The sequence below is a fragment of the Saimiri boliviensis genome, chromosome 6 (genome assembly GCF_048565385.1).
Source record: "Saimiri boliviensis isolate mSaiBol1 chromosome 6, mSaiBol1.pri, whole genome shotgun sequence".
Classification (NCBI taxonomy): Eukaryota; Metazoa; Chordata; class Mammalia; order Primates; family Cebidae; genus Saimiri; species Saimiri boliviensis.
In genome coordinates this window covers 56,100,836-56,603,381 of record NC_133454.1, presented here as the reverse complement: position 1 = coordinate 56,603,381, position 502,546 = coordinate 56,100,836, and the positions used below count along the sequence as shown (strand labels likewise).

The window sequence follows — 502,546 nt, the reverse complement described above, 5'->3', positions numbered from 1 at the left end:
CACTCTGGAAATTAGGTTCTCCCCTTTCCCTAGAATTTGCTGCTTTTTTGTTTTGTTTTGTTTTGTTCAATTTTTGAAGGCTGTAATATTCTGCTTTGGAACTTTTCTAGACTATTTTTGGAAAGACTATTTCTTGTCATATGTATTCATTTAAGTCTCTGTTCTTTTAACTCACATTCAGCTAATGTTTTGATTGAGATTTTCTCGAATGCTAGGAGCAAACAGACAGCACACACACACACACACACACACACACACACACACACACACACATAGAGACCTTTTCCAGTCTTTACAGACTGACTCTGTGCTTTGGCAGTCTTTCAGAGATTAGCCGGTTTTGCTCTGAGCATAGAGATAAGCCCCAGGTGGAAGGTTAAGGTCTTCCCAAGCCTCTTCTGGATGCATCTTGTCTGGCCACGTGTGTGAAATTTTCCCATACAGGCAGTTGTTTTTTGAATGTTCTGATTTTTCAGCCTTGTCTCTGCCTTTCTTTTGGGGCTTAGATGTCTATTACGTATCTCCACCCAGAATCTCTTTCCTCAGGCATCTGTTAGTTTGTAGTCTCTGTATAGCCTTTTCTAGTAATGGCCACCAATTTTTCCATCTGTGTTCCATTTTGTGCAAGACAGAGATAAGTGAATCAATCCTTCAGGTATTCCCAGCTATTTTAGAAGAGTATACAATCATTTTCAAGGAAAGTCTGTTCTCCTCCCTCAGGTTCAAGGAGGTCATCCGGTAACTGATTTGCCACTGCTCAAAACCAAGATGTTGCCACTATACCAGAGAGGGGACTGAGAAAGGATGTGTGAAAATGCCACAAAACTTTTCTACTGTTTTGAAGAAATTTTTTCTTGATTGGGTGTTGCTTGGTCACATTAAATCTTTGACTGTTCATAGAAGTTCTACAGAGTTTGGTCAGAGAGCTTCTATTTTGTTTTTGTTTTTGTTTTGTTTTTTATGTTTATATGGGGAAATAAGACCTTAGAGCTTCCTGGTCTACCATTTTCCTGACATTATTCTAATGTTATTGCTTTTTAATATATTCTTTCATCTCCAACCTTCTTGCCAGAATCATTTTCCTTCCGTGTGACAAACATCCTCTAATATTTTTTGTAGCGATGAACAAGCAGTGATGAATTCTTTCACTTTCATTTGCCTTGAATAAAACGTTTAATCTCTGTATTCCAAAAAGATATTTTTATTAGTATAGAATTATAAGTTGGTAGGTGTATTTTTATCAGTACTTTGAAAATATCATTCTATTATTACTTAGTTTCCATTGTTTCTTTTGAAAGGTCATCAGTTTTGAAAAATTCTTATCAACAGTTTTTTCAGATATTCTCTAACTCACTTGTTCTTTCCTTCTGAGACTCTATTTATATGTATATGAGACTTTCTCTATATGTCTCTTATGTCTTTTATGCTCACTTAGGGATTTTCCCATTTATTTGTGTCTCTATCATCTTGTATGGATATTTTCTTCTAACCTACCTTCTGGTTTATTAATTCTCTCTTCAGCTGTCTATCATTTGTTATATAGCCTATCCATTCAGTTCTTAATGTTTGAATTTTACAGTTTATATATGGTTCTCTGCCAAAATTCTTAATCAGTTATGTTTTTTGAATATTTTAATCATAGTTATTTTAAAGGTTTATGTCTCATATATTATTATTTAGAATACTTGTAGGTCTGATTCAATTACACATTGCTTCTCTTGGTTTTCTTTCAAGTTTTCTTGTCTCTTCAGGTTAATTTTGATTATAGGAAAGATATTGCAAGTTAAGATTGTTACAATAATTTGAAGCCCAAAAGGATTTATATTTGCTTTGGGAAGGCAAATCATCTCTAAACGTCTTAGTCCAACTGATTTCAGATTATTTCAAATTGGGCTTCAAAATATTTGTGAGCTGAGTTCCTTCTAGTCCATTCTTCCTCCAAAGAAATAGACCTTCAGAGACCTAACCAAAATATGGAGAAGGCCTTCCTTTTTAGGCTTTAGACAAATTTTTGTCTCTATTTTGTTTTCCCAGTCCCATGAGGCTGCCAAACGATCTGCTCAGCTTTTAAGTGTCTCAATTATCTCTTCCTGAATCAGCAGACACTATCAGAGGTAACCAGAACCAGTGCCTCTCTGGGTTTCTCTCTTCCCTTGGATCTTGGCCCTTTTCATTGCCTTATTAGTTATCTGATGCCTACAGTCAGATTTTAGAGTATTTGTACAGTTTTTTTGTTGTCTTCAAAAGGATGCTTACTTGATACTATCTAGTTGTCCATGCTAGGAATAGAGGTTGTCAATTCATGTACACTTCTCCTTTTCTTTTTTTCCTTTTTGGTATTTTTACTAATCTCTGACCCTGCTTAAGAAATATAGTCAGAATGGATATAGTAACTTGAGAATTTTAGTAAGCATTTTGGGCTTAATAATGAAACAAATATTATTCTGAGCTTTTCATGTACTTACTTCATTTATAAAGATACATTTTATGTCAACTCAGGTAATTTTCTTTAGAAAGTAATTAATAATTTAAAATAGGAATGTTTCTATATTATTATATATGTCTAGATCTATAGTTTACTAATAACATTTGGAAACTAGCTCAAGACTTTAACATGGTCATTGGTATATATATATATATATATATATATATATATATACACACATACACACACACACGCGCACACACACACACACACACACACACACACACACATATATATATATATATATATATATATATATATATATATATGAAATAAATGAATGAGTGAAATCCCAGCACTTTGGGAGGCCAAGATGGACAGATCACTTGAGGTTAGGAGTTCAAGACCAGCTTCTACTAAAAATACAAAAATTAGTAGTGGTGGTTGCCTGTAATCCCAGCTACTCAGGAGGCTGAGGCAGGAGAATTACTTGAACCTGGGAGGCAGAGGTTGTAGTGAGATGAGATTGTACCACTGCACTCCAGCCTGGGCAGCAGAGGGAGACTCTGTCTCAAAAAATAAATAAATAAGAATGTATGCTATTGAAACTACCAAAAGAGAAAAGGAGATGAGAAAAAGAAAGGGTCTGGAGGGACTTCGGGAAAGCAGGTAGTACTCTTCCATACATTTCACATGGAGAAGCTGTAAAGTTAACGTCACTTCAGTGCTGGACCAGCTCTCCATTACATTAAATTAATTACATTAATTAAACTAGTAATTGTATTATTAATTTGTATTTTAAAGAACTATTTTTAGGCCCAGTTGAAGAGGCATGGAAGCATCTAATCAAGTGTTCATAAGAGCGCTTTAAATGATCGCTCACAATAGTGTAGTTGCTTGAACATCCAGTTGTTCCCTACTGTCTGTAAACATTTAGCTCACAAAGTTGTGTCACAGTGGGCATTGCTTCCAAGCCAGGAATTTGTCAGAGGTAAGCCTGGATTGCCATTAAGGTTAAATATTGCTCACACGTATCCATCTGTCTTGGAAGGTGTAGCTGTTCAGCTACCTCAGGTGGTGTCATTGAGCTCTGTGAATATGCCATTTTAAGTAATTGTACCAATTTTGAAATAACACTAAGTGTAATTAAAAATATTATAGATAAATTTAGTGCAAAGAATTCAGCCACCTACTGAGGCACTAGGAAGGTAACTTTCTCCAGTGTAAAATTCTCCTATTGTATTTTATTTTATTTCACTACTTGCTTGTTAGAATTTTATAGCTATTTTTCTCTTAAAATTTTCTAGGTACTTCCATATGACTCCTTTAAGCTTGACTCTTTTCACACAACATTATAAACAACGAAAGTAAGGTAGACTACCAAAGAGAAAGGGAAATGAGGAAAAGAAAGGGTCTGGAGAAGCTGTATAATAGACATCGCTTCAGTGCTGGAAGATCTTTACATTAAACATCTTCCCCTTTTAATGACCTTATTCTTTGATTCTCTGGGAGTTTTAGAATATATCCACAAATTCTTTGACACAGTTTCCATTGAGTGGTGGGGTATATATCTTCTCTTGAACTTGGATGGGCCTCTGTGACTGAATTAATCAGTGGAGTAAAATGCCAGGTACTACTGCCTTATTCTTTTGGGGGCATTTGTGATTAGAACTCAACCACCGTGCTGTGAGGAAGCCCATGTAGTCACATGGAGAGATCATGTAAAGGTGTTCCAACAACACTGGCTAACAACCCTGGCTAAGGTCTGAGCTAACAGCTAACATCAACAAACAGACATTTGAGGAAGTTAGGCTTCACATGTTTCCAGCCCTCAGCATTGCATCACCCCCAGCCTTTGAGTATTTCCTGCTGAGGCTCCAGACATTACAGAGTAGAGATGCGCCATCCCCTGTTTCCTCTCTGAATTCCTGACCCACCACATTCATGAGCATTCTAAGAGTTGTTTTATACAAACTAAGTTCGGGGTAGTTTGGGTACTGTAATAGATAACTGGACCCACTTATAGTTGAAGACAGGAATCTGGGCACAACTGGCTTTCCTGGCTCAACTTCCATTGCTTCTTCTACCCCCACCCCTGCCATGCTCCTCTATTCTTTGACTTCCTATTGCTATTTCCCACCCCCCTAGGTTCTCCCTTACATGGACATCTCATGCATTTTTACATTCCTTGGACCTTTGCTGGTGCTGTTTCCTCTTCCAGGCTTTCAACATCAGTGAGACCTGGGTTTGAATTCCACATGGGGCACTTTAGAGAAGAATAATCCACATCTCTTATCCTTGCCGGAAAAATAGGGACAAAAATAGAACTCATTCATAAATTAAATGGCTGAAGTATGTGAAGTTCTTAATGCTTGACACATAGTAAACATTAAATAAATGTTATCTATTAAATTATTTCTATCTTCATAAGTTAGTTTCTACTGAACATCAAGACCTAAATGAAAATGTTTAAGTCTGAGGAAGCATGATATATCCATTTATCTGTGGAGACAGCTCCATCTTCCAGATAAAATGGAATTGCTCCTTCCATTATGCTCCCAAATACTTTATTCATTCTTCGATTATAACTTTTATAAGTAACTTATTTTATATGTGACCCCATTAGACCCAGAATTCTTCAAAGAAAAGGTTGAAGGCAAAGACCTCACAAAAATAGAGAATGTCCCTGTCTCTTATATGTGTGTATATATGTAGGTGTATGTGGATGTATTTGATATACATGTACAGCAAATATTATAGTGGTGAAAGGGAAGTGAGGAATTGGTTATACGACTCTGGCAGGAGAAGACTCAAGAATTTACCGAACCTGAGGCCCTGTCCAAACATTTCCTTGCAAATATCCCCAATTCTAGTGCCTTCTTGTTGTCCTCTGTCCATCTTGCATGGCAAGCAACCAGGTAAACCTAACTGTGCCTGTACCAGAGGAGCTGAACACTGCCAGGAAGAACCACACACCTGAGCTGACTGGCTGTTCTTTAACCTCATCTCCAACTGTAAACAGGTGCTTGGTACTGCTAACTCATGACTGATTTTCTTCACTCCTTAAGATGAATTCCTGTCTCACTTTCCTTTATCCCTCATCTTCCTGCCAAGCTCACTTCACAGCACATTAGGAAAAATGAATGCCGTCAGCATGAATGTATTTATCTTCTTCCTCCTTCCCTAAAGCTCACCTGCACTCAGGCCCTTTCCCCTTGTGTCTGTCCCTTCACCTGTCAAAGGCCAATTCCACCATTTGTGTTCTGGAGTTTTTCTTTCCGCCCTTTGATTTCCCCCTACTTTTCATGCATCACCATCTCTTCCTCCCTAGTAGATCATTCCCATCGCAGCGTCGGCATGCTCTGGTATTTCCCTTCTTGACTTCACAGGCTGCACCCTCTTCCCTACTGTTCTATTTTTATGCTCCCCTCTCAGCAAAATTGCTTTAAAATAGTCAGTGCACATGTTAACTCTGTTTCCTACCTCACCATTCACTGTTCAGTTTACTCCAATCTGGATTCTCTCTCTGCCACTCCCCACTGAAACCATGCTTGTGAGGCTTGCCAATGGACAGTTACCTGCATTCATTTTAAATTCACAGTAGTATTTGATTCACTTAACCACTCCCTTCTTTTTGGCTTTTAGACATCATTTGCTTCTGACTTTCCTCTTTCACACTGACTTCTCCTCTTTAATTTGCCCCCTGTGTCCTACTTCCAAATGTTAGAGTTGCTTAGGGTTCAGTTCTAATGCTTTTTTCTCTCCTTTCTCTCTCAAGTTTCTCCTCAGGTCATGTCATCTATTACCCTCAATTTAAATAACATCTTCATGTTGATCAATTTTAAATAACGAGCCCGGACATCTCTGGCCACCAGACTTGCATATCCAACTGCCTATTAAATACTTCCACTTAGATAGCCCATAGGTGTCTCAAATTTAGCATGCCACAGAGAGAAATCTCAGTCCCCTCCTTTCCTCCCCTCCCAATCTAATCTTCCCTATTTTAGTAAACAGTATCACTTTCCACACCAATTACTAAAGAAGCCAGTAAAATGGAATCATTTTTGACTCTACCAAATGCTTTCTACCTCTAAACTATACTTATCTTTATCTCTACAGATACCTAGCTCAGATAGGAAAAAGGTTAATATGTTTGTCCACTTGAGAAACTCTGGAACAGGTTGCTGGGAGCCTTATTATATGAGAACTTGGCATTCTTGCTGCCAGTAAGGTAAGAAGATACTGAAATGAAAGCACACTAAAAATAAGTGGGAAAAGATTTTCTCAGCTTCCGGAATAAGTAGAGAACTTACCTGGGAGGAGATAAGCGTCAAGGTGCTCAGATCCTTTTGAGTCATTATATTGTGGTGTGCAGGGAGGAATGCTTATACTGGTGTATTAGTCTATTCTCATGCTGCTAATATAAACATAACCAAGACTGGGTAATTTATAAAGGAAAGACGTTTAATTGACTCACAGTTCAGCATGGCTGGGGAGGCCTCAGGAAACTTACAAACATGGCAGAAGGGGAAGGAAACACATCCTTCTTCACATGGCAGCACCAAGGAGAAATGCCAAACAAAAGGGGGAAAGTCCTGTATAAAACCATCAGATCTTGTGAGCACTCACTCACTATCATGAGAACAGCAGCATGGGGATAACCATCCGCATGACTCAATTAGCTCCCAACAAGTCCCTCTCATGACACATGGGGATTATGGGAACTACAACTCAAGATGAGATTTGGGAGGGGACACAGCCAACTCATATCAACAAGTTAGGAATCAAACCCCTCTAGGCCACACTTTGGGAATTTTCTACAACTTTCTACACAGGAGAGTTTGTAATCTCAGAGAGTAAAGCAATACTTTGTGGAGCTCATTCAAAGGACCATAGCATCCTAAAAAGAGGGGCAGCTATGTAATACCTGGAATGGGTAGCATGGAAGCCATCAGCAGTGCTGGCAAACAGTAGTACTAAAGCAGTAGAGAAGCTTTACAAGCTACTGACATGTAGGAAAAGGAGGTCCAAGAAAGGTATGTTTTCAAGCCTTCTTGTTCCCAAGTTGCTACAGGTGCTTTACACACACACACACACACACACACACACACACACACACACAAACACAGGCATTCATGCATACACAACACAGCTCTTGTCAAAAATGTCTGTGAAAAGCCATCCTATATCACCCTCTTGGAGAGTCACTGTACAATTTGCATTATAAATGCTCCACGGCCAGGCGCGGTGGCTCACACCTGTAATCCCAGCACTTTGGGAAGCTGAGGTGGGTGGATCACGAGGTCAGGAGTTCAAGACCATCCTGACCAACATGGTGAAACTCGTCTCTACTAAAAATACAAAAATTAGCTGGGCGCGGTGGTACACGCCTGTAATCCCAGCTACTCAGGAGGCTGAGGCAGGAGAATTTCCTGAACCTGGCAGGCGGAGGTTGCAGTGAGCCAAGATCATGCCACTGCACTCCAGCCTGGGTGACAGAGTGAGACTGTCTCAAAATAAATAAAATAAAATAAAATAAAATAAATGCTCCACAAAGTTCTGCAAAACGAAATAATGGCTTAAGTATATTTTGTGCAGCATGTTTGGCCTTAGAACCCTTTGTCGTGGATACCTTTTACCATGTCACTGACCACTGCTCCACCAGACACCGGAAATTGCAGGGAAGCAAGGTTTCTCTAGATGTGGACTCAGACTCAGAGGGTCCTGGAGAGTTCTTCACAAGGGATCTGCAAATCCCCTTCTGCACCAAACCCTGAATAAACATCAGTTCTCAAACATATAGGTGCTACTTTGAAAAAGATGTATCAGTACCTATAATTTAAAAATTAATAATTTTTAATTACTTTATACTAAAGGTTTATGGGGCCCTATTGTGTGGGAGCATGAAGAATATTTTTTTTTATTAAAAGGGTTTTTTAAAAATAAAAATGAAAAGTTTGTGGATCAACCAGACTTAAAGTGATTTTGTCCCTGTAAATAATGACGGCTGACATCTTTTGGTGCTTAATTTGCCTGGGTACTGTCCTAAATGGGTTATAGAGATTATGTTAATAATCCTTATAACCCCTGGGTGCAATGGCTTACGTCATTTTGGGAGACCAAGGTGGAAGGATCTCTTGAAGCCAAGAGTGCAAGACCAGCCTGGGCCACATAGCAAGACCCCATCTTTACAAAAATAAAAAGAATTAGCAAGGCATGGTGGTGCATACCTGTAATTCCAGCTACTTGGGAGAGAGGCTGAGGTGGGAAGATCCCTTGAGTCCAGGAATTCAAAGGTGCAGTGAGCTTTGAATCATATTGTGCCACTGCCTCCAGCCTAGGAGATGGAGTAGGACCCTAGCTCTAAAAAAAAAATTCTTATAACCACCCTATGAAATAAGTACTCATATTATCATTCCCATTTTATAGTTGAAAAAATTAGGCTTAGTGAAGTTAAAGTGCTGCAATTTGTTGAAAGCATATGACATAAAGTGGTAGAGTTGGGATTTGAATCCAGGAGCCTGAGTCCAGAGGCATTGTGTTCACCACTAGGCTATAGCTGGCTCTTATTGGAATGATACGTCCTGAAGGGAACACTACTTGGAAAGTTGGGCAGAATTGCCTGAACCCAGTGTGTGGAGGCTTCAGTGGGCCAAGATTGCACCATTGCACTCTGGCCTGGGCAACAAGAGCAAAACTTTGTCTGGCCCTCATTGGAATGATGTGTCCAAAGGGAATAAGGCACAAGCCATGTACTCTGTCCTTTTCAGGAAAGAATGGGGACTTCTGTGTCCTGTTTGTGACAGGTAATCTTATTCCTATAAGCTTCTGAGAAATGTCTCTATAGACTCCTTCACAAGACTATGTTCTCCCCTTTTCTTCATTAATGATGCAAAAAAATCGTCAATTCAGCATTCAGAGGAAAATGAAGGCATGAAAGAAAGGACCTCACCTCATCGTTCTTTTAGGCTAAAAATTCACATTCTTTCCTCATGAAGTCACATCCATCTTCGTAGCACCTCACCGGAATTTGGCCCAAAAAGAATTGCAAAAAGTAAATGGACAGAATTACCAAGAGTTATGAAGCGAAACAGTCCCTGGGGCAGGGAGTGTCAATGTGCCTTTTCTAAGAGAGGAAAACGTACATGGTTCAGAGCCAAGGCCCCCTCACCTCACTCGGTGTTATGATGCTGAATTCTGCGCGCTCCTCTTAGTCAGGGACGGGCAGCATAATTTGAGTGAGTTAAGTTGTGCCCTTGAACCCATGGCGAGACTTAATATCTGTAATTTTAAAAATAAAAGCAGACACACCAGAGAGCTAAAGAAAGGCAAAAAGTGTTATGGTGGGTCCTTCATGCATAAAGATGATGACGACTGAAAAAGAGCAAGGCCTTGACTCTCAGCCCCATAAATTATCTCCTGAGTGCTCCTGCTTAGTGTCTCACACTGGAGTTGCTTCTGTCTTTCTTTCGGCATACAGAGTAGATTTTTGCTTACACATAAGCAGTGTAGCCCCATCCCAGAGAGTATCCCACCAGGAAAATGGAAGGTAAAATTGCTTTCTTGAACTGTTTTTATTTTGCAAGTTATTTTCCAGAGTTTTCCCAGCATGTCTCAAGCAGCACTTTAATACCTCAATTCCTGAGGTGCAACAGTATATTATAAATGATGTACTGGGAAAAACACTTATTTAGGATCTAGATGAGAGCTAACAACTTAACTGCCTTTTTAAAAGCTGCATTTAAACATGCGTATATGAAGGTTTTATGGAAGAAACAAAACTTTTGACTAGTCTGCACAGCACTAAGCTATTCTCAGATCATCCAGAGTGACAATACTTTGCATAAGTTCTTTTACAGGTTAGTATGGAGCACTATGTTGTAGTGTAGGTATATGTATCTATGTATCTATATATTTGTGTGTGTTTTAGCTAAAAGCAGGGTGAAAGGAGAAGAAAAACAAGGATAGGAACACAGAGAACTTCAGAGCAGGGTTAAAAATGCACACAGTGATGACATAATGCATTCGACCAATAGATCTCAAATTTAGCTCCCCAGATACTGATTCAAAAAAGGAAAAGAAGCTTGTCAGTTCTTAGTATCTATAGGATACAAATAATTACTTGATATTTTTAGCTATTTTGGGCTCTAAGATCAGATAGGCATTTTCCCCAGAGACCCGGGAATGGACAGTGTAAGATGCAATGCACTGAACCTCATTGTCAAAAACTGTCTTTACAATAGAGCTAGTGAGTTTCACTGGGCTCCATCTCAGCTAATAACATCTTACCAAAGGGTAATTCCCTAAAAATAATTCTTCAGGGGTTCAATATAATGTAGTCCATATAGTCAGCTCTCTGCTGATCAATAATGTGCAAACAATAAAGTAAATCAAAATCAGAAAAAAAATTATGGTGATAAAATAGAGTGGCTAATTGTCATCTAAGTGCAAGAAACTACACTTTGCTACTAAGTGCTTTATAGACTTTTGATCCATTTGCATAGTTTTTGTGTTCCTTTCCCATCAGCACCATAAATATTTTAAGGAGGATGTAGCTGATAGCAGCCTAAAAAAGGACTCTTCTGGCCAGGCACCATGGCTCACTCCTGTAATCCCAACCCTTTGGGATACTGACGTGTGCGGATTACTTGAGGTCAGGAGTTCAAGACCAGCCTGACCAACCTAGTGAAACCCCGTCTCTACTAAAAATACAAAAAAAATTAGCCAGATGTGGGAGCAGGTGCCTGTAATCCCAGCTAATTGAGAGGCTGAGCAGAAGAATTGCCTGAATCCAGGATGGGGAGGCTTCAGTGAGCCAAGATTGCACCATTGCACTCCAGCCTGGGCAATAAGAGCAAAACTTTGTCTCAAAAAAAAAAAAAAGAGAGAGAAAAAGAAAAGTCTCCTTCCTCCTCCTCCTCCTCTTCTTCTTTCTCTTCTTCCTCTTCTTCTTCCTCCCTTCATCTTCATCATCATCATAATCTCGAGCACTTCTTGGACCCTTCTTATTTACCAAGCCCTGTACGTATGTACTTCACGTGTTAACTCTGTAATCTTCCCAGCAACACTGTAAAAGGTTCTAGTTTACTTTTTTTAAAGCTGAGGATGAGAACCATTAAATGAATTGTCCAAAGCACCACTAGCTCATATGTGGTAGAAACAGAATTGACTCAGTTCTGACTTTCCATTGTGCCATGCCACCTGTATACTTCTACACTTTAATTATGAAGGTTTTCTACCTGATTTCTGGTAAGCACTTTAAATTTTAGATGACTTCCTTCCAAATGCCACATAGGACTAAAAATCATTTGGGTAAAAAATCAGATTGTTGATCTTTTGAATAGATTTAATACTCTAGTAAAGAAAAACACAAGCACTTCTCAATCCTTTTACTGTGTTGGTAGCAACAGTGAAATCTGAGTTCTTGAAGAGTCTCTTCCAGATTTCTTTTGACTAACACATACTCATTAAAAACTGCTTATCTGCATTCCTTTAACTGGGTTACTGCTCCTTTTATACACTTGTGACAGGCAAATACTTTTTGGGTTGTTTTCCTGCTCGTATCTGCTGTAGTCCATCACTGACAGTACAAGTGAGTCCCTCCACATATTACAGGTGCACTTAAATCATTAGACCCTTAAGGAAAAGCTGCTTTGCTGGCATGAAATCAATAGTTCAGCCTCCTAAAATGCCTAAGGAAGGCTATGCCCATATGATTAAAAACGTTGCTTTGAAAGGATGGTTGAACAAGTATTCTTCCTGGTCAGTGACTGTGAGCAACAGCTTAGTTCACCTGAGCTACAGGAGTTTTCACTCAATCTTATATTGTAAAGAATTATCCATATGGAAATATGTAGAGCTGGTCCCTTCACTTTTATTATTGTGAATTGCTGCATTGCATTGATTAAATACTAGTTTTAAAAATCCATCTTTTTGTGGGTATGCTTTTTAAATTATTTCCAGGTGTTTTGGTTCTGTCTGTTTTGCTGTTACCAACTATTGCAATGAATATTTTTTGTCAATGTCTACTTGTGAATATTTTCGAGAATTTTTCTAGAGTGTATTCTAAGATATGGAATTGATGATTCATAGAATGTTCCTGACTTTGCCTTTACTAGATATTACCAAATTGTTCTCCAGTTTGCCACCTACCAGAAGTACATACATGAAAGTTTCCTATATCCCACCTCCTTACCAGCTTTGATACTCAGAGTTTTGTTTGTTTATTTTGCCTACCTGATGGATGCCACATATTATTTTATTGTTATTTTGAAGGTCTTCAAGTCCTGGACAAAAGCTGACTTGGTAGCTTTGTGAGAACATAGCCTTGTTCTAAAGGAAGTGGATAGTTCATGAGAAAAATGTATTCAATTAGGTCCCAATGACTATGACAAAAGAAATAAATGACTGCTAGGGCTTTGAGCACTTTTTTTTGTTTGCTTTTTTGAAACAGGGCCTCACTCTGTCACTCCAGCTAGAGTGCAGTGGTGCAGTTATGGCTCAGTGTAGCCTCAAACTCTTGGGCTTAAGCAATCCTCCTGCCTCGGCCTCCCAAGTAGCTGGTACTACAGGGTCATACCACCACACCCAGCTAATGAGTACTTATATTTAAAATAAAAATGAGGCCAGGCCTGATAGCTCATGCCTGTAATCCTAACTCTTTAAGAGACTGAGGTGGAAGGATGGCTTGAGCCCAGGAAATCGAGGCTGCAATGAGCTGTGATGGCACCACTACACTCCAGCTGGGGTGACAGAGAGAGATACTTTCTCTAAAATGAATTTTTAAAATAAAATAAAAATGAGTTACTGGTATTCATATTTTGACAAGTCATAAAAAGTTCTTCCTCTTTTCCTATGCTACATATGTTTTCTCATTCAGATTTAGTTATTAATTTGGCGCTACTCCAAAATAAATAATTCCAAGTTGGTGCTTGTTTGTATGGGGAGAGCATTTGCTTAGAAATTTGAAGGCTGGCTTTAGACAATGGCCTGAAGTTGCAGGAACATAAACATGCTTTAAGATGTTCCGAGTTGCTTGAGGTAGGATGGGATGGGGATTTTGGCCTCTGCCACAGAAGCAGGTAGAAGCTAGGCAGGAAGGAGCCTGCGCAGGGACCCTCTGAGGATGGACCATACTCTGAAGAGCAGCCACAACTCTTGAGCCCAATTAATTAGCTACGTTTTAATCTGTGTTCATTTTCCTTTGTTATCCCTTGGCCTTGTTGTTTAGCCTTACTTTACCATTTCCATCTTATTGCAGCTGTGCTATAGGGAATTAAGGAAAATTTCTAGGTCAACTTGAGTATCGTTTGTGCAAGAGCAAAAGCAGCCCCAAAACAAAGATGGCAACAGTGATCTGTGACAAGACTCCAAGGGGAAGATGAGTCTTGAGGGGATAGAAATCTGGTTACCATATCCAGCTTCCCATTCTCATGTAGAGATTCCACCTACATTGAAATCTTGGAAGATTTTATTATGGGAAACTGTGGGGGTTCTTAAAATTTCCCACAGAGGCCCCTGTGGCAAGGTGAATCTTGGCTGACTCAGCTGTGAAATGAGCTTCTTATTCTTTTATCTCCAGGGAGTTGGCATGTTGTCCCAGAGAGACCAGAATCTTTGAAGCCTGGCAAGCTTGAGCTCAGATCCATGCTGGGACAAGTTTGTGAGCTTGGACAGAGTACTTTGACTCCCTGAGCCTCCAACTCTTCAGCTCCAAAATGAGGGTAACAGGACTACCTTAAAGAGTTAATCTTGATTAAATATAACTTATACAAAAGTGCCTAGTTTATGCCTGGAACAGAATAGACATGAAAGAAACATTCGTTTGCTTCTCCACCTCCCTACCTCACCCCTGTGTCTTGGGACCAGGTTTCCCCAGTCGTTGGTACCTCCACACCACCAGACCCCAGGATCATTGGTGTGGGTCTCCTGGCACCAGGTCTTGTGTGATCCTCCGTAAGAGCTGACCTCTTCCTTGTTGTATTCTTGACCTTGTCTCTGCTCTTGGGTAACAAATGACTGATAATGATTAACTCAGTATTAACAAAAAGAAATCACTCTATTGATATGGCCATTTGAAGTACCACAGTAGATGCATGGGAGAATTGTATATTTGAGGACAGCAGAATCTTGCAGCAACTAAAACTGACTTCCAGTGCATACCTTTACATCCACCTTCAGGGCAAGCCATGGTATTCAATTCGAAGTGAATGAATTTTTCACTGAGACTCCCCAGGGATCATTGATGTCCTCACTTGCAATAAGGCAACTGCCTCTCTTCACTACTGAAAGAGATTAGGACCTATAGATGGGATTATGGATCTCCTTGACATTCTTTGGTCTTAAACTAAAATGCCTCCAAAGGCTGCTGGCTTGGGTGGCTGACTATGGAAACTTTCCTCTCTCAGTTACCATTTCAGATTTGCCCCTGCAACAGTGTTCTGCTCCTGGAAGAAGGCAGCCTCTGATAATGACTTCGAATGGGGCCTCAGCCACATCCCTTACCCATGGACACTCCAACTAACTGGAAACATCATCCTTCCTTCTGGCATGATAGTCGCAGTGGAGGAACTGAAGATCAAACAAGTTTAATCTCTGACCTGCACACCGGCCACCTAGCAGGGTTCTGTCTTTAGGGTAAAAGGGATCTGAAATAATTCATGCTGCTCTCAGCACAGTGTTCTTTCTCCACGGGAGGCCGTTGCCTGCTGAGGGCTATCAATCTGACATACTTCTCTAGTTCTACACAGAGACTAAAATACCATTTAAGTCTTATTCCAACATTTCTCAAATCATGTGGGTATTACCAAGCATAAAATCATCATCTAAAACTCAATTTTAAGGAGCTGGTTCTTTGGGGAAGATAAGAAAGAACATTTCTTCCTGTTTACTCTGAGATGTGCTCTTTTTTTTTTTTTTTTTTTCCAATGAGGTGGTTATTGTGCCTTTCTTAATCTTTAGCGATTAGGCTTGAATTTTCACCTAGCGTCCAATTTGCTCATAAATCTCCTCATTTTGCTTAATTTAAATGTTTTGGCCAACTTCATAGTTTAATAATGAGAAATAAAATTGGAGCCCTAATGATGATTAAGAAAGGAATTTTCATTTCATTTGGAATTAAAAGAGCTGTTAAAAGCACGGACATCCTGTCAGACAGGCTGCCACTACCTTAGTTGGAGCGTGCCAAGTGCAGCTTGATACTACACATTTCTTCATGCTCAGGGTAATTCTCCAATAGGATTACTTGAAAAATCCTTCCACTCCAGCCCTGCTTACATCCACCCAATTGCTGTGCCCCTATTGATTAGCCGTGAACTGTTAATTGAATGCAGGCCATGTGAGAAGCCCCCAGGTCCCCAGTGTGTTGTTCTCTTGCTGCCCAGCAGAGCCAAGGCAAGTTACCCAGCTCCAATACGCTTCAACACAAGTTGTATAATGGGGACCCTGAGACCACAATTATCAGATAACTAGGCAGTAGAGAGTACTGTTTCAGCACTTCCACCTGAGCAGACTTAAGCTTAAAAGAGAGCGAGAACTATAAAAAGTTTTAAAACCCTTTTCTAGTAAGTTTACCCACTGGAGAAAGATATCCGCAGCATGGCTGTGTAGCCTAGAATTCCCTCCGTGTCCCAGAGCTGGGAGGAAACCCTAGCTGGGTAATTCCCCTTGTGAAGAGAGAGGCGCTCTGGTTTCTTTTGCTTGTGTAGAATACAGTGGGTCCTCTGAGACAGTCAATGGGGAGACCGCTTGGCACCGGGTAGAAGAATGGGAACTGGCTTGAGATCGACAAACCCATTTCTGTTGGGGGCTTATTGGACACTTAAAAAAATAATAATATCAGATACTTCAGGCATGTCCCAGGCCATCTTTCCTCACCACATACCACTTCTTTCTAAAGAGCATCTCACAACTACTATTTAGCATTTAGTCATACATTGCCTTGGGTTAGAAGGCTTTGCACAAATAGGCTTGACTTTCAAAGCAGATTGTTAATGCCTCAAAGGCAAGAAATTTGTTTTTATGTATTTTGTGTGTCCTCATTTATTAATGATAAATGAGTGAGTGATCAATCCATTCATTATTACAGCACCTTCTGTACTGAGAGCATTGTGCGAGTTTTGTGTCTCTGTGCTCCAGGGGCTCCAGGGAAGTCTGCTCCCTAATCTCCACCTTCCAGTAGCTCACAATCTTGTTGGATAAGCTTGATGTTCATGGAAAGATAATAATGCAGTAGCCTACAGTAAGAACACAATGACTCAAAAACACATAAAAATGAATAGAAGAAAAAATGTTAATAGGGTTTTTAGGTACTGCGTTTGGGGTGTTTTGTTTCTTTCTTCTACTTTTTGGATTTTCTAAATTTTCTATCATGTATGAGTATTACTTTATTTAGTGGAAAAAATGAAACTCAAAGTATAAATTGAGTATCAATATGATACATAACAAAAATGTTTAAAAAGCAAATTAAGATTCAGGACCAAATGAGTCATCCACAAAGTGACTTCCTTCCATTGGGCCTTGTTTTCTGTATCTTTCAGTGCCTAGGACAGAAATGTGTACATAGTAGGTGTTGAAGGAACATTTTTTGGACTAAATAATAAATACTTGTTGAATATCAAGTTTGTTAGTTGATTAATTTGCTGTTATGCCTCTTGTAGTCATATCTTTCATTATTAAAGAAATCTCCTCTATTATTTTATAATTGTGTTCCAGTCTCTTCAATGAGATAATGTTTTTGTTTTACATATTATTTCCCCCTTGCACTATAGTCTGTCTCCTCTCTTACATGGTGCATATTGGTATTTTTGTCTCCTCTTCTGAATGGTAGTCTGAAGGCAGGCCCCATGGCCTTATAATCATAAGACCTCCAGGGTGGCTGGAAAAGGACTTTTACTAAAAAAGAGACTTTTAAGCCAGGCGGCTGTGTTCAAACCCCAATTCCACCACTGACTTCTACATTGATGCTGACCAAGTGACATCGTTTTCTCTTCTGTAGCATAAGGGAAATGATAACCTACCCACTATGGATATTAAAATAACATATATAAAACAGAGCACTTTATCTGGCAATTAACTCACATAGTTACAGTGATAAGGAGCTCATTGCTTTGTTTAGAGTCTTTCTTTTATTGACCTTTATTCCATATCTCAGCAATATGCACCATTAGTTCTAGGGGCTACAGAGAAGAAAAAGTCTACTGCCTTTTCCATATGACTTCATCCATCTTCATACCTCTCAGCCATACCCACAAAGCTCCCTCCCTCCCCACCAATTCAAACATAGCATTTAATAGAGGCTTATGGATTTCAATGGATAGATTACCTTTGTAGACTCAATGGCTGGGGTATGGTCCTAACAGTAGGGGAATAAACTGAAATGGTGCACCCGACTGTGGGAGGGTCCTTCTGGTTTACCAATCTAGGTGGCAAACTTCTAGATCTCTAAGGGCCTATGCACAGTTTTCCTCAGTTAGATTGTTATCTCTGCTCGCTGAACATTGCTTTCTTTCTCCGGAAGAAAAATCAGAGCAGCTGGTAGTTCATGTCAACTAAATGTCCTGGCTAGTTGATGTGTGCTATACTAAAACCATAAACCCTCATTGCTATTAATAATAAGAAATATTGTCAGAGAACCTAATAAAAAACTTCTTCTGGTAAAATTCCATCATTTTTATTTGTTTTTTTGGAGATGAGGTCTTACTCTATCACCCAGGCTGAAGGGCAGTGACATGATCTCGGCTCACTGCAACCTCTGCCTCCTGGGTTCAAGCAATCCTCCCACCACAGCCCCCTCAGGTAGCTGGGACTACAGGGGCACAGGACCAGGACTGGATAATTTTTGTATTTTTTGTAGAAACAGGGTTTCACCATGTTATCCAGGATGGTCTTGACTTCCTAGACTCAAGCAGTCTGCCCGCCTTGGCCTCCCAAAGTGCTGGGATTACAGGCATGGGCCACCGTGACCAGCCGAATGCCATCTCTTAAGTTGTACGTTTACCATCACTGATAATTTCTGAGCATATATGGAAGCAGGTTGTTTGCAAAACTAATGTTAAATATTAGGGATGAACAAGGTTATAGAATCAAAGTGATTTGTCTGCTTCAACAACAAAAAGCAAGAGTCCTAGCTCTTAAAAATCAAGCATATGTGGAACTTTTCCTGGGTTTTATCCTCTCTGGGATCAGGTGATATGATGCAATAAAAGATATCCTGGAAATGGAAACGGAGAGAACTGGGCTCTAATCTTTGCCCTTCATCTTGAAGCTTTTTCACTAACGGTGGCACTTTGGGTATGTAATTTCACTTCCAGAAATCTTCATTTTCTCTCCTGAAAGTAACATTTAATTGATGGGGCTATCACAAGGATTAAATAAACAAATGTTTTGGCAGGCAGTAAAGCCTGGAGAAATGCTGCTGTTCCTTCCCTCAGTGTCTCTCTTTATTTTTTTGATCCAAACACTAACACTTAGAAAAATTGCAGCATTTTTCTAAACTCGTCGAAACTGGCCAGACTTCCCAATATGGTAATCACTCTAAATGCTAGAGCTATAATTTGTTGCCCTTCAAACCATGATGATGTTTCACATTTTAAAAGCAAACTACCGAGGAGAAATGTGTCTGTTTTCCTGGCAACTAAGGAGGAAACATAGATTGATTTTGATTATTTTGGTAAAGAAGACTGCATCTGTTCTGAGCAAGCACCACCTCGCTGGACTTACATGAAAATGGATGACCCAGTAACCAAGTTTTGGTAATTCTATTTTGGAGCACATATCACTTTTTGAGGATGCTGAAGAGAAAAGGGAGAAGGCTAACTGATTTTTTTTTCCAAAGCTGGCTTGGGAGTCGGGAGGCTGAATTCTCCTGACCTGTATAGAAGGTATGCAGGCGGTGGGAAGAAAACATGCCCTCATACCTACCGATTGGATCAACTCTGAACCAGTCTACATATACTATCAACTCTCTCCCCACTAGGTTCATGCCCAGTAAAGTAAATGAAGTCGTATTTTTGTCTGGTATAAATTATTAAGCAGTGCTTTGCATGGTTGCTTTAAATCAAGGGTGTATTAGCATATCCCTGCCACTCAGTTTCACACCTGCTGCATTTTTATGTGCATTTGCTCTCAGTTGAATTTGCCTCATTCGTTCATGCATTCATTCATGGGAACCAAATATGTGCCCAGGAATACTACACACTGTGAAACATAAAAGATGAAAAAAACGATTTTCTCTATAAAGACCTTACTCTGGTAGGTGGGAGTAAGGGGGCCAGCATATGTGTCACATATAATTTAATGTAGTAGGTGATAAGGGTTATATATATATATATATATATATATATATATATATATATATATGGTTGAGAATGCTCAGGAGAGGGAGAAGTTATTGCTTATTCCCTTAGTAAATGGGGATCATTGAAGACTTCATAAGAGAGGTGGTATTTAAGCTGGATCTGAAATATGGGTAGGCTTTGGCAGTAGAGAATGAATGGGAAGGGCATTCCAGGAGGTGGGAACTGCCAGAGCAAACACCCAGAACGTGGGATGCAGAGGATCAATATCTAGGAGTGAGGGGTACAGTTTGACAGCTGTGTGGGGTGGAAAGGAGGTGAAAAGTGTCAGGAGAGGGTTGAAAGATCAGCAGGGGCCTGATCAGGGAGACCTTTGAATCCTCTGAAAATAATGGCAGCTTTAGCAAATTTACCGTTTTATTTGAAACAAGAGATAGGCTACCTAAGTGAGAATGTTTCTGAATTCTGTACTCCATTGGCCAATCCAACCTCTCAAATGTTAACAATTTCATTATCTGAACTTTTTGAAAATATTTTCTGCCTAAAATGGATGAGGTTATTGATAAGAATGGAGCGTAAGTGAAAGCCGGCCTGCACGGCTCTGATTCTCTCTGGCTGTGTTCAGTCACACTATCGGCACAGCATTTTTTTTCTAGTCATTTACTAATGCTAGAGGAACTTTGTTTTGCAAATGATGTAGGTAGAGCAGGAATAAGTTTTAAGAAGTCAGCTCAGGCATCTTATCACTCACCTGGGAATGGGAAAAAACGCCTTTTACCTCATGCATCTACATATGCGTTCAGCTTAGAAATAAATTACATCAAAGACCATTCAGTGAGAACTAAGCCTCCAAAAGCCAGAAGATTAAAGCCAGCAGTGTTACCTAGGAGCACGGAGAAGGCTGAAGCGATAATGGGAAGAGTCTTCTTTTGAAAGGGACATTAGGATCATGGACAGGAACCTGCTACACACACACACACATACACACACACACACACACACACACACACACACTACACATACCACACTCACACACACTCATTCACCACACCTCACTCACGTCACACACACACTGACAGGAGCCAGAAAGTCTGTGCTAAACTGCTACACACACACCCCACACACTCTTTCACACACACACACTACACACTTACACACATAGACGCACCCACTTGGTGCACACACACTATATCCACACTGACAGGAACGTGTTGGTCTCTGCTAAGCTGCCACACACATACCTAACACACACCCCATACACACCCCAAACACACACTGAGAGGAAGATGTAGGTATGTGCTAAACTGCTACACATACACACCACACCACATTCACACACATATACATACCCACACACCACACAAATACATCCACACATGCTTCACACCCTTGACCCCACAAGCACACATACAATGACAGGAACCTGTAAGTCTGATCTAAACTGTTACACAAATACACATCCCACACTCTTACACATGACACACTCACACACATATATACACCCACATACCACACACACCACACACTCTGACACTCATACATACACTCACACACCGCACATTCACACACCGCACACACATATACACACCCACACCCCCCACACACACACTCATATACCTGTCACACACATACAGTGGCAGGAACCTGCAGGTCTATGCTAAATGGCTACATAGTCTCACACATACACCACACACTCACATACCATATACACACCAATACACCATATACACACACCCCACACACTGGCAGGAACCTGTAGGTCTGTGCTAAACGACTACACATACACACCACTTTGGTTTATATAAGAAGGGAAAAATTAGCAAAGAAAAGTAACTTTAAGTATCTCTATACTGAATTATTTCTGATCGGATCCTCTGTAAGCGGGTTTTAAAGTCCTGTGGCTGCTTGAGCTTGAGGGCACACAGTCTCTTGGTAGAGCCAGCCTATGCTGGCCATGTGCTTGTGTCTTCTCTCCTTTGACCTTCACATTTGACCAATCTGAGTGATTTAAAATGCTTTTGTAACCCACTTGGCGCTACAGGGTTATGGATGACAGAAACGAAAGTCAAATTTTATCATTTTTAATGGAAAAGCTACTAAGAACTAATCAGAACAATCCAAGTAGAATACCTTTCCAGGTAGACTTCTTGTGCTATGAATAACGGGACAGTTAAATGGACTGAAAAGGAAGGCAGTTCTAAATGTTCCCGTACATCAGAAATTTGGACATTTGGTTCTGTATTAATTTTTACACTGGCTCCACACCTTCCATCTTGTATTCTTACTCCTTCCCCTCAATTTTAAAACTCTTTGATCTTTTTTTCTAAAAACAACTCCAAATCCACTTAGACAGTATCATTGCTTGTTCAGTTAGCCTTTCTGTATTCTGTAGGTCTAGGCTGTTTGCATCTGCAGCTAATTCCACTAATACAACTTAAAAGAAGCCAAGGGATGAGACAGCGGTGAGAATCTCCAGTGTTGGCAGCAAACAGGAAAAAGCATCGTTTGAGAGCCAGAATTCCTCAAAAAAGGATGCTATGGGTGAAGAGAAAACAACAGCTATAACAAATGATCTTTTATCAGAGGGGTGCTGAAATCACCGACATAAATTAACCATATTTCACTCCGAGGGCAATGAGCAAGATCTTGTTTCCCAGACATCAAAAAATTAATTAATTAACAACCCAAACACACAAACAGTCCTGCTTCCTCCACTTAGCCTTCCTTGGCTCTCTTAACTACTTAGAATTTTGAGTGCTTCTGAATTTCTATGTGGTTAATATTCAAAACTACACACTCTAAGTACTTTTATTGTTATATTTTGTGTGATTTTTTTTCAGTTTCTTATAAGTTAAAGTTAGTTTGGTCCTTCAAGCAGAGTACAGATCACTGCTTCTATGTCTTATTTCCAGCAAAATCTAATGTGGTGTTGGGTGCTAGGCAAATACCCTCTCCAGGTTACTCAGCAATCTATGGAAAAGTCCCAGTGGAAAAACTGCCAGTGTTCCCTGACAGCCAAGAAACAACATTCAATTGGGCACAAGGAATACTGAAGAGTGGGCAGGATCTTCAGCTAGTTTTCTACAGGAGGAACTTTGGCCCTAGATATAGATGATGGAGGGATGTGTAATCCATCATCTGTATCTAGTCTAACTTGCAAATAGGATAAAGTTCTCAGCTGCTATACCCATCAGTCACAATGTGCTGACATGCTTCAGTAAATCCTTGCAAGTGAAATATTTATATGCATATGCTTCGTTCACCTATGGCTATAGTATATGCTCAATTTTTTTATGACCCTTCTTGGGACCTCAACTTTTCTGCCACTTCTGGTTAGAGAGCTTATTTTTTACTTCATTGCTTTCGTAGACTTCTTTCCTGATCTTGGCATTAGTTCTGCTGTTTGTTGAATGGTAACATACGTCTTTGTTTCATTCATTCTCCAGAAATTAGTATGAAATTCATAAAACTTGAATGATAATGTTCTAACAGTAGTGGCAGAATTTCTCTTGCTTGGTTGCCCTCAAATTACAACAAGCTGTTGACCACTTTGGCTCTAAAATGTGGAGATCCCACACACCCCCCAACCCCGCCCACCGACGCCTTTGAAAGCCACACCCAGTAATAACTTTTTCCCTATGGGAAAAGTCTCAGGAGAGCATGCCATTCCCAGCCTTTGAGGCAGACCTTAGGATGGGCAGGTTGTCAGTTCCTGAGGGCACTCTCTGTCTGGCCACTGTGGGGAGAAAGTCACCATTCACCTAAAGGCAAAGGAATTACTCATGGCGCAAGGCAACTCAAGGTTTAATTTCTCCTTGAGAAAGCCCCATAGGAAGCATTAGCTTTAAGCAAAATATTTATGAAAGGATTCCTTCTCTGGATTTTCCAAATAGGCCTCTTTGTTATTACCCCAAGAAAACTGACTAGTCAGGCACTCAAATCTCCCTTATCATGTCCAGATTGTTCTACCTTTCTGTGAACACTCCATTGGGTGGGAGGGCCACAAATGGGTCTCTCAAGCCTCCCTCAAACCACCAATCTGATGTTTCTGAAGTGCCCCAGCCCTTTTCTGGCCTCATGTATTTGACTCTTACACCACAGGGAAGTTCCCCCTTGGATTCCAAAAGAAAATTAAACTCCTTGGAATCCAAAACTAAGAAACTTTCACAGAGTGGCCCCAGGTGGATTGGTTATCATGATATTTCAGTCTCACCTAACCAATAAGAGAGCGGGCTGGCATGGTCCCAGGAGGAATATTCTCATATGAGCAGTGGATTAGGGGTAGCCAAAAGATTTTCGGCCATTTGCATGCTCGGCTTACACCCTACCTGGGTTCTGAGGTACAGATCTTGTGACAGTTGGGGCCCTGCAAAGCAATTAAAAGAAATAAAGCAAAGTATTATATTTTAATTGATGTAATCTTCAAGCTCCCAGTGGAATCTGGGGTGATATCTGACTAGAGTTACCCTAGGTATCAATAGATGACTATTCTCTGAAAGTGCATTTAGGAAGACAAAACCCTAGGAATCCTGAACTTCATTAACATATGTATCCGTTTTGCGGGGTGGGGGCGGATTGGCTCAGGCTCCTAGGACTAAAAATTGAAAGAAGCCACCTAGACTTTTCTGAGATCTGAACAAAGAGCTGAAGCAGGGGGGAGTGTGGGGGTGTTGCTGAGTAGACAGGGAGGTGGAGAGAGGGGGAGAGAGGGCCGGTGGAGGGGAAGACACAAAGTGGGTTTATGTTTTTATTTGCTTTTCAAGTCTGGTACCTGGATATTAGACACACTGAACCATACTTTCTAAACCCAAATAGCTTTCATCCATCACTAACATTTCAGGGTTTGTTTCTGTTTTATTGTAAATATTCCAGTTGAAGAAAGATAAACAGACAAGAAAAAACTGCTTTATACAGTATACAGAGTCAGATAGAAAATACAGAATGGAAAAGAAAGCCAACAACCAACAGATAAAAAGTGGAGACAAACCAAGGAAGAGTTCTAGCTGGTTGCAAATTCGCCCACCATCTTGAGCGAGGTGCAGCTCTGCTCTCAGCAGCTAACAGAAACCATCCAGTGCTGTTAATCTTATCTTTATTCCACACAGAGAAACAGACTATAAAGGATGCATGAGGACATTTATTTCACTAATCCATTAAAAAAAGTTTGCTATTGATCAAGATAGCCTGCTCATAAAAACGAGTTTTTTTTTTTTTTTTTTAAAAAACCACCCTTCCCACCCCAAATGGGATCTGACAGTAGGAACCAGGTTGTCAGAGGCATGGGATGAATCTGCAGGTTGGAGCAGAGTGGCACCAATGGGGTCTGTTGTCAGCCAGCCTTTGGGTGCCCTTCCCACCAAATCCACGTTTCTCCACGAGGCTCAAGGCAAGGTTTAAAAGAAGACACAAGTGTCTTGCACAGCTTGTTGTCATTTGATGGTTAAAGAGAAAAAGGAAAAAGGAGTCAAATTCATGGGTGAGGTCAGGTGAGGACAGAATGGGTATCCCTCATAGGAATAGTCAGGGTACCATTTGGCCCCAGGACGGCAGCCCTAACTAACTGTCCTGGCATAAAGAGGATGCTGACCAACCCAAATGGCAAAAACGTGAATTAAGCTCATTATCTTCCAAAGATGTCTTTATTTTAGTACATTTGCAACAGCGACAAAAGTGAGGACAATTCCATTCAAGGTGGTGGCAGCGGTGGTGGAGGTGGAGGTGGCGGTAGTGGCTGTTTATTTCTCTCTCTCTGAATTTTCTAAGTTTACAATCAGAAATTGCATAGAATTTGTTTTCCATCAGCAAATGAGAACTCTCTGAATGAAACTCCCGAATAGTGAAGCAAAGCAAAGGTCAAGCAGCTGCAGAAAGACTCACCCCTCCCATCAGATGTGTGCTCTGGACCCTGCAAACTTCTCACTCACATGGAGAGCAGTCACTAGCAGTCACCTGATAACCTGGCCAGCATCAGTTAACTCCTATTTGGTGGATGGAAGAGAAGTTAAATGCCTTACCTAAAGTCATACAAGGTGGGGGCTACTGCCCTAAGCTGAGGTTATGACTCAAGAGTTCCTAGTTCCCAGGCCTGTGTATTGACTAGGAGACTCTCCCTCTCTCCCAGGAACCTAGCAAATTCTTGATTACTTAAGGTCTTTCTATTTAATAAATACACACACACACACGCACACACACACACACACACACTTGCACCCAGGTCTCACATCTAAGTAGCAAGAAACCACTCAATCCATGGTAGTCTTGTGGGTCTGGCTTCATAGGCAGCCACTGAGTTTGGTTGAAAAGAGATGCAATTGACAAAGTATGCACCATACCAACGGGGTGACCCAGTTCTTCCTCCTTTATGAATGGCGCGTTCCAACCGAAGCCAAGGCCATGGTATGGGAAAATTCTATCTACTTCCGCTCCTTAAACGAAGTCCCAGGATACTTTGTGCATTCTATTCTCCTCCCCTGTCTGTCTTCAGAAATTACATTCACAAAAGATCAAATCAAACCCAATAATAGTGAAAGTCAGAAAGAAAAGGAAAGAAAAGACAGATTAATCCTTGACGTCCTAGGCGTTTCAAGGTCTCTCTGAGTATACGATGAGTTAACTGCTTTTTGGCATCTAAAAATTTACTTAAATGGACTTTTATTTGAGGCTCTCCATCTGATTCTCCCCAAGACCCCTTCTCCTGTGCCCCCCCAATCACCACACAGAAAGAAGAGTTAAGCACCTGAAATCGGATGCACTAGTGACTCAACATCCCAAAAGTCAGGAAAAAGAAGAAATAGGGATTATTTAGACTTCCATTCCCTAACCCAGCCTCCCCCTCCAAAAACCACAAAACAAATGAACAGAACTGAGAAGATGACAAAGAAGAAAAGGAGAGGAAAGAAAAGAGAAAAGAAGAAAAACATTAACAAAAATATACAAATCCAGAAAGGAAAAACTTCCCTGTTAAGTTTAATTTTCTTTTTTTTTTTTTCTGTAAGAACTAGACGGAGGGTACATTGGCCCCTTCCTAGGGGGAAATTCAACTGATGATTCCACCAATTCATTGGACTGGTCTAGCCAGGGACCTCCCCCGACCCTATATTCCGTGATTTTGGCGAGAGGGGAAGGCCCGCCGGGAGAAGATGGGTCCTTGTGCCCACGAGGGAGAGCCGTCCTGTGCCACTTGGGTGCAACGTCTCCGGGTGGACCCCGCTCCCTGATCGGACGCGGTCTCTGGCTGGGGCGTCAGGCGCTTTGATCTTTTTGAAATGTGACTGGATCCGAAATCCGGAGAGGTGTCTACGCTGTGCAAGTCCGAGCTGGCGGCGGACAGCGGCGCCCGCCCCGCCCCGCCCGCCTCCGCGCGTCCTGTGGCCGTCGGGGTTACTCGGGCTCGCTGCTGTTGGTGGTCTTCTCCCACTCCAGGCTCTCCTCGCTGCGGGCGGGCGACGGCCGCGCCCGCAGGCCCTGGAAGCGGCGGCACTCGGGGCACACGCGGATGTGCGTGCAGCCGCGGGCCACCAGGGCGGCCTCCTGCGCCAGTCTCTGCGCGAGCTGGTCGGGCTCCCCCGCCCCGCACAGCTTCCCGTTGCTGAGAGTCGCGGTGCCCCGGGGCCGGCGCTCCTCGGGGATGGGGGGCCGGGGCGGCGGGACTCCGGCGCGCCTCCGGCGGGGGTGGATACTGTCCTGACACAGGATGATGCTGCGCAGCTCGGTCACCATCTCCTGGCAGACAGACACCTGGAGGAGACAGCGAGGTCACGGCCCAGCCTCTCAACCAGCCCCCGCGGGCCCCCGCGAGTCAGCTGGGATGGGGGATGAGGGGGGCAGCGGTCACAGAATCGTGTCATCTTAGGATAAAGGCCTTTCAGTCCATCTCCTCACTCCACTCCCATTCAATGTTCAAACGCCCTCCATGCCATAATATTCAAGAGCCCCACTAACTGATCTCCAAACTTCGTTTGAACACCTACAAAGACAATAATCTCACTTTTTTTTTTTTTTTGCACATTTCCATTAAATGCTGCTTCCTTTTACCCAGCTAACAATTTCTATCCCTGAAATTTTCATTCATTAATCCTAGCTAAATTTGGACCTTAAAGCCTACTAAATAAAAAATTTCTCCACTACATGTCAGTCTCTCAAGTATCTGAAAAGGCTACCATGCCTCTGTGAACATTATGTTCCTTAGGCTATTCTCGTTTCATTTAGCCAACCAGTTACAGCTGGAGATGGATGTATCCTCATAACTAAAACAAGAGCAACGACTACTACAGGTGTACCATCTCCTAATATGAAATGCTTGGCTCCAGCGGAGTTTCAAAATTCAAAATACTTTGGATCCTTTAGGAGGCTAATACAATGCACAAACAGTATAGTATGTATCACACCCAGTGTGTCTGGGGCAGACTTGAATTCAAACCCACTAATATTTCTGTAGCAACATGTACGTACACTCACACCGGGTGAGACAATGACCACAAACATCAGTCAAGCAAAGTCATCAATGAGTGTGTTTACATCAAACTAACAAGGAATTTGGAACTTTCGAGGTTTTTTTAGGCTTCAGAATTGTGGATGAGGAATATAGGATGGGGGCTGGGTGCAGTGGGTCACACCTGTAATCCCAGCACTTTGAGAGGCCTAGGTAAGTGGATCACTTGGGGTCAGGAGTTCAAGACCAGCCTGACCAACATGGTGAAGCCCTGTCTCTACTAAAAACACAAAAATTAGCTGGGTGTGGTGGTGCATGCCTGTAATCCCAAATACTTGGGAGGCTGAGTGGGGAGAATCACCTAAACTTGGGAGGCAGAGGTTGCAGTGAGCCAAGATTGTGCCACTGCATTCCAGCCTGGGCAACAGAGTGAGACCCCATCTCAAAAAAAAAAAAAAAAAAAAGAGGGAGAGAGAGAAAAGAAAAAGAATACAGGATGGGCTTGCTTTTTTTTTTTTTTTTTTTTTTTTTTTAAGTTTTGCTCTGTTGCCCAGGCTGGAGTGTAGTGGCACAATCTTGGCTCACTGCAACCTCTGCCTCCCAGGTTTAGGTGATTCTCCCCACTCAGCCTCCCGAGTACCTGGGATTACAGGCACGCACCACAATGTCCAGCTAATTTTTGTGTTTTTAGTAGAGACAGGGTTTCACCGTGTTGGCCAGGGTGGTCTTGAACTCCTGACCTCATGATTTACCTGCCTTGGCCTCCCAAAGTGCTAGGATTACAGGTATGAGCCACTGTGCCTGGCCAATGGGCCTGTATTATTACTACTATTACTATTATTATATCCATTTCACAAATGGAAACGGAGGCCCAGAGAAGTTATGTATCTTGCCAAATATTGACTAGTACCTGACCCTGAATTTGGGACCTCAACCTATTAACTCAAAGCCCACACATGCTCTATTGAGTTCTCCACTCTGAGTTGAAAGTACACTTTCCTAGACCATATGGGAGCAGAAGTCTTCAGTTCTTTTATGTTCTTTCATCCAATTCTATCAATGGGAAGGTTGTTCTACCGTAAAAGAGCCAAATGGCTAACATAGCATTAACTCTTCATTTTAGCTATTGGGAGTGCTTTAACTCCTCGCTGAATTTTTCAATGTACTTCCAAACCATGGAAGAGCTTTGGGGAGAATAATGAAATGTGAAGCAGTTACAGAAAGGTGATGTCTCCCATTTGGATTATAGGCCCCCATCACATCCCCAATTGTTAACTAAGTAGCAGAGACAAGTCACTTAATCTCTCTGTGCTTCTAGTAATAACTACAACAATAAAAACAGTATCACCTGCCTAATCTGTTACATGTGACAACAATTAACAACATAGATTTATTGACTGTCTCCTGTGTGTATACTCTTTTCTCTACAGTGTGTCAAGCCAAGGGATAAAAGACAGTCTTTACTTCAGGCAGCTCAACCTCTAGTAGGGGGCTGATACCATAATAATTGCAATGTGTTGTGTAAGTACTCTGTGCATATGTTACAGTGGTGTCAGGAAGGAGGAGGACTACCAATTGCTGGTTCAGGGGAGATAGCAGGAGGAATAGGGAAGGCTTCACAAGGAAGGGGACACTTGATTTAAGTCTTAGGGAATAAGTAAGGACCATCACCTTTTAAGGGGTGGGCAAAAGGAGAAACCCAGTAAAGCTGGAGACAGCAATACAAGGGGAACCAAGTGAGCTGGGTGCCATGCAAGGCAAGGGAGGAGAGATTCTGAAAGAAAGCATCCCCATCATCAAGGGACACAATGACGTCCAGTAAGGCCCAATAGATTCTTTTTGGTTTGGTCCATTGGGAGGGTTAAGACCTTTAAGCCATGGCCTTTCAGTGAATGGGTGGGGAGAAGCCAGGCTACCCTGGGTTTAGGACCGTATCGGGGGTAAGGAGATAGAGACTGAGATTCTTTTAGCTGGATCCCCTTGGTTTGGAAGAGGAGAGGGATAGAGCAAGAGCAATAGTAATCTTCCTATTATATTAAAATATGGCAGACACATGCATGATCGTGGATTATAGAAAGAACAGGCAGAAAAAGTACAGGGAGAAAGAGGATAATCCTGGAGTAGCTGAGGAAAGACAGGATCAAGGAAGAGACAGAAGGAGGACTGGGGTATCTGCTGCAGCTGCAGGGTGGCTGAGCTGTGGGGAGATGTTTAGTGGGGATTTTAACATAGGGCTGGCCACTCCTGATTTCTTGGGAGATGGGAAGTAAAATGAACTTCTATGCATGCAGAAGCAGAGGGACTTGAGGAATGGAGAACATCATGGAAGTCCTACAAGGAGACAGGAAAGAGGCTGAACACAGAGGAGGACCAGGACTGGCAGGCAGTGTTGTGGTGAGGTCCCATGTGAGGCCAAAGTCCATAGACGTCTAGGGACACTGTCCTGCTGTGAGGTGTTTCCCCAGTGCCAATTAGGGAAGAAGGTTTTAGGAAGATTCAGAGTTGAGAGACTGGGACAGCTAATGTAATTTTTTAAAAATCTAATCATGCAATTAACATGTGAGGAGTTATGTATCTTCCCCAGAATGGGTTGGAAGAAGAGTGGGATAAAGTCTTCTTCCTTCTTCTCGAACTGCTCAGTCTGGGTAAAGTATTTATATTAACCTGTCTCTAAGCCACAGTAGGGGAATTGAACTTATTCAAAATCCCCGAGAAGGAAGATAAAATTCTTGTGTTCACATGAGTCAGTATATCTCTAAGGATCTTTCCCTGCAAGGCAAAAACATATTCAAAATGAAAGGACTGAGGTCATCTTTTTCACAGTAACCTGGTACTCCCACCTATTTTTCTCTACTACATCTTAAATGATAGTTCTAGAAGGCTTTGTTGTTCATAAAAGCTTTTTCACATGTTTATTTGCTTGGCTGTTTCAAAGAAAATTCTGAAGGCTGGAGAGGTTAAGTGCCCCTTCTGTGGCTGCATAATTACTAAGTAACGAAGCACTGATCCAAATCCCCTCTGCTGAGAACAGGGATTCTCATTTTGCTGTACTTCCTGTGGGAAGCATCTGAAATGACTTGATATGCGTAGGAGCCTGTGAACTTCACCCCATCTGCCAACACTATGGATCATACCCCTTTGCAAGTTTACCTCAGTTGCTTCTGAGTGTCTCAGAGTCCATAAAAACTCCAACATAGCCATAAAAATGGCCACGATTAAGCCACAAATAAGAACCACAAAGATTCCACCAATATTCTCCATTCCCAGGCCTGTAAGAAAGTGATAGCAAATGAACAATATTGTAAAAGATCAGGAACACATAATCATTATATCAAAAACGCTAAAATCATTTAAACAAGAACTTGAGTGCTATAGATACTCAAGTAGACACCCATGTGTCTACCTGACATGTAGACACCCAGTCCTTGAAGAGATTTAATTATTCGTCTGGAAAAAAATGCAACATAGTTGAAATACAATGGAAGAGAGAGATCTTGCAACCGATCAAGGAACCTGTCAAGAAGGCTACCAAAGGGTGTCTGGGGCTGGGAGGTGAGGACCATTTAAGAAGAGGGCTCAGGCAAACTGATAGCTTATAGAGAGAGACATGACACCAAAATACCTGTACGTTCTAACAGTTGCATAAAAGTTTTTCTCAATCTTCCTAATATTATATTTATGTGACAGAAAAGCAACTGTTTTGATCAAACCATGAATGGAAAAAAATATTTACCTATCTTTGTCAACATGTGACTAAAATATTTATTTGGAAAGTAAAACTTTTTATCCCACCAAACGAGTGGTTCCCAAACCAGCTGCCATCAGAACCGTCTAGAAAGCTTGCTGAAAATATTGATTCCCAGTCCTTACCACAGACCCACCCGAATCAGTATCTCTACTAGACATGGGGCCCAGGAATCCGTATTTTTACAGAAGTTTCCCAGGTGATTCTTTTCTAGCCATTCATAAAATTAGTTTACAAATTGGTAATGTTCGAAGCATTGTGCAAGTTTGCATGTTCCATGGGAATCTGACATCATTTCTGGTCATGTCCTCACTGCATAGCATGATACCTGGCATATAGTATATAGTCAGTAAATACTTATAGGACATGGCTGTTTCATTCCCACCTTGTCAAACATTGAGTTCAGCTATGTAATCAAATGCTTCTTTTTGGCATTAGAGAAACCCAAACTTTCGGGGGTGCATCATAAATGCATAACACCCTGATTCAACTGAGGCCACAATCAGCAATCAAAAGACATCTTTCATCAAGGAGAGTCTCTTGTGTCCAGTGTTCTTCAGGAAAGCTTGCATATTCGAATGTCTAGTCAGTAGTGTCCTCACAAAACATGGAGCCTCGCCAGTGTCAGGGGCAGTCAGCTTCACACGGCAGTATAAACGAGTCACAGGGCCGGAGCAGACATCGATGCTACCTTTTGCACCTTGGAAAACTGGAAAAATAGCCCTATCTTGCCGTTTCAGGATGCCCAGGGTCTCCTTTCACAAAGCCCCAAGTAGATGTCTGATTTTTGTTTTTAAAATAACCCAGGGCAGTAGCAGTCCCTGCCTACAACTGAAAATCTGCTTAGAATGACTCTGAGGACTCCCATGATGGACACACCAAATGGACTACGCACTCTGATCTGCAGGTCCACAGTCAACTCCTGGGCACTTGCGTGAATGCCGGAATCCTCTATTTTGAATAATCAAAAATAGGGGATCATTTAAAAACTCAATTCTACCTTCCAGGAGGAAGGTGCTTAAATGAGCGAAAAGTCCTTAAAGCACCGGTATTTGGAAGCCCCATCTCACATAAAAGTAAGTAGAAGAATGTCTGATGTAGGTGAGGCGGGGAGGGAAACAGCAAACCACCATGGCATGTGTGTACCTATGCAACAACCCTGAAGGATGTGTTCATGTACCCCAGAGCTTAAAGTACAACTTAAAAAAAAAAAGTAAGTAGAAGAAAATGCACTCCCATCTTATGTTAACACCTGCCCCTTGAACCTGGGCCATTTGAGTGGAAGGTTTTCATTCTGGGAGCATTAAGAGCCACAAGAAGGAGGGGATGAAAGAGTGACACTTAAGAGGAATGTACCAGGGAGCTGGCTGCGGTTTGTAGACAGACACCTCATCCCACAGATTTAGGGGTGGTGAGAACTGGAGTGTTAGCATGTGTATCTGTGCGACATGGACGAATTACCTTTGCGGGCCAGCAGCCCCTGTGAAGGGTGGCCAGGTGAACATCCCCGGTGAATGGGGAAATGACGGTGGTGATATGAAGAATGGCTACCTGCTCAGGTAACTGGAGTCCTCAAGTGACTGCTGAGATTTTACAGAATTCCCCCATCACTTTGCAATAGTTGTGCTTGAGATAGAAAACAGGAAAGGGGCCAGGCACAGTGGCTCACACCTGTAATCCCAGCACTTTGGGAGGTCAAGGCAGGAGGATCACTTGAGGTCAGGAGTTTGAGACCAGCCTGGCCAACATAGTAAAACTCTGTCTCCACTAAAAATACAAAAATTAGCCAGGTATGGTGGCTCACACCTGTAATCCCAGCTACTTAGAAGGCTGAGATAGGAGAATCGCTTGAACCCAGGAGGCAGAGGCTGCCATTTGAACAGAGATCATGCCACTGGTAACAGCCTGGGTAACAAAGCGAGACTCCATCTCAAAAAAAAAAAAAAAAACCAAAAAACAAAAAAACAAAAAAGAAAACAGGACAAGAGCCTCCTTGCAGAGAGTCTCACATTCCTCTTGTTTCTGGAGAGGGGGTTTTCTTTTTCCTTTAGGTCTTCTTCTGCTACCTGTGTTCCAGCTGTGACCCCTGCCTCCCTATCAGTCACCTCCCTGGTCCTCCTCCAATCTCTCCACTGGCTCATGTTTCTCTTTCCTTAAAAACAAAGAAATCCTCCTTACTCTCTCCAATTCTGTCTAATCAACACTTCTCTCTCCTTCCATGGCCAAGCTTTTTGAGAGTTGTCTACATCAGAACTATTTTAAGACCTAAAAGCCCTTAAAAATACTTACATTTGGAGGACCTATTTCACATAAAAGCAAGTGGAACAAAATGTACCCACATCTTATGTTAAATGCATTTAAAAATTTTTGCTTCTGATATTACTGAGTGGCAAGAAACAGTTAACTTACAATTGGCTGTGACTTCTCAGCAATCATTGCACATACATACAAAAGAATGTTGCAAAATTAAAAATCTAACCAAAAAATCATTTCTACATGTAATGAAGTTTTTATGAATATTAAATTTAAAGATTAATGAAGTTGAAACAATGTTACGTTTTGGAGATATTTAATTAAACATGTCTTAATTTAATTTTGCAGTTTCCTTTTTGCATTCTGAAGCCAGTACTTTTTTTTCCAGATCTCAGACATAATTTGGACACTCAGAAAGCTTTTAAGCTCCAAGTAACTCTGTCTATGGGATCTAAAGGAAAAAATAATTCTGTTTTGAATACACTTTTGTTCTTGCTATTCAATCTTCATCTCATGCAATTTTGTCCTGCACCGCTAAGACCACCCTTGCCATGGTCACCAATGAACCTTTTGTTTCTAACCTAATGGAAATTTTCAGGTCCTGGTCTTGCATGACCTTTCTTAGCACTTGACATTGTCAGTCACATCCCCATCTTGGCTTTTTATAAAGCCACTGCTCACTGCTCTCTTCCGATCTCCTCAATCTCCTTTGATTGGCCCGGGGCACATTTTCTTTTCATCTTCCTGCCTTTGGTCTCCTGCCTCCATGTCTTGGCTATTACCAAGTCCTGCTGATTTTGCCTCCTAAATATTTTTCAATTTCTTATCCTTCTCTCTATTCCTCCTGCCACTTCCCTAGTTCAGGCACCCACCATCTCTTGTTTAGACTATTGCAGTGGCCTTTAGAACTATTTCCCTGCCTGTGGCTGTTTCCTCCTCAACTCTGCACTCTATGTCATTGCCTCAGTGATGTTTCTGAAAGGCAAAATCTGTGACACATCCTTATGTAAGAGAATTGCTGATAGTTCCCAGTACACACCATTGTTGCTCTTACCATCCATACCTTTGTTCCTGCTAAGTCCTGCCTGGGACCTGCCCCTACTCCCCAGACACCTACCTGGCTAACCTCAACCTTCCCTTCAAGACTTAACTCGGAGGTCACTTCCTCCAGGTTGCCTTCTCCACTCTTAGCTGACTTTTAGTTATAATACTTCTGTGTTTTACTAATACCTTGTTTATCACTCTAAGAGTGCATTAAATAATACACTAATTTATGTATCCAGATTTCCCACTAGACTGTGAATTTCTTGAGGGGAAGAACCTATAACCTCGTAATCGTAGTACCTGGCCCATTATAGGAGCTCAGTAAATGTCTGTGGAAAGAATGAGCAGAAAGAAAGAGGATAAGGACATCCCAGATGTAGAGGGCGGCATTACCAAAAGCTCTAGAACCATATGTATTCCTTTCTAATTAAATTTTATTTGACATAGTGGTAAAACTTGACAGCCCTGGTTGAGTGCTCCAGCCTGGTCACAGAGGAAGATGGCCCCGATTGTACTGAGTGGTGGCTGAAGGGGACTGTACTGACATGGGCAATTCACAACATGGACCACCTGTGTTGGGTGGGAGTGTTGGGAGAGTTATCAACAGGCATGTGGTCTGCACTGGGATAATTTTGATTATATCAGGGAAAGCTTTGGGGGAGCTGAGGTTTAACAGGAGGCTGGTAGAAACCATGAGTCACTGAAACACCCCATAGTCTTCCTTTCCCAGCTTCTCGCATTTCAGGGCCAGCATGTTAATCATGGGTGTTAGCTCCAGCCTCCTGATTCCTGCCTGAGTGGCCTCCTCCTCATAGAAGCGAGGCTTGTATACCATTCGTGCCTTGAGGAAGTTATTGGAAACAGGAAGCAAGAATAGACTTCTGGCAGAGTCAGAGTTGAAAAACAGATGGAGCGGGGAGTGGGAAGGGAGAGTTCGGAGAGCGCAGCAGTTCCATTTAACACTGTCATCAGTCACTCTCCTAGAAGTCAAATGCTTTCCACAGCACATCGACATTCATCAGAAGGGATCCTTGATATGAACTCCCTCCAGCCTACAAGGTCCACGTGGCAATCACAGACGCCTCAGCACCGACCAGAGGGACTGGGAAGACATCTAGTCATCTCTTTCCTTCCCTTCTTCAGATGGGACCACATGTAAGCTGTGCAGGCAGATGGCTTTACAAACTGGGACTTTCTCCTGACACTTGAGTCTCTGAGCCTCAGCTATGCCCCAGCAATCAGTTGCATTAACTGAAATAGAGTCACGCTCTCCCCACAAACTCCTGGTTGGCCAAATACTAACCTTGGTGTCACACGCAGATTGCCCACAAATACTTTGCCCACAAAATGATAGTTCACAAATGCAAATGAATAATGTTCTTTGACTCAAGAACTACAAAGGGGAATGGCACCCTGGAAGAGAACACCTGTTTAGAGACGTGGATCTCCACCCACCAACTTACTCTTCCTTTGGTTCCATCTGGCTAATAGCCACTTCTTGGATTCAGGTACACTTGTGTCTTAACCATTAAAACCCTCACAAATCTCCATGAAGCACTGTGGAAATCTGCAACTAAAATTGCAGAGGGGAAGCTCCTTTTGAACAAAAAGCGAGGTAAGGCTGGGAAACAAAAAGGCAGAGGCCGCGAAAGCCATGGAAGCAGGTGCACAGAATCCACTTATACAGAGAGAGGACTGACGAGTGTCACGAGATCCCAGCAAGAGACAATGTATCTGCTCTTTGACATTGATCAACAGATCTGGACTGAGGAGCTTCCATGAGCTGGGCACTATGCTAAGTGTTGAAGCTCTGTGCCACGTTGGCTCATCAAGAGCCTTGGACGAGAACATGGATTCCTGGACCAATATGGCTTTCAAGCACTTTCTCTTTCAGAACTATATTCACCTACAGCCATGCAAATACATCAAATAGTCTGAGCTCCAGGGGCTTATTATTATAAATAGCAACTTCATGTGCCCAGATATAAACTGACCTACAAGACCTTCTCAGAATATGCAAAGTGATTCATCATGTTCAACTGCTGAGGACTGTGAAATGGTAAGCATGCCATTTCTTCTTGCATTTACCAAGGCGTCAGGTGACTAGACCTAGCAGATTCTAGAGAGAATAATGGGAGAAAAGTAGGCAAAAGGGACTCAGACTAGAAGAGGGATGAGAGAGGTATTTGATAAATTTCGCAATTTATCAAAACACGAGCTATGGGAGGGTGCTCATAATCCATCAAAATATGAGTTCAAGTGCCTCATATTTCATTTGCTATCTCATTCAATTATCACTAAAAACACCATAGAGAAGGCCCATTGTCCTCACTTCACAGTTAAAGAAGCAGAAATTCAGAGAACTTAAGTTGTCCATGTTTTCATAACCGATGTGAATTCTATATCGATCTGATTCCAAAGCTAATGCTCTGTATAAATATAAAGCTGACCTTTATGAGTGTTTACCATGAGCAAGGTTAGCATGCTCAATGCTTTAACTCAATCCTTACAGTTACCCTGTGAAATAGGCACTACTCTAACCTCCATTTTCCTGACACGGAAACCAAGGTGCAGAGGGGTCAGGTTACTTGCCCAAGGTTCCACAGCTGACAAGTGGAAGTGCCCGGATCTAAACTGAAGCCAGGGCCCCTCCCGCCTACTCCACACCACCTCTCTCGGTCACTTGGCATCCACTCATGCTGCAGGTGGGTGATTACAGAACTCTACCTGACACCCTAATGACTGAATGCAAATGCATTCCTGGGAACCTCTAGAGGGACAGACGGCAGGGGTGAGGGGATCTATGTATGAGCTATGCTCAGCTTATAAAATCCCCTTCTGTCCTTCAAAACATGACATCACATGTTTGAATCGATGATTTGTTGACTTAATCTTGGCCCGGTTTCCAGAAAACAGTGAGCTGAAGTCTTAACAATTCTGACCTGCTTTGTTGCAGACTCGTGGGACCACCATTTGCCTCTGTTCTGATAGTGGTTTCTGGAAACCCCTCCAGAGTTTCCCTCTTTCAGCAATAGATCTAATATGATTAGAGAGAGGCTTCCCCCCCAGCATCTCTCTGAAACACTATCTAAACTCCCACATTCAGGTTTCAGCCTCGGCTCTCTCCAGAGAAACCAGAGAACCAGGATAATGAGGCTGGACCCCATGAGAAGAAAGAGAGAGGAAAATGTCCCTGGGGCCCCTTCCACCCCCATCACTCACCCCCACTCTTGCTAAGATGTCTCACACTTCCATTCCCACCGTGCCAGACAGCAAACTTCCTGTTTTCCAAGGATTCTGTGAGTCAATGCCACTGGCCTCTTTTCCATTCTTGAAAGGGAACCCTGATTTTCACAGCCTGGTGGTGTATTTATGTTCCTTTGAAGCCCGATTGTGAGCTCCTGTTTTTCAAGATAAAGGTATTTAATTTCCTTGGAGTTCACCGACCACCTTTTTGTCTAGCAATTGTTCTGCAAAGACTTCAGTAATCCAATCTCCTTGAATTGGGATGCCGGCATCTGTGAGTGGCTAGCAATATTTCTTTTTATAGCAGCTAAGTGAGAAAATAAATAAATAAGTGTTTTTGAAAAGAAAGGCAAAAGAAAAGGAAACAGCTTGGAATGGAGCCTGTTCCTTTTTGTAATCTCCGGTTTTCCACAGGATCTGCAGTTTCATTTTTTTACTGCGGGGAGGTGGACGGTCACACAGCTGCAGGCAGGGAGAGTCAGAGGCGGAGGGGCAGTGGAGGGATAGTGTGGCTCTTACCAGAGGCAAGCGAGACCTGGCAAAAAGACTCGGGATTGGTGGCCTCATCCCAATGTTAGGATTCTTCCCTGGAATTTGGCAGTAATGTTTGAGCTGTAATATTGGATTAGAAGTGGGGTAAGCACCAGTTCCTTTTCTTTGAAATTTCTCGCATTTTAATAGGATAACAAAGTAGAAACAGATTATGTTAGGCGCTGCGCGTCATCTGGTACATTCTAATTACAAGTACAGCCGCTCTCAGTTTCAGAGGTCTCTGAAAACCAGACCCGCCCATAGTTCCTTTCACCTCCATCATTCGCCGTCCCGTTCCATATTTCTCTCCTTCCTTTAGGCACATGTGAAAGCCAACTGATTCAAATTCTAAAAAAGAAAGATCACCCAGGAGCTGCGTGGGAAAGCAGGTGAAAACTACTGCCCTCTGTTCAGCCTGAGACACAGGAAAAACAAATTCCTGAGTCTCAATTCTTGGTGGCCACGTAAAGACTTGAAGGCCAGGCGTGGTGGCTCAAGCCTGTAATCCCAGCCCTTTGGGAGGATCAGGGGGTGTGGATCACTTGAGGTCAGGAGTTCGAGACTAGCCAGGCCAACATGGTGATATCCCGTCTCTACTAAAAGTACAAAAATTAGCTGAGTGTCGTGGCAGTTGCCTGTAATCCCAACTACTCAGAAGGCTGAGGCAGGAGGATTGCTTGAACCTGGGAGGTGGAGGTTGCTCCAGCCTGGGCAACAGAGCAAGACTCCATCTCAAAAAAAAAAAAAAAAAAAAAAAGACTTAAAGGAAGAGATCTTTTAGGTCATGTTGGTCCTGTTTTTCCAAATCCCTGAACAATGGGTTATATACCATAGTAAGTTTGATGGCTAATTTACCAGAGAGATCAAGCAATGGCACCTCGCATTTTGGGCGAGGGCTTCTTACTTGGCTTGGAAGAGGTCAAGTGCAGTTTCGCTGGGCCAAGAAGCCTCTTAGCCTCTCTGAGTAATGTTTGCTTGGGCTCCAGCCATGGCAGAAATAGGGCCACCACATTAAACTGGCACTAGCAGCTATGGCTGTGACAGTAGCTGAAGTCCTTATTTTCAGAGTGATTTGCATAACATCTCCCAGAGAGCCCCACTCTGAAACATAGCCTGTCATTAATACAGCTCACCCTCTTGTTCCAAAGGATGACAGCAGAGAGACAAGTTAACACTGGCTGGCTGATAGCACTCAGAAATCTTTGAATGCATTTGGGACCTGGGCAGGATGACTTCCACTATTTATTTTCCCTTTTGTATTTTCAGTTCTCTTCTTCATGCCAGGGAACATTTGGTCCCAATGTGCAGTGGAGACAGGCCTCCTGTTCACTTCTTTCCATCTTTCCTAGAAGCCTGGTCTCCCCCGTGCCTCCCTTCTCCCTCCATCCTGAACTCTAGCAAAAGGGCAATCTTCCTAAAACTGTGGAACCATCTAAACCGTTGTGGATGCAGAACCGTTTCCAAGGCCAACAACTGCAAGATTATGACTTTATATTTCTATCCCACCTCCAACTTCCATTTCCACTGAATGCCCAAAAACATAGAGACTTTTCAGTCATTTCATGTTTAAATTCAGCGAAATCCAGTGTCTCCTCCATTCCCTCTTCCTCCGGGGATGCATTTCGGGTTTGAGTTGTGTCCTAGTATCGGGGTGGGGATAGGTGTCTGATCTTATGTTGCAGTCCACTTAGATTTCCAATATTTTTGTTTGGAGCCAAGGAAAACTCAGGCCTTTCACTGGGCCCTCTCTGCTTTGGGTCCCCATGTGCCGCCTCTTATGTCCCCCACTTCACTGAGTCATGGCACATATTTCTGGGCTTGGTCAAACTCCAGAAATATGCGTCATGCCACAGTCCAAACCCATTACACAGCCAAACCCCTCAGATGTGAATTCTCTGCTCCACATGTACCACCCACAGCCTCTGCACAAGTAAAAATCTCTTTAGAGCTCTTGGAATTCCCAGGTAATTCTAAGAGTGATAACTGCCAGTCTCTGGCTCCCAGGAGACCAGGGACCACCATGTTTTAACATGTCTTTTTCTGCTCAGAAGCTCCTGTTCTGGCCATGACATCCTTTTATCTGTTTTGCAGACTCGGTGGTCTGCATCTTCTATTTCATATTTTTTTTTCCACACTCTAACTGCTAACATCAACTTTTTGCCCAGTTCCGGTTAGGAATTAACCTTCTGTATTCCAAAACACTTCTCCAGCAAGTCAAAACTCTTGCCTTCCAAGAACATTATCTCTGCTATAAGCTTTATGAACTTATTTTAGAACTTAAAGCCAATAATTTGCCTTGGTTTCTCCCGAGGCAGTAACAAGAGCTCAGAATCATCCCACCACACCTGCTTTCCTTGTGCAATATCTCGCCCTAGAACCTTTGATGGTTATGCCAACTCTCCCAAACCCAGTCCAGGGCACTGGTGCTGTGCCAAGGAGTCTGGCAAAGCTATGGCATGATGATGGGGCATCTTCCTGGGACACTGATTTTACTTAGAGCTTGGGTGGCAAAAACCATTCTTACATTAAATAAATATGCCTATATTACGGAGTAAGATGCAAAATTCACATGTATTTTTAGGACAGAACAGAAGACTTTCAGGAAATTCCAAGCAAGTAGGCTGCTTTAGACAATGTCCTAGATCCCCAACAGCTCCCATGTGGTCTCCTCTGCTTTCGGTTCTTCCTGTGAAAAAGCGTGAGACAGATTGGTTGCAGTCCAAATACCTCTACCCGGTTTTCAACACCCTGTTAAGTCCAACCTCATCCTACTTGTTCACACCGAGTTCTCAGCGTAACACTCTGCCACACAACAGTCCTAAAGCAGTGACGCCTACGGGATGCTTCCAGGTCTAGGCCATGTGCCCTTAAAGCCTTCCCTGACCACTCCACAGAATTCATCACTCCCTCGTCTGGGCTTCCAGACATTCTCTTTATACCACTCTTGAAACTCTCCCAGTCCCGGCATGTGCCTGTAGTCGCAGCTACTTGGGAGGTTGAGGCAGGAGAATCACTTGAACCCGGGAGGCAGAAGTTGCAGTGAGCCGAGATAGTGCCACTGGACTCCAGCCTGGTGACACAGCGAGAGACTCTGTCAAAAAAAAAAAAAAAAAAAAAAAAAAAGACCTCTCCTGCACTGCAATCATTATAGCAACTATTTGTGCCTCTTTCTAGCTTCTAAGCCTCTTAAGGGCAAGGCCGGGTCATTTTCCTTTTGCTAATTTCAGAGTCTCGCACAGTAGTTTACAATGCTGTTTGTTGTCAGCAATGAGAGCTACATGTATACTTTCCATGCCAGCACTTCGGGTGCTGGGGCTCCCGTTTGAGAGGAAACAATCATAAGATGAGGCTTTCCAGACTTGTCTTCCTCCAAAGCGAGGAGGCCTTTGAGATGCTTGCTCATTCACTTATTAAGTTACCTATTCATTTGTTGTTCATTCTTTCATTAAATACTGATGGCAGGTGATGTTCTGGGCATCGGGATGCAAAAATGAATAAGACACAGTCTCTGTCCTTGTCCCTTATCTATAGGGGGAAAATGTCAACAGACAGAAAATAAATGTCTTAAGTGTTGATTTTTGATGAACCCTTCAGCCTTAGGGAGAATGGATGGATGGGCACAGTTGCAGCTTGGCGATACTATTCAAACTTCTCATTGTGCCTTAATTGCTCATTCAGTTCTAGATTTTGGAACAGAATTAGTTTCCATAAACTTTGTGCCAGGCACTTTCTTGGTGTTTAACATGATTTATCTCATTCAGCCTTCACAACAGCCCTGGGAGGTGGCCATGCTATTATTCCCTCTATTTTCCAAAGAAACTGAGGCTCAAAGATGTTTCAGAGTGTCTACTATCACAAAGACATCTATGGAATGAAGTCCATTTGATCCAATGTCCATTCGCACCCTATCAAAGCTGCCTCTGCAAAGAGAATCAACCTAGTGGCTGTCAGTAGAACAAATACGTATGCAAAAGGGTAAACGTTTAATGAGCTCCATGCTTAAGAGGTAGGTGGGGAGGGATGAACAAGAGAAAGGGTCCCTGGACTTTGGGCGAGATCTGGAATGGGAGATAGGGTCGAACTTGAGGTCTGTGCATGGAGACTGCAAGGCACTGAGATCCTGGGTTCCCTTCCCACAGCTTGCCAGTGGGGCTCCCCTCTGCTCCTCCACAAGAATGAGCAGGAGATGCAAATCAACACACACAACTAAGTACACAAAGTAGGAGGTCCTGGGGCTGGATTTAGGGTTCAGGGAGGAACTGGGAAAGAGGAACTGGAAATACACGATCAACTCAGTAGCGAGTCTAAAGGGGAAACAAATCTCAAGAGACCAAATGGAATCAGGTTTAAAAATGAAAGGAAAGCAAGAAATCCTGGACTAGTAAGGAGAAGGAGAGAAGAGAGACTTGGAGCTGACCAGAGCTTGCAGCCTGGACCTGATGGGTCAACGACAGAAGCCTCTGGGGGTCCCTGTACTGCCCTTGGCCACTCCTGTGTGGCTCCAGCCTCCCTTTCTCCCGCACCTCTGCACCACCGCAGGCCTTCGGTCAGCTGTTCAGAGGCAGGAGCAACTGACTGTGAGTGGACTGCTCCCGGTGCCAGGGCTATTTGGGAAAGTAACTCCCAGCATAGTTTCATGAGTCACGTTAGCATGACCCAGGAGAACACAACGATTGGTAGCTTCTGACAGCTAGCAGTGATTTTCATCACACATCCCACAAACACTGAGTAACTACTACGTGCCTGGCTCTGTTGGGGAGGCTAGGACCATAGAAGCAAATGAGACTGGGTCTGGGTCTAACATGCCAGCAACTGAGCAGAGGAGACCAAGATTGCAACAAAGTGTGCTGAATGCACTGTTCAAAGTCACAGAAGGCCCCCCAACCCACTGTGGTGAGGGGCGAGGGAGATCAAGCGTTTCTAGAAGACAGATACCTGGGCATTTCTTCTTTTTCACTTATAAGTCGGAGGAAGGATCGAAAAGCAGAAGGTCCTTCTGCTCTGGGCCCCAGGTTCATCTCTCCATTTCCACTTTAGAAAGCTCCAGAACACAGCCGGACGCTGTGGCTCACGCCTGTAATCCCAGTACTTTGGAAGGCCGAGGCAGGCAGATCACGAGGTCAGGAGATTGAGACCATCCTGGCTAACACCGTGAAACCCAGTCTCTACTAAAAATACAAAACATTAGCTGGGCGTGGTGGCGGGTGCCTGTATTCCCAGCTACTCGGGAGGCTGAGGCAAGAGAATCACTTGAACTCGGTAGGCAGAGGTTGCAGTGAGCTGAGATTGTGCCACTGCACTCCAGCCTGAGCAACAGAGCAAGACTTGGTCTCAAAAGAAAAAAAGAAAAAGCTCCAGAGCACAGTAACACTACTGTTTCCCTGCAGATTGAGGTGAGATGGCACTCTTTCCCACCATCCTTTAGTTCATTGTTATTACAGGGTAACATAACATACACTGATGATAATCCAGTTTTCTTTTAGCTATTCCAGGTCCAACCACATGCTTCCAATCCATCTGTCTTTCTAGTGGGGAGAGAGTGGTGTAGCCACATTTTGCTACCCACACCTTCCCTAGTACAAACCCATTACACAACCCAACTCCCCAAATGCGAATTCTTCCCTGTTCCGCATGGACCACCCACAGTCCCTGCACACAGTCCTGCCCACTGTGCTGACTTCTGCCGCACATCCATCTTCAAGGTGCCTCTCTGCCTGCAATGCCCTCTTCCTATGGTGTCAACCTATTTGGGTCCTGGGAATCTTCAAAATCTAGTTCACTCTATCCAGTCCACAAAAGTGCCTTGACACTTTTCTCTGCATCTCCCCCATTTTCTTCTTCTCTGAACAAGCAGAAGTAATCTCCGCACTTCACCCCCCAGTATTTAACTGTAATTTGGCAAGTGTCAAGAATTGTTTGCTAACCACTTTCAGTAAGTTAATTTTGCTTCCAGAAATCACTTTAAGATGCTTGCTGGGGCTGGGAGTGGTAGGAGGCCAAGGTGGGCGAATCAAGTGAGGTCAGGAGTTCAAGACCAGCCTGGCCAACATGGTGAAACCCCATCTGTACGAAAAATACAAAAATTAGCCAGGCTTGGTGGCATGCACCTGTAGTCCCAGATACTTGGGAGGCTGAGACAGGAGAATCACTTGAATCTGGGCAGTGGAGGTTTCAGTGAGCCGAGATCACACTACTGCACTCCAGCCTGGGTACAGGCTGGATACAGAGTTAAGACTCTGTATCCAAAAGAAAAAAAAAAATGCTTGCTGGTAAGCCTGTAGTGTTGTAGTGCTTTCTTATTCCCATGTATGAAGTGATGTGCTGGGCCACCTCACTGTCACTCAACGTTATCCCTGTTGATGGAATGGCTGGCTCACCCTTGAAAATAACTGATGGAATCAGACTTCCCTGAAGTTGTGGGAGCAGCACAGCACGTCTTAGGGTACAGGTCAGTAACAGCTACAGTGCGCTGGACCCGGGGATGAGCCAAGCTCTGCACTTTCTCAGTCTCCCTTCCCAGAAGCCCTACAGTGTGCTGCTTACTGAACTCATTAAACAGAGAAAGGAATGAGGGCTCAGCTCTATTAACTGATGTGTTGAAACTCACAGACTCACAGTTGGTAAAGATGGCACTGAAATGAGGTCTGCCCATGCCCTGTGTCCACTCATGTCCAGTGCCTTCCCCATGGTCAGCTCTGGCCTTTGGGGAGTGAAGAGCCAAGAAGTAAGTGTGTGGCCTTACTCAGTTCCCCTGAGGGCAGCATTTCCTTTAAATTATAAAAAATACTTGCTCCACGTGTCCATATTCCTGAGACCTCTCCTTGCAAGATAGAGATCCACGTATAGACAATCACATAGTTAGTCATTTACTGCCTCTTCAGGGACAATCATTCATGCTGAGCAGAAAAGACAAGCGCATGAGATCCTTCATTCTATTTCTCAGCTGTCTTCCCCAGGCAGAGCGTGTACAGGTAAATCTGTTGCATATTTTAACAAGGCTGCAGTAGATGGAGTAGCAGATATGGTATGTAACCAGGTGATTTATTGTCTCAACCAGGGCACTCTGAGAATGAAAGCTATCTAGAAATAATTAATAGGTATTAACTGATCTACCACAGACGGAGACAACACTATACGATCCTGGGTAAACTAGGGTAAGCGTTCCCCTACAGAAAATCCTGGGCTCTCAGGGACCCTCGACACCCCTTAGCCATACTTCTCAGTCAGTGACTGCTTTCTATTCAGCCCAATGTAACATTCACTCATTCATTTGATAACAACAGGCCGGGCATGGTGGCTCACACCTGTAATCCCAGCACTTTGGGAGGCCGAGGAGGGCGGATCACGCAGTCAAGAGATCGAGACCATCCTAGCCAACATGGTGAAAACCCGTCTCTACTAAAAATACAAAAATTAGCTGTGCGTGATTGCGTGTGCCTGTAGTCCCAGCTACTTGGGAGGCTGAGGTAGGAGAATTGCTTGAACCCAGGAAGCGGAGGTTGCAGTGAGCCGAGATCAGACCACAGCACTGCAGCCTGGGCAACAGAGTGAGACTCTGTCTCAAATATATACATATCTCCACATGTCCAGCCCTGTGAGCAGCCCTGTGATGACCAACCCTGCCCTCATGAAACTTACATTCTTGTAGAAGAAGTGGAAAGTAAACAAATAAATACTTAAGAAATATAATATCAGGTAGTGATAAGGTCCGAGAAGGGAAGTAAGGTGGGGTGGGTTAAGGTGATAGAGACAAATGTGTAGGGTGGAAGTGAAGACCTCTTTGAGGCTAGGCCAAAAGGAGGGAACAGGTGCACAGGCCCTGGGGTGGAAGAGCCATATGGGAGGCTTGGGGACCAGAGAGAAGACAGCAAGGCTGGGCGGGAACAGATGACATAGGGCCCTGAATTTAATTCCCAGTAAAATCGGAAACCATTGGAAGGTCTGTGCAGCGGAACGCTGCTATCAAATTTGCAGTTTTAAAAAGGATCACTCCAGCTAGTAGCGGAGAATACATTGTAGAGACACAAGAATGGGAAACTGAAACCAGGCACTTGTGATTGCACAGGTGTGAGATGATAGGGCATGGGCCAGGGCAGACACCATGGTGCTAGGGGTCAGAGGCAGCTGGGTTCAAGAATCATCATGGAGGCAGAGCCTCTAGGATTTGTGAGCCGGGTAGACACTAGATGCCTGCGATACGCAAGACCCTGGGACAGTCCTGATCCCCGACCAGCCCAGCTTATACCTGGGTTCCTTCCAAGGCTGTTCTCGATGGGTGCTAGAAGTCATTATGTGTAACCGGAATTTTAACACGAGAAACAAGCGACTTTGGTCCTCCAGGGCAGAAAGAGGATGGCACTGAACGTCCTTACCTTTAGCTCTGTGATCTTCCTCCTTGGGGCACTTCCCTCCTTCCCACCATTTGCGCTTTAGGATCTCCAGGCGGTTGTTCTCCTGCAGCTGGAGAATGGCCAGATCAAACTCGTCCCGGAAAACCGAGCCTGCAGGGGTCACAGGAGAGCCCAGGACACAGGTTGTGAATGCCCTGTTAGGTGTCTCTCTGCTCCCCTTCCCGGCACACATCCTGGCCACCCTGCCTGCTTTAACTTTGAGAGGGGACAGACAGATGCAGCGGGGGGTGGGGGGGGCAAGTCCATGGGGCCACTGCGCTCTCCTCTATTAGGGATCCCCCAGGAGAGCAGGACATTCTGGCTTCACACAGGGCTCTCAGCCTTTTTACTTCCCTTCTCTCCACGCTGATTGGCACGTCCGGCCCATGGTCAAAGATCCCAGGATGGGTCAAGGAAAGACTTTCCAGGCAGTTGTCCCATTCACCTCCCCAGCCAGGCACCACTCCTTGCTAACCTAAAAAGATGCTCTATCCAGGTTAAATGACCTGCCCACCGACACACAGGACCATGGCTGCAAAGCTTCCCATCCACCTCCAGGAGGCCAGAGTTTGTGTTTCTGTGACAAACCTCTCAGGTGTGTCCAATTTCTACTAATACGGCCAGGTGCTGCGACTCACACCTGTAATCCCAGCACTTTGGGAGGCCAAGATGGGCAAGTCACTTGAGGCCAGGAGTTCAAGACCAGCCTGGCCAATATGGTGAAACCCCATCTCTACTAAAAATACAAAAATTAGCTAAGTATGATGGTGGGCACTTGTAGTCCCAGTTACTCAGGAGGCTGAGACAGAAGAATCGTTCGAACCTGGGACATGGAGGTGCAGTGAGCCGAGATCACACTACTGCACTCCAGCCTGGGCAACATAGTGAGTGAGACTCCATTTCAAAAATAAATAAATGAGCAAATTTCTTAGGCACTTTTAACTCTCACTACATTACACCTGACAACTGTTTATCCAGAGAAGCCACCAATCAGCAAGAGAAGAGCAGCCACCCCAGAGTGTGAGAATCAGGTCACCGGGTGTCCTTCACCCTCAGCATTGCCTGCTGAGCTCACCAGAACCCACTCGCCTGTCCATCACCCTGTTTCTCCCACTCCGCCTTCTCTCCTCAAACGGAAGGCTTTTTTCTGTTCAGTACCATTCTTTTTAAATTTTTCCAATGCAATTTTGTCAAGGAGCTTTGGTTTTAGAATTTATGTTTAATCACAAAAACAGACTTAAATGAAACCATGGAAAGCTCAATGTCCTAGCACAGGCTGAGGCCTGAGATTATTAAGAAAAAGCTGCCAAGAGGCTGGAAAGCAAAGCTGCCCGGTTTCCTTGCCCAAACTCTATGAAGGCCGGATGTGCACAGATGCCCCAGAGGAGAAAGGCTACCGTGAAGGATCAGGCAGAAGCTTGCTACAAACGGATGAGTGCTTTTCAAATTCTAACGTGTATTGTAATCACCTGGGGAATTTCGTTGAACTGCAGAATCCGATTCAGTAGGCCTGGGGTGGGGCCTGAGAGTCTGCATTTCCAACAAGCCACGAGGTGATGTCCATGCTGCTGGGCCATGGACCACACTTTAAGAGGCAAGGAACCAGAACATCTCCCAGATCTCCTCCAACTGTGACAGCCCACAGCTCCACAATGGAACCTTCTCTACATAGTTGTGTCTGTAGACACCTGAACCACACCCGAACTTGGACACCCAAACCGCAAGCCTACAGCACTGAATGTGTGCAAGTGATCTGGGCAAACACTGTCAGAGCTTCAAGTACAGTAAGTACTTATTAACACATCCGCAGCAAATGGACACAGGAATGAACTGCCCAACAGATGCCGTTAGGTGGTGAGACTAACGATCATTCTGGGTTTAGAGACAACTGTCTAGCCCAGCAAGGCATTTCAAGCAATTTCAAGGCCAACCTTATAACACACTAGGGACCCCATGAAAGGCCTATTCTGCTTACTCCTTGGCTGCCTACTTAGCTCCTAAACCACCTGATGAAGTTTCCATCTGGTTCCTTGTTCTGTTTCTCTTAATTTTGGGGCGTCCAATCACATTGCTTATTCCACAGTTAGGCTCTTACCTTTCACTTAAGAATGATATACATGCTCGTGTCTCCTGGGCATACCCCCAGCTGGACCTAAATCCTGGCTCAGCACTGAACTGCGTAACGTTCTTTCCAACCTCATGTGTTCTTTCCCATATGTGGGAAGCTGGGCCAGCTCAGAGTAGACCTTCCCACCTATCCTGTCCTTTCTAGCTGATGGGACCCATTGGCAACACGGTCTGGTAAGTGAATTACTGGATTGGAGACAAGTGTCCTAGGCTCAAATCCAGCCTCCCCACCTATTCTGTGACCTTGGATAAGTAACCCATCTGCCCTGAATCTGAGTTCTGTCCTCTATAGGATGGGAATAACCACATCTATATTTCAGGGGAACTATTAAGTGAGATGTGAAAATAGTGTCATGTCAGAAATAGAGCAAACACATTTCCCTCCATTTTCCTTGCTTATTAATGAAAATTTCTAGAGTTATGGTCTGTCTTACCTCAGCTCTCCATAGTTTTGTTCCGTGAAAACTTTGGAAGCATTTGAAATTGAGGCTAAATTTGTTGAATTGCTAGAATATTATCAAGGTGTGCCTCAAGTTCATTTTGCGGTTCGTGCTACCATCTTGAAACAAAGTATCAGTGAATAAATCTCTCAAAGGGGTCCATAATCTGTATTGCTAGTGGACACCAATGAAATATAATAGCATATAGAGGGTGTGCAGAGTTATAAGTACCTGGAGTGAGGCCACCAGTTCACAGAACTCCTAGTGCCATAATTTACAGAGTTCAGGGATGAACCATTATTACTTATATTCATTTTCTTGGTTTCTGATCAGAATTTAAGTCATGAGCTTTTGTCAAATAGCTGTGATTAATGCCTGTAAGCCCAGCACTTTGAGGGGCCGAGGTGGGTGGATTACTTGAGGTCAGAAGTTCAAGACCATCCTGGCCAACATGGTAAAACCCCATCTCTACTAAAAATACAAAAATTAGCTGGGTGTGGTGGCACATGCCTGTGATCCCAGCTACTTGGGAGGCTGAGATACAAGAATTGCTTGAACCGGGAGTCAGCGGTTGCAGTGAGTCTAGATAGTGCCACTGCACTCCATCCTGGGCAACAGAGTAAGACTCCATCTCAAAAAAAAAAAGTATATATAATATAAAATAACACAGGAAACCATGGGAGAGATGAGAAGGGCACTAATATCCCCTAAGGCAGGCTCAGTGTGAGACACTAAGGTAACGCACCTAACTAGATTATCAGGTTTAATCCTCACAACCCCATAAATTGGTATTAGAAACCTGATTTTATTAATTAGATAACTGAGGCTGAGAAAGGCTGCAGAATGCATGCAAGGTACCACAGCCAGTAACTAGAACACATCCCCGGGTCTGCCTGACTCCAAGCCCATGCTCTTCACACTCCATAGGTGTGAGTGAATCCTGCAATTTATAGAATTTTGAGTTAAGGTAAGGATCAACAGCAGGGATGTGTACTATAACTACAAAGATGAGCATACCATATACCAGTTTTCTCCCATAGCCTGATGGCCTCCATTCCTGCTTCTTCCCCTGTTGCCTTGTATAAGAACACCCTCATACATGCACAACCCTCTACAGCAGGGGCTGTCTATGGTGTGTGCGTGGAGGGGGAAGGGTGCATGTCAGAATCGGCTGGGGGAACATTCAGATCTCCTTCATAATCACCACAGCAGCTAAACATGTAATCTCCTCATCTTCTGGAGGAGGTTATATCAGCAGGGGAAGGCCCAAAGTCCAAAGTGTGAATGTCCTTTTAAAAAGCACAGCTAGGGCCGGGCGTGGTGGCTCATGCCTGTAATCCCAGCACTTTCGAAGGCCAGGGTGGGTGGATCACCCGAGGTCAGGAGTTCGAGACCAGCCTGATCAACATGGAGAAATTCTGTCTCTACTAAAAATACAAAAAATTAACGGGGTGTAGTGGTGCATGCCTGTAATTCCAGCTACTCGGGAGGCTGAGGCAGGAGAATCGCTTGAACCCCGGAGGCAGAGGTTACGGTGAGCCAAGATCGTGCCACTGCACTCCAACCTGGGCAACAAGAGCAAAACTCCGTCTCCAAAAAAAAAAAAAAAAAAAAAAAAAAAAAAAGCACAGCTAAGATACCTCTCTGGAAGCCAAACATCAAACATCTCTACCCTCCTATTAATAGAACAAGACTGGATGACAGCCATTCAGCAGGCCCAACACCAGAGTGTTACTGCCCCTTCTCAGTGACCCACACCGACCTGCTGTAGATGGATCAGTGAAATCCACAAATGATTTCAAAGTCATTTCATCTACTCATGGCCATCCCCTTTGGAAGTAAACTTTTCACTGGAGACACTAACAAACAGCAAAATTAACTGACTTGAATTTTACCGTATCATTCTTCTTCCTCACTGCTAGTAGAGACAGCAGTCGACAGAGAAATGGCCAAAGGGTGGGAAGCAAGCAGGAAGAGAAACAAAAGGCCTAAAGTGTACACGAAAGGCATCAACATACCCTTTATGAATTAGTATTACTCCTTTACATTAATCAGTTAATCAATCGGTAACTATCAATGAGCTCTTTGATAATCAAGGATTGAGCACTGGTCATTGATTAAAGGAAATATGTGGGCATTCTAAAATGCCCACCTACAGTCACTGTTAAACTGGTTCTAGCAACAGGGGTTACTGGATTCAATGCTGCCTTCAGTGGTTTCAGCCACCCTGCCTGTGTCTGGAAAAAGCTACCCAAAGAGGCCGTTCCTCTCCCGCATACCGACTGGCATGCCAATCCCATAGCCCTTGGTGTCCAGCAGGCCCCCAATCTGAGTGAGGTTGCAGTTGCGCTGCCGATAGTACTCGTTCATGGTGGACTCCAGGAGGAACGCGTAGTTAGAATTCAACACCCTGGCGATTCCCTCCTCTGTGCTCTTCACAAACACACTGGGCTGTTTGGAATACATGTAATTCCACATGCGTTGGTAGGTCTGGTAGCGGGAATTCTGGGGAAAGAACCAAAGCAAGCAGGATTGGGAAAAGAGGAAGGAAACGTTGGATTAAAAAGGGAGGGAATCAACGTGCACCTAAGATCCTGGCCCTTCTGCTACTCCACCTGCGATCACAGTCAAGAACCTTTTCCCCTTCTGTCTCTCAACACAAGATGTTCACTGTCAGTGTGTAATGGCAGAGGAGGGAGTTGTGCTGTTGATATCTTTTACAGAAAGATGAGGAAGCAACAGGGCACTGAGGCCCTACTTTGGTAATTGGGTTTGCCTCGTCTACCCTCAAGAGCTCTTCCATTGCCAACCTCCATTTTCCAGTAGAGCTGAAATTCTGGTTGGGTACCTTCATTGTCCCTCAATTTGGAGCAGTGAACTTAGGTTCATCTAGGACTATACAGAGATGCCCTCTGAAAAAGCAGTGCCACTATTTTCTATCCACTCTAAACCAATTGATCAATCATATATCCAGTGCTGCCTGCTGTTCTACAAATAATAACAAGTCAGAGAACTCTGGAGGGTCTATCCAAACCCTGTGTTTGCATGATGACTTCACTGTCCTCTGTGCCAGTAGGCACTGAGACTTGCCTGGAAAACAGAAAGCTGAAGGCATTGGACTTGTTTCATGTGAAAATGTACTTCTTGGATATTAGGTTGGTTAGACACCTTTTAGCCCCAGGGGAAGCCTGCTTTCCAAGAGAGCTTGAGGCATATGAAAACCACTAGTCCATCTGGTGTGGCTGTCAGTCTTGGTGATCGATCAGTTCGCCTGACAGCGAACACATCACTGTGGCAGGGCTTTTTCCTGAGCCTTGCAAGGGAAACTCAAAGAAGCCAACAGGGTCCCTATCGGATGCCCATCAAGTCTGGAATCAATGAAGTCAGTTCGTCTAAAGCTGGTGTTCCTCAAACTTTAGTCATTCGTGTATTAATCGTGTTCTGTCTAAATATTACCTACACAATTTAAATCACTTTTAAAATGTATACGTTAACCTCATCCTATGCAGCAATACAAATAAAACTATGGGTTTGATTCACTGAATATATATACTTTTCTAATGCCCATTATCATAACCATGAAACTATGGCAACTAAAAAATAGTTGCACCACATTAGACCTAAAATCATCTCAAGTACCGCCACTCTGGGACAGGCTGATATTAATGCAAAGTTCTTTTGGGACTTCATTCCAGGTGTATTTTGTGGAGCAGCAGATAAATGAGCCCCATGTGGACCTCCGCACTATATGTTCAAAAGAGATAATGAGATGATGAGAGATGTTTTTATCTCCAGCAGACAAACATCTCAACTTTATTCTGCCCAATTCCCGATGTTGATGAGCAACCAAATGGGGTTTACTTGGAAGAAGGTCATGCTGGAGCCTCCGTGAATTGTGCCATACTCAATGGCGGTCTGGTCAGCCAGGTCATCCACTGACTCAATGGGCACATCCATGCGCTGCACGGTCAGGAAGGCTGCCAGGTTGGCCGTGTAGGATGAGATGATGATCAGCGTGAATGCCCACCTATGTAGGAAAAGACCAGGAAGTCATCATTGCCCGGGCACTCCCTGGAGTCTTGGCCCCCAACCCTAATCCTGCAGTGACATGGGAGAGACCAGGCATCTTTCTTCTGAAAGTGTTTTCAGCTTTGTGGGGGAAGAGAAAGGAGGCAGGGCATATGATGTCAACAGAAATGAATCGAGTTTGTGAGCACTGCCTGGAAGAAGACAGTTGATTTGTTTTTCTTATTTCCTAAAGGAGATGATTATTGGGTTATTATTCAAAAGAGGTGTAGTCCATGCACATAAGACAGTTTTGGAAACTGTGAGAAATGAGCTAGTGAATGAGCTGCGGGTGCCAGCTTCTAGGGCTCTGTTCAGAGCTAGAGCAGGAGGGTTTCCTCCCTCCTCATGCTGAAGCCAAACTTAAAATGCACATTGCCAGGCACTGAGCATCTACCATGAGCTACATTCACTATCTCACTTAATCCCTACAGCTGAGGGAGGCAAAATTCTTATCCCAATTTTACAGGTGAGGAAATCGAGGCTCAGAGAAGTGAAGCAACCTGCCAAGTATCACATTGATACATATTTTTTTGAGACGTAGTATTGCTCTGTCACCAGGCTGGAGTGCAATGGCATGATCTCGGCTCACTGCAACCTCCGCCTCCCAGGCTCAAGTGATTCTCCTGCCTCAGCCTCCCTCGTAGCTGAGACTACAGGCACATGCCACCACACCCAGCTAATTTTTGTGTTTTTAGTAGAGACAGGGTTTCACCCTGTTGGCCAGGATGGTCTCAATCTCTTGACCTCGTGATCTGCCCTCCTTGGCCTCCCAAAGTGTTGGGATTCCAGGCGTGAGCCACTGCACCTGGCCAATAAACTCTTTTTTTCTTTTCTTTTCTTTTTTTTTTTTTGAGACAGGATCTTGCTGTATCACCCAGGCTGGAGTGCAGTGGCTTAATCAGAGCTCATTGCACCTAGAACTCCCAGGCTCAAGTGGTCTTCCTGCCTCAGCCTCCCAAAGTACTGGGATTACTGGCATGAGTCCCTGTGCCGGCCGATGAATTTGTATTTTAAAACGGGTTCTGTAAACTGTAATAACAGAAAATCCTTAATGAAGACTACCTGGTGAAAATCTGAAAGGCTGGAATTAGAAAATACTCTTACAATGGTCATGCTATTTCAAACTAGAAGATTGCTTTATTGAGAAGACAGAACTCTTTTAAAATTAGAATAATTTTGCAGCTCAGGCAGCATATATGCTAAATCCATTAAAAACTGTGTGTGCACTTGAGTAGGTTAAACAAGGCTTCTCCCATCTGGTCAACAGTATGGATTTACAACCCAATCCCAAGGGGCTCAACGACAGATCTAAGCACAGTTTGGATTGGAGAATCACAACTTCTGAATCAGTGGAGCCTGAATTCATGAAGCTTTATCCATTATAAAGACACTAACGATGAATGCGTAGTGATTATCACAGGACTCGGCAACCTGCCGCTGCCGGGCAGATTTTCAAGAGCAGCAGGTCCCACTGCCCCTTTTGCCATTGTGATGGAGAACTCTTGCTGGCTGCCTCCCCCAGAGTGAAGCAACAGGGGCATCCTATCTACATGGCAGACCCCCGGCAAGGGAACTGGGTTTTGGTTCTGGCTGTGTTCCACTGTGAGACCGTGGGGAAAGCCACTCGCCTTCTCTGAGCTCATTTACTTGTCTAATAAATATATGGGGATAATAATGCCTGCTCTGCCTATCGCTGGAGAGTTGTGAGATAAAATGAGGTAATATGTCATGAGTGATCAGCAATCTATAAAGGACTAGAGGGATGTGAGATATAGAGAAATGTATAGAGAGACTGTCAGGCTGAATATGGGATGAAAATCACCTGGCCGCCTCCTTCCTGCCTTCCCTATCTGTGACCTGTGAGTACCAGGTGTCCCTCCATGCCCAAGGTCTGCTTTCCCTGCTTCTGCCTCAGCTCTTCCGCCCTATTGGAAGGTGCTTCTCATGACCATCCCTAAGAAGAGGCCTGGGGCGAGCGATCCCTAGGAGGAAGGCAGTGCTCTGCAGCTGCTTAGCTGTGGTGGTGTGTGCCGGGGGTTAATAAGCCCTAGGTGTGGACATGATGTCAGAGTTGGCTACACTCTGGCTACAACCCAGGTGGCTACTTAGGGTACTGGTCACAAGGAAATGAGTCAGAGGGCACAGGTGGCTCAGTGCAAACACATCGGCTCTGCTGAAAAAGGGATTGATGCCCATGGAACCTTGCTCCTGTGTCAAAGGGCATTTTCAGCTGCATAGCTGGCATTCTCTCCAGTGACACAGTGTTTTCTGTCACAAGCTCTGGGTGAGGAGGCCAAGGCAGACCTCTCACCTGTCTTCTGACCTCCCACTCCTCCATGGAAAGGAGCAAACTGAGGCCCTGATTTAAGAACTAGGAACTGTTAGAGTGCTGGGAGAGAAGCGCACTGACCACCTGGCATCAGAACTGGCACAGGCCAGTCACGGCAGCTTCATATTCACCCTGAGTCCCTCCCCACATACAGTCTAGAACTGAGTGACCAAGCCACTTGTGGCCAGCTATTTAAAGCCACGCTGAGTGCCCCCCTCAGGGCAGGGTAGCCTGCAGGACGGCTAGGTCCTGGAGGAGGAGTTTCCTGGGGTAAGGGTAGAGCTGACAAGTGGCTGAAGTGGGCGATGGGGCCCCAGCTGCATCCGTGGGAGCAGTCACTCTCTGGAAGGAAAAGGCCCAGGGAGAAAGAGATCCACATCCCTAGACGCTCCTCTCCCAGGGCTTCTGCCCACATTCCCGGATTTTGTATGACTTCCGTAACTCTCCTTGCTGAGACCATCCATCCCTCTTCCTGGGGACCTGAGCTCCCTTCTCCATGGTGATCTACTCAGTGACGTCTCTGAACTATCCGGTAACAGGCGAGCATCTCGCCCAAGTGGTTTAAATCCTGGTATATTTATTGTTTATCAGGGAAAATGGAAACACCAGACAGGAAGGCGTGGCTGTCTCAGCTGCCTTTTCACCTTCCAGCAGCCCAGCGGCTCCTCCAGTAATCCTGTCCAGACCACCCGGTCTAGGCACCGGTACCCAGGGGCGGAAACATCACCTTTCCTTTTCCTTTGGCTACACACGCTGAGAAGGAAGGGAGAGAACTAAGATGGGAAGTCCTATATGCTATGGCAGTCAAACCCACAGCAGATTTTAAGAGAGGATCAAAAAGTTGTGTTCTACAAACTCGCCTCTCTAGGTCATATACATATATCTGTTTTGATTTTCATTTGCCCCCAGAATGGTCTACTAACTATGATCAGTCCATACATTTATGTAGAACTTTCAAGTTTTCAAAGAGCTTTCCCACATATTGAATCATTTGCTCAACTCTGAAAGGCAAGAGTTTGCATTTTCCTACACCTGTTGAGGTGAACAGGCCAGCAAGTCCCCAGAGCCAGGGGCAAAGACACAATGCCTCAGAAGGCTGGCAGAGGGGGTGTGATGTGGCAGCCAGTCTGGCTTCTTCCTGCAGGGACTCCCTGCCAGCAGGCCCATATTTGCATACATCTGCATATGCCTTCTCTAACCTCAGGTCATTTTCAGGTCAGGAAGTTACCATTGCTTTGCTGAAGGTCATAGGCGATGGTGAGGAAGGCAGCAAACCACACCGCCACGTGTGTACCTATGCAACAATCTTGCATGTTCTTCACATGTACCCCAAAACCTAAAATGCAATTTTAAAAAAAAAGACTGCTTTCTCAACTCCTCTCCCTTCCTGCCTTGGCTCCCCTCTGCACCCAGACTTCAGAGGCTGAATAAGGGGCAGGAGAGCAGATGGTACAGAGCAGGCCCCATCCATTGCCCCAGCTTCTGAGCTGGCAGAAAGCACTCAGCTCCCCGCTTGGGTCTGCTGTAAGAGGCAGAGGCTCTGGGGCTCTCCCACAGGGCTGCTACCAGCAGCTACAGCCGGCTTCTCAGAGGATCCCTTTTGTGTCCCTGCCCCACTTGGCCTGGTTCACCTCTGCTGGGGCCTTACCAGACACCACTGACACAGCGGGTAGACAAGGCGCGAGGGGCGATGGTGGAGCCTTGCTGCATGAAGCCCCCAACTGGAAACCAGAGGCTGTTGCCCAGGGAGTACTGGTTCACCAGGAGGTTGCACCGGCCCTGGGCACATGGGTGTGGGCTGTACCACTCGTAGGGCGTCAACCTGTGAGAGAAAAGGAACGTATACTAGTGTCACAGAGGAGGGGTGTGAAGGGCCAGGGGCAGGCTCTCCAGGCTGCTCTCACCTCTGAGGCCAGCCTGTGGTCTTGGGCAAGGCACCTCCCTTTGCTGGACTTGGAGTTTCACAACCAAAAAAATGAAGGAGGTTGGACTGGGCTGATGGTTCTCAAACTTTTTTTAAATCAAAGAGACTTTTCCCCCAATAAATTCTGATGTGGAACTCCAAAATACAAAAGAAAGGATGGCGGGCATGGTGGCTCACGCCTGTAATCCCAGCACTTTGGGATGCTGAGGTGGGTGGATTGCTTGAGTTCAGGGGTTCAAGACGAGCCTGGGCACCAGAGCAAAACCCATTCCTACAGAAAAAAATTAGCCAGGTGTGGTGGTGCATGCCTGTAACCCCAGCTACTCAAGAGGCTGAGGTGGGAGAATCGAGCCCGGGAGGTAGATGCTGCAGTGAGCCAAGATTGTATCACTGTACTCCAGTCTAGACAGACACAGTGAGACCTGTCTCAAAGAAAAAAAAAAAAAAGAAGAAAAGAAAAGATGAAAGTGGAGCCCTTGAGGCTAGGAGTGTCAAGTGGTGGACAGCGTGGGAAGCTGCTTGTTCTGTCACTACCAGTGACAGGGTGATGACAGAGATACTAGCATCCCTTAGAACCACGGTTTGAAGACCCTCAGCCTAGAGCAGAGGCCCTCCAGCGTCAGTCTACCCCAGACTACCAGGCCAGTGTGCTGACACAGATGGCTGGGCTCCAGCCCCAAAGCTTCTGCATCTGTAAGTCTGGGGTGAGACCTAAGAATTCCCAAGTTCCCAGATGATGCTGACGCCACTGGCCCAGTGTCCACACTGAGAGCCACTGGCCTGGATGATGTCTAAGGCCAGGCTCTCCCCCATCTGTGTTCAGACCTCCCCAGAAGCTTTAGAAAAAATGCTGCTGCTTGAATTCCACTCCCAAAGATTCTGGTTTCATTGGCTCAGGTGGGGCCTGGGCATCAGTATTTGTTTCAAGCTTCCCAATGAGTGTGAGGGGCACATGGAGCTGAGAAGGGCTGCTCTAAGCTCTGTGCCTTGGGGGTGAGGCCGGGACACTCCCCTGCTGTCCCTCAAGCCTCACCACTGGCATCTCTGAGCGGCCCCTTTAATGCCTAGAATGCCCTCTCTTCCCCTGCCTGCCAGGCAGACACTTGCAACCCCAGCCCATTTCCCACGAAAAGCCTGCCAGCTCTGATAAGAGAAACTGCATGCACAGGTGTGCAGCCCCCAGGAGGGTGGGGCGCAGTGTTGCCGGGTGTTATCATCACACGGCTTTCCCGTCCTGCTCTTGGCCTGATGTGCACTTAGTGTTCCTACTCTTGCTGCTTCCTGTTTCCGTCCACGCCTCCCTTTCCTGAGGATAACATGAACATGCCAGCGTTGGCCCTGTGTGCTGTGAGATGTGCACCGTCCCTCTGTGCAGATCCCAAGGAGCTGGCTGGCACTCGTGCTGCCCCACCTTGGTGGCTCCCAAGCCTACGGACCATGGGTAGGATCTGCGGAACTTCAAAGAATCAGACTCTCAGGCTCTTCCCCTAGAGTGTCTGAGAATTCAAATGTCTGAAAGCTCCTACAGGGCTGTGAAGATCAGCTCACTTGGGAATGGCTACCCAAGAGCTGTTGTTTTCAGACTTTTTTTTCCCCTGTAAAATCTTACCCAGAAGTACAATATATAAAAGTACAGCTGGTCTGGATGAGGAGGTGTTGGGGACCCAGGGTTCTGGCTGCCCGTCCTCTTGTCATTCTACCCTCAGAGGCTCTGTTAGCTCCGAGGAGCCTTTGCAGTCCATAGGACCATGTTTGAAAGTCACTACCTTAAGGCAGAATACCCTAGACTCCAGTCTCCAGTATTGTCTGTCTTTCTTTCTTTCTCTCTCTCTCTCTCTCTCTCTCTCTCTCTCTCTCTCTCTCTCTGTGTGTGTGTGTGTGTGTGTGTGTGTGTGTGTGTGTAGTGAGAGAGAGAAGATAAAAAGAGGCCGTATGGTTAGCCCTTTAGCACATTTTCTGTTAACCTTTCTGTGATGCTAGATGCTGAAGATGGTGTGTTTGGATGTGGAGGGGAGGGGAGAGGGGCAGCATCACACCCCAGGGCTGGATGAAAGCTCCAGGCTGCTGTGGGTGTGCTGAAACAGGCTTGTGTGTATCTGCTCACCAAGCCCCAAGACTCTTTCCAAGGCCATTGAGGTGACCTGAGTGCTGTGGCATGTCATACCCAAAGGCTCACATCCAAGGAGCAGGTGTGAATTACAGAGCAGTGGCATCAGGGCTCACATAGACAGCCTCCTAACATGGCAGCGGTGTGGCAAAGTAGAGAGGGAAGGTGTCAGACAGCACGCTAGCTCCCCGTCTCACCGGCCGTCACTGACAGCAGATACTCGACAGTGGCCATGCCTACAGGCCTGAGGGGGTTGGTGGTGCCCAACCAGCAAACTCTGCCACTTCTGAAGATGACCAGATTGTCATCAGGACCGTCTTATTTGGGCTGTATCTTGTGGGCCCCAGAGACCTTCCTGATCTTGGGGATCTTGGTCTCCACTGGAAGAGGTGTGTGCAGACAGGTTGATACAACCCTTCTTGGACAGGCTGGGGTTAGGTAGCCCGTGGTTCCCTAGGGCTCATGTGCAGCAGCTCCGTCCCTGAGTGCCCCCCTCAATCCACTGAATGAATGCCTAGGAGAAGACCCCATACACCCCACAGAGGTGTGATGTGCACTCTGAAACTGTCTGCCTGCCACCGTGGCAAAGGTAACAAACTGAGGAGACACCTGCAAACAGAGCCACGGACAGACTTCCAGACACTCCTCCTGAGTAGTTCTCTGCTCCCACATAAGAGCCGCTTGTGAGCCTCCACCGCAGGAAGTGGAGGGCTAGCAGCAGCAGGGACCTGAGTGAGCTGCTGGGAGCCACCAGGGCTCATCCCACTTCTGGGGGATTAAGCTGGCTCCCCTGCAGCCCAGGCTAGTCCAATAGCCTGTGGCCTCGAGCAAAACCTCCTTTTCTGAGCACGTGCTTGGCAGGCCACAGCCTCAGGCTGCTCCTCCGGTTTTTCCATAGAGCCAGGGCAGCTCCTGGTTTCCTGGGGATAGAAAAGGACTTCCCCCCATTCCCTGGTCTGGCCCACGTGTCTCAACTCAGCACTTCTTGAAACTGCCTCTCCCCATTCCACCTCCTTGCCGCCCGCCACCAGCCTCATGGTTCCCATTCGACAAGCTGCTGTGTTTTCAGAGGCAGACTCAGACTGTATGCAGAGGAGGCCTTCTCCCTGGCCTGTGCCACTGCAGCCCCCAGTGCCCCAGCCCAGATTCGCAGGCTCTGTTTCTTGTCATCCAGCAGTTTGTGGCAGATCCTTTGTGGCAACGGCTGATGCCAGGGCAGCCAAACGCACAGTGCTTAATCAGAGTCATCTTCCTGCCACCCTACCCCTCCTCTCTTAAGCTCCTACATAAGCAGGGGGCATGGGTGAGGGTCTTGGGGGGAAGAGGGATGGAACAGGAGGCAGAGGTACAGAAGCCAAGCCACCTGTGTTGTGCACAGTGGGGAATGTTTGGATGGGCAGCGTGAGGTCGACAGCTGGGCAGACAGCATTTCCTGTCCCTCTAGTTTGGCACCAAGATCTTCCCAACCCACCCGTCTCCTCCTCCCCACACCCTCCCCATGCAGTTCCCAGAGGTGGACACGAGGTGGCGGTGTGAGGACGGGGAAGGGAAGAGCGTACCGAGCCACCAGGAAGAGGACACAGCTGACAGCCAGATAGGCTAGAAGCATGAAGAGCCAGACGCCTGGAGAAAACGGGTCCAGGAAGGAGAAATAGCCAGGTTTGCGTCCCTGGAAATGGAGAAAAAAAAAAAAAACCAAGATTCACTGCACACATTCCGTCAAAACGACCTTGGGCTAGGCAGCGCAGAGGAGGTAGTGAGTGTGGGTCTGGCCCCCGTTTCCATTTCTCTGGGTTCTGGGTGATTGGTTCAAATGACACCGGGAATGAGGGTGTAGCCAGGCTGCTCCAAACAACACTATCCAGCCCTGACCCAGCAGGCGACACAACAGCAGCAGGGGCCGTGCCACTTCGTGAGGTGAGGCAGGCTTCGTGCTGGCAAAGAGCAACAACCCTCAGTGCCTCCATGTACCACCCTGTGTCCTCCATAGGGGGTCGAGGATGGGCTTGGGGAACACCTTTGAGCTCCTGCTGTCTGCATGGCTGGATGTGACCATGGCACCCCTCTTAAACACTCACATCTTTTTCACAAGGATGCTAATACAACTGGAATCTCTGGGTTCTGTTTGCAGGGTGATCTCACAAAGTGAGCCCTTCCCATGTCAAAACAGTCCTGGGAGGCACAAATTATTACTCTTATTTTACGAGTGAAGAAGCCATAGTTGAGGGCAGCCAGAGATGTGCCCAAGCTTCCACAGCTCGTAAGTGGAAGAGCCGGGACTCAAACAAGCCCATGTCTTCTGAGTCAAAGCCCAGGGCTCATACCACTGTGCCATGGGAAAACATGGTTTGTTGCAAGCCCAGGGATGAGTTTGGCCAGAGTCCTGTGAGCCAGACGATGGAGCCAGGAATGGAATCCTGGACGCCAAGTTCCCCGCCACTTTTCACAGGAAAACAAACTGGAATGAGAAAGTTGGAGTTAAGTCATCGGCTCCAAGTCTTGAGCCATGTGGTTTCAGACAAGTCCCCACCCTTCTCTGGCCTCAGTTGAAGTGAGCTAGATGTGAGGTGACACGCTGGGGGCCTATGGACACATACGGCCCACAGACTCGCACTGTTTACCCTGCAGTCTTTACCTATTTGTATTAGTTGCCAGCATTAAATAATTAGGTAACTTCACATACAAATCTAGATTTCTGGCTTTTTGAAAAATGGAGTGATCTGGCAACACGAGTCCAGGTTCCCAATTGGCTGAAGCTGAGTGTGGGCTGCCCACTGCAGACAGGGCATGTTCTCTGCAGCTCTGTGCTGCTACCCTGTCTGGTGCCAGGCTGGTTTCTTTCATCTACTGTAAAACCACTGGACTAGATGCTCCCTAAGGACTATTGTAAATGGGAAATGCTATGATTTTATGATCCCAGAAATCTAGGAAGTCCATGGATAAGACTGAAAATCAGTACTAAGCTCAGGGTTCTGTGAACAGGTGAGCATTTAAGCTCAAGATCATATCAGTCATGATGCAACCTACTGTCACTATCAAGGTCTGTCAGTTTTATACAGGGGTTCCCAGAAACACAAAAGGGAACTCTCTTTGCCAATACCGAGCCAAACTTAACCAGCCTTCTGAGCTTTCATTATCCAGAGGAAGCGAGAAGCAGCTGAGAAACCCCAAGTAACAAGAGCTGTCTCCACGGCTGCATCTGAGGCAGGTGGGAGGAGACAGTTCAGCACACTCCTGTTTTATCTGCATAGCCCCCATCATGGGTGATTTTCAGCTCCTCTTCTGGATGCTTTTCCCTTCCTTCTCAGGGTGCCAGTGGGCACACTGCGTTTCCTTCCACCTGTGCTGCAGTTTTACTTTCCTCTTTGGGACAAGAGCCGGAGGGTGCATGGAGAGGACGTCAGTACTCATCCTCTGCCAAAAAGGGCAGCTGTTCTTGGGCACTGTGGCCTTTCGGCAGTGTGACAGTGACCACTCACATGGCCTATCTGAAACTGTTTTTCTTTCATAGTATGGACTCAGACCACAGAACTGCCCTTTGATGCCATCTGCAAGTTCTCTGACCCCTTCGGCATCCTTGCTCAGTCTGCATACAACACTCAGGTATTACTGGAAAAATGAAAAATCTGCGGGACAAACCCAGTAACTGAAGGGAAGGGAACAGGACAAGAATGAGGCGATCATTTGAGCTTGTCTCATCCCATCATTACATAAATCCTCTAAGAGGAAGAAAAGGACTTCAGAGCAGGAGAATCCAAGTCCCCAGTTAATCATTCCGGTGTCCATCATGGCTTGACTGTGTTTCCTTCATCATCCTAAGAGCTAGAGGAAGACACAGGAAGACAGAGAGGATAGAACCCATATACAGAGTCCGTAAGCACAAAAGGAACCGATCATGCCTACACCTACTGCAACAGAAATCATAAGTGTGGTCAACTCCTGGAGTCTTTTTTGACCCCCGAGTTTCTCTGAGCAAATGTGCATGAATTCCATGTGCCCTGTCACTTATGACTGTTTCACTCTGTCTCTCAACTGAAAAATCTATTACTGTTGCTTTCCGAATCTGAACCCCATTAGATGCTCAGTGTCAGAAATCTATACCTGATTATATCACAACAAGTGAAATTGAGGAAAATGACAGCACTATTTAAAGCTGCCATATTTGGTTATGAGTGATAAGGAATGATGCACAGCTGTGGGAAAATTCCTAGAGACTGAAGTTATAAAACACAGAAAATCACACAAACAAAAACCAAGACATAAACACAGCTCCCCCAGAATCCTATCAGTCACGCTGGCAAGGCAACATTGGATTCCACTTGTGATTGACTGATGCCAGCCGGAAGAGCTAAGAATGGGCAGTGATTTGAGATTTGAGGCCAGGCTTATACAGCCTTGGCTTAGGCTAACTCCATGCTGTTTTCATGATGCCAAAGAGAAGTATGTTTTCTGCAAGATTCTGAGTGCCTACCATTTTTTTTCTATGCAGATGCTTTAGATCACTTTCTTCCCAAAAACATGTGAGTTACTGGTGCTTGGGGCAAATCGGGTGTCATATGCTATAGGCATTTCTTCCAAATAATTGATTTTCCTTACCCCAAAGGAGGCATGATGGTAATGCCTTTCTTCTGAAGAACTCAAAGTGCTTCACTATGTTCTCTTGATTTCAATACCCAGTTTTCCATACTGATAGATGGAAGAACTGAGACCCAGGGAGGTTAAGTGCCTCGCTCAAATCATTGGTGATGGCTTCAATTTTTCTGGTGCTCAGTCATTGAGCTGTGCCATAGGCATGCCACACTCTCCTTCATTGAAATGGCAGCGGTACTGCATCTTCCTCTCCTTCTCATCTTTGCATTTTTATTTACTCCCTAATTAATCCCATGCCTTCTCCCCAATGCCAGTAAACTCTCAACCTACACACCCTCTTAGAGTACTCTTAAACATTATTTATTTAAACCCATCACCATTTATTGTGACTCTGTTGTATTTATAGGCATTTGTATTGATTTATACACATCTCTGTTGACTGTGAGTTGGGCCAGTTCCTGCTGGTAAATACAACCACTTTGGAAGCAGATAGGTGGTTATATATAGTCTATGCTCCAGATGTCGAAGATAGGTCAAGCTGTGCTGATGAAATTGAAAATTAGACAGCAGCAAAATTAGAACGAGCTCCCTTGATGTTTAGACTGTGCTTCAGACTGACTGTCAATCAGCATCCTTGACGCGCTTTGACGGAGGGAGAGATGCGAAGGGCTGGTCATCAACTGGCCACAATCCTGGTGTGTGTAGGTCCTTTGCATGAGAATAGTGGGGCCGTCCATGGAGCTATGAAGTGGCATGAACCCTGCCTCTTGCATGCCTAAAGTTCCTCTTGTCCTCAAAAATAATCTGTTGATTCACTGACACGTCACTCTAAGTGTACCAGATGAAATCACATTCTAGAAAGAATGCAATGCTTTTCCAGAGTCTGGAGCCAAATGCATGGGCAAACCAAAGCCAGGCAGTCAGGGACAGGTCGTGAATAAAATCCAGACTCTGGAGCCAGACTGCCCAAGATTGAATTCTGGCTCTACATTTACGAGACACACAATCCTGGTTAAGTTGGGTCACCTCTAGGTCTCTGTTTCTTCCTGTGTAACATGGAGGTAATAATAAAAACTACCTCATGGGGTTGTTTTGAGGACCCAGTGAGTTAACACACAGAGCTGTATGTGTGTTTGCTCCCCTTCTGTCCAATGGTAGCTGTGAGTGAAGAGGTCTCTAGTGGGGGAGATGGTGTGTTACAAAGAAGGGAACTTTCTTTTATACTGATGCCTTCTGCAATGGAAAAAAATACTAAACTTTCTGTCTTATACTGACACATGTTAAAGATGCTTTGGGAAGGATGCTATCTGGCTACAGCCACTTTTCAGAGCTCCTGGAGTTTCTATAACTGTACTACATGCATCATGAGAGTTCCTCCAGGGCTCTCCAGAGAAGCACTTAGGGCAATACCAGGCTTTCTTCTGGAAGGATGACTCTTAAAAGCCAGTGATTGCAACCTTTAGAACTCGATCCTGCCTCGACCTTCCCAAAGAAGTCACTGACAGAGAGGACCAGACACGTGACAGGTTCTCTTGGATCTGTGTTAGGGCTCTGTAGCCTAGTTACCATTTCCCTACACAAATGCGTGATATCAGCTCTCTTCCTTCCCCAAACTCCATCTCCTCACAGCATAGCCAAGGACAAAGTGTCCTTCATGTGCTTTTTTACAGTCCTTAGAACTAAATGGCAATTTATAGGAAGGTTGCTTGTGATATAGTCAACTCCCAGCAGTGCTCAATGGTCAATTAAACACTGTCCAGGGCTGAAGAGGTAAGAGAACGCAGTCTCTCCAAGACTCCTTCTGGGAGAGGCAGGTGGAGGTGATTTCTTCCTATCCCTCAGCAGGATCCCATGGATGGCTTCCCCCAGTGTGTCTGCAATGGATTGCCCTCCTGATATTTTGGTTTAGCGTGCACTCTCCACCTCTGACTCCAAGAAGAAAAAAAGGAAGCAAGTAATTAATTCCTATCCACATAAATAGACCAGATGGGTCTGTTGCCCATAGAACTCATATCTAGTGTATCCATTTTCAATTCCTGGCTGAAAATCTGGTGTGAGGAGACCTGCATTCTAATCCTGGCACTGACCTTGATGTGCTGAGTGGCGCTGCTAGGTAAGCCATTCAACTTCCTGTGTGCCACTGTTTTCTCCCATAGAAAGGAGCGTCATGAACACAGCACCTTAATCCACATGAAGAGGGGTCGTAAGAATTACCAAAATAATATCGATAACACACCTTGAGCTTCTTGAGAGAGAGCCACTCAACAAATAACCAATATTAACATGATTATACATTCAGGGATCTGTATTTCCATTATATGGGCTATCATGTTACTTAGCTTTAAGGAACAGAACTCTATTCATTTTCCATTTTCTTATAACAGAGTATTAAACAGTATTAGAAATGATTCACTGGTTTACTTAGCATTGTTCTCCGTTTTCCTAGCTAGTCTTTCTGAAATGAAACAGACCTTTTTGAAAAGCGGGTAATACATCCAGCAGTGTCATGGATTAATTTAATGTCAGCATTTATTTCTCCTCACTTTTTTTTTTTTTTACCACTGCCTGCTTTTTCTTTTTTCTTTTTCTTGAGAAAGAAGACTGTAGCTGAGAGTTAAGAAGAGAAAGACAACAGAGTATAAAACTTTCCCATTTGTTAACCAAAGGTGGAACAGGTTGGTAGCAGGGAAAGTGGTTAAGTTCACATTTTCCAGGGAGTCTCAGATGTTCTAGCTGGCTTGAGACCCTCTGTGGGATCAGAAATAGTATCCTCAAATAGTAAAGGATCTTGAAAGAGTGATCATCGAAAGCATGGTGTCAACACTGAAGAAGTACACCTATAATACCATGAAGACAGATAGTTGGACGTGTGTGGAACTTGGAGACCAAAAACCTGGTTTCACTGCCCCCAAGTAAAAAAACCTGCTGGACTTTCCTCTTTCCTGCGCACTAACTGGGCTCACAGAGTTTCAGAATTTTGTCCTGTAAAATGAGAATCATACAACTGGCTTCAGGGCATCATTGCATTGAGCCAGAGACTGCACATGGAAGTGCTTTATAAATTAGGAGATGTGAGTCAACATACAACAATCTTAGACATATGCCCATTCTCCTCGAAGAGGTCAGTACTGAGTTTTTATTTTAACTTATTTAATTTTTTAAGAGATGGGGTGTTGCTCTGCTGCTCAGGCTGGAGTGCAGTCATAGTTCACTGCAGCCTCAAATCCTGGTGATACTCCTGCCTCAGCCTCCGAAGTGGCTGAGATGACAGGTGTGCGTCACTGCACCCAGCAACAATGAACTGCTCAGATGAGATTTATTCATATGGGGGTTCTATGGGCCAAACACTGAATCCCAGGTTGGCTTCTGGCACACTCTGATGATGCCTTGCTCTAACAGTCGGGGTGTGCTTGAGGAATACAAATTCACTTTAATATTAATCCGAGCAAAACATCATTAGGTAAATTGCTGCTGCAGAAAAAAAAAAGAGACAGAAAACTACATGATATACTCTAACATCAAATACAAATGGTTTTGATTTTTCATGTTCTTTCCCCCTCCATTCATACAGATATTTGAGAGCTCAAAGTATGCATCAATACCATAAAACCCTTGACTGCAAAATGTCCTTGGAATTATACTGCCATACCAAATACTGAACTTTATCAATATGAAGAGATGAGCTGATGTGCCAGGGAAATCACGAGTCTTGAACTTCAGATGTCCTGCCACTTGGCTCCCATCCTTGAAGTACCAGGACAACAAAGGCTAATGGCTGGACCGTTTACATATAGCCTAGAAGCCCATCTGGCCCCAGCCAAGGATTCTGATACCTTCCTAGGTGGATGCTCTGAGACAGCAGTGAGTTCAGGCAGCAACTACAGCCAGACCTAAGCAGAAGCTGCATCTAGGCTGCCTGAAACATCTGCCTCCCACCTCTTTTTGTTCTTAAGACCTGCTGGGGTAAAGGCCAGAAGGTTAAAAAAAAAAAAAATTCTATTTGGGTCACTTGTCCTGCTGCCTGGAATACTGGCCCTGTAAGCTTCCCTAATAGAATCCCAGGTTCCTGGGGCTCGGTGCTGCCTAATCAGGAGCCACAAAGGAAGGCATAGCACTCACTGCCCACAGGATCACTGAATTTATGGCCTGCCCTCCTTCCTTTCCCTCCTTCCTATCAAGTAACTACTGCAGGTTTAGGATGATCACATTTTCTACACCTAAAATCATATAAAAATCTGTGGTCTGACAAGAGGGTAATTTTCCCTTAATGTACCTCCCACTAGGGGCTACAAAGGGAGAGACAGATAAACAAAGAATAATATTATGCAACCTAAAAGTATTGTAATAGAAGTACAGGCTCCTCCATCTAGGGGAGCCGCATGGAAGAGCAAGTGCCATTTGAGCTGGGTATTGAAAGCCAGGGAAGAGTTTGTTAGCTGGTTGAGAGGCAAGTAGATGAGCATAAACCTAGATGAGGAAGGATGCAGGAAGGGGCTGACCTGACAAAAGATCAGTGAGCAGCAAGGGGCGAAGTTGCCTACAGGCAAATACCTGGATGTAGGAAAGCTGAACTTTTTCTTGTGAGTGATGGGCAGCTGGTGAATGATTTCAAGCAGGAAGTTGATATGATTACGTTTTTTTTAAAAAACAACAACAACACCCAGGCTGCAGTATGCACAATAGATTATAAAGGAATAATTAATATACATTTATTGAGTATAATAGCTAACACTTTATTGTGCATATGTCAGGCACTGCTGTGAGTGCATTACATATGTATTCTCATTAATTTGCATGACAATCCATTTTTACAAATGAATAAGCTGAGATGTATGTGGCATGCATCTAATAACTGTAAAAGCTGGGAATAAACCCAGACAGTCTGGGTCCAGACTCCATGGTTCTCACTCTGCTGTTTCTTGGTGAATGCTTATAAGGACTGTGGCCTTTTGATGGGGATCCTGTAATGGACAAGAAATGCCTTGCCCTAAAGGAGGATACAGGCTGCAGGAATGGCAGCAGAGATTGGGAAAGCCTGAACCAAGGCACAAACGGGGATACACAGTATATTGGAAAACTCTTCGGGAGATGAGATGACCAATGGAATGTGTAAGGTAAGAAAAGTTAAAGATGGCTCAGGTTACTGGATGGAGAGTCCATTATCTGATATGGGGCACAGGGAAGGAGGGTAAGTGTGAGTCAGAAACACATGGAATGCAGTTTGTGACACAGTTTTTGGGGTGTCTGTGAGACATCCAGGTGGAGATGTGAAGAAATGTGTCAGAAATACATTACTGGAGCTCGGGGGAGAGGCCAAGGTTAGATTTACAGATTTGGGAGGGAGTGAGATTGTCCAGGGAGAGTAGGTAGAATGAGAAGACAAAAGGATATTGGACATTTAAGGTGGGTGAGAAAGAAAGAAAGAGAGAAAGAGAGAGAGAGGAGGGAGGGATGGGAGAGAGAAAGAGAGAGACAGAGAGAGCGAGAGAGACTTTTAAAAAGCAGGATGGAAAAACAGTAACAAATGCCAAAGCCAGAATCCTCAGCCAGCTTGTGAGTAACAGGGAGTAGGTGGTAAAAAAAGAGCAAAACATTCTTATTTTGGTCCCAAGAATGCCTGAACAGAAACAGAGATTATACTCAGTGTTAGGAAGAAGGTAAATATCCCACAGTCAACTGTTGATTATCTGTGTTCATGAAAATGCCTAGATAATCTTAGATCGCTGGAAAGTCACAAATTATTTATTTGGACTTCAGAGACATACTTGTTACTACTTATTATGTTGGAGGCTTTAACAATAATTCTTAACTAGGCACTTTAAGTTAATTATTTTTACATTTGCACACAGGTTTGATTGCCACCAGATGCTCTGTTTATGGTAACAATAACTCATCAGTAACTCATCAATAACTCATCAGGTGACCTGATAAACACAGAACTAACATAGACATTCTAGATCCTTATAAATCATAAATGTGATTAAATTACCCATATTTTTGTTCACAGATAACTAACAATTAGAGAAAAATTGCAAAACAATGAATACCCAGTATTTAATTTCATTACCTTTACACTATGATATTAGAGATAGCATCTCTACGTAATTTTAGATTTAGGCTCTTAGAGGGGACTCTGCCAGTTCATCCTTTAACCAGAGCACATCTGGCTAAGGCCCCCTTTGTTTCAGACACAGCAACGTTCATCTCTGACTTATTCTAACCAGGTCTCCCCTGGGTTAGTCAATTTGGGATTGTTCTCTCCTCAGCTGACTTTTTGGTACTTTCTAAGCATGGTGTCTCACACACAGAATGCACTCGATGAATATTTGTTGAATAAACGTAAAAACTGTCAGTTCTGCTTAGCGTAAGCTGTTCATCCCAGCCCTCATTTCGTACTCAGCCTGGCCCCCTGTTATCAATCAGGTCTAGGCAGCCACATGGCGTGTGGGTGCTTCAGTGTGGAGGCCGGAGGAGGAGAGGAATCCTCACCTAACAGTCAGGGGTGAGTGAGTGTGTGTGTGTGTGTGTGTGTGTGTGTGTGTGTGTGTGTGTGTGTATAGAGATAAAGAGAGATTGGGAGAGACAGGGAGATTTATTGTAAGAAATTGGCTTACATGATTGTGGGGGCTAATAAGTCCAAAAGGCAGGCAGGCTAGAAACGCAGGCAGGATTTCTACGTGATAGACTTAAGGCAGAATTCCTTCTTCAGGAAACCTCAGGTTTTGCTCTTGTATCCTTTAGCTCATTGGATGAGGTCCACCCACTTTATCAAGAGTATTCTCCTTTATGAAGTCAATTCATTGTAGACGTTAGTCCTATCTATGAATACCTTCACAGCAGATCCGACTAGTGGTTGACCAAGCATCTAAGCCAGGCGTCCCCAAACTTTTTACACAGGGGGCCAGTTCACTGTCCCTCAGACCGTTGGAGGGCCGCCACATACTGTGCTCCTCTCACTGACCACCAATGAAGGAGGTGCCCCTTCCTGAAGTGCCGCGGGGGGCCGGATAAATGGCCTCAGGGGGCCACATGAGGCCCGCGGGCCGTAGTCTGGGGACGCCTGATCTAAGCAACATAACACGGCCAAGTTGGCACAGAAAAGTTGCCATCCCAGAAATGAATGCAGGGGAGCTCAAACAGGTTTTCAGGTGGTAGGAAATATTTAGTCAACAATCCAATTTGGAACGTCCAGAGGGTTGGCAAATTGCAGTTTCTTTCTGGCCAGAGTTGCTATTCAGGACAGTAGTACCCTAGGTGCGGAGGGCAGCCTAGCAGCAGGTGTTTCCTGGTGGCAAAAGCACCTGGGGTCAGGTGCCTTCCACCAGCTGGTTCCTGACGGGCCACTGAGTGACCAGCAGGGCTTTAATGCCCTCCAGAAATCTAGACATCAAGGCCAGAGCCTAGCTGCATGGCTGCCGCAGGTCACAGCTGGTTAGTTAGGACAAAAGCTGTGTGTGTCCATTTCTTTTGGATGTCCCTCGACTCCAGCGGTCAGTGTAGGGAAGGGGAGCTCCAGAAACGGTGCTGGCTGGAAGACTGCCTAGTGAGTGCCCACAGATGTAACGACGGCAAGACACTGCCCTGGAGTTCAGAGGCCTGAGTTCCAGGCTCAGCCCTGGACTAGCTCCAAGCATGACTTCCGTTTCCTTATCTGTAAATTGGAAATTATCACACCTGCCCTCTTTCCCCAAAGAACCATCTTGAGGACCAAATGACAAAAAGGGTGCACAAAAGTGCCCTGTGCAAGTAATTCAAAGATCACACACAGGAGGGTGGCAGGCTGCTGTCCTGGAGAAAGCACAGACTTCAAACACGTCATTCCTGGGTTTGAACCCTGTTTTACTTACTAACATGTGGCCTTGCCCATGTTTTTAAGCTGATTGCAACTCAGTTTCTTCCTTTCTAAAATAAGAACGGCACAACTATATTCATCTCCCGGGACTGCCATAAAAATTACAACTGGTGGCTTAAAACAACAGAAATGTATCATGTCATAGTTCTGGAGGCTGGAAGGCCACATTGAGGTGTTGGTGGGGCCAGGCTCTCTGCAGGCTCTACGAAAGAATCCTTCCTTGTCTCCTCCAGCTTTCGGTGATTGCCAGCAATACCTGGTACTCCTTGGCTTGTAAATGTGTCACTCCAATCTCTGCCTTCCAATTCCCATGGCATTCTCCTCTCTGTGTCTGTGTTCAAATTTCCCTCTTTCTATAAGGACAGCAGGCATTGGATCAGGGTCCAGCCTAATCTAGTATGACCTCATCTTCACGTGAGTACATCTGCAAAGACCCTGCTTCCAAACGAGAGCACATCCACAGGTCCTAGATGTTAGAACTTCAGTGTGTATTTTGGTGGGGCGTACACAAGTCAACCCCTCACAACAATCCCCATCACAGGGTTGGGAGAATAGGCTGGAGCTGCAAAGGTGGACAATCCCCCTTTCTCTGGAGCTGGGATATGGGACCTGGCAAGGGGTCAATTCTTCAGCAGGCATGTGGGGTGACCTCTTGTTCCCTCCCCTGTTGGGCAGCCTCAAGGTATGGGCTCTGTTCTGGAGCATACCATGGCAGCTGAATCATGGGCACTGAAAGTGACTAGCATATTGGGCAAATCTGTACAACACTCTGCACTTAGAGCCAGTTCGGCTGACAAGACGAAAGGAAGGCTCTTCTGTCCAGTAAGGTAAACTAGCAAAGTCAGCTGTTTGCTGGCACTGTAATGGTTATCCATTGACGGATGGGACCCAGCCAGGCTGACTCTTCCTCTGCTCTTCCCACCAGCCAGTATACTTGAAGGTCATGTCCATACTCAGCTGCCTATTGGTGTGTTCTCACAAACTCACTGTGCCACTCACCCTGGCCTACCCAGACAGAGGAGTCTTTTTTATAGGGGGTGGGAATGCAGAAAAGGGCAGGCAGGGTACAAATGACATTAAATGATCTACCCTTTATTCTGCAGGACAGATCATAAAGAGAGAAAGAATCTACATTCCCTCACCAGATGCAACACTAGAAGTGAACACAGGTGGACTTGGAAGTAACTAGAGTGACTTATCTGGGTTGCAGGCCCTGCCTCCAGAAGGGGGCAAAGTGACCCACGGGGCCAGTCACCAACACAGGATACACCAAGTATTGGATGATCATTCTTGGTCATTGCTATTCAGGGAGGCAGGAGCAATTTTTACTGGAAAGTCCACAAGCATGACTTCTCCATCCCTCTAGTTTGCAAGTTCGTGCAGCTGATAGGAGAAAAAATAGCCCAACGCATTTGCATTTAAGTCTTGAAATCTAAATATTTCCGTGAGTCATTCATTATTCCCATATAACTCAGTGTTTGCATGCAAATAACTTTAATGACATAAATGCTTATAAAATAAGTCTCTTACCATATGAACACGGTAAAGAATGCTAATTCCCAGAGTCATGAATGGCTTAGAGAAATCAATCACCTTCTCCCGTTCAGCTGTAATGGTGAGGCCTGCCACAGCCAGATCTGCTTTCTGAAAGGAACAGAAACAGCCTGTCAGTGGGATGGCCATAGGAGACGAGGCACGGAGACTTGCGACCGGCAACCATCACTGCTATTGGAGATGTGATGCTGGTCTGACTTCTTGCTTGAGGAGCAACTCTAAGTCAACATAGCATAGCCCAGATCTGAATGATCACTCATAAACGTACATGGATATTGAAGCTATAACTCATACTCACTTACCGTTAGATCCCTTTAAATACATAAATAATTTTGAAAACAGGGGTATCACTACCAGACTGTTCAGAGATGGTCTCTAAGTGTCCTAGGGTAGGGATCTTGGGAGAGGGACACTGGAAGATTGGGCTCCTGCATTTTTAATACGTTTCTTTTTTCTTTTTTTGAGAGAGGGTCTGGCTCTATCACCCAGGCTGGAGTGCAGTGGCACTATCTCCTCTCACTGCAACCTCTGCCTCCTGGGTTTAAGCAATTCTCCTGCCTCAGCTTCCTCAGTAGCTGGGACTACAGGTGCGTGCCACCATGCCTGGCTAATTTTTATTTTTTTTTAGTAGAGACAGGGTTTCAACATGCTGACCAGGATGGTCTCAAACTCCTGACCCTGTGATCCACCTGCATTGGCCTCCCAAAGTATTGGGATTACAGGCATGAGCCACCACACCTGGCCCATTCTCGATATTGAATAGTGTTTGTTTTGTTCAGAGGACAAAACTCCACTGAGTGCCTATGGTGCATAAGAAACTTTGCTGAAGGCAGTTACAATGAAAAGTAAAAATGCTGGAACCACAGAAATCAGAAAAATTTTAATGGAATCCCATTCATCCCACAGTGAGGAAGCCGAGACCAGGAAACAGAGCAAGCAGCCCAGTGTCATCAAGCTCATCCCGGCCAGGGGTAGGATTCAGGCCTCCCGGATCAATGGCCACTTATGTCGCTGTCCATGTTAAACTTCAGGCATCATTAGCAGACCCATAAGAGTCGTCTCTGGTCCCTTTAATGCAAAACAACCAGCATTTGTTGAAGAGAGGCTCCTTCCTTTCCCCTTGCCTCCAAATTGTACCTCAAGGGCCCACATCTGATGAGAGTCAGCCCTGAATTAAAGCCTTCTGGGAAAGATGCTTTAGACTTCCTCAATACTCTTCTATGTCAGGAAGTTCTTCCTTGTATCTAATTTAAATCCACCCTGTTGAAAGCAAGTCTGTTTCCTATTAGTCTACTCTCCTGCAGCTGGGGAAGTGGGAAAAGCCCAGAACTGGTGCTCAGTTCTAATCCATGCTCTGCTTTAACTAACAACTAACTAACCAACCTGGACTAGTCATTTCACTTCCCTAGGCTTCCTTAACCTCATCCATAAATCAAGGATGTAGAGTTGAGAGTGCCAGAGTCCTTCCTAGCAATCCTCTGTGGTGGTTCTCAACCACCTACCTCAGAATCGCCTGCTAGATCAATTAAAATGTGAATTCCTGTCTTGTCCCATACCTCCTGGATCAGACTTTCTGGTGGTAGGACCCAGGAATCTGCATTTATAAAAAGCTGCCCTGATGATTGTTACTTATACTGTACTAAGTGTTAAGAGCCATGTTTTTATGACCTGGGTGCTGTACCTCAGAGTAGCCTACAACGATTTACATTTTCTAATGCTGGTAGATCAGCTGATGCAAAAGATGAAATAAGAAAAGTTAAGTGTGGTCCAACAATCTACAAACAGGTGAATCAGCTCTGAATGACTGTACATACAAAGACTGCTAAGACAGTAGGGAGACAGTTGTACTGGCCCTTATTTTACACACAAGGGAATTATGATTTGTGTACAGGAAGGATAAGTTGATTGGCAAAGGTCAGTTTTTTCTCTACCTCAACCCCAATCCTCCATCACCAATTCAGGTTCCACCCCATAAAGCAGTCACATGATCCAGCACAGCTGAGCAGACTCGGAGCATTACACAGTGAGATCATCCTTAAAAGCAACTAAGTGAGGGTGAAAGAGATTTTTAATACAAAATAGAAAATGTGAATGACTCATTCTGTATTTCTCCAAGACAGTGCTGATGACTGCTATCAAGTGAATCAACCCTTGGGTTCAAAGTGAGGTTTGATTAGAAGATTGTTAGTGCCTTCACTTGGGGAACTCTTTAGAGGGTTGCTTGGGCCTCTCGGAGCCTCAGCCACTCCACAACAGTAGCACTGATTTGAATTCAGCTTTTGAGCATTGGTGTCAGGCAACAGAAATGAACCAAATTGGTAGCCAAGCATTACCTGAAACTTGACAGGGGAAAACAAGAGTTAAATGGGCTGGAATGAAGAAACTGAAGAAGAGATGGCAAGATTAGAAAAATTAAGTGATGAAATGGGAAAGAGGTAAACGTGGCATCCAGTCCTTTCTCTTGTTATTTAAAAAGCATCCAGCCAGGCGCGGTGTGGCTCACGCCTGTAATCCCAGCACTTTGGGAGGCCAAGGCGGGCAGATCACCTGAGGTCGGGAGTTCAAGGCCAGCCTGACCAACATGGAGAAACCCCATCTCTACTAAAAATACAAAATTAGCTGGCTGTGGTGGCACATGCTTGTAATCCCAGCTATTCGGGAGGCTGAGTCCGGGGAATTGTTTGAACCAGGGAGGCAGAGGTTGAGGTGAGCCAAGTTCGTGCCGTTGCACTCCAGCCTGGGCAACAAGAATGAAACTTCATCTCAAAAAAAAAAAAAAAAATCAATTAACCAAAGTCAACAACTCTATCCTCAAGTTTATTTTTCTCACACCCCACTTTCCTTCAAAACAGGCAAACTTTGGATCAAAATTTGGAAATCATTTCACAAGTCAATAAAAGTTGGCCAACAGTGACATTATGCCAGAACAATTCCGCAAGTCCCTATAGAGACACATCTGGAAACGAACAGCAGCTCACTGCCAGGTTCTTCCCTGGGCACACGGAGAATGACCACATGCCCAGGGAGGGGTTTTGCCCCATGTTTGGAGAGGGCATTTATATCTACTCATTCACTGACACTTCCCTACAAACAGGGAAACTGCTTCATGTGCACACTGTCCTGTCGGCACATTTCCACCAGCCCCAGTTTTTCTTTCCCTTATCTCCGGTCAAGAGGACACTGGGGATGAGGGAAGCAGGGAAGGAGAAAGCAAAGGGCAGTGACAAGCTGAAAGAAGCCATGGAGGTTTTCTGGAGGTTGCTTTTTGCATTTAATATTATATTCTCAGTAAAGAGGCGTAATTACCTGCTTTGTCTTGAATGCCCTGGGATATCAGCAACAATCACATAGGATCAGAGTATTCCAAAATGTGTGTGTTCGTTATTTCACCTTAGTTAGAAAGACATGGCTGGGAGTGGTGGCTCACGCCTGTAATCGCAGCACTTTGGCAGGCCAAGCTGGGCAAATCACCTGAGATCAGAAGTACAAGACCAGCCTGGGCAGCATGGTAAAACTCTGTCTCGACTAAAAGTACAAAAATTAGCCGGGCATGGTGGTGTGCATCTGTAGTCCCAGCTACACTTGGGAGGCCGAGACAGGAGAATCTCTTGAACCCAGGAGATAGAGGCTGCAGTGAGCTCAGATCATGCCACTGCACTCAACCTAGGCAACAGAGCAAGACTCAGACTCAAAAAAAAAAAAAAAAGACATGATGCTGTAAAGCAGCCTTCGGATAAAGAGATTATGTGCCATGAAACCCAACTAATAAGATAGGGCGCTGGGACTGCGATTCCATCCAGGAATCTCCGGTGTGGGAGGCTGAAGGGCATGTAGAATGCTAAGGGGTATGGTACAGTGAGAACCCATCAAGCCTTTCTGCTCCTCTGCCCCCTGGGGGATGTGCAGGGGCCAGGCTGGGAGGGGTGGGCATGCTCTCCAGAGGAAAGAGCAGGGAACAGGACATCAGAAGACCTGGCTTTTGGTGTCTGGCTCCTGCTTTCACGGCCACTGAAGTACACTGAGCTCCATCGAGACAGCACCAGGGCAAGTGAGAACCAGATGGGCAATGGGCAGCTCCGTGCCTTGCTGAGGAAAAATAGCTAAACACAGGCAAAGAAGACCCTAGGAATCCAAGAGGCAAAATCTCATCAGCGGCACAGTCTGTGCAAACTTGCTGGGAGGAGCAGAAGCAGCAGCACCCAGCTGTCTCTGTCAGCTTCACAGAGTTTTCTCAGAAGTACTCAGTGCTGGAAGGCCACGTCTGCTAAAGAGAAGGGAAAATCTGCAGACAAAGTTGGAAAAGGCCCGTTATGAAAGAGAAATGAAACCTGTATCTCTCCTAACAGGGAGACAGAAAAAACGTTAAAGGATCCCAATGCACTTAAGAGGCCTCCTTTGGCCTTTTTCTTGTTCTGTCCTGAGTATCATCCCCAAACCAAAGGAGAACATCCTGGCCTATCCACTGGTGATGTTGCAGAGGAACCGGAGATGCGGACTGACACCACTGCAGGTGACCAACAGCCACAGGAAAAGAGGGCTGCGAAGCTGGAGGAGAAATCCAGAAAGGATATTGCTGCAAACTGAGCTAAAGGAAAGCCTGATGCGGCAGAAAAGAGAGCTGTCAAGGCTGAAGAAAGCAAGGGAAAAAAGGAAGAGGTGGAAGACAAGGAAGATGAAGAGGAGGAGAAGGAGGAAGATGAAGATGAAGACTGAGATGATGATGAAGAAGTTGGTTCTAGAGTATTTTTTTCTTGTATATAAAGCACTTAACACCCCCCACCAGCCACCGAACACAACTCATTCGTTTTAAAGAAAATAAGCGAAATGTAAGGCGATGTAGAATTTGCTTTTTAATTGTAGTGTCTTTTTGTATGGTTGACACCCTACTGAATGCGTCTTCAGATAACCCTGTCTTGGTGGTATTTTTAATAGTCACTAACCTTGCCTGGCATAGTATGAGGTTCACTAACCTTGCCTGGCATAGTATGAGGTTGTAAGTTGGCACAAAAATTTAAAAAGCAGGTTCTTGTTGGTGCACAGCACAAATTAGTTATGTATGGGGTGGTGGTTTATTCATTTTTAGTTGACTCTGATGAAGCTTACACACAACAACTGTTGTTCTGTTAACTGAGTACCACTCTGTAACTGCAAAAACAAAAAGTTGCAGCTGGCCGGGCGCAGTGGCTCACACCTGTAATCCCAGCACTTTGGGAGACCGAGGTGGGTGCATTGCGAGGTCAAGAGATCAAGACCATCCTGGCCAACATGGTGAAACCCTGTATCTACAAAAAATACAAAAATTAGCTAGGCATGGTGGTGCATGCCTGTAATCCCAGCTACTCAGAAGTTGAGGTAGGAGAATCACTTGAACCCAGGAGGCGGAGGTTGCAGTGAACTAAGATCGTACCACTGCACTCCAGTCTGGGCGGGATAGAGCGAGACTCTGTCTCAAAAACAACAGCAGCAACAACAACAACAAAAACCCTAAAAGTTGCAGCTGTTTGGTTGACATTCTGAATGCTTCAAAGTAAATACAATTTTTATTTTATTTTTTATTTTTATTTTTTTGAGACAGAGTCTCACTCTATCTTGCCCAGGTTGCAGTGCAGTGGCATGATCTTGGCTCACTGCAACCTCCAGCTCTCGGGTTCAAGTGATTCTCCTGTCTCAGCCTCCCAAGCACCTGCGACTACAGGTGTAGGCCACCAAACCTGGTTAATTTGGTATTTTTAGTAGAGATGGGGTTTTATCATGTTGGCCAGGCTAGTCTTGAACTCCTGACCTCAGGTGATCCACCCGCCTTGGCCTCTCAAATTTTTAAAATTTAAAACCAGTAAGAAGCCCTGGCTGTTGTCACTGGAGAGCTACAACCTCATTTCGACCTTAGGCAAATTATTCCACCGTCTGAAATAGTGTCCTCAACTGTAAAATGAGAGGGTTCAAGTGGAGGCTGTCTAAGCCACTTTCCAGTTGCAAAATGCCCTTCTTTAATGTACCTGGCTAGAAGAGGCAGAGCTTACACGAACGGCCCCCACTTTGCTTAAATGGGTGACGGTGGTCAGCACTACTGAATACTTTGAGGAGGAAACTAATGACCAGCCTAGTCAGCGAAGAGCAGCAGCTAGCAGGGACATTTTATTTTAGGGAAAGAAATCCAGAAAGGTCAGAAAGGTACAATACCATCTGGGGAAGGCAGGTCTAAAATCATAACCCGGGGGGATGGGAAACCAGAAAAGGTTGAGACCATTAGAGCCAGAGGGTGGGTCTGCGGGAGGAAGAAAAGGACTGGTGAAGGAAAGCAGAGACTGCTCCAGGCATCCCAGGTTCCTGGCTGTGGCGTGGGGCGGATGTGCGCCCGCACAGGGGTATATAAATACATTCCCTCCGAGAGAAAGGCCTCTCTCCTCTCCCTATTTTTGACTGAAAGTGTTCTTTGAAGAGCTTTGTGTTCTGCCTCTAAGAGATCCCCTCTTTTATCTCCTGGATGTTTGTAGAGTTTACAAGGGGAGGGCAGGCAGGAGCCAGTCTGGAGGTGACTTCCAAAACACACTCTCTTTGGCTTCCTGGAGATTAATAGGGGCCATGCAGCCGCTACCATTCTTATCACAGCCTGAATGCTTGGTGTGGCCACTGCTCTTCTCCTGGGACGTGAGCCTGACTGGGAGGAAGATGAGCTTTCACAACAAGGCTGCGGTCTGCATCCGCCTGGGCCCGCTGCTCCCACTCTGGGCTTCCTGAGAAGGGCATGTGAGTGGTCTAATGGCAGCGCCAGATCCGGGACCATTGGAAGCCAGCAAAGCCTTCCCATCTCCCTCCCCTTCTTTTTCCAAGACAGCTGCTGCCCTCTTTCGGGGAAAATTCCCTCCCTCCCGCTCAGCAGTGCCCTAGCACCATGGCACTGACCTCTTGCAGCCTCAGGCCTGCCTCCGCCACCTGGCCTGGCTGCCCCCTCTTACACACAGTCATGCCAATGGGGGGATGGGATGAGTCAGGAGACCTGCCAATGCCTCTGCTCCTTGCCATCCAAATGTCCATGTGCGACTCACTTCCCTTCTCTGGGACTCATTTTTCTCCACTGTGAAATGGGGCAATACCAGATGACGGCTGTGGAAGAGCTTTATAAATCATACAAACTGTAGAGTGCTGCCATATTAGTAAGTGCTGCACTATTAAGGCAGTAGAGGGGGCAGCGGAACTTAGCTTTCAGTATGGGCTACACCTACCTGGACCCGCACTCACTTACTTCGTGTATGACCTTGGGCAAGTCATTTATTCAGCTTTTTCTAAGCCTCAGTTTGCTTATCTATAACCCAGGGATAATAACAGTACCTAGCTCCTAGAACTGTTGAGAAGACAAATGAGACCATGTCTGTAAGTGCTGGGGCCTGGCTCGACGTAAGCTGCCGGTGTTTGCAGTTGGGATGTCAATGCTTTTGCTGCTGCTGAGCTTGGCAATGAGGCTTATCTTAGCAAGGGCTTAGAAACAGGTCTTGACCCATGATGAGTTGTAGGCGTGTTTGGAGGCAGGCAGGCCTGTTCTGTGTACGTGGAGCCCTCACTGCTCACCATGGTCCCCAAACACTCAGCCCTCTGCGGCCTTTCCTGGGTGACCTGGATAACATGCATATCTGTGCCGACATAATGTGCTTCTCTGGTGTGACTGTCTGTCTCTGTGGAACCATGTGGGGTCCAGGCCTCCCAGACCTCATGCTGTCCCATCCTTTGGAAAACTCTGGGAAAAATCCAGTTCCTAGCTTGGAAAGCCAGTCATTCTCCCCAGCCCCTTCCTTGATAGATGATTCTCCTTTGGGGAGAATGAATTAAATGGCCTCTCTGGCTCCCTCTGAATTCTCTTTCAGATCCTCTCTGTTATCTCTGATCAGCTTCCAGATCTTTCTTCTCTGACCTTTTTATACTGCACCCTCTCCCCTCAGCTTTCTGCCCCAGGGGAGGCCAGCTGCCCCTGCCCCCTCTCTATACCAGCAGCTTTCTACAACTTTACAAGTCAGGCCTCCATGCCTCCTGTTTCACCTTCTGCTCGGGCTGCAGAGTCCTCCCATTCTTTGATGTCATTTAACTCTGTAACTGTGTTACTTAACTCTGGAAAGCTTCGGGAAGCTACAGTTGGGATGAGAAAACGCTACCCTGAAGAAGGTTGTACTGAGCATTCCTGGAAACCTTCATTCCAAGGTAATTGTCTCTGGAGAGCCCCTATATATTGAAAAGGTTTATGGAATTCCAAGCAAGGCCAGGCCTGGGGCTGTGAAAATGAGGCTGGCGTTATCTGTAAATAACCCAGATAGGAAACAGCTCTGCACCCAGCAAGCCTGGCTTTCCTGGGAGGGATAATGCACATTTGACTCTGGATGAGGATCTGGGTTGAAGGTAACATGGGGCGCAGAGCTCCCTGGGGGATTTCTGGGTGGGTGGGAGCTGTCTGCAGAGCGCAATGCCCCTCCCTGCCTATTTCCTCCTCTCTCATGCTCAGTGTACCCTCACGACTCTTCACTGACCCTCTGCCCTGCACCAGGCAGCGTGCAAGGTGCTGGGACACTATGGTGAACAAATACAGGCATGGTCTCTGACAGCAAAAAACTTACAGGCCAATGGAGGAGGTGAACAGGTATCAAGATTGTAAAAAAAAAAAAAATTGCAAAATTGCACATGTGCGTTGTTTATAGAGGTGTTATACATGGCACCACGCGAAGGTGAAACGGGGCTCGGGCAGAGCCTGGGAGATCCACAGGGGCTTTCTGCAGATGAGACTCAGCTGCCTGAACAAGAATGACCAGTGACGAGGCCTGGGCGAGCATTCCCACAGAAGGCAGAGCAAGGGTCAAGGCCCTGATGCAGGAGGGAGCTTGATGCTTTCAGGGCTTATAGGAAGGCCAGAGTGGCTAGAACACATGGCCAGGAGCATGCTGTCAGATGAGGCGGGAGAGGCAGGTGGGGAGCAGAGGATGCAATGCCCCAGAGGGCAATCAGAAGGCCCTGAAGTATTCTGTACAGTGAATGTCCTACTTGTAATATCAGTACAGCGACACCCATATCCTTTCCTGTGTGTCAGGCACTGAACTAAGCCCTTTACATGTTACCTCACTCAGTACCCACAAAACCTCTGTGAGACAGGTTGCCATTATTATCCCTATTTAACAGATGAGAAAACTGAGCCACAGAGAGGTCAAGTAACTTGCCCCAGGTTGCACAGCAAGTAAGTGGCAGAGCCAGGATTCAAACCCAGGTAATTTGGCTTCAGAGTCTGCATGCTGAATCTGCCACACATTCAATCCACTCTAAGGGAGGCAAGAAAGAGCCCTCTGCACTTTCCTCCTCACGCCCTTGCTGAGTATATCACCACACTCCGGGCAATCTGGTCTCCACCCCACCACTCCACCAACGTCACTCTAGCCAGGTCAGCATGACCTCCATGGCACAATGACCAAGGGGTGCTTGAGTCCTTGTCTTGCCAAGCTTCCTAGCCTGCCCTTCTCTCCAGTCCCTGCAGGGGCCCTCCTAATAAGGCCAAAGTCAAGGACACAGCTCTCCTTCCCTCCACCTGCTCCGTCTTGTGACTACATTGCCTGGGTCACTGGCACCAAGCCAAACTGGGTTCAAGTCCTAGCCCTGCCAGTTACTATGTGACCTTAGATAGGTATGATACCCTCTTCTAGCTCACTTTTCTTATCTGTAAAATGGGGATCATAATTGCCAATTCAGATGTGTTATGAGGACAAAGGAAATCATACATATAATGCACAAAACACATTACCTGGAATGTAGCAGGTGCTCCATATTTCTAGCAAAACTCACTTATGCACGACCACAACTATACCTGTCTTACCTCTTTAAGAAATTATTCAAGACTCCTACTCCTCTGCAGTCCGGCGTGGGAGTCTGGCCCTCGTGGTCTGCCTACTGCTACAAGTTCAGCCCCACCTCCATCACTCCTCTCCCAGACACTGCCCCTCCCCTGCAGCCAGGCCAGCTCAGCTGGCTCTCAACACACCTTGTGCTTTTCTGCACTTATATTTACCCCGCATCAAAAGTCCAACCATCAACTCCACCTACTCTTCAAGATCTACTCAAAGTTTACCATCCTCATAAAACCTTCTCTGATCATCTTCCCAGGCAGAAGCCCTCCCTCCTCTGTCACCAGAGAGAGAAGGCAATGCTCACGCCACCCGCCGTGGCACATACTATAAATTTCCTTGTATTAGAACAGGAGGCCTGGGTTCCCACGCCAACTCTGCCACCTATGAGCTGTGTAACCTTAACTTCTCTGTGCCTCAGTGTTTTCATTGATGAAGTAGGGATAATGATAGTTCCCACCTCCATGGAGCTTCTATGGGAGTTAAGTGAGCAACCCGCACAAAGCTTAGGCCTGACACAGATAACTCACAATAAACGTTAGCTCTTACTATTACTGCTGTTGACACTTGTCTGCATATCTTATCTCCACATTAGATAAGTTTCTTGAAGCAGGGATCAAGTCTTTTAAAAACTTAACATAAACACCATTTCAAAGCTGCCATGAGCCCTGTTTTGGAGACCGAGAAGCTGAGACCCAGAGAGGTTCATAATTTGCTCAAATACATACAGCTAAGAAAAGAAGAAAGCTAGCTTCAGACCCCCAGTGAGCTTGGACCTATTATTTCTGCACTGTTCATAGTGACCTTCCCCAAGTGGGCACGCAGTAAGTCCCTAGTGAAGAGCCACTGCTGCCAACAGCATGGCTAAGGAGGGGACCCCCTCTAAATGTAGCCGGCCCTCAAGCCCCTTCTTGCTGGCAGCTGAAGCGGGCTGATTTCTGACAGATGCCTGTAAGCAGGAGAGATTTTTGTCAGAAGGCTGGAACATTACAACCCCTAGATTCAGGTCAGACAAAAGCCCTCATCCTCCACCTAAGGAAGACTTGAAGCCCTGGGTTTCCCAGTAAAGGGCGCCCTTCTGCCTTTGCCCCGCTCCCCAGACCTTGTTCCCTCTAACACCTAGGACATCGTCATATACCAGACGCCCAACCAGAAGAGGAAGGGCCCCCTGCTCCATTCCAGCTTAGAGTGGCTGTCAGCGGACTGGTGTTAATTACAGCCCGGGAAGGAATGGAGATGACAGGCCCAGGCTGAGCCAGAGGCCAGAAGACTGGTTCCACGGAGCTGCTTCCAAATCCTCCACAGGCCCTCGTCTTTTGTGCTGTGCAGTTGAGCAGAATAACATCTGCATCTCAGCCCATTTCAAGTGAGATTATCTACTGACTTCCTGTCTTTTGATCAATTTACCTGCGGGCGACTGTCTCCCTCTCACCCTCACCAACTGAGATGCCCAGGGAACTTGCCAGGACTCACTGGGGTCACCGAGCTGCAGGGCAATGAGATCAGGAACCCGGGAGGCTCACTCCCACTCCTGGCCCACGCAAGCATCCGCAAGGCTCATCCCTTAGACTTCAGCATCACATGCCTGGGAATGCGTACATCTGCTCTCCTGCCACATGAGTCAGGCTGTCTGCCCACACCACCCTTCGCAGGCTGGAGACAAGGAGAAGCTCTTAGGGGTCACATGGCACCTGCAAAATATTTGGCGTCCTTGCCCACTGGGGAGACTGGACACCAACCTCACCGTTTCTCCCTTCTTTCAGAACCAGGGTATGAAAACAAAGATCAGGGAATAAGGGAACAGTAAACAGCACTGAATTGCTCACCTGTGCCAACACACACACACACGTCTTTGCTAACCAATGTGAGCCCATGTTTGTAGAAACCATCCCTGCTCGCTGGGCCGAGCCCATCCACAGCAATGCTTGAAGAGGCAGAGACCGAGAGGACTATTAGCATTCCCAGGGAAGTGGCAATGTCACCCGCAGGTCTAAGTGCTCCCTGGCGCTATTTCTCAAGGTTGCAGCTCACTCTGGGGGCTGGATGAATTTCTTTAGAGTTAAATTAAAGTTCCCATGAAATATTTAGTTGGCCCGGCACAAGGCTGTGTTATTGGCCTGCGGAGGGCAGATTTTAGGAAAGAAACCATGCTAAGGTAAGAAGGGGCTGGCAGGTCATTTGCAGGTGAAATCATGTGGCACAGAGGTCCAGGCTGGCTCATGAGGCCAAGCAGTTACTATTCACCCTTGACCCTCTCGTAACAGGCTCCCATTCACTGGCCCACAAATCCTCTTGCGTTTTGGGGTCAGGCAGATGCATGTTTGAATCCCAGCTCTGCCATTCACCAGCTGAGCAATTACCAGAAATCTGAGCTTCAGTTTCCTCATCTCTAAAATAGGCAAGATACTGTCTACTTCTTCTCAAAATTTGATGAGTGTTAAATCTAAGAACCTGTGTAAACAGAGCTCATGTGCAGTATGGCTTCTTACAATCCCCTTTCCCACTGCAGCCAGAAAGATCTTTGGGAAAGCTAAAGCAGATGATGCCATTCTTGTCCATATTGCCTTTTTACGCTTTGTGTGTGTGTGTGTGTGTGTGTTTGTGTGTGACAAAGTCTTACTCTGTCACCCAGCCTGGAGTGCAGTGGTGCAGTCTCGGCTTACTGCAGCCTCCACCTCCTGAGTTTCAGCAACTTCTCCTGCCTCAGCCTCCAGGATAGCTAGGATTACAGGCATATGTCACCACACTCATTTAATTTTTGTATTTTTGGTAGAGATGGGTTTTCACCGTGTTGGCCAAGCTGGTCTTACCCTCCTGATCTCAGGTGATCCGCCTGCCTCAGCCTCCCAAAGTGCTGGGATTACAGGCATGAGCCACTGAGCCCAGACCGCCTTCTTAATCTTTTTTATGCCATGGATCTCTTTAACAGTCTGCAGGTACCTATTAACCTCTTATTTTAAAATGTTTTAAAATGACTACATAGCAATACAGTTATCAAAATATGTGTACAGTTTCTCTGGTATGGTGGCATCTCTTTACATAGCAAGAGCTGGAAATGGGTCTCATAGCAACACTAAGTTAACACCATCAGTGACAAAGTCACAGGCATGGTTAATAACACGAATCTTTGTTGTCCACATTCATAATTGAAAGAAATACCACATTTCTGTTTGAACTTAGAAAATATATAAAGATGTTAATTTTTCTTTTCTTTTTTTGAGATGGAGTCTCCCTCTGTCACTCAGGCTGGAGGGCAGTGGTATGATGTGGGCTCACTGCAACCTCCACCTCAGGTTAAGCGATTCTCCTGCCTCAGCCTCCCAAGTAGCTGGGACTACAGGCATGTGCCCCTACACCCAGATAATTTCTGTATTTTGAGTAGATATGGAGTTTTGCCATGTTGGCCAGGCTGGTCTCGAACTCCTGACCTCAAGTGGTTTGCCCACTTCGGCCTCCCAAAGTGCTGGGATTACAGGTGTGAGCCACTACGCCCGGCCAATTTTTTCTTTCTAGTTTTGTGGACTCTCAATGCTATTCTCAAACCATGGGTGTACGTGGACCCCAGGAAAAGAACCCAGAGACTTCCAAGTTCATAGACAATAAAGTCCCAACTCCTTACCGGGGCCCACCAGGCATTGGTGATACGGCAGCCTGCTCACCACACTCCACCTAGTTATGCTAACCCCCATCCTGATTTCTGAATGTGACAAGTTCACTTTCCACCTTGGGATCTTGGAGTTTACTCTTTCACCTCCACATATGCAATGCCCAGGCCATGGCCCACTGGCTTCTCACCATTCTGACCTCAGCTCAAGCACCATGCCATCAGTGCGGCCTTCCCTGCGTGCCCACCTAACGGGCCCCTCTCCCCATGACACTGGCTCATTATCCTGCTTTATTTTCTTCACAGCAGAAAGCATCACCTGAAACTGTCTTATTTACCAGTTTACCTGATGACTGTCTAGAGTGCCATCTTCAGGAGGGAGTGACCTTCGACTGCCTTAGTCACCATCTATCTCCAGTGTCAAGAACCTGCCATGTGCCAGAAACGACATAAACATTTGTTGAATGAAGTCATGATCAAATGAATAAATAAACAAATCCAAGAAAGAGGAGCTCAATTAACATTATTCTCTTTCCTTGGCTCTCAACTGGGGGAACAATTTTATAGTAGAATGTTTTGACTAAGGGCACACCCTCTAGGGCCAGCTCAGCCACTTGCTAACTGCATAATCTTAGGCCAGTTACTTAGCCTCTGTACCTCAGTCTCCTCATCTGGAAAATGATGTTAGTAATATGACATACTTCATAAGTATGTTGGAAAGATTAAATTAATGAATGTATAAAAAGCACTTAGAACAATGCCTGAAACATAAGGAATGTTCCAGAAGTGTCCACTTTTATTATTTTGTCACAACTTAAAGGATTCACTTCAATTTTATTTATTTTTTAAACTATTATTTCAAAAAATTCAATGTAGGTATTGAAGAGAGTACAAAGAAATCCCATGACTAAAAAAACCAATATGCATTATAGATGTCAGTGTTTTATAGCTGAGTTGTGAAAGAGAAAGAGAACTGAGAGCTTAGGTCCAGGCAGGTTATGGTACGCGGCAAAGTCCAGAGAGGCCTGAGCTTCGCTGCCTCACATCACTACTGCCATCGCCGTCACACCTGACTTTCCGAAGACTGACCAACAATTTATACGTCGAATCAAGAAAATAAATGGAATCATATCTAAGTTTTCAGGAAGATATTCTCATTTCTAACCCAAAATGCACCCTTTATTGTTAAAACCTCCGGCCCACAATGCAGTCACCAAAAGGCCATGGGAGAAGGGGCTCTGAATTTCTGGCAGTAATTCACCCTCTTCTGCCAGTCTCCCAGCCCTGCCGACTGCCAAAAAAAGCTGGTGAAGCTCTGGCTCTCGGGCAACGGGCAAGGCTCACTGGCCCACGTGGGGATCCAACTTGCAGACCTGAACTAACGAGCAAGGGCTTGTGCTGGCCTAGCCAGCCCTACACCTATTTCGAGGCTGTGGGTTCCAGGCCTGTTTGGGGGCCTGTGTAAAGCCGGCCTGGGCAAGCTCGGGCAAGAGATTTCTGCTGTTGTAGGAGCCTGACGGTGCCACCAGCTCAAGGCGCTGTCTTCCTTTCATCTTCCCTCCCACTTGTCAGCCCTGTAATTAGGAACGGTGAGATTCACAGGCCTGTTATTAGGACTGTTTTCACTGGGTGAAATAAAGTACCACCAACTGCTGGGAGCATTGCCCACAGCCATGGAGAACTTCCAGAAGCCTCCCCTGTGCTCTTTCTCTTTTCCTACTTCTTCCCCCATCCCCTACAGCTCCTGCTGGACAGAGGGGAGACCATGCTGTGCCTCAGAGACCAGCCGTGACCTGCCCCACCGCCCCGGGGAGTGAGCAGTGATGTGACCGATCAGATCCGCAGAGCAGACAGCATCTGGCCTCTTCTCGTTTCCAATCAGTATGTGCACACGTTGAAACCACTGCAAAGGGCAGCAGGGCATTTTCTCAGGAATTCCTGCCATCTTTTGAGGAAGAAAGCTGGAGACATTGTGAACCTCTGACCACTCTTCCTGGGTGATAAAGTGTAGTTGGTCTTTTTCAGAGCGGTATCCCACTATTGACATGGCTCATATGCCCATCAATAATCATACTCCGAAAGTTATTTTCCACAAATCGTACTCGAGACCCACAGCAATGTCTACGGTTGGCAGTAAACTATTTAGAGGTGAGGACAATGAGACTCCATAAGTTATGTGGTGTTACATTGGAATGATGGTTACCTTTGGGCGGACAGAAGGTGTAGAGAGTGAAACAGCAAAGGGGTGAGTGGGGACAAGGGGGGACTCAGGATGCTGCCAAGAGTATATTTCTTGATCTGGACAGTGAGTGACCACACAGGGATGTCCTCTTTTTGATCATTCATTAAGCTGATGCAATTTGCACACTTTTCTATACGTCTATTTCAATATAATTTTCTTTGAAGTTCAGTGATTTGCCCAAGTAGAAGAGATAATGGCCACTGTCGAGCCTGCCGCTAAATGCTCTGCTGACTCTGAGGTGAGAAGCCTGGAAGGGAAGCCAGGGCCGCTGCCCCTGTGCCCATTGCTGTGAGGTCAATAGTGACCTCATACGTGTGAGGGAGCCAGGCTCAGGCCTGGCCAACCTCCGTGCACCTCTCTTTACACATCTGGGTGGCTTCTAACTCAAGAAGGGATAAAATGCACATCTGGATGTTCTCATGGATTTTCATTTTCATTTGGATGGAGAAGAGTCCAGATCCCTCATCTGGCACAAACAGCTGAACAGATTGTGAAATTCCCAGAGGAGCCAATTCTGCCTGCTTCGAACACCAGGCAAAGCCCAGGGGGAAGACATGCGTCCCTGCTGGGAGCTGTAATCACCCTCCAGGACTTGCCAGCCGTCACCCTAGAGAGGTCCTAAAGCCCAGAGGAGAGGGACCAGTCTGTCTCAGATTCAACAGTGATACCTGACAGTGTGCTGGGTGAACGAATTACCTACCAGAATCTGACGCTAGGCCAGAGAGCCATCAGAGGGTCCTGGGCTTATGTCTGCCTCTGGCTAGCTGTGTGACCCTGGGCAAGTTACTTAGCCTCTCTGAACTTGCTTTCTCAGGATTAAAGCATGGATGGTACCAGTTTCTGCTTCATAGGTTTGTCCTGAGAATTAAATGAGCGACTGTACCAGGCCTCGCACAGGGCAAGTGAGCAATAAGTGTTGGTTGCTGTTCTTTTAATCATGCTGTTCCCGATTCTGGCATCCTGTCTCCACCCTTTGTGCATGAGCCCCAGAGATCCAGCCCTGCTTTGCACAGCATCATCCTGCCTGGTAAGTTTTTCTAAGCCGAGCCCTCCTCCCTGATTTGCTTCTAACTCCCCTTCCCTGTCGGCCAGACTGACGCCAGCTTGCACGCTTGCTGGACTTACTAGCCACACCTGGCATCTGTTTTGACCTCCCACCTGTCTGCCACCCTCTGACAGCCAGCCAGGCCTCCGTCCCACCGTTCTCCCACCACCCAGGACACGGCAGGTCCGCGCAGGGTGTCTCTTGGATCTGGCTACGGATCTGTCTGCCGAGAGTCAGCAGTGCCTTTCAGACCAGTCCAACTGCATCGACCTTACTACACACCGCCATTTCTAAGGATCTGTGCCTTCCTTTTGTTGCCTAACTCTGACACAGCTAGGGCCGGAGCTTGCCATCAAGCAAGGCAGCCCATCTGAAGGCTGCATAAGATAAGGATTAATTCCATAGGTTCTGGAAAGGGGTAGAATACAACAGGGCTCTCAGACGGCTGCCTCCGGAGCTGCCAGCACCCCCACTGGCACGACTGAGCCAGGTCTCGATCTCAAGCTGACAAATGGGAGGATGTCAGTTGCTTCTGACAAGCAATAGGATGGCAAGAAAAAATCGTCTGTAAATAAGCCTCCCAGGGCGTATCATGACTCTCGCCAGGAACTATGAATTGGCGAGGCCAAGCCAGGCAGTACGCATGTTGAACACACCACAAGACCTTCTGGTGAGGGATGGCCGGACGATGGAGGGGAGACAGCGGGAGGTGCTGCATTTGGAATTCTTTGAAGCAGGACTGTCCATTCACAGGAAGGCAAGAGATGAGCAGGGCCTGACCTGGGGTGGGACAGGGAGCAAAAGAAGCAGGACGGGGTGACTGGGACACCACCCGGTAAACGAAAGTGACACGTGCTGGGGGCAGCTCCACACAGCAGTCAGGAGAACACACTGGGGACCCATCTGGGCTTGAATCCTAATTCTACCACTTCCCAGCCACGTGACCTTGAACGAGTTAGTTAACCTCAGAGCCTCAGTTTTCTGATCCATAAAATAAGGGCAATATGCTTTTGGCCTTGTAAGGTTGTCTACAGGTTAAATGGGAGAATATTTGTAAAGCAAGTATTGGCACTGTACCTGGCACACAGTCATGAGGCCAGTACTACCTGTGTGGCAGGGACAGGCAAAGGTGACAGAGGGAGCCATGGGGGTTGAGCACAGTGCATGGGAGTCTGGGTGAGTTAAGTCCAGATGGGTGGGGCGGGCACTTGCTCTGTGACGTCTAGCCTGCTGCTGCCACGCCTCGCCAACACACATACTTAAGGAAAGAAAGCCCGCAAGTGTGACAGAGCAGATTTATCCTAAAGGCAGATGGACCACAGATGCATGTGTGGTAGGGGCTGTGCCGATACCCAGTTAAGCTTAAAGCTTAAAGGGCGAAGCAAGGAGTCGCTGTGACTTGGAGAACAAAATTGGAGACTGGAGGGGTTAATCTTAGAGTCAGACAACTCACCATGGACCTCCCCACCCCATGGAGAGAGGAGGGAGGGCAAGAGATGCTTACGTTCTTTCTCAAGATGATACTGCCGTGGGAAGTGAGGTGGAGCTGAGCATGCAGTGGGGTAAGCTGGAGGTTCAGCTGTTGGAGCCAGGAGGGTGGAGGCAGGAACGGGAGGCAGGGATCACAAGAAGTGCACACAGGTAGGAGGGCAGCCACCTCCAGCAGCCCCAACCTCCTACCAGCACATCTAGACTGCTGTTGTGCTTTCCCTGTTAGCAAAAAGACATTCCGAAAACCTACAGCTGGTGCCCAGCATTGGGCTGTTTGATCCAGGTTCCAAATGCTTCGGTGTCAATGCTGTGATGGTTAATTCTCTTCCATGTGTCTTTACAGCATCCATCCACCCACCCATCCCCTGGTGGCTGAATTCTGAATGCTACCGCTAGAGGGATGAAGAAGACAGCTGTAGTTCCTGACCTCAGAAAACTTACATTCTAGTGAGTGCAAACAGTCAATATAACAAACAGCCCCATAACAAGCAAGGTGAGTTTAGACAGTAATAATTTATTTGAAGATCATAAAACAGGGTAATGTGGTGGAAGGTAACTAAATGAGAGGATGTGGGGGCCCTTCAAGGGAGGCAGAGATAGAATGCTTCTCAGAGGAGGGCATGCCAGGTTTAGACAGAGGTAATGAAACGGAAACAGTAGACTGGAGATTTGGGAAACAGGTTTTTGAAAGAAGAAAGTACAGACGTGAAGGCCACCTGCTGGAATTGACCATGCTATGTCCAAGGAACCAAGAGGAGGCCAGTGAGTGCGAGGCACGTGGCGGGAGATGCAGAGATGTAGACTCTTGATTAGTTCTTCCAGATGGAAGGGATACTGGTGAGATTGTGGCTGGTGCCAGGCAGGGCATAGGTGAAACAGTTATGTCCACTGAAGATGTAAGCAAATGTTAGCCCAGGACGATTCAGATACTAATTTAAGGATCTGGGACAGACCCTGGCTTCCAACTCAAGATAATTTTTCTCCAAGCCCAGGAGGTCTAGTGGATGCTCCACCACTGCCATTGCCTTGATACCCAATAAGAGGGGGCCCAGCCAGTCCCACCACCTAGAGAGAATATCTGCTCCTTTTGTCCCTTTTAACTGCAGAGGGCAAGAAGAGAGGGGGTTGGAATAGCGCATATAACTTTGAAGGCTGCTGGGCCTCTCCCCGGTAGTCTAGACTGGACACATGTGCATTCTGTGTTGACGAATTACGCTGCTGTGGTCTGTATGGCAAGAGGAATGAACCCAGGACGGCCTGGGAGAGGGAGGACTGGGGCCTGGATGAGCATGTCCCAAAGGAGCAGGCACACACGCATGCAGATGAGCATGTGTTTGGGACCGAGGCTGGGAGCCTGAGGACCTGAGCTCCAGGCCAGAAGAGGAGGTGAAAACAGAGCCCTACATGGGGAGGGAAGGAGAGGAGAGAGTGAACACTCACAGAGAGTCTATAAAGTGCACGCATGGTAAAGGGATTATATTTCATTTATTCCTCATAGTAATCCAGGGGTGGGTACTATTATTTCCGTTTTGATGAAGACACCAGTTTCAGAAACACTGGGTGACTTGTCCGAGGGCACACGGTTCATATGTGCCAGAAGACTGATTTGTCCCCAGGTGACCAGTTGGAAGGAAGGCAGTGTGAGGACAAGGGTGGACACGTTCCTCCCATTTTACTACCACCTGTACACTGACAACTTCCAAACGGGGCTCAGGCCCAGCTCTGCCCTCTCGCTGGCCTTCCTCACTCCCCTTACCTACCAACTTCCTATACCCATGCCTAATTCCTTATCTCTGCCATCTAGAGCTGCTCTTTTCCTGTGTGCCATTAATGATTTCCCCATCCATCTGTCAACCCAAACAGAAACCAAGAGTCAGCCTGGAGCCTTCCCTCTCCCTCCCTTCCCTGTTGTCTCCCCATCCAGTAACCAGGCCCCATCCCTTCTACCTCTGAAATGCCTGTTGAATCCCTCACCGCCACTTGACTCTTACTGCCACTACCATCATGCAAGCCTTCCTTTGAATTATTCAGTAGCTTCTGTACTGGTCTCTTTACTTCCACTTCTTTCCCACACCATCCGTCCATTCAGCTGCATTGGGCACCAGGGTCTCTCGAACTCAAGCAGCGATGGGAATCAGTGGTTCTCAAACCTGAGCACAAATCGGCACCACCTGGAGGGCCTGTTGAGTTGCAAATTGCTGGGCCCCATGCCAGAGTTTCAGATTCAGCAGGTCTAGATGGGGCCCTAGAATGGCGATTTCTGACAAGTCCAGGTGCTGCTGATGCTGCTGGTTCAAGGACAATACTTTGAGAACCACAGCTCTAAAGTTTACACCAAAGATCTAATATTATTCTCTTCTTTAAAAACTCCAGTGACTCTCCACTCTCTTTAACATGGAGTCCCAGCTCCTTCCCATGGTCTAAATGATGGTCACCACCCAGCCGAGGCTAGCCTCTTCAGCACCACCTCAAGCTGCTGACCTCTCTTCCTCCTGTGATGTGGACACAACACACTGTTCACGTTCCTTAAACACGGCATACATTTCAGACCCCACACCATTCCCTCTGCCTGCAACTCTCTCCTCCTTGTCGCTCTTCAGATTCCTACTTGTCTATCAAGGTCCAACTTGACTGTGCTTCCCTGAGAGGCACTGCAGTGTGTTAGAATGACCATGGGCTTTGACGTTGGGCGGGTTTGGCTTTGAATTCCAGATCAATCACTTGTTAGCCATGTGACTCTGAGTTGGCCTTCTCTGTTAAGCCAAAGTCAACCTAGGCATCTTGGTTATAAAATGTGAATAATAATATTTCTCACATAAGATTGTTACGTGGAGAGGAAATGATGCATGGTAAATGCCTGGCAGTAGTAGGTATTCAGTAAACACTGGCGGCAATTCTCGTGAGCCCTGCTCTGAAGCTTTGCCTGGCTTCCTCCTTCTCTGTGGTCCCATAACATTTTGCACAGAATTCCCTTCTGTATATATCACATGCTAAAGTCTCACACTAACTTATACACTGGGTCTCATTCCAGTACATTTAGGGCCATTGTATGAATTATAAAGATTGGTCCTCTGAGCAGACTTAGCTGGCCCATGGCTTGGCAAGCTAAAGGCATTGTTGTAAGAAAGAAAATAGACAAGTGGATACCACCCCATCCCCGCGCACATGCTTAGTGAGCAGAGTGAGGGGTGGGTTTCAGACCCATTCCTCCCTTCTCAATGTCTTAACCTGCACAAACCGTACTGGGAGGTTCTGTGCATATAGGATGTGAGCTCTATGAAAGTGAAAACTGTGTCTTGTTCAAGCTGAAGGCACAACCAATATGGAATCGATGCATCTAGGGGCAGGCGCTATTGGTTGAGGACAGTGAGTACATCAGAATGGGTCAATAGGGTTGTCACCTAGGTTCAGGAATAGGATTCTTACAGCTGAGGAGACGGGGAGTGAGAGAACCAGAGATGGCGCACTCAGAGACTCAGGCTTGGAGAATAATCAGAAGCTGAATTTCTCAGTCTGGGTGGGAAGAACAAAGAAGAGGAGGCTTGGTCCCTGCATGCTGAACTGGAGCTCCTGAAAGCATCCCTGGCCTCAGACCAGAGTCCGGTGCCTGGCCAAGCCTGCAGGTAACATCCTAGAGAATTCTTAGAAGACATTAAGATCACACTGTCCGCAGCTTCCTTTCCTGCCTCTGACCCAAAGCAGTTCCCTACCGCCTGTCTCTTCTGTTTAACAGCAAGCCAATCTCTTAGAAGGCTTTCAGATGCCTTAATTAATACATTTTCATTTCCTCTGCAGACCCTTCACTCCCCTTAACAGCTGGTGCTCAGTGGGGAAGGATGAAATAATTCCCAAGAAGTGAACCTTCTGACAAGTTTCCCAGGCTGCTTTGAGATGCCCTTTGGGGTTTGGAGGAGTTCCCAATGGGAAGCTGCTGAGGAGCACTGAACCTAACTGAACTCCCAGATCCCCCAGAGCAACTCCTTCCATGGAAAATAACCAGCGCGGGGATCTGAGGATGGGCAGGGAGCATTCTGAAGTCTGTTCCAATTCTGTGGCTGGCTCTCTCTAGGCCCAGAGACTGCTCTCCTGGAAATGGTGATTTAAGCAGTGCATCTTCACGGGTGCTGCTCCGATGCCATCCCTTAGTCCTAGCCTGCTTGGAGCTCCCAGCCATGTACTCACACCTACACTTAATTATCTTACATGTCTGTGCCCCCCTTGTCTTTTACTGCCTTGTCTGTAAGCTTGTCTGTAACAGAGACAGAACCAAACCTGATCTGTTCCTTTACCCCACACCCTAGCACGGTGACCAACACGTAGGAGGTGTTAAATCACTGTCTGCTGATGGATTCATAAATGGAAAGCCTGGCTTTCTAAGCCTTGGGTTGATGCGAACCTGCTGAAGGAAGCACTGCCTAGGTGAATGCAGCGCACCTTATCTGAAATGTTTGAGATCAGAAGTGCTTCGGATTTCCCACTTTTTCAGATTTTGGAATATTTTCATAAACATAATGAGGTATCTTGGGAATGAGACTCAAGTCTAAACACCAAGTTCATTTCTGTTTCATATACACCTCAGACACATAGCCTGAAGGTAATTTTATACAAATATTTTAAATAATTTTGTTCATGAAACAAACTTTGTTTTTGACCACAGCCCTTCATGAAGATAGGTGTGGAATTTTCTACCTGCAATATCAAGTCAAAGCTCAAAAAGTTTCAGACATTGGAGCATTCAGATTTTGGATTTTCAGACGAGGGATGCTCAACCTGTATTACTACTTCGCCATGTTTCAGGCTCTGTGTTAGGTGCATAAAGATGTCAAGATACACAAGACATTGTGCTTTCCTTCAGGGAGTTGCCAGTCTTACTTCCACTAGGAAGCCATCCAGTTGTCCCGATTCAGAAGTCATTTCTGCCCCATGCTTTCCCAGTTGTGTATGATGCACTTTGCTATGTCTAATACAGCACTTATCTTGTATGCCCTCGTTAAAGTAATTTCTGCTTGCATCCGTCTGCCTTTTTAGCTGAAAAGCTCCTAGAAGAAAAGGACCTGACTTCAACTTCTAGCACCCCTGGGTGTTAGCTTCTTGGGACTCTGTTTCTTTAGTCTGAAAAAGGAGGTGGTCATAACAAACCCAGTTTCCAGATAAGGGGGTTGAGGACACAAGTGTCATTCAAATTTCCCTGTTAAACTGACCACTCAAAGCCACCTCCTTGGTTACCATTCTCTTGGACCAGCTTAATCTTTCCTCCCTATTCTTCTAGGAGGCAGATGCAGAGAACAAGAAGATGCCACCCAAATCATCCTCTGTTCTATATACCAGTTCTCACATGCCTCTTTAGTGCAGTGAGAAGAGCCCAAGATTGAGGTCTGGATAGGGTCTGAGTCTGGGCTCTGGCCACTTGCTGTGTGCCTGAGCTTGAGTTAATTATGAAACTCTCTGAGCCTCTGTGTTAAACAGATGAGGATCTGTGTAATAATCCCTGTCTCACTGGCAATGTGAGGATCGAATGAACTCACGAGTGTAGAGCTCCTACACAGTGTCTGGCCTTGTCGGGAGCTATAGCGCCCTTGCTTCTACTCCCTTCCCTCCTGGTGGCTCAGCTTTGAACTAGAAAGACATGTGAGTGAGTGTCTGGAGCAGACGAGATCCCCATTCGGATCCCCTACAGAGCCAAGGGAAGCCAGAGAAAGGAGGGAATCGGAAAGCCACGGCACAGCCCTGCACCATGTGCAGGTGCAGCATTGGCTGGGCTCACACTGATGGCAGCTGCTGCTCCGGGGGCCTGGGCAATTTTCTGGGGTGTGTGCACTTCACTCCCCAATGGAGGAGAGGGAGGCAATCAGAGGGAGAGAGGGAGAACCCAGCCGCAGCCTGGCAGCCAATATAGTTATCTCAGAAGAAAAGGAGAGTGGCTGCAGTCACAAAACTGCCATTATTGCCCTTTTCTCAGGTGAGTGAAAGGACTCCTAGCGACAGAAAAGAACCTTTAGGGAACTCAAAATGAAGCAGAGTGTTGTCGAGAGATCACGCGAACACGGTTTTGGCGAAGGCGCAGTCCAGAGCGCTGGCCCTTTTATTCTCAAGTACACCTGTCTGTGAATAATGAGCCGGAGAAGATGGATTTCCTCCCTTCCCAGGTCTCAGTGGGTTGTATGCAGGGATCGCTACGTGGCATGCATCTCTCAAGGAGCCATTCTAGAAAGGACCTTCCCAGGGTCAAACAGCCTGTCCCTTCTCCCGCGAGATGCAGGATGACCTTAACCCACGCTTAAAGGTCTACAGGAAAGGGAAGCTCCCTGCATTCGACGGGTCCCAGACTCAAATGCTGAAGTCCCCAAACAGCCACCGTCCTCTCCTGGGCATCCTTACCATCACTGCTTAATCGAGACCCCATTCCATCCTCCTGATCACTGCACAGCTGTCTAATGAATCGACTTGTATCTGGTCTTCCCACCTCCAATCCATCCTCCTCTCTTCTGCTAGAGTAACCTTCTGGAACCAAAGGCAATTATGCCACTCCCCTCTTTGAATAAAACAAACAAACCACCTGCTCTTGGACAGCTCCCACTAGCCCTGTGGACATAGTTTATAAAGATCCAAACACATAAATCCTAACGCGACTGGGCCCTGCCTGCAGCCCCGTTCTCCTCCACCCGCTCTCATGCCTGGCTCCAGTTGTCCAGAACCATCGGCACTGCAGTGTAGATATCTCGGCATCCACCGCGCCTAGACTATAATATCCTTTTCTGCCAAGGCGATCCTTCTTGATCCTCAGTGCTCTGCTCACTGGTCGTTTCCTTGGTGAGCTCTTCCCTGCTCCTGTACCACACCTCGCTCAACGTCTATCAAAGCCATCCCTGCCACTCACTACTCATGGGACTTTGAGCAGGTTCCTTACCTGTTCTGTGACCTGATCTGCCACATTTGTTTATTGTGAGGCTTGAGTTAATACAGGCAAGTGCTCAGCACAGGGCCTGGCGCATAGGAAGCACTTCATACACGTCAGCTGCTGCCATTACCATCATTATAACTGTTATTAATAGAGCATGTGTCACACTTCTTGGTTTACCTGTCCGTCTCTTTGAGTAGATCCTGAACTCCTCACAGGCAATTTCTCATATCCAAGCGGTACTTGTCAGAAAGCAGGCACTTTGATGAATGAATGAATGGTTGAATTATAACTGAAACTCATCTCTTCCAGATTCAGATAAATGCAGAAACTAAGCCTTAATGGCGAAGTTAAAGTAAAGCTCTTGCTGAGCTCGGCTGTCACGTGGGGAAGGAGTGAAACACTCCACTTTGGCCCCTGGATCAGTACCTTCATTTTAAAGAATGCTGAGTAGAATTCTGTGACCTATTTGCAGTTAAAATAGTCTCTGGCTTCAAGGTAAAGGGTGATCCCAGGGGATCAGCTGTATTTTTTTTTTTTTTTTTTTTTAGTTCAGCAAAACGTCTCTGGACAATGTTCCCGGTGGATTGAGGCCATGAACAGCCCAACCCACCAGGCCTTTGGCAAGCTGCCTCCACAATCCTTTCTCCCGGGCACCCAGGAAAAGAAACAGAATGAGGCGTTTCAGCTTCATTTACACTTAATTCGTCAAAATGTCACTGGTAAGAGCTATTTGATGTCCAAGGCTTATGAGCCCTGAATCTAAGCCTTCCAAAGCCCCTTTCTCTTTTATCTTAAATGTGCCATTCTGCCAACGTGGAGTTGAATGCCAACGGGTTACTTTGTTCTGAACTGTGAACCTAGAGGGGGACTCTATCTTTTCCTAAATGTGCTTTACTCTCTCCTAAGCAGGGCCCTGAGGATGGAAAATGCAGCTGTAGGTACTACAGGTCAGCGCTTGACCAAGAATGCCTCCTCACCAAGCGGAAGGGGCCTTGGAAGTCATCTGTCGGGCTCTCTCACTTTACAGATGGAGTGCAATCTCTTTTAGGCCAGAGTTAAACTTGGGTATTAAGTTCTGGGCACTCTCCACATCCTCGGTCTAGAAGGACACCTCAGAAATGAATGCCAATTGTGGCTGCCGGGAGATGAGGCTGTCATTCCAGCAAGGAAAGGTCGTGTGCTGTCATGGGCTTGGTCTCAGGTGCCTAAGTTTCACCAGACCTCTGCCACCAACTGGCAGTGGGACACTGGGTGGATCATTTTGCCCTTTGAAACCTCAGCTTACTCAGCTATAAAATGGGGGTAATAATCCCTACTTTACAGTGCTGCTGTAAAGGATGAAAGAGCTAATGCTTGTGAAAGCCTTTTGTAGACATTCAATCACTGCCCAAATGTCAAGGGTTTAAGACAATGCCCAGACAGGGATTTGTCTGACTGTACTGGTTCCCAGGTTCCAGCTGTGGGAAGAAGTACTAGCATCTCGACAACAACTCCAACACCCTTTTCCAAATGCCCCATCACCTCCACCCTCCGCCCGCCTACCTTTTATGGACACTCCCAACTCCATTGTTGCTCCAGCCACATGAATGTCCCTGCATTTCCCCAATCCATCAAAGAAGCGTTCTCAATTCTGAGCAGCTGCTTACATAAGCAATTTCCTCTTGACTTACAGCCCATCTGTCAGCTCCACAGCTCCCTCTAGCTACAACCCTTTATCTTGCTTTCCCTTAGAAGCCACACGTCTTTAGTGAGTATTTCCCAGGCGGCTGTCTCCACTTCCTCTGCTCACTCTTCTTGTTCTCAATTCACTGCCATTGGACCTCAATCCAGCCACCCCCTGAAACTGCATTTTCCAGTAACCCCCGTGTTGCTCAGCCTGGGAGATACTCTTCTGTACTTCCTTTCAAGAGGCAGAAAACTTCTTTACCGATTCTCTTTCAGCATCCTTCACAGGCTCCTGTCTTCCTCCCTCTTGAACATGTGCTCTTTTCCCTGAAAGATTCCTTCCTTATTCATATCTTCATCTGCACCCACCCATCCGCCCTTCACCCTAGAGTCTATGCCTTCAGCCTACTGAAGGCCACATTAGCCAACGCTCTGCTGAACATCTCTGAGTAGATGTCCAAAAGGCACCTCAAACTTACCATTTCCAAAGCCAAATGCATCCTCTCTCTCCTCCCAGACCTGCTTTTCCACCTCAGTGCTGGGCACCATCCTTATGTCCAAGTCAGAAACCAGGGAGTCACCCTACATTCTCCCTCCCTCCCACATTCCACATCCACTGGATCCCCTAGTCCTGATGATTTCTCTATTAAATAGTTTTTAATGGGTTACACAATACTGCATATAGTATGATCCGATTTTTACAAAAAGAAGTTGTGTAAAACACATACTCATTTAAAAACTGGAAGGTATGATATAGAAATGTTAGTCATAGGTATTACTGGGTGGTGGAATTACAAATAATTTTTAGTTTTTTTCATACTTTATCTGTTTTTCAAAAAGCATGCATACCTCCGTATAAGAGAAAAACTATGATGATGATGATGATGATGATGATAATTTCTGAGACAGTCTCACTCTGTCACCCAGACTGGAGTGCAATGGTGCAATCTCGGCTCACTGTAACCTCCACCTCCCAGGTTCAAGAGATTCTCCTGCCTCAGTCTCCCGAGTAGCTGGGATTACAAGTGTGCACCATCATGCCTGACTAATTTTTGTATTTTTAGTAGAGACGGGATTTCACTATGTAGGCCAGGCTGTTCTCAAACTCCTGACCTCACGTGATCCACTCACCTCGGCCTCCTGAAGTGCTGGGATTATAGGCATGAGCCACTGTGGGCCCAGCCTATTATCTTTAAAGAGAGTTTTGGAATCTGTACCTTCCTCTAACTCCCAAGCTACTTTTGGTTCTCTTGCAACAGTGAAAGCCTTCTTCCCAGCTCCCCTGCCTCTCTAGTCTTGCCCTCCTGCCTACTTGCTTCATGCTGCAGCTCAAACAGGCCCTTCACCAATGACCTCTGCCCATGGGCCACACTCCCTTACTGCCATGCTCTGTTCCAGGGAGACCCACCTATGTGTGGTTCCTGGAATGGAAACTACCCCTGCACCTTCAAGTCTCCACAGCTTGGCTCTTGTGCTCTCTCCTCACATGCTCTTCTCGCTCTGTGTCTCTTCTTTGATGGTCAACATCTCTTCATCCTTAAAGATTCAGCCTAGCATCACCTCCCACAGGGGCCTTCCCCACATATCACAGGCAGAGTTCAGAGCCCTCTTCCAGTCTTCTGTCTGCACCCTGCACTTCCCCATCACAGTCCTTCTCACCCTGCTCTTAAATGAATGGAGCCCCCATCAAAGTGTGGTCTTCTCGAGGCTAGAGACTATTGATTCATCTTTGTACCTCAATGGCTTGAAGAGTTTCACCAAAACTGTTTATACATTGATATAAAGCTACCGGCATGATACAGAGGGCCCCTGGGATTAGTCCTGGGGCATTTGCTTCAAGTTACTCCAGTCTTTCTCTTCTCTGGGAAGCACACCTCCACTGAGACACATCATCACTGCCCCTTAGTCCTGCTGTGGGCTCAGCTGCAAAGGAGCTGACCAGGCAAAACAGATTCAAAGCTGAGAGCCTCCCCAAACAACCATTTTTTTTTTCATTTCTACTGCCCAGACACAGCCCCAGGGTGAGAGGCCACCAAACTGGCACAGTTTGTGTGAATCCACTTGCTTTCACTCCAACCATACTTCCCCTTTTAATGGGATTACACCAAAAGTCATGCTCTGATGATTTTCATGCATATGCAGAAAGCGTGCTTGAATTCTCCTCCACAATACATGGCCATGCATCTAAGCTCATGGTCTCTGTATGCTTTCCACTGTTATAACAGGATACCACAAACTAGACAATTTATAAACAATACAAGTTTATTTGGTTCACAGCTCTGGAGGCTGGGAAGTTCAAGAGTATGGCACTAGCACCTGGTAGGGGTCAGTCATGGCAGAAGTGAGCGCACAAGACAGAGAGAGGCACCAGAGTCCTCACTCACTTTATTACAACCTGCTCTTGCAGTAACTAACCTTATTCCTCAATGATGACATGAATCCATTCCTAAGGGCAGAGTGCTCATGACCCCATCATGGGTTGCACTGGGGATTAAGCTTCCAACACATGAACTTTAGAGGGACACATTCAAACCACAGCATCCACTATCTTGGGTAAGCAGGTGATAACAAATGTGAAAAGATTGAGGCTCTACAACTTCCGCTGGAGATAACCCCGGGCCTCTACACTTTAATTCATGTCACTCAGACATACAGGCAGCCACTATATTCCTCAAACTCTCCAAAGAAAGAGATTCCAGCTGCCGGCCAGGCTGCGGGCAATGAGAGGGGCACAGCTTTCACCTACTTTCTACATCAGCCCATGGGTTATGCTTTGCACTCCAAGTGCTGTCACCAGTGTCTTGGGAGATAACTTCTTTGAAGGTGGCCAAAGGGTCTGGTTGCACAACCTAGGAGTGTTGGGGAGGTGACTTCCTGTGGTGTGAACTTCAGTCAGTGAGACGTGGGACTCAGATGCAAGTTTCCTCCTCATTGCGGGGGACTGTTTAGTGAGGCAATAGTTTCATGGGGCCTCTGCAGGCTGAACAGGCAGCTGGGCTCAATAAAAAGCTACAACCAGCAACTAGCACATCCCTTCTGTATACTCTCCCCACTTACCTGCCATCTTCTCCTTTCCCTCGCCTCTGCATCTGTGGACTTGCACCCCCTGATTCAGCATGCAAGCTTTGACCTTGGGCTCTGTTTTTAGGGAGATTGGCCTAAGACAGCTCTCATACTTCCTGTATGCCAAATACTCTGTGTGTGTCTGGGTGGGTGTGTGTCTGTGTGTGTGTATGGGTACGTGTCTGGGTGTGTGTGTGTGTTATTTAAGTCTTCACACACACACAAAAAACAAACCTTTGCAGATAAACAGTAGAGCTGTGGAGGAAGGGGCGGAAGGATAAAATAGTGCGCCTAAGTAAACACAGCTAGTAAATGGATGAAGTGATATTTTAGCTTAGGTCTGTCTAACATCAAGATTTGTGTTCTCTCAGATCACGGGTACTGAGATCAGACAGACCAGGGCTTAAATGCTGGCTCTGAACTTATTAGCTCTGTGACCTTTATCAGGTTACCTAACCTCCCTGAGCTGCCATTTCCTCATCTGTATAAGGGACAGATTTAAATGCAATGACTTCTAAGGCCTCTCTCAGCCAGGACATTCAATAGCCCCAAGAGCCTCATGGGGGACTCTGCTTGCTGTTATAGCCTTAGTATTTTCCTGTACAGCTTGGGAAAGGGGTTACAAAGTGCCCCAAGCATGAGGGCTACCACACTCCTAAGGAAACATCCCAGCAGACATCTGAAACCTTCAAATCTGGGGATGATGGAGTCCCAGTGTCATCAACTCCCACTCAGGACCAGCCCCAGTGGCACACAAACAGCCTTCAGCCTTCTACCTTTTCCTCACCAGGGAAATTCCCACCCATCCTTCAGAAGCCAGTACACACATTCTCCCCAAGGGATGCCTTCCCCCTGCAGACCCCTTGCGTGCCCACAGTGCACCCTGCTCTCCTCTAGATGCTCTCTTATAGCTCCTTGCACTCTGCCTCCATTGCACTTAATCACAGTTTGAAATTACACAGGAATGTGATCATTCATTGATCTCCACCTCGCTCACTGTCCAGAAGATCCGTGAGGGTGTGTCCATGTTTATTTTGTCCCCCATTGTATCTCCAGTGTCCACAACAGTGGAAGATGTTCAATAAATATTTATTGAATTAATGGGTTAATTCATTAGTTCATGTCAACTAGCCGAGTCTCGATGAGACCAAAGCAGCAGTATTTTTGCTTGAAAGACGATCTGGGGTGAATTCTAAGATCCCCTTCTGATTGTCCAGATCACTCAGTGTGTGGCCACAGGTCTATCAGTCCCAGACTCCTCTCCCTGTCCTCCCTGTCTCAGCTCATTAGGGGGCTAACATAGAGATGGCTGTGCACTGACACTGTCATCCCTGAAGTCACTCAACCAGTCATCGGGCAGCCCAAGGGGATTGAAGAAACGAGCTCAAGGTAATTGAGGACATCAGCAAGAAGGTACAGAAAAGGCCTGACATTTCAGGTTTCTATGGTCTAACTACTGAGCTGCACCTTCACAGTGGAAACCAAGTAAGAAGAATGTTTCAGGAGTGAGTCTGAAAGATTAAGTAGAGAAAGCCGCGAATCCTCTTCCACTTAAGCACATGCATCATCAGGCTTGAATCTCAAAAAGTGAGGCTCAAGAACTGCAGAGGGCTTTCTGACGAAGCCTTCACCCTGCCAGCCCCACCTCCACGGCTGTCCTCCAGGGCTCTCTAGGCCTTTTGCAGCTATTTGTTGACTTGTCAACCCTCTGTTTGCAAGCCCCTCTCTGCGAGCAGGGCTTCACTTCTGCACCAGCCCTCTCTGGCCTGCAGCTGCCCTGGGTCGTTCAGAATTCACAGAACAAGGCTTGCCATTTTACCCCGCCGGGTCATTGCAGATGCCGTGGATACTCTGCCAGGGAAACTCTTCAGTATCTTCCCTCCTCAGTTCTTAAACACCTTTTCCATAGCTCTCATCTACATAGAACTTTTCCTGATGCCTTGTCAAGGACTGCTTATTTAATACCTCAACTAATTATTTTTATCATTGAAGAGGAGTATTTTGAAAATTTATCTTATCTTCCAAGTTTGTTTGATATAAAGGGTTAAAATCATATTAATTCAACAACAACAACAACAACAACAACAACAAAAGATCTTGGTTCCAATCTGGGCTTTGTCTCATGCTAACGGTATAGCTCCCGACAAGTCTTTCAAGCTTTCTGGGCTCGACTGCTCATTTGTAAAGTGGGGCTAACAGCTAGCTAAAAGGTGTGTTTAAAGAGGATTATAGATAATGCCTGTAAAACACCTTGCACATCAGTACAGGCCGGGAGGCTGCAGGATCAAGGTCACACCAAGAACCCAGGTCTGTGCTCTCTGCACTGTGCCCTCATCACCTAGCCTGACCATCAAAACTCAGTTATAGAAATACAGACAGCGAATTAGCAACGATTTAATTAATTTTTACCATTGTTAATAGTGTGTACAAAGAAAATAAGAGATTTCCCCCTGGAAGAACTTTCTATACCCTTGCTCTAACCTAACACATGACTGACATTCTACAATGCTCACCTGCATGATAATCACGTCTCCACATTCACCCTGAATACCTACGGCAGGTCCAAGCACACCTTGGCCCTCAGTCCGTAAAGGGACATTAATGTTCACCAAAGATAATACAAGACATAAGAAAACATCTGTGACCAATTCCTCTGCCAGTCAATCCTCTTGCCCTGTTACTTAGCCACGTCCCCTTTGGCAGTCTCTCAAGGATCCAACCCAGCTGAAGTGGGTGTATTCTCTTCTCCCAGGGCCTCTTCAAGCTCTGCTAGGGAGTGCTACTGAGCCACAAAATAATCAGAACAATCAGAAAGCACCAAACATGGAACCCAAACTCCCTAATCTGTGTTCATCAGTCAAAGCCTCCATGACGTGTCAGGGGCTCGGGACTGGGGAAAGCCATGGGGTAGGTAGGGCTTGTTGCAGGCTTATCCACCAATGCACATCTGTGCCAGCCCGGGCAAGCTTTATGGAATGAATGGAAAAGTAAGCGACAAATGCATGAACGATTGACTGAGCAAAGGGAGGGTTCATGAGCGTGCAGCACACCCTTATGCCCTTCCAACCCCTCCCAGCCCACCCTCAGGCCCAGATCACTCGTCCTCTCCTTACCCTAGCGATCAGCTCCCCGACCATTCCCGTCCAGGTGCCATTGGCCTCAGGAACGCCATACACGCCATCCCCAACCAGGCGGATCTTGTAGTTGAATCGGAGGATCTCTGCCAGCTCCTTGAGCATGTCCACACAGAAGCCCTCGTAGCGGTCATTGCCTTCCATCTCCTGGTGGTTCCCCTTCAGCATTAAATACGGGTTTTCCTGCAGCAAAACTGGGCAGCTGTCATTCTCATCTTAGCCCTGGTGTCTCAGCCACATGTGATGGGGAGGCCCAGGGGCACAGAGGGTCAGGGAGGAGATGGGGCAGAAGGAGGAAAGTGGCATGGGTAACGGGCTACTTTGGGGTGATGATTAGCTCCTCTCCTGATATGCTCCTTGAAGTTGTTCTTCAAGGTGCTCCTATTGTCAGGAACACACAGCGGTCCCCACTGCACAGAGGGTCAGGCTCAAGCTGCTCCACCTTGTTTAAGGTCATCATCTGACCCCACCCTCTGCATCTTTCTTTTTTATCCTGCCTCTGCTTTATTCCAGGCAGACCTCTGGCAGAGCATTATCAGAGATACATGGATGTCTTCAATACAGCAGCTAGGTAAGAATAGGGACATGAGCAACTGCAGTCCAAGGAGGGCACTGGGAAGAGGGCAGGTCTCTCTAGTGAGATGTCCAGAGAAGGTTCCAAGCTGAAAGTGGGATCCAAGCTGGGCCCAGGAGGAGGCAGAACACTGAGAGACGGAAGCGCTAGGAATGAAAGGCATGGGCTGGGGGGAGGCACAATCAATCTATCCTGAGTGGCTGCTCAGTGGACAATGGACCTTCCAGGGTAGCCAGAGCACAGGTTGTGAGCAGGGGAGAGGCAGGAGGAGAAACGGAGATGAATGGGCTAGGGTCAGGGTGGTCCTCAGACACCAGGATGTGGTGGCTGCACATTACACAAGATACAGTGGGGAAGCATCAAGCGTTTTAAAGATGCAAGGCTGTAAGCAAGGAATATTAAGTAGTAGGAGAGGAAGCATCCAGGGGTGGGGACAGACCGACAGACCCTCTCCTGAGATGAGACCCTGAATCCTGTGCTGCAGGTTGAATTGCAGAAAGCCAGAAGGATGTAAGAGACACAGAAAGGAGCAGGCCTGATGACTGGCTGGGTGTGGGTCCTCAGAGCCTTGGAGCCCGGTGGGTGGACTGACAGAGGGTGGTCTCATGACTGGCTCCAATGCCTGGAGGGGAGGAGGATTTGGAATAGGTTCAGACTGAGGTGCTGGCAGGCTATGAGGGAGGAAATGATCAACTGGCTGTTTAAAATGTGGAGTGAGGGTAAGACAGGGGCCAGAGATTGGCGATGTGGTACAGAGATAAAGGCTGGAGCTGTGGAATATGTCAGACGGTGAGGGGAAGAGTTGAGAAAGGGCAGAAGAGGAAGAAGAGGCCCTCAGGAGAACCTGGTCTTAGAGTGGGGAAATGAAGGACATCCACAGGAGACAACAGAGAAGCAGCCAGGAAGGCTGAAAATCAGAGAAGCATGGTCTTAGTGTCAAGGAGGAGAGAATCTGAAGACAGAGGATGTAGCCATTCCCACCATTCCTACAGACTGAGCAGGGCTGGGAACCAGCGTGTGGATCATGTGTCACTGCCGACCTTGCAAAGGTAGGCACAGTAGGGGCAGCAGGACTCTGTAAGGATGAGGAGTGAGTGAGTGCCGCAGGGGTGAGGGCACTGCAACATTTTGAGAGGTTAGGAGCGAAGGGAGGCAAAGCGGCAAGCACAGCAGAGGGCAGATCGCCTCTCCTCCATGCTCGTTCCCCACTGCAAACAGCAGGGTTGGAGGGTTCTGGGGAGCAGGGGGGGGCACCCCACCCTGTGATTTGGGGACTCCCTATGTTGGAGGGCAGCCTGAAGAGCAGCAGGAAGGGTGTAGGAAGGGTGAAGGCGATGGTGTTTTAGGACAGTCCAGGGCGTATTTGTAGGCAGGAAGGGAAAAATCCCTGGAAAAGGAGAGAAAAGAGGAGGAAAGAGCCACGCTAGCTGGTGGAGAAAGGGTCCAGGAAGTGCAGGGTGGAGACAGGTGGGGGCAGGGGTGAGGCTGAGGCCTAAGCCTGGAGTGAGGTGGAGGGTATGGGTGGGGACGCAGAGAGGAGGGAGCTCGTGCTGTCCCCAGAGCCATGCTGAAAGTGGGGCAGATAGGCTTGGAGGCTTGGTGTGGGGGAAAGATTTTCAGCAGAACTGCTCAGGGGATGTACAGCGAGTGAGGAGAGCTGGGCTCGGGGATTTCCAGGGCCCAGCTGCAGAGGGGAGGCTGGGTGCAGACAGGCAGCTGGGGGTAGGGGTGGCAGGACAGTCAGGCTTGGGGACAGACAGGTATGCATTGAGCAGCCTGTACATTACGATTCTAGGAGCTGGGAGAGGGAAGCGTTGAAATGCTGATGGCTCAGCTCACTCTGGAAGGGCCAGACAGACCCAAGGTCACGGAGGGACCCTGCAGGGGAGCAGGCTGTGGGTGTGATGCAGTGGGACATGGGAAGGCAAAGGTCGTATGTCAAGGAGCAGGAAGCTCTGAGTGGAAGGTGACTCGATTCTGATTCAGGATGAGTCCACTGTCACATCAATGAGATAGGGCCAGTGGGCCTGCCTTCCACACATGCTGTCCTCAGCACAAGAGCTTCTCCCTGCACAGACTGTCCACAGACTCCCCCATCTTCCGCCTCACTTAGCTCATCTTTGACCATAGAGTCACATTGCCTCCTCCTGTGCCAACCCACCCAACTCCCCTGCTCTCATGCCAGGGCCCACACAGTTGCCCTTCAATGTATTCTGATTCGCACTTGCTCCAGGTGGAATGAGAGTGGGGCCTGGGACTGACTTGTCACCTGCGTGGTACCCCTACCTGGCTCAGCACTAAGCATGTGCCCATTATGTGAGTAAGAAGCAAACAAATGGCTTCACAAACAGGGCATGGCTGGGGGTTTCCATCTCAGGACTGGCAACGTCCCAGTGTATCTTTAATCGTCCCAAGGGGCTGTCACAAACTCTCCTCCCCAAACACTCACTACTCTCAAGTTAATTAAAAACTCACTGACATATTCCAAGTAAACAGACACAAGGCCGGCCTTGGAGAGGCATTGGAAAGCCCAAGGGTGGGGACGCTTAGGACTCACCGGCACTCTGGCGAATGTGGGGCGCTGAGTGCTGGCCTGGAGCAGGTGTGCTGAGAACGTGGCAACGTGCTGAACACAGGGTCTCATACAGAAAAGGTGTTCAGGGAATGGGAGCGGCAGCCAATTCTGTGTGTTTGCTGGTGTTAATCAGTAAATCATCCACGTGCCCAAGTGTGCCCTGACCAGAGCGGGAGACAGCGTGGATATGTGCTGAGTTTTAAGGGATAAGTCATTCGGGATTATCATTTGCCAGGGAAAACCCACAAATGGTCACCCAGGGACTGAATTAAGATCATTATTCCTGGAAAGAGCTATCAACTCGGATCAGCCACTGTAGGCACACACGCACAAGAAAAGAACCAAGGCTAATAGTGGTTTGAGTTGTACTTACCCTGTTGTTAAATGTCACCTCACACCCCAGTGTCCTGGCTGTACCCAACCCCTCATGAGCATGTGCACGTACGTGAACAAGCACATGTGCACACATGCACAAATCAGGGTCACTTTCCCAGACTAGCAACAGGACCTGTGGACTCGGTGTAGCTGTGGATCTGTACCAGAGCTCCAAGCATAGTATAATACCAGGCTCGGAGAGGCAGGAGGTACAGCTGCTTCCCCATCTCCCTCCTAAAGTCTTGTTGGCCTTTAAGTGACACGCCTGCCCTGGAGGAAGGAATTCCTTCGCTCAGATTCTAATTATCAAGCTCCTACTTTGTGTCAGCCCTCTACCTTTGAGTAGCTCTCATCCTAGAAGGGAGGTAGAGCTTTAAACAACCTCTAATAAGAGAAATGGGAGGGGGCAGGGCAAAATGCTGGAGGCAGGGAGAAGATAGGAGTTAGAGCAGGGAGGGCTTCGTGGAAGATGGGATGTCTCAAGCAGAGCATTGAAGGATACATGGGCAACTCCAGCTGGAAACAGAAATGACAGGGAAGGGTAACCCAGGCGTAAGGAATAGCATGTGCCAAGGCAGGGAGGGGCAGGATGCAGGGAGCAGGTGTTGAGCCATCCAGCGGCACTAGACCCCACGCTCCATGGGGAGGAGAAGGTGAGGCAGCCTGGGTTTGATTACAAAGGGTTATATCCCAAGCTAAGGGGCAGCAGGGCCTGGGTAGTGGCTGAAGGATTGTAAGGAAGGAAACTCCAGGTCAATTCTCATTTTTAAATGGCCACACAGACAGGAGGGTCAGGGAACAGGCAGAGTGAGTAAGAAGGGAGCCTGCCAGCAGGCCATGGAGTGGCTCCAGGGAAGGAGGCAGAGGGGCCCCGATCCTGGATTAGGGCAAGGGCTTTGAGGATGGATAGGACAGATCCAGGAGATTTTTTAGAGACTAAGGAGACAGTGGGAAGGAGGCCCCGGCAATCACACTGGGTGCTGCACCCTCTCCCCCAAAGTGGACTCAGCCAGGCTGTTCCCAGCTCTTTGCTGGACAGTGACACAGAAACTGCCTCATCTTTCTGGCATTTTCACATTGGTTTGGATAAGCTAAGGCTGAGATGGGAGCGGGTGAAACCCTGGGTACTGGAACTGCTCTCTCAGTCCTTGCTCGGAAAACTCCTTCTGTCAACAATACCCCTCCCCAGGCAACCACTTGGCTGTGTTCTCACCGCCACCAGGTCTCCGCTCAACGCTCCCCTTCTCGGAGAGGACGCCCTGACCACTGGGTATCAACGCCACTGGCCCTCTCAGCATCTCAGGCCCTTCCCATCTCTAAGCTCTTTTTCCTCAGCCTCGCCACCTTCTAATTCATTGTTTGATTACATTGCTTCTTACTGTCTATCACACATTCCTTGCTGGAATGTAAGCTCCTTACAGGCAGGGTTTCTTGTCTTTTTGGTTCACGGATACACCCTGAGCACTTACAACTGTGCCCAGTATATAGCAGCACCCAATAAACAGTCGTTGCATGAACGAATGAGTGAATGAATGAATGAATCCATGAATGAAAATGTTCAGTGACCCCATCTCCTAACAATGAAGGGAAACTTGGTATCCTGGCATTCAAGTTCCTAAGCACTATGGACCCAATCCACTTTTCTGGCTTATGCCTCTTCCCTTTCTTACCAGTGCCTATTTCTCAGGAAAACCTGTACCTTTCAGCTTTTCCTGAACACCTGACAGTGCCCTCCTTCATTCACCTCCTCCTCCCCACTCACTCCCTATCTTTCAGAACCCATCATCAATTTCCCTTCCTCCCTGAAGGCTTTGCTGACCTCCCCACGGGAGGGGACCTCTCTCTCCTTCCAACCCCACAGCTCTACATGTGTGCCTCTTTGCTGGCTTTTATCTCCCTGTTTACAGTAGATCAGTCATTTCAGCCCAGGGTGCCTGTGCTCCAGGAGTTCATAAAGGTAGTGATGGAGGTCCCTGAACTCTTTTTATTATCTCCAAAAGCCTAAAAGAAATGGACACATTTGCAGACCTTGCACAGTTAGCAATGATAAGCCTGAGGAGGCTAACTCAGGCATCACCTCTTTGCTTTGGGCTGCAATGATATCAGTGTGGCACTATTGGCCATCTCCTGCTGATAAGATGCTGGGCCAGGCAGGGAAAAATGCTTTAGATTAGTTAAAAGTGGGAGGGGGAAGAACAAACTAACTACTGCTTAATACATGCAGTTGGTTTAATTGACAAATCTTTTAAGCGTGAGATCTTCAGAGGGGAAGACAAATAATACCTTGGCCATGTATGCCCTTGACTTATCCCATCTACCAACTTACAACCTCAGGACAGAGGCTAGAACTGAGTCCTACTCATCTTTGGTCTCCAGGACTGCGAACAGAACCTGGCATGTGGCAGGGGGGCAGGGAAGAGAGGGTGAACATGGTAATTACTAAACAGAACAGAATCAAATAAAAGGGCAGATGGTCTCTTGCTCTATAGATTTTTTTTTTTTTCCAGACAGAATCTCACTGTCAACCAGGCTGAAGTACAGTGGCACGATCTCGGCTCACTGCAACCTCCACCTCCTGGGTTCAAGTGATTCTTGTGCCTCGGCTTCCCGAGTAGCTGGGATTTCAGGTGTGTGCCACTCTGCCTGACTAGTTTTGCTCTTTTTTTTTTTTTTTTAGTAGAGACAGGGTTTTGCCATGTTGGCCAGCTTGGTCTCAAACTCCTGGCCTGAAGTGATCCTCCCACCTTGGCCTCACAAAATGCTGGCACTACAGGTGTGAGCCAGTGCACCTGGCCTCTTGCCCCACAGATTGATGACTCTCTTTTTACCACCTGGAAATGAAGAAACAGGCCATGTAAACCCACAGACATTCCCATGTCCACTTAAGGATGTGGTGGGGGAAGGCCCTGTTTTGTACACAGCAAGCACCCAGCAAGGTGGGGTTCTGGAAAGAGGTGGGGGTCTCGAGGGTCTGGATCTAGCTCCCCGCTCTGCGTCACAGGTGCCCTTTACATGGGTCCCCTGCCCTTGGCCCCAAACAGCTGCCCCAGCTGTCAGGGTGCCCCAAAGGGGCATCCACAAACTATGGTTTCTTTCCTCCCCGACCCTCCCCCCGGCTGCTCTGGAACTCATCAAATATCATTTCCATATGAAACAGCAACTTGAGTGTAATTACACTGTCATAAATTGGGCTCAGTGCTGTGATTAGAGCTCCCACCTTCTGTTCAAGGGGCAGCCTTGTGAGCGCTCAGAACTGGGGAGGCACCCCAGGTAGCTGCAGCTGGGATCCTGGGAAAGCCCACTTACCAGGATGGTGGTGACGACCAGGGTGGTGTTGAAGAGCGTGTCCGAGATGTTGGAGGCGTAGAGGCGGCTGTCCATGCTGAGGCCCTCCGCCACGTGCCACTGGCCGATCTGAGGAGACCAATGGAGAGGACTGGGAAGAAATGGAGGTCCTGTGGCCTCCAGGCCTGGAAGGAGCCAAGAGGCTGGCCCCCGCCTCCAGCTGGGCTGCATGTGAGCAGGGAGGGCTGTGGAGTATGGAGCAGGGGCTAGACTGCAGCAGGGGGACTGTTACCCAGGGCTCGGGGGCTGAGGGAAGCGGGGCTGTGAGAGTCAAAGAAGAAAGGAATAAAGACCCCGGGGAGAGGTGGGTGAGGAAAATGGAAAAATAAATCAGGAATGAATGCAGTTTGGTGAAGCTCTCTCACATAGAAAGAAAAAGAACGTATGGAGTCATATGATTTTGAGGCAGGGATGGGCTGCAGAGCTCTTTTGATCTGGCCTGCCTTCAATCATTCTGACTATCAAAATAAGAATCAGAAGCCTATACTAGAGAGAACTATGCCCTTTGATAAATGCTTGCTGGATGGTTAAATGAATGAACGAATGAACCTAAACAGGGAAGGTCCAGGTTCTAGTCCAGATTGACTCATTTGCCAGCTGTGAGAACGTCGGCAAGTTATTCACATCTTTCAGAATCTCAGTTTCTCCATCTATAAATGGGGATGATAATGTTTGTCCTGCCTTCTCGGAGCTTCTCATGACCTCAGGGATCATGTGTGAGCCAGTGGGCGTTACATTATTTACCCAGACCCAGAAGCACATGTCTCAACAGTGAAACCCTAGGAAAGTTACCGAACCTCTCTGAGCACGCTTCCTCATCTACAAAATGGGGATAATAATAGACACTTGATTGGGTCGTTGTAAGAATGTATTTAACCTGGCATTCAATAAGTGCTGCTTTCCTTCCATGTTGTCTTTTTCTCTCTGTTGCGTTTTGTTTCCTTTCTTTTATTTTTATTTTATTGTGATAAGAACGCTTAATATGAGATATACTCTTTCACCAAGTTTGTAAATGTAAAATACATTACTGTTCACTGTCCCATTGTCTCAAAGACCTCCGGGGGAAAAAATCCACAAAGTACTCAGTTCTTCATTCTAGGAAGTTACCTAAACCTAGACTCAACAGTGATGGGTTTTTAGATTGCTTGTTTTTCCCAATGGATATTTCTTTTAAAAAAAAAATTTTTTTTTAAATAAAAGATGGGGTCTTATCATGTTGCCCAGGCTTGTCTTGACCTCCTGGCCCCAAGAAATTCTCCTACCTTGACCTCCCAAAGTGCTGGAATTACAGGCACGAGCCACTGCACCTGGCCAGTACTCTTTTTATACATATAAAAATACACACACACATATCTATATACATAAAATCCCAATATATCTCTACTAGCTAGAGCCACTGGCAAATCATGGCTGTGACTGTTTTTAGGTACGCAGCCAGGAGAGACAGCTGGCTAAAAACCCAATGAAATGCACACACCCTTCTCTGTCAGGCTTCGGCAGACATCAGCAGCAGTTTCCCTGGAAGACGCACACAAGTTCCACAGATGCCATGCGGTTCTGTTCCCCAGAGCTGGGCTCCCCGTTCTCTTACGGAATTTCCAGGGGCAATAAAGACATGTCACACCCTTTCCCACCGCCCTCACCCTATGGGCCCAGAGGACTGAGAGTTAGAGGGAGTGGCTCCCTGCCTTCAGTCTGGAGAAGGTGAAGCCAGGCCTCCCCTGGACCGTCAGCTGGGTGCTCTCATGGGCCTCTAGTTCCAGGCAGGAGCCTTATGGTCTCCACAGTTGGGCCTTTCATGTGGAAAAGGGGAGATCCACGTCCTGCAAGAATGCCACCTGGAAAAGGGTGGGCAGCTTCCCCCATCTCTGCAAGGGAAGCATGGTTCTGTGCGTGTTCCCGGTCCTTTTCAGTTTACAAGCAAGGTCTCCTGCATATCCATTCAACAAACCCCATTATACAGAAAAAGAAACCAAGGCCAAAATCAAAGAGACCACCCAACTTGCCTGAGGTCAGAGAGCTTGTCAGCTGAGAGGCCTGAGCTTTACGTCCTGCACACTTAAGCCCAGATGAATCTTCCCGAGGAAGCCTGCCAGGTCATCCTGTGATTCCTCGACCATTCAACTGCACATGCATGTTTACCTGTGTGTCTTCCCCATGAGCAGCCTGTGTGGCTCAGGATATCAGGTGCTGGCCTTACCTATGCTTGTACCCTTAGTCTGGGACACCTTGGAAGTGGGGGAAAACCATCATCTATCAGCAAATTGCTGTTGATGGTGAAGCATGGGCAGAAGGCACGTTCTCTTTCTCTGAGCCCTCCTCTGGCCTTGGGAGTGCCTTTCGTCTCTCAAATGGACCAGCCAGGCCGTGATAGCCCGAGTTGCCCTTTCCTCCTCCTCTCTGCAGGGATGAAGGATGAGAGCTGCTAGGTTTCCAAATGAATGGGGAAGAGGTAATAGTTACTGGACACCTGATGTGTTAGACGTCAAGCCTATCATCTCTGAGTCCTCCCATCACCCCTTTCAAGTAGTTACACGTGTTTCTGTTTTAGTTCTGAAGAAACTGAAGCTCAGAGAGGTTTAATGGCTTGCCTAATGTCCCCTGGATGGCAGGTATAGCATGGGCTTGAACCTAGATTTGTCTGACTCTTAATTCTGTAATATTTCCTGTTTCTGCTGCTGTCTCTTCGAGTGGGGATACAAATGTGCCTTTCATTTAAGCAGGCCAGGCCAACCAGGGAATGGCTTCAAGGGCCTCCACCATCCACTAGGAAGTCCAGATACATAGCTTTCTTCTCTTTGATCTTGACACTCCACAAAGACAGGTGAAATTATTGTCCTTGAAGCGGCTCAGTTTCCCCGTTTGAAAAATGGATAGAATTGGTCCCCAGTGGTCTCCTAGGCTGAGAAAGGCTATATTTTAGGCAGAAAGAACATAAAGCACAATTGGGCTAGATGTCAGCCCTGGAATGTCTGGAACAGGACTGAACTCCTTAGAGTCTTTTCTGTCACACTAAACCTCAAACCAACAGAGCCAGTGAGACCTTGGCTCCCTGCTACCCACTGTCCCACCGCCCCTGTTCTGGAGGGATCTAATCCTCACCAACCACTTGCTCAAAGAAGCCCTATCCCCAGACTCCTTGGTCTTACCCAAGCCACAAGATAGGCAAAAGCCAGGGGTAGAAACGATTTACCCAGAGCCAGATCCAACAGCCTGAGTGATGCGCCCTCCCGCTTCCCTCCTTTGGGTACATGGCAAAGAGACTAATTAGCCCCCAAGCTTCATCAGGAAATGAATCCCCCACCTGCCCTACCATTACCCCCCAAGAAATTAATAAACTCATCAGATCCAACAAAGCAGCTTGGCAGCTATTACCTAGTGCAATCTAATTGCAGAAAGGCAGTGGGAGGGAAAGGGAGATTCAGAGCCAGGCGCCCTGGGATACAGGCTAATTGCCCCACCCACTGGGCACCCTCAAAGCCATACACGTGCCAGGAGTGGGCAGGAGCTATAGCTCTGTCATCACTGACAATCTGTGGCTCTGCCTCCAGCCAAATCCCTTTGCTCCACCCTGTGACACCTGCCCCCCCAAATCTCCTGTAGGAACAGCTGTTTTGTAAGCTGCTTCCACATGCCCACATGGGCAGGCTTGATTTTGCTTCAAACAACGTCTCTCCTTGGCTCCCTCTGTACTGTGTCTCTTGCACTGGCTCTGCCTTTCCACTGTTTAGAGGCCCCGGAGCTTGCAGTGAAGGAGGAGAAGGTATGGATTTGGACAGGGCCACTGCTAGCCTACATACAGCAACTTAATGCAGGGAAGAAAAAAGCACCCCTCTGGGCTGATGTGGCCCTGCCAGTGCACCCTGGGAATGCAGAGTTTGAGCTGGACTTCATCCTTGGGCAGTGCACAACCAGAGACACTAATGCAAAGTTAAACAGGAGTCCAACGTGGCTTCTTTCCTGATGAGCTGTGTGACCCTGGGGAAGTTACTGAATCCTTTGAGCCTCAGTTTCCCCATCTATAAAATGGGAATTAAAATAGTAATTATTACATCATAGGGTTCTTAAGATTAAGTGAGATGGTGTATGCACAAAGTACTGTGTCAACACCTAAGTTTTTAATACCATTGCCCAAGACAGAAGGTGGGATCTCCTGTGTGCTCTATGAAAAGCTTCACACTGTGGGTTTTAGTTGATTAGGCAGATTAGGCCAGTGTCTCAAATTTATAGTTCCCAGACCAACAGTACCAGCATTAGAAATGCAAATCCTCTTCTTCTCTGAGACAGACATTTAAAAAACAAAATTAAAAATGAAAAGAAATGTAAATTATTGGGCCCCACCGCAGGCTGACTAAATCAGAAGTTCTAGGAGTCGGGCAGGCTGAGTCAGACCAGAGCAGAAAGACCAGCTCAGAGGACAAGCAGGATGAAAGAGAAAGGCTAGGGTGCAGGATTCACAGTGCTTCAACGCCTACCAGTGGTCAGTAAGGAAATGTTTACAAACTAGCTCTCCCAGGGGAAAAAAAAAAAAGGCAAAAAGGCCCTGATGTGTAGCATTTGCCAATTTCTGTGGTGTAAACACTCCCGCTATGGCTGATTTCAAGCTATCAACATACTGTCACCAAGCACAGAGCTGGGAATGGTTGTGTACGATGGATTCTTGCAGGCTGGGGCAAGCCAGCTCCAGCACCTGACTGGTGTCCACCATACTCACACGGGCTCTGTGCTGGGCACTAGATGGTCATGCATACTAATCCCATTGCCACCCCACTGTATTCATAAGGAAAGCAGGGTCCAGATAAGTTAATAGTTTGCCTAAGTTGTAGAGCCGGTGAGTAGAAAAACTAGTATTCAAAACAAGGCCAATGGCTGCTTAATTGGTTCCACAATATTTAAAACAAATGTGTAGTCCTTCTATCTACAGATTCTTAATGCCATTACAAGAAACACTTTATGATAGGAGTGCTTAGTCAAATATTAAAATTTAGGTAAATATAACCGATATGGCATGTGTTTGCACGTACACAGAATGTATCATTTACCTAACATCCCCAAGGGACACAGATGGATATAAATTAATAATGATCTTGCTCCTTAAGCATTAACATTCTTCAGGAGAGTTTAATTATTTATTCAAAACCATTGTTTCCAAAATCCCTTTCTAAAGGAATTATTATGTTCCTCTGTCCTCTTGAATAGGGAGCCTGTCTACCTTAATATGCAGTGTTATCATTCTGAAGCCAGTTATTACACTGTGCTGTGATACAGTGCTGCTCTTGGGGGTGACTGAAATGCAGAGGGCCACTCTCAGCAGCTCTGTGCTTTTATAAGTTAGTTTGTCTGCTTCTCATAGTGTCTGTTTCTTTTCTCATTGTGAGCCACCACTTCTTGCTCCTATTCGGACAGCTGTCTCTGAACCTCCGTCTTTCCAGGACCCCTGGGTAGAGCAGCCAGGGACCAAGCTTGAAAGAATTGAAGGAGAGCATAGACAAGAAGGCTGATGGGGCCACAGGGTTGTAGTGAACGAGTTCCATGCCATCAACAGGGGCTACCCATAGTCCTTTGGGAAGCTGATGACTACACAACTAAATGAGTGTCATGGATTTGGTCTGCCACGTGACCCCAATCAGTATAAGCAAGCTGGTCACTTCTGCAGCAATGCACTGCAGAAAGTCCTGCATCCAGAGGCCAGGACCACAGGGCTCCTCTGCTGCTTCCCGACACAGGCTGCAGTGTGTCATCTGCCATCAGGAGACCCACATTAGAAGCTGGCACTCTGGCCATAGGTGAGTGACCCCGAGCAAGTCAGCCTCACCCCTCCACAGCTTCCACCCTAATCCAAACCCCAAAGACCTTGCCTGGGACTAGAATCCACTCTGGGCCTCCCTGTCTGTTCTTCACACAGCAGCAGCCAGTCGTCACTACCAAATCTCACATACACTCCAGTCCCTGCTTAAAACCCTTCAATTCTTTCCCATTTTGGCTTAAGGATAGAGACCAAAACCCTTACCATGGCCTGCAAAGCCCCCAGACGTCTGTCCTCTGCCCACTCTCCATCCTCTTCTCAGGCTCTTTTGTCCAGCTTTACCTGTGCTGCAGCCAGGTAAAGCCTCACCCGCCTTCTTCACACGTTCAAGTGCAACAGGTTCCTTCCCGCCATGGCCTTTGCACATACCATTCCCTGTCTGGAACTCTCCTTGCTGCATAAACCCCTGCTCCCCAGCCCCTTTTCACCTAGTTTAGGAGTTGGCAAACCCAGGACTACAGGTGGAATCCAGCCCACTCCCTATTTCTGGAAATAAAGTTTTACTGGAACATAACCCTCTCCCCATTCATTTGTGCATTGTGACTGCTTTCATCTACAGCAGCAGATTTGCTCAGAGCCATGTGACCTGCAAAGTCTAAATATTTATCATCTGGACCTTCGTAGAAAAAAAGCTTGCCAAATCTTGATCTACTTTACATCTGTTAATCCCTTCTCAGGCTTCAGCTCAAAGATCCCTTCCTCTAGGAAGCCTTTCCTTGCTGATCCCTGAGTCGGACTCCTCTAGAATCAGTTTATTTTCCTTCCAAACATGCATCGATGTGACTATTGCTTACAGCCTGTCTTTCTTACTAGATAATAAGCTTCATGAGAGTAGGGATCATGGCCGGCTCTGCCTGCCCTTTTATCCCTAGAGCTTGGCGCAGTGCCTAGCTTATCACAGATGTTCAATAAAATCGAGTTAAGTGAATGCACCAGGAACATTGCATATAGTATCTCACTTAACTCTCAGCCTACCTTTAAGAGGGAGTTATTTTTATACTCATTTTATAGATTTTAAAATCCTGAATCTTAGCAAGGTTATATAATTAATGCTCCCAAAGTCACACGCTGCTAAGTACCAAGATGGGGATGTAAACCTATGCTTTCTCCATCCCCAAAGCATATGCTCCTAAACACTGTGCTATTTTGTTTCAGAGTCAAGACAGCAATGCGAACAGGCATAGCACAGTGCCTGGCACATGAGCAGGGACAACATGAACTTTGCCTTCTCTGTGGCTCAGATTCCAGGCTGCAGTCAATGAGCCCTCAGGCCCTTTCCTGTAGACCAGTCCTGGAGGCCCACAGGCTCACCTGGATGTCACCCCTGGGACTTGCATGCCCTGCCGCTGACGGGGAGCCCTGGCAATCCTGCCTGCTCACAGCTCTCACTCCTGCCTAGAATCTCACAGGGTTGTCATTTTGCCACTTTGTTCCCTCCCAAGTAGGTAAAAAGAGATTCATTTTTAAAGCCCCGAGGGATTTCCTCACATCTTTGCCTGCATCCGTGGGTGTGCACGTGGCGCTATAACATTTAATATTTTATGTACATTTAGACGACTGTTCTTTGCACTCAGCACTGCCAGGATCCAGCTTCTAGGGAGGCCACCGTAACCCCAAGGCCAGGTAAGTCCTTCGGCTTCAGACTCAGATTTTGCAAACACTTATTGATCACCTTTGCATTCTGGGCACTCAGCCATGTGCTCTGCTTACATAAATTTCCTTGATTCTGCACAACAACCTTGTTATTATTCCCACCTGAGAAATGTAGGCCTAATGGCGGTACTTCAGACAATAATAATGTTTAATGTCGGCACTTTCACACAAGTTTCTGTTGAATGAATGAATGAATGAATGAATGAGGTGAGACTCAGAGATGTCAAGCAACGTGCTGATGGTCACACAGTTAACAGAGGATTAAACTGAGATTGAAACTTAGGTTCTGTTTATTACTATACCACCTGGTTGAGTCAGGACAGGTGTGTGCTATCTTGATCTTAAGACCCGGGCCTTCCCACATTCCTCTCTAATCCTCATGAACTTGGTTATTGAATACAGTCCTGAAGGGAGTCACTTCCAAGAGTCCACGTAAGTGTCTCTGGCCAGGGCCTGGACTGGATGCTTAGGAGCTTGCACAAGGGGATTCAGGAGGTACAAGAGGACCCACAATTTTTTCCTCCTCTGCCATGTATAAGCTGTATGAGCTAGGGTAAGGTATTTAACCTCTCTGAACCTTCTCCATCTGGAAATAAATGAACCTGCCTACCCACAGTACAGCATTGTTGTTAAGCAACTGAGATAAGGCACACGATGGCCCTTGATGAGCCATAGTAAGCCATGGGAACAGAGGATAACGGTACCATTTAACAGTACCATTGTGTACGTGGTGGGAATGCAGTTGGCCAGAAGTCAGGAGATTTGGGTTCAAGTTCCACCTTGTAACTTACCACATAGTCTTGGGGAGTTGATTTTTCTACCATAGTAGCTTCCCTTCCCTTCTCCCCTTGTTAGGATGATCTGAGGCAATTACAGATGTGACAAAAGTTTCAAGGCCTATCCAAATGCAAGCTCTGACTGGGCACAGTGGCTCACACCTGTAATGCCAGCACTTTGGGAGGCTGACGTGGGCAGATCACCTGAGGTCAGGAGTTCAAGACCAACCTGAACAACATGGTGAAACCCCATTTTCTACTAAAAACACAAAATTAACCTGGTGTGATGGTGCATGCCTAATAGTCTCAGCTACTGCAGAGGCTGAAGAAGGAGAATCACTTGAACCCAGGAGGCAGAGGTTGCAGTGAGCTGAGATCACATCACAGCACTCCAGCCTGGGCAACAAGAAAAAAAAAAAAAAAAAAAAAAAAAAAAAGAAAGAAAGAAAAGAAAAAAGAAAGAAAGAAAGAAAGAAAGCTCTTTCTATTTCAGATCCTTGTTCTCCAGGGACATCCAAAGTCAGATGAACCATAACCAATAACTCCTTTTTTAAACTCACAGGTTCAGGGTACTAAGTTGAAGTTCTCACTAGGAATGATGCATATTAATAATGTATTTGTGGCTTCTTGAGTACACCGAAGTGATTTTGACACATGGGCAGGAAAAGTGACATTTGGGTGAAAACACTAAGGCCAAGGATCCCAAGAATAAACTGAGACTGTTAAAGTGTCAAAGTCTCTTATATCATATAGAGCTATACTTTGAAACAAAACCAACTAAAAAGATTTGCAGTATTAGCCTCCATGGTGAACACCTTGGCATGAGGGAGTAAAGGCTTACTGCATCTAAATCTAGTACCCTGTATCTCCAATCATAAAAGTTTCATGCACAGAGGAGACTGAGTCATGAGGAAGCAAGAGCTCAACTGAGTACTGGACTGGGTGATCTGGGGAACAAAGGGAGTTGCTGAAGTTGGCCAAAGGCTGCATTCTAGTAGCAGAGGGAACCATCGAATACGAGGCTTGTGCAGAATGCTGCTGGATAAAAAAAAAAAAAAAAAAAAAAAAGGTAAATGCCAAAGGCAAGAGATCAAAAACAAGTCCCGGGAAGGCTGGGAAGACTCCATATCAAGTGAACTCTAATTGGGCTTTATTAAGCCTGCAACTCAGTTGGTCCAAGGCAGTATTTTGTTAAACTGTGAGTTGCAACCCATTAGTGGGTTATGAAATCAATTCAGTGGGTCAAGACATGCATTTTAAAAAGCAAAACTATCCCTAGAATAGACCAGAGTGCAAAGCACATAGCAGGAGTAACTTGTTTCACAAGCTTTAGTTTCAGTTACATATAGATGGATTTTTATGTTTGTCCTGAATGGAAACCCAAATGTAAGTCACGCTCAAGAAATGGGCAAGTGCCTGGCATAAGAGATTTGGAGGCTCTATCAGTTCACTACTCTATCATCAGCCCTTATGTACCAGAGTACCTGGAACATAACTGGTGCTCAATGAATGAATTTTTTTGGCATCAGTGAACTCCTAGTCCTGGTCACTTGTTATAACTGAAGGACTAACTACAGTATAAGAAAATCATACAAGCTAAGACTTTTGAACACTTACCATATGCCAAATACTGGACTAAAACCTTTATATTTGTCATCTCATTTAATCTTCCCAACCACATTACAAGGGAAATACTGCCATCACCCCTGTTTTATAGATAAGAAAACTGAGGCTCTGAGAGGTTGGGTTTCTTGCCCAAAGCTCCATAGTTAATGCAGATTCAAACCCAGGCAGGTCTGCTGTGCTACACTTCTCCAATATATTAATTCTATTGGGTTGGGAATACATGGTTAAACACTTAGTAAACATTCGAATCCTTATTCTTTATCCATTGGCATTTGCCATAAGCGTTCCTGCCTGAGACCCCACATCCCTGAAGGTGGCCTTTGCTATCTCTTGTCCTTGATTCTGAGTTACATATTTAGAAGAGGATATGTAAACAAAGCTTGAGGAAGAGGGTAGTGGTGGGGGGCAGTGAAACAAGCAAAGTGGGAGTTCTGGCTTCCCAACCAGCTCTGCCATCCAGCATAACCTCCTCTGGGTGGCCCCTGCTCCGGCTCCTCGTAATCCCCTTCCCCTGAGTTTTCTCAGTTATCCACCAAGCTTCAGCCTGAATGTCACCCATCAGGGAGGCCCCTCCCAGTCCTTTGTCTCGGTCAAGACTCCCATCACAGACTCATGCATAGTGCCCTGAACCCTCTGTAGCACTCATCACATTTGTAATCAGATAGTTATTTAGGTAATTATTTGTTTCATGTCCATGTCCCGTACTAGACAACCCATCCCATGAGTGAAAAGACTCCGTCTTGTTCACTATCATATGTCCAATAACTAGCATGGAATTGGCACTTACTACATATTGGCTGGATGCATGAATAAATTCCCTTTTGTGGCTCCAGCTTCCCAGGCAGTGCCTGGCCTATAACAAGTGCTCAATAAATATCTGTTGAATTGAATTACGAAGTTCCTTTGGGCAAGTCATTTCTTTTTACCTTTAGTTATCTTACCTATAAAAGACGGATATAGGCTTACTGCTTGCAGCTCAAACAGGATTCCTGAAAATGCTGAGTATATTTATACAATGATGTAAATTTGCAAAGCGGCTTGGGGTAGAGCCTAAGAGAGATGAGCTTATTCTTATTTACTTTTGGGGGTGTCAGCAGCTCTTGTCTAAGCAGTTGCCTGAGCAGGCAACCCCAAAAGGTCTCAGACAGGTGACAGCAGGAGGCCACTGGCAGCACTGATTGCCTGGCATGAAGGTGAAGCAGGTGGCCACCTATGTGAGGGATACAAGGAAGGCTCCTCTCCAATCTGCCACAAAACAGCCCTCTCTGAGCTCCATGAAATGAAGATAGTAACAGGAAAGGTGAAATAGATGTTTGGACCCAAGAAATACAACTAAGGACAAAGGGAAGAGGCTTTAGGAAGACATATTTCTGCCCAGTAGATAAAAGAACTTTCTAGGAATGAGCGCTTTCCAAGATGGAATATACTGTTCCTGTAGGTGATGAGTTCTCCGACACTGGAGGCATTCAAACAGACTCTATGAAAATACATCTGCAAGAATCCAAGAAGCCAATTAGAGTGCTGGTCTGGAGGATCTTTATTATTCCTTTTGACCCCAGGAATGTAAGATCTGGATTCTACTTTTGCATCAGAGGAACCAGGAGAAAGGCAGGACATCAAGGGGAGATAAAGTCCTTGCACATTGTGAGAAAACAGGAGAGTGGGAGTATGGGGCAGTGAATGCCGAGAAAAGGCCACTGTAGGAAAACTTCAGCTACTCATAAGTTTGCTCATTCCTGGTTTTCTCTCCTGGCTAAAACTCATTACGGTTGATTTTCATTATTATCCATGGTAGTTCTGTCCTATAAAGTTGCCACAAACACTAAATTAGGGAATATTGAACATTTTTTGTTCCTGTGGGAAATACAGAGCTAGGTTCCTGTGAGCCTCTGATCACATCACTTTCATCAATCAATCAATAACTTTGCTTTATTTGTGTTGCTATTTGCAGACATCTCTCTTAATATATATTGTTGATGCGTTAACGTTAAACAACAGCATTCTCACTGACGCCTGAATGCAGCTTACCTAACATATGTGCTTTCTCTGGAAGGGGCATCAGTGTTCTTGCAGGTAGGGAACAACAGAGAGCACTTCAGCACTATGCTTGGGGGTCATTTTAAACAGAAAAATTGCCGAGAAAGAGTGCAGAAATAGACAAGATGTGGCATGAAGTAGACTGTGAGAAGGACACGTGTTTACAGGGTGAGAGCTGAGACAAGAAACAGCACGGCCTTGTTTGGCCTCAGCTTGGAGCGTGCACATCGGTGATTCCAATTTTTTGCTGCTCTGTGCATGTCTGCAAAAGCACTGTATTGATTTAGGGGTTACAAATCGATTTTAGCAAGTAGTCGAATTTGCAAACATGGAATCCACAAATAATGAGGATCAACTGTACTTGTCTGAGCTCAAATGTGTGGCTTGTGCCAAGCCGTGCCCAGACTTCCATCTCTAATCTCCAACTTCTGGCATAGGAAGCAGAATTGGGTCTAGCCCTCACCGCTCCTCCTGCCAAGGAGAATAAAACCACATTGGCTCTTCTCAGAGACTCCAATGACAGCGAAAGTAATAGGGCAGGAGTGGAGCTCAGTCCACCCCAGTTGGCTCTGACTGAAAATGCCACCCCCACATGATGCTTGTATGAACTTAATAGACTTCCCACCTAGCTCAGGGTTTCTGAAGTTACATTTCCCAGAGTGGGCTGTGAGGATGCTCGGATCTCCTTTCTTTTTGGACAGAAGCTTCTGAGCCTAGCTGGCAACAGAAATTCTTAAGAATTCTTAAGAATTCTTAAGAATTTCTGTTGCCGGACGGGCTCAGTGGCTCATGCCTGTAATCCCGGCACTTTGGGAGGCCGAGGCAGGCGGATCACCTGAGGTCAGGAGTTCCAGAACAGCCTGACCAACATGGTAAAACCCTGTCTCTACTAAAATACAAAAATTGCCAGGTGTGGTGGCAGGCGCCTGTAATCTCAGCTACTCAGGAGCCTAAGGCAGGAGAATCGCTTGAACCCAGGAGGCGAGGTTGCAGTAAGCTGAGATTGCACCACTGCACTCCAGCCTGGGCAACAAGAATGAAATTCCATCTCAAAAAAAAAAAAAAAAAAAAAGAATTTCTGTTGCCTACACCCCAACTCCCTCTTCTTTTCTTGCATAGTCAAAAATCTCAGACTCCCTTCTAAACATGTTGGATGATCAAACGGCCTGCCTCAAATTGCCATGTGTGGAGTGCATAGCAGGGTCCATCAACACGAGGACTCATCTGCACACCCTGCTCTCTCACCTCCAGGAAGCTAGAAGGTATTTCGAATTAGCTTCTGAGGAGAGAATTTATCAGAGAGCTCAGGCATGCTGGAGATTTTTCATCTTACAAGAAAATTACTGCCAAAGAACATGACACAGGCAGGCCATGCCTGGCTTCATTTGTTAAACGCACCAGGTGCAGAAGTATCTTGGGAAAGCTGGTTGTATTAATAACACAACTTTGCGCTCTGAGTGGCAGATGCCAATTGAACTCATGGTTTTAATGAAGCGCCTGGGTGGAAGGAAGCCGGTTACTCGCTGTCCTTCAGGAACTCAGGACATTGAAGTCAGTAGAATGCTGGAGGGCAGGGGAGGGCGCAACTTCTGCGCTTTCTGCAATGGCCTGAGCATGGTGCGGCTCTGCCACTAGCTGGAAGCTGACTCGCAGCAGGCAGCTAGCATGTGCCCAGGCCTTGCTGTGCTTTGGCTAGATGGGGAATTTTTAGTTTTGGGGGTGTCAGCAGCTCTTGTCTGAGCAGTGCTCTGTCAGGCGGGCCTTTAAGGTGCTGGGACTCTCCCTGGATTCTTCCCTAGGCTTCCACACCTAACCAGAGCCACTGCCAAATGAAACCAGTGAGGCTGCCACATTAGAGAGTGGAAAAAGGAGGGGTCAGGGATGAAGGAAAGAGAGAGGCAGGGGAGGGAGAGGCTGTGCGGAGGCTGTCCTGAAGCCCTGAGTGGCCAGCCTGGCAGAGCTGATGTGTGCACGGCCTGGCTGGCAAGGGCCAGTCTTTGCGTGGTTACAGCAGGAGTGACCTGGCCCTGGGCGTCTCGCTCGCCCACAGTTTGTACTCTCTGCCCTGTGCCAGCCTAGAAGCGAGATTCCAGGAACACTGCACACAAAGATAGACAGATACATAGATAGTCATCTCCATGTGAGATGACAGAGCTAAAATTTGCAAATATAGTAGAATCCTCAAAGTACAGCTATAAACAATGTTTCATTTTGCTCTCACAATAATTTTATGATGCACATAAAGCAGATATGATGATGATCACCATCCCTGCTTGACTGAGGAGGAAATTGAGAAACAGAATGCTAGAATAGAAACTGGGAGAGCTGGGTCTCTGCCCTGCGCCTTTGACCATGAAGCCTTACGCTCTTTGCATTGCCCCACACTGCCTGCTTCTGCATGCAGCTCCCTCGCCTCCTGGAATCCACCTTCGTTCCTTCCCCAGGCCTGCCTGCCTGCAAACCCCACACCTCTGGCCGGTGGCCTGGCCCACCTCCTATCAGAGCTGACTGACGCAGGCTGCTTCCTGAGACTGAATTAGCAGGTCCGCCTCTTCCAGCTCTTCCAGGCATGAGCTGGCTGAAGAGACACGGAAAAGAGTCACTGGGAACTGGCAAACTTCCCCAGGCTGATCTCAGGCAGAAGCGTGATCGGGCACATTATAAGAAATATATTTAAAATGCATCACTTTAAAACCCTGCTCTTCTGCCCAAAAGCAGCCCCCAGCTCGAAAATTTAAGCAGCTCTAATTTGTTTGCCGGCTGATGTGTGAATAAGCTTCTGCAGTCAGTGAATTTTCCATCAAAGCTGATAAGCAGGAAGTCCCTGTGCTTTGGGAGAAAGAACCAGACTTCTGTGTGCCAGGGAGGCAGGAGAGAAAATGCCCTTCAGGTTACACCCTGCCAACGCCAGCTCATCTGCCCCTTGACTGTTGTCCCTGGGGTGGACGGGAGAGCCTGGATTGCTCACAGGAGAAAAAGTATTTCAGAGCCTTTTAGTGAACGAGGGGTGCACTGTTTCTGGACAATGGAAAGAAATGGAAAGAAGGAAAGGTATCAGTGACTGGAGGGGACTTTCGCTTCAGTTTTAAAATTCCAGCTGTCAGCGGGGTGGTCATATGAAATCTTTCTTGAACAACTTGGCGAACAGAAGCTTTAGAGAACTCTCGCCACAAAATCCTCAGGTCCCCAGGGCTCTAGTATCCCTGTTGGCTATGAGCGCCTTAGGGCCTGGAGAGCACAGCTGTGTACCCACTGTATGCCTCCCCAGGGCCCAGGGAGGGGGCTGTGCACACACCAGTCCCTAGTTCACTCCTGTAGTCGCTCTCTAGGACTGCACTGAGCACCACCCTCAGCTGGCTCAGGGCACTCCCAGAACTGAATAATAGTGTGAAAAGGCTACAGTACAGGGAGCACAGAAACGGAGCACTGGACCGGTGCTTGCAGGAGCTGGGGGTTAGGGAAGCCTCCCTGAGCTGAGTTTTGGAGATGTGAGTAGGAGTAGCTGGGCGAGAAATGGGAGTGGGTACAGGTGCACCGGCATGGGCATGCGAGAGAGCCTGGCGTGCCTGACTGTCACATCACCTGGTATTGCCAGTGCAGAAGAGGAGACTCACAGGTAAGCAGCACCCAGCACCTGCTACCCTGAAAGCAAATGGGGGCACCGAGCGGTTTTAAGACCAGGAATCATGCTCTTACAGACGTGTTTTCTGGTAGGAAAGCTGAACTCACTGTCCTCCAACTCTAAGAATTTTTTACTTTCTATGAGATGTTGTCAACTATTTTAAACCTCAATCCAATTCCCCTTCTCCTGGCTCCTTAATTAAAAAGAAGAAATAAGTGACTTCTCAGTAACCTTCAAAGCAGCCCCCAAGTCACCCATCTTTTTTTCTGCTCTCTCCACCCGGATCTGGCCTTGAAGTTTCCTCATCAAAGGTAAAGTCGCTCCCACTGGCTCCGGGGGAATCACCCGCCAAGCAGCCTCCCCAGCTGGCCACGGAGGTCTGTTCCCCAGCCTGAGAGCTGGCACTCAAGGCTGCTGATTCCCAGCAACCAAACCCTGCTCCAGCACTCTGAGCCAGGTCCCGACAGAAGCAGCTTCAAAGGATCTGCATATTTATGGTAAACTCCTTCCGCAAATTGAAAATGTATTAGACAGTAGCAATCAGCACTCTAAGAGCTGCCTCCCCACTCCCACCCCGCAACCTGTCTGAGCCTTAATGGTCCTTTTCCTTAGCACAAAAGGGCTGGAGCTATGATGGGGGCAACTCATAATACGAGGGGCTGAGGTCAAGGGCACAGATGCCGGGGGTACCTCTCCATGGACAGGATGAAGTGCTGCTCACTATTCTTCCACGCCACGCGAAGGCAATGTCAGAGCAGAATCTCATCTGACAGGCAGGGCGCTTTTATGGTTTTCTGCTGTTCTAGGTTTGTTTGCTTTTGAAATGGAGAAAGGGGCCCAGATGTGGAGATAGGAGTGGCTCTCAACAGAGAAGCAAGTCTGCTAAAATTCCCACCAGAGCAACAGAAGCTGTTTTCCGGAGTTCTCGGCTGCACAGGGCCACAATAAGAAATGTGGCTGCCTTGACGTGACTCAGGGGTGCTGCAAAGCAAGTTCCACCGCTGCCAATGCAGTAGGATCCTGACTCCCCCAGAAAGGGGGCAGAGCTGTTTCTGCGTGGGCTTCTGCCAGGCAAGATGGCAGGAGAGGAGATTAAAGACAGGCAGCCTGACCTCCTAGCAACGGGTGGGACCTGCAGGGATTTCCAGGAATTGGGTTGAATTCTCTGAGCCTTCTGAAGACTACACTGGATCCGAGTTCCTGGTTTGCAAGGGTGACTCAGGAAAGCCATCTCATTCATCCTCCTCCTCGGCTTAGAACTCTGATCATTCCAGAGAGCCAGCCTCTTGAAAGCTGAGTTGATATAAGCTTTGGAAAACAAAAGTCTGGCGGTCAGCTCACAAGGCTTATTACTGGTCCTCTCCTTCACTGCCTTGCCTGTTTCTCCAGCTCTGTAGGAACAGATTGAAATAAAAACATGGTCTAAGGCCGGGCGTGGTGGCTCAAGCCTGTAATCCCAGCACTTTGGGAGGCCGAGGCAGGTGGATCATGAGGTCAAGAGATCGAGACCGTCCTGGCCAACATGGTGAAACCCCGTCTCTACTAAAAATACAAAAAATTAGCTGGGCGTGGTGGCTCGTGCCTGTAATCCCAGCTACTCAGGAGACTGAGGCAGGAGAATTGCCTGAACCCAGGAGGCGGAGGTTGCGGTGAGCCGAGATCGCGCCATTGCACTCCAGCCTGGGTAGCAAGAGCGACACTCCGTCTCAAAAAAAAAAAAAAAAAAAAACCCAAAAAAAAAAACAGTCTAAGGAAAGTGTGGCTCAGGTCTAATTTCTATGAAAAGTTCATCTGAAAAGAACCCTATGTATCTGGTGGGGAGAAAGGCAAGTGGAATAATTAACTGATCCCAAGGCCCAGAGTTCAGAATGAATACAAATTTGGAAAACAAATTCAAGTAAGCAAGCTAATGCGGCAAATAGAAATTTAGCGTTCAGTTTGAGGAAACTCATAATCCTCAAGTGCTCTCAGCTCTATGTTGTTCAGCCCCATGTGGAGCATGGTGTTCGATTTGGGCCTTGTGTTTTAGTAGACAATCTGAAAAGCACTAGTGGTGAGAGACGTGGAAGTCATGTCATGTTGGGTATAGCTGCTTGAGAAAGGAAAAAATGGAAAAGCATGAAAACATCAGCCCTGTAGAGAAAGACCTGGCTGCAATTTTGCCTTCCCCAAAAGATTATGAGCTGTCAAGGGAACTATGACTCATGAATATTGCATTCCCAGCCCTTGACACAGGGAAGGTGCTCAAAAATTCTATGCTAAATTCAGGCATGAAAGAATAAATGAATAAAGGAAAATCAAACTTTTAAAAAATATTTGAAGAGCTGGTAAGAAAGAGGAAGCAGACTATTCCTATTATGGCAGAATTAGAAGATGGACATTGACCCAGTGTCCGGAAGAATTTGGAATGTGTCCCTTGAGAGGCAATGAATTCCTCAGCCCAGAACATGCTCAAGGAGAGGCTGGGTGGTTATCTATTTCAGGGAAACAATGGGTTGGAGGAATCCACGAAAGGCCTGAAGGTCCCCTCCAACATGGTCTGAGGCAATTCTGCCTAGTGGAAAGACCTTGGACTTTGAAGGCAGCTGTACTCAGACCCAGTTCTTAATTAAATCTGGCACTTACTGGCTGTATGAATGTGGATATGTGGATACATCACTTCTTCTCTCTCTGTCTCAATTCTGTCACCTACAAGCTGAGAGAATAGCTCTCCTGCAGGGTTGATAAAATGATGAGAAATTTTAAATACATACATATACCACTCAGCATAGCACATCATGTAGGTGACAATAAATGTTCGCTATTATGTCCGCAGAGCCGGCTTTCTCTGTAAGGACAGGCAAGCACAAGACTGTGCCATGCGATGTTAGTTTGGATATGTCTTGGGTTCACCTAGTTCAAACGTTGAGCGGTTACAACCTTCATTGCTCAGAGAAATGAAACTGAGGTATCCACATAGTGATATACAGTGAGCCAATGGAAAAAGTTTAGATCTGCATCTTTAACTACGAATAGCAAACCTCAAAGGCTTAATTAGAGCCTGTTAAGCCATTTCCGATCCTCAGATGAAAGGTGCACTCATCTTATTACAGCACTAACAAAGTCACTTGGGGGCTGCTCAGAATCTCTGATCTTTAGACCAAGTTAAATGAAGGAAATTAAGAGCCATCTAATGCTGTACTTCCTTCTTTCCTAGCCTCTTGCAAAGAAGATTCTCCCAAATCAGGAGACTATACTTTCCTAACACTGTTCTGGCCATCTTCCATGGCACGAAAAGGGAGGATACAAGACGGACGATGGAGATCTGGCATGCTCAAAAACCGGAGGGTGGGCCGGGCGCGGTGGCTCAAGCCTGTAATCTCAGCACTTTGGGAGGCCGAGGCGGGTGGATCATGAGGTCAAGAGATCGAGACCATCCCAGTCAACATGGTGAAACCCCGTCTCTACTAAAAATACAAAAAATTAGCTGGGCATGGTGGCACATGCCTGTAATCCCAGCTACTCAGGAGGCTGAGGCAGGAGAATTGCCTGAACCCAGGAGGCGGAGGTTGCGGTGAGCCGAGATCGCGCCATTGCACTCCAGCCTGGGTAACAAGAGCGAAACTCCGTCTCAAAAAAAAAAAAAAAAAAAACAAAAAACCGGAGGGTGGAGCTGAAACAATACTGCCAACTTCCATGCCCATAAACCAGTAACTGGGAGGTGGTCCTGGTTCGGAAACGTCACTGACAGGGCACAACAGTCTCCAGTAGAAGCTCCATAGAGTCAGTCCCAAGATGGAAACCCTCTCTCCAAACAGAATCAAAATACTAATTTTTAAAATAGTAAAAAACAGCCCCGAGTTCTGAAAGACTATTTTAAAAATGGCAATAATCCTTTAATCAGCCACCGGCAGAGGATGTGGTATTTGGTTCAGACGTTTTACCAATTACGACCCACTGGGTCCCTGCGTGGGGCTTTCTAAATAATCAAAACCAGCTCTTAATAGTCACTCACCCAGACAGGAAGAGAGAATAAAACCAAGCCCCGGTGAGAAGACGCCATTCCTAAGGAACGCCCAGCCCAGCCGGTCATCAGGACCCTGGCGCTATCCTGGTTTGCAGCAGGTGGCAGCAAAGCAACAGACCTGGCTGAAGGGTTTTGATTTGGGGTTTTAGGGATTCCAGGAAAGTGAGGAACAGCCAGGAGTGGGAGATCCAGGAACATGGGCTTTGTCGTTGGACAAGCCTGAGCATAAATTCCAGCTTGGCCCAAAGTCCTTGCTAATAGCAGGACCAAGTTCCTTCCACTCCCTGAGCTCCCATCTTCTTATTGGTAAAATGGGAATTGATCTACCTGGAAGGGTTGTCCTCGAGATGGGAAGCGATTTGTGCCAAGTGCCCATGTGGTAGCTGGTATGCAGAAGGTACTCAAAAGATGTTGTTTTCCCTGCTCCTTGTCACTTTCTCCTCCCCTGCCCAGCATCACCTTGAATGGAATTGGGAGAATATTCACTCAGAGAAACTGACATTCCTCCCACCCTAGAAGAGAGACCCAATTAATTATCACTCCCTAAACCATTCCTTCATCCTGTAATAAGCAGGGGAAGGACACCTGTCAAGAGGCAAAGATTGGGCAGTGATTGGGATGGGACCTGGGGACCAAAGCTGCGAAGCTACATGTGTGTCCATGATACATCACGCACAGTGTCCACTCGGTACTATGGCACCTAAACCAGACAGGGAAGCAGCAGGATACTTACTAGATTTGTTGAAAAAAAAAAGGGGGAGGGGGCATAAAGAGAATAATCACCATCCACTTTACAAGTCCAGTCAAGAGTATGTGTCCCTTAGAGTAGCTGAAGGTCAAAAAGACATCCTCTTTAGCAGTCATTTCTGCAGCAGATTCCATCCAACACTGGCTCAAACAGATGGGGGGGGGAAGATGTGGAGAGGTCAAGAAAAAAATTCTCTGTGTAGAGGCTGCAGTTCATGAACACTCTTCTACTAGGGCAGTATTTATCAAAGGGTAGTCTGTGGGCCACCTGCACTGTAATCATCTACCTCGCTGCTGGTTAAAAATATGAAGATTCCTGGAATACATCCAGTTTTACTAAACCAGAATTTATAGCTGTGAGGCCTGGGAATGTCTGATTGCTGTGAAGTACTCGTGGTCATCCTGGTGCATGTCTACATTTGAGAAGCCCGCCCTGCACGGCTCACGTGTGCTGCTGCTGAAGAAACTGCAGCCACTAAGGAGGATGCCTCAATGCACAATCCCTTGCTGGCCTGGGCTGGGGGCTGAAGGACGAGTCCTGGTGGCCGATGATGTTGTTTCTTTATGACTCAGGCAGCTTTTTGGCCTTGTAGCTAGCACAAGCCAGCCTGAGCGGCCGTTGCTGGAGAAGCAGAATGAAGGTGAAGAGGTACTTGGAGCCTAATCAGCTGTCCTTCAAGTGGAGAGTGGGATCAGGGCTACCAGCCAGCTATGCCACTGCAGGTGTCTCTTGATGGAGGGGTGCTGGAAGTGGACTTTTTCCCAGGAGCACTCACAAGGCAGGACTGAGGTCCCAGGGGAGAGTTTCAAAGCCTGGGATCGGGTTTTCCATGGAGTGAGCAACCTGTTCTGACTGTTCCTCCATCGTTACCATCTCCACCCGCTTCTCCTTGCCCCATTTTCTTTTTCTTCTTACCACTCCTGACACTATGTCACATACATATTTGTTTGCCAACTGTCTGTCCCCTACTAGAATACAGGCTCCACAAAAGCAACCACTTTCTCCATCTTAAAAAACCTATACCTAGAAGAGAGACTGGCACATAAAAGGCACTCAACAAAGATTTCTTGAAAGAATGAATGAATATTCTTTACATCCCCCAAGCACATTGGGGCTCAGAGAAAAGTCTGCCTGACAATTTCCCCATAGGCTGGCAGCTTCACTTGTTCAGGGAATTAGGAGCCCGAGGGCACGATCTGAGTGTAATAACCCAAATTTGCACTTACGGTTTTCTATGTCAGGCTGCCTGGCTAGATTGTGAGCACTCTCTCCATGTAGGGTCTGAATCTCCATGTAGGGTTTTTCAGCTTCGTTTCCCCCAGGCCCAGCATGGTACCTGATACGTAGTGCATGCTCAATATATTACTTGTTAGATGAATAAAATGGCCATTCTATGAAACGCCATCCCTGTAGTTTCTGGCTGCCTACGTAACCCTGCTCTGATTTGAGAAATTATGCAAAATGGTAGCTCTTTTTGCTTATAGGTAATACAGCTCTGGTCGAGATGGGAGGTGCTGCTGAGAGTCAGCAGCAGGACTCTGGGTTCCACTCTGTCTGCTACTCTTTCGTTTCACTGCATCATCTTCCAAGAAGGGTGACCTGGCCTCGGAGCCCAGCATAATTACGATCTCCTAGAAAGAATTCCACTGGGCCTTTAAGAAAGGCTGATCAGAACCCTCAGATGCAGGGACAGGGGAGCAGGAGGCAGACGTGAAGGGGCCTCCACAGGGGTAGGGCTTCATCAGAATCACCTTGGGGGCTTGACGACAGCATCAGCTCCTGGGGCCTATGATAAGCCTATTATAGGCCTATCATATTCTTGTGAGATAGAGTTTAAAAATCTGTGTATTTAATGATTTTCCAAGGTGATTCTGATGCATAATTTGTTGTAATGGTTAAGAACTTTAGAGGCTAGGAGGCTGAGGCAGGAGAATCGCCTGAACCCAGGAGGCGGAGGTTGCGGTGAGCCGAGATCGCGCCGTTGCACTCCAGCCTGGGTAACAAGAGCGAAACTCCGTCTCAAAAAAAAAAAAAAAAAAAAAAAAATTTAGAGGCAGATCTATTTGGGTCCAAAACCAGCTCTGTCATTACTGTTTGTTCAAGGACAAGTCAGTCAGTCTTCCTGAGCCTCCGTTTCTTCAACTATAAAATTGGGACTAGTAAAAAGTATCTATTTTGTAAGGTTAAAAGAGAAAATCTATATAACACACTTAACATGCTATAAGGCCCATGGTAAGAGCTTAATAAATGGAGGCTGCCATGATGATGTCGATCGCAGTGGTAGTGATGATGATGTTGACAGTGGTGACGATCATGACAATGGTGCTGGTGGTGGTGGTGGTGATGGTGGTGGTGATGACAATGGTGGTGGTGAGTGGTGGTGGTCATGATGACGGTGGTGGGAGTGGTGGTGGTGGTGGTGGTAGAGGTGATAGTGGTAGTGGTGTGATGGTGGTGGTGTGATGACGGTGATGGTTGTGGTGGTAGAGGTGATAGTGATAGCAGTGTGATGGTGGTGGTGCAATGATGATGGTGAGGGTTGTGGTGGTAGTGGTAATAGTGGTAGTGGTGTGATGGTGGCGTGATGATGGTGGTGGTGGTGATGGTGGCATTGATGGTGGTAGTGGTGATGGCAATGGTGGTGGTAATGATGATGATGCTGGTGGTGGTGGTCATGACAGTGATGATGGTGACGGTGGTGGTGATAATGCTAGTGTTAGTGGTAATGATGACGACAGTGATGGTGGTGGTATGATGGTGATGGTGGTAGTGGTGATGGTGGTGGCGGTGATGACAATGGTGATGGAATGATGATGCTGCTGATGGTGGTGATGACGACAGTGATGGTGATGATGCTGGTGGTGGTGATGACGGTGGTGGTGGTGATGATGGTGGTGGTGGTGATGGCAGTGGTGGTGGTGATAATGATGGTGGTGGTGGTGATGATGACAGTGGTGGTGGTGATAATGATGGTGGTGGTGAGGATGTTGACAGTGATGGTGGTGGTGATACTGCTGGTGGCAGTGATGGTGGTGGTGATGGTGGTTGTGGTGATGATGATGGTGGTGGTGATGGTGATGATCATGACAGTGATGGTGGTGGTGATGATGGTGGCGGTGATGGTGGTGGTGGCTATGGTGATGATGATGGTGGTGGTGGTGGTGATGATCATGACAGTGATGGTGGGGGTGATGGTGATGGTGATGGTGGTGGTGGTGGTGATGATAATGACAGTGATGGTGGTGATGACAGTGGTGGTGGTGATGATGATGGTGATGGTGGTGGTGATGGTGATGGTGATGGTGATGATGGTGATGGTGGTGGTGGTGATGATAATGACAGTGATGGTGGTGGTGATGATGATGATGATGATTCTTCATAATCTCCTGGAAAAGGTGATTTGCAACCCTTCAGATGGGTGTGCCCTTGTTCAGCCATTCTGCCAGGAAGCTCTTCAATGTGCCTGCTTCTTGCTGTGCCTGGCTTCCTATTTACCAGCCTTTTCTAAAGCTGCAGAAGGGTTAGCCAAATAATAAGGAGTTGATTATTAGGGTGATGGCGAGGGTGGGAGACCTTCAACAGATACTTTGAGAGTCAGAGCCCTGTTTCCTCTGATGGAAGAGGATCTCAGAAAAGTGGATTAAGAGTAATGGCAGAGAATGAGCAAAGGAGTGGGGAACTGAAAGGCACTATGAAGGACAGCCATCCTTGCAATGACGCAGCAGGCAGGGAGCGGCCAGGAGAGGAGCCATGTCATTGGCATGGGGGTGAGAGCTGTGGGTTGGTCAGAGAAGAGCAGACAGGAGCGACTCAGCCATGCACTTCAGCACTGAAGGGCTTCCTTGGCCTACATGGGATACAGTGTCTGCCTTGCCAGCAGGCTCCCTGGAGTCTAACACGGGCTCCAGGATTAGAGTCAGACTCAGGGACTAAAATCCTCTCTGGAAATTCCTCCCGCACATGATACCCCTTTGCCTCCCCTCTCACTCCAGTTCCCTCCCTCTTGGTATTTTGCTGGGGGTGCAGTCCCTCGGCCACAATGGCTGATCTGGTGGCAGGAATGGGGTGGCTGGTGCAGGCCAGGAGCCTCGTCCAGGATCCAGCCTGCTGCTCTTGGGGATAACTGGGACCAGGAGGCCATCCCAAACACCAAGGCATTGAAGAAATGGGCTGGGGTCAGAGAAAGGAACAGAGAGGAGGGACCTGCCATTACCACAGCATGGCTATGCTTACCTGCCGAAAACCATTCCTCGTGAACTGTAAGATTTTCAAGGCATAGTTGGACCTCTGGCCTTTGCTGTTGAATTCAATGTGGCCGGTAAGACCTTCCAATTCTACCTGTCCAAGAGAGAGTGAGTTACAGCACCAAACAGGACCCATGTTATACTTGGCCCCAACAAGATCTCTACACAGGGGTTATTTAAGGATGCCCAGAAGAGGGAATGCAGTTAAGATCTTTCTCCTGCCCATCCACAGCCAAGGCATCTTGAGATGATAAATGTGGTGTCTGCAGGGACAATTCAGACTTGGGTTGGCCTGGAGTAGGAGAAGAATGCTCTCCCAATCACCCCATATCAACTGCACAAAACAACCCAGTCACGGTGCTAACTTGAGCTTGGATTCCCCTCAGCCCCTCCTCCAGGTCCTTGGCTGTCCACAGCATTCATCCTCCCTGGGCAGGTGCTCACCCACCGCCAGGCCCACAGGAAGTCAGGATGACTCTCCACCTAACTCTAAATGCAAAGTCCAAGACCCTGTGCTGCAGCAGGCTTCTCTGACAGGAGATGTCTTCTGTGTGGGGTAGAGATCCACATTCATCCACCAGAGGAGGTACGGCTGGGGAGGACAACAATGGGAAACCCAGCCATGCCAGAAGTCTTGAGCCTGCAACTCCCAGAGGGATGCCAGCCTCCAGCAGCACTGCCCTTTCCCAGCTACATGAAGCTTTGCTGAGAACACCGCTGAACAGAGAGGCCAGGTACTAAGTCTGGAATTCAGGGGCCCATTAATAGTGGAAGGCTCGAGGGCTGTTGCCTTCTGAACAAACTTCTGTGGATTGTCAGTGGTTATTGGGGTTTGGAGAAGAAATGTGGCTCATGATCCATTCAACTGGGGTCACCAGAGATCCCTGATTTATCTGGGGCTATAATACAGGTACATTTCGGAGAAGCCTGGGTTAAGGCGCTCTTGGACCTTGAACCATGTGTCCCACCCTACTAGCCTGGGCATAGCCCTGCAGGGCTTCCGCTCCTCACCATGCGCAGGTAGTTCATGAGGCTGGTGCCGTGCTGCCAGATCTGGGCCGAGCCGCAGGACAGGGGCTTCACACCGATCTCCTGGCTCCGGTTCAGTTCCTGTACCGCAGTCACCACAGCATAGACCGCATCAAACAGCAGGGCCGAGGAGAGCTGGGAGAGGCCCGGGAGCAGGAGGACAGAGAGAGTGACGGGTGGAGAAGAAAGGGAGGGGAGGGAGAAAATAAGAGGGATAGAGAAAGAAGAAAGAAAGCAAAAGAAAGGGAAATCAGGGTGCATCTTCATTGCCCTTGGCCCACATCCTGTCTCTGGGCCAGCTCTACTTCATCTAACAGCCAAGTGCTCACCCAAGGCACACAATGATGCCAAAGGCTGCTCCAGGACTGAAGCCTCCAGCTAGCCTGTTGGACCCCGAATGACTTCAAATGCATCCTTTTTCTCTGCTCCAGGGAAACAAGCTGTGGCTCCCAGGAATCCTCAAGAGGGCAGGGCTGCTTATCTCAAGAAAACAAGATAAAGGAACCTGGCCACTGCGCCATATCTGCCTGTTCTTTAAGGCTCAGTTGAAGGTTACTTCCTCCTACAAGACCCGCACAATATTGCTTCTTCCTAAATGTTCCTAATATTAGTCCACTTTGTACTGTTCAACATGATGAGTAGGTATGAAGCACATGGTAAGTTCAAAGGCCAAAGATGAGTAAGAGCCTACACCTGTGATTACAGCCGGACGGGGAGGGGAGGTACGAAGAGACAGGGCACAAATGAGGAGAGATGAGACTGAGTGAGCCACACCCACAAAGGTCTTGGCGGGGGCAGGTTCCAAAGAGGGAAACGAAACGTCTGGTTGGGCAACCAAGAAAGTCTGTCGTGGAGGATGCTGCCCTGGAACTAAGCACTGAAGCATGGGGAGTCGCTGGGAAGAGGGAAAGGCATTCCAGAGCACGGAACTGCAGGAACAAAGACTAGGAGGTGGAGAGTTTGAGCACTTCTGGGGTGGGGAGGGGGCAGGGACCAGAGGAAGTAGTTTATCAGACACATGGCAGGAGTCATGGCGTGCAGGGCCTGAAAGTCAGGGAAGGGGTCGGCACAGTTGTGTGTTCACGCTTTCACCTTCCCTATTAAACTGCAAGCTTAAACAGGACCTTAATCTCTATATTCTGCACAGCATCTGTCATGGGGCTTGTCATGTGGCTGACCCCCAAGACAGTTGCTTGACTTGAATTAACTTCTGGCTGAAATCTGCCCACTACCCAATGAGTGGATACAATGTTCGCAGCCTGTGGGGAGGGGAGAGCTGGATATCTTAGTGGAGGTGGTAGGAGTGGAAAGACAGAAGCTGCCTGACCTTGAGGAACGTGCAATCTAAAGAGGAGATAATACCACACACTGTTAATGTACGCGTGGTCCCTGGCAAAACAAACAAACAAACAAACAAACAAACAAACAAATCTACTAAGTGCAATTGACTATACACTCAATACTGTGCCAGGCCCCTGAGTGTGGCCAGGAAGGCAGGTGGAAGCCTCCTGGGAGGAGTGGTGTTATGGGGCTAGAAGTCCACACACAGTCTCATTACAAGGCAAGTTCCTTCACTGAAACAACATTCCACAACTGGCAACTCAACATTGCCCCTTACAAGCCTCCTCTTTCAACTGAAAGCACCCTTGTGAGGGTCCCATGTGAGACCCTTGTGAGGGCACCGTTCCATGTGACCAACATCTTACAGCCCGCCTCCTTCCTAGCCAGCCCTGGGACACTGGCCCCTCCGAGATTGGAGGGAGGGATGCTGTCTTGGGTTTTTTCAAGCTCTCCAGGCAGAGCGTCAGCAGTGCAAGACGGTGAGGTGCTGAGGAAAGAACTTGCAAGTGCGAACACCAAACCTAGAGTCCAGATCCCAGCCCCTCACTATGTACTAAGTGACCTCAGGCATGTGCAATCTCTCCAGGTGAGCAACAATTCCTGCATGTGTAAAAGAGAAGCAACAGTCCCTGCCTCACAAGCCTGTAAAAGTGCTCTGCAAACTGCCAGTGTCAGAAGACAGCGTTCCTGAGGGCAGGGGCTATGGCCCCCAGGTCCAGACAGATATTAGCAGGTGCTCAGGAAGCAGGTGTTGGCTGAACTAAGTCAGGCTCCAGGGAGTGGTAAGGACAGGGGACTACAGGCAGGGTGGATGGCCTTACTACCTACCCAGTTTTGCTACATGTTGGGCCAGGAGGCCTAGGAGGAGAACTGGGTGACCAGGCTCTGGATAATCTCTTTAAAAGACAATTACAGAGCAAAGCAGTCAACAGAGTTTCTCTGCTCCAGCCCAAGTTCACCTGCATCACAAAACTACCTGACTGACTGGTGTATGCTTTCTTCCTCCCTCGCCCTCTCTCCCTCCCTCTCTTGCTGCTTCTTCCCCTCCTTGCCTTGCTTCTTTTCCTTCTTCCCAGTTTTATTCAGCCACTACCATCTGGCAGGAACCACAGACCTCAACACCGTCTCACTCTCCACAGAGACACTGGATCAGGCCACTGAGTCCCCTTGGTCTCCGTTGAGTCTCCTGCCTCCCTTGCTCCAACTCCCCTCCCGTCTGTCCCTTGGTCCCGGAGCCACCTGGAACCCAAAGAATAAGCAACAAAGGGCACCCCATTCCCACCATGGGGAACAGCGGATGCCTCTGCAGTGCTGCTGAGCCAGGATGAGCCGGCCTGAACCCCTCCATCCATCATCTTCCACTCTCTCTTCCTGCCCTTCCCCTTTGCCCTCAGCTCCTTCTTCATTTGATGTGCCCTGCATGGCAGCGAATGCTCTTTTGCAAGCCTACAACTGTCCTTGTTCTTCCATGTTACTTGCTTTCCCCTCAGCACATGTGGCTCTTTTATTAATGGGCCTCTCACATTTGCTTGCCAAAAGGACATATGGACTCTACCCCAAACTAATGCTGCAGACTCTCCCTTTCCAGCTCAGACAAATTGAGGGAAACTTGGCTGTCCCTACTGAAACTGGCTTCTAGATCCTTCTGTTTGGCTATTTAAATGACACTATAAACGAATTTCTGTCTCACCTTCTCCCTTGCCTCCCAGTTAATCTCGCCATTCTCAAATTCCCAAAATTGTAGAGTATTTGAGCTGGAAGAAATTCTAGAAAACAATTTGTCTGGCTGGGCGTGGTGGCTCATGCTTATAATCTCAACACTTTGGGAAGCCAAGATGGGTGGATCACTTTGAGGTCAGGAGTTCAAGACCACCCTGGCCAACATGGTGAAACTCCGTCTCTCCTATAAATACAAAAATCAGATGGCTGTGGTTGCACGCGCCTGTAATCCCAGCTACTCCAGAGGCTGAGGCAGGAGAATCGCTTGAACCTAAGAGGCGGTGGCTGCAATGAGCCAAGACTGTACCACTGCACTGCAGCCTGGGCAACAGAGTGAGACTCTTGTCTCAAAAAAAAAAAAAAAAAGAAAGAAAGAAAGAAAAAAGAAAATAAAAGAAAGAACTCGTCGGATTGTCTTCTTTTACCAACCAAGAAACTGAGGCTCAAGCAGTGCTTCTCCTCCCCAAGGTCACAAAGCAAGGCCTGGAGGCCTGGCACCCCTTTGTCCAGACTGGCTTCCTCCCCTCTCCGCACCGCCTTCCACCTCCCTCCACTCGAGAAGCCTGCATTGTTGTTGCTCTGTCATCTGTACTCTTATGCCTCATCTCCCAGGACAACTTGTGGCAATCTTTTTCACTGTCACCTTCTCGGCAGCGGATAGGAGTATGAGACTCTGGGGCCAGGGTGGGGACAGGAAGGGGTGGCAGGTATGCTTCTCTAATGCCCTGGGTTGGGGCCATTACCCAGTTTGCCTTCTGGCCTGATTGGTTGTTTATCCTCACATTAGCCCCTTGGTTAAGAGCCGTTAGCCATTGGCTGCCTACCTAGCATCCATTCTTTCCTTCTTCCTCGCATTTTATTTAGGCATCCTTCCCTGTCCCAAGCTGCGAGTTTCAGAGGAGGCTGACCCAGCTCCAGGTCCCAGGGAAGCCTGGGTGGTCCAAGAATTACTCCACCCTCCATGGCAGTATGTGATTCAGGACTGCATGAGACCCATCGAAACAATGAGCCATGAACTGAGGTCTGGAATGAGGAGTTTGCTTCTCAGGAAAGTTTCCAGTCTCCTAAGAGGACACTCCTCCTCTCTCCTCTGGATATGTCTGTCTCTGGTTGGGATACCTGGGTTGCTGCAGCCAGCCCAGCTCCAGCCTGAGCATGAAGCTGGTACCAAGTGGGGACACAGCAGAGATGGAAAGATCTGGTCTCCAACCTCATCACTCTGGAATCTTTATAAGCCATGCAATAACACATTTCTGTTTTTGAAGAAAATGTGACATTTTAATACAGGGTTTCTGTTGCTGAGTGTAGTCTGGTATCAAGGCCCTGGGGATCCCTTTCTTCTCAGGGGCATTGTTGCACCAGGCCCCAGAGTCTAGAAGCCCCTTCTTCCTCCGGTGAGGCTATGTGCTGGTCCCCAAGAGACCCTCATCATGGCAGACTTGCAGAGGAAGCACCACGCTGTTTCTCACGTCCTCCTACCAAGCCCCCAGCTTGTTCCTGCCACGTGGTTGCCACTATTCCCAGTCCGTCTGGGATGCAGTTTTCTTGGCTGATGCTCTCTTATTAGCACATAATGTGGATGCCGAGAGATCCATGTGTGTCTGTTTGCAAGGTTTCTTTGTGTCTTTAACTCCAGGGCCTTCAAGATTCTTCAAGTGCTTCTAGTACGAATGCCAGCTAGGGACACTGGGTGCGGATGGTGGGTGGAAGGAAAATCCTTAAGGTTCTGGTTTCCTCTCCACCTGCGTGTGGTCTTCAGAGGGGCGACACCAGTGATGTGTCCCCCACAGGCTCTGGGCTTCACGGTTCCTCTCTGTGGTTCAGCCTGGGCTGGTGAGAGCTGACCCCTCCTAAGCCCCAAATGTCTTCTCCCCAGGTTCAGTCTCCTCAGGTTCCTCCACCCATCACCAGGGCGCTCTCTCCTGCAGGCTCCTGGCAATCTGCCCAGGCCTCTCACCTGGATCCTTCAAACTGCTCTGAGAATTCGTCTCCCAACCCTCATGCCTTCAGCTATCTCTTTGCAGTTACCAATCTCCTGCCCTCACCCAATTTCTCCTCTGATGGTGAGTGAGTCTGTCCTCTCTCTACCTCATCAATTTTTCCATCTTGTTTCAGATCTCCATTCTGAAGCATCTTTCTCGCTCTCCTAATTGCTTTCTCCCTCTGCTATTACTTACTCATTTAGCTCTGGAGAGCATTTGGGGTTACAGTCAGGAAGAAGCAGTTTCTGTTACAAAAGCTCTCCATCCATGTCTCCACTTCCGGCACCCCCAATTTCCATCCCTTCTCTGCACTGCCGTTCGTTTTCCTTTTCCTCTCTCTTTCTGTGGCCTCCGCTCCCCATCTGTGTGCACGCATCTCTCGGTTTTGTCTCTGCTTCTCCTGTCCCTGTCTTTTCTAAATATTAAATCCCTCAAATGGCTCAATCCTCATTTAAAAGCTTCTCCTCATTCTTGGCACCAAAACGTTGCTTGGCAATGAACCCTCGATTCTCTTGTTTTTATATTTTCATTTGGTTCTTCATTGTTATTTTCTTTTGAGCTGTTTGCAAATTGTTTAGGGGAATGCAAGACTCTGTATAAATTAAGATGAATCAATTCTGACTCACGGAGCTGTGGCTGAGTTCCTTCCCCCTCCCCTGACATGAAAATAAGGATATCTCCTAAATACATACCTGTAACTCTCATCTCTCTCCAAGCCCCAGATGATGGGATTCCCAGGATCCTCCCGGATACCCATTTGTCTCTGAACTTCTGTAGCTTAAACTCTACCCCCTAAAATAATACCAGGACAGGAACCATTAAAATCTCATGGAATAGTTCTTACAATCTGGATTTTATTCAATGAAATAAACACTTAATTACAAACATCTGCTTTAGCCTAAATTCTAATTACTTAATCTAGCCATCTGTAATTTTAATGCTTTTCCAGGATTTTTGTTCTTTGTGGCGTGATTAATGGGAACGGCACGTGAAGCTAGCGGGTGTGTGTGTGTCTCCATTTGTGACACCCCTTCTTCTGCTTGCATTGTCTCAGGCAGAAGCACATTTGCAGCTCACCATCAGCCACCTGGCAGGTATGGCCTGAGCGTGTGGATTGAGCTTGCTTTCCTGGTTACCTCTCAGTTCAGCCGCCCCTCTCTCAGTGCCCTTAGAGCGGAGCTCCCTCTCCAGAAAGCTCCACCTAGAATGCCAAAGGCCTGACCCTGAAGATGAGGAAGACAGGGAGACTCTTACCCATGTCAGGAGAAAAAGGCAAAGGAGAGAAGAAACTGCCAAGAGTGAAGAAAGAGTGGGGAACATCCTGTGGAGAGAGGGAAACAGAAAGGGGGGTCTAGGGAGAAGAGGGAGAGGAAGAGAACATCCCCACTAGGGCTGGAGCGGTGGCCGTTGTAGAACGCTCGATGGTGGGGACAGAACCAGGCTGTTTTCCTGAAACTGACTCCCTCTCGCCTTCCAGCTCCCCAGAACATGAAAAAGCTGGGCTGTTTGTGCTGTGAATTTCTCAGCCCCCAAAGAGACAGGAAGAGGCACTGCTTTTCTTTCCTTTTCTTTTTTTTCACCACCATTGTTTCTTTATTTTCTTTTCTGAAAAAGCACAGTCTCTATTAATGGAAACCTAGCCTTGCTACTATTCCCAAGCTAAGAATAGTCTTGTTGCTATTATCTCATAGCAAGCGTACAGTAAATGTTTTCTTTTCTTCTTTTTACATTTTACTTTAGGTTCTGGGGTACATGTGCAGGTCGTGCAGGGTTGTTGCATAGGCCCATACATAACCAGGTGGTTTCCTTCCTCTATTCCTCCTTTGACTATATCTGGTGTTTCTCTCCATTTTATTCCTCCCCACCCTCCACTGTCCCTCCCCTAGCCTCCCCCCAACTGCCCCCAGTGTGTGATGCTCCGCTCCCTGAGTACACGTGTTCTCATTATTCAACACCCACCTATGAGTGAGAACATGCGGTGTTTGGTTTTCTCTTCTTGTGTCAGTTTGTTGAGAATGATGGTTTCCAGATTCATCTAAGTCCCTGCAAAGGACATGAACTCATCATTTTTTTTTGGCTGCATAGTATTCTATGGTGTATATGTGCCACATTTTCTTTGTTCCACGTATGAGTGAGAACATGTGGTGTTTGGTTTTCTCTTCTTGTGTCAGTTTGTTGAGAATGATGGTTTCCAGATTCATCCAAGTCCCTGCAAAGGACATGAACTCATCATTTTTTTTGTTTTGGCTGCATAGTATTCCATGGTGTATATGTGCCAAATTTTCTTTGTCCAGTCTATCATTGATGGGCATTTGGGTTGGTTCCAGGTCTTTGCTATTGTACACAGGGCTGCAGTGAACATACACATGCATGTACCTTTATAATAGAATGATTTACAGTTCTTTGGGTATATACCCACTCATAGGATTGCTGGGTCAAATGGAATTTCTGTTTCTAGATCCTTGAGAAATCGCCACACTGTCTTCCACAATGGCTGAACTAATTTACACTCCCACCAACAGTGTAAAAGAGTTCCTATCTCTCCACTGCCTCTCCAGCATCTGTTGTCTCCAGATTTTTTTAATGGTCGCCATTTTAACTGGTGTGAGATGGTATCTCAATGTGGTTTTGATTTGCATTTCTCTAATGAGCAGTGATGATGAGTATTTTTTCATATGTTTGTTTGCCTCATATATGTCCTCTTTTGAAAAGTGTCTGTTCATATCCTTTGCCCATTTTTGAATGGGGCTGTTTGTTTTTTTCTTGTATATCTGTTTTAGTTCTTTGTAGATTCTGGGTATTAGCCCTTTGTTAGATGGGTGGACTGCAAAAATTTTTTTCCCATTCTGTTGTTTGCCGTTTCACTCTAATGATGGTTTCTGTTGCTGTGCAGAAACTCTGAATTTTAATTAGATCCCATTTGTCTATTTTGGCTTTTGTTGCCATAGCTTTTGGTGTTTTAGTCATGAAGTCTTTGCCTATGCCTATGTCCTGGATGGTTTTGCCTAGATTTTCTTCTAGTGTTTTTACGGTGTTAGGTTTTATGTTTAAATCTTTAATCCATCTGGAGTTAATTTTAGTGTAAGGTGACAGGTATGGGTCCAGTTTCTGCTTTCTGCACACTGCTAGCCAGTTTTCCCAACACCATTTATTAAACATAGAGTCCTTTACTCATTGCTTGTTTTTGTCAGGTTTGTCAAAGATCAGATGGTTGTAGATGTGTGGTGTTGCTTCTGAGGCCTCTGTTCTGTTCTATTGGTCTATGTCTCTGTTTTGGTACCAGTACCATGCTGTTTTGATTACTGTAGACTTGTAGTATAGTTTGAAGTCTGGCAGTGTGATGCCTCTGACTGTGTTCTTTTTGCTTAGAATTGTCTTGGCTATGTGGTCTCTCTTATAATTCCATATGAAGTTAAGTAGTTTCTTCCAGTTCTGTGAAGAAGGTCATTGGTAGCTTGATGGGGACAGCATTGAATCTACAAATTACTTTGGGCAGTATGGCCATTTTCATGATATTTAGTCTTCCTAACCATGAGCATGGAATGTTTTTCCATCTGTTTGTGTCTTCTCTTATTTCCTTGAGCAGTGGTTTGTAGTTCTCCTTGAAGAGGTCCTTTACATCCTTTGTGAGTTGTATTTCTAAGTATTTTATTCTCTTTGTAGCAATTGTGAATGGGCGTACGCTCTTGACTTGGCTCTCTGTTTGTCTGTTATTGGTATATAAGAATGTTTGTGATTTCTGCACATTGATTTTGTATCCTGAGACTTTGTCGAAGTTGCTTTTCAGTTTGAGAAGATTTTGGGCTGAGATGATGGGGTCGTCTAAATACACAATCATGTTGTCTGCAAATAGACAGTTTGACTTCCTCCTTTCCTAACTGAATACCTTTATTTCTTTTTCTTGCCTGATTGCTCTGGCTAGAACTTCCAATACTGTATTGAATAGGAGTGGTGAGAGGGCATCCTTGTCTAGTGCCTGATTTCAAAGGGAATTCTTCCAGCTTTTGCCCATTCAGTATAATATTGGCTGTGGGTTGGTCACAAACAGCTTTTATTATTTCATGATATGTTCTGTTGATACCTAGTTTATTGAGAGTTTTAACATAAAGGGCTGCTGAATTTTGTCGAAGGCCTTCTCTGCATCTTGAAATAATCATTTGTTTTTTGTCTTTGGTTCTGTTTATGTGATGGATTCCATTTATGAACTTGTATATGTTAAACCAGCCTTGCATCCCTGGGATGAAGCCTACTTCTTCATGATGAATAAGCTTTTTGATGTGCTGTTGCATTCGGTTTGCCAGTATTTTATTAAAGATTTTTGTGTCAATGCTCATCATGGATATTGGCCTGAAGTTTTCTTTTTTAGTTGAGTTTCTGCCTGGTTTTGGTATCTGGATGATGTTGGTCTCATAAAGTGAGTTAGGGAGGATTCCTTCTTTTTGTATTGTGAGAACTTTACAAAGATATTACTCAAGAAGAACAACACCAAGGCACATAATCGTCAGATTCACCAGGGTTGAAATGAAGGAAAAAATGCTAAGGGCAGCCAGAGAGAAAGGTCAAGTCAACCACAGAGGGAAATCGGTTAGACTCACAGCAGATCTCTTGGCAGAAACCCTACAAGCCAGAAGAGAGTGGGGGCCAATATTCAACATCCTTAAAGAAAAGATTTTCAACCCAGAATCTCATATCCAGCCTAACTAAGCTTCATAAGTGAAGGAGAAATAAAATCCTTTGCAGACAAGCAATTGCTAAGAGATTTTGTCACCACCAAACCTGCCCTGCAAGAACTCCTGAAACACTCAGCATAGAAAGGAACAAGTACCAGCCACTGCAAAAGCACACTGAATGGCAAAGACCAAAAATGCAATGAAGAAAATGAGTCAGCTAACAGGCAAGAAAACCAGCCAGTAACAAAATGGCAGGATGAAATTCATACATAACAATATTAACATTGAATGTAAACGGCCTAAACACCCCAATCAAAAGACACAGACGGGCAAACTGGATAAAATGTCAAGACCCATTAGTGTGCTGTATGCAGGAAACCCACCTCACATACAAAGACACACATAGACTCAAAATAAAGGGATGGAAGAAGATTTACCAGGCAAATGGAGAACAAAAAAAAAAGCAAGGGTTACAATCCTAGTCTCCGATAAAATGGACTTCAAACCAACAAAGATCAAAAGAGACAAAGAAGGACACTATATAATGGTAAAAGGATCAATCCAACAAGAAGAGCTAATGATCCTAAATATATACACACCCAATACAGGAGCACCCAGATACATAAAGCAAGTTCTTAACAACCTACAAAGAGACTTAGACTCCCACACAATAATAGTGGGAGACTTCAACACTCCACTGTTAATATCAGAGTGACGAGACAGAAAATTAACAAGGACTTGAATGCCAAGCTGGACCAAGTGGATCTAATAGCCACTGCTTTTCAAAAGGTGGTTGCTAAAGTGGGAAGCCTTGAGGGAGGTGTGTTGCTATTGTCACTGCCATGAGCTTCCTTTCCATGCACTGAGGTGAAAGTGTCTGGAACACCTTCCCTTCCCTCTCAGAGGCCACAGAGACAGTGGCTGGAAGGTTCTCTGGCACTGAGAGACAGATGAAGGTTCTACTCCAGGTTACCTTAGGGTGTTGACTTGGGGGAACCTTGATGTGCCATCTGGCATGTCCATGCCTCAGTTTCCCCACTTGTCCAAAAGGACTACAAGACCAATCTTAACTGTTACTAGGATGCCCTGAGGAGGAAAATAGGAGAAGGCGAGATGATTTCATGGGAAGGGCTGCAGGAGTCTTCAGCTCCATGCTGAGGTGAAACTGGGCGGGGTGAGCATCCTGCTCTACTTTGCAAGAACACTTGTTCATTTTATTGGCAAGAAGACCAAAGGGGCTTGGCTGAGAGAAAGCTGACTGAAGTCAATGCAGAATCTGTGACAAGCACAAGGACCAGCTCTAGGCCTGAAACTCACATGGATTCTCCTCGCACGGTTCCCAGAGGCAGCCTTGAGCTGGTGCAGCTCAGCCCATCTTGACTCTTGTTTTCCGCCAGTAGCACTGAGAGACCCTTAGAGAATGCCCCCACTCACTGAACAGCCCCCAGGCATTCTTGGGGAGCATAAGATGCTGAGGCTTTGGGAGGTCTGACATTGGACTGGGAAGGAGACAAACAAGGTCAGGGTTTCTATATTATAAACTGCCTTGGGCAGCATCCCTGTGACAGGACACCCTCTCCAGTCCACTGAGAGAGTCAGCACAGCACCCCTGCTCCACCTGGATGCCGTGGACTCTGCCTGGTGTTTTGAACACAGAAAATGAGCAGTGAGGGCTGGGTGCTGTGGCTCATGCCTGTTATGCCAGCACTTTGGGAGACCAAGGTGGGTGGATCACGAGGTCAGGAGTTTGAGACCAGCCTGGCCAAGATGGTGAAACCCCAGCTCTACTAAAAATACAAAAATTAGCTGGGCGCGGTGACAGATGCCTATAGTCCCAGCTATTCAGGAGGCTGAGGCAGGAGAATTGTTTGAACCCTGGAGGCGGAGGTTGCAGTGAGCTGAAACTGTGCCACTGCACTCTAGCCTAGGATACTGAGCAAGACTTCATCTCAAAAAAAAAAAAAAAAAAAAAAAGCAAGCAGTGAGTTATTAGCTTCCCTCTCTTCAGGCAAACTTCCCCTAACCTCTTCAGACTGAAATCAGGGACTTCCCTCCACTTCCATGAGAGTAACATACGCTAGGAGTCACCTTCCCAGAGGTGGAGGTGAACCCTGCTCCTGCATGGCGCACCAGAGGACAATGACTTTGATCTTCACTGTGTGACTACATGATGGGGCCAGTTCTTCATCCCACTCTGCCATGGTTTGTTTGGTCCCACCAAGTCTCATGTTGAAGTGACCCTGGTGGGTTGGATAAAGGGGGTGGATGCCTCACAAATGGCTTTGTGCCATTCTTGCAGGAGTGAGCGAATTTTCACTCCAGTTCCCATAAGAACTGGCTGTTGAAAAGAGCCTGGTACCTCCTCCCCTAGCTCTTTTGCTTTCTCTCTTGCCATGTGAGCTGCATATACCCCTCCCCTTGCCTTCCACCAAGAATGGAAGCTTCCTGAGGCCCTTACCAGAAGCAGATACTGGCACCACAATTCTTGTACAGACTGCAAAGCCAGAAGACCAAATAAACTTATTTTCTTCACAAATCACCCAGCCTCGGGTGTTCCTTGACAGCAATACAAATGGACTAAGACACACACTGTATTCAGGTATTAAGACGTTTTACCATGTGAACTTTGCATTTTTTTTTTCCTCTAAAAGGGTAGAGTACATTTCCTCACTCCCTAACATTGAGTTTGTGTGTGTGTGACTTTCTTTGGCCAAGAAAATGAGGGTGTGCCTTTCTGCGAGTCCAGGACTAAGAGGTCTTTGTGATTCCACTTGCTTTGCTACCTTTCTGCCATCACCATGAGAATATGCCATGCTGGCCTGCTGGTCCAGGGGAAGAGCAAGAGGTACTGGCCCCAGGTAGGCCTAGTCTGGATTAGCCAACCCATGCATGCTGAGAGATCTCAGCCGGAGCAGCAGAGCTGCCCATCTGAGTCTCAGACTCAGTTAGATGAGCTGCTCCCTAGCTGATCCACAAATGCATGAGCTATATAAATGTGTACTGTATGCATATTTATTGTGTATCATGAGATTTAGGAGTTGGCTGTTACACAGTATTTACATAGCAAAAGCTACCTGATATATTTAATAATGTCTATTTCAGCATTTGGCATCTATAGGTTGTCATATGAAATGACTTGCTGAATAATTGTGAATTGAAGATAAGATCAGATCCTATTTTATCTTCACAATAATGCTCTAAGATGGTCAGGAATAATTCATCTAAAATTATGGAAAAAGAATCTGAGGCCCATAGGGGTTACGTCACTGCCTAAGATCACACAGTGAGAAAATGTCAAGGCCAGTATTTGACTCCAGGCTCTGTGCCTCCAAGGCCGGTGGTCTTTTCAGCCTGTCTGACCATGACAGCACTGACCCACGGTTCTGTGAAAGGCGCTCTGGCCTTTGTGCTGGATCCTTACAAAGAAGCCCACTAGGAATCAAACGACTCTGTCTGCTCGTGGCCAATGTGAGCATCAATTCAAAGGCCAAAACCCTTAGAGAGAATGAGGAAATAGAGCCTGGGACCATTTACTTCCCTAGGCCAGGTGCCAAGTGTGGTGAGGTTTGGGTTGAAGGGAAGAAGTAGATTTTTTTTTTCATTTCTTAATATTGTGTTGTAATACTTTCAAGTTTGTCAGTGCCTGTTAAAAGACTGGAATTAGAACTGTAAGAACAGTGGACTCAGTTGGGAGAACAGAGCTTGCATTGTTGCTGGGGTTTGAGTGATTCCTGCACATGACATTGTGCTTTGAGAAGTCCCTCTCTGTCCCTTAAGCCATTTAACAGAGATGACCCCTTCCTTCAGCTGCCCTCCTTGATCTTTCCCATGGGTTTTTGCCTCTTTTAGGTCTAAAATAGATTGTTGGGATGGGTTTCATAAACCTTCATGAAACTCTGTTTCACAAACCCATTCTCCTGTTCCACTCCCTGGATCAAACCTTCCTGAGTTTTGCATGAGCTCTGACCTCCTTAGCTACCCTCTTCCTTCCTAAGATGTCTACGAGGTAAAGGCACAGAGTTTTGTGAAAGGTCATTAAATCCACATCCTGGATTCTGCAGCCCCCCTCCAAGGTCACCATGTTGGCCGAGCATTAATTAGATGCCAAGCGTGTGGATGCCTAGACATGCCCTTGCTTCCAGGCATGTCTTATCAAAGACAGGCATCGCTCCTATTTTTAAAACTCACCAGAGAATTTCCCATTCCAGGAGTACCCAATTTCATCGCCATCTCCTAGGCCTAATTTATTATTATTTTTTTTGAGACAGAGTTTCGCTCTTGTTACCCAGGCTGGAGTGCAATGGCGCAATCTCGGCTCACCGCAACCTCTGCCTCCTGGGTTCAGATAGGTCTAATTTTAATCTACTTCTTTCTATCTCTAAGTCATCATTCAGCCTGACTCACTCACTCACTCATTCAACAAATACCTAGTAAGTACAGTCGTGTGTTACTTAACAACGGGGATGCATTATGAGAAAGGCATCATTAGGTGATTTCTTCATTGTACAGCCATCATAGAGTGTACTTACACAAACCTAGATACTATAGCCTACTACACTTCCAGGCTATATGGTATGGTCTAGTGCTCCTAGGCTACACACCTGTACAAATGTGACTGTACTGAATAATGTAGGCAACTGTAACACCATGGTAGGTATTTGCATATTGAAACACATGCAAACATAGAAAAGGGACAAGAAAAATGTATTATTATCTGTGGGACCACCATCGTACATGTTGGCCATTGTGATCAAAATGTCACTGTGCATACATCACTGTACTTCCATCTAGCCAGGCTCAATTACAGTGAAGTGTGGCAAGGATGTGACCATCCTACAGAGATGCAAAGTGGCACAGAGGTTAAAAGTATAAACTGTAAAGCTGTACGGCCTGGGTTCCAATACTGGTCCTCTGCTCACTGGCTGTGTGACCCTGGGCTATCTGCCTAACCTTTCTGGGTTTCGGTTTTATCATCTGTAAAATGGAGATACTGATAGTAGCTGCCTCAGGAAGTTGTGGTGATCATCACAAGGGCTGCCTCATGTGGCTTTTAAAATAAAATAATGTGTACAATGGGGCTAGGACAGGGCATTAAAAGCCACACAATTGGCCAGGCATGGTGGCTCATGCCTATAATTCCAGCACTTTGGGAGGCTGGGGTGGGCGGATCACAAGGTCAGAAGTTTGAGAATAGCCTGGCTACTATGGTCATACCCTGTCTCTACTAAAATACAAAAATTAGTGAGGCATGGTAGCAGGCGCCTGTAATCCCAACTACTCAGAAGGCTAAGGCAGGAGAATCACTTGAACCCGGGCAGTGAGGTTGCAGTGAGCAGAGATCGCACCACTGTACTCCTGCCTCAAAACACACACACACACACACACACACACACACACACACACACGCACACACACACATTCCTAATGTACACAAGCAGATATTCTTGGCCTGTCCCCACGGAGAAGAACATCCAACTCAGTGGAGAACGGCCATAGAAAAGTTTGTGTCCATCACACGTGCAGGAGTGGCCAGAACTGCAGAGAGGAAGCACAGGTACTGGGTAGAAAGGATGAGCTCTGACTCAGGAAGTGGCCAGGGGGTGGACAGAGCACAAGACCGGGAGCCAGGAGTCCCAGGGTCTAGTTCCACTCTGCAGCAGCCTTGACGTTTGCCCTTAAACAAGACCCCCACATCCCCACTCCACATCCCATTTCAGCCTGGGCTTCAGTTTCCTCATCTGAAAAACGAGGTGGTAGATCAGCTTAAAGGCGCTTCCAAACGATTCTTGGATCCTAACCCCAGGCAGCTTTCAGCAATGGTAGCACCGAGATTCAGGCCACTGGAGGGCTGCAGACATCACTAAGTGACAGCCCAGTGCCTCCACACAGCCCCCTCCCTGCTGTCTACAGCTCACTGCTCCCCAAACCTCATCCCTACAACTGCGCCCAGCATCTCTCTACCTCCCTTTCTGAGCTGGGACTGGAGCAGGAAACGGCTGGACTCTAGGAGGGTGTGTTGCCCAGGGGTTGGCCCACAAAGGGGCAAAGTGCAGAAGCCAAAGAGGACCAGGAGGAGCTCTGGCGGGTACTTACCGCAGGCCCAGTGAAGGGCACATGGTCACAGTTCTCTTGCCAGGACTGGTTGAGGCTCTGGGCAAACTCTTGGAAGAAAGCATGGGATTGGTTGAAAATGGAAAATCCCAGGATGTTGACACGATCATCCACAAGGCTGTCCATTCTCTGGAGTGAGAACTCCTGGAAAGACCCAGCATCAGAAATAGAGAACATAGTTAGGAAGGGGTGAAGTGAAGGATGGACTTTGGTAGAGCACATCCGGGTACCTCATTCTAGTCCAGTGAACACCAGACACTCGCTTGGGACCTACGGGTCCAGAGATAACAAGAGCAGTTTTCCTGGGAGTTAACAAGTGTCATGGTCGAGGATGGAGGAGAAAAAATTAGCAGAATGATTGCTAAACAAGGTATATACAAGATGCTCTAGCTGGAGAGAGAAAGAAAAAAAACCCATGTGCCTACTGGAGGCAGCACTAGGCACATGGGTTTTTTGCCACAGGAAGTGGGATGCTTGAGCTGAGTCTTGAAGGATATATGGGCATTTTCTGGGTGGAGAATTGTGAGTGGTCAAAGGCTATTCCAGCCAGAAATCCCCATGTATACAAGGGCCCAGAGTTGAGAAAGTGCATGGCCCTTTCAGTGAACTGACCATGGGGTTCTTATACTTTGATGAAGACATCTCTTCTTAAAGTATGATTCTACTGTCAGCATCATCCAGGATCCTTTTTAAAAAATGATGAGGCCGAGCATGGTGGCTCATACCTCTAATCCCAGCAGTTTGGGAGGTCAAGGCAGGTGAATCACTTGAGGTCAGGAGTTCAAGACCAGCCTGACCAACATGGTGAAACCCCATCTCTACTGAAAAACAAAATTAGCTAAACGTGGTGCACATGCCTGTAATCCCAGCTACTCAGGACTCTGAGGCAGGAGAATCGCTTGAACCCAGGAGGCAGAGGTTGCAGTGAGCCAAGATCACGCCATTGCACTCCAGCCTGGGCAAGAAGAGTGAAACAGTGTCTCAAAAAAAAAAAAAAAAAAGATTCCTGAACCCCACCTAACACTACCTGAATCCAAGCTTGCATTTCCAGCAGGACCCCAAGTCTTATACACTTGAAGTATGGGTTAGCACACAGGATACAAGGAGGCCTGGGGGAGGGATGATGAGAAATGAAGCTGCAACAGTCAGCAGAGGCCAGACCCTAAGGGCCAGGATGCCAGGCTCAGGAACATGCCGTTTGTCTTCTGCATGATGAGACCCAAGGGAACCGTCGGCGGAGGAATGCCAACACCAAGCTTGCTTTCCAAGAACCTCAGTCTGAAGGTTTGCAGGTAGGGTGGTGCCTTCATTTGCCACTAAGTTTTTCATTCACTTAATAAACATTTCAGCGTTTGTCACGTGCCAGTCATGGTTCTATGCATGGGGGATGGATGAGAGAGACACACAGCCTAGCTGCTCTCAGGGAGATTGCAGTTAGTGGAAGAGACAGAGAGTAAAGAAACAAATTTATCATCATTTCGTATAGCTATGGAGGTGGGAGTGGGGGTGAGGGGCTGCTGCTTTAGATGAGGCTGTCAGGGAAACCCCATCTAAGGCAGTGACATTTAGAAGCATAAAGGAGTTCTCCCAGCAACCCATGGTCCTCATCCAATCACCTGGGTGGGGCCAAGCGTTAGTTAGCTTGCAGGTGTGAGCGCCACAGAGGCCGGTTAGTGTTATAGCGAGGGGCAGTGTCCTCTCTGAGTGCAGTGCTCTGGCCCCCAAGGTCTCCCTGGGCCCCGTACATCGAATCCAGTCAAGAAAGTGTAGATTATTCAGCTCGCTGATCCCCACTCTCAGAAAGATGCCTTCAAATATGTCAGGCCACCTTTTCACAACAAAGTCACATTCATCATATGGTCATTCCAAGTGCCTCACACACAGCTCCACACCCTGGGGGGTACACAGGACTTTCACACCTCAGGACTAGCCTGTCAGCCACTCAGCCTGACATGACAGATGGCAAGTGCCTTGGGCTCTCCTTCTGGCCAGGCAGAAAGACTGCTTTCCTCCGGGCAGCCTTCTCTTCTGAAGACTTAGCTGCTGTAGGCCCCTGATGCCACCCTCGTATCCTTGCCACATAGTTTCAGATACTGCCAAGGCCTCAAGCTGCAGGCCTGAGCTCACCTGCCCACAGGCTGGCTTCATTAGCTTTTGCGTGCAAATTGGAGGTACCAAGCTTCCTCTGAAGCCACCAATACCTGACAGACTAGATTTGGATAAAGATTAAGTGTATTTTGGATCCGTCACATTCCTATTGGGGGAACAAGGATAGGCCAGGGAATGGATTGATTCCTACGCCGATATTATCTTCTATCTAAGAGGGCAGCTGCCCATGTGCTGTGGGCTATCGGTAGGCATGAGGGGGCAGATGGCTAATGAGAAGAAGATGCATTTGGCAAGAGTGCATTCACTGGGGCAGAGCCAGACTGTTGTGGGCAAACCAAGGGGCCTGGCTGGGCATGGTTGGCAGGGGCTGAAAAATGTCGTCTTTTCCTTGGCTTCCTTAACAATGTGGGCAGACACATCAGCCGAACTCCGCCCTCTCCCCATACGCATAACCTGATGGATGGAGGTTCATTTTAAGGAAGCCCCGAGGCCCTGGATGTCCACAGATTCACAGTGGCAGCTGGGGTGATACAGTGGCTTCAGGCTTTGGTATTTCAGGTTCCTTACCATACTAGCTGTGTGACTAAGCAAGGTCTATAACCTTCTGGGCTTCAGATCCCCATTTTTTAAAAAGAAACAATACTAGCAACCCTATAGGTTATTTCAAACCGGTTTCCGTTGCCCACCCATCTCGAGCCTACCTAAGAATGCACATCTGGCTCACTTAGGTTCCCATTGTGCCTCCCCAACCTCACCCCAGCCACACTGCCTGGCTGGCTGTAACCTTCATACAAAAGGGGCTGGGAGCAGTCCCTTGGGTGGAACAGATTCTCATGGGATCGTCTTCTTAGAAATGTGCCAGGAGGGGATATCCTGAGGGTAGCTGTTCCCAACAGGAGTCCACTCACATTATCCCAAACCAGGGAACCAGAGTGAAAACAGAGCAAATGGGACCTGGTAAAGCCACGTGGTGGGGCAGAGACCAGGATCAGGTCTTCCGCTACTCCAAGTGTGTGATGGCCCCCATGTTGCATTCTTTGTTCACACACACGGCCTCTCTCTCCAGAGGGCTGGAGATGCATGCAAAGCTTAGCATCATATTTGGCAAATATGACAGTTACCGAAAGACCACCATGAAATCTGGGGCCACTTCTGGCCCTCTGCTTCTTCAGTACCACTTGTCTTGGAAACGTATAAGTTAGAAAGGTATTCCCTTCGAATGTTCTAGGTGGAGTAAGAATGAATGAGTTAATACAGACACTCAGTGACAGTCTACCTAGAAGTCAGCCACTCTGTCTTCCTGCCTTTTTATTCCTACCTTCTTATCCCTCAATTATATGCAACTTTCAAAGGTCCCTTAAGATAAAAAGATTCCAGAAGCTTCCTTGATAATTCATTCTATTTATAATGACTCATGGGATAGCCTGTGGAAGGACAAGAAAGGGGGAGGGGGCACATTCTTTCACTGCAATTTCCCACAACACTCTAAGGTTCTAGTATCTAAGAATCCTTACCGTTAGAAAATTCTTCTTTTTATCTAAACTTAGACTTTCCTGCTGCTGTTAAAGACTACTGTCTAAAAGAATACGGGAAATAGCTGACCACCGCCAGTTTACAAACAATGATGATCTTCTGTGCCAGTATTTCTGTGTATTCCTCAGGGTATTAGGTTTCCAGGCGCCATTAACAGAAATTTCATCAAGACAAGGTTCCATGCTCAAATAAGGCTGGAAAACAATGCATATTATATCTGCCTTTTCAAGACTCATAATGCCCACTAGCATATTAAAGGCTGAAAGAAGTCCGGCAGCAAAGCAGCTGGTTTTTTTTTTTAACCCTGAACTTCCCAAACACACTAACCATGGAACAAACCAAGACCATGGGGTTTTTTTTTTTTTTTTTTTGTCCTTCAAAATTCGTGAGTGACTGGCAGTAGCATGCTGCAGAACGCAATTTGGGAAATGCTACCCTAAATCTATTCAGAGAAACACTTATAAATCCAAAGTCAAGTGGTGGAGACATTTTGCGGAGAGAGGTATTTCATAAAACTAACACACTTCAGGCCGGGCGCTGTGGCTCATGCCTGTAATCCCAGCATTTAGGGAGGTCGAGGTGGGCGGATGACGAGATCAGGAGTTCGAGACCAGCCTGTCCAATATGATGAAACTCTGTCTCTACTAAAAATAAAAAAATTAGCCAGGCATAGTGGCGGGTGCCTGTAGTCCCAGCTACTTGGGAGGCTGAGGCAGAAGAATCACTTGAACCGGGAGGCAGAGGTTGCAGTGAACTGAGATCATGCCACTGCACTCCAGCCTGGGCAACAGAACAAGTCTCTGTCTCAAAAAACAAAACAAAACAAAAAAAAAAACTAACACATTTCAGAAATGGAAGAGATTAAAGTTTACCCAGTTTCCACCACTTGCCCATCTCGAGCCCACCTAAGAATGCACATCTGGCTCACTTAGGTTCCCATTGTGCCGCCCCAACCCCACCCCAGCCACACTGCCTGGCTGGCTGTAACCTTCATACAATGACAGAAGGGGCTGGGAGCAGTCCCTCGGGTGGAACAGGTTCTCATGGGAACCTTGATCGTCTTCTTAGAAATGTGCCAGGAGGGGATATCCTGAGGGCCCCTGTTCCCAACAGGAGTCCACTCCCATTGTCCCAAACCAGGGAACCAGGGTGAAGGACTGAGCATTGGGACCTGGTAAAGCCATGTGGTGGGGCAGAGACCAGGACCAGGTCTTCCACTACTCCAAGTGTATGTGGCTTTGTGATGGCCCCAAGTTGCATTCTTTGTTCTTACACATGGCCTCTCTCTCCAGGGGGCTGTGTGCTTCCAGACAGCAAAGATATGTCTGCCTCATTTTTGACCTCCACACTGCATCTAGAGAGTGCCTGATACGTAGCTCCTGCTGTTTGGCCAATGCTGTTTTGAGAACAATTGACTGAAGCCATCTTAATGCCTTGGGGTCTCACTGTGGCCAACTAACACCAAGCACACCCTGTCACAGTTCCAGAAGGTGTAAGAACATGAGTAGACACTGTGCTAACTGCTGACTGTCCTCGGCGATTCCACTATTGTATTTAAAAGAAAAAATCCTGACAGTTTGGTTTCTTATCACTGGGCTTTCACATGAAAAAACATTTTAAAAAGTGTGTGCATGTGTGTGTTGCATCACTGCATACATGTGTGCAAGTCTTTGTGTATACAGTGGCATGTAAGGGTCCAAATAGCAATAGTTGAAGGTCAGGTCAGAGCCACAGGTGGATGGATCCAGGGGGATGTCGCCGTGGGATGAAGGAATGCCTCATGGATAATGGCTTGAGAGGTAGGTGGAAGGGCGCTCCTCTCTGCAGCAGAAGCGCCACATCCAATGTCCTGGAAGCCTCATGGCTCTATAGCCTGTTCATCACCTGAGCCAGGAAGCAAGGGCAGGCTCTGAGTGGGGACTGAGCTGGGGATGGGCCCAGACAGGTGGAGGTACTAGAGCTCAGGTAGTTTTGTCAGAGGGAGAGAGGAAAGAGGGTCTGGGAAACTGTGAGATTACCATGGCTGTGAGGGACCAACTATGCCTTATACCACACAGGGTCTGATGCCAAGGAACGCACAGCTTTGGCGTCTAGTATATGGGAACATCGAGGGATAAGGGAAAGGCTGGGCAGGCCTTGTGGGCAGCTTCTGCAAGGGAGGTCTGGTGGAAGCAGTGCCCTGGGGACATGTTCAGCCGGCTAAGCAGCCAAGTCCCATCACTGGGGCCGGATTTAGTCAACCCTGGAGACAGGATGAGGTTAGTCAACTAAAGCTAAAAGCACAGTAACTTTTAATGACTCAGATTAAGTTTCTGTGTTTGACTTTAAGTAGAAAAGCAAGAGACCAAAGCACAGGCCCAGATGGTGTCCTTAAATCAAGTTCAGCTCCTAACCCAGGCCAAGTGGGTAAGTAGAGGAAATGGCATTCCACGACCAACAGCCCCTTCTTCTTTGCCTTCCAAACCAGTAAGTGCATTACCAGTCTCCCAGGCACCCAAGCTAGAAACTTCAGAGACAGCCTCAACTCCCTTATTCTTTAACTCCACACCCAGTCAACTGCCAATTCTGTCAAATCTATCTCTTAAATGTCTCTTGAAGCTGCTCCTTCCTTTCCAACCGCACCAGGTTAGGCCCTCATCATTTCACCTCTGCAATAGCTGCTACTTAATGGAGATCATGCCTCTGATCTTGGGACACCTAGCCACTATACTGTTCAACTCCCAGGTGCCACTTATACTGATGGCCATGTGAATGGTGTCCCCTGGCATTGTGCCATGCGGCAATCTCATCAGGAAACAGTGGCATGTATTAGAAAGAGCACAGGTTTTGAAATAAGACAGGCTTGGGTTTGAACCCTCATTTGGCCACATACTGGCTGGCTGATTTCAGGAGGGTCTCCGAACTTTCTGAGTGTTCACCTGTAAAGTGTGAGTAGAAGCATCTACCTTGCATGGGAAATACATGAGGAGTGCCTGGCACACAGGCGCTCACGGCCTATGAGTCCTCTTCTGTCCTAGAGCAATCCATTCTCTGTGCCGCAGTCAGTCACCAAAGAGGGTGTGCTGCCCCATTCTCCTCCCTTTTCCTTGTCCCCCTGAACTGCTGGGCCCCGACAAAAGGAAAGATCTGGCCTGGAGGCTTCTCCTTCCTCTTTCTTTCCTCCTTGATTGGCAAGAGGTGATTCTTAGCTACTTGTCAAATGGGGAAAGTTTTGCTAAATAAGTCACCATAGGCCAGGTGCGGTGGCTCATGCCTGTAATCCCAGCACTTTGGAAGGCCAAGGCGGGTGGATTACCTGTGGTCAGGAGTGGGAGACCAGCCTGGCCAATACGGTGAAACTTCATCCCTACTAAAAACACAAAAATTAGCCGGGTGGGGTGGCATCTGTAGTCCCAGCTACTCAGGAGTCTGAGGCGGGAGAATTGATTGAACTCCAGAGGCGGAGGTTGCTGTGAGCCAAGAGGGGGTGCTGTCCTCCAGCCTGGGCAACAGAGCAAGACTCTGTCTTGGGGCAGGGTTGGTGGGGAGTCTGCCAGGCATGGTGGCTCATGCCTGTCATCTCAGCACTTTGGGAAGCTGAAGCGGGCAGATCACCTGAGGTCAGGAGTTCGAGACCAGCCTGACCGACATGGAGAAACCCCAACTCTACTAAAAAATACAAAATTAGCTGGGCGTGGTGGCACATGCCTGTAATCCCAGCTATTCGAGAGGCTGAGGCAGGAGAATTGCTAGAACCTAAGAGGCAGAGGTTGGGGTGAGCCAAGATTGCGCCATTGCACTCCAGCCCAGGCAACAAAAGTGAAACTCAGTCTCAAAAAAAAAAAAAAAAAAAAAAAGTCACCATAAGATGCTAATTGCTTGGTGTGGCTATTTGTGTTGAGACAGAAGGCTTAGGGTGAAGTTCCAGATCTTCCAAACATGAATAATCACAACAAAGCAATAATTCTAATAATAACTACTACAATTTACTGACCACAAACTGTGTGCCAGGCAGGACTAAGCATTTCACTGAGAACATGGGAGAGCCGAGGTTTGCCTCATATCACATCTGTTCAGCATGGAGAACCCAGAAAAGGAATCATAGCAAATACCAGGGTGCAGCAGGTGGGAAGGAATTCGAAGTCAATGCAGTATAACTGCAGGCTTCTGTGTGTGGCTAAGATGGCTCAGAGAAACAGGAAGTTGAACGCAGCTTGGTGAACCTGGCCAACTTTTGCAGAGAGCTGTTCAGTGGCCTCAGCCACCCCTAGTAAACTCTCTCTATGGTCATCATTATTTGAGCCCTAAATGCTTCCCCACTGGCCTGTGAACTCCTGGAAGGTAGAATGGATTGTCTCACTCACTGCTGTGTTGCTGACACCTAGAAAAATCAGTGAAACCAAAAACTGCCTTTTGGGCTTAATTAAATGGTTAGGAGAATAACTGTGCTGGAGAGAGTGGGTATGGGTTTGGAGTCACAACATTTTAAATCACACACTGTCTGTGGGTATTTTGACCTAGATTTTCCTCTCTGAAATCCCACATTTCAAAAACCAATCTTTTTATTTAAAAAAATCTTTCAAAAACTTTCAATTTCTTTATTTTTATCCTTTTTAATCAGACAAGTTTCTTCATTTTAAAATGGGGGAAATAAGACTTCACCATGCCATGTGAGACTCAAGACATAATATACAGGTGTGCTCTGTGCAGACTGGAAGTATGATACAGACTCCTTGAGTTATTAGTATTATCAGAAGTAATAATAGAATAGCTCAAGGAATGTGTGTTTCATGCACTTTCAGGGATCATTAGCAGGTAGTGAAGAAGGCAGCGTGGGGAGGCCTTCGTGAAGCCCACAAGATCACGCCACAGAGGTGGCTTTCTCCGGCATCTGCATAAGGCTCTCAGCCCCAGGTACCCCAAGAACCTAACAGCTCCCTTCCTGCCAGCACCACAGGTAACCTACAAAAGGTATCACCCCAGCACCCCTATGACCTCTGAAATCTCTCCAAATGTTAACATCTGGACCCATTTGGATTGTAACTGTCCCTGTTTGCAGCCTCTTCACTCCAGAACTGGCTATGCTTCTTAACAGTGGTGTTTAAAATCCTTAACCCCTGTCAGAGTGGGGTTTCCAACAGTCCCTCATTTCTTGCCTGCTTTCACCCAAGCCTCAGCCTTTGATCCTCTCTGCTCCACGCTCAGTCCTGGACCCTAACTGCCTGGGAGAGGAGGCTGACAGCCTCATGTCACCCACATCAAAGTGATTTATGAAATATTAATTTATTACTGAGTATAACGACATCAACTGCTTCCACGGCTATGGCAGAACAAAGCTTACAGGGCACTTTCATGCACTACTTTTGGGTCACCTGTTACTGGAAGTGGACAGAGCAGGTTTTATTCATTTGCCCATGTGGTAGAAGAAGAAACTGAGGTGCCCAGGAGTTAAATGTCTTGCCTCTAAGACAGACATGGAATTAAGATCCAGGTCCTTGGCAAACAAGACCAGTGATTATCCTATTCTCCCTACTGTGTGCTCAGCACTGGGCTTGGCCACTAGGAGGTGGTGTTGATGCATACCCCATCACTGAGATTGTTAATGATTGACAGCTCCAAATGTTCTCACCCCAGGAGTCCTGAGAACACCAAACGATTCTAATTTCTCAAAATATTATTATGAAGCTAAAAAGGAAGAAGATATCCTTAAGACTATATCATTCTTTAACTTGAACTCCATATCTTTCCACTGGGATCTGCTTCCCTCCCTTGGTTCCCTGTTTGTGAATGTCACATGATTCACCTGTCATTCAAGCTAGAATTTAGAATGCATCCTCCACTTCTTCCATTGTCTCACTGTCCTCATGTCGTTTATTCATTCACGTCAGCAGGCATGCACTCATTTATTGTCATTTGAGAACATTTTAATTCCCTCACATCTCTTGAATCTGATCCCTGCCCTCCACCCCATCATCTCTACCTCAAGTCAGATCCTTACAAGCTTGATCCTAGACTATGGACTCACCGGTTTCTCTTCCTTTAGTCTTGCATTCCTCCTAGTTCCTTCTCCATGGTATTGCTGGAGGGATCTTTCTAAACTCCAAATTTGATCATGAACCTCCTCCTTGCTGACTACTCTTTTACTGCATACAGAACAAAAACCCCTTGGCTAGACACACAAGTCTTTTCATGCTATGATTCCTGTCTACCTTTTCCTCAGTGTCCACCTTGACCTCCTCCATCACCCAAGCCTGTCAGAAATAGCCACTCAATCATCCCCCACCGCCCACCTCATCTACATACCTGTCATTACTTGGAGCTTTTTACCATGAGCTTGTTCAAAGCTACCTCTTCAAGGACTAGATGCCATTTGAAATCAATGCATTTACGACACTTACATTATCAGTGTTCACTCTGGTGCACCCTATATAGAAAGATGTCAAGGCTGTTGACTGAAAACATTTAGGAAGATAGCACTTTTCAGGCTGTCCCTCATCTCACCCCTCTGGGAGCCTGGTCCTCTCACCTGCCCAAGGCTCTTCATCATAGCTAGATCCATTCACTGCTCCTTGGGATATATTGCATTGCAGAAGCCAGGCCCCAGACCCTTGTCTCAGAAGTCTCCTTAGCCTTTTTGCAGGAAAACCCTGGAGCCACCAGAAGCCCAGAGTCTCCTGGGCACCCTTACATCCTCTCCTTCCGTCCTGAGCCCATTTAACTGTGGTACCTGTCAGTCTATTTATCTGCATCAAAGCCTGTGCTCTCTGTGTAGGATGGGAGATTGCTTTTGTGTAATAGGTCTTTGAAGACAGTGGCAGCTGGGAGGCTAATTCATACCTGTCAATGAATTCTATTTAATAGGAGATTTGGTTCTAAATCTCCCAGCTTTGGATTCTTCTCTCTGCACGTTTTCTATTCCTTTACCCCCATAACCTGGACGTGCAGATCCCTTCCTCCCAGGAACTCTTGTCCTTTCTCTGCTTTTCTTTTCTAATGTGAGTCCACAAACAGGACTTCAAATGTAGACCATATTTCATCCTGTTCAATGCGCTATCCCCTTCACCATATCCCACACTTGTGCTTAGCAAGTGCCCAATACACATCCATTAAATGAATTCATGTTCATCTACAAACACTCATCAGGGTAGAACTACCTTTACAAAGACTTCAGTCATATGCGTCCAGGAAGAAGAAGGCAGAGGCCAGGTGGAAAGCCCTCTTACCCCCTCAGCAGCAGCTGGCTCTGTCTTCATTTTTTATTCACAAGACTGTTCTGGGTCTCTGGGTGCTAAATAAGTAGTTATTAACTGTGTGGTTGACTGTGTAGCTGAAACTTCAGTAGGTCAAAATGACATGAGAACTGGTGGAAACCTCGGGCTCTCTCCTTAGGCTACAGAGAGCTACTGCTTTTTTTCAGGCTTGCTTCCTTCTTCACGCACTGATCACGATTCGCAGATCAGGCCTCCTGTCTATACATTAATTGCTAAATCTCTCCTTTCCCAGGTCCCAACACATTAGCCTCAGGCATGTAGCGATCTCAGGCACTCCCAGCCCCACCCTCTCACCAGGGGTACAAGGAGTTGTTTAGGAAGATGAGTGATGCTTTCGATCAGTATCAATCAGTGGCCTCTGCCTCCTTACTAATTATGAGCTCCATATTGGCAGCAGGATCAAATAATGGGCTCTCTACAAGGGCTGGGCGTCTTGCTGACTCTGCTGTGCTCTAGAGGCCACCAGGCTCTCAGATACGCTCCCACAGTGGGCGGGGGGTGGGGTGGGGTGGGGGTGGGGCGGAAATATGCATAACAGATTTTCGGCTTTTGGACACTTTTTAGATCTTAAGTAGTCTCACTCATTCCTTCATTCATTCAACAATGTTCTCCTTGAGAACATACATTGTGTTTGGCACTAGACATAGAATGATAAGCGTACCCCATGCCTGTCCTCAAGATGCTTAAACTTAGTAGCAGGTGGAGGGCAAGTCCTGAAGAGTGGTTAAGCACACAGTGCTGCAAGTATACAGTGGTCTTTTCTACCACAATTGCTGTTGATATTCCTGAGCTGAGAGCTGACTGCAAGCTGAGACCTGAAAGCTGAGGAGGAGCCAGGCAAATAAAGAGGTGGAAAGAGGAGTTTCACAAACAGAGAAACCACAGCACGTGCAGAGCCCCAGAAGAGCGTGAGCTTATGACAGATTCAGGGACCTGCAAGTCATTCAGCATTACTGGGGTGTGCAGTGGGTGACAGGGAATGGGAGGTCATGTAAGTTATGTTAAGGAGTTCAGACTTTATCCCGAGGGTAACGGGGAGCCAGACACTGAAGGGTTTTAAGCAAAAGAGCAATAATCAGGAATGGTTTTAAGACTATCTTAACTCTCGGCCAAGATAAAACTCCAGCTTTGGAATTCACAGGAGAGGCATCTGTCACGCGAGCTATGGCTGGAGGCTTCAGTGGGATGGGCAGGTGTCAGGCTTGCTACTGGGCTGTGAATGTGAGGGAAGCCCCAGATGGTGATTCCCCGAGCTGTTGATGCCTTTGATACAGAGTGAAGCCTGATGCTGAGGACGGAAAAGCTGGATTGATTAATAATAACAGCAATTGCTACTCCTAATGGTGCTTGTAATACAATAGCACTTATAATGTAATAATAATAATAATAATAATAATAATAATGTGATTTGCCATAATGCCTTTTATTCTTAGTCTCCCTCTGCTTTCCAAACATTCATTAAATCTCAAATGCTCTTCTCAGCAGGGGCCAAATTCCTCAGAGCCACCAGCCTCCCTGCTAGCCACAGCAGTTTCAGGAGGCCTCGGTTTCTCTCTTTGCCTTGGCCATCGGTTTTCCCTCAGGGGCTAGTTTACAAGCCATCATCAGGAGGCAAGGAATGGGCCCTGCCCTAAGCTCTACCTTGCTCCATTAGAGAGAACATAGGGTTTATCATCTGCATGATCAAGGGATGTACGGAGTTCCAGCCCAAAGGGTCTCCAGCATTCTCCTCCTGGTGCCCTGGCCAGATCTCTCTTTGTGTACCCTTCCATCAGATGGCAGAGGAGAAAGGAAAAGAAATAAACTCATTTACACATTGGCATGTGTGGTAGGCAGGATTCTAAGATGACCCCCAAGAAACACACATCCCAGACACACACAGACACACACACACACAGACACACACACACACACACACACACACACACACACACACACTCCCCAGGACTGTGACTATGATGAATTATACCTCTGCAATTAGGTTACACTGTATGATGCAGTTGGCTTCAAAGAAGGAGATTATCCAGATAAGCTTGACCTGAGAATCCTTTAAAAGCAGAGTTTTCACTGGTTGTTTGCATAAGAGGAAGCCAAGGAGATACGAAAGGAGAGAGGGGCTGGAATAGAGGGAGGTCCCCTGTTGATGAGTTGGAGCAGTCATGGGGTAAGGACCCAAGAATGGTCTCTTGAGGCTAGGCTGTCCCTAGCCAAGAGCCAGCAAGAAAACAGCTTCTGCCAACCACAGGAATGAGCTTGGAGGGGGACCCTGTGCTCCAGATGAAAACACAGTCAGTGACACCTAGATTTCAGCCTGAGGAGAGAGCCAGTAACGCCGTGCTGGACTTCAGACCTATAGGGCTTTGCACTAATAAAATGGTGCTGTTTTAAGGTGCTAATATTGTGGCAATTTGTTACACAATCGAAAACCATCACAGCACAGAAAAGCCAAAAAGATCAATTTGGCAAGGACAAGATGTGGGCTGGTAGGTAAAAAGCAGATTCTCACATCTGCCACCTAACAGGTAAAGACCCTTGAATGTCTCTGAGCCTCACTTTCGCACTTGGTAGAAGTGGAATGGCCACCTTGCGATGTTATTTTGAGGGTTAAGGATCTTGAGTCGAAGGTGCTGGGCATGGCGTCTGGCACATTGCTGGTACTCAAGCTTTGGGAAATGGGTAACTTTTTTATTATTAGACTCTCTTGATTGTGGATAATTGGAAATTGCTGGATCAGTAGACAGAAGGAAGGCCGGGGCATCTCTCATTAAATTAACGAGACTTCTGAATCTTTAACAACTTTGTGACAGTGGTCAAGGCAGTTTCCTCTTCTCCCAAAGCTCTATTAGATAATAGGCCTGGACAGTCAGAGGAGGCATTTCCATTATGTGTCCAGAGATATTGAACCACAGTAGTCCCCAGGGTCTTGTTCTTATTTCAGTTGGATGTATTTTATATGCACAGTCTGATGCACCCTGTCACCAACACACACGGGCACAGAAATGTGTGTGCGTGTGTTGGGGACAGATACAAGCAATGCGTTTGAATTTTTATTAAATGGATGCTACACAGATATCTCAAACTCAGCTCTGGGAGCCCCGTGGGACTTATCTTCCCTGTCATGCTATTTGTCAAACATCAGCAAAGGGGTTGTCTGATAATTGGGTCCTCTGATGCAAAGCAGAGTTTCCTCACCTCCACCAGGGTCTCAACACCCCCTGTCGAATGCCTCTTCAGTTTCTATTGATTTCCTGGCAATACCCATTCTGTTCTCATACCCCCGTCCCCCTTGGTTAGGAATTGAGGGTAGCTGGAAACTCCTGCCTCACCTTGGATAACCAGATCTCACTGACATGCCCACATGCTGGCTCCTCCTCCCCTACCCAAGCTCTGGGTGGGATAAAGACCTAATTGGTTCATTTTCACTTTTAGTGATCCTGCATCCCCAGAGTACAATGCTCGGCTCTTCTTCCAAGATAACTGAAAATAATGCCTCGTTTCCTCCCCCACCCCACCGCTGTATATACTGATTCATCAGTCCCAATTGAGACCAACTCTTGCTGTGGGTGGAGAGCAGATGAAGGGACCCAAATAGAATAGCTTAAATATTAAGGTACTCTTAGGGAAGGTTCCCAGGCAGCTTGGGGTGATTCTTCTGGTCAACTTGCCAAGAGAAGGGTCCCATCTCTGATACCTTTCTTCCTCTTCTCCTAGCGCAATAGGACTGGGTGAACAGCCACGTACCTGCCAACCAAGTAAGGCAGTGGCTTGATTCAAATGCCCCCTGAACCAGAGCCTGTGCCCGGTACTGTTAACATAAGGAGAGGGAAAGTCAGAAGTACTGAGGAAAGAGTGGCCACCTATAAATGCTCGCATGGAGAAAGGTGGACAGAGCATGAGAGGCGAGCTCTGCCTACCTGGGGTCACCTGGAGCTCGGGATGCAGTCTGTCTACGGTACACGGCATCTTAGAGTTGGTCTGTACCTGTGCCTACTACGTTCCCTGCCCCCTCAAGGGCTGCCTGGCCATCCTCCCTGCCGCATTCCTCCTCCAGGAGGGAGTTTCTCCTGCCTTGGATCTCAGGGTGAGAAGGCTTCCAGGGTCAGGAATACGGACATACGGACACACTCTAGTGTTGGCAGAATAAAGTTCACTTTTCAGATGCTTCTTAGTAGCTGGCACTGAGTGTGAACCAAGGCTATTCCACTTCAGGACTGGCCTAATCTCCCTGTTCCTGCCCTAGGGCAGCTCTGCTTTCTATTCTCTTTTTAAGCCAGTAGGGCCCATTCCATGGAAAAGGGACTCTTGTTGACAGCTACCCAAGTGGTAATCCCTCGGTCTGGGCTTTTATGATATTTAGCCTGGGGCAGGCATTTGTGATAAACTACCATGAAGCTGAAGGTGCTGACTCAGGTCCACTTGGGACTCATACCTTTCCTCCTCCCCTGCCTTATATAGGCTAGGAAGTTGGCTGTTCATGTGGAGTAATATGAAGGCTCTGAAAGGTTCTCCCCACACCCAAAATACTCTTCTTACAAGCTCCACAATTTCTCATGCGATCTGCTTCCTTGGTTAAGGCCTTAGTTAAAAAGCAAATGTTGTCTGGGATGCATGAACCATTAACTGTGTGCATCCCCCTCTTAGAATATCCTTCTCTACCTGGCTAGCTCCCACTGATTCTCTAAGGCCCTTCGGATGTGGCCTGCTCCAGGAAGCATTTAATGAACCTGACAGGCTAGCCTGGAGGCCCTCCTTTGACGGCCCCATAATACCCTGTCCATATCTTCATCACTTTATTGAACTACATTGATTTGTGATAATCTGCTTGGGTTCTTCTGCCCCTCTAGTCTGACCTCCTGGAAGATCAGAATTTTATTTTTCACTGTATCCCCAACACATAGCACAGTAAGTGCTCAGTTAATGCTGATCTAGGGAATGTGTGGACTGTGTGAGTGAGGAGACCACCTCTCTCTACTCCTGATTCACTGTGAGAGCCTTGCCAAGTCACTTTCCCTCTTCAGTTCTGTTTGCTCAACTGTGAAAGGATGAGATTTAGTTAGATGCTCTCAACAATCCAAAAGAATTGAATGCTGTCATGGGCATTAGCACCTTGGCACAGACTGGATTTTCAGACTGCCCTGTCATCCGTCCAGGCTCGACGAAGCAGATGAGAACACAGGACAGGTACTTCTGAGTAAAGGGGTGTTGAGAGATCGAAACAGCTCACAAGACAGGGGTGCTCTCCTACTCTGGGGGATCTGGACAACTGAGAGCACTGCAGGGAGGAGCCAGCCAGATAAGGACACCGGAGAACATGGAAGAGGAGGGTCACCAACTTCATTTGGAAAACAGGCTGGCCAGGAAAATTCATCTGGTTGTTCATTATATATTCAGCCAATCCATAAACTCAACAGAATGAAAGGTTTTTGGAGACCTTCTAGCTTGTCTCCAGAGAAGAAAGGGCTTGTCCTAGATCACATAGGCAGTGAAACAGCTAAGATAAAACCCTGGGCCTAATGATGCCAATTCCAGTGCTGAAAAGTCCGGCAACTGTGCATAGCAGCAGGGCATCATCTCACCTGAGACTTCCTTGGCTGGCTCTGGCTCCGCCTCTCTCTGTCATACCCTCCTGCTCCAGACACAAAAAGGACCATAACTTACCACTGCCTATGTGTCACTCTCTTCCCATTGCCATCTCTAACCCATCCTTCAGTAAGGGAAGCCATATCTGTTAACCCTCCTCCCAGCTCCCGAAGAAGAACTAGACGCTCCCTCCTCTGAGCTGCCACACCTCACATTAATAGACGCAGACCTCTTCAATTCACATCCACATCCTCCTAGTCCTTGTATCTCCCACCACACAGCAGGCACTTAATTGATGTTTGCTGAATAAATGTAGTTGATGGTACCATTTTCCATAGGTAAATTGCTTAATCATAGCTGGCTAATCATTTTCTAATCCTATAACTTGGGCCAAGGAACTTTAAGCTGTCAGCCACAAATGCAAAAAATAAATCTTCAGTCAATGCCTCCTGAATCCCCTTCTGATTCTCTGTTGTTTCTCCTTCTAAATACACCCCCATCTTCCAACAACCGTGTGCAGAGAACAGGTACAGGAGGGTCAGCAGCTTTGGAAAGCACGGTTTTGGATCAATAGCATCTCTGCAAGAAACTGCTATGCCCATGTATGCCCAGGAGACATCTGTCACTGCCAAACCTGCCACCTCTCAGGGTTTGCATTTGGTGGGGTGGTACCTTGGCAGCTCAGACTGACACATGAAGAGCTTTCACTCATTACGCTTTTTCTAGCTGCGCTAAACACATATTTATTCACCAAAGTATACTATATTATGCAGAGTGGCTCTCCTAAAAGGCTCAATAAAGCTGAAATATGTGGATACTCTTAGTAATTTTACAATAAACCACACTTTGGAATCAATTGCACTGGCACTAGGAAGTTGTCTGGCTGATGGATTGTAACTTCTGGCTGTGTGTGTGTATGTGTGTGTGTGTGTGTGTGTAGAAGTGTGCACAGTGATGTGTGTGTGTATGTTCATGTGTGCCTGTTGTATTTTCCATGGACTGAAAGATATGGAAAAGGCTCAAGCATCCTGGGAACTATAGTTCCAACTAGGTGAGAGAGCAATTGAAATGTTTCTGAGAACGGCTGTAGAGTTTTGGAAAGCTAGAAGTGGTAAATCAGGAAACTGAGGTCTAAGGATGGAAATACTCAACAGGGAAGTAAGAAAAAGAGGGAAGGGAAATAATATTTACTAACAACCCTCAGGATTAGAAACTTCCCATGGTCTTCACAAAATGGTGTTATGAGCATTATTACCACCATTTTACAAACGGGGAAACGGACAAACCAATGGGTTAAGTAACTTGCTGCATGCACATCTTATGTATGGCAGGGTCCAGATAGGAAGGAACTCAAGTTCTCTCTGATCTGAGGCCCTGGCAGCTTCCATTAAAACACGTATCTATCCTCAGTGTCAAGACAGTGATCAGGCTCACCCAACCTCATGTGCCAAGCCACTGGGACAGAGGACAGGACTAGATAACTTCATAAAGGAGAGGTTTGTTTTAAAGACCCTTGGGTTCTGGCTCCATGAGTCAGCTGCCAGGTATTGGCTTGAAGACTCCCATGTGGAGGCTGACCAGGGCATGGTGTGGTCAGTGAAGGAAACAGTCCCAGGTGATAGAGAGGCCACTCAGCACAGTCAGCCTGACTGTCCTGGCGCTATTCTGCCCTTCCTTGCCTCAGTGATGATTCTTGGTGCCAACCTTGGGCCTCAGGTTCTGACATTACTCTCACTCAGCAGAACCGCTGAAGTTATGTCTCTGGATTCTGAACTAAACTACCCTGCATGGTCCTGCACAACCTTAACTTCAAATCTGTCCGGCTCAGAATGGGAGGAAGGGCATTCCAGATGGAGTAGTTGCTATGGAGGCTACACGAGTACCGGGGGGTCCTGAGGAATAGGGAACGGGGCCCAGCTCTCCCCGGCTGAAATGCACCTACGTTCCTTTGTGCCTGGTGCTTAATTGGGATGAACTGAATTCCTGTGGGATTCAAGATGAGTTATCTCGTGTGGCCAGCCCTTCTACCCCAAGAACTCCAGATGTTATGGAATGCTCTATTCGGTCATGCAGTATTTACTGGGTGCCTACTATGTAGGAGGCCACTGGAGCTACAGTGATCAACAAGATTGATTTAATCTTGCTTTTATGAAGTTCAAAGTATGGTCGAGAGGTTAGTGTAGAAAAAGATATTCCCACTTGAGATGAATGCTACAAAAACCAGAACACAGGGTGCTCGGAGAGTGTGTGTCAGCAGATTCAACCTTGTGGGGTGTCAGGGGAGACTTCCTCGGAGAAGTGACATTTAAGTAAGACCTGAAAGATGAGTAGGATCAGCTCACCAAAGCAAGGAGTGAAAGAGTAGGGCTGTGTGCATTCTCACTTCCTCCTGGAATCAATTATTTTTCCCTCTCTGTCTGCCCTGGGTCCCCTTTCTGTAATAATTTTAGCAATTTCAATTGCTTATGGCTAATCTCTCTGATAAACCTTTGGAAAAATAAACATAGGCTCATGTCTGCTGACAATAAAGTGAACCCAAGGGAGGAAAATTGGCTACATATATCCATTCTGCCCAAACAAGATAGAGACTGGGGCATGGAAGGGTTATTTCTGCAGGGCTCACTGTAGTTTGGGAATTTGAGGAGCGGTCTGGTGAACAGAAACCGCTTCGATGAATCACACGAACTCCCCAACCTGATGGGACATTCTCTCCTCTCTCCGGGGAACATTCCCAACTCCAGGGCTTTGTGAACTGAAATGCCTCCAAGCACATATAGGATGAAACAGATCCAAAGCTGAAAAGGCCCTTAGAGATCACCTAATACAACCTCACAATCTTTCAGATAAAAGCCTGAAGCCCAGCAAGGTAAAGTGGCTCACCCAGATACAGGCAGTCTAGAGGTGAAGAGCTGACTGTCTGGGTTTGGGATCTGGCTTGATGACCTCGAGCAAGGTACCAAGGCTTTTTAAGTCTCAAGCAAGCCTCAACTTGCTCATCTCTAAAATAGGGACAAAACTGTGCCTCCTGCTGGAGTTGCTGTGAGGTTTAAATGGGAAAATAACTGTGAAGCACTTAGTAACACTTACTCACAGAGAGTATTCCATAAATATCAACTATTGATATTGCCATGCACCCAGCTAGTTAGTATCAGGACTGGAACTTGAAGCCATCGCTGCTTCAATGCTACTCCAGGGCACTGCCGTCTATAATAATGAAGCCTCCTCCTTCCCCCTGCCTTCTAACACAGCATACCCAGCTCTCATCACCTTTTCTCTAGATTCCCCAAAAGAAAAACTCCGGGTGCTCACTGCCTCCATTGACACCCCACAAATGGCAGCCTTCCCTCAAGCACAGTGGTGGCACCAAGAGCAGGGAGCTCTGGCCCTGCCTGGGACGTGGCAATGGATTGGTGGCAATGGCATCCAGCTAGTCACACCACCTGCAATGCCGTAGCAGCCCAGTGGTCAGCAGACTGCACAGCCTCCTGCTTCCAGTGCCCAATGATTTCCCACCCTTCATTGGCAGTCCCTGACTTTTGACCCTTACCCTTAAATCTCAACACTTCTCTCTGCCAAGACGGCAACTCCTGCCTTTGGCACAGGGCCCACCAATGCTCTCAATAGATTAGGATGATTTTATCTTTTCTATTATGCAGTGACTACATATCTCTCTGGGTTCATTAGTAGCTGGATAGTCCCGCCAGATTTATTAGCTCAAATTGAGCTTCCTCCTTCACCTCTTCTCTGATGGCATCAGCCACCCCTGCTGTCTCAATAGTAGACTGGTTGTCCAAAGGCCCTTAATTCTTTATGTCTCTTATCCAAACTTCCATCAATCTTGCACAACAAAGGTTTTCCCCAACCAAACACAGAGGCCAACTGGAAGACAGAGACTTCCTTGCAGAGTAAAGGGTGGAAAAAGCACAGTGCATCTATAACTGCCCTAGGCATGCCCTCCTCGGATAACGGAACACTGGGAGCTGACATCCTTATAACTAAGTGCTAATCTCCATTTTTAGAATCAGTTATCCTCTAAACAGACAAGCCAGGGCTTGGGATGTTCACTGGTTTTCTAGCATACATGAAATAGATGTGTGATGATTGATAATGTAATAATATGGCAGACGTTGCTTTGCAATCATTAACCCATTTCCTCTTCTTTGGGCACACGACTAGACTACCTTTCCCAGCTTCCCTTACAAGTAAGTGTGGCCATGTGGTGAATTCCAGCCAATGGAATTGTGAGCTGAAATCATATGTGTCACTTCCAAGCCTGATCCATAAACCTTCTCATGTATGATCTTCCATGCTCTTTTCCTAACACTGGTCTCTAAGAGGACGCATTCATAAACTAGAAGAAGACTGGGCCCTTGAATTACCTTATGGAAGGCTACTCACTGACCAGAAACACCCTCTTGGAACTTTAATTGAGTAAGAAATTTACTTCCATTGTGTGAAGTTATGAGATTTGGGGGTTTATCTGTTACAGCAGCTAGCATTACATACCAGGTACAGTGTTATCAGCAGCTAATTTTTAAATCTTACCAAGATTTTTAAAAGATGGATATTATTATTCATCACATTTTATGTATGAGGACAGAGAAGCCTCAAGGGCCCCAGGGCCACACAGCTCATAAGCTCCTGAACCAGGTATTTTCACCACTTCTGACTGATCGTAAGGACTTTATACATCAGCTACTTTCTTTCATTATAAAGCTTCTTAATCACCAAGACTCTCAACTTCAGTCAAGTGGTCTTGCTTCTTCCAATTTGTACACTTCAAATAGAAATAAAAAACACATCTGACTACTTCACACCCATCAGGATGGCTATTATTTTTAAAAATGAAAAATAACAAGCATTGTCAAGGTTGCAAAGAAACTGAGACCTTTGTACATTGCTGACAGGAACGAAAAATGGTGCGGTCATTCTGGAAAACGTTTGGTGGTTTCTCAATAAATAAACTAATAATTACTACGTGACTCAGTAATTCCACTCTTAGGCATATACACAAAAGGACTGAAAGCAGGGACTTGAATAGATATTTGCACACCCATGCTCATGCCAGCATTATTCACGATAGCCAAAAGGTGTAGGCAACCCAAGGGTCCATCGATGAATGAATGGATACAAAAATGTGGTGTGTGTATGTCTACATACACATGATATACTATTTGGCCTTAAGAAGGCAGGCAATTTTGGTGTATGAGTGAACCTTAAAGACATAAGTCCAAGTAAACAAAGCCAAGCACAAAAGGACAAACATTATATGATCCCACTTACATAAAATACCTAGAGTAGTTATATCTGTATGGAGAGAAATCAAAATGGTGGCTGCCAGGGGCTGGGAGGATAAAGGAATGGGCAGTTTGTGTTTAAAGGGTACACAAACTGAGCCAGAGTTTCATTTTGAAAAGACGAAAAACGGTCTGGAGGTGGATAGTATTGATGGTTGCACAAATGTATGAAAGTACGTAATGCCACTGAAAAGTGCACTTAAATATAGTTACAGTGGCAAATGTTATGTCATACATATTTTACCACAATAATAGAAAGCTCAAAAAAAAAAAAAAAAAGAAATGCAGGCCAGGAGTGGTGGCTCACGCCTGTAATCCCAGCACTTTGGGAGATCTAGGTGGGTAGATCACCTGAGGTCTGGAGTTCGAGACCAGCCTGATCAACATGGTGAAACCCTGTCTTCACTAAAAAAAAAAAAAAAAAAAAAAGCTGGATGTAGTGGCATATACCCATAATCATAGCTACTCAGGAGGCTGAGGCAGGGGAATTGCTTGAATCTGGGAGGTAGAGGTTGCAGTGAGCCAAGATTGCGCCATTGCACCTCAGCCTGGGCAGGAAGAGTGACACTCTGTCTCAAAAAGAAAAGCAATTTCTGACACGTGCTACAACACAAATGAACCTAGAAAACATGCTAAGTGAAATAAACTAGACAGAAAAAGATAAATATTGTATAATTCCACTTCTATGAGACACCTAGCTAGAATAGGCAAATTCTTAGAGACGAAAATAACATAGAGGTTACCAGAGGCCATGGGGAGGGGGAATGGGGACCTATGGCTTAATGGGTACAGAATTTCTGATTGCCTTGATGAAGTTTTAGAAATATATAGTGGTGATGGTTGTACAACACTGTGAATATAATTAATGCCGCTAAACTGCAAACAAAGGCAGGCAGGCAGATTGCTTTCTGGATGAGGGCAGGAACTAGTTCTCTGTGTGGGCACGCTCCTGTATCTTTTGTGACTTTGTGCAGTAATTTTGTTTCTCTTGATTTGTTCCTTAATTAGTCCACTTCACTTTGGCCTGGGCTCCTGACCCTTGCCTCAGTCTACCTGCCAGGACTTCCTTCCTCATAGTTGCTCTCCGTGTGCCTGACCTCTGGCCAAGTGCTATCAATTTACGTGTCGAGTTTGCATGATTTGGACCTCATAAGCTGACCCTCGGCCCCAGGGCTCCCACCTTGACCAGGTGTCATTAGCGTCTATTGATCAGAGATTTGCTCTGCTGGGCATGATTCCTGACCCACTAAAACCAGAAGCAGGGGCAAGAAGCTGTTTCACTGATCAAGTTTCTAACATCAGTGCCAAATACTCAGATTTCATTTTGAAATAGATAATATAAATAAAAGGCCAGGATATCAGCTCACTGTTTCCTAGGACTTCACCTCCATACTTCCTGTCACTGACTTACTCCTCTGTTCTGGAGAGGGGCTGTCTGCTGCTCTCTCTCCTCTTGCAGAAGTGTCTCTCTCATTGTCTGACACCACACTGTCACCCTGCCACTGAGCCCAGCTTCCCATGCACCAGAGATCTAGCCCTTCCCTGGACTTGCCCAGCTTCTTCCAGCTCTGCCTGTGATCACTGTGTGACCCCCTAGCAGCCTCCACTCTCTCTGGCTTAGTTCCTCTTATTGCATCAGTCACCTCTGTCACCCAATGCTCAAGGTTGGAACACTCACTCTTCCTGCTAGCCAGACCCTGACAGAGAGAGAAAAACTGTTTCTATAGAGTCAAATGAATTGATGGTTTAGAAGTTCAATTCGTGATGGGTGATTTTGTCCCAATTCTTATTATGGGTAATCAACTGATAGAATCCACAGCAGTCAACCTAATTCATTTATTACAGATGCCCTAAATCAATCACTTTTCTTTATGCCTGGACAAGAGTGAGGTACGGGCATTTGATCAATTACTCAGTAATTACTGACACAAATAAACCCTACAATGGTTGGTTCAGTCACACACAATAACTGTACTACCTAGTCCTATTTATCCTCTGGAAATAAATAAATGGCATTTTAGGAGTCACTTTCACAAGCCATTCATGGCTGGGCAGCAAAATAAGCATCCTCTATTCCCTTTAGCCCATGAGCGGCATCAGCGGGACCTCTTAAAATAATACCTTCCCCTAAATATACTATTAGTGTCCACTTACAGAAGAGGTTCCTGGGGCTCAAAGAGGTTAAGAACCTGCACAGGATTGCACAACCAGTAGCTAATCAAACTAAACTTTTGAGTCCTAAGTACCTACTGCCAGGGTCCATGGCTTCCCCATTTACCATGCTCGTTCTCTAAAAGCCAATCTGAGAACCTACTCCATCACTGTGGCAGAATTCAGAGTGATGAGACATGGTGGAGATCCCCAAGGAATTCAAAGAAAGAAGAAATAAGAGTTAAAACCCAGTTGGCATCTATATTGGGGAGAAGAAACTGGAGAATTCAGAAGACAACTCATGACCCTCTGGATGAAGCCCCTCCCTCTATAGCCCAAAACACCAACTGGGCCAGGCCTGGTGGCTCACACCTGTAATCCCAGCACTTTTGGAGGCCAAGGCGGGAGGATCACCTGAGGTCTGGAGTTTGAGACTCTCCTGGCCAATATGATGAAACCCTGTATCTACTAAAAATACAAAAATTAGCAAGGCATGGTGGCACGTGCCTGTAATCCCAGCAACTCGGGAGGCTGAGGCTGGAGAATGGCTTGAACCCAGGAGGCAGAGGTTGCAGTGAGTCAAGATCGCGCCCTGCACTTCAGCCTGGGTGACACAGAGAGATTTTGTCTTAAAAAAATAAAATCAAACAAAAAACAAAATCACCAACTGTAACTGGGAAGAAAGGGTGGTCCCAAAAACAGTTTCTTTACTCCTGTTAGAGGTCTGTCCCTTTTAGAAGGCCAATGCACTCATGAGAAGCTTCTAGAATATTCTCTCTCTGGTGGATTTTTGCAACGGCTCTGCTTCCGTTTTTGTGACTATAATTAAGCCAGCTTCATTCATATAGTTACTTTCATCATGATTTTCCCTTGCAAACTTACAAACTGTTAATTCCAGGAGTCCCGTTAATTCCCAAAGCTCATCTCATCCATGCCCACCCAAAAGGGAGAAAAGCTCTTAGGAAACTGAAAGCATCATGGAGCTATATATTTTTTAAAATACAATGCCTTAAAAACGTATAGTACTTTACTATTTGCAATAAATGTTTACTTACAGAATCCCAGTTAATCCTCATAATCTTATAAGGTTTTATATTCCCATTTTTAAAATGAGAAAACTGTGGTTCAGAGAGTCACTGTGACTCAACCGAAGCCTCACAGTGAGCGTTTAAGGCAGTCAGGACTTGACTCCAGGCCTCCTGACCTCATAGGCCAGTGCTTCTTCCACTAGAAAATATCATCACCATCATTCTTACGGTTTCTATGAATGGGAAATACTGGTGCACTGTGGAGGATGCTGTCTTAAAAACCTTGAAGCAAAGCAACTCCACCTTATTCTGGTTACTATCCTGCGAACTCATCTTCCAAATGAGTGGCTTCCTTCTATCTGCTAACTCACCCCAGCGACAGCTCACTGCTCAGCTCCTACCTCCTCTGCTGATGTTGCCAGTCTAACTTAGGGAGCCCCTCTGGCAGGCTGGCACAGTGCAGGCAGCCCCTGGCCTGCCTTTTCCCTCTCCTTCCTCTATTTCCCAGGCTCCCAAAATGGAACACAACGGTACTTTAATCTCTCTTTCCTCCTCTGCCAACTTGCCCAGGCTCCCCCAGATGCCTCCTTACTTTAAGCAAATGCTTTCCTTTGCTCTGGGAATAGTCTAATCCTTTTCTCCCTTTTTACATATTAATGCTCTAATTTATAGCAGCAGTGTTAGGTAGGAAAAAAAAGAAACAAAGAAGTTCATCTGTTTTATGTTTTGAGGGGCATGAGGGGGGTTTCTGGGGTGCTGGTAATGCTCTATTTCTGGAGCTGTGTGCCGCTTACACAGGTGTGCTTACTTGGAGAAAGTTTTCTTAAAGCTGTGTGCATATAATATGTGTGGGTTTCATCTACATGCACTCGAGACTTCAATGAAGAAGCCCAAAACGGAGCAGGTATTTTGACGGAGGTGGTGAACAAGGCATTTCTACTCAAGTCCAAGCAAAGGCTGAATGACTTTCTGGCAAGCCTCTTGTGGGAGTCCCTATACCAGAAGAAAGGTCACACTGAATTCCTCCAAGGTCTGTTTCAACTCAGAACAAAGGCCTGTCGGGTGCTATGGGGTGAACAATCCCACAGCAGCCCCTGGAAAGGACCATTCATAGACACTGACGTACTCCTAATAGAGGTCTGTCCCTTTCAGAAAGGCAACACACTCATGAGAAGCTTCTAGAATATTCTCTCACTGGTGGATTTTTGCAATGGCTATTTCTGTTTTCTTACTACTTAACCAGCATCACTCGTATAGTTACTTTTCATCATGATTTTCCCTTGCAAACTTACAAACTGTTAATTCTGTTTGAGTCCTGTTAGTTTCCAAAGTTCATCTCATCCATGCCCACTGGAAAAGAACAAGGATCTCAGAGTCCACACCTGTCTCTCTGGGCTGTCATCTCCTAAACCTCACAGGACATTTTAGGACCCCTGATCCCTAAGTCCACATAGAGACTGGACTGCAGGCCAGCAACTGGACCACCAATGAGGCTCGTCCATCACGTTACAGCCCAGAATTCGCTTTATACAGTGAGTGGCATTTGAATGGAGGCATTAGATTCCCCAAATCTTCATTATCCTGTAGCTCAGAATTGTTGGGATGAGAATTTCCAGGATGCCCTGTGTCTCTGGTTAGCTTCTGTTCCTCCGCTTCTGTCTCCCATACTCCTCATCTCCTGTACTTCATCCCTCCTAATCCACCAATCCTGACCCCTGACAACACTCTCTTCCAAGGAGGTGAGCTATGAGAGTATCTTACCAGATTAGTGAAGATGTATGTGTAATAGGCTGACACCATCCCAAGTTCGGCTGCCTGCAAGGCGAAGAGAAGGAGATTAGAGAAGAAAACAACCGCTCCCTTGAAGCAAATGAGCAGTAGGTGTTCCAAGTGCCTGCCATTTGTCTGGCCCACTGCCCCTTGGCACCAGGCAGAACAGAACATCTTGATTGGTTCTTATGTTGCCCTTGATCTTGGAGGACAGAGCACAGAAACTCTGGTCTCAACAGCAGGGTCTCTCCACCTCCACCTGTCCCCCTACCCTTTATGGTGGCATGCGTAGTAGCCGCTGTTCTTACACACAACATACTCTCATGATTATAGCCAGATATTACTGGAACCAAAATGACTTTTAGGGAAATGAAGCATATAATAAGACAGACTACAATAATGATCTCCACAGCTATTAACAATAACAATGGCTAACACTCACCCACCGTTTAGTATGTGCCTGACACTCCCAAGCATTCTACCTGGGATAACTCTGTGAGGTTGGCACTATTATTCCTCCCCAACCCCCTTTTACAGCTGAAGAAACTGACACAACAAAAGGCTAAGTGACTTGTACAAGATCACATGTCTCATTAACGGAAAAAATAAAAGAAAATCCAGGCAGCCTAACTTCACGGCTTTTATCCAAACTATACTCCCGCTTCAGTACTGGGAAATTGATGGAACCACAAACACAACTCTCTTCAGGGCCCTAGTACAGATAAGAGAGTCCACAGGTTGTAGTAATGCAAATTAACTCCACTCCATCAGAGTGCAGGGGAGACTCATAAGGGTGTTGTTCTTGAATCTGTAGTAACGTAGGAAACAAGTGACTCATTTGCAAACTTGGGTCCCTTATTCCTCGTGAGGAGTCAGTTGCCTGTGACATGCCTCTTCCTTGATCACAGCTCACCAGTGTGGCATCATTCCACAGTTGAGAATTGCTACATCAGAAGAGTCTCCCTTTTGTCTGATCTTCCTACCCATCATAAATACCCCTAGCCAACCTTCCTTGTCAGTGTGCCCGGCTTTGAGTGTGACAGGTGCTATAGAAACTGACAGGTAGATCAGGTAAATAACGAGTCCCACTCTCTCCAGGGCCCTCATCCCTCCTGACAGTTGGTTAGATTTTCATAATGTATCCTGCAGCCCTGGGGCACTGGGAGACCATTTTTGTCAGGACTATTGGGGCGGATGGAGTAGAAATCAGACCAAGGATGATTACATTTTTCCTCTCACATAGTGTTTAACTCCCAAAGAACTCAAATTATTTTGTGGGCATTCTTTTTTTCTTTCTTTGAGTCAGAGTCTCACTCTGTCACCCAGGCTGGAATGCAGTGGCGTGATCTTGGCTCACTGCGACCTCCACCTCCTGGGTTAAAGCGATTCTCCTGCCTCAGGCTCCCAGTAGCTAAAATTACAGGTGCTCGCCACGACGCCTGGCTAATTTTTGTTTTTTTAGTAGAGAAGGAGTTTTGCCACATTGGCCAGGCTCATCTTGAACTTCTGACCTCAGGTGATCTACCCGCCTTGGCCTCCAAAAGTGCTGGGATTACAGGCTTGAGCCACTGTGCCTGGCCATTTTATAGAAACCCTCACAGGTTCCCTGAGGAACAGGCTGGGGGAAATTCTATCACAGTTGTTCTAATGGGAAGCTCAAGGGCAAAGGCTCGGTGATGGGGGCAGGAGTCTCAGGGCACAATGGAGCTTAAGGCCTCTTTGGTGAGCTTCCTTCTTCCTTCAGGCCAAGCTCTATTTCCTCCTCCACTTTTGAGAGGATGATGTGGCAAGATGACCACCTCCATCCTACACCCCACTACACACACACACTCATACTGTCCAAGTAAGAGTGCTGCTGCGTCTCACCCCTGCCAAGATGGATGCGACCCGCTGAGCGAGCTCACTGCTTACAGTGACAGGCTGGGGGCAGAGGGCCCAGGATGGGGCACAGTTGGGGGTTAAAATCCATTTTGTGAAATCTGCTGTCCTAGAGATAACACACAACAGATCCTTGGTTTTTAAGGCCTGATTTCTGGGTAAACACGGAGTTCGTTACTGGAACAGCCACTCAATAAAGTCAAGGATTACCCTGCAAATACTCCTGAAATCATGAGATGGCAGAGTGCTGCCAGGCTCCAGGAGCTGGGCTCCCACGTGCACACTGAGTCTCCCAGAGGCTCGGTGTGCTCTCTGCTCACTCTGCTTCCCATCCTTACTGAGGCCCTGCAAGGCCCTGTTGCACCCTCCTGGAGGGAGAAGTATGGAGCCCGAGGGAAGCATGTGCTCTCCCGAAGCCTTGTTGCCCATTGATCAGTTTGGCTCCAAGGTCACAGGAGTTGGGGCTAACAGGTGGGCTCAGGAAGGACAGCCCTGGGGTGTCAAGCAGAATCATTTGCTAATAACTACAGACAGAGCTTCCTTCAAAAGCACAGCCACAAAACAAAAACCCCCAAAGCGCTTTTAATTAACATCCCCAGCATTGGCAAGGGTGCCATAAGACACCTATGCACTGCTGGCGAAAGTGTAAACTGTTACAGCGTTTCTAAAACGCAATCTGGCAAATCATATCAGAATCCTTAAAAGCATGCATACCTTTAACTCAGTCATTCCACTCCTAGAAATTTATGCTGGGGAAATATTCATGAATACGCATAAAGATTTATGTACAAAGATGTGCATCTGAGCATTATTTATTGTAGCAAAAGATCTGAAACAACCTATATCTCTAACAATAAAGTGATGGTTAAATAAATTATGGGACATCTGTATAATAGGAAATGATGCAGCCATTAAAATATTTGTAGAAAAATGTTTAATGACATGGCGAAAATGCATGGCATAGAATTAAGTGGGGAGAAAAGCGCTTACATCAAAGTTTCTGCAGTATGACAATAATTTGGGGGGGGGCGGAAAATGTGTCTGTAACGCAGAAAAAATAGACATCGAAATTTAACAGTGCTTAAATAGCTGTGGGTAATAGGACTGGGAATAATTTTTAGTTTTTTCTACCACTTTCTTTTCTATATATCCCAAAAGTTCAACAATGAACTAGTAATACCGTTAGTATAAAAATAATAAGAATAACTCAACATCGTATGCTGGGAGGCACGGAGGGTGAGAGGCCGGCGGACAGAGGCTTCTACCTAGGGCTGTTCAGGCAGCCTCCAGCCACCGCCGGGGGGACCTGTGTATTCTGATCTACCCTCCTCATGGGTGTTGGAGGGACTTCTATCTACTAAGCTGAAGCTCTCACTCCCTGTTCCCAATCTTCCCTGAGGAGGATCCCTCTCCTCCCCTGAAACTTAAGAGGAGCTTTTCCACCCTTAATGACTTCATTGATCATAGCTCCAGGCATAAGAGAAGAGAGAGAAAAAGGAAGAAAGGAGAAAAAATGCTGTGTTTCAGTGTGTGTGTGTGTGTGTGTGTGTGTGTGAGAGAGAGAGAGAGAGAGAGAGAGAGAGAGAGAAAGGGAGAGAGAAAAAAAGAGAGAATGTGAGTTGGGTATATGCACACAGACAGACATGGCTTTGGAGCTCTGGAAGATTACTATAGCAACAGGCTGAAGGGACAGCCCTCAGTACTGAGAGAACTCATTCAAATCTCTTATTAACTCTGAGACAAAAACGAGCTGAGGAGGGGCGACTGGGAGGGACAGAGGGAAGGAGACAATCACCTGAGTGTCTTCAGGCTCCTCACAGCTTGGCAGAGGTTAATGAGGAGCCTCACTCCCCCAGTGGAAGATGGCAGGTTGTGTTTAAATGTGCAATTAAAATGGCATTAGAAGAGGCCAGTGAGCCTGGAGAGGTCAGGGGGAGCCACCAAGGAGCCTGGAAGTGGGTCCCGTTCTCTCCGAGGTTCATGCCCGGCCCAGCCACTAGCCCAGGAACTGGCATCAGGTGACTCTGATGCTGCCCAGCTATTTTCAGCTGTTTGTCCTGTGTGGGGCCCCCAGGCTCCTGACTTCTCTCTCTCTTGGACCAGCCTCGCTCAGAGTCCTGGTTTGCTTCCTGTGTGCATGTTCTGATTCAGGGGCTGGCATTGACCCTCCGACTCCAGGAGCATAGGAGATACTACCTGATTTGCAGGTAAGAGAGGGCTGTGCAGGCTTGGCCCTGCTCCCCCCAGGGCTGGGCCTTGGATGTATCTGCTCATCTTCCAGGGTCTCAGTTTCTTCATCTCTGGGGGAAGACGTTCTACCTACCTCACGTCATTGCTGAGAGCTCTACCCTGGGAGAGAGACTACACAGAAGCGCTATGTAAACTGTTGTGCACCGTGTCAGGATTAAACACAGAGGTGGCATTCAGCAGTACACACTGGTGTGATGGTCCTATTGTCAAACTATGGAAACCTTTCTATACCATTTGGCAAACAGCCTCTACTCAAGCCCCTTGGGCGCCCCGCCCTAGCCCCTCCTAGAAACCTGCAGGCCTCTCCACAGAACCCTTACCAGGGTCTAGGTTTGGCAGCGTCGAGGTGTCTCCGTGCCTACTGCTCTGCTGCCCGAGTGCTGAAAACGACATCACCCTCACCCTGCTTTCTTCTTTTGGTTTGAGGGAACCACCCATTAAAACAGGAGCACAGAGAGAGGTTTGTCAGGGTTCAGGTCCAGCCCAGGGCTCCATCAGCCTCAGCTCAGGAGGACCCTCAAGGCAAGGAGGGAGGAGGGTGGGAGCTCAGCAGGGGAGGGGAGAGAGGGAGGCTCCCACCTTCAGGAGGATGGTGTGGGACATGGAGGCGTTGGCATGGATGATGATGGTGGCGGTCTTGTCGTCCCGGATCTCCTTGAGGAGGGGGGTGGGGTCCCGGGTGTCATCCAGCATGCGGACGGAGAGCGTGTCCTTGGAGATGAGGAATTGCCGGAGCAGCTTCTCTAGATTTAAAAGGCCTGGAGGGGAGAGAGGATGAAGCCCCTGAGGGTCCACAGAGCTGCCTTAAGAAATGCCTGGGCAGAAACAGGAAGGCAAGGAGATGTGGGCTGGAAGTGGGATGGAGGGTCTTGCCCCATTGCCAGCATTAAGGAGCCAGATCATAACCTGAGCAGGTCTCTCAGCCTCTGTGGGCTTCAATGATCCCATCTAAAATAAAAGAACATTGCTGAGCCCGTCACCTCCCCTGACTCCTTCAAGAACCTTCTTTTAAGGTAAAGATGGAAGCTCCCTTGGGTGGAATAAGAGAATTCCTTTTCCTCCCCACCACCCTCAAAAGCCAGACATCATGCACCGAGACCAAGACCTGAGTTCAGAGACCACCAGGCCTGAATCTGCTTCCCCAATTCAAGGACCTCTCCATGTGGCCAGTTGTCTTGGCCTCAGTTTCCTCATCTGAGAAGTCAGAATTACCATGGCAGCCAGCACGCAGGTCCAAGGCAAGAATTAAAGGAGGCCACATGTGAGGGGCTCAGGCCCAAGCCTCCGACACGAAAAACCCTCATCAGTGTTACACTGGGCTCTGCGAGAGCCTTTGTTTTCATTTTGGAGGTAGAGAAGCAATTCCCTCAAGATCCCAAGGCCCAGAAAACAGATCTAGCAAAACACTTTGAACTCCTCAGAGCCTCGTGGCTGCATTAAGACAAAGTATTACCATGATCATAAGAGAACAGGCTTTGAACTGTGCTCCAGCACGCAAGAATCTGGGCCCAAAACAAAACAGAAAAAAGGGACTGGGCACTAAGGACTCCCCCTGCTCTCCTTCACTTCCTCCTCTTCCGCCCACCAGCTATTTGAGGCCTAGGGCCCTGGTGGGAGGAGGGGTTCCAGAATGACGTCACTCAGACAAACAAGAGGGTCTTAATTCTGCCTTGTCTTTGGAAAGGCATGCCAGCCAAGAGACAGTATGTGTGTATGGGGAAGGGGCGGGAAATGTGTCGGGTGGAGGTGATGTGGGGGTGCAGGAGGCAGAGTGTGGTCTCAATTCCTAAGGAAAGAGACATCGCGTAGGCGTTTGCTCCCAAAAGCAATGACAAGGGCAGCATTTATCAAATGCTTATTGTGCCCCAGTTAATGTGCTAAACATTTTACATGGCTTATCTCATGTAAGTCCTCACAACAATCCCATAAAGCATTATAATCCCCAGCACAGAGGAGAATCGAAGGGAGAACGAACAACTGGCCTCACACACTGGGATGGCGAGAGAAAGGTTGGCTTTCGTTTTTTGGGGCGAGGGTGGGGACAGCATCTCACTCTGTCACCCAGGCTAGAGTGCAGTGGCACGATTGCAGCTCACTGCAACCTCCGCCTCCCAGGTTCAGGCGATTCTCCTGCCTCAGCCTCCTGAGTAGCTGGGATTATAGGGGCATGCCGCCATGCCCGGCTAAACTTTTTTATTTTTAGTAGAGATGGGGTTTCACCATGTTGGTCAGGCCGGTCTTGAACTTCTGACCTCATGATCTGCCGGCCTTGGCCTCCCTAAGTGCTGGAATTGCAGGCATGAACCACCGTGCCCGGCCCAGGGTTGGCTTTCTAGCCAGTCCAAGGACCCATGCTGCTGGTTTCTGTACTGGCTGATGGGATGGATATTCATCTCGGGGATGGCTTGACTACAACCCCAGAAGACGCTTTCCTGCATAGGTTACTCACTGCCCAGGCCAAAAGGAGGAAGAGCATCTCATCCACCTCCTTGCGTTGCAGAAGGGTGACATGACTTGCTCAGCACACAGAGACACAGCTGGGACCAGAATTCTGATCTCCATTTTCTGAATTCCATCCAACCCTCTGCCCATGAGCCCGGGCTGCCTCTGAGGACAAACTCAGCTGGAGGCAGCCGGCACAGTGCCAGGGAAGGCCCAGAGACACGCGTCTCAGGACTTAGGGGAGGAAAGCTGGTGATGGGTGTGTGTCTGTGCTTTTTTTTAACAGAATGGAGAGGGTAGTGGAGGCCTGGCCTGGTAGAGACAGGAGCTCTGGGAAGGTGCTGCCAACCCCTGTCTTCCTGTCACCTGTTCTGAGAAGGCTTTCCAGGGAGCTGGAGGCTGTGGCAGGCCAGGGAGAAGCCCTGGGAAGACCTGTTATTTATAAAGAGGCTTCAGAAACAACCCAGCTGTGCAAACCACAACCCTGGCCTTTCCTCTCTGTCCTGACAGGGTCTCGGTTGAGACTTGTAAAGACCCACTGCCACCGCCATCTGTACCCCTCCCAGCCCCTCACCACCAGCCCCCACAAGAGCAGCACTGAAGTGCCGGGTTACTCTCTGCTGATCCTGATCCCGAAGCTCTGGATTCAAGCTCGGGGTCAGCCCTCCTTGGCTATGTGACCTTGAGAAGTCATCTAACCTCTTCAAGGATCCATTCTTTATCTGTAGAATGGGCAAAGGACGATGAGAACTTAATGTGATCACATGGGAAAGCCCGTCAGGAAGTGGAACGCACTGTTTCGTTATCACTCCTGAACTTACTCATCCCTAGAAGTGCTCCAAGGGCAGGCATGGTGAGGCAGATGAAGAGTCAGGGAAGAACACCTCTGTTCAACCAGCACTCCCTGGCACGTCCTGAGTGCCAGGCACTGTGCAGACAGGACACCAGGCAGAGAAGATGGGTCACATACAGTCCCTGCCTCTAGGAGCAGAGGATCCCAGCACTCGCACCTAAGTTGATGATGAAGTTCAAATCACATCCCGTTTTGTTCGGCAGCCTGAATTTAATCTTTTTTTTTTTTTTAAGAGGGCAGCCTCATTTGGTCCCACATGTAAAATGGAGAGTATTTACCGCCTCTTCCTCAGAGGTGATGTGAAAAGCTAACTGCTACCTAGACAAGGGTCTGGGTGCCTGATCCAAAAGACACTCTAACAAGGAGGTGGAGGGAGGCCACGGAGCTGGGGCACCTGCAGTCTCAGCTGTCTCCTGAGCAGGCTGTGGGTGAGGGCGCCCCACAGCTTGGAGGGGTGAACGGGGGGGCGGAGGTGGCAGAGGTAAACTCCCTGGGTCCTAGAATGGTGCATGGAGAATCTTTGGAGCCTGGCTGGGAAAGAGCCCAAATCCCGTGGGATTTTTCAGACAGGCAATGAAATTCAGTGGGACGAGACAGGGCAGGCTGGGGTATGACAGTAGGATTATGCATAGCGTGTGAGGCCTGGCAAAAGCCGCCGGGGATGCTTTATTCTTTTACAAATGGCAGGTGCACACAGCTCCCAGGGAAAGAGAGCCCCCCAGATGTCAGATAAACTGGGGATCTGTTCCAATCAATTCCCAGCCTGCTACCCCTTGGAGAATTCTGCTGTCCTTTAAACAAAGAGCAGCATCATTCTCCATACAACATGCTCTGTGTGCTGAGACGCAGGGCAGGGACGGGGAGGGGAGGAGGCGGCAAGTCCTCTGGGAAGTCCACGTCCCACTCAGAACTGCCTGTCAGTCAGTTGCTCCATTTCCCAACCTGGCACAGAACAAAGAGTCCAATGTGGGGACATGAGTGCCAACCCCACCACTGCCAGGCAGCTTACTGTGGCAATGGCCCCACCCCTCTGTGCCTCAGTTTCCTTTTCTGTGGAATTAGGGGAATTACAGGGTCATTAAGAGGATGGCAGGTACAAGGGGTTTAACAAATCTTGTTTCCCACTCACCCCCAACTGCCCTTCACCCGGTCTTCTCCCTGAAACCTTCTCTCCATTCTCCAGCCTCCACTCCCTTCTCACTTCTCCCACCTCTTACAGGATTATCCAACCTACCAAATATAGCCTTGTTTTTTGTTTTGTTTTGTTTTGTTTGTTGTTGTTGTTGTTTTTTGTCTTTGTTTTTGTTTGAGACAGAATCTTGCTCTGTCGCCAGGCTGGAATGGAGTACAGTGGCATGATCTGGGCTCACTGCAATCTCCACTTCCAGGGTTCGAGCGATTCCCCTGCGTCAGCCTCCTGAGTAGTTGGGACTACAGGTGCGCACCATCACGTCCAGCTAAGTTTTTGTATTTTAGTAGAGATGGGATTTCACCATGTTGGCCAGGACGGTCTCGATCTCCTGACCTTGTGGTCCACCTGCCTTGGCCTCCCAAAGTGCTGGAATTACAGGTGTGAGCCACCGCACCTGGCCGATAGCCTTGGTTTTAAACCATAGAACATATTTGAGAGCACATATATGTGCATGTATGTATATATATATATGTGTGTGTGTACGTGTATATATTTACAATACAGTAAATGCATCAATGATTTCAGTGTTAGGTAAGGAGCCCACTTCAGGCTTCCCTGAGCGTCCACAGTGCAGGCAGGGTATATGGTGCTTGCTGGACTGCAGTGACATAGAGACTGTGGGGAAAGAAAGTAAGTGCATCCTAACAGGTCAGGGGAGCAGCAGTGCCAGGCGGGAACTGTCACCATCTCACATGAGGAGCAGTGCCTGACTTGAGTGCCTGGCCGGAGGGAGAATGGGAAGGGCTGTGATGAGGCAGGCTAGCTCTTGGCAGACTCAAGGACTAAACCCGGGAGTAATGAGGAAATGGAAGTCATAGGGAGACAGACTCCAGCTCAACATCAGGAAGAACCCTTCCTTTATGATGCTGTGGGCTGCCCATGAGGTAGTGAGTTCCCCATCACTGGAGGTAGTCAAGGAAAGACTGAAGCCCCTCGTGAGGATCATAGTGGAGAGAATTAAACCAGCGGATGAAAAGTAGAACAAGAAAAACACTGACGTCTTTCCAGCCCAGAGATCTACTAATTTTATGAATCAGAAGAGGATACTTCTTAATTCTCGGCAGTGGGAGAAATTTACATTAGGAAAAGTATAGTTTAGTTACATTGAGAGAATATTAAGAGTTTTCAGGGCAGTTTGGCATTTTCCAATCGTCATTCTCCTCACCCTTATCTATTTAATGGAACTAAGGGATTCACCAAAGGCAGCTGCCATCATAGGGGTTAAAAGCTGCTCTCTTCCCCACACCCCATCCGCTTCCACCCCCACCCTCCTCTCCTTCGGGACCCATGGCCCAGCAGCAAGCCTGCCTGCCTGCCAAGTCTAAGGCTGAGAAGGGCCTAAGGAACCTATTAGCCTTGCTCAGGATGCAGCGGGACGGATCGATGAGCGACTCGGCGGGCAGGCTGTTCTGGGAGGAAGGAGGGAGGCTGGCTGCTGGAAGTAGAACGCAGGGGCCAAAAGGGGTGGGAGGAGGATGTCGAGGCAGGGAAAGCCACAGCCAGGGGTGGACACCTCTGCAGGACAAGGACACCGTGATCTAAGTGATGGGTCTGCAGGGAAAACAGAGGACCCCTGTTATCAAAAAATACTACAAAAATAAACACCTCTTTCAACCAGCTTCCTGCCCTCTCTACTGGCTGGAGTAGTTCCTTGGTCCTGGACCAGCACTTTTCAACCTTGTGGGAAGTAGCTCATGTAATACTGACTTCAGCAGACTGTGGTGAGGATTTAATGAGATAGCATGAATTCAATACGGCACATAGTGTCCTAACCCTAAACCTTGCCCTTCCCCTTGCCAGGTGCCCACGCCTCAGGATGTGTGGCAGTCGGACCTCTTCCACAGAGCAAACCCTAACTGGAGGGACAAGATGAGGGTCCAAGGTGTCCCCATGTGGGGAAAGGGCACAGAACAAGTTCAAGTTCTGGATCGATGTCTTTTATCTGCATCCAAGCTTGGCTCCAGGAACAGGCAGGGAAGGGGACTAGCGGGGCCAGAGGAGGAACCAGCTGAGGCTTCGTGCTCACAGGCAGCCCGCAGGTGGCCGTGCTTGGTCACTGAGGCTGTCTCTTCTAAAATGGCAAGAATGGGTGTGGGAAGACCCCAACCTCTGTGTTCCCATCAGTCTCCTGATTTTAGGATGTGTGTCCAGCTTGGGCCTCAGCTACTGGGGCCAGGCAGGCATCCCTGCTCTGAGAATAAGCTTCACTGTTTCCTAAACTCCTGCACATACACAGTTGATTTAATCCTCATGACTGCCCTGGGAGGTGGGTGTTATTATCCCTGAGTAAAGATATAATTGGTGTAGTGGGAGAGAACCAGTGACCGAGATCATAGGGTCACAGGTCCTGGGACCGGCCAGGATCCAAACCCAGCTTATCTGATTCCACATTCTGGTTCTGATAGATGGGATGGTCTCAGTCCTCCTGTACTATAGGAAAGATGGTCCCTCACCTCTCTCTCTTCTTTAGGAAAGCCGGGAGAGAAGATAGCAAGAATCATGTGACCTTGAAAACAGAGTTAATCTCTCTTTTCTTCTGCATATAATGAGAATGTTAATAAAGCCCATCTTACATGGTTATCATGAGCTATACGGTTTAAATAAGAGAATCTAAAATTTAAATGAGATAATATAAAACCCTTAGCATGGTTTTGGGCACGTAGTAAGTGCTCTGTAATGGGAGGACTACGACCTTCCTGGTATCAGCACAGAGCTGCATGGTCAATTTTGTATCATCATGAGCAAAAGACCTCCCACAGGGAGGTCGGGAAAGGCCCACTACTGTCTTGGTTACCTTTCCGGGGCCTTGGGTATCACTGCCTCCTCCCCATCCTCCACCCCCACTGCCACAACCAGAGTTCCAGGATAAAATAACAGTAATTAAATGTGGTATTGTGTTCTGGGCCCAGTTACTTTCCCATCCAATTACCCCAACAGACACTATTATTGCACTGTTACACAGGAGGAAATTAAGGCCCAGAGAGGCAGATTGACCTGCTCCATGTCACACAGCTCCCAAGCGGTGGAGCAGCTTGGCTGACTCCAGCATCCTGCGGTTCTCTTTGGCAGCACATCCTCCCCAAGAGCAGGGACTGCCTTGAGATCCAAGTCGGCTCCTCTTCAGCAGCCTGGGCCACGTTTGGTGAACACAGGGCTGGTAGGAGGACAGAGCTGGACCTCGGCTGACCCTTGCTCCTGGGTCTGGCCTCGCCTCATTTGAAAGAGATCAGAGGAAGGAAGGAAAGGAAAACTCATGTGTGTCGAGCATTTCCATAGTTTGGACTCTGTGTTATTCACTCTCCAGCTCTCATCCTATATAATCCCCTCAGCCATCCTGGGAGGGAGATTTCACTACTGCCATTTTACAGATGAGACAACAGAGGTAGAGGGTAAAGTCACTTTCCCAGCATCTCACAGGTAGCAAATAAGTAGCAGATGTGGGGACACAGGTCATGTAACCACAAAAAGGACATTAAAATATTCAGAAAGAGGTTGGGTGCGGTGGCTCACACCTGTAATCCCAGCATTCTGGGAGGCCAAGGTGGGCAGATCATCTGAGGTCAGGAGTTCAAGACCAGCCTGGCCAATCTGGTGAAACCTATCTCTACAAAAAAATACAAAAATTAGCTGGGCGTGGCGGTTCATGCCTATAATCACAGCTACTCGGGAGTATGAGGCAGCAGAATCACCTGGACCAGAGAGCTATAGGTTCTGTTGAGCTGAGATTGAGCCACCCTGGCTGACAGAAAAAAAAGGTCTCAAAAATAAAAAAATTTAAAAAAAGAAGAAAAAAATAAAATGATTTGAGCCACGTCAGAAGATAGCAGGGAAATACACACTGTATTATACCTGTGGCTCTGGGGCCAGCCTGAGGTCAACAGGCAGCTCTGCGGCAGAGCTGGGTGATCTGACCAACAGGCCCTGGGCACCCACAGTGGGGAGCCCCGACTCTCCTTGAAAGCCCTCCAGTAGCCAACTCCTCAGGCTCTGTGGGCTATGACCAGGAGAGCCACACCTGGGCTGCTCACCACCTTTCCTCCCCCAGCCTCATCAGAAGTAGGCACTTGCAAATGTTCTGACTTTTTTTCCCATTACAGAAAAATAATGTAATGTACAATGTCTCTCTACTTGGTCCAAAACTTGCTTATTAAAAACCTACTTTTGGGAACCAGGAGAATAAGTGGCATGATTCTCCATGGAATTATCTCCACTATGCTTAATTTTGATGGCTGGAAAATAGAATTAGATTCTGCTCCTAATTCTACTCACAGCATCTCTCGGCCCTGCATTAATAAGGAAGCTGGAAAAGTGTTTCCTTCAGAGCTCTGAGCTGCATTTCCCATCAGTCCCTCATTTTCTCATCCCTTGATTAGATTTTAAATCCTCTTTGCCCTTGAACTTCTGCTCTGCTCCACCTTCCTTCCTCTGGTCCCAGAGGGTGGGGACCGGAGTCCCTCGGCAGCCTCTGTGGGTGAGTTCCAGCAGATTTGTGTTGTGTACCTGCCAAGTCCCCTGGGCTGTGGGCCGGCTCCTGCTGCACCTGGACAGGTACATCTGCTCCAGGCCTTGTCTGAGCTTAGCTGTCCTGCACCCGTGCTCGAGGGAACAAGGGCCCATGTTGTTCAGACAGATCTCTGCCCTTCACTGGACACCGCACCTGCCAGGCAGAGCCCACCCTCGAACCACTGCTCTGGGGCTGTTTGTGCAGAGCATGAGGGTGGAAGGGGGTCATGGAAAGGAAAGCGCCAGCTTGAGGATCAGAGGACTAAGATAAAGCCTTAGCTTCACCATGTACCAGCTGTGCGACCCGGTGTCCCTTAATACCTCCAAGACTGTTTTCTCAGCTCTGGAATGACTGGGGAGGAGGGAGGTAAAATGGAGAAACGTTAAGTGAAAGTGCTTTGCCATCTGCACGGAACCATCTGAATGTCAAGGAATGTCATAATTATAATGGGAAGAGCCCTGGGCTGAGAGGCAACAGTATTAGCATAGTGCTTGGTGTGTAGTAGATGCTTAGCAAACATCTGAGCAACCTGTTTCCCAGAGCCCGGAAAGAGCTGAAGCAGAGGAAACAAGTCTCAGCCTAAAAGCAAGAGAGGTTGCGACTGGACACAAAAATAACTTCGTATCAGGTTGCTGAGACATTGTAGCCAGCACTGAGGAAGACAGCGGGACAATCTTTGCCTGGAGACATTTGTGGGTGCCCTCTGTCTCTTAACAGCCCGGCTGTGTACACGGGGTATACCAATTCAGTCCTGCCAAAATGGGCTTGTGGCCGTCAGTTCTAGGAGAGAATCACTGAGCCTGTTACACCATTTAATGGTCCAAGGGCACCACAGGAGGAGAACCGCCTACTGGAATGCAGCGCTTCCCACTGTGCTTGAAGTAGGAACATCCTTCAGGCTGTAAGATCAGCATCCTTTTTCAGCTCATGGTCAAATGTATTTGAAAGAAAATGAAGCAAATATCTGTTTTGGCCACAGGACATCTGAGCGTGCCCCTGCTAATGTGTATCATCAATTTCCTCCACTAGGAGGAAATAGAATGAAGGGCTATCCAAATATTGTTATTATTATTATTATTATTTTTTGGCCATAAAACTCTTGGCCCACTAAACACTTATCATCAAAGCAGAGCTGTCATGTAGAACTTTCTGCAATGATGGGATGTTCTACACTTGCGCTGTCCCACACAGCGGTCACCAGCCACGTGGCTACTGACCACTTAACATGTAACAAGACAGAGAGAGGAACTGGATTTCTAATTTTATTTAACTTTAATGAATTCATATGTACACTTCAATAACCATACGCGGCTTGCGGCTACTGCATGGGTCAACATGGATCCAGAGGAAACGCATTTGATAAATACAGGTGTAATGGCAATGGTGCGCTGGATTGTGATCCAGAGAATCTGGATTCAAATCCAAGCTCTACCACCTACTAACAATGAGATTGTAGCCAAACCAAGCTACCTTCTGGGCCTCCTTTTCCTCTTCTAGAGCTGAGGGGGTTAGAATCTATGTTCACTGAGCTCTTGCCAAGCCCCCTTCATGGAAGCCCACTGGAGAACTCCAGTGTACCTCAATTCTCTAGGAGTCCAGATTCATCATTTCACCGCCTCTTTTTTTTTTTTTTTTTTTTTTTTTTGAAACAGGGTTACACTCCTGCTTCCAAGGCTGGAGTGCAATGGCATGATCTCAACTCACTGCAACCTCAGCCTCCAGGGTTCAGTGATTCTCGTGTCTCAGCCTCCCGAGTAGCTGCGATTACAGGTGCACACCACCACGCCTGGCTAATTTTTGTATTTTTAGTAGAGACGGGGTTTCACTATGTTGGCCAGACTGGTCTCAAACTCCTGACGTCAAGTGATCCACCCACCTTGGCCTCACAAAGTGTTGGGATTACAGGCGTGAGCCACTACACCCATTTTACTGTCTGACCATAGACCCTGCTTAGTTTTCCATCTATTCTGCTTCATCTTTGAGAACAGAGACTGCATGTTGCTCTTTTATGTCTTACATAGAGTGGAAGGGTGCCCAGCAGCCAGGAGATGCTCAAAGACGCCTGTTGACTGCCTGAGTGATGGACTGGATTGCTCTAGAACGCACCCAACTTACTGGTGCCACTCAGGGCTTGCCTGTTGAACAAGGCTTGGGTTCAACTTTCTATCTCCACACAAGAGGGTCCCCAGCTCCTTGAGTCTAATTTCAGTTCCCAACTCCTTTGCCTTTTTCATGGATCTAAAACCAGTCGTTCCACAAGGGCACACCCATGATGAGAAATGCCTCTCCTCAGAAGACACTCCTCAAAGACAGACCTTCGAGGGCTCTCAGATGATGCAGGACCCAGTCTGTGTTCTTCACCTGTTATAAGGATCTCTGCTCCCTTCCCCAGCCTTCCTTTCCATCTTTCTCCAGCATGGACTCTAGGCTCCAACCAACTCCCTCTAGGCACAGCATCAGGATCCCTGCTTCCCTCTCTTGCTCCTCATCTGGCATGACCTATCTCTTTTCCCTCCTTTTCTAAATCTTTTATCTTTTGAGAGCCAGGTGAAGCCCTGCCCACATCCCAAAGCCTTTCTAGCACCCTATACTCAGGGACCTTCTCCTTCATGACTGGCCACATTGCACATTTGACACTTAGCACAAACCACTCTGGGCCTTCTCAGATCAGTGGCCGGGGCTCTATTTTCTCTGCATCCACTGCAGGGCTCTGGAAAGAGCTTTCCACTTGAAGTGAGAAGACCTGTATTTGAGTCTGGGCCCTAATGCTTAAGTTGTGTGGCCTTGGGCAAGTCATTTTGGCTCCCAGAGTCTCAACTTTATCAACTTTGAAATGGGGAAATCCAATACCTCCAAACCCAATGCGTGGTCACGGCAGATTTGGAACTCAGTTCCTTGATTTCTCGAGTAGCACAGAGTACATATTCAATAAATCTGTACTGGATAAATGAATCCGTCTACATGCCAGGCACAAAGGTCTGGGAAAGTAGGTAGTTCTGACTCTCAACAGAGAGGTGGCTTCTGTACCTGGAGACTGCAGAGATTCCAGGATGCAGGAAAGACTTGAGAAGGCACAGTAGTTCAGAGAAGCCACAGAAAGAAGCCCTAATAAAGATGGAATCGCTTTGCAGTGCAACCCACAAAGACCCGCAGGGTAAGCCCTGGACAGGTGAGCTGCACAGGGCACAGGTGCCTGGGACTCAGGCACTGGGCTCCAGCAGTAGCCAGTGGCCAGCACCTGTTTGACCACGTGTGGGTGCACAGCTGCTGCCGGGAGCACACAGATGCACAGATTTGCTGGAAGGGGCTGGCTTAAGTTAACTAAATCTCATAAACACTAAATTTATGTCACAAATTGTCTAAGAGTCATAGAAAATGCATTTCCAAAACTGCATTTGCTAAAAAATGCTTTATCAGGAATTGACCTTGGACCTTGTTCCATCAGTAAGACCTGCTCTCCGGGGGAAGAACGTCTCCCACCCATCAAGTAAAAATGCATCCCATTTCATCTGTTCCCTCTCTCTTTTTGTATCTCCTTAACAATGAAGCTGAGAACGTGGGAATTGAGTTTACAGATGCAAAAAGGCTTGGCGGTTGGCCAGTCTCCTTGTCACCTAGTTCCCCTCTGTTCCACTCATGCCCAGGGAGTCCTGGCAGAGTACTCCTGGATGGACTCCCTCCTCATCTCTCTCTCTCCTTCTCTCTCTCACTATTTTTCTCTGTCTCTTTCACACACACACACACACACACACACACACACACACACACGGATACATGGGCATGGGAATGCTCAAACCCGCTGGTTATCTGAAGGAAGTCTCCCCTTTCTGGAGGGCACAGGGAATCGGGGCGAAATCAACAAGACCAGACTGGGGTGGAGCCAGCCGGGGGGAACTTACATTCTGCTTTGGCACAGATGAGGCAGGCGGTGGTGCAGTTGAAGAAGTTCAGGATCCCAGCTACAGCCACGCTGATGTCGGTGTTGCTGGGGTGGAGGTTCAGGGTTGTGAATCTCTGGAACTGGAACTTGACAAACTCCTCTGGGGCCACTTTGAAGTGAGGGACCTGGCAAGAGGAGCAGAAATGGACAGCAGGGAGGATCCAGGTGGGTGAAAAAGAAAGAGGGATGAGTGAGCTGAGGCTGCAGAGGGTGGGTTCTTTTATGTAACACCTTCACCAGACACCAACGGGAGAAGGAGCTCCCAGGCCACCCACTCCATGGGAGGAAGACGAGAGATGACATCCCTGACGACGCTTCGAAGAAGCCCCAGGACAGATACCATTTGTCCAGAGACCTGGATGAATGCACTGTGGGTCTGCAAGCTGGGGTGTGTGGCCCTGAGAAGGCAAAAGAATCAATCTTTATTCTCAGAGGAACTGCCTGAAGCTGGGCAGAGAGACAGTTGGCTCTTAAAAGCATAACCCTTAGAATATTTTATTTCTAGTTAATACATCAGAGCAGAGATGGCAGAAAGAAAAATCGCTACTCTGGAACTAAGAGAAGAGTCCCTTCAGCCCAGCCCAACCAACAGCCCAGCTCCCAACAAACTTCAGTAGGGGATGCCCAGGGAGAGGAAGTGGGCGGGGATGGGCTCCTGCACAGACATGCACTCAGAGGAAGGAAGCCCTGCAGGCTGAGAAATCACCTAGAGAACCTCCGAACACAGCCAAGTAAATAAATACCTGCCTTGGCTTCATTAGGACAGTGTCAGCTTCCCTCTACATCTATTACTGACATTTGCAGGAGCCCCTGCCCTGCCTTCTGCCTCTCTTCTCCCAGGAAAAGATCTTAAGAGGCTGTGATGGCTGCTTTATTGGCGGCTTAGGCTATTAGGTAGGTAATAGGAAAGTTAAAACGTAATAATCTGCTATCCACCTTGATTTTATTCTGCCACCCTCACCCCTGGTGCCCAGAGCTGAGAGAGCTGGAGCTGAGTATCAATTTGTACAGTTGTTAAGGCAAATATGATCGACAGTGGACAGCAGGAAGAACTTCCTGGGGGTGAATGGATCGGCTTCCAGAACGGATTATTCAGAAATGATGGACGTTTTCTCTGCCTGCCCTGGCCCAGAATGTATCCTGCCAGGAGTCTGGGAAGATGTTGGGATGGTCTCTGTAGGATTCTCCTACTTTATCTTTTACATTTCTGGGAGAAGTCAGCTAGAGACCAGAGCTCCTCTGAGACTGAGGTGGAAGGAGGATAGAGATTTAGCAGAAAACTAGGGAGAAAATTTCTGAATTCGGCTAGGATTAGCTTTGAACCGTAGGGAGAGGGCAACCAGTATTTTCCAGCAGAAACTGAAAAATGCAGAATGGGGAAGGGCCTGGTGAGTTATGAAAGGCAATTCTAAAGAGTGAAATTGATCTGTGTCATAAGGGATCTTTCTTCCTGCTTGTATTTTGAATCCCATCCACTCTGTCTAAAGTGAATACAAACATGCCTTGAAAGGAAAAGGTCACAAAGGGGCAAGATAGAGGGAAGGCCAGACAGGGGCAGGGTAGCCTGGCTGGCTGGTTTGAATATTAGAGCACCTTTGACCAAGGTCATCCCTGTGTAACCCTCTAACCTACCAGATTCCATTAGCAACTAGCCCAATAGAGCACAACCCATTAGCACTGCCTAGTGCTGTGGAGCCCTTGGTGATACCATGAATCCACAGATCTTAGAGATGAATGGGGACTCAGGAAGATGATGAACAAATGGGTTTTGGAGTCTACAGACTTGGGTTTGCATCGAGGTTCTGCTGTGTGATTTTCAGGCAAACCACTTCACTTGTCTAAACATCATTAAAATGGTGATAACCACAGGTGCATCTTAGAGCTTTGTGAGGCTAAAATGAGAAGCTGTGTGTAGAGTATATAATAGCTCAGTACCTAACATATAATAAGCGCTTGGGCAATGCTCTTTCTCCTTCCCTTCTCCTTCCTCCACAAATCCAGGACTCCCACAAAGCTCTTGGAGTTGTGTGTGCAGCAGGTGAGGGCTGAGGAAGGGGAGCTGATGGGGAGCCTCCAGCGTCGTCTCCTTGAAGCCCGCTGGGCTCTGCTGGGTCCAGGCAGGGATGGCCCAGCCCAGTCCTGGTCCTGTGGTTCCCTCTCTAGGACAAAGATAGGTCTATACTCAATATACAATTGCAGATGTATCCCAGGAAGCCATCACGGAGGTGTGTGGGGGACAAGAAGAGGTGAGCAGAATGGATAGGGGAGCAGCGAGGCAGAAGGCAGCAAGCCACGAGGGCTGCAGAGATGTCAGCAGCATTTAAAGGAATGGATTCCTGGGTGAGAACTCCATTGCTTTTCCCTGGAGCTGGGGAGAATCAGCGAAAGTCAGTTCAGCCTCATAAAACATTAAAATAAATGCATAATCTGAGCAGAGAGGAAAGGTTGCTCTAGAAGGAACATAACCAGACAAAGGCAGGTAAGCGTCTGGTCACTCCCAGGGCAGTGTAGTCTGGCTGGCTGGTCTGGCACAGGGGCGGAGGAGTTGGCTGCAGATCAGGGACTTGGCCTCTGGCCTGGAATGCCAGACAGGGTTAAGGGATATGTTGGCCGAGATGAAATAGCCCCTGAACCCAAGAGGGGGCCATGCTGGAGTGGGGATTAGGGGAGGGCTGTGATGCAAAGACAGTGTGACGGAGGAGGAGGGAGAGAGGAGGAAAGAAAAAGAGGAAGCAGAAGAGACAAGATGGGGAGCTGAAGTCTTGGCAGCCCCACTTGGTGAAGATCAGAGCCACTGCTAGAATAATGACCTGCCATAGATTTGAGCTGTTTCTCAGAGCGCGGCAAGAAAGATGTAAATTACACATGAGGTCTAACTTCCTGGGCCAAGGCCTGGGAGAGGCTGGGAGGGACCTAGCAGGACAGAGCTCCTTTGTGGCCTGGGCTGGCCTCAGAGTTGTCTTTGAGGATATGTGAGGGGGAAGAGGATGGGGACTTGTCAGCCCCATATAAGAAGGCTCAGGGGCACAGTCTACAGAGAGAGGCCCAGCCACTGGAGGAGCAGGACCAGCGCAGCCAAGACTAGGATTGCGGCACTTAAATGTGCACACGATTCTGAGAGTGGGCTCATAAAATCCGGAAATAAATATTCTGCCCAAAGCCTCAGGGACTCACTGAGCCATGGATCATAAGAGATAGCAGTAGCATCAGAAGGCCTGTCCGCCGTTCCTACCCTGGCAGGGGCGGCTCACTGAGGAGACATCCAGTCCCTTCTGCAGCAAGTGTCCCTCCTATTTCTTAGAACTGGGTCCTCCTGAGACTAGAGCTTCTGGAAGCCTGAACCTCCAGGCCTCTAGGGCAGAGGCGAGACTGAGCCTTCCTTCCATGCCTCTCACCCCACCCCCACCCAGCTCCTGACCTCATGCCTGACCACCAAGCTCCATCTGCCCTCTAAGGACCTGGCAGGAAGGCCCTTGGGACAGACAGGGGCTAAGGGATCACTTTCTCACTGTCTCCCGAGGATATATCTGGCAGGGAAGGATTGATAGATCCAGGAAGGACCAGGAAAGATGCCAGCAGGAGACAGAATCTCTGAATTTCTGAGCCTGTCTTCTCTGGGGAAAAAGGAAGGGGAGAGTTTTCAAATTAGGGAGGGGGGCAGTCACTCTGAAACTCGTCCCCTACCACGTTTTTCTCTCATGGAAACAGAACTAGAGAAAATTGACTCAACATTTTGAAACTGGAGAGCCTGCAGTTCACGTCGCATCTGAGGAACAACGTGCTGCTTGAAGAAGCAAACGCTGGAATTGGTGAATGAGGAAGAAAGCAAGATAACATCTCTTTTCTAGAGAACTTACATGACAGAGGCTTTCACACTTCATTTCAGCAATAAAATGTAGCAATGCCTTCCCCCAAAGACATTCTTCCCCAAAATCCCGATATGTAAACAGATAACCACGGAGCTGCTCACGTGGACACTAGTGTGGACGCTCAGACTTCTGCCGCTTGGCCTGCCATGCCCACTACCCTCTCCAGGCTCTCCCTCTACCCACTGCCACCAAGAGGCCGCTGGGGGCACCACCATGGGACCCTAAGACGGGGAGGAGCTCCGCTTCAAATTCCTGCTGTCAAACACCTCCTCCGAGACGCCTCCATCCAAACATACCAGAACGAGGAAGCCCCCTGCTTCTGTATTTGTATTTATGTTGTTGTTATTAATGACTCCAACCCGGCCTTGACAGGCTTTTCCAGCCTTTAAGAATCACCAGTATCTCTGGACCCTGGGCATAGGCTCCAGCGCACAGATATTCCCCCTGCCCCACCTCACACTCACCTCCTTCTCTCCACAGATGTTGCTGATGATGGAGCTGGAGGCTGGGCTGGACGATGGCCCGAGGACAGCGACCACCCCCTTGGGGAGGATCTGACACACTGCAGCCGGCGGCAGGGACAGGGAAAGAAGCAAGGCACTCATCAGGTCGAGCTGGGGCCACGGCCCAGTCCTCTCCTTGTCACCCGCTGTCCCTCACCTCCTGCCCTCCCCAGGCCGCTGCTCCAACCCTTCCAAACCCAGAGTCTCTCCTTCTCCCCTGGACGACTGGGCTCCAGGACAGTTTTATTGGAGTTTATGGGCGGCATTAAATGAGGAAATGACCCAGGTTATGACAACATACGGCCACAGCCAACTGGGTGTATAAATTGTCCGGACTGTCACTGAAGGACATTGGCTAATGGAGCAAACCTGCAGATTCGGTCCCGTGGCCTGGCCTGGCCTGGGGCGGGGTAGGGGGAGCCCCAGCACAGCTGCTGTATTAGTCCCCCCAAATATAAAGAGAGAGGAGGAAGGCAGGCAGGTGGAGGGAGGAAAGAGGGCAACGATGACACAGACAGGAAGACAGCAGGTGTAGCTAAAGTCAAAGGCAGCGGGGGAAGAGAGGAGGAAAGAAAACAGGAGGCAGGGAGAGAGAGCGAGAGGCAGAAAGGAGTCTCATCTGGCAGCAGCCCCGCCATTCACTTCACCCCAAAGCCTGGCATGCTCTCTCCCCAAGGCAGGGCAGGCCCCGTCCTGACTGACCAGCATGCTTGGGATCTGGCCTTCCCTCCTGGACTCTGAACATTTGCTCGCCTGTCCGGGATCAGCTCCAACACTGCCTTCTCCTTAGTTAGACCTTCCTGGGTTTATTTATTTATGTATTTATTTCCTGAGATGGAGTCTTGCTCTGCTGCCCAGGCTGGAGTGCAGTGGTGCAATCTCAGCTCACTACAATCCCGTCTTTTGGATTCCGGTGATTCTCCTGCCTCGGCCACTCGAGTAACTGGGATCACAGGCACCTGCCACCATGCCCGGCTAATTTTTGTATTTTTAGTAGCAATGAGGTTTCACCATATTGGCTGGGCTGACCTCAAGTGATCTGCCTTGCCTTGGCCTCCCAAAGTGCTAGGATTACAGGTGTGAGCCACCAGGCCCAGCCAGGGCTCCTTCAGATGGAATTAACCCTGCCTTGTGTTCCAAAGGCTTGGATTCATGCCTCTAGTCTAAGACACTGTGTTTATTTCCGTTTTCTGTTGAGAACTCTCCTCTCACTAGATTTGAAACCTCTTAAAGATAGGAAGTGAGCAACATTTATCTTCCAATCCCCACTTTTCATCTCCTCGGTGGCCGGCACAATGTCTTCTAGATGGTAGGAGCCCACTTCAGATTTGTTGAGTGAATGTGTGAAGGAATGGGACATGTAATCAGAAGAGGGGAAGAGAATCTAAGATTTTAACATGTTAGAGACTGAGAAAGGAAGGACGGGAGGAAGAGGAAAACACAGGGAGAGAGGACAGGAGAGAATTCTCAGTGCACACACTGTGGTTTCAGAGCCGAGGAGCCAGCCCTTGGAAAATGCAATCGAGGTTCCCCACTGCATCCTTGTCTGCAAAACGCAAGGCTGAACTCCATACATATTTTCCTCCGACTTGTATTAGGAGTCAGACAGAGCAATTTCCCAGAGGTAGGAACTGAGGTTAAGGGACGAGTACAAGACTTCTGGTTGAGCCAGCTGCAAAGCCACTCCTGCCACGTGGATGCTCCTTCTCCTGGGTTAGAATCCAACACAGCCAGGTGATCTCCTGAACAGGGCACAGGCAGCAAGGCAGAAGACCAGGGTTCAAATCCCAGCACTGCAGTTTACCATATGAACTATAGATCTCAGAGTCTTCTCTTAGCCTCTGGCTTGGGCAGGCATCCCACGACATCCCAAATCACAGCTGGCTGAGATGCTGCAGGTAAAGGGCACCTGAGGAGGACCCATCAGTAGTAAGTCTGGCACAAGTAGGGATGATCAGGTTTTATCTCTGAAGAGCCTCTTCAAAGTCCAAGCTATTTCCATGTGAGTTATCTCATGTGACCTCAGCCACCTTAACTCTTACAGCCTGCTAGGTGTTTCAAGTTCATCATCCCATCAGACCCCTACGAATGCCCCAGAGGAGTGGGGTTTGATCTCCTGAGTTTACTGGTAAGGACACAGCACCCTAGAGATGTGAAGTGCCTCTGTTCTGGTCACACACCTAATCAAGGCCAGAGCTGACATTTGGATTCAAGCCTTCCGACCCGCGTCCAGGGTTCATGCTCCTCTGTTATAGTCACTTATTTTGTCTGCACTGCGCCCTGCACCAGCCACTCCTACACCCAGCTCTTCTCAGCCCCTTACAGCGGAGGTTCCTCCGGGCCACCTCATCTACTGAATCCACCTTATCCAAGGTCACCGTGACCTGTTATCCCTTCTCATCCCGTTCTCTCTTGGCAGCACTTGTTCTGATTGCATTGTTCTTTAGAATGTCCTAACACCGTCCAACTCGGATTCTCCTCCAGTTCTCTGGTCAGTCTTTCTCTCATTGCTGACTCCTCTTCCTTCTCCCACCCACTAAATTCAGGCTTTACCCATGATTCATTCTTCCTGGGCCATTTTACCATTGCCTACGGCCTCCACCCTTGTCTCTACCCAGGTGACCCTGCACTCTCACCTGTGTTCTGGGTTACAAAGTCAAGTTCAGCCACCTCCTGGATCACGCCCTCTGTTGTCTGGCACTCAGCCCTGTAAGAGCTTGGAGTCTGATGCACGGCTGTCTGGGTTTGAGTCTCCATCACTTACTAGCTGTGAGACCTTGAGCAAATTACCAAACCTCTGGGCCTGTTTTCTCATCTATGAGACACTAACAGCACCTCTCTCATAAGGCTGCTGTGAGAATTAAAGTGAATTAATACCTAACACTTAGAATGGTACCTGATGTGCCACACGACCCTTTTCTTATCATCCCCACCATATCAGATTTGTCATATATTTTTCACAATCTGATTGGATCTTCATACTCCTATGAAGAAAATTCATTGTTATCTCCACTTAACAGCTGGGGAAACTGAGGCCTAGAAAGTTTAAGTAACTTGTTCAAGATCACAGGTAATAAAAGGTCAGAGTGGGCTTGAACATGGAGATCCACCTGGCACCAAAGCCAGTGAACTTACTCACTCTACTTTACTCCTCTTAGTTCGTCCAGCTCAAAGCCACGGTCATCGTTGCCTCTTTCTTGCCCTTCCCTCACTAAAGTTGTTCGCTTGCTTTACCAGCCAGAGGCCAGATTCCGACCACCTGACCTGCTCAGGCCCTGCCAGTCCTTCCTTCCTACGTCCACTGCCACGATTCCAGGTCAACCCCACTTTATGACCTGCCCTCCTAAGGCATCTCTCTGTCTCCAAGATTCGTCATTTCCAATCTGTTCTTTAAATGGTGGGGCGAATTATAGTCCTAAAACATAGATCAGAGTGCTCCTCCAAGGCAGGGAACCTGTCATATTTACGTCTGTGTCCTCCATACTTAGGCCTGATTCAGAGTTACGTGCCCTATAAACAGTCGCTGTACCACACTGAAGCCCAATCAACACCTTCCACGGGAAATTGGAAATAAACTAAATGTATAATCATAAGGGAATGGCTATATAAAATGTAGGTTGGATGCCCAAAAGGAATATTATTTAGGCATTTAAAATACTTATGAACGGTTTATAATAGTATTAAAAATATTTATGTAATAATATTAAAAGACGGAAGCAGAATATAAAATTATATGTATATCTATATGAAGGCTACAACTAAGCAAATACAGAGAACAGTCATACATTGAGGAATGATTATGAGGTGATGTTATTAAAGACAACATTTACTGAGTGTTAATTATGGCCCATTCGAAGCACTCTTATGGGAACTGACTTATTTAATTCCCAAAAACAACTTGATGAAATAGGTACTATTACTGTCATTCTCATTTTACAGATACAAAAACAAGATAGAAAAATTGAAGAGCAGAGTCAAGATTCAACAGCTCCATCCATTACCCCAGGGACCAGCCCCTTAACCACTGTACCACACAGCCGTCCCCAGCAAATGGCAATTAACTGGGTTGTTTGTAGATTGCCTTGGCCATTGGAAAACTGAGTTATTTTCTTCTCTTTTTTCATTTCACTACTTTCTATAATGAGCATGTATTCCTTTTTATAACATATTATCAAAAATACAGTGCTATCATAAAAGCATTCTTCTGATGAGCAGGTACAATTCAAGTGACTCTGGTCTCCTTAAGGTCCTATCTTTGCAGCCCCTTCTCCCACTGTGCCATCCCCCGCTGCATGCCAGTTCACCTAGAACATACTCTGTACATATTTTCCTGCCTGATCCTGTTCTCAAATGATGATCTCTAGACCAGGGGTTCTTAACCTGTAGCCTGGGTCTGTGGGTAGAAGTCAGGGGTTTGTGAACACTTGTGGGGGGAATTACATCATTCTTTTCTCTAACCCCTAAGTGAAATGCAGCTTTTCCTTACATTTTGAATATAGGCAATAAAAATAGCACCTGTGACGGTTTCCCACAGAAATCACCACGTTTTCACGTCACACTACAGTGCTAAGGATATCTTGAAATACCAGCTATATTCATTATGACTTCACAATTATGGTAGCAGTTAGACTCGATGCAGGGCTTGGCTATCTAATACATTGATGAAGAAGCACGTATATTAGTATATCACTATTAAAATATAACTTCATTTCCATATAACTGGTTTCCATGGTCATCCTATCCATTTTATTGGATTTTTTAAAATTTTCTACGCTTTATTAATAAATATGTTTTTATTCATTTAAAAACATTTTTTTTCTGAGAAGGATTCATTTAGCATCTCTAGACTACCAGCGTCTAGGACTTCTCTTGCCCTTCTGCCTAGCAAACTCCTACTCATACTTCGGCACCCAGCTCAGATCTTGCTCCTGGGCCAGAAAGCATCTCTCCCTCCCAATAATCACAGCACGCTGTGGCCCTGAGGCAGCTGCCTTTAAGAGACAGCGCAGCAACCTTACTCTCTGAATTCCTGGCCAGCTTCTGTCCCAACAGAGGAAAGTTTCTCCTGAAAATAAATTCCTATGGAAGGCCACAATTCCTTATTCCCAATTCCAAAGTCCAAAAGGCACTGAAACTTGATGTTTTTCACCAGACTCATTTGTTGGCAAAATCTGATCTCAACAGAGAGATGTGAAGCTATTTACAAGTGTGTGAGTATTTGAATATAAGCATGCATTTGTTTGAGTATGGGATTACTGGAGATTCAACTTCATCCATGGTACATGCACCACACAACCCTTTTTTTTATTTTTATTTTTTTGAGACAGTGTCTCACTTTGTCATCCAGGCTGGAGTACTATGGTGCAATCATAGCTCACTGCAGTCTTGAACCCCTGGGCTCAAGGAATCCTCTTGCTGCAGCTTCCCAAGTAGCTGGGACTACAGGTGCATGCTACCATGCCTGGCTAATTTTTTTATGTTTTGTAGAGATGGGGTCCCACTACATTGCCCAGGCTCGTCTTGAACTCCTGACCTCAAGCAATCCTCCCACTTCAGCCTCCCAAAGTGATGGGATTTACAGGCATGAGCCACCACACCCGGCCTCTCAACCTTCCCAATATCTCAATCTGCATTCTACACACATCAGTCCTCAAGGGTTTATGGGCCTGTGCCTGCCATTCTGAGCTTCTCACACATGTGTGTCAATGTGTCCATCTTCTTCCCCGGATCATAAACACCTTGAGGGCAGGGGTCATGTCTATTCAGCCACGGCAAAAAGAAATTGCTCAACAGATGTTTGCTCAACTGAAATGAAATGATCCCAAATGAGTCCAGTGGAAGTGAATTATGGTCTTACCAGTGGCCACAGCCTGGGCATCTGGGAATTGATCTTTCGCTCCCTATGAAGGGTTCCCTGCTCAGTAGAAATGAAAATCGTTTATAAAGGACCTCAGCTCTGGAACCGCTGCACCCTGATTCTGTAGGCCCTGGCTGTCTGAGCAGTTTGCAGGAGGTTCAGGAAGGGAGGGAGATGTGCTCTACCTCTGCCTCCCAGGCAGCAGGGAAGAGAAGGCACCAAAGATGTGAGTGACATCACCACGGAAACTAAGTTCCCAGCCAGCAGAGTCGGAAGGCTCAGCTGCCAGAATAAAAGGCCACAAGGCGGTGTGGAAGCCCCATGAAGGGACTTCTTCCTCTCAAAATGCCAGCACTGGCATGGATTGGCGTCCCCTTAGAAGCCCAGGCTGGATGGGGTGGTGAGGTGAGGGGCATCGTGGAACTCATTCCTTTCTGTGTCTTCACAGGGGCCCTCCTCCAGACAGAGCGCAGTTCAGGGAGGGGAGGCTGTGGCTGTGTCGTAGATCGTCCAGAGGGGCGAATGGTAGGTGCCACTGACTGCAGCTCCCTCCAGGGAAGGAGTAGCTTCCTGGATGGACCCAGGAGGCGGGGTCCTCCTGCCTGACAGTGAGGAGCTGCTCAGTGCTCTCTGGGCCCATGTGGTAAACAACCCTGGCACCACAGGGCTCACAGAGATACAGGCTGGGGAGGGCTGGGAGAATGCAGAGTCCTTCCATGGAAGCACTTCCCAATGCTGCAGCCTCAGAGGAGCAGAGGGTATGGTCTCCCTCTGGGCCTGTTTATACTGCACAGAGCACCTGTGAAGCCCTGGCCAACTCAGGGCAAGGTGAACAATTGCCTCAATCACTTCCAAAGAACCATCTTGTGCCAAAGCTGTTGGGAATGCAACCCATTCTGAACTCTCTGGGAGGGGACAGTGGACTAAATGGATTGGCCTTGCTGGCCCTTGAGCCAAGGAAGAAAGCGTGCGATGGTGGAAGTGCCACACCCCATGATGGGGGCCCCTAGTGTCCAAGAACGCAGTACTGCCACCGCCTCCCCTCACCAACAGCGTGCCATGCACAGCCCTCACCAAGTCCTAAGCCACCATGCAAGCAGCAATACCATTTACTGGGGCTTTCCAAGTGCCAGGCACACACACCACCTGAATCCCTACGACAACCCTGAGAGGGAGGAGTCACCATACTAATGCAGCTACTACTACGTAACATTTACTGAGAGAACACACTATGCCAGGCACTGCCCTAAGTCTTATAAGCACCATCTCATTTAATCTTCACAACAACCTCATAAAGTAAGAACTCTTCTTATTTTACAGAGGAGGACTGTCAGGCATAGGAGATAATCCCAGGGTGCTGGTAAAGCAGGATTAGAATCCTGGTGCATCCAACTCCAGAAGTTGCTCTATACTGAAGCCAGGCTCTCTCCTTTGTCCCCAGGTATACTCTCTGTTTTAGGCATGTCATCTGTCACTTCATCCCAAGGTATCTCATTTTTTTCCTGCCTTAAGCGTTTGTTCATACTATTATGCTATCTACCTAGATGCCTTCTTCCCTCTCTTCATCAATCAACATTCCAAGGTCCGGCCGGAGACCTCACCTGACCCCATAGCCTGCTCCACCTACCTCCTAGCTCTGACCTCCTGCTCCCCTGTCTGAGCCACTCATGGGCACATTCTCTGGAGAGCCACAAAAAGACAAGTGTCGTTTTGCAGATATGTCCATCTGAACTTCTTCCTGGAGAAGACCTTGAGCCTCAGTTTCCCCGTGTGTAAAATGAAGGGGTGAGACCAGATGATTTCTAAGCACAGCAACTCAATGCGTGACTGAGCCCATATCATGCCTCTGTGGTGGGCAGCTCGAAGAAGGGGACGAAGGCATGTTTGCGGAATGACTCATCACTATTTGTATGACTTTCTCTTCTGGCTTCTTGCTTTTTCTTCCTTACTCTGACTTCAGTTGATTCTGTTGAACTGAAGGAGAGGGTGTTAGCCCTCACATCTTAGAGGCAGCTCTGAATCACCAGAGGTCACGCCCGTGGAGCCTGCGAGAAGCTCGGAATCCTGTGCAGGAGGTGCAGCCATGCGGAGCTGGAACGCTATGCACCATGCCCTCTCCGGGAACTGGAGCCACGGGAGGCTGGATAACCAGAGCGCCTCCAGTTTCAAGGGGAAACAGTGTGGACAGCTGATAGCACGCTTGGCCTCACAGAGACAAACTGAGGTACAGGTGAGAGGTTGACAGGGAAGCCCCTACTTCTGGTTCTGCAGTAAATTAAACGTCAAACTGGCTCCGGCAGCAGCAGGGATGGTGCCTCAGGGTGTTTGAACAGTAAAGGGTGGCGCTTAGTTAAGTTCTAATACATTAGCCGCAGGAGACACGCTGATCTATAGAAACAGAGGAGGGTGACACTCGTGGGAGCTCCGTGCAGAAGAAAGGCTGAGGGTCAGATAAGACACGGAAGAGAAAGGAGGAAGGGCCAGGTGGGACGGGAGCTGACCTAACAGGTCTTGTCCATCCCTGTTGCTTTAGATCTGGGGGTGTGTAGAAGGAGTTGGAAAGTGAAACAACATCAAGAGCCTGGGGCGATAATGGTGAAAGGGCAGAGGTGGGGGATGTCAGAGGCAGGCTAGAGAAAGCTTTACAAGTGATCCTCACTTTAAATAAACCCATTATATGAAAATCCGTCTAACTGAACCCAAGAAACAGGGGGTGATTTTCTCCTCATATCTTTCCAGTTTCCAGGCTGGCTATTAATTAATGCCCCATGTGACTCTTTTCATCTCAGAGCCCCGCTTTCAACCATCAGACGAGGGCGCTGACCTCTGGATTCCAGCGTCGTTAGCTTCTTTACACTTCATAATCTTTGATTCTTGAAATAACCATTGCTTCCCTCAACCGATTCTCCCACCCTGAATAGGATTCATTAAGTGTGATGTGGACGGAGCTTTCTGAAATCCCCGTTACTCAAAGCAAGGCACAACTGCGCCCTGCTGGAATGCCACAGCCCCAAATTCAATCAGAGCCTTTGCTCTCCACAATCAAAGACATCATCACTAGGGTCTCCTTCATCCCCGAAAGCAGATGCCCTGGCCACAGGGTGACAGGTGTAGGGTTGGGGCAGTTGTCCAGAGCCCCAGAGCTACTCGAATTCTTTTTAAATTAATGATGTGAATTAGCCCTGGGCCACTAGCCCAGGGCAAAGCACGGCCTTTGGCATTGGGCAGCAGCTGGCCTGAGGTGGCTCACCGCAACTTTCAAAGGCTCAGAGCTATCAGATGCATCAAGCTCAGAAAACTGGAAAGAGAAGGGGACTATCCAATTACGATGAATGCTGACATTAGGCAGGCCACCCGAGAACAGCCCTGCAGACAGTGCTGCCACATAAGTAGGGCTGAACTTTGACACAGAAGAGAGAGGGGGAGGCTGGTAATAAGTTGGGAGGAAGCCTGTTCAAATGTGGGGTGAGAGAATAAAGCCAGCAACAAAAGCCGAGGCTGCCACTTCCTGAAGGCCTGTGTGCGCATGGTGCCAAGCATTTCACCTACCCTGTCACAGGGAGTGTTCCTGGTGACCCCATGAGGCCATATTACCATCGCTCCCACTTTATGAACAGGGAAAGACAGAGGCACAAAATGGTTAAACAGCCTGTCCCTGTCACACAGCTAATAAACGGTAGACCCAGGATTTAACAGTAGACGCTGGTCAATCTGGTTCTAAAACCCATGCTCTGAATGTTTATAGCACATAGCCTCTCAAAAGTAGGGATCATGGAGCTGCAGGCCCTCCTCCACCCAGAGATCCTGTCTCCCTCCTCCCTTCCTTCCCCAAATGCAGTCCCTGCCCCACCCTGCAATAGCCAACAGGTGGTGGGTGCTTAAGCCACAACCTATCTACCCCCTTACTTTGGGAGGGAAAGAATTGGGCTAGAACCTTTCAATGAACCGTACTTGGGTAGTGTTTAAAACCCACGGTGGAGGAGCACTCTGGCTGCAGTTGAAAAGCCTTTGGAGTGGGAAGACCCAGAAGTCCCCTTTCCTAACAAATGTTAATCGTGCCTCAAACACACTGAGATGTAAAAACTGAACTGAGGGCCTCTTGCTAAGAAAATACCTGATGCCTAAAAGAAGCCCATTAAAAAGATGCCCAGGCCGGGTGCAGTGGCTCACGCCTGTAATCCCAGCACTTTGGGAGGCTGAGGAGGGTAGATCATGAGGTCAAGAAATCGAGACCATCCTGGCCAACTTGGTGAAACCCCATCTCGATTAAAAATACAAAAATTAGCTGAGCGTGGTGGCTGGTGCCTGTAATACCAGCTCCTCAGGAGGCTGAGGCAGGAGAATCCCTTGAATCCTGGAGGCAGAGGTGGAAGCGAGCCAAGATCGCACCACTGCACTCCAGCCTGGCGACAAAGTGAGACTCCATCTCAAAAATAAACAAACAAACAAAAGATGCCCAAAGTTCTCTAACATGGAATAAAGATATCAGTTTCCTTTATTCCCCTGATTCATCTGGTTCAGTATTTTAGATGTATTGACTTTACTAAGGCAGGCTGCATGGGTCACTGGAAGAGGAAATTTACATCTGCTCATGATCCACGATGGGCAAATCTCAGCTCTCTCAGTTCTGCCAGAGAAGTCCTGAAGAACTGAAGAAGAGAGGGGCTGGCTCTTCAAAGTATGGACTACTGAACTATTTAGAAATCTGGACCTTTGTCTGAGACCTGAGCCCCTGGACAAAGAAACACTGTTGACTGGACTATGCGGTTCACAAGGAGTTGTTGCTGGCATTTCTGATTTCATTTGCAAGATCCTGGGAAATCCAAATCTTTCTTCCATTACACAGAAATTAACATCTATGACAACTACAATTGCAGTGTTTTACAGGCATACGTAGTAGGTCACTCAAGTCACACATATGGAGCCCCTACTATGTGCTGGGTGCTGCTTTTAATTCTCACCTAAGAGTTAAGTGTTATCACCTCCACTTTAGAAAAGAAACTGAGGCTCAAAGCCACTGAATCATTTGCCAGACCACAGAGCTAGTCAATGGCTGAGCTGGTCCTGGAGCCCGCATGCCCAGCGCACAGTCCACGACACCTCCCTGTAGTCCTCCGGCGTGTTGTTCATATTGCCTTGACAACTTTACAAGACTAGGTCCATGTTAGTAGGTTGGTGGCTTGTGGCTAAGCTGGAAATGGAACAGCTCCAGTTCAGAGGGCAGGAGAAAAGGCCCTCAAATCAGAGATAATAGCATCTGTTCCCTAAGACTTTGAAGAGTCCCCATGTCCTCCCTTTCTAACCCATTTCAACCTTTGACCACACTCAGTGACAAAAATAAGTAGACAAAACAAAAGAACAACTTGCCCCGGTACATCTGGTCTTCCATCTGAGGATCCAGCAAAGCTCCAGCCTGGGGTGTTAGGGTTAAGAAAATAAATATATCCACACAGGCCCATCCAACATGTATGACAACTTATCTGTTCCCCGTTGAATCCTCATGGCCTAGAATAAAATATAATAGGCACTCACTAAATACTTATTGACTGAATGAATAAATGAGCAACTATTTTGGCCCTTCTTCCTCCATGCCTTCTTCTGGAGGAATCTGTGCCTATAGATCCCGTTGATCTCAATGGCCCTGTTCTATACAGTGTGGCCCTCCCTCAGTCATAGGACCAGGAGGGACCAGGAATAGATACGCTCTCCAAGAGCAGTAATTAGGCAGCTTGGCCAACACCTGCAACTTTTGATCCTAGCCACACTGCAAGCGGAGCTGGTCCAGTCAGAGGCAGACGCTGGGGATGCAGACTGAGAAGCACTGGGGGAAGCTGCCACTGATGTGCACCCTAAAGAGTGACTGGAAGCCACCTGAGGGTAGGAGCACATGTATCTTGTTTCCTGCTTTGTTTCCAATGCCTGATATCCTGAATCATGCTTGAGATAGAGTCAATGCTCAATAAAAGTCTCTGAATGAATAAACAGAGAGTCAGTCAGGTCAGGGTAGTTATTATGGACGAGGACATGATGAATAAACCAGGGAACCCAAACTAGAGAGAGGGAAGAGCCCAGATCCAACACCACAGGAGCATGAAGGAAGCTGTGAGAGGGAGAAAGGCTGGCGAGTCTCCAGAGCCACTGCCTGCATCGCGTCTTACCTTTTCTGGATCTCACAACACCCCACGTGTTATGCTTGGGCCCGTGTGGATGTATTTATTTTCTTAACCCTAACACCCCAGGCTGGAGCTTTGCTGGATCCTCAGATAGAAGACCAGATGTACCGGGGCAAGTTGTTCTTTTGTTTTGTTTACTTATTTTTGTCACTGAGTGTGGTCAAAGGTTGAAATGGGTTAGAAAGGGAGGACATGGGGACTCTTCAAAGTCTTAGGGAACAGATGCTATTATCTCTGATTTGAGGGCCTTTTCTCCTGCCCTCTGAACTGGAGCTGTTCCATTTCCAGCTTAGCCACAAGCCACCAACCTAGTAACTTGGGCCTAGTCTTGTAAAGTTGTCAAGGCGATATGAACAACACGCCGGAGGACTGCAGGGAGGTGTCGTGGACTGTGCGCTGGGCATGCGGGCTCCAGGACCAGCTCAGCCATTGACTAGCTCTGTGGTCTGGCAAATGATTCAGTGGCTTTGAGCCTCAGTTTCTTTTCTAAAGTGGAGGTGATAACACTTAACTCTTAGGTGAGAATTAAAAGCAGCACCCAACACATAGTAGGGGCTCCATATGTGTGACTTGAGTGACCTACTACGTATGCCTGTAAAGCACTGCAATTCACAGATTTTCCTATATTTAAAATAATTTAAATTTCACAATAGGCTGGGTGTGGTGGCTCACACCTGTAATCCCAGCACTTGGGGATGCTGAAGTGGGTGGATCACTTGGGGTCAAGACCAATCTGGCCAACGTGGAGAAACCTCGTCTCTACTAAAAATACAAAAATCATTCGGGTGTGGTGGTGTGCCCCTGTAGTTCCAGATACTGGGGAGGCTGAGGCACGAGAATCACTTCAATGCAGGAGGCAGAGGTTGCAATGAGCTGAGATCCTGCCACTGCACTCCAGCCTGGGCAACAGAGAGAGACTCTGTTTAAAAAATAACAATAATTATAACCTCACAACAACCTTCAAGGTTTGCAAAATAGAACCTAATATTCCTATTTTAAAGATGCGGAAGCTGAGGTTTGGCTAGGATAAGTGACTTATCTGAGATTACCCAGAGAGTGAGTGGTCAAATTCCATCCCAGGTCCCAGTTTCTCCCACAGCACTGCCCTTAGCAGCACAAGGAAGCAAGGCAAGCAGTCAGATGTGTAATGGCTAAGAAACCCTGGAGCTGGCTACCTCTCTTGTCACACACACGATTTCATTCAGGGATTTGTGGACAAAATGTCCAGAAGATGAATGAATCAATATATGAAGCAATGAATGAGTGGGTGAATGAATAAATGGGTATCCTGTCTTCATTCTACTCCACATGTGATTCGCAACAAAACCTAGGAATCACATCCAGGCTGAGAGCCCCACAGGACCTCCTGGTTCAAGTTTCTCTCCTTTCCCTGGAAATATCAATATCAGATATCTCAGAGGCCTGGTGATTGATGGGTGCAGCTCACACCACCGCTCATCCATCCCCTGCCAGCAAGGGAAGAGGCAGCCCTGCCCAGTCTACGTACTGGTTTCTGCAGTCTCGTACTCGCTGTCTCTGAGAAGCTCAAAGATGTCCACTTCGACCTTGGCCTTGCCCAGCCTCTCAGGAGCGCGGTTGATGCGGTTCTTGGCCAGGGTGATGGAGAGCCGCTCCCCTCTGCTGCACTCCATGGGGTCGTCCAAGATAGCAGCTGTGGGCAGGCAACCACATGGAGACAATTGGTACTCCACCGCTACTATTACCCTCCTCCTTCTCCAGCCTCCCCCTGCTGCCACCTTCCTCTTCCAGGCAGCTCCCCAAGACCCTCTCCATCCTGCCACGCTCAGAACTGTCCCCCAGAGCAAGTCCTCTCCAAGCTTTAGGGTCTCGGTTTACAGCCAGGTGTAGCAGTGAATTCTAACGTGGATGCACACCTCAGGAACCCTGTAATACCAGGGCAGGCCGCTAGGGGTCCTGTCTGCACGAGGCCCCAGATCCAGGCATCCTGATACTTAGATACCTACCTGTCCCCAGGCACACAGGCAGGCAGGCACTGCACAAAGTTAGGCAGGTTGTGGCAATCCTTTGAAATGGCATTCTGGGCATATGAGGAACTCTCCCTGAGGTGTTAGAGGGTTAAAGGATGCCAGGTCTATGAGGGAGGGCTGTGGTCTCAAAGAGTAGCTGCCACACACTGCTGAATGCGGCTCCCCAGGCTCTGACGCTGATAGGCCATGTCACCAAAGTGAGCTACTTAGTTTCTCTGAACCTCTTTTCCTCACCGAACATTAGAAATGGTAGCTCACATTTTCCCTGTCCAGTCTATCATCGATGGGCATTTGGGTTGGTTCCAGGTCTTTGCTATTGTGAACAGTGCTGCAATGAACATTCATGTGCATGTGTCCTTATAGTAGAATGATTTATAATCCTTTGGATATATACCCAGTAATGGGATTGCTGGGTCAAATGGGATTTCTATTTTTAGGTCATTGAGGAATCGCCACACTGTCTTCCACAGTGGTTGAATTAATTTACATTCCCACCAACATCATAAAAGTGTTCCTATTTCTCCACATCCTCTCCAGCATCTGTTGTCTCCAGATTTTTTAATGATCGCCATTCTAACTGGTGTGAGATGGTATCTCAATGTGGTTTTGATTTGCATTTCTCTAATGACCAGTGATGATGAGCATTTTTTCATATGTTTGTTGGCCTCCTGTACGTCTTCTTTTGTAAAGTGTCTGTTCATATCCTTCGCCCACTTTTGAATGGGCTTGTTTGTTTCTCATAGGCGTGTGTTGAACAATGAAAACACATGGACACAGGGAGGGGAGCACTACACACTGGGTTCCATTGGGGGGAAATGGGGGAGGGACAGGGGGGTGGGGAGGTGGGAAGAGATAGCATGGGGAGAAATGACAGATACAGGTGAGGGGAAGGAAGGCAGCAAACCACACTGCCATGTATGTACCTATGCAACAATCTTGCATGTTCTTCACATGTACCCCAAAACCTAAAATGCAATAGAAAAAAAAAAAAGAAATGGTAGCTCACAGGGTTGGTGTGAGGATTCGGTAAGATAATGTATGGAAGTGGCACAGCACACAGACTTAATCAGTGTGACTTATTCAGTGTGGATGACTGCAGTGGTGTAATACCAACAGTTGCCCAACTTCTGGGAGCAGTGTTAAGGATAAGTGTTATGGTATCACAGACAGCTGGCTTCCAATCCCGGCTCCAGCCCTCCCTAGCTCTGGAACCTCAGTTGCCTCAAGTATAAGGAAGTAGAGAGAGCCTTGGGCTACTGTGAAGATTACAGGATATGGTGTGGGTTCAACACAGTATCTTGCACACAGTAAGCACTCAATATATCTAGCTAAAGAGCTTCTTAGTTCTCTTGATGGAGATGTTACAAAAATGAAAAACTTGTCCACACAAAAACTGTACACAAAAATACATAGCAGCATTATTCATAATTGCCAAAAAGAAACACAAATATCCATCAATTGATGGATAAATAGAATGTGGTTTAGCCATACAATGAAATATTATTCAACCATAAAAAATAAAAGGTACTGATACACACTACAATATGAAAAACATTATGCTAAGTGTGGCTGGACACAGTGGCTTATGTCTGCAATCCCAGCACTTTGGAAGGGTGAGGCAGGCTGATGGCTTGAGGTCAGTTCAAAACCAGCCTGGCCAATGTGGTGAAACCATGTCTCTACTAAAAATACAAAAATTAGCCAAGTATGGTGGCATGGCGCCTATAATCCCATCTACTCGGGAGGCTGAAGTATGAGAATCACTTGAACCCAGGAAGCAGAGGTTGCAGTGAGTTGACACAGCATCACTGCCCTCCAGCGTGGGTGACAGAGCAAGACTCCATCTCAAAAAAACAAAGAAACAAACGAACCATTATGCTAAGTTTAAAAAGCTATACATACACACAAAACACATATTGAAGAGTTCTATGCATATGAAATGTCCAGAAGAGCTGAATCCACAGAGGCAGAAAGACTTGTGGTTGCCTGGGGTTAGAGGAAATGGGGAGTGTCCACTAACACACGTGGTGTTCTTTTTGGAGGTGATGAAATGTTTCTAAAATTGTGATAATGGTTGCACTGTTCTGTGAATATATGAAAAGCCACTGAATTATACACTTTAAGTGAATTATGTGGTATTCAAGTTATATCTCAATAAAGCCATTATATTAATAGAAATAAAAGAAATGTCAACCTTATCTTTCAGAGCTTGAGAACCCAGAAAAGCTGCACAGGGAATCAAGCTGCATGAATTTCCTGACACATGGCCCTTGAATGTCTGCACAGAGACTCAGGTTCTATGGTGTGTTTTCTGGGGGTTGCTCCATACTCACTGTAATCCATCCCACAAAAAATCAGGACACAGAATATTGCAAAGCGTTTCTTCCTTGATTTGTGAATTTATTTACATGCATCACTTCATTGAATAACAGAAGTTAAATGTCATTTACTCAGTGTGACTGTCTTGGTTTCTCAGTAACCCTCTCATTCTGGTCTTGCTTCCCTGAGGTGGGGGTGTGGGGGTGATTTAAGTGTTCCCAGGCTCTTCAGTCACATGTATGGTGCTCTGACCACTTCTACAGGTGGCTGATCACCCCAGGTGTGCTCGGACTTTGCTAGCTGATTCCCAGAAGCCAACAAGCTTGCCCCTGGACCTCTGACAACTCACCCAGGTAATTTCCCCTCCTTCCTTCTCCCTGTCCTTCCTACACCCCAGTGAGATGGTTTTTAGACTGTGGAGGCAGCTGTCCTTCCCTTTGGGCCAAATGAGCTCACTGTTACCAACGTTTCTATCTACAACCTACTATTTAACAATCACTTGTAATAAGATAAATAAAGTAGTAAAATAATCTCTCAGAAAACGTGTGCGCCCCCTGTGGGTCTGGAATTCGGAATGTTTTGATGTAGTTGTTCATGTTTCAGCACCATGCTGGGCCTGGCTCTGGCTCATCAGTGGACAAAGACCGCAATTACACCTGCAGCACAGGAGGCAGCACACACCAGAGGGTCTGCCCTGGAGCCTAGCAGTGCCATCTACTCCCATCTTGTTTTGGCAAAGTCAGCATTCAAGAGTGTGCTATAGACTTCAGCGGGTCCCCCCAAATTCATATATTGAAGCCCCCACCCCAATGCAACTGCCTTTAAAAATAGGGTCTTTAGCCATCTTGGCCAACATGGTGAAACCCTGTCTCTACTAAAAATACAAAAAAATTAGCTGGGCATGGTGGTGCGTGCCTGTAGTCCCAGCTACTTGGGAGGCTGAGGCAGGAGAACTGCTTGAACCCAGGAGGTGGAGGTTGCAGTGAGCCGAGGTCACGCCACTGCACTCTAGCCTGGCACCTGGTGACAGAGTGAGACTCTGTCTCAAAAAAAAAAAAAAAAAAGAGTCTTTAGGACATAACTCAGGTTAAATAAGGTCATTAGGATGGGACCATGATCTGATAGGATCAGTGTCCTTATAAGAAGCGATACTGGTGACTCACACCTGTAATCCCAGAACTTTGGAAGGCCGAGGCAGGTGGATCACTTGATGTCAAGAGTTCAGAACCAGCCTAGCCGATATGGTGAAACCCTGTCTCTACTAAAGATACAAAAACATTACCCAGGCATGGTGTGTGCCTGTAATCCCAGCTACTAGGGAGGCTGAGGCACGAGAACCATGTGACCCAGGAGGTGGAGGTTGCAGTGAGCCAGCAGGATCATGCCACCTCACCCCAGCCTGGGCGACAGAATCAAACTCTATCTCAAAAAAAAAAAAAAAAAAAAAACAGCTGAGCACGGTGGCTCACATCTATAATCTCAGCACTTTGGGAGTCCAAGGCGGGCAGATCACCTGAAGTCAGGAGTTCAAGACCAGCCTGGCTAACATGGTGAAACCCACCTCTACTAAAAATACAAAAATTAGCCAGGCGTGGTGGTGGGTGCCTGTAATACCAACTATTCAGGAGACTGAGGCAGAAGAATCACTTGAACCCAGGAGGCAGAAGTTGCGGTGAGCCGAGATGGCATCATTGCACTCCAGCCTGGGCAACAACAGAGCGAGACCCCATCGCCAAAAAAAGAAAAGAGAGAGGCACCAGAGCTCACTCTCTTTTTCTCTCTACCACGTGAGGACCAAACAAGAAGATGGCTGTCTGCAAATCAGGGAGATGGTCCTCACCAGGAACCAACTGCCTGACACCATGATCTTGAACTTCCAGTCTCCAGAACACTGAGAAACATTTCTGCCATTTAAGCCACTCAGTCTGTGGTATTTTGCTACGGCGGCCTGGACACCAGTCTGCCATGTAACACCATACAGTCAGCTCACAGAGCATCACTGCACACACCTTGAGACAGAGGGATAACGAGCAAGTGGGAAATAGAGAACGTGGGAATCTTATATTAATGGGAGCATCACCCCATTCCTCTTTCCCTGCCCACAGAATCTAATGCAGAATTCTATGCTCAAAGTTATCAGGCTTGTCATCGCCAACTCACTAACATCTGAAATCCCATCCTCTCTACCTCCCAACCCCTGCGCCATTCAGGGACCACTTTTCATTAGGTTTTCAACAGTGATTCATGTCTGGCTGGAAACAGCCTCAACCAGTGGTTGGCTGGCGTGAAACATATGAGGATCAGAATAATTAGGATGACAACAGGTAGCTGCACTTTAGAGCTGTGGACATCAATGACAAGGTGAAGGCTCAGGCTCTCTTGAGACACCAGAGAAGCACGTCCTCAACAGGCAGTTACCAAACAGCACGCTTCTTCAGTAGTCCCAGGAGGGAGGACCAGATGGATGAAGGAGAGCAGCTTGCTCAAGACTTAATGTGCAGCGAATGCTCACGGCTTGCGCTGCGTCCCCCAGGCCTGGCTGCCTGGCTGCCTGGCTGGGCTAGGACGCTGAGGCCCAGCTGCTGCCGAACGAGGAACAATATGATCCAGCACATCCTCCAGTCCCGGGGACTGCGCCGCAGAGAAGCCCTGAGCCACAGTGAGGATGGGAGGTCTGAGGCTACAGCAGGGGCAACTGAGATGGGGAGAAGCATTCAGAGACCCCGGGCTTCCCCCTCTTTCCATCCATGGGGCCTCAGTGCACAACTTCCAACCCAGCTGGACTCAGGATGCCTCCAGCAAGCCCAGGAAGCCGGGATCCCTTGCACTGCCGCTGAGCCTTTCTCCCCATGAGCCCCAAGCACTTCACCCTCTGCCCAGTCCTGAGCTCTAAGGCTCATGTCAAGGAAAGGGGAGCCCCTTGACTGTGACCTTCTCACCGCCCCCCCCAAACTCCTCTCCATGTTCTCATCCCATGCTTGTGTCAACGCTGAAGGGGACTCCTCCACCTGCAGCTCCTTCCAGCTCACCCCTCATCAGTGTGGCCATGGCGACCCGGAGTGGGAAATAGCCAGTGACCTGCTCAAGGTCCTCAGGACATCCCCACTCTCTGAAGAGCTGTCCCAGTTGAGTCTTTTCAGATGTGCTGAAAACTCATGAAGCACAGCCTTTTGGGACTTAAGGTCAACCCACAAGCAGGGAAAAGGTGTATGTCCCAGCTGAGTCTCTGGCACGGCTGAGGCCCCTTTCTGTCCTGTCTGGTTTCCACACATCTCTGAAGTCACAGCAGCCCCTCCACCCCCACAAGGTGACAAAGCCTCCATGCAGAGGCCTGGACTGGCTCATTAACCCTCCTCCATGTCTCTGCCATTGCTGTCCCTATCCCTTGTTCCCCCTTTCCCCACCAGGGCTCTTCTCTCCCTCAGACACCTCTTTCAGGAAGCCCTCCCTGACCCCCTAGCCATAGTGCGCTATTTCTCCTCAGATTTTCTGAGAAACTTCCACCACTCCGACAGGCTGTTCCTTGCACACTGCCTTGGAGGAGTCTTTATCCTTCTCTCTGTACCTGTGAGTTCCCTCAACTGCATGTATGACCCACCCTCCATACCTGTGGGTTCTGCATCTGCAAATTCAAACAACCATGGATTGAAACTATTCAGGAAAATAAACAATTAAAAATAACAATACAATAATAAAAATGACACCAATAAAAATAATAGTATGGCAACTACTTGCATAGCATTGATACTCTATTAGGTATTAGAAGTAACCTAGAGATTACTTAAAGTATATGGAAGGACATGCATAAGTTATATGCAAATACTACACATTTCACACAAGAGACTCTAGTGTCTCTGATTCTGGTATCTGAGGGAGGTCCTGGAGCCAGTCCCCAGTGGATACCAAGAGACGGCTGTACTTAAAAAGCCCAGAGTAATCCCTCTTTCCTTTGAGTCTTCTCTAACTCCCCATCCCAAATTAATTTCCCCTTCCTTTGAACTCCCACGGAAATTCCTCTGCACCCTTCATTAGACATAAGCCACTTGTGAGTTTTTCATTATGCTGATTTGTCTATCTTTTCAGCTCCTTGAGGGTGAGGACCACACCTGATTCATCTCCCTAGCCACACGATTCTGGACACAGAGCAGGCCCTTAATGCATGGTTATTGAGAGAATGAATGAATAATTCAAGGCCACTTGTCTTTTCATCCCCTGCAGCCAGTAGTAGACGTGGTGCCTGGCGATGCTGCAGTCAGCATTAGGCGATGTGTGGACAGACAGCAGCCCTCATGCCCAGGGGTCCACAGGGTGGACAACCCGCCAGGGACTTCCAGGGTCCCCCGGGGCTGGCTGCGCTCCTCCTGTTCTGTGGGTAAACTGGACTGGGGCTGGCCCTCCTGCCACAAATTCTCAATGGCCCAGAAGTGACCCCTCAGGTTGGAAAAGCAGCCTCCTTAATCCCTCGGTTCTTCCAGAGCCTTGCTGCTGATGATTTCCACGCACTAAGGTAACTCTTACCCTTTTAAGGAGTGAAATAAAGAGGTTTTACTGGAGAGTCTTTATAGACAGTATCTATAACACTGCCTGTGGCCGTTTGGCTCAGCCAGATACAGCCCTGTGTTAACAAGAAAAAGTGATGGTTTGCACTTTGGGGAGCGCGTTAGCTCTGCTCCCAGCTGACCCCGGCTGCTTGCTCTCTCTCGGAGGCCCAGCCACAGCCCATCCCCATCACTCATGTGGCACCTCCGTGGCACAGAGGTGTCCCGTTCTTCAGCCCCTTGTTCTTGGTCATCCCTCTTGCTGGAGGAAATCACACCACCGTGCAGGCTGCTCTCGCCACCAACTCACACCTTCGTCCCCACCTGGGGTACCAGGCTGGGCCGCTACCAGCCTCGGAGCTTGCTCAGCCAGCTCCTCCCACACCACAGACCCTTCGCAATGGCTGGAGCTGCCATTGACTGGTACACCACAGACTGGAAGGCTTAAGCCACAGAAATTCCTTTTCTCACAATTCCAGAGCATGGAAGTCCAAGATCAAGGTGTGGGCAGGACTGGCTTCCTCCAAGGCCTCCCTCCTTGGTGTGTGGATGGCGCCTTCTCCCCACGCCTGCAAGTGGTCTTTCTTCCCTATGCCTGCCTGTGTGCTGAGCTCCTCTTCACGTAAGAACAGAAGTCAGACTGGATCAGGGCCGAACTTCACAACCGCACTTTAACTTTCTCACCTCAACACCAAACACAGTCACATTCTGATGTCTTAGGGGTTACGGCTTCAATATAGAAATTGTAGAGAGGAGACGGTGTAGCCCCTAACACTGCCTTCACCTCTAATCATCACCCCATTCACAGCCCGAACACCACCCTTCACCTATAACCATCACCCGGCTCCCAGCACTAACACCACCCCTCACCTCTAACCATCACCCAGCTGCCAGCACTAACACCGCCCTTCACCTCCAACCATCGCCCGGCTCACAGCACTAACACCGCCCTTCCCTTCCAATCATCGCCTGGCTCCCAGCCCCTAACACCGCCCTTCACCTCTAATCATCACCCACCTCCCAGCACTAACACCGCCCCTCACCTCTAATCACTTCCCCTCCAATCATCGCCTGGCTCCCAGCACTAACACAACCCCTCACCTCTAACCACCACTCGGTTTCCAGCACTAATACAACCCCTCACCTCTAACCATCACCCAGCTTCCAGCCCTAACACCACCCCTTACCTCTAACCATTTACCTGGATGCAGACCCTAACAACACCCTTCACCTCCAACCATCACCCAACTCCCAGCCCCTAACACCACCCTTCAACTGCAATCATCGACTGCCTCTCAGCACTAATACTGCCCTTCACCTCTAACCATTGCCCTGCTCCCAGGCCTCAACTCTGCTCTTCACCTCTAACCATTGCCCTGTCTCAGTCCCTAACACTGCCCTTCACCTCTAACCATCACTCTGTCTCAGTCCCTAACACCGCTCTTCACCTCTAACCAACAGCACCCTTTACCTGTAACCATCAACCGGCCCTCAGCCCCTAACACTGCCCTTCACCTCTAACCATCACCCTGCTCTCAGCCCCTAACACTGCCCTTCACCTCTAACCATCAACCCGCTCTCTGCCCCTAACACTGCCCTTCACCTCTAACCATCACCCTGCTCTCAGCCCCTAACACTGCCCTTCACCTCCAACCATCGCCCTGCTCTCAGCCCCTGGCTCTCAGCTCACACACTGGTTAAACCGAGGCCACTCTCAGTGAGCTGCCTTGACTTTGTGCCCCACACCTTCCCAACAAACGAGGACTCAAGAACCCCTACAGCCTGCCTTCCTCTTCCCTGGGACTCTGCCTCACCAGGATTCCTTCTTCTTTGGCCCCTTCCCAAGGTCCACTGGTTCCCTTGTGCAAACAGTCAAGGCCTGCGCCTCCTATGCAGACCCGCCCCTAAGCAGCTGTGGCTTCTGGCTCCCCCTTCTCTGTTCACTTTCAATGCAAGCCAGGCTTCTCAAATGATTCCTCAACATTTGCTGACTTCACCCCACGCCATGTTTTCCTTGACCCACTGCACTCTACTTTCTGTCCCCACCACCCCATCCAAACTGCACCTGCCAAGTCAACATCAACACTCATTTTTACAAAACTGGTGAACTTTTGATTCCTTGTCTAATTATATCACTAGCTGGCATTACCATTTACAACCTGCCAGGTGCTGTCCTAACAGTGTCATATACATTATCTCATTTAATCAACCTCTTTGGATTCCATACTCTCCTAGGGTTCTCCTCCCACTGCTCTAACCATTCCCTCCAGGTACGTTCTTCTGCCTCCTGTTTAAACGACAGTGCACCCAATGTCTTTGCAGAGAACTCTTGTCGTCCTCCCAGGAGATACCTGATTGATCTCTTCCACAGCCGCCCCCATGGGTATGCTTTACTTATATCCAACAGCCTCATGACACCTCCTTGAACATGTCTGAAGAACATCTCAAACTTTTGAAGACCCAAAGTAAGCCCACCTCTTCCCTCCTACATTCTTCCTGTTATATTCCTAAGTTTAGTTAATAGCAGTACCAGCTACCCAGGCATCATGCCCTCATCCAGTTCCTCACCTCCCTAAAACCAGTCTCCAATTGCTTCTGGTTGTACTTCCTCAAAGTTTCTCAAACTAGTCCTCCTCTTTCCAGTCTTAACACCACCGCCCTATTTCAGTCCTTTCATCTCAGTGACTTGACTGCAGCCTCTTAACTCTTATCTAGTTTTCCTGCTTCAGTCTGGCACAACCTCCACCTAGTGCTCCTCAACCACTCCCCCTCAAAGCTGCCAAAGTGTGCACTTTGAAGTGTAAAGCCCTGCTTTAAAAGCTTCCATCCTCAAAATAAATGGAATTCCTCGGCATAGCACACAAGATCTGACTCGACTCTCTGTCAAACCTTATGTTGTGCTTCCCTGTTCATCCCCTTCTACTTTCTAGAACAGTGAACTACTCTTAAACACGCACCCCTTAAACACGCACACATGCACGTGTGCGCATACACACACACACACACACACACACACACACACCACAGTGCTGCTGCATGCCTGCACACCTTTGCTCACTCTCCTCCTACTGCACTCTCATCTTTCCTAGCTGACTGTCTCGGCTCAGACATCCCCTCCTTCAGAAAGCCCTCCCTGAACACAGAGGTTGAGCAAGTGCACGACAACGTGTTTTCAAAGAAACCCATGCCTCCTACAATGTACACCCATCATTGATCTGGTCTTCAACTTTTGGGGTTTCATTCTTCCTATTCCCAATGCCTTGACTTCACCTGACAACAGGAGAACTTTATAAATGTTTGAGCCAAACTTGGCTTGGCTTCTGAGGGCTTCTATGCCAACTTCTATTCCTGACGTCAGAATTACCACTTCGACCTGAGCATTTGTGGAAAACTGATTTTAACAAAGGTACAGAGGAGAAAAAAAGTCTTTTCACAAATTGTGCTGGAACACTTGGACATCCGTATATTAAAGAAAAAAGAAATCCCAATCCTTACTCATGCCATATGCAAAAATTAACCAAAAAATGGACCATAGACATAAATGTAGAACCTAAAACTATAAAACTACTAGAAGAAAATCTTTGTGACCTTGAGTTAGGCAAAGATTTCTTAGATACCACACCAAAAGCACAAGCCATAAAATTAAAAAAACTGGTAAAGTGGACATCATCCACTTTAGATTTAGAGCAAAATTTAGAATATATGCTCTTCAAAAGATCAGAGTGAAAAACAAGCCAAAGGTGAGAAGAAAATAATATATGCAAAGCACATGCCAGATAAAGGACTTGTATCCAGAATACATAAAGAACTTTCAAAACTCAGTACGTAACAAAAAAACAAACAATCTCATTTTTTAAATGGGCAAAAGATTTGAATAGACACTTCACCAAAGTTGTATAGGTGGCAAGCAACCATATCAAAATACGTCCAACATTATTAGTCACTGGGGAAATGCAAATTAAAACTATAGATATATTACTAGAAATCTATTAGAATGGCTCAAATTTAAAAGCTTGACCAAACCGACTGCTGACATGGATATGGAAGAACCAGAACTCTCAAACACCCCAAGCTCTTCCCTTGCTCCCCTTCTTCTTGTATGTAATCCTAGTTGTAAGTGTCCCCAATTTTGCACCCTGGATTTAGTCCACAGGCCACTCTTCATTGTGTACTTTCTCCCTTAAGAAACTTACTAATTTCCAACTATCAGCCCTATGCAGATAACTCCAAAACCCCTATCTCCACTCCCAATTTCTCATCTACACATCAGACTCCTTTTTCTGGCTACTAATAAGAGATGTCCAAATTATGTGTCCCAAATGTAACCCATTATCTTTTTATAGAGTTGGGGGCTGTTTCTGGCTTCCCAGTTCCACTTCATAGCACCAGTTGGCTGCATGCAAATCCCTGGCAGAGCTGCCTTGCACTCTTCCTGTCCCCACAGCCTCTCCATCTGCTCACCCACTAAAGACTGACGAGGGATCTGCCTCCCACCCACTGCCCCTCTTCCGTTCCCACTGCCGCCACTCCTTGCTTCATTTTGCAATACGTCTACCCTATCTCCTGCCTCCAGTCTCTCTTGCACCAACCTAGCTACTCTCCACTGCAGATGCACCTGCCTGGCCCTCATGCCCTCCGAGTCTGGCCCCAACGTGCCTTTGCAGACTCACCTTCTACTGAATTCTATGACAACTTAGCTACATCTAGATCGTCCTTGCCGAACAATGAATATAGTGTGTTACTTTGGCCTGTTTTTTTGTCCAAGTAGTCTCTTCCTGGAAAGTTCTCAGCTTTAAAACCCATGTCCAAATTCTACCTAATAACCCTCATTCTCATACCCCATTCCCATGGTGCCCAGGCTAAGCACTGAGCTGCTCCAGCCCACACTTTCACCCTCCTCCAATCCTCCGCAGCACATATTGTGTGTATCATTCATTTGGTACCTAATCTTGTGCTTTCTAATTGATGTGGGTAATGCAGTCACTCATTTAGTCATTCATTTCCTTATTATTTCATCAAATACCTATTAAAGACCTATCTTAAGCAAGGCATTATGTATGCAGAGAACGGTAAGATGTGTTTCTGCTTTCAAAGTGATCAGAGGAGGACACGGTCATATAGGCAAATAGCCACAACCCGATACAGTAAGTGGTATGACAAAATCCTGCCGTGCTCCCACCACGAACCAGGTGTTCATGTGCTGTCAAATCACAGGTGACTAAGATGGGGTCATTGGTTCTGGAAGGCATCCTGCGGCCAGAGGACAGAGCCAGACTGAACTGTACAATGAAATAGTTCCATAGAGGGAATCGCAAAATTCTAAGGAATTACAGACAAAGGGAAAGCAAACTCCAGGTGGTGGGGCAAGTTTTAGGGAAGGCCTCATGCATTTATCTAATGCACATGTGTCAAGTGACTACGACCTGCCAGGTTCTACACAAGAGTCAGTCTTGAAGGAGGGAAGTGAGTTTCCCAGGGAAGCAAGGAAGCAAAGTGTGTTCCAGTGTGTGAAGGCCCCAAAGGCATGAGGAAGCCCTGGGTGACTGGCCCTGTGGGTGGGAGGGGCCTGAGCACCCAGCAGGGGAGGCAGATGGGAGGACAAGAGGCGGGGCATAAAGAATCTGTGTGTCTCACAGGGGAACTGGGATGGTGCCCTGATGGTCCTAAAGGTACCGAGGGACAACAGGAGGGCTTCTGATAGGTAATGACATCATAGGGTGATCACTCTCATGGATACACTGGAGTGAGAACAGAAATACAAGCTGGGAAGATCAGCTTGAGAGTTATTCTAATAGTCTAGGAAAGAGAAATGAGACAGGTATTGAGGAGCAGGAAAAGAGGATCAAAGAGAAGCAGCAGATTCTAGTGAGATAAATCCAGTAGCGTCAAAATCAATGGGGTTGCGGGGAGGTAAGAGGGCTCTTGGCTTCACTGACAATTTGGACGGTAATATCAATGACCAGGATAAAGAATTCAGGGGGAAAGAGAGGAAGACTGTTCTCTTTTGTTTTTGGAGAAGGGTAAAGATGATGATTTTGGTGTAGTATTCATTCAGTTTGTCGTGCACTGTTAGAAACAGAAAAAGTTACTGGTCTGGCTCTCCAGATAATGATCCAGGCTCGAGACACAGAGACCTGGGAGTCCCCAGGCTCAGGGTGATAATGACAACTTAGGTCTGGCGTAAGGAGGTAAGTAACAGGAGAGGAAGAAGAACCAGGCTAAAACCCTGGGGACTCAATATTTGGGAGATTGTAGGGAAAGAGACTGAGAAGCAGTGGTTAGTCCAGAGGATCTAAGGAGAACAGCAGTGAGATGAAACAAGGACTGAGCATTCTCCACAAGGCTGGACAACTAGGAGGTCACTGTGGACTTTAGCAGGAGCCCTTCCACAGGAGAGGTCAGGCAGCATGTAGATGGTAGCAGGTGGAGAAGCAGCTGAGAAGTGAATGGAGAGAGCCAAGCAGCCAGTCCAGGAAGTGAGGGGGCGTAATTAGGACAATCTGTGGGGGAAAGCACACCCTCCAAGGAAGGGTGTTTAAATTAAGATGAGAAGGGCTCAGAAGAGGAGCCAGTGGGACAGGAAAGAGAAGTCAGAAGAAAGGTGCACTTTCTGAAACAAGCCCTGCAAAAAGGCAGATGGAGGGAAGCTGGAGCACAGGTGCAGCCTCATCTGTGGTGAGAGAAGGGGGAGCTTCCCCTCCACGGGTGCCTTCTCCTTTTGTTCCTTTTAGTCATACGATACCCTATATCTGAAACAGACGCATGACCGCCCAGCTCTGACCACACTGACCAGCCTCCCTGAGCTCAGGAGTCCATGGCTAAACCTGAACTAGTAAATGGAAGTAAAGTGACTGGAACATCCAGGTTATCTCCTTGCCCTGCGTGTTCCTGGCCTTTTTTGCTGGCTGATAATGACAATAAGAACATATATAGACCACATCCTGCTAACAGCAATGCTGCCTGCCACCCTCTATCCTTGGACCACTAATATTTACCTCCAGGTTTATGTGTGAGAGAAAAACACTGTGATCTTGGAGCTACTGCATTTTCAGGTCCCTCTGTTATTGTGGCTCAGCCTATATTCCCACTCAGAGCTGCGCCATAGAAATATAATGCAAGGCACAGATGTCATTTTAAATTTTCCAGCAGCCACATTTAAAAACATCAAAAGAGGCCGGGTGTGGTGGTTCATGCCTGTAATTCCAGCACTTTGGGAGGCTGAGGCAGGCGGATCACGTGAGGCCGGGAGTTCAAAACCAGCCTGGCCAACATGATAAAACCCCGTCTCCACTAAAAATACAAAAATCAGCAGGGTGTGGTAGAGCAAGCCTGTAACCACAGCTACTTGGGAACCTGAGGCAGGAGAATCACTTGAACCCAGGAGGTGGAGGTTGCAGTGAGCCGAGATCACACCATTGGTGAAATTACAGAATTAATTTTAATATTTTTCTTAACCAAATTTCACAAACACTATGTTTTGTTTCTGTTTTTGTTTTTGTGAGACAGGGTCTCACTCTGCTGCCCAGGCTGGAGTGCAGTGGTGTGATCTCAGTTCACTGCAGCCTTGGCCTCCCAGGCTCAAGCAAACCTCCTGTCTCAGCCCTGAGTGGCTGGGACCACATGTGAACACCATCACACCTGGCTAATTTTTGTATTTTTTTTTTAAATAAAAAGTGTCCTACTATGTTGCCCAGGTTTGTTTTGAACTCCTGGCCTCAAGCAATCCTCCCGCCTCGGCTCCCAAAGTTCTGGGATGACAGGCGTGAGCCACTACACCAAGCCAAATACTATAATTTTAACATCTAGTCAATATAAAAATCACTGATGCATTTTGTCTTCTTGTTTTCATACCAGAACTTCAAAATCCAGCGTGCATTTCATATTTAGAGCACACCTCCATCTAGATAAGTCAGGTTCCAGGGGCTCAATACTAATGGCTACGGCACTAGGTAGTGTAGGTCTAACCGAAGCTGACAGATACAGCTGTAAATACATATTTGCTGTGGGTGGGGGATGTTGAGAGAGGCTGAACTGGATGGCTTCTATTTTCTCTGAAAAGAGGAAAGGTCTCATGTTTATCTTCCACTAGCAAGACTGACAAAGATAGGGAAGGTGGCTGCAGGGGAGGGCTTGGAATAGCTGCTCTGATACATAAATGCATTTCTGTTTGGACCCAGTTGAAATGAAGAGATGTTGGTGTGTTTCTGAGAGCAGCCTCAGGGCACAGGCAGAAGCAAGGCAGGCCGATGTCACAACTAAGAGTAGGAGGTGATCAGGTGGGTGGGCAGGACTGGGGACTAATGAGTGAAGGTGCTATCGGGACCTGGCATGGGTGATGAGCTGGGCGTTTTCCACTGGACAGGAAAGGGGGTCACACCCAGAAAAAGCTGTCCAGCGGGTTAGCCCCAGCAGAAAGGAAAGGCTGCAAATGTGTGGACTATGTGGATACGTGATACGCAAAAGAGAGGGAGCAGGGGAATGCAATGGTGAGACTGGGTAAGATGCTGTTTCCAGACAGTGGGATTTGGACATGTGCGGTTTGAGAAGCAGAGGATCAAGGGCTGCCATGACTTGGAGTGCAGCTGTGATGGTGGTGTGGAGTGGGAGAGAACGCCACTAGAAGGGAGGCAGCCGAGGATCCCCAAGACAATGGCACTAGCAGGATGGCCCCACGGGCACCGTGAATGATGGGCCAGAGCAAGACAGTGGTGAGAGAAAGGCTGGAGCCTTACATGAGAATGGTACGCACAAAGCCAGGGAGGTTGTGGACCAGGCAAGATTGGGGGACATGTTTGAAGGTTGCACTGGGGAGCGAGGGAAATGCAGCTGCCACTCTTGAGTAAGCAGTTGCTCTGGAGGCGGGTTGGAAGGACGTACTCTGACAGGGCAAGTGAAGTGTGAGGGGCTTGGCCTCCCCGCTGAGTGGGGGCTCTGTGTGTGCCGAAAGGGCCTAGAGGGCAGGTGAGCTGGAGATGTGTGCAGAGCGGCCGGAAGGATGCCAGTGGAGGTGTGTGCAGAACCAAGCTGCCCAGGCACTGCAGAGAAGACTTTCCCTGTGCCACGGGACTGCTGCCTAAACGGGGAACGCCCCAAGTACAGGAGCCAAGTCTCCTCTTTTTTTTTTTTTGAGATGGAGTTTCATTCTTGTTGCCCAGGCTGGAATGCAATGGCGAGATCTTGGCTCACTGCAACCTCTGCCTTCAGGGTTCAAATGATGCTCTTGCCTCAGCCTCCCGAGTAGCTAGGATTACAGGCATGTACCACCATACCCAGCTAATTTTGTATTTTTAGTAGACACAGGGTTTCTCCATGTTGATCAGGCTAGTCTCAAACTCCCGACCTCAGGTGATCAGCCTGCCTCGGCCTCCCAAAGTGCTGGGACTACAGGCGTGAGCCACCACACCCTGCCAGAATCTCCTCTTATCCCGTATTCCCCATGTGACTCAGCACAGAGCCAGGCAAATGTCAGGCAGGTTAAACACTTGACCTTGATATGAGCTAACTGCTGGACTTTCACAAGGTTCACCTTTTGGTCTATCCCTTCATCTTTCACACTCCCACAATTAGCTAAAGAACATGACCCCTGGAACAAAATGTATGAATAAAGTCCCTGGCATTACCAGCAATTATATCTGCATTTAGTGCCCTATATATATGGCCACTTTGTAAGGTCTCTGGATACCTGATTGATATTCCCAGTAGCCTCCTTAAATAGTTCCTTGCTCTCTGTGGACCGGCTCACCTCCCTATAGGTTTTCTGGTAGGAAGATGGTCCCCGTGTGTTCTCTTTTGAAAGCAGTCATGGGGAGCCCTCAGCTACATCTGGGAAAGCTCCACTGGCCAGCTCTGGCCAGCCCAGATGCACAACTGTGGTGGTTCGGTGCCCGGGACATCCAGTCTCACGGCTCAATGCACATACAGCCAAGCTGGAGGAACACAGGGCTGGAGTTGCCCATTTGTCTTGTCTAATGGCTGCCAGTGACAGCCTTCTGGACGACTTATGGGACAGAGCAGGAATGAAGGCAGAAGGACAGGAGTGATGGAGGCTGCCGGGAGCCTTAATGGGTCCAGTACAGACAAAGGTGCCAGGCAAGGTCTGCCTGTTAACTCCAGGGGAGACTGAGCCCAGATCAGCTTCATTGTCTGGGATAATTCAATTTGACTTGCATTTATTGAGCGCTGACCTTATGCCAGGCACAAGTTGGGTAGATGCAGTTGAGAACACAAGACATGAAGACACGAGGCAGTTCTGGTCCCTGCTATCAAAGACTCGTGGATGAACTGGGGAGATGGTGGTGGGGGTGGGGAGGGAAGGTGGAGATCACAAGCTAGTTGCCTGGCAGACTCTGAAACTAGAGCTGGAAGGTGCCATCTCAAGAGTCCACTCACCCATAGGCCATTATTACTCTATGCTGTCTTCTGACTCACCTGTCAATCTCCATCATGTTATATCACCATTATATATCATGTCACCTCCCTGATTCTAGACAGGGAGACCCTAAGCCGTAGCACCACTGAGGGTCTTATCTCTACGTTTTAGCCAAAGCTGTGAATAAATGACTGTCACGCCCACAAGAGTCTACAACACAGCACCCTACAGCCTCCGATCAGAACTGGCAAGTACCAAGGGAGCGAGAGGTTTGACCACCCCAGGGAAAAGTGCAAGCAGGAGAAAATGACAGATTAGAATGGCTTTGAGCTCTTTGCAAGAATATGGGTAGAAAAATCTGGAAGGACATTATTTTGATTGCTTCCACCTTGGGGTTATCTGTCTCTTTTCTCAGGAGATCAAAACACAAGTAATGGATCTTTTTATTCACTGTCATCATCCCCTAGGAAAGGAGCCAGAACAGGGCAGGGAGTATTTATCCAGGAGGACATGGGGCTTAAAGTCCAAGCTAGGGCCCCACACTGGGGCAAGAGCAGAATATTCCTGTGATCATTCTTTCAAATAATATTCAATAATCTCTCATCATTTGTCTCTTGACCTTTTCCTAAGGTGAAAGGGAAGAGATATATATTAACATCAGGTCACTGTTCCATGCGCTGGGGAAATAGGGTAAGTCCTGGTGGAAGCCACATCTAGGATGTAGGTGTGGACCCTGTCTTTCTCCCCGTCCCCTCAGCCTCCCTGAGGCTGGGACCTCCCTGACACACTGCCTCCTTAGTCATCTGCAGAAGTCTCAAACATACTTTAAAGCACTTTGCAAAACAAACACCACTCAGGTCTCTGTCTTCCCTCAAAAATCCATATTATGCATTGTATTTTTTATGAACACTAACCCGCCTGTTTCCTTGAAACTAACCTGCCTTGGTCTTCTTTTCTGGGTAAATTCACACTGTCTGGATGAATTTCCTCCAGAGCTGTTGTCTGAAAGAGATGCTTAGTTGGCTATTGTCAGAATATTCAAAATGCATAGAGGGACGAGGGGAAAGAAATATCACTCACCGCAGGGGATAAAAAGCAGCCCCATTCCGACGCCATATGCCATGGAAGGAAAGAGACAGTAAATTTCATTTAGTAGAGCCCACACAATTACCCACTCTAAAAATTAAGGACCGAGACCATAAACCTACTAAACTTCAAATCTTCATAATGGACTGTTAAATGAGAGACAAAGCGGGAGGGAGCAGAGGGAGAAAGGAAGAAGAGGAAAAAGACAAGAAGGAAGGAAATGAGGAAGGCGAGAAAGAAAGAGAGAGGAAGGCAGGAGAGAAGAGGAGGAAGGGAAGAAAAGGGGAGAACAGAAATACACGATTAGCAAGACGGAGCAGGAGGCAGCACCAAGCAGAAAACAGAAACACGGAAATGGAGCTGGACGCCTGCACATTCTCAGAGGAACTCCCATTCTTAGGGTCTTTCCATTCTGTTGCCAGAGAGATTTAAAGTCACAACCACAGGCACAGAGAGGGACACGATCGTATTCTGCCGACTTAGAAATATTCAGCACTACTGGCTGGGTAATTCTTTGTGGTGGGGGCTGCTCTGTACATCGTAGGGAGTTTACCAGCACTGCTAGGGCCATGGTTTGAATGTGTCTCTTTTCACATTTCAGGCATCACCAATGTGATGGTATTAAGCAGTGGGGATTTTAACAGGTGGTTAGGCCATGAGGGCTCCTGCCTCATGAGTGGGATTAAGGCCCTTATAAAAGAGGCTTCATGCACTCTTCAGAAGGCAGAAACTTGCCCTCCTGCCTTGTGAGGACACAGTAGATGCCAGTAGCATCCTCCCCAGTTGTGACAACTAAAAATGCCTCCAGATACTGCCAAATGTCCACCACGGGAGGGGGAAGGGGAGAAATTGCCCCAACTTACAACCGCTGGTGTGGACCCTTTCCATATCACAACTCAACTCTTGGGGCCCCCACTTTCCCTCATGTCAGAGCCCTCCTGCTCCAGCACCCACACCCCACAGTCACGGGAGGAAACCCTGCAGAAGGCCCCTTTGTCTCTGAAGAAGGCACCCCTTGATGGGGCTGCTTCACTATTCAGAACCACTTCAGAGCATCCCAGGGTCCACTGAAGAAAAAAGTCTGCCTGCCTACCAGGAGCTGGGCTTGGTTCCATGCATTGGAAATAGACTGGTGGACGGGACAGAGACCCAGGCTTGAGGACATTATGCTCTAGCTGGGCAGGCAGACAGGACACATGTAAAGAAATAGATGCAGGATAATTTCAGGTAGCAAAAAAGTGCTACAAAGAGACAGAAAATAAGGAAGCATGAGAGAATGATGGGGTGTGGTGCAGGGAGCAGGGACACACAGGTTGTCACGTCACCTCAAGGGCCATGGTGAGAGTCTGAGTCTTATTCCAGGTGTGATGAACAGTCACTGGAGGGTTCTAAACTTAGCCCAAAGTCCCTAACCTGATTCTAGGTTTCCACAGACCGCCCCCCCTCACCCCCAGCTTCATCTGCTTGTATCCCTCTGCACCAACTTGAGCACTCATCAGAGTCACCTAGAGGGCTTGTGAAGACACAGACGGGGTAGGGCATGGTGGCTTATGCCTGCAATCCTGGCACTTTGGGAGGCCAAGGTGGAGGATTGCTTGAGCTCCAGAGTTCGAGAACAGCATGGGCAACATAGTGAGACCCCTGTCTCTGCAGAAAATACAAAATTTAGCTGGGTGTATCAGCACAAGCCTGTGGTCCCAGCAACTCAGGAGGCTGAGGCGGGAGGATGCCTTGAGCCCAGGAAGTTGAGGCTACAGTGAGCCAAGGTTGTACCACTGCACTCCAGCCTGGGTGAGAGGGTGAAACTTTCTCTCTAAAAAATAAAAAAAAAGAAACAAAAAAACTTTTTAAAAACCCCACAGATTGCCAGATCACATGCCCACAGTTTTTGTTTCAGTCCCCCAATATAATTAAATCAATAAATCATTACTTGTGTAAATGACTAATATTGTGTCTTCTTCTCACCTCACACAAATTATAACTACTACTAAAAAACAAACACAAAAACTGAAAGCCAAGAAACAGAAACAGACGAAAGAAAGAAGAGAAGAAAGGGAAAAAAGGAAGAAAGGAAGAAAGAATGGAAGAAAGAAAAGAGAGGGAGGAAGGGAGGGAGGGAAGGAGGGAAGGAAATAAGGAAATAAGAAGTGTTGGTGAAAGAAGTGGAGAAATTGGAAATCTTGTGCTTTGCTGGTGGGAATGTAAAATGGTACAGCCACCATAAAAACAGATATTCAAAAAATTAGAATTACCATATGATTCAGCAATACCGCTTGTGGGTATATATCCAAAAGATACCCACTTTCTTCTTCCACCATGCCCCCAGCCAGGGTACTTGCCCCATAAAGGGGATAGCATCCTGAAATGCCCTTCCCTCTGAAGGGACCTACCCACCAGCTGTCCTTCCCCCAGCTGCTGACCAGCTCACTCTGCTTGGCTTCGCAGGGTAGGGAGAGACATGACCTGGTGGCTTCTCCCTTCACCCTCCTTTACCCTGGTTCATGCAGGCCTGGGTACTGCCTTGTCCAAGAATGGCTGGTCTCCCCATACCCCGTCCTTCTGCCACAGGGCTCACACCTCCACGGGACTTCTCAGGGGACAGGAAATCATGCCCAGTCAATCACATCTTTCTCACAGTCCTGCCCCTCACTCATGAGGGAATGAACCCATAGCTGAGGTTCTGGTGCACCTGTCCCACTAATGGGCACTCACCTCCCCAGCCAACAGGAGAGCAGTCAAGGTGTTCTCAGAGCAGGTGGCTGAATAGCAAGGGGCCTGAGATGTGCAGCCCGCCACAAGTCTGAGAAGTTCTGCACCCTGTGGACTCAAAAAGGCACCTCATGCCAGTTCTGAGTCAGTTCTTTCTCCCACCTCACCTCCATATTGTCTGGTACTTCAGAGCTGCCTGAGCCAAACAAAGGCATCCATCGGCTGCCCTATTCTAAGAACGCAGGAAGGGCTGAGGCCCCATTGATTTGAAGCAAGGGCTCATCGACCTCTGTGTAATGAACTTGGCTGCTAATGTGACTCCAGCTCCTGATTCTCCATCAGGATCTGTCATTTGGTGGCCTTCGTTTCTCAGCATCCAGAACTGGTTAATCTACCAAATGTTAGTCCACTCCACGAATCTGATGGCGATGAGGTCTGCTTTTGCTTTATTTATCCTTAGAGCTGGCAGACTCAAAGGGTAATTTAGTGTTTGAAAAGGCTGATTTTAAAACTTCATGTCAGGTGATGCATTGCCAAATGCAGCCTAATAAGCACATCATTAAATACAGACTAAAGTCTTTATTTAAATTTATTTTCATCTCACCCTGTCTATAAGGCATAAGGATGTAAATGGAACGAGTCTTTAATCCACAAAATAAATTTATCTGCTCTCGTGTTTCTCCCCCCAGTCAGCGTCCTGGTGCCTCTGGAAGTTTGCAGTGGTCCTGGTCCTGTCACTCAAAGACGCTTTTCAACTCCTGCACATCAAAAGCACATTCCTCACTCATCAGGCCTCTACCATGCTAAGCAGTGGGGATACGAAACTGACATAAAATTGATATAATTGATGTATTCATGGTCCCTGCCTTCGAGGAACTTACAGACTTGTGTGGAAACAAAAGCAAATAATTATAACATGATAGGCACTGAATGATGTTCCCAGATACCCTCCCAGTTCAGTGCCTCACTTACTACTGGTCTCCAGTCCTTATCACCTGAGCAGCAAGGCCTTCCCTGAGTACAGGATAGGAAACAGCACCCCCACCTCATCCTTAACCTGCTCTACTTTATTTCAAACTTTTTTTTTTTTTTGAGACAGAGTTTGGCTCTGTTGCCCAGGCTGAAGTGCAGTGGTGTGATCTTGGCATACTGCAACCTCAACCTCCCAGGTTCAAGCAATCCTCTTGTCTCAGCCTCCTGAGTAGCTGGGATTACAGATGTGTGCCACCACACCCAGGTAATTTTTGTATTTTTAGTAGAGATGGGGTTTCGCCATGTTGGCCAGGCTGGTCTCAAACTTCTGACTTCAAGTGATCGACCCAGCCTGCTTCAGCCTCCCAAAGTGCTGGGATTCCAGGCATGAGCCACCATGCCCAGCCTTATTTTGTCCTTTTGGCTGTAGTACATATCAATACCCAACACATTTCACATTTCCTGGCTTCTTTGTCTGTCAGCCCCCACTACAGCAGGTACAGGAATTGTGTCTGCTTTGTCTACTGCTGTGCCCCCAGCCCCAGCCCTGTTCTGGCACACAGTGGGCATTCACTCAATACTTCCCAAGTGAGACATGGATGGGGGCTGGAGCAGAGGTACAAAGTGACTATGGGGCACTGGGAGAGCCCCCATCCTTCCGGGAAGTTGACCGGCAAGGTTTCCCAAACGAGGAGATGGGTAAACCAAGTTGTAGGATAGAAATCTACTGGCTGGAAAAGGGAAACTGCAGGTCCATGGCCACAGAGAAATGACACCAAACTGTTTGTGTACCTGGGATTGGGGGTGACTAGAGAAAGGAGTAGAAAATGTGTTAGAGGTATTGGGGGGCCACAAGCCATTGAAAGGGACCTGGACTTTATCTCAAAGGGACTGCTGAAGAAACCTGCATCGGTGTTTTTAGACTGGGAGGGAAGACCGGCGGGTGACGTTTCTAGTTCCCTACATGACAAGCAGCACAGGTTCCTGCCAGGCGTTTGTCATAGCCAGCCCGCAGGGATGCCTGATGACCTCTGCCTCCTGAGGTTCACACCCCTCTTGTAAGCTCCCTGCATATGGATGAGGGTTGATCTGCCCAACAGCACATGGCAGAAGTCATGGGATGCTGCTTCTGAGACTGCCACTTCCATGCTTGGGGCCTTTTCTCTCTCTCTTGCCTCTTGCTCCGGGGACAGCCAGCTGCCCTGCTGTGAAGAGGCCTATGGAGAGATCCACACGGCCAGGTGCGAAAGCCTCCAGCCAACAGGCACCAAGAGACTGAGAGGCCTGATGACAGCACCTTGAGTGAGCTTGGGAGTGGACTTTGCAGCCCCAGTCGAGCCTTGGGACAGCTGCAGCCTTAGCCCACAGCATCAGAGTAACCCTGAGCCAGAAACACCCACTAAGCAACTCCCACATTCCTGACCCTCAGAAACTGTGTGCCACAACAAATGGTTCTTGTTTTAAGCTGCTAAGTCTTGGGATAACTTGTTACAAAACAATACATTGTTCTGACAGCCTAATGCCTCTCCAAGAGCATCCAATGATCTCCTGCCTTCAGGACAAAGACTGCAGTAGACATGGAGGTTGTCCCTTTTACAAAGGTTACTAATCAGAGATTCCCGATGCGGTCCCACAAAAAAGATGAGGAATTCCAGCTCCTTCTCTCCAACACCCATTAGGTGGAAAGAATCCCTGGAACTCAGCTTCCCTCTGAGTGAGGGCAGACACAGCCCTTCCTCTAGCTCCTGGGGCTGGCAGCTCTCCCCACCTGGCACTCCGGCCCACGAGGTCCCAGAGGTGCGGTAGAGATGTGAGCACGCCGTCAGTTTTACTGCCTCCCTTCACTTAATTCATGAGCTAATCAGAGGACATCGCAGCCGCGTCTGCACAACAATAACAGAGAGCAGATGTTTCTGGGCAGGTTTATCTCCTGTTGGCACAACACTGGGAGGCTGACCTTTCTCTGCCATGTTTATTAAGTGTTATTAATACTTTTAAGAAGGTTGTAGGTGCCCAGGTCCTTAGTCAAACTGAGAGATGCCTTTTCAGGGAAGGCTTCCCAATCAGCACTGCAGGATGCAGCCTGCCAGAGGAGGCTCTAGGAGCAACCAGGTGGCAAAAGAGCACTCAGCCTGATCCCAGTGGTAATAATAAAAGTATCTCGCAAATACCCCAAGAGGTAGCACCGTGTTCTAAGGAAGCCATGAGCTTGGCTCTCACAAATTCCAATTTCAGCTAGACCACTTAGTTTTTGTCCTTAGGCAACTTATTTGATTGGTCTGAATCAAGAGTTCTCATCAGGATTGTCCGATTGTCATCAGGTTGAAATAAGAAACAGCAAAGAAAGTGCTGACCACAGGCTCGGAATATGGCAGGTATTAGTCAAGGTCTTCCTGTTAGGATCATGTGTAAAAGTCTCATCCCTGTCCCATCCTAGTAAGTACACTGTAAATTCTCTTTTTCTTTGTTCCATGCATGTAGTAAGCATTTCCAAATAGAACCTGTCATTATGGTCATGTTTTATACTTTCCAAAACACTTCCAATATTCATGAACATGTTAAATCCTAAGATACCCTTGTAAGGTCTGAGAGGCAGGAACTCCGCACAAGTCACGTCAGTGATAAAGGGAAGAGTCGGGACAAGAACCCAGGCTGCCTGATTGCCTGTTCTCTTGCAGCCCAACCCAACTGTGTCTCCCAGGTCCTTCCTCCTCCTCCCTCTCATCAGACATTTCACCACTTAAGGGGGCCCTCTGGTATGGCTTGTGTACTGTTTCATATGAATGAGTCCAGATTCTTCAACTGAGGGCAGGCTCTTGACAGCCAGAGCTCTGGGCTTGCCAGTAGACCAGAGGCAGAAGAAATACAGAGGCCCATGGTGTTTTTCAGGACAGTGGACAAGAAGGAGCCATGTTACAAGGCCTTCCTTAAATACCAACTCACGTAAGTTACAAGTGCTGAGAAGATAAACTGACCCCTGGGATGCCAAGGGCAGAGGAGGGGAAGGAAAGGAAGGATTGCTGGGTGCCCTCATGTACCTGACACCACACAGACACCTATCTGTACCGAGCCTCTTCTTTATCTCGTCTCCTGCCCTGTGGCAGAGTGTCACTTGTGCCACTTCAGTAGTCCCTTGGCTGTCATTAGGTTTTTATTTGTTCATGCATGTATTCACATACTCCTCCACCCTCAGCTGGGCCCCTATATGGTCCAGCAGCCTTGTCCACGGACTTAACCATTACCAGCTCAGAGTCCCCACTCCCCTCGGCCTCCCAGCCACCCTGATATCCTTCTCCTTCACAGATTACACCGCCTCCCCATTAACAGAGAGAATGCGGACTGTCAGGTTCCACACTGTGATGGTTCATTTTGTGTGTGTGTGTGTGTGTGTGTGTGTGTGTGTGTATTATATTATATTATATTATATTATATGCATATATATATATATAATGTGTGTGTATCTATATGTCTATATCTATATACACATACATATATCTATCACCTGGGTTAGGCTACAGTGCCTGGATGTTTGGTCAAGTACCAGTCTATATGAAGATATTTTTTATATGATTAACATTTAAATCAGTAGACTTTGAGTGAAGCAGATGGCTCTCCATAATGTGAGTGGGCCTCATCCAATCAGTTGAAGGCCTTAAGAAAAGGACTGAGGTCCCTGAAAAAAAAGGAATTCTGTCTCCAGACTTCTGCCTTTGGACCTGAGCTGCAACCTCCTTGGGTCTCCAGCCTGCTGGCCTGCCCTGCAGATTGAACTTGCCAGTCTCCATAACCATGTGAGCCAATTCCTTAAAATCAGTCAACCTCAAACTACATGCACACACACACAAATGCACAGACACACATACACACACACACACACACACACACACACACACACAAACACACACACACTTGGTTCTGTTTCTCTAAAGAACCCTAATACACAGCCCTATAACCCTAAAGCCTAAAGCCACCCCCCTGGCAATCCTTTTGGCAAACTCCTACCAGTTCTTCAGTCTCTGCTCAAACATGACCAGGGGAGGCCTTCTCTGGCTCCTCCAGGCAAAGCCCGTTCTCCCAGACTCAGCATCCTTCCAGCGTGAAAATGACTAGATGGTGCTGTGATCGGCTCTGTCTGGTGATTCCATTAGCTATGCCTTCTCAGGGTCTAATCCTGATGTTTGTTGCTTCTGCTGACTCTCATTTGGAGGGGTTGCTTTCCTCTTTGTTGTTGTTGTAATTTGGGATTACAACTGAATCATCAGTGGGGCTTTTTCTGTGGGAATCCTTTGTGGCCAGGGTAGACTGTTCACTCGCAAGTTTTGTTTTGCTTCTGTCAGAAACTTCAGGAGCATTACCAGCCTGTGACTACTTTCTATACAAATGTTTTAACTTGGTAATTATCAGACCAGCGGAGAGTATAGGTTTAAATTTCAAATGCTTTGAGAGTAGCCCATGGTTATAAAGTCTCAGGGGACTATTTTTACTAACTCAGAGCCCAGGTTATCCCCTCTACCTATAAGTGGGCTGGGTTTTTGTTTGTTTGTTTGTTTTTAAGATGGAGTCTCACTCCTTTGCCCAGGATGGAGTACAGTGATGTGATCTCAGCTCACTGCAACCTCTGCTTCCCAGGTTCAAGCGATTTTCCTGCCTCAGCCTTCCCAAATAGCTGTAACTACAGGCGCATACCACCATGACAGGCTAATTTTTTGTACTTTTAATAGATACAGGGTTTCACTGTGTTAGCCAGGATGGTCTCAATCTCCTGACCTCGTGATCTGCCCACCTTGGCCTATCAAAGTGCTGGGATTCCAGGCATGAGCCACTGCACCTGGCCTGAGTGGGCTGTTCTATAGCCCTCATTTCACCGAGGGCATGACCTTGAAGGCACTGCCTCTATGTGGGGTTTTCAATTCTAACTCTCACCTAACACAGTTCCAAGGTCTTGCCTCCTATCTCTTCTTGGGCAATAAAGTCCAAATCCCTTAAATTTCCTCAGGAGCAACTCCCCCACTTCTCCACTCCAGGCTGCCACCGCATCCATTCACACGCTTACCACTTTGGCTTTCAGCTTTCTCTCTGTGTTTGGTCCCTGGCGGTTTTCCTGTCACTCCTTCTTGCTCAACTAGCATCTCAAAAAGGTTTGTTATTACATTTATCCAGCATTTCCTGTATTTTATGGAAGAAGAGTTTTCATATTATCTAGTCAACCATACTGTCAGAAATAGAAATCTGCTGTATTTTAATTATTTGTCTGCATATCTGTCTACTCCCGCTGGGCTAGACAAGCTTCTTGAGACAAAACATTCAACGGGTACAAGGGTGGGCTTCAGACCACAGGCTGACTGGAGCAGAGAGACACATCTCTCTGAACCTTCTTAGCCATGTGGCCTTGTGCAGGTTACCTAATCCCTATGTCTTAGTTTGATCATCAAAAACAAGTGAGAATGTCAACATCTACTGTTATGATGATTAAATAAAACAAGCAAAAATTTTCAAACAGAAACAGGCACATGATCAATCCTCAATACATACTGCTATTATTGTTGAAATAGTACTCGGTCTCTAGAAGCTCAGCAAATATGCACTGAATTTATTATTGTCAACTTTATATCCCCATAGCCAAGCATAGTAATGTTGGCCCATCACAGCATTCAATAAATATTTAATGAGGTAATGTGACTAGATGACTGGATGAGTGAATGTATGCATCAGCACTTAGACCCACTTTCCTTCTGTCCCAGGAAAGAGGTAGCCCTCACCTGTGTAAGGCCGGTCCTTCCAGCAACATGCTATATCCCATTCCTTCCCACCTCTCCCCATGCCCTCCCTCCCAAAACTCCAGCCTCCCTTCTCTCCTTCTCCTCAGAATATAAAATGTTCTCATTTCTCCCATGTAACACGCATGCACACGCGTGCACACACACACACACACACACAAACACACGCCCCTCCTATCCTCACCTACTAGCCAAGTTCAAGCTTGTAGACCATCTTCTTTTTTGACCTCTTTAGCCTGAGCTGAAGGCACTTTCCCACAAGCCACTGTTTCCTGCCCTAATTTCTATCCTGGCCCTTAATCACTACAGGATAACAGAGCATGAGGAATATACAGTAGTTCTCCTTTTGATATCCCCAGTACTTACTACAGAGCCTAGCACGCAGTAGGTACTCGACAAATCTAATTAATGAATGAATACAAGCTAGTGATACAACAATATGCATTTATTATCACCATCCCTAGGAGCTCAAAAAAAAAAAAAATCTTGAATAGTTCCCTGGAATCATCTAGGTGAATTAGTTGCTTGTTAAAGTTCCAAGATAGGCTTATATTCATGGCTGCCCTGACAAGCAGGCCCAGAGAGAGGTGAGGCTGGCCACGGGCTGGGGAGGAGAAAGCACGATTCAGTGAAAAGGCCATATGCTTTGACATAGCCAACTCTCTGTCCCAGCAACGCTAGCTATAGTACAACTCTGGGAGAGCCAGTCTCTCTGAGCCTCTGTTTCTTTACCTATAAGATGGGTATAATGATGATAGCACTATTGCAGCCTTACCCTCTCCCAGGATGGTATGAGAAACAATGCACATATGAACTCATTGAACCATGAAGCCCAAACATGAGTCAGTGTAGCTGTGGTTCTGCCCTCCTCCCTTCCCAGCTCCAGATCAATCCCACCACATGTTTACTGTGGCCTGATACTCTTTGCATGTGCCAGCTTATTCAGGATGCTCTAATAAAATATCTTGGACTAGGCACCTTTTAAATTACAGAAATTTGTTTCTCACAGTTTTGGAGGCTGGGAAGTATAAGATCAAGGTGCCAGCAGATTTGGCATCTGGTGGGGGCCTGCTTTCTGCTTTATAGATGGTGCCTTCTTGCTGTTCCTCACATAGTAGAAGAGGCAAGGGAGCTGTATGGGCCTCTTCATGAGCATACTGATCTCACCCATGAGAGCTCTGCCCTCATGACCTAATCACCTCCCAAAGGCCCCACCTCCTAATACTATCAGATTGGTGATTAGGTTTCAACATATTAATTTTGCAGGGACACAGACATTCAGATCCCAGCCCCCAAAAAGTTCATGTCCTCCTCAAATACAAAATATATTCATTCCATTCCAACACCCCAAAAAGTCTTAACTCATTCTGGCATCAATTTAAACATCTAAGTCCAAAGTCTTATCTAAATATCATCTAAATCAGATATGGGTGAAATTCAAAGGTACAATTCATACTGAGGTAAATTGCCCTCCAGCTGTAAGTCTTTGAAAACAAGCATGCGATATGCTTTCAAAATGCATTGTTGGGGAAGGCATAAGATAGGCATTGCCATTTAAAATGGAAAAATAGCAAAGAAGAAAGGGGTAATAGATCCCAAGCCAGTCTGAAACCTTGAGGCTCAAAAACAATTGTGATGACTTTAATGTATGTGTCCCTCTAAAAACTCCTATGTTAAAACCTAATCACGAAGGTGATGGGATGTGTTAGGTCATGAGTGCTCCAGTCCTGTGAATGGGATGAGTGCCCTTATTAAAAAGGCTCCGACGAGCTGCCTTTTCTTTCCCTTCCTTCCCTTTCACTCTTCTGACATGTGAGGACACAGTATTTGTCCCTTCTGTCTTTTCTGCCGTATGAGGATGGGATGCCATGAGAAAATGTCTTGCATGAAGCAGGCCTTCACTAGACATCTAATGTACAGGCTCTGTGATCTTGGGCTTCCCAGCTTCTGGAACTCTGAGAAATATAATACATTTCTATTCTTTAGATGTTACCCATTCTAAGGTTTTGTTGTTGTTGTTGTTGTTATTGTTGTTGTTGTTGTTGTTGTTTACAGCAGCAGGAATGAACTAAGACAATAATCTTCTGACCCAAGGCTCTGGCCTCTAGACCTGTTAGGGCAGAGTTCCTGCCTTCTAGACACACTGGCGCAGAGGCTGAGCCCCCAAGGCTCTGGGTGGTCCTGCCCCAAAGGCTTTGAGCAGTCATTTTGGCTTTTTTGGGTACAACCCATGCTATAGCCCTCAGAGGTGAAAGTCCGATGCTTGAAGCTCCTCTGGACTAGAATCACATGCCAGTTCCCCTGGTCTGGGATCATGAGGGTAGTTCTGCCTCCATGGTTCTACTGGGCAATTGCCCAAGTGGGGGCTCTCCATGGTGGTCTTACTCCTGCAGCAATTTTCTGCCTGAACTCTATGGATCTTCAGAGCATCCTTTGAAATCTAGGTGAAGGCAGCTATGCCCCCACATACTGGCACCTACTGGAGCCACACCTGGGGCAGCTGCACGGATGGAGATAAGCTCTGATGATCTCTGAAAAGTCTTAGGGTCATTCTTCCATTGCCTTGTATAATAGGTCCTAGATTCCATTGAGATGTGCTTACCAAAGAGTCGCCTGGTTTCACCCTTAGGGTTCTCTCTCAACACACTTTCTCATTCTTTACAATACAGATAGACCGGGGATTTTCTAAATATTGAAATTCTCCTTTCCCTTTGATTGTAAGTTCTGTCTTGATCCATTTCTTTCCTCTTGAATATTACTATAGGCACTCAGAAGCCAACTTATATTTCAACACTGCTTAGAAATTTCCTCAGTCAAATATCCAGTTTCATCGCTCACAAATTAGACCTTCCACATTAGAACGTTAGAACACAAACACAATTTGGCCACGTTCTTTGCCATTTCATAAAAAGGATGCCCTGTCCTCCACTCCTCCATTGTCCAGTAACATATTCCTCATTTCTGTGTGAAACTTCGTTGGGATGGCCTCTTCTACCAACATTCAGTTCATGACCGCTTAGCTAATCTCTACAAAGACTGAAGCTTTCTCTATGGTTCTCCTCTTCAGAGCCCTCATCAGGATCACACTTAACAGTCTGTTCTTGGCAATGTAAGCTGTTTCTATTATGCACCTCAAAACTCTTCCAGCCTCTACCCATTACCCAGTTCCAAGCTGACTCCACATTTTAGGTACTTGTTACAGCAGCACCCTGACTTCTTGGTACCAACTTTCTGTCATAGTTCATTTATGGTATTTTGCTGTAACAAAATACTATAAACCAGGCGACTTATAAACAACAGAAATTGATTTCTCACAGTTGTGGAGTGCTGGCAGATTCACTGTTTAGTGACGGCCTGCTTTCTGGTTCATAGATAGCACCCCCAGCTGCATCATCACATGGTAGAAAGAGCAAGGCAGTTCTCTGGGACCTCTTTTATAGACACTAATCCCACCAGAAGGTCTCTGCCCTCAAGACCTAATCAATGTCCCAAAGTCTTCACTTCCTAATACTAACACATTAGAGATTAAGTTTCAATACATGAATTTGAGGCGAGGGGGACACAAACATTGAGACTATAGCGTGTCCCCAGAGACAAAGTCTCTCACTGCATAAAATACAGAATTAGGCATAAAATACTTAAAGGCATACAAAACATGACAATAAATAAATGAAACTCATCTAAAAGAAAGTATACCCTGTCAGCCAGCCTCTGGGACTGGCCAGTGGCAGATCTTTGTTTATAAAGGATGGATCAAGGTCAGAGAAGAGACGGGGCCTGATACAGTGATGGGACTGAGAAACAGTTTGCACTAAAAGAGGTAACGTGTTTTCAGAAAGGATGACTGGAGCCAGAAGCTGAACTTTGGGTGACTTCCCAGTTTTCTGAGGGTTGGTCCTCATTAACTTTCACCGTGTGGCATAAACAGATGCTGGGAGTCGAGGTCATTTTATCATGCCACCGTCACCCAGGCAGCTCTGTGTTGCAGGATTTGGGAAGATTTGTGTGTGTTTATTTTGTACGCCACGCCTTGACTATAAAGGAGGATCATTCAATTCCTTTGCTTCCCTATTGCACCCATGGGGGCTGCAAACCTAGTGAGTGTTTCAATGACTACTTACTGACTAACTGACTAATTGGAGGTAGAACTACCTCTGGGTCTAGTAGCAAAAGAGCAGGAAGACCCTGCTAAAATATATGGGTTTGGGTGTTACCTGGAAGTGAGAGGAGTATTTCTCAGCCCATTGCCATTATTTTGAAGAATTAATTATATATTGGCTAAGCTGGGAGGGAGTCACGGCAGTTCCCAGGTAGAAAGAAGAGACGTGTTGCCCAGAAACTGTTGATACAGGCTTTGTCCACCATGCAGCATCCCACAGATGTCATAAGCCTCACTGTCCACAGTCCAGCTACACTACACTTCCTGTGGACCCTCAAAAACACCAAGCTGTCAGTGGGGCATACTGAAGTTGACTCCCTATCCATTCCATGTCTCCTTCATTATACAATAGCAACATAATTTAGGGACTGAAACCCTGCTCCAGGAATGAGTTCTTATTAGTGTAAGTCAGGGGTCAGCAAACTATAATCTGTGGGCTAAATCTAGCCTCCCAACTGTTTTTTGTTTGTGTGTGTGTGTGGTCTGCAAGTTAAGAATTGTCTTTATATTATTAATGTTTTCGGAAAAAGCCAAAAGAACAACATTTCATGACACACGTCAATTATATAAAATTAAAATATTAATATTTGTAAATAAAGTTTTATTGGAATACAGTCATGTTCACTCATGTGTTGTCTATAGCTGCTTTTGTGCTACAATGGCAAAGTTTAAAAGTTGTAATGGTCTCCGAAGCAAAAAGGGTCACAGAGACTATTATGAATAATTTGAACAATTATATGTCAACAAGTTGAATAACCTAGAGGAAATGAAAAAATTCCTAGAAAAATACAACCTACAAAGATTGAATCAGGAAGAAATAGAAAGCTTGAACAGACCAATTGCAAATAAAGAAACAGAAACTGAAGTAATTAAAAACCTCTCAATAAAGAAAGCCCATGACCAGATGGCTTCACAGCTGAATTCTACCAAACATTCAAGGAAGAATTACTACCAGTGCTTCTTAAACTCTTCCAAAAAATAGAGCAAGAGGAAATACTTCCAAATACATTTTATAAGACCATCCCTTTGGTACCTAAGCCAGATAAAGACACTGAAAGAAAAGAAAACTACCGGCCAATATTTCTAATTAACATTGATGTAAAAATCCTCAACAAAATATTATCAAACTGAATTTAACAACTCAACCATCAGATTATACATCATGACCAAGTTGGATTTATGCCTGGCATGCAAGGCTGGTTTAACACATGCAAATCAATCAGCATGACACATCACATTAATAGAAGGAAATATAAAAGTCACATAATCGTATAAAAGCCACACAGTCGTCTCGATTGGTGCAGAAAAACATTTGACAAAGTTCACCATCCCTTATTGATAAAAACTCTCAACAGTTTAGGTATAGAAGGAAAATTCCTCAACATAATAAAGTCCTTTTATGAAAAACCCATAGCTAACCTCATAATCAATGAAGAACAACTGAAAGCTTTTCTACTAAGATCTGGTTGAAAGCAGAAATGCCCATGCAACTTCAATACAGTATGAAAAGTACTAGTACTAGCCAGAGAAATCAGATAAAAAAAAAAAAAAAAAAAAAAAAAAAAAAAAAAAACGAAAGAAAGAAAGAAAGGCATCGAAATTCAAATGATCTCTATTTACAGATGACATGATCCTATATGTAGAAAACCCCAAAGATTTAACCCACCAAAAAAACTTGTTAGAATAAACGAATTCAGTAAAGTTGCACAATGCAAAATAAACAAAAATTAGCAGTATTCCTATATACAAATAATTACTTAGCTAAAAAAGAAATCAAGAAAATGATCCCATAAAAATAATAGTATCAAAAAAACAAAATATCGAGGAATTAGTGTACACCAAAAGCTATAAAATGTTGATGCGCAAAAGTGAAGAAGATACACAAATAAATGGAAAAATATTCCATGTTAATGAACGGGAATAATTAATGTTGTTAAAATGCCCATACTATCCCAAGCAATATATAGATTTAATACAGCCCTTATTAAAATTCTAATGACATACTTCACAGAAATAGAAAACCTAAAATTTCCATGAGACCACAGAAAAATACCTGAATATCCAAAGTAGTACTGAGAAAGAAAAAGAAAGTTGGAGTATCACACTTCCTGATTTAAGATTATATTACAAAGTTGTAGTAATCAAAACAGTATGTACTGGCTAAAAACAGAAACACAGACCAATGGAACCAGAATAGAGATCCCAGAAATAAATCGAAACATAATTTTTGACAAGGGCACCGAGAGGACACAATGGGGAAATAATAAGTCTCTTTAATAAATGGTGCTGAAAACCTGGATTTCCGCATGCAAAAGAATAAAACTGGACCCTCATCTTACACCATACACAAAAATAAACTCAAAATGGATGAAAGACATACGTGTAAGACCTGGAGCCATAAAACTCTTGGAAAAGAACACGAAGGAAAAGCTCCTTGACATTGGCCTCGGCAATGATTTTTATTTGGATAGCACACCAAAAGCTCAGGTTACAAAAGCAAATATAAATAAATGGAACTACATAAACTACAAAGCTTCTTCACAGCAAAAGAAACAATCAACAACATGAAAAGGCAGCTTATGGACCGGGAAAAAAATATGTGCAAACCACATATCTGATAAGAAGTTGACATCAAAATTTATTTTTAAAACTCTTACAAATTAATAGAAGAAAAACAAATAACCCAATTTAAAAATGGGCAAAGGACCAAACAGATATTTCTCCCAAGAATACATACAAATGGCAAACAGATACATGAAAACGTGCTCAACATCACTTATTTTCAGGGAAATACAAATTAAAACCATTATATCACTTCGCAACTGTAAAAATGACTATTATCAAATAGACAAAAGATAGCAAGTATTGGCAAGGGTGTGGAGGAGACCTCTAGTGCACTGTTGGTGGGAATGTGAATTCGTAACAGCCCTTATGAAAAATGGTATGGAGGTCCACCAAGAAATATAAAACAGAACTAATCCCTTCTCTGGGTATATACTCAAAGAAAATGAAATCCTCACCTTATAAAAATATTTCAACTCCCATGTTCATTGTACTACTAACCACAATAGCCAAGATATGGGAAAAAATTAAGTATCCATTGGCAGACAAATGGATAAAGAAAACATGATATATGGATTCCCCAGCAAGATGGCCAAACAGGAACAGCTCTGGTCTGGAGCTCCCAGTGAGACCAATGGAGAAGGCAGGTGATTTTTACATTTCCAGCTTAGGTACCCAGTTCATCTCACTGGAACTAAGGAAGCTATGAACCTTGATAAAGGTTAAATGAATTGCTAACTGGAATAACCAGTTTAGAGAAGAATATAAATGATCTGATGGAGCTGAAAAACACAGCCCAAGAACTTCGTGAATCATACACAAGTATCAATAGCTGAATCAATCAAGTGGAAGAAAGTATATCAGAAATTGAAGATCAAATTAATGAAATAAAGCGTGAAGACAAGATTAGAGAAAAAAGAATGAAAGAGAATGAACAAAGCCTCCAAGAAATATGGGACTATGTGAAAAGACCAAAGCTACGTTTGATTGGTGTACCTGAAAGGGACGGGGAGAATGGAACCAAGTTGGAAAATACTCTACAGGATATTATCCAGGAGAACTTACCCAACCCAGCAAGACAGGCCGACATTCAAATTCAGGAATACAGATAACACCACAAAGATACTCCTTAAGAATAGCAACCCCAAGACACATAATCCTCAGATTCACTAAGGTCAAAATACAGGAAAAAGTGTTAAGGGAAGCCAGAGAGAAAGGTCAGGTTACCCACAAAGGGAAGTCCATCAAACTAATAGCAGATCTCTCTGCAGAAACCCTACAAGCCAGAAGAGAGTAGGGGCCAATATTCAACGTTCCTAAAAAAAAGAATTTTCAACCCAGAATTTCATATCCAGCCAAACTAAGCTTCAGACGTGAAGGAGAAATAGAATCCTTTACAGACAAGCAAATGTTGAGAGATTTCCTCACCATCAAGCCTTCCCTATAAGAGCTCCTGAAGGAAGCACTCAATATGGAAAGTAAAAACCGGTACCAGCCACTGCAAAAATAAACCAAAATGTAAAGACCATTAATACTATGAAGAAACTGCATCAATAAATGGACAAAATAACCAGCTAGCTTCATAATGACAGGATCAAATTCATACATAACAATATTAGCCTTAAATGTAAACAGGCTAAATGCCCCAAATAAAAGACACAGACCGGCAAATTGGATAAAGAGTCAAAACCCATTGGTGTGCTATATTCAGAAGGTGCATCTCACGTGCAAAGACACACATAGGCTCAAAATAAATGGATGGAGAAAGAGTTACCAAGCAAATGGAAAGCAAAAAAAAGTAGGGGTTGCATTCTTAGTCTCTGATAAAACAGGCTTTAAACCAATAAAGATCAAAAAAGACAAAGAAGGGCATTACATAATGGTACAGGGATCAACGCAACAAGAAGAGCTAACTATCCTAAATATATATGCACCCAATACAGGAGCACCTAGAGTCATAAAGCAAGTTCTTAAAGACCTGCAAAGAGACTCAGACTCCCACATAATAATATTGGGAAACTTAAACAATCCACTGTCAATATTAGACAGATCAAAGAGACAGAAAATTAACAAGGATATTCAGGACTTGAATTCAGCTCTGGACCAAGCGGACCTAATGGACATCTACAGAACTCTCCATCCCAAATCAAAAGAATATACATTCTTCTCAGCACCACATCATGCTTATTCTAAAATTGACCACATAATTGGAAGTAAAACATTCCTCAGCAAATGCAAAAGAATGGAAATCATAATAAGCAGTCTCTCAGACCACAGTGCCATCAAATTAGAACTCAGGATTAGGAAAGTCACTCAAAAATGCACATGGAAACCAAACAACCTGCTCCCGAATGACTACTGGCTAACCACACTAGTAAAGAGGAAAAGAGAACAGAATCAAATAGACACAATAAAAAATGATAAAGGGAAGATCACAACTGATCCCACAGAAATACAAACTACCATCAGAGAATACTATAAACACCTCTACACAAATAAACTAAAAAATTGAGAAAAAATGGATAAATTCCTGGACACATAGACCTTCCCAAAAGAAGTCAAATCGTTGAATAGACCAATAACAAGTTCTGAAATAGAGGCAGTAATTAATAGCCTACCAACCAAAAAAGCCCAGAGCCAGATGGATTCACAGCCAAATTCTATTGGAGGTACAAAGAGGAGCTGGTACCATTCCTTCTGAAACTATTCCAAACAACAGAAAAAGAGGGACTCCTCTCTAACTCATTTTATGAGGCCAGCATCATCCTGATACCAAAACCTGGCAGAGACACAACAAAAAACGAAAATTTCAGGCCAATATCTCTAATGAACATTGGTGTGAAAATCCTCGATATAATACTGGCAAATTGAATCCAGCAGTACATCAAAAAGCTTATCTACCACGATCAGGTCGGCTTCATCCCTGGGTGCAAGGCTGGTTCAACACATGCAAATCAATAAGTGTAATCCATCACATAAACAAAACCAATGACAAACCATATGATTATCTCAATAGATGCAGAAAAGTCTTTCGATAAAATTCAACACCACTTCATGCTAAAATCTCTCAATAAACTAGGTATTGATGGAATGTTTCTCAAAATAATAAGAGCTATTTATGACAAACCCACAGCCAATATCATACTGAATAGGCAAAAGCTGGAAGCATTTCCTTTGAAAACTGGCATAAGACAAAGATGTCCTCTCTCACCACTTCTATTCAGTATAGTATTGGAAATTCCTTAAGCTGAGAAGCTACTTCAGCAAAGTCTCAGGATACAAAATCAATGTGAAAAAAAATCACAAGCATTCCTATACACCAATAGTAGACAAACAGAGAGCCAAGTTGTGAGCTAACTCACATTCACAATTGCTACAAAGAGAATAAAATACCTAGGAATACACCTTACAAGGGATGTGAAGGACCTCTTCAAGAATTACAAGCCACTGCTCAAGAAAGTAAGACAGGACACAAGCAAATGGAGTAACATTCCATGCTCATGGATAGGAAGAATCAATGTTGTGAAAATGGCCATACTATCAAAGTAATTTATGGATTCAATGCTATTCCCATCAAGCTACCACTGACTTTCTTCACAGAAATAGAAAAAAACTACTTTAAGTTTCATATGGAACCAAAAAAGAGCCCATATAGCAAAGACAATTCTAAGCAAAAAGAACAAAGCTGGAAGCATCATGCTGCCTGACTTCAAACTATACTACAAGGCTATAGTAACCTAAACAGCATGATACTGATATCAAAACAGATACACATACCAATGGAACAGAATGGAGGCCTCAGAAAGAATGCCACACATCTACAAACATCTGGTCTTTGACAAACCTCACAAAAATAAGCAAGGGGAAAGGATTCCCAATTTAATAAATGGCGTTAGGAAAAGTGGCTAGCCATATGCAGAAAACTGAAACTGGACCCCTTCCTTACAACTTATAAAAAAATTAACTCAAGATGGATTAAAGATTTAAATGTAAGACCTAAAACCATAAAAACCCTAGAAGGAAACCTAGGCAGTATGATTCAGACATAAGCATAGGCAAACACTTAATGACTAAAACACTGAAGGCAATTGCAACAAAAGCCAAAATTGACAAATGGGATCTAATTAAACTAAAGACCTTCTGCACAACAGAGGAAACTATCACCAGAGTGAACAGGCAACCGACAGAATGGGAGAAAATGCTTGCAATCTATCCATCTGACAAATGGCTAATATCCAGAATCTACAAGGAACTTAAACGTTTACCAGAAAAAAAAAAAAAAAACAACATCAAAACATGGGCAAAGGATACGAACAGACACTTTTCAAAAGAAGACATTTGTGCAGCCAACAAACAAATAAAAAAAAAAAGTTCATCATCACTGGTCATTAGAGAAATGTACATCAAAACCACAATGAGATACCATCTCATGCCAGTTAGAATGATGATCATTAAAAGTCAGGAAATGACAGCTGCTGGAGAGGATGTGGAGAAATACAAATGCTTTTACACTGTTGGAGGGAGTGTAAGTTAGTTCAATCATTGCAGAAGACAGTGTGGTGATTCCTCAAGGATGTAGAGCTAGAAATACCATTTGAGCTAGCAATCCCATTACTGGGTATATACCCAAAGGATTATCAATCATTCTACTATAAAGACACCTGCACATGTATGTTTACTGCAGCACTATTCACAATAGCAAAGACTTGAAACCAACCCAAATGCCCATCAATGATAGACTGGATTTAAAAAAATGTGGCACATGTGCACCATGCAGCCATAAAAAAGAATGAGTTCATGTCCTTTGCAGGGACATGAATGAAGCTGGAAACCATAATTCTCAGCAAACTGACACAAGAACAGAAAACCAAACACCGCATGTTCTTACTCATAAGTGTGAGTTGAACCATGAGAACATATGAGCACAGGGAGGGGAACATCACACACAGGCCTGTCAGGGGCTGCGGGGCAAAGGGAGGGATAGCATTAGGAGAAATATCTAATGTAGATGACGGATTGATGAGCACACCAAACAACGATGGCACATGTATACCTGTGTAACAAACCTGCACATTCTGCACATGTATCCCAGAACTTCAAGTATAATAAATGGAAAAGAAAATATGATATATTGCTGTTTGTTACAACATGAACAGACCCAGAGGACATTATACTAAGTGAATAAACTAGACAGAGGATAAATATTGCATTATCTCACTTAGATGTAGAATGTTTTTATAAAGAAGAACTCAAATACATAGAGGATGAAACAGTGGTTCACAAGTGGGGATAAGGGGGAGAAGAAATAGGGAGACATAAGTCTAAAAATACAAAATAGCAGATACATAGGATGAACAAGTTTAGAGATGTAATGTACAATGTGAGGACAAAAATCTACTTATTTAACAAAAATTTCTAATATGAAGTGTATTATATTAATGATTTTTGTTAAATAGGTATATATAAAGTGTGTTATATTAGAGATTTTTCTTAAATACGTAGATTTTAGCTGTTCTTGTCATTAAAAAGTACGTGAGATAATAGACATGTTAATCTGCTTCACTATAGCAACCATCTTACCAACTAAATGTATCCCCTAACATCATGTTGTAAGCCTCAAATATATACAATAAAAAATTATTTTAAAAAAAGATTCTGGAAGAAAAAACAAGTCATAATAGAGACCATATGGCTCACAAAGCCTAAAATATTTACTATCTGGCCCTTCATGGAGAAACTCTGCCAATCTCTGGTCTAAGTCAATCACAGTAATCCCAATTCCCTTACCAGTGTTTTGTTTTGTTTTGCTTTGCTTTGCTTTTGAGAACCCAGACTAAGTCAGTCAGAGCCAGGCATTCCCCCATGATGATAATCAGTTTAGGGTGATTAAATGATCCAAACGGGCCCCACTACTTGAGGGAAGAGACTTTGGTTCTTATACTCATGCTAAACTTGGGGGAAAAAAATGCTACTGATAGCCCACCGTACAAGGGGAAGGCAATCTTGAGACTGAGAGAAAGCTGAGGCTGTGGACAGGGAAGTAAAGAGACTGGAAAGCCTGAATCCCTGCTGCTGTCCCTGAGCCACCAGGACAAACAATGCTGATAGCCTGCCCAGCCCGTGCCTGCCTCTAGACTTCCTACTGTGGAAGCCAATTCATTTTCTTGGCATTGTGGCTACTTTCGGTTTAGTTTTCTGTGACTTGCAACCAAAAGCTTTTCTCTGACCTTGACCATTTGCACATAGTGTTCCCTCTGCCCAGAAAGCTCTCCACTTCCCAGCCCTTGCCTGGCTACTCATCTATCAAGCTTAAAAATAAATAGCAATGTCACAGGAAGGCCATCTCGTGGCCTCCTAGACAAGGTAATATCCCTGTACTATACACAATTCCTGTCCACAGTACCCTGGACTCTCTCTTTTGTAACACACATCACTTATGTATTATTGTGTTTATCCCTGCCTTCCCGGCTAGTCTTGGATAGAAGCCAAGGCCATGCTGGTCTTGGTCTTTACTCTATCCCCAGTGCCTAGCACCGTGCCTGACTAAACTGCACAAGGAGCAGCATTTCCTAGACTCTGTTAGATGGAATACCAGTGTCCCATGAGAAGCTGGTATATAAGACACCAAGACATTCCCATTTATTGATGCCTACTATAAACCAATTAATAGCTGGTGATTATTTTTAGCTGCCCTCTCCCTTTTTCTTCTGTAATGTTTCACTCCAGTGTCTGTATAGACTATATATTATTAACAGATGGTCACTCTGTTATTAAGTTCCAGGTCTAATATCTTTTTTTTTTTGAAATGGAGTCTCACTCTGTTGGCTAGACTGGAGTGCAATTGCACAGTCTTGGCTCACTGCAACCTCTGCCTTCTGAGTTCAAATGATTCTTCTGCCTCAATCTACCAAGTAGCTGGGATTATAGGCATGCGCCACCACACCTGGCTAATTTTTATATTTTCAGTAGAGAGGGGGCTTCACCATGTTGGTCAGGCTGGTCTTGATCTCCTGACCTCTTGATCCGCCCCCTTCCACTTTCCAAAGTGCTGGGATTACAGACATGAGCTACCATGACCAGCCATTCCAGGTCTAATATCTAAATAATTTCAGGAATCATTTAGATGATTCTAAGCAGTGGCCTTTACTACAGGATTTCTCAGAGACACTGTTAACAGTGCTGACCCTGCAATGGTGCCATGGGAGGTGGGCAATGCTGGAGCCCTGGTGAGCCTCTAAGAGGTGAATATATGCAGCATTTCTCAAACTTATTTGATGATGGCACACTTTTCTCTAAACCAGGTAGCATCTTACAAGACTCTAGAGCTGGGAAAAAAAGTTTATGAAACGTACTGGCTCAGGGCCTTTGGGAAAAGACAAATGCAGAGGCAGAGGATGAAGAGGCCCTCTGATGTACCCAGTAGAAAGCAAGTGATTTGAGAATGACTCCAGAATCACAGATGTCAGGCACAGGGACCCCGCCCACAAGTCCTCAGATGAGCACCATGAGGCAGAGTCAAAGAGAGGGATGTAGGGTCTTGCAACCACTGTTTTATTGCACTGAATCGTGTGCCACCTTGCTCCCAGAGGGGTGTGAGTGGCATGGACTGTGCTGCACTGAGCCTTAAGGAATGCCTAGGAAGATGGATCAAGAGGGTTCACCTGGGGGCAAAGTTATCCCCACTTGGCAGCTCAGCCTAATGCCTACTCCTGGGCGAGGAGCTAAAACTAATCGAAAAAGCTTTGATACCAGTCTCCACATTGTCAGTCCCATGAACTGTAAATAATTTGCAGTCTCTCATTGAGGCAGAACCAAGGAGAGCTCCAGTGGAGAAGCCGAAGCTTCAGGTTCCCTTCATGTTTTCCAACACATCCCGCGCAGGGTGGGAACGGAGTGATCCTGCCCTCCAAAGTTCAGAGGGAAGGAATCCCATGGAATCCCCCACTGCAAACTCTCCTCCACAGACAACTGAGACTTAGTAACAGCCCCTGATCACTGAGAGAGAACTGGTGGCTCCATGCCCAAGACAGAAAACCAGTACTTCTAGAGCCCCAACCCAATTTTGAAATAAAAAAGGTAAAATATAGGGGGCTCAGGTTTCACTGCCTTCTGCCAGACCCTAGGACCTTTTCCTTTCACAGCTGTGGAGGTGGGCAGATTCTCAAGAAAGAGATGTTAACAGCTACTGAGCCATCCCTGTCATCCTTAGTATTTTCCATAACCTAAGTCTTTTTGCCTCCCAGCCCTGCTGTGAGACAGGTAGTACCATCTTCCACATTTCACAGATAAGGCACCTGTGGCTCAGACATTAGAGGACTTGCCCAAAGACATAGCCAGAGAGGGAGAGCTGGAGTTGGGCTAAAAGCCCATGCTACTCCCATTGGCCACACCACCTTCTGGAAGCCTGAAGGTAGGTATCGTGGCCCAGTAGACACAACCTCGATTATGCTGCCCAGTGGCCCTCAACATTTTTTCTCTCCCCAGAGGCTGCCTTCAGAGAGTCCAGCAGTACCTCTGTGGGGCTGGTGGCTCCTAGTGGCCAAGCGTGTGCCTCCAAGGCCTCTCAGGCCACCTCTGGGAATCTCTTACCCTGTTCAGTGAGGAGCCAGCTCCACCCATGCTGCTGCTGTGTCACTGAGAAAAGACATTCACGGGCCAACAAGTTGATGAGCATACACTCAGTTCACTCAAGGGTGAAATCCTGCACCTCCTTCGAGAGCAGAAAATCAGCTCCGCTGACCTGCGTTCTCCAGGCAGGAGGCAAGCTGAGCAGGGGCTGGCTGGGCTGGTTGCAGGTGCACAGCACAGTGGGAGGCAGTTGAAAGGGAGATGAGTTATCTAGGCTGCATAAAGCCTGCAGAGAAGCTGCCAGGGACAGCCCCACCTGTGTTCCAGCCTCAGGGCCTGGATGCTCCCCCATGCTTACTTCCTGCCTCTTAAATAATAAAAACATCCAGGAGTCTCAGAGTCAGGATCTGAGCTTCATGTCCTCTGCAGATCAATGGAAAATCCACAGGATGAGACTATTGGGGTCCATTTGCACAAGAGAAAAAAGGCAGCGATGGTAAACTTGGTTTAAGAAGTATGAAGAGTTGGCAGGAAGAGAAATAATTTGGAGTCCAGTATGGCTCACTGACCTCAGCCCTTTGAGTCAAATTCTAGAGAGCATGCAATAAAGAACAACCAAAGGCCAGAAGCGGTTGCTCACACCTGTAATCCCGGCACTTTGGGAGGCCGAGATGGTTGGATCATGAAGTCAGGAGTTCAAGACCAATCTGGCCAACATAGTGAAACTCTATCACTACTAAAAATACAAAAAATTAGCCAGGTGCTAATTTTTTGCATATTTAGACTGCATTCTAGCCTGGGCAAATAAAGCAATACCCCCATTCTCTCTCCCTCTTCCTCTTTCTCTTCTTTATTCTTTTTCTTATTATTCTTTTTTCTTTCTCTAAAAAAAAAATGTTCTGGCACATGGAAAGACAGAAAGACTAATGAAAATATTAGAAAGTCCAGAAAGAGATAAAACTATTATAAAATATTAAATCAGTGGCATAAAACTATTATAAAAATATTAAATCAGTGGTATAAAAAGTGAAACATTTATAAATTCAATGATCAAAAATAGAAAATAAAAAGTAACATGAATTTAAGATAGTGATGTAATCAAGAACCAAGAAATTTCTTTTTTATTATTATACTTTAAGTTCTGGGGTGCATGTACACAACGTGCAGGTTTGTCACATACATGGTTTTATAAAAAAAAAAAAATAGCCAGGTGTGGTGGTGGGTGCCTGTAATCCCAGCTACTCTGGAGGCTGAGGCAGGAGAATTGCATGAACCCAGGAAGCGGAGGTTGCAGTGAGCTGAGATCACGCCATGCACTCCAGCCCAGGCGACAGTACAAGACAGTCAAAAAATAAAATGAACAACCAAAAATAAGAGAGGAGTTTCCTTTAGGACACTAGGGATATAAGGCAGCCCAGTTTCCTTCCCTGTAGCACAGGGCACTGAGGAATATCTTACCCCCATCAGGACACCACAGAGGCCTTAAGGGTCAATAATTAGAGATGGTTGTGGAGCCCCTGGGATCCACAGAAGGTCAAGAGTGGGCTAGGACATGGGGTCCTTGCAGTCTTGTTGGAGGGTGGGGAGCATAGTATACAGAGTTGGCACACATGTCTGAAAAATGAAAATATACCTTTGGGCTATTATTCCTAAGGGAGGTGCAGCCTAGAGAAACCCATGTGGTAACAGCAATGCCACACATTGGTTTAGGGTGGTGCAGGTGACCAAGGGCTTAACCATCCTGGGGCAGGTAGCATCAGTCCCACCTGATGAGGGACACCAAGCTTACACTGCTGGGATCCAGTCAGGTCTGGAGTCCAACACGGAACAGAGTCCCATGATGCTGGAGGGAACACCTCTGTCTTAATCCTAATCTCAACAATTAGTAATTGTCACTGTGGGCTAGTCACTTAACCTCCCTACCTTACAGTTTCCTCATCTGTAAGCGGTGATGATAACAGCTTACCTACCAGGCTATCATGATGTGATCAAAGGTCCTAGGTACTTCCGGGAGCAGCGGAAGGCAGCCACCCCAACTCTCCCTGGAGGGTAGGAGGGCAAGGCCAATCACATTGTCTGTTAGCATGGAAATAAAAGCCATAAGAGGCTTGAGGGACCTTTACAAGCAGGCTATTTTCCTAAATAGTTTTCACTGTTGATTTGCTTAGTTAGTTCTTTTTATTAGTTATTATTATTATCTTTGTTTCTGTTTTTGTTTTTGACACAAGTTCTTGCCTCTGTCACCCAGGCTGGAGTGCAGTGGTGTGATAAATGCAGCCTTGGCCTCCCAGCCTCAAGTGATCCTCCCACCTCAGCCTCCCAATTAGCTGAGACCACAGGCATGTGCCACCATGCCTGGCTTTTTTTTTTTTTTTTTTTTTTTTTTTTGGTAGAGATGAGAACTCATTGTGTTGCCCAGGCTCATCCTGAAATCCTGGGCTCTAGTGATCTTCCCTCTTTGGCCTCCAAAGTGCTGGGATTACAGATGTAAGTCACCAAGAAAACCCTTTTTAAACAGTTAGCTCTTCCTTCCCCAGGGCTCCCTGAGCACCTGGCTCTGCCATTGGCTCTCAGGCCCTTGGCTGCCATGCTGTGATTGTGTTCTCCTCGCACAGAGTGTGGCAGTAAAGGCAGGACTCTGCTCTCTTCACCTCTCTACCCCCAGGGCCTGGCACAGTCTTTGACTATAGACAGTCTCAATAACTGTTGAAAGAATAAACTTTGAACCTCTGCCCTGACCCATTCCAAATTACCAGAGTCCAAATTAATGGGGTTTCATTGTAATGAACACTGACACCTTTTGCAGTTTGGATTTGGATTCAGATGTCTTCCTTCAAAGAACACTGTGAAGAAAGTAAAAAGACAGTCTCCCAACAAGAGAAAATATTTGCAAATCATAAAATGATAAGGGACTACATCTAGAATATAGAAAAAACTCTTACAACTTAATAAAAAGACAAATAAATAACCCAATTAAAGGGGGCAAAAGATCTGAACACATAGATCGCCAAAGATGATATACAAATGCCGTAAGCACATGAAAATATGCTCAACATCATTAGACTTAGGGAAATACAAATCAAAACCACATGAGACAGGATGCTGAGAAATTAGAAGCCTCATACATGGCCGGTGGGAATGTGAAACAGGGCAGCCACTTTGGAAAGCAGTCTGGAGTTCCCCAAGGATAAAATAAAGATTTACTATATGATTAGCAATTCTACTCTTAGGTAAATATCCAAGAGAATTGAAAACATGTGTCCACCTAAAAACATATACATGATTGTTCACAGCAACATCATTCACAATAGATGAAAATTGGAAAAAACCCAAATATCTAAGAACTGATTAACAAATAAAATGTGTTAGAGCCACACAACAGAGTATTATTCAGCCATGAAAAGAAATGCAGTACTGACACATACCACATCACGGATGAGCCTTGAACACATGATGCCATGTGAAACACGCCAGATACAAAAAGCCACACAGTATCTGATTCCATTTGTATGAAATGTCCAAAACCAGCAAATCTACAGACACAGAAGTACATGAGTGGGTGGCAGGGGGTGGGAGAAATGGGGACATTGAGACATGACAGCTTAGGGGATGAGGTTTCTTCTTGGGGTGCTTAAAAAGGTGGAAAAGTGATTGTGATAGAGCTTGCCTAACGGTTATTAAAATATGTTAAAAACCATTACACTGTGCACTTCAAATGAGTGTATCGTATGTTATGTAAATTCATCCCAGCACAGCTGTTTAAAAAACAAAAAAGAGAAACAGATTCTGATGTCTTCATTATTCTCAAGCCTCTAATTCTGAAAGACAAGGGCCGGCATCATCTCTTACCTGTTGTGTCCCACACAGCACCTAAGATAGGGCTGAATGTAGAGTAACTACTCAAATGTTTGTAGAATTGAAAATGACAACCATTTTGCCAAAAAAAGGAAATAGGATGTGTACCCGCTCGTTCAAATTCCACACCATCAAGGAAATAACAGTCTCCTCAAATCTATATGGGACTTGTTGGGATAGGCATGATCCCAATTTTACAGAAGAGGAAACTGAAAGCCACTTAAATTGCTTGTCTGAGGTCACACAGCTAGTGAGTGACAAAGGCAGAATTAGGTTCTAGTCTCTCCTGACCTGTTTGATTTTCCCATCCTAACTCACTTTGTCTTCCCCTAGCCACCCCATGTGCGTGCGCACAGATGCACGGACACACACACACACACACACACACACACACACACTGCTGTTGTCTGATTGCTCAGCTGCTGGCCCAGGCTTTGGCCTCTGCCTCTGCACTCAGCCTTAAGCCAGAGGCCCCTCAGGCCCTGCACCAAATTTCTCGGATTTCCCTGCATTTCTATTCTCCTCCGGAGAAAGTTGGGCAAAACTCTAGAACAAACTCTCATTTTCTCCAAAGCACCCATCAGTGCTCAGCCACTCTCCTGTAAAAAACATGATGAGATGGGCAGTGACACCTCATTCAGGAGTCCCCCCCTACCCAGCTGAGTACGATGTTCCCTCAGGACCACTTCCCTGAAGGCCACAAGGGATGGGGCGTGATTGGCCTAGGAGGAATCACCTCCAGACCATCTTCCAGCCTAGGTCCACACCTGTGCTCTCCTGCCTCCGACCCTTGCTTGGAGGGGGTATCCACTGACTTCACTGTGGAGGTGGGTAAACAGGCTTAGAAGCCCACTGTGGGTCACTAATTACTGCCATGCTTTATACATCGGCTGTGCAAACAGTGACAACAGGTGGCCCTGGAGCAGAGCAAAAGAGGAGCAAGGCCAGTGTAGACAGCTCTGGGCTGGGGGCAGGAGACTGGGTCCCCACCCTGACCCCTCTAAAAAGCTATGTGCTCCCTCCTCCCTGAGAGCTGCAGGGAGGGTAGAAGGTAAAATCAACTAATGAAAATGGGAAAACTTTAAAAGAAATGAAAAACCTTAAACTAGATGATGTTTAAGGGTCATCAGGTCAACACTGTTAAACTCTCTTTTAATATGAGAAGACCAGCTGGGCTCAGGGTAGGGGTGGATCTCCCCATTTCCCACCCAAGCTGGGGTCACGTTGGCTTTTGCAACAGCTCTTAGATGGGGGGCTGCCCACCTTGGCAGGCTGTGTGACTCTGTGTGGCCCCGCTGGACAATCAGTGTCAGATCATCGGAGGAGCTCTGCTGAGTTGGCTCCCCTAGCAAGCTTATACCCTCTGCTCCCGACCAGTTGCCTCAAAACTTTGCCAGTAGAGTTGTGGCTTCATTTGCAGGGATCTCTTCCTAAAAACAGCAGTCTCTTGAGATCAAAGAACTAGATTTTAAATCAGGTCTCCTGCTCCCTGGCTGAGTGAACCTGGGCAGGCCCCGGTTGCCCTGAGCATCTGTTCCTCACTGGTCACAGGAAGTTGGTCATCTCTTCTTCACAGGTTGTGGGAGGATGCACAAGACCCTTCGCAGGTTGAAGGAGGATGTTGGCTAGGACTTAGTGGGGTGCACAGCTGCCCTGTCACACAGCACCTTATTATTAATATCTCCTCCAGCTCACACCTCGGAAGAGAGTCCTCAGAGGGTGTCTCCCCACCCCCAGTCCCATGCTGGTGTTGCAATTCCTGGGCTCCCCTGCTGACCTACCACAGTAATCTTGGCAAGGAGACCCAGGAACCTTCACTGGGAGAAGCTTCCCAGGATCATCCTCCCACTCAGCACTGAGGGCTGCTGCTCAGGGGAGCACAGGAGCCAGTCCAGAAGCTCAGCAGGGCTGGGGAGGGAGGAGCAGGCCCTTCACGGAAGATGCTGCTGACGTCAAGTCAGTGCAGAAGGTCTAGAGAAACCTGCAGCATCGTTTCCTGGTGGGAACACGGGACTGCTTTTATTGCATCCAGGTGGCTGTCCGATTGTGTGTCTGACTTGTCTGCTTCCTCCAGAACCTGGGCCCAGAAACCTCCCCTTCCCCCAAACCTACCAAGAGCCTGGCAGGGAGGGGCTCCTGGGGATTCTTCAGAGAACCCAACAAAGCAATCACTTCCCTCTCAGAGCACAGGCTTATGGGAGTCTGCTTGGCAGCCTTATCGGCCATTTATTTTATTTATTTTATTTCATAAAGCTACTGATAGGACTTCCTATGCAAATGACTCCCAGATGAGATGCAAATTGGGATTTGGAGCCAAGAACTGCTAAGGCTTCTTTTTTTTTTTTCTTTTTCTTTTCTTTTTAAATTGGAATGGCACTGTAGCACCTCCTGCCCCCATCCTCTGCCCTCTCCCCGGCAGCTTCCTTGCCATGTGCTTCCCGCTGGCAAGGCTCTGCCTGCCCCTGCCAGGCACGGGTTCTGAGATGGCCATGGAGAGCTTGTTAATTGTGCTTAAAGTAGGGGGTCTGGGTAGTGGGCAAGCTGGCGGGCTGTGCCAAAGTGAAGAGAACCACTTCCTCTCTACTGTGGTTCTCACACTGGAGTCTCCCCACCTTGTGTCCTCTGTACACAGGTCAAATTAGATGCAGATGTGCAGACAGGAACCTTTCCCAGTTAACTTTCATGTTGCAGACGACTTTACTGCACATCTGTTCCTTAAGAGCCTAGAAATGTGGGTTCAAATCCTGACACAACCACCAACCCACCATGTGATCTGAATTTAATCTCTCTGAGTTTCCACTTCCTCATCTGTGATGCAGGTAACAATGCCGACTTTCTGATTTGGTGAAGATTCCATGGAAGCATCTATCCAAAGTACTCAGTACAGTGTCCGTTATAGAACAGCTCATCAATAGGTTATTAATACATTAGTTAAATGGAACACGAAGTACCTCAGTTTGGAGAGCCCGTATTCTAGATGAGGGTGTAATAGGATGATAGAAATAGAGGTTTCCAGGCTGGGCATGGAGACTCATGCCTGTAATCCCAGCACTTTGGGAGGCCAAGGTGGGCAGATCACTTGATGTCAGGAGTTTGAAACCAGCCTGGCCAATATGGCAAAACCCTGTCTCTACTAAAAATAAAAAATTTTAAAAAAAAATTAACCAATCATGGTGGCATATGCCTGTAATCCCACCTACTCAGGAAGCTAAGGCAGGAGAATCACTTGAACCCGAGAGGCAGAGGCTGCAGTGACCTGAGATCCCACCACTGCACTTCAGCCTGGACCACAGAGAGAGACTTCATATCAAAAAAAAAAAAAAAAGAGGTTTCTAATTTGAAGATCCCTTTTTATAACCAAATTGCCAAGACATAGTCTGCTGAGTCGGCTCCCCTAGCAAGTTTACACCCTCTGCTCCGGACCAGTTGCCTGGACATAGTCTTGGCAATTTGTCTTTTTTTTTTTTTTTTTTTTTTCAATTCAGTGAATGTGTTTTAATGACTGCTGTGCATGAACCAGATGAGAAACACTTGGTGCTCCAGGAGCTTACCACCCCTTCTTAAAGGGTTGCCACTGCCAGCCTGGGATTCACGAGCCACGGGTCCTGTCTCAACTCTGCCACAAAGTAGCCTGCAAACTCCAGCAAGGCACTTTCCTTCTCTACCTCAGTTTCTTCGCCTGTAAAATGAGGAGGCTAAACCAGGCCCTCTGAGGCTCCTTCCAGTGCTAAAATTGTGGAGTTTTCTACCCAAGGCTGCTGGCCTGCCTGATCTCCTCACACAGCTAACAAAGCACATTCACAAATGGCTCTTGCATACACAGAAAACAACCCTAAACTCAGGACCCACTGCCAGATTGATTTCTCTTTCTAACCTGTCAGCAAAACATTAATAGCATAAAAGTAAACTTTAAAATGATTCCGAAACTTTCCCCTGTGCCGAGCCCATCACCCTTCTGTGGAGTCCCACCAAGGCTGAAATGCTGAAGGCTGTGTTGTGGGGCCCCTTCTCTGCCACCGGCCCTAGTGAGGGCTCCCTACTGCAAAGCAGTGCGGCTGTTACCATCTTCCTGCTGTCTGTCCCCTCCAAGGCTGTGCTCATTGTGCTTGGCTACACCCTCAGTTTTCAGCCGGACGAACCCAGGCCTTCTGGTATGATTCATTCTGGGGAGTTCCTCTGCTCTGTCTTACACCCTCTCTTCCTACCTGGAAATCTCTACGGATTGCTCTGAGCCCAGCAGTCAAATGGTTTCCACAAAAGTGGGTGGCACAAGGACAGAGGGACAGAAGTAGGACCGTTTGCTTCCCTGTAGCTCCTCGACACCGTATGTGAGCAAATAGAGACTCTCAGGCCCTGTTGACAACCGCCTCCCTCGACATCTGCCCATGGTACCTTAGCCACAGAAGAGAGGAGGGGGCTTCCTTCTGACCCGGCGCCACAGCTACCAGTGGCCGGAGGTCATCTACTCTGGAGTCCTGCAGTGATTTGTGTCTTTCCCAATCAGATCAGCAGAAGACTGTAAGGATGTCCGAAGTGGGGTGGGGTAGGGGGAATATTGGTAGAACTCCTCTGGAGCAAAAATTATAATAAAAGAGTACCAAGCAGGGATCCAACTCTGCCTACAAAATCCCAAGCCCACCAGAGTGTTCTCATTCCTGCTTAAATATACCCACCTTGGGCAATTTCTAATCCTCACAGATCAGCAGAAGGAGGAGGAGATAGTAGCTTAAATAACTTAAAAACGGCCACAAAGCCTGGATCAAAAAGTTAGTGGGTTCCCATTTCTAATTCATTTGACTTGGCTCTGTGGCTACAGCATCAACATTTTTGAGAAAGACAAGGAGGCCTTAGAAAAGCTACGCAGGAATGACAGGCAGATTTCCCTAGCAGTCTTGGGCAGGTGGAAGGCAGCAGCTTGCCCAGCCTCTCCTTCGACTCCCAAAGGGCCCTGGACAATTCACTGTCCAGTGGTTTCAATAGAAACCTTATCTCTTTCATGTAAAGAGCTAATGGTGACCAGGGAGGGCTTTATCGAGAGATTGAGTGTTGAGTGCTAACGCGAATGGTCACTAGGTGTGAGGTGTAGGGGGAGGCCACTTGCCATCGGTGGGAAAAGCCAGTTGCAAATTCCAGAGCCAGTGAAACACAAGCACGTTTCATTCCTTCCTTCCTCTCTCTCTTCTACAGCTATTCATTACTCTCCTGTGTGCCAGGCACTTCCTAGACTTGGAGACACAGCCATGAGGTCACCAGTACACGGGGAGAAGTGGAAACTGTGGGTCTGGTAGCAGAGGCACCACCCCGACCCGCCCGCTACACAGCAGCATCCTTCTCTCACCTCCCCGCAGACATGGGGCCTGTGTATATCGACGAGAAGTTTCAAGGTGATAAATAAAAGTGAGGAGAAAATGAGGTGCAAGAAGAAGACAGAATCAATTATTCCAAGCAAATTAAAAGTGCTCGGCGGGGGGTGGAAGGAGATGGGAGGAGGAAGGAGGAGTCTGGGAAGGTTTCCAATGGACACAACAGCCAAGTGCTAGAGGAGGAGGGAGACCGGGAGAGAGGAGGGATTGACCTGTCAGGCCAGCTTCCCACGGACCACCTCGGGAGACAAACACCAACTTCCCAGCCAAGGTCTTAGTGGTGAACAGAGAGGCTGAAGGCTGCGCCTCAGAGCAGAATCACAGTCCCCAATGGTGCTTCTTAGAGAGGATATTGAATTAGCTACATTAATCCACAGAGGCGCCTGGCAGTGATAAGCATAATTAAACCACTTAGTTGCTGGATCATGGGCTTGGGTTACAAACAGTCAAGTTTACTCATCACGGCCCTCACCCTAAATCTTGTTTGAAAAGCACACTGGAGAGGGTGAGGCTTGAAAACTGGTGTGTGTGGTTGCGTATGTTTGCGTGTGTGCATAGCTATGCACACACTGCAAGATTTTGTGCCAGGCCCTGAGCCCACTTCTAGACACCTTGATAAAATTCTGATTAAATTATTTGACAATCATGTTCACAATATTAACCACAATACCAAAAATATTAACAGTACTACGGAGCTGTGATCAAAATAAATCACTAAGCAAATATACCACAAATGGGAACAGTGCTTAGAACCGGGAACTCTGGCAGCCTCCTCTCCCTCCTTCACCTCGTACTATTCTGAAGACCTCTAAAGCAATTTCTAAAGTCCTAGCTATCTAAGTTTTCCAACAGCCTCAAACCACCTTAACACTCCTGACTTTACATCTAGGGTAATCCGTTTATGGGGTTTTGGACTTTTTCCATCACTTCCTGGCTTCCTTCCAGACATTTTCCACCGCTAACATCGACTTGGTTTGTCACACACCCTGGGAGGGGAGCAAGTCAAGACAGGCTGGGGACGCATAGGTCTGCCTCAGAACTGATGGAATCAGCTTCCAACTAATGTGAACTAAAGACCAGAGGATTAATAGCATGTGCTGAGGAAGAGCCTTCTGTTCACCCACTAATTGTTTGTTTATTCAACTGATGATTATACTATACTCATTAGAGGTTGTTAGAAGATCAAGGCAGTAGGTCTGCTGATACCGAGAAAGGCTCGAGTTTGTGGACCCGAATTGCTTGTTACAGTCTGGCAAGAGCATACAGCTGTTACTCCAGGGATGCCATACCTCAGAGCTACCAATTATTGACTGCTTACTAAAAAAAAAAAAAGAAGAAGAAGAAGAAAAGCCAGGGATTTCATTTAATTCTTACAGTAAGCAAGCCCATCATCCCTGGCTCAGAAAGGGAGGCGGTTTCCACAATATCACACAGCCTACCAGTGGTGGAGCCAGGATTCCAGTTTCATAGTCTTAACCATTTTGCTGAGTTATTCCCATCCTCCAACCTTTGCTTCCATAGGTAGTGCCTGCATTCATTCAGGAACTGTCTGTGTTTGAAATCCTACTGAGTGATGTGCTAAGAGAAGGTGGGAAACCTGAGCTCTGCCTCTTGTCTGAGGAAACTGTCATTCCTGATGATGACAGAGAGACCTTGCCATCCAATGCTTGCAGATCATGAATATTTCTTGATTTCTCTGGGATGGATTGTGGCTGACTAGAAATGGATCCTTCATTCCCGGTTTCAGGAGACCAGAAGCTCCTCCCCGCCTGCTACCTAGAACAGTTCCTCTGCTCCTAAAGCATTTCTTATGTCACCACTTCATTGACCCTGGGGTCTGAGGGCACAGAGCCCTCCCCTCCTGGCTAGGAGACAGAAAAGGGGGCTGGAGGAAGGAGGAGTTTGCTCTTCTCATCTTGCTCTCATAACCTATCCACCTGTTCCACCTACTACCTACACACTTACCTGTCCCACATTCTATCTAAAAAATCAGCAGAGCTGCTGATGGCTACAGGGCTGAGCTTCTTACACAGTCGTGCCTCCCTTGAGTTTTCAGAAAGGGAAGCTCCAGCTTAAAGAGGTTGTTTAACTTTCTCAAGGTCAAAGAACCAAGAGGAAACAAACACATCCCTGTCCTTTAGGTCTCAGGGCTCTTGACCACTGTGGTGGAGTGGGGAGGAAAAGAAAGGAACACTTTGGTCAGTTTTAAATCAACCTCAAATGCATGATTAATAAAGACACTGACATTTAAGAAACACTTTATTCTTTACAAAGAAATATTGCAAGAGCTATCACATTTACTTTTTACAATGACTCTGAAGTATTTTTGAAGTATTTGTGATGGTCCCATTTCACCCAGGAAGAGGTTAAAAAAAAAATCCCCAAGTCCCAAGCTCATTAAGAGCTGGAATCACAATGCTGGGTTGGACAGCAAGCCCCAGGTGCCACATGCATCGTCAGTGCTCTGTGGTAGCTGCTATTATCACTAGCTGGGGTTGCAAAGGGGCTGATCACTACCCTCCTGAATACCTCTCAAGTCACACCACTCTTATCATCAGTTGTTCTACAGTCCAAAACAAGCTCTAACTCTTTCTCAAATCTTCATCCTGGTCCCTAAATAAGCAAAATCGCCAATTCCCAAAAGATCTTTCAGAGTTTTGCCAAGTAGTGCAACATAATGAGAATCCATTTGATCTAGAGGACAAACATTGTTGAATCTCATTTTTCAAGGTCAACCATACTCAACTGATTCTATTTTAAAATGTACATACCCTTTCACCCACATCTTTCACTTCCAGGAATTACTCTCCAGAAATCCTCCTGCAAATGCACAAAGACCCAGGCACAGGGATGGAAACAATCCATATGTCCATCTAAGGGTGAAAAGTTAGTTCAATGACAATATAGAGGACAAGGTATTAGTGGACAAGCACACAGTTTTTGAAAAAAAGTAGATGGATGTACACGAACTGATATGGAAAGCCGTTCACGGTACAGTGAAATGGGCTCATTGCAATACAGTATGTACAGAATGTTGCCCATTTTTTGGAGAGAAAAAAAGTCTAGATTTAGTGTGACTAGAAAAAAAGCCAGAGCAATGTTCACCCATGCTTCTTAACTTGGCAGGCAGGAGAGAGGCAGAATCACGGGATCCAGGAGCAAGCGTTCTAGCAGATGCCCAGTGGGCTCTGGCCGGAGTCACCTCCTCTGTCTCCACTGTTTCCCCTCCAGCTGTGACCAGGATGAAAACGGAAGGCCTCGCCCCAGCTGTCATATTTGGACATCAGCAAGGATGAGCCGGGAAGGTCATTCCCATTTACGTCCCTACTCAATTCCCCTTGGCCATCAAGTCCCATCGCATTCGGAACAAAATCAAATCATAAAAACGAAACACAAATTTATTTACCACCGTGGTAGAATTGGGCCATTTTTTTCTATCAATTTCCAAGCCCAGAAATTGCCTTTTAAATGGATAATGATGATTCTGAGGATCCAGTTATTACCTTGAAACCTCACATTTTGATATATTCGATGCTGTTCTCTTATATAAATAACAGTTATTACTGCAAAGCGATTTTTTTTTCCCTGCACTTCCAAAGTGTTCCTGCAGGAGATGGCAAGAAAATGGATTCCATTAATATTCTACTTAGAACTGTTGCTTTTTCCAGCAGTAACTTCCACATAAATCTCCTCATGAGTCTTTTTATACAAATGCCACCCCTTCTTCCCTGCACTGCCCCACACTTCCTACCCTACCCGTGTCTCCTCCTGCTTCCTCTTTACTTCTCTTCCAGGAAAGGGAACACTCCATTCTCTGGCTGCCCAGTCAGTTGCTGGGACACCGTGGCTGCCCCCTTTGCCCAGAGCCTGGCATAGGGTGAGTGGCAGTCGACGTTACTCCTGTTGTCCTTCTTGTACGTATGCAGCCAGAGAACAAGCCCTTCAGTTCTTTCTTCCTGCACGTTCAGTACTAATTAAAACCTCAAAGTAAAACGTATGAACAACAACACAAAATGCTAACTGATTGAAAAGGGCCAGGGTCAGTGGAGTTGTGGGTCTTGCTGTGTCCAGCGTCCAGGCCTACAGGGAAAAAGGAAGCCTGAACCCCACACCGTTTCCAGACATTCCCAAGTCCCAGCAGCTGTTGGTGGTGGAGTCTGATGGAGCGGAGCTTCAACAGACACCCAACAGCCTCATTAACGTTCCTGCCAGCCCCATTCCCCCTGGACAGCTTACAGGTTATTATTAGGAAGCCTCTCTAAAAGACTCTATCACTGCAAAGTGCTTCACTCTCACTTCACGAGAGAGACCGGGGTGCCGGGAGAATTGCACAGGACTCAGCTCCATCTCTGTCTCTAGGATCTTTTGGCTGTGCACCTTAGAGGACTGATTCTGTCACTGTGCCTTTAGCACAGCCCTCTGGCTTCCCTCTGCATGACCCCCACGCCGGCCTCACTGTGCTACTCATTACAATGAAGATCAAGGTTCACATATTAAAGCCTTTCCACCCACAGTAAATAGTATTCTCTTTACCAGCAGCTTTAAAGATACTCAAGGCAGATACTATTGCTCCCATTTTATAAATAAGACAATTGAGACCCAACAACGTTAGCTGACTCGTTGAAGGTAACAAAGCAAGTTGGTCAACAAAATTTTCCAAAAAACATCTGTGTGGAACTTTGTGCCAAATCCTTCAACACATCATCTTTACAGCAATTCCCCAGGTAGTAACGAAGCGAGCTGGGATTTGAACCCAGGTCTTCTTTGTGGCTAATTCCAAGATTCTATTATACCAAAACTTTTATTTTAGGTTTGAGGTGCACATGAAGGTTCGTTACATAGATAAACTCATATAACAGGGGTGTGTTATACAGATTACTTCATCGCCCAGGTATTAAGCCCAGTACCCTATAGTTAACTTTTCTGCTCCTCTCCCTCCTCCCACCCTCCACCCTCAAGTAGACCCCTGTCTCTGTTGTTCCCTTCTTCGTGTTCATAAGTTCTCATTATTTAGCTCTCCCTTATAAGCGAGAACATGCAGTATTTGGTTTCCTGTTCCTGGATTTATTTGCTAAGTATAATTGCTCCATCCATGTTCCTGCAAAAGACACGCTCTCATTTTTTTTTTTTTTTCCTGAGATGGAGCCTTGCTCTGTCACCCAGGCTGGAGTGCAGTGGCGCCATCTCTGCTCACTGCAACCTCTGCCTCCTGGGTTCAAGCAATTCTCCTCTCTCAGCCTTCCGAGTAGCTGGGATTACAGGCACCCGCCACCATACCCGGCTAATTTTTGTATTTTTGGTAGAGACAGGGTTTCACCATGTTGGCCAGGCTGGTCTCGAACTGTTGACCTCATGATCCACCTGCCTCACCTACCAAAGTGCTGGGATTACAGGTGTAAGCCACCACACCCAGCTGATCACATTCTTTTTATGGCTGCATAGTACTCCATGATGTATATGGACCACATTTTCTTTATCTATTCTGTCACCGATGGGCATTTAGGTTGATTCCATGTCTTTGCTATTGTAAATAATGCTGCAGTGAACATTCACGTGCATGTGTCTTTATGGTAGAATGATTTCTACTCCTCTGAGTATACACCCAGTAATGGGATTTGCTGGGTAAAATGGTAGTTCTGCTTTTAGCTCTTTGAGGAAATACCATACTGCTTTCCACAATGGTTGAACGAATTTACATTCCCACTAACAGTGTATAAGTGTTCCCTTTTCTCTGTAACCTCAACAGCATCTGTTATTTTTTTAGTTTTCAGTAATAGTCATTTTGACACATACGAAATGGTATCTCATGGTTTTGATTTGTATTTCTCTAAGGATCACTGATACTAAGCTTTTTTTTCATATGCTTTTTGGCTGCATCTATGTCTTCTTTTGAAAAGTGTCTTTCATGTCCTTTGCCCACTTAAAACAAAACAAAACAAAACAAAACAAAAAACAGAGTTTTGCTCTGTTGCCCAGACTGGAATGCAGTGGCACAATATCGGCTCACTGCAACCTCCACCTCCCAGGCTCAAGCGATTCTCATGCCTTAGCCTCCCAAGTGACTGGGGCTACAGACACATACCACTATGCCCGGCTAACTTCTGTATTTTTAATAGAGATGGGTTTCATCATGTTGGCCAGGCTGGTCTTGAACTCCTGGCCTCAGGCGATCCACCAGCCTCAGACTCTCAAAGTGCTACGATTACAGGCGTGAGCCAGCGTGCCTTGACTATGGGGTTGTTTTTCTCTTGTAAATTTGACCAAACCTTTCCTTAATTGTTGAGATGAGAGCCCAGTCTCCAGATTCCCAGATCATGTTTGTTCCTCTGTGTCCCCATGGTAGTTTACACATACCTCTATTGCTGCAGCTACCCTACAGCCATTGCATATTCACAGATCTATGGCTCCCATTAGCCAGAGAATTATCCCAGGGCAGGGGCTGCATTTTACCCCACAGGAGCCCACTGGGCTTTGCTGGTTAGAATGAATGAATGAATGAATGAATGAATGAATAAATAAATAAATAAATAAATAAATAAATAAAAGGGTAATGACAATTGGTTGATGTGAGTGTGTCTGTGCTTGCCTGTGTATGTATGCGTGCGTGTACACTGATATCCATGAAAACAAAAGGTACTTTATATTTAACCTGTAAAGTTAAGGTCCCCTGTGGGGCACTCACATGAACAGAAGGCCACCTGAGGAGGGAAATCTACACGTTTGTTGTTTTTGCAGACGGGCAGTGTTGCACAATGGTTAAGAGCACACTGCCTGTTCTGCCACCTCTCCGCTGTGAAAACTGAGGCCAGTTTCTTAACTTCTTCTGTGTATCTCCAATTCCTCAATTGTAAAGTGGAGGATACTGTGAGTGGTAAATGAGTTAATGCATGCAGGTGCTCAGAAAGGCACCTGGCACCTCATAAATGCTCAGTGCTAGCAATTACACAAGGGAGACAGCACAGCAGTGGGGTTCTGGAGCAGGTGCCAGAAACCTGCCCCCCTCCACACAATCCACAGCTCTACTGAGGCCCCTCCTCCCTTGGGTCCCTGGTCCGGCTGGAAGACCCCAGAAATATGAGGTAGGGTTGGACACTCAATGCAGTCTCAGCCCTTGCATTCAAATAAAACCAAAGAAACATGACTCGTCTCTATGGTAAGGTGAGAATGACCTAGGAGAGGGCCTACCATTTGAGATGAATTTACAGTGAGATGTAAAGCATTATGCAGAGACATGGCCAAGAGAAGGGTGGGAGAGGCCACCGCACTTTGCAGATACACTAACCGAGGCATTCATGGGAGGAGGATTGACTGATGAGCAAAAGAGGCAAAGGGACAATGCTCCCATTCCTCACTAGTCACTCAGCTCCATGGGAGCACAGACACTGGAGTCATCTCCTCTGGACCAACCTAGGGAGGCCAGGATCCCAGGCAGATGCCAGAGATAGTTCCTCCCACGTTACCAGGCAATGCTGGATCACTTCCTGGCAGTCCACCTCCCCTCTGCCAGCTGGGGCCCTATATGGGTAGCGTGCATGAAGGGGCATGATGCTGAGAGTCCCAGCTGGGACAGGGCCACGGGGCAGCTCTGGGTAATGTGGGGTCAGGAGGTTCCCGTGGGGATGCCTCAGTCCCTATCCTTTCTCTAGCTGAAGGCTGTGCCACTCATGTGAGGGTGAGGGAAGGAGGGGCTGGGAGCCACTGCCACTGTGAGAGGTTGGCTGTGATTGTCTAGCTTCCATCGGTTTTCACATCAACAGCAGGTGCATGGCCAGCATATGACTTTCCCAGCAGCCTAACTACAACCCCACGCTATGCCCAGGTATAACAGTTGTCGATTGTAGAGTACAGCCAGGCTTAGGCATTTTACTAAAATTACTGAAGTGGTGAGTAGGCTCAGAAGGGGAGGAGAGACAATCCACACCTTCATGATGCCAAACATCTGCTTGAATCTGCAAAAGTTCAGCCAATTGTCCATGTAGTCCGCATCCCAAGCTGTTTCAGGTAATGCAAACCAGCCATCTGTGTTTCCCAAACACAGGCTTTGGCCACCAGATGGGCTGCCCTGGTGGATGAGGTTGGGGCATGTGAGGTCAGCTGGCTGGAGCACAGTCCTAGGGCAAGGGTAATGGGTTTAGTCTGTGTGTGATCTTGTTAGCGTGACTCTGTTTGGAGCCACAAAAGTCACCTCTAGTTTAGGCCGGCTCTCTGGATATTAGGCAGATGGGTGATTGTACCAGATTAGCGTAAATTCATCACAAATGCTAGAAACTGCATATGCATACTGACGCAGAGCACTGTCACCTGAGGACAGAAAGGCCGAGACACCCCTAGATCTTGGGTGTCTCCCAAGTGCCCCTATATTACAATGCAGAATTTTGCTCCAATAGGTATACATTGAAATAAGAGATGTTTACACATGTTGTCTCGGAGAAACACAGAATGAAAGAGAAACTTCTAGAAGCAATAGAAAAGGATTCCTTCCCTGTGGGCCTCAGTTTTCTTAACTAGAAAATCATCTCTGGGGTCCCTGCACCTCTAACCTCACTGGGCAGTGAGCAGTCGTGATGTACAGACTCTCACCTGCAGGGAAGCTCGGGTCCATGAAGTGGGGCCTGGAAGAGGCCCAGGCTCAGACCTGTGGGAGCACCTTTTGAGTTCCTGACACAGAGGCCAAGAAAGCAGGCAGAGCCCATGGGCAACTCAAGGTGGGTAGATCAGCTAAGACTGGCCCCACCTGTGTGATAAGCACTGCTCTAAGCCTTTTAAGCATAGGAATCCATTTCTGATAGTAGTTTGACAAGTAGGCACTATTATTATTTCCATACAGATGAGGAAAATCAAGCCTGGCTGGTGGTCACCATGCCATCCTGACAGAATGCTTCTGCCCATGGGGAGGGCAGGTGGCTACAGGAGAGGGGATCGAGCCTTGGAAACTCCACTAAGAAAGGAGAACACTAGGCTGGTGTGGATCAAGGACTATAAATGCTCTGTTTTCATTGCCAGGCTGCTTTGAAGAGGGTATCCAGCCTTGCTGTGAAATTTCTCCGCTTTGACTTTTTGGTTCTGATACTGGAATGAACAAAAAGCTACTCTGCTCCTCTCTGCCGACAAGCCAGAGTACGCTCCCCACCGGCTGTGTCTCCACCAGCCCTGGCCTGCCTCATCTTCAGGTGCCAGCCCCTCCTCCCCCATCTCACCAGGATGGGAAATGGCTGTGACTGAGCTTCAGAGGGAGGGCACCAACAAGACACAGGGAGATACATTCTCTCGACTTTGCCAAGGCAGGTGGTGATGGGGATCAGAAATCCCAGCTGACGGCTTTGATCTGCTTGGCATCCCGTCTCAGCAGTTGGCTGCTCTTGCCCGCAAGCGTGGTGCATCCCACCCTTCAGGTCCTGCTTTCCCTGCATGTAGAACAGCAGCTGGTTGCTGCCTGCCCTGCTGCAGGTCTGTCTTCAGCAGCCTGCATTGGGCAGAGCAACGCGTGAGACAGGGTGCGTGGGAGGTGGGGGTGAAGGGTGATGGACTTCAGCAGAACAGACCATATAGCTCATCTTCCAAGCAGAGTGCCCTTCCGTCCACTGGGGCTGAGTCTGACTTGCATTGTGCCTGACACTAAGACAGTCAAGGGCTTTCCTGACCCATCGCTTGCCCTCTCTTTTACATCACTCAAGGTCCCCTTGAAACCATGCCTTTATCTTACTTCCCATTCTCGCCTGAACCCACTCTACTGGGCTTCTGTTGCCACCACTCTGAGACGGTGCTTACGGAAGTCACCAATAACTTGCATTGCACCAAAGCCCATGGGTAATCTATGCTCACTCTAGTCTCCCAGCAGCATTGAGCAGTTAAAGCATTTACTCCATCTTGAAATACTTTCTTCTCTAAGCTTCCCTGGTACCTCATTCATCTGTTCCTTTATAGCTATTGCTTTGTTTTCCGGCCTCAATGGCAGCTCCCTCTCAATATCGTCTTCTTACCAGACGTTCAAACCTTGGAGTGCCCCCAAGGCTCAGTCCTGGGCTGCCTGCCCTATCTATCCTCTCTACCAAATGAAGTTATCCATTCCCAAAGGCTTTAAATCCCACTTATATTTCCATGACTTTTTTTGTTTGTTTTTTTACCTGTTTATTGTAAAACAAAACACAGATACAGAAAACCACACACGCAAAATAAATGGTTTAGTGAATCATTATAAGGTGAACACCTCATAATAACTACACAGGTTAAGATATGAAACTTTGCCAACCACCCAAAAAGCGCCTCCCTGTCCTTATCCCAACTGCAGCCTCTACCTCCTCCCCAAAAGTAACAACTTCCCTGACTTTTAGAGTAATCACTTCCTTGTGTGTGTGTGTGTGTTTTTTTTTTCTCTTAAGATTTATCACCCAAGTGTATTCCTAGACACTAGTCTTGCCTAGTTTTTGAAACATTATGTCTTCTGGCTCTCTTTTAATTTACGGATTCCTCCTTCATCTCTTTTCTTTCCTTACAATTTATTCATTCATTTGCCCGATGGAATTTCCCCCAGTCTGGAGTCTGTTGCCTGCATACTTGTATGCAGTTCAACACGGTGAACTGTCTCTGTATTCCTGAACTTGACAGCTGGATTCTGAGGCTTGATCAGGCTCAAGTTCAATTCTTTTGGCCAAAGCTATGCACTTCAGTAGGAACACATAATGCCTGCTTTTTGCTGTTTTTTTAGTATTAGCAGTTATTGGTGCTCAATGTCTAATGTCTAGACTCTGGATCCATAAATCATTTGGATTTCATTTATCAGCTAGAATAATTTTATACAGAGATGCTGCCCCTCATCTATTATTTGGTTATTCAAATAATATATTCAAATAGTAGTGACAAGAAAAGTGCTTATTTCCTTGTATTTACTCAGTTTTCAAGGTAAAGTGGTTCCTTGTCATCCTCAGAAGATAATAAATTAGATAATTTTTTAAATGTCATTATGAACTCATGAATATAGATATACTAAACCATGTCTAAACATGGTTTCCAATCCATTGCAATGACTATCCTTATTAAAGCTCAAGTTGTCCGTCATCTTTGGCTAGGGGGAATCTCCTTAAATTGGCTTCTAAGTCCTTTTTTCATGACCTGTTTCAGGCTTATCTTGCACATCTTCTGCCCAGACCTAGGATCAGCCATTTCTCCAAGATGCCCTGCCTTCTTCTTTCAATGGGAAATGGTATATCACAATCACATCTGGGCATAAGAGGCTCATTGTATTTCTTGGTCATATTTTCTAGGCCTTTTTCAGTGAACAGAGGTGGGCAGAATGGGGAGAGAGTGAGAGAGTATGTGTGTATATGTGTGTGTGTCTGTGTGTCTCTGTGTGTGTGTGTAGATAGATAGATAATTAAAAATTAAAATTCAAGTTCAGATCTACAGCCTTACCTCTTCTATACAATTACGTATTTACATTCTTTTGAACTGAGAATTCTGGTACTCAAGAACACAGAAATAATAGAATTAGAATGATCCAAATTATTCTAATTATTCATTTGCTTTGTCCTACATTATACATACAACAGCCTCAGAATTACAATAACAATACCACTACTAGTAAATGATGATTACTAAAACAGTGTAAAATATCTTAGGCAAGTCCTGATGCTGTGCTGGGCTTACAGCCAATGGACTGGAGCAGTGCATGACCTAGGTAGATGTCAGTCAAAGCTTCCACCACCTCCCCCAACCCCACTTAGCACAGCTGGCAGCAACAAACGTGACTTCTTCCTCTGCTCGAGGAGAGAAGAGAGAAGAGTAAAGACAACTTTGTCTTGCATCTTAGACACCAGCTCAGCCACAGTAGGATAGGACTCCAGGCAGAGTCATGAGGCTCCCATTCCCAGGGGCCTTATGATATCCTGGTTCCCAGATACTACTAGACATACCCTGGCCCAGAAGGAAACCTGCTACCTTGTCCTTGCAGGATTCATCACCTGCTGACTAAAGAGCCCTTAGGCCCTGAATAACCAACAGTGATACTCAGGGAATACACACCATGGGCCTTGGGTGAGACTCTCAGATGTGCTACCTTCAGTTACTAGCTCGGCCACAGGAGGGGTAGAGCACCATGCAGGCTCTTGGGGTCCCTGAGTCCAGGCCCAGGCTCTTGGACAGAATTTCTGGACCGGCCCTGAGCCATAAGGGAGTCTATTGCTCTGATTGAGTCCCAGGCCTGGCAGCATTCACCACAAGCTGATTGAAATGTCTTTGGGCCTTAAGGGCACATTGGCAGTGGCATGGCAGAACTCCCCATGGGCCAGTGGTGGTAGAGGCACAAGGAAAGACCCCTCTGTCTGTGGAAAGGAGAAGAAAGAGTGTGAAGGACTTGTCTCATGGTTTGAATGCCAGCTTAACCACAGAAGAATAGAACACCAGGTAGATTTCTATGTTTTTTTTTTTACTCCAATCTCTGACTCCCAGACAGCATCTACGGACCCACTTTGGGCCTGGGGGAACTTGTCACCTTGAAAGGAAGGATGCAAACCTAGCTGGCTTTTCTACCTGCTGATTGTAGAGCCCCAGGGCCTTGATCAAACATAGGTGGTAGCCAGGTACGGGATGCAGTGGGCCTTGGGTGAGACCCAGTGCTGTGTTGGCTTCAGGTATGAGCCAGGGCCATTTGAGTGCTTACATCATCCCACCCCCAGTTACATGTGGCTAAGCACAGAGAGGAAGATGCCATTTGTTTGACAGAAACTAAGGGAAGAGAACAAGAATATCTACCTAGTCATCCAGAGAATTCTTCTGGATCTTATCCAAGACCACTGAGGTGGTAACTGTGGGTCTACAAGAACCACAGCATTATTAGGCTTGGGGCCCAAGTCCATTTGAATACCTGGAAAGTCTTCCCAAGAAGAATAGCACTGTGAAGACTTCAATAAAGACCTAACTCCTCAATGACCAACACTAACAAACATCTACAAGGATCAATACCAGCCAGGAAAACACAACCTCACCAAAGGAACTAAATAAGGCACCAGGGACCAATCCTGGAAAAATACAGATAGGTGACTTTTCAAAAAGACAATTGAAAATAGCTGTGTTGAGGAAACTAAGAAATTCAAGATAATACAGAAAAGGATTTCAGAATTCTATCAGATAAATTTAACAAAAGGACTGAAATAATTAAAAAGAATCAAGCAGGAATTATACAGTTGAAAAATGCAATTGAAAAATGCAATTGATACACTGAGGAATGCATCAGAGTCTCTTAATAGCAGAACTGATCAAGCGGAAGAAGGAATCAGTGAGCTTGAAGATAGGCTACTTAAAAATACAAGGCAGAAGAGACAAAAGAATGAAACACGCCTGCAGGATCTAGTAACTGGTCTCAAAGGGGTAAACCTAAGAGTTACTAGCCTTAAAGATGAGGTGGAGGAATAGACAAGGTAGAAAGTTTATTCAAAGGGATACTATCGGAGAACTTCCCAAACCTACAGAAAGATATCAATATCCAAGTACAAGAAGGTTATAGAATACAAAGCAAATTTAACTGGAAGAAGACTACCTTAAGACATTTAATAATCAAATTCCCAAAAGTCAGAAACAAAGGATCCTAAAAGCAGCAAGAGAACAGAAACAAATAACATACAATTGAGCTCCAATATATTTGGCAGCAGACTTTTCAGTGGAAACCTTATGGGTTAGGGGAGAGTGGCATGACATATTTAAAGTACTGAAGGAAAAAAACTTTTACTTTAGAATAATATGTCCAGTAAAAATATCCTTCAAGCATAAAGGGGAAATAAAGACTTTCCCAGACAAACAAAAGCTTAGCGATTTCATCAACAGCAGACCTGTCCTACAAAAAATGCTAAGGAGAATTCTTCAATCTGAAAGAAAAGAATGTTAACGAGCAATAAGAAATCATCTGAAGGTGCAAAACTCACTGGCAATAGCAAGCACACAGAAAATCACAGAATATTATAACCCTGAAATTGTGGGATGTAAACTACTCTTAAGTAGAAAGGCTAAACAATGAACCAATAAAAAATAGTAACTACAACTTTTAAGACATAGTACAATATGACATAAAGAGAAACAAAAAAATTAAAAGCAGGGAGACAAAGTTAAAGCGTAGAGTTTTTATTAGTTTTCTTCTTGCTTGTTAATGCATTCACTGTTATTACCAATTTAAAATAATGAGTTATGAAGGAGTATTTGCAAGCCTCATGATAACCCCAAATTAAAAAAAAAAAAATACAACAGGTACACAAAAAGTAAAAACCAAAAAATTTAATCATACCACCAGAAAAATATACCTTCACAAAAAGGAAGACAGGAATGAAGGAAAGATAGAAGAGATCACAAAACAACCAGAAAAAAATAACAAGATAGCAGGAGTAAGTCCTTCCTTATCAAAAATAACACTGAATACAAATGGACTAAATTATCCAATAAAAAGACACACAGTGCTTGAATGCACACACACACACACACACACACACACACACACACACACGAGCACATAGTCTGTTGCCTACAAGAAACACATTTCTCCTATAAAGATACACATAGACTGGTATTTCATGTCAATGGAAACCAAAAAAGAGCAGGAGTAACTATACATATATTAGATAAAATAAATCTCAAGACAAAATCAGTAAGAAGAAACAACATAGAATGTCATTATATAATGATAAAGAGATCAATACAAGAGGATATGACAACTGTAAATATATATGCACCAACACTTGAGCACCCAGCTCTATAAAGCAAATATTATTAGAGCTAAAGAGAGAGATAGACTCCAATATAATAATAGCGGGAGACTTCAACACCCCACTTTCAGCATTGGACAGATCTTCCAAACAGAAAATCAACAAAGAAACACTGGACTTAATACACACTGTAGAATAAATAGACCTAATAGATATTAACAGAACATTTCATCCAATGGCTGCAGAATACACATTCGTTTTCTCAGTACGTGGATCATTCTCAAGGACAGATCACATGTTAGGTCACAAAACAAACCTTAAAACATTCAATGAAATTGAAATAACATCAAACATCTTCTCTGACCACAATAACATCAAACTAGAAATCAGTAACAAGAGGAATTTGGGGAACTACATAAACACATAGAAAATAAACAATATGCTCCTGGAACACGATGACTTTACTGCTGAATTCCACCAAACATTTAAAGAAGAACTAATACTAATTCTTCTCAAACTATTCCAAAAACCAGGAGGAGGGAATACTTCCAAACTAATTCTAAGACTTAACCAATTATTTAACTTAACAAATTAATTTAACCAAAAGGTGAAAGACCTCTACAATGAAAACTAAAAAAAATTGATGAAATAAATTAAAGAGAACACCAAAAAATGGAATGATATGTCATGTTCATGGATTGGAAGAATCAATCATTTTAAATTCCATACTATCCACAGCAATCTACATATTCAATGCAATCTCTATGAAAATATCAATTACATTCTTCACAGAAATAGAAAAAATATCCTAAAATTTATATGGAACCACAAAAGACCCAGAACAGCCAAAGTTATCCTTAGCAAAAAGAACAAACTGGAGGAATCATGTTCAAATTTTACTACAGAGCTATAGTAACCCAGAAGGCATCGTACTGGCATAAAAGCAGATACATAAATGGCCAGGCACAGTGGCCCACGCCTGTAATCCGAGCACTTTGGGATGCTGAGATGGGTGGATCATGAGGTCAGGAGATCTAGAGGATCCTGGCCAAAATGGTGAAACCCAGTCTTTACTAAAATATAAAAAAATTGGCCAGGCATGGTGGTACGTGACTGGTCCCAGCTGCATGGGAGGCTGAGGCAGGGGAATCACTTGAGCCCAGGAGGCAGAGGTTGCAGTGAGGCAAGATGGTGCCACTGCACTCTAGTCTGGTATTAGGGCAAGACTCCATCTCAAAAAACAACAACAACAAAACAGATATATAGATCAATGAAACAGAATAGACAACCCAGACACAAATCCATACATCTAAAGTGAACTCTTTATTTTTCTTTCTTTGAGACAGGGTCTCACTTTGTCACCCAGGCTGGAGTGCAGTGGTGCAATTGCACCTCACTGTAACCTCTGCCTCCTGGGCTCAAGTGATCCTCCCATCCCAGCCTCCTGATTTGGGACTACAGGTGCATATCAACACACCTGGCTAATTTTTTTATAATATTTCGTGGAGGCAGGGTTTTGCCATATTGCCCAGACTGGTATTGAACTCCTGAGCTCAAGTGATCCACCTGCCTCAGCCTCCCAAAGTGCCAGTGTTACAGGCATGAGCCACTGTGCTCCACCTAGTGAACTCATTTTCAACAAAGGTGCCAAGAATGTACACTGGGGAAAAGACAGTCTCTTCAATAAATGTTGCTGCAAAAACTAGATATCCATATACAAAAGAATAAAACTAGACCCCAATCTCTCATCATATATAAAAATCCAATTAAAATGGATTAAAGACTGGCCGGGCGCGGTGGCTCAAGCTTGTAGTCCCAGCACTTTGGGAGGCCGAGTTGGGTGGATCACGAGGTCGAGAGATCGAGACCATCCTGGTCAACATGGTGAAACCCCGTCTCTACTAAAAATACAAAAAATTAGCTGGGCATGGTGGCACGTGCCTGTAATCCCAGCTACTCAGGAGGCTGAGGCAGGAGAATTGCCTGATCCCAGGAGGCGGAGGTTGTGGTGAGCCAAGATCGCGCCATCGCACTCCAGCCTGGGTAACAAGAGTGAAACTCCGTCTCAAAAAAAAAAAAAAAAATGGATTAAAGACTTATAGCTAAGACCTCAAACTATGAAACTCCTACAAGAAAACATTAGATAAACTCTCCAGGACATTGGTCTGGGGAAAGATTTCTTGAGTAATACCCCACAGGCACAGGCGAACACAGCAAAAATGGACCAATAAGAATCCCATCAAATTAAAAAGCTTCTGCACAGCAAAGTGAAGAGACAACCCACAGAATGAAAGAAAATATTTGCAAACTACTCATATGACAAGAGATTAATTAGCAAAATATATAAGGAGCTCAAACAACTCTATACAAAAATGTCTAATGACTCAATTGAAAAATGGGCAAAAGATCTGAATAGACATTTCTCAAAAGAAGATGTACAAATGGCAAACAGGCACATGAAAAGGTGCTAAACATCATTAATCATCAGAGAAATGAAAATCAGAACTACAGTGAGATATTATCTCACCCCAGTTGAAATGATTTTTATCCAAAAGTCAGGCAATTACAAATGCTGGCAAAGAATGCAGAGAAAAGTGAACCCTCATACACTGCTGGTGGGAATATGCATTAGTATAACCACTAAAGAGAACAGTTTGGAAGTTCCTCAAAAACTAAAAATAGAGTTACCATACAGTCCAGGAATCCACTGCTAGGTATGTACTCAAAAGAAAGGAATTCCTTGTGTAAAAGAGATACTTGCACTTCCATGTTTATTGCAACACTATTCACAATAGCTAGGATTTGGAAGCAACTTAAGTGTCCATCAACAGATGAATGGATAAAGAAAATGTGGTACGTATACACAATGCAGTACTATTCAGTCCTAAAAAATCAGATAATATTATTTGCAACAAAATACATGGAACTGGAGACCATTATGTTAAGTGTAATAAACCAGACACAGAAAGACAAAGTTTGCATGTTCTCACTTATTTGTGGGATCTAAAAATCAAAACAATTGAACTCACGGAGAAAGAGAGTAGGAGAATGGTAACCAGAGACTGGTAAGGGTAGTGGGAAAGTGGGGAGAAAGTGGGGACACTTAATTGGTATAATAAAATAGCTAAAAAATGAATAAGACCCTGTTTGCTAGCACAACAGGGTGACTACAGTCAATAATAATTTAATTGTACATTTAAAAATAACTGAAAGAGTTTAATTGGATCATTTGTAGCATAAAGGATAAAAGCTTGAGTGGATGGATACCCCACTTACTATGATGTAATCATTATACATTTCATGCCTCTATCAAAGTATCTCATGTACCCCATAAATATATATATACTACTATGTACCCACAAAAATTAGTAATTTGTAAAGACATTTTTTAAAGTTTAACTTTTGCATATACCATCTCTAATCTCCCCATTTTCAATACTGTATCTATATTGTCAGATCATAGTATATTCCTATTAACTCTCACTTAATATTGTTTAATGCTCACCAGTGGTTTATGTCAATGTCTCTCTGGTTATTTGGTTGTCTGAAATTCATTCTTTAGCAGATTCCTGAAGGAGGAATCTTGGGAACAATATTCTCTGAGTTCTTACATGTTATGTTAATATAACTGTATTCTTCACACTTGAAGGTTGATTTTACTGAATATAAAATCTTTGGCTCACGTTCACATTTTCTTTTTTGAATATCTTTAATATGTTTTTTTTTTTTTTTTTTTTTTTTTTTTGAGACGGAGTTTCGCTCTTGTTGCCCAGGCTGGAGTGCAATGGCACATTCTCGGCTCACCACAACCTCCACATCCTGCGTTCAAGCAATTCTCCTGTCTCAGCCTCCCAAGTAGCTGGGATTACAGGCATGTGCCACCACGTCCGGCTAAAGAATATCTTTAATATGTTATTCCATTTTCTTCTGTCATAACATATGATTGCAGGAAAGTCAGATGACAATATCATTTTCTTTCTCCTATATGTCACTTACTCTTTTAGCTTAGATGCCTAAAGTATTTTTTTTTTCTTTTTCTTTAAAACCCAGTTATGTTACTAAAATGTGTCTTGGTTCTTCTGAGTTAATATTTCTCATGTGCATGATATGCAAGTTTAAATGTATATATTTTTAATTTCATGAGGATTTTTGATTTATAATTTTTAGGATTTGTTACTTTGGTTTTTGCTTCACAGGGATGCCTATTGTTCACTTATTAGATCTTCTTTGCCTAGCTTCAATATTTTTCATTTTTCTCTCAAACTATATTTATCACCTTCTTAATTTCTTTTTGATTCTAAAATTTTCCTTCCTTTGTGTCTTTTGTTTCTCATAAGCATTATTTATAGTGTTTATTTGTTCTTGTGTTCCTTGCAATTTTATTTTCATTTATAAAATAATGTTTTTTCCTTCTATTTCTAATTCTTTCTTGAATTTGCATCCCATTTCTAAGTTTTTCTACTTCCAATTTATGCCTTTCATGTCTTTTATCATTTTAAATGCATTTGAGCTCATCATGAAATAGTGTACTACAGGTTTTAATTTTTTCTGCTTTTCTGAGCATGAGTTTCTGCTGTGCTTTCATCCTCAGCAGGGATGGTACTCACCTCATTCTCTCTTTCTTACAGTAACTTTTATTAAAGTTGGATCTAATAATTTCATTTCTGTTTAGAATAAGTTTTCCTGATCCCTTAGAACGAGGCTTCTTTCCCATACCCTTTCTAATTTCACAGAGCTCCCATTTCTATTGTTTCATGTAGTGTTTAAAACATTTCTGATGGCTTGCTTTCTGTGATTTCCTGGTTCTGTTCCCCTCTCCATCTGGACTTACTCTTTCTTTAGTCTTTATTATCCTGACCCTGTTCAATTTTTATTCCACTCCCAGTGGTTTCTCTTCAGTAGGGACTCTGGAAGGAAGCCCTGACAGGTCAGTTTTAAGAGTATGCAGGAACGAGGCTGCTCTTGCCCCTCTGTTCCCTCTGGTGGGGTTGTTGCACACACATATTACTGAAGCAGGCCGAACCCCTCCCAAATTCAGCTCCTATCCTCAAACTGGCCCATCACATTTTCCGGTGAAAATCTGTTGCTATTTTGTCATTCTCCTGTTCTCATCTGTCTTTCCCTTGCTTCTTTCTGCTTTTCATTTTTGGACACAAATAACAGACAAGTCTTCTATTTGTTAATGGTTTCTCCCCACCCTATTGTATTTGGAAGTTCATGGAAATACTCTCTTATCTAGTTTTCTTATAAATGTTGCCTACGGATTTTGGTTTTATTAATTATTTTGTTGTTTCTTCTGCTTTAAGTGGAGATATGGGAAGATCCATAAACCACGCTGCCACCACTGCCACTACGTTACCAAAGGCTCTCCTGTGGACGACTTTCAAATGTTTATCTCCAGCCTGCATCTCTCAACTTCTATGCCCAACTATTAGTTGACATGATTTATGTCTAATAGATGTCTCAAACTTAACTTAGCCAAAAGAAGCCAATTTTCCCCCAAAATATGCCATCTATTAGTTTTTCCCATCTCAGTAAGTGGCACTACCTCCTTCCCAATGGCTCAGGCCAAAAACTTAGTAGTCAGTCTCTTCTCCCCACATTCCAAAATTAATCACGTCCATAGGCCCTGGCCATTCCGTCTCCAACACACATCTCTAATTCAATTGCTTTTTACCATCACCACTGCTTTTACCCTGGCCTAGGCCTCCACCATCTCTCTTCTGGACTTCTGCACAAGCTTCCTGACTGGTCTCTCTGCCTCTACCCTCCCTGCAGGGCCACCACAGTGGTTTCTCTAAAGCATAACTCAGATAAATCATCTCCGTGTTGAACAGATCCCAAGGGCTTTCTACTGCAAACAGTAACGTTCCAACACTCAACTATGGCTTATAAGACTCTACATAATTTGGACTGTGCTGTCCTCTCTGACTCCCTCCACTTTCCCTATAATCTCTATGTTACTAACATCTGGTCTTCTTTTTGTTCCCACAGCATGATCAAATACTTCCCATATAAGTGCATGTGTCCTTGCAGTTCCCTGTGGTTGGAATGTCTTTCTGCTAGGTAACACTGCCACTTTCTCACCATGAGGTGTGACTCAGAGAAGCTTTCCAATTAGAAATTGGTCCTTCTGGTCCTAAAGCTTGCAACTTAATTTGTTTTATCTGAGTTCCTTCCTCAAGAAAGGACCCCCAGGGCTCTCAAAAACAGGAATCAAAGAAGTGAAACTCACCAGCTCACCATATCCAGGCAGTGAAATGCCAGACCCCTCATTCCTCATGACGGCTTCCTTGTCTCTCCCTGGTTCCTGTTTTCTTACACATGTTACATTTCTTCCCTGCATTATAGTCAGTCAGGGAGATGGCTTTGAGACTGATCTCCCATCTCCGTGGCTGCAGTACCTGATTAATGCCTTCTTCCTTGGCAATAGTGGACAGCTAAGCCACTGGCTTTCTGTGCAGTGAGCAACAGGACCAAAACTGAGGCCCCGGTGTTTCAGTAACAGAATTAAGCCCTGTGCCATGGCAAGCTCTGAACATGAATATTTTCCTAAAATTGCCAGCCACCAACTTCAACCTTTCACTCAGGACATGAGCCCTGTCTACGCTGCTGGATACAGAGACCAGTTAACTCTTGTAAAGAGCAATGGTTATCAACTCTTGTTCAAATCAAAATTCCCTTTCTACAACAGATATTTTACAAGGCCCCTTTTCCTTCCTGAAATGAAATTGATTTGTAACTGCATACCGAATTGTTTTCAAAGATCCACATAACCACTAACTATAATATAAAGAAAAATAAAAAGAAAATTTGCAATGAAATAGTATTTTATTATGCAAACAGTTGAGCAGGACTAAACTAGAAGACATAATGAAAGTCAGATGTTTGTACCTTATATAGAATCACTATGAACACGACAACCACAAATTCAGACTGACACAGGAGTATTGTGTTGGCAATACAAATACCACAAGCCAAGTTGGCAAGAGTGACAAGGGTGATGTGATTTTCCAAAATGGTGCACAATTTTGGTAAAATTCAGAACAAAACGAAGTATAGTCTTGTCAGTTTACTTAGCAGCTATATTAACAGAAAATTCAATGTAAAGTACAATCCTAAAGACACCAAGAGAAGTGAGTTAAAACATGTAAAACATGCCTTAGACATAGTGTCCAATAAGTGTTACCTATGATGATTCCCTTAACTACTGGTATTAATCGTGTCTTTCATTTTCTGTATTCTGATGCTTCAACATCTTGGGGCCTTGCTGACCTGGGAGAGACTGCCCCTCCCAGAGTTAGCCACTTCCTAGAGATAAGAACACAACGGTTGGTTTGCTTTCCTGAAAACAAACCAACCAATCCAGAGCCCATACTCCAACCATTTCCTTTATGGGGTTTCCCACTCTGGACCACCAACCACCTGCCCTAATCACCCCCGGGCCAGATACCACACAACTAGGAGAGTGCCTGTGCCCCAGAGCTGCTGGAATTACTCAAACTGGCCCATCCTAAATCTGCTTGCCCAGCCTCACCTGCTCCTTCCCACAGGAACCACAGCAAAGGTTCTTGCTTGCTCCTGACTGATCCTGGGACCTCCCATGTAGCCCCCAGGGGCGTGACATGCTTCCTCCTCTTGGGAATTGCGAGGACCAAACTGTCTCTTCAATGGCAATTGTCTCCTGATCTGCTGGCCTTACTGTACCTCAAATTTGTTATTAATGCACAATACTTTAAAACACTGCCTTTGTCATGGTTCTAATTCTCCTGAAACTGCACTCTCAGAGGTCATCAATCACGTCCCCTTGCCAACCAGATGCCTCATCCACGTCTATTCCCCCTATGTCTAAGGACTTGATTTTGTTGACCAGCTCACAGCTTAGGGGTCACCTGTTCAAAAAAGTCTTCTTGAATCACTCCCTGCAGTGCCCCACCAGGGCCCCCCAACATGCTCCCACGGCTGTTGTAATTGTCCATTTTTCTGTCTATGAACCCTTCATTAGACAGTTACCTCCAGAAAAGCATGTCTTTCCCTCCAGGGTGTAGCACACTGCCTGGTACTGCTCAGTTACTCTTTCATCACTGAATACGTGATGAAAAAATGAATGAATGAATGCGTGAATGAACAAAATCATCCAGTTTTTAGAACCTAGAGTCATCTTTAACCTCTTGTCTCTCTCCCTTTTCCCTCCCACTCTCACCCTCCATTCCTTTATCCTTTCCATCACACGTTGAGACAGAGGAATGACCTCTCAATTCATTAAAAAAATTCCAGTATCTTCCCCCCAATCCATATTGCACCCTTAACTTCTTAAAATATAGCTAAATTCTTCAATCTACCTCCCTCTCTACCCCTTCCTAACCCCTACCCTCATAGAATAAATATCAAGTCGCAATTGCTTATCCGGGTGCCAGCACCTTCTTCCCCTCCCCAGTTTCCCTGATCTCTTCTCCAACTACCCATAGCTATGCACCAGGAGCTCTCAACTGAAAGCTTAGTTCCTTCTCAGTCCTGAGCTAATCTTGACCAAAGCAGGACACATCAAAACCCTCAGTTCTCACCTCCCACGTCGTCCAGGCCTGACATCTGGAGGCCCAGGTAGCATCCCAAATAGATCTTTATCCCCACCCCAAAGGTGCTGGACCGCAGAGGAATGAGCCGTGAGAGCTGGAATGCAATGGGAAAATCTATATTACTTTGCTCACAGCCAAACACACATCAAAGGATGTCTGGAGAAAACAGTCTACAATAAACCAGAGTCAAACACAAAATGCAGTGCTGATCGATTTCATGACCAATCCCGCCTCAGCAGACCTTAACGTGCCATGACTGTGACCAGCAGAAGTAGTTCTAGTGGTCATGCCGATTGAGCCCTCTGTTCAAAATCTCACACTCTCCCCTCCTTTCTACCACCTCCCCCTACAACACACACAACGTGCTCCACATTCTAGGTATAAGGCAGGGCAGTGCTCCCCAATTCCAGGTGTAGTTTGCTTTAAGTTAAAGTTATTTCCTGAAACAGCCTGAATTTTTACAAATGAAATCTGCTTCCCCAAATCTTTTTTTTAATATATATATCTACCTATCTCTTTCTTGAATTGATCTTTAGGAAACAAAGGTTCCTAACATTTAAGCCGTTAGCTTTCAGCCTCTTTCTTCAGCTTCTCTGTCAAATGGATAACAGGAGCAGCTAATGCAGAGAGAAAAATGTTCTGCGGTGGAAGTGCCCTAGCAAATACTTTTACATAAAAAGACGGATCCTTCTGGAATAAGGCTAGTTATTGTCCCTTAACTTGCTATTTTATAAATTCTGGTTTTGAATATTGGGCAGGAGAGAAGCTTATGTAACTATTTCATTTCAGATTAAATACCTCTTTATAGTGGGAGGAGGAGTGTGTACAAAGGACCCTGAACTCCCGAGGCCTGAAGGAAAGGGGGAAGAGGAAGAGGAAGGGAGTGATGGTCTGTGGGAGCAGCTCGCCAGGCCTCTAGCAGACTGCCTCACAGACTACCTCAGATCATCTTCAAAACAACTAGAAAGTCGGTATCATCAACAGTCTGACTTTACCAGAAGAGGAGCATTCAGGATCTGAGGGAAGGTAGCTGGCCCAAGGTCACACAGGCAGAGTGTCAGAGCTGATTTGAATCTAGATCTGTCTCACTCTAAAACCTTCATCTTCTACCAGGTTGTCTCTGGAAGGAAGCCCCTGGTTAACCCCTCACATACACAGCCTTCAGTTTTCTGCCTCTACCTCGACCAGATTATAGGAAATGTCATTTTATGTGTGACTGTAGAAGTTGCTATAGCCTATTATTTTTAAAAAACCTATTTTTTAATTAAGGACTCACCCAAGCATGCATAAAATGCTATGATGGTGTCTCTGCAGAAGAATGTGAGATCTCTGATCTGTTAGATTTCTTTAAAATCTTGTTTATTTAAAATTCAAAATATTCATTATACACTTAAAAAAAACTCAATTATGCAACTTACCAAAATAAAGAGTAAATGTGTATCTAAAAAAATAACCGTGAAACCTGTTGTTTTACTTCTTTAAGCCTTATTCTATACCTTATTCTAGAAAGGCTTGGGGAGGGCCACCTTCTTTCTTAGCAAACCATTCCTAGGGTTAACAACTCTTGTTCTTAAAAACAGGGCTTAGCCAGTCCCAAAACCATTCTGACTGTAGTCAGCAAAGGACTGAACGGGCGAGTATGAAGGGAATGGGTTAGGGACCCAAGCAGCCCTGAGGTATGGACCCAGGCTAAGTCACGGCAGGACTAAGGTTGGTACTGGCAGGTCCTGGGCTGGGAACAGGCAACAGTGGCCAGGCTGGCCCTCCCAGGCAGCAGACCCACAGCCCTCGACATCCACCTGCCCACCTAAGGTGACCTGGATATGAAAGTGCCTTGCTCAGCTTCAGACAATGCTCAATACATGTTGGACTCTCCCTCCTTCCTTCCATCTCGGGGACAGGATTGGTCCCATGCTGGGGCAAGGCTGTACTTGCAGCTGGAGGTTAAGTGTCCCTGGCTTGGAACACTAGAGAGGAGAGTGGCAAGGATCCACATTATTATCCAGCGCCACCAAGCTCTTGTCTAACCCAGCCTAATCCACTTGCGGCTGCCTAAGCCTCTCTCCTCTTACTCTGTCCTCAGGGAAAATGGAAACTGGCAAGTATCCTCTCCTAAATATGGATGCCTCTGTGACTCAAAGACGCTGGTCACGTCACTCTTCAGTCTACCGGGAGTTGGAGCTTTTTCTGGTGTTTCTGGAATGCCTGGGTAAAGACAGGGAGAGGAAGAAGTGGCTGGGAGGTCCCTGATGGACTTACAGATTTGAGGGGACAGATTAGGAACTCCAGGGGCAGTCCCAGGACTGCAGTCTTGTGTCCCCAGGGTTGAGTGCTGCCTTTGCTCTTGGTGAGGGGAGGGAGGAAGGAAGATGCTAGAATAGAGGGAAGATGGTAGGAAGGAGAAGTCAGCCTTCTCAGCACCCAAAGCAGCAAGCAAATGACAATCCTTTCCTGGAATCAGGTGTTGTGTCTAGACAGACACTTAAGGGGGAAAGCATGGCACTAACTTAATTCTTTTCGAAATCTTTTCAAGCCCTCTTGCCACAGACAGCCGCCTCAGTTTACAGAGGTGGGCAGGGAAGTGCAGACTGGCGATTTCCTACCCCTGCCTTGCTGGGAGGTCTCCCCAACCCCCAGCTGCGCAGCCTCCAGGAGGCCTGAGCCAGTGAGCCTCAGCTCCAGGGTGAGCACGATCCCGCCCACAAAGCCCAGAGCGGGAGCGCCCCGGGCTGGGCTTCCCTGATCAGAATCACACACCCCCAGCGGGCTTTCTCCACCCAGGGGCTCTCTTTGATCATCCCATGTAGCTGCCTCCCCTCATCTTGGTGAGGCAGGAAGCAGGATTCTTATTTCCCTTCTTATAAGTAAGGAAGTGAGGACCACAGAGGTCAGCTGATACAGCTCACATCACAAATCAAGTTCTGGAGCCCCTCGCCACTTTTTTTTTTTTTACTTTCAGAGCTCAGATTTCCTGGCCCTGCACTCTCTTTCTAGGCAGGCTGGAACACGTGTGTTGGCAGGTGGCAAAGGAGAGAGTGGGCCCATCTTTCCCCACTCTCTAAGCACTGCCAGATCCTGGGCACACTCACACACCTGTGGGAAGGTTCAGGGGACAGGAGAAGCAGGGAAGAAGCCCCAGGGGGGCAGCGACATCTCACCCCGTGACAGTGTAAACATTGTCAAAGGGTGCCCCACAGTAGCTGCCCTTCTGGAAGCCTGCTCCTGCAGCGTTGCCCACCACCCAGGTGTGTGCAGTTGCTTCCTCTGTCCCAGCCCTCAGCTACCTTGCAACAGCCTAGCCAGGTGACCCCAGCCTGAGGCTCACACTAAGCTGACCAAAGGCAACCAGCTTCATGATGCGCCCAGGGCATCTGGCCTCCATTTACGGGCATTCCATCGGCAGGAAAATCTCCGGGCTGGACCTCAAACTGCCCGTCAGAGCGACGAGCAGCCACAGCCTCGGCATCCTTTCCCCTCTTGGGTATGAAGACATCCCCACAGCAAATATTTAGAGGATTCGGATCCTAATCCCTGAGCATGCCCTCTCTAACCCTCAGAGCTAAATTGTCAGTCCAGGGCTGTGCAAATACATTTTATTACCAGGGCCCTGAGCTGATAAATGAAGTTCAGGGACAGTCGTGCTGCTGAACCACCTTCCCCTGTGGATCCGCCCTCAGCACTCTGATGAGCAGAGTGGTGACAGCTGGAGAAGGCTTTCTCTCCTGGAAACTTCAGGGAGAGAATTCCTTCTTCTCCACTGCTGGAAGGACTCCCATGCAGAGTGAATATCAGGTCAAAGGTGCTAGGGGCCTGGGCCGCCTCCTCATCTATTTACACTCAGTTTCTGCTTCCCCAGCCAGGCTCCCAACACTTAGAAGGCAGGGACTGCATCTTAGTTATCTTCGTACCTCTTGGACCGCACCTCTGAGCCTGCACATAGCAGTCACTCAATTCACATAGAGTATGGCCAGACGTGGTGGTTTACACCTCTAATCTCAGCACTTTGTGAGGCCAACATGGGGGGATTACTTGAGGTCAGGAGTTCGAGACCAGCCTGGCTAACATGGTGAAACCCCATCTCTACTAAAAATACAAAAATTAGCCTGGCGTGGTGGCAGGTGCCTATAAACCCAGCTATTAGGGAGGCTAAAGCAGGAGGTGAAAGTTGCAGTGAGCTGAGATCGGGCCACTGCACTCCAGCCTGGGCAACAGAGTGAGACTCCATCTCAAAAACCAAAAAAGAAAAGGAAAAAAAAAAAAAGGTCATGTTAGGTAGTGAATGGGCATTATAACTTTCCAGGTTTGGACTTCTGCAAATCAGGCTCTGGTTCCTTCTCAGCTCTGATAGGGTCACTCCCCGTCCAGAAGCCTCAGCCAGCTCACCGCTGCCTACAGAACAGTGGAGGCTCCATACCCTCCCTGCGTTTAGGAGTACTGACGTCAGGCTCCAGCCTGCCTGTTGGCCACCTTCCCCCGCTGCCCATAGGCCCAGTTCCCGTACTACACCCAAGCCCATTCTCTGCTCAATATGGGCCTTTGCTCGGGTGACTTCTCCCACCTGGAGTCTACTGTGCTTTCCACCAAAAAGGGGCTCAGGAAGAGTATGTTTAATTCATTTGAATTAAATTAAGGCTGGAACCCAGAGGAGGCTGCGTCCTATTTTCTGCTTCAGTCTCCCCCAGCTCTATCACAAAAGTGGAAACATCTGCCCCCCAGTCCAGCGGCCCCACAAAAGGGAGATGGTGGGGTGCCCACGGGCCCTGGTGAGACATTAAGCTGCAAAGGCGAGACGTTTTCTTCCCAGAGGTTTGGGGCCACAGGCATTTGAGAATCCCCAAGCCTTTTGCAAATGTCGTTCTCCATACCTGACCAGGAAGGCGTTGGTGGAGAAAATGAATGTCTAGAAAAGGAAACGTGGAGGGGAAACAGGGGAGAGAGGGAGCGTTAAAATCAGACAAACGGGAAAGAAAAAGAAAGGAGCATGGAGGGGCGCGGGACACACTGCAGGCCGGTGGGGGTGGGGGGGTCCTTCATCTTCGTTCACAGATCAGCCTCTAGGGGGGCTCATGAGCTTCCAATTCCTTTTGTTTTGTTTTGCCTTGTTTTGTTTTTGTTTTTATGAGACACGACCCACCGCTTTCCGACAACGGATGCTCAAACAGGTCTGTGTTTCCGAAAGGACTTCCTTTTCCTGAAGTATCTGCAGGGTCGACTTCCTTCCCTGCCCTCATAGGTTGGTGCTCCTCAGGGCTGTGTCCCAGGCCCCCGTCTCCCTTCCTTGATCACACATATCCTTGGCTTCAGTGACTGCTCCATAGATAAGCTGAATCCCAGCACCTGGCCCAGGACCAGCATGAGTGGCCCAGTGCCAGCAGAGATACAGCGAATTCCGATTTCCAGCCTATACCACTCTTCTGAGCTCCAGGCCCACGCACAAAGGTAGTTACCTATAGGCTGGACAGCTCCACTGCAAGGCCCAGAGGCACTTCAGAATCAGCAGGACCCACACCAAACACCTGCTTCCTACCATGCATTCTCCAATCTGCAGCTAAAGGATTCTCTCCAAAACAGAAATCTGATCATGTCCCTCCTTGCCTGTAACTCTCTAGTAACTTTCCCTTACACCCTCCTTAACAAGACTCCTAAGGCCCTTTATGATCTGACCACTTCCTACCTCTCTAGGTTCATCTCTTCCCACCTCCCATTATCCCTCCATTTCAAAAAGAATCATGTTCTCTCTTGAGCCGGGCTTTGAACAAAAACACTGCTCCATGGCCCCTTCGTCTAGGGTAATAGCTACCTTTTATTTAAACTTCAGATCTCAGTTTGAGTCATGATTTCCTCTAGGAAGCCTTCCTTAACTCCCAGACCAGGTCACAGGCCCTTGCTATGTGATCCTGTAGTACTTCATAAGTTCCCCTATTAGGACAAATTTGATACTTTTCAGAAAGTGCTTAGCCCTCTGTGTCCTCTCCCTAACCTCCACGAGATTTACGTTCCAAGAAGCCAGGAACCACTTCTCTCTGTGTGCCATTAGAATCATAGCACATGGCTCAGAGCCTGGCACACAGTAGGTGTTCAATAAATAGCTGCTGAAAGAAAAAATAAATAGCATGAATGGATAAAGAAAGAGAAGGCAGGAAGGAAAAGGTTAGTCCTTTCCTTCTAAAGGCTCCTCCTGTTTACTCTGGGTTACAGCAGACACGTTCTAGCACTTTCCCTTCTCCTCAACACCCCAGAGCGGTGGATTGTGAGTCACAATGAGCCTCCAGACCGGGTGAATTTCTGACATGATTAAAGTCACTGCTATTGAAAGGCCGGGAGAGCTTATCATGTACTTTTGCATCCGCGTGGTATCTTGCACACAGCAAGTCCTCAGTCACAACAACAGCAACTATGGATAGCACCTTTAGACTTTAGTTTACAATGGGCTGTCATATACATTATCTCTGAAATAATGATGGAAGAGGATGAGTGATGAGCAGAGACGCAATCCTGTGAATAATGCTGGAGGAGCAGGTGCTCTGTGGTAGGAAGATCAGAGCACAAGACCTGATTCCAGGCCCAATTCTAGCCCCAATTCTATTTGTGACTCTCAATGGGACTTTGAATCAGCAGCGAATCCACTCTCAACTCAATTTCGCCTTCTGTAAAATGGAGAATTGAGCCTTCCTTTCCCTATCTTCCAAAGCTGCTGTGCAGAGATAAGGCTAGCAAAGCAGTCACCTAAGTGAACGGAACTATGAATATTCATGTTGTACATCTCTTAGGGCAACCTTAGCAACTGCGACTCAGCAAGTCACTTGTAGCCACCTCTTCGCCTCACCGACTTTCCCAGTTCCAGTCCCACTTGTCTTTCCTCCTCCCTTAAAAATCCTCTGTAGCCAGAGAAGATAAAAGAGACACTGCTACATCTATTACCTCCTACAAGCTACGGTCATAAATCCCGTTGCAATTAAACCTCGCCTGGTAAAGAGCTCTAAGCACAAAACATACTGGTGCTTTCTGCATTTGCCAATTACAACATGACAATGACTGACGAGCCCAGTGTCAGTGATGCAAGGAGCCCCCCACTCTGTCTTCCTCCTGCTCTCTTAACGGAGTTTACCTGCCTGGGTTGGTGGGGGCTCTTCAGGTGCCAGGAATGACAACCCACAGAGCATGCTGATAAAATCGGCCGAGGGCACAAAACTGGGAGGGGGTGTGCTTAGCATGTCAGGTGACAGAATCCAAACAACTGATGAACAGCAGAATGGAATACTGAGAGAAGCCAATCCAACGAATCTTGGATAGAGAATGTTAAGTCTTACATTTGGATTCAAGAAATGTAGCAGACCTATAAACAGAGGGACACTTGACCTGGACAAGTTTATTAAAAGCGGAAGACATGAGCTTTGTTTGTTCATTTGTTTTTAGAACCACACGCTTGACATGAGCCAGCCGTGACAAACTGCTGCTTATAAAAAAGTGCAACCTTCGGCTGTGTGAATAACAGCAGGGTGTCTCAGACAAAGCGGGGGACGGCCTCTCACATCCCTGCTCCAGCCAGGCTCACGTGGGGAACTGTGACCAGTTATTGTCATTCCTTTCAACGGGACGATGACAGACTGGGAAAAGAAGGGGCACGCATAAAAATCAAATCACATAAGAAGGGACTGAGGGGGCAGGAAATGTTCCTTCTGAGGCAGAGAAGATCAGAAGTAATGCGGTCGCTGACTTCAAGGGCCATCGTGAAGAATCCAGAGTCTACCTTCTCTAGGCCCAGGAGGGCCAACTAGGACCAGCAGAAGGGAGTGATAAGGTTCAGATTTGGACTCAACAGCAGGAAAAACTGACAACCAGGCTGCTGCTTCAAGGCAGTGAGCTCCCTGTCCCTGGGAGGATTTAAGCAGAAGATGACTTTTTTTTAAGAGACAGGGTCTTACTATGTTGGCCAGGCTGCTCTCGAACTCCTGGGCTCAAGTGATCCTCCAACGTTGGCCTCCCAAAGTGCAGGGATTCCAGACATGTGCCACTGAGCCTGGCCAGAGGATAAATTGAGAAGAAAAGCACAGAAGGGCGGGTGGCCTCTGTGGACACTGCCTCTGGAAGGTAAGAAATGACTGAGTTCGGAGGAGTCTTCCTAATGGAACTGAAAGTGGTTACAGACTGCCTTGGCTAAGGGCCTTCCTAGGCCAGCAGGCCTGGTTTCTTTTCCTCTCTTAAATCCCACCTGTCTGGTCTCATTTTCTGTCACGTTTTCCCCTCTCTTCCCAACCCTCACCCTAGCACACTGCATGGCTGGACATCAGGACCTGGCTTCTGCATCACCTCTGAGAAGCCTTCTACTGTCCCCAAGAGTGGCAGGCTGTGTGTTCCTGCACCCCAGGTTCCCTTAGCACCCCGTATGTGTGCCAATGGAGTATTTGCCCAACTTTACAGCCACTATTTATTGATGTGCCAATTTAACTTCCCTGCTGGATGTAAGCTGGGTGAAGCAGAGCCCTTGTGTGCTTTGCGCATTATTGCATCCAGAGCACCTCACACAGTGCATGGCACAGTGAAGGCATAAAATAGCCATTTCCTGAGTGCATGGATATATGAATGAATTGGATTCCTAATGAAGCTACTCAGACCATGGAATAGGTAGGATTCAGTTGCTAGGACTTCCAAGCTTCTCATCCTGTACAGAACCCACCTCCTATCTCCTCTGGGCTCTATGTCAGCTTTAAAGCCTTTCTATCCTGGCCTCGGAGCACTGTGGAGAAAGTTCCAGCCGTCTCCAGCCTGGAACAGAAGGACTTTTTGCAGGTTCAGGGTACACTAGCTTCCCTCTTTTTATTGGATCATCCTGCAATGGACATTTTGGGAAGTTCTTTTCTGGAAAACATTAAGGATCAATCTGTTTGGTATAGTTTTGCCAGGTGGTTACAGATTCAAAAGAGATTGGTTAGGATCTTGAAGGCCTCTTTCTGCCTTGAGAATCTCTACTCTTAGATCTGAAAGAGCCCGTCCCCCTGAACTTGAGCTATCCTGAGAGATATCCCTTGAAAAGAAGCATGACCCATTCCAGGGTGTGACTTAGCAGTGATCCTCAGGCCAGAGGAATGGGTCCCGCCAGGATGAACTTGCTTCCGGCTGCACATCTTACACTGTGGAGGAGGCAGGAGATGGGCACCAGGAGGTCTCTGACTTGGGGCAGCAGATAAAGTGAGGAACATCTTGTCCCACCTTGGTGAGCCCACTGAGAAAGCTAAGACCCAAGGTTTAATGCCTTTGTTCTGCTCTTGAAATGCTCATTCTACTCTCAACCACTGGTTGCCCTTAAAATGAACATTTATAACTTGCTTTCATGTACCCTCTGCCTCTACTGCTGCCATTAATATCTGACATCTCTCGAGGAAGGCATGCTTCCCTGACATAACAAACTCTGGTGCAGGATTCGTCAGAGAGACTGACTTGGGGCTCACTGCCTCCTGCAGCTCAGCACGGCCCACCCTGAGACGGAATGGGAGAGCAGGGCCCTGCAGTTGCCCATGCCCCCTCCTCATCTCGCAGGGGCAAGTGAGGCGTGGCTGGGCTGCCTGTGGTTCTGCACTGCCTTCCGGGAATGACAGTCTTGGAATCAGCTGAAGACTCCCAGTTAATTTACCCAGTTCCTTACTTTCTGGGCCTCTGGCAAAGAGGCCTCTAGGCATACAAACAGATTTTAAAATAATACAAATCATTAACATTTAAAATGGTGATGCAGCAACAGCTTCTTCTGCTTTCCTGAGGTAGCAAAGCAGCTCGGAGAGGAGCAGAGCAATGTGCAAGGCTACGGGTCAAGCCCCAGACCTTCTGGGCACAGAGTCTGGAGGAGGTCTGCTTTCTTCCCTGGAGAAAAGGATCGCCTTTGACCCCTGCACAGAAAAGCAGCGGCCCGCGTTCCAATCTGTGAAGAAAGACTCTCTATTGTGAGTCACGTGCCCAGAAGAAAGGGCCCACACCACAGCGGCCTCACACAGCTGGAATGGGGAGCCATTTGCCCACAGAGCAGGCCAGATTCAGAACCTGTATGAGCTCGGTGACTGAGGGGCCAGAGTGAGCCAGTGCAGTCAATCAGAAGAGCCGCCGCTGGGGTCCGCCAGGAGTCCCCAGCTGCATCTTGACTTCTGCCATGCTTGAGCCATGTGGTCTCAGCTAGACATCCTAACCTCCTGGTGACTCGGCTCGGTTCAAGTCAGCTTTCTCATCTGGCAAATAATAGAATTATTCTATTTTAGAACTGGAAGAGGTCCCAAAAAATATCCAGATCAATCTCCTCACTGTACAGATAACATCTGTCCTACCTATTTCTCCCAGTTACTAGAAGGATTAACTGGAATACAGGAAACCTTCTGTATTTGTGGATCCAGGATTTAAGATCTGATGTGGGGTCCGATGTTTCATTATTTTTTTTCACTTGTCTCGCACTGACTACTGCTCAGCTGGGACCTACAAGCAACTCTGAAACCAAGGTGCAGCATTCTGATTATGAATCACGATGCTTTGTATGTGTGTGGCTGCTTCTCCGTTTCCAGAGCACCCTCGCCTGCATTAGCTGTTTAATCCTCATGATGTAGACAGTGACGTATTAATGTGGCAGGAGGAAAAATGCAGACAGAACGGTGCACTCTGAGTCTCACAGGTGGCCGAGAGCATCCCAGCCATTTTATTCCTTGTCCAGGACTCAGTCTTCTACACTACTCTGATTTTTTAGTTCAGAAAAACTGGGACTCTCTTTGGTATAATCAGAAAACCTAAAAGAGCCTCAAAAAGGAAGTGGCTCTGGCAAGGGGGTGAACAGCTGTCCAAAGCATCCTGTGTACGCAACAAACACTTCTAGAATTGTCTATTTGCAGGGATAGTCAGAGGTGTCATGTAAAAGTAAACCATGGTTATTATTAAAATCCCACATTGCAAAACCAGATGGCATCAGTTCCCCAGTACGCCTATCAAACCGACCTTTTATTTTCTATGAACTAGTCAGCATTTGCAGAGAATCCTTCAGGAAGTAACTCCAAAACTCCAGTAGAAGGTAAGGAGAAGGGTTGGGGAACTCAATGCCTATTTTCAGGTGACAGAACTTAGTCCAGGGATTTCTGGAGAAAGTCATCCCCTCCCTGGCAGGTACTACATCTTATTTATCCTCCTGTCTCCAGCATCTAACACAACACACACATCTGGAACCAGCAGCACAGAGTAGGTGCTCAACAGAGGTGACTGGAACTGCCATGAGATTGGGGACAGAAACTAGATCTAGAAGGAGCCTTCCAGATAGAGGTAGGGACAAGAAGTGGGTCTTAAACTTTAAAATTCCCATGATTCACTGGGTTGCTCGATTCAGACATTCAAGATTTAGTAGGTCTGAAGTCTTCCTTCTTAATAGGGTCTCCAGGTAAGATTCTAAATAGGCGAGCCTTGGCTTTCCCTTTGAAAAATATGCCTGGAAAGGACTCTGGACTCCCCAGCTGGCAGCTTCCCCTGAGGGCTATTTACACATTTCACATCCACATGGTTTGTCCTCAAGCTCTTGAGTTTTATAAATATCTCCACGCCAGACCAGGTAAAGGTTACTGCCCTGCCTTTGCTTATGCTCTGGGCCATCAGAAAGCAGCCGGCCGGCTTGCTGGAGTCCTGCAAGCCCTAGCAGTGTGGGAGCGGGTAAGAGGTGGGATATGGAAGAGAATTTTCTCCGTACAGCAGTCCTGGCCTCCCAGCAGCAGGGCCCTATGCAAAGCAAAGACATCAGCTGGTGAAGTCTGCGAACAGGATGTCAGGAAGACAGCAGGTCTCAGGAACTGCGTTCTGGCCCAGCCTGACTGAGGGTAATTAACCTTTACGGGGGCAGCTTCATTTCTGGAACCATCAGCTGCCTCTGTCCTCTGGAGCCTGTTCACGCTCCTTCAGAGAGCACCAATCTGGGGGCATCTCCCTGGCTGTGGCTCTGTTCCAAGCCCCAGAGATTCAAAAGGAAAAAAACCCACACGGCCAGCATGCCAGCTGCCAGGGCTAGCACCTCCAAGATCCACGCTCAGCCCCATCTCTGCCTGGTTGTTAAGTAGGAGGATATTTCAGGTCTCTCTCTGATGAGGATTATTCATTAGGGACCTCTGTGGAGCTGAGCTAGAGGTGGGAGGGAATGTGTTTTTCTCACAAAGGGTCTCTCACAGACATCAAGGAAGCAGATCAAAAGCTTTGCTCCCAACACTTTGGGAGGCCAAGGTGGGCGGATCACTTGACGTCAGGAGTTCGAGACCAGCTTGGCCAACATGATGAGACTCCGTCTCTACTAAAAATACAAAAAATTAGCCAGACATGGTGGCAGGCACCTGTAATCCTGCCTCCTCTGGAAGCTGAGGTGGTAGAATTGCTTGAACCCGGGAGGCGGAGGTTGCAGGGAGCCGAGATTGCACCACTGCACTCCAGCCTAAGCGACAGAGTAAGATGCCACCTCACCAAAGAAGAAAAAAAAGCTTTGCTTCCCCACCACCACACACAGAGTAGAAACAAATCAGGCACTACAGTTAGGCTCTTTCCGTGTGCCCATGGCAAGATTCACTTCCTCAGCATCTTGCCTTTGTACCCACTGCCATTTTACAAGTGTCTTAGGGTTCTAAGTATGTGGTAATGTCAAACTATTGCCATTCTTTCTCTATGGCTCATATGGAGATGGTATTATATTTTCCTAAAATGACCACCCATGTATTATTCTTATGATGTGTCTTTGCCATTCCTCCCATTAAAAGGTGGTATCTATGGTCCCACCTCTTCAACCTAGCTGAGCTTGTGACTATGGTGCAACTGATGCTATATGACTTCTGCTAGGTCAGTCATAAAAGGCAAAAGAGTCTGCATTGTTCTTGTGGATTGCTCAGTCTTAGAACTGAGCCACCATGTTGTGAGGAAGCTCAAGTAGCCTGCAGAGGGCCCCACATGCAGCAGTCCATGTGGAGAGGAACAAAGACCCCTGACCCTCAGTTCTGATAGCACCTCCAGCCTGTAGCCAGCAACAACTTGCCAGCCATGTAACTGTGCCATCTTGAGTCCTTTAGCTCCCTGTCCAGCTGCCCATTCAGCTGATGCTACATGAAGCAGAGATTAGCCTTTTGAACCTTTTCTACTGAGTCTTGCCCAAAGTAAAGATTTGTAAGCTAAATGATTGTTGCTGTGTTAAATTATATTTTCAGATGATTTGTTATAGAGTAATAGACAACTGGAAACAGTTTGGTTAGGCCCTGGAAGTCCAGCCTCTTAATTACTCCCTTTACCCTTGCCAGTCATCAAATGAGGGCTTTCTGGTTACAGAGCCACATAGATTTATAGATCCATGTGTAGAGAGACAAGTGTGCAGGATCTGCTAGGGGACAGAGTTCAGAATTCATTTCACCCACACTGGCAGGTACTTCCTCAGACCTTCCCCTTGATGGTTCATCATTAGCAGACTGTCTGTGCCTGGCAGGTTGGCATCCACAAGAGTGGATCCTTCTGGAACCATCAGCTGCCTCTGTCCAGTGAAGTGATGCACTGATACATCAATGGCTCCAGCTCCCAGAGTGTGCAGTTTGACTCACGTGCTTAGCCTCCCTTCCATGGCTCCCCAGGGTTCTTGTCTTATTACTTTCTCCATCTCCTTGCCTCCAGGCCTCTGTAAATGGCCATCACACTGCCATATCCTCCTAATCAGCCCTGTCCTAGCAGCTTATCCAAGCCTGGTGGTTCAATGTTGATGAAGACAAAAAGGTTCTGCGTGGTTGTCCCAGGAGCTCTGAGGTGCTACAGGATCTTTCCCCAAGACAGAGAGGATCTGTAGTTATTCATTCCTTTCATGGTGCCTGACATGGTGTCAGGTCACAGCACAATGGTGTCACTGTCAGCACTGGTCCATTCATATGGTGACCATAATATGGTGGCTTATAGAAGACATGGCCACCAAGTAGTGTGCATCTGCAGACAAGGGACTTGAAATTAGGAAGCCTGCTGGGCTAGCAGCCACAGAGGGGGTGAGAACCAGTTGGCATCCCCAGTCACAGCTTTGTTTTGGTTATATGTTCCCTTCTCGCAACCTCACGTATTGCTTTGACACCACATGGAGCAGACTACCTACATGTCTTAGGAAATAAAGATCCCTGTAGGTCAAACGTTTTCTAGGCCAGAAATCAACCCAGTCCTTTAAGGGGTCCCCTGTGCTCCTAAAATGTCAGAGCACACCACCCACCAACAGCCCCTCGCCTGGTAGTCCAGCCATCCATCCCATTCTCCACATGAGTTACCCCTGCGCTCCATGCAAGGACTGCAGGCCTGTGGTGGGGAGAGACATAGGGCAGACACATGCTTCCCCATGCCACACCCACACGTGCACACTCACACTCACAGAGCCCAGGGATGACAACATAGTCAGGATGGAAGAGGTGGGGACACAGCACTGGGGCTGGATCAGCTAGGAGTCCAGAAGAAACCGGGTCTAAACATAGACAAGACAAGAAATCTGTTCTACATAGGGCAGCTGGAAGGGTGGACTTGGTGATAAAAATGTGTTAGAAAGAATTACAGGCAGAGATCAGGATCAGCCCTAGAACCCACAGCCCCTTCCTAGGAGAGGCATGGACTTCAGGACAGACCATCAAACTCCTGCAAACAGGCAGGGAGAAGTTGCTGTGTCTCTCCTGAGCTGCTCCCAAATGGACTTGATCATGGTGGCTGTCCAGAGTATATAGAACTCTAGAAAGATCAAGAGCAGGCCAGATTCTGGAAAGCAGTCCTCTAGTGTTTAGGGTGATATGCCGGAGTGGGATGTCCCAGAGGCCTCACAAGAGCTAAAGGAGAATGTCAGACAGGAGCCTGAGACGCCGGGGCCTCCAGAAAATCCCCGAGAATCCATAAAACACTACTAGAGCTAATAAACAAATTCACATTGATCTTGTACCCCTTTTTTTGCACAAGATCAATGTGCAAAAATCTGTTGAGTTTCTAGATATCAGCAATCAACAATCTGAAAAAGAAATTAAGAAACATTTCCATTTATAATAGTGTCAAAAATAACAAAATACTTAGGAATAAATTAAGGAGGTAAAAGAATTGTACACTAAGAACTATAAAATATTGCTATAAGAAGTTAAAGAAGACTCAGTTAAATGAAAAGGTACTTCACATTCATGGATTAGAAAACTTAATATTGTCATGATGGCAATACTCCCCAAAGCAATCTATAGATTCCATGCAAATCTTTATCAAAATTCCAATGGCTTTTTTATAGAAATGGAAAAGCTAGGCCTGACTCAGTGACTCATGCCTTTAATCCCAGCACTTTGGCAGGCTGAGGTGGGCGGATCACCTGAGGTCAGGAATTCGAGAACAGCCTGACCAACAGGGAGAAACTGATTCTCTACTAAAAATACAAAAATTAGCTGGGCATGGTGGCAGGCACCTGTAATCCCAGCTACTCGGGAGGCTAAGGCAGAAGAATCAATTGAACCCAGGAGGTGGAGGTTGCAGTCAGCTGAGATCATACCATTGCACTCCAGCCTGGGTGACAAGAGTGAAACTCCATCAAAAGAAAGAAAAGAAAAAGAGAGAAAAACTGATCCCCAACTCATATACAATTGCTAGGGACTCTGTGAACAGCCAAAATATCATCAAAAAAGACAAACAAAGTTGGAGGATTCACAGTACCTGATTTCAAAACTAACTACAAAACTACCGTAATCAAAACAGTGTGTTATTGGCATAGGATAGTCATATAGTCAATGGAATTGAATTGAGAGTCCAGAAAAAAACCCAAACATCTATGGGCAATTAATCCTTTGACAAGAGTGCCAAGACTATTCACTTAGAGTGGGGGTAATTGGGCTCCTAAGGTCTATGCTACCCCTCCCTGCTGGGTAATGGAGTCACACAAGCCCAAAGAGAGTCAGAGGCTGGAGAGTGCAAAGAGGATGGGGTGGGGTTCCAGGTCAGGGAAGCTGCAGGAACTGGGCTGCAAGCTGGCACAGGAAGCTGCAGAGGGGATGGGGCGCCAGGCCGCGATGGCGTGATGGAGGCAAAATCGCTTTCAAAGGTGAAGGACAGAATAAAGGTGAGGCATAAGGGTATTGTGAACATTACTAAGAGATGAGAGTGGGAGGGGGAAAGTTTGCCCTGTGTAAAGAACTTTAGGATACTGCATCTCATTAACGCCTCTCATCCACCCAAGGGGCAGCCATAGTTCTGTGCAAGTTACAGATGAGGAGCCCAAGGCTCAGAGAGGCTAACTCACCTGTTCAAGGTCACACAGTCAGCAGTGGCTGAAGACAAACCCAAACTTCTCTAACTGCAAAGCCACTGATTAGTCCTTAAGAGAGACCCTGTGGAGCTTTCTGGAAACTCAGGGGACATTTCATCCTGTTTTGTCTAGTAATGGCCAAGGATTTATACATTGAAATTAATTTTATTGTTATTTTATCTTTATTCATCCTTTATATTAAATTTAGGACCTTATATATTTTTACAATCGTGTGTAGAAAGATTATACTCTCTCTAGGTTTCATCTTGAGAGAGTAAAGTAGGCTTTTTAAAATACTTGTTGTCAAATGAACAGGGTTGAATGGAGAAATGCCACTCCACACAAAGCCGGAGGGACACCTCTTGACACACTGCCCACCTGCTTCGATGTCACCTTAGCTCTGGCCAAACTACCCCACCCCACCCCACCCCTAGGGCCACGGGAAGGCAGAGATGGTAGCCTGGAGCAGGAGGAGGTAAGAAGTGGTGCATCAGCGGATGTGAGAAGGTGGCAGGGCAGGTACAGAGCTGACACCCTCCATCGAGGCCACTCTGGCTTCCCTTCACTACTGCCAGCCTTTCCTGGAAAGCCACGCCTTTACAGCCCCAGCTGTCCACACTGCCCCCATATAAATCACGCCCTGGGAGTATGCAGAGGCCAACACACCCGGATCATGCCTTCATAAAAGCCACCAGAGCTCTGCAGCTCATTGCTAGCCCATTTGGAGCCTCTGAAGCTACTTTTCCTGTGGTCATCCACTGTGCTAAAGGAACACAAATTCTTTTTTTTTTTTTTTTGAGTGACACTCACTCTGTGCCCCTGGCTGGAGTGCAGTGGTGTGATCTCTGCTGACTGCAACCTCCACCTTATGGGCTCAAGCAATTCTCCTGTCTCAGTCTCCGGAGTAACTGAGATTACAGGCGCTCGCCACTATACCTGGCTAATTTTTGTATTTTGGTAGAGATGGGGTTTCACTATGTTGGCCAGGCTGATCTTGAACTCCTGATATCAGGTGATCCACCCTCTTTGGCCTCCCAAAGTACCAGGATTACAGGCATGAGCCACCACATCCAGCCACACAAACTCTTACAGGTCAGACTTAGTGAACCTGCTTCCAACACAGGGGGCATTCGGGATTGGGGTTAGCTGATGCTGAGGACTGTCTGCCACTGCTCCCCTGAATCAGCACAGCCAACCAAAGGCTCTCTCACGGTCCCTTCTTCAAGAACACAACCCGCTGCTTAACTCATGTTGAACCACAAGGCAGGGCAGAGCAGCCTGGGGTCGGGCTGGACTGATACAGTCGGGAAAGCAGAGGAAACAAGCTGGGAAGTAAAGGGAACAAAGGATGAGCTGAGGAGGCAGAGGCAGATCCACTGATAAAAGGAAACTTCCAGACGTCACGGGGCATAGCAGCAAGGACACTGGAGAAGGGGCTGGCCGCCAGGGCTCGAGACATGGGGCTGCCCCACAATAGTCATATCTCTGCCCACATCACAGTTTCTCTTCTGGAACGTGAAGGAACCCAGAACACTGGGCTCTGACAGCCTGTGAGTTAGGAAGTTGGTTGGCAAGGAGGGTGCAAAGAGCAGAGCCCTGGCCCTCTAGTGGGCACTCCGTGGGCAATGGTACCGTGTTGAGGGAGTCACCCTCAGCTCCCGCCTCTCCCTCCTGTACACCCCTGCTGCCGCTGCCTTGGCCAGACTCTCATCCTCTCTCACCCGGCCTGTGGCACCAGCCTCCTCCAGGTCCCCCTTTCCCAACCCCAAGCCCATTCTGGCTGCCTCTATTCTCTTCCAAAGGGAAATATAAGGAAGCCACCACCCCTGATGAACTCAGGGCTCCGAGCCTCCTTCCCCAACCCCACCAGCTCTCTCACCTTGGACCTCACCAAATTTGAGCTTCACAGCCTCCCCCACCACATGTCCTCCCCTGACGCCTCTAACTAGAACCATTTCCTCAAAACGCAGCTCATATTTCACCTCCCCTAGGAAGCTCTTCCTGAAAGTCTGAGACTCTTTTCAGGTCTGATGCTCTGGACTCTGAGCTGGGATGGGCCCTGCCCCACCCAATCCACCAAACAGGACTCTGTGGATAAGGTAAGGTCTGCTGTACAGGACACATCTCTTTCCTGTTTGCCATTGGGACAGACACCCTTTGGCACGTATGTGCTCACAGGCAACCCTGCAGATTCTTCCTCTCGCTCTGCACTCCCAGGGTTAATTAGCCTGCAGCATCCACAGGGCTGCCCTCTCCTTTAATAGTCCATTAGAGATTGTTAGTTCTATTGTCATTTATAGGACAAGTGACAGAGGCACTCCCAGGGCCCCTGCCCCATCTTGCAGAGGCAGGCAGCCCAGATCCCTCTACTAGAGATGGGGACCTGATCCTGGAAGGAGGGTCCTCTTAGGAAAAGAAGGTGTCCAGTCCCCTCAGTGTTGGCATGTGAGAGCCTGGGCCCTGCTCCTACTGGGCCATGGAGCAGGCCTCTGTGTGATGGGTGCGAGGTCCCCCAGGCCCACTCTGCTCTTGTCATTTCAAATGCTCCTTCCAGCGGCTGCACTCAGTTGGGTTGTTGGCTGCACTCAGTTCTCTGCATGGCGGCTCCATCTGCCAACATGCCAGGTCTCTGCAGGGCCAATCAATATCCAGCCAGGCTGCCCTGCTAACGACACTGCATCTCACCTTGGTCACAGGGGTGTCGGCCTGCTCCTGCTGCAGATCGAAACAGGACCTCAGTCTCGCTAACAAGGCAAAGATAGCCGTGGCCAGCCCTGTCTCCCACCCGTGGCAGCCATCCAGGCCTGGGAGGCAGTGGGTAAGCCAGACCCCGCAGGCTGACCTCTCTTCCTCTTCTGCATAAATGAAAGTTCTGACAAGCGTGGCCTCAAGTGTCCATGGTGCTGAAATGCTGACATCTCGATACGGGCAAAGAAACCTTTCTGGCGCTCCTCTCTGGAAACAGTTTGTCTTTCTCACCGGGGCCTGTGTGCAATGTATGTCTTCAAAGCAATCCCTTGGCGAGCCATAGAAGGCCCTTCTCGGTAGGACACAGAAGCCAGCTGGGCCAGAGAGAGGGCTAGGGCCTGGGTGGGAGAGCCGCCTGATGCCAGGATGGTCTGGAAGACGGCTTGGGCTCCATGGGCAGCTAAAGGCCCTCAGCCTACTCACAGCCCTGTTGGGGTGGCACTACAGCTGGCAAACTCACAGCAAGAAACAGCCCAACTTGTGAGAATGAATATCCCCCATGCTCCTGGGTCCTGAGGCTCCCAACTGCAAGAGGAGGGGCGGGCTGGGGGCATCTCTGGCTCCCCCTCTTTGAGAGTGTGAATTTTAAGTAGCATAGGACTTTCAAAGGTGGGAGAGAAGGCAGCAGGACTGGCTGAGGCTGAAGCTCGGGATTCTTTTTTAATACCTTCCTAAATGCTCTGAAGGGGACAAGGAAATAATCAGGTTCCGGTGATGAAGCCGAGAATGATAATCTAGGAGGAACTGGAGCTGCGGGAGCCAATGGGAAGCGTTATGTGCTGCGGGGTTTTATGACCTGTGCTGCTTGTCTATCTTCCTCTTTTTATAAAGGGAAGCAAATTAAAGGGCTTAGATATTAATCAGGCCACTGAAAGGCAAAAATGAACTTGGGAACTTGCAGGTCGAGCGGGCTCCAGGCAGCCTTCTTCTCCCAGGCCCCCTGGAGCTCTGCTGCACCCCAGGAAACCTAGGGCTCAGTGTTCACCTCCTGCACCCCAGATGGAGGCTTGGTAAACCAGGCTCCTAGAAGCCAGGCACCAGCTGGTAGGGACCTCAGGAAGCCTGTACATTTCTGGTTTCCAAACTATGCCTCTCAGTGGCCGCAGTGAAATGTTGAGAGGTTGAGGTGGGGGCCGGGTGGGGAAACAGAGCTCAACCTCCAGTCTCTTAATGTTCTCCTCCTGGAGCAGCTCACTTTTTGCTGTTGAGATTCTGTGTGTGATTTTATTTGAACAAAAGATTCAATCACTAAAAAATAAGTTTGGAGACCACTGGTCCGTTCTGACCATCTCATTCTACAGATGAGGGCCTCCAAGGCTGAGAGGGGGAAGAGCCTGTCTTAGGCTGCAGGATATGAATCTAAGACTCAGACCAAGGTGCCCTGACATTTAATCCAGGATTCTTTTCCCTACTGCACTCTTCCCCGAATAATTTTATCTGTTCTGGTGCTTTCTGTCGCTGACAATGCCAAAGTGATTCCTCTGGCCCAGACCCCTCCCTCATGCTTCAGGCCCATGCATCCAGATGTCTATAGACATCTCGCCCAGATGCTGTGGGTATTTACCCCAGCTCACCATCTGCCCCCTGCTGAATGTCTCCCTCAGTTGGTGGCCCACCTAGTCACCCAAGGCAGCTCCTGAATTTCTACAGGAGGGAGTGAAAGGCAGTCAGGTTGACAGGAACGGTACTGATGCCCTTGTCTCAGAGCTGCATCTACACAGCAAACAGACCGCTCTCCTCTGCTTCTGTGCTTAACTGGGGGGCTGAAGATGCCAGCAGAAGCCCCTCCCAACTCAGCCACTACAGCCCTCCAAGGCAGAAAATGGGAGTTACCCATGCCTCCTCCTTCATGCTCACACCACATCCAATCCACGGCCAAATCCTGATAAACTGGCTTCCAAAAGGACTTTCTACTTCATCTTCCTTTCTCTACAAGAGATGTCCAGGCCTCCTGACCTCTTCTATGTCACTTTTGGAGGGCAGAGGCTGTCTTTCTTATCTACCTTTGTATACCCAGGACTCTCCCAGTGCCTGACATACTAGATAAAGAAATATTTATTGAAAGGACAAACTAATAGACAGCTGGATAGATGGACAGACTATTCTAACAGTCTCTGAACTCATTTCTCTTTAAAGCTGTATCCTCCATCTTACTGCTGGGCTGATGGATCTAAAATGTAAATTGCCAGCCTGGTGCACTGGCTCACGCCTGTAATCCCAACACTTTGGGAGGCTGAGCCAGGTGGATCACTTGAGATCAGGAGTTCCAGCCTGGCCAGCATGGAGAAACCCCATCTCTACTAAAAATACAAAAATTAGCCAGACGTGGTGGCATACAACTGTAATCCCAGCTACTCAGGAGGCTGAGGCAGGAGAATCACTTGAACCCAGAAGGCAGAGGTTGTAGTGAGCCGAGATTGCACCATTGTGGTCTGGACAACAGAGACTCTGTCTCAAAATAAATAAATCAATAAATAAATAAATAAATAAATAAATAAATAAAATTTAAATTGTCAAGACAGCCTCTTTACTTAAGCCCACTCTTTAAGAGTTGCCTGGACCGGGCATGGTGGCTCACACCTGTAATCCCAGCACTTTGGGAGGCCAAGGTGGGTAGATCACCTGAGGTCCAGAGTTCAAGACCAGCCTGGCCAACATGGTGAAACCCCATCTCTACTAAAAATACAAAATTAGCTGGGCATGGTGGCAGGTGCCTGTAGTCCCAGCTACTCAAGAGGCTGAGGCCGGAGAATCGCTTAAACCCGGGAGGCAGAGGTTGCAATGAGCCGAGATCACACCACTGCCCTCTGGCCTGGGTGACAGAGCAAGACTAAGTCTCAAAAAACAGAAGAGTTGCCTGTTTCTCCAAAACAAAGCTCAAGCTTCCTCCTACGGCCCACAGGGTCTCCGTGGTAGGGTTTGGGCTCCTCTCCAGTCTTGTCTCCCTGACTCTGTCTATCCTCCTTATAACTGCCTCTGAAGCATCCTTCCCCTTCATGAGGCCAACTTTAACTCAGCTCCAGGTATGTGCCCCTCAAAAACCACTCCTGCCTCCACCGCTGCTGTCTCAGGCTGTTTGGTGCCTTGCCCCTGGGCTCCACAGTGCGAATCTCCATCCCCGCCGTGGCCCCAAGAATTGTCAAGATCTGTTTATGCGCCATCTCCCTCAATAGCCTGTTTACATCTTGAACATAAGCTCCATGTCTCACTCATCTCTGTATCCCCAGCACTCAGCACAAAGACAATGGTTTAGGTTTTAAACAAGTTAACTGTGCCTTGGAAGGGCTCATTCTCAGAAGCAGAGACTTAGAAATCTTCCCAGGGCTGAGTGTGCCCTGGAGGGTGGAGCCAGCTTCCCTTGGGCCTGTCCCAGGTCATCACAGGCTCTGGTCACCTCCCCAGACATAGATGCCTTCCTGCCCACAAGCAAGTGGCAAGGAAGACAGCTGTCATGCCAGGTACCACTGACACTTGGCCACTCCGCCTTGTGGGGCCCAGAGGCCATTATATCCTCTCCTGGCTGGCTGGGCACAAGAAGAGATGGAAGGGACATTACCCATCGAGGGGCTATGTTCAGTCCAATCCAACCACATGCACATCACAGGAGGGTACCGCTCACCAGAGACCTAATCAGGAGCAGCAAAGGATTTTGGCAGCATCCACCAGTGAAGAAAACTCCCAAACGCTAAACTGGAGAATGCTCTCCATCCAGCTTGGGAGCAGGGAACAGTACAGCAGTTCCCAAATACGCCCCTTAAGGCCACTGGCTGGGGATCGGCGAGAACATGAGCACCACTGCATACAAGGCAGGAAATAAGCTAAGTTAGGATAAAGGGAGAGGCATTCGGAACAAATTAAGTGAGTTTTAAAATTTTAGGCCATGCCAGAAGAAAGCCACCGGTCTCCAGAACCTGAGTTCAACAGGGATGAGGGGAGCGTCCCCTCACCTAAATGCTGCTGTTACACTGCTCCCATTGCAAACCCCTCTCTCCTACTGTCTTTAAAGGAGGCTGCACAGAGTGGAAAAAATACTTTTGGGAGTCATCTCACAGCCTGTGTCCAAATCCTAAATGTATCATTTATTAGCTAAATGCTCTTGAGAAAGTTATTTAACAATGCTGAACCTCAGTTTCCCTAACTGCAAAGACGGGGCAATAATATACATCTCACATGATTCTGTGAGAGTTCCCTGAAATCATACATGGATGTGTCTTGCACAATGCTGGTCACATCGCAGGGGCTTGGTGTCTGTTGGTTCCCTCCTCCTTCTATGCTGAATCTTCCCAACCTTAACTTCTGAGCTCTCAGTGTCTCCCAAGCCTCCATCTCAGGCCTGAGGACTGGGCCACAGTGAGAATAAGACCATTCTAAGAGAAAGTGAAGTTTAGGGTGGGTGAATTGGAAAGAGCAGACACCAAGATAAAATGAGAAACACAGAAGAGCGTCATCAGAGAGAAGGCAGCCAACACTCCCCAGAACAGGGGTGCCTGACTGCCCCCCTATTCAACCCATTCTTGAAACACATTCTGAAGTTTTGGCTTTCTTGTTCTAAAAAGAAGCCAAGGAGTGAGACCGAATGCAAAGAAAGGCAATAAAAATGATTAAAGGAATTAGAAGGCTTGACCTATAAAGGGAGGTTAAATGAACATAATATGTGGAACCCAGAGAGCCAGGGCCTACAAGGACATGATAACTTGCCATAAATATGCGAGACAGAGCCACATAAAAGAAGGGCAAGAATTATTTCAGGCAGCTTGGGACACCATTAAAAGAAGAAATGGCCTGAAACTAAAATAAGAGAAAGTTAAATCTGGGCCTTGGGAACATTGGCTGGTGGGGAGGGTAAGGAACAAGATACCTGGCTGTTGGTGCAAAGTCATCAGAAAGCAAAGCCACAGGTCCCAGGGCTGCTGTCCCCATTTGGGAGAAATGGCCCCTATGGGACCCATCTTGGTCGCTCAGGTGGTGTTTTCATTCTGCAGGTTCAACTACTGTTTCCCGGCTACCAGTTCATGACAGGCAGGGCCCCGGCTCCAACTGCCTGGCTGCCCATGCTCGACTTCCCTCTTAAAAAGAGTTGGACGCAGCCAGTTATTGCTGCAGTGGATGGGCTCAGCTGGTGAGACCGTGAAACCAGCAGGTCAAGGTCACAGGTTCCAGCCCCATGTGTGCTTTGCCAAGGTTTGCAGAGACAGAATGTGGCTGGACAAGTAAAAAGCTATCACCACTGGTGCAGATGTGCCTAGAAGCACAAGCCCACACAAAGGATCATTCTCAAACATCAGGCTGCAGAGCATTCTATGTGAACATTACCCATAAACATCTTACCACACTCTCCAGAGTGAGCATTTTTTATCCCGCACTTCAACACTAAAGCCACTCACGCACCAGGAGGATAGGGCAGTTGTGCTTCGGCATTAAGGGTCTGGAGTGAAGAGCGGGGCAGGTAAAATCTAACTCTGAGCATTTTCCTAACCTGTTTGCACAGATCTCCTACCCAACCATAAATCACTTTTACAATCCTTCTCAAACCTCACATAAAATTTATGTTGCTTTTTGCCTGAAATTGACTTAAAAAAAAAAAAACTTTAATTACAATAAGAGACACCTGAAGCAAAACACGTGGAAAGCCCATTCAATACTCATTTACTCATTCAATCAATAAATATTTATCGAGCACTGGGAATGCACAGGGCACCAAAGGAGCTGTGATGGAGGCTGCGGAGATGAAAGGGTGTTCTACTGCTTTCGAGGAGTTTGCCCTGGTAGGGGCATGGGAGTAACTACCAACAGACAGAGACACAAGTCACTATGAGATGGGCAAAGTGTGATTTATTTCAACAGAGGAGGAAATGATCAGGTAACTCAGGAGAGAAATGATTCATTTGGACTGGGAGGATCAGGGAAGTTTCCAGAAAGGAGGTGATATGTGATCTGGGCCTGAGGTAAAGGGTAGACTTTTCATCAGGTGAATGGCAGGAAAGGACGGGACCAAGAAAGCGCTGGCTGTCTACAGGAATACTGAGTGTCAGGTAAACTACAGAGCAGGGGTGCAGAGTAGGGTTGGGAGTAACTAGAGGAAGATGATGAAGGAAAGGAGGGTGGGTATGGCTGGATCGTGGAAGGGCTACTGCACACTGAGGAGTTGGTATTTCATAAATCAGAGGAACCCTCAGAAATTCCTGGGCTTTCAACAATGGTCAGGTCTGTATTTTAGGAAGAAAAGCATGGGTTCGACATTTAGAACAGGGGAAGTGAGGGATGGGAGGCAGGTAGGAGGCTCTTGCCAGGCAAGAGGTTATGCAGGCCTGACCAGGGTAAGGGCAGAGGCAATGGAAACTTCCAGTTTCCACAGAATTATGTGCACGTTATCTCAGTATTGTAGCAGCACCATTCCTCAACCTGTTCCTCCTGCCTGGAAGGCCCTCCGCTCATCCATGTGGCTCACCCAAGCCCTGTCTCAGCTTGGTGTTCCCAATACAGCAGGGACCTTCCATCCTAGCACCTAAGACTGCTGGTATTGATCATCTGGTTGTCAGCCTCTACCATCAGACTGTGAAGTCCCGAAGAGTAAGACTTTGATCCTTACCTCTGTTTTCCCAAGACCTTGTGCAGAAAGATTTCTGTGATGGAAAGGAATATCCATACAATGCTCTCTCCGCATACAACCTCTCTTTCTTTCATACCATATCCATAAGCGCACTCCATTCTGGGATACATAGGGGCTAGTCCTGTGTTCAGTCTCTTTCTTACATCTCACATCCTCTCTGAGCCCCATCACTCTATTTCCAAATGTAAGGCATCCTTGACTAGCCTCTCTCAACCCCATTAAAACATGATTAATTATTTTCAGCTCTCATGCAGGACTCCATATTGGGTTATCTGGGCTGAAACACAATCTGTTTGCTGATATCAAAATGCTGCTGCTTACCCATGGGATTAACACTCTGACAAAATCATTAGAAACCTGATGGAGTATCAAGGCCTCCTGGGCTTGCTGAACACTCATTCCTCATCCCAAAGAATGCCTTCTTCCTGGGCCTGCAGTTACACTCCCATCCATTTCCCTGCCTTCTTCATGGTTGGGCAGCCTGGACACTCCATGGTGGGGCAGCCTGGACACTCCAGGAAATGCCTTGAACAGGGTTTGCTTCTAGTTGGCTGGGACAACTACCAAGACCAGCTAAGAACTGCTCTTGTAATCCTGTGGCTTTTATGTGTTAATAATAAGTATCTGACTTCCCCTTCCAGGTAGGGTGGAAGAGGATACAGTTACAGAGAGGGGACAGTCTGAAGAGGTGAGCTGATATTCTGTAATCACTCCAAACCTGGAGGGATAAGTCATTTCTAGGCCCAGGAGGAGAGGCTGAGAACCCAGGGTTTGCAGGAAGCAAAGACTTCTGCTGGGGGACAAAGAAGACAGCAGAGCTTCTGGCAGTCTTAGGACTAGAGAGAGAAAATTAAGGACTTGAGCGTACTCAAATACAGAGTCCCAATGTTCTCCTTAAGTCATTTACAGAATTCTGAAGCTGAATGGAGGATAAGACCAAAAAACCTAAGCCAAAAGCCTCTATAAGGCAGAGAGTGTTTTCTGGCCATTCTGAGGCAGTGAAGAGCAAGACCAGAATTCAGGACCTGCTGGGGAGGGGACCCAGTAGACACAGCAGGCTCTCAACTAATGCTGTCTCTCCTCTGGGAAAGGAGTGAGCCCGAGGTAAACTAAATCTGACCAAAACACAACCCAGCAGGAACTCAGTTCAGGCTTTAATTGGATTAAGATAATTGGTTTTACTCTGCCTAGCAATGAGTAAAACAAAACCTCTCTTGAGGAAGACCACAGCATGTACAGCCTATACAATGTTGAGCATTCAATAAAAAAGTTAAGAAGCAGATCCAGCTACAGGATTGTACGACCAAAATCCAAGAGGGAAAACACAACAACAGACAATAGAAACAGATCCACAGGTGATCTAGACAGCCAATTAACAGAAAGCAAATTTAAATGTTATAAATGTATTCCAAAAAATGGAAAGAAAATATACAAAATAGATAAAAAAAAAAAAGAATCTCACCAGAAATTGAAAACAATAAAAATTAACACTTGGAAATTCTACAAGTGAATAAGAAACATCTTAAAGAGCTGGAGGTTCATTAAAGCAGTATGGTAAAGTGGAAAAAGCACTAGAACCCAAGAGTGAAAAGACTAAGGCATGGTCCCTGACTCTGCCTATCTCCAGCTAAGAGAGCTTGGGGAAGCTGCTTCATTCCTGAGCCTCGGTCTCCATATCTGTCAAATGGGATGATGTGATCTACCCTATTTACATAAGCATCAAGCAGACAAAATGAAATAACAGGTGTAGGAACTCTTTATAAATTACTAATCATACAAATGTAAGGTATCATTATTATAATAGTCTAGCATGAATTCAAAACAGTGCTTCTGCTCCATTACCAGAACAATGTTATGTCAATGTCAGGTGATGAGTGTGCCCTTGACTAACTGTTACAAAGGATTTTAACCAGAGAAAGCTAAGACAGGAATAATAGCACAACAGCCAACTCACTGTTACTTATGTTGCAGTTAATGATGCACATTGTGAATTATCCCTGGACAACTGAAAACCCTAATCCAGCTTTTCCCGCTCCTCTGCCTGGGCTTGGATCAGCACCTTCGGTCTCCCAGATAGTGTATGCTCATGGAATGCAAGCTCATATTAATGTGTGTGGACAAAACATAATCAGCAAGGTAAATATGAAGCAGAAATACCAAAATGCTTGCCAAAGCCAAAGGCAATAACATTGAGGCGGCCTGTTACTTGGATTCTCCACATCACTGCTCCCCTCTTTTTAGCATATTTAACGGAGAGTAATGTGCAAGCCTTCACATACAGACGGCAGGACTTGTGAGCATCCCTGATACGGTACACAGGTGCTGTGTGAGGCCCCTTGGGGATTAAAACAATTTTAAGGCCATGAGCCTGGCCCACACACAACTTTTTAGTTTTTAGGAGAGACACTGTATGTTTCTGTAACTATAATACAAGGTAGAAAGTGATTTAGGTGTCATAAGAGGCACAGTTAAAGAAGCACAGGTATTTGTGGGAAAGCTGATTTGGAATTGTGTTGATAATAGACTTCATGGCGGCAGCAGCAACAGAGTTTGGCCTTGAAAGACAGACAAATGAATATTCTAAGCAGAGGGCAGGGTATGAGCAAAGTCACACTTTGAAGATGTAGGATAGGTACAAAGAATTGGGTTCAGATTGATGGACATAACATGCTTTTTTTTTTTTAAATAAACTAACCTTTATTATGTGCTTATTATGTGCCATGTAGTTTACATACATTATCCCACTTGGTGTCCAAAATAATCCCTTGAAGCCGACATAATTAATCCCACTTTAAAGGCAAACTGAGACTCAAAAGTAAGTTAATTTACCCAACATCCCTCAGCTGAAAAGTGGAGGGTGGGATTCAAATCCAGGTGGGCTTGGCTCTAAAGTTCATATTCTTGCTGTCTCCGTGGGTAGCATTACTGATCTACAGCCTGAGTAGATCAACACACATTGACTTCTGTGCACAGCTGGAGTTGGAGAGAGGAAGGGCTGCAGATGATTTGGAAGTTGTTTACTTCCATGGAAGGGACAAGATAGTTCAGAAAGGGTGAGGGAAGCACCAAGGGCTTAGGAAGAAGAATCATCAGCCAAAGAGACAAGAAAGGAGTTGTTAGCATTAAGAGAAGGACTGAGGAAGACGACCATAGCCTAACAGAAACCAAGATCAAGAGAGAGCTTCAAAAAGAAGGAGGTGGTCAGAACTGCAACTGCTGCAAAAGTGAAGGGGGATGAGGAGGAAGACCAAGAAAATGAAGTTTGGTTGGTGGTCTTTCAAAAAATGAGTTCAACAGAGAGAAGAATGCCTAGGTCCAGGTGTGTGCACAGTGAGAAAGGTGGCCTGCCCAGGGACATGGGGCACAGCAACAGAACAGCCTAAAGCAGAGCTTTGAAAACTTGTCTGATGGCAGGCATTATCTGGGGGTACTTATGAAAAATATTAACTTCCAAGTCCCATCCTAGTCCCACCAATCAGAATCTCTGGCAGGTGGCGGGGAGGGTGCGGGGGAACCTGGGAAGTTATCCCAGAAGAGGCCTGCCTGACAAGGGTTAGACCCATGTTTCTCAAACTTTAATGAACGTGAGAATCACGTGGAATTTGCTGAAAAGGCAGACACTGATTTAGTAGGTCTGGGATAGGACTGGAGATTTTGGATTACACACTCTCCTAGGGGATGTCAATGCTGCTGTTCTGAGGGCCATATTTTTAATTTGTCCTCCAGAGAGGTAGGTGTCAACACCTGGTTCTTCTTGGCACCTTTCCTTTCCAATACCTGACGACTAAGCTCCAAGCTCCTTTCCACACTCACCGACAGATGGCAGCAGATCTAAATGTCATCTTCCGCAAAGTACTGACTCAGAGGTTCCCTTCCATTCTCTCTGACCTCCTTCACACCTTAAAAAGCACATTTATTCACTCCTCTAAGACAAATCACCATGTCAGGTGAGCACAGAAAAGCTTTCCTTGACTACTTCGGTACAGAAAGGGTGAATTCTCGTGCATCTAGGCTCTTTATCATATATTTAGAGTCCGCATCATTCATTGGACACTTATGTTTTGCCTTGCTAAAGTAACTAAATGGTCTTGCACTGTCATTCAATTTTTCACGTCTGTTGGTATTGTCTCCATAAACTCTTAGAGGTCAAGGATCAAATAATGTCCATTTTCTTCTTAAGTTTGACTTATGGTGGCTTGGTCATACTACGAATGAGTGAATGGATCAACTGACCAACAATTAAATCAAATTCATATTCCATTTGTTTCGCTTTGATTTCTTTTCTTTCTTTTTATTTTTTAGAGACTGGATCTTGCTCTGTCACCCAGATGGGAGTCCAGTGGTGAGATCTCAGCTCACTGTAGCCTCAACCTCCTGGGCTCAAGCGATCCTCTTGCTTCAGCCTCCCAAGTAGTTGGAACTACAAGCATGCACCACTATGCACAACTGACTTTATATTTTGTAGAGCCAGGGTTTCCCTATGTTGCCCAGGCTGGTCTCGAACTCCTGGCCTCAAGCAATGCTCCCAGCTCAGTCTCCCAAAGTGTTGGATTACAGGTGTGAGCCACACACCCAGCCTCACTTTGCTTTCCTCCCAGAAAAACAAAAAAAGGGTTGCCAGAAAGTATTAATGGTCTGAAAAAGTTCTGTACTTATTTGCAAGTCTGTGTTCAAGTTTTATTCCTTCAGAATCTTCCAACACATTGCTAGGGATAACTTTTCCTAGCCTGGCAAATGGGTACTCCAGAGCTTATGTTGACTTTATCTAAAAACCTGCTGGTCTCTCAAGACCCTTCTTTATTTTTCTGTGGCTAGCCTCACCATTGACCAATATGCCCCTGAGACACAAAATTCACAGCTTTTCACTCTTTACTGCCGGTTAAAATCTTTTGGCTGGTTAAGTCTGGTCTATACTTTAGTCCTGAAGTTTATTATGCGTTCACTAGACTATGTCTATTTTGCACTCTTTCTTTTTTTGAGCAAACATTTAGGTTGCTCAGTCCTGGGCTCTCCGTGCCACTTTCCACACGTTCTCTCCCTAGGACACAGCCTGGTCTCATGGCTCTGAATACCACTTACGCACCAATAATTCTCCATTTATGTCACCATCTGGGACCTCTTCTAATATCTTATGTTCATTTGACTCCCTGGTTTCTCTACTTGGCTGTTTTACAATCATTTCTCATTTAACATTTGCCCCATGGAATTCTTGATCTCCCCACTCCTACCCTAAGGTTTCTCTTTCCTTCTTCCCCTTCTGAATAAATGAACTTTGGCTACCTACTTGGTCATTCTTGAGCTTTCCTCCACCATTCACATCCAGCTTACTACCAAGACCAGTCAATTCAACCTCAAAAAGATCTGTTTACTTCTCACCATCTCCACTGTTACCCTGCATGCCAACATCAACTCTGGCCTGGATTATTAAATAGTGCCGAAAGCTATTTTTTTAGCTTTACACTCATGCATCTATTTGTTCACGCAATAATTTATGGAGTGTCTACTCTGTGTTAGTTAACGCTCTTTAACCAGTGCAGCAAGTCCAGTAAAGACTTATGAGTACGGCTGCTACAATGAAGATATCTCTGAGGCACGATGACACACAAGGAGGGTATAAGCAACGAGAGAGGGGAGGCTGTGTCAGGGAGCACATCACGGAGAACACACTTAACCTGGGTTTTAGAGAATGAGTAAGCATTCACCAGGAAGACACTTGGAACAAAAGCCTTCTGAGTGTGGTGACAGATGTGGGAAAGAGTGGCATGCTCAGGGATCCTCAAGCAGAGAAAAGTTCAGAAGGTCCATGGAGAGGTGCTTGGTGAGGTAGGGAGGGGCTTGGACCCTATCCTATCGGCCATGCGGGCATGGGGAAGGGTTTAAGCAGGGAAGAGGCCACTTATCTATCCACCCCACCACTTTCCGTGTATAAGATGGAAACTGTGTCAGGCACTGGGAATACGGTTCAGAGAAGGTTTATCTGCAGAAACGGCATTTTACCTGAGGGGTAAATAGGAGTTGGCCAGATGAAGGGGAAAAAGATGGGGGCAAACAGTGGTCTAGACAGAGACAAGAGCATGGGTACAGCAGCCCTAAATCAGGAAGGCTCTTGGTGCACTCAAGAAACTGACACTAGGCAGTGTGGGCAGAACTTTGGGAGAGAAAGAAAAAGCGTCAAGAGTTGCAAATAGAGGGGGTCAAGGCCAGATCATGCTATAAGCCAAATAGGCAAGTGTGTCTGCTCTTCAAAGAACTCTCCCGGGGACCCAGACCCACTCCCTGCTCAAGCGAAGCTTCGCTGGGCCTCTGGCTGCCACCATCTTGCCTTCCGCCAGCAGAGGGAAGCCCTCCCGCCACCCCTCTGCCTGCCCATTGGCCGCCAAGGTGACACCACCAAATGCATTTCTTCCCAGCCTGTGTTCTGAGAGACACCAGGATTTGCATTTCAATTTGACTTCTTTCCGATGATTCCAGCCAAAGCTTGGAAATCACTGCCCCTGTCACTGCCTCACTAGCTCAGTTTTTCTTCTTTCCTCCCTCCACCTCCGGGGAGGACTGTTTTTTCCTTGACATCTCGCTCTTCGATGCTGAGAAAAGTCATCCTTAACAGCAGTTTTACTGCCCGGTGATATTAACACAATGAAGGAAATCATTGCTAATTTTTATGAATTAGCTCATCATCTGCAACTGATTAACAGCTGCTGGAAGAGCAGGCATCATGCTTCCCCTCTGAGAGCCTTTACCCCGAGCACTTCTGAGCTGGCCCTGCCCCTGCTGTCAAGGGCTACCCTCGACTATAGACAGCGCCTCCTCTCCAACAGGGCTCTGTCCATCTCTGCCCCCTCCAGCCCAATTCTGCCCCTTCCTGCCTGTTCTCAGCCTGGGGGACTCGGTGGTTGTTGGGCCGCCTGTGACGGGGATGATTTAGGTTAGCTGGAAACTATATTAAAATCCAATCTAAGTGGGCTGCTGCTGCTCTCTGTTCTCATTACGCTCCCTCTCCAAAATCAGGCCTTGGCCTCTGTGCCTCACTGCATCTACAAAAGTGAGCTAACAGACAGCCAGCAGCTGACTGGCACTTAACCAGGGGATAATCTAGACCAGGATGGAGAGTTAAATACTTAGTGGGGCAAAAGGAAGAGAGGGAGGGAAAGCAGCGGAGGAGGACAGGAGAGAGGCTGAAAGCGCAGCACCTGTTGCAGCCTCCGGAGAGACGAACCACACAGGAACTCGGAATCTCAGGCTGGGCAGGACCTCAGAGGCCACAGCAGGAGGAAACGGAGGCTTGGAGAGCTGACGTGAGCCCTGCAAATTCCACAGTCTGACAGCCCAGGACTCGCTCTCCTCCTGTGCTTCCCTCCTGTACTCTGAGCTTTCCTGGTCACCGATCCTCCCTGGCTTGTTCCCCCAGTACTTTCTCCTCTTCCTTCCTGGATCCCTTTCTCTTTGATGATCCTGTCTTGGAGTCTCCTGACATCTGGCTAAAGCCCAGGCAGCCACTGGCTGTGTCTGAAGGGAAGGGCACCAAGGACTGAGGTACAAAGGTGAAAAGGCCCCCGAGGCCAGCCCGACCTGTTCGTGGGGTGGGCTTCCTCGGGTGGAGTCAGGCATCAGGGCCTGGCAGTGCGGGGGTCCCCTGTGACGTGGGGCCAAGCACATGCAGTCCTTTTTCTAAAGGTCGGTGGCTGCCTGCAGTATATCTTGCTGTAAGTGAAAAGGCCAGAGACTCAGCGTCGGTGTTACAGGGAGGAGAGGGTTCCTAGAGCCCCTGAAACCCTCCTTTGGTACTGGCCACGGTCTCTTTCTCCTCTCTTCCAGACTCAAAGACAAACAGCTAGTTACCAGCTTCCTTTGCCTCCACCCAGCACGTTCCAGGCGCTTTGCTGTCCTACTTCAGGTTGTATAACTTAGCTCATTTAGTCCCTGTTTCCTGTCCTGATGTCCCCATTTTCAAAGCTAGTGAGTATGTCGCCCCAATTGAAACAAACACCTTTCCCACAGCAGCCCAGGATAAGAATGAGTCATTCCTACATTCACTTGACCAATGTTTATTGAACACCTACTATGAGCAAGGCAAGAGGGAGTCAGAGGTAATGAGACAGTCTTTGCCTTAGAGACTTACGCTGAAACTCATGTCACTATGCCCTGTGGGTGAAGCTGAGGTGCAGTCACCTATGTGGTGGCACTGGAGCCCCAAAGAAGAGATTCACTCTGAGAGGAGACAGAAAGGACCATGAGGCCGGGCGCAGTGGCTCACACCTGTAATCCCAGCAGTTTGGGAGGCTACAGAGGGTGGATCACCTGAGGTCAGGAGCTCGAGACCAGCCTGGCCAACATGGCGAAACCCTGTCTCTACTAAAAGAATACGAAAATTAGCCGGGCATGCTGGAACACAGCTGTAGTTCCAGGTATTTGGGAGGCTGAGGCAGGAAAATCGCTTGAACCCAGGAGGCGGAGATTGCAGTGAGCCAAGATCATGCCACTGCACTCCAGCCTGAGTGACAGAGTAAGACTCCATTCCCAGAAGAAAAAAAAAAAAAGAAAGGTCCATCAGAGAAGGGCCCTCAGAGCCGGAGGTCACATACAAGCAAGGCCTTGAATAGTGAATAAAATTCTGCCGGGCAGGCAAGGTGAGAAGAAGAGTTTTTCAGGCAGCGGAGGCAGCAAAGGCCCCGCGATGTGAGAGTCAAGGATGTTTTAGACTCCAGTGTCTGCAGTACAGAATGCATGGGCGTTGAGTGTTTATGGTAGGGACAGGGATGGGGAGTGATGTTGAAAGACGAAGCCGCCTGGATCATCTGCAGCCTGCCTGCGAAGCCTTCCCATGCCCTGAAAAGGAGTTTGAGCTCTCTCCTGCAAAGACAGAACTGAGAAAGAGTGAGGATGGGAGGCATGAGAGAGCCCAGGTGTTAGCACGTCTGAGGTGGGCAGGGGAGGTTCAGTTAGACAAGTCCTCCCTGCCAGGAGGGTCCTTGCTCTTTTCATGTGTCTGGAGGGTGGAGACACTACAGGTTCTCATCTTGGTGCCTCCGGCCCTGGCACTGCCCAGCCTCTCCCTGACCATCACAACTCTAGGCAGACACCCTGCCTGCCACGCAATTCAGGCTTAGACAGGGAGGCCCCATTGCATGCCCTGTCCCACCCTGAGGGGCCTGCTCCAAGCTTATATTAGATGGCTCTGCATGGGCCATGCTCCAGGGACCACTGGCAGCTCATTCTGAGTAGGCTGCAAAGCACTGGGGAAAAGAACATAGAAGCCAAGAGCTCCATTCTCCATCCTCCTTCCAGGGCTCCAGGAGCACTAGGTTTTCCATTCTTTCCTTGGGCTATTCACTTAAAAAGTTCACCTTAACCAAAAGAGGAGAAGGGCGCTGGCTTTGATGGAGGACAGGGCAGTATAATGGACATGTGGTCTCTCCAGAGGCACACAAGGCTCGGATTTGAACGTCAGCTAAGTTACAAATTTCTCTGAGCCTCTGGTTTTTCACCTATGAAATGGAAGTGATGGCAGGTTTAATAATTTTGAACGGCATTTAGCATAGTGTCTGGCACATAATAAATACTGAATAAATGTTGCTACTCTTTATCTCTTTATTATTATAAATAATAATATTTATTAATAATATTAATATTAATAATTATATTAATAATAATATTGTTAATATTACTATTAATAAATATTAATATTAATATTACCCCTACTCCCTCTATTTTAAGGATTGGCTCTTTAGAAAATAATAACAACCTGGGCCGGGTACGGTGGTTCATGCCTGTAATCCCAGCACTTTTGAGAGGCCGAGATGGACAGATCATGAGGTAAGGAGTTCAAGACTAGCCTGGCCAACGTGGTGAAACCCCATCTCTACTAAAAATACAAAAAATTAGCCGAGTGTGGTGGCATACACCTGTAATCCCAGCTATTCAGGAGGCCGGGGCAGGAGGATCGCTTGAACCAGGGAGGCAGAGTTTGCAGTAAGCTGTGATCACACCACTGCATTCCAGCCTGGGAGACAGAGCAAGACTCCATCTCTCTGCGGGGGGGAACCCTTCTAGTGGAGCCCCTGGCCTGGCCTATAGGACCACGAGTCAAACCACTTCTCTCTTCAGGCCCCTTCCCTTGGTGCTTTCCTAAAACAGAAGCACCCGGTGCATTTAGCTAGCTGAATAAATAGCAATAATAATATATGTTCAGCCGTTAGCCACATAAGTAATCAAAGATCACTGCCATATGATTTCTGGTTAAACGTCATTTGGAATCTAATAAATAAGCGACTATAAATAAAGCCAGCCTGCAGACTTGGCCCCTCTCAGCACCACAGGCTCTGTTCTCAATTTTAACCTAGAGGTGCCTTTAGCACTACTCCTGTGGTTCCATTTTAAGTTAATTTCTCTCTCTCAAGTGTCTGCAAAGATAACCAGCAGAAGTGGGGACAAGAAGGGGGACGATGTGTGGGGTCTGCCCCAAAGAAACTGAGGTTGTCCCATGGGTCTTGGGCAGACCTCAGTCACACCTACCTTCTCTTGTACCTCCAGAGCCACAAGGCACTGGTCAGAGGCCTCAGGGTCTCTGCAGAGGGGAGCACAGCAGTGGGGAGCCTAGTGTAATAGACAGAGCACGGGGTTGGCGCCAGGGGAGTCTGGCTCAAATCCAGCATCTTCCATGTTCTGCATGGGTGACCTTGGTCATTCACACCTCAGTTTCCATACCCAAATAGCAGACATTATCAAACCTACCTCGAGAGGCTGTTATAGTAAAAATTAATTCATATAACTTGTAGAAGTGATGGGTACAGTAGGTGCTCAATAAACATGAATGTCATCCCCTCTCCTATGACGTACAACCCCTTAAAGGGATGGTCCACTGCCCTCTCATTCTCAATGTGCTCTAGGCGGCAACAAAATAGATATCTAGCAGGGAAAAGAAAGCACAAAACGGCAATGTCCCCACAGTCCCTGGACCACCACAGTCACCACTGCCTAACTCCAGACCTGATGTCCCAGCACTTAATATTTCCTTATTTCATATTGTCCTCTAGTTCCTTCATGTCTGAGAGTCTGGCTTTTTCACATTTAGAACATGTACCAACAAAGTATCCTATTTCTTTGTATTTTCCATAGAGCTGAGCCCTAAACAGGGCATCGTCAGTATTAAGTAAATACCAGGGACAGAGGAAAAGGCAGGACCAGCTTCAGACCCTAGGTGTTCTCATTCTTCACACACAGCGGTACTCTCCTACATCACATTGCTTCTTAAAGCACACATAGATCTGTGCCCTTCTGGGAGGATGGCAGGCAGAATAAGAGAGAGTCTGCTGGGACTGTGGTGGGATGTTATTTTCTCTAGGTCCCATGGCAGGAAATAAACACATCATTCTGAGCAGAGCCCAGCGGAGCCCATGTGACGCAGCCTCAGATCACATTCAGCTCACAGGCTACTCCTTTAGTGCCCTGACATGTTAGGAGTGGCGAGACTACTAAATCAATGTGATAAAATACTTCCTGTTACACGGCCCCTTCCTAGCTGTCTCGTCCCTGGTGGCATAATCTCAGTTGCAGTAATAGAAGAGCCAGCGTGTCCAGTTCCCTCTGTCCATTGAAAAAAAGGCATCAGCTTCGATGCTCTGGGCTGCCTGGTTCTTGTGCAAAATGGTTGATGGTAACAGGAGTAGGGTAACTTGGGCCAAGGATCGAGGTAGAGACAGTTTCCAAGTGTGAAGTACCTGCATGTGGAACTGCTCATGAGAAGGCTTTCCGGAGGCTTAGCCTCCCGCCTGAGAAGAACAGTTGTTGTAGGAGGAATAGCGGCCCTCACAGATGCCCACATCAGGAAACCCAGTCCCTGCAAATGCATTATCTTTCACAGTGCTATGGTTTGGACATGGTTTGTTTGTTCCCATCAAACTCATATTGAAATTTTATCCCTGGTGTGGCAGTGCTGGGAGGTGAGGGCTGGCAGGAGGTGTTTGGGTTGTGGGGGTGGATCCCTCATGAATGGCTTGGTGCTGTTCGGTAGTGAGTGAGTTCTTGCTCTCAAGCAATGGGATTATTTATTGCAGGAATGGATTTGTTCCCAAGAGAGTGGGTTGTTAAAAAGCCAAGACACCAGCCAGGCATGGTGGCTCATGTCTGTAATCCCAGCATTTTGGAAGGCCAAGACGGGCAGATCACCTGAGGTCAGGTGTTCAAGATGAGGCCAGCATGGTGAAACCCCGTCTCTACTAAAAATACAAAAATTAGCCAGGCGTGGTGGCATGTGCCTGTAATCCCAGCTACTCAGGAGGCTGAGGCAGGAGAATCACTTGAATCTGGGAGGCGGAGGTTGCAGTGAGCCAAGATCAAGTCACTGCACTCCAGCCTGGGCAACAAGAGCAAGACTTCATCTCCAAAAAAAAAAAAAAGAAAGAAAGAAAGAAAGAAAGAAAGAAAGCCAAGACACCCCTCAGGATTTTCCCTTTTTGCACAAAACCACTTCCCCTTTTGATCTTCTCTGCCATGTTGTGATGCTGTAGGAAAGCTCTCACCAGAAGCCAGGGCCATGCCCTGGAGTTTCCCAGCCTGAAGAACTATGACCTAATAAACCTCTTTTCTTTATAAATTACCCAGCCTTGGGTGCTCCTTATAGCGACACAAAACGGACTAAGACATATGGCAAAAGGGACTTTGCAAAATAAGTAAGGTTACAGATCTTCAGGCAGGGAGATGATGCTGGATTATCCTGGGAGATTTCATCAAATTCCCTGAGTCCTTAAGATTGGAGAACCTTTCCCAGCTGAGCTCAGTGAGCTGTGAGGTAAGAATGACTCAACCCACCATTGCTGGCCTTGAAAATGGTGGAAGAGGAAAATGGAGCCAGGGGATGCAGCAGCCTTGAGAAGCTGGGAATGGCTCTCAGCTGACAGCCAGCAAGAAAACGGGGACCCTGATTCTTTAACCACAAGGAAATGAATTCTGTCAACAACCCAAATGAGCAGGTTCTCTCCTGGAGCCTCAAGGTAGGAATGCAACCCCACTAAAAGCTTTAGCTCAGTTAAGACTTCTGACCTACAGGCTATAAGATCATAATTTTGTCTTATTTAAGCCACTAAGTTTGTGAAAATTTGTCATGGCAGCAATGGAAAACTACAGTGATAATAATTATGGTAGTACTATTGATAGTAACTATTATTTATGGACTTCCTACTGTCAGGCACTGTCCTAGCTATTTTTCATACATTAGCTCATGTAAACCTCAATAATCCTATAAGGTGAGTATTATTGTCCACATTTCATAGTAAGAAACAGAGACCAAATAATTTGCCCAAGATCACATGCTGAAATTACAAATCAATTGCAGGTTTGTACATGAATAAAGCCCATACCTGCTTACTACCCTATGATGCCATCCAGTTGCTTGCCACAATCATTGAGCAAATTACTATTTTTTTAAGAAACAAAAAAATAGAAACTAACTAATATTTATTATATGCCACATACTGTGCATGCTACTTCACCTATATCCTCTCAATTAATGCAACAATTAAGGATAAGCTCTGTTATCTCCAGTTCAAAGATGGAAAATTGAGTGTGAGAATGGAATGAGTAATTTGCCTATAGGCACTTGGCTACTAAGTGGGATTCAGGCACACATATTTTAGATCCAAAGCCAGACATATCCCATGATGCCTGGGCTATGAAGACTTGAACACAAACTCCAGACCCAGAAGGGAGCCCCCACCCAGGCTGCAACTATAAGCAAACTGCAGCAACTCTCCCAGAGAATGCAGCCCTGCCTCCCCTCCCAGGGGCCATCATGCTCTCTGGGAGATCATTCCTATAGCAGGAAGATCATTCCCATGAAGAGGAGGTTGGTTAAATAAAGGTAAAGCACCAAAGGGGGCCATCCACAGATGATTTCACTTATGTACATCCAATTTCATCTCCACCAGCTCCTTACTTCCATTTAGCAAATGTAATTCCTTTGGTGCTTTAGGTTTTTCAAATTGACTCTACAGGGGAAGCTGACATTCAACCATCATTTCCAGATTCAGGCCCTTTTAATTTCAGAAACTCCAGCAACACCAGGAGATGCAAGGAAAATTCCTTACCTGTGGCCTTTGGAAAGTTCTCCCTCTTCTCCAGGCTGCAAGCCTGAGATTTCTGGGTGGCAGGCCAGAAGTCTGGAGTCACCCATTGCAATCCTACTCACGCTTGGAGTTGGTGACTCCCTGGAGCAGCTCCATGACAGAGATTCCTGCTGGGGCCCCCAAGGCGATATGTTTCCCTTTTCTGTCATCACTGGGAAAATCCCTGTTCTTTCATCTGTGAGCTGAAAGCTCAAAGTCTCATGTTGTTAGATCCCTGACTCTCGGGGAAATTTACAAGTGTTCCCAGAGAAGTGGCATTCCCTCCCCAATCTGTGTCACTCCGTGCTTGAAAGACCATGTCCTAGAACGGATGGGAACAGCACAGCTTGGAGGAAGCCAAGGAGGCGATTTCACTTAGGGAAGCTCCCAGCACCTGGCCCCTCAATGCAGTTATCTTTAGACACTGGGGCAACCTGCTGCAGGGTTTTCAAAGAGCAGCCTCGGCTCTGGGTATTGACAGCAAAGCCCAATCTATGAAGAGCAAGGGCTGGTGGCGGGGTGCATTTTACAGGCATGTGTTAATATCTAGATTGGCTCTCTTTAACCAGAAGACTGACCAGGCAGGGCTGGGGCTGAGTGGAAATGGGTTCAACAAGGGGCTCTGAACCTAGAGGCCAGATCCCCACCAGGCTGGAGCAGGTATCTCTGATGGATGAAAAGCCGGTGAAAAGAGTGCCTGCCCCTGATTTGGGGGATCATATCCTGACTAGGATGGAGAAAAAAAGAAAACTCATTTGGAGGAGAAGGACCAGGTTGATGAATTGGATCCAAACCATGAGATGGAAGGAAGCATCAAAGGCACGAATGGTACATCTCTGGAAGAAAGAAGAGTCTAGGCATCATAAAATGAAGTGTTGTGGGTCTCAGAGGGGCCATCACAGAAAAGAGCACCAGGCCTATTCTGTATGGCCCCAAGGGGCAGGCAGAGCTAGAACAGTAGGTACAGAGAGATAGAGTCAGGCTCAATAGAAAGAAAAACCGACGGTCAGAATAATTCAAATGAGGAATGAACCATTTGAGGTCCCAGCCATAATGTAGATTTTGTGAATCTAAGGAAAAGCAAACAGCCAGAACTGGTCAAGGCTCCTCCAGTTTCCTGCAACTACCAACAATGACAGCTTCAGGAAAGAGCTGGAGGTCAGGAGCAATCCCAGCTGAGATGCTAGGTCCAGGTTCAGGTCTCCAAGCTCCTGCAAGACGGAGACAAGAAAGGTCTGACCATAGTCCCAGAGGAGCCTGGGCACAGTTAGAGCACCAAAGTGAAGTTTCAGACCTGATGAGAAGACTTAGGCACTGCAGGGGAAACACAAGCGATGGTGAACTATACGCCAAGAGCCTGAGGGACAATGGAAGACCAACTCAGGTTGATGCTGAGTCATTAAACTGATGGCTTGGGCTTCCTCTGAACAGGAAAAAGGTCTGCCTCAGGGCCTGGGGTTTGGCTGCAGGGATCAGAGAATATGGGGACAGGGAGCCAGGAGTGTCACTGCACTGTCCTCGGCAAGGAGCACTTGTTAAGGTGCTCCTTGTTAAGCACTTGTTAAGCACTGTCCTCTGTCCATGAGACCGCCAATCTCTGCCTTTCAAAAGCTTCAACTTTAAAGCTCCCTTGGGACCTCCCTTGGGTCTGCATCATTCATTCATTCAGTAGATATTTAGTGGGCACCTACCATATGCCAAGCACTCAGTCTTAAGTGCTGGGGATACAGCAGAGAACAAAACAAAGGGTTTTTCCCCCAAGGGAAGATTCAGACAATAAACAATAGGACCCATATGTCAGATGATGATGAATGTTATAGAAAAATAAAACAGAGAAGGACAGAAAGTGTCAAGGGCAGGGGAGGGGCTAGAGGCCGGTCCCACAACCAGTATCATACCCAATGGGCAAAAGCTAGAAGCATTCCCTTTGAAAACTGGCACAAGAAAGACAATGATGCCGTCCCTCACCACTACTATTCAACATAGTATTAGAAGTTCTGGCCAGGGCAATCAGGTAAGAGAAAGAAATAAAGCGTATTCAAATAGAAAGAGGAAGTCAAACTGTCTCTGTTTGCAGATGACATGATTGTATATTTAGAAAACCCCATTGTCTCACCCCAAAAACTCCTTAAGCTGATAAGCAACTTCAGCAAAGTCTCAGGATAAAAAAAAATCAGTGTGCAAAAATCACAAGCATTCCTATACACCAATAACAGACAAACAGAGAACCAAATCATGAGTAAACGTGCATTCACAATTGCTACAAAGAGAGCAAAGTACTTACGAATACAACTTACAAGGAGGTGAAGGACCTTCAAGAAGAACTACAAACAACTGCTCAAGGAAATATGAGAGGACACAAATAAATGGAAAAACATTCCATGCTTATAAGAATCAATATCATGGAAATGGCCATACTGTCCAAAGTAATTTACAGGTTCAGTGCTATTCCCATCAAGCTACCATTGACTTTCTTCACAGAATTAGAAAAGAAAAACTACTTTAAATTTCATATGGAACCAAAAGAGAGCCTGTATAGCCAAGACAATCCTAAGCAAAAAGAACAAAGCTGGAGGCATCACACTACCTGACTTCAAACTATACTACAAGGCTACAGTAACCAAACAGCACGGTACTGGTACCAAAACAGATATATAGACCAATGGAACAGAAGAGAAGCCTCAGAAATAATGCCACACATCTACAACCATCTGATCTTAAACAAACATGGCAAAAACAAGCAATGGGGAAAGGATTCCCTAGTTAATAAACAGTGTTGAGAAAACTGGCTAGCCATATGCAGAAAACGGAAACTGGACCCCTTCTTTACACCTTATACAAAAATTAACTCAAGATGGATTAAAGATTTAAATGTAAGACCTAAAACTGTAAAAACCCTAGAAGCCTAGGCAATACCATTCAGACATAGGCACAGGGAAAGACTTCATGACTAAAACACTGAAGGCAATTGCAACAAAAGCCAAAATTGACAAGTGGGATCTAATTAAATTAAAGAGCTTCTGCACAGCAGAAGAAACTATCATCAGAGTCAACAGGCAACCTACAGAATGGGAGGAAATGCTTGCAATATATCCATCTGACAAAGGGCTAATATCCAGAATCTATAAGGAACTTAAACAAATTTACATGAAAAAAACATCAAAAAGTGGGCAAAGGATATGAACAGACACTTTTCAAAAGAAGACATTTATGCGGCCAACAAACATGAAAAAAAAAAGTTCATCATCACTGGTCATTATAGAAATGCACATCAAAACCACAATGAGATACCATTTCATGCCATTTAGAATGGCATTAAAAGTCAGGAAATGACAGATGCTGGAAAGGATGTGGAGAAATAGGAACGCTTTTACACTGTTGGTGAGAGTGTAAATTAGTTCAACCATTGTAGAAGACAGTGTGGCAATTCCTCAAGGATCTAGAGCTAGAAATACCATTTGACCAGCAATCCCCTAAGTATATACCCAAAGGATTATAAATCATTCTGCTATAAAGACACATGCACATGTATGTTTACTACAGCACTATTCACAATAGCAAAGACTTGGAGCCAACTCAAATGCCCATCAGTGATAGATCTGATGAAAAAAATGTGGTGCATGTGCACCATGGAATACTATGCAGCCATGAAAAAGAATGAGTCCATGTCCTTTGCAGGGACATGGATGAAGCTGGAAACCATCATTCCCAGAAAACTAACAAAGGAACAGAAAACCAAACACCACATGTTCTCACTCATAAGTGGGAGTTGAACAATGAAAACATATGGGCACAGGGAGGGGAATATCACACACTGGGGCCTGTCGAAAGCTGGGGAACAAAGGGAGGGATAGAGTTAGGAGAAATATCTAATGTAGATGACAAGTTGATGGTGCAACAAACCACCATAGCACATGTATACCTGTGTAACAAACCTGCACATTCTGCACATGCATCCCAGAACTTAAAGTATAATTTTAAAAAAAGAAGAATGAATAGAAAAGAAAGGAGAAAAGGACAGAAAGTGTCAGGGGCAAAGGAAGGGCTAAAGGATGGTCAGGGCATGACCTGCATGGCATGAGAGAGTGAGCCATGCAGATATCCAAGTGAGGTGTGTTCCAGGCAGACAGCACAGCAGGTGCAAGGGATCCTGGGGTAGGAGCACACTTGGTGCATTTGAGGAAAAGCAAAGACAGCAGTGGTGCTGGGGCTGGGGCATGAGTGAGAGGCAGGGTGGTAGGAAATGACAATAAAATTCACAGAATAAAGGGCAGTTCATGGATGGCCCAGTGGGCCACTGTGAGGACTCCCACCTTTTATTCTGACATGGGAAGTCAGCAGAGGACTGGAGCAGAGGACAGACACAATCCAACTTACATCTTAAAAGAGTCATTTTTGCTGCCAATTTGAGAACAAAAAGTGAGAGGGCAAGAAAGAGGCAGGAAACTAACAGGAAAGGTTTGCAGTAATCCAGGGTGAAATATTACTTGCTTGGAAAAGGGAAGCACCTGCTGAGGTGGTGAGAAGCAGTTGGGTTGTACTGGATGTACCTGGAAGGCAGAGCCAACAGGACTGCTGATAGAGAGGGTGTGGGTATCAGAGAAAGGTGAGATCAGGGATGACTCCAAGGTTTGGAGCCTATGTCTACGTAAATAGAATGGCAGAATGGCATTACCATTTATGAAATGGGAGGAAGACGCAGGAGAAGCAGGCATGGAGGGGAAAATCAAGAACTCAATTGTGGACATGCCAAATTCGGGTTTCTGTTAGACATCCCAGTGGGGATGAGTCCGGAGTTTTGGAGAAGAGTCAGAGCTGGGGATGAGATGAGAGAGTCATAAGCATACAGATACATTTGAAGCCCTAAGACTGTGTGAGATCACCACAGGAGTGGGCATACACAGAGAAGAGGTTTCAGGACTGGGCCCTGAGGCACATCCTTCTTTAGAGATTAAGAGATGAGGAGCAACAGGCAAAGGAGACTGAGGAGGAATGGCCAGAAGCAGGGCAAGAACGAGACGCGATGTGGTCTAGAAGCTAAGTGAAAAAGTGTTTCAAGGCAGAGGGAGGAGAAGACTATGTCAAATGCCGCTATTAAGTCCAGTAAGTTGGTGCCTGGGGACTGATCACTGGATTTAGCAATCTGGGCAACAACGCTCAGGGCTGAGGGTTCGGTTGGAGAGGGTCTTACTGATAGGGAAAGAGAAAAGAGGAAATGGAGACTGTTTGAATAGGAGATTCTTTTGTACAGCTTTGCTGTAAAAGGAAAAAGAAAAATAGGGAGCCCATTAAATAGGGAGCCCAGCAGCCAAAGAAGGTTTTTAAGAAGGGGGAATCATTCACCTCCATTAGTCAATACCTGGGACAACTGCCCCTGTGTGAAGGGCCCACCACGCTAAGAGGGTGGGAAAGACAGAGCTCCCCTCCTCAGGATGCTCTTAGCCTCCCAGGGTAGATGGAATTCACACAAGTTTTCAAAAAATGCCTGTACAGAAACAGGGGTCAGGGGGTAAGTGCCCTGAAAGAGTGCAACCCACACATGAGTGTGTGAACACACACAAACCCATATTTTGGAAGGAAAAGTTCCTTAGACATGGTGGGGATTCTCTTTTCCTAGAACAAGGTGAGTTTAAAGCAGGATTTTAAAAAAGGGAAGACAAGATTTGGTGGAGGAATGGGGAAGAGTGATCCAGGCAGGCAAAGACTAGAGATGGAGACAGGCTGGCCCAGTAGTACTATCATCAATCACAGATGTCACTTACAGAGCACTTAACTGTATGCCTGACACCATCTTAAGTGCTTCTATGAAGGAACTTACTGAATTCTCATAAAAGCATAAAACAGGGACTACTATTAGCCCATGTTATAGATGAAGAAATGGAGGCACTGGGAAATTTTGTTCTTCCCCAAGATCATACAGCTAGTAAAGGATGGAGCTCAGATTCATATCCGGGCAGCACAGTTCCAGAACCCACACTCCTAGTGTTGATAAGCATGCTATGCTAGAGCCTCCCGAGAGCCAACTCCAGTGTTCCCCACAACACATCTGACTCCATTCTTCAATCATATGAAAAGCCACTGAAGGAACCTGGGTAAGTCCAGTGGAAGAAACCGAGAGGTGAGTGAGACATGGGGGACCCTCTTGTGGACTACCCCAGATGACCAGTCAATCCCACTGAGGCTGATTCCCCACCCAAAACATAGGGAGTGATGGGAGTGTAAAGGGCTGGGGCTGATGGCTGCCCTGGGGTAGTGGTAAGCCTCTTTCTTTTCATTCCTTTTTTTTCTTCTTCTTCTCTTTCTTTCTTTCATCTGCCTACCTATCTCTCTCTCTCCCTCTGTCTGCCTACCTCTTTCTTTCTCTATCTATCTGCCTACCTCTCTACCTACCTCTCTATCTACCTACCTATCTGTCTGTCTATCTGTCTATCTACCTACCTACAGATCTATCTATCTATCTATCTATCTATCTATCTATCTATCTATCTATCTATGAGACAGGGTCTCACTCTGTCACCCAGGATGGAGGGCAGTGGTGCTACTATACCTCACTGCAGCCTCAAACATCTGGACTCAAGTGATCCTTCCATCTCAGCCTCCCAAGTAACTGGGACTACAGACATGATGAACCTTTCTTCTAAAGAGGCCATACTCATAACAGATAGAAAGAGTCTTAATTCAGAGACCCCTAGTCAGGGTTGGGTATTAAACTGAGTCACAGTGCCTCCTGAATCCAGCACAGTGGCACTGTCTACCTGGCCAGAGAACTGTGTTTGCCAATGCGTGCACATCTGAGCCTGACTGGTCAGTGTCCTCTCCACACCACTCCTCATCAGTGTGGGCTTACTGGGTCTCGCTGGCTGGGCCCACACGAGCGGCCCAGGCACCATATCTCAGCTCAATGGGAGGAAACACACACCAATGGGACATGGAGGGACTGCCGGGTAGCCTGACAGCTGTCTGCAGCACCCTGCTGCCCACGCTTTCCCCCTAGCCGAGCACCAGCCCCCGTAAAGCCGATAGGGAACGTGTGCCTGTTTATCCAGACTAATGAGAGCTAAGTGTGACCACTGTCTTGCCTGCTGACGAGCCGCGAGGCTGTGAGTGGGATGTGCTGGCTCCGGCGATGCACACGCACGCGTCCCACCCACACAGGCACTCAGCTGAGGTCTAGCAGCAGCTTCCACATTGCCTGTGCTTCTCCAGCTCGGCCATCAGTGGCCACAGGGAGGAAGGAGGCACCTGGACAGCCCAGGTCTACATCAACAGAACAGAAGAATTAGCAGGGCTCTTATGTCCTACCTGGCTTATCCAAGGGATTGGAGCCAAATGGGGTCATGGCTTAAATTAGGCAGATGGTTGCCTCAATTCTAAGCTCTTGTTAATGGCTATTAATGTGGACACAACAATAGTGAAATGCCTCCCTATGAGATGATGAGAAGAGACCAAAGGTGAAAAGACTGTATCACCAAATCCCAGACCGGAGGGAGTCTTAGAGGTAACAAATCCAATACCACATTTGATGCTGATATCCTGTCCAACCTATCTGTGACCGTCTCCAGGTATGGGGAACTTGGTATCCAAAAAAGCCCATTCCATCTGCCTAGAAAAGACTTTTTTACTTGAAATCAAAACCTCTATCCATAATTTCTACTCCAACACCCGCCCCCCCACCAAAATACAGCTTGCTAGTGACTCACTCCACATCCCAAGATTTTTCTGTAAATGACTTCACAGAGCTGGAGACAGGTTTTTGAAATTCTGATGAAATATCACCATCACTCTTTCAATAGATGTTCGTCCCATTGAATCCAATAATGCCAGTCAGGTCCACTAGCCACGTGCTCGATCCAACCGAATAGATACCATCAGGCTGTAATATTTGTTGAGAGCCTGGAGATACTCAGGCAATTCTAGCACAAATGAATATAGGCAGCCACATACCAAAATGATATGGAAATCAGCTGTTATCTAAGACTTCAAATATGAAACAACAGCTCCATCCCTTCATGCCTGACACTTCTGCCTTTGGGATCCTTTCCAGTGATCAATCACAATATGCTTAAGAAAACAAAATAATAGGGGCCAGGCACGGTAGCTCACACCTGTAATTCCAGCACTTTGGGAGGCCAAGGCGGGTAGATCATGAGGTCAAGAGATCAAGGACCATCCTGGCCAACATGGTGAAACCCTGTCTCTACTGAAAATACAAAAATTAGCTGGATGTGTTGGCACATGCCTGTGGTCCCAGCTACTCGGGAGGCTGAGGCAGGAGAATCGCTTGAACCTAGGAGGCAGAGGTTGCAGTGAGCCAAGATCACACCACTGCACTCCAGACTGGCGACAGAGTGAGACTCCATCTCAATAAATAAATAAATAAACAAAACTTATGAATGCTTGCTGCCATTACCTAAGCGCTTTTTCTCTTTAGCTCAGCCTGGTTTTGTGAGGAGCCAGGCATCAGCACACTGGCTCCTGGTGGCATTCAGATCTCACTTGTCAAGAACACACTGCCAGCAGGCTATTCAGGACCCGGCCTTGCCAACACTGTCCTCAGATGCTTCTCAGTCCACCCTCTTTGATGTGACCACTCTTCCTCTTCCCTGACCACTCACCTCTGCAAGCTTGGGCAAGTCACAAACCTGGGAGCCTTAGGCGCCTCTCCACAAGATGTGCTCACGTCAACCTGCCTCGCAGAGCACTGGGGAAATGGAATTAATGTGTGTAAGAACACGTTCTACACTACAAACCATGGCACAGATGTCATCCAGGCAGTTGGGAGTCAGGAGTCCTGGCGCTGCCCAAAGGGTATTCACCAATTCATTTCACCTTTTGGGAGCCCAGGATTTCTTATCTGTAAAATGGAGTATCTAGGCCTAATTCATCTCTAACTTCTCAGCAGAAGAGACTATGGATGAAGTCACAGTGCACGACGGGTTCTGGAAAGGGTGAAGGAGAGAATACACATCCCCAAAGCATCCTGTGTGGTGCTCCTGAAGACCAAGGGAAGATGGATGGCACAATAGCATACCGGCCTGGATCTCTCTCTCCCTACAGCCACACCTCCCTCAGCCACCCCAAAATGTGTTGGTGGCAGGGGAGGACCAAGGAGGAGAGGAGAGATGTCCTTACATAAGCACAAGTCTGTGCAGACACACACGTGGACATTTTTTTTTCTTTTGGTAAAATATTTACTCTTCTAATTATATATTTAATGGGCTGACAATAACATTGGTTGGCATTTTTAAACCTTGACCAAACCTGGGAAAAGAAACGTTTGCAAACTGATGGGTCAGCTCTAAATTCAAAACTTGCCACAGGTAATTCATTTAGCAAACATTTACTAAGCCCACTACTGTGGGCCAGGCACTGTGCTAGACTCTGGGAATACAGACATGAATAAGGAAGACACAGCCTCCCTAAGATGGTCACCAGGGGAGAGATTTGTGTCCTAGAAATCCTTCTATATTCCCCCTCTAGGTGACAAATGAAGGAGAAAGTCATCAATTTCTATTTGTCACTAATGTGAAAGACCAATTGATTGTCTATATGGGTGACTCAATTTGGAAACGAGATGAAAAGTTGCATGCTGATCAAAATTTAATGTGCTACCATTATCAGAGGAGCCCACTACTCAAAAGAAAAATTATATATCCATGGTGAATCCGCTACAAGGCAAAGAATTCAGCTGGTATATTTGAATCTCGGTGGATCAGATATATTTAATACACAGCATAACAGGATAAGAAACTGGTGTTTTTTATTCTTTCCCCTTGTCTCCCCCAATTCTCCTATTATCTTTATCTTTATAATATTTCAGTGTTCCATGCTGAACATTTTCTGTACAGGATTGGAGTTCATTGCGGGGAAACCAACTAAGTAAAAAATAACTGTTGTAAAGTGCCTGGGGGGTCCTCGTAAGACAGAGGGTCAAATAAATCCAGGCTCTTGCTGCTTTACCACACAAGGAAACCTTCAACAAGAGAGATTCAATTGCTACAATAACCTGCTGGTGTGTCTAGTACACCCACGCTGAGCAGAACTTCCCCTACCACCTGGACTGAGGCTCTGAAATCCCTATGCCTCAGTTTCCTCATCTCTCATTTAGACTTTGTGCCCTTTAGAAATGTTTTGGAGGTAATAAAAAAAAAATCTCCAAAAAAGAACAAGAAACTATATTAGCAATGATGATTCTTTGCCATCTTTCAATTCCTTTACAAGGAGAACACAATATATTTAATCTGATGGCCATGATAATGGAATATCCCAAATGTTTCCAGGGCATCATTAGCTCCAGGAGAGCAGGAAGAGACAGCTTTGGAGACAGACATGTTCAAATTTCAGTAGCTGTGTGACCTTAGATGTGTTATTTAAACTCTCTGAGCCTCCATTTCTTCATCTGTAACAGGGCATTGCTCATTCCAATGAGACTAACTGAGATATCGGAAATCCCTAGCCCAGTACCAGGCAGAGTGGGAGTTATTATCTTGATTATTACTGTGTAGCACTGCAACCTCAGTGTTTGGCACGCAGCATTCAATCAGTATTTGTTGAGTGAATTAATGAATGAATAATTGTATCATTCTGTTTATTACTACTGTCAAAATTTTCAGTAGAACCCAACCAGGACCTTTAGCCCGTTCCTATTCTCTTTTAAGTAAGACAGATAGATGAACATTTTCTCCTTTTCCTCTCTCTCCTTTCTCTTCTGCTTGCTCCAATAAGTTTACCTCTTTATGCAATAGGTAAGACAGTGCCATTTAAAATGATGATACCAAACATGTTATTGGAAAACCCAGTCTTGCAAGGGCCGTGGAGTCACCTATTCATCACATTCATTGAGCTGGAGCCATACACTTGCATGCATCATGTGTTGGGCCCCTTTGTCAGGGGGTCACTCTCCCCTGGAGTTCAGAGTCTAGTGGGGAAATGCCATAATCATTAGAATATAACACGGTAAATGCTGGAACAGATGTTTTGTGCTGGGGGAATGGGGGGATGGTAGGAAAAAGATGAATTCTCCCTCTTATGAACAGGATAGTATCAGGAAAGGGCTTTGCAGAGGAAGAGCCATTTAAACTGATAATGATGGAGGAGAAAGATGAAGGAAAAGAAGAGGAGGAGGAGGAGTTGGATTTGTTTTCCAGGTCGAGAAGATGGAATGGGAGGAACAGCACTACAGGCAGAGCAAGGGAATGGGTAAAGCCAGGAGCAAATCTTCCTAGTACATTTGGCTCACAGGGAGTGGCTCAGTGTAGCTAAAACAGAGCTGAGGAGGGAGTAACAAGAGGTAGGCTTGGAGCCTAGTGTTCATTCAGTTAACAAATACTTAATACATACCCAAGCTGTTAGGAGCAAGGGCAACACATTTGCTAATGTCTGAAATGTTTTCTGAACAGGATTGGAGAAAACTGTAAGAAAACATAACCTTCTTGGCCAGGCGCGGTGGCTCAAGCCTGTAATCCCAGCACGTTGGGAGGCCGAGGCGGGTGGATCACGAGATCGAGAGATCGAGACCATCCTGGTCAACATGGTGAAACCCCGTCTCTACTAAAAATACAAAAAATTAGCTGGGCATGGTGGCGTGTGCCTGTAATCCCAGCTACTCAGGAGGCTGAGGCAGGAGAATTGCCTGAACCCAGGAGGCGGAGGTTGAGGTGAGCCAAGATCGCGCCATTGCACTCCAGCCTGGGTAACAAGAGTGAAACTCCGTCTCAAAAAAAAAAAAGAAAAGAAAAGAAAGAAAACATAACCTTCTCATACTGTTGAAGGTGATTCTGCCTCCCAGTAGCTAAGGGAGCCTATGGGTACACAGAGAAGAGAGCACTGGAAGAGGAGTCAAGGATACCAGCACCAGTGCCAGCTGCCACCAATCAGACCCCTACTTGCCAGGTGACCTTGGCCAAACCACTGCCCAATGCGGCCCCATTTCCTCATTTGCAAGATGACCAGGTTAGATAATGAATCCTATAGTCCCTTCTGGATCTAAGAATGATGATGAGCTCTGGTCTCTTTAAGTAATGGTGGGAGAAGGAGGTGCAGAGATGGGGTGGGGTCTTCTCAGGGCATTTATTAACTTATAGCTCCACAGTCATCACTCAGAGAACCCAGAGGGACAGAAGCAAAATCAAAAAACATTTTCAGGAGATAGATGACGGAAGGGGTTGACATATGTGTGAGAGTTTGGGGAATTTATGCAGCCAGCCTCACAGCCATAAATAAAATCCCTTTCTTTTACCCAAAACCTCATTCGAGGGGTAAACACCAAACACTGTAATAGACAATTTGGCTGTGTCTCCTGCCCTGTGCCTCACTTGAATGAAAAACAGCCGTCACAAGGCAGGGTAATGGGTTCGGCTGCGTCTGTCCAAACATGCATATTGTCACCAGCAGACAAGTGGGGCTGAGGATGGAGCACACAGGCAATATATCTCTGAGATCCCTGGTCTCTTCAGGCAGCACCATTCTGAGAGCCACCCATTCTAAGGCTGGGGTTGGGGAAAACCCAAAGAAAACCCAACTGCAAGAAAAAGTGGCCCCCGAAATGGTGAGAGGAGCAGCAGCCCTTTCCCTTCCCTTCCCATAAGCCTCTCAAGGACCTCAGAGACCTCAGCACGGTTAACGCCAGCCAGCTCGTCTGCGTGCAAGGCCGCCTGCTGCTCAGCACAGCTACTTGTGTTTTCTTGACCCACTTCTCTTCCTCTCCCTGCCCAACTCCACACACCCTCTGGAGTCCATGTAATTAGCACCTTTCCGTCCATAAGGACTGGGAGACTTTTAAAAAGCTCCTGGCACCCAGGCTAACCAAGGAGACAGGAAGAATGGGTCCTGGCACTGTTTAGGTTATTCTTTTCTTCTCTTTCTGTTGGCTTAACTCTGCTTCCTGGCCTCTGCAGGAGATTAGGTCTAGTTTGACCTTGCCAGCCAGCAGGGCTCCTGGCTGGAAAGTCGCTGGAAGTAGCCTAACATGAACCAAAACTGAGGGCCAGCAGTCTTGACGGAACTGGACAAGCATTGTTCAGAGTGTGGGTTTGGGAGCATGAGGGGTTCCTTCGAAGCCCTCTGCTGTGGCAGCCAAGAAAGGGATCTGTCAGCTCGGCTTTCTGCTTCCCTCCCAAAGCACAGTGTTGAGAGAGGCGAGGCCATGAGGTGCTGCCGATTCTGGCTCAATCCCTTTCCGTTTCCCATTAGTGATGAATGGAAATTGATGGGTTGCCACTTTATTCACTCATTTAGAGGGGGAGAAAACCTCGCAGCAAATGCTGAGTAACTGTAGGCATCTTATAAATTAAACATCTTAAGGATACAAACCGTTTTGCATTGCTGCTAAGCAGAATTAAATTAGGTAAGGAAGTTTCTGTAAAAATGGACGGAGAAGAGGGAGTGAAAATTTTGTTTTTTTATCTCTTTTTTTTCTTTAAGCATGCAGAGCAGTGCATCGAGGGCAGGGTGACGGGGAGAACTGAGTCACCTGTCCACGTTGCTGATTCCCATCAGCTCCTCTGCATTTGCATGAAAAACTGTGACCGCAAGGTAAAACAGAGCAGCTCACACAGCTCACACACCTGCAGGCTGGGCATCCAGCCTGTGACACGTAGCCTAGCCTAGTCTCGGCGGCTCGCCCACCTCTGCCCACACCATGGCTCCTGACCACCACCAGTGCACCGACCTGAATGCGACCAGAAGAGTTTGGGCGCTTTAAGTCAAATCCCAGAGATTCATCATCATGCCATCTTTGCCCTAAGTCAGCCTCTAACCCTTTCAGGCTCAGGTTTAAGATCCAGATTCCTGCCTTTGCTCCCACCCCCAACCTACCCCCAGTGTGGGAAGAGGGGCCCCATGTGGTTATCCGTCGGGGTAACCTGCTTGGTATTTGGTCCCTCTAGGGCTTTCACTTAACTCTACCCCTGCTGTTGGATGGGTGGTCTTGTAACCAACAACCTACCTGTCCAAGTTTGTCACTGCTATGTGCCACCCACCTGTCCACACTAACCCCCATCCTCCATATACACACAGACACCCCTGATCCCTGACACCCCACATCTGTCCTGACTCCATAGGTTCTCTGTTGCTGGGCTATCGGATGACCACACTGTGCCTGCTGGACTGAACTGTGTCCTTGTCCCTGTGGCTGGCTGTGTCCCCAGAATCTAGGATCTGGAGTGCCTCAATCTGCAAGTGACAAGCCTTGCTCAGTCCTGGCAGGGAGAAGGCACCTGACTTCCCAGGCCCACCCCTCCAGGGAAGGGGTGCTGAGGGCTTAGGTGAAAGCCCACCTGCCCACATCTAGAATGGGCATCCCACAGTAACAAGGCAAGGGAGAGACTCACATGACCCTGCCCTATCTCTCAGAGCCAGGCCACGGCAAGCAGACCCAATGTCAAGGGCGCTTCCAAGCAGCCAGGCCACCCCAGCAGATTCCTGGCTTCTTCCAAGTTGTAGACACAGCATGCTCTCCAGGCAGCTTTCTTGGACTGATCACTAGAAAGAAGGGGCCTCTTCTCCTATCTCCAGCCTTAGATTTGGAATCCCCACAGCCATCCTCACTCTCCTTCCCCGGCAGCTGCCTCTTAACCAGCTAGGATGAACCTACATTGACTGCACCAGGGAGTTATCAGCATTTTTATTCTAGTGGTTGGGAAGCTCGGCAGGTTGACCAGATTGGAGTGGTCACCTGTCAGCTGCCTCCACCACCACCACCACCTGCGTCTCCACCCCAGCCACACTCGAGGAGGGCACAGCACACAGGCTGGGCGGCTTCCCCAGGGCATATGCAGCACTCTCATGTCCCCTGTGGACACCTGGGATAGTGGGTGGGAGCAATGCCCCGAGCCGGGCCACACTTACCGATCCTCAGGGAGTGCGGGCTGCAGGTGACCATCACGAGCCAAGCAGGAAGCAGCACCAAAGGCGCCGAGACGCGGGGCATCTTCTATGAATCCTCATGGAGCCCCCTGCTGGCCTGGGCATGACATAACTCTGCGAGAGAGGGGGTGGGGGGCACGTGAGTCCCAGGCTCCAGATAGGCAGCTGCCCCACCATCCCAATGACCCCCAGCTACCAGGAAAAGTCATGGAGCCAGAGATCTAACTTCAGCTCTGTGATCAACATGGGGCAGGTTGCTGTGACTGGCTGGATGATTCATGGTGCCTCATTAATAATGAAGACCTCTTCTGCTCTCAGCTAAGCACAGTGGCTCACGCCTCTAATCCCAGCACTTTGAGAGGCTGAGGCAGGTGGATTACGTGAGGCCAGGAGTTCGAAACCAGCCTGGCCAACATGGCAGAACCCCGTCTCTACTAAAAATACAAAAATTAGATGGGCGTGGTGGTGGGCACTTGTAACCCAAGCTACTCCGGAGACTTATCCACAGGAGGCAGAGGTTGCAGTGAGACAGGGACACACCATTCACCATTGCACTCCAGCCTGGCTGAGAGAGAGAGCCTTTGTGTCCAAAAAAAAAAGAAAAAAACCTCATCTGCTCTTAAGGAACTGGAGCCGTGGATGAGTAGAAGAGGAAGGGATGGGAGGGATGGGAGGTTACTCTACTGCCCCAAACATAGGACAAGCACTGCACACTGGGGAGAGGTGCGAGAGAGCACTGGGTTCAAGGCCAGCTCCTCCACTTGTCAGTTGTGTGGCCTTCATGAGGGCCCCTCTGTGTCTCAGTTCAGTGTCCTCACATGTAAAAGTGATGTAGTAAAAGTAATGTAACAACCCCTCCTGGTGGAGCTGAACTAAAGAAGAATCAAGGTAACATTGGAGAAGCCACCATGCTCTGGCCTAAATGAGGCACTATGAAAACATCAGGTCCTCCTGGCCCATATAGGAGAGGGCTGTTCCCAGCAGATATGGAGGGAAGACACACACCTCCCAGATCATCAGCTGCTTTCCACATCTGCTCTGCTGCCACTGAAAACTAGCCCCAGTCCCATCCTCTACCAATCCCTCTCCTCCTTCCTGAGGTGGACGGGCCTCTGATGTCAAATCCAGAAACTTGCAGGGGCTGCCTCTCCCTAGGGCAGCATGAGACCCAGAGTCTACTGATGGCCAGCTATGCTGGCTTCTTTGGGGTGAGGGTGGGGCTGATGAGCACCTGGATATGCTAATTCCAGGTGCCCTTGGTTAAGAGAGTAGTATCAAAATGTTTCCTCCTCCCTCCCCTAGACAGACAATCGAATGGAAACTGGACAAAAGACTCGAACAGACACCTTACTAAAGAAGATATCCGAATGGCTTATAAACATTTGAAAAGGTGCTCAGCCTCATTAAGCATCAGGAAAATGAAATTTTTAAACCACAATAATATAACCACTTTATACCCACCAGAATTAAAAGAAAAAAAAAAGACAACATCAAGTGTTAGCAAGGACGTGGTAAAACTGAAACTCTTATCCAGTGTTAGTAGGAGTATAAACTAAAATAAGTACTTTGGAAAACTGATCTACTAGAGCTTTACATCAAGCCGAAAGGCATGTATATGATCACCAAAGACATGCACTAGAATGTCCATAGCAGCACGCTAGTAGTTTCCAGTTCCCCAAACTGGAAACTACCCAAATGTCCAGCAGCACTATGGAGAAATATATTATATATGCACACAGTGAAATGTTACACAGAAATGAAAATGAATAATCAGCAACTACATGCAACAGAATGGATGAATCTCATAAACATAAGATTTAGCAAAAAAAGACTGGTACAAAAGATTACATATTCTATAGACAGAATAATTCTGTCTATATCAAGTGAAAAAACAGACCGAACCACTCTGTGCTGTTGAAGTCCAGTTTCATGGTTAGGGTCGCAACTCGCAGGTGACATGAGGGGACTCTGCTGGTGCTGGTGATGTTCTGTGGTTTTCACGCTGAGTGTGGGTTGCAAAGGTGTGTTCACTTCATGAAAGGTCTCTGAGCTGTAAACTTATGTGTGTGCATTTTTCCTTATGTGTGTTATGACTCAAAAAAAAAATTTGTTCAGAGACAGCCCACCTCCCCCAACACACTCAATGTTTCAGCCATACTCAGAGCCTTGTCACTTCCTGTGCACAGGGCATCCCTTCTGCCCAAAGGACACTCCTCTGCTCGCCCCTGGCCAGAATGGGGCCTCTCTCTGTGAGCTATCAGCAGCCTGGCATGGCTCTGAGAACAGCACTTTTCCCTCTATTGCTGTTGCCTTTATGCATCTATGCCGGGGATAAGTGTGCGCTCCTTAAGGGCAAGGACTGTGTCCAGGTTCCTGTTGCATCCCCAGAGTCTATTTCTAAATAATAGGCGCATAGCACATATTTGTTCAATGAATGGAAGGCCTCAAGCAATCGCCTGCTAGAGGAAGACAGAGGAAGATCAAGAGTAAAAGATAGGGGTAAAGACAACTCCGCTGTTGGCAAACCGGCCCAGAATCTTTGTTCTTTAATCAGGGGTGGTGGTGCAGGGATAGATGAAAGCAAACAGTCTCAGGAGAAGCTAAACATTCTTACTCATTATGGATAAAGTCAAGTATTCACTTATTTTCTGTCTCCCCACTAGAATTTAAGCTCAATCGAGGTGGGGCAAGGACAGGAATCTTGTTTGGATGTATCCCCAGGGCTTAGAACAGTGCCCGGCATATTATACAGCCTTAATAAATATTTGTTGAGTGGATAAATGAATGAACTGTCAAAGAGAAAAAAACTGTGATAATCTGGTTAGGCTATATAAAAGTACTACTAAATACAATCACCTATCTTAAATGCCTTCCATTTATGCCTGATCGGCATGCTGCACCATAATTATTATGCAGACTGCTAAATAGGTGTCAGATTAGCCTGTGTGAATTTTATTTGATGACAGAACTACCCTCAGTTCGTGCAGGCCTGAGGAACTGAGTGTAGCTGTTCATGGCCCCAAAGACTGGTGAATCCCAGAGACAACATTTAAGCATGATGGTGGCTCAGGTCCTGGGCTGTTCTTGGGCCTCAGCTCTGTGACCCTGGCACAGGGATGAGAAATAATTTCCTCGTAAACCTTACAAAAATGAAAAGAGCCACCATGCTGCATATCTGCAAGGCTCAGTGGCTTGTAAAATTCTTTGCACAGTCTTTATCATAGTTAATCCACAGAACAAGCTCCATTACATATGAGGAAGCTGTGCCCAAGAAAAGATACGTGCCTAGCTGATGGTCACACAACTGTCTGGAGGCACAGGCAAGGCTAGCCAGGTCTCTCACTCTACCAGCTTTTCTCTCTGAACTGCTACAGAGCAGAAAGATGAAGCTTTTCAATTCTTCATCAAAAAACACAAGACATTTGAGATCTTATTTTAAGCTTAGTGTTCAGATAAGTCTAGTCTTCGGACCTGACAGTGCGTCCCTCATTAACTGAAAATATTTTAATAATTAAGGGGCAAAAAAAGAAACTGTCGTGGAGTTAGAGCACCAAGATGTTCTTTCCATGACTGTTACCCTCCATGGGGGGTTTCTCCCCTGCCCATGGTATAGTCTCCTCCACCTGCGTGCTGTGGCACCAACATCAACAGTTCAATTCCTGAACACTTATGACTGCACACCTGCCTCATGACACCTCCTCCTGAGCATCCCACAGCACATCACAAACACCACGTCCTAAAGAGAAGGCGTCGTCTCCACCACACCTGCCACCTGCTCCTCCTTCTACTTCTTCTTAGTAGGTGGCACCACAATCCACCAGTTGCCCAAGCCAGAAGCCTGAGAGTTACCCTAGATTTCTCTGTCCCCACACCCCCACATTTAATAAGCCCCCAGATCCTGACAGCTCCGCCTCCTAAAACCACATCTTTCTCTCCATCACTACCGGCTGTCCAAGTACAGACATTTTCAGCAACAACCTGGATTTCTGCAATAGCATGGTCACTGGGCCCCCATCCTCTGGTCTTTCTCTCTCCACTTGGTTCTCCTTATCGCTGCCAGGGACTTCTTACCGAAATACAAACTTGATAATGACACACTCCTGCACTAAAGTCTTGGGGAGCTCTCCACCGCACAGATCAAGGGCAATTCCCTCACTCTAATAGATAAACCCTCTTATGATCTGGCCCTGCTCACCTGTCTCTATCCTGTACCCTATGGCATCTGATGCCCCGGCAGAGCTGAAGCCCCACTCCCCTGCAAAAGCTGTGTACTTTCACTGCGCCCTCCGCCCCCCGCAGGAGCTTCTGCTTGGAATGCAGTCCCATCCCCTGATGGCCTGCAGGCTGTTTTCCAGGTTCAGCTCATTGCCTCCCCTCAAGGCTTCTGTGATCCCTTCCCCATCTGCTGCTACCAAACCCTGAACATGCCTCACTGGGACGCACATCCTGCTTATGACAATGCTGTCTGGACAGCACCAAGCACCTGGCACCCTATCTGGCACATAGTAGGTGCTCCACTAATATTGGCTGAATGAATAAATGAACAGATGGTATTGGAAATAAATTCCCAGTTTGGTGTATATATTTTGTATACTCTCTGTAGTTAAAACAAACAACCTAAGCAGACAGAATGCCGCAGATGCAGGCAAAGGGGAATCACAATCATTTGAGAAGGAGAGGGAAGCAAATGTGTACTGTCCTCTGATTCTGTGCCTGGGGCTTGAGCTGGCTGCCACAGGTAAGAACACAGGGTTGAGTCCTACACTTCCATGTACTAGCTACACACCTTGGGCAAGTTAGCTAACATCTCTCAATCCTGACTTCTTCATTTGTAATATGGGAGTGATAATAGTTCCCTCATGGAATTGCTATGAGGATTGCATGATAAGATGCTGTGCACTGCTGCTAAGAGTAAGCACTCAATAGTAAATGCTGGCCAGGTGCAGTGGCTCACGTCTGTAATCACAACATTTTGAGAGGCCAAGGAGAGCAGATCACATGAGGTCAGGAGTTTGAGGCCAGCCTGGCCAACACGGTGAAACCTCATCTCTGCTAAAAATATTAAAATTAGCCGGGCATGGTGGTGCACACCTGTAATCCCAGCTACGCAGGAGGCTAAGACAGGAGAATTGCTTGAACCAGGGAGGCTGAGGTTGCAGTGAGCCGATATTGTGCCACGGCACTCCAGCCTAGGTGGCAGAACGAGACTCTGTCTCAATAATAATAATAATAATAATAATAATAATAATAATAAATACTAACTTTTCTTGACCAGGTACTCACCCCATAAGATGGTGTCGCATCTCTGACAAATGAGGAAGCTGAGGCTCAGAAAGGCTCAGTAGCTTATCTGAGCCCATGCAACTAAGATAGCAGTGCTGGGTTCAAATCAAAATATGTGTCTAATCATATGCGATCCAAATCCCAGGCCCCTGCTCTGACTAGCATTGAATTCAGTAGTGTTGGCAGAATTTAGGTTGAAAGCAGGTATGTCAGTACAGGTTCCAATCGCGCAGGGTCTCTGACAGTCCCCACCTAGACAAAGCTGGACCTCAGTCCCATATTTTAGGTACTCTGGAAGACAGAGAGCTCAGAAACAGAAATTTCCCATCTATTTGAGAATCCTGCTGTCGACACCCAACAGGAGCCTTGTCGATCCTGAGTACAGAGGGAAGACCCAGACTGGATGGAAGCCAGGCTTCATCTGGCTCTGGGTCTTATGATGGATGCTCTTGAGCAGCTGCCCCCCTCAGAGCCTGCCTCTTCCTCCACGAGTAACATGGGAATGGCAGTGCCTACCTCCGGGGTGATGAGCGCCAGGAGAGCAGGGAGCAATTCGGGCTTTTCCACCTGTGTCCTCAGTGCCTAGCACAGGCCGGCACATAGTAGGCACTCAGAAAGTATCTGTTGGAATAATAAAAGAATCCAATCAGAGAATATATGTGGAAACACTCTGTCAGCTGCAAATTGTTTACATGTGAGTGGTATTTGGCGTCACTAAAGATGAGGAATTTACAATCTAGGTGCAATTTCTCTACCCACACAGGCTCTCCTCCTTTGATCCTTCAGCCTTCGCTGTCTGCAGCTCCTGGGGCACCATTTAATCACACGCTGTCCCCCAAGGGCCTCAAAGACACACTGTGAGTATCGCACTCAGAGCTGAGACTCTCAAGTTCTCACCTCTGCTTAACCATTTACCTGCCCAGGATGTGTCCTTACCTTAACACCAAAATTCAGGTGTCTCCACTTCTCCCAGAAGGGGAAACTCTTTCCACATTTTTACAATTGCAACACCAGATCCACTTCCCCAAAGTAGAAGATCCTCTAACAACTCTCTCAATGGAAAGAGACTAGACCCTTAGTTCCATGCTTATATTTTGAATACAAGCCCCATGAAGGCAGGGGCTTTAACACACTTACCCACCTTCAGCACCTTGGACAGTGCCTGGCAGGCATGACTGGATGAATGGCTATTTCGATTTACACTTTTTTAAGGAGGGGAACATCTCTTTGGGGCATGTATCACCTGCCACGCCTGCTATTATGTCTATACTGAGTAGAAGTTTAATAAATGTTTGTTGATTCATGAGCGGCAGCCAGATCATAAGCACAGACAGGCACTGCCTGCAGACAGCTCATGGTATTCTGGCTGTGCACACGCTGTCTGGACTCCATCGGCTTGGCTGTGCTAAATAGCCTCTCCTCTCCTGACTTGTCAGCAGTCCCTCCACTGGTCTCTCTCATCCTCACAGGGCTACTACATCATTAATTGTGATTTTTCAAGGTGGGTCAGAGAGGAGGTTGACAGCCACCAGTTGGTGTGGGGTGGCAGGGAGGGTAGAGGGAATCAGAGGGGCAGCCAGATTAATGACAGGTTTTCTCCTGCTGTGGGCAACATGATTTTGATTACTCTTCCTGATGCTCCAGGCTCCTCAAAAAAATAAATGTGAGCGTCTCTGTTGTCCTGACTCCCCACTGGATGGGAGAAACTCCAAGCAGCAGCCAGCAGCCTGGATGGAGTGTGCAGGGGTAGGGGGTGGCCAAGACAGAGGAGGGAGACTGCTCCAGCCTCTGTGGCTTCCTTGAGGGAGGAGAGTCAACCCTTGTGGCCTAATGCAGTTGGGCAGCACTTTGTAAGTATCCTGTCTCCCTGACAACAAGCAGGGAGATGCCAGGATGCAAGACTGTCCCAGGAATCAGGAACCAGGATGTTCACTAGCCCTGGGAGTCAACTCTCACTACAGTTTCTCATTCTGTAAAATGAGGGAATTAGACTAGATGATCTCTAAGGTTCTGAGCAGCTCTGGATTTCTGCAGTTGTAAGAACTGAACTCAACGATAATATAATCTTTACTGAATATTTACTATATGCAAAGTACTATTTCAGACTCATTTGCTCCTCGGGAGAACTCTGCAAAACAGATGCTGTCATCCTAACTGCCATCCTCCCCACATGCAGACCTGGAACTCAAAGGTGGAGAGGTCATGCCACCTGCCAAGGTCACTCAGCTGCAAAATGGAGGAACTGGGCGTTGGCTCCAGAAACTAGTTCTAACCCATCACTCACTACACCCACCTTCTCTGCGTGTCCCTGAACCTAGCATGCAGTTGGCACTTGAGGAAATGCTGGAATATTATTATGATGATCATAATGGTGTTGGAGAACAATCAAGTTAAATGCGAGCAGATCACCTGCACATCTTGCTGAATAAAGGGGCTGTAAACGGAAGAATGCATCTGGGAGTGCCCTTTGGCAGAAAGACCAGCCCAGCTGTCCTCAGCCTTTAGGAATTCCCATGAGAAGATGCTCCCAGGAGTCTGTGGTGAGTTAGGACACAGCAGGTTAGACAGGGGTAATGGGCATTCACGCTGGGAGCTGGACCTGGTCTGACTCACTTAGATAAACTGAAGGGCTGTGGCGGCACTGACCACCCAGCCCAGGTCCAACTTGAGGGGAGAACACGCCGTAAGCATTACAACTGCAGGTGCCTGGTAGCAACTAGGCCAAAGGACTAGGGACAGCCATGCCAAATGCTCAGACACTAAGGAACAAGAGGAATGACAAGTCTTGTTTCTTCTCTACATTTCACAGATTTCAGACCAAAGCCCCTAATGCAACTCTAAACAACGGCCCCTCCCTAGAGACCTGATAAGACACCCCTGGCTGCCAATTCCAGTTCTCACTGTGTGTCCTTGAGCTGGCTGCTTAACCTCTGAGGACTTCATTTCCACAACTGTAAAACTGCAGACAATGGCTCCCTGGAAAGGTTGCTTCAAGAGACCTGAGGTATAATGTAGTCAGTAAACCGGAACTGCCTTGCTTTCATATCTCCACCCGCATCAGTGCTTCCTTCCAGCCCTTGTACAGAGACACACTGACGCCATCCTCATCTCTCCCCAGTGAGACGGCCTCCCATGCCTGCTGGCTGGTATTAATCCATAGGCCTCTCACCTGCAAAGTGCAGGTCCAGATCAATCCCTGAAACTTCCCCTGAAGAAGTCAGTCCTTCTGGCAAAGGAGAAAAATCAGTGGATTGGAAGTAAAGAGCTGTGTGACCTTGGGCCCATAACTTCACCTCTTGGGGCTTCCATTTCCTCTGCTGTAAGGTGGGAAATGATGTGCACCATCTCCCTTGCAGGGTTGCTAATAGGATCCAAGGAGATCATGGATGCAGACTTACTTTGCAGATGAGTAACATGCTTTTTTGGAGGCCAAAGGAGCTATGGTGTTTCCATATACAAGACAGGTCAAAGCACATACACACACTTAATGCTACTATAAATTTATACTTCATTCAGCGAATACTACTGCGTGGCAGGTAATTTTCCAGGCCCTGGGATACATACAGTGTCTGCCATCATAGAGCTTACAGTCTGGGACATTAGGAGACATTGTAATCAGATATTCAAGTATCTGAGTATCTTGATGCCATAATTACAGACTGTGAAGGAAATGAACAGGATGGTCCAGGGTGCGGCAGGGAGGGAAGACTTCTCTGAGGATGAAATGTTTGACTTGAGTTAGCCAGGTCCTGGGAGGGAGGATGCAGAGAAGTAGGGAGGAAACCAGGATGGAGAAAACAATACGTGAGGAGAGCGGAGGCCTAGGATGGGACATGGCACAATGAGCTTCAGAAATCGCAGGGAGTCTACCAAACCCGAAAAGCTAGAGCTCCTTTTCTGCATATCTGCTGTGTTGATTTCCAAGCTCCCTCATTAGATGTGGCATCTGTAAAGACAAAAGCCTGTCCCTTCTCCTTCTGTACCCCTCAGTCCAGGATAAGACTCTGCATTGAGGGCCCGTTTTCTCCATGAACCTTGCACTGGACTCAGCATCCTTCACAGAAAAGGCAAGGAGCCAGCAGCTCCCAACTCCTGTACACTGAAAGGGAGGTGGGCAGAGGGGAGGGGAAGAAGAGCTCATTGCCAGCCATGGGAGTTGGAAGATGAGGCCCACAGAGTTGGATGGGAAGGGCAGGACTGGCTCTAAATGGTGAAAAATGTCCCTGGCATTTATCTGAGGCCACCAGGCTAGGCCCTGGGGGACATGAGCTCCTGGCAGAGACCATGTGCTGGAGTGTGCCATCTGCAGCACACTTAGAGAAGAGAGACCTTGCAGAAGGGGTACCCACAGAGGAATCAAGTGAGCAGGAGAGACCAGCTTGGGGAGAACAGCGTTTAAGGACAGCATGTTAATCACCTCCAGATAAATATAACCCTCTCTCCTCTGCTAGGCACCTCTTGGTGTTTGGGAGATGAGCAGTCCTGCAGATGATTGTCTGTGCATTGGAGTGAGGGTGTGTGTGTTGCAACCTTCCCTCAGGAGGACTGAAAAGAGCTGGGCTTCTCAGCCTGGAGAGGAGGGCAGGATGGGTGGCAGCTGTGCAAGGAGCCATGCAGGCAGAATGCTACCATCTGAAGGCAGCGAGGGCTATGCTAGACTCCCAGGTGATGGTACTCAGGTCAAAGCCAGAGGAAAGCACTGGAACTGCTGTTCATGACCAAGAGGAAGTCCTGAGGCTGAGCTGCTGGGCACAGACACAGAGTTCCTGTCCCTTGGCCTGGCTCCACCATGCCCAAGTGGAAACCCCACTATGTCTGTCCTGTCTGTGGCCACTTGGGTGCACATCAGCACTTTTTGTTGTCTTATCCACCATTTTCAGAAAGTGGGCCCTATCTTTTTTTTTTTTTTTTTCAGTCTTAGCCAGTGCAGGTGAGAAAGCAGCTATCCCTGGACCTGTGCATTTCTTGGAGAAACCCAGAACCAGTGCACTTCAACCCTCCCAGTGGTAGGGGGCAGAGGGCAGCAGAGCTAGACAGGTCCCCAGCAATATGAGCGGTGTCCTGCTGAAAGTTCAGAGAGAGAGACCTATTCTACTAGAGTCAGCTGAGCTCAGAACAGTCTCTTGGAATTGCCTAAGGGCACATGCAGGGCCCATGCCACCCCTCTCCTTCCATCAGCCCAGTTAGCACTGACTACCATCTGCTCAGGGCAAGGCCTGGCACCAGGCTCCCTCAGGGGCTGAAGGAGGAGAAACTGGAAGTGGCTGGCTGCCCCTAGAGAGGGGATAACAGGACTATAGCCAGGGTAGAAGAGAGACTTGCTTCTCATTCTCAAGCGTTCTCTATTTGCGTTTTTTAACGAGAGGTTAGACTGGGCTGTTTTTGTTTGTTTGTTTGTTTGTTTTGTTTTGTTTTGTTTTGTTTTTCACCTAAAAAGTCTAGTTAATAATTAAAAACACAATAAAGAATCCTGACCCTCTCAATACCTAGCTCCAAGACCTGGGCCTGTTCCTTAAACCCCCTGAGCCTTGATCCCCTCCTCTGCAGAGAGAGGCTAATACACCTATGCCCAGCTCAGTAAATGGTGGTCCTGCCTAGGTTTCTGGTGGCCTCTCTGGAACATTCCTCCCCAGCCTATGCTCTGGATGCCCAGAAAGAAGCTGAAACTCAGAGCTGATCCTGGGAGTTCACCCCAAGACCTGCACTCCTCCAACTAGGATCACCCCTCCACAACTAGTGTTCACCTGAGTCTACCTGCAGCCACAATTCTCACCTCGAAGACTCCTGGCTCTGGCTCATGGCTGGATCGCAGCCCCTCCCTTGGGGAAGGATAGACTCTGGGGAACCACTACATTCAGTCTCTTAAGGGGTCAGCTGTGCAGAGGGCACCTCATCCAGAGGTTGCCCTGGGCTTTTGCATTTGACACAGGCCACAGAAGAAAGCCTGTCAAGGACCCATTACCTTCCTTCTGCCAGTGGCCTGCAAATGTCACAGAAACCACAGGCAAAGCCAGGCAAGTCTCTGGCCCCTGGGTTAGAAGACCGGAGGCTGAAGGCTCAGTCCCCTCCCTTCTAGAGTCACAGGGCAGCCTTGAGGAAATCCTCAACCTTCCTAGCTAAGCAAGTGGGTCATCCTTGCCCTCAACAAGAATGGGGCCTTGGTGAGGTTGACACACACCCAAGAACTCAGCTCCAGCGGCCAGAAGGGGGAGAAAGGCTGTGGGTGCTGTACCTCCTCCAACAAGGGGCTGCCACATGGGCAGATCTTACAGCTCTACGGCACTGTGCCAGCATACCCATGTGCTGGGGGCCTACTCAACTTCATGCTGGGCACTGGCGGCCACTGGGACCCTCCAATACGGTGCCTTCCCTCAAGAAGCTCCCTGGAGAAGTATGGTGTCCATGTGTGAACAGTAAAACAACCTGCAGGAACTCAAGATGCCTGGCTGGCCACAGCAAAGCCACTTTCACAAGTCAGGGCGGCCTCTGTCAAAATATGAGGAGCGGCAGTGGAAGGTAGGCAGAAAGGTATCCCTGGATCCCTGTAGTTGCAGCAAGAATCTTGGAAGATGTGGGCCATATGCTGAGCCCAGAGGCATGTGCTGGGTGGGGAGAGACCTTCCAGGTAAGTGCTGGGGAAAGCAAGGGCTGTCCAAAGCATGGCTAAGAAACCAAATCTGGCAGGAGTGCATTGTGTCTGAGGGGCCCAGAGATGGGTAAGGATTGCAATCAGATTCCGGAAGACCTCAAATGCCATGGTTAAGGAGTTTGGACTTTATCCTCTAAGCAACAAATAGCCATTAAAAGTTTTGGCCAGGCGCAGTGGCTTACGCCTATATTCCCAGCACTTTGGGAGGCCATGGCAGACAGATCACCTGAGGTCATGAGTTCAATACCAGACTGGTCAACATGGTGAAACCCTGTCTCTACTGAAAATACAAAAAAAAATTGTCCAGGCATGGTGGCATGCACCTGTGGTCCCAGCTACTTGGGAGGCTGAGGCAGGAGAATTGCTTGAACCCGGGAAGCAGAGGTTACAGTGAGTAGAGATCACGTCATTGCACTCCAGCCTGGGCAACAAGCGTAAAACTCCATCTCAAAAAAAAAAAAAAAAAGTTTCCGGACAAGGGAGGTCCAAGACCAGAGCTGTGCTCTCAAAAAATCCGTGGGACCAAGGGGTGCCGACAGCCTGGAGAAGTTAATGGACACCTGGCAACATATGGGGGGAGTATGAATGTGGGGAACATCGATCCTGAAGGGAACTGGGCTGATTCCACTGGAACATCAGAGCACAGATATTTTCCCACAAACTGGAAAAGAAATTTTCCAAGCAGCTGCACGTTGGGTAGGAGCGTATCGTGGTTCTCCAAGGGAAGCAGATCCCTGGTAGGTCTGGAGCCAGCCTCCATAGGATATGGGACATCAGACACACTACCGAGTCTGAATCCAGCCCATCCCAAAATGTTAGGCTCTCATGGGAGTGACTTTGTAGTAAAGGGTCTGGCCTTGGAGTCAGAAGGCCTGTGTTCAAACCCTGCCGTCCTATTTGTTCTCTGAGTAACAGTGGTCAGATCCTTGAATCTCTCTGTGCCTGTTTCCCATAAAATAGGAGACATACTACTGCCCTGCCTATTTCACGGGCTGTTCAACGATCAGAGGATGTTACATGTGAAAAACGGTTTGATAACATGCAGTGAGAATTAAGGAAGTTTTTTCCTAAATCAGACTCCTGTGGTTGGTTAGTTCCTAGCATTCCTCTTCCAACATGCCACAAATTCACCCCCGTCTTGTGTTCTAGAATATGTCTGACTCCCTGTCTCTCAGATTTATTGAACAGATGAATGACTTATCTTTGTTTTCTTCAAAACACTTAGGACAATGTTTTCCACCTCGTTGGAGCTCAGTAACTGTATGACTGATTAATTAATAAAAGTGAACCTGTAGAGGATGTTTTAATTCTACTCATCTTCCTGCTACTCAGTGTCTCATCTTAATATCAATGCTAGCAACAAAATAATTAGGATAGCAAGTTGGAGATGTCCTCCCACTCCCTCCATTCACAAAACTCCCAGAGAGAGGCAGTGCAAGCTAGTGGTTATCAGCACAAGCTCTGCATTTGTTTTAAACAGAGACTGGGTGCTGCTACCTACCAGTCACATGACTTGGGGCAAGTGATTAACTTCTCAAAATCTCAGTCTCCCCATTGATGAAATGAAGAAAATGCTAGATATTCCCAAGTTTGCTGTCAAAGATTAGCTGCGATCTTAGCCGTATGCCTGCAAATAGCAAGTCCTCAGTGCTTGACAGCTGTTATTGTGATTATTGCTATTATTGTCCAAAGCCAAATCATCATGATTTGGGGAGATTGGTATTTGGGTACAGGTTTTCCATTAGTGTGGATGATTGTGAGTGCTCTGTGACAGCCAATGGAATAAGTCTCTCAAATGCCTTAATCTAGAAAATCAGTTGGACCCCAAAGCCGACAACATCCCTGCTACGGAATGGCATCTGGGGCTGGGGACACTGAGTGGATCAGTCGCCCTTTTGGTGCTAACCCAGCCTTAATGGTGCAACTGAATTACAAACAAGGCCCCCCTGCTGTGCTCAGCAGCAAAACCCGGCAGGAGGGTAATTGCCCAGAACTTGAGCGCAGGGGGACACAGCAGGCATGGAACACATTAAGCACAGACAAGAGCAACTTCCCAATGCTTTCATTTTCCAGTCAACCCGAGGAGAAGCCAGCAGGCAAGGGATCGTGAAGACCGTTGCCAGATAGGGAACTCTCAGGAACTGCAGAAGAAAGGCGCTTCCAGACCACAGCCGGCTGCCCAGCCCAGCCCAGCCCCTCCACAGACCTGAGAACAAGGGGAGATGACCTACGCCAATCATGCACAGGGACACTGGTGTTCACTGTGTCAGCATGGATGCCAAGGACGTCTGGAATCAAAGTCTCATCCGGGTGGTTCACACCATAGAAAGGCAGCCTCCTTGACATTAAGCCCTCGACATGAGTGGTCAGGAGCAGATGACGGGCTCACCAAGGCCAGTGGAGGCAGTGGTGGCATGGAGGCCACCCCTTTGTTCATTCATTTGTTCATCTACATACTCAATATGCATTCCACATGCCATTGCATGTGAAAGGAAAACTAGTATGACAGAGACATTCTTTCCAGGGGCTCACTGTTAGGGGAGACAGGCACAGACATCAGTCACCCAGCACAGGCTGGGAACCACGATCACACAGTCAAGGAACAAGGCCCAGGCTGAGAGCTCTCAGCACTGCCAGGGCACGGTCAGAGAGGGCTTTGCAGAGAAACAGATCCTCACACTGGTGTCGAAGAACAGACACACATACATACACACACCATACATACACATGCACATACACACTGCATACCATATATGCATATACATATCACACATCCACACAGATATACACATATAAAAGGCATACCATACATACTTATGTACATACACATGTACATCACTGATACACGTACATATACATAGATACATACACACATGCATCCTCAGGTTTTAAGCACCTAAGAAGGAAGCATAAGGCTGAAAGCTCTCATATCTCCACCAAGCTCTTAACGTGCTCTAAGATCAAAATGAAAAGGACAAATTCAAGTACAGGGCAGAAAACAATCCTTGTCTTTGATCGTCCTCACTGTCTTACTGCAGGCAAGGAAGGGCATCCTTCTCCCCTTCCACTGGAAGGTTCACTGATGACCTGAGCAGTGACTTCACAGCCTTGGACTTTCCTCCTGGCCTGGCTACAAGAACAGCCTTCTTCCTCCTCCTGAGACATCAGGCTGTGGAAAAGGGCAGCGATATTCCAGGCAGCAGCTAGAGCAACTGGCATAGGTATTCCTTCTGGAAGGCTGGGTTCCAGTCCCAGCTCCCTCACTTACTAACTGTGACCAAGACATTAACCTGAGCCTCAGCTGCCTTGCCTGTAAAACAGGAATAATAATAGTACCTACCTCATGGGGCTATTTGCAGTTTCAAATGAGAAATGCATGCAAAGTACTTAATACAGTGGCTGGCACATAGTTAAGTTCTCAATAAATATAATTCGCAATGGTACCACATTCCCACTGCCTGAAAGCAAACAGCTCTGCTGATTCTGATCCACACATTTAATCTAGCAAAGAGCATTTTTCTCACTGTTCTTTCATTCATTCAACAAGGATTTACTGAGCACTTAATGTGTGCGAGGCATAAGATCTTGTAAAAAAAAATACAGTATCGTTGCCCTTGAAGCATTTATGAAATTAAAAAAAAAAAAAAACGACACTGTCCTACAGAACTGGACACACACACACACACACACACACACACACACACACACAGTCCCTCTCCCCTGGAAACTTGTCATCTATATATAAAGTACTAGCATCTGCATTGTTAGACTTCATAATTATTAAAGCCTAAGCAGTAGGCAGTTCAGGGACTATTATGCTCTATTTTCTAGGAGAGGAAACTAAGGCTCAAAGAAAATAAATTCCTTGTCCAAAGACCAGGGTAAAGGATCCACTGGAACCAATGTTATTGGGCACCCCGGCTGCACACCATGCATTAAGTTAGCTGCTTCCACACGGTCACTTCATCAAATCCCACAACAACCCTATAAGGCACAGGTCAAAGCCCTCCTTCAAAGATGAAGAGCCGAAAACTCAGAGAGGTTAAGTAATTTGCCAAGGATCACAAAGCTAATGAGCGATGAGCCAGGTTGCAGTCATTGTCAGACTCAGTCCTGCCAGCTCCTCCCACAGGCCCAGACTAGATTTAATAAGTGGCACTGTTCAGACAAGTCGCAGGCCATTCAGCTGCAGGTCCAGCAGGCCGTATGCTACCCTCCAGTATCGGTGGTGGGCTACTCTGCTCCAGGCATTGTGCTCTGACAGATACCCTGATGTACAGACTCCACAGGCAACTCTGGGTCCCATGGTGTCTCAGGTACGGCCTGCATGTTCTCACCTTGGGGCCTGTGCTCGAGCTCTGCCCTGGACCTAGAACACCTTCCTCCAAAGAGCTGACACACTCCCTCACCCTCTTCCAGGCCTTGACTCAAATCTCTAACCCTCAGGGGGCTTTCATCCTCCCTTCCCTGTTTCATTTTTTCTTTTTTCCATAGCACTTATCCCCTTGCAGCCTTTTTTTTTTTTTTTTTTTTTTTTGAGATGGAGTCTGGCACTGTCACCCAGACTGGAGTGCAATGGTGCGATCTCGGCTTACTGCAACCTCCGCCTCCTGGGTTCAAGTAATTCTCCTGCCTCAGCCTCCCAAGAACTGGGATTACAGGCATGCACCACCACACCCAGCTAATTTTTTGCATTTTTAGTAGAAATGTGGTTTCACCGTGTTAGCCAGACTGGTCTCAAACTCCTAACCTCATGATTCACCCGCCTCAGCCTCCCAAAGTGCTGGGATTACAGGTGTGAGCCACCATGCCCGGCCCCCTTTTAGTTTATTATGTAATTTACTTATTATATTTCTTATTTATATGAGTTTCCCCTCTGTACTCTTGCTAATGAGTTGTGAGCTCCTGAAGAGCAGGGATCGTGTTTGCTTTGTTCTTTACGGGTCCCAAACACCTAGAACAATGCCTGCCATATACAGCAGGTGCTCAGTAAATGTGCTGAACGAATATGGGAAACATTTGAGCCATAATGGTGTTAAGGTTAAACACTCTCAGTGCAGGCGGAGGCTGGGTATATTCCGGGAGGGGGCCATGGGTGCTAGGCATCTCCTGTTTCTACTGGGGCAAGTGCAGCCTCAGGAGCACATTGATTTAATGCCTCCCTATTGATTATTATAATAATTCAGAGGCAGAGCCAGCATGAGAAGCTTCCTATTTGCAGTGTTCTGACAGCAAACAAGATGAGGCGAGGAGGACAACAGAGAATTTCAAGGAGTTCTCATCCTGGATGCAAGGAGAACCCAAGGCCACTGCTGGCCACGGCGGAGCCCCGCGGGAGGCAGGATGCCAGGCTCTGCTTCCCAGCCCATCCTGAAGGGACAGGAGCACCACGGAGTGGGAGAAAGTGGGGCCTCACAGCTTGGAAGGTCAAGAGAGATGAGAATAGTGAAGCTTTGGTTCCAGGACCTCAGAACTGGAAGGGAGCTTGGGGATCACCTAGCATAGATTCCTTACTTCACAGATTTAAAGAAAAAAAAGGCCCAGAGAGAGAAAATGACTTAAACAAGGTGTTTGTCCCAGAATAGGTTCTAATATCCCCGTCTCCCGCCTGCTCCGTCAATGTCCTTTTCGTGATAGTACTGGCTCAGTGGCCCGTTTCGTTTTGTTTTTTTTTTCCCTTATAGATGGAGGTCTCACTCCATCTTGCCCAGGCTGGAGGGCAGTGGCATGATCACAGCTCACTGCAGCCTTGACCTCCTGGGCTCAGGCCATCCTCCCATCTTGGCTTCCTGAGTAGCTAGGACCACACACACACCACCACCATACCTGGCTAATAACATTTTTAAAAACTACTTTCTATAACTCAGCACAGTACTCTGTACTGGGGACATAGCTGTGTGCAAGACAATGTGTGTTGGGAAAAACACACAGGTAAGCCATCAAGTCCCAATACAAAGTGGATGGTGTGATCACAGAGGATGTATTTCCTGGTTGCCATGGGAACGCTGGGACAGAGCACCTAAGCCAGGTTTGGAAAGCGGGGGTGGTCAGAGAAGACTCCTCAGAAGAAAGAACACTTGAGACCCAAACACTGTTGGAATCAGCCAAAGTGTCAGAAATGTTCAAACCAGAGCAACTCCATCTTGAATAGCAGCTGGGTAAAATGAGGCTGAGACCTACAGGGCTGCATTCCCAGGAGGTTAGGCAGTCTAAGTGACAGGATGAGATAGGAGGTCAGCACAAGACACAGGTCACAAAGACCTTGCTGACAAAACAGGATGCAATAAATAGGCTGGTCAAAACCCACCCGAACCAAGATGGCAACAAAAGTGACCTCTGGTCACTGCTCATTATGCACCTATTATAATGCATTAGCATATTAAAAGATACTCCCATCAGCACTATAACAGTTTACAAATGCCCTGGCAACATCAGGAAGTTACCCTATATGGTCTAAAAAGAGAAGGAACCCTCAGTTCTGGGAACTGCCCGCCTCTTTCCCAGAAAACTCATGAGTAACTCACCCCTTGCTTAACATAATCAAGAAACAACTATAAATATACTCAGCCGTGTGGGCTGCTCTGCCTATAGAGTAGCCATTCTTTATTTCTTTACGGTTTTCTTAACCTTTAGAGTCAATTTACCGTATAGAATTCATTTCGGTTTTATATTTTCAGTTAACTTTTGAACTGAGATTATAATATTATAACACAAAAATTTTTTTATTAATTCAGAACTTTTTAACATACCAAATTGTAACACATAGATTCAAATTTCAGATGTATAGGAAACAGTCTTCAAATGCAATACAGACATTTCTTAAAATTGCCATATCATTCACATGTGATATTTGCAACTCTGAGCTGTTTCACATAGAACAGTTCTCCTGCAGCTATGGCAAAATTGATATGCCATGAACTTCAAAGCCTCTAGAGTCAAGCCAAGGACTCCAAGTTGCACCATCTTTAAAAAGGTTTGGCACTTCTGGGCCAGGCGCGGTGGCTCACTCCTGTAACCCAGGACTTTGGGAGGCCGAGGTGGGTGGATCGCCTGAGGTCAGGAGATCGAGACCAGTCTGGCTAACATGGTGAAACCCCATCTCTACTGAAAATACAAAAAAATTAGCTGGGCGTGGTGGCATGTACCTGTAATCCCAGCTACTCGAGAGGCTGAGGCAGGGAAACTGCTTGAACCAAGGAGATGGAGGTTACAGTGAGCCGAGATCGTGCCACTGCACTCCAGCCTGGGTGACAGAGCCAGACTCCATCTCAAAAAAAAAAGGTTTGGCATTTCTGGATCACAACAATGCACAACATGTAAAGAAGGTATGGAACAGTTCCCCCTCCTTGTTATGGTTTGAAAAAAAAAAGTTACACGGTAGCTTGGAATTGTGCATAAAATCCCATATTATACGTCAGAAAAGTCCAAGGGCAATTTGATGACGATGGATTGAGGTCCTATATTTTTTTAAATTAATAGAACCCATGAAATTAAAATGGGCATTAATCAAATCAAAAAGTATTAAGCATCTACTGGTTTAAGAGGTTTAAATTTATTAGAGATTCACGATCAATTTATTTCCACCTCAAAATGAAGGTGCAAAAACCAGCTATTAAGTACATTCCAAACTTCTCCTCTGAAGCACAGATAGAATTTTCTGTCCTTTGGCACCAAAGTGAAGTCACATTTCCCCTTGGGAGACAGAGATTCCACACCTGAACGTAGAGTAAGTTAGAAAAAAAAAATGACCCTTGTTATTACTATTGTGATTCTGAGATCTAGGATCACTAATATCCTAGGAGTAAACAAAGCAAATTCCTGGCAACAACTGTTAACTCCTTTACTTTCTTAATAAACTTGCCTTCATGCTACTCTATGGACTAACCCCAAATTCTTTCTTGCATGAGGTCCAAGAACCCTCTCTTGCAACAAAAGGGAAACAGAGGGATGGGAGGAGGATGAGACCATATCTGGAGGGGAGAGGAGACAGGGATCATTCCTGATCCAAAGGCAGAGAGGGATGCTGCCCTGGGGGAATAGGATCCAGGCCACAGATGGCACCACAGCAGCCATGCTAGGCAGTCTGGATTGTGTTCTAGGGCTACCACAGAGCCAATGAGAGTTTTAAGTAAAGGGCGACATAATCAGAATTTCTTATGGAAAGATCGCTCTGACTGCAATTTGAAAAGAGTTTTAGAGGGGTTAAGTCTGGAGTCTGGGACATCCATTGGGTGGGCACTGAAGAGATCCTGGAGAGAGATAAGGGTGACATGAGGAAGGTAGAAGTGGTGGAGGAAGAGACATTGGCATATGTCAGCTTTTTAGGAGGTAGAATTGACAGGACCTGGGGATCAGATGTGGGTGGTGAAGAAATGAAAAGCAAGGATGCCTCCCAGGCCTCCAGACTAAGCACCTGCCTGGAGGGTGGAGCCACTTACTGAGACAGAGACAACAAGAGGAGAGACTGGGGGCAGGGAACGACCTCCCCAGGAGATCAGAGGAAGGAAAAGGTAGGAGGAAGGGGACGGTGAGCCCAAAATGCCACGAGCACCTGTTCTGTGTGTGTAGCGGGATGAAGAGCACAAGACCAGAGCGCAGGGAGAATCCAGGTTCTAGGATGAACTCCAAGTCCACCTTTCCACCTCTGTCCATGGTGCCCCTGATGCAGCTGAACCTTAGGGCAAGCATGTGCTTCATTGGCTTTGACCACTGGCCAGACACCACTGACCCCTGCTTTTCTTTTTTTTTTTTTTTTTTTTGAGATGGAGTTTCACTCTTGTTGCCCAGACTGGAGTGCAATGGCATGATCTCGGCTCAATGCAATGTCTGCCTCCCGGGTTCAAGTGACTGTCCTGCCTCAGTCTCCCAAGTCGCTGGGATTACAGGTGCCCACCAGCACACTCAGCTAATTTTTTGTATTTTTAGTAGAGATGAGATTTCACCATGTTGGCCAGGCTGGTCTTGAATTCCTGACCTCAAGTGATCCACCTGCCTCAGCCTCCCAAAGTGCTGGGATTACAGGTGTGAGCCACCATGCCAGGCTTAACCCATGCTTTTGTAAGGTCAAGGGCTACCTTGGATAGAAATGATATTAAGCCACAGAAAAAAAGAGTTCTAATCCCTGAAAAAGGCAGGCCCTTGCTCATCGTGCCACTTTAGCAGCTATCATTGAGAAGTAGCAGAGCATGAGGATAAAGAAAATGGCCACTGAGGACAAATTCCAGCTCCACCACTAGCTATATGATCCCATGCAGGTTACCTCTCTGTGCCTGGTTTCCTGAATTTGGAAAATAGGAACACTAATTCGTATCTCCAAAGAGGTAGTAGCTCTACCTCTTTGTAGAGTTTTAAGTGAGTCAGTATTTGTCAAAGAACTTAAAAGAGTGTCTAGCACATAGTAAATGCTATATAATTGTTAAATTAATAATAAAATATGGCCAGTCTTGGTGGTTCACGCCTGTAATCCTAGCACTTTGGGAGGCCAAGGTGGGTGGGTCGCCTGAGGTCAGGAGTCTGAAACCAGCCTGGTCAACATGGTGAAACTCCGTCTCTACTAAAAATATAAAAATCAGCTGGGTCTGGTGGCAGGGGACTGTAATACCAGCTACTCGGGAGGCTGAGACAAGAGAATCACTTGCACCTGGGAAGTGGAGGTGGTAGTGAGCCAAGATCACACTCCAGCCTGGAAGACAGAGTGAGACTCCCTCTTAATAATAATAATAATAATAGACCAGGTACAGTGGCTTACACCTGTAATCTCAACACTTTGGGAGGATGAGGTGGGTGGATCCACGAGGTCAGGAGTTCAAGACCAGCCTAGCCAAGATGGTGAAACCTCATCTCTACTAAAAATACAAAAATTAGCTGGGCATGGTGGCATACACCTGTAATCCCAGCTACTCAGAAAGCTGAGGCAAAGAACTGCTTGAACCCAGAAGGTGGAGGTTGCAGTAAGCCAAGATCGCACTACTGCACTGCAGCCTGGGCGACAGAGTGAGACTCCATTTCAAATAATAATAATAATAATAATACACATATGCATAAGCTGGGGGTTCAGATGCCATCACACTAGGAACAAGATAACTCTGGGTGGGAGAGGTATGGTTCTGTAGACAAAGGGGCCAGGAGAAAGAAGGGGCGTTCTGCAGTGTGAACTTTAAGCACTCTGGCACACCCTGCTAGGAAAAAAAAAACTGGGCAGAGGCACCAGCTTCATCTTCAGATCACTGCAAAAAATAATTATCCTGGGTATAAATCTTCTCTAAGAAGTAATGTTTACTTTGGAAACACAGCAACTGCACCCCAAATGGCTCAATGTTTGTGGAATCTGAGCAGCCCCCACTTTACTAGGGGAGGCCGTCTTGCTTTATGCATCCAGGCGCTCTCTAAGGCACTGAAATTTACAGCGTATTTGTTATGCGGCTCAGCAAAAGGTGTATGAATAAAGAATAACCTGTTCAATCAGCATTGCTCAGCCAGAGAAGCTGGAAAACCACTCACTCTGCCTGCGAAAGGGATTTGTCAAGTGCCAGACTAAAAAAAAAAAAAACAAGCGTGTCCCACCAGGGCACCCTGACATTGGATTTGGACAGGCTCATGTTCCTGCTTCCTTTGTGTCACTTGCTGGTGAAAACAATACCACTCCAACATGAGGACGGACACCTGCTTCCCTTGAGAACACCGGCTCCCTGCCTGTCTGACTTCCTTCCCGCCCCCCACCTGGCTTCTGGAAAAAAGAAGAAAAAGATGTGTTCATGGTTCTCTCTCTCTCTCTCTCTCTCTCTCTCCTCCTTCTCTTCTCTTTCTTCCTGCATCTTCTCTTCTATTCTTCATGACTTTTCCTTCCTGCTGGCCACCAAATGCCTACATATGGGGAGGCCCATGGCATCGGGGTCCTCCGAGACCTGAAGCAGACAGAAGTTGGTTTTGCAGCAGCTTGTCTCTGGGGGGCACTGTGGGAAACTCCCAGACACCTCTGACCATGGCCATGGCCTCCAACCCATTCTCAGGGACATCAGGACCCAGGTGGAGCCCAGAGCCCAGAGAGTAGCACTCCTTCTAGGGAAGAATCCATATTGATCCCCAAGGCTCCCAACACAGCCTCCCCACACTGCTTTTCTTAGATTATCAAGAGGAGCCCTGAGCAAAATTATGACATGAGATTTGTTCATTTGTTCACTCATCTAACGCTTTTGAGCATCTACCACTGCCAGACATTCACCTAGGAACTGAAAATGTCACTGTTCACCATTCCTGGATTACGACAGAGTGCCATGGGGTGCAAAGGAGGGGCACCCACGCCCCCCTGGAGCAGGGGTCAGAAGACGGTTCCCAGGAGAACATCACGTAACCCGAGACTTAAAAGAAGAAGAAAGATATGGCCAAGAATATTTAAAACATCATTATTCATGAGAGTCAAAAGCTAGACACCCAAATGTCCACCAACATAGAATAAACGGTAGTATATTCACACAATGGAACACTACACAGCAATGAAAATGAACACACTGTAACAACACGGGTGAATCTTGCCAACAGAAACGTCGAACAAAGGAAATCCAGACACAAAGGGTATACATATTGAAGCCATGCTCACAATTTGAAAAAAAGGCAAAATGTACCAGGGAAAGTCAGGATAGTGGATGCCTTGGGGGGTCACAGTGGCTGGCTGGGGGTCTGAAAAGAGCAACAAGGAACTGTTTCACAACCCAGGTGCTGGCTATAAGGGTGTGTTCCCTTCCTAAACATTCAAAGCCATACACTTACGATTTGTGAATTTTTGGTATGTTTGATATAATTTTATGAAAATGTTTACTAAAATAATTTTCAAGACAAATGAGATAAGCAGGCAACCACAGGGCATGCTTATCCTGGGCGCCCTCGGCTCACTCCTTTGCTATCTCTACTGAATCAGCTGGTGACCTCATGCCCTTTCCAAACACTCATCACAACCCCCTTACTCTGCAGGCAACGGGAAAGCATCCGATTAATTAATTTGTACTAAATTGTCCATGACTGAGAGTGGTTCGACAGTATTACCCCTCCCTGGGGGACTTCTTTTTTAATAAAGCAGAATTGCTTTAACTCAAAATAGCAACTATCACCAGGCATCCGGAGCAGAAGCAAGGAAGCTCCTGCTCCTTGGTGGGGTGGGGTGGGGCCGGGGGCACTCTCCAACACCCCTCAGCTCACTGCATGTCAGGAAGGCCCTGGCATGCAGGAATCAGGGTGCAGTTCAAGGCTTGCCAGGGAATTTGCAACTTTCAGAACAAACGGGACTCTGACCTACACCTCACAAATTGCATGGCTGATTCAGCGCATCTTGGGCGGTTGCAGGTGTTTCCAACAATTATTCAAACATCACTCTCCTTCTGAGTGGGGAAGGGGTTGGGGTGGGATGTGCTTGGTTCCTAACCTGAGATGATCTCTGAGAAGAGTTCATGGCAGGCAGAGAAGGAACCCGACCCCTTGCAGGGACCATAACATGACGCTTCAGCTGGGAATCCTGGGCCACACTCAGCTGCCCTCCTATCTCTTCTGCCTTGAAAAGGGAAAGAGGGCAAGAAACAAGCCCCGTGGCTGCTCAAGGTCCTCTGGCCTCCCTGATCACCTTCTCCCAGGCTTTTCTCCCCGGCAGCCAAGGCAAAGCTCAACTGAAGTGCAGGGAGGATATTCACATCTTGCTTTCTCTGCAGACGATGGATGCTCAGTCTGACCACCTGCTCAAGCAGGCAGGCAGGTCACATGCTTGGCGACTCTGTGAGCTGGGCAGGGAGATTGGCAGAGAGGAGGGAGAGAAGCCCTGGCAAGGGGAATCGCCCCTTCCTGCCCAGGAGGGTCTCTGGAGAGCTCCCGCAAGGAACCTCCCACTGTCTCTGGACTCTTCTCTGTCTCTTTTCAGTTCCCAAATCTGCTGTCTCCAAACCACTGGGGTTTCCAGACAAAGCAACAGGTCTCCTGTCTGACAGACTAAACTCTCAGTGGGTCCCTAGAGGAACAGAGTCTCTCTGAAGAGTCTCTGGGGTAGGCAGGCAGGCAGGCTGGCAGGCTGGCAGAATCTTTGGTGTCTGGAAGGGCTCTTTCCAGAAAGGGCACGGCAAGGCCCTGGCAGAAGCTTCAGAATCCTTGGGGGAGGAGGGGACTCTGTGTTATAAGTGGAGGCCTTTCAACCTAGGAAGTGGCACCGCAGGATGATGGCGGGGTGGTGTGGGGGAAGCTTTGGAATGGGGAAAGCTGGGTTTGAATGCCAGCTCCACCTCCTGTTTGCTGCAGAACTTCAGGCATAGCCCTGGCACTGAGTAGGGTCTCAGTACACGTTAGTTGTCATGTTCAACAACTAACACTCTAACGACGCTAGAGTGACAGAAAGAGTGTGTCGGGAAACACAGGGCACCAGAGGCTCCCTCTTGCCATTTATTCGGCGGCTTACAACTTGTCAGGCAGGACGCCAAGCACTTTACATATATTATTGTGCTTAATCTGCACACACACTAGAAGGCAGGTCTAAAGAGCGCCATTTTAGAGATGAGGTTCAGAAAGGTGCAGCCGCTGCTCTAACATTACACAGCTCATAAATGGAAACACCAGGATTTGAACCTATGTTTGGCCACCTCCAAGTTCTGTCCTGCTAACCACTATGCTCTCTCTCCCCAAGAGCCCTTCTCCCGCCCCCGAGCTCACAGATCTTCAGTCTGCATCAGCTCAGAGGTTTGCCATCGTCTTTCACACATCCCACTGTGAGATAGTGCTGCAAGCAGAGCCCTTATCTCAAAAAATCTCCATGCCCAGCCAGGCTTCCTTTCTGCCTATGCTTGGATCTCCCCAGCAAACCCCACAGGAGCAGCAGGGAGATGGAGAAACTTGCCCTTCCCCTCCTAGCCGCTCCCTGCTCAGGGGCTTCCTAATGCTAACACAGGCCATCCCCTTTCATCTGAGGGGATCTGCCACTTTCATTTCCCTCTTTACTTAAAAAAGCCAACTCAGTACACTTTTGATGCTTCAAATTTATCTTTATTAACAAACAATAAAAGTTAAAAGCTTCTCCGGTCCCTAATTGAACACCAGCTTCAGACAGAGAGCAACATCTAAGTCAAAGCCTTTCAAAAGCAGGTATGTGCGATCACACACACATGCTCACATGCACAGAACAAGGCCTGGGCAGTGATTACGAGAGGCCAGTGTCTGCAGGGAGTCCTCTCTATCCCAGGAAACGGCTCTCTCCACTCCCTCATCGAGAAGGCCTGGAAGTCCTATGAGGCCTGGCCCTGTACTCACTGTGTCTCTGATTTACAGGGCTCTGAAAGCCTGACATGGCTATTTAAGTGCTTTAAATATGGCCATAATGATAATTACCTTGCTGATGGCACTTCATCTTAAACGAAGCTCCAGGCCAAGAAGACTCTGAACTCACTGTCGCTGAACATATAATGTTCTTGGCTGACTACTCTTCTGCATGGCACTGGTGGCGCTGTGGGCAGCTGCCACCCAAGGCAAAGGGCACTGAACTTAGGGTCAGATGACCAAGGTGCTGTCATCTGTTCATGTGCCTTCTAAGTTTCCTCACCTGTTAAATGAGGGTGATGATATAACCAGCCTGCCTCACAGCTCATTTGTAAGGGCCAAAGGAAACGATCTGTGAACTGCAAGGTGGGTTAAGACATGAGCTAGTAACAAGGTCATAGCATCAATACCCCCAGGCTGCTGTTCCCGTGCAGCAGATAAGCATATTCCAGTCTCCCCAGCGGTGGAGAAAGGTGTCCCCGCTGAGCACACAGAGGCCTGCAAGGAGTTGCAGGATATCTCAGAATCAGGAACCCTCAGTTCGGGAGGTGTCCTTCCGCTCATCCCCAGGACATGCTGGGTGGTGTGAGCTGAGTGCTATTCCTGGAAGAGCAAAGTTTTGAGCAAGATAAACAGAGCAGCAAGAGCAGGAAGAAGGTGGCTGGGACCCACAGGGACAAGTGCTGGACTTCGATTTCTCACACCTGGAACTAACCTGGAAACGAGAAGTAAGTGAAGCCCTTGGAGGGTGAGCATGGAACTCTAAGCAGCTCCAGAGTTCTAAGAGGGCACGGTCCAGCCTGACAACACAGGACAAGAAGAGAAAAGAGAGGAGGAGAAGGGGACATGGTGCACAGAAGCAGAACCCCACCCTGAGCTGCGATCTTTACTCATTATCTCAATTCAGCCTTATAAATCTGAGGAGGGTGTCGTCGTTGGAGGTGGCTTATTAAACCACAGAAATTCATTTCTCACAGTTCTGAAGGCTGGAGGTCCAAGATTAAGGTGAGACATGGTCAGGTTCTGGTGAAGCCTCTCTTTCAGGTTGCAGGTGGTCAGCTTGTTGTATCTTCACATGGTAGAAAGAGAGAGCAAGCTCTCTGGGGTCTCTTATATAAGGGCACACATCCCATTCATGAGGCCTCCACATCTATGACCTCCCAAAGGCTCACCTCCTAATACCATCACACTGGGGGCTAGGATTCAACACATGAATTCCAGAGGGACACAAACATTCCGCCCATGGCAGTGGGTATTGCCATTCATTTCCAGATGAGGAAGCTTGGAGGGGTAGGGAGCTTGCCCCTGACCACTGCACAACAGTGTATGATCATGCAGGACTTCAAACCTGTGACCACCTGACTCCATGTTGGTGTTCTCATCCCCACCCCAACCAAGCTCCAAGGCTGGGGGTCTGCAGGGCAAATGAAACCCAGTGCCTCCTGTAAGCCCAGCAGTGTCCTAGGAGCTCGGAGGTAAACAGCAATATGAGACAAGACCTTTGTCCTCAAAGCATTTTCAGCTTAATTGAAGAGACAAGCTCAATACTCATGAGCCAATCATAACAATCAGCCCTGGACCAAGCACAGTGGCTCACGCCTGTAATCCCAGCACTTTGGGAGGCCAAGGTGGGTGGATCACCTGACGGTGGGAGTTCAAGACCAGCCTGACAGACTTGGAGAAACCCCATCTCTCCTAAAAATACAGAATTAGCCAGGTGTTGGGGCACATGCCTGTAGTCCCAGTTACTCAGGAGGCTGAGGCAAAAGAATTGCTTGAACCTGGGAGTTGGAACCAAGATCTCGCCATTGCACTCCAGCCTGGGCAACAAGAGTGAAACTCCACCTCAAAAAAAAAAAAAAATCAGCCCTAAATTATGAGAAAATTAGGAGTTCAAGGAAAGAATCATCTCTAAAATCCTTTCATGAAATCAGCTGGGAAGATTCTCCCGACCTCATTGTGCCCGAAGGCCTCTGTCCCCTCTCACTGCTATCTGATGAGATATTTGTGCTGTCTAGTGTCCTGGGGGCAAGGCAGAGTACGGGGTGGCAGCTGCTGAGTTTACCAGGCTTGTCACTCTCTCCTTGGACCCTAAGAGACTCCCGTCGACTCGGAGGTCTGGCCCTGGGTGACACATCCACGTACGCTGGGCATCAATTCTTGAGTAGCATCACATCCTGGCTACTCAAAGTGTGGCCCATGGACAACAGCATCCATATCCCCAGGGAGCTCACGAGAAATGCAGAAACTCAGGCCCCACCCCAGACCCTAGAGTCAGCATCTGCCTTCTGACATGAGCCTCAAGTAATAGAAGCTTGAGAAGCACTCAGGAATACCCAGTGTGCCGCAGAGGCAACGCTGTCAGGTCTAGAAGGGATGATGAAATGACCACAGTGATAATTACCATGAAAGCAAAACACAGCAGACCCATACCGAGTGCTGTCTAGGAGCTGGACACTGTGCTGAGGGCTACGTGTGCACCTCTGTTCATTCTCACAATGTCCCCGAGAGGCGGGCACTGTGATTACTCCCTTTCTCATATGAGAGAACTGAGACTGAGACATACGACCCAGCTTGTAAATAAGAGATGGAACCAGACCCAGGACCACCAGCGCTCTGCATTCCACATACATTCTTTTCTGCTCGGCTGGAGTGAGTGCTTCCCCAAAAACCCAGAGATTTCCCAGGTGCACTTTCTCATTTTATAGAAGAAAAAAGCAGGTCCCTCAAGAGAGGGGCCTTGCCCAAGGACTCTAGAACCCAGGCGGGACCTAGAATCCCAGTTAGCGAACTTTCCAACGTATCACGCTGTCCGACATCAGCATCCAATGGTGTCCAACAAAAGGGACAAAAAAGGGAGACTTTCGAAGTAGGCTAAGCTAATTTTAAACCATTTGCTCATTTGTGCTCAAAACAATATGGATGTATGGACTGTCACAGAAGCTCTCTCCCAAGAGAGTTCCCCCTTACCTGGCTCCTGAGACGGGGGTCCAGCCACCCAGAGCTCAGCCCAACGCCCTTCGAAGAGGAGGCAGGCGTCTGCTTTTCTTCGCATTTCACTTTTTCCTGGCAGAGCAGGAAAGGCTGGAGATGGCTGCTGCTAAGAACCATCAGCAGAAGTGTTGACAGGGCAGAGCCTGGGCTGCCTCCTCTTCCCAGTGGGCTGCCAGGAGCACGTGCAACCCAAAGAGATTCCTATTCACTGCTCCTCTTCAAGCACGTTTCTAGCTGCTTTCAGAAACACACCACAAAGTAGTCAGGCAGTCTTGTCTGAGTTAAATAGCAGGTCACGGGAGGCCTGGTTTGCCTACTTCCAACGGGCTTATCTCTGGCACTGGGCCATGGGGCCTTCTGCTTGCCCCAGAGGCTGACAGGTAAGAGGCTGACAGGTAAGAGGGGGCTCAAGGCCCACGCACAGGACAAGGTAGAGGACGACTCTGTAGCCTGCAGCCAGGCTGGGCTGGGCAGGAAGAGAGGAAACCCTCCCAGCCACTTCACTTGCAGGAGCTCAGAAGAGCTCCTAGACCCTGGCTAGAAGGGACACCTGCTGCCTGGTGCCCACAGTACCCCTTTCTCCCACACACACAAATGCCACGTGCCTTTTATCTTGGTGCTGGGTACCCTGCACCAAAGCTTTGCCAGCCCAACTGCCAGTGTAATGAAACTGAATTAGCACTAGGACAGCTGGGACAGGCCCAATTAGCACAGAGGCCCCTGCCCTGGTGCAGACAAAATGTCAGGTTCCCGAGGGGGTGGGCAGATGCCTCTGAGGGCATCACATCCCCCTCTTCTAGCAAAAGGCCAGCTCCCCAGCCGCCCAGCATGGGGAGCTGCTGGAAGGAAAAGGTGGCTGGAGCTGTCAATACAAACAGCAGCAGGCCTGGCAGGGAAAGTTTTTGCCTTGGAGGACAATCAGGACAATCGGAAAAGAGCAGGAGGGATGCTGGGTTTAATTCACACCCTCTTGAGAAGCTCTGGCTTCCTCTGCTTGGGGACCACGGATTAGCCAGAAGCCTGAGCACAGGGCCAGGTGCACCTGTGGCCCAGAGGAGAGTTTCAGGTGCCTTCTCATCACAGCAGGGTCAAGGCAGGGAGGGCAGGAGGACAGGGCAGCAGCAACTGGAAGGCAGAAGTCGAGCAGTCGCACCAGCCGTGGCAGGAATGACAGTAGCTGATGTGTTCTGAATGTGTGTGTACTCGGAACAACCTTGGCCCTAGGTAGTTCACATTTTATTTCATTTAATCCTCAAACAACCCTAGGAGATGGAGACGACTATTGTCCTCATTTTTCTAGTGAAGAAACTGAAAGAAGGCAAATTGTCAAGGCTGCATGGATATTTCATGGTATAGACAGGATTCAAACTCCCATCATCGGCCACTGCCCTATGCCAGTTTTGTTCTCAATTATGCTTCCCTTCACCTTCCCCACCTCTCCAACTTCTTCCCATCCTCTGGGCCCAGCTCTGGGCCACCTCCTCTACAATGCCCTCCGTGGCTGCACCAGGCTTCCCAAAGCTCACCCGGGTCTGAATGGCTCCACCCCTCCGTCAGCGGCCGCACGCCTCCTGCTGCGGCCTTGTTCGGAGGTTATTTCATCTAGCTGACTAGACTGTGAGTTCCTAGGAGGGCAGCAGATGTGTCCTGCGCTCTGAGTGTCCTAGCACAGCATAAGGTGAGTACTGCTTGCTTAATAAATATTTAAGAAAGGAAGGAAGGGAGGGAAGGGAAGAAGGATGGATCTTTCCCTGAAACCCTCTTTACTTCACATTTATTTTTCATGGTATAAGAAAAAACAGAGAACTGAGGAAGAATTTTCTTGCCCTTGCTGGAGAAGTCCCTCCGCCCACAGCTGAAACCATGGCCAAGACCTCTGGACTCACCTGGGTCCCAAGAAATTGCCTTCCTCAGGCCCCTAGAAACTGATGTCCCTTCTCTTCCTCCACCCATCAGTGAAACAGGCCAGGACCCCAGGGAGGCACTGCTAACCCTTGTGTCATCAGGACCACCAACCTTTCCATGGCCCTCCTGAGGGTCCTCAGGAGCACAGCTCCTGGCTTCAGGGAATCTACAATCTCCAAGGTGTGCTTTTACCCAGAGGGGTGCTTGGTGGTCAGGGAGGCCCAGGGAACACAAATAAGCATGTCAACAGTCACATCCCCTTGTTTCAGCCAAGGGAAAGGTCAGCTAAGTGGCAGGGGTGACTGGGGACTCCTGGGGCCATGGCTAAAGATGTACTTCTGGGACAAAATCCATGATTCCACCAAGCATGGGAAAAAACAGCACTCCAATCTGTGGCCTGGGCCAGAGATGTCAGATGAAGGGCCAGGTGATGGGGACAGAATGCACTCAGCCTCCTCCACCTCACAGCTCACCGAGCCTCAGAGTTTCTCACCACGTTTGAGCCATCTGGATAACAGCCCTCCTGGGAACGCGCCCTTTGCCACCAGCGGAGCATTAGCACCCGGCACAGGCTGCCTCCTCTCCGCCGAGGCTGACGCTGATACAGCCCCTTGTGCCTTTCGAAGGGCTTCATATACACTGTCTCTCACCATCTTCACAGTGAGCATTCTCAGGCCCATTTGACAGACAAGGAGACTGAGGCTCAGGGGAATTAGGAGCACATCAAATGGCTGGCAGCACCCTGACATGAGTTAAGTTCACTCTGCAGTTTGTCTTGACCTTTATTCCTCAGGAACTATGTTTTGACTTGAAGAATTACTTTATGCTGGAAAAGGGGAGTGTGCAGCCAGATGGCCGCTCTTAGAGGCCCCTCTCTGCTTGTCTGGCTCAGGCACTCCAGACAAGACAAAGCCAGGCCCTTGTCCAGAGGTCCAGAAGGGCTGCACCAGGGGCCCCAAACCACAAGTCCATCCTGCCCTTAGGCCTTTTAGGGAGGGGGCAGCAGCCGTACTGACAGTTTCACCCCAGCAGGGCCTGCCTCCTGGGCCCCAGGAAACCACTGTCTTCAGGAGCTGCCAGGCTTACTCCACCTCCCAACCTGGTGTGCTCTGAAAGGCACAAGGCTGAGCAGGGAAGGGGAGGGAAAGGAAACACTGGAACTGGAAGGAACCGGTACAACCCCACCTGCCGCACGCCGAGAGACACAGAGACTCCGGGGAGGGGCAGTGCCCACATTCATAGGGCCAGTGCAAGGCAGGGCTGGTTTCCACCAGAACCCAGGTTTCCACTCCTAGCCTGGTGCTCTCCTCACACCACACTATGTGGCTTCTCCTTCGGGGAAGATCAGGAACGTGCAGGATCCCTTCTAAAAATGTAAGTAAGTGCTGAGATTTATAATTTCTTGTGAATGAAGGAAGATCTGGATTAACTTGGGATCCATAATGTTTCTCATCAGCCAATATTAATGAAATTCCTACTCTGTGCTGAGCCCTGGGGACCCAACGGTAGATAAAGTGCGCTGGTGACACAACATAGAAGGACACTGAGCTGTGCAACCCCAGACACACAGCCCGAGGCCCTCAAGACCAGATCAGCACAAATGGGGCCAGACCTGCCTGTCACCTGGCCTCTACCCAGGGCCTTGGGCAGTGGAGGAGCCCCCTGGGCCTCTGTGGTGTCGGCTGGCACGTAAGGAACGGTGTGCTGACCATCGGGGCTTGCCACCACTAGAGCTGGCTTCCTGTCAATCACATCAAGCCATGTTTCTTCAGGGCAGATCATAAGGCAAACGCTTTCATCTGTTTGCCCTACAAGGCTCTGACTATGGGAGTCTGCCATCCTCCTGATGAGCCCTGATCAAGGGAGAAGGGGCTGGAAGTCCAGCAAGAGAGTTTTCCAGACACTGTGTGTCCAGAGTGATGAGTGCACAGCAGCTGTGGAGTCCTTGAGATTGGATCCAAACAGGGTGTTCAGGCAGAGGGACAGTGGGAATGAGCCCTGGGGTGCCTAGGAGCCTACTGTTCCCTGGGGAAAGCCCGGATCAAGGTGAGCTGGAGACTTGAGTGCACCCCGGAAGCAATGTCAGTGTGGCAGGGGACCAGAGGTAAGCTCAAAAGATCCCAGGTCCTAGAACCACCCTGTGCTGCTTTGAGACAACACAATCTCTTGAAGAGCTCACATCCCCACTCACATAAGACATGCCATTCTCTCGTCTAAGAGGAGGGGAGCTCATCAATTTCCTTCCAATAAAGTGTGCCAAGCCAGTTGAAGCAGGTAAAATGGTTCCAAGTTCTTCCTGAGGTCGAATCTAAACCCATTTTCCCTTTCCCAGCCTTCATTCCATTCCCTTGGGGGCAGAGACTTGGGTCATCTGTCACCAGCACATAGGAAAAGGGCAGGGCATTGAAGCCCCCTTCCCTGGGCTGCTGGCAGCTCTCTAGACTAATAGCAGCTCTAAGGACTCGAAGAGATACATGTACATAATATTTTCATGTGACTCCCCAAATCAATTAATTCTTTTTTAAAGCATCTTTTGTTGCAGGGGGAACACTTAGAATCTGAAATAACTAAAGTCTTCCATCAAATTATCCTGGAGATCTCTTTCCAAGAAAAGCCCTTAATTTCATCCTCCTTGATGTAATCCTACCCCAGCAGATGAAGTTTATATCTTTTATTTTTTTTATAAAAGATAAAAGTTTTTTTTTTGAGACGGAGTTTCGCTCTCGTTACCCAGGCTGGAGTGCAATGGCGCGATCTCGGCTCACCGAAACCTCCGCCTCCTGGGTTCAGGCAATTCTCCTGCCTCAACCTCCTGAGTAGCTGGGATTACAGGCACGAGCCACGATGCCCAGCTGCTTTTTTGTATTTTTAGTAGAGACAGGGTTTCACCATGTTGACCAAGATGGTCTCGATCTCTTGACCTCGTGATCCACCCGTCTCGGCCTCCCAAAGTGCTGGGATTACAGGTGTGAGCCACCGCGCCCGGCCAAAAGTTTATTTTTTATATAAAAGTTTATCTTCTCTATTTCTTCAACTATTGTGTCTACTTCTGATTAGAAGTAGAATCCGAATAGAAGAGGGACTGGGAAGCCTGGGGGGCGGGCAGGGTGGGACATCACTGACTCACACCTCACCACACCCCATCTGCCTCTGTCTCTACCCCCAACCAGTCCTTCCTCTAACACATCACTTCCACCTGGAAGTTCTGATTCACCCAGCAGCCGCCCACCCTCCTGCCAAACACACGGAGTTTCCACCACACCCTGGCACTCTGTTTGGAGCCAGGAGTAAGAAGGGAAGAGCACATAAGCCAGCTCTGACATCTGCCCACCGAAACCCAGACCAAAATGCCTCCTCCACTGGAAAGATGAGCTATGCCCGCTGAAAGGAGAGACAGAAAGATGCAGAGAAAGAGCCACAAAAGCACTGACTGATCAGCATCTCAGATGTGAGAAGAGGCAACAACACTTGGAATCCCTAAACTAAAACAGAGCTCAGAAGGGCCAGCAAGTAAGTGACCAACTGCTACGTCACATCATGGCCCAACTCTCTCCACCTCCCCAGGCTCTGCTCTCCCTGCTTTCTGTTCCTTCTCTCTGTGTCTGCTCTCTGGACAGGTGCACATTTGCCATTCCCTCCCTACTGCCTTTGCTCTGACCTCCCTATTTTCCTCCTTTCCTCCTTTCCTGACACCTTTGACCGACCACCATATGAAACCTAAGTCTGTGTTTTTTGAGATGGGGTCTCGCTCTGTCACCCTAGCTGGAGTGCAGTGGCATGATCTCAGGTCACTGCAACCGCTACTTCCTGGTTCAAGCAATTCTCCTGACACCCTCCAGAGTAGTTGGGACTACAGGTGCCTGCCATCATGCTCGGCTAATTTTTGTACTTTTAGTAGGAACAGGGTTTTGCCATGTTGGCCAGGCTGGTCTCAAACTCCTGGCCTAAAGTTATCCACCCACCTTGGCCTCCCAAAGTGCTCGGATTGCAGGTGTGAGCCACTTCACCTTAAGTCTCATTTTCACATGTTTATTTAAAATGAGATCTTGTGATTGCTAGTCTGTAATTTTCATACCAGGTGCACTTCATCTTCTCTAGGTCTCTCTTAAATCTTTGCCCCACCCCCTACCCACCCCCAAGATAACCAGATACATGAAGGTGTCTTTATTTGTGTCTAGCTTTCTATGCTTTCTTTCCTGGAGCAGTAGGCAAGGAGAGAAGGTGGAGGGCAGGTGAGGCGGGAGCTGTTTCAAGCTCTGGAAGGAAGAAATGGGGCCCTACGCTAATGGGGAATGAGGAAGGACAAGATCGAGAGCAATTCCCAGGTTGCCCCAGAGAATGCCCACACTCCGCAGCAGGGTATGAGATGCAGTGTCTGTCCTGTAGTCATGTCCTGCAGAGGACTTCACCCAGCTCCCTTTCTTCCCGTGGGGCCAGCTGACTCCAGCCAGGGTGCTAGGAGAACAAGGGGTGGCCAGCAAGGAGGGGCAAGCAGGACAGCCCTCCAGGAGCACCTGCGGCACTCAGAGTACAGAGTGGCTACAGGACAAGGTGGAGGCCAACGGGGACGGGATGGCCACCAAAGACAAACTCAGCTACAGCCTAGCTTGGGGCCGGGACCTCTACATCTGCTTAGAGGGAGTGACCGCCAATGGAGGCCCTAACACTACCCAGATGTTTCTGCCCCAGGGGACCCCATGGGGAAGGTCCAGAAAGGCCTGGACAGTCGCTCTTGGGCTCTCCATTGGGGTGGCCCCTGCAAACCCCAAGGGGCCCTCAAGAGCCCTTGGTGAGAGGTTGAAGCAGTCTGATGAGATGTTTGGATTTCAGCCTAATTATTGCTGTAACAATTTAATCACTTAAAAACACTATCTTGTGTTGCTCTAATGAAGAGAGAGGCTCTTCTCCATACTGTTTGTGCCATCTGTGAGCAATTTTCACATTAGCCTCTTAGAATGGCAAAATGAAGGCCAGGCAGTGATGGAGAGGGACAGGGTGGAAAGGGAAGGAGGAAGGGGGAGAGGGAAGAGGAGGAGGAAGGGAGAGGGGCCCAGAAGAGATGCAAGGTGCCAGGGAGGGCAGCAGGGGCTCTGAGGGTCTCTAAATGGGGTGCAGGCCCTCTGTGTGCAGACCCCATGCTGCAGCCATGGAAGAGCCGGTGGCTGAAGATTTGGCCCTTGTATTTGAGGGTGCCTCGCTTTCTAATGGGAAGGAAATTCCTAAATTTGTGATCAAAGTAGAGAAGGGCAAAATAGCCCAGGACAGTGATTTTCAAACTGCAGGTGACAATCCATAAGTAGGTCCATAAAATCAATTCAGTAGATTGTAATCAGTGTTTTTCTTTAATGAAATAGAAGAGAATGGAAAATAACAAATGTCAGTTCCTACTGAAAGAAATCGGGGTGACTTGGAGGAATTCCAGGTTGGGAGTAAGGAGTACACAAGCCTGTGACATCTTGTGTCAGAGAGCATGGGCTTGTTCACAGACCAATGGGGTCATGCCTAAAGACTACAGGGGGCCGGGCGCAGCAGCTCACACCTGTCATCCCAGCACTTTGGGAGGCCAAGGCGGAAGGATCACTTGAGTCCAGGAGGTCAAGACCAGCCTGGCCAACATAACAAGAGTCCATACTCTACAAAAAATAAAAAATTAGCTGGGCGTGGTGGTGCATGTCTGTATCCCCAGCTACTTGGAGACTGAGTAGGGAGGATCACCTAAGCCCAGGAGGATAAGGTGCAGTGAGCCATGATCACACCACCACACTCCAGCCTGGGCAACAGAGCAAGACCCAGTCTGAAAAACAAAATAAAATTATAAGAGTACAGGGGTGGCTGGGCACGGTGGCTCACGCCTGTAATCCCAGCACTTTGGGAAGCCAAGGCAGGTGTATCACAAGGTCAAGAGATCGAGACCATCCAGGCCAACATAGTGAAACCCCGTCTCTACTAAAAAATACAAAAAATTAGCCGGGCATGGTGGTGCACACCTGTAGTTCCAGCTACTCAGAAGGCTGAGGCAGGAGAATTGCTTGAACCCAGGAGGCGGAGGTTGCAGTGGGCCAAAATCGTGCCACTGCATGCCAGCTTGGCACCTGGTAACAGAGTGAGACTCTCTCTCTCTCTCTCTCTCTCTCTCTCTCTCTCTCTCTATATATATATATATATATATATATATATATATATAAAGAGTACAGGGGGGGCTGGCTTCAAGGACAATTTGAGGTGCAAAAAGAATAGTTAGGAGAATTGACTGAAATACACCGAATCTGTAAAAATTCACAAGTCCGTAACTGTAGTGGGTCAAAAGGCAGCCCCCATGACCTAACTCCTAGAACCTGTGGATGCTACCTTGCATGGCAAAGGAAGTGATTAAGCCAAGGGATCTAGAGAGGAGGAGCACACTGGTTATCATGGGACCCTAAGTGCACCACATGTTATCCTTAGGACAGACAGACAGAGAAGAGAAGGTGCAGCATGACCACAGAGGCAGACACTGCAGCAAGGACCAGCCAAAGCCACCAGTTGCTGGGAGAGGCACAGAACCCATTCTCCCTGGAGCCCCTGGAGGGAGCACAGCCCCGCTGACAATTTGATTTCGGACCTCTGGCCTCCAGAATTGTGAAAGAATAAATATCTGCTATTTTAAGCCACCCGATTGCTGGTCATTTGTTACTGTAGCCGCAGGAAACTAATACAATAATGATACTCACAAAACAGAAAGCCAAGAGCAAGGAAAACGAGAACTACCAGGACATGCAGGACAGAGCATTTCCATTTGATATGCATATATCTGTGGACAATCTGGGTTTGGCTTGGAAGAGTATGTCTTGCTGTAAGTCTTGCTCAAAAAAATGAGAAAGTCTGCCAGGTGATTAAAGGAATGGCTTTGAAGTCAAACTACCCAGACAAGTGTCTCACTTCTGCCCCCTAAAGGCAGTGGGACCTGAGGCGAGTCACTTACCCTCTCTAGGCCTCTTGTCTTTGAAAAATGGGGTTAGTAATGGTACCTAATCCATGAGGTTGTTGAGAAGATTAAATGGACCACATCCCAGTGCTGGTGGTGGCCACACATTTGTCACAGTTAAAAACAGTAGTAAGGACAGGTACGGTGCCTCACACCTGTAATCCCAGCACTTAGGGAGGCTGCCAAGATGGGTGGATCACCTGAGGTCAGGAGTTCAAGATCAGCCTGGCCAACATGGCAAAACCCCATCTCTACTAAAAACACAAAAATTAACCTGATGTGGTGGCATGGGTCTGTACTCTCAGCTACTCAGGAGGCCAAGGCAGGAGAATGGCTTGAACCTGGGAGGTGGAGGTTGCAGTGAGCTGAGATCGCACCACTGCACTCCAGCCTGGGGGAAATAAAATTTGAAATAATAATAATAATAAAAGACATACATTAAGACAAGCACAAACTATACCCCATACCCATGTTCCTTATTACAAAGGCCCCTTGTCCTGCCACTGCAGCTGAGAAGTCTCTAGGAATGGCAGCATGTCGGAACTGAATAAAGTCATGCAATCAGGTGCCTTCACTTTAGAGAGGAAGAGAATAAAGCCCAAAGAACAATAACTGGCAAGTTTATATAATTAGCACATGCCCGAGAGAAGACTAGACTCCATCTTGGAACTCCCAGTCTAAGGCAAAGGCACACTAACCCAACTCCCATAGCCTTTCATCTGCCCCCAAGGATACCAGGACCACCACTTCTTCTGGGTCCTGATGGCCCAGACCCTCCCTCGCCCCCACTGCCTGGGCTCTGGAGAAGTCTTCTTTGTGTCCACCTCACAGAAAATCCTTTAGCTGCAATGCCCATTGATGATCTGGGAGGGGGTTTCTGTTACAGTGAGTTTCCTTGCACTAAACAAGCTTACACTATCCTGTTATTATCTGTTCAAATAATTCAGGTATTTCTCCCTGACAGCTCCAAGCGCCTGCTTCCCTGATCCTCTCTAGCAGGGGGGCTTACAGGCCTCCAAACACTCAGCTGACTAGAGAAAATGGACTGTGTGAAAGGCTTAACTAAGGAGATGGTTGTCAAGATCGTCTACCAACCCTGCAGACTCACCGTGCCCACCCCAAGCGGCCTTCCTGACCTCACCCAAGATTCGGCACGATCGTGTTCCTTTCTTACTTCACAGGGGCTTTGAGCTTGGGGTTTGCAACAAGCTGTGACCAGGGTACATGAGTCCTTGTTCTCAGCACTGAGCCACTCATCCCTGAAGATCAAATAATGGCTGAGGATATAGGTTTTGAAGTCAGGCTAATTTGGGGTTAGAATTAGGGCGTTTCTACTTCGTTGCTGCATGAAAGTGGGCAAGTGACGTAACTGCTCTCCGAGCCTTATGAGTAAGAGGCGGGTAATGATATCTGCTTGACTGGATGGTTATAAGGATTGAATGAGATCATATTGCAAAGGGCTGAGTACAATGCCCGGCACATCATGCATGCCCAGTAAATAGTGGCTGGTAGTCATTGAGGAAATAATAGCGGTATTAAGTACTAGTAATAATACTACAATACCTGACACATGATTGGAGCTAACTATCAATAAATATTTATTTTAAAAATTAAACCAGAACTTTTCCACAAGGCTATAAACCTCTACATTAAAAGCTCTCCAAGGCCAGGTGTAATCACAGCTCATGCCTGTAATAGCAGCACTTTGGGAGGCCAAGGCAGGAGGATCCCTTGAGCCCAGGAGGTAGAGACCAGTCTGGACAACACAGGGAGACCCCATCTGTTTTAGTCTGTTCTTGTATTGCTATAAAGAAATACCTGAGGACAGGGAGGCAGCTGAGGGTGGGGGAGTGGCCCTGGAACAGGGCTGTAGCAGTACATAGGGACTGGGCTACAGTGGTGGAGGGGCAATACATGGGTACTGGGCTGTGGTGGCTCAAGACAAGGGAGTCTTGAGCTGGAGGAGAAACAGAACTCAGAGAAACGACTAAAGTTCCCAGGGAAGCAAAGCAGAATTTCATAAGAACAAAATGGATGGCAAAGAGAAAACCGTGGTGGCTGTGAAGGCCCTGATGCCATGTATATCAAATTGATATCATCTGATGGACATTAATTTACTGTAAAAAGAGAATATGCATTAACATCAGGTATAATAAAGCCATGTGGAGTGGCCCAGGCCAATTTTTCTGAGAATGAAACCAATGGGTCAGTTTGAGAGAGGGACCTTAACATGGGCTGTCAAAAGTATGCATGTATTTTATACACAAGTTTCGCTACACTAACACCTCCAAGATTCCCAGACTCCCAACTGCACCTGAAATTGCACTAGAACTGCTGGTGACTGCAAACTTCCTAGATTGTCTGATAAAATAAATTATAATACACTGTTAACTCTTTTCAGTATTTAAAAAAAAAAAAAACAAAACCTGAGACTGGGTAATTTATGATGAAAAGAGATTTAATTAGCTCACAGTTCTGCAGGCTGTACAGGAAGCACAGCAGCTGCTGCTTCTGAGGAGGCCTCAGGAGACTTACAATCATGGCCAAAGGCAAAGGAGCAGCAAGCACTTCACATGGCCGGAGCAGGAGGAAGAGTTGGGGAGGTGCCACACACTTTTAAACAACCAGATCTCATGAGAACTCACTATCACAAGAACAGCACCAAGAGGGAAATCTGCCTCCACGATCCAATCACCTCCCACCAGGTCCCCCCTCCAACACTGGGTATTACAATTCCACATGGGATGTGGGTGGACACATAGCTTCAAACCATATCATTTCACCCCCGGTCCCTCTCAAATCTCAGGTCCTTCTCACATTGGAAAATGCAATCATGCCTTCCCAGCAGTCCCCCAAAGTCTTAACTCATTCCAGCATTAACTCAAAAGTCCAAAATCCAAAGTCTCATTCAAGACAAGGGAAGTCCCTCCTGCCTATGAGCCTGTAAAATGAAAAATAAGTTATTTCCAAGATGCAATGGGGTATCAGCATTAAGTAAAAACTCCCATTCCAAAAGGGAGAAATAAGCCAAAAGAAAGGGGTTATAGGCCCCATGCAGGTACAAAACGCAGCAGGGCAGTCATTAAATATTAAATCTCCAAAATAATCTTTGACTTCATTTCTCACATCTGGGGAATACTAGTGCAAGGGTTGGGCTTGTAAGGCCTTAAGCAGCTCTGCCCCTGTGGCTCTGCTGGGTTCAGCCCCCACAGTGGATTTCAAGGGCTAGCATTGAGTGCCTGCAGCTTTTCCAGGCATGAGGTACAAGATACTGGTGTATCTACCATTCTGGGGTCTGGAGGATGGTGACCCTCTTCTCACAGCTTCACTAGGTAGTGCCCCAGTAGGGACCCTGTGTAGGGGCTCCAACCTCACACTTCCCCTTCACACTGCCCTACTAGAGGTTCTCTATGAGGGCTCCACCCCTGCAGCAAGCTTCTCCCTGGACAAATAGGCTTTTCCATACATCCTCCAAAATCCAGGCACAAGCTCCCAAACCTCAACTCTTGTACTCTGTGCACCCGCCAGCTTAACACCATGTGGAAGCCACCAAGGCTTATGGCTTGTACCCTCTGAAATTGTGGCCCAAGCTATACCTGGGCCCCTTTGAGCCTCCACTGGAGCTGGAATGTGGGCTGTGTGGAACAGTGCCCTGATGCTGTGCAAAGCAGCAGGGCTCCAGGCCTGGTCCATGACACCATTATGTCCTCCTAGCCTCTGGGCCTATGATTCAGGGAGGAGCTGACACAAAGGTCTCCGAAATGCCTCAAGGACTTTTCCCCACTGTTTTGGCTATTAGCACTTGGCCCTTTCTTACTTAAGCCAATTTCTGCAGCCTGTTTTAATTCCTCCCCTAAAAATGGGCTTTTCTTTTATACCACATGGCCAGGCTGCAAACTTTCCAAACTTCCATGCTCTGCTTCTCTTTTAAATGTAAGTTCCAGCTTTAAGTCATTTCTTTACCCATACATATGAGCATAGGCATTAGAAGAAGTCAGGCAACATCTTAAATGCTTTGCTGCTTAGAAATTTCTTCCATCAGATACCGTAAATAATCACTCTCACGATCAAAAGTTCTACAGATCCATACAGCAGGGACACAAGGCAGCCAGGCTCATTGCTAAGACATAGTAAAAGTAACCTTTACTCCAGTTCCCAGTAAGTTTTTCCTCTCCATCTGACACATCCTCAGCCTGGCTATTTGTATTCGTATCATCAGCAGCATTTGGGTCACATCCATTCAAAAAGTCTCTAGGAAATTCCAAATTTTCCCTCATTGTCCTGCCTTCTTCTGAGCCCTCCATACTTTTCCAACCTCTGCCTATTACCCAGTTCCAAAGTTGCTTCCACATTTTCAGGCATCTTTCTAGGAACACCCCACTCCTGACACCAATTTTTGGTATTAGTCCATTCTCACATTGCTATAAAGAAATACCTGAGAATGGGTAATTTATGATGAAGAGATGTAATTGGCTCACAGTTCTGCAGGCTATACAGGAAGCACAGCAGCATCTGTTTCTGGGGAAGCCTCAGAAAACTTACAGGCATGGCCAAAGGCCAAGGAAGAGCAAGCATTTCACATGGCCAGAGCAGGAGGAAGAGTGAGAAAGTGCCACACACTTATAAATGACCACATCGCATGAGAACTCATTCACTATCATGAGAACAGCACCAAGAGGGAAATCCACCTCCACAATCCAATCACCTCCAACCAGGCACCACTGATGCAAATGATACCACTGTCACTACAAAAAATTTCAAAATTAGCCAGGTGTGGTGGCAGATGTCTGTGATCTTAGCTCCTCAGAAGGCTGAGATGGGAGGATCACTTGGGCCTGGGAGGTAGAGGCTGCAGTGAGCTGAGATTGTCCCATTGTACTCATAAGCCTGGGTGACAGAGTTAGACCCTCATTATTCCTCTTAGTCAGTTATTCATCCAACCATTATTTATTAAGCACCTACCAAATGCTGGGTACCTAAGCTAGGTACTAAGAATACAATGGACAGCTAAGCAGACATAGCCCTGCTTTCATAGACTGATTGGGGTTCTTACCTTAAACTTTTGTGAGACAAAAGACCATTTTGAGACTCTGGTTGAAGATTTTATGTTCTTGCCCAGGGAAACACACATCACTACATACATGTAACACTTTGCTAACATTCACAGGACTCAGAGAAAGTTCCCCAGGAGAACCCCCGCCCTAAGTGAACTTTTTGCTCCAGTCACACCTGTCCACTGCCATCTTAGAACCCTCTTTGACCATTCTAGCAGAGGCTAGAGGGGACTTTAAGAAATCCCAAAGCAAAAGCCCAATAAAAACTGCTTGATGCAGCATTCCTATACACCAGTAATAGACTTCAAGAGAGCCAAATCAAGAACGAACTGCCATTCACAGTTGCTACAAAGAGAATAAAGTACCTAGGAATACAACTAACAAGGAAAGTAAAGGACCTCTTCAAGGAGAACTATAAGCCATTGCTCAACGAAATAAGAGAGGATACAAACAGATGGAGAAACATTCCAGGTTCATGGTTAGGAAGAATCAACATCATGAAAATGGCCATACTGCCCAAAGTAATTTACAGATTCAACGCTATTCCCATCAAGCTACCAATGACCTTCTTCACAGAACTGGAAAAAAAACACCTTAAACTTCATATGGAACCAAAAGAGAGCCCGCATAGCCAAGTCAATTCTAAGCAATAAGAACAAAGCAGGAGGCATCACACTACCGGACTTCAAACTATACTACAAGGCTACAGTAATCAAAACAGCATGGTACTGGTACCAAAACAGAGATATAGACCAATGGAACAGAACAGAGGTCTCAGAGGAAATACAACATACCCACAACCATCTGATCTTCGACAAACCTGACAAAAACAAGCAATGGGGAAAGGACTCCCTGTTTAATAAATGGTGTTGGGAAAACTGGCTAGCCATGTGCAGAAAGCAGAAACAGGACCCCTTCCTGACACCTTACACCAAAATTAACTCCAGATGGATTAAAGACTTAAACATCAGACCTAATACCATAAAAACCTTAGAAGAAAATCTAGGCAAAACCATTCAGGACATAGGTGTAGGCAAGGACTTCATGACCAAAACGCCAAAAGCAATGGCAACAAAATCCGAAATAGACAAATGGGACCTAATCAAACTCCACAGCTTCTGCACGGCAAAAGAAACAGTCAGTAGAGTGAATCGGCAACCAACAGAATGGGAAAAAATTTTTGCAGCCTACCCATCTGACAAGGGGCTGATATCCAGAATTTACAAAGAACTAAAGCAGATCTACAAGGAAAAAACACACAAGCCTATTCAAAAATGGGCAAAGGATATGAACAGATACTTTACAAAAGAAGACATACAGGAGGCCAACAAACATATGAAAAAATGCTCATCATCACTGGTCATCAGAGAAATGCAAATCAAAACCACATTGAGATACCATCTCACACCAATTAGAATGGCGATCATTAAAAAATCGGGAAACAACAGATGCTGGAGAGGATGTGGAGGAATAGGAACACTTTTACACTGTTGGTGGGAATGTAAATTAATTCAACCATTGTGGAAGACAGTGTGGCGATTCCTCAAGGACCTAAAAATAGAAATCCCATTTGACCCAGCAATCCCATTACTGGGTATATATCCAAAGGATTATAAATCATTCTACTACAAGGACACGTGCACACGAATGTTCATTGCAGCACTGTTTACAATAGCAAAGACCTGGAACCAACCCAAATGCCCAACGATGATAGACTGGATAGGGAAAATGTGGTACATATACACCATGGAATATTACGCAGCCATCAAAAACGATGAGTTCACGTCCTTTGTAGGGACATGGATGAACCTGGAAACCATCATTCTCAGCAAACTGACACAAGAGCAGAAAATCAAACACCGTATATTCTCGCTCATAGGTGGGTGTTGAACAATGAGAACACATGGACACAGGGAGGGGAGCACTACACACTGGGGTCCGTTGGGGGGAAATGGGGGAGGGGCGGGGGGGTGGGGAGGTGGGAAGAGATAGCATGGGGAGAAATGACAGATACAGGTGAGGGGACGGAAGGCAGCAAACCACACTGCCAAGTGTGTACCTATGCAACAATCTTGCATGTTCATCACATGTACCCCAAAACCTAAAATGCAATAAAAAAGAAAGAAAAAAAAAACTGCTTGATACACAGGGGTACTGGAATCACTTGCACAGGTAATTGCAGTGTATTATAAAGTTGTTTGGTGCCAGGAAAGCTCACTGGTTCATGGCCTCAGACAAAAGGGGTATCTCATAAAATCTGAGTAGCCCACTCCCACATCTGAGGTGTGCTGCCTCAAGACTCTTGACATGGTTTCATATGCCAGTCTTTGGTTTTCCAAAACCTTTGGAGGAGTCTGGTGCCTTGTGCATACCCATCTTCAATCCCTCTGCTGTCCCCTCAACATTCTGCCTCCCTTCTTGGCCAGCATGGCCAAACCACTTTGGCCATGAGACACTGTAGGGCCAACTTCCTATTTCATCCATCCTGGCTGAATAGCTTAGGGTCAAATCTTACAGACCAAAGTATCCAGATTCCATCTGAAGATAATGGCTCCTCGAGGAACATGTCTGTCATGGACAATTTGAAAGAGTAATCCAATAGGCTCTTCCTCAGGACCCTCTTATGAAAGTTCCATTCTCCACTGCTGCCTTTATGACTGAGCTCCAGCTAAAGTGCACCTGGGGATCTCTTACTAAAGGGATTACTGACCCACAAGCTGAGAAGTCACAATCCATCATAGCCTGGCCCATTCCACAGGCCCCTCTTCTCCTGAGACTCCATGGCTCAAATATGGCTGAGTCTACAGCCTTCTTCCCCATCCCCACCATGCACCAATCCCCAAGTTCTTCCCTCTGCACACCCCCCACCACCCTATCACCACAAAGAGGTAAGGGCAGGGATTTTCTGAAGCACCTAGGACTGGCAGAATCCTGATCTAACACGATGGATCCTGGGTGCTTGATCTGTCAGCCAGCACATAGCTGAGTCCCAGAAGAGACAAGCCCCTGAAACCAGCTGGTAACCCTCTGTAACCCAATTCCTGCTTCTCCCCAACTCCTGGGATTTCAGGCCCAGAAAGGATACTAGATCCCATGACTTATCAGATGAGGATACTAGGCCCAGAGAGAAGTAAGTACGAGGATATACATACAATGAGTGAGACTTAAATCAAGATCTCCTGGCTCCTACTCCAGAGCTCTTCAGTCGTCAGATTAAAATGAAAACCGAGCACCCAGTTAAAGAAGACACTGGGGATCCTCTGCCCACAAGCTGCAATCAGAAAGCCTGACGGCAAAATCATGTAACAGGCCCTAGGGGCAGGAAGAGTGCCAGCTAGGCCCCATAGGTAAAAATGCATTACTAAGAGATCTCTAGGGGCTCCCTGGGACAAAAAGAGTAACAAGCCAGAGCTGGCATGGCTGGGCTTCCTGGAATAGAGAAGAGGCCAGAGCCCAGGCAGCTGCCAGGCCCTGCCAGGCAGAGACAAATACATCAAAGGGCAAGGGGCTACGACACTCTTCAGAGTCCAACTTAGAGTCAGCTTCCATCCATCAAGACCCAAACACCCTTCAATCCGTAGTCTTGGGGCATAATTAACGGACTTTTCATTGGACTGAACCTTATTTTTGGTGTCTACACACAGGAGGCCCACAGAAGTAGCCCGCCCAACCTGCTCAATGCTTTGTGAAGGGCCATTTGGCAGAACCAAGCTCTCGGATCATGAGCGCAGCCAGGAAAGATGGTATGGTACCGGGTGAAGCTGCGTCAACTCACTTAGCCACTCTCTGCCTCAAATGGAAAATAAGAATAGCGACACCTACTTCATGAGATATCAAAAGGACCAAGATGAGATACGCAGAGAAAGCACTTAGCACGGTCCCTGACGCAAAGGAAGCCCATGATGAATGCATATTTGCTTATGGTTTTAATAAATCAGATTACCTCCAAGGTCTTCAATAAATAAATATTGCAAAAATGCTCCTAGAACCTAGAGGGTAGCTGGCATGTACATGTGAGTAGGGTTATGGCCACCGGAGCTGCCTTCGCTGCAGTGGCCAAGCCTGGGTCTGGGATGCAGTAGTTCAGATTGGCCAGGAGCAGCCGTGGGGCCGTGTTCACTTCTCTCACACTTGCCGATCTGGGGGCTTTACTGATGCAGGCACCTCTGGCTCACCCAAGAACTTTTGGGTCTCTGGGGCTCATGCAGCCCATGTACATGGGACAGGCCCTTAGTGCTAGACCCTAGCTAGTAGCCATGAGGACACCCTGCCCTCAGGAGGCTCTATACTCTCCCACTGTGCCCCAGTGGGGTTGGGCCCCAGGTGGCCACAGTTTGATGATCTGCTTTCCCTTCCCTGTCTCACTTCTCCACTCTTCTATCAGGCAAGTAAGTGGACTCTTTTAAACAACATAACCCCCTCTCTAAGTGGCTCCCAGGAACACCAACCACATAACCATTTGCACTTACTTCTGTCTTCACTTGTGGTCTGCTTCTGGGGGAGCCAAGCCACATGGCAGGTAGGCCAGTCACTGCACTGAGGGCCTGTCCCCATCACAGCCCGCAGGGAAGGCTCACAGAAGGAAGTGGGAGAGGATGCAGGCAGAGCTTAGATATGCAGAGGGGAGGAAACAGAGGGGAGGGTGACCACTTGATAACTTAAAGTTAAGTCCAAACTCCTGGGAGAAAATAGATTGTCCATTGCTGAGTCAAAACAGAACAGCGTATATTTGAGCCCACAGATTCCGCATCTCAAGGCTATAATGAGGCTGGCAACTTTGCCAGGATCATGGGACAATTGTAACCGCCTCAGCATCCTGAGACAGTGAGCAGGGCAGCATGCAGAAAGCTCACCCGCACCTGACACTGGGCTCTCAAATCCTTCCCTTCCCACAGAGCTCAGAAGTTCCCTGCCCCAGGACCTGGAGCCACCTTCCAACGAAGAATAGAATCAGCATTTCTGGGATGGAAAAACACAGAGGGCATCTCCTCCCAGCACCATCTGAGGCACGAATTCCTGCACATCATGTCTGCAGCACCTTTTAAGGGAGCATGAACAATGTGTGCAGTGCACACACGCAAACACGCGCATGCTCCGTGTGCTGTCCTGCATTCCTGGCCAATCCCCCCAGTGCTATTTGCCTTGTACAATACATTGACACATCACCCCCACACAGATTAAGGGGATTAGCTCTTATCAAGAGCTTTGTATCTCCAAAGCTCTTACCAACATCAGCTAATTAAGCAGACAGTCCCCCTTCCCTTGGCTGAACAGTATAGAAAGCACAGGACAAGAACTGACAAGACCTGAGTGCTGATCCCACTGTGGGGTCATGTCTTCTTGTACAAGGCACAGAGAAGCAGGAAGCAGTTATGATACCCCACACAAGAGAAGAAGAAACAAAGTGTAGCAACTTATCCAAGGCCAATCAGCTAAGAAGCAGCTGGGCGGCCAGGCGCAGTGGCTCACACCTGTAATCCCAGCATTTTAGGAAGCCAAGGTGGGTGGATCACCTGAGGTTGGGAGTTTGAGACCAGCCTGAGCAACATGGAGAAACCCCATCTCTACTAAAAATGCAAAATTGGCCAGGCATGGTGGCACATGCCTGTAGTCCCAGCTACTCAGGAGGCTGAGGCAGGAGAATCACTTGAACCTGGGAGGTAGAGGTGGGGTTGAGCCAAGATCATGCCATTGCACTCCAGGTGGGCAACAGGAGTGAGATTCTGCCTCAAAAAAAGAAAGAAAAAAAAAGAAGAAGCTGGGCTCAGCTGTGAACTTTGGTCTCTCCAACTCCAGAACCCGAGCTCTCTGAGTCACAACTACATACAAATATTAGTGATCTTCTTCATTCTCACCAGCCAAGACCCCAGTGGCAGAGACCAGCCCTCCAGCCTCAAATGGCTCTTTCTCCCAGCATCCCCACCACTCACGCACAGAGCCCTATTGAATACGAGGGTCATTGGTTAGAAATGCTTCTTCTCTCAAACACACTCAGGTTTGTACCACGTGCCCATGACCCTGCTCCCCTACTCACCTCACTTCTCTTTGTCCCTGTGTTCCTGACCCCCCTCAGGACTCTACACATGGTGGAAGCTCAGAGCTCTGGTGTGGCCTCAGCCTGACCCACCCAGAGTGAGTAGGGAGACCTCTCCTATCGCAGACAAAGCCCCAAAGCCAGTTCCTATCCACCACAAAGTAGCCCGATAATGAGGGCTGCACTGACAACTTCTACTGTCAAGTCTAATAATTCCCTTTAACTGAGATCTTTTGCCTTCATTGAAGTCATCAGTGCCTGTCAGGAAATGATCAGAAAACCCATTAGGATTCCAACCTGTCATGTGGAATCCCACATGCTATACGTTTCATCATAGGAACTCAGGCTTAGTCAATTCCTTCAAATGTTGGCACCGCTTAACTAAGCTAATAAGATTTTTTTTTTGCTTCAAAAGTCCTAATAGGATAGAAAATTTAAGGAAATCAATCAGTAATTAATTACCATTAAACGTTTTCTGCCCAGTACTATGAGGATACAGACGTACTCAGTAAAATCCTTGCTCTCATGAAATGTAGAATGGATAATGAGAAAAACTAACATGACAGCGAGATAACAGCTGAACAGGCCCTTACACTACAAGTATAGTTAGAAACCTATCACTCATTCATTCAACAAAGTGCTATTTAAACTCTACCAATGGTAAAGTCTACTGTAGATGGATGCACGGCACCACGGTGGTTCATGGTAGGGCAAGTTGTCCAACAGGAATAGATACGAGGTGTATCGCAAAGGAAATACGTAAGTAAGTGATTACAGGACAAAGTAAAGTATGACGAGCACGTTAGAAGAATGAATTAAGTATTACAGGAGCAGTACAGAAAAGATGGAATTACTAGGGAAGGCTTTGTGGAAGCAGCAGGACTCGAGCTACAATCGGCCCTGCAAGGAGGTAAGGTGGGTTACCGCCTCTCCGTCACTAGAAGGGGGGTGCCCTCAACCCAAAAGCAAAGCACTGCCTGCACTGCACAGAAGAACTCAGGATTCAACTTGGGAAGTGAGAAGCTGGCAGCTTCACACCCACTGGCTTCATTCCAGGTGGGGCTTACCGGGCCTGGAGTTAGAGCACTTATCCGTCCAATGAACATTCAGGAACACTGATGCTGAGGAGGCGGGGAGGGGGCACAGTCTCCACTCTCACTGAGCTTATAGTCAGATGCGGGAGAAGGACAAGCAAACTCCACCGACAAAAGATAGATGAAGGCTTATACCACACACAGGAGGGTGCTGAATCGAGACCGGGGTAGTGGGCAGTGAGGGAGATTACGCACAGAGGAAGAATGACTAAGATGAATCTTGAAGAACAGATAAGAGCTGGGTGTGCAGGCTGTGGCCATGAAAGCAAAGAATGATGATAACAGTAACAATTATGACACACCACTATCACCACTTTTTTTTTTTTTTTTTTTTGAGATGGAGTCTCTTTGCTCTGTAGCCCAGGCTGGAGGGCAGCGGCATGATCTCGGCTCACTGTAATCTCTGCCTCACTGGTTCCGGTTCAAGCAATTCTCCTACCTCAGCCTCCCAAGTAGCTGGGATTACAGGCACGAGCCACCATGCCCAGCTAATTTTTGTATTTTTTAGTAGAGATGGGGTTTCACCATGTTGGCCAGTCTGGTCTTGAACTCCTGACTTCATGATCCGTCCTCCTCGGCCTCCCAAAGTGCTGGGATTGCAGGCGTGAGCCACCACACCCAGCCCACTATCACCATTTCTTGAGCACCCTCCTTGTCTTTTGCTAGAAACTGTACTTAGTTTTTCACGCACGAAGACACGCACACGTTAATGCTAATCATTTTCGAGTGCAAGTGATGAATTAAATTACAATTTAATTGTAAGTGATCCTTACAATTATACTACATGTTAACTATTATTGTTCCTGTTTGACAAATGGTGATACTAAGAACCAGAGACATGAAAGCACTTTCTCACAGCCGTACAGCCAGTCATCAGCAGAGCTAGGATTCCAATCTCCCCACATCCTACCCGCTAGTCCACACTTCGGAGCTGTTGGGTGGAGTTTCTGCGTGGCCTCCTGGACAAATAGGCCAAGGGAGTCATCGAGGGGCCACAGTCCTCAGGTCTCTGCACCCCCACCTAGAATCCCAGGGGTTCAACGAAAGAGAGCTGACCCTCTCGTGGCTCTGCCTCAAGCTGTCAGTCCGAATCAAAGTCTTGTCCTGCTCACTGGGCCTTGGTTTCCTGTTGAAAATGACAGGACGTAGGCTGGATGTTCTTTCAAGCCCCTTCCTGCACTGACATTCTGCGACTCTGGTTCTCATGGAAAAGGCCTAACTGAGCACCCATATGGAACCTGGTCCGAGAGTTTTCAATCAACAGGCTTTGCCTACACCCGGGCTTGTGACTCGCTAGGCGTAACCTGTAGCAAGGGTTCCCTTGCTGGGGAGGGGGACGTCTCGGAGGCAGAATGGGCAAGTTCCTGAAGCTCAAGACACTGCAGGTCCTTCCTATTTCCTGTGCCCTTCCTTCACCTCTCCTATCCCGTCGTTCCTTTGAAAACTTAAGAGTGAGCTCGGCAGACCACGAAGAACATGCCTCACCGTCGTCTGGGCATGCTACTCCTGAACGAGACAGCGTCCCCTACCATGTCATCCCTCACAGACTCCAAGCCCCCCAGCCCACTGTGCTCTCCACCCTCCACTCCGGCTGCCTGGGCCAGCCCCTAGACAGGTGACACAGCTCATCGCCAAAACCAGAGAGCCAGACACCGTCCCTGCACCCACTCCCTCCCCACCACACACAGCCATGCCACGTGTTCCGAGACTTAGGGGGCTGGCATCCAGGAGCACTGCACACAAGAATAAACAGTGTCATCTCTGAGTGTATATTTTGTCTTCATTATGCCACTGTGAAGGTGTTAATATACAACTTACAACATATTAATCACCCCTCTAACTTCCAAATGCTAAATGCATCATTAACATTCATGTTTTCTTCAATTACTCGGCTGTTCTAGGGGAAGGGTGCAAATCAGCTCCTCACTGAATCCCTCTCCTGTGGAAGGCTCACGGGTCATAACAGGCAGCCCTGGCCTCCACCTGTACTGTGGAGATGGGAGACTCCTGCTCCGAGCATTGCCATAAAAGTTCAAGTGAGACCAAGCAGAGAGAGGGAGGAGGAGGCAGGTGGGAGGGAAGGAGGGAAGCACACAGGGAGGGAGCACATGCACATCAAAGGCTCACAGAGGCCAATCAGTCTAAGCCCTGCATTTCATGAACGAGAGGACTGGGGCTCGGACAGGGGAAGTGACGAGCCCAAGATCACACAGCAGGTTAGTGGAGAGAGCGGAGGAAAGGAAGGACAGGAAAACCAACTGTAGGAGAGGAGAGAAAAAAGCAGTAGAAGGAGAAGGGGGCAGAAGGCAGGTGTATTAAGATGTGCAGGCCAGGTGTGGTGACTCACGTCTGTAATCCCAGCACTTTGCGGGGCCAAGGAGGGAGGATCACCTGAGGTCAGGAGTTTGAGACCAGCCTGGCCAACAGGGAGAAACCCCATCTCTATGAAAAACACAAAAATCAGCTGGGCGTGGTGGCGCATGCCTGTAGTCCCAGCTACTTGCCAGGCTGAGGCAGGAGAATGGCTGGAACCAGGGAGGTGGGGGTTGCAGTGAGCTGAGACTGTGCCACTGCACGCCAGCCTGGGCAACGCAAAACTCTGTCTTAAAAAATAAATAAGTGAATAAAAATAAACGTTTGTGCAAAGAGAGTGGGAAGACAAAGCTAAGCGTGAAAAACAAAGGTAGGGAAAGCTACCTTTGGAAAAGGGGAAAGGGGGATAAAACCTTAAGGAGTCGGGAGCAGCAGCAAGAGACCATGGTCCCAGCTACTCGGGAGGCGGAGGCAGGAAAACCACAGGAGCTCAGGAGTTTGAGGCCACCCTGGGCAGCAAAGCAAGACAGCAAAAACAAACAGCTCTTTAAAAAAATATCTGAAACAGATACAAGCCCAGAACCGTCTTTGACTTCACCCCAACTGCCTGCACCCAGATTCCAGGGGTGGGAGGGCCTGGGGGAAGGACAGTAAACTCTGAGAGGGACCAAACGGGCCAACTGAAGGAGGAGGGGAGGCGCCGGGAGCACGCAGGGCTGGGCCTCCACCCCAGGCTTCTGAGATTGAGCCAGACTAAATATGACATGCAATTAAAATGTCATTACCCCACAATTGTGCGATCCAAACTTCACTTGGAATTTGTTACAGGCGCTGGTGGCTACAAAATCAATCTGCTATTGTATTTCAGCAAATCAGATTCAACACTCTCCCTGCCAGTGGGTTGCAGACTAGCTCTGAATGGAAGAGGAAAGAAGAAAAGGCTCCTGCTGGCGGGTCACTTGTTTGTCCACAGGCCGCCAGCCAGCCAGGCCTATCCACCTTGAGGTGGAAGCATCCAAGGTCAGGACACACAGGCGCTTCCAGAAAGGTGGGGCTGGTGGCTTGTGGCTCAGGTGGGCAGAGAAGCAGGGCAGGAGGTAGCAGGGTCAGTTTCTGGGGCACCTCCTGGGCCCTGCAGAGACACAGGCCCTGACAGTTGTTTGCACTGTAGTTAAAAATCCACATGGTTTATCACAACCTACGCAGTGCTTTGAAAGGCATCATTCCTACAAGTCTCACAACTTAGGAGGTAGATCACTGCTTCCTCCACAATGAGGAAAAAGCCCTAGAGGGGTGAGGATCACAAGGTCACCTCTCAGTATGAACAGGGGCAGAGACTGTGTTACTGAAGACAGCATTTAGCCCTGAACACACACACACACACACACACACACACACACACACACACACACACACACAGTGTGGCCAGTGGGGCTGGCCCCCGAGAGCCTTTGTAAATGTGTCCCCTTAGCCTAGCGATTTTGAACCCTAAAGTTTTCCTTGCAACCCTCCTCCCAGCCTTCTCCTTTCCTTCCTGTATTTTTTGTAGCGACGATGGGGTCTCACTACATTGCCCAAGCTGATCTCAAACTCCTGGGCTCAAGCAAGCCTCCCACATTTTCTAAGCCCACTGCTGCACCTCCAGCTGGCTGGAAGCCTGCAGCAGCCTCGTTGCTGGCCTCCTGACCTCAGCCTCGCCTATCTCTGACCTTGCACACCTTTTCCAGAATAATCTAAAATGCCACTTTTACCTTGACACTTCCTTGCTCAAAAACTTTATACAGCTGCCTGTCTGGATTCTGCTTCTACCACTCGACTGAAAACATTCCCTGCAAAAGCCCCATGACCTCCTCACTGCCCAACGAACGCTTTCCTGCCCTCACCTGATTCAACCCCTCTCAGTAGCAACTGTCTTTCTAACCTCTTCCTTCCGGTAACCACTCCCTGGAATCCGAAGTCTCACCTGCTCTGTTTTTCCCTCCACTCTCTCCGGTTGTTCCCCAGTTGACTTGCCAGGCTTTCTTCCCCAGCTTGTTCCATAAATTCCTTGTTTCCCAGCTCTTTCCTCTCTCATCTGCTCTCTGCTCTTCTTAAGTGACTATAAGTGACATAATCTGGGCCCGTGGCTTTGGCTGCATCTCTACCCAAATCTGTGTCTCACGCCCACACCCCTCTCCTGGATTCCACACCCAACAATCAGCTTCCTGCTGGTGCTTCCATGTGGCCGGCTTACAGGCACCCCAAACTCAACCTGGCAAAGCTGAATTAGTCATCCCCTTTCTGCCCCCAAATGGCCACTCCCCCAAATTCTTCCTAACTGAACAGCATCTCCACCCAACCTGTGAACCTGGGAAGCAGCCTCAACTCCTCCCTCCCATCTACCAGGCAAATACCCATAGGATCCTGCCCCAGCCTCTTCCCTGAGCTGCAAGTCCCTGGGCTCTCTGCATAAAGGCCGCCTCCTGGCCTCCTGCAGACCAATGTGCTGTGGTGCTAAATGCAGGCGCAACCCTCAGCCAATGCAATGGGAACTGGATGATGAGTATCCCCGCCTCCTGCTCTGTTAGGGAACACCTTGCTTCCCAGGCTCCAAGAGATCCCGAGGGGCCTGAGCCCAAGCGTCCACAGCAGCAGCCTGCTCATTAGGCACTGTGCGTCTGCCCGTTCCCCTCTCTGCCTCACTACGCCATGGCTGATTCCTGTGATCACCCCTCAACCATACCCCTTCAAACACAAGTCCTTTTCTCAGGGTGTACTTTTGGGGATTCCCAGCCTAAGGATCTGCCAATACTGAACCAGTCACCACCATGCAGTCTGCTTCCTGAATGTCTCCTGAAGCCTGTCCTCCTCCTCCTCCTCCTCCTCCTCCTCATTCCTTACCTGGACCACTGAGCCAGCCTCCCAACTGCCCTCCCTGCCTCTGGTCTTGCTCTGCTCCAAACCATCCTCTCATCTCACACCGAATCGTGGCATTCCCTCACCATTTCCCAGAGACCACCCAAATTCCTTCACTTTTGTGGCTTTTAAGCCCTCTGTGACCTGCCCTTACCTCCTGGCCACCCTTAACTCCTACCAGGCCTCTCCAGAGCCCTCCGGCCACAGCCATACAGAATAGCACCTGGCCCCAAAACACTCAGTTCCCACCCACCCCTGCCGCCCCCCTACCCATACCGCTGCTCCAGCAACATGCCCTGATTGGAACGTCCTTGTCCTCCTCAGCCGTCTGCAAACTCATTCTTAACTGACGCCTGAGCTCAAGGGCTGTTCCTTCTCGAAGGTCTTTCCACGGCCCCATCACCCCCAGTTGCCTCCATGGGAGAAGTGCGTGCCCTCCTCTCCATGTTCACAGCTCCTAAGAGCACACTTCTCCCACCACACCTGCGGCCACACACACAACAGCTTTCCATCTTAAAATCCCCAGGGCCTACCTCAGTACCTGACACTTAGTAGGTGCTCATTAAACCTCAGCTGCCAGTGCGAGAGGGTGAATGGACGGAATGAGTGCATTCACAGGCCTGTGACAGGACAGTTTCTTCCCTCCAGCTCTACCTCTGGCTTGGCCACTGTCTGATGCAGGATCTGGAGAGGTCTGGCAGAGACCCTGTCCTTCCTTCTGCAAATGTTTACAGTGCTATGTAAATAACTCTCCCTGGGGATGATATATGTGGCCATTCTGCCTTGGGCCTGCCATGCTCCATGCCAACTGAGCCGTCAGGGTGGCTGCTCAAGTGTGACGCCAAGGAGCGTGGGTCTGCAGAGGAGGGGCATGGGAAGGGGATATAATAAAACACTGCAAGAGGACAAATCTGGGCCCCACGCCATGAAAAATGTGAATCTGTCCTTGACTTCAGTGGCAAATGAGGCATGAAAACATATCAAAATGCAATATTCAATAAATGGATGTATTTAATATTTTATGAGACTGGAAATCGGTTGCTAAAAGTTTGAATGATAAATCATACACCAAGCAGATGAACTTTTTGAAGTGTCTGCACCTGATGGGTGTCATTTCTCAGGAGGGGAGAAGGGAGGAAAGAGAAAAAGAGGGCAAGAACCAGGGGCCTATTAGAAAAGGCACAGAGATCCCAGGTACACCCTCTCCCCAGCCACCACCTGTGCGGTCTTTCCCTGCTGCCCACCAGCCTTGTTCATCTGGCACACCTGGAGAACTTTTGCCATCTTCCAAAAACCCTGTAACTTCCTTTGGAATTCCATCTAAGCAACTTCCCTGACACATGCCCCCCTCTCACCCAGGTTCACAGCAAGCTTGTGCCACCTCTCCATGCTTTATTGCACAGCATGGCTGAAGGGCAGGGTTTTTGTCTTTGATGTGTTTTTTTGTTGTTGTTGTTTGAGACGGAGTTTCGCTCTTGTTGTCCAGGTTGGAGTGCAATGGCGTGATCTCTGCTCACCGCAACCTCCGCCTCCTGGGTTCAAGCGATTCTTCTGCCTCAGCCTCCAGAGTAGCTGGGATTACAGGCATGTACCACCATGCCCAGCTAATTTCTATATTATTAGTAGAGATGGGGTTTTTCCATGTTGGCCAGGCTGATCTCGAACTCTTGACCTCAGGTGATCTGCCCATCTCGGCCTCCCAAAGTGCTGGGATTCCAGGCATGAGCCACCTCGCCCAGCCAGGCAGAAGGTTTGACACATCTACCTCCCCACCATGCTATAGGCTCTCCAAGGATGAAGACTAGGCCTCCCTCACTTCAGTATCCTTCAGTGCCTGGAACATCCCTGACGCAAGGAAGAACCACAATCTACATAGAATTTGGACTAAAAGAGGAAGCTCTTGCAGCAAAAGCCATGGACAACAGACAGCTGCGGAGGACACACGGCCACCCGGACGCTATGCTAGGAACTTGCTGATGGCTGTCACATTGCTTCTTTATAACATCTTCGCAAAGACCCCATGCCGTAAGTAGGCTTTGTCTTATTTAACTGATGAGGAAAATGAGGCTCAGAGAGATTCTATCGCCGGTGCCTAATTCTATTCCGTACACTCGGAGAGAGCAGGAGACCGGCCCACCTACTGCTGTAAGGCCAGAGCAGTGTGGAGTCTTCGGACACTTTATTGCATGAGTGATGTTGGTGTCTAGCCTCCCTCAAATACTCGTTTCGATATTTAACAGCCGTCACTGACAAGTAACATGTTCATCTTTCCCAGGAGTCCCTAACTTGGCCAGTCATCAGTATCACTTGGAAAGTTTTTTAAAATTCAGACTTGGCTGTGCTGTGTGCAGTGGCTCACGTCTGAAATCTCAGCACTTTGGGAGGCCAAGGCAGGAGGTCACTTGAGCCCAGGAGTTCAAGACCAGTCTGGACAACATTAAAAATTAGGCAGGTGTGATGGTGCACACCTGTGGTCCTGGCTACTTGGGAGGCTGAGACAGGAGAATTCCTTGAGCCCAAAAGGTCGAGGCTGCAGTGAGCCATGATTATGCCACTGCACTCTGGCCTGGGCAACATAGTGAGACCCTGTCTCACTGTATGTATGTATATATATATATATATATATATATATATATATATATATATATGTGTGTGTGTGTGTGTGTGTGTGTGTGTGTGTGTGTGTGTGTATCAGACTTTCAAGCCACACTTCTGGCCATTCCAATTAAGTCTGGGCCAAAGTCTGGCCATACATATTGGTTTTTTTATTATAGCTCTCAGGATGATTCTGGTAGCGAGGCACATTTGGGAGCCACGGATGCAGCCCTGTAAACCTATCTGGATCTGGATTCTGTTTTCTCCAGCTCTGGCTTAGGGCTAATAGGGGCCAGCTGGCCTCCTCCTGGGACAGGGCTTTTGCTGCTTCTCGCCACTCCCACATTCTCTTTTCTCATGAAACCCTCCCCTCTCCGTACTTGTCCTCAGGTCACAGTTTCCACTACCGGGCGATGACTGTGACCCCCTCCTACCTTACTTTAACCTCCCAGATCTGGGCACAAGCCCAGTGAGGACTTCCTGCCTGCCAGCCCATCTGGAAAGCTACCTTGGTAGCACAGTCCGTTTTGCCCAAACAGTGCTTTCCCGTTCCTGACCAAGGTGAGTGTTACCTTTATTTAGTTCATGCCTTCCTGAGATAGGAAAAGCAATGACATGTCCAGGGTACCACCTGCTAAGCCAGGGCTCCCCACACTTCGGCACCACTGGCATCTGGGGCCAGATCATTCTTTTGTTGGGTGGGGCGCTGCCCTGTGCACTGTGGGATGTTAGCAGCTTCTCCCACCTCCACCCACCAGGTGCCAGTAGCACCCCCTCTACTGTGGCAACAAAAATGTCCTCAGATATTGTCAAACCTTCCCCCCAACTGAAAACGAATTAGCTAAGCCATCAAGAGGTACGATGTTTGAAAGCAAAGGACTTGTCTTTGAACCCAAGCCCTGGCCCCGATGCCTGGCATGTGTTTCTTTATCTTCAAGACGGGGTCAGGGACATCTTCCATGGCAGGCTTCTTGTGAGGCATAAATGAGATGGAATTAAATAAAGCAATGTGAATGACCACACCTCGAACAAACTGGAGAGATTTTTTTCAAAGGAGGGCTGAAAGACACAGCTACAAGCAGTAGTGTGCGGGTAAACTGGCTCTCAAAAAATAAACCACAAACCGAAGAAATAAAAAGCCCTGATTTGTAGTGTTTGCTGACTTCCATGGTGTGAATACACCCAAGACGGCCAATTTCAAGCTGCCAACCTGATGTCACTGAATGCAGAATCAGGGAGAGATGTGCAGAATCACATTCTCGAGCCGACCAGGCCATAAAGTAAGTGTGGTCAGCAGGTGTGTGGCAGCAGGGAGAGGTGGGGCTGTGGCCCAGGAGAAAATAGCTGCCCTACCTACAGGCATTCAAAGTCATAGCCAAGCCAAATCAAATAGCAGCATGTCTGCACATGGCCTGTCTGCCAGTGGGACTCAGTCTACCCATTTGTGACCTCAGCTCTGGAGATTCCTTGTCAGATCATCCCTCTGCCACCTACCTCCTTCTCTCCTGTCTTCAGGCCTCTATCATCGGAGCTAGCACTGAACCCAGTGGACATACTTTTCATATTAATAGGACACTGGCCGGGTGTGGTGGCTCACGCCTGTAATCCTAACACTCTGGGAGGCTGAGACAGGAAGATTGTTTGAGGCTAGGAGTTTGAGACCAGCCTAGGCAACATAGTGAGACCTCATCTCTACAAAACATAAAAAAATTAGCCAGGCCTGGTAGTGTATGCCTGTAGTCTCAGCTACTCGGGAGGCTGAGATGGGAGGATCACCTGAGTCCAGGAGTCCAAGGCTTCAGTGAGTTACGAGTATACTGTTGCACTCTAGTCTGGATGACAGAGCAAGACTCTATTCCAAATAAATAATAATAAGGTACTAATGAAAATGCAGGCAGAAAAGTAATGCAAGGCAGTAATCGTACCCAGATAGGCCTTCAATTCTGACTACGGCCTTCGGGTTCAGCCGGTTCTGTGTTCAGAGCCTTGTCTGTCAACACTGGAACATGCTCTTTTACTTCTCTGAGCCTTGGTTTACTCATCTGCAAAATGGGCTCTCAATGCCAGTCCAAAAGGGTTGAAATGACGCGGGCCTGAGGGAATGTCTAGAAGCTGCCACGTGGGTCCTCTGAGGCTACCCACCCATTCCCAGAGAGGGGCTGGCACTTCCTGAACAGGCCCCTGGGGAGCCAGCGGGAGGGTAATCAATTCCTACAGGGCTCTATTTATCCACTAAATGGAGATTGGCCCCAGGAGCAAAAACTATCAGTTGAGAACAGTAAAAGATGTTTTCAACCTTCTTATCATCTCAGAGAAACTAGGAGGGGGGCCTCCCCAGCTTGTCAAAGCCAACAAAGAAGGAAGAAGGGGCGATCCCCGATCCGCAGAGCTGGCCCCGAGGAACTCTAGCAAAATCAAAGAGAGAGGATCAATGGACCAGAAGGTGAGGGTTCCATTTCAATCCTCCAGACTTGCAAGAATCGGGGACACTCCAAGCCTAGGGCTCCCCATATAAAAAGTAGCCCCTTAGCCCGCTGCATCAGAAAAAAAAAAATAAGAAGCTTACCCGGTTTCTGTATCCTTCATGCTGCTCTCCTCCTCTCATTAAGGCTAGGGCAGGAACATACACTTCTGTTCCCATTCAGCTCTGAGTCAGTTTCACCCTAAACTCGGTGGCTTAGTATTTTCTACTTCCCCACACGTTGAGCCTGCTTATTCCTTATTTATTTTGCTCATCTCAGCCCCTTTACTTCTGGGAGTGATTCCAACTTAAAAAAAAAAAAAAACCTAGTCAATTAAGAAAGAAGCTGCCTGCAAATCGCCAGCAAATGAGAAAAAGCCTCCCCTCCTCACTCTTCCCCCTGCACCTTAAACAGAGGGATATGATCTTTAAACAAAAAGCCACTAATGTGCTGTGTGACTTGAATCAAGTCACTTGCCCTATGTAGGCCTTCCTGGATAAGGTTCTTCTTTCTGCTTTTGTTTCTGGTTTTGTTTGAGATGGAGTCTCACTCTGTTGCCTAGGCTGGAGTGCAGTGGCACAATCTCGGCTCACTGCAACCTCCACCTCCCGGGTTCTAGTGATTCTCCTGCCTCAGCCTCCTCAGTAGCTGGGATTATAGGCACCCGCCACCATGCCTGGCTAATTTTTGTATTTTTAGTAGAGATGGGGTTTCCCCATGTTGACCAGGACAGTCTTAAACTCCTGACCTCCAGTGATCTACCTGCCTTGGCCTCCCAAAGTGCTGAGATTACAGGCATGAGCCATCACATTCAGCCCCTGGGCAAAGTTCTTGTCCAAAATGAGCCCCTGGACTAGTTCTCATGAGTTGTGTTTGTTTGTTTGTGACAAGTTCTCACTCTGTTATCAGGCTGGAGTGCAGTGGTACGATCCAGTTCACTACAGATTCAATCTCCCCAGGCTCAAGTGATCCTCCCACTCAGCCTCCCAAATAGCTGGGACTACAGGCGTGTGCCACCACCTGTTATAACTGAGAGAGTTAGACGGAAAGGGCCACACCCTGAGTTCGAATCACGAGTCCTTTATTGCTGGCAACCGAGAGTCAGCTCATGTTCAAAATCTCTCAGTCCCAAGGAAGGGGCTTGATTTCCCTTTATACCTTGATTTAGGTCGGGGAGGGGGAGCCTAGCTGAAATGGAATTTTACGGAAGCAGAATAGGCGGGTTAGGGGAGGAGGCTGGTAACTAGGAGGCAGGAGGCTTCTAAGATTGTTGACTAAGCAGGGTATATGCGAGCGGTTTCCATGATTGCTAGTTACCAAAGGGGCATTTGGTACTTGCCATATAATTAATCCAGGAGAGTTCACAATAGCAATGGGGCTTGTCAAGCAGGATATTTTACAAAGGTTATACGTTTCTATGGTTCTAAGTACAACATGACCCAGCACTGTATGATCCAGGTATGCACTCAAGGGAGAAATGGCAGGAAGGGTGAGGCAGAGGTTAAGATGGAGTCTGTCTCGCTTTCAGCAAGATGGAGTCTGTTAGGCTAACGCAGGGTAGGTTAGCACACACACCTGGCTACTTCTCATATTTTTTTTTATAGGTGTGGGATCTCACTACATTGCCCAGGCTGGTCTCAAATTCCTGGCCTCAAGCAATTTGCCCACCTCAACCTCCCAAAGTGCTGAGATTATAAGCATGAGCCACCGTGCCCAGCCTTGCATGAGTTCTTAATCTTTTTGAAGGTCAATGACCTCTTTGAAAATCAGAACAAAGCTATAGATTTGCCCCTTCCAATTTCACTTTGCATACGTATTCAAAATGCTGCCTGTAATGCCAGAGGCTCCCAGAACCCCTGAAGATCTTGGTGGGGAGAGGGCCCAGGCCCCTGCCTCTGCACTCCTGAATGGGGATCTCCTCCAGGCCTGACTGTGGGAGGAAAACAAAGACCAGCATCCTTCTTCAGTCCTCTGTTCAAGGAGCAGAGGGCTTTGCTGGGAGGCCAGGAAAGTAGGAACCCCTATTTCCCAGAGTTAGCCTGAGGCACGGCTTCTGGAAGGCTGCCATTCAGGCAACCAATGCTGATTTGACATTTGTTTAATTTGCAGGAAAACTCTACTTTTCTTTTTTTTAGGACAGAGGGGGAAAAACTCTCATAAAACTTCTTAGTCTCTGGCTCTAATGGGACCCATAAAGGCTGACAGTGTACCAGGAATCAGCCACGCTGAAAAGTCAGAAGCCTGAGGGGGTGAGGTACCCTCCCACTGTGCCAGAAGCAGCTTTAAGAGTCTCAGTTTTAGGTCAGGTGTGGTGGCTCATGCCTGTAATCCCAGCACTCTGGGAGGACGAGGAGGATGAATGAGCTGAGGTTAGGAGTTTGAGACTGGCCTTACCAACATGGTGAAACCTCATCTCTACTAAAAATGCAAAATAAGCTACAGATTTGGGAGGCTGAGGCAGGAGAATCACTTGAACCCGGGAAGCAGAGGTTGTGGTGAGCTGAGATCGTACCTTTGCACTCCAGCCTGGGCAACAAGAGCAAAACACCATCTCAAAAAAAAAAAAAAAAAAGTCTCATTTTCCTGCAGGCCTTGGGGGTCCCCATTGAAGATCTCACCTTCCTCTTTCCCCATACACACACCTGAATCAAGGCTGCCAGCACTACCCTCCCTGGAACCTTCCACCCAAGGGCTTCGGCCACCTGCAGAGTAAGTGAATAGCAAGGTCATTTCTAGAACTTCTCTCATGTGCCAGGCCCCATGCTAGGTGCTCAGGCCAACATGAGAAAAGAGTCAAACCTAAAACCATCCTCTAATGCTTAAACATACTCTGGCTGCAAGAGGCACCAAAAGCCTTTCTTTCACCTTTACGTCACAGGCCCTGGGGCAGGGGTTCCCTTGAGGGGTGTCTGACTTGTTCCTGGGTGATTAACCAGAGAAGGCTGAGCTGGGGAACGAGGCCCAAGGTGTTTGTAGCTCCTACTGCCTTTTCTCTCCCTGTTGAAAGAAGAGTTTCAGGGCAACCTGGAACTGAGGCCCACACCCCGGGAATACCAAAAGCTATCAGCCTTGAAACTGGTTTTTTCACAAACCTCTAATCAAAGCACCTTCTGCACTGAAAACAGTGCACTATGTCCCTGGAAGCACAAGAGGGAGGCTAGGAGGCCGAGAACACAGAAGCTGAGATGGAGCTGGCAAGACATCTAGAGACTCCATCACTGACTCATTCTTCTGAACCTCTCGTTCCTTCAAAGGGCCTAAAACTCTCTGGTTTCCATGTCCCAGATCAGGGGAAACTCTGTTAAGTCCAGGTGGAGAAGCCAGGGCATGCTGTGAGCCCGAGAAGAGGGCAGGCATGGGGTACCAATGTCCCTTCGTCCATCCCTGAAACCTCAAGCCCAGAACAGGGACCTTCCCTACCACCAACTCCAAACGTGCACTCCCAGCTCATCTGCAGCAGCTGGTCAGGGGAAATATCAATAATGATCATAAAAGGTAATGACTGGTTGTGAGAGCAAGGATCAATTTAAAAGGGAAGTTATGTTTTCACATTCTATGTTTTAAAAAAAAAAAAAAAAAAAAAAAAAACAACACAGGCACCAAACAAACAAAATGAGGCCTCTATCTGGCACAGTCTCGTGACATCCTGTCCAGATGTGAAAGATCAGTAAGCTCCCTCTCCACGCTCTTAGTTTACAGGACCAAGAGCTGTGACGTGGCCTTTGAAGAGTGGGTGTTACCCTTTGCAGTAGCTGCAGAATGACCACAAAGCCTTCCCCATTCCTGTAAGCACACCTCTTGAAATGGGGCTTCCTGGCCTCTCCCACCAAGAGAAGGAGTCCATTATCCGTCCCTTGAGTCTGGGCTTCGACATGTGATTTTCTTTGGCCAACTGGACATTAACAGATGTGAAATAACAGAGAATGTAAATATACTTGTGCATCAGGCTTCCCTATTCTGCAAGATAGACAGGGTCCAAGCCAGCTAAGTTATTTTCAAAGAGGAAGAATGGATGTCTACATCCACATGGACATGGAGAATGTGTGGGGAAGAGGCCAGGCCTGGGCAAGCGAGCCTCTTGGAAGACAAGAGGCCATATGGTCCTTGCCACAGCGGATACTGAGTGAGGCCATCCCAGTTCCTGCAGCCCCAGACAACCTGGCCAAGACCAAAGGAGCCATCTTGCCAAGCACAGAGCCATGAACAACAATAAAGTTCATTGTCTTGAGCCACTAAGTTTTGGGGAGATTCGTCATATGGCAGAACTTAACCACTATACTCTGCCATTCTCTGTCAAGGAAAAGAACTGCTTGGCTCCTCAGGGGTGGACAGTTTCCACCACGCAGGCCAGGAAGTGTCCCCGGGGCCAGTGGAGAAAGACCATGAACTCTGCACTAGAGGCTGAATTCAAACCACCGTTCTGCTACCTGCTAGCCATGTGACCTTGGGTAAGGTACTAACTCTGCGAGCCTCCTCTTCTTCATCTGTACAATGGGCACAGCAAGCTGTTTCATAACATTGCTGTGAGAAGGAAATGAGAGAACGGATGGAAAAACTCCTGACACACAGTAAGGGCTCAATAAATGCTTGTGTCTCCTTTTTAGCTTGTGTCTCCTTTTTAATCAGCCAGATTCGATGAGCAAGGCATCTTCCACCTTGATTCCAGAAGAGTGGAAGGAACACAAAGGGCCCAGACCAGCTCCAAATGCCAGGCCAAGGAGAGAAGGAGGGGAAGTCGGTCGCTAAAACAGCCGCTTGGCTCTGTCGCTGAGGCACTTAGTTTTTAATCTCTCTGAGGAAAGAGACGTTTCATCTAACATTCACCGCATCAGCAACTCTGTAAGTAAAATGCAGAAAACACGACGTCTTTATTCATTCCATCAAGCGGTAATTAGGGCTCGGAACAGGAGTCTTCATCGGCAGGCACTCCCGCTCATAAAAGCCAAGCAGGTTTCTAATTGGGCTGGAGAACAACTTTGGGGCCATCTCACAGAGGCCACTAAAGAGGGCCTCATCCACAGTCACAATTTCCCTTTCCCTTTCACACCCTTAGAGGAAAATGCAAATGCTGCACAGTATTAGGAAATCAGACAAAGCGGGGGCTGCACGGAACAGGCAGTGCGCACGGCTCACCACCTCAGGACCCCCACGGATCCCTGAATGCAAACACGCTGGCGAGGTGCACGGCTGAGGCAGCCAAGTAAGACTGAGAGGCAATTTGCTTTCTGTTCTTTAAAAAGAAGCAGCTAGAGAAATTGCCTTTACGTGACACTGAGACCCTGCTGCCTGCCACAGGGCTCAGCTGAGGGCACCCAGGGGGCACAGGGCTCGGTCAGAGAGCAGGGCAGGTCTTCACCTGTTGGAGAGTCAGCCAAGGAGGGAGAGGAAGAAGAGGATACTAGCAAGTGGCCAGCTCCCACCACGTGCAGCCCCAAGAAAGATACTTTGCATACATGATCTCACTGAATCCTCCCCAGAACCCTTTGCGGGAAACATCATCACCGCGTCACAGCAGAAAGGGACTTGACCCTGTCAGCCAGCAGGTAAGGAGCAGAACTAGATTGGAACCCAGGCAGAGAGGGAGCAACCCTGCAAGGTGAGTGGAGCTGCTTCTGGTATCCAGGGACCGAAGATCAAAGCTACCTGGGGCTGCCCTGGCATGAGGCTGTCATGCTGGCAGCTCTGGGAGCAGCCGTTGACTAGGCCAGGGGTCCTGAGGCCCCCAGTGCTTACATAGACAGAAGCCCCAAGTGAGGGGAGAACTGGAGGGAACACAAGTCTAGGCTGGGCACGGTGGCACACGCCTGTGATCCCAACACTCTGGGAGGCTGAGGTGGGCAAATCATTTGAGGTCAGGAGTTTGAGACCAGCCTGGTCAACATGGCAAAACCCCATCTCCTACTGAAAATACAAAAATTAGCTAAGCATGGTGGTGCATGCCTGTAATCCTAGCTATTCGGGAGGCTGAGACAGGAGAATCACTTGAACCTGGGAGGTGGAGGTTGCAGTGAGCCAAGATGGTGCCACTGCACTTCAGCCTGGGTGATGGAATGCGACTCCATCTCAAAAAAAATTCTTTTTTTTTTTTTGACGCCCCTTCTCAGACTCTCTGCCCTCATTTTCCCTACACGTACTCTCCCTTACTTCCCCAGTGTGGCCTCTTCTACATATACTTTATAGAGAGACACAGACTTACACAGACTTACACATAGACTTCAACATAGACACGTAGACACGAAGGCAGAGTCACATGCACATAGACACAGACATCCATCCTTCCCCTTTAGAAACAATTTTGCCGGCTTGCACCCCACTCTGTCCTTCTCCGACCTCTCTCTGAAGCGTTCCCTAACACCCCATCTTCTACTTCCCCAGCAGATTTCATTGTTCCTTCATCGGTGTTCCCATCGCCTCTTTTCCCACGCTCATCACATCGCATTTTATTTACTGGCTAATAGACCTGTCTCCCTTTCTAGAGGGTAAGAATGGAGACAATTTCTTTTTCATCTTTATATCCTCAACACTTAACACAATGTTTGACACACAGTGGATATTCAAAAATGTTAACCAAAAGAATCAATTCAACAAAAACTTTGTGAGCACCTACTACAGGCTGTGTGTTAGGGATATGGTGATTTTTAAAAAGCCATCCCGGCTGGGCATGGTGGCTCATGCCTGTGATCCCAGCACTTTGGGGAGGCCAAGGCGGGCAGATCACTGAGGTCAGGAGTTCGAGACCAGCCTGGCCAAAATGATGAAACCCCGTCTCTACTAAAAATACAAAAAGTAGTCAACTGCAGTGCCACACACCTGTAATCTCAGATACTCAGGAGGCTGAAGCACAAGAATCACTTCAACCCAGGAGGCAGAAGTTGAAGTGAGATGAGACTGTGCCACTGCACTCCAGCCTGGGTGACAGAGCAAGACTCCATCTTGAAAGATAAAAATAATAAATAAAAAAGCCACTCCTTCGAGGAGCCCGGACTCTGCAGGAATCAGGCGATCAGGGACCTGCAGACTGGGAGGTGCTGTGCCTGCTGAGAGCAGTGTCCCAAGGGCACAGGGTCAGTGGGAGGCACCCTGCCTGCAAGAGCAGGGCCCCGAGGGCACATGGTCAACAGAGGGATGCTTCCAGGAAGAAGTGGCAGCTCAGCCAAGACCGATGAAAGAGTGGGAGGTTTCCGGGTGAAGAAGGAGAGCTGTTCCAGCAGACTGAGACGCACATGCAAAGACCCAGAGGTGACAGAGACTAAAGAACATTCTAGAAACCACCATTCAGCATGGCTAAAGAAGAAAGTGTGAGAGGTCATCAAGCAGCAGGGATAAGGTCAGGAAGATGCGCACACTCCTCCATTTACGCCATCAGTCAGCAAACAGGTGGTGAGCACCTTCCCTCTGCCATGCACCTTGTAAGGTGAGCAAGATACATACAGTCTCTGTCTTTATGGAACTTACAGTCTAGGGGAAAGAAAAAAAGTATGCCGAAAAAATAATTTCAAAACGTGGCAGGGGCTATGGATGAAACTAACAAGAAGCAGACATAAAGAAAATAATAGGGCAGAGAAACCTTTAAGTGAAAATAACCTGCGACTTAAAGGATGTATGAAAAGCAGGACGAAGAGTGCTCCAGACAGAGGCAGCAGCAGATGCACACCTCCCGAGGCAGGAGAGGGTGCGGCACAACCACAGGCTGCAAGGCCAGGGAGGGTGGAACACAGCGAGTGTGAGGAGGGGGAGCGGTTAGGATGTTCTCAGCCACACGCAACAGACTGCCTTCCTAAACGTGGCTGGAACTGCAAAGGCATTCATCACCCCTTTGAAGAGAAGGTTGGCAACTCTATGGTTAATCCTGAAACTCAACCGTGGCTTTAGAGACCCGCTCCTTCCATCTGCCTTCCTCACTACGTGGACAGTGTCTTCCTCACTGGGAGTGCCTCCTCACCCTCCAGCATCCCTAAAACGGGAAGGACGCATGCCGGCATCTCCTCTTCTTGAGTCACTCTCTTATCAGGGCAGCCCATCTTTCCCACAGCCACCAGCAGACATTCTCTTCAGTCCCACCCCTTATCCCAATCAGTGGCAATGGAGCCATGGTATGACCATGATTGGTTTGGATTAACCGTGGCCCACCTGCAGTGAATCAAAGGAAAGCACACCTTCCCTGAAAACATCACCACCTCTTTCATGGAAAAAAAAAATCCTCTATCTCTTCTGCTAACATGGGAGACGGGGAGAAAAGAGCTGTTAGGAGGCAGCTGATCAAGGTAAGTGTGCAAGAGGAGGCTGGATAATTCAGCAGGCCAGATCATAACTTATACGGCATGATGAGGACCTTATAAGGCATGTCAAGGAGTTTGGATTTTATTTACTATTTATTTATTTAGACAAGCTTGTGCTCTGTTGCCCAGGCTGAAGTACAACGGCGTAAACACATCTCACTGCAACCCCAACCTCCCAGGCTCAGGCGATCCTCCCACCTCAACCTCCTCAGTAGCTGGAACAACAGGTGTATGCCACCATGCCTGGAAAATTTTTCTATATATATATATATATATATATATATATATACATATATATATGAGACAGAGTTTTGCTCTTGTTGGCCAGGCTGGAGTGTAATGACACAATCTTGGCTCACCACAACCTCCACCTCCCAGGCTCAAACGATTCTCCTACCTCAGTCTCCTGAATAGCTGGGATTACAGGTGCGCACCAACATGCCCAGCTAATTTTTTGTATTTTTAGTAGAGACAGCGTTTTACCATGTTGGCCAGGATGGTCTCGATCTCCTGATCCACCGCCTCGGCCTCCCAAAGAACTGGGATTACAGGTCTGAGCCACCGCTCCCAGCCCTGCATATATACACTTTTTTTTTTAAGAGATGGGGTCTCACCATGTTGCCTGGGTTGGTCTTGAACTCCTGGGTTCAAGCAATCCGCCTGCCTTGGCCTTCTACTAGGATTACAGGCATGAGCCATTGCGCTCAGCAAGATTTTATTCTAAGGGTAATGAATAGCCACTTAAAGGTTTTAAGCAGAGGAAACCACAAAACAATTTAAATGATATATGTGAAATGCATAGTTTTAAACATGCTGTGCTATGTGAAGAACAGGGAGCAAGAGAAGTGGAAGGAGAAAAACCAGTTAGGAGGCTCCTATCTTCGGTCAGCAGAGAGATGGTAGTGGCCCGGACTGGAGGACACCGGGCAAGTGGAGAGTGAGAAGGGTAGCCATTTGACTCACCTGCTGGAGGTAAGATGGCAGAACTTGGTGGGGTACGTGATGTGGAGAGTGAGAGAACAGAAAGATCAGGAATGCCATTCACTCTTTCATTCTTGTAAACTGGTGGACAATAGTGCCATTTTCTGAGATGGGGCAAGGGGTAGAAACAGATTTGGGAAGAAGAATGATGTGGTTTTTCATGTTTAGGATATATGGAGGACATTCAAATGGAAAGGTCAACTAGATAGATGGAACTGCTCGAGCAGCACTCGAGAGAAAGTTGGAGGCCATCACTGGATAGATGGTATTGAAAGAGTGGCAATGGGTAAGCTCACTCGGGAAGAATATAGTTAGAGAAGAGGGGGTGCCAAGGCTTGGGACATCCGACATTTAGACAGGAGTAACGGGGAAGTCAACAGAAAGTGATACAAGAAAGGCAGACCTGAGGTGGGGGGAGCAGGAGGAACGGAGTGTTCAGAGCCTGGAGAAAGTGTCTCCAGGGAGGAGGGTAGTGTCAGATGCTGCTGAGAGCCAAGATGAGGACAGCAGAGTGTCCACAGGATTGGGCAACATGGAAGCTACTATTGACCTCCACAAGCTGTTGAAGGGATTGGTGGGGCAGCCGCCAGCTTGAAGTGGGCAGGAGAGGGACAGAGAGGTGAAGTGAAGGCAGTGTATGCCCACAACTCTTCTGAGTTGTTTGGCTACGAAAGGGAGCAGAAATGGAACAGGAGCCGGAAGAAGAGGTACAACTGCAGACAGCTTTTTCAAAGATGATGAAGAACAGAGCACGTCCCTACCCCGCTGGAAAGGATCCAAGGGTGAGATCCCTGAGAAGGTGAGGGGCTGGGAGCCAGACACACTGAGGGTCAGGCCCTCAGAGTCATAAGAGGGGCTCATGTGGGTGGGAGGTCAGGCGGGCTTACAGAGTTGAGGGTGAAGAGGGGCTCCAGTCTAATGTCTTCTGCTTTCTCCATGAAGGCTGAGGTAAGACGCTGCGCTCAGAGAGAGGGTGTAGGAAGTGCCGGGGGAGATCTGACGCCAGAGAAGGTAGGAAATCCAAGCTTTGGGGAGTAGAAAGGGAGTCTACTAGAGAAATGTCATTCAAAAAAAATCTTAAAAGGCCCCTGAATTGAACTATGATTTTCAGTTAGGAAATCTTCCAGCCCAAGGAAATACAGAACTGAGCAGAGCAGAGGATCAACTGGGACAGCAGCACAGCAAGCTTCGTTCTTGTTCTCAGGGTTCATCATTAAAGAAAAACAGGCATAATTACGTAGGGGCGCCGTGGCCATCCTGACGGTGGTCATCTCCGAAGAGACATGTGCACACACTGTAGCAGGTCAGACTGCATCTCTCCGTGGACTTCCACACCATTTCTGGGCCGCTTCATCATCATTTCTGAAGGATCTGTAATTGGCACTGATTCTTAAGCTTGAACATAAAGTTTTCCAGTCCCTAAAGCCTCTCTGTCAAGTACTTAATGACCTGTAAAACACTTAAATAAACCAAAAGAGCTCTGATTTTAAGGACCCTAGCAGCTAGCAGCAGAATCTTTCTGTAGTGAGGTTGTTGGTGATGCTAATGACCTCCACCTATTGGGTTTTCCTAAGGAGAGGTCCACCGCCTTCCAGGGCTTTGTGGCCAGAGCAGAGCCTGCACAGGTGGTTTGTACTGACATCTTTTATTTCCTAGGACATTGATACACATCTGCTCAAATTAATTACCCCTCCAAGATCTCTCCTGACTCACCTGGTGGGAGTAACAGCCCTTTTGCCGAAGCAAATACGGAAGAGGAGGGAGGGATGCAGGAAGAGAAGGAAGGAAGCAGGAGAAAGAAGCGTGGACTAGGCATTGCACAGCTTATATTATAAAAATGCAAGCATCAGCACTTCACTTACACCCAAATGTTTGTCTACAAGCATCAATCCATAAGCAAACACACAACAGAGCTGTCTAGGACAAAGAGACAGAGAAAAAGGCTGGGTGCACGCATCCATCCCTAATACTGACTAGGGGACCTTCTGAGAAGAGGCAGTGGTAGAGGGAAGAGTGGGGGAAGGCAGAAAGACCAGAGAAGGCAGGAGGCAGCTAGGGTGCACACTGAGTGTATGCTACAGTTAACCCTTGCACCACGCTTTTACATTAAATTCTGACCTTATTAGTGCTTTGGCTAATGGGAAGACCTCAAGAGGAAGGGTGAATATGGATGGAGTTGTATCGAAAAGGTGGCCATGGGATGGTGCCCTATTGGGGCATCAGCTTTCCTCCCAACCAGTAGCAGAGTCATCCCTAGGCCCATCTGCCAGCATCATAGGCCTGCTACAGGTTTGGGAGACAGAGTCAAGGGGTTTCCACCAGCCCCAGGTGAGTCCTAGTGATGCCTCCCTGCAGCCTGGCATCCAGGTGCACAGCCATGTCCAGGCCCATCTCCTCCCTTGACTGTGGGAGGCGCCACCTGGGTATCTCCCACAGCCAAGGGAGGAGATGTGCAAGGGAAGCAGACACCATAACTACCGACATCATGGTCCTATTCTTTCAGATATGACTGGATCGTGCAGTATGGTGACTTGTCTCAGTTTACTCTTCCAGTGTGAGAAGGAAGCAGATGAAGCAGCCAGATCTCCTTTGATTTAACCACTGAACATATAACACCTCTTGGCAATTACCACCATCATTTAGGAGTGTCTTGGGTCTCAAACGAGAGTCAGCCTACAGAAACCCTGGGAAGGGAGGAAGCTGAGGATTCGTTAAGTCCCTTAACTTTCGACAGCTTCATTTAAACATGCCAGGAGGGCAGAGATAGCATTACCCATCTCAGAGGTTGCTGATTCACCAATGTGTATAAATCACTTAGCCAGGTGCCTGGCATATACCAAGTAGTCCACAAATGAAAGGTTAGCCCGGGCCTAGAGGCAAGGACCTTGTGGCAGAAGCTGCCTCTGAGGGGCCTAAAATCCCTGAGTCATGCATGAGTCACCATATGGTGAGCCTTGGGGTTCCCAAAGAAGAGGCCTGAGTCCAAATCAAGGGAATGAGCAAAGCATATTTATTCATCCATTTATTCACTCTACAGTTGAAGTGAGTGCCAGTTACATTCCAGGCACTGTGCTCAGCCTAGAAATACAGCAATAATCAAGATGCTACGCCAGCAGCAGGGGGCACCTGGATGTCAGGGTGCAGGGAGGCGTCACTAGAGCTCGTCTAGGGCTGCAAACCCTGGCCACTAGACTGACATGTAAGGCCACATGCTAGTTCCAGGTAAGACAGCAGAGCCTGCAAGACGATTTCATTCCAATTCAGACAAAGCCTGCAGCTGGGAGGAAATGTTGTGCCCAGGCAGAATGAATGCAGTGACTTGGGTGCTGCAGTCTGCAGGTGGAGGCCTCCTGGGGCCAGCTGAGAGGAAGCAGAGGTAGGGGTAAGGTGTAAGGTCAAAGTGAAGGCACAGAGTCAGGGGCAAGGTGTAGGGTCACGGGTAGGGCACAGGGTCGGGGTAAGGTGCAGGCTCTGATTGAAATACTAAAGAGAAAGAAGAAAAAGGCAATGAAACTAATGCTTCATGGACGAAAAACCCCTGGACACAGCTATGTCCTTGAACCAGCAGGATGCCTGAGTCAAAAGCACTGAAAGCTGACTCTGCCCCTCCTTGGCTGCGTTACTCTGCAACCCCCACCTCCCTCCCTGGGCCTCAGGGGATTGGGTCCAATGACCTCTGAGGTCCTTTCCTGCTCTGGCCTTCTAGGAGTGAAAGGAGAAAGAAGTGTGAAAATGCCAGCTGCCCAAGCAAAACTGTGTGTGTCCCTCTGGCCTTTTTGGCTATCAATACCTTTTAAATATATATGAAAAGGGACAAATGTGCATCTCCTGCTGAGGCCAGGAATTATGATGACAGGAGGCGCTGGGCAGGCCAGGGGTGGTGAGAGACCTGAGAGTTTGGGGAGGTTTATGCTTTGCTTTCCGAGTTCCCTCAAGAGCCAAGGAATGCAAATAGGGAACGCTCTCAGAGCAAACAGTGGCCTCTGAAGGATTTTGTTCAGATTTCCAACGTTCTAAGCCCTGCCTGTCCTGCAGCGGTTGCATCTAATTCAAGAGACTCAATTGCTATAGTGAGACACGGATGGCCAGCAACATGGAGGTTCCAAGGGCTGAGCTAGCAGGAGTTCCCAAGCTTTATCTTTTTATTTTGTTTTTTTGAGACGGGGTCTCGCTCTGTCACCCAGGCTGGAGTGCAGTGGTGCGATCTCAGCTCACTGCAACCTCTACCTCCCCAGTTCAAGAGATTCCCCTGCCTCGGCCTCCAGAGCAGCTGGGATTACACCAGGTAATGTGTGGCACACCACCACACCTGGGTAACTTTTTTTTTTTTTTTGTATTTTTAGTAGAGAAGAGGTTTCACCATGTTGGCCAGACTGGCCTTGAACTCCTGACCTCAGGCAATCCACCCACCTTGGCCTCCCAAAGTGCTGGGATTACAGGTGTGAGCCACCAAGCCCGGCTGCTTTATCTTGAGTCAAAAGCAGGTGTATCCAATCTGCCAAGCCTTCCCTAGAAAATCCTTTAGCATTTAGATGTTAGCCAAGGTAGGATTTAGACTTCCACTAGGAAGAAGTAAGGGCTGTACACCTGCAGCCTCCCAACTGCGTTACGGTTGGCCTAGGCAGTAAGTAAAAACGATGTAGTGCAGTGGCTCTCAAAGTGTGGTCCCCAGACCAGCAGTATCAGCATTAGTGTCACCTAGGAACTTGTTAGAAATGCAAATTCTTGAGCCCATTACAAGTTGTTTAGTAACTGCTGCCTTCAGTTCGGCCTGTGTGGTGCACATCACCCCTCAGCTGGGCCCCAGAGGGCATCTGATTTTTGCAACCCTTAGCAGAGAAGGTAGTTCCATCCTGAGCGAAACTTCTTGAAAGTTTCCTGATACCACAGCCTCTCTGCACCATCTGCTTATAAAGGCTCCTCATTATTTCTAGAATCAAGTCCCAACTTTCTCGACCTGAAAGCCAGGACTCTTCTAGACTTTCCAGACCCAGCCGACATTTGCTCTCTTAGCTCTATCCCCTATGCCAACAGTTCTCAACTGGAGACACCTTGGCTACCCAGGAGACATGCAGCGAGTCTAGAGTTGGGTTTAGTTATCACAACCTGGGGGGCGGGTAAAGAGGGTGCTACTGGTATCTGGTGGATAGAGGCCAGGGATACTGTGAAACACCCTGCAGTGCACAGGAGAGCACCCCCACAGCAATGAATTATGTGACCCAAAATATTGAGAACCCTGCCCTATACTATCCCTGGCTGACAAACTCTTTCGTTCATTATTCCAAATGCGGTGCCTTGGCTTACACCCTTGACCTCCTGAGATGCCTCCCAGCCACCAGCCCTCACTGAGTCCTCCCACAAACCCCACTCCTGCTGCCAGGCTTTCCTGACCAGTCTGGATCACAGTTAAGTCATGCTGAAAACCTACTCAAAAATTAGCCAGATGAAGACCCTATGTCGCACCTGTGGTCTCCCCGTCCTACTGAGACCACAGAGGGCCCACTGCCTTGTTCCCTCAATTAGTGAACACAGTGAGTACAAGGTATGTGCTGGCTGACTACTGGCCAGGCAGGAAGGGAGGGAGCTGGCTGGCAGGATGATCACCTCACCCTAAAACTCCCACTCCAAGAACACCATCCTCCAAGAAGCCTCCCCCAAATAGATCCTGAACTGGGGTACTGAGAAACCAGAGGGCCAGAAGCTATTTCACCTCCCCCTGGATTCTGGGTGACCCCAAGAGTGGGCCAAGTCCAGCCACACACCAGCAGAGACAGGTGCTCTGGACATCTGTCTTGCACCCCTTTGGCCGCCTACCCACCTTCCCTCCTGAATTGGAGCCCATCCCCAGTCAGTGTGCCGCAGCTCACGGTCTGGGGTGATAAATTAAATTCATGAATACAGTTTGACAAATCCCGGCAGCCAAGTGACTGACAGTGGTTTTCATACTGAGCCCTGCAGAGCTGGAATAATTACGCCATATCAGGATGAAATTAGAAAGATCTCTTAATAATGCAGCTAGTTGCTCCGGCAGTGGCACCCTTGTCCAACAAGGCCCTGCTCCTCCCACCCAATTCAAAAGGCAGCTCACCACCCTTCTGATGCCTGTGCCACCCCGCAGACTTAGCACCAGAGCTGACTGGTACCTGGCCAGGTATTTCGGCAGGCCTAAAGTGCCCAAGACTAAGCGTAGCTGACCGCTGGCTGAGTCATGCCAGGCTGGCCTTGCAAACAGGGTCTCCGATGAATGGGCTGGGCCTGAAAATCAATCCCAAAGAGCTCCTGACTTGCTCCCCTCACAAGTTACTGGTCCAAGCACCTTAACATGCCATTCCTACCTGGAGCGCCATTCCGGAGACATCATGATGATAATAACTATATATGTCTGACACTGTGTCAAGCAATTCACATATGCTATCTCATTAGATATCATTATCCCTATTTTGGGTGTCACAGATTTTAAGTAACTTTTCCCAGGTGACACATGCAATAAATGGCAGAGCTAAGATTCAAACCCTGAGCCATCTCATCCAAAGCTCACAGTCTCCTCTTCATGTGACATTATACGATTTTTTTCCCATGTCAAAGTGGCTCCAAGGTTCCCTCCAACCACGCACTCGTACCGGCCACACTGCCTTCCCCAGGGGCCTCTCACTCCGATTGTCGGTGTCGTTATATTAGGGCTTGTTTTCATTCCAATTCCCATTATATCATCTCAGTCTGGCTTTATAAAGCAGCCCCATCATAAACATCAGCTTGATTACAAGCAGAGACTGCCGCCTCTAATAAATAAGCATGTGTAATGCATACAGAGAGAGAAAGAGACACCTCTATATTTTCAGTTTTGTAAAGACAAATCGCCTCGATTGTTTAATCAATAAAAATGCCTCTCTAACTCCTACTGTTATTACAAAGCAATTTCAGACAGAGCGAAGCAGCAGCATCACATCTGTATTCCTGTCAGGGCTGACAGGGTCTGATTAGGCCGATGGATGAGGCATCACACCTGACGCCAGTCCACTGAAGGCCAGTGTCTGGACCTCCCCTCACGCCTATGCCTGGGGCAGCGCAACCACAGGGCCTGATCCCAACCACACATCAGAATGCAGACGCTAAAGCAGGGAGAGGTTTCTCAGCACCCTGAGCTTAATTGAGTCAGGGATCCCTAGGGACAAACACACTCTCCAGGTCGGAGGAAGCACAGCCTCGCTGTGGGGCAGAGAGAGACTACAAGAGGAGGACAAGGACAGTCACCTGAATGTCCCATTGTCACCTCTCACTTCCCATCCCTACAAGCACTATGCAGTTCACACACTCGGCATCTTGTAGTGAACAAGAGCTCCTCACTGATCTTCCTGTCTCCTCTGATTCATACCAAGGCCCTGATGATCCACCTAACACACAGCTCTGAGGAAGAAAGCGATAGGCATTCCATGACAGAATGCTTTTCATTGATTCCCCAGTGTCTACGTGGGAAAGTCCAAACTGCTCTCCCTAAATGAAGGCTCCTCCTGACCTGGCCCTGCTTTATCTTCCAGCCCCACCGCCTGTCCTCCTCCCCATGCACCTTCCCCCCGCTGCTCCAAACTCTTTTCAGTTTCCTCAACACCCTATACCTCATGCCCCTAAACCTTTGCATATTCTGGTACTTTTCCTGAAAAAAACACCCCCTAGATTCTCTCTTGGCAAATTCCTGTTCAACCTTCAAGACCCACTCACATGATCTCCCCTAAGGCTCTTCCCTGCTCTCCCATGTACTCCATTCAGAGCTCCTGCTACAACTACAGCTCCATGGCTGTATTCAACACATGCCCTCCTAAGTGTCAGCTCACATGCCTATCTCTGTGTGCCAATGCCTTGCAAAATGCATTATCTCCAGCTCTTACGTCTGTCCTGAACTCCAGACTCACTTGTCCAGCTGTCTCCTGGACACTCTTATGCCCCATGGGCATCTCTAAAACACAACTCTGAATTCCCAACCCTTAAACATGCTTCTCCCCAAGACTCCTCATCTTAGAAATGGCACCCTGACCCAACCAGTTTCTCAAGTCAAAACTTAGTCACCACGAGTTTCTTCCTGTCCTTCGTGCTGTACATCCAAAGTCACATCTTGTCAATCCTATCACAAAAACATATCTAATGCAAATGGAATTCCATGGAGGAAGAATAGATTTTTCAACAAATGGTGCTGAAATGATTGGATACCCAGTTGCAAAAAAAAAAAAAAAAAAAAAAAAAGATCCTTAATCCGTACTTCTCACCATATACAAAAATAACTCAAACTAGATCACAGTATGAAATCTAAAATTATAAAATTTCTAGAAGAAAACACTTGTGACCTTGGATTAGGCAAACTCAGATGCAATAATATCAAAAGTACAATCAATAAAAGAAAAAATAACAAATTAGACTTTATCAAAATTAAGAACTACTGCTCTTTGAAAGGCACTATTAAGAGAGTGGAAAGGGTGGGGTGCAGTAACTCACACCTGAAATCCCAGCTACTCAGGAGACTGAGGCACAAGAATTGCTTGAACCCAGAAGGTGGAAGCTGCAATGAGCTGAGATAGGGCCACTGCACTCCAGCCTGAGTTACAGAGTGAGACTCTGTCTTACAGAGAGAGAGACAGAGATAGAGAGAGAGAGAGAGAGAGAGAGAGAGAATAAAAAGAACTTAAAAGAATTTAAAGCATGGTCTCAAAGACATGTATGTATACCCATGTTCACAGCACCATTATTCACAATAGCCAAGTGGTGGTAGCAACCCAAAGGTCCCTTGACAGATGCATGGATAAACAAAACGGGGTATAAACATAAAATGGAATGTTATTCAACCTTAAAAAAGAAGGAAATTCTTACTGGATCTATTCCAAAAAATTGAAGAGGAAGGACTCCTCCCTAACTCATTCCATGAGGTCAGCATCATCCTGATACCAAAACTTGGCAGAGACACAACAAAAAAAGACAATTTCAGGCTGATATCCTTGATGAACATATTAATAGATGCAAAACTCCTCAACACAACACTAGCAAACCAAATCCAGCAGCACATCAAAAAGCTAATCTACCATGATCAAGTAGGCTTTACCCCTGGGATGCAAGGTTGGTTCAAATCAATAAATGTGATTCGCCACATAAACAGAACTAAAAACAAAAACCACATGATCATCTCAATAGATGCAGAAAAGGCTTTCAATAAAATTCAACATCCTTTCATGTTAAAAACCCTCAACAAACTATGCATTAAAGGAACATACCTCAAATAATGAGCCCCGATACAGTTTGTATATTTGTCCTGCCCAAATCTCACTTGAAATGTAATCCCCAGTGTTGGAGGTAGAGCCTGGTGGGATGTGACTGGATCATGATGTGACTGCATCACGAAGGTGGATCCCTTGTGGCTTGGTGCTGTCTTCACAACAGTGAGTGAGTTCTCATGAGATCTGGTCATTTAAAAGTGTATGGCAGGCCGGGCGCAGTGGCTCACACCTGTAATCCCAGCACTTTGGGAGGCCGAGGCGGGTGGATCACGAGGTCAAGAGATCAAGATCATCCTGGTCAACATGGTGAAACCCCGTCTCTACTAAAACTACAAAAAATTAGCTGGGCATCGTGGCGCAGGCCTGTAATCCCAGCTACTTAGGAGGCTGAGGCAGGAGAATTGCCTGAACCCAGGAGGTGGAGGTTGTGGTGAGCCGAGATCACGCCATTACACTCCAGCCTGGGTAACAAGAGTGAAACTCCATCTCAAAAAAAAAAAAAAAAAAAAAAAAGTGTATGGCACCTCCCCCACCTCTCTCTCCGCCTCTGTCTCTACCACACTTGATCCCACTTTCACCATGTAACATGCCTGCTTCCACTTCATCCTTCATCTTCCACCATGATTGCAAGCTTCCTGAGGCCTTCCTAGAAGCTGAGCAGACACCAGCACCATGCTTCCTATAAAGCCTGCAGAACTTTGAGCCAATTAAACCCATTTTCTTTATAAATTCCCAGTCTCAGGTATTTCTATATAGCAATGCAAGAATGGCCTAATACAGTCATCTATGACAAACTCATAGGCAGCATAAGACTGAATGGGGCAAAAGCTGAAAGCATTCCCCTGGAGTACTGGAACAAGATAAGGATGCCTACTCTCACCACTCCTATTAACATAGTGCTAGAGGTCCAAGCCAGAGCAATCAGACAAAAGAAAGGATCCCCACAGTCTCTGCTCAAAAGCTCCTAGAGCTGTTCAACAACTTCAGCAAAGTCTCAGGATACAAAATCAATGCACAAAATCAGCAGCACTTCTATACACCAACAACATCCAAGCTGAAAGACAAATCAAGAACACAATTCCATTCACAATAGCCACAAAGAGTAAAATACCTAGAAATACAGCTAACCAGGGAGGTGAAAGATCCCTACAATAAGAATTACAAAACACTGCTGAAAGAAATCAGAGATGACACAAACAAATGGAAAAACATTCCGTGTTCATGACTAGAAAGACTCAATATTGTTAAAATGGCCATACTGCCCAAAGCAATCTACAGATTCCATGCTATTCCTATCAAATTACTAATGACATTCTTCACAGAACTAGGAAAAACTATTTTAAAATTCATATGCAACCAAAAAAGATTCTGAATAGCCAAAACAATCCTAAGCAAAAAGAACAAAGCTGGAGGCATCATGCTACCCAACTTCAAACTACACTACATGGTTACAGTAACCAAAACAGCATGGACCAATGGAACAGAATAGAGAGCCCAGAAATAAAGCCATATACCTACAACCACATGACCTTCAACAAAGTAGACAGAAACAAGCAATGGGGAAAGGATTCCCTATTCAGTAAATTGTACTCAAGATAACTGGCTAGCCATATGAAAAAGACTGAAGCTGGATCCCATCTTTACACCAAATACAAAAATCAACTAAAGATGGTTTAAGGACTTAAATGTAAAAGTTAAAACTTTAAAAACCCTGATAGATAACCTAAGACATACCATTCTGGACACAGGCCCTGGCAAAGATTTCATGATGAACACACCAAAAGCAACTGCAACAAAAATAAAGTTGGTAATTGGTAACTGATTAAACTAAAGAGCTTCTGCACAGCAAAAGAAACTATCAACAGAGTAAACAGACTACCCATACAAAGGAAGAAAACATTTGCAAACTATATATCCAACAAAGGTCTAATATCCAGAATCTATAAGGAACTTAAACAAATTAACAAGCAAAAATCAAACCACCATATTAAAAAGTGGGCAAAGGACATGAACAGACACTTTTCAAAAAAGACACACATGTGACCAACAAGCATGAAAAAATGCTCAACATCACCAATCATTACAGACATGCAAATCAAAACCACAAGGTGATACCATCTCACACCAGTCTAAATGGCCATTAAAAAGGGAGAAAAAAAAAGATGCTGGTGAGGTTGTAGAGAAAAGGGAGCACATATACACTGCTCATGGGAATGTAAATTAGTGGAAACCAGTGTGGCAATTTCTCCAGGAACTTAGAAGTACCATTTGACCCAGCAATCCCATTATTGGGTATATACCCAAAGAAATATAGGTCATTCTACCATAAAGACACATAAATGCATGCATATGTAAAGAACAAGATAATGTTCTTTGTAGCAACATGGAGGGAGCTGGAGGCCATTATTCTAACCAAACTAATGCAGGAACAGAAAGCCAGATACTGCATGTTCTCACTTATAAGTCGGTGCTATTACACTACTAATGGCAAAAACTGCAATTACTTCTGCACCAACCTAATAAATGCTGAGTACACATGGACACAAAGAAGGGAACAGCAGGCAGCAGAGCCTACTTGAGGGTGGAGGGTGAGAGGAGGGAGAAGACTGAAAAACCACCTATCAGGTACTATGCTTATTACCTCAGTGATGAAATAGTCTGGCCACCAAACCCCCATGACCTGAAATTTACTTATATAACAAATCTACACATGTACCCCTAAACCTAAAATACAAGTTATATATATATATATATATATATATATATATATATATATATACACACACACACATATATACATATGTATAATGTATATGCATACATACACATACTATCTCAAAAACGAAACAAAGACTGTTACTACTTTTCAGGCCTGGGTCTCTGGATGGCCCTACAGATGCTCATGGTATAAGAAACTTCTGCTGAGTTCCTCTTAAGTCTGACTACAAACTATTCTTAGTGTGAAAATCTTTCATTCACTGAAATAAAACAGTACATGATTAACTATTCAGAAAAAGAAGGAAGCCGGATGAGGTAGCTCACATCTGTAATCCCAGCACTTTGGGAAGCTGAGGCAGGTGGATCACCTAAGGTTGGGAGTTCAAGACCAGCCTGACCAACATGGAGAAACCCCATCTCTACCAAAAATACAAAATTAGCCAAGCCTAGTGGTGCATGCCTGTAATCCCAGCTACTTGGGAGGCTGAGGCAGGAGAATCACTTGTACTCAGGAGGCGGAGGTAGCGGTGAGCCGAGATCACACCATTGCACCCCAACCTGGGCAACAAGAGCAAAACTCTGTCTCAAAAAAAAAAAAAAAAAAAAGGAAGGAAATTCTGACACATGTTACAACATGAATGACCCTTGAGGACATTATGATAACTGAAATAAGCCAGTCCCCAAAAGGCAAATGCTATATGAGTCCACTTACATGGGTAACTAGAGTAGCCAAATTCAGAGACAGACAGAATGGTGTTCTCTAGGAACTGAGGGAAAGAGGGAATGAGGAGTTGTTATTTAATGGGTACAGAGTTTCAGTTTTGCAAGATTAAAAGAGCTGTGGAGATTGATTGTACAACCATATGATGATATTTAAAACTGCTGAACTGTACACTTAAAACGGTTGAGGTAATAAATTTTATGTTATTTGTATTTTACTACAATTAAAAACAAGAAATTACAAAATCTGGACTATCAAAATAAGATTCTCAAAGAGGCTGTCTTCTGAAACCATTCTCTAAATGACTATAAAGGAAGAGTCTGTGATAAAGGAATTATGCATGTTTTAATCCTTGTTCTATTTTCATAAGTATACTTGGTCTTGTAATTTAAAGAAGAGAGAGAGAGAATGAAAAGACAAGCCATAGACTGGGAGAAACTGTATGCAAATCTCATATCTGATAAAGGACTTGCATCTGCAATATATAAAGAACTCTCAAAATGCAATAATACGAAAACAACCAATATAAACACGTACCAAAGACTGAAAGATACTTCACCAAAAAAAGATATAGGGATGGCAAAATAAACAGATAAAAAGACACATCTTAAGTCATTAGGGAAATGCAAATTAAAACTACAATGAGATACCACCATACACCTCACAGAATGCAGAAACAAACGTTTTGATTTGCTTTAAGGACAATACTAACGAGGATGTGTTGCTGATAGAAAGGCAAGACGGCACAGCCACTACGGAGATCCAGCTGGCAGCTTCTTATGAAGTTAAACATACGCTTACCATAGGACCCAGCGATCCCACCCCTAAGTATTTATCCTAGAAAAATGAAAACTTAGGTTCACATCAAAGCCTGCACTCGTAACCGGGTGCAGTTGTTCATGCCTCTGGTCCCAGCTACTGGGGAGGCTGAGGCAGAAGGATTGATATACCCTAGGAAGTAGAGGTTGCAGAGAGCTATGATCATACCACTGCACCCCAGCCTGGATGACAGAGCAAGACCCTGTCTCTAAAAAAAGAGGCCAGGTGCAGTGGCTCACATCTGTAATCTCAGCACTTTGGTAAGAAGAGATCACTGAGGTCAGGAATTTGAGATCAGCCTGGCCAACATGGAGAAACCCCCTTTCTACTAAAAGTACAAAAATTAGCTGGGCGTGGTGGTGGGCACCTGTAATCCCAGCTACTTGGGAAGCTAAGGCAGGAGAATCACTTGAACCCAGGACATGGAGATGGCAGTGAGCCAAGATGGCATCACTGCACTCTAGCCTGGGCAACAGAGCAAGACTGTCGAAGGAAAGAAGGAAAGAAAGGGAGGGAGAAAGGAAGGGAGGAAGGGAGGAAGGGAGGAAGGGAGGAAGGGAGGAAGGAAGGGAGGGAGGGAGGGAAAGAAAGAAAAAATCTTGTACTTAAATGTGTACAGCACCCCTATTTGAAATTGTCAAAAACTGAAAACAATCCAAACTTCCTTCAACGGGGGAATGAACAGACGAACTGGCATTTCCACACAATGGAATACTATCCAGCAATAAAAATGAATGAACTACTCACGTATGCAGCAACATGGATAAATCTCAAACACATTATGCCAAGTTAAAGAAGCCGGACTCAGAAAGCTACATACTATGTGATTCTATTTATATGACATTTCGAACAGGATCAGTAGTTGCCAAGGATGAGAGGTGGGGAGGGAGGGTGACTGCCAGGGGTGCGGGGGAATTTGGGGGGTGATGGAGATGTTCCGTATCTTAATTGTGATGGTGGTTACACAACTCAGGGCTTTGTCAGAAGTCGTGGAACTTCATGCTAAACGGGGAATTTTACTGTGTGTAAAACATACCTTAATAAAACCCTAAAACTGAACAAATCGGGAGCTGTCCACACATGTCTGTTGCCTCCAAGGCCATACTATGTCCAAGCCTCTGTCAGTTCTCATCCAGTGTGTAGCTACTCATGGCTTAACTCTTCCTCTCCTATGATTTATCCTTTATAAGCTGTCAAAATAACTTTTTTCTAATACAAATCAGACTGTCACTCCCCTGCTTAAACTCCTCCATAGACATCTTATTTTAGAATAAAATCCAAATTCCTTCCCAGGCGCCTAAGGTCAGTGTGCCTCTCTGACCTCCACTCATTGCACCGTGGCCCAGCCACCGTGGCCATCTGTCTGTTCTCTCGAGGATGCCCAGCCTGTCCCCACCTTGCTACTGCCTTGTTCCCCATGCCTGGAACGCCCTGCCCTGAACTCTGTGTGGCTGGCTCCTTCTGAAAGGGGCTGACATAGTATGACCTCCTCAGTTCACCCCACAAAGCACCGGCCCCCATCACTCCACACCCCTACGCCTCATCCATCCTAGGGTTTTTCTTTTGTCATGTGTTGTCACTTCCCGATCATTCTTGTTTATCGCTGGCCGTCCCCGCTCCACCATCACGCAGCCTGGTTCACAGCGGATCCTCACTGCTAGCACAGAGCCTGGCATAGAGTAGATGCTCAATAAATGCCACTTAACCTAGACTTTCATATTCAGGTAGGAGTCTACCTCTGGGCCTTCCTGGGTACTCACAGAGGGGTAGGGTATCGCTTCCACGTGGCAGAAGCACGAGCCTGCCCGCAGGAACTCCCGCCTCACACCCACTACTTAACCTGCAACTTCTGACAGCTGGTTAGCGGCAGAGTGAGGGCTCAAACCCAGCCACCCATGGGGCTGGGGGCAGTTGCAACCCTCCCACCTCCCTCTGTGAGTATATGTGGAGATGAGCCATATGAGGAAGCAGGACGACATAGCAAGATGATACCAGAAACCAGTGGGGTGGGGTATTGGTACAGAGAGGACTACTGGCCAGCTGGGCCCAACCCTCAGCTCTGCCTGACTCCAGCTCTCAAGGCCAAGGGGCAGTGGCTGATCGGCTGTTGGGATTCAGAATCCAATTCCACCAAGTTGTAATGAGTGCCAAGTGTGTGTCTCCCTCTATGGAAGGGAAGGAAGATGGAATCCGGACTTACTAGATGCCCCGTATGTCCTAGAAGTTTTAGTTGTGTTGCCTGTAAGGTTGGCAATGGTATCGTCATTTTTACGGGACCTCACAGAGGTCATACACGTTGTGTGTGGCAGAACCTCTTGGAATCCATGTCTATGGCTGTTTCCCATGCATGCCTAGGGGCAGCTAAACTCCAGCTTCCTGGGCAGCACTGATCCAGCATCTCCTCCCTAGGGCCCCAGAGGATCCCACTGCTGTTGTAACATCTGCCCTCCCCTTTCCTCTCTCTGGGCTGTGCCCACCTCTATCTCTTTATGTTCTCATTTCCTGTCACCTATGGGTGAAAACACACAACTGAGATCAACTTCAACCAAACAGCCCAGCCCTAGGGAATGCAACGAGTGCCCTTCTATTTCCCTGCCCTCTGGTCTTGTTTCTCTTCTCCCTGTTGCTGCCTCATCTCCCTGCCTTTGTCTCTCTGTTCATCTCTCTGTCTCTGTCTCATGCATGCACACACAGGCACACGCATGCATACACAGGCAAGCACATGCACACACACACACACACACACACACACACAATTGCCACTACCCCTTTTCTAACTCACTTCCTTCAACTGTCCAACTCACTCTGCCGAAAAGGAAAGGACCCTGCCAGACCAAGGGTCTGACAAGCTGCTACAGGGGATCGAGGGTATGGAAAGGAAGTCTGGGCTGTGGCCATGGCCCTGGGGCCAAGCTGAGAAGTCCGAGCACTGCACAAGGGCTTGTGGCTGCACAGACCCTGCTCCAACACCACCCTCCTCACTAAGCCCTCAGCCAGCTAAACACCTACCTGCGCCTGCTGCCGGAAGGAAGGAGCTCTGTCCAGCAGGCACTCTGGGCCAGCTCAGCAGCTGCCCAGTGGTGCAGTTGGGGAGGACTGAAGACAGGAGGGCAGGGACTGGCATAATTTCATGTCTGGCCTTTCCCAACGACAGGCAAAATGACTCTGTGATCCCCTGGCTCTCTAAATTAGCTGCATTTTATAATCCCTCTGCCTGGCAGGAAACGTCCCATTAAATCTTAATGATCTGCCTTTCAAGAAACTCCTCAGCCCCCTTGGTCCCTGGAGGACACCTAGCCTTGGAAGATGAGGGTAAGATGCTGGTGGAGAAAAGGAAAAGATGAACCCCCCCACGCCCCGAAGGTGGTATCTGGAATGGCTCCCACCCATCTTTCACTGGGCAACTGCCTTCAGAACCAGAAGCCCCTTCTAACCAAAGAGATCTCCATCATCCCTCTCTTCCCATAGGACTTCTGCTCTCCACATCCCCCTCTCAGGCCAGTCGACTCCCTCAGAAACCCACCTGGCTCTCCTCCACCCCAGGCTCCACATATGTCTCTAGACCACTGCAACCCCACAGGAGGCAAGTTCAGGACAGCACCATGCCTGCCCAACCCTCCACACAGGTACCGAGGTAAGGGTAGAAGCTTTCTTTGAAAGAAACATGCCATATGACCTACAGGATTATTCAAATATTAACCACCTGGATAAACAGTTTCTCTTATATTCTCATTATCACCTCTCTTGCTGAACCCAGCTAAAGTGCAATATTTCTCTTTTATATTCAGAGGAGAAGACGCTTCTTGTGACTCCTGGGGAGAGGGGAAAGATGACAAGCAAGTGAGGGAGAGAGCAAGTTTAGGAGAACAGGGAATGGAGTCCTTCCAGTTCCCCACCTCAACTCAGGCAGGAGCTAAGAAGAAACCTTGACCAGAAGGCTGGAAGTCACTCGGAACCAAACATCAGCCAGCCATGCCCCTGGACCAGCACAGGCTGGTGGTCATAGAGGGGACTTGGGAACACAGGCTCCTCTTTGGGGACCCATCCAGCTCCCAGAGCTCCTAGCATGACTGTGGCCTTGGTACCTCCGGAGCCCTCTCTGGGGGCACTGTCACCTGCCCCTGTCTAGGGTGGCTGCCCATGACCATTAAAGCTATAAGCAGGGTCCCCCCTCATCGACATTACGTTAAACCCTACACATTCTCGGCTGAGCCCTTTCCTTCCTGTCTGTATTCTCTCTCATCTCACCTTACCTTTGAGCTCCACCTGCCCAGGTCATAGAAAGCTAAGCGCAGGTGTGTGGCTCCCTCTCTGCTTCTCCCATCAGCCCTAACCAGCAAAAGCTCCCACCTGTCAAGTGCAGCTGCCCTGAACTCTTCTCCAAGCCCAGGAAGGGAGCAGAAATGGGGGTCTTCCGGAGGTCTAGCCTCACCCAACAGAGAAGACAACTCTATCACCAACTTTCATGTTTGCAACCAATTTCAAAGTTATTATTGTGGATTCTTAAGATGTCAACTATGAGGAATCCTATTGTTCCACTAATTAATTCAGCAATCTTCCTGAAATAATAGGAGTTGTAATTGTAATTCCAAACTCACCCCTCGACCACTGGAATCAACTAATTAAACAACAATCAGCCAGCAACGGGCTTTCATGGGGAAGATGGACTATTCCTTTTTATAGCTGCAATTAGGCGACACATTCAATAATCAGAATGAAATACAAATTTACCCAGGAGCCCAGTAAATTATGGCCACTCACACTTTGTTTTCCTATGGTCGCCTCCCAGAAAATAAAACGGGCTGTGTCTTCCAGCTGCATGCAGCAGGATGCCGTCTGGATGGCATTTTTTTTCTTTTCCAGAGACAGGATCTTGCTCTATTGCCTAGGAATTTAGTGGTATGATCATAACTCAGTGCAGCCTCGCATCCTGGGCTCAAGTGACCCTCCTGCTTCAGCGTCCCAAAGCACGGGGTTAGAGGCACATGCTACCATGCGTGGCCTTGGATCGCCCTCAAGTGCTCTTCACAGTACCTCCCCAACACCAGGGGCTTTCTGCTGCTTGGTTCATAAGCACAAGGAGAGGGAGGTGGGGGGCTGCCAACATCTGCAGGTGTGCCCAGCAGGAAGTCAGAGTGACCTGTGGTCTCTGGAGGGAGGACGGGGCAAGAGCAGGAGTCACATCATCAGGTCTGCAACTGTGCCTGGGTAGGTATGTGAGGCACCTGCCCCAAACCCCCACCCACACTCAGGAGCACACCCTATTCAGAGGTAGCCAACACCCAGCTAGACACACAGTGGAAAGAAAGCTCTTTGCATTTCTTGCAAAATGTTCTGCGGGGTGGAGGAGGCCTGGAAGATAGATGGGGAGAGGATCCGTGCACCAGAGGGAAGAGAAGTAAAACGATATAGACAAGTTCTGTGAGGAGCCACTGAATAAGGTGTAAAAATTAAATCAGGTAAAAGGCTGGGCAGGGAGAGGGGAAGGAGGCCTGAGGTGATAAATGGAAAGATAGCAGCACCGAAGCACCGTGAGCCTGCCGCAGACTGAGCTGAGTGGAAAACGTGCACTCTTCAGAATTTGCCAAAATGCTTGAGTCCTCAAAGAGAGGACTCAAAGGATCCCAGCATCAATGTACACGATCGAATCACCTCCACCAGTCCATGCAAGGCATCATGGGCACAGCGGGGTCCTCTGGAGCTGAGAAGCCTGCTAAGCATGTACCCCGTTTGCGTCTTCCCAGAAATCTTAGAAGGCCGTGCAGGATGCATTCTCAAAGCATTCCTTGAAGTCAGGGGTCCCTTTCCTGTCACTCAGTGTAGATCCAGGCACAGGGCACGTAGTAGGTGCTCAATGAATTCTTTTTTTCTTCTTCTTCTTTTTTTCAGCCATAGTCTTGCTCTGTTGCCAGGCTGAAATGCAGTAGCACAATCTTGGCTCTACAGGCGCACACCACCATGCCCTGCTAATTTTTGTATTTTTAGTAGAGACGGAGTTTCACCATGTTGGCCAGGATGGTCTCAAACTCTCAACCTTGTGATCCGCATGCCTCGGCCTCCCAAAGTGCTGGGATTACAGGCATGAGCCATTGCACCTGGCCTCAATGAATTCTTATTAAACAGAGATGCCTGGTTCTGGGACACCTCTTGACTCCGTGGGCACTGCAGAGAGACACAGAGAAAAGTGCCTCCACTCCCCACAGACTGACTGATGGAGTGTTTCTGCAGACACCAAGTGTTGCTCTACGAATTGGTTCATTCCTTCATTCAAACACATTTATTGAGCATCTATTCCATACCATCTAAGTGCCTGGCATCTTGGGTTCAATAGTGAGCAAGACATATGTAGCCTCTACCCTCACAGAGCAGGCAAGAGACACAAATCGTCAAAAGCCAGGAAGCACCAAAATGCAATGATACGGAAGTAGAGGATGTTGGCCTTCCCAAAGGGGAAGACATTCAAACAGAGGCCTGAAGAATGAACGGGAGTGAGCCAGGTGTTTCCGTGTCCTTGTGTGTAAAAAGGGAATAACAGTGCCCGTCTTATAGGGCTGTTGGGAGAATTAAAGAGACCATATATGTAAGGTAACACCACAGCCCCTGGTACTGCTGACTTGTTTACTATTTTTGGCTATTATTGTTATGACCATCCCTCCACCATTCCTTCTTTGGGAGAAGACCTAAAATCAAGGAGGACCATAAAGCCTGAAGACATAATCGTGGATGGCTGCTCCCCACACGGTCCCCTGTCCATTCAGCATAATCACACAGCACAATCCACGCTCAATTCAACCAGCATTGATGGAGCCCCACCACGCACCTGGCACTTGGGAGGAGGTGTGTGACTTGCTCTTAAGTAGCTCATGAATAAGGCTGGAGAAGACACACAACAAAGTATCACCTTTCATACGGTGTAGTCTATCCCTCAGTCACTGGTGGAAGTCCCAGGGGAGAGAGGATTGACTGGTCAGGAGGTACTCTCAGGACTCTAAGGCCCTTCCGCGGCAGCAGCCCTCAGCGTTGACTCAGTGAGATGAATCAGCAGGAGCCTGAAGGCCCTGCCGTCAGTCTTGCTGCAGTTACCCTCTGTGTGGGCCTCTGGGATGTTGCAGGACCCAGGGAGAGACTGGCTTGGCTGTCAGTCCAGGCCACCTCCAGATAGAAGGGCTGGGAGAGAGTCCCTGAGCCCCAAACCCCGGAGCTCTGTGCCTACCTCGCTCCTGAGTCAGGCCCACCCACACATTGTCCATGCAGCCAGGACCAGTGCCTCCTGACTCCCAGGCCAGGCCACACCCCACTCCTCTCTCTGTTCCTAGTTTGCCACATGTGTCTTGCCAGCCCTCTTGTCTACCTGCTCAGTAACCATTCTGAGTCCCAAGTGCTCCAACTCTGTCTCTTTATCACCTGTGTACCTCTTCCTCCCACCCAGTGAGACCAATTTAAGCTGGATCTCCAAGGACCCACAAGCTAGAGCTAAGGACAGCTAAGGACAAGGGCCCTCAGCAGCGGTAGGGGTGGTTGTAGGTGCGGGTGGGTATGGGTTCAGGGCTGATTGCCTGACTCCTTGTTATGGGCACAGCTTCCCCTCAACAGCCACATGCCAAGGTTTGTTTCACGGTGACCCAGCTCTTGGAAGCTGTGAAGAGTCTGACTAACATCCTTAGCATCACGTTCAAGGGGAGATTCTCACACAGATGACTAATTTATACCCTGATGACAATGGCAGGATTAACTTTATTGATCAAGCATCACCATCATCAACAACAAACATTTATGGGGCTCACTCTAGGTATGCCACCCGTCCTTCAACACAAGCAGTGAAATACTCACGACACCACACCGAGCTGGCAAAACCAACCTGGCTCATGGCCTCGAGGTAACTCAATCCACATGAGAATACTTCATTTTAAGTACATTTTAAAAACCTCAAATTAAAAGACACTGTGATTTCACAAGAATGGGGCCTAGAACTGTATTAGCATTAGATCAATAAAAAACTACTGAATTGATGAATGAGTGAATTGAGTATGGTTACCTCTCAGTGGCTTTGGGCCCAATGGTCTAATTCAGAGATGATCAAGGCCTCTTGCTTTCCAACTTCTTGCACAATATTTAATGGCCTTAGTTGGGTCATTTCATTGCTAATTTGTTCCTCAATCAGAAGAAGAGGAAGGGAACAGCAGAAATGAAAAGGGGAAAGACACAAATCAGCCAGTGCTGTTCCCTTTAGCAGTTCTGGGAGAGGGTTTAGTGAGTAAGAAAAACTGAAGTTAATGGCTACAGCAGGGCTTGGGAATTATCTGTGGATTTTATTTATGCATGACTTCTGGCATGAATTGCCATTTTGCTCCCACTCTGCCTGGAAAACTTCCCAAGAAAGTCAATGCTTCAGGAGGTGATGATTGTAAAGACGGGAGGGAGAGAAAGAGCCCAGACAGGAGGAGGCAGCCTCCTTAAAGCAGGCAAGGCCAATCCTCCCAAAGACAGCCTGTGAGGGAGACAGCTGTCACTCCATGCCCCACCTCGACATGCTCACACCTTCCAAGTTGTAAGGGACTTCAGGTGAGTTCCCACCTGATCTCCCCAGTGCTCTAGTCCCTGACCCGTCTGATCCAGATGGGAATTTTTCTGGGCAAGGACTATCAGGCATGTTTGTAGTGGGGATGTGTTATGGACTGAATGTTTGGGTCACCCCTCGAAATTCCAGTGCTGAAATCCTAACCCCTACAGGGCGACAAAGCATTAAGGGGTGGAGGCTTTGGGATGTGATTATGTCAGGAGAATGGGGCCCTCACAAAGGAGACCCATGCTCTTCACAGAAGAGACACAGAGCTTGCTCTTACTCGCTCTGCTCTCTGCTGTGTGAGATGACAGGAAGATGGCCATCTGCAATCCAGGGAGGGGACTTTCTTCAGACCCTGGACCCACCAGCATCTCGACCGTGGACTTCTCTGCCTCTAAAATATGAGAAACACATGCTGTTTAAGCCACCCGGTCTATGGTAGAATGATCTGTTACAGCAGCTCCAGCTGACACAGACAGGATGCCTCTGGTGACTTTCTGCCAATCAAAGGACCATGAGCAGGGTCGTGCCACAGTGATGGCCTCAGTCCTCATGTTCCCCCAACATGTTCGCCATCACCACGTAGGTAGTTCGCCCAGGAAAGTTTAAAGAGTCCAGGTCACGGCTGGGCATGGTGCCTCACGCCTGTAATCTCAGCGCTTTGGGAGGACAAGGCAGGCAGATCACAAGGCCAAGAGATTGAGACCATCCTGACCAACACAGTGAAATGCTGTCTCTACTAAAAAATACAAAAAATAGCTGTAGTCCCAGCTACTCGGGAGGCTGAGGCAGGAGAATTGCTTGAACCGGGGAGGCAGAGGTTGCAGTGAGCTGAGATGGTGCCACTGCACCCCAGCCTGGTGCCTGAACAAGACTCTATCTCAAAAAAAAAAAAAAAAAGAGTCCAGGTCACCTCACAGAGCTGAGGCTTCTGTCCTGGCAACCCAGGCCCTAAACATAGCCTAGGCAAAGGTGCAGGCTGTCAAAGAGACAGACATCCACAATGGGGGCTGGCAAGAGAGGAAGAAGAGAGATGGGGGGTGGGTCAGGCCATGTGGACGAGGGGTGGTGAGAGTCAGCGGACGGTGCTGCTCCTGAGCTCCTACAGGACGAGGAGTCAGGATCATAGCTTGGGGGAGGAGGAACACCTGATGTAAACCAGCAGACCCGGGTTTGAGTCACAATTCTGCCACTTACTAATGTGGCATGCAGGAGGGCCCTGCCACCCATAAGCTTTCCTAAAAAAATCAAAATTCTCCAGCAAGAGGGACTAACCTAAGCAAAAGGAATATGTGGGCAACTGAAAACAGGAGATCCAGCCCAGGGGAGAAGAGACTGTGGTGCACAGGTGTGGAAGGCAACCAGCCAGACTGCAGGGTGTGCAGCGGCATGCAGAGGACAGTCGGCACCAGGTCCTCAGCCGCTGCACAGCTTGTTCATCTGAGAAAACTCCTGGAGAGCACACTCCAGCAAAACAATGGAGTAAACCAAGAAAGAAGAAGATGCAAGGTCTCAGAAACAGGGAATATAAATGAGGGAAAGGTAAAAGGAGTCCAGGGCGGAGGGGGGCCGAGGGAAGTCCCAGGAAAGCAGTCGGGCACCAGGCAGAAGGCAAGCAGCATGGACAGAAGAACAGAAGTGTCCAGGAGCGAAGGCTCCAAGACACAGGGGCTGACTGATCACGTGAAGAGAGTGGCCTTGCAGAAAATCATTCTGAGAGGCTATTGGCAAATACAAAGAAAACTAAGCAAATGATTTAAAAAAAAAAAAAAAAAGGCAGTTACCAACTTAAGAACAAAACTAGAGGTAAGGAAACAACTGTTACACAATGCTTGTAAATGATATTCACGTAGATATAATGTAAATTTGGAACACTCATTTAAAGTTTGAATACCATAGATAAGGGGAAGGTGTCAGCAGGATGGTAGTATAAGAGACTAAACCTTCGTTACCACAAACAAAGTTGGCTGGGTATTACTCGCACCTGTAATCCCAGCACTGTAGGATCGCTTGAGCCCAGGAGTTCAAGACCAGCCTGGGCAACACAGAAAGAGCGGTCTCTACAAATAATAACAAAAACCAGTCAGGTGTGATGATGCACCTGTAGTCCCAGCTACTCGAGAGGCTGAGGTGGGAGGATCGCTTGAGCCCAAAAGGTTGAGGCTACAGTGAATCGTGATGGTGCCACTGCACTCCAGACTGGGTGACAGAGTAAGGGACCATCACAGAAAGCAAAAACAGAAAGTCAGCTGATAATGTATACAATCGATATATTAAAATATAGCAATACACACATATTATTTAGAACTATAGAGATGTGGAACTCTCAGAAAAATAGCAGCTAAAATGTTGAAAGCCATTATTTCAAAAAAGAGAGGCTGGGGGACAGGAAGAGTGGGACAGAGAAATACTGTATATTGTTATAAGCCTTTAAAAATAAGATTTGACTTCTAAACGATGAGCAATTATCACAATAGCTTTTTTAAAATTCCCAACCCTGATCCTCTGTGGTTGGCAGTAGAACAAGGTTCCCGAGACAAGCTGCAGCCTTTTCAACCTTGATCCCTGTCGCCTAGCTTCACCTTGCCCTGGCGGTCTCTCACGCTTTACCGCAGCCACCGACAGGATGAGCTCCCACCGCAGCCAGCACCACTTTCCTGTAACTCTGCTGTAGAACGTTCTATGTAACCCCTCTGCTATGGAAATGGGTCCTGGCCTTAACCCCAAGAAGCATAACTCATGAGACTAGAATGATTAAATACGACTTTCTAACAGCTTGGAAATACAAATGGGAAAGGAACAGGAGGCACATGCATCTGGCTGATGTGGCCTTTGGGAGAGAGATTTAGACCCTCCCTCGGACCTCCAGTTCACCCTACCTAGCTCCTCGCCCACCACATAGGGGCCACCACTGTTTCCTACACCCAGCCTCCGCCAAGCCTGTATTCACAAGAGCAGGGCCCAGAACTTGTCCTCTGCCACTGTGGGGTCCCTCTTGCCACTCCTGTTCCCTGGCTAATGACCCTGCTCTTCTCCCCAGGACCGACTCTACACATCACTACTCTTTAGGAAAGCTACTCTTCCCTCTCTCAAACTATAATTCAACGACAATAAAAAAAAAAAAATCCCTGACATTCACAAGGGAATACTCATATACAGAAATAGGGGCATGAGAAAAGGGGAGCTCCTTAATCTTGGACAAAGCAGTAAACATCTTGAAGCCTTAGTTCTCTCACCTGTAAAATGGAGATGATAGTACCTGTTCCAATCCAAGAGTGGTTATCGAGATCGAGTCAGATAATGGATGGAAGGCAGATATATAAACTAGAAAGTCCCTTATGAATGTGAATTGTTAATATGATCATCTTTGATAATAGTAATTTTCTAAACTAGCCGACTTTAAAGAGATCCTTGAATGGTGGAGACCAATGCCCGAAGTTTAAAGCCTCCATTGCCAGTAGCCCTTTCTCACATTAACCATGGGATGGGGCGTGCCTGGTGGGTCTATTATCCAGCTTGCAACACTGCCAGTTGCCCTGCCTGGAGTTGCAGATGCCCCGGGCGTAGAACTTGGTGCCTCAAGCAAATGTCTAAACAACACCTGTGCCACTTCCTCTTCATAAAATCAAATCGCTCACTAATGCTCCTCAGCTCCCTTCATCCAAATGGCAACAGCCGTTGTTCTTATTGGATTGTAGATGAATCACTTCAAAAATATTCTGGGGCACATTAGAGAGGCAATAACATAAAAGTACCTGGAAAATGGTTCTGTTTTGTTTTCCACTTTGCAAACCCAAGCTGGAGCCTGGGGTTGTATTACATATTTTTGTCTTCTTTTTTTAACAGAAGGGCTTTGCTCATTTCCTCTCCATGCTGGGAAAAGGGACACGTTAATTACTCCTGGGTGGGGAGGGAACCCCTCTGAGGGTCTAACTCTATCTTTGGTAGGAAGGATTGCACAAGAGGAGAGGTGAGACTTAAATGTCAGCCTTCACATCCCCAAAGACTGACTGGAGGCCCAGAGCAGTGGCTGACACCATAATCCCAGCACTTTGGGAGGCTAAGGCAGGCGGATGGGATCGCCTGAGGCCAGGAGTTTGAGATCAGCCTGGCTGACAAGGTGAAATCCCGTCTCTACTAAAAATACAAAAATTAGCCAGGTATGGTGGTGTGCACCTCTGATCCCAGCTACTTGGGAGGCTGAGGCAGGAGAATTGCTTGAAGCTGGGAGGTGGAGGCTGCAGACAGCCGAGATCGTGCCGCTGCACTCTAGACTGGGCAACAGAGCAAGACTCTGTCTCAGGGGAAAAAAAAAAAAAAAAAAAAAAAAGAATGACTGGAAAGAAGGTGGTGTACCTCTCTGTCTCCACTGAGGACAGAACAGATGAAAATGGAAGCAGTAAGAACTCAGGCAGGATACCAGGAGGAACTGTCTTACTATAAGGCAACATTTGACTATATCCCCTTAAGAGTTTATGAGTCTTTGTTGGAGACTTTTTTCTTTTTTTTTTTTTCTTTTTTTTTTTTTTTTTTTTGAGGCAAGGACTTGTTCTGTTGCCCAGACTAGAGTACAGTGATGCAATCATAGCTCACAGCAGCCTTAAACTCCAGGGCTCAAGCAGTCCTCCCGCCTCAACCTCCCAAGTAGCTGGGACTTTAGGCATGTACCACTATGCCCAGCTAATTATTTTATTTTTTGTAGAGGCAGGGTCTTCCTGTTTCCCAGGTTGATCTTGAACTCTTAGATTCAAGTGATCCTCCTGCTTCAGCCTTCCAAAGTTTTGGGATTATAGGCACGAGCCACCATGCCTGGAGATTTTATGCTAGACAACTATCTTTATGGGATGTTTTTGGTCTGTACCTGCCTTGGAGTAGGGGAATAGAACATATGACTTTTAAAAAGCCTAACACTGCCCCGCATGGTGGCTCACGCCTGTAATGCCAGCACTTTGGGAGGCCAAGGCGGGTGGATCCCCTAAGGTTGGGAGTTCAAGACCAGCCTGACCAACATGGAGAAACCCCATCTCTACAAAAAACAAAAAATTAGCCGGGAGTGGTGGCACATACCTGTATTCCCAGCTACTTGGGAGGCTGAGGAGGGAGGACTGCTTCAGCCTGAAGGTCAAGGCTGCAGTGAGCCATGATCACACCACTGCTCTCCAGCCTGTTGTTTTTTTAGAGACAGTGCAAGATCCTGTCTCTAAAAAAAAAAAAAATAACAACAAAAAACAAGCTGGGTGTGATGGCATGAGGCTGTGGTCCCAGCTACTGAGGAGGCTGAGGCAGGAGAATCACTAGAGCCCAGGAATTCAAGGCAGCAGCACAGCACAACCACACGTCATTAGCAACTACACTTGGGTTTGGGCAACAGAGCAAGACCCTGTCTCAAAAAAAAAAAAAAAAAAAAAAAAGTCGAGGTAAAAACAAAAGAAAAAAATCTTGCTACATGTCCCTAGAATCTCCCTTAGTTGATGTCAACCCATTATGCTCACCAGTAATGAAGCCACTTTATTGTACTACCTATTCAGAAAACTGAACCTCAAGTCGAGAAAGGATTTACAAGTTGTTGGAACAGTGTGTGCACATATACTAAGCACCTTCTTTATTCCAATTCTGGAGGGTCCAAACCACATCATAGGTTGGCCCAACTTAGTCCACAGATTAGCTGGCAATCACCTTAAATAGTCTGTTTTAACACCAGCATGGGCTTATCTAACACCTGCGACCTTACTCAGTCGGAAGGAATTTGAGGTGTAACCTCCTTTCTCAGTCACTTACTAGCTGGATGACCCTGGACGGGGTGCCTAATGTCTCTGGACTCCAGTTACTTCCTCTGAAAAGCAGAATAAAGAATATCTTGTCTAGATCAGATCTCTGGAAATCCCTTAGGACTCAAGAGCTACAATTGCTCACTAAATGGCCTCTACAAATGAAGAATTTTTTTTGCCTTTTCATTTGTCAAATAAAACCTGAGGCCTAGGGTAATAGGCAAAGAATAGGCTTTAAAGTGCAAAGTACAAATCCAGCCTGCCATTTACTCTACCTTGGATATAAAACTTAACCTCTGTGGGCCTGGCTCAGATTTTTATCCTAGAAATAATGATGCCTACTTTCAACACCGCTCCATGAGTAAGAAATACAGCGTCATCCTCCTTCCAGCCTAATACCAGAGTCCCACCCCAAGCCCAGAACAACCACGTGTGTCTCAACACTTTCTCCTAGATTTCCTGTCTTGCTTTTCACTCTCTTTAGGAAAAGACGGTTTTGTGCATTCCCTGGCAACTAACGTGCTATTAGTTAAGTTTTCCCATGTGGCTAGGTATTGCCTCTGAATAATAAATGGGAAGCCTGAGATGTGGAAAAAAGCCAGAGGGCAGGAGTAATTAGTGAGACCAAGCCTTCAGCCAGACCCCTTATTTCTGCTCTGGTCTCTCATTAACGGTGAGCGCTGCCCAGCGCTGGAGGCCGCTTCTCCTACCTGTCCTTCCCCACTCGGCTGTGTTCTGTTGTACCTCTTACAATATTGGATCTGTAAAACGCTTTATATTCCGTTTGCCAACGCAGGGATGATTCAGAACAAGATTGGGTTATTACAAATTCAGGAGGCACTACACACAGGGCTGTCATGTTTCAGTTACCCTTTCTCCCGGTTTAATAAAATTTGCCACACTAATACAAAGCCATCTTATATCGTTTTCCCTGCAGTTGTAACAACTTGTCCAGCTCCTTCCTGCTAATTAAAGGAGGAGGGGATGCAGCAGCTCATTGGAAAGTGGGCTTCTAGGGAGGCTGTCAATACCTTTGCAGCCACTTAGCTCTGGTTCTTTGAGTTCTTTAACCGCCGGATCCTCCATAATATGAGGCTTAATGAGGTCAGCAGCCGGTGGCGACATGGCAGGCAGTCCCGCGTGGCGGCGGCCAGGGCAGCTGGGCGCGCTGGCTGGAGAGCAGGCACCGCGCTCCCCACGGGCAGGATGACGCGGGCTCCGCAGCCCGTCCTCCCACGCTGCCCGACATCACGGCCTCGGCCCTGACGTGCGTGCGACAGACTCGCCGCAAACAGTCCCCAGCGGGAGCACGAGGCCGGGACGCGAGGTGGGCGGTTACACAGGACGCCCCCCTCGCAGCCGGCGGAGCAGATCTCCGGAAAAGGGAGGCGGTGGGCGAAAGGGAAGCGGGGAGCTGGGAGAGGAGCTGTAAACAAAGAGCTGCCCTTGTGCGAAGTCCTGAGCCGAGTCCAATCAGCCCGTTTCCGGAGGCCCACGCGCTGCCCGCCGGCCCACGCGGGAGCCTCGAGGGGCGAAGCAGGAGCTGGGGGCAGTTCTTGCAGCGAGCAGCCACCTCCGCGCGCTCCGCAGCGGTCCAGCTAATTACCCGCTGCGGCGGCGGCCGTGCACTTTAGGGCGCATTAGCATTCCCGCCGCGGGCGCTCCCCTCCCAGCGTCTGCACCCCGGCCCGGCCACCTCCAGGCTGGAACCACTGCGGCTGCGGGAAGCCTGGTCGAGGGGGGCTACGGCTACGGCACCCCAGGGAGAGGCCGAGAGCCGACCGGACCTCGGAGAGGGTGGGGTCCTCTCAGGGAGGCACCTGTCTCCTGCCTGGGTCCTAAGACCCTAACCAGCCGGGCGTTTCGACCCTACTCCTCCCGGAACGTCGGGGAATCGGGAAAGGAGGGCCATGGGCGAGGCGGGGGGCGGACGCCCCCTCATTAGAATGCGGCGCCCGTCGCCCGGGCCCGGATTCCCGGGCCCCCTCCCCGCGAGCGCACACTAATAAGTTTACAAATGGAAGCCGGTGGCGCCGCTTGCAATAAAAGGCAGAAGCTGCGCTCCAGCGCTTCAATGAGAGCATTTTCCCCCGTAACAAGGAGCTGGATTCAGCTGCCTGGTGCCGTCTGAGTGGGGCGAGTTGCCAGAGTAACCAAGGCCTAGCGCACACGTGGGGAGAGGGAGCCGGCTGGAGCTCCAGCGCTGGCCGCCGCCTGCGCGCTCGGGCCCTTCCTCAGGCCACCAGCCACTCCTCCGGGACTTTGCCTCCCCCACCCCACTTCCCCACAACACAAGCTACCTCCCAACCCACCCCCTAGCCTTTCAAAGGCTCTCTGGCAGCTTGTGTCACATTCATAATACACAGTAGGAACACCTCCTCAGCAATGGGAAGATGAGCTTTAGGCCTGGGGCATCAAGGGAAGGGGGCCGGAGACAGTGCCCAGAGCTGGCCTGGAGGCACAACCGACCCCAGGTGTGAGAGGCGCCAGAAACTGGTGCAAACAGCAGTGAGAAGGCAGGTGGAGATTCCGGCGCTTTGGGGTATCTCAGGAGGTAGGCTTCTGAATGCTCTGGGGAAGAGTGGAGGGGAATTCAGAGCCTACTAACCCTGAGTACCACACCTAACTTCCTGAGAAGAGGCTCCAAGGACAGAGCTCCAGAAGTACCTGGGGTCTGGTAGCTGCGGAGAGACCAGCTGGACCGTTGGCAAAGCACCCATCCATCCCACCTGTAACCCAAGGCCTGCTGCTGCCCTCTCCCAGCCCTGGGCCTAAGCTGGTTAAAAAAAAACATGTGAGTTCAAAAGCTGAACTCGCTTTTGGTCTTGAGATCTCAAAAGTTCACATTTTGCTCCAGAAAGTTAATGCTGCTGTCCACCCTGCTTCCTTCCCAGGGACCAAAATACAGGGATTGTTTTCTCTCCTTTTACAACCTTGTCATCCGGGCCCCAGAAGTTGTTCTCTGGAGCCCAGAGAGGCTAGATCCCATAGTTCCTCTCCTGAAGCGCTGGGGCTGCTGGGCAGCTGCCTTCCAAATGGCCACATGCTAGTATCCTAGGAGATGCCACACCCAAACGCAGTGCTTACCGGCCCAGCAATCCCTACCCACACGGACAAAGAGGCTGATACCAGACACTGCCAGTTTGTCTAATACAGAAACAGTGCACTGCCTCTGCAACTGACAAAGAAGGGAGCTCATTCCCAGGTTTTGCCCAGGGAGAGGGTGAGGTGGAAAGGCACACTTCACCATCCCCTTTCCGGAGCTGGGTGCCTGCCTGCATGACTGACATCTTGGCAGTTACATGTATCCACAGCCCAGTGGTCATCATGCTTCCACAGAAGTCCAAAATGGGGTCCCCCACTGCCACCAGGCAGCTGGACCCTGCATATTTGAGGGCTGGCTGCCCATTCTGATCCCCTGACCTGGCTTCACCCTTCTCCACACATGACACCCCAACGCCCAATTGTCACTAAGTCCTGTGGGTTCCACCTTCTAAAAAGTCTCTCAAATTAGTCCAAGCTGCACACATTTCTCACCAACACTGCCCTACCACCACCAGAGGATCGCAACCTGTTCCCTTTTGTATAAATCTCCCCAGCCACTTCCTGGCACCCTTAGCTTGGTATACCACGCCCCCCATGACCTGATTACTGTCACGTCTCCAGCTTCTTCTCTCCCCTTGCACCCTGGCTCCAGCCTTGCTTGTCATGACCCAAACACAAGTCTTCACTTACTTCTGTGTGTGTGCAAGCTCTTCCCCAGCCCCCACCAGCCTCACAAGACCCTAACTCCCCTTCTTCCTCTGGCTGGCTCCTACACAACCTTCCAGGCTCAGCTCAGGCATCACCTCTTCCAAGAAGCCCTCCCCAGCTCCCTGCCATCCGTCTAAGACTGAGTTACCCTCCCAGATATACTTATCTGCTCCTTCACTAGACTGTGAGCTTCTTAGGGGCAAGGCCTGGGTTGCTGTTGATTTTTCCACAAGATCTTATTGGCAAATGATTAAAAGCCTCAGGTTTGGAGTTAGTCAAATGTCAGTTGGAGTCTTAGCTTTTCCATCTGTGATGTCACTTAATTTCTCTGAATCACAGTTTCCTTATTAAAATGGATAATGGTACTATCTTAAGGCTGTTGGGGTTAGGTGAATTAATGTGTCTAAAGGACTTAGCACGGGGCCTAGCCCATAGTGAGCAGACACTCCCCTTATTGTGTGTCAACCCATCTGGCACATTCTAACCACTGCCTTCTAATTGTTGGGCTCATGAATGATGACAGGAAGAACACCACATCCTTCTGGGGCTCTTCACCATCTTGGCCATAGCCCCCTGGATATTCTTTGCTTTATCTGGCACCCTTTTCAAGTGGGCCACAAAGAACTGCTGACCAAGTCACACTCCCGTCATCAAATGTGCAGAGTGCAGCAGTCAGGAGTCAGATCCTCGTGTGTGACTGGAGGAGAAGGCAGGAAAAAGAAACAGCTAAGACTGAAGGTGGCTTCAAGCCTCTGGGTCATCTTGGGGTTTGGAGGAGAACAGGGAGGAGATGTGGGGGTGGCCAGGTTCTTCTGGAAGACAGAATCAGCTCGTAGTAAAGAGGCCTCACCCACATCGCCTTCTCTTTGCTGTTTTCTGACCCCTAGGCATACATGGGCTGCCCTCCCAAGTGTGGCCTAGGACACTTTTTCTATATATGAGACCCTCTCATTGCTTTTGCCTTTGCTGGAGTTGAGGTATGCCTACAGGGAATTCTGGAGAGACCCCAAATTGGCCCCCCTAGTCCCTGCGTGGCTCTCCAGCAGCAGAAGGAACCTACAGTGCTGCCTGTCACCAATGCCCAGTTGCTTCCTCCCAGGCAGAGGCCTAGCTGGTGGGTGTGCAGGAAGGGAGGCGGAAGCATGAAGGAGAGAAGGGAGAGAAGGCTCAAAGCCCAGCAGCAGGCGCCTCCATGCAGAGCTATCTTCTAGAACTCGAGAGAGAAGCGCTCCATCAAAACCTTTTGGATTTCAAAGTCAGTCAGGCTGATAACGCTCGGCAACCCACCATTCCCTGGCTGCCCCTAAACCCAGGGCCCGCTCCTGCCCCACCTCCCCGTCCCACCCACCCCTCCTCACCCGAAGACCACATACCAGGGGACTGGACAGGCTCCTTCCCTCCCTGGCTGTCTTGCAATTTTAATTTCTCACCTTCCTAAACAGCCAAGATTTATGGCACACTTGACAGAAATATTTAATTTTCCAAATGTCTATTATTCAAAGGCTATGGAAATCTCCAGCCCTAACATTTCCACATTAATATCCATCTAAGGCTGAGGCCAAATAAAGATCTTCCCAGAGGCGTGGAAGGGGAAACGGAGGAAGATGAAATCCTTGGCAGACAGGAAGGACCCACAGAAAATCCCCCATGAGATCATACCCTCCCCACCACCCTTCCACCGAAGCAAACGTTAAAGCTTTTTAATTATTGTCATTGGCCAGGCATGCTGGCTCACGCCTGTAATCCCAACACTTTGAAAGGCTGAGGTGAGTGGATCACAAAGTCAAGAGATCGAGACCATCCTGGCCAACACAGTGAAACCCCATCTCTACTAAAAACACAAAAATTAGCTAAGCATGGTGGTGTGTGCCTGTAGTCCCAGCTACTAGGGAGACTGAGGCAGGAGAATCGCTTGAACCCAGGCGGTGGAGGTTGCAGTGAGCTGCGATCCCACCACTGCATTCCAGCCTGGCAACAGAGAGAGACTTTGTCTCAAAAAAAAAAAAAAAAAAAAAAAATTGTCATCAACATCACTGAATGCTTACTATGTGCCAGATACTGTGCCAAGCAATTTTAACAGCCATGATCTCATTTAATCCTCACAACCCAATGAGGTAGCCACTATAATTATCCCATTTTATAGATGAGGAAACTGAGGCCCCGAGTGATCTAAGACTACCCAACTAATGACTGGAGGGGCTAAATTAGAACCCCAGTTTGACTCTTACCATCATAGTGTCTCTTGTGTGTGCCTGACGGAAACATTCTTTCTTTCCATACTTGTATACAAGTCTATGTATACCATATACACATATACACATACTATATTCAGTTTAATTCTTTTTTTTTATTTTGAGATGGAGTCTCTCTCTGTCACCAGGCTGGAATGCAGTGGGGTGATCTTAGCTCACTCCAATCTCTACCTCCCGGGTTAAAGCAATTCTCCTGCCTCAGCCTACAGAGTAGCTGGGATTACAGGTGTGCACCCCCACACCTAGCTAAATTTTTTTTTTTAATATTTTTAGTAGAGACGGCAGGGCAGGGAGGCCACCATGTTGGCCTCGATCTCCTGACCTTGTGATCCGCTCACCTTGGCCTCCCAAAGTGCTGGGATTATAGGTGTGAGCCACCACCCTGGCCCAATTTAATTCTATATATCTATGTGAAGGAGACTCATTGATGAATTCAATGGGGACACTGTGTAGGGTCCCTGCTACACCCAGAGCACTGCTGTGTGACCGGCATTACAAATGTGGGACTAGGTCCCCTGTCTATCATTATCTTAAATCTGCTTGGAGGCCAGGTGTGGTGGCTCACTCCTGCAATCCCAGCACTTTGGAAGGCCGAGGTGGGCAGATCACTTGAGGTCAGGAGTTTGAGACCAGCCTGGCCAACATGGTGAAACACCATCTCTACTAAAAATACCAAAAAAAAAAAAAATTTAGCCGGGCATGGTGGTGCACGCCTGCAATCCCAGCCATTTTGGAGGCACATGAATCCCTTGAACGTAGCAGGCAGAGGTTGCAGTGATCTTCGATCATGACACTGCACTCCAGCCTGGGCAATAGAGTGAAACTCTGTCTCAAAAAAAAAAAAAAAAAATCTGCTTGCAAAACTCGGTATCTATTCAAAACAATGCAGCACCAACACAAGGAGTACAGGAATGTCAATGGCCTAGGGACTCACTTTTCTCCTGAGATACACAAGGAAACCAAAAGACCTCAGAATGAACCAGAGAGACCTTCAGGCCTCCCTCTAAGCCTGCCTCCTCTCTCTGCTGGTGTAATGCGAATACAGTTAATGTGCACTAAATGCAGAACACAGAAGAGGCAGGCATTCTGGCAAAAGAGGCAACTAATAAAATGAAGAGGAAAACATAAAAGCTGATAAAGAACTCAAGCAGTTAGCAGTCTTGGGCAACTTGGTGTGCGGGAAAACAGAATCCCCTACTTGCCCCTGGAGTGTCTGTTAGTGCACAGGGTACTAGCTGGTGTTTACAATAATGACCCTGAGTAATGAAAAAATGATCAAACCATGTCCTGTGCATGCTGTTTCAGAGGGCATGCATATGAGTCATACTTTTCTTATGTCCATTTAGATAGTAATATTTCATTAAAGTGGCCAAAATAATTTTTTTAACGTTTTGGTGATGAAAGGAGTAATTTACATTCTACTGAGGTGCCAGCTGAAATACAAATTCCAGTGTGTGATGGAATATCCAGCTGGTCAGGACTAGGAGTCCCTGGTGGACAGGAATAGGTTCTGTCTGGCCCACTCTGCTCAGTGTCCAGCACAGGTAAGGACCCAACAAAGGATGGCTGTCACCAGGGTGCTGGTGCCCACGAGACCTATTCATCCACAGCCAAGAGGGTAGGTGAAGCGAGGGAGCCTGGGACCCCTCCAAAGCTAGTCCTGGGGAGCCGGGGATCTCACTTCCCCAGCTTCTCTGAAGCCAAGCTTAGGGAAGAATTGCCACCTAGTAGCCTCAGCAGGCCTTTGCCATGCCACACAGGTCACCATTCCTGGGCTTCTCAAGAAAGGGTCCAAGTCTAAGCTGTCAGCAGCCGACGCTCAGCTGAAGACAGAGAAGGCTTCTCCATCTCACCTGGCCTGGTCCGAAATGGCTGCCAGGGAATGTGACAGGAAAAGTAAACACGGCAAAGATATGAGTGCCCTTCAGCATCACCATGGCGAGCCCTTATCAAGGATCTCAGCAGCCTCTGTAAAACCAGCATTATTGGTAACAAGCCAGAGCAAGAAACAGAGGAAGACACAAGAGAGGGGCCAACCTACGCAACCCGTACCATGTCCCGAAGGTGGAGACTCCTGCTCACATTCAACGTGAACCGAAAATGCCCCCCAACCCTCTCTAAAAACGAAATACATGCAATTGTTACTTGTATGTAATCTACTCGCTTGTTGATTTTCCATCATTTATATTGTATCTAAATGCTTCTTGGCCATGCACAGTGGCTCACGCCTGTAATCCCAGCACTCCAGGAGGCAGAGGCAGGCGGATCACTGGGTCAGGAGATGGAGACTATCCTGGCCAACACGGTGAAACGTCGTCTCTACTAAAAATACAAAAATTAGCTGGGCATGGTGGCGCCTGCCTGTAGTCTCAGCTACTCGGGACGCTGAGGCAGAAGAAGCGCTTGAACCTGGGAGTCCGAGGTTGCAGCAGTGAGCCGAGATTGTACCATTGCACTCCAGCCTGGCACAGAGTGAGACCCCATCTCAAAACAAAACAAAAAATGCTTCTTTATCAGTATGACTGTCAGAACTAATCACATCTGTGAAGGGGGTTTTGTTTGTTTGTTGTTTTTGTTTTTGTTTTGAGACCAAGTCTCGCTCTGTCACCCAGGCTGGAGTGCAGTGGCATGATCTCAGCTCACTGCAAGTACCGCCTCCCAAGTTCAAGCAATTCTCCTGCCTCGGCCTCCCAAGTAGCTGGGACTTCAGGCACACACCACCATGCCCAGCTAATTTTTTTGTATTTTTAGTAGAGACGGGGTTTCACCACATTGGCCAGGATGGTCTCTATCTCCTGACCTCGTGATCTACCTGCCTTGGCCTCCCAAAGTGCTGGGATTACAGGCATGAGCCACCGCACCCAGCCAGAGGGTTTTAACTTACTTCATATAGGGGAAAAGGAGCTCACGTTATAGAACACCTACTATAGTACAGATACTTTGTGTCAGTTTATCTCATTTAACCTCATAACAGCCCTCTCAAGTAGGTATTATTTCCATTTTACACATAAGAAAACTGAGGCTCAGAGAAGTTAAGTAACTTGCTCAAAGTTGCACAGCTACTAAGTGTCAAAACGGGAATTCTGTTTCAGGTCCCTTGACTCTGACTCTAAGGACCACCGTGGATGACTTCTTGATGTTATCACAAGCAAAAGGGCAGACAGAAGCCGCTCTCGTGGCAAATCAGGGGATAAAGAAGACCCTTCCAGCTTAGACAAGAATGCTGCTCATTTTCAGCCTGAGCCTGGCTGGTATTTCAGGGGCTGACTTAACATGATGAATGGGCTCAGGGCACACACGAGATGTAATATGTCTTGATTTAGGGAAGCACTTGATAGGTCGTCTGATGAAATTTTACTTGCAAAATTAATTCAGATTGTCTTGCCTGGGTACTCCCATCATCCAGACAGCAGGAGAGGCTGGGAAACTATAAACAAGTGGTCAAGAGAAGAGGCTGCAGTGGGCCGGACAGCAGCAGCCAGGGCAGGCGCAGCCTGAGAGGAGACTGGACGGTGGGAGGTACCGTTTTCTTCCCCCGTGAAAGTGGGACTAGAGCATGCAGCAGAAAGACTGCAGGTAGAGGGAGGGGATGTTGTGCTGAACATGAGAGTTCTTGAAAGGTGGGGGGCACAGGAGAGGCAAGGGAGGGGCTCCTTCTGAATTCTATCCAATCCTCCAATGCACTAATGGAGCCACAAGAGAAAGACAATCAGCCCTGAGTCCCTGAATGCCACCATCAAGCAGGCTCCAAGGACAAGCCGCCTGCCCTGAGTCAGGGTAACAAGCCTCAGTCAGGCCAGCTTTGCAGCAGGAGCCAGAGGTCGGTGCCTTCTGTGGACAGAAGAAGATGGGACGAAGCAGCTCCGCAGGGATGTTAGCTCTCACCAAGAAGAGAGGCAAGCAGCTGCCCGCTGTCAGGAGGAAGGCCAGGACCCAGGTAAGGGTGGCAAGGCGAGGGGAAGGAGAGTGACTAATGAGGAGGAATAAGAGGCTCAGCGCAGAGTTGAGCTCAACTGACACAGGGGGCGGGGACGTGACTGCCAGTCACAATTAAGGAAGGAGCAGAGAGGAGATGGATTACTGTAATTATGAACCTATGGAGCACAGTTTTAAAAACGTGTTCCTCTTGTGTATATGCAAGAGGTGACAGGAGGGTGCATTTTTTTTTTCCTCCAAAAGCAAAGGACAGGGGTTAAACCCATTCCCAAGACAGGTGTTACCCAGAATGTTGAAGAACCTGGAACCTGAGAGAGATCAGGTGGGCCGAAAGGAAACCAGACTGATCCAAAAGAACGCAGGCGCACCCAAGAAACCCTAAATGCACCCCTCTGGAGTGGCAGGAGGTGAGTGGCAGTGACTGGGGTGGGGGGAGGGCGGGTAGCTGCTGCCTCCAGGATGCATGTGGAGTTATCCTTGCGGAATGACTTGATCTGACTTGCATTCTAAAACCTTTACTCTGGCTGTGATGTAAGAAACAGACTGAGGGAGTGGAGAGAGGATGGGTGGTCTGGATGAGGATGGGGGTGAGCAGAAGGTGACAAGTGGTTAGATTTGAGGTATTTTTTGAGGGCAGAACAAACAAGACTGAGGAATTGGAAATGGGGTGTGAAATAAAGAAAGGACTTATGAATGAATGCATGTATGCACGAATTCCCTCCTGGACCAGCTGTGACTGGGCCCAAGGACACTGATGCTTCCTCCCCTAGGCTTACCCACACTCCTCACCATCTCCTCCTCAATGTAAATCTTGACCTGGACCTGCCCTCCCTGCCAGCTGATCACTTCCTCCAGCCCACATTAGACAGCACTCTGTGTGCCGGCATGGCAACCTGGCCACCTTCTGAAAATGTATTTCCATGAGAAGAACTGGTTTCAAGTAACCACCAGTCAACGTGTGAGTAAACCCTTAGAAATATGACCTGTCCATCCTGAGAAGTGCCTGTGTCAATATGGGCGTTGCCCTAGCCGTCACATCTGAAGCAAGGCAGTTTCTGTTCCTCCCAAGACACATGGCCCCAGCATGGCCATGATTCTTGGTGGCAGGGACATCAATAATGACAGTGGGAAGAAGCCCCAAGGCCTCTGAGGACAAGGACGTAGTAAAAGGAATTTGCAAACTTTTGTGCCACTCACAGCTTTCCCGAGAAGTCAAAAGGGCCCTGGACAGAGGGAGGGCAGACCTCCCCTCACCGCTCCTCCACCTCACCACCTGGGCACTGGATGTGTCTCAGTCCCATTTGCCGAATAAGAAACTGCCCAGAAGTGGGTAGGTCAGGAGAGGCAGATGGGCTGTGAGGGTGAGGATGCCCGCTGGGTGAATCTGGCAGCAGCCTCAGCCCCAGAGCGAATTTAACTGAGTGAAGAGGAGAGTGTGTGAGTGTTGGCTCGGCGAGTACATAAGCAGCCTGGTAGAAAGCTTTTTTAGCAAGCTCAATGCAAATCAGACTTGGAGGAACAAAAGCCAGACCTATGCCTGCTGTGTCAGCTTCAGAGCCACGCTTCCACTTCTCATCTGGCCCTGCCGCCTCACAGTGGCTTCTGGTTCACCACCCAGTAATGAGAGCTCCCAGACCTAATGCATAAACAACAAGCCACTTGGTGGGCTTTGCATTCGGACAGCCAGCAAACAATAGGGCTTTCTGGGGTCTGCCATCTCCATTTGCGGGAGGTAAGCCTGAAGTCATAGAAAAGATGGATGGATAACATGGTGGCCCACGTGTGCATGGCCCGAAGGACATCTGGGCAGCAGCCTGTGGTCTCGGTTGCAGAGTGCCTTCTCATGCCTCACAGGCTTCAGAGGCAACCAGCTTCTGTGGACTCGAGTGGACTACCTTTCCAAGATGCCTGTGTGGGAGCGTGATTGTGGCCTCCTCCTCCCTACCTCCTCTAGTGCCATCCTCACCACACCCGCCACACGAGGCAGACATTCCTCATTTGGAAGGAAGGGAACGGATCCACACGAATTCTCCAATTGACTCTCATGAGACTGAAAGGGGCCAGGTGTGGTGGCTGATGCCTGTAATCCCAGCATTTTGGGAGGTCAAGGTGGGCAGATCACCTGAGGTCAAGAGATCAGCATGGCCAACATAGTGGAACCCTGTCTCTACTAAAAATACAAAAATTAGCAGGGTGTGGTGGCACGCACCTGTAATCCCAGCTGGTCAGGAGGCTGAGGCAAGAAAATCACTTGAACCCGGGAGGCAGAGGTTGCAGTGAGCCGAGATCGCGCCACTGTACTCCAGCCTGGGCAACAGAGCAAGCCCCTGTCTCAAATAAAAAAAAAAAAAAGAGAGAGAGAGAGAGAGACTGGAAGGAAAAGAAACCCAAACCTCTCCCCTCGACGTCATACCACTCACCAGTTTGGGGAGTGTGGAGAGAAAGTCGGAGGAAAAGTAACCCTAAGTCGAGGTAGCAGCCCATGCAGGGGCTGCAGGTTGGGAGACACTGTCATCCAACAGTGAGGCCTGACACCATCCCCCCCACCCCCCACCGCCACACTTCGGCAAGGGTTTTCCCGGCTAAGGATAATTAATTGCCTCCAGCACCTATCCAGGGCGGTTTGAGAACATAAACCATCTCTACCAATGATATCCAGGGCTCAGAAACTCATCTGTAGACTTAACAGACATTTTTCTGTTCCCATTTGGACTCAGCTCCAGTTCTGAAACTTCATATATTCATCTACCTTTCTCTCACTCATGCGGCCCTATGGGTGCCCACAGCACAGGGCTATTATAGATGCTGTGGTGGGGGTGGGAGGGGGTGAGGATGTGAGTGGGTGGGGGTGCGGAAACTTTAACATTATCCATAAGTGTCCTCAAATCCATCTTCATCTCATCTGTACCAACCTCCAAAGTGACTTCTCTGTTTTGTTTTTTAAAAACCCTGCCAAGTCTCAGGAGGCTTTCCTGTTTCAAAGCCTGACCTTGACACTCTGACTTGAACCTTCCCAGTCCCACTCTGCCCCCTCCACTCTGTCACCATTGAGAGGGCACTCTCTACTCCGGAGAGAGACATCTCAGGGCACAAATGACATACAGGCAGGCCATTTACAGTTCCTGGGCTTGATCCGCATCCAGCAGTACTGCAGTCCGCACTCCCGGCCTGCTCCCTAACCCCTTTTAACTTCTCCTTCCCTCCCCAGGCCCACAGGGCTCTCTCTGCTCACAGCTCCAGGCCCAAGGAGGCCAAGTGCTGTTTGCTGGTTACCAAATATAACCCCCAAGTTCAGGTCAAACCTTCTTTTCCCTACAGCCTCTTGGAAAATGAACTCATTTCTCATTTTTCCAGGCCCAGGTCAAGTTCCTGCAAGTTCAGAGACTTTTAATCCCTTCTGATCCCCTCTCTTTCCACGCCCTCCCCTTCCTTCTTCACTCTAGCCCACTCCCAACTTTTCCTGTGAGAATGTTCTCTCCTTGGTCAGCAGTGGCTTTGGAATGGTAGGTCCCAGCCTTTTGTGACTTCCTGGGAGCATGTGACAGGGCTCGCAGCTCCTCCCACTCTTCCTTCCTCTGGGTGTCCCCAGTGCCATGTCTCCTGGTTTCCTCCTGCTCACCTGTCTCTTCAGAAGGCTCCTGTCCTGGACTTTCCACCCTGACTCTCGGAGTTTCACCACTGGCCCTATTCCTTGTCACTCCACACACAGTCACTAGGCAAGTTCATCCAAACCCTTTACCTACTACCTACAGGCTGATGGCCCCAAATCTTTACAGCCAGTGTCTTTTCTATCTAGAAGGTACTTGGAGCTGCATAATTACAGCCGACCTGAATCTCTCCTTTGTAGATAACCCCACTTCTTTGCCCCTTTCTGCCCCTCTCCCCATTTTTTTTTTTTTATTTTTATTTTTGAGACAGAGCCTTGCTCTGTTGCTCAGGCTAGAGTGTAATAGCGCGATCTCAGCTCACTGCAACTTCTGCCTCTCTGGTTCAAGTACTCTTCTGCCTTGGCCTCCTGAGTAGCTGGGATTACAGGCTTCCACCACCACATCTGGCTAAATTTGTATTTTTAGTAGAGATGGGGTTTCACCATGTTGGCCAGGCTTGTCTCAAACTCCTGACCTCAGGTGATCCACCCTCCTCGGCCTCCCGAAGTGCTGGGATTACAGGCATGAGCCACCATGCCTGGCCTCTCCCTTATTTTTTACTCTCCTGGCTAAATCCGAAGTCCAGCTAAACCCAGCTATCTGCCCTCTCCACGCCTGCACCAGCAACTGAACATTCCTGGAGAAAACCACAAAGTCAGTTTGACTCCTTATGTTTTCAACTTATAACCACAAGCTCTAGCCAGGCCCTCAACAGTGCCCTGTGTGCTTCCTACAGATGCAGCAAAGTTGTCACTTGACTCCCTCAGGCTGCCATGGTATGCTTTTCCCTGCGCCTCAGCCTCCCCTGCTTGCTCAGCTCATTGCCTTTCTCTGTTCATCCATCCATCCGTCAGAAAACAAGGTGTTGGGGAAAACCCTCAAACTGTTTTTCCTCTGCTCTCCATCCCAACAATCCCCAACACAGAAGACTTCTGTGACCAAATGTTGGGGGTTCTCCCCACCACCAAGTAATCGGCTCTGCAGGAGACACCAATGGGTGTCCTCTAATTCAACTCCAACACTGTGTACCTGGAGCTAAACTCAGATCCCACTGGGTGAGGGCTCAGTCCCAAGACTGCCGTCCAGGCCTCAGGAAATTGTGACCACCCAGCTTCAAATTGAGATTCGCACTACCTCCTCTTTGAGTTTGATTAATTTTCTGGAGTGGCTCACAGAACTCAAGGAAACACTTACTTACGTTTAGTTTATTATAAAGGATATTACAAAGGATACAGATGAAGAGATGTGTAGGCTGGGGTATGTGGGAAGGGCTGCAGGGCTTCTATGCCCGCCCCCAGGTGCTACCCTCTAGGAACCTCCACGTGTTCAGCTATCCAGAAGCTCCCAGAACCCAGTCCTCCTGGGCCTTTTATGGAGACTTCATTGAATAGATGTGATTGTCAACCATGTACAATTTTTTAAAACTGTCTCCTCTGTCTCCCAGGCTGGAGTGCAGTGGTGCGATCTCAACTCACTGCAACCTCTGCCTCCCAGGTTCAAGTGATTCTCCTGCCTCAGCCTCCGGAACAGTTGGGATTACAGATGCCCACCATCAAGCCTGGCTAATTTTTATATTTTTAGTAGAGACGGGGTTTTACCACGTTGGCCAGGCTGGTCTTGAACTCCTGGCCTCAAGCAATCAGCCCACCTGGGCCTCCCAAAGCACTAGGATTACAGGCATGAGCCGCCACGCCCCACCAACAACCACGTAAAAATTTAATTGGACAAAAAGCGTGTGATCTAGATGGAGAAAGGCCTGCCTGTTCAGATTCTTCTTGGCCTCTCTATGCAGCATTCCTTACTCCTGGGTATAAGAGCAGGGACCCACTCTAGAATGAGGGTTTCATGACCCATAGTCAGATCAGAGTCTTGCCTTGCGCAGGTGAAAAGAGGACAGGAGAAGGTCAGAGAGAGATTCTGTTTACAGTAACAAGGGCTATGGAGTTATGAGCCAGGGACCAGGGATGAAAACATACATAAGCAAACAGGAACTCGTTAACTTCCCACCACCAAATCTACCAGCTTGCCTCACTCTGGTCTCATGGTCTCTGTTCTCCCTTCGCGTATGATGGGAGAAGTGTTCCTGCGCCCATCGGAGGCCAAACCATTTGTCTCATGAATCCCAGCCCCTGACCTTCTCAAGGCCTTCATTCTGGAATTCACACCTCTATTCAAGTTTCCATGTGTCCCCCACACTCGATCATTCCCATCACTGTGCACTCCTGAATGCTCTGCTGTCTCCTGCCCTTATAAATGAAAGACCCCGCTCGGCCATGCATACCCATCCAGCACCACGCTGTGCAGCTGCTCCCGTGCACAGCACTTCCAACGGTCTGTCCCACTCCTCTGCTCCTCTCCTCCCACTCACTCTCCAACCACCCCAGTCTGGCTTCTTAACCAGGTCACCAGGAACCACCTCACTGTTGCCAAACCCTCCACTCACGTCTGTAGGCTTCTCCCGTGTGACTCCCTGGGCCCCAGGACTCACCTGGCCTCTGTGCTGTCTGTGGTGATGCCACGTCCCCTGGCTTGCCTCCCCCTGGCCACTCCTCCTCTGTGTCCACTGCAGGGCTCCCCACTTCTGCCTAACATTGCATACCCCAGAATGCCATCCTCTGCCCTCCTCAATATCTGTATCCCTTCCTAAATTGCCTCTTCCTTTTCTCTTCAACACTGATGACTCCCAGATGAAATCTCCAGCCCTGACCCTTCATCTGGCCAAGAGGCTGATGGTATCCAACTGCTGATGCCATCCCTCTGCTGAGTTGTCTAATCAGCATCAGCTCAAAGGAGACCCCCACCTCACCCCTCAACTCACCCCACCCCTGCTAACCCCGGTTCTTACTCAGTCTCATCTAACAGCCCCATCCTCCTCCCACTCACTCCAGACCCTTGATCCACCTCTTCCTTTCAGCTGGGTGGCAGCAGCAGCAGCCTGGGATGCCAGGTCCAAAGGTGCCAGCTCTGTTGCATCTGCTCTGCTACCACCCCTGAGTGTAAGCCCCTTCTTCCCCATGTGCCGCCACCCCCAGCCTCCTGAATAGCCTCCCACTCCCACTCTTGACCCTCTGCAGCCCAGTCCCCCACTAAGTAGCCACAGCGATCTTGTTAAAATGTAAATCAGATCATGGCATCCCTCTGCTCAAATTCCTTTAATGGCTTTTCATTGCACTTAGAACCAAACCCCTTGCAAGTGACAGAAAACACAACTCAAACTGGCTTAAATGATAAAGAGTAATTTATTGATAGCAAAATGGCTGAGGCTGCTGTCTGCCTCGCAGTTCACATCTCAATATCCAGCGCAGCCTTTTTCTAAGGGCCACAAAGGGGCTGCATAGGCTGGCAGCAGCCTGGCTGTCTGGTGGGTTCCTCGGTCCCTAGGGGCTCTGTCCTCCTAGAGAGTTCCCTTTGGTCCCCTCACTGCAGTGGCTACCTGCCTCTCCAGCTCCTTCTCTGCACCCCAGATCTCCCAGCGGCCCACCACCCGCCCTCAGCCTCTGCTTGTCCTGTCCCAGGCCCTGCTGTGACCTGAGCAGCGTTTCACTGTTGCACATCCCCTAGCCAGGCTCCAGGAGGGTATGCCCACTGTGCCCCTCCCCATCCTGTCTCTGCCCTCACCTCTTACAGGGAAGGGGCCTGCACAGAGGTACCAGTGCCTCCCCAGCCCCCCATGAGGGGCTCACTCTTTGTTAGTGTGTGTGTCTGTCCACACCGACCACCTAAAGGTACCACATGGGAACATGTTCCTTCTAGTAAAGAACAGCCAGGGCCAGGCTTGGTGGCTCACGCCTGTAATCCCAGCACTTTGGGAGGCCAAGGTGGGTGCATCATGAGGTCAAGAGTTTGAAACTAGCCTGGCCAACAAGGTAAAATCCCATCTGCACTCAAAAAAAAAAAAAAAATATATATATATATATATATATATATATATATATATATATATATATAAACTAGCCAGGTATGGTAGCACATGCCTGTAGTCCCAGCTGCTCAGGAGGCTGAGACAGGAGAATTGCTTGAACCCGGGAGGCAGACGTTTCAGTGAACCAAGATCATGCCACTGTACTCTAGCCTGGGTGACAGAGCAAGACTCTGCCTCAGAAAAAAAAAAAAAAAAAAAAAAAAAAAAGAAAGAAATGAACAGCCAGGAAACAGGCATCCTTCTGAGCCCCCGTGATCCCACATCTGCCTGGGATGACAAAGCCAGGAAGAGAGGAGCTCTGGTCATGCATGAGGCACTGTGTCCTGGGCCTGTCTGGGGCTAGACCAAGCCTGCCCGAGTCCACGCCAGCCCCACGTGTCAAACAGGCACTGTATGATCTCAGACTCTCACCGGGAACATGTGCCCCTGAGCAGAAGTGCTCTCCTGTGCAAAACAGCCCTCTCTCCCCTGCAGATTCAGCCCCCTCTGCTGAGCATGTGTGATGGATTACTTCACCTCTCTGGACTTCAGGGTTTTCTGTGTAAAACAAAGAGGTCTCGGAGCCAGGGTAGGTGGCCCCATGGACACATGTGCCTCTGCTCTGGGGTGTTTGCTCTGGAGCTCCCATACAGGTAGCAGAAAGCTTCCCTCTCCAAAATCCTCTCTGCTGCCCTCAGAGGTCTCTTCCCACAATGTCAAAAGGATCATGTCATGTCATTCATGCTCTTAAAACCCAGTGCTTAGAAGAGAAAGTCTGAATCCCTCAGCAAGGCTGTGGGGACAGGGTGCCTCTGTAGCCTCATCTCCTCCCACTCCTGCAAGCTGATGGCCAGCTGAGCAAGGCACCCTGCCCTTCTCTGACCACACCCCCTGTCCCCAGGCTACCTCGCCTTTGCTGGGGCCGCCCCCCTGCTTGCAATCCCCGTGCCTCTTTGCCCCACGTCTCCACTTGCACAATCTACTTCAGAAGCGATCCTCTCCCCACATAGCCCCCAGGCATCCTTGCCTACCCCACCCCCAGATCAGAATTCAAGACCCCTCACTAAGCATCCATGATACTGGGTCCTCTCCTCTACTCCTGCTGTAGCCAGTACTTACTGCATGGCATACATGGTGTCTATTTTCACAGTTCGAGAGCCCCCGGGTGCCAGGCAGCGCAAAGGAGACAGCGTGGGCCTCAGAGTCCAGCAGGCCTGCAATCACTTTGGGCTGAGTCACCTAGTAGCGCCAGTAACAGGTGATGGCTGTCACACACAGGCTTTAGGCAGGGTGCCCATGCCGGCATTGTCCCAGCGTCATTCACCCTGTGGACGGCAGTTCCCATGTGTGCCCTCCCACAGCCACCCTGTGAGTCACCAGGCCGGGTAGCCCTTCCCACCATGGCAGGTACCCAGCAGCCCTGGGCTGCAGACTCCCCTCAAACCCAGCATATTTATCCCGCTAATGAGTTCTTGAAGCTTAAATAAGGCTCTTTCCATCGAGCAGGTTCAGTAAAAGATGCTTATAAAAAATAAATTCAGCACATTAAACCCAGATTTCAGCATATTAGTAGACCCATGGGGAGGGGCCTGACTTTACCGAACACTAGGCAGTTGCTGTCTTTTAATTAAAAAATAATGATGACAAGCTCATGTAATATCTGGTCCCTCCCTAAGAAAGATTTTCTGATTTCCCATGTCAGACGTTTCCATGGGAAAACCAAGTGTTTATGTCAGGACAAAAAAAAAAATCCCAGAATGTCTAGAAACAAGAAGTCTTCCCTGCTTAGCTCCTCTGGTGCCAAAGCCTCAAAGACCTTCTCCCTCCCTTGATCTGACTGCTGCCTTGAAGGGGTCGATGAGACTCTTCCCGTGTGGGCATGTGATTCCCCGCTGACCAGAGTCTAAAGGAGCCCCACTCCACCTCATCACACTTTTCACTCATCCCTCTGTCCCTCCACCCATGCAGCCACTCAGCCACCTGCTGAGGTCACTGGGTGCGAGGAGCAAGACATCCACAGACGCCCAAGACAAGGTCTCTGGCCTTTGGGAGCTCAGAGTCTAAGATGCTAAGATAGAGGAATGTCCAGGGTACCCTGGAGGCAGAGGGAGGGTGACTGTCCAGGGCAGGCTCCCAGGAGAGGCGCTGTGGAAGGGATGACCACTGAGCTGGCTCCTGAGGATGAATGGAGGGAAGAGAGGGAAGGGGACTTCAAGTGGAAGGGACTACCCACGCAAAGGGACTGAGGCTTGCAAGACAGAAGGGTGTGGAGGAAGCACTGCAGAGCCCAAGGGGCAGGGTGCCGGGGAGGCACACGGAGCTCTGCATGCACAAGGCTTAAGCTGAACTGTCAGGCGATGCCAGCCACCCACCCCCAACACCTTGCTGTTCTTAAGCTGCGCTCAGCCCCAGAACCTGGTGGGATTAGAAAGGAACCGAAGCCGTATTTGGTTTCTCTAGCAAGATTATGAATCATCTTCTTGCATTTCCATTTCATGCCCAGTTCAATGAGGCCTGAAGCTCCCCACAAATGCCATCCTTACTCCCCGTAGCCACACAGTGGGAGGGGACTTGAGGAGGTGGGCGGGGCGTCTGTGACTCAGGAAGGAAGGGAAGTGACCTACTAAAGAACTCAAGGCTAATGAGGGAGCTGAGCCAGAAACCTGCCCCAGGCCCTCTCCACACACTGCATGTTCCCTAGACTCCATCCTTCACACTCTGTGGGACAGGACTCCCAAAGGGACATGCTGTGCCCAGCCCCTCACAGTGCTGGAAGGACTCCCTTCCAGACTGCGTCCACGTTCCTCTAGATGGATCTCTAGGAAGAAGCAATCAGGCTGCTGCAGGAGCAGGCACAGAAGCCGTGTCTCCCTAGCCAGCTGGTGCAGTCTCCACCACTAGAAGGGCACAGGCAAGCACCATCCCTCGAGAAGTCCTTTGCCATTCCAGAGAGAATCCTTCCACTCTGAAAAATGCCCCTGACCACTTTTGCATGGGTAGTCCCTTCCACTTTAAGTCCCCTTCCCTCTCGTTTTGGCCCGTCTCCCTCAAGGTTCAGTCCTGAGAACTAACCTGGGACTGTAAGGGAGGCTGCAGGAGCAAACCCACAGCAACTGGGGGCCAACCATTTCAGCAGAAATGGCAGGGCAAATGCGGCAAGCGCTGCTTTGCAAGGAGGGTCCTTGCTGCTAAAATCTCCTGTCTCCTCCTCACAGAGGCTCCCCCACGGAGGATGCAGCCTACAGAGTATGGCTGTGTCTCAGGGCCAACACCTGACCCACTCACAAAGACCACGGACTCTGCGTTCATGGGCCACTGAGACACCAAAGGGAGAAACCAAGGGTACCCAGCCACACCAGTGGGTACTGACCCACAAAGCCAGGAGAGGCGTGAAGCAATCCGGCCAGAGCGGGAAGGGTAAGGCCTGGGTGCCGCCCTTGGCTGTCTCTGCACCATGCAGGAAAGCGCTCAGTGCACAGCACACTCTCCACAGTTCTCAACAACTCTTTCTCAGTCTTCATAAAGCCTGAGTTAAAGAACCTCTAGGTGCTGTTATCCAAAGATCCCTAAAACCGGTGCTCCCTACCTGACAATTATAATCAAGATTTCTGGATTCCAGGGCAGGCGAAACTCAATCAACAATTCTCCTCCCTTTCATCTAAAATCCATTGCCACTGCTGTTTCACACAAGAAAGAGGGAGTTAAGAGTCTGGGCCCTAGAGTCAAATGGTGTATATTAAAATCCCATCACTTCCTGGCTGTGCGACCTTTGCCAAGTTACTTAACCTCCCTGCATCTGTTTTCTTCATACATAAAAGAATGGTTAATAATAATAGCATGTCAAAACACTTAGACTAGTGCTTACTATAACACGACAATTACTCATTCTGTGTCAGTTACTATTGTTATTGATAGTGGGCTACATGGTAGGATTGTTGGCAATTTCCACCCTCTTACATTTGCTTCACCGTATTTTTTAAACGCTCTTCAATGAGCACACATCATCGTTTTATGACAAGAAAAAAATGTATCTTAGGAAAATAGCCTTCAATTAAATTCACTTAATATAGTTTCAGCCAAATGAACACTCTAATGACTAGAGATAAGGCAGTTTTGAGGGAAAGGGCTCCGTTTCTGGTTGGACTACATAAGGACGTGTAGGAAGAGACGCACAAAAGTGTTCAAAGCTGCGGCTGAACAGTGGTAACCCTGCAGAGAGCCACAGGAAACCGACCCCACATGCCAGGCCTGGAGGTCCCCTGGTTTGCTCACCCCTCTCAGACTCAGTGACAACCCCCTCAACCCGGCCAAGGGAGACAGCAACACCTAAGCTGCATGAGGGGACCACCGCAGCAGAGAGGGCTGACCCTGCCTCTGGCCAGCTGTGAGGCTTTCTGCCAGCTGTGCAAGCTCCCAGCCTCAGTTTCCCCATTCACAAATTAGGAACCCTGTAGCACAGGGTTGTTGTGACAATGGACCACACCAAGCACACGCTGGGAGCCTAGGCTGTGCTCAACATACCTCAGTTTCCCCTGCCCCTAGGTCTTCCATTTCCTCTTTACAGTTCTGTTGTGAAAAAGGGACTGTAAGAAGGCCTTCTTTTCTCTACATCCTCACCAATTCTTGCTATCTTTTGTCTTTTTATTATGGCCATCCTAACTGTTGTAAAATGTCATCTCATTGTGGTTTTCATGTGTTTCCCTGGTGATTAGCAATGCTGAGCATCTTTTCATACATCTGTTGGCTATTGATGTATCTTTGGAGAAATGTCTATTCAAATCCTCTGCTCATTTTTTAATTGGGTTATTTTGCTGTGAAGGAGTTCCTTACGTATTTTGGGTATTAATCCCTTATCAAATATATGGCTTGCAAATATTTTCTCTCATGCCATAGGTTGCCTTTTCGTTTTGTTGATTGTTTCCTTGGCTGTGCAGAAGCTTTCTAGTTGGATGTAGTTCCACCTGTTTATTTTTGCTTTTGGTACATATGCTTTTAGTGTCATATCCAAAAAATCATTGGCAAGACCAATGTGAAGGAACATTTTTCCTATGTTTTCTTTTAGGAGGTTTATGATTTCAGGTCTTATGTTTAAGTCGTTAATCCAATTTCAGTTGATTTTTATATATGGCATAAGATATGGGTCCAATTTCATTCTTTTGCATGTGAACATTCAGTTTTCCCAACACCATTTAGTAAAGAGATTGTCCTTCCTCATTGTATATTCTTAGTGTCTCTGTTGAATATTAATTGACCATATATGTGTGGGTTTATTTCTGGGCTTTCTATTCTGCTCCATTGATCTGTGTGTCAGTTTTTATGCAAGTACCATGTTGTTTTAACTACTATAGCTTTGTAATGTAGTTCGAAATCAGGAAGTATGGTACCTCCAGCTTTGTTTAAGACCGCTTTGGCTATTTGAGGTATTTTATGGTTCCAAATGCATTTTAGGATTTTTTTTTTCTCTTTCTGTTAAAAAAAATGCCTTTGGAATTTTGGTAGGGAATACATTAAATCTGTAAATTTCTTTGAGTAGTATGGCCATTTTCACAATATTGATTCTTCTAATCCATGGGATATCTTCCAAAACATGGGATACCTTCCCATTTATTTTCTCAATTAAGAGTATTTTTTTCTCCAGAGGCTGAGGCAGGAGAATTACTTGAACCCAGGAGGTGGAGGTTGCAGTGACCCGAGATTGCACCACTGCACTCCAGCCTGGTAACAGAGTGAGACTCCATCTCAAAAAAAAAAAAGAGAGAGAGAGAGAGAGAATTTTTTGGTCGGGCACAGCAGCTCACACCTATAATCCCAACACTTTGGGAGATCAAAACAGGTGGATTGCTTGAGCCCAGGAGTTCAAGACCAGCCTAGGCAACATGGTAAAACTCCAAATCCACAAAAAATAGAAAAATTAGGTGGGTATCATGACACACCTGTAGTCCCAGCTACCTGAAAGGCTGAGGTGAGAGATTGCTTGAGCCCAGGAGGTCGAGGCTGCAGTGAGCCATGGTCACACCACTGCACTCCAGCCTGGACAACAAAGCAAGACCCTATCTCAGAAAAAAAAAAAAAAAAAAAAAAAAGAGTATTTTTCCTGACACCTACCTGTTATGGCCCTTTTGGTTGCAACAGCTTAACCAGGTCAATTGACAAATGTTATTGAAGACATACTCAAAAGGCTTACTCAGAAATAGATAGGACAGCTCCTGCCCTTAGGAAGTACCTAATCTTCTGGGTGAAAAGGACACAGGAATAGTTTCAACACACTGTGTGGTAAGTGCACCAATATAACTGTTCAAAGTCTGATGTTGGGGAGAGAGATCCAAGATGGCTGATCACTAGCAGCTCGGGATTGTAGCTCCCAGTGAAAGCGCAAAGAACGAGAGGACGCCATACCTTCACATGAATTCTTGTTGCTCACGTACCAGGAGATTCCCAGCGGAGGAGCCCCACGGGTCGCCAGTGCGACTCTTGTGACCGGCGAGGCGGTTTTGCCGGCGCCTCGGAGCGTCGGTTCTTGGTGCAGAGTCAGAAAAGCACCATCAACCTTAACGCCGCTGACTGAGTCGGCGCAGTGGGTTGCTCAGATTTCAGCGCTGAGAATCAACAAGTTGGACGTCCACTCAGAAACCCAATTACAAAGACGGTAATTATAAAGACCACAGATGGCTAAATCTACAATGAAGGGAAGAAAACAGCCAAAAAAGGCTGAGAATACCCAAGATCAGAATGCCTCTCCCTCAGCAGTGGATCGCAGTTCCTCATCAGCAACGAAACAAGGCTTGATGGAGAACGAGTGTGTTCCAATTACAGAAGCAGGCTTCAAAATGTGAATAATAAGAAACTTCTGTGAATTAAAAGAACTTGTTCTAACCCAATCCAAAGAAACCAAGAACTTTGAAAAAAGATTTGACGAGATGTTAACAAGAATACACAATTTAGAGAGGAATGTAAGTGAATTGATGGAGCTGAAAAACACAATACGAAAACTGCGTGAGTATGCACAAGTTTTAACAGCCGAATTGATCAAGCAGAAGAAAGGATATCAGAGGTCGAAGACCAACTCAATGAAAGAAAAAAAGAAGATAAGATTAGAGAAAAAAGGATAAAAAGGAACGAGCAAAGTCTCCAAGAAATATGGGACTATGTGAAAAGACCTAATCTATGCTTGATAGGTGTACCTGAATGTGACGAAGAGAATGAATCCAAGCTGGAAAATATGCTTCAGGACATTATTCAGGAAAATTTCCCCAACCTAGTAAGGCAGGATAATATTCAACTCCAGGTAATACAGAGAACACCACAAAGATATTCCTCAAGAAGAGCAACTCCAAGGCACATAATCGTCAGATTCACCAGGGTTGAAATGAAGGAGAAAATACTAAGGACAGCCAGAGAGAAAAGTCAGGTTACCCACAAAGGGAAGCCTATCAGATCTCTCAGCAGAAACCCTACAAGCCAGAAGAGAGTGGGGACCAATATTCAACATCCTTAAAGAAAAGAACTTTCAACCAAGAATTTCACATCCAGCCAAACTAAGCTTCATAAGTGAAGGAAAAATAAAGTTTTTTGTGAACAAGCAAGCACTCAGAGATTTCATCACCACCAGGCCTGCTTTACAAGAGCTTCTGAAAGAACCACTACACATAGAAAGGCACAAACAGTATCAGCCTTTCTAAAAAAAAATACCAAAAAGTAAAGAGCATCAATACAATGAAGAATTTACATCAACTAATGGGCAAAATAGCCAGCAAATATTAAATGGCAGTATTAAACTCACATATATCATTATTAATTCTAAATTTAAATTGACTAAATCCCTCAATTCAAAGACAGACAGGCAATTTGGATAAAAAAAACTAAAACCCATCGGTATGCTGCATCCAGATCCATCTCACATTCAAGGATACACAAAGACTCAAAACAAGGGATGGAGAAAGATTTACCAACCAAACAGAGAGCAAAAATAAATAAATAAAAAGCAGAAGTTACCATTTTTGCCTCTGATAAAATAGTCGTTAAAGCAACAAAGATCAAAAGAAGCAAAGAAGGACATTCTATAATGATAAAAGGATCAACGCAACAAGAAGAGCTAAAGATCCTAAACATATACGCGCCCGATACAGGAATACCCAGACATACAAGACTAATAAAGAGACTTAGACTCCCACACAATAATACTGGGAGACTTCAACATTAATATTAGACAGATCAATGAGACAGAAAATTAACAACGATATCCAGGACTTGAACTCGGATCTGGAACAAGTAAACATAATTAACATTTATAGAACTCTCCACTTTAAATACACAAAATATACACTCTTATCAGTACCACATCGTATCAACTTAGAAGTTTAAATGAAATGTTGGTTGGCTCCTTGTTTGTTATTCTCTTCCCTCATTTTCTTTCATGTCTCCATTATTAAGGACAATTATAGGCGTACCCATATTTAGACTGCCTTCTAGCCCGGGCAATGAAGCAATACCCCCATTCTCTCTTCCTCTTCCTCTTTCTCTTTCTTCTTCTTTATTCTTTTTCTTATTATTCTTTTTTTCTTTCTCAAAAAAAAAAAAAAAAAAAAAGCCTGATGTTGGCTCAAAGGAGGGGGCAATCAGCTCTGCTCTGAGGGGACGGATGGACAAAGACTTGAGCTGGATCTTAGAGCATGAGCAGGAGTTCAGCAGGTCGGCAGAAAGGCAAAGACAGGGCTGCACTGGCACGGACCCAGATGGGTGAACTAGCACAGCACATTGTGGTAGCTGCCCCTCAGTCCAGAGCCGGGGCCCAGGCTGCAGAGGTGGTAAAAATATGCTGGAGACAGAGGCTGGGGGAGGTTGGGGAGGGCCATGTGTAGCAGACAAACAGCTGTTCTTTGTTTTGTTTGTAAGAGAAAGGATCTCAGTCTGTCACCCAAGCTGGAATGCAATGATATCTGATCATAGCTCTCTGTAACCTTTAACTCCCAGGCTCAAGAGATCCTCCCACCTCAGCTTCCCAAAGTGCTGGGATTATAGGCATGAGCCTCCACACCTGGCCTAACCCCAGGTTTTAACCCCCCAGTGAGGATTCTAAGGAAGAAGCCCTGGCAATATGCCCTGTCCCTTTGCCAGACCTGTCAGATGGCTCAGACCCTGCACTCTGTGGTTTGAACGATTAATCCCTAAAAGCATCCCAGTGCACTTTCCCACACCCAAGCTGCCCTGCTCTTACTCGGCTGCTGCCCCAGACTGTGAAGCCTTTCGGTGATGCCTCCCCAGAGGCCTGGAAGAGGCTCCTGAAACCTGGCGGTCACCCTGTGAGCACCTTTCTCATCATTTATATAGATGCTCAATAAACCTGGGCCAGCCCCAGCCCAGGAAACACTCACTTCTTGGTCCCATCAGTCCCACCATTCGCTGCCTGTCACCAAACAGCTTCTCCACCTGTAACAAAGTCTTAGCCCCAGCCCCGCGGTAACTCAATTATTTTAACATTGACTTTGGTGGGTAACCTTGAAAAGGCCTTTGAAAGCTAAGCAGATTTTAGTTGCTGGTTCCCTTTATCTGGCTGCCTATTTAGCTCTCCAGGAGCTCCATTAAACCATTCTGGCACACATTTTCTTTGCAGAAACCCACCGTCCAGCCCCCAATGGAGGCGTTCTGCTTATGTGTTTGGTGACCCTACTCAGCTGGGAGACGCTGACATGGCTTTAAATATTTAACCGGTTTAAAGACATTGGTAACGGCAATAACTGTGCTGATGGCAGCTCAAATTAAACTCCAGATCAAATAAGATTTGTTGAAACTAAAATACTAATTAACTCCCTGGCCAGCTTCCTTCACAGCAGATGGCCACAAGGGGCAGCTGTGTGTCCGAGGAAGAGCACTGAACTTAGAGTCCATCTGCAAAGGGGGAAATAGTGCTTGTTTTCATTATGTTGTTGTGAAAAGCAAGTAAGATCATGTTCGCAAAAGTGGTTCCTTTTGTGACCTATTATGAAGTTCTGACAAACGTAAGGATCCTTATCATTGACAGTTAAAGATGTTCCCAGCTCACCCTCACGGGTCTGCCCTGGGATTTGCCAGTCCTATTCAGAAGCTCTGAGGACAAAGGGAACACAAGTTGGGCCACAGGCCCAGGACTGTCCCACAGCCCCCTCAAAACCACCCTGCATCACCAAAGGAGCTGTCCTCTCCTCCTGCAGGGAGCGAGCTGGTCCCTTTGAGGGGTACCTTCCCCTAGCAGAGTGTTCCCTGTGCTGCCTCCAAAACCTTAGAGAGTTCTCCCCAGCTGCAGTCTCGGCTGAGTGCCTCTCACTTGATTTGGAAGTGGCCCTGGCCTTGGGTACACCCAAGAAGCTTTGGGGACGGGTGGTCAGCCCTGTTTTCCTTCTCTCACACAGAATTTCCAACCTGGAGAGTAAAGAGAGGAGAAACGTCTAACCTGGCCTCTGGCCCAGCAAGGACACTAGGCCTTCTTCCTAGTACCTCCCTGGGGAAGATGCCAGTCACCCCTGAGATACAGTCAGAGCCTCAGCCCCCAGCCTGGCATCAGCAGAATCACCCTATAGACTTCCTTGTGGATGTGGTGCATTGGCTTGCCAAAGCACAAACCCAACCCTCTCCTTCTCCTGACCTCCTCCTCCTCTGAGGACAGATAAGTATTTACCCAGGAGGGCTGCCAGTTTCCAGATCTCAGACCAGCAGCAACCCTGAGAACCTGGCCTGTCTCTGCACTTCAGGCGGAGAAGGGACCTGAAGCAGTCTGCCCAGCCAGCTCCAAGCGGCCAGGAAGCCAATGATAATGGTTAATGCAATACATGCAATTTCATTACTGATGTGAAAAGTGATTCTAACTCATGGAGAAAGAAAAGGGAAATCTTCTTGGAATGTTAAGTCTCAAGGATTTGGAAAGGTTGGATGTGCCTGTGCTGGGAGAGTGGGCCTTTCACAACGTACACCTCCTAGGAGAGCATCAGACACTTGTCTGGTGGAGCAGGGGTTGGGGATCCCCTGGACATTCTTGCATTCCCTGAAGTTCCCCACCTGTAGCCAACTACTGTTTTCCCCTCTTTCTTCCCCAAGAGGAGATGCCATCTCCAGAAAGCAGTCCTCCCACTGCCCTGACACCCAAGTGATGCGCCGCCCTGACTTGGAAAGTAGCCCTGTCCTGGGGACAGCCACAGGGCGGGAGGGATGGGGTGTGTGCCGCTCCAGAGGCCGTGAGCAGATTAGGCTGGAAAGCAAGCATCTTCATATTCCTAAAGAAAGACTTCTGTCCTCGTTAGAAAGCACAATATAAGAAAGTCTGTGGCTGTGACACACTTTTTTTTTTATTAAGGCTAAATAACTAAGACAGGTTTTTATTTAAACCTCGGCCACGGCCATACGTCATGAACTTGCCACGCGGTTTTTCTTGACGTAGGATATAGACACTTCCCTGCCCCCTACCCCAGGTCCATCCCCTCCACAATGAAAACTCATTCAAGGTCTGTTTGTTGGTTTTTTTTTTTTTTTTTTTTTTTTTAAGAACAAGCGAGTATGTGTTCCAACATGTACACAGAAGAACATGTATTTCTTCTCCAACAGATCCCCTCATTCACCGCTGAGCATCTACTTTGTGGGTGGCACGGGGTCAAGACTGAGACTGTAAGTAGAGGAAGCTGCACAGCACCGCAAGGAGGAAGGCTCGCGCCCATCCACAGTGCACCGTGATCACCTGCTACACAAGCGGGTGCAGAGTGTCTGCAGGCCTAAGAAGAGGGAATGATTAATTCTGCCTGAGGGTTTCGGGGGAGCCTCCAGGAGGCAGGTGTGTTTGCCTCCTTCACTGTGGGCTTCCAGGTAGGACTCCCCCAGGCAGTACAGAAGCTGCCTGCTGAGATCCCAGAGATCTCATTTGTACACACCCAGCTATCTGCCTTCTGTTCATGCCCAGTAAAGAAAAGGAGACATCCCTATTAAGGATGGTAGTTTTTATTTTGAAGCTTGCTAGGAGGCTGAGGCCCTCTGCAGAGTTTAAACATCTCTGTCTCTGAGCTTCCACCTCTGACCACAACCCCAAGCCCTTCATGCTTCCCAATCGCTCATTCCTAAACAACCTGCGGGCTAGGTCAGGAGTGAATGATGCAACCCTGGAAAAGACAAGGAGGAGTCCTGTGTGTTGAGGGCAAACGTGTTGGGAGACTAGCTTGAGGCAAAGAGTGAGGGACAGCAACGTAAATAAGCTAGGCTCTCCTGTGGCCCTCTGAGTCTTGAATCAGTTACCCTGAGCCCTCTGTCTTTTGAGGACGCCTCCCAGGAAATAGGTTGCAGCTCCCTCGCCCTCTTGCCAGCTATCTTTTGAAAGAACTGTGAATTTTATCAATGCATCTCAGACAGAGGCCCTACACACTGCGCACAGCGCACCCCGAGCAGGCACTCACAGGGTGGAGCATGGGGAGCGCGCTCTAGGCCTCAACCCCTGGAGGCCTCTTTAGCAGGGGTCTGGGCCAGGCCGAGGTGTTGGTCAGCCTGCCTCCAAGTCCTCCGCCAGTTAGGCCTCCGGTGCTCTGTTTATGTAATTGACTCTTTAGAACTCTAGATGCAGGACTCTTCCTTTGCTGGTGGTGAATTCCATCTTGTTGGTGTGGGCCTATTGTTCTGCCTATTGATCACTCCCCACTCAGCCGGTGGGGTAGCTTCTTTCCCCTCTAAGTCTCATATCAATTGGATAATCCACCTTCTCTCTCCTCACCCGAGCCATCGATACATACGCCAACCAGAACAGGCCCAAGGGTGACACCAGAGACCCAAGGGAAGGGCTCAGTTAATATCTGTTACGTGATTAAGCAAGTACACGAATAAAGCAACAGATGAATGTGACCTCTCTCCAGGCCCGCCCTGATCTGTAATCAATGCTCCAGGTCCAATTGTTCAACCAGCTCTCTATATCCACCTGTCTGCAGCCCAGGGCGATGTACAGCTTTTCGCCTGTTCTGAACAGACACCATCAGGCGTTGGCTGACGGCTTGCTGAAATTAAGACACCCCTCGACTAAGACACTTAGACACAGAAAGCTTTTGGAAAACAGAAAAGGAGGTAGTCTGGGCCCGACTCGTCCTTCAGGAACCGCTGCTAGCCCCGAAAGCTCCTCGTTTCCTCAGAGCTGCAGGACCATCTGGTGCACACGCTCCTTCCAATTGTTGCAGGAAAATCACCGAACACTTACTGCTTTAGAAAATTCTTTAATGTACCTTTCCCTTCTTTGCGAAAACATCTGCCTGACTTGATTTTTGGCACCTCTCACCTTCTTAGTGCCACACACAATACTTCAAGCAGGGCTTTTACCATCTTCCACAGCTCCCCTGAGCGTGATATGAGAGTTCACCTATGGCTATCCTGTCCTCCTTTCGACCCCTTGCTTGGGCCCAGCATGGGATCCGTGCAGTGAGGTGGCCGGGAGGAGCCAGTCAAGCCTGTTGGGACTGTATTCGTGCACATGCATACCTATCCTGGAAAAAGCACAGTGATGCCTGCGGACTGAAGGCAGGCACAGTGTCACTGTCATAATTTAAGAACTGCACGCTATGTGGGAGCAAGGTAGGAATACATGCAGCCATGCAAATGTGCACAGATACACACATAAAAAATGCAACGTGGGGCCGGGCACAGTGGCTCACGCCTATAATGCCAGCACTTTGGGAGGCCAAGACAGGCAGATCACGAGGTCAGGAGATCAAAACCAGCTTGGATAATAGGGTGAAACCTCATCTCTACTAAAAATACAAAAACGAGCTAGGTGTGGTAGCATGTACCTGTAATCCCAGCTACTCAGGAGGCCGAGGCAGGAGAATTACTTGAACCCGGGAGGCAGAGGTTGCAATGAGCCGAGATCATGCCAGTGCACTCCAGCCTGGGTGACAGAGTGAGACTCCATCTCAAAAAAGAAAAAAAAAAAAAATGCAACGTGCACTGAGTTGCTGCTATACTAATGCCCATGCTCAAGTAGTAAGTGTTTCATGCATTTTAACTCATTTAATCCTCACTACGGTCCTTTGAGGTGAGGGATGTAGAACTGGGACCCAGAGCTCTCCTGTTCCTTTGTCCTTTGGTGACCCTGCCCTATACACCCTGCCTGGCCAGCTCCTTCCCTCCCACACGCCCACTTTTAGGCTGTTCCAGCAGTGTGGTGCCTGGACAGTGTCACCACCGTGCCCTGAGCGCTGCTCCAGGATCCTGGGTGGGGGTCCTGGCCTGCTCCCTACCCCCTCCTTTTTCAGGCATTTCCAAACTCCTTCTCCATCCCTCCCTCCCTCTCACCTCCCCCTTCACACTCCTCTCTTCCTTCCTTGAGACCACTAAGGCCATGGTGTAGCCATGCCCGCAAGCCCTCCCCAACCCTCCCTGCAAAGATCTGCAGGCAACCCATCCTTCCCTCTGGTCCCAGGAGGTTCTTCTCTGGATCTCCCACCTCTTCAGGGCCCCCATCTGCCCACTCACCAGGCTCTCTCCCGGGTGTGCTGGAGCCAGCTCAGACAGGCTCACAAGAGTGGGCCATGCGCACCTCTTCCCAGCTCCACATTTAGTGACGTCACGTTGGTAGCTTAAAATTGACCATGGTATTTACACCGTGGAAATCAGCAAAACCTGCAAGTCAGGGCTTCCCCCAGGAGAGCCCGCTGTTGAATACCGGCCAGCTTACTCCAGGGAGTAAACTCTCCTAGGACAACCAATCATCGGGTTTGCCTGGGATCCTCTTGGGCTTAGCACTGAAGTCCCATGTCTTAGGAAGTCCCTCAGAGCTGGGCAAACCAGGATGGCTGGTCACTCTAACCTCCTCATCCCTGCTGGGTGCCCCAGGTTGGGAAGCAAATCTCTGCCTCTGCTCCCAAGGATTTTCCTGATCTCTCCCCAGCTGGGTTGCCGAGGTCATCTGTCCCCATGTCCCCTCTGGGCCTGTCCAATGCTCTTCTACTACTGCAGTCACCTCCTTCCCACACCCAGGAAGAGTACCAATGACCTCGAAGTTGCCAAATCCACCAGACACTGTTCGGCTCTTACTGTACTTACTGTAGCACTCTCCACCTGGACTCTCCCCCATTCTACCTGGGTTTCTGGGCAACCTCTCTCCTGGGTGTGCTACCGTGACTGCTCCTCCTGGTCTCTTTTGTGGACTCAGGCCCCAGCGTGTGTGGTTCTCAGAGCTCCGTCGTCGGCTCCTTTCTTGTCACATTAAACATTCTTTCAAGGGGAGCTCATCCAAGCCCCTGTACCCACTTCCTGACCTAATTTCAAAATCCCCAGCCCCAGCCCTTGTTTCTGTCCTGGGCTCTGGGTGTGTACATTCAATTCCACATGGATGTCCCTCAGTCACTTCAAAGCCAACCAGTCTAAAATGGAACTGAATCAGTCACCTTCTTCTGTAATCTGGTCCTCCTATCTCTAGTGTCTTGGTAACTGACTCCAAACTGCCCCCGTGAAGAATCTGAGCTTCATGTAAATACCTGCCTCCCACCCACCACCCATCACCCACATCCACCAGCCCCTAGGTGTCCTGCAATTCCATCTCCTTCATGTTTCCGGGCTCATGCTCCCCTCGCACCCCGGTGCCTGGGCCTTCTGGTGAGATCACTGCCAGGCTCAGTGGGTGCCTCCGGCCTATGTCGTCAGGGCCGCCATCCTCCACATTACAGCCAGAGGGATTATTTTAATTTTTGAAAATAAACCTGATCAAGTTATTTTTGTTTAAAAATTTTCAGTGGCTCTCAGTTGCTTTCTGGGCAAAGTTAAAACACTTTTTGTTTTCGTTTTTGTTTTTTTTGAAACAGAGTCTTGCTCTGTCACCCAGCCTGGAGTGCAGTGGTGCCATCTTGGCTCACTGCAACGTCTGCCTCCCAGATTCAAGTGATTCTCTGCCTTAGCCTCCTGAGTAGCTGGGATTACAGGCACGCACCACCAAATCTGGCTAAGTTTTGCATTTTTCACAGCGTCGGGGTTTCGCCATGTCTGCCAGGCTAGTCTCAAACTCCTAGCCTTAAGTGATCCTACCTTGGCCTCCCAGAGTTCTGGGATTACAGGTGTGAGCTATCACACTCAGCCAAATTAAAAATTTTTAATATACACATAAGACCCTCCATAACCCAGCTCTGCAGGGATGCCCCAGTGACCCAACGCTTGGTGTAACCTCCGTGAGCCAGACAGCAGCTGTGAGGCAGCAGGGGCACCAAGGGAGCCAGCTGAATCAGACTGTCTGGGCTCGTATCTCCAGGCTCAGCTATTAAATGGGGTATTAGCAATACCTACATGCAGGGTGGCTATAAGGACTAAGCTAGGTATACAAGGAAAGCCCTCAGAACCCTGCCCAATGCTTAGTGCATGTGCAGCGGATTATCATTATTGCAGGTATTGTTAACCCTCACCTTATTCTCTGCCATCTCTCACTCCAGAAGTCCCCTTTTACCCACCTGTGACATGTGCTTTTCATTCTGCTAGCTAGGAGGTTCTTGCCCTTTCCTTTGACAGGCTAATTCCTCCCTGTTTCGTGAAATGCAGTTCCAATTGCAGCACAGATTACTCCTCCTCCAGGAAGCCTTCCGTGCTGCCAAGTCTGATTTTACCATTTTCTTCCATGTCTCTGGGGCCCCTACATCGGCCTCCACCTTGGCACATCACGCTGCATTGCATCATCTGTTTACTTCTCTGTCCCCACGACGAAGTGCTGAACTCAGGAATGTGTCCCCTTAGTGCTGAACACAGGGCCTGGTGTAGAGTTGGTGCCCCCCCAAAATTTCCCCTGAATAGATGGATGAATGAATGAATGAATGAATGAAGCAAGCAGCCCCACCAGGCTCATCCCCTAAGTCTCCAGGCATGCCTTCCCCACTCCCTTCCAAGGAAAAGCCCAAAGCATCTAAATCCCCAAAAGAAAGGGGACAAAGACAAGCGACTCTGTCTTTGTCCTGAGTCTCCAGATACTTCAGAAAACTCTGCTTGAGGGATGAGTCACAGAAATCCACTTGAGAGGGACCAGCGGCTGCAGGGAGGCCAAGGCCAGCCCCAGAAAGCACAAGATGCTCCTTATGAAGCCAGGGAAATGAAACCAACGTGTGGGGGTGGGGGGAAAGAGTCCACACTAGAGCAAGAAAAACAAAGCAAAGCGAGCAAACTATTTAAGCAGTCAGCCAAGGCTCAGAGGGGGAAGGACAGATTAAATCAAACCTCTGACTGACGATCAATGGACATTCAATTAACAGTTACAATATTACTAATTTACACAAAATGTCTAAACAATACCCTCTCCCTCTCTGAGAGGACCTTGGTTCAATGCTTCCCAGCTGCTGGGACATTGCCTGACAACACCACAGGGCCACCTGACTCCTGGGCACACCTAGGGCAGACCCCCGGGCACAGGGACAGTGGGATCAAAGGAAGCTGGGGGTGGGGTACGGCCAAGGGGGCTGCAGAGAGCTTAGCATGCAGCTGGGGGATGGATGTTCAGAGCAGCAAGGCTAGGTCACTTTGGGATCTAGGGAGGAGCAATCAAGGACTCGGAGGCACAAATCAGGACCATGCAATCACCCCTGTGCCAGCAGCCCCAGGTCCAAGTGGTTCCACCGATGGCTGTCTTGCTGTGTGATCAATCATGCACCTGCCAAGTGCATTCCTAAATGGAGACCTATCTCCTGCCCCACATCCAGAGGCGGGAAAAAGGGGAAGGGCTCCATTTAGGAGTCAAGAGGAAAAGAAAGGATGCCACTTGCTGCACAGGAACACCCAAAGGTCACTGGTATGACATCCTTGGGCCAGAACCATGAGGTTGCAGGGTGCCAAAAGAAACAGGCGGGGCAGGCACAGTGGCTCACACCCAGGACTTTGGGAGGGCAAGGCAAGTGGGTCACCTGAGGTTAGGAGTTCGCGACCAGCCTGGCCAACATGGCAAAAGCCTGTCTCTACTAAAAATACAAAAATTAGCCAGATGTGGTGCAAGCCTGCCTGTAATCCCAGCTACCTGGGAGGCTGAGGCAAGAGAATTGCTTGAACCCAGAAAGCAGAGGTTGCAGTAAGCTGAGATCACGCCACTGCACTCCAGGCTGGGCAACAGAGCAACACAGTCACAAAAAAGAAAAGAAAGAAACAGGCAGAGTTCAGTTGTAAGCATGACCTTGGGCAGATCCCTCACTGCTCCAGTCTCAGTTTCCTGATCCAGTAATATGGGATGACCCTGGCACCCACCCCGTGGCTGGTGTAAGCATTGGAGAGCACATGTACAGAGCACTGGAAACTCCTGGTGTCTTAATGATGATTTGGGCAGTGCTACAGAGCAGGTGCCTGTGACAGCAGCAGAGGAGGGTGAAAGGAGGACTCGGGGAAGGAAAATGTCATTTCTCCTTCTATAAACGAACATGCATGAACCAGGTACAAGTTCTCAGTTGCACTCTTGACCTTTCTGGCCTTTATGGATGAATTCTGATAGAGGCCGTAGGGTAGCATTTACACATAAGAATCGCAAATTCACCCACATTTTCTAAGCCCTCCAAAAGTCCAGTGTTAAGCAAAGCAATCTCTCAAGGAAAGCATGAGAGCTGTCTCCAAATATCTGAAGGGCTGAAGGGCTGTCACGCCCTTCTGCTTAGACAGCTCCATCCTTCCCCTCCTGAGCCTAGCAAGGGGGCCAGGAAGGACTCATCACCCTCACTCTGCAGATGAGGAAACTAAATCCAAAGAAGTAAAATGCCTCACTCAAAGTCACACTGTACGTCTTCTCTTTGTACATTGGCATTTTTTCCAGCTGATGATGCTCCAGAGACATGAAAGGACACAGGTGCCATCCATCGTAAGCAAGAGGGGTCTAATAATCAGAGCTCTCCTCACCCCAAAACGCCATCCAGCTCTGAGCCCCTCCACATCCCAGGGCAATCTCTATCTCCCTACATCACGGAACCTGTAGCACGCTCCTTAGTTTTTCAGAGACTTAGAACCTTCCTAGGTCTCCGAACCCCATTCTCAGCCCTGCGTGGCAGAACCCAGCCCGCCTTGTAATGCCATCGTCAAAGACGGAAGCTTGTGTCTGGATCCCAGGTTTGGGACTTTGCAGGAAATGGCTTCCCAAATTAAGGATTTTAAGCACAGATGACTGAAATAGATATTTGAAAGCTATTCACCCAGCCAACAGCCACCTCCTCAGCCTGGAGACGCTGCCTCCGTTGGCAAATGTGCTTTCTGACAAGTTTTACTGTGCAGATTAACGACTCACCAAACTGGACCAGAGTGCAGCGCGGCCCCCAGGATAATGCTCCCTACCCCCACCCCCACCCCAGCAAGGCCCCACCTTCTAGAGCCTGCAATAGCTTGGGCTCCTGTCACTCTTCTCTATGAAATATCCTTCCCCAGGAGCCTCTCCCCACAGGCCATCGACCGATTCATTTGCTCACCATTATTTTTTAAACTCAAATTTTATTAGCAGTGGAGCATGAGTAATAAATACTAATACACTGTTTGCACTTGAATTAGCCCTGCATGTCCTGGGACCATAGGGCTATTTGTCAAAGGCAGACGTTTCTCCACACGCACACCTTGTGGCTGGCACACAGGCACTTCCAAGGTCAGGGACTCTCAGGCACTAAGCAAGAACAGGGGGCCACATGGGACTCACACTTGAGGCATCCTTATTCCTAAGCAGGCCACCGAGCCACTAGGAAGGAAGGGCAAGTGGAGCTGTCATGCTACGAAAAGGAGAACGGGATCTTAACTGTACTGCTTACCAGCTGTGTGACTTGGGGCATGCTAGCCTAACCACTCTCAACTTCTGTCTCCTCATCTGTAAAACGGGCCAACAGCAGCTGCCTCCCAGGGTTGCTGGGGAGATTAAATGAGATGCTGGATGTGAAAGCACCTAAAAGTGAACTTGCACATAGTAGGGATGGTGGCTGAGGTGGGGAGGGTAGGTTGTGAGAGAGGCTACTCCCTATCAGGAGTCATGGGATACACTGAAATCATCTCTATCTTCTTCCACGGAAGGATAAGTGATGAACAGCACTGTTCCTGGTTCTCCCACCACTTCCGATAGGGGACTTCCATGTGTGACCATCCAGGGACATCTAAGAGACACTACTATGCTGCATTTCTGTGAAGATGTCAGGAACCCAGTGCAGTGCAAAACAGATGTGGTCACTGGTGCCCAGGCTGGGCTCTAGGCTCCTCCCTGTAGTAGCTGTTAGGGGTTCAGACTCAGGGGGTCTGAGAGGGGTCACAGCCAAAGACAATCCCTCCAATGTTGATGGGCACAGTGGCTGGGCTTGCTCCCCTCTTTGGTGCTCAATGGCTTTCCTTCTTTCAACAAACACTTGCCAAGGTCCTCCTGTAAGCCAGGCACTGTGTTAAAGTGTGGCCAGGAGTGGACGTAGCGGCCTGATGCCTGGCCTCCCACAGCTCAGTGCTGCTATGCAAGTTGTAGGTTAAAATACAAAGTGGGAATGCTCCAAAGGGAAGGAAAATTGGGGCTGCAGGAGCACAGGGGAGTGGCAGTCGGAGAGCGGGTCATACAGGCTCAGGGAGGCAACAGGAAAGGGCTTCCTGGAAGAGGAATGGATAAAGAGTAGTGAAGCAAGAGAAGGAGAGGAGGTGGAAGGAGGGGTTCCAGGCAGACTGATGTGCAAAGGTCCACAGCATGTGCAAAGGTCCTGAGGCAGGGAGCCAAAGCTACCTTGGGAAACTAGAGTGCTGTAGATGGGCACCTGCTTAATAGATGAGGATATGGTTTGGCTGTATCCCCACCCAAATCTCATCTTGAATTGTAACTCCCACAATTCCCATGTGTCATGGAAGGAACCTGCTGGAAGCTCACTGAATCATAGGGACGGGTCTTTCTCATGCTGTTCTCATAATAGCATCTCATGATAGATTTCATGGGTCTCACAAGATCTAATGGTTTTAAAAAAGGGGAGTTTCCCTGCATAAGCTCTCTTTTGCCTGCTGCCATCCATGTAAGACGTGACTTGCTCCTCCTTGCCTTCTGCCATGATTGTGAGGCCTTCCCCAGCCACGTGGAATGGTAACTTCCTTAAATCCTTTTTCCTGTATAAATTACCCAGTCTTGGGTTTGTCTTTATCAGCAGCATAAAAACAGACTAATACAGATGGGATCCCTAAGACAGGCTCAGAGGAAGGGTCCGCCATGGTCCCCACCCTCAGCCAGCCTCCAGGCAAACAAGGTTGACAGGACCAACATATTTAAAACAGACTTAATAGATAAACAATTATAAGCAAGAAGGACTTGTTAGCTAGCCTAGGTGTGGTGGCTCACGCCTGCAGTCACAGCACTTTGGAAGGTTGAGGCAGGCAGACTGCTTGAGCTCAGCGGTTCGAGAGCAGCCTAGGCAATATGATAAAATCCCGTCTATACAAAAAATAAAAAAAAAAAATTAGCCCAGCATTGTGGCCCATACCTGTGGTCCCAGATACTCAAAAATGCTGAGGTAGGAGGACCAGCTGAGCCTGGGAGATTGAGGCTACAATGAGCCAAGATCCCACCACTGCACTCCAGCCTGTCTCAAAAAAAATAATAATAATAAAATAAAATAAAAGGACTTGTTTGTAGATGAGCTCACTCTATGCACAGCACATGTGTCCCTGCTGATGGCCAGGCTAAAGCAGCTGAAGGGGTTAACCAGAGCAGGCCTCCCAGAGGCCTCAAGTGGGAAAACAGGTGAGGCGGGCTCAGCAGGAAAAGAAGCCTCTTCCTCCAGCGCCGACTGAGACCACCAGGCCCTCTTTTTCCCCACCTGACTGGAAACCTCGAACAACAATGAGGCTGTATCTGCTTTGCCAGCTGCATATAAATGCAAGCACAATGCCACCTCTCCCTCATCAGACAAGGCCACACACCAGGGGTGGCTTCGTGTGAGCTAGGCTGACTGGCTCAGCCACACATCACAAAGGTAACAAAAGCACCTGACTGCCCATCTTCCTCCCAGCCCCCAGCTCACTCCTGGGGGATGCACGTGTGAGTGTCTGGGGCACAGTTAGGTCTCCGGGAGGAGATAAATCCTCAGCACAGGCTCCGGGGAGGCAGGAGAGAACTCGCCGCAGCTCCCTGCTCCCCTCTTCTGCTGAGATCAACATTGCCATGCTCCTTCTCTCATCAACCGGGGTCTGCCCTGGGGGGTTTTAACTGAGCGAAACCCCATCTGCCCCAGGTGGGTCGTCCAGCTCCCCACCCCACCCACTTCCTCCGACTCTGGAAGCATCTCCACCCTGGGGCCGAGGGGAGGTGAGGCGGCTCTCCACATTCCACGAAAGTTGAGGTTTGACAGGACCCCGGCATAGGCAGACCTGAAAAGATGACACAGCCCGGGAAACCAAAGCCCTGGTGAGCCAAGGTGGGGTCAGCACCGACCCACCTGCCTTTGCATCCTCCAGGATCCCCTGGACTGGGTGCTGGCTCTGGTCAGACCCTCTGCCATGGGTCAGCTGTGTGACTTTGGACAACTCCTATAACCTCACTGAGTCTCAGTTTCCTCACTTGTAAAATGTGAGCTGTTGAGGTTTAAATGAGAAAATGCTTCTTCTGCCTAAAATGTTTAACTACTATTTTTACTAACATCATTCCAGGTCTCCTCTTGGACACTTTGTCAAGTGTCTGCCCTTTAGCCATTTATAACCTGACATAACCTGACTGTGATAAGCACTTTAAAAATGATTTTTTTTTTTTTTGAGATGGAGTTTCAATCTTGTTGCCCAGGCTGGAGTGCAATGGTTCACTGCAACCTCTGGCTCACTGCAACCCCTGCCTCCCAGGTTCAAGCGATTCTCTTGCCTCAGCCTTCCAAGTAGCTAGGATTACAGGCATGTGCCACCACGCCTGGCTAGTTTTGTATTTTTAGTACAGATGGAGTTTCACCATGTTGGTCAGGCTAGTCTCCAACTCTTGACCTCAGGTGATCCACCCACCTCAGCCTCCCAAAGTGCTGGAATTACAGGTGTGAGCCACCGTGCCCGCCTAAAAATGAACTTTTTAAATTGGTGTATACTGTTTACACAGAAAAGTGCACATGGCTAGGCGTGGCAGCTCACGCCTATAATCCCAGCATTTTGAGAGGCCGAGGTGGGAAGATCGTTTGAGCCCAGGAGCTCAACCCTGGGCAACATAGAGAAACGCTGTCTCTAGAAAGAGAAAATATAAAAAATCAGCAGGACATGGTGGTGCACACCTGTAGACTCAGCTACTGGGGTGAGAGGGTGGGTGGTAGGGTGGGAGGATCACCTGAGCCCGGGAGATCGAGATCATGCCACTGCACTCCAGCCCAGGTGACAGTGAGACCTGCCTCAGAAAAAAAGAAAGAAGAGTGCACGTAAGTGTGCAGCTCAAGGAATTTCCACAGAACCAGCTCTCAGATCACAAAACAGGGCATTATCAGTATTCTAGAAGCCCTTGCTCAGGCCTCCTGCCAAGGGTAACTGCTATCCCAGCTTCTATTACCATAGATTACTTCCCCAGTTTTTGAACTTAATATAAATAAAATCGCACAGTATGTACTGAAAACACCTTCGGACTTAAGAAGCCCTTTCATAGGTGGTATCTTATTTGCTCTTCTCCAAGCCCTGTGAGATTAGGTTTTTTATTGTCCCCATTTTATTGCTGAGTAAACAGAGGCTTCAGGTACGTAAATAAACTTGCCCAAGGCTGCACGGTGAATAAGGGGGGGACTCTAACTCCAGCTGCCCAAGCCCTCCCATCACCCTCCACCACACCAGGCTACTTCCCACACATCAGACCAGCCTCTCTCTCTGTCCCAGTTAAGCCCGCTCCTCCCCAAAGCCCTGCTTCCTCCAGGAGGCTTCCTTGGATTGCTCAGAGGAGAGCCATCAGCTTGTCCCGCTCTGTCCCCACCCCCAGCCTGGACATGGCGACTTAGCATGTGGCTAACCTTGTTTGGGTCTGATGGGTGTGTGTTAACTGCCTACTGTGGTTTCTGTGACACCCTGCTGGTCTCTTTTCCACGTGCCTCTCAGAGTCACAACACCCAGAGGACAGAGCTGCTTCCGTGGCTCTTTCCACACCCTGCCCAGTATGAATGGAGCTGGCTGGGAGCCGGGGCAGGGGTGGGCACTGCATTAGGTCAGGCAGGCAGCAGGGCACATGCTCCCCTGGTTTGATGAGAGGCTCCTGGGTGAGTCCGTCTAAGGAAAGGGATGAGATCAAAGGCACTAGGGGCCAGGGGACCCCATTTCAAACTCCAATTCTGCAAGTTACATGATCTCGGGCAAGTTCCTTCCCCTCTCCGAGCCTCAGTACCCTCACTTGTAAGATGAGATGGCTGGACTCTATCTGAGTTGACAAAGCATTGGTACCCTGTGGCCATGTCAGACATCACAATGGGTCCCATGCTCCTTCCCAGGGAGCCCACACTTGACAAATCTCAGGCTTCTTTGGACCCAGCACTGCAGGCACCATGGATCCGCTGAGAAGGGTAAGGAGGGGAAACCTGCCTGGCAGCCCTGACCAGGGAGCTCCAGAGCCACTGGGCGTTCACCATGCGGTCGCTGATGGGCTCCAGGAGCCAAGGAGAAGGAAGGTGGAGCGGGACCTCCGCCCACCCTGCAGATCGCGGGTACCTTTGTCATCCCCACACAAAGGCCACCTCTTCCTAGGACTGTCTGCCACCACAGTACCCAACCCCAACCTGCCCAGTGTCCTGCCACATAACTAACTCTGCGTGAGGATAAACGCCCCCAGGACAAACGCAGCCCCTAGCTCACACTGGGTGTGTCTGGAGGAGCACCCCAGGTCCAATCCATGTTCCCAGAGCCTCCTCCTGACTCACGGCAGCTGCACTGCCTGCTCCAGAAGTTAGCTCCAAACCCCACCTTTGCTCTCACCAGTCACCCCAGTACAGTCCCCCTTGACCCACTGATGCCAGGTTAATCGGGGTTCTAAGAGGGTTAGAGTGTTTGGGGCCAAGGTCCAGGCAGGCCCGGGGTTACTCTTTGTACTGGTTCAGCTCCATCGTCAGTTACACTAACCTGAGAAAGCAGTCCTGTCATCCACCAGGGGAAATGTGTTTTGAGATCACACAATCCACTTTTCAATCCCACACACCTGCGAGTTGAAGGGACCCATCCAAGCTTCAGAGCCGAGGCTCATTGCTCGTCTAGGGCTCCAGGGTCCAGGGCCTCTGCAGACAAGCGGCTCACCAAAACAGCTGTTCACCCACTAAATGCATACTGAGCACCCAGCGCTGTCCTGGGTGCTGGGGAAAGAATGCAGAAGCAAACAGTCCCTGTGCAGGGGGGCCTGTGCTTGTGGGGAGACAGATAATGATCTCTGATGACCTCCCCAAAGTATCCAAGCGTGGCTTGATCTTGCTCTACCAGCCCCACCCTGATCACCCCGCAGCTGGGCTGCTCAGGTTCTTCCCCTGCTGGGAGCTGGAAGTTCCTTAGAAAGGCACTGGCCACACGGAGAAGCAGTGGCTGAAGAGGCGAAGGCAGACCGGGGCAACACCAAATCACAAAGCCCGGGTGCAGCTGTGTGACCTTGTGCCAGTGTCTCAGGCTCTCTGGGCAACTGTGTTCTCCTTTGTCCAACGGGACTAGTAAGACCTGCATGGAGGGCTGGCATGAGGACCTGCAGTAATGCAGGCCGGCAAATGGGGAAGCCGCAAGAGCAGCAGCATTACTGGCCCAGGAATACAGGACAAAAGTTGGCTCTTCCTCCACCCCTAGAGCCCAAGGTCAAGCTCTTGACATCCCCCCTCCTACTTCCCTCCCCAAAGGAGCTGAGGGGGAGACAGAGCCCAGCAGCCACCACCCACAGCTCCGTGCAGGAGAAATGCACTTTCTCAGCTGACTTCCACTACTCCGACAGCCCGATTGCTTTGTTTACTGCCAATTTGCACCCCACCTGGCAGATCTCATGTTCCGGCCTATTTACTCTGGACTCTGGCAGGACTCTTACTTTCCAAAGGAGAGTCGGCTGGTGCTATTTTAGCATAAATAAACTGGTGTGCTTCCTCCATCTAGTTGCTCACTGTATGCTCTTAGATTTGGGGCAACTGAAATGTTGGCCCCCAGACGGGGTGTCCGCATCCCCACCCAGCCTCCCAGGAGCAGATGAGAAGCAGCAGTTCTCTAGTCCTCAGACTCCTTCCCTCAGGACCCCACACCCAAACCAGTGTCTGACAGACCTGGCAGGCGTCTGTGCGCACATTTGGTAAGGGCTCAGCCTTGGGACGGGCCCACCTGTGCTGCTCTGTGACTGTGCCTGGCACACAGGAGGCACTCTGGAAACACGTGCTAAAGAGCGGATGTGTGACAGTCCTCAGCGCAGCCCTGTGGCCAAGGATCTATCTCCCTCTGAGGCAAGTCCCAGCCTTGGGCATGTCTCTGAGCTCCCCTCGAGGCTGTCATCTTCCTGGCCGGGGGATTTCAGTTTGGGGAACAGTCTTGGAAACTCAGGTAGGAGGAGACTGAGAGCTGGCTTTTCTTCTTGTTCATTAGGTAGCTTCACATTCAGAAGGCTGGAATGGTGTTCCAAGGAAGGTACAGAATGAAGACCTATGGGGGCCACGCACAGTGGCTCACGCCTGTAATCTCAGCACTGTGGGAGGCCGAGGTGGATAATCCCGAGGGGGGATTATCTGAGATCAGGAGTTTAAGACCAGCCTGGCCAACATGGTGAAACCCCATCTCTACTAAAAATACAAAAATTAGCCTGGTGTGGTGGTGCACACCTGTAATCCCAGCTACTCGGGAGGCTGGGGCAGGAGAATCCCTGGAACCCAGGAGGTAGAGATTGCAGTGAGCCGAGCTCATGCCACTGTACTCCACTCTGGGCAACAGAATGAGACTCCATCTCAGGGAGAAAAAAAAAAAAGACCCATGGGAGGTCAATCTGGCTCAGTCTAAGGTAAAACCTCCTGGTGTGTTTAGAAGTCACCCGCATCGACTGAGCATCTTCTTTATGCCGGGAACGGCACTGGGTGCTTTCTTGTGCCCCCTCCTTCACAGCTGCCCGGCTCGGGGATGGCCTGCCTCAGCAGCATTCCAGAGCATGGCCCAGGCTGTCTCAATTCATATCCCGGCTGTATCCCTTGGCTCATGTGTCATCTTGGGCAGGCTACATAACCTCTGTAGGTCTATTTCCTCATGTGTAAAGTGAGACAACTACAGTACCTACTTCACAGGATTGGCTGGAGAATCAACTTAATACGTAGAAAGCATCTAGAACAGTGCTTGGAACATGGTAAGGGGAAAATGGAAAAAGAGGCAGAAGAGGAGAAGGCAGCAGCAGCTGAGACGGGATAACCACCTGCGGGAGATGATCGAAGCTCAGGTAGGACGTCCAGTGCAATGATCGCGAGTTCCTTCAGGAATACGATTCTAGGATTCATTTAACCTCCCTTGGCTTCAGTTTTCCCAGCAATACAACAGGCGTTATTATTACCTGACAAATGTTGCTTTCTTCCATGTGATATTCTCCACCTTGGGAACAGCAGGTGTTCCCAGGGACCACTGCCTCTACCACTACACAGACTGGAAGGCACAGGGTGGTGGACACAGCCCTGGGCAGGAGGCAGGAGTCCTGAGAACAGCTCCGACTTCCCAATCAAATAACTATATGGCTTTCAGCTAGTTACTGAAATTCTGAGAGTCTGGGACAATAATTTTAAGCACCCACTGCCTCTCAGGTTTATGGCCCTCTGAGCTCTTTGGGGGAGAGGGCACAAATCACCAAGAACATAATAAGCCTTTGGGCATGTGACTACCATCAGAAAGTGGCAGTGTGGGTCAGGCGTGATGGTGCACACCCGTAATCCCAGCACTTTTGGAGGCCAACATCGGGATCACTTGAGCCCAGGAGTTAGAGTCCAGCCTGGATAACAGAGTGAGACTCCATCTCTGCAAATTCAAAATATTCGCAGGCGTGGTGGCGCTTACTTGCAGTCCCAAGCTATTGGGAGGATCAATTGGATCCAGGAGGTTGAGGCTACAGTGAGCTGTCATTGTGCCACTGCACTCCAGCCTGGGTGACAGAGTGAGACTTTGTCTCAAAGCAAATGAAACACAAAACAAAACAAAAAGAGAAAATGGCCAGCTACTCGGGAGGCTGAGGCAGGAGAATTGCTTGAACCTGGGAGGTGGAGGTTGCAGTGAGCTGAGGTCATGCCACTGCACTCCAGCCTCGTGCCTGGTAACGGAGTGAGACTCTGGCTCAAAAAAAAAAAAAAAAGAAAGAAAGAAAAAGAAAGAAAGAAAAGGGCATTGCAGCTTCAGCACAGGGCAGAGTTGTGCTGGCCTCCCACCTGGAAATAACTCTACAGGGTCTTCTGCACCCCCCACACCCCTGCTCAAACCCACTCGTCTTCTTTAATCCTGAAGATGCCTCTGCTGCCTCCAAAAAGAGAGATGTTCCAGTTTCCACCCCATCACCAACCATGCTAGGACACTGTTCTGTTGTGATCTTAGAAACCAAACGAGGCTAGGAGAGATGCTGCCAGGAGCAATAACGACCATGACTCTAGCAATGCTACCACCGGGTTTCTTCCAAAGAGACTCCCTATTCTGCTGCTACTGCTGAAAGTCCAAGACCCCAGTCAGATTCCACTCCTGCTAATCTCCAGCTACTAACCAGGGGTGACTAGGCCAACCAGCCGGGCCCTTGGAGGAGGTGGTGGGTGAGTGGACACAAGCCTGATTGGTCCCATGGGGGCAGGGCTGCTTTTAACCTCCAGGAGTCCTGCCTCACCTGAGCACCAGTCAGTGCTCAGACTCAGCAGCTCAGGAGAAAGTCTCATCAATGCTTTACACCACTGCCTTCTTCCTGCCCCCACCCCGGGCCCTTGCCTGGATGGCCTTCATGGTCGAAGAGAATGGCACACGATTCAGGGGGTGGTTCTTTAATCATTTCCCCAATACTGCCAGTGACCCTCTCACTCAAGGGTCAAAGAAATCAGGCCAAGGAAGACGAGCCCCAGAATGCATGGAGGTGCCGAGGCTCGCTCTCCATGCCTGCTGATGGCTGGACGGGCTGGGACTGGGGCTTGAGGGTACCAGTTCTGGAAATGAGCATTGGCCTCCTTGCCTAAGAGATAAGGAATAGAAGCATAGACGTAGTAGTGAGGGGGCCAATGGGGTGGCTCCTGTCTCTGATCCCAGCACTTTGGGAGGCTGAGGCAGGTAGATCACCTGAGGCCACAAGTTCGAGACCAGCTGGCCAACACGGTGAAACCCCATCTCCACTAAAAATACAAAAATAAGCCAGGTGTGGTGGTGAATGCCTGTAATCCCAGCTACTGGGGAGGCTGAGGCAGGAGAATGCTTGAACCTGGGAGGCAGAGGTGGCAGTGGGCAGAGATGGCACTCCAGCCTGGGCAATGGAGCGAGACTTTGTCTCAAAAAAAAAAAAAAAAAAAGGAGCAGTAGTGAGAGTAGTGAGGTAGCCAGAGGTAGAGTCCAGGAATTAGGGAGGGATCAGTGCATATCCCACATCCACTTGTGCACCCATAAGCACGCGTGTGTGCACACGAAGGATTTCCCACTAGAGGCTGAAATCATGCTGCCTTGGGGCACATTTCAACTCTGCTTCTTACTAGCTGTGGGACTTTGGGCTAATGAACCATCTACTCTGAATCTCAGCTTCCTCATCTGTAAAACGGGTATACTAACCTTAATGTCATTATCACAGTGCACATAAACTGCTGGTAAACAATAGAAGTCTGTTTCTCACAGTTCCGGATGCAGGAAGGCCCGAGATCCAGGAACTGGCAGATTCAGTGTGGAGTGAGGGATCATCGTTGGGGCCTCCTACTGTGTGCTTACCCGGTGGGCGGGGCAAGGGGCTTTGTGAGTTATCTTTTTAAGGCCATAATCTCATTCATGAGGGCTCTACCCCATGACTTAATCGCCTCCCAAACACCCACCTCCTAATACTATCACTTTGGGGGTTAAGATTTCAACATGAATTCTGGGGGAACACCAACATTCAGTTCACAGCAGTCATTAAGAAGATTAAGATAATATATGGAAAGCACTTTGCATCGTACCTGGCACATAATAAGCACTGAATAATTATTAGCTATTATTATCGTCATCGTCATTGTTGAATTCACACCTATGTCAGCCTAGCTTTAGAGACAAACCACGAGGCCCTATCCGTGTCCCCAAGGAGCCCACAGACTAGCGCCTTAAAGAATCAAAATCATCCACCTGCTTAGCTCTAGTACGATTTTGTTTGGATGCTGCAATGAACCAAACAATTTGTTGAAGCCTCTCTTTTCTGGCCCTCTCACTCCTGCACGGAGGGCCACTAGACCCAGTAAAAGACACAGGCTGGGCCGGGCATGGTGGCTCATGCCTGTAATCCCAGCACTATGGGAGGCTGAGGCAGGCAGATCACCTGAGGTCTGGAGTTCGAGACCAGCCTGACCAACATGGTGAAACGCCGTCTTTACTGAAAATACAAAAATTAGCCAGGCGTGGTGGTGGGTGCCTATAATCCCAGCTACTCGGGAGGCTGAGGCAGGAGAATCGTTTGAACCCTGGAGGCAGAGGTTGCAATGAGCCAAGATCACACCATTGCTCTGCAGCCTGGGCAACAGAGCCAGACTCCATCTTAAAAAAAAAAAAAAAAAAAAAAAAAAAAAAAAAAAAAAAGACACACAGGCTGGGAAGCCTGGAGCCCCGGGCTTATGCTTCGGGTCTGCCACTCCCCTGCTACACTGCTTGGACAAGTAACTTAAACACCCTGGACTCTGGGCCCCTCTTCTCTCTGGGGCTTGGACTAAACTCACTGTAGACTTTTCTGTGTTTAAAAAAAAAAATTGCTTTGCTGCCTCCCTAATCCCCAGCTTTTCACCAGCCTTGCTAGGGACACTATTCCATAGAGCCTTAGGAACTGGGCTGGGCTAGGAGAGATGCTATGAGGCTGTAACACAATAATGACGACAAATAACAACTGCTACCATGGACTGGGTGTTCAGCACAGCTGCCGAGAGTCACAGGGGCCGGGCTGGGCTTGCACTGCTTTGTGCCCAGCACTGCGGGAACTGGAAGAGCTGGGATTTGTCCTGTGCATCTGATCTGGAAGTGGCCAGGCCAGCCACTGCACCACACAGCCTCAGGGGGAGCAACGGAGGTTCCCACCCAGGCTACCTGAGCACTCCCGGAACGCAGCCTCCCTTCTCGGCAGCCTCTGCAGGCTGGAGAACAGGGACAGCAGGAACCAGCCAACGCAGGCTTCCCCTGCCCCCAGATGCGCCCCATCTTCCACGCCTTCTTAAACTTTTCTCTTTTATGAAGTGTGCCTTGCGGCCGGCCTCTCACTTACACATCTTAACCTCCTCTGGGCTATTGATTTCTCATTCTATTAAATCCTCCTCTTTAACTCTGGCCCTTAAACTCCAATTCTAAATCTGTGTCTACTCCCCAGTCATGCTCCCAGACCACCACTACGGCACCTCTGTCCTAAGGGCCAGTCCCTCTCCGTTCCCTCCCGGAGGCTGTGGCAGAGACCACAGGGCCTTCACAGGATTATCACACTCAACCGGGAACTCCGTGAGGTAGAGTTTACTCTATGCCTTTGTTTATAGAGAGGACACTGAGACAGCAATCCTAGCCTGGCCCCTTCCTGAGATGCCCATGTAACTCGGCACTCAGACATCTGCGTCCCCTCTCCCGACACCCCGCAGCTCGGCACACCTATCACCCTCACCACTTGGGTCTCTCTGCTCTCCAACTTTAGGTGGGAGGTGAGGGTGCACAGGTTCGGGCACCATCTGCCTCAGAGGCCTGGCCCTGGCCCCCCTGTGGCAAATGATGTCAGCCTCACTTTGACAACACAAGCAGACACCTAGAGTCTGGACACAGAAGACAGGAGGGGGTCACACCAAAAGCCTGAGCCACCTCGTTCCAGGAAGCCTAAGGCCACACAGTCCCCACTGCCCGGCTGCTCTTCACTCTCCGTAGCCTCTGAATTTATCTCTGTAACAAGCATCTGTTAAATGTAAGTTGAGGCCCCTTAAATGGGACAAATATTGACTTAACACCTGCTCTGTGCAAGCACTAGGGATACCTCAGTAAGCAAAGCCGACAAGGCCCTGCCCATTTGGATGGGAGCTCCATGCTCAGTCCCTGGTGATGACAGGTACAGAGGAACTTCCACGCAGTATCAGACACCAGAGTCCCGGTACCGTGGAGGGAGGGTGGCGAGCTGGCAGGAGGCTGGGGAGGCGAGACCGAGGCATGTGAGATGCCTTAGAGCCGGCCCCCGGCAGCACCTGCCCCAGGCTTGCTCCTGCACAAGACCACACAGTGACTGCTGCCCAGGAACCCCGCAGCCCTAGACAAGCCCAGATGGCTCCAGGCCCCTCCTCAGGGCACAGCACGTCCAGGCACACTGTCAGCTTTCCCTCAGACCCACTTTCCCCTCCAGCTTCCCTATTCCCTTCACATCACCATTTCCCCTGGTCCCCAGCACTGGAAATCTCTAAGTTATCTCCGACACTTCCTGCTCCTTCATCTGCTGCATCCAATCTGTCAGTTCGCTCTGCTGTTCTTGGAAATGTCATTCAAGATTACCCTTGTTTCGCCTCACTGTCACTGGCGCCCAGGCCCCAGCCCTCAAGCTCCGCTTCTGCATAGCAGTCCTCTGCCCACGAACCTTCACCGGTTCCCTGAGCCTGCTGCACTGAGCTGAGCCTTTTCTATTTGGTGGTCAATGTCCTCTTGGATTCCAGCAGTTCTACACACCCGGTCCCCCGGGACGCTCCACTGCTCCCTAGCTCCAGACTTCTGCTGCACGCAGACGCTTTTCTCCCTTGCCCCATCCACTGTACCCAAGCACTCAATCCTCAGATCATCCTCTGTCCCCTCATCCTGCCGTGCAGCCCCTTCTCAGCCTTCCCACTGTGTCTTCCCTCTCCCATCCCTCAACATGCCTGCCAGCTCCTGCCAGGTCTGAATGCTGCTGACAGGTGCAATCAACACATGCGCCATGTTCCCAGAGAGCGGGCGTCTTGGTGTGATATCCACCCAAACTATCACCCTGCAGGAGAGGAGGGTCCTGCCCCCTACCAGGGGATTCCACAACCACCCCATCCTTGCTGGGCTCTGTGTAAATGACTTCAGTCCTCCACTCCTTTTTGTTTTTTGGGGTGTTCTTTTTGTGACTGAGTCTCACTTTGTTGCCCAGGCTGGAGTGCAGTAGCACAATCTTGGCTCATTGCAACCTCAGACTCCCGGGTTCAAGTGATTCTCCTGCTTCAGCCTCCCGAGTAGCTGGGACTACAGGTGCATGGCACCACACCTGGCTATTTTTTTTTTTTTTTTGAGACAGCATCTCACTCTGTCACCCAGGCTAGAGTGCAATGGCAGTCTCCACTCACTGCAATCTCTGCCTCTCCTGTTCAAGCGATTTTCCTGCCTCAGCCTCCCAAGCAGCTGGGATTACAAGTGTGTGCCATCATACCCGGGTAATTTTTGTATTTTTAGTAGAGGTGGGGTTTCACTATGATGACCAGGCTGATTTTGAACTCCTGACCTCTTGATCCACCCACCTCAGCCTCCCAAAGTGCTGGGATTACAGGCATGAACCACCACGCCCCACCAAGGACTCAGTTGTTTAAAGAAAACCCATGATGAATCAAAAAGTGTCTCTCTCTCACCTTTTAAAGCAAAGGATGCCCAGGTGTAGGGGAAGAAGCTGGGGTCCTGCAGCACTGACCAGTCTGGACAGAGTGTGGGAACCCCTGGGATTCCCATCCTCCTCTGTGCAAAAGGAGATGCCCACAGCTAACTCACGGGGTAGCTGGACTGACTGAGCGAAACCAGCAGAGTACGCAGTCAATACAATGTTAAATTGACACTTTCTGTCCTTCACCCACCCTGCGACTGTGGCGTAAGTTTTTTTGTTCATATTGGATTTGCTAAATGTAAGGCATACCTTATTTTATGTAACAGAATGTTATAATCAAGCAACAATTATTTCTTATGTCTTTACTATGAACAGGGCTGATTTACAGAACACTGAAGAACAGCCTCGCTCTGTTGAGAGTCAGAGAATGTGAAAAGGTGTCAGCCAAAGGCCTTGCTCCTCCAGAGATCTGCCGTCTGGGTGGGGAGACACACAGGCAGATGATTACCAAACCCAGGCAGGAGCAGGGGGCTCTGCCAGCCCACACAGAGGGAGGGCAGGAGGAGGCCACCCAGAGAATGTGCCCTCGACACCCACGCAGGCGCCCTTCACATCAGACACATCAGGCTCCCACTCACATTCCATGCTGCCAACCCTCTGAAGCAGGTGAGATTATCCCCATTTTACAGGTGAGGGCAGTGAGGCTCAGAGAGGTGAGGCGACTTGTCCAAGGTCACTCAGGGAGTAATTCGAGGATAGGAACCCAGGTCTGCCTGCCACTTGGTAGCTGGAGCTGGCTCCTCTTTCAGCAGTACCTCAAAGGCTGGTCAAGATGTGGGTGGGAGGAAAAGAGAGGGAAATGCTAGGGGCCAGCATGAGGGCACACAGTGCCAGGGGGAGGCGGGACAGGATCATGCCAGACGCCACGGGATGACATAAAGTTGGGACCAGCGTGCAGAGGACCTTCACCTCCAAGGCATATTAGAAGGCATTTGCCTGTATTCAGCAGCCCACAGGCCACTGAGAGCTGCTGAGACAGGATCCTCTGTGAGAAGCGCCATCCTCCGTAAGAAGACAGGCCCAGCGGCAGCTTGGCTGGAAACAGAGGCCGGAGGCCCAGCGAGGAAGCTGTCAGTACCGTAACTCAGAGTGAACAGCCAAACGCCCACGTGAGGACCACGGCAGTGGGAGAGCACAGGTCGGAGTGGGCACTAGAGGGGCCCAAAACAACGGAGCGGGCTGAGGCCTAAGGCACCGGAGAGGGGGAAGTGGGGTGCCTAGGGCTGCATGCCTGGGGGAATCCAGCAGCTTTCTCCACAAGGGGGAGGCAAGAGTCAGTGCCCACCCAGGGTAGGGAGTGGCCAGTTGGGTCTTGGGGTGGGGGGTGGGACACCCAGGCAACTGGTCTAAGGCTAAGGAGACCGCAGAGCAAAGACTCCACCAGGCCTGGAGAGGGTGAAGGGGATGAACTGAGAAATGGGCTGGGCCGAGGGTGGGCTTTCTGAGGACTGAATGGCTGAGACCTTGAAAAGCAACAGGAACTTGCCCAACAGCACTGGACTGAGCATCCAGAGGCCTGGGAACCAGCTGGGGAGCCTTGAATAAGGCATCCAGCCTCTCTGAGCCTCAGTTTCTGTTGGGTCATTAATGCCTCCTTGTAAGGCTGCCTGTAAGGAGTGATGAGATGCTCGCAGGACTGTAGTAGAGATCAAATGAAGTAATTGTTCTGAGGCATCGGGAACACTGCAGAACCCCATACACACATAAGGGATTAGTACTATGCAGAAGCATCAAGAGCTGCGTCCCTCCCACACAGACTCAGCGCTGCCCACCCTCGCCAGCCACACGAAGGCCAGCTTCCTCCTCGCTGCTCCTCCTGCTTTCTGAGCAGTCTCTCCCCTCCCAGGGCCGGTCCCCTTCTCCTCCCTTCCATCTCTGCACAGCTGAGAACTGCCTCAGAAGCAGCTGAGCTCCCCTCTCCCGGACGCCCTGACTCCCTGCAGCTGGGATCTTCTCCTAGAGTCTCTGCCTCTCTCCCGGTACTGAAGTTCCCTCTCCATCCTAAGGGAAAACCAAACTGGAAATCAGACCTCGAAGCTGACCCTGGCTCTCGGAAGAACTTTCAGTGCTGGGGAAAATAGCAGCCACCCGACGAAGATGCCCAGATGGGGGGATGTGGAAAACACAGAAAACCAAGATCTCCTCCGAACCTCCCCTCCTGAGTATCTGCCTCTTCCCCAACCCAGACGGACCAGTGCTGCTTCTGGGTTTCAGGTGGCAGGTCCAGAGGAGGACAGGGGGGTGGAGCTGGTGAGGCCGGCCAGAGGCTGGTGGGCAAGCCCGGGCCACAAGGAATCAACAAAATATGGAAAATTAAACAATCCCAGACACTGTAATGTGTGCATATTAGATTAACTCTCTGAAGGGTCGTGACCTTGAGGAACACATCCAGCCAGTAAGAAAAATAATAAACCTGATTAATGATGAAGCCTGAGCTGCAGCTTCAGCAAATAAAGCCAGCATGATGACGCCCAGTGGAATTCCAGGGGCTCCTGTCCCTGGTAGGACTGGAACACAGTCGACCTCACCTAGCCCCCCGCCCCTGACCATGCAGGCACACGCTCAGGGAGTAAGGCATTTGTCTCTCAGATGCCCACTGCCAACCCAGGTGGTCTCTCTCCCCCGGGCTACCACACCCGCAGTTTCCAGGTGCTCCTAGAAGTGTCACTACCACCCAGGTGACCCATAGGCAGTGGAAGTGAAGGTAGTTCTTTGTTCCTGGCAGGGCTCAGTCCTCCTGACCAGCCCTCAAACCTCTTGGCCTGGTCTTGACAGCTGCCCACTGCCTGGCAAAAGGGCCCAGCTGTGCCCACAGCTCCCCTGCTCTTTCCAGACAACCCAGACCCTTGGGAGACATGCCCAGGAGAGCCACTGGAGGGAGGCAGGGAGGTGGCACCGCGTGGCATCACCAGACAACAGCACCAAGAGGAAGATGGCAGCATCAAGTACAGATGCCAAGAGCCACGCAGCCCAAGGTCCAGCCCGGGAGTGGCTCGGCCCGCATTGCCCCACCACTGCCAGGCAGACGGGCCAAACGCACCGGGGGCCCAGCCCCCTCCGCCGCCTCCTCCACCACCGCAAGGCCTCAGCCAACTCTCCCCAGGCTCCAACTCCTCCTCTCACTTTGCTCAGCTCAAGGGAGCCAGGGAAAGAGACACAGGTGCTCTCAGTGCCTTGCAGCCCCTGTCCCGGCTGTCGCCTGCACGCCCTCCACCCCGGCCAGGTCGGAGCGCACAGCTCTGCCAGTCCTCACTGGAAAGAATCTCAATCAGCTCCCCTCCCCCTCCGCCCCAGCCCCCTCCCCCATCACGCGCCCAATGCAGGTCTCTGGAGTTTCTCCCTCACTTCCCACTCGGCTGAACTAGGGTGGGATGGGTGGGAACCCCATTTGCCTCGGGAAAGAGGGTCATTTCTGACAGGACGCTGGTTCCCCCAAGCAAGACGGCGTGCAGGGTGGGGGGTGTGGTGGTGGCCGGAGTCCAGTGCAGGGGCAGGGGGCAGTCGAGGCAGATGGCAGTGACGGGAGGGGGAGGGGGCTTGGTGGGATGCAGAGCTGAGTCGGGATGGGGAGCTGTAGCCCGGGAACAGCGGCGCTGGGAAAAGCGGAGGGTGATGAGGTGTGGGGGAGACGCGCCAGGCTGGGAAGGGGCCCGTCATCCCTGCAGGGGGCAGAGGCAGGGCTGGGAGTTGTACGGGGAGGGTGAGGACCAGAGCGGGAGGACGGCGAGCCCGGGGAAGGGATGCGGAGGGAGGGAGACGGACCGGGATGGAGACTGGAGGAACTACGGGAGCAGAGCGGTGGGGGTTCGGCGGCGAATCCAGAGACGCAGGGACCGGAGTGCCAGGGACCGGGCTAGAGGGAGGCGGGAGCGGGGAGGAGGGCGCGGAGGCGGGGGCCGGGGCAGGGGTGCGGGGCCGAGCCCCCGGGGGCAGGAGCGGCGGAGACGTCAGAAGTCGGGGTGCGGGTGCGGGAGGGGCCCGCGCGGAGGGAACTCGGGGGCGCTGGGGCAGCGAAGGGAGAGGGCCCGGGGGCGCCGCGGGGGGCCCCTGCCCTTACCTGGGCGGCTCCGCACTCCGGGGGCTGAGCCGTGAGTCGGGCTCTGCTGGGCCGGCCGCGGGGCTTCTGTTTGCCGTTTTTTCTCTTCCGCAGCAGCCGCGGCGGCTCCGGCCCGATCCGCCGGCAGCTGAAGGCAGAGTCTGTGTCCGGCCGCGAGCGAGCCCGGCGCGGGGAGCGCGGGAGGAGCGCGGCGAGGCGCGGGGCGCCGCCCGGCGGACAGCCGGGGAACTGCGGCGGCCCCGCGCACGGCCGGCTGGGGGGCGCCCCTTCGGGGCCGGGCCGGCGCCCCGCGGGCAGCCGCACGCCCCCCTGCGCCCCTCGGAGTGTCGCCGGGTAGCCCAGGCGTGGGGGCGGTGGGATCTGTAGGAACGGCGGGGCGGCGGCGCGAGGGGTGGGTGCGGGTCCGCGCGGCCGGGGGCAAACTTGCTGCCGCCCGGGGGCCGGGGCCGAGCTGGAGGCGCCCGGCTGGGGAGCGGCGCTGGGCTGGGGCGAGGGGCGCGCGGCCGAGCGGGCGCTGCGGGGTACTGACCTCAGGTGGGGAGCCCGGCGCAGCCCGCACCCTCCACCGCCCTGCGCAAAGGGGCAGCCCGCCCCGGCCCCGAGGAGTTATTAGCCCGGCCGGCTTCAGCGAGCAAGGGGCGCCTCCTGGTGGCGATCGGGGAGCAGCGCGGGAGACGAGCGGGCCCCGTTACAGAAGAGACTGCGGCCTCAGTGGTGCGGAAGACAGAGAGAGCTGGAGGTTTCACGGGAAGAGACAAGACCACCTTGTAGAGGAGGCCGAAGAGCAACAGCTTGCATGGGGTCGGTCCAGGGCACTGTTGTATGCGTACCAACGTCTTGGGAGGAGCGTCATCTGTTACGTCCTGAGGCTAGGAGAGGTGAAGGGACCAGGCCGAGAACGCAGGGAGAGCAAGTGGCAGAACCCAGGAGGCAACTCCGCTTTCTGGCACGTAGTTCATTTCAGTACCCCGTGTGGTTCATCCTAAGACAACAGAGCTGCCCTCAGGAGGAGGCTGGGCAAAGACGGGGTCCTGGGGAAATAGGAGGAGGTGCAAGGGATGTATGACCCCCTCAAAGCTATTAGCTCCCTCTTATCCAACCGGCAGTATCTCTGTCTTTGGCAAACCACCAAACTGATCACACCAGCCCTCTCACCTTCAATGGCCTGTACCCCCACACCCAGTCATCAGCACTCCCACAATCTCATGCAGCTCTCTGTGAAGGCTTTGCTCACAGACGTCCCTGGTCAGGTCTCGGGCGTGAGGTATACTATCGGGACTACAGACTGTTCGGCAAGTTGCATTCCCCAGGGAGGGCTGGCTGGCTAGCCTGGGTGGGTGCTGGGCCTCCTGCTTCAGGGAGGATCTGGGCCTCAGGAGTCGTGTCTATCCCTCCCCCAGCTCCATACACTGGCTGGATGAATGCCATATGGGAACAGGGCCATTCCTCCAGCCAGACATTATTTAGCACCTACTGTTTGCCAAGACTACACCACTTACAAAAGTGTGATTGCCAGTAATCGACTTTGCAAGGTAGGTGTTGAGGTGACACTAATCCCATTTTACAGAGGATCTGAAACTTGTTAAGGTTTAAGACCACCTGTTAGCCGGTCACATGCCGGGGTGAAGGGCTACACAAAACTAATTTCTAATTCCAACTTCATCCCCCCACTCTGGAACGTGTGCAAAACGGACAGAACAGCAGCATGAGCCTAGCAAAAAGTGTGCAGGGCTGGGAGGAGGGAGAGGCATCCCTATGATCCCAGCAACCGATTACACTTCCCTGGACTTCAGTTTCCACATCTCTAGA

At 47.5% G+C, this 502,546-nt stretch overlaps 1 protein-coding gene and 1 pseudogene across 3 annotated transcripts; one reads left to right on the top strand and one right to left on the bottom strand.

The window, feature by feature from the left end:
* Positions 1 to 24,452: 24,452 nt before the first annotated feature.
* GRIK4 (glutamate ionotropic receptor kainate type subunit 4) lies at positions 24,453 to 500,876 on the bottom strand. Of its 3 annotated transcripts, XM_003923589.4 has the most exons (21): positions 500,738 to 500,876; positions 353,711 to 353,815; positions 347,894 to 348,025; positions 217,290 to 217,454; positions 203,714 to 203,811; positions 199,340 to 199,505; positions 187,029 to 187,207; positions 182,313 to 182,366; positions 155,586 to 155,747; positions 139,763 to 139,915; positions 138,741 to 138,845; positions 114,195 to 114,302; positions 107,344 to 107,547; positions 74,327 to 74,440; positions 61,914 to 62,023; positions 57,972 to 58,145; positions 53,788 to 53,953; positions 52,206 to 52,431; positions 47,342 to 47,470; positions 31,301 to 31,419; positions 24,453 to 27,456 (listed from the first exon to the last, which is right to left on the bottom strand). In XM_003923589.4, exons 3-21 carry the CDS (start codon positions 347,973 to 347,975, stop codon positions 27,100 to 27,102), a joined length of 2,871 nt encoding a protein of 956 aa, XP_003923638.1. In that variant the 5' UTR covers positions 347,976 to 348,025; positions 353,711 to 353,815; positions 500,738 to 500,876; the 3' UTR covers positions 24,453 to 27,099. The 3 variants fall into 3 exon arrangements, with proteins under 3 accessions (XP_003923638.1, XP_074256837.1, XP_074256838.1); XM_074400736.1 differs by lacking the exon at positions 107,344 to 107,547 and having other exon boundaries at positions 24,459 to 27,456; XM_074400737.1 differs by lacking the exons at positions 24,453 to 27,456; positions 31,301 to 31,419; positions 47,342 to 47,470; ... (4 more) ...; positions 74,327 to 74,440; positions 107,344 to 107,547 and having other exon boundaries at positions 114,215 to 114,302; positions 138,741 to 138,841.
* Positions 388,017 to 388,359, top strand: LOC120364543 (elongin-C pseudogene; annotated as a pseudogene).
* Positions 500,877 to 502,546: the final 1,670 nt, after the last annotated feature.

Bases quoted from the DNA above. Each gene is read 5' to 3' on its own strand.
- GRIK4 (XM_003923589.4), bottom strand. From the start codon at position 347,975: ATGCCCCGCGTCTCGGCGCCTTTGGTGCTGCTTCCTGCTTGGCTCGTG. The intron at 74,441-107,343 runs GTAAGGAGAGGA...TGTTCCTTTCAG, and splicing joins TCGGGGAGCTGATCGCTAGG to AAAGCAGATCTGGCTGTGGC. The intron at 53,954-57,971 runs GTAAGGCCCCAG...TTTCCTACATAG, and splicing joins CGCTGTGTCAGTGGTGTCTG to GTGGGCATTCACGCTGATCA.